At 37.3% G+C, this 576716-nt stretch overlaps 8 protein-coding genes, 4 long non-coding RNA genes, 1 other non-coding gene and 1 pseudogene across 39 annotated transcripts in view; 9 read left to right on the forward strand and 5 right to left on the reverse strand.

Moving 5' to 3' along the window:
• Window positions 1–8742: 8742 nt before the first annotated feature.
• Window positions 8743–9795, reverse strand: LOC119865924. The gene is made up of 2 exons (XR_005378504.1): window positions 9626–9795; window positions 8743–8810 (listed from the first exon to the last, which is right to left on the reverse strand). It is a non-coding gene; the product is annotated as an uncharacterized LOC119865924 (transcript).
• An 18212-nt stretch (window positions 9796–28007) lies between these two features.
• Window positions 28008–72551, reverse strand: LOC111092489 (translation initiation factor IF-2-like). Its single transcript, XM_038574496.1, has 7 exons — window positions 72485–72551; window positions 72193–72422; window positions 70819–71916; window positions 68879–69014; window positions 49211–49256; window positions 36993–37108; window positions 28008–28252 (listed from the first exon to the last, which is right to left on the reverse strand). The coding sequence occupies exons 1-6, from the start codon at window positions 72549–72551 to the stop codon at window positions 37060–37062; spliced, it is 1626 nt and encodes a 541-aa protein (XP_038430424.1). The 3' UTR covers window positions 28008–28252; window positions 36993–37059.
• On the forward strand, window positions 49475–49640 carry LOC119866005 (annotated as a pseudogene).
• ZMYM5 (zinc finger MYM-type containing 5) lies at window positions 70548–147675 on the forward strand. Of its 19 annotated transcripts, XR_005378507.1 has the most exons (10): window positions 72456–72616; window positions 73309–73367; window positions 82450–82957; window positions 83197–83290; window positions 97421–97706; window positions 98256–98415; window positions 99786–99998; window positions 111105–111414; window positions 113091–113246; window positions 120445–121144. XR_005378507.1 is itself a non-coding variant. In XM_038573533.1 (9 exons), the coding sequence occupies exons 4-9, from the start codon at window positions 82460–82462 to the stop codon at window positions 111855–111857; spliced, it is 2004 nt and encodes a 667-aa protein (XP_038429461.1). In that variant the 5' UTR covers window positions 70548–70950; window positions 73309–73367; window positions 77191–77331; window positions 82450–82459; the 3' UTR covers window positions 111858–112787. The 19 variants fall into 19 exon arrangements, 18 of the variants coding, with proteins under 18 accessions (XP_038429461.1, XP_038429455.1, XP_038429458.1 ...); XM_038573533.1 differs by lacking the exons at window positions 72456–72616; window positions 113091–113246; window positions 120445–121144 and adding exons at window positions 70548–70950; window positions 77191–77331 and having other exon boundaries at window positions 111105–112787; XM_038573532.1 differs by lacking the exons at window positions 72456–72616; window positions 113091–113246; window positions 120445–121144 and adding exons at window positions 72172–72322; window positions 77191–77331 and having other exon boundaries at window positions 111105–112787.
• Window positions 90522–94357, forward strand: LOC119877534 (protein FAM32A-like). The gene has a single exon (XM_038573544.1). It carries the CDS (start codon window positions 92765–92767, stop codon window positions 93098–93100), a length of 336 nt encoding a protein of 111 aa, XP_038429472.1. The 5' UTR covers window positions 90522–92764; the 3' UTR covers window positions 93101–94357.
• On the forward strand, window positions 139137–213537 carry PSPC1 (paraspeckle component 1). Its single transcript, XM_038573543.1, has 9 exons — window positions 139137–139688; window positions 147544–147845; window positions 165527–165622; window positions 171140–171336; window positions 178397–178481; window positions 187994–188099; window positions 205530–205587; window positions 208829–208998; window positions 211070–213537. Exons 1-9 carry the CDS (start codon window positions 139323–139325, stop codon window positions 211253–211255), a joined length of 1566 nt encoding a protein of 521 aa, XP_038429471.1. The 5' UTR covers window positions 139137–139322; the 3' UTR covers window positions 211256–213537.
• A 22808-nt stretch (window positions 213538–236345) lies between these two features.
• Window positions 236346–240109, forward strand: LOC119877535. Its single transcript, XR_005378510.1, has 3 exons — window positions 236346–237629; window positions 238301–238461; window positions 239805–240109. It is a non-coding gene; the product is annotated as an uncharacterized LOC119877535 (long non-coding RNA).
• A 2151-nt stretch (window positions 240110–242260) lies between these two features.
• Window positions 242261–250931, forward strand: LOC119877536. Its single transcript, XR_005378513.1, has 2 exons — window positions 242261–242707; window positions 250764–250931. It is a non-coding gene; the product is annotated as an uncharacterized LOC119877536 (long non-coding RNA).
• On the reverse strand, window positions 244418–294480 carry MPHOSPH8 (M-phase phosphoprotein 8). The gene is made up of 14 exons (NM_001145981.1): window positions 294197–294480; window positions 278143–278298; window positions 271528–272364; window positions 270174–270273; window positions 268389–268646; window positions 260845–260970; window positions 260674–260762; window positions 257650–257790; window positions 256907–256993; window positions 253102–253256; window positions 249594–249748; window positions 245878–246005; window positions 244963–245046; window positions 244418–244459 (listed from the first exon to the last, which is right to left on the reverse strand). Exons 1-14 carry the CDS (start codon window positions 294419–294421, stop codon window positions 244418–244420), a joined length of 2583 nt encoding a protein of 860 aa, NP_001139453.1. The 5' UTR covers window positions 294422–294480.
• Window positions 291978–297973, forward strand: LOC111092341. Its single transcript, XR_005378511.1, has 5 exons — window positions 291978–292039; window positions 292930–292989; window positions 296296–296371; window positions 297028–297174; window positions 297916–297973. It is a non-coding gene; the product is annotated as an uncharacterized LOC111092341 (long non-coding RNA).
• Window positions 297974–298443: 470 nt separating this feature from the next.
• Window positions 298444–388476, reverse strand: PARP4 (poly(ADP-ribose) polymerase family member 4). The gene is given in 33 exon segments (NM_001145980.1): window positions 298444–300072; window positions 303662–303794; window positions 317083–317182; window positions 318897–319907; window positions 329862–329984; window positions 330606–330701; window positions 331757–331837; window positions 333578–333658; window positions 333919–334089; window positions 335631–335730; window positions 338469–338656; window positions 339228–339295; window positions 340289–340484; window positions 347296–347433; window positions 351018–351096; window positions 351239–351285; window positions 352155–352319; window positions 356171–356257; window positions 357126–357281; window positions 361268–361392; window positions 362648–362804; window positions 362995–363178; window positions 366483–366578; window positions 369172–369309; window positions 375354–375514; window positions 379153–379326; window positions 380400–380537; window positions 381294–381443; window positions 381921–382034; window positions 383405–383467; window positions 383517–383533; window positions 386238–386439; window positions 388345–388476. Coding segments are annotated over 33 exon segments (5034 nt in total). The 3' UTR covers window positions 298444–299909.
• On the forward strand, window positions 330790–351778 carry LOC102152827. 4 transcript variants are annotated; one of them, XR_005378516.1, is made up of 5 exons: window positions 330790–331218; window positions 338896–339004; window positions 341114–341381; window positions 347264–347461; window positions 351267–351778. It is a non-coding gene; the product is annotated as an uncharacterized LOC102152827 (long non-coding RNA). The 4 variants fall into 4 exon arrangements; XR_005378515.1 differs by having other exon boundaries at window positions 330792–331218; window positions 338896–339016; XR_005378517.1 differs by lacking the exon at window positions 330790–331218 and adding an exon at window positions 336048–337777.
• A 16755-nt stretch (window positions 388477–405231) lies between the features above and the next one.
• On the forward strand, window positions 405232–458596 carry CENPJ (centromere protein J). Of its 5 annotated transcripts, none has more exons than XM_038573550.1 (17): window positions 405232–405451; window positions 412419–412928; window positions 413471–413594; window positions 419902–420201; window positions 422254–422365; window positions 423195–423297; window positions 423425–425057; window positions 427975–428107; window positions 432218–432383; window positions 438663–438905; window positions 442754–442838; window positions 451555–451619; window positions 452279–452398; window positions 455442–455582; window positions 455662–455746; window positions 455826–455946; window positions 458210–458596. In XM_038573550.1, exons 2-17 carry the CDS (start codon window positions 412485–412487, stop codon window positions 458400–458402), a joined length of 4068 nt encoding a protein of 1355 aa, XP_038429478.1. In that variant the 5' UTR covers window positions 405232–405451; window positions 412419–412484; the 3' UTR covers window positions 458403–458596. The 5 variants fall into 5 exon arrangements, with proteins under 5 accessions (XP_038429478.1, XP_038429476.1, XP_038429477.1 ...); XM_038573548.1 differs by lacking the exon at window positions 405232–405451 and adding an exon at window positions 406251–406448; XM_038573549.1 differs by lacking the exon at window positions 405232–405451 and adding an exon at window positions 407189–407347.
• Window positions 458597–461016: 2420 nt separating this feature from the next.
• Window positions 461017–576716, reverse strand: part of RNF17 (ring finger protein 17) — a 116236-nt gene continuing 536 nt past the window's right edge. For both annotated transcript variants that reach the window (XM_038573546.1, XM_038573545.1), the window contains exons 2-35: window positions 574286–574380; window positions 569432–569523; window positions 560874–560985; window positions 559818–559898; window positions 557995–558095; window positions 546659–546830; window positions 545198–545274; window positions 544812–544886; window positions 542147–542454; window positions 539970–540128; window positions 537670–537859; window positions 536609–536777; window positions 534019–534209; window positions 533013–533154; window positions 524085–524238; window positions 521804–521919; window positions 520722–520842; window positions 517467–517587; window positions 509353–509580; window positions 508524–508674; window positions 508251–508369; window positions 499713–499803; window positions 498444–498559; window positions 497041–497312; window positions 494961–495124; window positions 484783–484902; window positions 483766–483846; window positions 482016–482141; window positions 480493–480549; window positions 476569–476685; window positions 469494–469662; window positions 466306–466441; window positions 463887–464076; window positions 461017–461115 (exon numbers count right to left, since the gene is read on the reverse strand). In XM_038573546.1, the coding sequence (XP_038429474.1) occupies window positions 461017–461115; window positions 463887–464076; window positions 466306–466441; window positions 469494–469662; window positions 476569–476685; window positions 480493–480549; window positions 482016–482141; window positions 483766–483846; window positions 484783–484902; window positions 494961–495124; window positions 497041–497312; window positions 498444–498559; window positions 499713–499803; window positions 508251–508369; window positions 508524–508674; window positions 509353–509580; window positions 517467–517587; window positions 520722–520842; window positions 521804–521919; window positions 524085–524238; window positions 533013–533154; window positions 534019–534209; window positions 536609–536777; window positions 537670–537859; window positions 539970–540128; window positions 542147–542454; window positions 544812–544886; window positions 545198–545274; window positions 546659–546830; window positions 557995–558095; window positions 559818–559898; window positions 560874–560985; window positions 569432–569523; window positions 574286–574380 (4712 nt within the window). The remainder of the gene's footprint in view (window positions 461116–463886; window positions 464077–466305; window positions 466442–469493; window positions 469663–476568; window positions 476686–480492; window positions 480550–482015; window positions 482142–483765; window positions 483847–484782; window positions 484903–494960; window positions 495125–497040; window positions 497313–498443; window positions 498560–499712; window positions 499804–508250; window positions 508370–508523; window positions 508675–509352; window positions 509581–517466; window positions 517588–520721; window positions 520843–521803; window positions 521920–524084; window positions 524239–533012; window positions 533155–534018; window positions 534210–536608; window positions 536778–537669; window positions 537860–539969; window positions 540129–542146; window positions 542455–544811; window positions 544887–545197; window positions 545275–546658; window positions 546831–557994; window positions 558096–559817; window positions 559899–560873; window positions 560986–569431; window positions 569524–574285; window positions 574381–576716) is intronic.

A 576716-nucleotide genomic window follows, 5' to 3' on the forward strand; every position in this document is an offset into this window, starting at 1 on the left:
GCTTCTCCCTCTGCCTAAGTCTCTGCCTCTCTCTTTTTGTGTATCTCATGAATAAATTTGGGAAGCCTGGGTGGCTTAGCGGTTGAGAACCTGCCTTCAGCTTAGGGTATGATCCGAGAGTCCAGGATGGAGTCCCACATAGCGCTCCTTGTGGGGAGCCTGCTTCTCGCTCTGCCTGTATCTCTGCCTCTCTCTCTCTCTCTCTCAATCTGTCTCTCATGAATAAATAAATAAAATCCTTAAAAAAAATTTTTTATTAAAAAAAGGTGTCTTTTAAATATAAAAATTAAAATATCTAACACAATGGACTACAGTAAATGTACAAAACAAAACTAGAGAGAGCCAAGTGCGTTAGGACATAAGAACATTTAAAGGTCTCAACATTTCAGTCTAATGAGGGGAAATGAAGAAGATAGAGAAGCATAAGACAACATTAAGTTTGCAGTCCCAGAAATCAAGAGGTTCAGGGAATATAAATTTTAAATGCTAGAAGATGAAGACAAAAAAGAAGCACATAAGGATTTGACAATTAAATCACTAGGGACCTCAAAAAAATAGATTTGGTATGTTGTGAGTCCAAATCAGTGAAATTTCTTTAACAAAGGAGCAGGCAAAGAAAAATCAGTAGAGAAAGATATAATTCCTTCCCTCTACAACCTGATGAGCATTCAGTGAGGTTATTGTACCAGTAGTGGCCAAGAAATTCATGATGTTTGGTCCATTCAGACAGATTTAGAATCTTAGCAGCTATTAACTGAGCACCTACTCACCTGAGGTGAATAGCTTATATATCTATTTTTTTAACATTTTATTTATTTATTCATGAGAGACAGATAGAGAGAGGGGGGCAGAGACATAGGCAGTGGGAGAAGCAGGCTCCATGCAGGGAGCCCGATATGGGACTCGACCCCGGGACTCTAGGATCATGCCCTGGGCCGAAGGCAGATGCTAAACCGCTGAGCCTCCCAGGCTGCTCAGTGGTTTAGCAGCTGTTAACTGAGCACCAGTCACATACTCTGCATGATTTTTCATTTTTATCTCATAACAATCACAGAAAAGCAGGCATTATTACGCTCATTTGTCAGATGAGTAAACTAAGTCTCAGAGGTTAAATAACTTATGAGAGATCACAAGCTGGTAAATAAATGGTAGAGCAAAACTGGTTTTAAAAGTTTTATAGGGGCGGTATTTCCATACAATAAAAGTTTACTTATTTTAGGGTCGCATTAGTGGTTCAGTTGGTTAGGCATCAGATTCTAGATTTTGCTCAAGTCATGATCTCAGGGTCCTGAGATCAAGCCCTTGTGTCTGGCTCCGCATTCAGCAAGGAGTCTGCTTGGGATTCTCTCTCTTTCCCTCTGCCCCTCCCCTCCAGTACTGTGCTCTATCGAAAATAAATAAGTAAATCTTTAAATTTACTCATTTTAAGTGAAAAGTTTGACAATTCTTTGTAAATTTATACACTTATGCAGTCATCATCACAACGTAGTTTAAGAAAACTTTCATCACCCCAAAAGTTCCCTCATAAGCAAGGGCAGACTTGAACCCCAATCTCTCTGGCTCCAAACTCATGTCACACTGCAAATCCCCTAGCAACATCAAGTAGCAAAAATAAATTTTTTAGACAGAAAAAAACAAATTAAGCCTCACTAGTTCCCCTTCCATGTGAGGCACCAACATACCACTAGAACCACGCCCACATTCCATGATCTCAGCAAATTCAAACATTTACTAAAATTTGGATATGCCTAATATAAGTAAAGCAAAAAGAGTAGATACTGTGTGCTGTTCTGGGTTGTTGTTTTTTTTTTTCTCCCTAAATGTAAAAGCAGTTTGAAATGGGAAAGATAAATGAACACTAAAGTCCAGGAGAAAGGTAGGATGAAAACAGCTGGGCAAGAACATAAGGATGGAAAATGTAACATACAAATAAAGTAAGGAATAAAAGTAGTCAAGAGTTTGGGTCATGGAAAACAAAGACTAACTTGAACATAAGCTGCTCTTTGATATGCAACATAAAACTGTTCAGATATCGAATTAAATGACTTACCAATAAGCAGGAGTTAAAATATCTGATTAAGAAACAGAACTAGGGGATCCCTGGGTGGCGCAGCGGTTTGGCGCCTGCCTTTGGCCCGGGGCGCGATCCTGGAGACCCGGGATCGAATCCCACATCGGGCTCCCGGTGCATGGAGCCTGCTTCTCCCTCTGCCTGTGTCTCTGCCTCTCTCTCTCTGTGTGACTATCATAAATAAATAAATAAATAAATAAATAAATAAATAAATAAATAAATAAAATAATAAGAAACAGAACTATACAATCTATACAATTTAAGATAGTCAAAGAAAAATAAAAATACACAGTGAGACAATATTCATAGTAATTAAAGTTGAAAAGTTAAGGGGTAACTGAGTGGCTCAGTCAGTTAAGTGTCTGACTCTGGGGGCACCTGTCTGGCTCAACTGGTTAACTGTCTGCCTTCAGCTCGAGTCATGATCTTAGAGTCAGAGGTTCAAGCCAAGTCAGCATGGAGTTGGCTTCTCCCTCTCCCTCTACCCCTACCCCCTGCTCCTGCTCTCTCTCAAATACATAAAATTTAAAAAGTGTCTGAGTCTTGATTTCAGCTTGGGTCATGATCTCAGGGTTCTGGGATGGAGTCCATCAGGCTATGCACTGGGCATGGGGTCTGTGTGGGAGTGAGTCTCTCTCTCTCTCTCTCTCTCTCTCTCTCTCTCTCCCCCCCCTCCCTCTGTCCCTTCCCTACTTCCAAGCACATAGAAAGAAAGAAAGAAAGAAAGAAAGAAAGAAAGAAAGAAAGAAAGAAGAGAAAAGAGAAAAGGAAAAGGAAAAGAATTAAGTTAAAAACAACTTAATCTTATAATGATTTTACATAACTATATTAAAACAAAAACAGGGATGCCTGGGTGGGTGGCTCAATGGTTGAACATCTGCCTTTGGCTCAGGGCATGATCCCAGGTCCAGGGATCGAATCCCACATCCCTGCAAGGAGCCAGCCTCTCTCTCTCTCTCTCTCTCTCTCTCTCTCTCATGAATGAATAGTCTTTAAAAATAAATAAATAAATAAATAAAACAAAATTTTCATTACTTCAAAAACATAAGAATTTAAATACCACATCAGGGCCAGAAATACTTAAAATAAACTGAAATAATTAAAATATGACAAGCCTTGAAGAAAAAAATACAAATAGAGATAGGATAAAAGAATAGAACAAAAATTTTATTTAAACTAAATTTTTACTTATACTCTAACATTTCTTTACTTCTACAAAACCGGATTAACAATTCATTAATCTGATCATTACTGGCCTAACCACTTACAAATTCCAAATTATGGTCCTAGAGTGTAGCATTAGGTGTAGCACTAGAAGTCTAGATGAAATGCTCTTCTAAGCACTGGGCCAAAGCAAGTGCTGGCTAACTACTAATAGAATATATTTGTTATAATTATTTGATATATGATAAATGTTATAATATACAATTTGTCAAATAAATTATTTCTGCAGTGCCCTGATTACCCTGGACTATTCTCAGTCTGGTCCAGCCAGCTCAATAGTCCAAGAAATACTGCTCTTTCTAATCAAAAGACATGCCTCTTAGAAATGATTATAAAATTGTTCCATTATTACACAGAAAGTCACTTTAATGCCTTTAGATTACAAAACCATGAATTCAGTTCCACATTCTTATAATAATAAATCCAGATAATGTAACTATCTAGGTGGCTATAGCAAAAGTACATACAGCATTCCCTAAAGTAAAAAAAACTAAAGGATTTGTCTCATTGTGGGTCATATCTTGTGAACTTTCTTCTGTCTGATATCTGTAACTAAGCACCACAATCTCACTTAAAATCAGCATTTAAGTATTTTTCTTATCCAACTTAAATGTAGTCACAAAGAAATGTTTATTCTAAGAATTGTAACATATTTCCCAATTTTAATGAGGTTGCAACAATTAATTCCACTCATAATAGATTATAATTACTCTTAAATTATAATTTAATTTTAAATATGAGAACTATATTAAAATATTTAAGAATAAAATATTCTCAATTTTTTTTTAATAAAGGTACAATTGGCACATAACATTGTATTGTTTTAGGTGCATTATTTTTAACCTTTAAATTTTTTTTTTTTTTAACCTTTAAATTTTTAATTCACAAAATAAATTAAACCTTCAAATTCACTAAGAACACCAGAGGAAAGAAATCTAGAACCACTCTGGAGAAATAAGACAAACCTGAATCTTGGCAGCATAGTGATATTAAAAAGAAGGGTTAAGGAGTGCCTGGGTGGCTCAGTCAGTTAAGCATCTGCCTTCCACTCATGATCCCAGGGTCCTGGTATGGTGCCCCAGGTCCGGCTCCCTGCTCAGTGCATGAATCTGCTTCTCCCAATCCCCCCTGCTAATGCTCTCTCTTGCTGTCTCTCTCTCTCAAATAAATAAAATCTTTGCAACAAACAAAAACAGGGACGCCTGGGTGGTTAAGCGGTTTAGCACATGCCTTCAGCCCAGGGCATGATCCTGAAGACCCGGACCCAGGATCAAGTCCCACATCGGGCCCCCTGCATGGAGCCTGCTTCTCCCTCTGCCTGTGTCTCTGCCTCTCTCTCTCTCTCTCTCTCTCTCTCTCTCTCTCTCTCGTGTCTCTCATGAATAAATAAATAAAATCTTAAAAAAAAAATGGTTAAAATTCTCTAACAGTAATATAACTCTTCAAGAAAGAAAAAACTTTTGAATATTTGTTTATTACATGTATCTAGTTTTTGTGATGTAATAATGGAACAAATATTCAAAAGCTTTTTCTTAAACCAGATCTATTAAATATTCATTACCTAATTACACTAATATCCAAAGTTTACTCTCAAATCATTTCTTGTATTAGTAAATATTAATACTTACAGGACACTAATCAAATCAGTAAAAATAAAACCCCAGTCATATACTGCTTTCAATTTAAGGACCAGGAACTTTTCTTAAATTTTATTACTTCTAACTTTCAATGTACTGCTATTAAGTTAAAAATAAAATAGAACTAAGAACAAATCCCAAACTAGTCATATGACCAGGAATTTTTCTTAAATTTTATTACTTCTAACTTTCAATGTACTGCTATTAAGTTAAAAATAAAATAGAACTAAGAACAAATCCCAAACTAGTCATATGTAAACTGATTTTGTAAACATCCATCTACACATCCTTTTTAAACTCTAAAATAGATTTTCCCATTGGTTTACAAAAACTTTCTCCGTGGTTCCAAAGTGTTATATAAAGCTTGATGCAAAAAATTAATAGATTTTAAAAATATGCAATAAAACAACAGATATGCTCACAATCCAAATTTTAACATTTTAAGATAACCAATTTATCTTGTTACTAAGTTTGTTTTTGGTGCTGGCCCTCATAATTCCTTACCCATTTCTATCTTAATAATAGAAATCTAAGATTCCAAAGTGACTTCTTTAAAAAACAGGTTGCAAATAAAAAAATTTGCAACTCCAACTATGTAAAACAATTTTCTTGCTGGTATACAACCAAAATAAAAAATAAAATACAATTGTTACCTAGAGTTGCATAGTTAAAAATCATGGATTTATCCAACAGTACTTTTTCTCACTGACAACTTCATAGGTCTTACATATTAGTGTGTAAGAACTTTTAGATTTGAATAGTTCAAAAGTCCTGTTCAAATCTAAAACTTCAATTTTACTCTCTAACAAGAATAGAAAAAAATTAGCCAACTGAAATTAAAAAACGGAAAATGGATGGAGTCAAACTTAAAACGCCCTACCCAAATACTATTTGAAAATTCAGAGGGAGAAAAGACTTGCATTTGGGCTCCCCTAAAAATACACATGCAAATTGAATATGCCAGAGTCTTCTTAAACACTATTCGATATAGTAATATATAAATTAATAATATTGTTAATGGAGCAGAGACAGATATTAATGCCTAGATGACAGAAAATGTAAAATTTCTTATTATCCACACCTTTTGAAACATAGAGCTCCAGCATTTCATACATATTCTTTCCACCACAATAATACCGCAGCATCTGATCATAGGACTCACTTTGTCTCAAAAGTACAAAGTTTATGCACTTTTTTACCTCAAACAAGAGCAAAATAGAATAATCTTTTTTTTTAATTTTTATTTATTTATGATAGTCACACAGAGAGAGAGAGAGAGAGGCAGAGACACAGGCAGAGGGATAAGCAGGCTCCATGCACCGGGAGCCCGACGTGGGATTCGATCCCGGGTCTTCAGGATCGCGCCCTGGGCCAAAGGCAGGCGCCAAACCGCTGCGCCACCCAGGGATCCCTAGAATAATCTTTAAGAAAATATTATTGGGGTGCCTGGGTGGCTCAGTTTGTTAATTAAGCCCTGGACTCTTGATTTCGATTCAGATTGTGATCTTAGGGTTGTGAGATCCAGCTCTGCAAGGAGGCTCCACGCCAGAGCAGAATCTGCTTAAGATTCTCTTTTAACGAAACTCTCCCTCTTCCTCTGTCTATCCTTCTCCCTTTTGGTATTTTTAAACAAATGAATTTTAAAATCTGAGCCAAATGATTAAGTGTAAAAAGGACCACTTTTTGGTATTATCAGAAAAAAACATGGCCTTCATTAGCGCATATATATATATATATATATATATATATATATATATGTTGATATTAGAGATTCTCCTGGTTATATATTTTGTTATGTCGCATCTCCAAATGTCTATTAAATATAACCAATTTACCAACCTTCCTATCAACATGATTAAGAACAAAGAAAAAATCTGAGAAAGTTAAATCTTTTGTGAAAATATGTGTTGATAAAATAAGCATTGCCCATCTATGCAAAAGATCTGATCCTTGATCCATTATATCAATGATTTAATACCTGAAAAGAGCTATAAACTCATCACACAAGTTATATTCATTCAAGCTGCAGTATTTATGAAACAATTATCAACTCTGAATTGTACACAGATATACTGAAAAAGAAATTACTCCTGATTCAAGTAGTTTGTAAATAAGGCAGTAAAATAATCTAAGGGTAACTACAGTGGCCATTATCTTTTTAAAAGGTACTCAGTAAGATTCAAACATTTGCTATTTTCTCTAGGAAAAGAAAATAAGTTGAGAGTATTCTAACCTTGGCTTTTTCACTGTTTCAATTCCCAAATGTGTAAAACAAATATATTATGTACTTTAAAACAGGACAGCAGAGTTGCTGAACGTAGGCACTGTACAACAGAGTTGCTGAACGTAGGCACTGTAATCATGCTGCTTATTTGATACTACTACTACTACTACCTGGTACCTTCCTATGCCTGTTTCCTCCTCTACAAATTAGGAATAAAAACAGTAGGTATATCACTGGTCTCTCACAATATCACACTATTACACAGTACCTCATTTTGTGAGGATTATATTACTTATCACTTTAGTTACGTGTTGAGAGTTATAGAATGTAAATGACAGGTACACAAAGGTTCAGCATTACTACCTTCACTCATAAAGTTGTTTCCATAATAAACATTTTTTTTAAAAAACTTAGAATTATGCTGGCATATAAGGACTCAACATATGCTGCTTTCATTACTCTGCAGGCCACTTGCTAAAATTAAAGGAAATAAAAAATAATAATAATAATAAAATAAAATTAAAGGAAATAATAATACATGAGAGTGCCTTGCATTGTGCCTACAATGTTGTGTATTAAAATATAAGTTGCCATCCTCACATTATCCTACAGATCAGTATTCAGTAAAGACTGATCTCTATTAACTATCTTTTGATCCATTTGAGACTTAGTATTTAAGCATAAGCTACTATATGACTCACATCTGACAGAGAGCTACAACTTACAGCATCAACTGTCAATGAGATACAGTGTGTCCAGAGTTTAGGAAATATACTGTGTCCAGAGTGCTAGCTTCACTGATATTTTGTAACTAATTTCAATTGACAGAAATTTTGACTGGTTATGTTTATTTTACTGTCTAGCATATTAGAAGATTGTTTCTTAAAACCAACAAATTACAAGCATTAAACAATAATTCAGGTGACACATTCAAGAATGACTCAAGTGAAGACTATTCGACACAGAAGACAGAAGACAGACGACTACGAGATCATTTGGAGCCCTGGACTAGTGTCAACACGGTAGCAACACAGGTTACCCAGTTGGATAAATTAGGGTGGTCTTCATGCCCTTTCCAAAGCAAAGTCATGAAAGAGTTCTACTAACTCATGAGCCCTAAGAGTCTTTTAAATCAGACAGAAACAAAAAGTTAAATGATTCTATTTTTTCCAATCCCTGCAATCAATTATTCAATGGAAAGGAAGAAAAAGTGTTAAAGACGTTTGCATGCATAGCATTTAAAACGAAATAACTACAATTCCCACTTTGGAACTCTAGAGGGCACCAGAAATATGCCCTCCTTTGCACCACCCCTCCTCCCGGGTAACGTGAGCAGCTGCAGGAGCCCGTCGTCTGGTTGCTGAGGTTGGTATTGCAGCAGCAGGAGAGATGTCTGCAGCGGTGCAAACAGCAGCGCCCACTCCCAGCTGCCTCACCAGCCATTACCCAGGCTTCACCCCGAGGGCAGCTGCCACCCAAGGGAAAGCTCCTCCCCCTCAAAACAACGGGGATGGACAAGTCCCACGGCTGTACCCCTACAACCTGACAACGTCCTTTAAGATCAACAAATTAGGGGCGAAGGACTCACAATGGGGGTGCTTTCCTCACTTTCTGCCAAAGACGCACCAGATGGGGTTGAACGCGATTCCTGGTCCTGGGGTAAGAGGAAAAATGAAAAATGGATCAAGAACATCTAACCAGGTGGTAGAACCAAGCCCTTTCCACCAGGAGGAAGCCGAGACGAGAATAAGAGGTCAAGGAGGTTTGGCCCTTCTATTATTACTCCCCAGCCAACAATCCCCTCCTACGTAAAGTAGAGCAAAACCGCGCAAAATATATATCTGGGACCAAAACCCACGTGAAAGGCAAAATCTGGAGGGAGGAGGCTGGAGGGCACCAAGCCTGCTACTGAAAAGGGGGGGAAGGGCAGACGTTGCCTCGACGCCAGCAAGGATCCGTATTCCCTCCTAAATTTGCCCACCCAGCGTCATCCCCGTCACTCCGGGCACCAATTCGGAGGTAAGGGGTAGCTCACGTCACCGCCGGGCTGCTATCTCCCATATTTGCCCCAAGCAGTTGCCCTGGGCCCGAGACTTGCCCCCCCCCCTTGCAGTCGGCGACCGGCAGCGCTGCCTCCCCGTCCGCCATTAGAGACCCAGCCAAACAATACGTGAGGAGCGAGAGCCGCGCAGCGCAGCCCGGGGAAGGGAAGAGCGACGGAGGGGACCCGGCGGGGGAAGAGGCAGCACCCTCGCCCCGAAAAACTTGGGGACCTCGGGCTACCGCGGAGACGGTGCGAGCGCAGCCCCGAGAGCGGGAGAACCAACTGAGGCGCCCCTCCCCCCACCGCCCCACCACCACCACCCCCCCCGCAAGAAAGAAAGGAAAAATACCCCGCGACCTCCCGCCGCCCCGGCCCGGGCCGCCCCCCGGCCCCCGAGCGACCCCCGCCTCTGGCGTCCGCCTCACCCAGCCCTCCCGGCCTCTCCCTCACTCTCGCAGCCCTTCGGGCCGCACGCGAAGACGCCTGTGACATGAGCGGAGCCCGGAGCAGCCCCCGAGGCCCCGACGCGGCAGCGGCGACGGCGGCCGCGCCGCGGGGTATTAATCCCGGGTCGGTGGGAGGCTCCGGAGGCTGCCCTCACCCATCTCCGCCTCCCCAGCCGCCTCCGCCTCCGCCTCCTCCTCCCGAGGCTGCGCTGCTCCCAGCCACCCCCACTATCGGCGGACCCGGACTGGAAAGACAGCGGGGATAAGCCTCACCCGGTTCTGGCTGCGGCTCCGCGGAACGAACCTCCCCTCCCCCGGCCCACCCCCCTTCGGCAACACGCACAACTCCGCTCGGTCCAGTCCCGGGTTTAGCGCTGGTGAGGAGGAGGAGGCGGAGGAGGCGGTGGCGCGGCCGAGCCCGGGGAGGCTCCGCCCTCCGCGCCCTCATTGGCCGGCGGGGAGGGCGGGCCGGGGCGCCTCGGGCGCGCCCATTGGCCCCCTCTGCTGTCCTTCAGGACCCCCCTCGGGGGGGTGGTCCGAAGGGCTGTCCGTCAGGCGCGGGCCACGCCCCCCGGCGTTGCCGTTCCACTCCCCCCTCCGCCGGCGCTCGGCCCTCGGCCGCGTCCCCTCCCCTCCTTACCCCCGCCTCCCTCCCCGCCCCCACCCCCGGGTCCGTCAGGGTCAGGCAGCCCGAGTTACGCTGCCCGCTGCCCGCTGCCCCAGCCGCCGGCTCGCTCCCTGGGGGTCCGGGGTGCCCTCCAGGGCCCGGGACGGCCCGACACCGGGGCCGTGGCCGCCTACCCTGACTCGGGCCTGGGCGCCCGGGCCCCTGGAGCCGCTCCCAGCGACCCTGCCTGAGGAGAGACGCGGCCTCGATGTCCTCGGCGCCCTCCCTGTCCAGTGCGTGACGCCCCCCGGGAGGGCCGCGCCCGGGCAGGGGCCGCAGCGAGGCACGGCGGGAGGTCGGGGCAGCGCGCGCAGGGGGTTCCCGCGTGCGCTGAGGGGGTGGGAGCACCTCCACCGTCGCCTCAGCCCGTGGGGAATTGTCCCCCCACCTCCCGTCACGGCTGTAGGAGGAGACGACGTCCTCCATTTTGTCGGGACTGCTGTGGGAACTTGGGACCAATTCAAAACCAAAGCCCGTGGGGCTGGGAAACTTGGCCCCGCGAAGCCCCAACTGGGCTCCGCCATTCGGCCGAGGGCACAGCCCCTGATTCCAGCGTGTGCGTCCGAGGGGCCCCTGGGGCGGGCGCCCCAGGGCACACACCCAGACGCCGCTCCCCGCCTGCATCCACCAAGATGGAGGAAGCTGCGGGCTCCCCGGGAGCGGGGCTCCCGCCTGTCGGAGGGGCCGCGGCCTCCCCTCGGCGTGTCCTCCCGCGCTGCCGTCGTCCTCCTCCGCAGCCTCGTTCGGTGGCCCTCCCCAGCCTCTACCCAGCCTCCCCACGGCCTCCACCGTCTCCTGGTCCTCAACCGTGGATGGAGACTCCACTCCGCGGTCGGCCCTATCGCTTCGCCCCGCCGGGGCTGCCCGGGTGCGGGGAGTCGAGCGGAGGTGCGGGGCGTCGCGCCGGGGCCCGACGCGGGCGTGCCCGGGGCGCCACATCCACCGTGGGGCTCCTCTTTGTTCACCGTCTACACCTACGTCTTCGGCGCACGTCATGGTGCTGTACGATCTCCAAGATCCCAGCCAAGAGGGCAGGGAGGCCTCTTCCGTCTCACCCTGGCGGTGGCTGGCGGGACTGCAGCCGCTGGCGGGGGACAAATGGGGGACGAGGTAGACTTGTCACTCGCCGGGTTATCTCGCGCCGCTGCCTGTTAAAAAGTACACGTGCGATGGCACCGCGGAAAGGGCAACGCGGTGGTGACGAACCTGAGGTTTTTAATGAACTAGTCAACTTCTCGTAAAAACTGATGTCACACAGTTGTAGATGACACGGAGCGTCATCTAGTAGAGATTCATTCATTCATAATCCTTCCACCTAGAACTAAACGCAATAAATATACTGCTCTTTAAGTTGAATACCCAACATGTATTTCACCCAACTTTCTCAGAATGTCATATTTATTTTTCAGTAAACATTTCTTAATTGAAAATTTTGTCAGTTTTCAATACAATATTCTTGTAAAACTGGGTAAAATATTATTGTTCCTCCAGTACTGTTTTACATTGACATTCTTTTTTTTTTTTTTAAGATTTTATTTATTTGATGAAGAGAGAATGAGCTCCAGCAGGCAGTTGGGAGGAGCGCAAAAAGAGGGAGAAGCAGATACCCCCTAAGCAGGGAGCCCTAAGCGGGGCTTGATCCCAGAACTCCCAGATCTCGACCCTAGCCAAAGGCAGATGCTCAAGGGTAGGGCCCCTTAGGGGCCATGTAGGTGCCCCTAAGGTGACATTCTTGATGTCACTATATTCACAACAGACACATCCTCTATTACCAAATGCAGGGTAACATTGTAATGATAATATGAGACCTGACACCATCCCTTTTCTGTTATCTATACCAAAGCAATAGCTCCTACTCCTTGATTTTATAGTTGGAAGGCTTCAATAGGTACTTCCCAATAAGCTCTGTCACAGACTTATTTGCTTAATTGGGTTTCCACATGTTCAGTTTGAGGAAGTTCTAGAGTGCTATCAACTTCCTGGCATTATTGCCATTTTATAACTAATAAGAATAATACAGTAGGATATATTATTCACATTTTGTATACCTTCATTTAAGTCTATTTGCCCAGGAAAATGCTCACTGGGTTGCCTGCGTAATATCAGGGAGATACCTAGTTCAGAGCTAAGAACTGGTAAAAAAAAAAAAAAAAAAAAAAAAAAAAAGTCATAATTAAAATTAAAATTACACTTTATTTTACGCAAAAATAATTTTAAAAATAAATATTTGGATGTTTGTAACAGCTTATTCATAATTTCCATAAAGGTATAAACAACCTGGGACACCTGGGTGGCTCAGGAGGTTGAGAGTCGGCCTTTGGCTCAGGGTGTGATCCCGAGGTTCCAGGATTGAGTCCCACATCAGGCCCCCTGAGAGGAGCCTGCTTCTCTCTCTGCTTGTGTCTCTGCCTCTCTCTCTCTGCCTCTAATGAATAAATAAATAAAATCTTTTTTAAAAAAGGTATAAACAACCCAAATGTCCATTAATTTATGAATGTATAAACCAAAGGTGATATATCTATACCATGAAATATTATTCATCCATAACATGGAATGAAGTTCTGATCCATGCTACAACATGGATGCACCTTGAAGACATTATACCAAATGAAATAAACTGAACACCAAAGACCACTTGTTGATGAATGATTATGTGAATTATCCAGGCAAAGTAAATCTATAGAGACAGAAAGTAGATTATTTGTTGCGTAGGCCTAGAGAGGTGAGGAGAGAATGGAGAAATAAAAATGTCTAAAATTGGCTATAGTGATGGTAGGACAACTCCGAATACATTAAAAACACTGAATTGTTCACTTTAAGTGTGAGAACTGTATGATATGGAATTATAACTCAATAAAGCTGTTACTAAAAATCTGTGTCTATGTGTATGTGTGTGGGTGGGGGGAGAGTTATTCAGTGCTAATCACAAAAGCATACTAAGCATTGCAGGAAGGCAACATAAAGACTTGAGCAGAAGACTTGCATTTTAAAAATTTTTTTTTTAATTTTTATTTATTTATGATAGTCACACAGAGAGAAAGAGAGAGAGGCAGAGACACAGGCAGAGGGAGAAGCAGGCTCCACGCACCAGGAGCCCGATGTGGGATTCGATCCCGGGTCTCCAGGATCGCGCCCTGGGCCAAAGGCAGGCGCCAAACCGCTGCGCCACCCAGGGATCCCAAGACTTGCATTTTAAATACGTGTTTGGCCACTCAAAACCTTAAGCAAGTTACCTTCTCTCTGAGCCGTATAGTCATTTACAAAATAGAGTAATGCAGCATTGTTGTAAGGACCAAATAACTTATGTGCAAGTGATATAAAAATGTTAGAAGTTGTTGAGCACCTGGGTGACTCAGTTGTTAAGAGGCTGACTCTTGGTTTCGGCTCAGCTCGGGTCATGATCTCAGGGTCAGACCTCAGGGTGGTGAGAGCATGACCTCAGGGTGGTGAGATCAAGCCCCACCTTCAGTAAGGTTTCTGCTGAAGCTTCTCTCCCTCTTCCTTTTCCTCTTCTTATCCTTCCCCCTCTGCTCCTCCCTCTTTGTTCCTCCATACCAGCCTCCACACCTCCCCCCCACTTCCACTCTCTCTCTCTAAAATAAATAAATCTTTTTGAAAAATGTTAGAAGTTGCTAAAACAGTGTATCTTGAAAATCTCATCACAAAAGAAACAAATTTCTAATTGTGTGATCATAGATTTTAATGACTTATTGTGATGATCATCTCTTTCTGTATATATAAATACGATTATACTATATACCTATATGTGTACATATATAGAAACCAAGAGCTTACCAGTAATTGAAATGCAATATAATAGTTATTCTGAGCACAGCTTAGGAGACAGAATGCCCAAGTTTGAATTCTGGCTTTATCCATAACTAGCTGGGTGATTTTAGGGATGTGTTAACTTTCAAAACCTAAGTTTTAACATGTATAAAATGCAGATACTAATTTCACTATCACAGAGTTTGAGGGGGACTCAATGGGCATACATATGTGAAACTTGCACCTCACACTTATTAGGACCTCAAAAACATTAGCTGTTTTTTATTACTGATAACTGACTTAGTGGAATATTTTTTAAATTCTTTATAATATTTTGCAAGGAAGAAAAACAAACTGATAACTCTATCATAATTACCACGCTAGGCTATAATCCCCCCAAAAATGATCATGATAACCATTATCATCATTACAAATCTTCAAAGAAATGTACTTCAAATCAAAGTTTGTTTGTTTGTTTGTTTGTTTGTTTTGGAAAGGTGCTCATAGTACGTCTCATCTTCCCAATATGGAGAGTAGAAAATTAGAAGTTCAGAAAGAAGAATTGTTTGGGGCTGGGGATAGGAGAGTAAAATTGACTAAACCTTTTAACTTTTACCATTGAAGGGGGGGGCAATACTTTAATCATTGAAGCACTGAGAAAAAATTTTCTGTGGGAGAAGGAACAAAAACTCAAAGAAGCTCAACATGGCTAATTGCTGCATAAAATTGCATGCTTGGGTAGAGTGCTTCTAACAGAATTAAACAAAAATAATATTAAATAAAAATTGTTAGTTTTAGCATGTTTGACTTTTAACAATTAGCTTATACTGAATGATAATTGATATAGCAATCAAAAATATTTTTTCTTCTAAAGATTTATTTATTCATGAGAGACACAGAAAGAGAGAAGCAGAGACATAGGCAGAGGAAGAAACAGGCTCCATGCAGGAAGCCCAATGTGGGACTCAGTCTCGGGACCCCAGGATCATGCCCTGAGCTGAAGGCAAACGCTCAACCACTGAGCCACCCAGGCATCCCAACAATCAAAAATCTTAATAATGTTGTTCTATCATTGTGAAGAAAAGGTGAAGTCCTGATAAGTTAAAATAAGTCAAGTGTACAATTTTACTTGACAAACTACTTGTATAGTACATATAGTGTCAGGAATTGTCTGTGTTCATTGTGAATAATAACATATTATCCTCTTAACAATTCTATGAAGTAATTAATATTACTGTCCCACTTTTACAGATAAGAAAACTGAAGTAAAAAAAGGCTAGGGAGGCAGGGCACCCAGCTGGAGTCAGTGCAGCATGTGACTCTCGATCTTGGGGTTGTCAGTTCAAGCCGCGTGTTGGGCATAGAGCTTACTTTAAAAAAATAAACAATGGGGATCCCTGGGTGGTGCAGCGGTTTGGCGCCTGCCTTTGGCCCAGGGTGCGATCCTGGAGACCCGGGATTGAATCCCACATCGGGCTCCTGGTGCATGGAGCCTGCTTCTCCCTCTGCCTGTGTCTCTGCCTCTCTCTCTCTCTCTCTCTGTGACTATCATAAATAAATAAAAATTTATAAATAAATAGATAAATAAATAAATAAATAAACAATGTCTTTGAAGATTAACAACAACAACAAAGAAAGGTTAGGGAACTTACTTATCCAAGGTCACAAGTGTACAAAGTGATGGAGAGAGACTCATGGCCCCAGGATTCTTGGCTCTACAGTCCATAGGCTTAACCACCCCATCATGCTACCTCTCCACGGTAGTCCTTTGCTAATCCTTCTCTTAAATAAATCATCTTAGACCATTTAAAACACAGCACAAAATAATACATTCTGGAGCAGTAGCTTATAAACCTTTTTGACCATGTCAACCACTAGGATATATATTATACATAGAGCCCAAGTACAAGCCCACCTATATTCATTACTAGATAACAAAACAAAAGTTACATAGAAGAATTATTCCCTTTACTATCTAAGATGCATTTCAATATTTTCTATTCTAGTCTATTTAAATCTAGTCTATACTGTTTTCTCCCCTTTTTTAAAAAATAAACAGTGGCTTCAGCCATCCAAATTGATTTCATGGTGTACAAACTGTGGTTTGAAAAACATTATTCTAAAGAAAGCAAATCATGGATAAAATCAAGTTCTAAAACAGAAGTATCCCTCTGCCTGTGTCTCTGCCTCATTCTCTCTCTCTCTGTGACTATCACAAATAAATAAAAATAAAAAAATAAAAAATAAAAAATAAAACAGAAGTAAAAACACAAGATGATATCAGAAACTGAGTAATCTGGAATGAAATATAAGTTGAAAACCCCATTTTTAAAAATAGACATTTAAGCTGCCATTCTTCCTAAATATATGAGCTACTTATTCCTTCCTAACAACATGCTTTACACTTTATAAAACTGTAAAGCAGCCAATTAACAATGTCTCTGAAAAAGCAATGTGATGGTTTAGGAAAGAATGAAGAGTTAGAGTTGATACTGATTCTACCATTCATTAACTTCGTGACCTTAGACCTTTCTGAGCTTCAGTTTCTTCTTCAATAAGATGAGGGAATTGTACATAATATTCCAGTAAAGGAAAATCCCCTTTTTTTCCTTATACTCTTCTCATGCCCCTGGTATCCCAACACCTCCAACCAACCTTTTCTTACTTGTCTAGCTCATTATGAACATTCCCTTCTGCTCATCTCAGTTCCTGTGGCTATTTTATTAAATAATAAAACACGTTTATACCTATATTCTTTGTTTTTATTGGAGTTCAATTTGCCAACATATAGCATAACATGCAGTGCTCATCCCGTCAAGTGCCCCCCTCAGTGCCCATCACCCAGTCACCCCAACCCCCCGCCCACCTCCCTTTCCACTTGTATATCTATATTCTTAACAAAGTTACTTCTTTGTTATTCTTCACAAATTTACTTCAAAGTTATTCTTCACTCGTCCTTAGCTGGTTCACACTAGAATATGGAGACCCATCGTGTTCCTCATTTTATCTCCCAGTAAGTCTTGCCCATCCAAGTGTCTTCTAAGTTTTAGAGGTACTAACTGGAAAATAGAAGAAAACTTTTTTTAAAAAGATTTTATTTATTTATTCATGAGAGACATCGAGAAAGAGGCAGAGACATAGGCAGAGGAAGAAGCCCCATGCGGAGACTGGATCCCAGGACCCTGGGATCATGCCCTGAGCTGAAGTCAGATGCTCAACCACTGAGCCACCCAGGCGCCTCTAGAAGAACATTTTATTTTATTTTTTTTTTTTAATTTTTATTTATTTATGATAGTCACACAGAGAGAGAGAGAGAGAGAGGCAGAGACATAGGCAGAGGGAGAAGCAGGCTCCATGCACCGGGAGCCCGACGTGGGATTCGATCCCGGGTCTCCAGGATCACGCCCTGAGCCAAAGGCAGGTGCTAAACCGCTGCGCCACCCAGGGATCCCTAGAAGAACATTTTAAAAGAAAATATTATATTATATAATTATGGAGGTTCTTTCCAACAACTCAATTTTATGATATTACAAAATCATAAGCTGAAAATAATGATGTCAAGTTTAATTTTTGCCCATTATGGATTCCTAATATTAGCAACTATTATTTTTTAAGTTTCTATACTAGGTAGTAATTCTGCAAGACATTAAAACCTAAAATTAAGCAGGTGTAACAGTTTTGAATTTAGCAAACTTGTATTTTTAAATCTTTTTTCCTGTTTCCATAGGCAATAAATATACTCAGTGGAAAAAAAAAGAAAAGCAAAAAACAAACACTTGGAAAACCTGAAAAATACAAAGGAAAAAAATTACCAATAATTCTTGCACCCAAGGATAATTGCTTTTATGATTTTATTTTTTTTTAAGATTTTATTTATTTATTCATGAAAGAGAGAGAGGCAGAGACATAGGCAGAGGGAGAAGCAGCTCCATTGAAGGAGACCAATGTGGGACTTGATCTGGATCAAGGTGATCAGGATCACCTCCCCACCCCACCCCCACCCTGCTGAAGCCAGGCGCTAAACCACTGAGCCACCCAGGTGTCCCTATGATTTTATTTTTAAGTAATCTATACACCCAAGGTGGAGTTTGAATTCACCACCCTGACACCAAGAGTCACACACTCTACTGACTGAGCCAGCTAGGTGCCCCAAATCTTTCTTTGTTGTTGTTGTTTTTAAGATTTTATTTTTAAATAATCTTGGCACCTAAACTGGGGCTCAAATTCACAACCCCAAGATAAATAACTATTGTTAACGTTTTTTTCAACATACTTTATTTCTTAAAGCATTTTTTTTTTCAGATTCACAGTAAAATTGAGCAGAAAGTACAAAGAATTCCCATATCCTTCCTGTCCCCACACTTGCATAGCCTCGTGGCTCACAACATTCCACAACCAGAGTGGTATATTTGTTACAATGGACGAACCTACACTGATGTATGGTACAAACTGAAAGTCCATAGGCTACATTGGGTTCACTCTTGGTGTTGTACATTCTATATATTCTGCTAAATGTATCATGACATGTATCTACCATTATAGTATCATCTATAATAGTTTACCTGCCCTAAAAACCACCTGCACTCCACCTATTTATCCCTCCCTGCCCCCTAACTCATGGCAACCTCTGGCCTTTTTACTATGTCCATAGTTTTGTATTCTCCAAAATATCATACAGTTCTAATCATACATTAATAAGGTCTTTTCTAATTGTTTTCTTTCACCTAGCAATCAGCATTTAATGTTTCTCCATGTTTTTTGTTTGTTTGTTTTTTGTTTTTTTTTTTTTTGGCTTGATAGATCATTTCTTTTTAGCACTGAACAAATAAACCGCTGTTAATTTATCTATTCACCTACCAATGCACATCTTGGTTGCTCCCAAGGTTTGGGAATTATGAATACAGCTGCTATAAAGTCTATATTCAGGTCTTTATGTGGACATCAGTTTCCAATTCATTTAATAAATACCAAAGGAGTGGTACTGCTGGATATAATGGTAAGAGTATGTTTAATTTTATAAGAACTGCCAAAAGGTTTTCCAAATTGGAATTTTGCATTTCTACCAGTAATGAATGAGAGTTCTTGTTCTATATCCTTACCAGCACTTGGTGTTGTCAGCATTTTGGATTTTCACCACTCTCCTAGGTGTGTGGTGGTATCTCATTGCTGTTTTACATTGTTAACATTTTGACATATCAATATATTTTTAAAAGATTTTATTTATTTATTCATGACAGACACAGAGAGAGAGGCATAGACACAGGCAGAGAGAGAAGCAGGCTCCATGCAGGGAGTCTGACATAGGACTCGATCCCAGGATTCCAGGATCACACCCTTAGCCAAAGGCAGACGCCCAACGCTGAGCCACCCAGGCATCCTGACATATCAATATTTTTCCACTTTATTTTTCCACAGGAAGTTTGTAAGACATTTATAACACTCATAAAAACTATCTCTTGGTAATTTTGTTATTATGTGGCATAGACATGAAGAAGAGATTCTGTAAAGAGCTAATGAGATCACAGGAATAAAATTGCCTTTGAGAATAGGGTCATCAGGGATGCCTGGGTGGCTAAAATACTAGACATACTTATTTACTACGTGATGCCATATAAAATGGTTTGCGGAAAATGCTTTTGAGATACTGTATCTATGATGGCAAGGAACTAGTTTTGAATCTAATCATTTTTTCAATGTAGTAAGGAGGGGCGTCTGGGTGGCTTAATGGGTTAAGCATCTACCTTCAGCTCAGGTCATGATCCCAGGGTTCTCAGGGTCGTGGGATCAACACCCTGCCCCCAGCATTAGGCTTCCCTCTCAGTGGGGAATCTGCTTGTCTGCTTGTCCCTCTGCTCCTCCCCCTCCTGCTCGTGCTCACACACACTCTCTCAAATAATAATTTTAAAATCTTTTATTTTTTTTAATTTTTTAAATTTTTATTTATTTATGATAGTCACAGAGAGAGAAAGAGAGAGAGGCAGAGACATAGGCAGAGGGAGAAGCAGGTTCCATGCACCGGGAGCCCGATGTGGGATTCGATCCCAAGTCTCCAGGATCGCGCCCTGGGCCAAAGGCAGGCGCCAAACCGCTGCGCCACCCAGGGATCCCTAATTTTAAAATCTTAAAAAAAAAAAAAAAACTTTAAATATAATAAGGAAAAAAGAATTGTAATCAAAATTAGAGCTATCAAACTTGATATGATAACTAATGTTTAATACTGGTAATAAAAATTAGTCATTTTTACTAGCTGACTATGGAATTTTTATTAAGATCTTTCTTTTTTAAAGATTTTCTTTATTTATTCATGAGCAACACAGAGAAAGAGAGAGGCGCAGAGACACAGGCAGAGGGAGAAGCAGGGTACATGTAGAGAGCCTGACATGGGACTCGGTCCGGGTCTCCAGGATCACACCCTGGGCTGCAGGCGGCGCTAAACTGCTGTGCCACCAGGGCTGCCCATCAAGATCTTTATTCATTCATTCCACAAATACTGAGTGTCTCTGTGTTGCCAGATAGTATGATAAGTACAAGAAATATAACGATGAATAAGATGGATGTAATCCCTAACTTCCTGGAATGTACAGCCTAGACTACAAAAAGCCAACAAATATGGAATCAACAAAATAAATAAAATTATTACAGCTGAGGGCTGGGACGGAAATAAGCAGAATTCCTCTATAGAGAATAACAATGGAGACCTATACTCATGATTATGGAAGATCTGTCAGAGGCAGTAACATTTAAACAGATCTGCCAAAGAAGAATCCATTAGAATAATCAAAGGAATATTGTTCTAAGCAATAAGAAAGACAAGAATTAAACTCATCCTAGGAACTAGAAGATCAACAGGATGGAGAGTACTAGATCAAAAGAAATAGTGATGAAAGATGAGAGTGAAGAGCTTTCAAGTATTCAAAAGAAAAGTAGTAAAGAAAGATCTGAGGGGCACTGGTGGCTCAGTTGGTTAAGAGTCAGACTCTTGTTTTTGACTCAGGTCATAATCTCAGGGTCATAAATTCTAACGCCATCGGGCTTCACACTGGGTGTAGGAGCCTGCTTAGGATTCTCTCTCCCCCTCCCTCTGCCCCACCTGCCCCACTCATGAGTTCTCTCTCTTTCTCTCTCTCTCTCTCTCTCTCTCTCCCCCTCTCCCTCCTTCCCTTAAAAAAGAAAAATCTGAGTCTTCCAAGTCTGCCTAAAGGATATAAAATCCAAAGTTCTTTTCCTGGCCATAAATATTTCACAATTCTGCCCATTAATCCAGCCTCATCCCCTCTCTGGTTACTCCCAAACATCTGGCACTCTAGGTACCTTGGATGACTTATTCTTTCCCAACCATTCTGCAAACTTTTAATAGATCCTGACTTTATGCTATATCCTCAAACTATTAAAATTGCCCTCCACTCAGTCTGGTGAGCTCTTTCATCTTTAAGGCAGAAACATCACATTTGGGTACACATACCTCTGGGACACACAAACACTTTCTAAACAGGACAGGGGCAAGAACAGTTTCAGAGTAATCAATCTCCAGATCCTCAAATTCACTTGTATTCCTTCCTAAAATTGACTGCCTGAGAGCTTCTCAGGGTAAAACTGTGCATTCACATCTACCTTCTCCCACTTTTTTTGGTGAAAGGAGACAGGGGTTGGGGGGGAGGGTTTGGAGGGCCAGAGAGAGAATCTTAAGCAGGCGCCACACAGAGAATGACCTCGAATGCCTGGCTCAATCTCACAACCCTGAGATCATGACCGGAGCCAAAATCAAGAGTCAGATGATGAAATGACTGAGCCACCCAGGTGCCCCTTCTTTCTCTCACATTAAAACAAAAGGCAGGCATAGTGCCCAACAAAAAGACAATTTGAAATACTGATGTGAATCTTAATGTAAATTAATGACTCTTATGGCTGGCTAACAGCTTTTTAAAAATTCTTTTTTTCAATAAAACTGAGGGAAGACCTACTTAGGATGTCAGCTGATAAGTCCTTAAAATAACTTTTGATAACAGATGGTGTTTTGAGTTGAATTTTGTCCCTCCCCCTAAAACTATGCAGAAATCCTAACATCCAGTATCTTACATGTGACCTTACTTGAAAATAGGACCTTTACAGAGGTTATCAAGTTATTAAAAAAGGGTCATGAGGGTGAGTCCTAATCCAATAAGACTAGCCTCTTTATCAGAAGGGGAAATTCAGATGCAGAAATACACACAGAGGAAAAAGACAACCGGAAAACACACAGAGAGAAGATGGCCCTGTGACAGGGATAATGCATCTACAAAGCAAGGAATGCCAAGGATTACCAGCAAACCACAAAAGCTGGAAGAAGCAGGACTGCTAGAGTTCTCCAAGAACTTGGCTCAACAAACAACTTGATTTGAGATTTCTAGCCTTCAAAACTATAAGACAAAAAAAATTGTGTTGTTTTAAGCCATCCAATTTAAGTACTTTCTTACAGCAGCTGTAGGAAATCAATACAAATTTCTATATATAGCTTTTAGCATATAATTTCCAAAGAGTTCAAAATAATTGAGAGACAGAATTAAACAAAACTCCTACTTTCATCTACTTATTTATGTTAACCAGTTTTCTCATCATTTACATCCATAAAAATGAAAAAGGGGGAAATAGAATCTGGCTCATTATAGCAAAATATAATATTCATCCAAAAATGTATAAGATACTTCTAAAATTCCTTCTTATGCCATTAAATGAGATATTTCTATGAAATTCTCCTTTTCAAAATTTACTAATTAAAATGTGTAACACATTGTGTTGGTTTAGTAATTTATTAATAATTTATCAACTTATTTAATCATTTCTTATTTCACTGATAAGAAATGTTTAGTACTTACTTAGTTTTATGGCCCTAGAAAATTTTCAATTTCAATTGTTTATTTATTTACATATTTTTGTTGCAGAGCAATATAGTAGGATGATTGCTAAAAGATTTTTAAGAATAAATATGTGTGGGGGTGCCTGGATGGCTCAGTAAGTTGAGCATCTGCCTTCAGCTCAGGTCATGATCCCAGGGTCCTGGGATAGAAGTGCCCCTCCCCCCTGCTCACCGAGGAGTCTGCCTCTTTCTTCCTCTGCTACTCCCCCTGTTCATGTGCTCTCTCTCTCTCTCAAATAAATAAATCTTTTAAAAAAAAGAATAAATATATATGACATGAGGATAAAATTCTATGGGGAAAGTGGAATGGAAATGAACTCCAAGTGAGAAAAAAATCTTGTAAAATTTCCTACTACTAAAGTATTTCTTATTCTTGCACTTTTTAAAAGAAAGATGGGGACATGTGGCAGGTCAGTCAGTTGTCTGCCTTCAGCTCAGGTTATGATCCCAGGGTCCTGGGATTGAGCCCAATGTGGGCTCCCTGCTCAGTGGGGAGCCTCCTTCTTCCTCAGCCACTCTCCGCTTGTGCACTCTCTCTCTCTCTCCCTCTCTGTCAAATAAATAAATAAAATCATAAATAATAAATAAATAAATAAATAAATAAATAAATAAGCCAAATCAATACATTATTTAGATATCACTATATTAATAAAAGTGACTTAAGATTTTTATTTTTAAATGTGTGTGTTAGCACTATCTGGAAATTCTATTAGATGTTACTTTATACTGTGTAATGAGTTTATAGTTAATCAAACTTTTGGAAAGTATGTTAACCAAAGAAGTTTGAAGACCTTCGGTTATTTTTTAAGTACGCTCCATACTTAGGCTGAGCCCAACTTGGGGCTTCAAATGACCACCCTGAGATCAAGACCTGAGGTGAGATCAAGGGTCAGACGCTTAGCCAACTGAGTCACCCAGGTGCTTGAAGACCCTTGTTTTAAGGTCAGCTGAAACACTATTTCCTCTGTAGAGTCTCCCCTGTGCTTTCTTTCTCTTCTTCCACAGAATTCATTTGCAATTTGCTATAGCATATAAAATACTGTAATATAGTTAGTTGTCTACAGTCCTTCTCCCTATTCTCTTAAAAGGCAGGAACAATATGTTATTTATCTTTGTTCCCATGCCTGCTGTAGCTAACGGTGCAGAATACATACTCACTAATTTATTTATTTATTTTTTTAAGATTTTATTTATTTATTCATGAGAGGCACAGAGAGAAAGATAGAGACACAGGCAGAGGGAGAAGCAGGCTCCATGCAGGGAGCCTGATGTGGGACTCAATCCCCGGACTCCAGTATCACGCCCTGGGCCAAAGGCAGGCACCAAACCGCTGAGCTACCCAGGGATCCCAAAATACACATTTTAATACTAAGCGCACTGAGAAAACGTCTATTTCTACCTAGAGAAAATGAATTGAAGTCAAGTAAATGGCCCCAAGCCATTTGACACATATAGTCTAGTGAGTATCTGTTACAGAAATACCAGGAAAGTTAAGTAAAAATGTTAGGGAGTAATTTGGGACTAATTGATTAAAGAAACAAAATCATTGTTGCTGTTTTCAGAAAGAAAAAAAAAAAAAAAAAAAAACAACCTGTAGGCTAGTACAACAAGTAGAGAATGTAGTAAATATCAGATCACATAACAGACAGCAAGTTTGGAAAAACTTAGTGATTTCTTTAAACAAACAAAGAGGTAAATTGCTTTGAACGCTTCCAAATTCTTGGTAGATTAACAAACCTAGTCTCCATCACTAGGTGGAAGAAAATAACTGTTTTAATGCATTATCCAGCCCCTATTTTGGCTCACCGTTAGGGATGAACCCTATTTTATTTCTTTGCTTTTTCCTCTTCTTCCTCCTCTTCCTCCTCCTCTTCTTCTTTCTTTCTTTCTTTCAAAATTATGTGCTGAGGGCACCTGGGTGATTCAGTGGTTGAGCATCTGCCTTTGGCTCAAGTCATGATTCTGGGGTCCTGGGATCAAGTCCCGAATCTGGCTCCCCACAGGGAGCCTGCTTCTCCCTCTGCCTATGTCTCTGCCTCTCTGTGTCTCTCCTGAATAAATAAATAAAATCTTAAAAAAAAAACTTAAAAAAATTAAAAATAAAATTAGGTGTTAAAACATTGATTGGAACCCTCTTCATAAATCTTCCAAATCCAAATTATGAATGCAATAATATTCTATACATGATTGTATGCTCACGCAAATATGTTCATATAAACCTTTATATTCTTACATTATAACGGAATTGTGCTAATCAATATCACTCTCACATTTGGCTTTTTCAATTAATAGGACGGTATAGAGTACCAGATCAATACAAATAGGTCCACCTAACTCATTTTTAATTGCTACATAGTCTGAAATATTGCTATGACATACTGCCTTGGTTCCCTCATTTGTAAGAAAGGTATAATGACAGTACTTATCATATGCGGTTATAATGAGAATTAGAGAGTTTACAGGTGTAAAGTGTTTAATATTGTTCTGGTACATAGAAAGCACTATTTAAGTTTTCAGGAAATAAATTATATACAGATCTACCTCATTCCTTTTCATGGCAAATTGTAGGTATTCCATAATAAACATACTCCCTATTTTGTAACTATTTGTATATTGATTAATGTTTAGGTCATTTCCAATTCTTTGCTATTACAAATTTAGCTGCAATAAGTATCTGAAGCAAAAATTGTACAATTTATCACTTCTTTTTTTAATGAAGATTTTATTTATTCATGAGAGACAGAGAGAGGCAGAGACACTGGCAAGGAGAGAAGCAGGCTTCCTGTTGGGAGTCCAATGTCAGACTCCATCCCAGGACCCCAAGATCACAACCTAAGCTGAAGGTTCAGCCACTGAGCCACCCAGGGGCCCCCAAATTGTCACTTCTTAATAATTTTTTGCTTCTTAAATAAAAACAAACAAAAAAACCCTGTACACATTCCATACTAATGAAGTATGAGAAAAGAGTTACTCTCATATACAAACAGTTGTAGTATAAATTAGTAAATAAGTATCTATTAAAATTAAAATTTGTATATACTATGATCTATCATTCTAACTTTAGAACTCCAATCTAAGGCTGCCTGGGTGGCTCAGTGGTTGAGTGTCTGCTTTGGCTCGGGTCCTGATCTCAGGATCCTGGGATCGAGTCCCACATTGGGCTTCTCCAGTGAGCCTGCTTCTCCCTCTGCCTGTGTCTCTGCCTCTCTCTGTGTCTCTCATGAATAAATAAATAAAACCTTAAAAAAAAAAAGAACTCCAATCTAAAGAAATAGATATATACTAGTTTTTTTTTTTAATTTGGGTATTAGATTATATCTACTAAATTAAATGTCTCTGAGAAAACTTCTTTTAAGATTTTATTTTTATTTATTCGTGAGATACAGAGACAGAGGCAGAGACACACAGGCAGAGGGAGAAGCAGGCTCCATGCAGGGAGCACGTTGTGGAACTCGATCCCAGGTCCCCAGGATCAGGCCCTGGGCTGAAGGTGGCGCTAAACCGCTGAGCCACCCGGGCTGCCCCATGATTTTAAGTAATCTCTACACCCAACAGAAGGCTCAAACCCACGACTGCAAGAACAAGAGTTCCTCCAACTGAGGCAGCCAGATACCCCATCTATGAGAAAACTTTTTAAAGCTAATCCAAATATATTTTTTCCCTTTCCAAAGTAGATTAGTAATTTAGATTATTTGTAACCATTTATTATTTCATTTTAAGAGATTGCTTTTCTGGAAAATTTAATTATATTTCATATTATCAAAGCAATATACTAATTAAAAATATAACAGCTTATTAAAAGACCCAATTGAAAAATTATTAAATCAGAATATCTTGACAATGTTTATATTCTTTGAATGAGTGTCAAATTCTAATCAGTTCATTTGTAACCTAGTCTGTCATAAAAACTAAAAGCTGAAATTACTATTTACTTTCTAATAAAACATTCACCAATCCATTTACAGTATTTTAGTAAATCTATGAAACTGTAGCAATTAGTAGATACTAGGAAAAAAACTGAAGGGAAACCTGCTTTCCTTGACTACCTATCAATTCTTTTAAAAGATTTTTCCTTTTCTTTTGAATTAAAATTGTATACTTTTCCCTGACTTAGAAAATCCCTCATATATAAAAATGAGCTTCTAAATACTAGTAATATTCATGTTTAAAAAAGAAGACAAGAATAAAATATTTTAGGTACTAAACCCTCAAAATGTGTTTTCTAAGGCCTCTGCTATGAGGTTATTTAATGTGAAAAATTACAGACAACATAATTCTTTAATTCTGGAAAAGTCTGAAACAAACCCTCCTTATGATAAAGTGTACTCTTTAGAAAAAGTGTTACAGAGAAGTTCTTCTATTCATGTTATATCCTTTACATGTTGGACTTGAAGAATTAATTAAAGGCCGAGAAAAGACAAAGATTTTCAAAAACTTTATTGTTGCTAGCTAGAGAGGCCCTTATTCTACCTAACAAGTACAAATCGTGCTGAGAATTTTAAAGACTCTTGAAACTCTCCTCATAATGTTTTTTGCTTACTAACATAGAAGCTGAAAAGGGTTATGTGGAGGTTAAAACTCTTGCAGTTCACACAGCTAATTGGTGTTTGCTTATAGAGCCGTTTTTTATTTCAATGAAATAGCCTAGACTTGTTTATTATTTTGACAACCCCTCCTAGGATGTTACTCTATATCTTATATCAGGCAAAGTGGCTGTAGATTATTGCATAGGGCACTTACCCAGAGGAACGGTATGGAAATCTCAGTCTAGTAGTCATTATTTATTTTTTTTAAAAGATCTATTTATTTATTTTAGAGAAAGAGCATGAATGAGGGGAGGGGCAGAGGGAGAGGGAGAAAGAGAGAGAAAAGCAGACTCCCAGCTGAGCAGAGCCTAACACAGGGCTGCATCTCATGACCCCAAGATCACAACCAAGCTGAAATCAAGAACTGGGTGCTTAACACCCTGAGCCACCCAGGTGCCCCTAGCAGTCATTATGTATAATTGAGCTGGAGATAATATGACTTAGGGGCCAGGGGGTAAAGAAATTTAATGTGAAGGGATTTCACGTAATAGCAGAAATGTCATTTCCTTGTGTGAGATCTTTTTAACTATGGTGGAGACATACTACAATGCCTGACAAAATTAAGTAAGATAGGATCTTGTTAACCAAGAGTGTCTCTAAATGGATAAAAATAATTTGTATTGCAGATGATCAGCATTTGAAGGATCCAAAATGCCTGCACTTGAACTTGTTGCTTTCTTGATGACAAGTAGCTGGAAAAAAAGACAACAAATCATATTTGGGTTTCTGTTAAGATGGTAAACTAGTGCAGGATGCTGGCTTCCCTCCCCACTAAAATAAGTTTTGGAAGAATTTTAAGCCACAGATAATTTGTTATTGGGATCGTCTTGGCATCCTTATAAATCATTTGACAGTGGAAGCAAGGATTTATTCATGGTTTGTCTACTTTATTCCATTAGTTTATATGTGTATGTCAGTACCACACTGTTTTAACTACTGTAATCTTTTTTTTTAAGATTTATTTATTTATTTATTCATGAGAAACACAGAGAGAGAGAGAGAGAGAGGCAGAGACACAAGCAGAGGAGAAGCAGGCTCCATGCAAGGAGCCCGATGTGGGACTCGATCCCCAGTCTCCAGGATCACACCCTGGGCTGCAGGCGGCGCTAAACCGCTGGGCCACCCTAACTACTGTAATCTTATAGTGAGTTTTAAAACCAAGAGGTATGAGTTCCCCAGTTCTTTTTCCGTTGTTATGGTTATTTGGGATCCCTTGATGTTGCATATGGATTTAAGATGGATTTTTCTATTTCTTCAAAAACACTGTTTGGGTTTCATCAGGGACTGCATTGAATTTGTAGATTATGTTGAGTGGTATAGTCATCTTAACAATATTAAGTCTTCTGGGACGCCTGGGTGGCTCAGCGGTTTATTGCCTGCCTTTGGCCCAGGGCATGATCCTCCTGGAGTTCCAGGGTTGAGTCCTGCATTAGGCTCCCCGCATGGAGCCTGCTTCTCCCTCTGCCTATGTCTCCGGCTCTCACTATCTCACGAATAAATAACTAAATCTTCAAAAAAAAAAAAAATTAAGTCTTCCAATCCATGAACATTGGATGTCTTTTCATTTATTCATAAGTTCTTTTTTTTTTATTTTTATTTTTATTTTTTTTTTGTTTTTTTTTTTTATTCATAAGTTCTTTAATTTATTTCAGTGATTTTCTTTAGTTTTCACTCTGATTATTTCACCTCCTTGAAGGTTAATCCTTAATTTCTTAGTATTGTATTTTTGTTGGTGCTATAGAAGAGAGAAGGGAGAGAATCTTTTTTTTAATTGAAGTTTGATCAACATACAGTATAACACCCAGTGCTCTCCTCAGTGCCTGTCACGCAGTTACCCCATCCCCTCCCCCCGCCCACCTCCCCTTCCACTACCCTTTGTTTGTTTCCCAGAGTTAGGAGTCTTTCATGTTTTGTCACCCTCTCTATTTTTTCCCACTCATTTTCCTTATAATCAAAGGGAGAGAATCTTAAGCAAGTTCCATGCCCAATGGAGCCCAATGTGGGGCTTGATCACGGCCCTGAGATCATGACTCGAGCTGAAATCAAGAGTCAGACACTTAACCAACCATCCACGAGCCCCAGCCTGTTGATGCTATTGTGAATAAAATTGTTTCTTAATTTCCTTTTGGGATTGTTCATGTTATTGTACAGAAACATAACTGATTTTTGAGTGTGATTTTGTATTCAACTACTTTCCTTAATTTTTCTTGTTTGGAGAGGGAAAATTTTTAATTTTTAACCATTAAGTATGATGTGAGCTGTGGGTTTTTCATAAGTGGCTTTTATTATTTTTGTGATAGTTTCCTTCTATTCCTAATTTATTGAGCATTTTTGTCATAAAGACGTGTTGAATTTTGTCAAATGTTTTTTCTGTATCAATTGAAATGATAGATTTTTTTTTTCCCTTCATTCTTTTAATAGGATTTAGGCATTGATTGATTTTCCTATGATGAATCATTCTGTTTCAGGGATAAAATCCCAGGTGGTCATTTGTTTAATCTTTTTAATATTTGTTGAATTCAGTTTGTTAGTATTTTGTTGAGTGTTCTTGGATCAATATTCATAAAGAATATTGGTCTTTGTTTTTCTTGTAGTGTCTTTGTTGACTATAGTATCAGGTTATTGTAAACTTATTGAATAAATAAATTACAAATTGTTTTCTCCTCTTCAATTTTTTAGAAGAGTTTGATGAACATTAGTGTTAGCTAATCTTTGAATGTTTGGTAGAATTCATCTTTTTTCTCTTAGACTTTTTTAAAAAAGATTTTATTTATTCATGAGAGACACAGAAAGAGAGGCAGAGACACAGGCAGACGGAGAAGCAGGCTCCATGCAAGGAGTCCAATGTTGGACTCCATCCCGGGAATCCAGGATCATGCCCTGAGCCAAAGGCAGATGTTCAACCACTGAGCCACCCAAGCGTCCCTTCTCTTAGAGTTATTTCACTTAGCATAATACCCTCTACTTCCATCCATGTTGTCATGAATGGCAAGATTTCATTCATTTTTATGACTGAGTAATAATACACACACACATATATGCATTACATCTTTAGTCACTCATCTAACAATAGACTACACTTTATTGCAAGATTTTTGATTACTGATTCAATCTCCCTAGTGGGAGATCTAATCAGATTATCTATTCCATATGATTCAACTTTCATAGATTGTGTACTTGTAGGAATTTGTCCATTTCATCTAGGTTATCCAACTTGTTGGTGTGCAGCTGTTCACAGAATTCTCTAATAATTCTTTTTATTTCTTAAAATCAGCAGTAATGTTTCCATTCTCATCCTAATTTTAATAATTTAAATCTTCTCTATAAGCATTTACAATTTTGTTCATCTTTTTTCTTTTAAGTTTATTTTTTAAGTAATCTCTACACTCAATGTGAGGCTTGAACTCACAACCTTGAGATCAAGAGTCACATATCATTCCAACTGAGCCAGCAGGCACCCCTGTTCATCTTTTTTCTATTCTCTATTTTATTTATTTCTGTTCTAATTTTTATTATTTCTTTCCTTCTTTTTTCCCTCTTCCTTTCCTTCCTTCCTTTGAGCTTACTTTGGTCTACTTCTCCTAATTATTTATGGCATATTCCTAAGATAGTGATTTGAAATCTTTGTCCATCTTTAACGTAGGCATTGATGACTAAAATTTTCTCCTTAGCACTCCTTTACTGTATTCTATAAACTTTGGTATGTTGTGTATTTATTTTTGTCTCAAAATATGTTCCAATTTCCCTTGTGATTCCTTCTTTGACTCATTGATTCTTTAAAAATATGTTTTTTTAAAATTTTTTTTTAATTTTATTTATTTATGATAGTCACAGAGAGAGAGAGAGGCAGAGACACAGGCAGAGGGAGAAGCAGGCTCCGTGCACCGGGAGCCTGACGTGGGATTCGATCCCAGGTCGCCAGGATCGCGCCCTGGGCCAAAGGCAGGCGCCAAACCGCTGCGCCACCCAGGGATCCCAAAAATATGTTTTTTTAAATTTCCACATATTTGTGAATTTTTCTGGTTTTCTAGTTTTCTTGATAGGTGTGAAAGATGGTATCTCATTGTGGCTTTCATTTGAATTTCCCTAATGACTAGTAACGTCAAACATCATCCATATGCTTATTGGCTTTTGTATATCTTTTTTGCAGAAATCTCTATTCAAATACTTTGCTTATTTTTAATCTGGTTGTTTTCTCCCTTGTTGTTGAATTTTAGATTGGAATCCCTTAACAAATATATAATTTGCAAATATTTTCTGCCATTCTGTGGACTGATAGTGTCGTTAGGGCACAAAACTTTTAAATTTTATGAAGTTTGATTTGTCCATATTTTGTTCCGTTGCATGTGCCTTTGGTGACTTATACAAATCACTGCCAAATTCAAGGTCTTGAAAATTTAATCCTGTTTTCTTCTAACACATTTATAATTTTATCTATTATATTTAGGTTTTTCATCCATTTTTGGTCAAACTCTCTATACAGTATTAGGTAACAATCCAACTTCATTCTTTTGCATGTAATATCTAGCTTTGCCATTGCTATGTGTTGAAAACCCCAGTTGAATATGGAGTAAGGTTAGGGTCCAACTTCTTTCTTTCACATGTGTATATCCAATTTTTCCAACACTGTTTTTGAAGACTATTAAAAGATAAACTGAAGCATATTAAAAATTTTAAGAGATTATTTGAGCAAAAATCTATTCAAATTAGGCAGCACCCAATTTAGAAGATAGAAAGGAGCTTGAAGTAGCTGTACCAAATGAAAACCTGGGGCAGCTCATTGGGTTGAGCATCTGCCTTCAGCCCAGGTCATGATCTCAAGGTCCTAGGATTGAGCCCAAAATTGGGCTCCTTGCTCAGCAGAGAATCTTCTTGTCCCTCTGTTCCTCCCCTCGCTTGTGCTCTCTCTCTCTTTCTCTCAAATAAGTAAATGAAATCTTTTTTAAAAAAGGAGAAAGACTTTTATAGGCAGAAAGGAGTGGAAACAAGAAAGTTATGCAAAACTACAAAAAAGCAGGCTGGGTATTGCAAATTTGCCTTTAGCAAATGGCAGGGGTCTATTAGGCAGATTATTCAACTATTGCTGATCAAGTGATTCTATTTGGACAAAAATCAAATCTATACTTTAGTCTTGGCTTGGTGATATAGAGCTTAGCATAAGTTGCTCCATTTGGGGCCTCTTATTTTTAACAAGACTATCATTTCTTCATTGTGTAGCCTTTGCATCTTAATGAAAACCATTTGGCCATATCTTGAGGGTTTATTTCTGAGCTCTTTATTCTTTTCCTCCAGTCTATATATCTGTCCTTATGATAGTACCACCCCTTTTGATTACTGTAGTTTTGTCATATATTTTGAGATCAGGAACTGTGAGGCCTCCAGCTTCACTTCTTTTCTTAGGGTTGAACTCTTATACCACACACAAAAATTAAAACTCTTAGAATAAAACATGGGAGGAAATCTCCATGACATTTGATTTGACAATGATTTCTTGGGTATGATACCAAAATGCAGACAACAAAAGCAAAAATAGACAATTGGACTACATCAAATTTAAAAACTACTATAAAGCAAAGAATCAATCAACAGAGTGAAAACACAATCTATGGAATGGGAAGAAATATTTATAAACCATATATCTGATAAGGGACTAATATTCAGAACACATACAGTATTCCCTTATAATAATGTATCGTACATTTGCAAATGTGATTAAGATTCCCGTGAACTGGGACACCTAGGCGGCTCAGCGACTGAGTATCTGTTTTTGGCTCAGGGCATGATCCTAGGGTCCAGGAACAAGCCCCACATTGGGCTCCTTGTGGGGACCCTGCTTCTCCCTCTGCCTATATCTCTGCCTCTCTCTGTGTGTCTTTCATGAATAAATAAATAAAATCTTTAAGAAAAAAAAAAGATTCTTGTGAACTAAATTATGACATAGAGCTTAGGAGCTGATATACTCCTAAAGTAGGACAGTGAAAGGGTATTGCTAGCTTTTCCAGCTGAGCGCAAACTGCTTCTAGAGAGTCTTATTGACAGGGATGGTGAAAAAAACCTTTTGAGAGTAGCTGCATACTAGGTATGAGAGGATTTTATTATTTGCTCAAGTGATGAAACCACAACTTGTATATCACCCATAATTGGAGTTACTCCCTGGTTAAGATTATGATAATCTATTGTTATTCTCCAAGATACATCTGTCCTATTCACAGGCCAAATGGGCCATTAAATGAGGATGTCATGGGAATCACACTCCTGTATCTTTCAAGTCCTTGGTCAGAAGTTGGAAATCAATGACACAGGGCTCAAATCAAGGCTTCCTCTGAAGGAAGACAGAAAATCCATTTCTTGCTTCTTCTACATTCTAGTGACTGCCAATATTCCTTGATTGCATCACTTTAGTCTCCAATCTCCAACCTGCCTCTATGGTCACATTGCCTTCTCTTATGCCCATAATCTCCTTCCACTTCCCTCTGCAAATCTGTGCATTTAGAGCCCACCCAGCTAATTTATTTTTAAATGCTCAATCTTAATCATATCTGCAAAGACCCTTTTCCCATAGGAAACATAATAACATTTACAGGTTCTAGAGATTAGGATCTGATATCTTTGGGAGCCATTCTTCAGCCTGATATATGGATATAGAGCACACAGCATAGTGCCTGGCAAATACTGATTTAAGCTTTCAGGATAGGGTCAAGAAAGATTTCAGATTCTCAGGTTATAATTATATAGTTGCAAGGGAGCCAAGTGAATTACTTTCACTAATTCTTACAATTCTAATAGAAATGCAATATTGCTTTTGAATTATAATTTTTTCTAGATAGTAGCTATTTTAGTATCTTTCCCTTGTTCTTCCCAGCATAATAGCTCTCACTCCACTGTTCAGAGAACCAATAAAGGGATTCAGCCAGCTGCTGAATATGTTATTCCAATTATGTGTTATGGAACTAGAGAAAAAATTTAAGATATGTTTGAAAACCCACTGGGCATTAGCTCATGACAATATGAGCTAAAAGTTCCACTGATCATCTGACTTCCATAAGCCCCTACTCTGACTGGTGGGTTACAGTGACATAGTGGGTTTTTCTAAATTGGTGTCCATTCAGAGCCAGTGTTTAGTAGTCCCTGAAAGGTTGACTATTTCCTTTTCCCCAAAATATAGTTATCCTGGTTAAAAGTCATTGATGCCCTTGGTGAAGGCAGAAAGAGTAATAGTGTAAATTTTTGACAGTATACTGCGGTCCTTCCTCACAAGGACCTGGCATCTCCCTTACTTAAGAGGTTTTGGGTCTGTAATTAGCTCAAGTATGGGAATTGATTGAGGGTCTATGACTCTGATTTTATGATTTAAGTTAGACTTTTAGATGATTGATCTAGAAATTTTTTGATTATATATATCAACTAATAATTTAGTAGGTTTTCCATCTGTCTCATTTTTAGGAACACCATGATCAGTGAGCCAATTGCATAGGTCTGCTGGAGTTAGACTATTCTGATTGTTGCTTTGATTCTGTGGTCCAATATAGTAACCATGCTTATCTTGCCTTTTGCAGTTGAAAGCCACCACTTGGCCCCTCCCAGCCAGGATCCAATTATTTCCATTACATTTAAGTTTCCCGTTCAATGACTGCTGCTCTCACTGGAAGGTCTGGCCTACTGAAAAGAATGATCACAGATCTCTTCAAGGATGCCATGGTTCCCCTGACAAATATTATTTCTCATAGTATTGGTGAAAGGTATGTTTTCTGGGCCCTTTCAGTGTTGGTCAGTAAATCTTTTTTTAAAAAGATTTATTTATTTATTTATTTATTTATTTATTTATTTATTTATGAGAGAGAGAGAGTACAAGTGGGGGTTGGGGACAAAGGGAGAGGGAGAAGCAAACTCCCTGATGAGCAGGGAGCCTGACTCAGGGCTTGGGCTTGCCTTAGAATCATGACCAGAGCCAAAGGCAGAGGCTTAAGCAACTCAGCCTCCCAAGTCCCCCACTGGTCAGTAAATCTTAACAGACAAATCCACTTTAACATTCTACTCTCCCCAAGCCTTTGAATCCCCACCTTTATATTAAACTAGGCAGAGGTGGCATTTCCAATTCATTCACTATAGACCATCTTTGGGACCATGTTTCAGCGAACCTACCAAAAAGCCTTTTTTAACTCCCCAAGCTGTAACATGAAGTGCAGAATCTCTGCTTAATGATCTTATACTAATAAATTCAGCCTGATCCAACTTGATGTTCTTTCCACAATTCTCCCACACGCTTAGTATCCATTCTCACACTTTTTTTTTTTTTTAATTTATGATAGTCACACAGAGAGAGAGAGAGAGAGAGAGAGGCAGAGACATAGGCAGAGGGAGAAGCAGGCTCCATGCACCTGGAGCCCGAGGTGGGACTCAATCCCGGGTCTCCAGGATCACGCCCTGGACCAAAGGCAGGCGCTAAACTGCTGCGCCACCCAGGGATCCCCATTCTCACACTTTCCCATGAAATTTTTGTCTACATAAATTAGAAAACTCAAGTAGTTCTTTTGAAGTGCAGTACACCTCTTCATAGATCATGCTTTGTACCTCACCTCTAGATGCCTGCTGGGACTTGAGTCTGCTTATGTGTCTAGAAGCAAAGTGAAAGTGGGAGTAGATCCTGAGGAGAAGCAGCACTGGCTTGCATAGCAATTGTTTTAGGGGAGGCCATTACAGTTTCTTCAGGCAATGCAGGTATAATTCTCTCAGAAAGGGGTGAAGAGTCCAATTCTACTGTGGGTGAGGAGGCTATATCCAATGGAGGTGTGAGGTCTCCATCTCTTAAAAAGACATATCATCATGTTCCCATCTTCATCAGGGTCTTCCCATACACCCCTACTCCTTTTTTTATTTTTTATTTTTTTTATTTTTATTTTATTTATCCATGAATCCATGAGAGATACACAGAGAGAGGCAGACACATAGGCAGAGGGGGAGAAGCAGGCTTCCTGCAAGAAGCCTAATGTGAGACTCAATCCCAGGACCCCAGGATCACAACCTGAGCCAAAAGCAGATGCTCAACTTACTGAACCACCCAGATGCCCCCCCATACTGCCCTATTCCAACTTGTAGTATCCTATTCTTTGAAAGTAGTATCCTCACTTTAGCAGCAGACATAATGTAAGGCTGTCAATTCAACTTGCATTATAACTCAACCAGTAACAAGATGAGATTGTACATTTGATTTTCAGCAATCCCACCCCCTGTGGCTGGCTATAGGAGATGAATCTCCTTCAGGGCATACATAGTCTTCTGGTTATTATGCAGCTCTTGAGCTAGGGATGTGAATCCCTGAACTCATCCTTTTTTTCCACCACTTTGTCCAGTGACATTAGGAACAACTAGTCAAATCTCATTTTCTTCATTAGTTTTTCAAAAATGCTCAAAGATATATATACAGCCACCTACCTTCTTGATAAACAATTGATTAGTAAGAGCATCCAGTAGAGATATTTTGTGTATCTGTTTTGGCAGATCATCTCATGGACTGGTAGCAAGCTCTGTAGTCAGTAGCATCTTTACATCTAATTAGAAGAGAGACAATTTCAGAAACCCCAAAACCAATTCAGAAAACTCACCCTTAATACTCTGTTCCTCTAGAACCACTCTTAGTATCAAAATCTGTATTAATTGGGGTTCTCCAGAAAAACAGAACCAAAGGAATATGAAGAGAAAGAGATTTTAAGGAATTGGCTCATGTGACTGTGAAAGCTGTTTCAAAACAAAATTCAAAGGAGTAAGTTTAAAGATCTAACAGGCTTTATTCAATGACTCATAACTTGGGCAGCATCCCATCTAGCAAATATAAGGGACATAGGGACATCCAAGGAAATGTACAAAATGGAAGGATTTTATAGGCAGAAACAGGGTGAGATAAAGAGGTTAACTAGCAAAAGAAACGATTGTTTCAGGCAAGGTCATCTTCTTTTAGAGGGAAAAGCAAGGGTCTTATCATGCTGATTATCTCATTAGTGCTGATCAGGATATTCCAAATGGATAGGGCTTAAAGCTCCACCATAAGAATTAAGCCTTGGGGTTTAGCAAAGTGACTCCATTTTGGGCCTGTGGTTTCTTTAAGAAGGCTAAGAAGTTCCAAGATCTGCAGTCGGCAAGCTGACAATGCAGGAGAGCCCATAGCATAGTTTCTGTCAAAGTCTGAAGGCCTAAAAAGCAGGAGAGACCATTATGTAGGTCTAGTCCAAATCCTAGGGCTGGAAAAGAGGAGGAGTTGATCATGTGAGTTCAAATCAGTTCTAGTCCAAAGACAGGTGAAGACCAATATCGCAGCTTGAATATAGGCAGATAGATCAAATTCTCCTTTACTCATCCTTTTTATTTCATTCATTACTTCAGTGGATTGGATGGGACCCACCTGCACTAAGGAGGACAATCTGCTTTACTCAATCTACTGGTTCAAATATCAATCTCATCCTATAACAACCTTAATATCACATTATAATTATGTTTAATTAAATATCTGAAAAGGCTATAGCCCAGATAAGTTGGTACATTACATTAACCATCACACCCTAGTTTCCACTCCTCCAACCCTTCTGATGGCATTGAAAGAATCTAATCCCTTGTACTGAATACTGTACCAATGAGGGTCCTGATAAGAAATATGGCACATTGAAATTTAGTAATTAGGGGACATTTAATAAAGATAATATTTTAAAAGATGAAAAGAAACTACAAGGTAGATGGAAACCAGAAGGAATAGTATAATAAATAGAGCTAGAAATAATTTGTGCCCTGAAGAGGCTAAAGGAGGGAGCAGTGACTATCACCTGGACCTCACCTTTACTGCTCATCTACTTATACTCACTTACCTTTGTCTTACATCTTTCCTTACTTATCTTATCTCTCTTTTTTAAAGATTTATTTATTTAGGGCACCTGGGTGGCTCAGTGGTTGAGCATCTACCTTTGGCTCAGGTTGTGATCCCAGGATCCTGGGATCGAGTCCTGCATCAGGCTCTCTACAGGAAGTCTGCTTCTCCCTCTGCCTATGTCTCTGCCTCTGTGTGTGTGTCTTTCATGAAGAAGTAAAATCTTTTTTTTTTTTAAGATTTTATTTATTTATTCATGAGAAGCAGAGAGAGAGAGAGAGAGAGAGGCAGAGGGAGAAGCAGGCTCCATGCAGGGAGTCCGACATGGGACTCGATCCTGGGTCTCCAGGATCACACCCTGGGCTGAAGGTGGCGCTAAACCGCTGAGCCACCCGGGCTGCCCAAGAAATAAAATTTTTTAAAAAAAGGTTTATTTATTTGAGGGAGGGAGGGACTGAGGGTGAGAGAGTCTTAAGCAGACTCCGCACTGAGCACAGAGCCTGATGCGGGGCTGGATCCCACGACCGGGAGATCATGACCTCAGCCAAAACCAAGAGTCCAATGCTTGCTTAACTGATTAAGCCACCCACGCACCCCTCCAGCTTATCTCTTAACTGAGCTAAAAGACTTTATGGGCATAATATCCCCGTGATATAAACTGAAACTACTTCTCAAGCAAGGAGGAACCCCAGGAGCCCAGGCCACCCAGAGGAATCTGAATTTTTTTTTTTTAAGATTTTATTTATTTATTCATGAGAGACACAGAGAGAGAGAGAGAGAGAGGCAGAGACACAGGCAGAGGGAGAAGCAGGCTCCATGCAGAAAGCCTGATGCAGGACTTGATCCTGGGACTCCAGGATTACACACTGGGCCAAGGCAGGCACTAAACCACTGAGCCAACCAGACATCTCTATTTTTTCACAGTTTTAGAATCAGAGTTAAATTAGGAGGGACAAAGATTTCCCATATACTTTCTGTCCCCTCACATGCATATCATCCCCTATCAACATCTCTCACTAGCGTGGTACATTTATTACAATTGATGAACCTATATTGACACATTATTATTACCCCAGATCCACAATTTACCTTAGGGTTCACTCTTGGTTTGCATATTCTATGGTTTGGAAAAATGTATAATTATAGGATCATATGGAATATTTTCACTGCCCTCAAACTTTGTGCTCAGGCTATTCATCCCTCCCCTACTTGAACCCTGGCAACCACTTTTTTACTGTCTCCATAGTTTTGCCTTTTTGAAAATGTCACATAGTTGGAATCATATAATATGTAGTCTCAGATTGACTTCTTTCACTTTGTAATATGTTTTAAGTTTCCTTTATGTCCTTTCTTGGCTTTATAGCTCATTTATTTTTAGCACTGAATAATATTCTATTGTATGGATGTACCAAAGTTTATTTATTCACTCACTTACTAAAGGCCATCTTGGTTGTTTCCAAGTTTGGCAATTATGAATGAAGCTACTATAAACATCTGTATGCAGGTTTTCATATGAATGTATGTTTTCAACTCATTTGGGTAAATATCAAAGAGTGTGATTGCTGAATCTTATGGTAAAAGCATGTTTAGTTGTTTTTTTTTAAGATTTTATTTATTTATTCATGAGAGACACAAAGAGAAAGAGACATAGGCACAGGCAGAGGGAGAAGCAGGCTCCATGCAGGGATTTATTTATTTATTAGAGACACAGAGAGAAAGAGACAGAGGCACAGGCAGCAGGAGAAGCAGGCTTCCATGCAGGGAACCTGACGTGGGACTCAATCCTGGGTCTCCAGGTTCACGTCCTGGGCTGAAGGCGACGCTAAACTGCTGAGCCACCCGGGCTCCCTGCATGTTTAGTTTTGTAAGCAACTGCCAAACTGTCTTCCAAAACAATGAATGGAAGATCCTATTGCCCTGCATTCTTGCCAGATTTGGTATTGTCAATGTCCCAGATTTTGGCCATTCTAATAGGGGTGTGGTGATATCTCATTGATTTTATTTGCATGTTCATGATGACATAATATGGAACATCTTTTCATATGGTTATTTTCCACCTATATATCTTCTTTGGTGAAGCCTCTCTTAAGGTCTTTGACCTATTTGTTAATCAGGTTGTGTGTTTTCTTATTGTTGTGTTTTAAGTATACTTTGTCTATTTTGGATAACATTTTTTTTTATCAGGTAAACCTTTTGCAAATATTTTCTCCCAATCTGTGGCTTACTTTTCTCATTCCTTGATGTTGTCTCTCCTAGAGCAAAAGGTTTTAATTTTAGTGAAGTTCGTCTTACCCATTACTTCTTCCCTAGACTGTACCTTTGGTATTATATCTAAAATGTCATCTCTGTACCTAAGGTCATCTAGTTTTTCTGCTCTGTTTTCTTCTTGGAGTTTTATAATTTTGCATTTTACACTTAGGTCTGTGATCCATTTTGAGTCATTTTTATGAAGGGCATGAGGTATTTGTGTAACTTTTTAACTTTTTATTTATTTATTTTTTGTATACGGATACCCAGTTGCTTCAGCACCATTTGTATTGTTCCATTGCACTGCCTTTGCTGGTTGATTTATATTCATTAAGGTCAGTTTCTTCTTTTTTTTAAGATTTTATTTTTAAGTGATTTCTAAACTCAACAAGGGGCTCAAATTTACAACCCAAGACCAAGAGTTATAAGCTCTACTGACTGAGCCATTCAGACACCCCATTCATGAAGGTCAATTTCTGGGTTCTATATTCTGTTCCATTGATCTCTTTTTCTATTTTCTTGCTAATACCACATTGTTTGGATTATTGTGGCTTTGCAGATGTTGAAGTGAGGTAGCATCATTTCAACTTCGTTCTCTTTCAGTATTGTGTTGGCTATTTTGGACCTTTTTGCCTTTCCATATAAACTTAAGAATCAGTTTGTTTGGGTGCCTGGGTGGCTCAGTCTGTTGAACGTCTCAAGTGCTACTTTTCAGTATTATCTTGGTTTGAAAAGTACAAAATTCTAAACAAAAACTGTACTACCGATGGTAGCTGTTCAGGAGCACACAGCTGTGGCTACTATGCCCTGAAATAGCAGTAGTTCTCAATATAGTTTATAAATGTTTGTCAGCCTGTAAAAAAAAAAAACAAAACCTTCTTGCCTTTTAAATTTATAGACATAAAGTAGAATAGTGATTACCAGGAGCTGGAGGTGGTGGGAATGAGGAGTTATTGCTTGATAGGTGTTGTTTCTCTCTCTGGGATAAAGAAGAAGTTCTGGAGGTAGATAGTGATAATGGTTGTGGATGTACAATCCAATAATAATGTAGTGATAATGTGGATATACTTAATACCACTTAAGTATGCACTTAAAAATGATTAAAATGTTAGTCTTATATATATTTACCACAATAAAAAATATAATAAAAAAATAGAAATAAAAAGTGCCTGCCTTCAGAGTATTCGCATTCTACTGAAGAAACTTCAGATTTTACTCATAGCAATGAAAATCCATTGTTCTGAGTCTTTAGATTACAAAATCTGATTTTAAAAGTATACTATTTATTTATCATTTAGGCTGTTTTGTAGAAAACTGTTTGTAAGGGAGTAAGAGTAGAAGCAGGGTGAGAGATGAATGTGGCTTTGCCTAGCAGGGCAATAGTGGTGATGTACAAAAGTGGGTATATTGGGGATTTTAGATGAATGGGGCAGATCTACATTACTCTCAGGGGAAAAAGTTTGAAGATATACTGTTAAAAGATAAAAACAAGGTGCAGAATATTACAAAGTTTGAATTATCAGTTATGTCCAAAAGAAACATATATGTACTAAATGTTTCATATAGGTACATATCCATGTATGTAATACACAGGAAACAATTTGGTATTATAGAAGAAAATACAGAAATATAGGATAAGGGTTAGAGAGGTATCAAAGCCATTTTATCTTTTTGTATTAAACGTTTTCTTTACAAAGAGAATTTATTCATATATTTAATGTGTAAGTAAAAATTAACTTTAAGAAAACTTTAGAAGGACTTTTGGAAAACTGGTGGTAATAGTGATATACTTTTTTATTCTATCTATATCCCCCATAAAACCACACAGGATACTCAAGAGAATGAGAAGATAAGACAGACTTGGAATAAATATTTGCAAAAGACATACATCCACATAGGACTGTTATCCAAAATATACAAAAAACTCTTAAAACTAAATTAAAAAATAAAAAAAAACAATTTAAAAATGGGCAAAACCCTGTAAAAATATCTACTGAAGAAAATATACAGATGTCAATTAAGCATTTGAAAAGGTGCTCACCATAATCTCATTATATGCAAATTATATTTGCATATAATGGGAATTGCAAATTAAAACAACAATGAGATCTATTAGAATGGTCAAAATTCAAAACACAACACAAAATGCTGGTGAGGATGTGAAGCAGCAGGAGTTCTTATTCATTGCTTATAGGAATGCAAAATGGTACAGCAACTTGGGAAGACAGTTTGGCAATTATCTTAGTCTTTTTTAGGCTGTACAACAGAATAAAATAGACTGAGTGGCTTGTAAACACAGAAATTATTCCTCACAGTCCTTGAGGCTGAGAAATCCAGGATCAAGGTGTGGGTATGTATGTTGTCTGGTGAGGGCCCTTCCTGATTCACAGCCAGGAATCTTCTCACGGTGTCCTTATTCAACAGAAGAGGTGAGGGAGCTCTCTTAGGTCTCTTATATAAGGACATTAATCCCATTTAAGAGTACTTCAACTTCCAAAGGCACTATTTCCTAATTTTATTGCATTGGGGTTTGAGAGTTCGACAAGAATTTTTAGGGGACACAAACTTTCAGTTTCTGGCAGCAGTTTCTTTTTTTTTTTTTTTTTTTTTTTTTTTTTTTTTTTTAATTTTTTTTTAATTTTTATTTATTTATGATAGTCAGAGAGAGAGAGAGAGAGGCAGAGACATAGGCAGAGGGAGAAGCAGGCTCCATGCACCGGGAGCCCGACGTGGGATTCGATCCTGGGTCTCCAGGATTGCGCCCTGGGCCAAAGGCAGGCGCTAAACCGCTGCGCCATCCAGGGATCCCTGGCAGCAGTTTCTTACAGAATTAAATATACTGTTTTGTTTTGTTTAAGATTGTATTTTTAAGTAACCTCTACATTCAATATTAAGCTTGAACTCACAATCTAAAGATCAAGAGTCACACTTTCTGCTGACTGAGCCAGCCAGGTGCATCAGAACTAAATATACTCTTATCATAGAACCCAAAAGTCACCCTCCTTGGTATTCACCCAAATGCGATGAAAACTGATATCCACACAAAACCTACACATCTATGTTTATAGCAGCTTTATTCATAATTGCTAAAACATAGAAACTTATCCCTCCGTAGATGATAAATAAACGATGCTACATTGAGACTATGGAATGTTATTCAGTGCTAAAAACAAATGAGCCATTAAGCCATGAAAAGACAGAGTAGTCTTTTTTTTTTTTTTTTTTAAGACAGAGTAGTCTTAAGTGTATATTGCTAAATGAAAAAAAAGAATCTGGAAAATTACATGTTTTATGATTCCAACTATATGACATTTTGGAAAAGACAAAACCACAAAGATAGAAAAAGTAAAAAAGTAGTTACCAGGGGTTGGGAGAGATAAATACGAAGATTTTTAGAGGGTGCCACTATTCTGTGTGATACTATAATGGTATATATATGTCTATCTTTATACATATATCAAAACCCATAGAATGTGCAACACCAAAAGTAAACCCTAAGGGGATAAATTGCAGACTTTGCGTGATGAGGATGTATCAACAACATAGGTTTGTAACAAATATTCCACTTTGGTTCATGTTGTTGATAGTGCTGAAGAATGTATGTGTGTGTGTGTGTGTGTGCATGTTGGGGCAGTGAGCATATGAGAAATACTTATAGTTCCATGCAATTTTGCTGTGAACCTAAAATTGCTCCAAAAAGTAAGGTCTATTTTTTTAAAATGGGGGTTCCTCCAAAAGCTAAATATAGAATCACCACATGGCCCAGTCATGCCCTTCTTCTGTATAATCCAAAGGAACTGAAAACAGGATTCAAACATATACTTGTACACCTATGCTAATAGCAGAGTTATTCACAAATGCCAAAAGATAGAAACCACCCTAATATTCATCAACAGAGAAATGAATAAACAAAATGATGAGATATGATTCAGTTACAAAAAGGAATGAAGTCCTTACACATGCTACAGCATGGATGAACCTTGAAAATACGCTAAGTGGACTAAGCCAGACACAAAAAAGGACAAGTATTTTATGAATTCACTTAAATGAGCTATCTACAATAGGCAAATTTACAGACACCTAGTAGAATAGAGGTTACTAGGGACTGTGGGGGGAAAAAAACCTGAGAGTTATTGCTAACTGGCTATTATTTGGGATAATGAAAACAAAACATAGATATCTAAACCAAAGGAAATAGATATTCTAATTTAAATGCTATTGCCATGCCCTTTTAATATATTTTAACAGTTTTAAGTATACTCCTTGGCATATTCTAATCTACTTGGGTCAAAACAATCCTAATAGGATTGAAAATACTGATATCCTGTTGATAGCTGTTGACATTTTATGAAAAGATGACAAGTATATTGCATGCCAAGGATTTAATGACAAAGACTGCTCAAACCTTGAATATAAAAAGCAAAATCAAAAATCGTATCTTTGGGATGCCTGGGTGGCTCAGCGGTTGAGTGTCTGCCTTTGCTCAGGTGGTGATCCTAGGGTCCTGGGATGGAATCTTACATCAGGCTCCCTGCTCAGCAGGGGGTCTTCTTCTCCCTCTCCCTCTGCCCCTGCCCCCTGCTATGTGCTCTCTATCTCTATCTCTCTCAAATAAATCAATAAAATCTTTTAAAAAATAAAAATAAAGCTTATGTGCTCTATTGAAAAAGAAAAAGCCCACACAGAACTAGAATGAAAAAAAAAAAAAGAATCCTTGAATAACATCTACAATAAAATTAAGTAATGCAGGGATCCCTGGGTGGCTCAGTGGCTTAGCGCTTGCCTTCAGTCCAGGACATGATCCTGGAGTCCCGGGATCACGTCCCACATCAGGCTCCCTGCATGAAGCCTGCTTCTCCCTCTGCCTGTGTCTCTGCGCCTCTCTCTCTCTCTCTCTCTGTCTCTCTCTCTGTCTCTCATGAATAAATAAGATTTTTTTTAAAAAAATTAAGTAATGTAGCAATTCCATGGCTTCAAAACATAAACAGATAGCAACAAACCACCAAAAACTGCTAGAGATAAATGGTATCAGTATCTGTGCAAGAGGAAATAGGGAAGAAACAGAGCACCAGAGAGAACTAAAATCCTCAATTACTAAGTGACATTCATTGGGAAACTTCCGTGAGTAAATTTGAGAATAAAATCTGAAACTCCAGCATATTGCACAAGGTGTCTTCAGAAAGATAAAAAGGTAATGAGAAAGATGGTCTCATAAACTCTCAAAAATAACTCTCAAAAATAACTCTCAAACTCTCAGCAAAATCTCTCTTCATGGGAGTGTTAAGATTTAAGCAGTAGATGGGCAAAGAACACAAAGGAAAAAGAGGATACAGATAAAACAAAGTAGAGAGCAGAGACAGGATCAGAATATCTCAGAAAGCAAACTGCCATATATTGTGACTTTTCATAAAAACAAGAGGGTCACCTGGGTAGCTCAGCAGTTGAGCATCTGCCTTTGGCTCAGGGCGTGATCCCAGAGTTCAGAGATCTAGTCCTGCATCCAGCTCCGTGCAGAGAACCTGTTTCTCCCTCTGCCTATGTCTCTGCCTCTCTGTGTCTTCTCATGGATGGATAGATAAAATCTTTAAAAATAATAATTAAAAAAAAACAACAGAAGATGGCACTATAGAGCTGTAAAATTAGCAAAATAAAATTAAATTTTACCTCTTCTTAAAGTTTAGGAAACCGATTTATTTTATTTTATTTTATTTTATTTTATTTTATTTTATTTTATTTTTTTGGAAACCGATTTAAAGTAAAAATAAATAATAGAAGCAGATCCATGTTAAATCTTATGCAATGTTAATGTACTTTGTTAAAATAAAGATTAAGAAACCAGAGAAGTTCCCAAAGGAACATAAAAAGACATCAGGAACGTATGCTTGTAAAACAGATGGAAACAACACCCTAATACTTCAAAACTAGTTAAAAGACATTAGAAATTATAGAAAATTGAAAGAACAACATAAGAACCAGAAAAAAACAGAAATGAGGTAACAGAATTCAGAAAAGAATCACTTCAGGAACAAAGAAAAAAACTAAAAGAAACACAAAAGTGAATAAACACTGTAAAATGTCCTAAGAGAAAAAGGAGGAAAATCAAACAGAAATGAAGAAAGAGATGAAAAATATTCAAGAGAAAGTACAAAAAAAAAAAAAAAGAGAGAAAGTACAAATGTAAAAGACAAGCAATGAAGATTTTATACATATATAAATATAAGGCCACAGTAAAATAATATATAGATTTTATAAAATAATGAAATATATAACATAATCATATATAATGTATAGTATAATTACATTTTAATATATATCTCATAAGAGTCATCAAAGAAACAAAGTAAGTAAAAAGAATAAATATTTTTAAATATATTTCAAAAAAAATTTTAAATATTTTATTTATTTTAGAGAGAGAGAGAGACTGACCAGGAGGAGGAGCAGAGGGAGTAGGAGATAATCTCCATCAGACTCCTTGTGAGCACAGAGCCAGATGTGGGGCTCAATCCCATGGCCCTGAGATCATGACCTGAGCCAAAATGAAGAGTTGGATGTTCAATTGACGAGCCACTCAGTGCACAAATCTGGGAAAATTGACCCTGGATGACAAACACTGAAACATATTTTTAAAAATTATTAGACTTTAGGGGCACCTGGCTGGCTCTGTCAGTAAAGCATGCAACTAACTCTTGATCTTGGGGTTGTGAGTTCAAGCCCCACGTTGATTGTGGACCCTACTTTAAAAAAATTTATTAGACTCTTTAAGAAAAAGAAAATATTCTTTGGAGACCCCAAGTACAAGTGATAAAAGAAAATTTATTGTCACCAGGCATTCTTGATAGCAATACCTTATGCCAATAGACATATATTTAAGATAATCACAGAGAAGAATGTGAGCCAGTCATCTCATAACCAGCAAACTTAATTTTCAAACATAAAGGATGTAGAGAAATGATCAAAAACTTGCAGGGAAAAACTCAGAGAATATTGTTGCTATGAACCCTTTCTTCCACTCGATCTTAGCCAAAAGGCCAAGAAGTGATGAACTCTTACTTCCAAATCTACTAGAGAATGATCTTTGGACAACCATAATGGCTGGAATGACATTAATTAACATAAAGAGAATGGTGAGGATTGAATTTTTTTTTTTTTGAGGATTGAATTTAATGTAGAACTAAATATATTTTTGGCATTAAGGAAGAGAGTATAGTATTTCATGAATATATGCGCTAAAAATCAGATACAACAAATGTAGAAACAATGGATAAAGGAAAACAGGCAAACACATTTAAAAAAATTACTTTCAGTAATTATGTTGCTATTTTTTGAGTCTACTTTATGCATAATATCGGCTATAGCATATGAAGTATTACATTATGTTCTAATTATATTACTCCTAATGTCCTTGAGAATAAATATTTTCCCTGTGAGAGAAAAAAAAACACAGATCTAAAATAGGATAGTTTCCTGAAATACCTTTAGTCCTAAACTTGAATTGATAGTATCAGTTTGAACTCATGAAATACTTCATGTTTGCAGGCGTGGGAGGATAGATAGAGATACAGATTTCCTAGCTCTGTCTATTGAAGAGAGAGGACTAGAAAACTGATTTCAGGCTTGGGCAGGAAATGTACAATGTCTTGTGACTCTCAAGCCAGTGAGGACACAATCCAACACTATTGGAGTTATGTTTAAATTACTTGAAAGTCAAATTGAAGAGGCTTTCACTTGACAAAGATAAGGCAATATGAGCAATAAATAAAATAATCCCGTTAGACTGAAACACATTTAATGTATTTAGGACCATTAGGTCATCATGATATTTCTTGGAAAAAGTACTGGATACAAGGTCCTTTTACTTGTTGAGTTGTAAGAGTTCTTCGTATATTATAAATAATAGACCTTCTTAGATACGCAATTTGCCAATATTTTCTCCCTTATGATAGGTTGTCTTTATACTTTCTCAATAACTCCTTTTGATACACATTTTTAATTTTGAAGAAGTGCAAATTGTAATCTTTTAAAAAATGTTTGTTTATTTAAGTTATTTATTTATTTATTTATTTATTTATTTATTTAAGTAATCTCTACATCCAACATGGGACTCAAACTCATGACCCTGAGATCAAGAGTTGAAAGTTCTTCCAACTGAGCCAGCCAAGGGTTCCTCAGATTATAATTTCATTGTTCAGATTTTGGTATTGTATCTAAGAAACCACTGGAAAATCTGAGGTCATGAAGATATGACCTGTGTTTTTATCTAAAAGTTTTATAGTTTTCACTCTTTTATTTAGGTCATTAATCCATTGTGAGTTAATTTTTATATGTAAATCACTTGTAAAAATGTACGAATTTCTTTTTTTTTTCCATTTAAATATCCAGTTGTCCCAGAAACACTTGTTAAAGAAACCATTCTTTCTCCATTTTTCCAGAGAAAATAGGTTAGAAAAAAAAGTGTAGGGAAAAAAAAAAAAGCATGGATGAACCTTGAGGACATTATGCTAGGTAAAATAAGCCAGTCACGAGAAGACAAATATGGTATAATTCCACTTACATGTCAAAATCATAAAGATAGACAGTAGAATGGTGGTTGCCAGGAGCTGCGGGAAGGGGAAATACGGGTTATTGTTTAATGGGTATGGAATTTCAGTTTTACAAGATGAAATATGAGAATAGATGGTAGTGATGGTTGTACAGCAATGTGAATGTATTGAATGCCTCTGAACTATACAGTTAAAAATGATAAGTTTTATATTGTATGTATTTTACCACAAATAGAAAAAAAGAAAGAAAAAAATAATTTTAAAATGTGTCCATCAGCCTTGCACAGTGGCAGTATCGTAGCCAATGAGGTTTATCTGAGGCGCGATTATTGCTAATTGAAAGATGTGTCCATCAGGAGTTCCAAAGGGAAATATTAGAATTGGGGTGAGGCAATATTTTTAAAAAAACAGTTGAAGAATTTCCGGTATTAAAGAAAGATATGCATCTCCAGAATGAAAAAGCATACTTAATTCTGAGCAAGATAATTAAAAACAAATCCTTGTCTAGACAATCTGGGGTAAATGGCAGAACATTTAAGACAAAGAAAAAAAACCTTGAGAGAAATTAAAATGTTTATACAAAAAAATCAAATTAGAATAATTAGGGGAAGCCCCAGTAGCTCAGTGGTTTAGCGTCGCCTTCGGCCCAGGGTGTGATCCTGGGGACTCGGGATCGGTCCCGTGTTGGGCTCCCTGCATGGAGCCTGCTTCTCCCTCTGCCTGTGTCTCTGCCTCTCTCTCTCTGTCTGTCATGAATAAATAAATAAAATCTTAAAAAAAAATTATAAACTTCTCATTAGATTCAATCGGTATCTGAATATGATTCAATAGCATAGTTGATGTGCTGGGGAAAATAACTGTCAATTTAGAATTCTATACCTGCTTACTTAAATGATCCTTCAAGAATGAAAGCAAATAAACACTTTTTATGGCAGAGATTGAGGGGGTTTACTTTTCACAGACCCTCACTGAAAGAACTAATAAATGAGACACTCCAATAAGCAGGAGTTTTTTAAAAAGATTTCATTTTCTTAAGTAATCTCTACACCCAATGTGGAGCTTGGACTTACAACTCCAAGATCAAGGGTCATATGCTCCACTGAGTCCCCAGGCACCCCAATCAGCAGAATTTTAAATGGAAACCAAAGAGTGGTATTCGGGAAGCAATGGCAAAAAAAAAAAAAAAAAAAAAGAATATGTGTATATATTTTGGAAAATATAATAACTGTGTACAGCATAAATAAAATAATAGTAAGAATCATGATTAGTCTGAAGAAAGTTAAAATTAAGGTAACCTTTTAACAAAGGACCTAGGCAATTTGGCATCAATGGATCATAAAGCCATAAGGTAAATGTGGATGGAAACTTTTATAATGGGTGAACCAACCTGACATCACCTAGTTTAGTAATCAATTTATTGCTTGTCAGCTTCACATTCACCCTTTGCCTACTCCATGAAATGGATTTGGGTACTTTGTTTTTCCTTCTCCAACTGGCATAATGTTAAATGGGTCAATAGATAGTGCTGAGGAGTTCATTACAAGAGGAAACAGTTTTGCATCTGGTCCAATTGTTTGCTCACCAAGCTTCTATAGTGCTTCCAGAGCCTGTTTCCTGCAACATGTGTGGCTTCTCCAGAAGCAAGCTCCCACAGTGTTTGCAACTTCTACGTGGCCTAGTGCCTGCAGTAAATGGTGACCAGTAGCACCCGACTGGCAGAGTGAATTTCAGCAAGTATAGAGGGGGGATTTTTGTAAGTTGCATTGCCACAACACTAGGAATTCTAGTTAAGTTCCAGTGGACAGATTTCCAGAAAGTTCCACTGGTGGTGCATCACCATAGTGCATTCTCTGCCATTTTGTGAGTTATGGTCATGGCCCACTCAATAAAGTCTGAATTTTACCCTGGCAAGGTGAGGGTGGGTAGGGATGTCTTCCATGGGCACTCTATCTTAGTCGTAAACGTAGTTGCTGTCCCTTATATCTGACATTCCTGTTTTTTCTAGCATTCTCTTCACTTCTTACTAGCCAATCCCTTGTTATTACAATCTCCTGTTGTAAGGAAAAGGCCAAACTGCAAGGTCTGAGGAAACAGTTCCCACAAGAATTGTCCTCACCTCTGACAACAATTATGAGTTCAGGGGGTTCCCAAACGCACCCTCAAGTTTTAGTAACTTGCTGAACGATTCATAGAATTCACAGAAAGTTATTACATTCACAGTTTATTATGGGGAAAGGATGTAGGTTCAAAGCTACCAAGGGAAGAGATATATTAAGCAGAGTCTGGGGAGGGTCCAAACACATATCTGGTTGTTTTCTCCATGAAGAAACATGGATAGTGTTGTCTTTCCCAGGCACAAAGTATTGCCAATCAAGGAAGCTCATCAAGTTTTTGATGTCCATAGTTTTTATTAGTGATCAATCACATAATGCCCATGAGCCCCTTTCCAGTAGCCAGAATAATACCTAGAGTCTCTATTTCTTCCCCAGGAGTCCCAGGCTCGAGTCCCACATCGGGCTCCCTGCATGGAGCCTCCTTCTCCCTCTGCCTATGTCTCTGCCTGTCTCTTTCTGTGTCTCTCATAAATAAATAAAATCTTTTAAATAAAATAAATCCAAGAAGAAATAAGAATATGTTTTTAAGATTTTATTTTTAAGGGGTGCCTGGGTAGCTGAGTACTTAATTGACTAATTAAGTATCTGACTCTTGATTTCAGCTCAGGTCCTGATTTTAGGGTTGTGAGATCAAGCTCAGTGGGGGATCTGCTGGAGATTCTCTCTCTCTCCCTCTGTCCCTCCCCCTGCTCAAGTCCTTGCTCATTCTGTCTCTCTCCCTCCAAAATTAAGTAAATAAATCTAATTTTTTTTATTTTTAAGTAATCCCTATATCTAATATGGGGCTTGAACTTAAAATCCTGTTGTACCCTGAAAATAGGAATATTTTTATTTTTATTTATTTATTTATTTTTAAAGATTTTATTTATTTATTCATGAGAGACGAGAGAGAAAGAGAGGCAGAGACACAGGCAGAGGGAGAAGCAGGCTCCATGCAGGGAGCCCGACGTGGGACTCGATCCTGGGTCTCCAGGATCAGACCCTGGGCTGAAGGCAGGTGCTAAACTGCTGAGCCACCCGGGCTGCCCCCCAAAAATAGGAATATTTTTTAAACTTTTAAAGAAATTAAATCAATAACCAAAAGTCTCCAAAAAGTAACAGTTTCCGATATTTTTAAGATAATGTTTTTTATTTTGAAATAATTTCATACTTATAAAGAGTTGTATCTGTACAAAAATGTCCTGCATACTCTTATACTCAGATTCATTGCTAACATTTTGCAACATCTGCTTTGTTGCTTTTCTCACCATATATGCACATGTTTGTTTTTTTCCAGAATGATTGGAGTCAGATGCAGACATAATGTTGTTTTGTCCTTAAATGCTTCAGCATGTATTAAATTACAAGGGTATCCTCTTTCATAAATATAAATGAATTATCAAAGACATCCAGATGGCCACAGACACATGAAAAGGTGCACTCATCATCAAGGAAATGCAAATCAAAGTTGCAATGAGATATCACCTCACACTTGTCAGAATAGCCAAAATAAAAAACACAAGAAACAACAAGTATTGGCGAGTATGTGGAGAAAAAGGAACTCTTGTGCACTGTTTTTGGGAATGCAAACTGGTACAGCCACTCTGGAAAACAGTATGTAGGCTCCTGAAGAAACTAAAAATAGTCAAAATGAGCACAAGGTGATGTGTGGAAATGCTGAATTACAATATCATACACCTGAAACTAATACAACACTATATATTATCTAACTGGAATTAAAATAAAACTTACACTAAAAATAGAATTACCATATGATCCAGAAATTCCACTAAGTATTTACAGAAGGAATACAAAAACATTAATTCAAAAAGATATATGAATCCCTATGTTTATTGCAGCATTATTTATAACATCCAAATTATGGAAGCAACTCAAGTGTCTATTGATGGATGAAAGGACAAAAAAAGATACATATATATAGATATATAGATATATGTCTCAACATGGATGGAACTAGGGGATACAATGCTAAGTGAAATTAGAGAAATACCATATGATTTCACTTATATGCATATTTTAAGAAACAAATGCCCAACGAAAAAAGAGACAAACCAAAGAAACAGGCTCTTAGGTATAGAGAACAAAGCAAAGATACAGCAAAGAGGATGGGATGTTACTCTTTTAATTAGGTTGCATTATGTATGGATCCCTCTCTGCAGATTGGAGACAGGTACTCTTTGCTGGCTCAATGAAGTAAGTAGCCATTTTGAGGAAGTCCACATGGCGAGGAACTGTGGGCAACATCTAGGATTTTCAGTCGGACTTCTACCTGACAGCCATCAAAAATCTGGGGCACTCAGTCAGATGGCCTCAAGGAAATGAATTCTGTAAACACCTGAATGATTCCCCAGTCAACACTACAGCAAGTATTGGCGAGTATGTGGAGAAAAAGGAACTCTTGTGCACTGTTTTTGGGAATGCAAACTGGTACAGCCACTCTGGAAAACAGTATGTAGGCTCCTGAAGAAACTAAAAATAGTCAAAATGAGCACAAGGTGATGTGTGGAAATGCTGAATTACAATATCATACACCTGAAACTAATACAACACTATATATTATCTAACTGGAATTAAAATAAAACTTACACTAAAAATTGCAGCCTTGGGAGACTCTGAAGCAGAGGACCCAACTAAGCCATACCTATAGTTTCTAGCCACAGAAACCGGGGAATAACACTGCCTTTAAAAGAAGAAGAAAAAGAAGAAGAAGGAGAAGAAGAAGGAGAAGAAGAAGAAGAAGAAGAAGAAGAAGAAGAAGAAGAAGAAGAAGAAGACGACGAAGAAGAAGAAGAACAAGAACGAGGAGGAGGAAGAGGAGGAGGAGAAGGAGAAGGAGAAGGAGAAGGAGAAGAAGAAGAAGAAGAAGAAGAAGAAGAAGAAGAAGAAGAAGAAGAAGAAGAAGAAGAAAATTAATTCTTTCATTGTTATTTAGGACATAAGTCCAAAATCAGGTTAACTGGCCAAAGCAAGGTGTTATCAGGGCTGTGCTTCCTCTGGAGGCTCAAGTAAAAAATATAGTCCTTACCATTTCCAGCTTCTGATGAATATGACATGTCTTAATTTGTAGTGATATCATTCTAATATTTACCTCTCTATGGTCACATTACTTTCCTCTCCTCTGTGTGTCAAATCATATTATAAAGATCCTTCTTTCGGTAGCCCGGGTGGCTGAGTGGTTTAGCTCTGCCTTCAGCCCAGGGCCTGCCTGATCTTGGAGACCCGGGGTTGAGTCCCACATTGGGCTCCCTGCATGGAACCTCTTCTCCCTCTGCCTGTGTGATGTTAAAATATCAATAATTAATATTATTATTAAAATAAATATTATATAATTATTAATATTATATAATATATAATATATTATAATATTATTATAAATATTATTATAAATATTATAATATTTATATAATATATAAATATTATTAAAATAATTAATAATATTATTAAAATAAAATCTTTAATATTAGATTTCTCTTTTTCTCTTTCTCTGTGTGTCTCATGAATAAATAAATAAAATCTTAAAAAAAAAAGATCACTCTTAATAAGGATACATGTGAATGCATTTAGGGCCCACACTGATAATCACATACTGTCCCTTTTTCAATGTCTTTGATGTAATCACATTTGCAAATCTCTGCCATATAGGAAACATTTACAGATTTTAGGGATTAGGTTATGCAGGTTATTATTAGGTTTCTTGGTTTTTTACACTATTCAAATTGCCTATTTATCTTATATGATTTTGGCAAATTGTGTCTTTTGAGGAATTAGTTCATTTCACCTATGTTATCAAAAATTGTGGTCATGGAGGGTTTTTTTCTTATTAAACTTTTTTTAAGATTTTATTTATTCAGGAGAGATATAGAGATAGAGATAGATAGATAGAGAGAGAGAGAGAGAGAGAGAGAGAGAGAGAGAGAGATAGGAGACACAGGCAGAGGGAGAAGCAGGGTCCCTGCAGGGAGCCCAACGCGAACTCCATCCCAGGTCTCCAGGATCAGGCCCTGGACTGAAGGTGGCGCTAAACTGCTAAGCCACCGGGCTTCCCATTTTCTCATTAAACTTTTGTTTTAATGGGTCTCCAAATTCTGTGACAGATTTTTGGTCATTTCCATTAAAAAGTACTGATTTTAAAAGCTAATAACTTAAAACTGCCACACACACACAGAAAAAAAAAAAAGGTCCACAGAACATTCTCCTTTCCTTCTGTAGGTTTTACGATGCATTGTTATAATTAATTAGTCTTTTACTATTAAACTTAAATGGCTAATTGACACAGAACATCTGAGGCAGTTCTTCCACTGCTGATTAAGACTGGGGTGGTGGTGAGCGGGGGAGGGGGTGGAATCCCTGGGTGGCTCAGCGGTTTGACGCCTGCCTTTGGCCCAGGGCACGATCCTGGGGTCCCCGGATTGAATCCCGCGTCAGGCTCCCAGCATGGAGCCTGCTTCTCCCTCCTCCTATGTCTCTGCCTCTCTCTCTCTCTCTGTCTATCATAAATAATAATAATAATAATAATAATAATAATAATAATAATAATAAAAGACTGGGGTGGTAGGGGGCAGCCCCGGTGGCTTAGCAGTTAGCGCCGCCTTTAGCCCAGGGCATGATGCTGGAGACCCAGGATGGAGTCCCATGTTGGGCTCCCTGCATGGAGCCTATTTCTCCCTCTGCCTGTGTCTCTGCCTCTCTCTGTCTCTCATGAATAAATAAAATTAAAAAAAAAAAAAAGACTGGGGTGGTAGGTATTGGGGATAATATTCATTTAGCATTCTGAGCTTTCTGGGCAGACTTGGTGACTTTGCCAGCTCCAGCTGCCTTCTTGTCCACTGCATTGATGACGCCCACAGCGAATAGCAAACGGCCCAAAGGAGAATAGTCAGAGAAGCTCTGAACACATAGCTTTGCCAGGAGCCATATCAACAATGGCAGCATCCCCAGATTTCAAGAACTTGGGACCATCTTCCAGCTTTTATCCAGTACGACGATCTATCTTCTCCTTCATCTCAGCAAACTTGCAAGCAATGTGAGCTGTGTGACAATCCAGCACAGGTGCATATCCAGCACTGGTTTGGCCTGGATGGTTCAGGATCCAGGCCGTGAAGCCAGCTGCTTCTATTGGTGGGTCATTTTTGTTGTCACCAGCCACATTGCCACGATGAACATCTTTGACAGGAAAAGGAAAAGGAGGGAAACTAAGTGGAGAAAAATTAGAGAGGAAGAGAAACCATGAGAGACTCCTAACTGTGGGAAACAAACAAAGAGTTGCAAAAGGGGAGGATGATGGGGGGATGGGGTGACTGGGTGACGGCACTAAGGAGGGCACTCGATGGGATGAGCACTGGGTGTTATACTATATGTTGGCAAAGTGAATTTAAATTTAAAAAAATTTAAAGATTTTTAAAAATTTATTTATTCATGAGAGAGGGAGAGAGAGAGAGAGGCAGAGATACAGGCAGAGGGAGAAGCAGGCTCTATGCAGGGAGCCTGACGGGGGACTCGATCCGAGGACTCCAGGACCACACTCTGGGCCGAAGGCAGGTGCTAAACCGCTGAGCCACCCAGGGATCCCCCTAAATTTTTTTAAATACCAATAAAAACAAGAATTATGCTAAATCTATTCTGCCTGTGTTCTATAGATGGAACAACAAAACCTGGATGACATCATATCTATTTACAATGTGGTTTACTGAATATTTTAAGCCAACTATTGAGACCTATGGCTTAAAAACAAAAAAGATTTCTTTCAAAAATATTACTACCCACTAACAATGCACTTGGTCATCTAAGAGCTCTAATGGAGATGTACAATAAGATCAATGTAGTCTTCTTCATGCCTGCTGACACAACATCCATCCTGTAGCCCATGAGTCAAGAAGTAATTTTGATTTTCAACATCTATTCTGCGGATTCCATGGACCAAGGAGTAATTTCAACTTTCTTTTCAAAAGATTTTATTTATTTTTGTTTATTTGACCGAGAGAGAAAGTGCACAAGCAGGGGAAGCAGCAGGCAGAAGGAGAGGGAGAAGCAGGCTCCCCACTGAGCAAAGAGCTCAATGTGGGGCTCAATCCCAGGATTCTGGGATTATGATCCAAGATGATGGCAGATGTTCAGTAGACTGAGCCACTCAGGCACCCCTAATTTTGATTTTCAAGTCTTACTTCAGAAGTACCTTTGATAAGGCCATAGCTGCCATAGATAGGCATTCCTCTGATGAATCTGGACAAAGTAAATTGAAAACTTTCTGGAAAAGATGCACCATTCAAAATGCCATTAAGAACATTTGTGATTCATGGGATGAGGTCAAACTATCACAATTAACAGGAGTTCAGAAGTTGATTCCAAACCTCATGGATGACTCTGGGTTCAGAGTTTGAAGACTTCTGTGGAAGAAGTAAGGCTGATGTGGTGGAAACAGCAATAGAACTAGAATTAGAAGTTGGAAAAAAAAAAAGAAGTCGGGTCTGAAAATCTGACTGAATTGCTGCAAATTCATGGTAAAACTTGAACAGATATTGAGTTACTTCTCATGGATGAGCAGAGAAAGTGGTTTCTTGAGACGGAATTTACTGCTGGTATAGATGCTATGAAGACTGTTGAAATGACAACAAAGGGGGTGCCTGGGTGGCTCAGTGGTTGACCATCTGCCGTTGGCTCAGGGCATGATCCTGGGGTTCTGGGATCGAGTCCCACACCTAGCTCCCCACAGGGAGCCTGCTTCTCCCTTTGCCTATGTCTCTGCCTCTCTCTGTATGTCTCTCATGAATAAATAAATAAAATCTAAAAAGAAAAGAAATTACAACAAAGGATTTAAAATATTACATAAGTTTAGTTGGTAAGGCAGTAACAGAGTTTAAGAGGACTGACTCCACCCATGGGTAAAATGCTATCAAATAGTATCACACGCTACAGAGAATTTATTCATGGAAGGAAAAGGCTATTGATGTGACAAACTTCAACATTGTCTTATTTTAAGAAATTGCCACAGACACCCCAACCTTCAGCATCCACCACCTGACTAGTCAGCAGCCATCAACATCCAGGCGGGACCCTCCACCAGCAAAAATATTACAACTTTCTGAAAACTCAGATAATGGTTAGCATTTTTTAGCAATACAGTATTTTTTTGTTTTGTTTTGTTTTCAGTATTTTTAAATTAAGTATGCACATTGTTTTTTAGGCATGATTCTATTGCATAATAATATTTTAAAAATATTTTATTTATTCATGAGAGACAGAGAGAGAGTGAGAGAGAGAGGCAGAGGGAGAAGCAGGCTCCATGCAGAGAGCCTGATGTGGGAATTGATCCTGGGACTCCAGGATCATGCCCCGGGCCAAAGGCAGCCACTTAACCAGTGAGCTACCTAGGATTCCCCAACATAGTTAATAATCTACAGTATAGTGTAAATATAACTTTTATATGCACTGGTAAGCAAAAAAATTAATTTAACTCATTTTATTGCAATATTTGTTTTATCGCAGTAATCCAGAACCAAATCCACAATATCTCCAAGATATGCCTGTATTTCTCTACTTACTTTTGGTCTGGTTGTTCTATACATTAATGTGAATAGTGTATTGAAGTCTCTAACTATTATTGTGCAACTATTTCTCCTTACCAATTTGTCAGTTTCTGATTTATATAGTTGGATGGACGGTCTCTCAGTGCATAAATCTTGATAATTATTGAATCTTGTTGCTGTACTGAACCTCATATTTATATATAATATCCTTTATCTCTACTGTATATTTTGTATTTACAGTCTATTTTTTAAAGATTTTATTTATTTATTCATGTGAGACACAGAGAGAGATTGAGAGGCAGAGACACAGGAAGATGGAGAAGCAGGCTCCATGCAGGGAGCCTGACCTGGGACTCCATCCCAGGTCTCCAGGACCACACCCTGAACTGAAGGCGGCGCTAAACCGCTGAGCCACCCGGGCTGCCCTATCGTCTTTTTTTTTTTTTTTTTTTTTTTTTTCCCTACAGTCTATTTTGATATGAGTTTAGCCATTCCTCTCTTTTGTTTACCATCTGCAAGGAATATCTTTTTGCATCCTTTTACTTTCAACCTTTTTGTGTTTTTGAACCTAAAATGAGTCTGTTATAGAAAGCATAGCATATGTTTTTATCCATTCTGCCAATCTGTGTCTTTTGAGTGAAGAATTTACATTTACATGTAATTACTGATAAAGTGGGACTGAATTCTGTCATTGTATTATTTGTTTTATATTTGTCCTATAGCACTATTATCCTTCACTTTCTGTGTTACTGCTTTCTTTTTGTTTAATTTATGTAGTGAAGTGTTAAAATTCCTTTCTCATTTTTTGTGTATATTCCATAGTTATTTTCTTTGTGGTTTCCATGAGGATTACATTAACATTCTAAGTTATAACACTCTAATTTGAATTTATACTAGCTTAACTTCAATAATGTACAGAAACTGCTCCTCTACAACTTCATCCGCACCCTTTTCAGTTGTTGTCACAACGTCACAACAACATTCTCCATTGTTTGCTCAAAAACGTAAACTAAAAATTGTTTAAAATGCATTAGTCTCGGGATCCCTGGGTGGCGCAGCGGTTTGGCGCCTGCCTTTGGCCCAGGGCGCGATCCTGGAGACATGGGATCGAATCCCACGTCGGGCTCCCGGTGCATGGAGCCTGCTTCTCCCTCTGCCTGTGTCTCTGCCTCTCTCTCTCTCTCTCTGTGTGACTATCATAAATAAATAAAAATTAAAAAAAAAAAATGCATTAGTCTCACGGGGACACCTGAGTGGCTCGGTGGTTTAGCGGCTGCCTTTGGCCCAAGGCGTGATCTTGGAGTTCCGGGATCGAGTCCCATGTCGGGCTCCCTGTATGGAGCCTGCTTCTCCCTCTGCCTGTGTCTCCCTCTCTCTGTGTCTCTCTGTGTTTCTCTGTGTCTCTGGTGAATAAATAAATAAAGTCTTAAAAAAATACATTATTCTCATAAATTATTTTTTGTGTTTTTATTTAAATTCCAATTAGTTAATATACAGAGATATATTAGTTTCAGGTGTACAATACAGTGATTCAGCATTTCAATACTTCACCTGGTGGTCATCATAAGAGTAATCCTAAATCCCCATAACCTATTTAACCCATCTTTCCACATATTTCTCTTCCAATAACCATCAGTTTCTCTATAGTTAAGAGTTTATTTCTTGGTTGGACTCTCTCTCTTTTCCCCCTTTCACTCATTTGTTTTCTTTCTTAAATTCCACATATGAGTGAAATCATATGGTATTTTTCCACATGGACAGTCCATCAAACTATATAAATCTTTCTCTGATTATTTTGCTTAGCGTATTACTCCAGCTCCATTTGTGTCATTGCACATAGATTTCACTCTTTTTTATGGCTGAGTAATACTGCATTGTATATATTCAGTATGTACATACACGATATATACACATACACAATATATACATATATATATACCATATCTTCTCTCTCCATTAATCAATCAGTGGACACTCAGGATTTTTCCATAATTTGGCTTTTTTAGATAATGCTATAATAAACATTGGGATGCATGTATCACTTTGAATCAGTATTTTTGTATTTTTTTTTTTTTTAAGATTTATTTATGAGAGACACAGAGAGAGAGAGAGAGAGAGAGAAAGGCAGAGACACAGGCAGAGGGAGAAGCAAGCTCCATGCAGGGAGCCCGACGCTGGACTCGATTCCCAGTCTCCAGGATCACGCCCTGGACTGAAGGCGGTGCTAAACCGCTGAGCCACCGGGGCTGCCCAGTATTTTTGTATTCTTTGGATAAATACCTAGTAGTGTGATTGCTGGATTGTAGGATAGTTCTACTTTTAACTTTTTGAGGAACCTCCATACTGTTTTCCTTTTTTTTAAATTTGTTTACCGCAATTTTTTTAAAGATTTTATTTATTCATTCATGAGATACACACAGAAAGAGGCAGAGACACAGGCAGAGGGAGAAGCAGGCTCCACGCAGGAAGGCTGATGTAGGACTCTATCCTGGGACTCCAGGATCACGCCCTGGGCCAAAGGCAGGCACTACACCGCTAAGCCACCCAGGGATCCTCCTCTCCATACTATTTTCCATAGTGACTGTACCAGTTTGCATTCCTGCCAACAGTGCAAGAGGGGTCTCCTTTCTCCACAACCTCATAACATCTGTTGTTTCTTGTGTTGTTGATTTTAGCCATTCTGACAGGCATGAGCTGATAGCTCATTGTAATTTTGATTTGCATTTCCCTGATGATGAGTGATGTTGAACATCTTTTCATGCATCTGCTGGCTATCTGGATATCTTCTTTGGAGAAATTCTGTTCATGTCTTCTGCCAATTTCTTTCTTAATTGGATTATTCATTTTTGGGGTGTTGAGTTTTTAAAGTATTTTAAGTATTTTGGATATAACCCTTTATTGAATATGTCATTTGCAAATATCTCCTCCCATTCCATAGATTGCCTTTTAGTTTTGTTGATTGTTTCCTTTGCTGTGCATAAGCTTTTTATTTTGATGAAGTTCCAATAGTTTATTTTTGCTTTTGTTTACCTTGCCTCAGAGGACATCTAGAAAGAAGTTGCTAGAGCTGAGGTCAAAGAGATTACTGCCTGTGTTCTCCTCTAGGATTTTTATGGTTCCAGGTCTCACAATCAGGTCTTTAATCCATTTTGAATGTATGTTTGTATGGTGTAAGAAAGTGGTCCAGTTTCATTCTTTTGCATATTGCTGTTGAGTTTTCCCGGTATGTTTGTTGAAGACAGTCTTTTTCCCATTGAATATTCTTTCCTGTTGTTGAAGATTAATTGACCATATAATTGTGAGTTTATTTCTAGTTTTTCTATTCTGTTTTGTTGATCTACGGGTCTATTTTTGTTTCAGTACCATACTGTTTTGATTACTACAGCTTTAGTAGTGATGTATGTAACTTTATGTTCAGAACTATGATGCCTCCAGCTTTACTTTTCCTTTTCAAGATTCCTTTGGCTATTCAGGTTCTTTTGTGGTTCCAAACAAATTTTAAGATTGTTCTAACTTGGGCAGCCTGGGTGGCTCAGCAATTTAGTGCCACCTTCAGCCCGGAGCCTGATCCTGGAGATCCAGGATTGCGTCCCATGTCAGGCTCCCTGTGTGTGTGTGTCTCTCATGAATAAATATATAAAATCTTAAAAAAAAAAAAAAAAAAGATTGTTCTAGCTCTGTGAAAAATGCTGTTGGTATTTTGATAGGGATTGCATTAAATGTGTAGACTGCTTTGGATAGTACAGACATTTATTTTATTTTAAGATTTTATTTATTTATTCATGAGAGACGCACAGAGAGAGAGGCAGAGACACAGGCAGAGGGAGAAGCAGGCTCCACGTAGGGAGCCTGATGTGGGACTGGATCCCTGGACTCCAGGACCACGCCCTGGGCGGAAGGCAGGCGCTAAACCACTGAACCACCCAGGGATCCCCAGTACAAACATTTAAACGGTATTGTTCTTCCAATCTATGAGCACAGAAAGTCTTTCCATAGTCTTCTAAATGATTTAGAAAATAACATTTAAGTTTGCAAACCGGGACTCCTGGGTGGCTCAGTGGTTGAGCATCTTCCTTTGGCTCAGGTCATGATTCTGAGGTCCTGGGGTCAAGTCCCATCAGGTTCCCCCTTGGGAGTCTGCTTCTCCCTCTGCCTGTCTCTGCCTCTCCGTGTCTCTCATGAATAAATAAATAAAATATTTTTAAAAATTGCAAACCAAAGCTCCAGTAATACCAGCATTTGCACTAATAATTGTTTATTTTTTCTGAAATGTAGTAAGTAGTCTTTTAAATCAGGTAGAAAACAAAACAATGGTTTGTATACAATAACACTAGCCTTTAAATCATCCTTGTATTTACCTTTTTTGAGATCTTTCTCTATACAGCTTATGCCTAATGTCTGCTTATTTCACAGTGAAGGACTCTCTTGAGCATTTCTTGCTTGGCAAGTCTTTTGGTCATGAACTCTCAACTTATGTTTATCTGGGACTTTCTTGATTTCTTTCCCACTTTTGGATAAATGTTTTCCCTGATATAGGATTCGTGGCTGACAGTTTTTTTGTTTTTGCACTTTGACCATATTGGCTTACTACAAGGATTCCCTATATGTGATGATATACTTCTTAACTACTGCTTTCAGAATTCTTGTTTTGTGTTTGTCTTTTAAAAGTTTAATTATAATGTATCCCAGTTTAGATTTCTTTGAGTTCTTTTTACTTGGGGTTCATTGATCTTTTTTATATTCATGTTTTCATCAAATTGGTGAAGCTTTCAGCCATTGTTTCTTCAAATACTTTCTCTGTCCCTCTCTTTCTTTTCCTTCCGGGACTCTCACAAAGCATATGCCAGTATTTGATGGTGTTTTATAGGTCCTTTAGGCTCTATTTGCTTTTCTTTAATCTTTCTTCTGTTTCTCAGCATCCATTATTCCATTGTCCTATCTTCAAGTTCACTGATTCTATCTCCAGCCTCCTCAAATCTGCCTTCGAATTCCTCTAGCAAAATTTACAATTCCATATTGTACTTTTTAGCTCCAGAATTTGTTTGGCTTTCTTTTTAGATTGTATATCTCTTTATTGATAGTTACATTGTTGTTCACACATTATTTTGTTTACTATTTACATCTTCCTTTACTTCTTTTATCATACTTACAGCAATTTGGCAGTGTGGCAGGATACAAAATCAATGCCCAGAAGTCAGTGGCATTTCTATACACTAACAATGAGACTGAAGAAAGAGAAATTAAGGAGTCAATCCCATTGACAATTGCACCCAAACATAAGATACCTAGGAATAAACCTAACCAAAGAGGTAAAGGATCTATACCCTAAAAACTACAGACCTTCTGAAAGAAATTGAGGAAGACACAAAGAGATGGAAAAATATTCCATGCTCATGGATTGAAAGAATTAATATTCTGAAAATGTCAATGCTACCCCGGGCAACTTACACATTTAATGCAATCCCTATCAAAATACCATGGACTTTCTTCAGAGAGTTGGAACAAATCATTTTAAGATTTATGTGGAATTAGAAAAGACCTCGAATAGCCAGGGGAATATTAAAAAAGAAAACCATAGCTGGGGGTATCACAATGCCAGATTTCAGGTTGTACTACAAAGCTGTGGTCATCAAGACAGTGTGGTACTGGCACAAAAACAGACACATAGATCAATGGAACAGAATAGAGAATCCAGAAGTGGACCCTCAACTTTATGGTCAGCTAATATTCAACAAAGGAGAAAAGACTATCCACTGGAAAAAAGACAGTCTCTTCAATAAATGGTGCTGGGAAAATTGGACATCCACATGCAGAAGAATGAAACTGGACCATTCTCTTACACCATACACAAAGATAAACTCAAAATGGACGAAAGATCTAAATGTGAGACAAGATTCCGTACTTAAAATGATTGTTTTAAAGTTTTCTCTTCTATAGCTGCCATTTTGTCAATTGACTTATTTTTTTCCTTTGAGTGGTCTCTGCTTTCCTCTTTGTTTTGGGGTTTTGTGATTTTTTGGTGTATGTTGGACATTCAATCTAACCATATGGTAACTGGAAGTTAGATTCTCCCCCTTTGCCAGGATGTACTGGGTTTTGTTATTGTTATTGTTTTTTGACTTTTGTAGTCTGCCTGTATGCCAAGGATCAACCTGAGGTGTTCACTTTAGGTCTTTTCATATTTTTTATGAGCCTTCCTCTTGGCTTACATGGTCACTCTCTAATTTTTTCATATAAGCAGTTGTTTTTTGATATCTTACTTATTAATGTCTAGCTTCCAAAAGGGCAAAAAGTGAAAAATGAAGAGGTGGGGAGAGTGTGCCTGAATGTACCATAATTTAAAAAACTGTACTCAGGCAGCCAGGGTGGCTCAGTGGTTTAGCATTGCCTATGGCCCAGGGCGTGATCCTGGAGACCTGGGATGGAGTCCCACATCGGGCTCCCCGCATGGAGCCTACTTTTCCCTCTGCCTGTGTCTCTGCCTCTCTCTCTCTCTCTCTCTCTCTCTGTGTGTGTGTGTGTGTCTCTCATTAATAAAAAAATAAAATCTTAAAAAAAAACTGTGCCCTATAGATTGATTGATACTTGGTTATTTCCTTTTTTTTTTTGGTATAAGTAAAATAGTCACAATCTTGTTTTAATATTTTTAGTATTTTGCTAGTATACCTTTGAGATAGATACTTAGAAGTCAATTTCTGTTTAAAATGTAAATTTTATGGGATTGTACCCATATTGCCAATTCTCTGATGTGTTGGTTTACTGTGCCAGTAGAAATATATAAAAATAACTTTTTTCCTACAGCCTCTACAATAACATGTTTCTACCTTCTTTCTTATCCCTTACTAATAGTGTCCTTATAGTCTAGATTTCTACTAAGAGTATTCAGTGGAATGTTTAAGTTAGTAAGTTGAAAAGATCAACAGAACAAATGGAAAAAAATGAAAAGGAAGGTATTAATTAAGGATAAGTTAATAAATCACCAAACCAGATTAAAGATAAATATGAATCAAGATTTTGGCACCTGGAAGGGGGTGATAATGTTATAAATTCTTAAAAATGTGGAAGTGGCTTTGCAACATGGTAGTTGTGAAGACGGGAAGATTTTGAAGAGGAAAATATTCCTGATAAATACATTTTAATGTACAACCTCACACTATTTCTGCTTTGGGTCTTTCTCACATATTTTGACATTTTGTATTCTTATCACCATTTTATTTATTTATTTATTTATTTATTTATTTATTTATTTATTTATTTATTTATTTATTAAATATAATTTTCAAATGGCTCAGGTAGTTAAGCTTATGCCTTCTGCTCTGGTCATGATCCCAGGGTCCTGGGATTGGGCCCTGCATCAGGCTCCATGGTTAGCATGGAGTCTGCTTCTTTCTCTCCATTTGCCCCTTCCCTTGCTCATGCTCTTCTGCTCTCTCTTTCTCAAATGAATATTCATCTGAGAGAAAGAGAGCACTGAAGCATGGGGATAGGTAAAGGGAGAGGCAGAGGGAGAGGGAAAGATTCTTATCCCAAGCGGACTTCCTGCTGAGTGCACAGTCCCATGCAATGGTTGATCTCAAAACCCCAAGAACATGACCTGAGCTGAAATCAAGAGTTGGTTGCTCAACCAACTGAGCCACCCAGGTGTCCCTTATTACCATTTCATTCTTAAGTATTTCTTCATTTTCTTTATAATTTCATTTTACCCAAAGTTATTTAGTAATCATTTGCTTAGTTTTGAAGCTTCTAGGACTTATTAATTTTGTTATTGATCTTGATTATTATTAGATAATGGTTGGAGAACATGGTCTATGTAATATTGATTTTTAGAATTCATTACGGTTACTTTAGGGACAAATCTGATCTATTGTAAATATTTTCTTTTTTTTTAAATTTTTACTTATTTATGATAGTCACACACAGAGAGAGAGAGAGAGAGAGAGAGAGAGAGAGAGAGGCAGAGACACAGGCAGAGGGAGAAGCAGGCTCCATGCACCGGGAGCCCGACGTGGGACTCAATCCCGGGTCTCCAGGACCGCGCCCTGGCCAAAGGCAGGCGCCAAACCGCTGCGCCACCCAGGGATCCCTGCAAATATTTTCAATATAAGAAGGATGTCTGGGCAGCCCCGGTGGCTCAGCGGTTTAGCGCCACCTTCAGCCCAGGGCATGATCCTGCGTACCTGGGATCGAGTCCCACGTCAGGCTTCCTGCATGGAGCCTGCTTCTCCCTCTGCCTGTGTCTCTGCCTTTCTCTCTTTCTAATAAATAAATAAATAAAATCTTTAAAAAAATAATAAAAAAAATAAAAAGGTTATCTATTTTCTACTTGCTAATTGCATAATTCTCCATATGTATATATATATATAAATACACATATTTGTTATTGATCCTGATTATTATTAAATAATGGTTAGAGAACATGGTCTATATGATATTGATTTTTAGAATTCATTAAGGTTACTTTAGGGACAAATCTAACCTATTGTAAATATTTTTAATATAAAAAGAATGTCTATTTTCTACTTGCTAATTGCATAATTATTAATTATATATGTGTATATATATACACATATTTGTTCATATCTTTTTTATCTCATCTTATTTTTTAATCTCCTTGATCTATCACTTCCTGAGAGTAGGTATGTTAAACTCTTTAAGCAAAACGTGTCATTGATTTTTCTAATTCTTACTCCATTTCCTTGTTTTGCTTTTTAGCTATATTGTAGCTATATATTTGTTTCTTAGAGATATCATAACAAATTACCTCAAACTTGATGGCTTAAAACAATATAATTTTAATCTTTCAGAGTTCTAGAAATCAGAATTCTGAAATCAAGTTGTCAGCAGGGCCATGCTTCCTTCAAAACTCTAGATTTCTTGCCTTTTCAAGCTTCTGGTTCCTCCAGGAATCCCTAGATTGTGGCAGCATAACCCTAGTTAGTCTCTGCTTCTGTCTTCACATGCACTTTTCCTTTGTGAATTTTCATTTGTTATTGGGCAGTTGTCACTGTATTTAGGGTACACTTTCATCCAAGATGAACTCATATCAAGATCCTTAAGTAGATGTGCAAAGACCTTTTTTTGTGAATGAGATTACTTTTAAAGGTTCTGGATGAACATATATTTTGAGGAGGGCAACCTTTAATCTACTATAAATGGTACATATTAGGTACATGTATGTATATGACAGTTGTACCTTCTTACTTGGTTGGTTAAAATATGCCCATTATTTTGCATACACGTATATACATACAATATATGTATGTATATATAAAAATACATACAAGTATGTATATACGTATATGCAAAATGTATATACAAATATATATTCTACATCATGCCATTGCCATTTATTATCATAAATAGACATTCTTTTTATATTAAAAATATTTACAACAACATGGAAGTCATTAATTGGGAGTTGGAGTATTAGTAAGGAATTTAAAGACAATGATAAAATCTAAGAATTAGTCTGCTTTTTATTATCACTATGTTCAAGCAATTTTAAATAATGTCAGTGGTAAAATACTTCTTACAATTATCTTTTGTTGGTCTAGGTATAGAATAACTATTTCAGGTACTGTTGAGTATTAATAAACTTGTAAACTCCAAATTATCATGTTGTATTGCATATCATTTATTTTATTTTTTTAAAGACTTTATTTATTCATGAGAGATACAGAGAAGAGGCACAGTCATAAGCAAAGGGAGAAGCAGGCTCCTCGCCGGGAGCCGGAACTGGGACTCAATCCCGGAAGTCCGAGATCATGCCCTGAGCCGAAGACAGACGTTCAACCACTAGGCCACCCAGGTGTTCCTGCGTATCATTTAACACTATTTTACACAGAGGTTAATTCAGAAAACTCCCAATATAACTATCACTCTGCAATACACATAAACTTACTTACACATCTCTGTTTTGAGAGCAAGTTTATAATAATTCTAAATCATTAGAGCTTGCTTCATGTGCAGTTCAGGTCTATAACTCTTGGGACACATATTACTTCATTTAAACAGCAGATTATAAATAAATGAGGAGGGGCACCTGAGAATCTCAGTTGGTTGAGAGTCTGCCTTCTGCTCAGGTCCTGATTCCAGTGTCCTGGGGTTAAGCCCGATGTCAGGCTCCCCGATGAGCTTCTCCCACTTCCTTTGTCTGCTGCTTCCCCTGCTTGTGCTCTCTGTCAAAAAAAATAAATAAAATATTTAAAAACAAATAAATAAATGATAACACAGTCATTGTAAAGAACAAACAGAATTTATATAATCTTAATTCTGTTATCATACAGACCACTTGGAGTTTTTCTGTGTGTAATAACTGGGTTTTTTTTTTTTAAGATTTTATTTATTTTTCATGAGAGACACACAGAGAGAGAGGCAGAGACATAGGCAGAGGGAGAAGCAGGCTCCTCACAGGGAGCCCAATGCCGGACTTGATCCTATCCCAGGATCAAGAGCTGAGCCAAAGGCAGGCCCCCAACTGCTGAGCCACCCAGGTGTCCCAATATTGATCTTTAAAATTTTTGTTTTATTTATTTAAATTTTTTAGGGGAGAGCAGAAAGGGGTACAGGGAGAGGGAGAGAGAGAATCTTAAGCAGGCTTTATGGCCAGTGAAGGGCCCTTTGTGGGTCTTGACCTGGAACCCTGAGATCATGATCTGAGCCAAAATCATGAGTTGGAGGCTTGACTGAGCCATCCAGGTGCCCCTAATTACCGATCTTTTGGTTTGATTTAATGTTCACAGAAAGGCAAACATTGTGACTAAAGGTACATTCTCTAGTGCCAAATTGCCTGTGTTTTATCTTTATCACCAGCTAACTGTATGATCATAGGCAAGTTACTTGTAACTCTCAGTTTCAACATCTTTTAAATGTGGGTAATAATAAAATATGGATTAATAAAGATATTTTAAGACCATTTTGGTAGGATTTAATGAGTTATTACAGATACTAGTTAGAATTGCACTTTTAACACAATAAATACTTGATAAAATTTAACTTTTATTATTATTAATTCATATTATTAATTCCCAACTATCTCAGTGGTATATTAAGAAAAAAATTCTTCTTTTTTTTTTTTTGAAAAAAAAGTTCTTTATAAAAGTCTTTAATGTAGGGATGCCAGGGTGGTTCAGAGTTTAAGCTTCTGACTTTTGGCTCAGGGCATGATCCCTGAGTTCAGGGATGAGTCCAGCATGGCTACCTGTAGGAAGCCTGCTTTTCCCCCTGCCTATGTCTCTGCCTTTCGGCGTCTCTCATGAATAAATAAAATCTTAAACAAACAAACAAAAAATATTTGTGGGGGTGAGGTATGGGTGAGAAAAGAGACTGAGGGAATTCATGCTTATTTTAAACCACAGGCAACAAGACAAAAGTGTATTTTAGGCAATGACATCAGGAAAGAAAGATGATTGAAAAGCTTAAGATGGCTGGTTTTTCAGTCTTTTTCCCCACTCCTCAAATAATATTTAAGATGAATGCAGTAATTTCCTTCAGAACTTTCCATAATGACAGAAATATTTTGTATCCACGCTTGCAATAGAGCAGCTAGTAAGAGTGAGAGAATTTAAATAACTTATTACTGATGATAAAGATTAAAAGACAGCCATCTGGCTGTAGGAAGCATACTTAGTCACAATTTCTATTTGCTTTTCCATAAGGAGTAAGTCTTTATCAAAAGATCCATAATCAACATTGTTTTGTTATTTACCAGTGTCACATTTTTATTTGGACCTTACAACATCCTAAATTATTTAATTACAAAATAGCAAGTCAGGTTGAAGGATGGTCATGGATTGAATGAATCTCTACTAGATGACGCTCCGTGTCATCTACAACTGTGTGACATCAGTTTTTACGAGAAGTTGACTAGTTCATTAAAAACCTCAGGTTCGTCACCACCGCGTTGCACTTTCCGCGGTGCCATCGCACGTGTACTTTTTAACAGGCAGCGGCGCGAGATAACCCGGCGAGTGACAAGTCTACCTCGTCCCCCATTTGTCCCCCGCCAGCGGCTGCAGTCCCGCCAGCCACCGCCAGGGTGAGACGGAAGAGGCCTCCCTGCCCTCTTGGCTGGGATCTTGGAGATCGTACAGCACCATGACGTGCGCCGAAGACGTAGGTGTAGACGGTGAACAAAGAGGAGCCCCACGGTGGATGTGGCGCCCCGGGCACGCCCGCGTCGGGCCCCGGCGCGACGCCCCGCACCTCCGCTCGACTCCCCGCACCCGGGCAGCCCCGGCGGGGCGAAGCGATAGGGCCGACCGCGGAGTGGAGTCTCCATCCACGGTTGAGGACCAGGAGACGGTGGAGGCCGTGGGGAGGCTGGGTAGAGGCTGGGGAGGGCCACCGAACGAGGCTGCGGAGGAGGACGACGGCAGCGCGGGAGGACACGCCGAGGGGAGGCCGCGGCCCCTCCGACAGGCGGGAGCCCCGCTCCCGGGGAGCCCGCAGCTTCCTCCATCTTGGTGGATGCAGGCGGGGAGCGGCGTCTGGGTGTGTGCCCTGTGGCGCCCGCCCCAGGGGCCCCTCGGACGCACACGCTGGAATCAGGGGCTGTGCCCTCGGCCGAATGGCGGAGCCCAGTTGGGGCTTCGCGGGGCCAAGTTTCCCAGCCCCACGGGCTTTGGTTTTGAATTGGTCCCAAGTTCCCACAGCAGTCCCGACAAAATGGAGGACGTCGTCTCCTCCTACAGCCGTGACGGGAGGTGGGGGGACAATTCCCCACGGGCTGAGGCGACGGTGGAGGTGCTCCCACCCCCTCAGCGCACGCGGGAACCCCCTGCGCGCGCTGCCCCGACCTCCCGCCGTGCCTCGCTGCGGCCCCTGCCCGGGCGCGGCCCTCCCGGGGGGCGTCACGCACTGGACAGGGAGGGCGCCGAGGACATCGAGGCCGCGTCTCTCCTCAGGCAGGGTCGCTGGGAGCGGCTCCAGGGGCCCGGGCGCCCAGGCCCGAGTCAGGGTAGGCGGCCACGGCCCCGGTGTCGGGCCGTCCCGGGCCCTGGAGGGCACCCCGGACCCCCAGGGAGCGAGCCGGCGGCTGGGGCAGCGGGCAGCGGGCAGCGTAACTCGGGCTGCCTGACCCTGACGGACCCGGGGGTGGGGGCGGGGAGGGAGGCGGGGGTAAGGAGGGGAGGGGACGCGGCCGAGGGCCGAGCGCCGGCGGAGGGGGGAGTGGAACGGCAACGCCGGGGGGCGTGGCCCGCGCCTGACGGACAGCCCTTCGGACCACCCCCCCGAGGGGGGTCCTGAAGGACAGCAGAGGGGGCCAATGGGCGCGCCCGAGGCGCCCCGGCCCGCCCTCCCCGCCGGCCAATGAGGGCGCGGAGGGCGGAGCCTCCCCGGGCTCGGCCGCGCCACCGCCTCCTCCGCCTCCTCCTCCTCACCAGCGCTAAACCCGGGACTGGACCGAGCGGAGTTGTGCGTGTTGCCGAAGGGGGGTGGGCCGGGGGAGGGGAGGTTCGTTCCGCGGAGCCGCAGCCAGAACCGGGTGAGGCTTATCCCCGCTGTCTTTCCAGTCCGGGTCCGCCGATAGTGGGGGTGGCTGGGAGCAGCGCAGCCTCGGGAGGAGGAGGCGGAGGCGGAGGCGGCTGGGGAGGCGGAGATGGGTGAGGGCAGCCTCCGGAGCCTCCCACCGACCCGGGATTAATACCCCGCGGCGCGGCCGCCGTCGCCGCTGCCGCGTCGGGGCCTCGGGGGCTGCTCCGGGCTCCGCTCATGTCACAGGCGTCTTCGCGTGCGGCCCGAAGGGCTGCGAGAGTGAGGGAGAGGCCGGGAGGGCTGGGTGAGGCGGACGCCAGAGGCGGGGGTCGCTCGGGGGCCGGGGGGCGGCCCGGGCCGGGGCGGCGGGAGGTCGCGGGGTATTTTTCCTTTCTTTCTTGCGGGGGGGGTGGTGGTGGTGGGGCGGTGGGGGGAGGGGCGCCTCAGTTGGTTCTCCCGCTCTCGGGGCTGCGCTCGCACCGTCTCCGCGGTAGCCCGAGGTCCCCAAGTTTTTCGGGGCGAGGGTGCTGCCTCTTCCCCCGCCGGGTCCCCTCCGTCGCTCTTCCCTTCCCCGGCATTTGTCGTCTTCTCTTTATGTGTTTAATTTGGGCTAGTTTTAATGGCGGGCGGGAGTCGGGCAGTCTCGGAGTCATTGCAAGTGCTCCGACCAACGGGATTTCAGCTCGGCCGTGCGGTGGCGGCCCCTCACCCCGAGGTGCTGCCGGTGACGGGCGAGGCCAGGGGCAGAGTCCGGAGGGAGTGCCGTCCGCCCTCCTCCCACCGTGTAGTTTGCAAAACGACGTTGAGCGCTGTCTAGTTTTTGAGGGCCGTGCGGATTTTTGGATTTTCTTTGGTTTCTTCCCAGCACGGGTGGGGTAGGGTGGAAGAGCGCGGAAACTCCTGCACTTTCGCCCCTGCTTTCTCCTCCTGGTGGTGAAGGACTTGATGGTGTTGCGTCTTAATTGGGCGAACTAAATTTCGCCTCTCTGGTTCTAGGACCTTCTGGCCCGTCTGGGGAAACTTCGGGAGAAAGTAAAGAAGAAAACATAACCTTTGTGAGTAATTGCACCCTTTTCTTTAATACACTTAGTGCCACAGTTAGGTGACTTTGTTATGAAGGCAAAGAGCTGATTGCTTAGGTGGACCCTGCCCTTGGAGACAGGCTGGGGAAACTCCTGGGAAAGCAGTGGGAATGCGTGCTGGTACTTACACCACTGGAGTTTCTAGAGTTCCAAAGTTGTACTTTAAAGTTGGTTTCATTTTTAATGCTTCGCATTTAATTTTATTTTTTCCTTCCCTGTGGATAAAAGTATTTTTTTCTTCGCTGTTGGATTAAAGGAAAACATAATGGATCTTCTATTGTTTTAGGGGTGACAGAGTATTTTTGCTATCCTCTTATATTTGAGGAAAATTTAAGTAACCTGCTAGTCTTCCCGACAGCATCACATCAGGAGATATATGATGTAGTTGTCTCAGTGCTGTGGTTTTACGATTGACCACTGAATTGGTACCAATGCACAGCCTGATCTTTCCATGAAGTTAATATGTCTTTTCCTTGTACCAGAAAATAATTACGTTTCATTTTGGTACAATAAAGGGCCCAGTTGTCTGTTAGCTATTCAGTTAATGGTTTTTTAGCACCAATTCTTGCCTGAATAATAATTTTATTAGGAGTCTGAAGATAGTGATTTGGAAAAAAAGTCACTGATTCTACATCTATTACTTAGTGTGTCTTTTAAAGCTGATCCAACAATTTATAATTGGTCATTGAAAAGAAACTTGTGAGTAGAATAACTCGCATTGTAGTATTTCCTGCCTTCCCTTTGGCCTTGTCCTCCTTACCAAACTTGGCTTTGTACTTAACTCACTTTATTCTTCACGTTACGCGTTTTTAGCTTGTTAGACCTAGGACACTGTGCTGTTAGCATATAGATTGCTATGTGTAGCCTTGCAGGCTCAGTCAGGAGAGTGTGCAACTTTTGATCTAGACATTTTTAATTAACTTTTTAGTCATTACTCATCTAGAGTATTGATAATTTTGTGGTTTTTCATTTTTTTTGTTTTTTGCTGCATTATTTATCGCTCTTTTTTCTTTTGACTATTCTTAGAAGTTTTCCTCAGGAAAAAAAAAAAAAAAAAAAGAAGTTTTCCTCAGATATTTAATAATTTTTGATTGGTCTACTCATGATTAAAAATTCAGAAGTAGAAAGCAAATTAGGAAAATATGTGGGCTTTCAATTTGTGAGCTTCACTGTGGATGATTCTTATAACCCTTTGATGGAGAATATCTTGAGTCATTATCTTTAGGTCTTTCCTTTTTTGCTGGTTCCTAATTCCACAGAGAAGACGGTTTCTGAAAAACAAGCCTTCCAGGGAAGGGTAGCATGCCTGAAAGATAGAGGTCTGGATGCCAGGTGTATGGGAATCAAGTGGAAGTAGGCATTTCATATGCATGATAGTGAACCATGATAGTGAATGCATGATAGCTTCACCCATGTTTGGTGAGCCCCAGACAAAAATCTTATACTCTATCCAAAGAATAGAAGTCTAGAACTTGTGCCAGGATGAGGAAAAAAACCTGTCATCCTCAACCTGGTGGGAAAGAATGGATCTGGGATCCCACAACCTCATTTTAGCTTCCTATCCCTTATTCCAAGGATATCTGGAGCTACTTGTTTCTGAACCTTTTGAAGATTCTGTAGCATAAATCAGGATGTTTCTTCTCAGCTTTTTCCATCACTATTTTAGAGTTTGTCTCAGGAACGCCTGGCCTGGGTGGCTCAGCAGTTGAGAGTCTGCCTTCAGCTGAGGGCGTGGTCCTGGAGTCCCAGGATCAAGTCCCACATCAGGCTCCCTGCATGGAGCCTGCTTCTCTCTCTGCCTATGTCTCTGCTCCTCTCTCTGTGTCTCTCCTGAATAAATAAATAAAATATTTTTTAAAAAAAGAAAAGAAAATAGAGTTTGTGTCAGATCAGCTGAGGTAGTTAACTACTCATCCTTTTACTTTTCAGCTTACAAAATTTTGTTGCTTTGTTTTCTTTTGTTTCCTTTTTTTTTTTTTTATAATTTTATTTATTTGATAGTGTATGTGCACATACACACAAAGCAAGGGGAGCAGCAGATAGAGGGAGCCACACAGGGCTGGATCCCAGAATCCTGAGTTCATGACCTGAGCCAAAGGCAGATGCTTAACTAACTGAGCCACCCAGGTACCCTGTTGCTTCCTTTCTGGTTCTTCCTTTCCTTGGGAGTGGGAACTTTACCACTGTTTATGGCGATTTTAGAAGGAAGTGAAGTTAGTTGTGTATAATCCGTATCAACTTAATTACTACCAACCTATTTTTTTCTAGGTAGTAATTTTGTACTTGGGTACTTCAGTAATTCTCTTGCTATTTGTGGTAGTTGTTTTTTTTTTTTTTTTTTTTTTTCTATTTATTTATGATAGTCATAGAGAGAGAGAGAGAGAGAGAGAGAGGCAGAGGGAGAAGCAGGCTCCATGTACCGGGAGCCTGATGTGGGACTCGATCCCGGGTCTCCAGGATCGAGCCCTGGGCCAAAGGCAGGCGCCAAACCGCTGCGCCACCCAGGGATCCCGGTAGTTGTTTATTTAGTTTATCTTTCTTCTATCTCATATTCATTATATCTCCAGAATTGTGGTACATCTTTATTTTATTTCTGATTTTATTTTATTTTATTTATTTATTTATTTTTATTTCTGATTTTAAACGGGAATGCTTTTACCAGATACTCACTAAACATAAAGTTAGCTTTCAAGTTGAGGTGATGTTTATGTAAATACATAAATATTTTTAGTAAGAAAGACCTATCTGTAACAGTGTAAGTCCACAGAGATGCTACAGGAATATGCTTTAGGGCTAATTGGTGTTTAACAGTGGTTTTTGTAACCTATATCCTGTATCCTATATCCTGATTATCTTTCATAGACCTTACAGTTACAGGTGGCCAGAAAAATGAACTTTGAAACACTATTTTTTTTTCTTATGGTGATTCTTTTTTTTTTTTAAGATTTTATTTTTGGGACGCCTGGGTGGCTCAGTGGTTTAGCGTCTGCCTTTGGCCCAAGGTGTGATCCTGGAGTCCCAGGATTGAGTTCTGCATCGGGCTCCCTGCATGGAACCTGCTTTTCCTCTCTCTGCCTGTTTCTCTGCCTCTCTCTCTCTCTGTGTCTCTCATGAATAAATAAATAAAATCTTTTAAAAAAAATTTTAAAAAATTATTTTTAAGTAATCTCGGTGTCCAACATGGGACTCAAACTCACAACCCAGAGATCAAGAATCACATGTTCTAGTAACTGAGCTGGCCAGGTACCTCAATAATTAAATATTTTTAGATACTTTCTTGGTGATTTAAATTTTTGAAGATTCATAATGCAAGTTAGTTTACCTATCTCATCATGTGCTAATCTTGTCATATTAATATTTCAACAGTTCTATTTTACCTACTTTTTTTTTATTTTTTATTTTTTAATTTATTTATGATAGTCACAGAGAGAGAGAGAGAGAGAGGCAGAGACACAGGCAGAGGGAGAAGCAGGCCCCATGCACCGGGAGCCCGACGTGGGATTCGATCCCGGGTCTCCAGGATCGCACCCTGGGCCAAAGGCAGGCGCCAAACCGCTGCGCCACCCAGGGATCCTATTTTACTTACTTTTTAACAACAGATCCTTCTGATGTCTGGGTAGCTCATTTGGTTGAGCATCTGACTCTTGTTTTGGGCTCAGGTGGTGATCTCAGGATGGAGTGAACCCCACTCACCCCACTCCCTACTCGGGCTCAGCACTCTGCCAGGAGTCAGCTTGAGGTTCCTCTCTGCCTTCATCACATGTGTTCTCTATCTCTTTCTCTCTTGTTTTTAAAGATTTTATTTATTCATTCCTGAGAGAAACAGAGACACAGGCAGAGGGAGAAGCAGGGTCCATGCTGGGAGCCTGGATGTGGGACTCGAATCGGAACTCCAGGACTATGTCCTGAGCTCAAGGCAGAACGCTGAGCCACCCAGGTATCCCTCTCTCTGTCTTTCAAATATATAAATCTTTTTTTTTTTTTTAAAGGTAACATTCTTTTTACTATGTAAATTATTTGTAATTGTATGTAAATATAATTGAATATTGAATGGCTACTGAATTACTCAGCTAATAAGTAAAGAATTTAGCCAGAAACTTTTGCAACTTTTAAAAAGCTTATTGTATGAGTTCCTGGGTGGCTTAGTTGGTCCTTTGGCTCAGGTCATGATCTCAGGTCTTGAGATTGAAGACTGCCTTGGGCTCTCTCCTCAGTGGGAAGTCTGCTTCTCCCTCTCCCTCCGTCCCTCCCCCTGTTCCTGTACACTCTCTTAAATATATAAAATCTTTTTTAATAAAAAAGGAACATTTTAAAAACTGACACTGAAAAAAAAATAAAAATAAAAACTGACACTGAATATACACTTAAAAATGGTTAAAATGAAAAAAAAAAAAAGGTTAAAATGGCAAGTTCCCTTAATTGACTGAGCCACCCAAGCACCCCTGTTTTGCTATGTTTTTTTTTGTTTTGTTTTTTGTTTTTTTAGATTTTATTTATTCATGAGAGAGAGAGGCAGAAACACAGGCAGAGGGAGAAGCAGGCTCCATGCAGGGAGTCTGACATAGGACTCAATCCTGGGTCTCCAGGATCACACCCTGGGCTGAAGGCCGGCACCTTCAGCCACCGGGGCTGCCCTGCTATGGGTTTTTAAAAAGGTAAGTACATCAACCTTCAGAAAGAAAAACAACTCAGATGTTACTAAAAGTAAATACAAAAGAGGAGAACACTGTCTTTTTATTTATTTAATTATTTTAAAGATTTTATTTGTTTGAGAGAGAGACAGCATGACTGGTGGGGGCAGAGGGAGAGGGACAAGCAGACTAAGCATGGAGCCGGATGAGGGGCCCAGTCCCAGGACCCCAAAATCATGACCCAAGTTGAAGTCCTATGCTTAACCCACCGACCCCACTGCCACCCCGTTGTCCCCAAAACACTCTTACTTACGTCTTTGTTTAATGATAGCTCTTATCTTTACTCCTTATTAGATACCCTTATAATTTTGCAAAATTATTGCCAATTATAAAGAGATAGTTTGCATTTAAGAGTCTTCTTTGGGTTTCAGGCTAACTTTTTGAATGGTAGTATATTTTCTTATCAAATTTCTCTGTGCAGGTTTTCTTTTGATTGTATATATTACTTGAGGTTACATTAATTTTCATCATATCCAAATGAAACCAATTAAGATTTGGTTATAATTTGTAGATAAATAGAATAACAAAGATTAGCTAAATGCTTAAGATTAATTAGATACTTGTTGAAATCCTAGGATATAGGCAAAGTATCTGCCTGAATACCTTCTAATAGGAGAGGGATTTAACATTTTTTGCTTTAATATGGTCCAAACAGATTAGAGTCTTGCATGTCTAGTTATCTCAGTAAAAAACCTTAGAATCATATGTTATCCCCATTTATAGTTTATAGTTTAGAAAACTAAAAATGAAGTGGAATAATTTGCTTAGTGTCACACAACTAATTCACTAAACCATAACTTGTTCTCTGTTTTTGGATTATATGGAAGTACTCAGAACTTTTCTATAATCTTTTCCTGAAATTTAAGTGTTTGGTTAAATTATATGCACAATGGCTTTTCGTAGTGGTTTGACTTTTTTGTAATCTATGACTTGAAAATAGGTGAATACTTAATATTTTTTTCAGAGATGATTGCAATGAATGGAGCATCAAGAATGCTCTTTCTGTTATTTTCTTTGAGAAGGTTAAAATATATCCTCGCAGCTACCAGAAGATACTGTGGAGTCACCTATGGTTCTTTTCCAAAAAGTGTTCTTTTCTATTATAGGTTTATTCAAATATAGAAAGGACTAAAAGGGCAGCCCTGGTGGCCCAGCGGTTTAGTGCCGCCTTCAGCCCAGCATGTGATCCTGGGGACCCAGGATCGAGTCTCACGTTGGGCTCCCCGCATGGAGCCTGCTTATCCCTCTGCCTGTGTCTCTGCCCCCCCCCCTCTCTCTCTGTCTCTCATGAATAAATAAATAAAAATCTTAAAAAAAAAAAAAAAAAGGACTAAGAGATCATATATAACAGCTCTCATATTTCATAACTCAGTTTAGGCTAAATTATTGCTTCTTTCCTTTGAAAGTCAACCACACTGGACGTGTAGTAACCATGGGCCCAATTTTTGTGTTTTTTATAGTTCTTTTAAAGTGGTCCCTTAGATCTGTTATTTTTTTTTTCTTTGAAATGGACATTGAGGGACACCGGCGTGGCTTAGCTGTTTAGCACCTGCCTTCGGCCCAGGGCTCAATAAAATCTTAAAAAAAAAAGAGAAAGAAATGGACATTGGATGTTGATTTTGTTTTAACAAAATCATCTTAATAAAAGATAAGTATTTTCTAAAAATTGTTTTATACATTAACTGCAAATAATACGGTGGCTATGGTATCAATTCTAGAGTCATTTCTCTTTTTTTTTTTTTTTTTTTACATTTTTTAAATTTATTCATAAGAGGCACACAGAGAAAGAGGCAGAGACACAGGCAGAGGGAGAAGCAGACTCCATGCAGGTAGCCTGACGTGGGACTCAGTCCTGGGTCTCCAGGATCACGCCCTGGGCTGAAGGTGGCGCCAAACCACTGAACCACCTGGGCTGCCCTAGAGTCAGATTTCTTTGATTTGAATCCTGACTCTAACCTTTCCAGCAATGGATGCTTGGGCAGGCTATGGAGATTACATATCTATGGAGTCTTAGTTTCCTAATGGGTAAAATGGGAAAAAGAATAGTTTATACTTCATTTTTATATGCATTAACTGAGTTAATATTGAATGACATAATACCTATTAGGAATAAGTCTTATCAAAAAAAAAAAAAAAAAGGAATAAGTCTTATCTATTATATAACTTCTCAATTAAAATTAGTTGCGAAAATTTAATTTTTTTTATTTATTTTATTTTTTTTAGTTGTGAAAATTTTAGAATGGAAATATTATGTAGCATATTTCAGTATGAGTTGGTTTGTATGTATGTATGTATTTATGAAACGGAGAGATTGAGGCAGAAACACAGGCAGAGGAGAACCAGGCAGAGGGAGAAAGCAGGCTCCATGCAGGGATCCTGATGTGGGACTCGATCCCGGGTCTCCAGGATCACGCCCTGGGTTGAAGGCGGCGCTAAACCGCTGAGCCACCTGGGCTGCCCAGTATGAGTTGTTTAAAATGGAATGATGACTGCCATATGAAGTGAGTTTTCTTAATAATTCAACACCCATATAATTCCCATCTTCTTCACTCTTGAGGTTCTAAAAAAGTTGAGGCTAGCATATGTAAATTTACCTCAGCTTTTCATCTGTCATTTCTACATACTTCTATACATTACATTTTTTTTAAAAGATTTTATTTATTTATTCATAGAGACACACACACAGAGAGAGAGAGAGAGGGGCAGAGACACAGGCAGAGGGAGAAGCAGGCTCCATGCAGGGAGCCCGACGGTGGGACTCGATCCAGGGTCTCCAGGATCACGCCCTGGGCTGCAGGCGGCGCTAAACTGCTGTGCCACCGGGGCTGCCCTATACATTACTTTTTTTTTTTTAATTTTTTATTTATTTATGATAGTCATACAGAGAGAAAGAGAGAGAGAGCCAGAGACACAGGCAGAGGGAGAAGCAGGCTCCATGCACCGGGAGCCCGACATGGGATTCGATCCCGGGTCTCCAGGATCACGCCCTGGGCCAAAGGCAGGCGCCAAACCGCTGCGCCACCCAGGGATCCCTATACATTACATTTTTATGTACCTTTTCCCCTTTGGTCTTTGAGATGTGATATTTTTTTACTCATGATCACTTTCATTACCACCTGTGCACATACCCTCATCTTCTCTCCTCTACTTTTAAGAGCCTTGCTTCATCAATTAATTTACTTTTCCAGATTCTTCAATTGTCTCTCTGTACTGGATCCTTTCCTTGTCATACCCTAGTGCACAGTAGGTTCACAAAACTGTTTTGTTGAATATAACTGAATGCTAAGAATTTGAGGCCTAGTCTTTGAGTCTGGAATTTAAATCCTATTGGGTCTCACAACAATTTAGTTGGCTTCTCTTTCCTCATTTGTAAAATGGATTAAATTATACTTACATAATGGGCCTGTTTTCAGAATTTTACATAAAACACCCATTGCATAATGTCTGGCAATTCCTGAACAAGAATAAGAATGTCAGAAAGATTTCATCACAGTTATGTCAGAAGCAGAGAATTTGAAAATTAGTGACAAAAGACACAAGGGAAATAAAGATTAGATGATATAGTTATTTTAGTAGATAAAAGTATAACATAATTGTATTTGGGCTCAGGGTTATTCGTATTTGATAGAATTATTTTGTTAATATTTCCTATTTCAAAGGAAGACTTAGGTTTTTTCATTGTAAAAGATGAGTAGGTTAAATTGAGTAAATTTTTTAAGGACTACCACAAATTGGATGATTAATTTCCATTAAATTCTGAGCTGAGCGTTAAATGATTAATGGAGAGGAAAAACAAAATAACAGTTTTTTTTTTTTTTTTTAGCCTCTGTGGGCCTTTTTTTTTTAAGATTTTATTTATTTATTAGAGACCCACAGAGACAGAGAGGCAGAGACACAGGCAGAGGGAGAAACAGGCTCCATGCAGGGAGCCCGACGTGGGACTCGATCCTGGATCTCCAGGATCAGGATCAGGCCCTGGGCTGAAGGCGGCCCTAAACCGCTAAGCCACCGGGGCTGCCCCAAAATAACAATTTTTTCGCTGAAAGTTAGATAAATAAGGGCAGCCCTGGTGGCCCAGCGGTTTAGCGCCGCCTTTGGCCCAGGGTGTGATCCTGGAGACACGGGATCGAGTCCCACTTCGGGCTCCCTGCATGAAGCCTGTTTCTGCCTCTGCCTGTGTCTCTGCCTCTCTCTCTGTGCCTCTCAGAATAAATAGATAAAATCTTAAAAATAAAATAAAAGATAAATCATGAAAAAATTTAAAATTTCATTTGTGCTATTTCATAGTAATAAAACTCAATAGCCATAGTATACTAGACTTCTTTTTTTTTTTTTTTTTTTTTACTATTTTCTCTCTCCTACAGGTTCTTTGGCATGGATAAATGTTCATTGAGAGGATTAGACTTGACTGAGCAGACTCCTGTTTTATTAGAGCATAAAGCCATGGCAGCTAGTCTCACGGATACAGGAAATTCATTTGGTGACCCAAGTAGTCTTGTAGTTAACAGATCTAGAAACTCATTGATGAAAGAAGATGATGATGATGATGATGATGATGTTGTATTTATTGAATCTATACAACCTCCTTCAACTTCTACTCCAGCAATAGCTGATCAAAGAAATTTTATATTTGCTTCATCAAGAAATGAAAGGCTACGAGGAAATTATTCCATAATTCTTCCTTCCTCAAGAGATTTGGCTTCTCAGAAGGGAAATGTAAGTGAGACAATTGTTATCGATGATGAAGAGGACATAGAAACAAATGGAGGGGAAAAGAAAAATTCTTCCAATTTAATTGAATGGGGACTTCCTGGAACTAAAAATAGAACCAAAGATTTGGATTTCTCCACTTCCAGTCTTTCAAGAAGTAAGGTAAATGCAGGATTGGGTAATAATGTTATCACTACAGAAGCAACTCTGAAATTCCTAATACTAATGTTACAACCTTAGAAACAGGTATAAGCTCTGTGAATGCTGGGTGAGATATGAACTTAATGATTACACATGTAACATCACTATAAAATACCAACTTGGGAGATGTCGCTAAAGGACTTCAGTCAAGTAATTTTGGTGTTAATATACAAACATACACCCCATCTTTGACTTCACAGACCAAGACTGGAGTAGGACCTTTTAATCCTGGTAGAATGAATATGGCAGGAGATGAATTTCAGAATGGAGGATACGCAACTCATCATAGTCCTGGTAAGCAGTAAGTGATTTTCTTTACCTTCTATACTTCTGTATATATGAAATACTTTACTTTTCTTGACTTCATATTAAGATAGAATATTTTACCTGCAGCCTACTTGGTCCCTGATTTTCCAGAAATTAAAGCTATTTTACCCTTTGTGATATACATCTGAAGTTGTTGTGTTGTTTTTTTTTAAGATTTTTATTTATTTATTCATAAGAGACCGAGAGAGAGAGAGAGAGAGAGAGAGAGGCGGAGACACAGGCAGAGGGAGAAGCAGGCTCCATGGAGGGAGCCCGACATGGGACTCGAACCCGGGTCTCCAGGGTCACGCCCTGGGCTGAAGGTGGCGCTCTACCACTGAGCCACCCGGGCTGCCCACATCTGAAGTTTTTGATTGAAAACCTCCATACTTTATTACCACCATCCTTTTACTAGTATCTTTATTTTATTTTTATTTTTTGTTTTCTTTTTTCAAAGATTTATTTATTTATGATAGAGAGAGAGAGAGAGAGAGGCAGAGACACAGGAGGAGGGAGAAGCAGGCTCCATGCTGGGAGCCTGACGTGGGACTCAATCCCAGGACTCCAGGATCGCGCCCTGGGCGAAAGGCAGGCGCCAAACTGCTGAGCCACCCAGGGATCCCCTAGTATCTTTATTTTAATGTAAAAATCATGGAATAAAAAAATGGACAATAAAGAAGCAATGTAATAATTGAATTTTACTTAATTTGTAATCACATAACTTGAAATCTCAATTTTCTCTTTTGAGGTGTTTACTTTTGGATTGCTTGTTTCTGATTTTTGTTTTTAAGTCAGCATTTTATTAGTTGCTTTATTTTAAAAGTTGGAAAACTCTTGCCTTTAAGTCAGAGCTGTATATTTTTAAAATTTACATGGACAGTCTTGTTCTGCTATTTGAAACAGCATATCTTTTTGGTAGCTTTGTCATGATTTAGTGTGGGGGTCTGAGTTTTTAAAATTTGTTTTGGTATTGCTTTTTTTGGCAATTTTAGTGCTTTTTAAACTATTGACCAACTTAAGATATTGGGAAAGGACTGAACGTAATAAAGCTAAGAACTTCATTTACTGTTTTAATGGAATGCCAGGATTTTTTTCTTTTATTTTTAAAAATTAATCTTTCTGGGTATGAGAACACTACATGAGTATTATAGAATATTTGTAAGAAATCCTGATTAGAAATAAAATATTTCTGAGCTTATCTTATTAATTATCAGGGACTACTGTTAAAAGTTTGATTTTTCAATTTTTGCCTCTGTGGGGTTTTTTTTTTTTTTTTTTTAAGATTTTATTTATTCATGAGAGACATAGAGAGGTAGAGACACAGACAGAGGGAGAAGCAGGCTTTTCGCAGGGAGCCCGAAGTGTACTCCATCCCTAGATTGGGATCATGCCCTGAGCCTAAGGCAGACACTCAACTGCTGAGCCACCCAGGGATCCCTGCCTCTGTGGTTTTAAAAAATATAATTTAGAGCATATTATATATAGTTTTGTGTTCTGTTGGTTTACTTAATCTAAATTTTAATATGTCATTTTAGAAATAGAAGTTTCTGTGGGACACCTGGGTGGCACAGTTGATTAAGCATTGGACTCTTGGTTTCTGTTCAGTTCGTGCTCTCAGGGTCCTTAGATCAAGCTCCACCTCAGGGTCTGCAATCAGCATGGAGTCCACTTGGAATTATGTCTCCCTCTGCCCCTCCCACTCATGTTCTCTCTTTCTGTCTCTCAGATAAATATATTTTTTTAAGATTTTATTTATTTATTCATGAGGACACACAGAGAGAGAGGCAGAGACATAGGCAGAGGGAGAAGCAGGCTCCATGCAGGGAACACAATGTGGGACTCAACCCAGGGACTCCAGGATCATGCCCTTAGCCAAAGGCAGATGCTCAACCACTGAGCCACCCAGGCATCCCTCCGATAAATAAATCTTAAAAAAAAAGATAGAAGTTTCCATGTCTATAAAAAATAATTTTTTGTCAGAGGTACCTGTTCCTCCTCTACCTTTTTAATTTTTTTTAGCATTTGTATGGTTTCCTTTTTTTTTTTTTTTTTTTTTTTTTCTTTTTTAAGATTTTAGTTAGAGATCATAGAGGATCCCTGGGTTGCTCAGTGGTTTAGCGCCTGCCTTTGGCCCAGGGCGTGATCCTGGAGTCCTGGAATCGAGTCCTGTATCGGGCTCCCTGCATGGAGCCTGCTTCTCCCTCTGCCTGGTCTCTGCCTCTCTCTCTCTCTCTGTATTTCTCATGAATGGATAAATAAAATCTTAAAAAAAAAAAAAGATTTTAGTTATTCATTTGAAAGAGACAGCATATGTGCACACGAATGAGGGGGAGGGGCAAAGGGAGAGGGAGCCACAGACTTCCTTCTTAGCAGAGAGCCTTATGTGGGCCTTGATCCCAGGACCCTGAGATCATGACGTGAGCAAAAGGCAGACACTTATCCAACTGAGCCACTCAAGTGCCTCTATGATCTCCTGTTTTTACTGTTGAGACTCTACACTAAATTCTTTGTTTACATTGTTTATTATTTCTGTAGGATAGTTCTCAAGCATTTTAGGCTCAGTTTCACTCCTAAAAATAATTGAGGACCCCAAGGTTTTCAAAATTTATATCAATTACCGTGTCAGAAACTCAAGCCTAAGAAATTTTTAGAAGTATGACAATACCATTTTTAATGAAAACTATTTTCAATATTAAGTGAACAGTAGCTTTGTTTTACATTTCTGCAAATCTCTCTCTTTTTTTTAAGATTTTATTTATTCATGATAGAGAGAGAGAGAGAGAGAGGCAGAGATACGGGCAGAGGGAGAAGCAGGCTCCATGCAGGGAGTCGGATGTAGGACTTGATCCTGAGACTCCTGGATCATGCCCTGGGCCAAAGGCAGGAGCTAAACCACTGAGCCACCCAGGGATCTCCGTATTTCTGCAAATCTCTTTTAAAGTCTAATGTAATAGCAAGGTATATGGTAATTTCTCACATCTATTTCTATATTGAATCTGTTGAAATCATGTTTTAAGTATAAAAAGAAAATCTGGCCTCACACACATATTTGGTTGTAGAAGAGAGCACTATTTTAAATAAATACGGATAGTTGTAGAATTTTTTGACGCAGCACCAAAACTTGACACATGGTAGTTTCCTTAAAGTTCCTTAACAGTGTGGAATATGGGATTCCACCCAGGGATCCCCACATCACGATTATTGATATGTGAATGGATCTTTTACAAAACTTTGTATGATTTGGTAGCATTGTGCTTTGGTCAATTAAAAAATGTATATAGGGCAGCCCCGGTGGCGCAGCTGTTTAGCGCCGCCTGCAGCCCAGGGTGTGATCCTGGAGACCCGGGATCGAGTACCGCATTCAGCTACCTGCATAGAGCCTGCTTCTCCCTCTGCCTGTGTCTCTGCCTCTCTCTCTGTGTCTCTCATAAATAAATAAATAAAATATTAAAAAATATATATATATATGTTAGGTTTTCTTTTAATGATTGGCGGAGAAAATTAAAGACAGCAGAGCCAGGCGCTAGGTTCGAGAGTGCTTTAATGGGGAGCGATGGGGAGCACTCCTGGGCGAGGTTCCCTGACTGGAACCTCTCTGAGTCAGGGAAGTCATGCCCAGGCAAACCGCAGGGCAGAGCGGGGGGTGGGGGTGTGGGGGGGTGGAGGTGGTGGTGGTTCTAAAGAGGTAGGGTGGCATTCCAGTTAGGGCAAGGGTTACAGGTCTTTGTAAGCTAAGTGGGAGTAGGGTGGCAAGAGGGTGTTGGCAGGAAGATGGGGGTAGGGCGGTCTTATTGGGAAGTTGCTGTCCTTGGGTCGGCCATTTTGAGGTCCCCAGTCTCACCAGCCCAATTATATATGTATAATTATGCAATTATACATATTTGCAATTATGTATGTATATGTGTGTGTGTGTGTGTGTATATATATATATGTATTTGGGTAACTCAGTTGGTTAAGTGTCTGCCTTTGGCTCAGTTAATGATCTCGGGGTCCTGGGATTGAGCCCCATGACAAGTTCCCTGTTCAGTGGGGACTGTGCTTCTTCCTCTGCCCCTCCCCCTTGCTCATGTGTGCTTACACTCTTCCTCTTTCATAAATAAATAAAATTTAAAAAATACATATATATATATATTTGGAAAATAATGATTCACTGAACTTCTAGATGTTGAGAATTCATTTATTTTAAATGTTGACACTTTAGAAAGCTGTCAAGCTGACAGTAGTGGATACAGTTTTCAAACTGCTAATATTCTCAGCAACAAATACTGTCATTTTTCTTGAAGTGAATTTTCCTTGATTTATTTTCAAGAAAATGTCAATAAATAGTTTGTCAGTTATTCTTTCAAGTAAAAATGGTATTTCATAAAGAAATATAGTTCAGCTTACAATGTAACTATTTTACAAGCACTTTTCTTTCAGACAGCTATTGTATTTTGGTATAAAACAGAAGTGGTTTATGTACACTTCTCTGTTTATGCATGTTTCTGTTCACACAGATTATTAGGATGCAATTAAAGGCTTAAATTTAGGGATGCCCAAAGGCCTAAATTTTGAGCGCCTGCCCTTAGCTCAGGGTGTGATCCCGGAGTTCTGGGATCAATTCCCACATCGGGCTTCCTGCTTGGAGCCTGCTTCTCTCTCTGCCTATGTCTCTGCCTCTCTCTGTCTGTGTCTCTCATGAATATATAAATAAAATCTTAAAAAAAAAGCTTAAATTTAGTAAAATTAATGCTATTTATTACTGTTTAATCATGGACATCTATTTTATAATAAATAATTCCACTGGCCTTTATCTTTAGTTCTTAGGAGAAAGACTAAATCCTTGGAACTTCCAAGTATTTGGGATAGTGTTTTTTATTTATGAGCCCTTTGGATCACACTTGAATTTGGGTTAAGATCTAGATGAGATGACTGAGTCTGAGGGAGGGTCCCCAGAAAGACCAACCATGTAATTTAGAGTGTTGGAGGTTTTAGCTAGCTCCATCTCAAGGGAGAAGAGGGAGGCTATAGGTTGAGTTCAGTCACATGCAATGAATTGCCAATAAAAACTAGATACCGAAGCTCAATGCAGTCTCCTAGTTGTTGAACTCCTCAACATGCCAGGTAGGGAACACTACCTGCAACTCTGCATTTGGAGCCTTCTATACCTTACCCTTCTTTGTCCTTTCATTTGGTTGGTCCTGATTTGAATCTTTTATATTAACACTGTGATTCTAAATATAGAGCTCTCCTAAATTCTGTGAGTCATTCTAGCAAATTATGAAATCTGAGGCGGTTTTAGGAATCTCCGGATTTATAGCTAGTTGGCCAGAAGTATGGGTGGCATCTGAAGTTCCTGTCAGTCTTGCTGGGGATTATGCCTTTTAAACCTGTGGAGTCGGGATCCCTAGGTGGCTCAGGGGTTTAGCTCCTGCCTTCGGCCCAGGGCGTGATCCTAGAGTCCCAGGATCAATTCCCACATCAGGCTTCCTGCATGGAGCCTGCTTCTCCCTCTGCCTATGTCTCTGCCCCTCTCTCTCTCTCTCTTTCACTCCCTCTCTCCTGCCATGTCTCATGAATAAATAAATAAAATCTTAAAAACAAAGCAAAAAAACCTGTGGAGTCTGATGCTAATTCCAGGGTAGTGTCAGAATTACATTGACTAATTGGTGGTGGTATAACAACCATAAATGGAGGTGACACTTTTTCTTTTCTGTATGATAGTGAAAAAATAGAATTCCATTCCACTGCCAGCAGTTTTACTTACCACTGCTTTTATACCATTACTGTAAATGCCAACACAGTGAAAAATGCAAATAATCTTAGTATTGTCATGGAAATAGTTTGGCCTCACAGATCCCCTTTTATTTCTTTCTCTGATAAGTTGTTGAATAGAAATAGCAAGAGTATAAAGTCTTGCTTTGTTCTTGACCTGGGGTGGAGGGAGGGAAGCTATTGACATTTCATCATTATTAGCTCTTGTCAAATATAATTCTTTTTTATGTTTATTTAAGCATTTAATTGTTATTTGAAGTTTTTCTGGTCTTTACAATTGAAAAGAGGTTTTCATGAATATCTCTAAGGTGGCACACTTCACTTATTTTCTTGAGAAAAGTTTTGGTAGGTAGAATTGCTAAGTCAAAGTGTCAAGATTTTTTTTTTAAGATTTTATGTATTTATTTTAGAAGTCTTGTGTACACATGCAAGCATGGAGAGAATGAGAAGGAAAGGGAGAGAATCCCAAGCAGAATCTGTGCTGAGGGTGGAGCCTAACTTGGGACTTGATTCCATGACCCCAAGATCATGACCTGAGCCAAAACCAAGAGTGGGACACCCAACCGACTGAGCCAAGCAGGCACCCCTAGTGTCAACATAATTTTAAAACTTTTGATGGTTAATACAAAATTGCCCTGACCAAAAAATGGTTATTTAACCAAATAAATAATACTCCTACCTCTGAACTTACAATATGGAAACATTTATGTGGTAAAGAAAGTAAGTTTATTCTCTCATGGATAAATAAAAAAATCTTTAAAAATAAAAAAAATAAAAGAGCATAGATTGATCCTATAAGAAAGCATACTGTGGTTAGATTCTATACGATTGTTCCATTCAAGTTGTGGACATAATTGAGATTTGCAAATGTTATTTGGAAGTAGTTTCAATTCTTGCCTTGTCAACTTTTTTATATCATTAATTCATAAGTGTATTTTACATTTCTATGTTTTCTCATAATGTGAAATATCAGTGATTTTAAAACATTACAAAGAAAAGACACTGTGTCTCTCCTGAATAAATAAAATCTGAACAAAAAATTAAACTATTTTGGTTTGATACATGGCAATAGATTTTTTTTTTAAGATTTTTATTTATTTATTCATGATCGAGAGAGAGAAAGAGGCAGAGACATTGGCAGAGGGAGAAGCAGGCTCCATGTAGGGAGCCTGATGTGGGACTCGATCTTAGAACTCTGGGATCATGCCCTGAGCAAAAGGCAGATGCTCAACTGCTGAGCCACTCAGGCATCCCACAAATTTCTGTTATTTAGGAAGTATGCATGAATGTATAACATTCCTGAATTCTCTAAAATTCTATTTTGGGGAACAAAAGTTACAGAACTATATCCCCCCCCCTTTTTTTTTAAGATTTTATTTATTTATTCAAGGGAGACCCACAGAGAGAGAAAGACAGAGACAGGCAGAGGGAGAAGCAGGCTCCATGCAGCGAGCCCGATGTGGGACTTGATCCCAGGACTCCAGGATCTCGCCCTGGGCCGAAGGCAGGCACTCAACTGCTGAGCCACCCAGGTGTCCCAAACTATATCCTTTAAATAATAACACTTAGTGTGGAACTTCAAAAAGATTGGGCAGCCCCGGTGGCGCAGTGGTTTAGCACCGCCTGCAGCCCAGGGCGTGATCTGGAGACCCTGGATCGAGTCCCCACGTCGGGCTCTCTGCATTTAGCCTGCTTCTCCCTCTGCCTGTGTCTCTGCCTGCCTCTCTCTCTCTCTCTCTCTCTCTGCATTTCTGTGAATGAATAAATAAAATCTTTAAAAAAAAAAAAAAGATTATTTACCAAATTAGGTGAAAAGTGATGCTGAAGATATGTTTGATGCTTAAATGTTCAATCAAGTGTCAAAAGGACAATCTTTTTGTCGTTGCTGTTTTTTCTGTCTTTAACTTGAATATAGCATAATAAAAGTTGTCTAATTTCATTTACTTTTTAAAGATTTTATTTATTCATTCATGAGAGAGACACAGAGAGGCAAAGACCTAGGCAGAGGGACAAACAAGCTTTCCTACAGAAAGCTTGGTGTAGAATTTGATCCCAGGACCCTGGGATGATGTCCTGAGCCAAAGGCAGATGCTCAACCACTGAGCTACCCAGGTGCCCCAATTTTTCTCATTTTAGTATTTGCCCTAGGTTTTGCTTTTGCTTGCTGTTAGTATTAGTAAAACTAACTAAATTCTACTAGACTTCAAAAAAAAAAAAAATTCTACTAGACTTCTAGAAGAAGGTGTGACTAATTATTATTGTAATTTTTGTTACTTAGAGTCAGTGTCTTACATTAGTTTTTTGGTGCTTTCTATTTCTATATATAAAAGGATTTCCAAAACAGAAAAAAGAGAAAAAAGAACAAGATGAAGATTTCTGGAGTTTAGTTACAAATAAATCTAGGGCTTAGAGGTTCAAATTTCATCATCTAGAATTATGGGTCTGTATAAAATACACATAAAACTTTGCATTTCATCCTGAAAAAATGGGATGATACCTATTAGAATGGGCCTTTGAGTCATTTAATCCTTTTATTAACTTTTAGTGTTGACTTTCAGTAGAAGTTCTTTCTACTCATCATGTATCTTTTATATAAACAGCAAAAAATTCATCACAGAAAATACCTGTATGTAGAAATTGCTCTTGCATCTGTTTTTTTTTTTTTTCCTTTTTACTGCATTATAAACATTTCTGGCTATTATTACGATTCTAAGACTTTTTTCCTGATAATAAAAGACTAGGTAATTCCAATGCCTCTTGTAGAGAGTATTTGGGGAGGAGGGGCAAAATATATAAAATATGCATTGAAAGCATCACAGAAGTATAAATGTAGTGGGAAAATGAAGGTCCTAAGATTAAGAGACGGAACCTCAGAAAAGTAATCTGTTACTTGAGGCTGGTTTTCTCTTACGGGTGTGTGTTCAGTTCTACGAAAAAAATGCAGAGAAAGGCTGTAAGAACTTTCAACAAATTCACAGGGGCCCAGAAAGGAGGGATACTGGTAAAAACAAAAACAAAAAACCAACAAAAACACAACTCTTCCAACCTCTGGCTTGGGATGCTAACATAATCCAGAGCCTCAAATTTTTTTAGTTTTTCATGTAAACAGCAATCAGGAATGTGAGACAAGGCCATATGACAGCAAATCAAGAAGAAAACAGACAATAGGATTATCAGATGCAGATTTAAGGAACTATACAGTTTAACTGCAGATTGAGCATAGCTGAAAAGTGTAGGTGAACTGTAAGATATATGAGAAAATCAGTCACAAGGGTGGAAAACCAGAAAGATATCTATGACACTTGATGAAAAGGACATGTATTTAATGTCCCAGAAAGAGGAGGAAAGAAGTGAGACAGAAGAGGTACAACTGAGAATTTTCTAAAATGGACAAAAAATACTAACCTACAAATTCAAGAACACTTACCCCATGCAGAACGAATACCTTAAGGAACCACTAAAAGACATGTATAGAAATCATAGTCAAAATTTGTAACAATCCGGGCAGCACAGATGGCTTAGTGGTTTAGCGCCGCCTTCAGCCCAGGGTGTGATCCTGAAGACCTGGGATCGAGTCCTACATCGGGTTCCCTGCATGGATTCTACTTCTCCCTCTGCCTGTTTCTCTGCCTCTTTCTCTCTCTCTGCCTCTCATGAATAAATAAATCAAATCTTAAAAAAAAAAAATGGAGAAAAGCAAGCGGCATCATGGTGGCCTACAAGCAGCGTCAGAAGGGGCCCCTGAAAGTAAAAGGCTTTGCAGTGTTTGGTGTGACCAAGTGGAAAAAGAAAAAGGACAAAGACAAGGCGAAACTCTCAGAAGCGATGGGAGCGAGCAAAAAGAACAAGGAGGGGAAGCAGCGTGGCTTGGACAAGCAAACCCCAGCCCAGGCAGCCTTCGAGAAGATGCAGGAGAAGTGGCAAGTGGAAAGGATCCTAAAGAAAACATCCAAAACCCACAAGCAGAGAGTGGAGGACTTCAAGAGACACTTGGACACCCTTAGCGAGCACTATGACATTCCCAAAGTCAGCTGGACGAAGTAGCCTCCCCACCCAGGGAATGCAGTGGCATCGAGGGGAAATGGAAGGCAAAGTTAAGGTTTGGTGCCTTTGGTATTTTCTAGAAACATTCTTTTATACACACCCTTGCTTTTTCTGCTGAGACAAATGCTTTCCAAATCAGTGTGCCCTCTTGCTGGAACTTGATTAAAGTAAGACTGTTCTTTAAAAAAAAAAATTTGTAACAATCCATATGTCCATCAACAGTTGGATAGATAAATAGTTCTCGCTACACAATGGAATACTACTGAGTGCCCCTTATAGACAAGATGTTGAGTTAGGGGATCAGCCACAGAAGAGTATGTATGTACTGTATGAATTTATGTATGTGAATTTCAAAATAAAAGGAAACTAATTTTTTTTAAAGATTTTATTTATTAGAGATCACAAGCAGCGGGGAGGGGTAAAGGAGAAGTAGACTCCCCATTGAGCAGGGAGCCCAATGCAGGACTGGATCTTAGGCTCCTGGGATCATGACCTGAGCTGAAGACAGACATACTTAACTGACTGAGCCACCCAGGAGCCCAAGAAAACTAATCTTTGAAGTCAGAATAGGAATGGCTTATGGAAAGGAAAGAAATTGTCAAGTGAGAAAAGACAAGGCTTCTGAGAAATTGGACTTTTTGTTTATGTGGGTGGTAGTCATGCAAGTATATATGTTGATATCGGCTCAGGTCATGATCTCAGTATTGTGAGATCGAGCCCTGGTCAAACTCTGCACTGGGCATGGAGCCTGCTTAAGAGTCTCTCCCTCTCTCACCATCTGTCTTGAGGTCTCTCCCACTCTGAAAAAAGCAAAACAAAGAAAAAAACTTTTTAAAAATTTAATTGAGCTCCATACTTAAGATTTATTAATTTTATGTATACACGTTATTCTTTAACGACCAAAAACATACCCCCACTGAGACACCAAAGGAAGTTTTCACTAGCAGACCAACAGTAAAGAAATACTAAAATATTTTTTAGGTAGAAGAGTTCAGTTGTAAGAACAAATGAAGAACACCTAAAAGTCAGTAGTGTACCTAGTATTTAATCATGTAACTTCTAGGTGTTAATTTTCTTTGCAAATAATCAAGGATTTGAACTATATAATCTACTAGGTACCTTCTCTTAAAACATTCTTGGGATAGGACATGGAAGAATTTGATTAAAAGGTTAAGTTAGGGACACGTGGATGGCTCAGGGGTTGAGTGCCTGCCCTTGGCCCCTGGCATGATCCTGGAGTCCCAGGATTGAGTCCCACATCGGGCTCCCTGCATGGAGCCTACTTCTTTCTCTGCCTGTGTCTGCCTCTTTCTCTGTGAATAAATAAATAAAATCTTTAAATAAAATAAAAAATAAAGCTAGGTTTCTTTTAAAAAAAAAGTTTAACCTAAAGACACAATTACTAAAAATAAAATGAAATAAAAATTTGATAAAATAAGTTTGAAATTTGGAGAAGTTAAACAGTTGTGCTGTTAACAAAGGAAACATTTGTTTTATTTATGTATGTACCAAAGCTAGAGTGAAAAATTTCAGAATCTTGAGGCACCTGGCTGCCTTAGTTGGGAGAGCATATGTGACTCTTTATCTCACGGTCTGAGTTTGAGCCATATGTTGGGTATAGAGATTACTTAAAAAAATCTGTTTTAAATTTTTTTTTTTTTTTTAATTTATGATAGTCACAGAGAGAGAGAGAGAGGCAGAGACACAGGCAGAGGGAGAAGCAGGCTCCATGCACCGGGAGCCCGATGTGGGATTCGATCCCAGGTCTCCAGGATCGCGCCCTGGGCCAAAGGCAGGCGCTAAACCGCTGCGCCACCCAGGGATCCAAAAAAATCTGTTTTAAAAAAAAATTTTCTTTTCTCGACTCTTGTTGAGGCACCTGGGTGGCTCAGTTGGTTAAGCGACTGCCTTTGGCTCAGGTAAGATCCCAAGGTCCTGGGGTTGAGCCTTGGGTTGGGCTCCCTGCTTAGCTGGGGGTCTGTTTCTCCCTCTGCCTACCCCTGCTCATTCTCTCTGTCTGTCTAATAAATAAATTCAGTCTTTAAAAAGAAAGAAATTTTAGAATCTAATTACTGTCCTAAGCATATAGTTGATGTCTCACATTCCATAATTATATATAAATATGCCACCTTTATGGGTAAGTCTACAAAATGTAAAAGCCCAGTATTTTTTGTTCAGGATTTTTATTTCTCCCATATTAATGGTAATGACAAATCTTGTAATTGTTGCTATCTTTTGTTTCTGTTATTTATTAAATCTAATTTGGTATCTAGATGATATGCAGTGACATTTGATCCCAGAATACAACCTATGTTTGTTCAATTGAATACATAATTTTTGTTTTCCTTGGAATGGTTCAAAAGTAGGAAAATTTAGTGTAATGAAACTTTTGAGTACCGGGTGATAAAAAACTTTATTGTAATATATTCCACATTTGCCAGCATGTCATCCTGTGGAATGGAAGAATTGCTTTTATTATTTGTTCTGTTTTATTTTAGCTTGTAAGATAAAGATATCTTGAAATCAGACAAAGAAAATTAAAAGCAGTAGATGGGAATTTAGGAATGAAAATATAGTTGTTAATATTAGTACTGTGAGAGGCCTTTGGGATTGTGACAGGCCATAGACATAGTCTTGCTAATGTCATAGTCTTGCTAATGACAAAAGCAATTTTTTAAAAGATTTATGTATGTATTTTAGAGTTTGCCTAGATGGGGGAGGGGTAGAGGGAGAGAACCTTCAAGAAGATAACCCCGCTGACATGGAGCTGGATCCTACCACCCATGAGATGACCTGAGCCGAAATCAAGAGTTGAATGCTCAGTTAACTGAACCACCCAGGTGCCTCGACAAGAGTTGTTTTTGAAGACAATGATAGAATAATTCAGTACTCTGGGGCTTCAAGGCTTTACTATCATGTAAGAGTTAGAGGTATAGAACCTCAGGCCCCTGTCTAGACCTATTGATTTTGTTGTTGTTGTTGTTTGTTTTTGTTTTTTAAAGAATTTATTTACTCATGAGAGACAGGGAGAGAGGCAGAGACAGGCAGAGAGAGAAGCAGGCTCAATGCAGGGAGCCCGATGCGGGACTCAGTCCCAGAACCCGGGGATCACGCCCTGAGCTAAAGGCAGACGCTCAACCACTGAGCCACCCAGGTGCCCCTAGACCTATTGATTTTGAATGAATGAAAAAATATATATAAATATATATGATTTTATTTTTAAGTATTCTCTGTAACCATCCTGGGGCTTGAATTCAAAAGCCAGAGATCAAGAGTCACATGCTCTACCACCTGAGCCAGCCAGGCACCAATAGATTCTCTGTTTAAACAAGATTCCCATGTGATCTCTTGCATGTTAAAGTTTGAGAAACATTGTTTTACCTATACATCATATTTTACCATTTTGAAGCTAACAATAATATATGATGGAGGAGTCCCTATGTGAAGTTAGGAAGGCTGAGTCTTTCCAGAGTAACCCATCACCTATATTAATGATTATGGAATAATATTTAGAAGACTGGGAAGGAATTGTAGAATGAGTTGCCTTAAAAAGAATTTGGAGCAGGGAGTACCTGGGTGGCTCAGTTCATTAAGTGTCTGCCTTCAGCTCAGATCATGATCCCAGAGTTCTGATATAGTTATCTCTGATTTGCAGAGCTGCTTTATTTTATGTTTTAATACTTTTCTCTTCAAGAAGAAAAAGTGGTTAATATTTTTTTGCAAGTGCCCTATGTACCAAACATAGTGCTTTACTATATGCATTATCTCATTTAGTCTTTGTAACAATCTAATGAGTTAGGTATCGTTACCAGTTTGTAGCTGAGAAAACCAACAAAACACAATTTAATATATTTTTTCATGATCTTAAAGTAAGCATAGAAGATGCATTTTTGAACCTGGGGTCTCTGACTTAAGTGATGATGATTACCACATTGCCTGATTCAAGGGCCACTATTTATATTTTTGGCACAGTAGTGTCATTCACTGAATGCAAAGTGGAGGGGCACCTGGGTGGCTTAGTCAGTTAAGCATCCAAGTCTTGATTTCAGCTCAGGTTATAATCTCAGGGTTGTGAGATTGAGCCTGCCTGTCAGGCTCCACAGTGGGCCTAGAGCCTGCTTAAGATTCTCCAAAAAAGAAAAAAAGAATACAAAGTGGAGAATTCCTCTGGGATTGTGCAACAGGGCTGCCTGTCTTAACCACTTGATTACAGGGCTGCCTCATCCTCTTAAAGTTAAGCAAAATGAAAATTTAAAATATTTCTTGGATGTGAATTTTGAATTATTCCATGACTTTTCTTCTGTGTGTTTTATTTTTAAGATTCTTGGATCTCCCAGTCAGCATCATTTCCCCGTAATCAGAAACAGCCAGGTGTAGATTTTTTATCACCAGTGGCCTCCCTTCCTAAACAGATTTTCCAGTCTTCAGTCCAACAGCAACTTACAAAACCAGCTAAAATTACTTGTGCACATTGCAAAAAGCCTTTACAGAAAGGACAGACAGCTTATCAACGAAAAGGATCAGTTCACCTCTTTTGTTCTACCACCTGCCTTTCTTCCTTCTCTCATAAGCGCACTTCAAAGAAACGCAACATAATAAGTAAAAAGTAAGCTGTACTTTTTAACATGACTTCATGTAGTTGAATACTAGCAGTATAGATGTGTGTTGAATGTAATTGGAGAGCTGCATAAATTAATGGATGCAATTATTGCAGAGGTATCTTGAAGGTTTTTGAGCTTGAGTTTTCCTATGGATGTATCAGCTATGGGTTCATTTGTACTGTCCTTATTCTTCGCAGGAAAATGGAGTGCAGGTATAGGAATTAATTAATCCTCTCCCTGCCGCTTGCTTCATCCCTCCCCAACTTTTACCTTAGTTCTATAAAATTGCTGCCACATTTTTGAATGCTTCAAAAAGTCATAATAACCTGTGACAGGGGTCTTATGCTACAAAATGTTTTTACCTCCAAATCATCTCTTGCCATATTAGTAAGGAAGGAGCTCTTGACAATGAAACCAAAAAGTGGGTTTTGTTAGATCCAAAAATTATAGTTGATTCCTAGGATTAAATTAGAAAAAGTGAAAAATACTGTTTATTGTTCATATATTTGACTTTTATTAAAATGCAACATTCTTGTGTGTGTCCCTTGTTTCAGAGATGTACCTACAAAAAAGGCTTCTGCTGTTCAAGTTGAGTCAAGAGAATCCTCCCAAGAATTTTGTAGTAGTACGTCTTTGTCTCCCTATGAAGACAACCAGAATCTTAGAAAAAAAGTTAATAAATCAAGATGCATAATCTGTAGTAAACTAACAGAGGTGTGAATTTTTATCTTATTTCAGTTATTATCTAGATGAACAGGGATAATTCTAGCTGAAGTGTTATTATATGCTCTGCCATCTACATGATACACCTGTCCTGGATCTACACGATAAAGTTAAAGAGAAGAATAAGGATATGATAGAACTAACCCTCTTAGGAATAAATTTCCCATTTGCATGTTATGGAAAGTACATGGCAATTTCCATGGAATTGGATATACTCCTAAACAAAACAATAGCTCTGTGGTGAATTTTGTTCTTTTTTTTTTTTTTTTTAAGTTTTTTATTTATTTATGATAGTCACAGAGAGAGAGAGAGGCAGAGACATAGGCAGAGGGAGAAGCAGGCTCCATGCACCGGGAGCCCGACGTGGGATTCGATCCCGGGTCTCCAGGATCGCGCCCTGAGCCAAAGGCAGGCGCCAAACCGCTGCACCACCCAGGGATCCCTGAATTTTGTTCTTATTAGCCACTCTAAATAAAAGTGTAGGTTCAGGACATGAAGAATACAACCAATCCTTGTACAAGAATATGTAGAACAAGTGGAGTGTATGTTGGTAACTTCACATTTCTTAGGTGGTATTACCACCTTTCCAGTTGCTGAAAGACAAAACATTCATACACACAGTCTTCACATAACACAGTCTTTGGTAACTGAATTTGGTGTTTCCCAGAGCCTTGCAAATTGATACAATTTAATCTCCATTACCACAGAACTGAGGAAAGCAAGAACTACCTTAATTATGTATATAGAGACACCATCCTGAGTACGATAGTATTGATTCTTTTAGTCCCTCTCATGAATTTTCTAGGGCAATGATGTTTATAATCCAGAAATTCCCAATCTATTTCTTTTAAGCAGATATCAAAGTCTTTTTTTTTTTTTAAGATTTTATTTATTTACTCATGAAAGACAGAGAGAGGCAGAGACACATGTAGAGGAAGAAGCAGGCTCCATGTAGGAAGCCTGATGTGGGACCCAGTCCTGGAATCCCGGGATCAGGCCCCAAGCCAAAGGCATATGCTCAACCACTGAGCCATCCAGGCATCCCCATATCAAAGTCTTCTAAAACAGTTCATTTCTTCTAGTTCTTAAGTGTCTCTGGGGAAGTAAATACTGTTTTTATAGTTTTTTCTATGAATCTTACTTTTTCTCTTTTATAAAATCAAAAGATGATTTTACAAAGGAATCGGTGATAAAAAATGAAAGAATAACAAAATGTGCTTTTTATAGTCTTTTCCCTGAATATTTCTTCCATTGAGAAATTACTAGAAGTTGATTTGTTTTGTTTTTTAAGAAACAGGTATCTTATTGTTAACTGTGCTAATCTGACTCATTTATGTAATAAATTCTGGCTTTTCTTTTAGATTCGCCATGAAGTCAGCGTTAATAATGTAATACATAAACTGTGCAGTAACCAGTGCTTCAATAAGTACAGGCTGGCCAATGGTTTAATAATGAATTGCTGTGAACAATGTGGAGAGTACTTGCCCAGTAAAAGTGCTGGAAACAATGTCCTGATCGTTGAAGGTCAGCAGACAAGATTTTGCTGCCAAGGTTATGTTAATGAATATAAACAGGTAATTCTTTTCAATGCATTTTAAATGATCAAGTATATAGTGGCTTCTCCCTGTCAGCTTACATTAACGAGATTTATCTTAGAATCTTTTTTGTCAAGCTATCATTGAGCTGTCCCATCTCAAGTGAGTATTGAAATCAATTGATTATTCTAAGCCAGTTTTCCTTCCTATTCAATTTTTTAGAGTAGTTTGAGAAGAATAGGTATTAACTTTTCTTAAATGTTTGGTAGAATTCACCTGTGAAGCCAGTCCTGACTTTAGATTGTTGAGAATTTTTTTATTACTGATTCAATTTAATTACTAGTAATTCATTTATTCAGATTTTCTATTTCTGGGACGCCTGTTGTGGCTCAGCAGTTGAGCGTCTGCCTTTGGCTCGGCCTGATCCCGGGATCCAGGATTGAGTCCCACATCAGGCTCCCTTCATGGAGCCTGCTTCTCCCTCTGCCTATGTCTCTGTTTCTCTCTCTCTCTCTGTCTTTCATGAATAAATAAATAAACTTAAAAAAAAAAAAAAAAAAAAAAAAAAAACACTTGTGCTCCTGGGTTTAAAAAAAATTTTTTTTCTATTTCTTCCAGTAAGATTATATGTTTCTAGGAATTTACCCGTTTCTTCTAGGTTGTCCAGGTTTTGGCATATAATTTTTCATAATACTCTTTAATATAATCTCTCATGTTTCTGAAATGTCATTATTTCTTCTACATTTCTGATTTTGAGTATTCTTTTTTTCTTGATGAGTGGCTAATGCTTTATCAGTTATTCTGTTTTATCTTTTCAAATGGTCTTTTCTATTTTTTAAAATCTATTTAAATTTATTTTTACTCTGTTATTCTCTTTCTACTAGCTTTGGACTTTTTGCTAGATTAGATTAGATTTGCTAGGTTAGATTTGAGATTTGTTTTGCTTTTTCAAGTACTATAAACTTCCCTCTTAGAATGGCTTTTTGCTGAGTCCCAAAGATTTTGGACTATTTCATTTTCATTTGTCTCCATGTATTTTTTATTTTCTCTCATTTCTTCATTGACCCATTCATTGTTTAGTTAGCCTGTTTTTTAGCCTCTGTTTGTTTTTTCCCATTTTTTTTCTTATAATTGATTTGTAGTTTCATACTGTTGTTATCAGAGATACTTGATATGATTTCAGTCTTAAATTTATTGAGACTTACTTTGTGGCCTAACACGTGATCTGTCGTGTTCCCACGTGCACTTGAAAAGAATGTGAATTTTGCTGGTTTGGGATGGAATATTCTATATATACCTGTTTAGTCCATCTGGTCTAATATGTCATTCAAAGCCACAGTTTTCTTGTAGATATGCAGTCTAGATGATTTATCCATTGATGCAAGTGAGGTGTTAATGTCCTCTCTATTACTACCAATTTTTCCTTTATATCTGTTAATGTTTGCTTTATGTATTTAGATGTTTCTGTATTTTGTACATAGATATTTACAATTGTTATGTCCCTCTCTTGCGGTTTGATGGATTTCTTTAATGTTATGCTTGGATTCCTTTCTCTATGATTTTGTGTATGACAGGTTTTTTATTTGTGGTTACCATTGGGTTCATATATAGCATCTTATGTGTATAGCAGTCTCTGTTAAGTTGATGGTCGCTTTATTTTGAACATATTCTGAAGACCCTACATCTTTAGTACACTTTCCACATTTTATGTATATGATGTCATTTTAATTACGTCCTTTTGTCTATTCCTAGACTAATTTTTGTAGATTTAATAGATTTTACTACTTTTTTTGTTTTAATCTCCATACTGGCTTCATAAGTGATTAATCCACTACCTTTACTATGTATTTGCTTTTACTTGTGAAATTTCTTCTTTTCATAATTTTCTTCGAGGGACGCCTGGGTGGCTCAGCGATTTAGTGCTTGCCTTTGGCCCAGGGCTCCCTGCATGGAAACTGTTTCTCCCTCTGCCTTTGTCTCTGCCTCTGTCTCTCTTTGTGTCTCATGAATAAATAAATTAAATCTTAAAAAAAAAAAAGTTTCTTCGATTGATGGCCTTTTCAGTTAAAGAATTCCCTTTAACATTTCTTATAGGGTGCCTGGGTGGCTCAGTCGGTTAAGCATCTGCCTTCAGCTCAGGTCATGATCTCAGGGTCCTGGGATTGAGCCCAATGTTGGGCTCTGTGCTCCACCAGGAGTCTGCTTCCCCTCTCTGATTCTCTCCCTGTCTTCTCCCCTGCCTCCCTCAACGCCCCCACAGGTGCTCGCTCGCTCTCTCAAATCTTTAAAATAAGAGAAAATTCCGTTTAACACTTCTTGTAAGGCTGGCTTAGTGATGATGAACTCCTTTAACTTTTGTTTGGGAAACTATTTTTCCTATTCTGAGTGATAATCTTGCTGGGCTTGGTTATAGATTTCTTCTTTCAGCTTTGAATGTATCATGTATCTTTGAATGTATCATGCCACTTTCTTTTGACCTGCAGAATTTCTGCTGAAAAATCAGCTGATTGCCTTTGGGGCTTCCCTTGTTTGTAACTGTTTTGCTGCTATAAAAGTTCTGTATTTATCATTACTTTTTGCCATTTGGTTATTATGTGTCTTAGTGTGGACCTTCTTGGGTTTATCTTGTTAAGGGCTCTCTCTCTGCTTCCTAGACCTGTTTGCTCACCAGATTAGGGATGTTTTCAGCTGTTGTTTCTTGAAATTAGTTTCTTTCTTTAATCCTTATACTATAAATGTTATGCTTAATGATGTTGCAGTTTCCTTAATCTATTCTCATTTTTTATTCTTTTTTCTTTTTGCTGTTTATCTTGAATGATTGCCATTACACTTCCAGATTCCTGATCTGTTCTTCTCCTTCCTTTAATCTGCTGTTGATACTATTTCATTTACTGAATTCTTCAGCTCCGATTGGTTCATTTTTGTATTTTCTTTCTTTGTTGAAGATCTTATGAATTCATCCACTCTTTTCTCAAGTCTACTGAGTATCTTTATGACCATCACTTTAAATTTTTCATCAGGCATATTGTTTATCTCCATTTCATTTAGTTTTTTTATTGTAATTCTGTCCTGTTCTTTCATTTGGGTTATATTTCTCTGTCTTGTCTAATTTTCTGTATTTGTTTCTATGTATTAGGAAGGTCAACTACATCTCCTGATCTTGAAAACAGTGGCCTTATGTAGGAGAGTCCTTCACATGATCTTTCTGGTTACCAGAACCAGGTGCTCTGGATGTGGGTTGTGTGTTCCCTCCTGTTGTGACTGAGCCATGGCTGCCTTCAGCCCAGCCACCTATAATCACTCTGTTTCCTGTGGGTGCGCTGCACAGGGTTTGCTCCCAGTGCCGTTGAAGAACCTGTCGTGATGTCATGACTGCTGTAGGCTGCTGTCATGGTCTCTTTGGTGGGCAGGGTGGCTGTCAGCCTAGCAGTCTGCTGTTAGCTTTTCTGTCACAGCTATAGGTACATCAAAGAGCAGGTTTTGCACCCTCAGCAAGCAGCCAGGTCAGGTTCCCAGCACAAGAACTGCAGGCATGGTGTATGGGCTTATTTCCCCCCCACCTTTTTCCAGGTAGCAATCGTTTTAGAGTGGTGCCAGTTCCAGCTGAGGCTGCCTGGTTGGATGGGGCAAGCACACAGTGCTAGCACAGTAGATGGAGAGTGTTTGTGGTGACTCTTGCAAGTGACCAGTTATCTAGACTAGGATGAGAAGGAATGGTACCCACCAGCACTTTTCTTAGAGTAATCTGCAAATCCCTGCCCCTCTGGCACACCTTCTAATAAGACAAGTCAGTAAATTTTCATGTGTACTTCAGATGGTTTTTAAACTGCTACTTTTCTTCTGTGTCTCAGGTCATGTTATGTAGCATGCTGGCCCTTTAAGGGTGAAGACTCAATTTCCTGTCACTTTCCAGCTATCCCAGAGTTAAGCCTACTGATTTTTATAGCTCTCAGAATTGAGCCCACTAATTTTTTTTTTTTTTTTTTTTTTTTTTTTTTAAGGCAGAGGCATTACTTTATTCAGGCAGAGATGAGCCAGACATAACATGGCAGGAATATAGGGGGTCAGGATCAGGGTATGGGACCATACCCTTACCTGGTGGCCCCAAATACCCCAAGAAGGTGCAATGGGGAGGAGGGAACAGAGCTGGTAAGCCCTATCACAAAGACTACTAAAGTCCCCTCCCCTTTCTCAGCTGACTGTAGGAGGAAAGGGAGGGGTGCAAGGAAAGGGGCCTAATCCTATAGTGGTTCAACTAAGTGCTACTGATTTTTAAAGCTTCTGGGCAGCCTGGGTGCCTCAGCGATTTAGCGCTGCCATGTCTCCCGGCATCCAGTCCTACATCAGGCTTCCTGCATGGAGCCTGCTTCTCCCTCTGCCTGTGTCTCTGCCTCTCTCTCTCTCTCTCTCTCTGTCTCTCATAAATAAATAAAATCTTAAAAGAAAAAAAAAAGCTTCTAAACCTGGGGCCACCTGGGTGGCTCAGTGGTTGAGCGTCTGCCTTTGGCTTAGGGTGTGAACCTGGGATTCCAGGATTGAGTCCCGCATCGGGCTCCATGCATAGAACCTGCTTCTCTCTCTGCCCGTGTCTCTGCCTCTCTCTGTGTGTCTCTCATGAATAAATACATCTTCTAAAAAAAAAAAAAAACTTCTCAAGTTGAGCTCTGCTGATTTTCAAAGCCACATGTTACAGCAACTCATCTTCCCAGGACAGATCCCCAGTGCGTAGGGTGCCCTGTGTGGGATCTGAGCCTCTCTTCTCCATGCTTGCTATGTCCCTCCTGATTGTGGTTAGTTATACTGGGTGTTTGGTTCCCAAGTGCATCTCTTTTTGATGTGGACTTCTCTCAGTGTTTAGCCATGGAAGGTCTATTCTGCCAGTCTTTATAGGTCATTTAAGTTAGTGTAGATATAGCTGTTCTCTTGTGTCTGTGGAATAAGGTGAGCCTAAGACCCTCCTACTCCACTATCTTCTGTCACTTGGTACCAAAATCATTTTGATGGGAAAGGTAAGATCTTTTTAAAAAGCAATGCTAGGATGAGTTTTGGTTATATGGAAATAAATGCACCTTGACCCCATTTCTTCCCCATACACAAAAATTTATTCAATATGGATCATAAATGTAAAACCTATTTCACTGGATAAGGATTTAACTGGTTAGTGTCAGGGAGAAGTAACCCTGAGGTGTGCAAGGCTTTTTAAACAGTAGAAGAGGGATGCCTGGGTGGCTCAGCAATTGAGCATCTGCCATTGGCTCAAGGCGTGATCCCGGGGTCCTGGGATCAAGTCCCGCATCAGAGTCCCTGCACGGAGCCTACTTCTCCCTCTGCCAATGTCTCTGATGTCTCTGCCTCTCTATCTGTGTGTCTCATGAATAAATAAATTTAAAAATCTTATAAAAAGAAAAAAACAGAAGAGACAATAGGTGCCTATAATTAACTTTTAAGTCTTTAATTTTTTTAAAGTTTTATTTCTTTATTTGAGACAGACATGATAGAGAGAATATGTGTGCACAGGGTGGGGGCAGAGGGAAAGGGAGAACACACTCCCTACTGAACAGAGAGTCCTGTGCAGGGCTTGATCCCAGGACCCTGGGATCATGACCTGAGCAGAAGGCAGACATTTAACCAACTGAGCCACCTAGGTACCTCACCTTTTAAGTTTTTAAAAGAAAGGCTTATTTATGTTATTTTTATTATATTCTTTATATATACCATTATCTCATTTGTTTTTATTCTTCCACTGTTTTATATTTTAGTATTTTTTTGACATAAAATAAATTTCCAACATATAGTGTAACATCCAGTGCTCATTTCATCATGTGCTCTCTTTAATGCCTGTCACGTAACTATGCCATCCCCTTGTCCTCCTCCCCTTCCTGCAACCTTTGTTTTGTCCCAGAGTTAGGAGTCTCTCATGATTGGTCTCCCTCTTTAATTTTTCCCACTCAATTTCCCCTCCTCCTCTTACAGTCTCTTTCACTATTTCTTATATCCCACATATTAGTGAAACCATAAGATGATTGTCCATCTCTGATTGACTTATTTCACTCAGCATAATATCCTGTAGTTCCATCCATGTTGATGTAAATGGTAGGTATTCATCCTTTCTGATGGCTGAGTAATATTCCATTGTGTATATAAACCACATCTTCTTTATCCATTCACCTGTTGAAGGACATCATGGCTCCTTCCACAGTTTGGCTATTGTGGACATGGCTGCTATGAACATTGGGGTATAGGTGCCCCTTCATTTCGCAGCATCTGTATCTTTGGGGTAAAAACCCAGTAGTGCAATTGCTGGGTCATAGGGTAGCTCTACTTTTAAACTTCTTGAGGAACCTCCATACTATTCTCCAGAGTGGCTGCACCAGCTTGCATTTCTACCAACAGTGTAAGAGGTTCCCCTTTCTCCACATCCTCCGCCAACATCTGTTTCCTGTCTTGTTAATTTTAGCCATTCTGACTGGTGTAAAGTGGTATCTTATTGTGGTTTTGATTTGTATTTCTCTGATGACAAGTGATTTGGAACATTTTTTCATGTGCTTGTTGGCCCATAACTGTTGGATGTGGCTAACAGAAGAGAATGATGAGCAGTTTAAAATTAGGGGAAAAAGACTTAGCATAGGTTTGTTATCTTTTCAAAATTGTATATGGCAAAAACAACAATGAACTTCTGATTTGGTAATAAACCAATATTTTTTATAAGCCTTTTTTTTTTTTTTTTTTTTAGTGGATGACTTATTTGTATTTCCTTAGACCATGAGTTTTTGCTAAGTAAAAGACAGTGAGCTCATGAACTTTAGACGAATGTAATGCGTATCATCTGAAGAGCATGAACCTTGTACATAGAATACCTACGTTTTACTCCAAGTGAACACCAAAGGAAGTAAAAACGAGAAAATACACATACTCAAAATCAGCAGCAACTGTTTACCCAGATTTTCTTGAATTAGTATATTGTTTGTCAATTGATCCCCAAAAGAAAGTCTTTCCATTCTACTGTGTGTATCTTAGTGATGCAAACTAGCTCATAAACAGTTGGCAAATACAAGAAAAATATTTCCATATAATACAGAACTTTTATAAATGTACTCTTCCCCCCACCACCACCACCTCATTAGTGGTTAGTGGCAAGCCTTCTCACAATTGAAAGTCTTAATAATGTGAGAAGACTTTAAGGAAAAACTGAAATCTTGTAGTTTATCTAAGAATAGCATATACAATTGTAAAATGCAATGATTGAATCTTGGTTTTACCCAATGACCTACCCAGAGGTCATTTTCTTCCCTATGAACATTTGGCAACTACATCCAAACATTTTTCATTATCATAGCTGGGGTAGTGCTATTGGCATCTACTGGTTAGGGGCCAAGGATGCTGCTAAACATCCTGCAATACACAGGACTGTCCCTCATAACAAATTATCTGGCCCGAGATATCAGTAGCGCCAAAGTTGAGAAATCTACAACCGAGGATAACTAGGTGTGGCTGATTGGTGTGCATGGTAAATACGGTAAAATGGAGGAAAACTAAATTTCCATCTTCCTCATTGAAAAGCCAATTTGTGATGCCTAAAACTGGGAGTAAAACCAGTAAATAGTGATACAGACTTGTTACTTTGATATTTGGACATAAACACCAAATGAATCAGCTAATGATGTTGAAAGTGATTAACTTCTGGGAAAGGAAAAATGGGAAAAAGTGGTAGTGTAGCACTCTGTTTTAATTAACCAGGTATAACTAGTTGCCTTATACTAAATATATGTTCAATTTTGATTAAGTAAAACCCTTACAATATGTTAAAGATGTTGAAGTTCAGAAAAAGTGTCTTATCCAGAGTCACATAGCTCAATTTGACCTCGTATGTAAAACCTCATTTTGCTCAATTGCATCTGACATGAATATTTAAGTATCTGTGTGCCTTATCTCCCTTAAGAAGCTATAGGTTCCTTGAGCCCAGGATCTATATCTGATTCAATTTAGTAATCTTCAGAATAAGTAGCCTTACATGTGGATTGATTTAACCATCTAACTGGGACATTTCTGAGAATGAAATGAGTTTCTGTTAATAAATATAGTGTTCTTCTTCTTGATAGTTTCTTGTATTTTTTTCCTCCTGGTTTTTTTTTTTTTTTTTTTTTTTTTAATTCATGATGGACATAGAGAGAGAGAGAGGCAGAGACACAGGCAGAGGGAGAAGCAGGCTCCATGCAGGGAGCCCGATGTGGGACTCCATCCTGGGACTCCAGGATTGCACCCTGGGCTGAAGGCAGGCTCTAAACCGCTAAGCCACCCAGGGATCCCCTCCTCCTGTTTTTTAAGGGGCTTTAGTTAATTGGTGGTGGCAATCTCACCTGCCTTTTAGCTTCAGTTTTCACCCAGGTCATCAGTAAAAATGTTGGTTGTGAGAGATGTAGTACTGTATTAGAGTATTTTTGAACTTCATTTTCAGAGAATCTCAGATGAATGTTCCTGGAAAGAGTGCCTGAAGACACAGGGAAAGATACAACCAGTTTAATCTTGGAACCTAGACTATAAAGCAGAAAACCCATGACCCTTTGGATCAGCCACCTTTGTCCTCTTATTAGTTCTTTGCTATTAGACTGTATTAGGTGATTGTCAAATAATCACAGGTCTCTTTCTTAAAGTTTATGCCAATAATAGCTAACATGAGTTTACTATGGTGGCAGATACAATTTTACATGTATTTTTGCATTTAATCATGTCAACAGTCTCTCATTTTATTGCCAAGGAAATTGAAGCTTCAGTGGTCAGGTAACTTATCCAAGGTCATACAGTTGGGACATGGCCCATCCACTGAAAATTATGACTATAACAAGTTGAATACCTATTCATTACTGGGAAACTTCAGGAAGGAGAAACAAGACCAATGCTTGGGTTTGGTTATAGAGAAAAATAACACTAACTGGAGATGCCTGGGTGGCTCAGTCAGTTAAGCGTCTGCCTTTGGCTCAGGTCATGGTCCCAGGGTCTTGGGATCAAGCCCCATATCAGCCTCCCTGCTCATGTTCTCTCTCATTCTCTCCCTCTCTCTCTCTCTCAAAAAAAATAAATAGCATTCTTAAAAAAATAAAACACACACAAAAAATAAAATAAAATAAAACACAAATCACTAACTATAGTCGTTGGCCTTCTGTTGGCTTTTTTATATACTCTTTCAATACGGTTTCATCCAATCTCAAAGTTTTAATTAATAGATTTTTATAAACTTCCAAAATATATCTATAGATATATTTTCTTTTTCCTTTTTTTTGGTGTTTTTGAATTTTTCTTCTGTGTATAGATACTAATTTTTTAAATTTCAGACTAATCCATTTGTAATCTCCATTTGAATTTTCCACAAATACGTCAGATACTTCTCTAAAACTGAAACTCCAAATTTACTTTCATTCTGCTTCCTATATCAATTAAGTGATCCTACCATTCAGGTAGATGCCCAGACAGAAACTTAGGGTCAGTCTTTACTCCTTCTTCCTTACCTTAGCATCCAGAGCCATTCAGTTACCAATAATTCAGATAGGTCAACTATATCCTATCTCTACTCCTACAATCTTAGATGTAGCCACCATCATGTCTTGCCAGAACTAAACTACTATAGCTCCTGAGTGTTTCTGTACCCTTGGTCTTCCTTACAGTTAGAAATCTATAATACAATCAGAGCAATGTTTCTAAATACGAATTTGATTATGTTGCTCCTGCTTTTTTTTTTTTTTTTTTGCTCCTGCTTTTTTAATTCAGTGCTGCCAATGTTGCTTTTAGGGTTAAATCAAAACGAAGCTTTTAGTTGGGGTTTTTGGGAGTGGAGTTTGGGGTTTTGTTCTGTTTTGTTTTGTTTTTAAAGATTTACTTAGTTTAGAGAAAAAAAGAGCAAGTAGGGGGAGGGACCAAGAGAGAGAGAATCTCAAGCAGACTCTGCACTGAGTATGAAGCCCAATGTGATCTCACAACCTTAAGATCACAACCTGAGCCAAAATCAAGAGTTGGACACTTAATTGACTGAGCCACCCAGGGGTCCAAAAGTTCTTAGTTTTTTAAACATTATCAAATGCACCTTTGGAATTGTGCTGTATACAAAGATATCACAGCCAATAGGATACCATTCAGATTGTGTACTATATGTTTGTTATTCTGAAATTTTTTTAATTTTATTTTGTTGACTCTAAAATCAGTTCTATGTCTCAATTAAATGGAATCATATGTGATACCTTGTGATTGGTTTTTACTTATCATACTGTTTTCAAGGCTTATCCATATTGTAGCATATAACTTCACTTGTTATTGCCAAATAATATTCTGTTGTATGGATAACACACACATTTTCCCCCCACATTTTGTATTTATCCATGAGTAATGGACATTTGGGTTATTTTTACATTTTGACTATTATATTATGAATATGTTGCTGTGAACACTTTTTACAGATCTGTATAGACATATATTTTCATTCCGATATTGGTGGTTCATAAGGTATTGCTAGGCTGTTTTCCAAGGCACCTGTATCATTCTAGATCTGCATTAGCACCTTAGGAAAGTTTCGATTTTTCCACATCTTTGCCAACACTAGTCATTATATAGCCATAATAGTGGGTGTGAAGTGGCATGTGGTGGTTTTGATTTTTTTTTTTTTTTTAAGATTCTATTTATTTATTCATGAGAGAGACAGAGACCTAGAGACATAGGCAGAAGGAGAAATGGGCTACCTGCAAGGAGACTGACATGGGACTTGATCCCAGGACACGGGGATCAGGACCTGAGCCAAAGGCAGATGCTCACTGAGCCATCCAGGCATCCCAGATTTGTATTTCTTTGATGACAGATGATCAGCTTTTCACATGTTTATTGGGCATTTGTATATACATTGATCCTTTTAACAATTTTTTTTTTAATTTAGATTTTATTTATTTATTTCAGAGAGAGTGTGAGAGCACAAGTGGTGAAAGGATAGGGCAGAGGGAGAGGGAGAAGCAAGCTCCCTAAGGAGCAGGGAGCCGGACTTGGGGCTTGATCCTAGGATGCTGGGATCATGACCTTAGCCAAAGGCAGGCGCTTAACTGACGAGCCACCTAGTTGCCCTTCTTTGTAACAGTTCTAAGATAAAAATTGTAATGTCTTTCTCCCCAGATGATGGAAACAAAATCAAAAAATTCGTCAGCATCAGAAAACAGAAAAAGGAATGCTGTTAGAGAAGAAAATGAAAGAAAATTATATGGACCATTGAATACTCTTTTAGAAAAAAAAGAGGGACTACCAGAACAAAAAGAAAAGACTTCAGAGCTACAGGTTTTGGCAGAATGTACAGATACCTTACTGATCAAACAGGATGTAACTTTACCTTCTTCTGTGTTAACCATAGCTGATAAATTTCAAGAGCAACTGGAAGAGAAAAAATCAGAAGACTCCATTATATCAGTTGTACTTTCTACAGACCCAGGTAAATGGCCCCGAATTTTGAATACTAAACAACGAGACATTCTTGTTGAAAATGATCCACCTCAAGTAAGAAATTTTAACTTTCCAAAAGATAATACAGGGAGGAAGTTTTCAGAAACTTACTACACACGAATTCTTCCAAATGGTGATAAAACCACTAGATCTTGGTTACTTTATTCGACTTCAAAAGATTCTGTGTTTTGTTTGTATTGCAAACTCTTTGGGGAAGGGAAAAATCAACTGAAGAATGAGAATGGGTGCAAAGATTGGCAGCATTTATCACATATTCTTAGTAAACATGAGGAAAGTGAAATGCATATCAATAATAGTGTTAAGTATTCAAAATTAAAATCTGATTTGAGAAAAAATAAAACTATGGAAGCTGCAGAACATGGATTACATGAGAATGAGAAAAATGATGGTGTGCTGCTATTGTACATGTAATATACATGTGGTTCTAGACATAACAGGATCTTACATTTATTAAAGATCTATACCCTAATGGTCAGTACCATTTGTGTTGTGAGGCTCCTATAACTTTGAACAGTTTGTTAAGCAATAAGTATAATAGTAAATAGTAAAGAATGTTTCTGTTCCAAATTCTAAAGTTAATTGGATTCAGTAGTAATGCAGATTTCAATAAGGCAATTGGGGTTTTTTTGTTTATTGCTTTTAAAGATTTTATTTATTTACTCATGAGCCACACAGAGATAGAGGCAGAGACATAGGCAGAGGGAGAAGCAGGCTCCATGCAGGGACCCTGATACCAGGATTCCAGGATCACAACCAGGGCCCAAGGCAGACCTCATCTGCTGAGCCACTGAGGCGTCCCAATAAAGGCAATTATTATTTTTTCCACACCTTTTAAAATTGGCTTTTGAGGGCTAACAGTTGACATGTTTGGTTAACTTTCTGTTCTGATTACTTTGAAAGAGGGAACGAAAGTCTTTATCAATACTAGTTTGAATAAGATACTATGTGAATATTCATGTCATTATTAAAGTAAAAACATTCAGAAACAGTTTGAGAGTAGAATGGAATCTGAAACTGCAGCTTTTTGCTATTAAACCAAATACCTGTGATTTATTTCTTTTAGATAAAACATTGTTTTATTATTTGAGTGAAATAGCATTATTTTTTATATTAAAGTGATTTGCATTTTATTGATCTTAATTTATAAATGTTTTAGCTCTTGTGTGAGAACTATAAAAATAAAGAGTGTATACCTATTTTTATGTTAATACAAATATAAGAAATATTAAAAATATATTAAGTCAACCTTTAGGTACTGTGGCAATTTCTTTTTCCTGTAAAGGAGACTGCATGCTTGAAATTTGAGAAATAAAAGAAAATCAAGGATCTCTCATTTTTAAATGATTGGTATTCTCATCACTTTTTATGTAGTAATCCTCCCTTTGTATCTGATTTCAAATACCAACATAATCATATATTAAATTCTTAACATATACTTGGGTTTTGTCTCAAAGCTGTGAAACAAAATGGCATACGAGCAACAACTAGAGAAGAAGAGGTTGCGTTCTTTTTGGTGGGGTGACACTAGGAGTACTTTTATATTATGTCAGTGATGCCAGTGCATAAAACTATTTTTAGAATACCTAAGAAAACCATTCTCATTGATTCATAACCATTTTGGTTTTTTGACAACTGGACTCTTAGATTCTTTAAGAGTTGGATCTGAATGAAGCTTTGGGATGTTTCCAAAAATCCAGTTTACTCTTGGAGGCCTGAGAGGATGCTCTAGAGAGTGTAACACAGACTTTGAAGTTCCTTTCCAAATGATCAATGTGCCCATTATCTCATTAAATTTAACAGGTAATTGAATGACATTATATTAGATAGCGCTTGTATCAGTGGTATCTTAAATAAAGTAATGAAATCAGCCAGCGGCTACTTAAGGATAATTTGCTAAAAATATCAAATTTATCCATTGAGATAACAAAATTAAATCTTCTCCTTTAAGTTCTTTTGTATCTTCAACATACTGCACACCTATAAGGCACCATAAGCTTTTCACGTAGTTATGAATTAAATGTGAAAAATTCAAAAGATGTAGATGCTAGGTTTATCCGTGTTTATTATAAATCTCATTCTACTTTTTGGTATGTGAAATTTTTCATAATGAAATGTTGAGGGGAAAAAACTCAGAACGTTATAAAAATATCTCTATGCAGGGGAATAATTTTTTTCCAATTATCAAATTTTCTTTTTAATTGTAAAACTGTTCTTACTATAGAAGGAAGGAAGAAGACATGTCAAGTTTTGCTTATCATCTCCTTCCTTAGTTAAAGGATTTGTTATTGATCTGGACTGTACCTATGGTTTGTTTTCACCTTTTTATTTCATTGAGAAAAGGCATTAGGAAACCTCTACCACTGATTCAATATAAAAAAAATATTCAGGACAATTCAGAATAATAGTCTTAGGAAATGGCAATTTATTGGTTTTCTCATTTCACATAGGATGAATAAAACTCATAAATTTTTTATATGTACAAGATACAATTTGCTTACATGGGATGCAAAAGTGAAAAAGTGAAGTAAAGAGCTCAATCAAGTTCTGTAGAAAGAGTAATGCTTTATCATTTTAGGTCATGTCACTCTTATGTTTCAAAGCTTTGAAGTTCCCCATTGCTTTCAGTTCAAAACTCCCAGCTCCTTGGCACATTATAAGTAAGTAGCTGTAATCATGAATGGCAGATAATAGGGAAGGAGAGGTTGTAGACAAAAACAACATGAAGTACAAAATTGTAGTAGAATAGTGCTAATTTTTTTTTTTTTTTTTAAATTCACAAAGAGAGAGAGAAAGAGGCAGAGACACAGGCAGAGGGAGAAGCAGGCTCCATGCGGGAGCCTGACATGGGACTCGATCCCAGGTCTCCAGGATCAGGCTCTGGGCTGAAGGCAGCGCTAAACCACTGAGCCACCTGGCCTGCCCTAATTTTGAATTATAAAGTGTGACTGTGTTAGGATGAGATTACGAATTTGGGAGTCAGGGGTGCCTGGGTGGCTCAGTCGTTAGTTAGGCATGTGCCTTCCACTCAAATCATGATCCTGGGATCAAGTCCCGAGTCAGGCTCCCTGCTCAGTGGAGAGCCTGCTTCTCCCTCTCCCTCTGCCCCTCCTCTGTTCATGTGCTCAGTGCTCGCTGTCTTTCACGAATAAATAAAATCTTTAAAAAGATAAAAGATTTTGAGAATTTAGCTATAGCTAAAAGAAAAATCTAAGGCAATTACCTAAATCTTTGTTTTTGATAATGTTAGTTTAGGAAAATAATGGTGTAATACTGAGGACATGGTTTTCAGAAGCTTGTGATTTTTTTTTTTTTTTTAAGGCAACAGGATTTTAAACGTGGAGAGTACATAATTATGAAGTCAGATCTAGAATGAAGAGCAGTTAATCCAGTTTGCTTCTACAGATATATAAAGCAAGGAAAACTTAAAGCCTGGGAAATTGGACTAATACACATTTAGATGTTAAAAAGACTTTCATGGGGTACTTGGCTGGCTCCATAGAGCATGCAAATTTTGATCTCAGGATTATGAGTTCAAGTCCCCTGTTTTAAGCTGACTTAAAAAAGACTTTCGTAAGTCATTTGCTTACAAATTAATAATCCCCCAGTAAAACTGATTTTAAAAAACAAAAATAATCACTATCAAGAACCACTGAAGGTATTCCTGGCTGGCTCAGTCGGTAGGGCATGTGACTCTTGATCTCAGGGTGGTGATTTGAGCCCCATTTTGGATCTGAAGATTACTTTAAAAAACTCACAGAGATCCTATGGACATTAAAAAAAGAAGGTTATGGGATCCCTGGGTGGCGCAGTGGTTTGGCGCCTGCCTTTGGCCCAGGACGTGATCCTGGGGACCTGGGATCGAATCCCACGTCGGGCTCCCGGTGCATGGAGCCTGCTTCTCCCTCTGCCTGTGTCTCTGCCTCTCTCTCTCTCTCTCTCTCTGTGACTATCATAAATAAATAAATAAAAATTAAAAAAAAAAGAAGGTTATGAATAACTTACATCAAAGAATTTGACAGACTTGATGTAGTATGCACATCCTTTGAAAAACACAACTTCTTAAATCTGTCCCAGGAGGAGCACCTGGGTAGCTCAGTCTGTTGAGTGTCCAACTCAAGCTAGGTTTGGGTCTTGATCTCAGGGTCATGAATTAAAACTGTACATCACACCCAGTGAAGCCACTTACATAAAAAAAAGAAATCTTTCCCAAGAAGAACATCTCAATAGCCCTGTCTCTATTAAAGAAATTGACTGAAATTACAAGCCTTTTTTTTTTTTTTTATGATAGTCACAGAGAGAGAGAGAGAGGCAGAGACATAGGCAGAGGGAGAAGCAGGCTCCATGCACCGGGAGCCCGACGTGGGATTCGATCACGGGTCTCCAGGATCCCTCCCTGGGTCAAAGGCAGGCGCGAAACCGCTGCGCCACCCAGGGATCCCCAGTTACAAGCCTTAACACAAAAAAAACTAGGCTCAGATTCTTTCTCTGGTGAAATCTTCTTTAAGGAAGAAATAATACCAATCTTAAAATCTATTCTCTGTTGATCCCAGAGAATAGAAAGAAAAGGGTATTTCCCAACTTGTTTTACAAGGCCAGAAATACCTTAACAACAAAACCTGACAAGACTAATACAAGAAAAAAAAATTACAGGCCATCTCTTTCATACTAAAATACTAACCAAAATATTAGAAATGGACCCCAGTAATAAAAGGAATGATACATCATAACTAAATAGGGTTATTTCAGAAATAAAAGGTTAGTTTATTTTTTTATTTTTTAAATATTTTATTTATTTATTTGTGAGAGAGACAGAGGCAGAAGGAGAAGCAGGCTCCATGCAGGAAGCCCGACATAGGACTCGATCCCAGGTCTCCAGGATCATGCCGTGGGCTGAAGGCAGTGCTAAACCGCTGAGCCACCCAGGCTGCCCAAAAGGCTAGTTTAACACTTGCAGTTGGTTGGTACAATTTACCACACAAAAGCAATAGAAGCCATCTTGATAGGAAAAAAAGCTTTTGATAAAACTCAATAACCATTCATAATAAAAACTCAAACTAAGAATAGAGGAAAACATTAGGAAAGGGGGAACCTCAAAAAAACCTACAATTATCTTAATAGTGAGATAACACTTTTCTCTGAGTTTTAGTACAAGACAAAAATTACAGTTACTGCTTCTACTCAATGTTGCTTGAAGTTCTAGTCAGTTTAATAAGGCAGGTAAAGATTGGCAAGGAAGAATAAAATTAATTTGCATTTGACATTCCTGTCTCTGGAGAAAAACTAAAAGCATCTATGGCAAACTATTAAAATTATTAAGAGAATTTAACGAGTTAATTGTAATGCCAATATATTTTTAAAATTGTATTTCTGGGGTGCCTGGCTAGCTGAATCAGTGGAGCATGTGACTCTTGATTTCAGCGTTGTGAGTTCAAGCCCCATGTTGGGTGTAGAGCTTAGTTGAAAAAAATATTTTTACATTTAAAAGTTAATTGTAGTTCTATATATTAACAATAAACAATTAGAAAATGAAGTTAAATGCTGTTTACAATAGCATCAAAAAATCAAGTACATGGAAATAATATAGTAAAACAGACGCATAAACTCTACAGTAGCCTATAAAACATTGAAGAAAACAAGAATAACTTTTTCTAGATTGGAAGACTTGATACTAACATAAAATATGTCAGTTCTCCCAATACTGATGTAGATTCATCACAATCTTAGTCAAAATCTGTTTCTTCTTGTGTTTGGTGGAAACAAACTGAGTCTAATATTTATAGGAAATATAAAGTCTTAGAATAATAGCCAAACGGGTGCCTGGCTGGCTTGGACGGTAAAGCATGTGACTCTTGATCTTGGGGTTGTAAATTCACGCTCCACATGGAGTGTGGCAATTACTTAAAATCTCAAAAAAAGTTAGCCAACACATTCTTGAGACAAATTTGTGGAGGATCTACCTACCCTGCCCTATCAATATATATTGTAAAACTAGTTAAGTCTGATTTTGTGGAAAGGATAACAAATAGATCCATTAAGTAGAGTAGAATGGAGAGCCCAGAAACCAAACTACACATACATAAACACCTGGTTTACCTTTACAGGAAAGGTATTACTGCAGTTTAGCGAAGAGAGGATGATTCATAGTTTTGTCAATAAATGGTGCTAGATGATTTGGACAGCCATATGAAAAAGTAAACTCTATCCACACCATGCACAAAAATGTATTCAACATTGATCGCAGACTTAAATATGAAAAGAAAAACAACAAAACTTCTGTAAGAAAACACAGGAAAATATTTTCATGACCTCAGAATACACATTTCTTAGGACTCAAAATATAGTAAGCATAAAAATTAAAAACAGACCAGCAAATTGGCCTTCCTTCAGAATTGAAAACAAAGAGATAGCAGCACTGGCAGCGTAATTTTTGGATTATTCCTAATCACCAGTAAAAAAGCAAATAGCAAAACCGAAAACCCATTAAAAAAACATTTTTACTACAATAAATGAGTGTTCTGACAAATTGGTTTCAACCTTTTAAATGAGGAAAAGCAAAGCAAGGGGTATAGAAGAATATACCCCTGAGAATAGAAGAACCAACCCCAAGAGAGCCAACAAGTATTCACTGAAAGGTACAGCAGGGCAATCCAAGAACTCAAACTGGAAGGTGTTTTCCTAATTCAGTAACTGATGAGTGTAAGGAGTCTGTAGGAAGACCCTACAAATTCCTAAAACTAAACAGGGGTCCCTTCAAGGACAAGGCCCCACACAAGGAAATAAAAATTTAAGCAGATTAGGAACAAGCAAAGAGGTCCTGATAAACATGTAAAATGGGAACAAAGTCAGGTAATCCTCAGAAAGCAGGTTGACATAGCTTTTATTTTTTATTTATTTTTTTATTTTTTGACATAGCTTTTAAACACTACACAAAGACAACAGATGAAAGCTCTTTGAAGTACAAAAGCTACCTTGAAATACACTTCCTAATAATTCAGGGCATCTAAATTAAACCTACAAAAAAAGCAACAGAAATATCAAGGCCAATCCCCAACCAAGTTATAAGAAAAAAAGAATAAGAAATCCAAAGGATAATAAAAATACGCTAGAAAGATATGCTCAGGGCAGCCCCGGTGGCGCAGTGGTTTGGCGCCGCCTGCAGCCAGGGTGTGATCCTGGAGACCCAGGATCGAGTCCCACGTTGGGCTCCCTGCATGGAGCCTGCTTCTCCCTCTGCCTGTGTCTCTGCCTCTCTCTCTCTGTGTCTATGAATAAATAAATAAAATCTTTAAAAAAAAAAAGAAAGAAAGATATGCTCAGAAAACATCAAGACTGCAACATACTACTTCAAAACAAGATTCAAAAAAGAAAAAAATAAAATGATTCATAATTTGATTGGCCTTAGAAAAATTCAAAAATGAAGGCACAGGTGTCAAGAAAAAATTAGAAATAAAAATGTCAAAAATAAAGACCAAAAGGGAATATAAGAATGGATAAACACAACATATAGTGCCTTAAAATAGTGCCTTAAAAGAGAAAGTGAAATGGAAGACTTTAAGATTTTAAGAGAAGAAAGATCGCACTGGGGGAGGAGCAGATGGAAAGGGACAGGCAGATTCCACAGATCCTGATGCAGGGCTGGATCCCATGATCACTAGACCACAGCCTGAGCTGAAATCAAGAGTTAGATGCTTAACAAGACTGAGCCACCCAGGTGCCTCTTATTTATTTTATTTATTTTAAAGATTGTATTTATTTGACACAGAAAACACGTACATGTGCATATGAGAGTACAAGCAGGCGGAGTGGCAGGCAGGGAGAGGGAGAAGCAGTCTCCCCACTGAACAGGGAGCTAGATGTGGAGTTTGATCCCAGGACTCTGGGATCATGACCTGAGCTGAAGGCAGACGTTTAACTAACTGAGCCACCCAGGCACCCCTTATCTTATTTTTAATTAAGTTCTACATCTAACCTGGGACCCAGCCAGGTGCCCCTAAATGGGGGACCTATTTAAGAATAAAAAAAGAAATGGAGATCACAGTCAGTGGCCCATCAACCCGATGCCCATGACTAATGATAAAGATCTAGAACTTAGAGCACATGATTCCTACCCATGGAGACACCCAAGGGATAGCTGCTATGGGAAACAACTTGAATAATGGGAGTAGATGTGTTGAAGTACAATATTGATTTGTCAGCAGGCTTCATGTCCACTGATTGCTCATGACTGAGTAGCAGGTGCACACACTTGCAAAAGTGTTGAACCCTTAGAATTGGGGAACTAGTAGTTCTTTGATAGACCTCAGAAAACATTCTGTTGTGGATCCGGTGGTTTAAAAAAAAAGAGAATTTTGTTTCACTTACATCACACTCACATGGGATCCCTGGGTGGCACAGTGGTTTAGCGCCTGCCTTTGGCCCAGGGCACGATCCTGGAGACCCGGGATCGAATCCCACGTCGGGCTCCCGGTGCATGGAGCCTGCTTCTCCCTCTGCCTATGTCTCTGCCTCTCTCTCTCTCTCTCTCTGTGACTATCATAAATAAATTTTAAAAAATTACATCACACTCACAAATTTAGTCAGTTAATGAAAGATTGGTATGTGCTCCTCATCTGGAGAACCCTGGAATGACCATTCTGATACAAGAAGCTACAATTACTATGAAAACAATTAGCCTAGGGAGGCATATGGAAAGTTTACAGACAAACGCTGTGCCATCTGATGCAGAGAATGGTCAAGGTTCCTTGAAAAGGGTGATAAGCAGACTCAATAAAGAGCAGGAGGACCTATGAGAGTCTGTGAAACATAATGCATATTCAGAGGGCCAAGAAAACGGAAAACACAAAAATTAAGCACGGTATCCACATGTGTTCATTATTCCCATTTTGTTTCAGAAACAACAACAAAACAAAACATACCTATAGAGAATTGAGTTTATTTATGAAAAGAATAATAGAAGAATGAATGTTATATCTTGACCTTTTTTTTTTTTTTTTGGTAGGAAGAACTCTTTCATTCCAAGAAACAGCTTTTCTTTTCTTTGTTAAAGATTTAATTAATGTATTTATTAATGAGAGACAGAGAGAGGCAAAGACATAGGCAAAGGGAGAAGCAGGCACCCCACGGGGAGCCTGATGTGGGACCCGATCCCAGGACCCCAGCATCATGACCTGAGTCAAAGGCAGACGCTCAACCACTGAGCCACCCAGGTACCTAAGAAACATCTTTTCTTTACTAAACAATAAATAAGGTTATATATTTGATATACCTTCCTCAAAGCTCAAAATATTAAAGTGGAAAAAAAATGGCTTTCTTAGACTCTATAATCTCAGAACATTCACTTAAGTTTCTTGTGGGCTATCCTTAATTTGCTGCTAGTATAGACCAATATTTCCTACAGTTTTCTCAGAAAAACAATTACTGTTTTCAGAGATGTGGAGAAGTGTTCTTAAACTTCAAGGAGCCTAAGAAAGACTTTGGGAGCTTGTTTAAACTGCAACTGTCTGATGTATGGCCCTGGATTATTCTGTACTCTTACTGTACTGTAGGGGATTCTGGTGCAGGCTGTCACCACATCACACTTTGAGAAACACTGGGCCAGGGGAACTGATTCCTTGCAACCAAATTTGGCATATGTGTGCTTCCTCTTTTCTGTTTTTGCTGCTGCTTATGACAATAAAATCCTACCTGCCACTGCTGAATTTTTGTGTTCTACAAGTTCCGTAGCTATTTTTTATGCATACCTAATGTATATACTGTGTTTTATTACCTTCCACTCTCTATAGGCCTTAAATTTAATTTAGGAGATGGATTTTTTTTTGAGAGAGAGAGAGAGGGAAGGAGGGAGAGAGAGAGCGAGAGAACGCAAGCGCATGAGCAGGAGGGAGGGGCAGGAGAGGGGGAAACAGACTCCTCACTGAGCAAGGAGCCTGACAGGGTTCAATCCCAGGACCCCAAAATCATGATCTGAGCCAAAGGCAGACACTTAACAGACTGAGCCACCCAGGCACTGCAGGAGATGGATTTTTAATTATATGTGTATAACAAGTAACAACCTATTTCTATTTCATTTTAGTTTCTAAATATGAAGTGGAATATATTTTTTCCTAATTTGTGACCAAACCAACCAATTTAGTTGTTTCAAAGAAGATCCTGTGTTTTGTAGTTTTCAACGTAGCAGTCTTTTATCTCATCAATTAGGTTTACAACTATGTATTTTATAATTTTTTAAAAAGACTTTGTTGGGATGCCTGGGTGGCTCAGCAGTTGAGCATCTGCCTTTGGCTCAGGGCGTGAACCTGGAGTACCAGGATCAAGTCCCACATTGGGCTCTCTGCATGGAGCCTGCTTCTCCCTCTGCTTGTGTCTCTGCACCCTCCCCCTCCCCGTGTTTCTCATGAATAAATAAATAAAATCTTAAAAAAAAAAGATTTTGTTTATCCACTTGACAGAGAGCACAAGCAGGGGGAGTGACAGGCAAAGGAATAGGGAGAAGCAAGGAGCCTGATGGAGGACTTGATCCCAGGACTCTGGGATCATGACCTAAGCCAAAGGCAGATGCTTAATCAACGTAGCTGCCCAGGTGCCCTGTATTTTATAATTTTTGATGCTGGGATTGTCTTTTTAGTTCCAATATGCCAATGCTCTGAACCAAACATTTTCAGAATCCTGACTCAAAGTCCTAAAGCTAATAGGGTTGACTCACTTCACCTGTCTTCTGGTTTATCCTTGAGGTAATATACCTCAGCTGCCTCTGCTCTAATTTTATTTCTTTTGTTTCCTTTCCTTTTTCCTTTTTCCTTTCTTTTCCTTTTCTTTTATTTCCTTTTTTTTTTTTTTTTTTTTTTTGACAGAGATAGCCAGAGAGAGCACAAGCAGGGAGGAGAGGGAGAAGCAGGCTCCCCACTGAGCAGAGGCTGAGGTGGGACTCAATCCAAGGACTCTAGGATCATGACCTGAGTCAAAGGCAGATGCATAACCAACTGAGCCACCCAGGTGCCCCTGTTCTAATTTTAGTCCTAATTAAAATAGTCCATATACACAGGTGACACTCTGGTGCTTTTCTCAATTTCTTGGCTCTTTCTATAGTGCATGTCTCTTCTCCTTCTACCTTCCCCCTGCCAAGACAACAAGAGATCAAATCCTACAGATTTTTCCTCCATTTTTTCTTGAAATAAGCCTTTCTTCTACATTCCCACTATTCCTTTGGTCCAAGGCTAATCATGTTTTTCTTACCCTTCTGCCATAATTTCCTATACAAGATATATCTCCCTGGTATCTGTGTCTCTCCACTATTGCCCGTCCTTCACTCTACTACCTAAAAAACAAAGGCAAGCTTGTCCAGTCTCCTGCCTTAATACTTCTATTAGCTCCTGTATTAGTCTGCTAGGGCTGCTATAACAAAGTACCACAGTCTAGGTGCCTTAAAGAGCACCTATTTCCTCACAGTGGTGGAGGGTAGAAGTGCAAGATCAAGCTGTCAGCAGTGTTTTCTCTCTCTCTCTCTCTCTCTTTTTTTTAGTGTTGTTTTTCTCTTGAGGTCTATCTCCGTGTCTTGCACGTGACTGTCTTCTTCCTTTGTCTTCACAGTCTTTTTTCTGTGTATCTGGGTCCTAACCTCACCTTCATATCATATTAGGATTCACCCTAATGACTTCATTTAAATTTAATTACTTCTTTAAAACCTCATCTCCAAATATAGTCACATTCTGAGGCACTGAGGGTTAGGACTTCAATATATGAATTTTGAGAGGACACAACAGCTCTTGAGCTTAGTACAGAAGGACATTTACTGCTGGGCTCTACCAGCCACTATGAGCTTCATCTTTGATTACTTCCTATCACATCCTTCGCAGCCTTGCATTTCTAAACTTCTTCCTGTTTTCCTGTGGGACAGATCTTGTCATGACTCCAGGTTTTGTGTAAGTTATGCCTCTAACTTACTTCTGTTTCCTCTCCTCCCTTATTTTTACTTGCTTATTTATTTGAGTGCATAACACTGCTTTGTGTTAATTGATAAGTTTGAGGAAATGGTGTGTGTATATGTATATTTATGTCTATAAATAATATAATATATATAGATATTTATAGACATATAGTTCTAGATATATATATTTAGATATAGGTATATATCTAGATCTAGAAATCTTTTTTTTTTTTTTTTTTTTTGTAATTCACAAGGAGATAATTGACAACGTTAAAAGGCATTGGGGAGGCCCAGAGCACCCAATCTTTGTTACAACAGGCTGAGATCCATCTTCATACAGGCCATTTCTGAACAGGCAAAAGGCATGATAAAGAGGTAGTGCCAAAGATAGAGCTCTAGGATTCTAAGCAGGAGTGTTTCTTCTATTATTAAGGCTGGTTTGAATTGTGATCATAACTCTCTGCAGATTCATATTGCTTTCCTTGTACTGTATAATCCAATGTGATCTCTTTGTGTTCTCCCTAAATAGCTCCATTGAACCCTTAAAAACTGGTAGGTCCTGAATCGTCTCCCTTTTATGGGTGAAGTTTTGTTTATCCAGTAAGTCACCAGCTTCACTGGTATCCTAGATTTGTATTCCCTGTACAGAATGCCTTGGAATTTTTGATGCATTGGTCTGATCAGGCCCTCAGGGAACCCCATGTAAGGAAATGTTGTTAATATTGTGGGCATGTAGAGACTTCTGCAGAGGAGCATCTGAGATTTCAGGCCTCTGAAAGGAGTCCTGGAACAGGGCAGGTGTTCTGGGCTGACAAGTGCTGGAGAATGCCAAGGCACACCCTTCCACTGGAAACCCTAGCACTGGACACCCTCCACACTGGGCTGCTGACCCCAGAGGTCCATCACTTCAGCTTGGCCCTTCCTAGGTTCTGGCTACAATATTGATTTGTGGAGTCCCATTAAGGCAAATTGCAGCTGGTTGGTACCAATCATGTCACTTGGTCCTTCCTGCCCAGCCTATCTTTACCTCCTCTAGGTTCGGAGCCACTACCTCATTAGCGCCATTTGCCCAGGCCGGGAGTGGGACAGTGTTGTCTGCTGTCTCTGGATCTGAGGGCATCATTCCCTAAGGGTCATAGAGAAGGCTAGGTGTTCGGGGACCTGAACAACTTAGTCACAGCCTCTGGTTGTGGCATGGACTGTGGAAATGGGTCCCTGAGCTGTGGATTACCACTTGAGGCACCTCAGAGGCACAGGGTAGAGGGGGCTGTTAAAGGGCCAAGGGATGTGGTGGCCAGTTCCTTTGTGTTGTCCAAAGCCACTGGGCGAAGCAAAGCCAGACAAGTGGTTCAATCTCACTTTCTCTGGGAGGCTTTTTCTGAGTCCCCAGGACTGCAATTATTTGATTTATATCTGTATGGATTCACAGATTCTTATTTAATTCTATTGATTAGAATCCATTACTGTCAGGACGCCTGGGCGACTCAGCAGTTTAGTGTCTGCCTTTGGCTCAGGGCATGATACTGGGATCTGGAATCGAGTCCTGCATTGGGCTCCTTGCGGGGAGCCTGCTTCTCCCTCTGCCTGTGTTTCTGTCCCCCACTCCCGTGTGTGTGTGTGTGTGTGTGTGTCTCATGAGTAAATCTTTTTTTTTTTTTTTTTTTTTTTTTAAAGAAAACATTAAAAGAGGGGATCCCTGGGTGGCGCAGCGGTTTAGCGCTTGCCTTTGGCCCAGGGCGCGATCCTGGAGACCCGGGATCGAATCCCACGTCGGGCTCCCGGTGCATGGAGCCTGCTTCTCCCTCTGCCTATGTCTCTGCCTCTCTCTCTCTCTCTCTCTCTGTGTGTGTGACTATCATAAATAAATAAAAATTAAAAAAAAAAAGAAAACATTAAAAGAGTGGCACTTTGGGACACCTGGATGGCTCAGTCCTTTAAGCTTCTGCTTTTTGATTTCAGCTCAGATCATGATCTCAGGGTCATGAGGTCGAGCCCTGCATTGGGCTCTGCGCTGGGTGTGGAGCCTGCTTAAGATTCTCTCCATCTCCCTCTGCCCTTCTACCCCTCTGCCCCTCCCCCTCTCTCTCTCAAAAAAAGAGGGGTGCTTGGGTGGCTTAGTTGGTTAAGCATCCGACTCTTAATTTCATCTCACGTCATGATCTTAAGGTTATGAGATTGGGCCCCACATAGGGCTCTGTGCTCAGCGGGGAGTCTGCTTGAGATTTTCTCCCTCTCCCCACCTCTCCCCTCTAAATAGATTTGTTCAAAATAATAGTAACGATGTATGCAATTATACATAAAAATATATGTTAATGTATAAATTAAATGAATGACAGCAATGATAAATGTGATGGGAAGAAGAATCAGGATTGTTTTATTATTAGAAGTCATTCACACTACTTGTGAAGTGCAGTGTTATTTGAATGTGGTCATGGATTATCTGTAAATGTATGCTGCAAGCTCTAGAGCAACCACTTAAAAAAGTAGAGAAATACAACTTATATGCTAAAAAGGAGAGAAAATAGAATTGTAATACTCTCAATTAATCCCCCAAAGGCAGAAAAAGATTGGTATACAAAAATAAGAATGAAGAGTAAGGGCAACAAATGTAAAGTGTAACTAATGTGGTAGATGTAGTAGCCCAACTATACCAGTAATCACTTTGAACATCATTGATCTAAATGCACCAATTAAAAGAGATTGTTGGGATGCCTGGGTGGCTCAGTGATTGGGTGTCTGCCTTTGGCTTGGATTGCGGTCCCAGGGTCCTAGGATTGAGTCTCACATCAGGCTCCCCATGGGGAGCCTGCTTCTCCCTCTGCCTATATCTCTGCCTCTCTCTGTGGATATCTTATAAATAAGTAAATAAATAAAGTCTTTTTTAAAAAAGATTTTATGTATTTATTCATGAGAGACACAGAGAGAGAAAGGCAGAGACACAGGCAGAGGGAGAGGCAGGCTCCACGCGGGGAGCCCGACGTGGGACTCGATCTTGGGATTCCAGGATCATGCCCTGGGCTGAAGGCAGACACTCAACTGCTGAGCCACCCAGGCATCCGATAAATAATCTTTTTTTTTTAAGATTTTATTTATTTATTCATGAGAGACAGAGAGAGAGAGAGAGGAAAGAGAGGCAGAGACACAGGCAGAGGGAGAAGCAGGTTCTATGCAGGGAACCCGATGTGGGACTCGATGCCGGGTCTCCAGGATCACACCCTGGGCTGAAGGTGGCGCTAAACCGTTGAGCCACCTGGGCTGCCCTAGATAAATAATCTTTTTTTTAAAAAGATTGCTTTGGCTATTTGAAGTCTTTTTTTGGTTCCATACAACTTTTAGGATTATTTATTCTAGTTTTGTGAATAATACCATTGGTATTTTAATAGAGATTACATAGGATTTGTAGATTGCTTGGAGTAGTATGGACATAATAACAATTTTAATTCTTCCACTCTGTGAGCATGGTATCCCCCTCCATTTATTTCTGTCATCTTCAATTTATTTCATTAATGTCTTAGAGTTTTCAAAGTATAGATCTTTTACCCACATGGTTAAATTTATTCCCAGGTATTTTGTTCTTTTTAAGCAATATTAAGTGGGATTGTTTCCTTAATTTTTCTTTCTGCTAGTTCATTATTAACGTATAGAAACACAACAGAGGGGCGCCTGGGAAGCTTAGTTGGTTACACATCTGCTTTCAGGTCATGTTTCAGGTCAGTTCAGGTCATGATCCCTGGGTCCTGGGATCAAGTCCCACATCAAGCCCTACCTTGGACTCCCTGCTCAGTGGGGATTCTGCTTCTCTCTCTCTCTCTCTCTCTCCCCCTCACCCCACTCATGCTCTCTCTCTCTCATATCTAAATAAAATCTTAAAGAAACAAAACCAATGGATTTCTATATATTAATTTTGTATCCTGCGAATTTACTGAATTCATTTATTAATTTTCATATTTAAAAATATTTAAGATTGGGATCCCTGGGTGGCGCAGCGGTTTGGCGCCTGCCTTTGGCCCAGGGCGCGATCCTGGAGACCCAGGATCAAATCCCACGTCGGGCTCCCGGTGCATGGAGCCTGCTTCTCCCTCTGCCTGTGTCTCTGCCTCTCTCTCTCACTGTGTGCTATCATAAATAAATAATAAAAAAATTTAAAAAAAAATAAAAATATTTAAGATTCTTTATTTCCTCTTTTTTTTAAGATTTTATTTATTTATTCATGAGAGACACAGAGAGAGAGAGAGAAAGGCAGAGACACAAGCAGAGGGAGAAGCAGGCTCCATGCAGGGAGCCTGATGTGGGACCCTGAGATCCTGATCTGAGCTGAAATCAAGAAGCAGAGGCTTTAAGGACTGAGCCACCCAGGCACCCTTAAATATTTAGGATTTTTTGCTTATAGTATGTCTTCTTCAGATATTGGCAGTTTTACTTCTTCACCAATTTGAATATCTTTTTTTTCTTCTTGTGTGGTGCTTTGTCTAGATCTTTCATGGATATCTGCAATAATAGGGATGAGTGTCAGCATCCTTGTTTTATTCCTGATCTTGGAGGACATGCTTTCACCTTTTCTCTATTGGGTATGATGTCAGCTTTGGTTTATCATATATGGCCTCAATTTTTTTTTAAGATTTTATTTATTTATTTGAGAGACAGAGCATGAGTAAAGGGTGGGGCAGAGGAACAAGCAGACTCCCCACTAAGCAAAGAGCCTGATATGGGGCTCAATCTCAGGACCCTGAGATCATGACCTGAACCAAAGGCAGTCTCTTAACCAACTGAGCCACCCAGACACCCCTCATAAATGTCCTCTGTTATGTTGAGATATGTTCCCTCTATACTCAACTTTGTTGAGAATTTTTATCATAAATACATGTTGAATTTTGTCAAATGCTCTTTTTGCATCTACTAAGATGATCATATGATTTTTTTATACTTCATTTTGTTTATGTAGTGAATAACATTGACTGATTTTCCAATATTGACCCATCCTTGCATCCCTGGAATATATTTCACTTGATCATGGGAATGATCCTTCCCATGTATTATTGAATTTTGTTTGCTAATATTTTAGTATGTATTGTTGAGGATTTTGCATTTTGTCCATCAGAGATATTGGCCTGTAATTTTCTTTTTCGTAGTGTCTTTGTCTGGTTTGGTATCATAGTAATGCTGGTCTTGTAGAATGAATTTGGAAGCATTTCTTCCTCTTTAATTTTTTGGAATAGTTTGAGAAGGATAAGCATTAACTCTTTTTTAAATGTTCGATGGAATTCACCAATGAAACAGTTTGATCCTGGACTTTTGTTTGTTGGGAGCTTTTCGATTACTGATTCAATTTCACCACTAGTAATCAGTCTGTTCAGATTGTGTATTTCTTCCTGATTTAGTCTTAGCAGATTGTATATTTGTAGAAATTTGTCTATTTTTCTAAATTGTCCAGTTTGTTCCAAATAATTTTTTGTAGTAGTTGCCTATAATCCCTTGTATTTCCATCATGTTGGTTCTGCCTCCTCCTCTTTCGTGTCTAATTATATTTACTTGGGTCCTTTATATTTTTCTCTTGATGAGTTTAGTTAAAGATTTATCAATTTTAGCTTTTCAAAGAACCAGTTCTGATTAGTTCTTTTGAATATTTTCTGTTAAAATTCTCACTGAGTTCATCTACTTTTCTCCCAAGTTCGGTGAACAGCTTTATGACCATTACTTTGAACTCTATATCAGGTAGATTGCTTACCTCTCTTTTGTCTAGTTCCTTTTCTGAGGTTTTTGTCTTGTTATTTTGTTTGGAACATATTCCATTCCTCTGTCTCCTCACTTTGTCTGAGTCTCTGTGTTTGTTTCTATATATTAGGTATGTCAGCTACATCTCCTGGTTTTGAAAGTAGTGGTCTTACATAGAAGGTACAGTTTCCCCCTGATTACCAGAACCAGCCAGTCCAGTGGTGTCCGCCGTATGGGTTACATGTGCCCTACTATTGTGACTGGGCCATGACTGCTGCATGTACTGGTGGGCAGGGCTGACTCTGATGCTTGGCTATGACTAGTGTGGGTGTGCTGTTGGGCCAGGTTGGCTTTCCTTCTGTGAGAGCAGGAATTGCTTTGGAGGAGTGATGTTCCCTGCTGAGGCTGTCTACTGGTTGCAGCAGAGCAAAAACTGCTTTTCAAGGGGTGAGCAGTGCTAGCATGTTAGATGTAGAGTATCAGAACTGGTGTACATCAGCATGAGGTTAGCTAGGCTAAAAGAGGGCAAGAAAAATGGCACCCATCAGTCGTCCTGTTCCCAGAGAAAATTCTGCAAATCCCTGCCCCTCTGGCACATACCTCAAAATTAGTCAGTAAGTCTTCACTTTTGGCCCAGGCCCTTTTCACACTGCTGCCTCTGTGTTGGATCTTGGAGGGAGCTAGATTATGTGCAAGATCTTTAAGAGTAGAGTCTTGGTTTCCTCTAGCCCTCTGGCTCTCCTGGAGTTAAGCCCCACTCATTTTCACAGCCAGTCATGTTGGAAGCTCATCTACATGGTTTAGATCCCCCAGGGCAGAGATTGCCCAATATGAAGCTTGAACTCCCACTCCTCAGTGATACCTCTATGCCAGTGACATCCTGTTTATAAGTTGCCATGCCAGGAATTTGGTTCCTGATTAGACAGCGTGTTTGCCCCTCCAATGCTATGGCTTTTTCTTTATGTCGTCAGCTTGTGGAAGAGCTGTTCTTTTAGTCTTCAGGACTTTCTCGGAGAAAATTTCTCTATATGTAGTTACAGCCTTGGTGTGTCCATGGGAAGAGGTGAGCTCAGGATTTTACTACTCTGCCATCTCCCTTTTTTCTTGACATTCCATAATTATAAAGGGGACATTTCCCCCAAGGATACATACCAATCCTTAACTTTCAATATGCCTCACAATAGAGCATCAAAATACATAATGGCTAGAACTGCACTGAGAGGTAGATGAATCCACAATTACAGTTGGAAACTTCAACACTTTTATCAGAAATGGGTGGATCTAGCAGGCAGAAACTCAGTAAGGATAGAGTTGAACTTAACAATACCATCATTCAACTGGGTATAATTGACATCAATAGACTATTTCATCCAACAATTGCAGAATACACATTCTTCTCAAGATCACGTGGACCATGGGGCAGCTGGGTGGCTCAGTCAGTTAAATGTCTGACTCATGATTGCAGCTCAGGTCATGTTATCAGGGATGTGAAATCAAGCCATGCATCAGGTTCTGTGCTGGGGATGGAGCCTGCTTGGGGTTCTCTTTCTTCCTCTCCTCCTGCTCCTTCCCCTTTCTGAAAGAAAGATCACATGGACCATTCACCCAGATTGATCACATTGTTGGTCATGAAATATACCTTAACAAATTTAAAAGAATAAAAATTGTATGTCTCCTCTCAGATCACAGTAGAATTAACCTAGAAATCGATAATGGGAAGATAATTGGGAATTCCTAAAGTATATGGAGATTAAATAGCATACTTCTAAATAACACTTGGGTAAAAGAAGGAATCTCAAGAGAAATTTAAAAATATTTTTAACTATGGGAAAATTAAAATGCAACTTCCCAAAATTTCTGGGATGCAGCAAAACAGTGCTTAGAGAAACATTTATAGTGTTGAATGCATAAATTTAAAAAATCTAGTATCAATCATCTAAGTTTCCATGTTAGAAAACTAGAAAGACAAAGGCAAATCCAAAATTAGCAGAAGAAAAATAATAAGAATTAGAGTAGAAATCAAATAAACTGAAAAGCAGATAGTAGGGAAAATCAATAAAATCAAAACTTAGTTCACTAAAAAGATCAATCAAATCAATAAGCCTCTAGCCAAACTAAGAAAAAAGAGAAAGGACACAAATTACTAACATCAGAAATGAAAGAGGGGGCATCATTACAGAGCCCATGGATATTGAAAAGATAATGAAGATATACTCTGAACCATTCTATGCCCACATATTTGATAGCCCGATGAAATGAACTAATTCCTGGAAAGAAACCATGTGTCAAAAATCACAGAAACACTAATAGACAATCTGAGTAGGCCTGTATCTTTTAAAAAATTGAATCAACAGTTAATAATCTTCCAAAACAGAAAGCAGTTGGGTTTCACTGTTGAATTCTACCAGATATTTAAGAAAGAAGTTATACCAATTTTCTATAATCTCTTTCAAAGAATAGAAGCAGAAGGAAGGAATTCTCCCGGACTCATTCTATGAGTGCTGCATTACCTTAAGTCCCAAACTAGACAAAGACATTGCAAGAGAAAAAAACCACTACAAACCAATAAGTTATAGGAACATAGAGGCAAACATCCTCAACAAAATATCAAATTTAATTCAACAATGTGTAAAGCGATTGGTACACCACAACCAGGTGAGTTTATCTCAGGTATGCAAAGCTGGTTCAACATTCAAAAATCAATATAATTCATCACATCAAAAGGTTAAAGAAAACTCACATGATCTTATCAATAGATGCAGAAAAAAATCACAAAGTCTAACTTTTTTTTATCATAAAAACTTTTAGTAAACTAGGAATTAATGGTTACCTCCTCAACTTGATAAAGAATATCTACATGAAACCTACAGCTAACATCATACTTTATGGTAAGAAATTCATAGCTTGGGCAGCCCTGGTGGCTCAGTGGTTTAGCGCTGCCTTCAGCCAAGGGTGTGATCCTGGAGACCCGGGATCGAGTCCCGCATTGGGCTCCCTGCATGGAGCCTGCTTCTCCCTCTGCCTACCTGTCTCTCTCTCTCTCTGTCTCTTATGAATAAATAAATAAAATATTTTAAAAAAAGAAACTCATAGCTTTCTTGTAAGATTAGGAATAAGGCAAAGATATCCTCTCTCTTCACTGCCATTCAATGTTCTAGAAGTCTAGAAATGCAAGGTTTGGAGATTGGGAAAGAAGAAATAAAACTGTCTTGGTTTGCAGATGACATGATTGTGTATGTAGAAAATCTGAAAGAACTGACAAAAAACAAAGTTGACAAAATTATAGCAAGGTTGTAAGATACCAGGTTAATTTTCAAAACTCAACGACTTTTTTATATACCAGAATGACCAAGTGGAATTTAAAATTAAAAGTACAATACCATTTACACTAACATCCAAAACCATGAAATATTTAAGTATAAATGCAACAAGTTATAAGATCTATATGAAGAAAACTACAAATTTCTGATAAATGAAATCAAAGAACCAAATATATGGAGAAATATTTCATGTTCATAGATAGTAAGACAATGTTATCAAGATGTCAGTTCTTTCCAACTTGATTTATAAATTTAATGCAACCCCTATCAAAATCCCAACAAAATTTATTTTTGATATGGACAAACTGCTTCTTAAATTTATTTGGAGAAGAAGAAGACCCAGAATAGCCAGCACAATGTTGAAGGAAAAGAAAGCTGGAGGACTATTGCTACCCAACTTTTTTTTTTTTTTTTAATTTATTCATGATAGGCACACAGTGAGAGAGAGAGAGGCAGAGACACAGGCAGAGGGAGAAGCAGGCTCCATGCACCGGGAGCCCGACGTGGGATTCGATCCCGGATATCCAGGATCAGCGCCCTGGGCCAAAGGCAGGCGCCAAACCGCTGCGCCATCCAGGGATCCCTTGCTACCCAACTTTAAGACTTACTATAAAGTTACACAAATCAGGACGCCTGGGTGGGTCAGTGATTGAGCATCTGCCTTTGGCTCAGGGTGTGATCCCGGAGTCCTGGGATGGAGACCCACATCGGGCTTCCTGCATGGAGTCTGCTTCTCCCTCTGCCTATGTCTCTGCCCCTTTCTCTGTGTCTCTCATGAATAAATAAAATCTTTAAAAAAAAGTTACACAAATCAAGACAATACTGTATTGGAGAAAGAACAGACAAATAGATCAATGAAATAGTCCAGAAGCAGACCATCATAAATATAGATCAACTAATCTTTGGCAAAGAACAAAGGCAATGCAATGGAATAAAGATTGTCTTTTCAACAAATGGTGCTGGAACAACTGGACATTCACATATTAAAAAAAGAGAGAGTGAAAATCTGTACACAAACCTCATACCCTTCCCAGAATTTAGCTCAAAATGGATCACAGACCTAAGTGTAAAACACAAAGCTTTAAAAATCTAGGAGAATAATTGAAGGAAATGTAAATGACTTTTGATTTGGTGTTGACTTTTTATTTTTATTTTATTTAAAGATTTTTTATTTATTTATTCATGAAAGACAGACAGAGAGGCAGAGACACAAGCAGAGGTAGAAGCAGGCTCCATACGGGAGCCAGATGTGGGACTCGATTCCGGGTCTCCAGGATCACACCCTGGGCTGCAGGCGGCGCCAAACCACTGTGCCACCAGGGCCGCCCTGGTGTTGACTTTTTTTTTTTTTTTTTTAAAGAACATTCTTTTTTTTTTTTTTTTTTTTCAATTTTTTTATTTATTTATGATAGTCACAGAGAGAGAGAGAGAGAGAGAGGCAGAGACATAGGCAGAGGGAGAAGCAGGCTCCATGCACCGGGAGCCCGATGTGGGATTCGATCCCGGGTCTCCAGGATCGCGCCCTGGGCCAAAGGCAGGCGCCAAACCGCTGCGCCACCCAGGGATCCCTGGTGTTGACTTTTTAAATAACACCAAAGACATGATTTATGAAAGAATTCATAAGCTATAAAAAAAAAAAAGAATTGATAAGCTGAACGTCATTAAAACTTAAAACCTGTGTCTGGGCAGCCCTGGTGGCTCAGCGGTTTAGTGCCGCCTTCGGCCCAGGGTGTGATCCTAGAGACCCAGGATTGAGTCCCACGTCGGGCTCCCCGTATGGAGTCTGCTTCTCCCTCTGCCTCTCTGTCTCTCATGGGTTTAAAAAAAAAACCCAAAACCTGTGCTCTGCAGAAGACAGTGTAATGAGAATAAAAAGACAAAAATGTTTCAAGAAACAAGATGTTTGGGATCCCTGGGTGGCGCAGCGGTTTGGCGCCTGCCTTTGGCCCAGGGTGCGATCCTGGAGACCCGGGATCGAATCCCACGTCGGGCTCCCGATGCATGGAGCCTGCTTCTCCCTCTGCCTGTGTGTCTCTCTCTCTCTGTGTGACTATAATAAATTAAAAAAAAAAAAAAAAAAGAAGCAAGATATTTAAAGCAGCTTCATTTTTTTTTTTTTTAAGGCATAGAGAGAAGCAGTCTCCATGCAGGGAGCCCGATGTGGGACTTGATTCAGGGTCTCCAGGATCACGCCCTGTGCTGAAGGCAGGCACTTAACCACTGAGTCACCCAGGTGTCTCCAGCAGCTTCATTCATAATTGCCAAACTTGGAAACAACCAAGATATCTTACAGTAAGTGAATGGATGAATTAATTGTAGTACATCCAGACAATGGAATGTAATTCAATATTATAAAGAAATGAACTACTGAGCCATGAAAAGACATAAAGGAATTTTTTTTTAATTTTTTATTTATTTATGATAGTCACACACACAGAGAGAGAGAGGCAGAGACATAGGCAGAGGGAGAAGCAGGCTCCAGGCACCGGGAGCCTGATGTGGGATTTGATCCCGGGTCTCCAGGATCGCGCCCTGGGCCAAAGGCAGGCGCCAAACCGCTGCACCACCCAGGGATCCCAATGTAAAGGAATCTTAAATGCATATTACTAAGTGAAAAAGGCAGTCTAAAAAGGCTACATACTTTATGATTCCAACTATATGACATTCTAGAAAAGGCAAAACTATGAAGACAATAATAAGATCAGTGATTGCCAGAGGTTGAATGGGGAGAGGGATGAATAGGTGGAACACCAGGAGTTGTAGGGCAGTCAAAGTGTCTACAGGTGCCTGGGTGGCTCAGTCAGTTTAGCTGCTTAGGTTATGATCTCAGGGTCCTGGGGTTGAACACTCAGCAGGGAGTCTGTTTGTCTCTCTTCGTCTCCCTCTGTCCCTCCCCCCACTCATAGTTTGTCTCTCAAATAAATAGATAAAATCTTTAAAAAAAATAAAGCACTCTGTATAATACTGTAATGGTGGATACGTGTCATCATAAATTTTTCCAGACCATAGAATATACAGCTCTGATTGAACCTGATTGGACTCTGTGAGCTTATGATGTGTAAATATAGTATGATGTAAAAATATATGTGAAACAGATGTATCATTCTTGTGGGTTGATAATGGGGAAGACCACATATGTTGGAGCAGGGAGTATATGGGAAATCTCTATAGCTTCCTCTTAATTTTGCTGTGAATCCAAAACTGCACTAAAAAATAAAATCTAAAAGTAACAACAATATCTCCCTTAAGAGATTGTTTTGAAGATCAATGAATTAATAAGTGAAATGCAATTAGAATAATGCTTGGCAGGTTTTGCTTTGTCACGACCAGGAGTGGGGTGCTACTGACATCTAGTTATGCACGACCGGTAGAAGCCGGTCATGCTGCTAAACATCCTCTCACAACAAATAGTTATTTGGCCCAAAATGCAAATAGTGTTGAGGCTTAGATAATCTCTTCTAATGCTTTTGACGCACCTTGATGTGGATGTTCTAACCCAGGGAATGAATGTAGCTGAGGAAGAGAGGACTTAGAGCTGTAGCTTGCCAATATCCTGAAGATTCTTTTTTAAAATAATTCTTTTTTAAGATTTTATTTATTTATTCATGATAGTCACAGAGAGAGAGAGAGGCAGAGACACAGGCAGAGGGAGAAGCAGGCTCCATGCAGGGAGCCCGATGTGGGATTCGATCCGGAGTCTCCAGGATCGCGCCCTGGGCCAAAGGCAGGTGCCAAACCACTGCGCCACCCAGGGATCCCTATCCTGAAGATTCTTAAGGAAGATATAATGACTGAGGAATGGCCAAGGAGGTGTAAAAGCTCCAGGAGAATATGATAGTACAGAAGACACAATGGTGTTTCTAGAAGGTAGGAGAAAAGTGAGCAGTAATAATGATAACATTCAGGGTATCAGAATATTTTCCAAAGATTATGCTGTAATTCATTTACTGTGCTCAATAACTCTGTTAAATAGGTATTGTTCCCAAATGATACATGGTGACACTCAGGCATGAATCTAGTGTCAAATGCTGCTGAAAAGTTTAAGATTTGACAGGTAGGGATGCCTGGGTGGCTCAGCGGTTGAGCATCTGCCTTTGGCCCAGGGTGTGATCCTGGAGCCCTGGGATCAGGTCCTGCGTTGGGCTCCCTGGGGGAAGCCTGCTTCTCCCTCTGCCTGTGTCTCTGCCTCTCTCTCTGTGTCTCTCGTGAATAAATAAATAAGATCCTTTAAAAAAAAAAAAAAAGATTTGACAAGTAAAGTAGAAGCCGTCACGCTTTGTGTCAAAAGAGGTTTCAGAGAGATGGAATGTGGGTATAGATATCTGATTAATGTAATTTGAGATATCAGATGATGAGCAAATGGAGACAGAAAATATAATCCTTCTGCTTTTTCTTTCTGGAAGAGAAATAGCAAAAGGACAACATTCGTCTAGGAAGGCTTGTTTTCTTTCCTTTTTTTTTTTTTTTAAGTGAAAGTTGTATCAGCAGTTTGTTTTGTTTTGCAGATGAATATAGTTGAATACAGATCAAGTGACTGACCACTTGGGACGGTGACTAGATAACTGCTGAAGCAAAGTGCTTGGAATAAAGATGTTATCCAGTGGGTTGGCCTTAGAGGGCATCATTGGTAATTCATTCCTATAACAGGAGGGAAGGCTACATATTAAATTGGGTTAGTTGATTGGTGCTGATCAAGTGAGGCAATTTTATTCTGTCTTTTTCTTCAATGAAGTTAATAAAAATGGACAATATCAGCTATGAATGAAGTACGGAGGAGTATTGGTTTGAGCACAGAGAAAATAGTTTGAAATTATTAGGTGAAAAAAATAAATAGGGACTAAGGTACTACCTCACATTTCTGGTTATAAGTTTAGAGTGGTGAGAAAGTTATTACAGGGAAGAAGGGAGAGTAAAGAAGTGGTAGAGCTGGAGATGGAGCATAAGTTCATGTTTATGTTGGCATGAGCTTTTTGGAGCTGAGATTTTTGCCAAGGAGAGGGCAAATGTTCTCCAGCTTGCAAGGGATCATGGAGAATGTCTGTGTTTCATCCTCAAGTCCAGTGACACATAAGATGTAGGAAAATGTCCAATTCCAGGGAGGGCTGGGAAAGCAATCTTCAGAGGAAAACCATGTTCTAGTTAAAGCACAAAGGTGAAGATGTTTGGAGGAAAAATTAAAGATAAGGGATTTTGCTGATGACAGTGAGTTTCCAAGCACTCAATAGAAGGCTTTGGAGCAACTGAGAAAGGGGTGAGGAATTGGTCAGACTCAGGAATTTACAGAGCTATATGGGGATTAGAGTCTGGGTGATTAGAATTTGGATGATAACTAAGGTAAATAGGGATTAGTCTTGATGGTATTTTATTTTATTTTTTTGGATAGTTTAAAAATTTATAAGGCATAATTTACACAGTAACACTGGCCCTTTTAGTGCACAGTTAACCAATTTTTGACAAATGCATATAATTGTGTAGCCACCATTTCATCCCAGATATAGTTTCATCATTCCAAAAATCCCTGTGTCCCTGTGTAGTCAACCGCTCCTCCCATCTCTCATGCCCCACTCCCAGCTCCTGGCGACCACTGATCTGTGTTCTGTAGTGCATTCCTTTTTATTGCTGAGCATATTCTATAATATGAATGTACCACTGTTTACCTATCACTAGTTTGATATTTGGATTTTTTCCAGTTTTTGTTGATTACAAATAAAGCCCCTGTAAACATTTGCATATAGGTTTTTGGGTGAACACAAGTATTCATTTCACTTGGATAATTAGGAGGGGGATTGCTCTTAAGTCAGCATATGTTTAGGGTTGTGAGAAACTACTGAAATGTTTTTCAGAGACTTTTTTTTTTTTTACACTCGTTGAAGAGTGCCTGTCCATATCTCAGGAGAGGTACTGGGCAGAACTGGGTAGTTCGTCAGATGCTGTATGGCTCACAAATCTTAAAAATATTTGCAATCTGGCCCTTTACAGAAAATGTTTGTTGACCATTGTTATAGAGTATGGTCCATAGGAGTTAAGAATTTCATAAGCAATTTCATGGATCCTTCTCTGAGATGAATAATCAGCAGCACAATTACAGTATACAATGGGATAATCTTTTTTAAAAAATATTTATTCATGAGAAACACAGGGAGAGAGGCAGAGGGAGAAGCAGGCTCCACGCAGGGAGCCCTCTATGGGATCGGATCCCACAGGATCATGCCCTGTGTCAAAGGCAGACACTCAACCCCTGAGCTACCCAGGAGTCCCTAGAATAGAATAGTCTTCTCAGTAAATATACTAAAAACCTTGCTGTTGAACCGGGCAGAAATAAATGTTTATACGTGTTTCAGTTACTGGGAAATATCTTTTTATTCAGTGCGATGCATAGAATCTGCAAGTTCTCAATTTTTCCATAGTCACTGAAAATTGAGCTGGATATTTAAAAAGAATATGGATATTCCCCAAATCATTGTATTTTCACACCCGCTGCAAACATACAATTTTTCTTCCAAGTGCAATTCAACAGTCTAACTGTGGAGCTAATTGAACAGCTAATTGAGGACGACGGGCAACCGCATTTCACAGGAGCCTAAGACAGGCCTTGGCTCGGCGGCCCGCGTCCGGCGGTGCTCTGCGCCCGCCCGGTGGCATGCCGTTGGCGCCAACAGTGCGCAGGCGCTTTGGCCTCGGCGCCGGCCTTTGCGGAGGGGCGGGGCCTGCAGTCGGCGTCTCCTCCTGGAACTGCGGCTGGCGGCAGCGCCATTTTGAACGTGCAGCTCCCGCAGCCGCTAGCGCGATCGTAAGGGCGGCCGCTGGGCGAACCAGCCGTAGTCTCGGACTTCGTCCGTCCGTGGCTCTCGTCTGTAGGTATATACAGAGACACGGCTGTAGCTCTAGAGTTGTGTCTGCTACCTGAGGTGAACCCCCAAGATGATGTTAAGAGGAAACCTGAAGCAAGTGCGCATTGAGAAAAACCCGGCCCGCCTCCGAGCTCTGGAGTCCGCGGCGGGCGAGAGCGAGCCGGCGGCCGCCATGGCGCTGGCGCTGGCGGGGGAGCCGGCGCCGCCCGCCCCCGGGCCCCCGGAGGACCACCCTGACGAGGAGATGGGGTTCACCATCGACATCAAGAGCTTCCTCAAGCCGGGCGAAAAGACGTACACGCAGCGCTGCCGCCTGTTCGTGGGGAACCTGCCCACAGACATCACGGAGGAGGATTTCAAGAGGCTGTTCGAGCGCTACGGCGAGCCCAGCGAGGTTTTCATCAACCGGGACCGCGGCTTCGGCTTCATCCGCCTGGTGAGCGTGGGGCCTGGCCGCGGGCGCGGGCCCCCAGGGGAGGAGGGGACGGCGGTGCGCGGAGGGGGCGCCGCGGGCGAGGGGAGGGACCCCAGGAGCCCGGGGGAAGGGAGGCCATGCGCGGTGGGGGCGCCGGGGGCGAGGGGAGGGACCGTAAGGGCGCAGGGGAGGCTGTGCGCCGCCGGGGCTCCGCGGGCTGCCGTCTGCCGTTTTCAGCCGCTTCGGAGCAGGCTGCGGCCTGGGCTGGGGCACCGCGGCGCCTCCCGCCCTCTCCTTCCCGCCGCTCTGGCCGTCTTCCCCCAGAGCGGCGTGTGGCCTGGTGTTTGCGGTGAGCGGACTCAGTTTCCCGCCGCTCCGCGCGCCCGGCCTCGCTCGCACGGCGCGGCCCAAGGCACGGGTAACCCGGCCTGGGGGTTCTAGTCGTTTGCCCCTGACGGGTCAGGGGTGGGGCTGCAGCGTTCTGCGGGGAGACTGCTTCCAGGCAGAATTGTGTTGTAAAGGAAATGAATTCGATCGGAATTTGGAACGGAAACTTCGGTTTTACCGGAAATTTCATTGGGCATGGAGGACCAACCAGCGGACTCGCTTCTTAAAAATTTTCCAAATCATCTTGGTTTCATTCAACCAGACTTGCATGCGTTTGACAATAAACGGTGTTTACCGCCTCAGCGCAGCCTAGTTCTTAAACTGCAGTATTGGAACGGTATGGAATTCTTAGGTATCTAACGGAAGGTGCTCTCGTGATCTAACGTTCCGGTTATTTCCACATTTGGAGGGGGGAATGAATGCTATACTATTTTATATTTTACGTGGACATTTTACTTTTTTTTTAGTCTGTCTTAAAATTTTGTTTTCCAATAACATGGAAATATTATGCCCCTCTTAAAAAAAATTGAAACAGTGAGGGTTTACTCTTAAAGGATACAACATACATTTTATTCCGTTTTCTTATGTGCTTTGTGGGGAATTCCATCAGTGTCCGTTACATACAGCTTTATCGTAATTCGTTATTTAAATGCTGTATTTTTTTCCAACAAAATATTTTTACACAAGTGCTTTTTTGTGTGTGTGTTGCCTTTCTATTTCTAATTTGGCCCTCAAGTTTTATGTGCATAGCATTTGTGGAAGCTTTCTTACCGGAGTTTAGCATTCGTGCATTCTTTTTTTTTTTTTTTTTTTTTTGAGTTTAGCATTCGTATTTGGGTTCTCTTTATGAATGACCAGGGCAAAATTTCAATATGTAGACAGAATTGATTGTAATTTAATGACATTGTATTTTTGAGGGAGAACATTTGAACATTTAAAATCTAAATGGCTTCAAGAGAAGAGTAAATCTTCGTAGAGTATTAATAAGACCTAGATGTTTCCTTAAAATTGAAGTTAAGTAGTCAGTGTGTTTTGAACATAAAATTATAAATATCTTTTGGACATTATAGAAACCATTTGTCATTTGGTAAAATTATTTTAATATAATTCCAGCGCTATCTTAAAGGAAGTTAGGTTTCTACAATGAAGTATTTCAGAGAATTTTTAGTAAATTTTCCAAAAAGATGTTCTCTAACATTTTCATAGTCTTTAGCCTCTGTCACCATGTTGGTCTGTTCTAAGGTTGACATTCTGGAGGAAGAATGGTAGGACTTCATTTCATTTTGGAAGCCTAATACTTAAAAGATAAGGCAATAGTGAACATTTTGACATGGAAAGTCTTTTTCCTTCTATCTTTAAAGCTACTAATAATCCCTTTTTTCCCATTAGTTTATTAGCCTTGTCCAGTAGAACTTTCCGCAGGGCTGGAAATGCTATGCATATGTTCTGTCCAATGTAGTAGCTACTAGCCCAGCCCTTATATGACTACTGAGCACTTGAAATGTAGCAACTGTGCCTGAGGATTTAACCTTTAAGTTTTATTTATTTTAATTTTTATTTTTTATTTTTATTTTTTTTAAAATTTTTTTTTTTAATTTTATTTATTTATGATAGTCACATAGAGAGAGAGAGAGAGGCAGAGACATAGGCAGAGGGAGAAGCAGGCTCCATGCACCGGGAGCCTGACGTGGGATTCGATCCGGGGTCTCCAGGATCGCGCCCTGGGCCAAAGGCAGGCGCCAAACCACTGCGCCACCCAGGGATCCCAGTTTTATTTATTTTTAAATTTAAATAGTCACATGTGGCTGGTGGCTACTATGTTTAACAGTGCAGCTCATTGTTTTTAGTTTTTTTATTTAAAGTCTATGGGATTATGAAATGGGGAGGTGAGAAGGACTGGACTACTCTTGTCTGTTGCTTTGGGATATGCTCCTCCAAGCCTATCATGCTGTATTTTTTGCATAGTAATGTTAAAAATATGTCAATGGGAAATTCGAATTAGCTTACAGGATTTGACCTTATAGATAACTTTCCTGTTTAAGCTGAGCTCTGTGATTAACAGGTACATACCCAAGCTTTAAATATTTCTGAACTAATACATATCTTTTTCTACTTAGGAAAATCATATAGTGTATACTTGATATGAATGTAAGTAATGGTGAAGTGGCCCTAAAATAATGGTGTAATTTTGTTTGATTTATATTTTTAGAAGTATTTTTTGCCTTTTCAGGGATTAATCTTTACAATTAAATTTTATTACACTGGTGGTTGTAGTTTTCCAGTTAATTGATGAAGTGAGACAACATTTTGGAGATGGTATAGGGTCGTCATCGCTGTATGTAACGGTGAGGAAAAAGAATTTAAGTGGCATTTCCTCATAAGGTCCTAATCTGTATTGTGAACCCACAGTACATTATTTTGGATACATTTTGTGGAATCTTAGACCCAAAAGCTTCTTTTTAGGTTTTGTCTGGTTACTGTCATTAAATTGGTTAAATTAACTGAGAAGTTGTAGTGTATTTTTTTTTTTTTTTTTAATTAAGTAACCTCTACACCCACTAAGGGCCCTGAAGTGACTACCCTGAGATCAAGAGTGGAAGGCTTCTCAGACTGAGCCAGCCTGGAGTCCTAGTGGTGCGTTTTAAAGCTAGCTTAATATAGTTAAAACTGATAATAGTTTGACCTGAACTCTGTTTCTCCTTTTTTCTTTTCCTCTTTTAGCTTTAGTAAACCAGACTTCTGGAGTGATAATTCACAAAAGTGTGGTTCTTTTCCATCAGATTCAGATAATCTCCTTAGTGTAAGCAGGCCACTTAATATTATTTTTCCTACCATTCATGCTGCAATGCTGACCCAATACCATCTCAAAAATTGCTGAGAATTTGTTAGAAATGCAAATTCTAAGACCCTACTCTAGATTAAATCTGTTGAATCAGAAATTGTAGGGTTGGGACCCAACGGTCTTGGGTTTTAATTAGCCCTCCATGTTATTCTTATGCTTGCTAAGGTTTGAGAACCACTGTTATAATTAAAGAGTTAAAAATCAACCTAATTTACATTAATTTAGTCATTGGGGACTAAACCCTCTTCCCTTATGTTTTTGGTTTTAATTATGAAGTGCTGTGTGCTTCTTACAGAGTGTTAAATATTAGAGATGGTGTTGTAGAATATTATTAGTGGGTCTGTCCAGCATGTAATTTCAAGTACTCTTTAAGTTCAGGGAAGTTCTCTTACTACAGTTTTAATTCTAGTGAAAGGTTGTCCCATAACATATTAAATGTAATCAGATTAGTGTTAAACTTTATGTGATTTTTCCATATCAAATTGTATTATACACATTCTATTGTGATTTAAGGTTTTTATTTACTATCTCTTTGACCTCTTCTCATATCATTAGATTGAGTTTTAATGACCATATTGTATTTCACAGTATGAATGGACTGCTAGTTACCCAGTCAACTTCTGTTGATTGACTTGAAGGCTATTTCCATTTTACATCAGTGATTTTCCTTTTACTAATTAATTTAGCACTCTTGCAGGGGTGAATTTTAACCACTAGCGAACAATGAGAAAAGATCAGGTGCTTTGGAAAGAGCCCTTGGAGATCCTGATTCGAGTGGTCTCTCTTTTGGGGTAGTCCCTTAGTTTCTTTCTTTTAAGTAAAAGCCTATGGTTTTACATTTTGTGTAGAGTGATACAGGAACACTACCTGGGAGGAGGGATTTATGGAGTATTGGTAGAGATTATAAATTCAGTATAGATCTGAGGCAGGTTACTTCAACCTATCTAGCCTATTTCCCCAGATATGGAGTGAGAATAATAACTTTATAAGAGTTATTATTATTTTTTATATAAGAGTTATTATTTATAATATAATCATTATTTATAATAACAACTCTTTATAATCTCATTTTATAAGATTGTTGATGAGGATAATGGAAGCTAATGCCTGTGTATGTGTATATATACATATACATTTATTTTTTATTTTTAAGTAATCTCTCCTCCTAGTGTGGGGCTCAAATTCACAACCGCAAGATCAAGAGTCACATGCTCTACCAACTGAACCAGCCAGGCACCCCACTACTCTTCAGTTTTAGAAAGTCCTCTCTGGGTTCTCTTTATCTTTCTACCCCTAAACATTTTATTATGAAAAATTTCAGATATATAGTAATGAAGATCCATAGGTCCACCATCTAGATTCTGTAATTAAGTTTTGTTATATGTGTTTTTTTCACTTATTTATTCATCTCTCTCTGCCATCAGTTTTGGACTTTTTATTTTTTTTTATTTTATTTTTATTTTTTATTTATTTTTTTAAAGCATGTGACTTTTTAAAATTAATTAATTAATCAATTTATTTATTTTTATGATAGTCACACAGAGAGAGAGAGAGAGAGACAGAGACACAGGCAGAGGGAGAAGCAGGCTCCACGCACTGGGAGCCCGACGTGGGATTCGATCCCGGGTCTCCAGGATCGCGCCCCGGGCCAAAGGCAGGCGCCAAACCGCTGCGCCACCCAGGGATCCCAATTTTTATTTATTTATGATAGTCACAGAGAGAGAGAGAGAGAGAGAGAGAGAGAGGCAGAGACACAGGCAGAGGGAGAAGCAGGATCCATGCACCGGAGCCCGACGTGGGATTCGATCCCGGGTCTGCAGGATCGCGCCCTGGGCCAAAGGCAGGTGCCAAACCGCTGGGCCACCCAGGGATCCCCCTAGTTCTGGACTTTTTAAACACTCTAGCATGCTTATCGTTAACTAGAGTCCACCAGTATTAATTTTTGAGGTATTTGAAATCTACATACAGTGAAATGCGCAGATTTTAAGTGTTGGTGATTTTAGATAAATGACATTTAATTCAAACTCCTATCAAGTAATAGAATATTATCATCACCCCGTGAAATTTCCTCATGCCCCTTCCCATTCCCAGTTATACCCAACAGCATTTTATTTTATTTTATTTTTATTTTTTTTTATTTTGTTTTTTAAAGATTTATTTATTTATTTATTCATGAGAAACACAGAGAGAGGGAGAGAGAGAGGCAGAGACACAGGCAGAGGAAGAAGCAGGCTCCATGCAAGGAGCCTGATGTAAGACTCGATCCCGGGTCTCCAGGATCACACCCGGGGCTGCAGGCGGCGCTAAACCGCTGCGCCACCGGGGCTGCCCCCCCAACAGCATTTTAATTCAAGACTCTATTCCTAAAATCTGCCTCTTAGAGTTGTTGGATTATGTGACTTCTTAGATACAAAGTACCTATCCCTTGTTAGATATTTATTAAATGTTTTCTGGTATTATTTAAATAAGAGTAATTAAAAATTTTAAAGTACTTTATTTTTCAGATTTTATTTTATTTTTTTTAAGGATTTTATTTATTTGAGAGAGTGAGACAGAGAGAGCATGAGTGGGGAGGGTCAGAGGGAGAAGCAGACTCCCTGCTGAGCAGGGAGCCCAATGTGGGGTTTGATCCAGGGACTTCCAAGATCATGACCAGGTGCCTGACCAACTGAGCCACCCAGGCACCTAAAGATATTTTATTTTATTTTATTTTATTTTATTTATTTTATTTTATTTTATTTTATTTTATTTTATTTTATTTATTTTATTTTATTTATTTTATTTTATTTTATTTTATTTTATTTATTTTATTTTATTATTTTATTTTATTTTTTTATTTTATTATATTTATTTTAGTTATTTAATTTAATTAATTTATTTTATATTTTATTTTATATTTTATTTTATATTTTATTTTATTTAAGATTTTATTTTTAAGATTTTATTTTATTTATTTATTTTTAAGATTTTTATTTATTTATGATAGAGAGAGAGAGGCAGAGACACAGGCAGAGGGAGAAGCAGGCTCCATGCACCAGGAGCCCGACGTGGGATTCGATCCCGGGTCTCCAGGATCGCACCCTGGGCCAAAGGCAGGCGCCAAACTGCTGCGCCACCCAGGGATCCCTAAGATTTTATTTTTAAGTAAGCTCTACGCCCAAGATGGGGCTTGAACATTATAACCCTGAGATCAGTAGCCACACGCTCTACTGACAGCCAGTCAGGCGCCCCAAGAGTAATTTTTAAAGGTAGCCATTTTGAAAATCTGTAAAAACATTCATTTATCTTTGTAAAAGTAGTTCTGTAGAAAGATTCTTGCATACATACAATAATTTAAAGCTGTCATGAATATTTTAGGGATTGAATAAGGATCTATTGTGAGGTCAAGACTTTTTTCATAAGATAGTATATTCTCTTACAAACATAAAATCTCTTTCAGTTCTCTCTGAGGAGTTCTTAGAACACAAAGAAAAAGAACATACTTATATTAAACTTAACAGTTTGTTGATTATGCTTAGATGTCCATATTCTATATGAACTTTGAATTCTTCAAGAAGGAAGTTCCTTTGAGGTTTCAGCAGTGAATGTATTTTCGAGTTTACAAATGCATGTGCAGTTGATTCTGACTATAATGGAGAGAACTTTTATAGCCCATCAATGTACGTGTTTGCTTCTCTAAATATAATGGAGAAATGTGTAGCCCTTGAAAGTATCTCAGGAGAAGTGGTTAACATTTGATGATTTTCATAGATAATATAAAAAAGAAATAAAAAGGAAAGGAGATTTTTCTGGCATTGGAGAGGTGGGATGTTTTATTAAAATATAAATATCAAAAACGGAGTGTATGGGAAATTAATTCTGTTTTCTTTCTATCTATCTATCTATCTATCTATCTATCTATCTATCTATCTATCTATCTATCTCTCTACGATAGTCACACAGAGAGAGAGAGAGAGGCAGAGACACAGGCAGAGGGAGAAGCAGGCTCCATGCACCGGGAGCCCGATGTAGGATTCGATCCCGGGTCTCCAGGATCGCGCCCTGGGCCAAAGGCAGGCGCTAAACCGTTGCGCCACCCAGGGATCCCTTAATTCTGTTTTCAATAATAGCTTCCAGTAACTGGTGCTTGGTCTCAAAAAGTAATTATGATTTTCTTTTAATATGTATAGGAGATTTAAAAAAATACTTCAAATATTTAACAGCTGGTAATTTAGGAGTACATAATCTTTTAGTAATGACTTAGGACACTGGGTTTGGGACTTCTTACTTAAAATATTTAAACATACTTTTTTTTTTTTTTAAAGATTTATTTATTCATTCAGAGAGAGCGAAGAGAGAGGCAGAGACACAGGTGGAGGGAGAAGCAGGCTGCGTGCAGGAAGCCCGATATGGGACTCGATCCTGGGTTTCCAGGATCACACCCCAGGCTGCAGGCGGCGCCAAAGCGCTGTGCCACTGGGGCTGCCCTAAACATACTTATTTTTGAATGATTAATACAATGCATGTGTTACCAAATTGAATGACACAAAGACAAAGTGACCCTATCAGCCAATTCCAAAAGCTACCCAGCTCCTCTCACTAGAAACCACTTTTAAAAATTATTTGTGTTACTGTTGTCTTTAAAAAGTGATTTTTCCTCCTAAAAAGGAATCCAGGACACTGGCTGAAATTGCAAAAGCAGAACTGGATGGCACCATTTTGAAGAGCAGACCTCTCCGAATTCGTTTTGCTACACATGGAGCAGCACTAACTGTCAAGAACCTTTCGCCGGTTGTTTCCAATGAGCTTCTGGAGCAAGCATTTTCCCAGTTTGGCCCTGTAGAGAAAGCCGTTGTGGTTGTGGATGACCGTGGTAGAGCTACAGGAAAAGGTTTTGTAGAATTTGCAGCGAAACCTCCTGCACGAAAGGCTCTGGAAAGATGTGGTGATGGGGCGTTCTTGCTAACAACGTAAGTTTTAAACATCTCATCATCCTTCTGTGCAGTTACAAATGGCCTTCTCTCTGTTCTGAACTTCTTTCTTGTACAGATCATACTGTCTTGGCATATGGTAAGTAGGTGTTAAATAAATATTCACTGGATTTAAATAAGGAATTTTTGTGTATCTCGAGAAGTTGGGAGTCCTACTTCTGACTTAATGTATTGATTCATATTTGGATCTTAAATGTTTTGTATTAAGATTTTCATTCAGCTGATTGAATGTCTATTATATGCAAAGAAAAATTTTATATTTAAATAATGGATGAATGACATTTTAATCAACTTTTTAAATGCATAATTTTCATAAATTAAAATGCACCCAATTTTATTTTTTTATTTTTTTATTTTATTTTTTTATTATTTTTTTAATAAAATAATTTTTTATTGGTGTTCAATTTACCAACATACAGAATAACATCCAGTGCTCATCCCGTCAAGTGTCCCCCTCAGTGCCCATCACCCACTCACCCCCACCCCCCGCCCTCCTCCCCTTCCACCACCCCTAGTTCGTTTCCCAGAGTTAGGAGTCAAGTCTCCCTTTCTGATATTTCCCACACATTTGAACCCAATTTTAAATGTAAAATTCAGTGAATGTACTTATGTAACCTATAATCACAATCAAATAGATAACATTTTCATCATCCAGACAAGTTCTTTTATGCTCTTTTGCAGTTATACTCCATCCCTTAATCCCTGTCCTAGACAGCTATTGATCTTTCTGTACTCCTATAAATTAGTTTGTTTTTTTTATTTTACGTAAATGAAACTGTATGTTTCATTCTTTTGTGTTTGGTTTCTTTTGCTTAGCATAATGTTTGAGATTTCATCTATACCATTGTGTATTTTGTTTATTTTTATGGTTGGGTTTTATTCCATCATATGAACATAATCATAGTTTGCCCAGTGCCCTAAGGGTGGGTGACTGTTCAAGTTGCTTCCAGCTATTGGTTATTGTGAATAAAGCTACCAGAACATTTGTGTATAAGCTTGTGAACACTCTGTCTTCATGTGGCTTGGGTAAATGGCGGAATTTTCAACTTTATAAGAAACTGCAAAATTGTTTTCCAAAATGGTTGTACCATTTTACATTCCTACTAGCAGCGAGCGGGAGAGTCTGGTTTAGTTACTCCATACCTTCACCAACACTTGATATTTTTGTTTTTTGGATATTCTAGTGGGTATAGGAGTGTCTCATGGTGAATTTCTTCTTTTTAAGATTTTATTTATTCATAAGACACAGAGAAAGAGAGGCAGAGACATAGGCAGAGGGAGAAGGAGGCTCCATGCTGGAAGCCCAATGTGTGGGACTTGATCCCGGGACTCCGGGATCACACCCTGAGCCAAAGGCAGACCACTCAACCGCTGAGTCACCCAGGCGTCCCTCATGGTGAATTTAAATTTTATTTTTATAACTACTAGTGATTAGCATCTTTTCATGTGCTATTTGGCTATTTTTATATCTTTTTTGAAATGTCTTTTAAAATTTTTTGCCTATTTTTAATTGAGTGGTTTGCCTTACTTAAAACATCTGAGTACGTATCTATTTTATGATGATTTTCCCAGTCTGCTGCTTGCTTTTTAATTTTCTTAATAGTGTTCTTCAGAAAGCAGAAGTGAAGTATAATTTATGAATTTTTTTCTTCTATGATTTGTGCTTTTTGAATCCTTATATGAAGTATTTGCCTGTCCTTTTTTTTTTTTTTTTTTGTATTTGCCTGTCCTAAGTAGCAAGGCTTTTCTTGTGCTCTTGAGACATTTTATAGCTTTATTTATACTGTGATCCATTTTGAGTATGATGTGAGGTAACAGTTCATTTTTTTCCATACAGCTATCTATTTGTTTCAGCACCAGCAATTGAAAAGATTATTATTTCTCCTCTTTTACCTTTATCAAAAACCTGAGGGGGAAATCTGCATTCTTTTGTTTCATTTATCAGCGTATCTATTACACCAATACTTTTTAAAAAAGCTTTTATTTTTTTTAGATTTTATTTATTAGAGAGTGCAAGAGCACTTGTGCAAGCATGAGCCAGGGGGAGGGGTGGAGGAGAAAGGGTGAAGCAGGGAGCCTGATGTGGGCTCTGGTCTCCATCCCAGGTGCGGATCATGACCTGAGCTGAAGGCAGACACTTAACTGACTGAGCTCACCCCGGCACCCCTTAAAAATTTCATTTTATTTCATTTTATTTTATTTTATTTTATTTTATTTTATTTTATTTTATTTTATTTTATTTATTTTATTTTATTTTATTTATTTTATTTTATTTTATTTTATTTTATTTATTTAATTTTATTTATTTTTATTTATTCATTTTTTTTTTTTTAATTTTTATTTATTTGTGATAGTCACAGAGAGAGAGAGAGAGAGAATGAGGCAGAGACACAGGCAGAGACAGAAGCAGGCTCCATGCACCAGGAGCCCGACGTGGGATTCGATCCCGGGTCTCCAGGATCGCGCCCTGGGCCAAAGGCAGGCGCCAAACCGCTGCGCCACCCAGGGATCCCTATTTATTCATTTTTTTAAAAGATTTTATTTATTCATTCATGAGAGACACAGAGAGATAGAGAGAGAGGCAAAGACACAGGCAGAGGGAGAAGCACGCATCACTCAGAGAGCCTGACGTGGGACTCGATCCAGGGTCTCCATGATCACGCCTTGGGCTGCAGGCGGTGCCAAACCGCTGCGCCACCGGGGCTGCCCAAAGATTTTATTTTTAAGTAAACTCTGCACCCCAATGTTGGGCTTAAATTACAACACTGAGATCAAGATTGCATGCTCTACTGACTGAGTTAGTAGGTGGTGCCAGCCACACCAATACTGTACTTTTAAAACTATTTCATGCTAAAGTTTGTAATTAAGTAGTGTCACCTAACTTTTCTTTTTTCAAAATTGTTCTAGGTACTGTTTTGTATATCCTTCCTTACTTTATTCCCCAATTTGAGTATAGTTAATGTACAATGTTACATTAGTTTCAGATTATCTTTACTGATTTTGAAATCAACTTGTCAATTTAAAAAAAATTCTGCTGGGCTTTTGATTGAAATTGCATTGGGTATACAGGTCATTCTGGGAAATATTGACATCCTCATAATTTCTTCCAGTCCATGAATGTGGTGTGTCTGTCCATTTACTTAAAAATATTTATAAGTAATTATAATAATTATAGATTTGTCATATTAACATGCCTTTCATTTTGCCCATGACAAAGTTTTTTTTTTTTTTTTTTTAAGATGTTATTTATTCATTGGAGGCACAGAAAGAGAGGCAGGCAGAGACAGAGGCAGAAGGAGAAGCAGGCTTCATGTAGAGTTCAGTGTGGGACTCTATCCCGGGGACTGCGGGATCACACCCTGAGCTGAAGGCAGATGCTCAACCGCTGAGCCACTCAGGCGTCCCGAAGTTCTTGATGTTCGTATCTTTAGTCTTTCCGCTGGATTTGTGTGAAAATTCCTTAGTTCATTATTGTATTGATTCCTTTTATCTCTGTTAGTGATAAAGTGTGCCCGCTTACTGTTTTATTGGTTGGGATCATTTTAAATATTTAAGTATTTTAGAGTTTGGGGAACTGGATACAAAGATACAAAGACAATATAGAACACCTATTGGCCCCACAGCTTAGTTTAGTGATTGTAAAGCATTTTTCAGTTTTGCTTTGGACTGTTAAGCTAAAGCTGTAATTCATGTTACATCTGTTTTACGGCACTGCCAATTTGTTCTTCAGATTTCTTGGTTTTGTTCTCTATGCTAAGAGAATGCTTGCTGTCCACATCACAGGCCTTGTTATATTTTATTCACCTTTTGCTAAGATGTTAACTTCTTAGAGAAGTAGTTTTATCTTCATATAGTCATTACCTCTGCAGCATCACTGATACTCTACTCTCCCAGTTTATTTTTTGTCATAGCATTTACTGTTTTAATTTGTATGTCTTTCTCTGCAGTAGGATGTAAGTTCCTTGAGGGTAGGGACTTTGTCTTGTTCAGCACTATAATCCTAGCACCTGTATTTTTTTTTTAATTAAATTAAATTTTAATTTCAGTATAGTTAACATGCAGTGTTATATTAGTTTCATGTGTGCAGTATAGTCATTCAACAATTTTGTATATTAGTATTCATTAAGATAAGTGTACTTTTATTTTAATCCCCTTCACCTATTTCACCCATTTCTGCTCCCCATCTCCACCTCTCCTTTGGTAACCATCTGTTTTGTTCTCTGTAGTTAGAGTCTGTTTTTTGGTTTCTTTTTTTCCTTTGTTTTGTTTCTTAAATTCCACATATGAGTGAAAGCATATGGTATTTGTCTTTCTCTGACTTATTTTGCTTAGCATTATACTCTCCTAGCACTTACATTCTGGTAATTCCTGACCACAAAGTAAGCTAATAATTATTTAGTGAAGGAAGGAGGGAACTAAAGCAATAGGCAAGGCATGTAAGTAGTATTTTTTCCACTGCAGGCTTTGATTACTTGGTAAATTTTTAAAGTTACAGCTAGGCTCTGGGAAGTATTTAACCATTTCTTACAGGTAGCTTTTGGAATAACTTAAAAACAGTTTTGAGGGAATGGGCAAGGTGTTGAACATTGTATTATCTGTCATTTCATTATCATGACCATAATCATAAGCATGTTGGATTTTTACAACAATACTGGCTACTACTACATTTTTCAGATGAGAAAACTGGCCTAGAGATGTTAAGTAATTTGTGTAAGATTGCACAAATAATAAGTGGTGGATTTTAGTCTGGTGCTGCATCTCTTGCCTTTTATATTGTGATACAGGTGGAGTTTTTTGTAGACTATCCTTGCTTAGGAATTTGTTATTATTTAAACCTCCTAATGAAACTCAGGATGCTCTTTTCCCTGTTTGTTTGAATAATTAGTATTAGGTGAAATGTAACTTCCTGGAAAGGAATTTCCTCAATGCCTTTTCGAAAGTGGGCTCCTGTTAATTCTGACAGTACTGCGTTTTTCCTTTTTAGCTCTTAAAATGATGATTTGTTTACTCCTTTTTTGTTTATTTTGGTCTTTTAGAACACTTCAGAATTGTTTTGTTTACCCTGATCCTCTAGTCCCAATTCTTGGTACATATTGGGTAATCAAATATTTATTGACAGACTGACTGAATTTCAGTTATTGAGGATAATGCAAGTAACTCATAGGAGTGGTATCATCGAGATTTAGTTTCTAAGTGTAGACCTCTTTTGTAATCAAAATCTCTTCTTTTTTTTTTTTTTTTTTATGATAGTCACATAGAGAGAGAGAGAGGCAGAGACATAGGCAGAGGGAGAAGCAGGCTCCATGCACCGGGAGCCCGATGTGGGATTCGATCCCGGGTCTCCAGGATCGCGCCCTGGGCCAAAGGCAGGCGCCAAACCGCTGCGCCACCCAGGGATCCCTCAAAATCTCTTCTATCTCTTTCCTTTTTAAAAGATTTATTTGAGAGACGGGGGAGGGGGAGGTTGAAAGGGACAAGCAGACTCTCCACTGAGTGTAAGTCTGATGTAGAGCCCAATCCCAGGACCCTGAGATCCTGACCCTAGCTGAAGTTAGACACTCAACCAGCTGAGCCACCAGGTGTCGTATGTTTCAGTTCTTTTTAGGAAAAAGAAATTTTCCCCATCAAGCAATCTTTATTTTATTTTATTTATTATTTTATTTTATTTTATTTTAATTTTATTTTTTTATGATAGTCACACAGAGAGAGAGGCAGAGACACAGGCAGAGGGAGAAGCAGGTTCCATGCACCGGGAGCCCGACGTGGGATTCGATCCCGGGTCTCCAGGATCGCACCCTGGGCCAAAGGCAGGCGCTAAACTGCTGCACCACCCAGGAATCCCTCAAGCAATCCTTTAATGTTAATATATATGGTATCTACATTCACTAATTGTTAGCATTTACCACATTTTTTTTCCACTATATACATACAGTTTTTGGGTTTTTTTTGGCTAATTTATTTAAGAGTCAGCTGCAGATACCATACTTTATCCCTGAATACATTAAGGATATGCATCTGCTAAGAGTATTCTTTTATTTTTATTTATTTATTTATTTATTTATTTATTTATTTATTTATTTATTTATAAAAAAATTTTATTTATTTATGATAGTCACACAGAGAGAGAAAGAGAGAGAGGGGCAGAGACACAGGCAGAGCAAGAAGCAGGCTTGTACCTGGAGCCTGACGTGGGACTTGATCCCGGGTCTCCAGGATTGCGCCCTGGGCCAAAGGCAGGCGCCATACCGCTGCGCCACCCAGGGATCCCAAGAGTATTCTTTTAAAAGCTACAATATAATTGTCACACTGAAGAAATTTAATATTTATTCAATATAGACATACCTTAGAGATACTTGCAGATTCATGTCCAGACCAGTGCTGTAAAGTGAATATCATGATAAGGTGTATCAAATAAATTCTTCGGTTTTCTAGTAACAAATATTATATTTACACTATACTATAGTTTATTAAGTGTGAGATAGCATTACGTTTTAAAAAATGTGTGTATCTTTTTTTTTAAGATTTTATTTATTCATGAGAGACTCAGAAAGAGAGGCAGAGACATAGGCAGAGGCAGATGCAGGCTCCCTATAGGGAGCCTGATGTGGGACTTGATCCTGGATCCCAGGATCACAACCTGAGCCAAAGGCAGACATTCAACTGCGGAGCCACCCAGGCATCCCCCAAAATGTGTATATCTTAATTAAATACTTTACTGATCAGGTTGGTGGTTGCTGAAGGTTGGGGTGGTTGTGGCAGTTTTTTAAAAGATGATATTGAAGTTTGCCACATGAAGTGTCTTTCTTTACTGAAGGATTTTTCTATAGCATGTGGTGTGGTTTGATACCATTTCATCCACAGTAGAACTTCTTTCACAGTTGGGAGTCAGTCCTCTCAAACCCTACTGATGTGTTATCAATTATATTTATGTAATCTGCTAAGTTCTTTGTTGGCATTTCAACAGTCTCCACAGCATCTTCACCATGGGTTGATGCATCTCAAGAAACCACTTCCTTTGCAGATCCATAGAAGCAGCTCCTCATCCTTTAGTTTTATCATGAGATTGCAGCAATGCAGTCCCATCTTCAAGCCTCACTTCTGATTGTAGTTCACTTGCTGTTTCCACCACATCTGCAGTTATTTCGTCCACTGATGTCTTGAGCCCCTCAACTGAAAGGCATCCATGAGGGTTGGATTGGAATCAGCTTCTTCCAGACTCCTGTTCTGTTGATAGTTAGGCTTTTCCCATGAAGCACAAATGTTTTTAATGGCATCTAGAATGGTGAATGCTTTCTAGAAGTTTTTCATTTTATTTTGTCCAGATCCATCAGAGGAATCGCTGTCTAAGGCAGCTATATAGCCTTATGAAATGTATGTATTAAATACAAATAGTAAGACTGGAAAGTTGAAATTGCTTTGATCTGTGGGCTGCAGAATGGATGTTGTGTCAGCAGGCATGAAAACAACATTAATCTTGTGTCTGGCCATTAGACCTCTTGGGTGATGAGGTGCATTGTCAGTGAGCAGCAGTATTTTGAAAAGGAATCTTTTTTTCTCTGAGCAGTAGATCTCAGCAGTGGGCTTAACATTAATTTAGTAAACCCACGTTGTCAGTAGATGTGCCGGCATCCAGGCATTGTTGTCCAGTGTATAGTGCACAGGCTGAGTGGTTTGAGCATAATTCTTAAGGGCCTTAGGATTTTCAGAATGGTCAGTGAGCATTGGCTTCATCTTCAGGTCACCAGCTGCATTAGCCCCTAACAAGGTGGTCAGTCTGTCCTTTGATTCCAGGCATTGACTTCTCTGTGGCTTTGAATGTCTAAGGTGGTTTAATCTACAATGAAAATCTATTGTTTGGTGTAGCCATCTTCATTAATTAGCTAAGCTAGGTCTTTTGGGTAACTTGATAAAGCTTCTGCATTTTAGCACTTGGTGCTTCACCTTATACTTTTATGTTTTAGAGGTGCCTTCTTTCCCTATACCTGATGACACAATCTTGGCTCATTTCAAACTTTTTTTCTGCAGCTTCCTTAGCTCTGTGTATAGAATTGAAGAGAGTTAAGGGTTTGCTCTAGATTAGGTTTTGCCTTAAGGGATTGTTGTGGCTGATTTGAACTTATACTGACATCACTGAAACATCCTTTATATCAGCAGTAATCAGTATTTTTTTTTTTTTAATTTTTATTTATTTGAGAGAGTGTGTGAGAGAGATCATGAGCAGAGAGTAGAGGGAGAAGCAGGTACCTTCCTTGCTGGGCAGAAAGCCTGACCTAGGCTTAATCCAGGACCAGGGGTTTATGACCTGGGCTTAGGATGGGCGCTTAACTGACTGAGTCACCCAGGCGCCCCTGTAATGTTTTGTTTTCTTATTTGTGTAGCCACTAGAGCAGCACTTTCTTTTTTTTTTTTTTTTTTTTTAAAGATTTTATTCATTTATTCATGAGAGACAGAGAGACAGAGAGGGGCAGGGACATAGAGGGAGAAGCAGGTTCCATGCAAGGAGCCTGATGTGGGACTCGATCCCAGGACTCTAGCATCACGCCCGGGGCCAAAGGCAGGCGCCAAACTGCTGAGCCACCCAGGGATCCCCTAGAGCAGCACTTTCAAGGACTTTTCCTTTGCATTCACAACTTTTCAGCCTGTCTCAGCTTTTGGCATACTTTCCTCACTAAGTTTAATCATTTCTAGCTTTTGATTTACAGCAAAGGGTATAAATTTACCTTTGACTTTAACACTTAGAGGCCATTGAAGGGTTCTTTATTGGCCTAATTTCAATATTGTTGTGTCTCAGATTAGGGAGACACCCAAGGGGCGGGGACTGTTCAGTGGAGCAGTCAGAACACACATCCCGTTTACTGAATGTGTTTGCAGTCTTATATGGATGTGGTTTGTGTCACTTCCAAACAATTATAGTAGTGACATCGAAGATCACCGATAACAGATCACCATAACATAATGATAATGAAAAAGTTTGAGATACTCTGACAATTGCTAAGATAGTGACACAGAGACGCAAAGTGAGCAAATGCTATTGAAAAAAATGATGCCAATAGATTTGTTTGATGTAGAGTTGCTAAAACCCTTGTTTGTTAAAAACAAACAAAAAAACAACACAGTATCTGTGAAACCCAGTGAAGCACAAAGCACAATAAAGTGAGATATGCCTGTGATGTTACATAATATGCAGTTTATATTGAAATTTCTCCTGTTTTGTAGCAGTGTCTTTATAACTCTGTAATCTATTCAATCAAAGGTCACACATGGATTTTAGTTGTTATGGCTGTAATTTCCTTTTATCTGGAAGTTTCCCCAATGACAAAAATGTCAGTGTTGTGACACTGACATTTTTGAAGAGTCCAGGACAAGTATTTTTCAGAATTGCTTCAGTTTGGATTTTTTTTTTGTTTCCTCTTAGGCCTCTGAGGGTTTATGCTGTTAAACTCTTAGCTTTGTAGCAGTGAAAATTCTGAGACAATTTATTTTAGACTCTTAGAGTGATTTAGACTCTTAGTCTTAAATCACTAACCTACTTGGGATATATTTATTTATGATAAATACAAAAATTTCCCCTTATTACTAAGCATCCTTTTCTTTTTATAAAGTTTTCCTGTTTATAAAGTTTTCCTGACTGTTACATTGTGAGTTCTTTTGATATTAAAAATGCACGATGTTTCATTATAGCTCTGCCAGACTTAATTATTCCTTTATTGAACAGTAGACATTGTATTATTCATCATTTAGGTTGTTTCCCGTTTTTGCTGTAATAACCTTGTGACAAACGTTATGGCCCATAAATGTTTGGTTGCTTTGTTCCTGGGCATATATATTTTTTTTTAAGTTAAATTTTTTTTTAAAGATTTATTTGTTTATTCATGAGAGACACAGATTGAGAGGAGAGACAGAGACATAGGCAGAGGGAGAAGCAGGCTCCTTGCAGGGAGCCCGATGCAGGGACTTGATCCCGGATCCGGGGATCACGACCTGAGCCAAAGGCAGGCGCCCAACCGCTGAGCCACTCAGGTGTCCCTTAAATTTTTAAAATAATCTGTATACATAGTGTGGGGCTTGAATTCAGAACCCTGAGACCAAGAGTTGCAAGCTCCACTGACCGAGTCAGCTACCACCGCCCCCCCCACCCCCCGGTGTGTAGAATTTTATGTGGTAAATGTATTCTGGAATATCCATGGAAAAAGATTAAATAAATATTTATTTTTCTTTTATTTAAGTTTTATTTGTTTATGTAATCTCTGTACCAAATGTGAGGCTTGAACTCAAAACCGCAAGACCAAGATTTACATGTCCCTCCAACTGATCCAGCCAAGTAACTCTTAAATGATTCCTTCTTAAACCAATTGAACTGGGTGGGACACTTGGGTGGCTCAGTGGTTGAATGTCTGCCTTACGCTCAGGGCATGATCCTGGGATGCCAGGATTGAGTCCCACATTGGGCTCCCTGCAGGGAGCCTGCTTCTCCCTCCGCCTATGTCTCTGGCTTTCTCTCTGTGTCTCATGAATAAATAAAATCTTTAAAAAAACAAAAAAACAAAACCCAATTGAACTTTGATAACCCAGACTTTATTAGAAGATCAAAGATTGTTGAAGGTAAGATAAATTGTAGAGTAACTTTGAAGAAAATCTCTTGACCTGTGTTAAATGATTTGTAACTTACGTCCATTAATGTGGCTCAAATTCTTGCTGTATGTAGCATTACTTTATTTGCTAACTATTTGTTGCTTTTATTTTTGTTCTTTTTGAGAGAAAAAGAATGGTTTGCTTCCTATACTGGTTCTCTTTAGAGTCTTTAAGTTTACAATTCTCTGCTTTCTTTTGACTCATGAGAGACATATTTGTGGCTTTGATAATGACTTTTAGAGTTGACAGCTAGATATTTAAATAAATTTTTTATTGGTAATCAAAGACAAACTTTTTTTTTAAATGAATTGGCAAAGATTTAAAAGTACCCAGTGAGTGAAAGTGAAGTTACAAGAGTATTTTATAACTCTGGTGCTGATGGAAATTGGTTACTGTTTTGGGGCGGGGGGGCGGGGTTTGGTTTTAAGATTCTTTTACTGTTAGAGGTATATTTTAAGTATTTTGATTCAAAGGATTGGTATATCACTTTGTATCTGGTTTATCACTTTATTTCTAATAACAAAATAGTGACCAAATCTGAATTCTTAATAAAGAATTAAGTAGATCATATTTATAGTGGATTAGTATGTACTTTGTGAAGAATCCTTCATGACACTAGGAAATGCAGTATTCATGAAAAAGATTTATTATTTTTTAAGTAATCTCAATAGGGCTTTACACTTAGGACTCCGAGATCAAGAGTCACATGCTCTAATGAGTAAGCCAGCCAGGTGCCCTGAAAAGAATTTTTTAATGGTAGTGTATACCACAGAGACAGTGGACTAATAGTTGCCAGAGGTTCAGGGAGATTAGGAATTGATAGCTAATGAATTTGGGGTTTCTTTTTGGGGTGATGAAAATGTTCTGGCATTAGATCATGGTGATGGTTTACATACTAAAACCCACTGAACTCTGTACTTTAAAATGGTGATTTTTATGATATGTGAATTATATCAATAAAAGTACTAAACTAAACAAATTGCCAACTCCCCATCTTTTTATGGCGGAGCATATGGCTATGCATCTATGCTAACAACTGCTCAAAAACTTGTAAATAAATTTAGCATATAAATGTGCATATTTTCTATACATCTATGGAGCAAGTAAGAAAAGGGACACAAGTCTAGGTATATGCTGTGATCCAAATTTGTGTTTATAAACTGATCAGAAATAAAAGACTGGAAGTAAAAAATGTGTATCAGCCTAAGTTCTATTTGACAAGTGTGCTTACAGGTATATCCTGAAAGTCTCCTAGGTATGATGGTTCACTAGAAGGACACAGACCTAGCATATAGTTGTACAACTAAGATTTACTACAGCAAAAGAATACAGCACAAAATCAGTAAGGAAGAAATGCACATGAGGTGAATTCTGGAGTAATATAATTATCTGTTAGGGTTGTGGGATAGCTGTTTCAGGCATATTGTGTTAATTCTTTTTTGGCACACAAGTGATTGTTCCATTAATAATTCTTTTTATATCTTTCCTATTTTATACACTTCATTTCCATCATTTTATTTGCTTCATCACATCTTTCCATTAAATGGAGTTTTTTAGATTCAGAAGAAATGCTTCTTTAATTAAAAAATTATGATATTGCTTTTGCTTATATAACTTGGAAACACAGGAGTTATCTGGGCATACCTGCTGATGGTGCAAGTATAAATTGCTCCGCACCTATACTGTCAGTGTCAATTGGGTCCGGTTTTATTATTTTTTTTTATTTTTTATTTTTTAAAAAATTTTATTTATTTATTCATAGAGATGCAGAGAGAGGGAGAGAGAGAGGCAGAGACACAGGCAGAGGGAGAAGCAGGCTCCACGCAGAGAGCCTGACGTGGGACTTGATCCAGGGTCTCCAGGATCATGCCCTGGGCTGCAGGCGGTATTAAACCGCTGCGCCACCGGGGCTGCCCTGGGTCCGGTTTTAGTTTTATACCTTCTTTTCTAAGCAGTCATAATTATTTGTAAAGATTGATATTTTATTATTTCTTAGAGGTCTCAAAGCAACAAAAAGATTATTAAAATTTTTTTCTTAAAATTTGCCATATAGGTCCATTGGGTCATTTTATTTTATTTATTTATTTTTAATTTTTTATTTATTTATGATAGTCACAGAGAGAGAGAGAGGCAGAGACACAGGCAGAGGGAGAAGCAGGCTCCATGCACTGGGAGCCCGATGTGGGATTCGATCCCGGGTCTCCAGGATCGCGCCCTGGGCCAAAGGCAGGTGCCAAACCGCTGCGCCACCCAGGGATCCCGGGTCATTTTATAATCTAAGATAATATTAGGTCCTAGTGATTTTATTTTCCCCCTATCATAAAATATCTTATTTCATCATCCTCGGAATTATTTTATCATTATTATTAAGTTCTCTATTAAAGACTAAAATTGAAAAAACCCTGCAAAGCGATATATATGTCAAAAGGATTATTTACTGGTGTAACAAATTGTCATCATTATATAATTCTTCATTTTCTAATTGCATACATGAAATGTTGCATCATCTTTTAAGGCATCATGTTTTTACTATTGTGTAACACCTTTTTCTCACATTCTGCTTCTAAAGAGATATTTGATTAAGTGAGGAAAGGTCAGTCACAAATTCGTTAATCATTATGTACCATTTAAAAAACATGGAAACCTTAAATGTCCACCAGTAAGAATGGTTAAAAAATTATGGTGCATGCTGGGACACCTGGGTGGCTCAGTGATTGAGTGTGTCTGCCTTTGGCTCAAGGCATGATCCCGGGTCCAGGGTTTGAGTCTCACATCAGGCTCCCTGTGAGGAGCCTGATTGTCTGTCTCTGCCCCTTTCTCTCCGTGTGTCTCATAGATAAATAAAATCTTAAAAAAAAAAATTTATTGTGCATGCATACATCTGAAATGGTGCCATTTTGTATTGAGTGATACAGGATGTCTGAAGAAAGCATGGCTAGGTGATTCATTCTGTGTAAAATTATGTATATCTACCAGAAAGGAAAATCTGAGATGTTTATGAAACCTGATCAGAGGTCCTTTCCAAATGATACGATTTGACTGACTTAATAAAACTTACTATGGATAAGTATCAATATTACAACCAAACTAATGATTGATTAATTTGGGGGCAAAGTGAGGAGAAGAAAAGCTCTACAGACAACAACTCCAGATTTAACATTAATGGTTGACCACTTTGATTTGCTTCCTTTTAGTCTTTTTTTCTATGAAATATTTTCTTAAATTTATAAAAGGAATAAATTAAATAACTGTACCTATAAAGAGAATTTAAGTTGGGTTTTAACAACTTAACTTACCTGGGTAGCTAAGTTGCTTAAGTGTCCAACTCTTGATTATAGTTCAGGTCACGATCTCATGGGTCATGCAGTTGAGGTCCTCCCTGCCCCAACACATTGGGCTCCAGCTTCAAACTCAGTGGGGAGCCTGGGTGAGATCATCCTCTCTCTCTCCTCCCTTTGCCTGTCTCCCCACTCTCACATGCTTGCGCTCTCTTTCTCAGACAAATAAGTCTTTTAAAAAAACAACTTTTTTTTTAAACACCAAAAAATCAAAGTGAACTAAACAACAAGATGTGTGTGTGATAATAGATAAGGGGAATTTTTACAGGGGGTGGTACATACAGTGAAACCATAAATGTTCACCTTTTAGCATATAACCCAAGAAACAAAAAGAGAGTCCCTTGAAGACTACTCTTGAACATTATTTATGGTCTTTTGTTTTATGGAATGTGATGAATGTGGTTATCATTGATCTTTGCTCACTTATTCATGTATCTTTTTAGAAATGGTATTCCAGGAACAAGGTATAAATTTATAACATTTGTTTGTTATCAGTTAGGTTTTGTCTAAGGGCTGTATTCACCCCTGTGTATAAGTATGTCTGATGCTTACATATTCATATGTTGAAAACTTATAATTAGAGACTCAACATTATTTGAGAGTAGAGATGTCCTTATATTCTCTAATTTTGTTCAGTATTTCCTTGACTTTATAAAATTAATCTTGTCCTAAGTAATTCTGTCATGTTCTGAGTATGAATGATCTGCTTAGTATGTTTTCCTTCTTGAGTCTCCGTTTCTGATTTTTCTCTTGGATGGTCGTGGCCTTTTGGTATTGAAGAGGGGAGGTGCGAGTTTCTGTCTTTGTTGGCCTCTGCTCAGGTGTAGTTCTTACCCGGTCTTTATTATTCTCTATATCCTGCAATGGCTTCCAAGTGGGTAAGTGATCAATATAGTGCATCTTCCTCCACTTGTTCTTGGGCCTCTTTGGGTCCTCTTAAAAGTACCCCATCCTCCCATGGGCTTAGGAACTCTCAGCTGCTTTCTTATACTTCATTGAGGTGCATATGATCTTTGAGGCTATATTTACTCATTCTTTTTCTTTTTTTTTTTTTTAAGATTTTATTTATTTATTCATGAGAGACACAGAGAGGCAGAGAGACAGGCAGAGGGAGAAGCAGGCTCCATGCAGGGGTCCCGACGTGGGACTCAATCCCGGGTCTCCAGGATCACGCCCTGGGCTGAAGGCAGCCCTAAACCACTGAGCCAACCAAGCTGCCCCTATTTACTCATTCTTTTTCACACTTCTGTATTTAGATGTTGGATGGGAGTTATCACCCTTGAAATAGAATCCTCTAAGGCTCTTTTCTTTTGAGTTTCTACTCAGTTTATCAGAGGTTTCTATAATTCCATTGTGTCTATCACCCCAAGGTATTCCACACCTTCTATTTCTTTTTCTCTAAGATGGCTTTACTGGTCCAAGAATCTTTTTTTTTTTTTTTTTCATGATTTTATTTATTCATGAGAGACAGAGAGAAAGGCAGAGACAGGCAGAGGGAAAAGCAGGGTCCCTGCGGGGAGCTTGATGCAGGATTCAATCTCAGGACCCTGGGATCACAACGTGAGCCAAAGGCAGAAGCTCAACCACTGAGCAACCCCGGTGCCCAAGAATAATTTTGTTTTAAATAAAGATTTTATTTTTAAGTAATCTTTGTACCTAGCAGGGGCTCAAACTCACAACCCTGAGATCAAAAGTTGCCTTCTCCACCAACTGAGCCAGCCAGGTGCCTTTTAGGAATAATTTTTAATAATCATTTTTCATGATTTTCTTTCTCTTTTTTTAAAAAGTTATTTATGAGAGCAAGAGAGGTTGGGCGAGTAGGAGGGGAGGAGTAGAGAGGAGCAGCAGACTCCATGCTGAATGTGGAGCCCATCATGGTCCTTGATTCCGTGACCCTGAGATCCTGACCTTAGCTGAAATCAAGAGTCAGGTGCTTAACCAACTGAGCCCCCCAGATGCCCTAGTAATCATATTTAATAATAGTTTAAGATTTAAAGTTTCTGTTGATCTCAGGATCTTCATTTATTTGTATAGGGAAACTTTTAGAATCCAGAAAGCCCCTTCACTTCTTAGCTCTTGTGTTATTGCTGCAGTAGATTTACTATGATTTGAATGCTGAGAGACTGATAGCAAGGAAAAAAATTTTTAACTTAGGCACAGATCTTTTATTTTTGGTTAGGCTTACATAATTTGAAAAAGTTAACATAGTTAACAAAACACAACTACGATAGGAGGTGCTCTGGTAGAAGGCACGGATCATAAGAAAGCTGGATAATGAATCTTCATGTACAGATGCCAGTTTGATCTTGCCAAATGAATGTGCTATCTTCTGAGTGTGACAGTTGGCATGCAGGAGAAGGAGGAACCAAAGCCTCTTCTCCACTAGATTAGGCAGCCAGGCCTTTCAGGAGTATTATTACAGATGACATGAAGGTGACTGCTATGATAGCAATGACGACATTCATAGCTATGACTGTGATGTTTATCGCAAAGTTTGACAAAATCTGTAAATTCTTTTTTTTATTATTTTTTTAGATTTTATTTATCCATCCATGAGAGACACAGAGAGAGAGAGAGAGGTAGAGACACAGGCAGAGGGAGAAGCAGGCTCCATTCAGGGAGCCCGATGTGGGACTTGATCCAGAGACCCCAGGATCATGCCCTGAGCCAAAGGCAGACTCTCAGCCGCTGAGCCACCCAGGCATCCCAAGATCTGTAAATTCTTAGTGTGCTTCTTTCTCATCCAGCTGATCATCCCTGATCCATTCCTTGGACAGGGCACAAAATGCGCTTTCACAAAAGTGAATCCAGTGCATTCATCACTGAAAACACACCAGTCATGATATTTGCTTATTTCGAAAAATGGTAAAAATACTATTGCATCATTTTGGAAATGAGTCCAGTCTAAGCTACAAGAAAATATATGGTTAAAAAACACACACGACTACTTTTGGTGGTGTAGCTTTAAAATCATGTGCTTGGCTATAAAAGCCCTATAAGCAAAGTTAGTGAATAATAGGAAATTTTAGTATCCTCATATTATCTGATATTTATTTCATTTCCCTATTTTGTCTTCCTCAGCTTTCCCATCCTTTTGTTTTACTTAGGAAAGTAGTAAAGAAGGAGGATTTGCAAGTCATAATCTTTCATCACCCACTCTTAATTTCCCCTGCTCAACCTCCACTTTGAACATGTTTGTGTCTCCTAGTTCCTCTCCTTTTGCTTGGCTGCTTGGCTGATGTGTTTTAGATACCATTTTAGGTTTTAGAAAGGCTTTTCTTAACAAGACTGTTTAGGCACAGGAAAGTTGGGAGGTGGGAATTTGAGGTGGTGGGATATCGGGATGATGATTCCATATATATAAAACGTGAATTAGGTACTAATTCTTTTCCTTCATAATTCGTAAAAGTTAACTAGAGTGGTTATGCAGATTCAGAGTTGTTGATTTGCTCCTCTGCCGTCTTGAATGGAGGATGCTCTAAAAAGCATCTTTGATTGACATTGATGTTCATTTGTATCTGGTGCAGCAAATGTTTATTGACTGATTTTAAGAGTATATATAGTAACTTCTAAGACATTATTTTCAAGAGAGAAATTTCCCACATATATATCTTGGAATTATTATAAAGAATTTCTAGTGTGATGTTAGCTGCAGGTACTGTATTAACTCTTATGCTTTTATCAACCCAGGACACCTCGTCCAGTCATTGTGGAGCCTATGGAGCAGTTTGATGATGAAGATGGCTTGCCAGAGAAGCTAATGCAGAAAACTCAACAATATCATAAGTAAGACTTATTAATAAAGATATTTTATTTTTATTTTTATTTTTTTTTAATAAAGATATTTTAGGTATGTGCTATCAAGGATACATATTATCCTGGTTGGTCTACATCGAATACTATTCTTTTGTATATGGGTAGAACATTAACTTGGGCAGTGGGAGGTAGGTGGATGGAGACTATCAGTAATTATGTTAGAAACAGTATAATCTAGATATCATGAAAATATTTTAGTATGTTTTAGGTGTACTATAAGTTAAAAGGAGACTTGGCAGGGGTAAAGCAGGGGAGATCCTAGTTATTTAGGGTAAGGACAGGAAGTACTCTTCTTGGTGGTAGAAAAGAAAAGTAGCCTTTTTTTAAAAAAAGATTTTATTTATTTATTTGAAAGAGTGAGTGAGAGAGAGCATGAACCAGGGGGAGTGAGTGGAGGAGAAGTAGATTCCCTGATGAGCAGGGAGCCCAAAGTGGGGCTCAATCCCAGGACCCTGGGATCATGGCAAGACCTTGGGCAAAGGCAGACGCTTAACTTGCCAAGCCATCCAGGTGCCCTGAAAAATAGTCTATTTTCAAAATGTATATTCTTCTTTTACCAGTTGCTTTTTGCTCACTATACTGGAAATGTTTTTACATGAATTGGCTGCATGAATATATTGTGTTGTTTTTAATCAGGTACTTGTTCATTATAATAAATAAAACTAATATATTTACATGCATGAATTCAACAGATACTGGAGTGCTTTTGTGTTAGGCAGTGTTCCAGGTGCTCTCAGTGAAACTTGGAACTGTTTTTGCCTTCCTGGTGCTTATATTTCTGGTGGTGGAAGTACACAAGAAATAAGAAACCAAAAATTAAAACATCTATTAAATTGTGAAAATTATTATTTTAAAAAAACCAACTAATAAAAGGTGTAAAGGCTTAGATCAAAATGTATGCATATATAAAATTGATTAATACTGACAAATTGTTTTCCAGAAATATTACAAAATTTACACTCCTTGGTGTATGTATAAAGGTATTTTTGTTTATTGTGACAAAAAGATGGCGATGTTCAAAATGGTATTTTATGCATGTTATTTTATTTTATTTTTAATTAATTTTTATTGGTGTTCAATTTACTAACATACAGAATAACCCCCAGTGCCCGTCACCCATTCACTCCCACCCCCCGCCCTCCTCCCCTTCTACCACCCCTAGTTCGTTTCCCAGAGTTAGCAGTCTTTACGTTCTGTCTCCCTTTCTGATATTTCCCACACATTTCTTCCCCCTTCCCTTATATTCCCTTTCACTATTATTTATATTCCCCAAATGAATGAGAACATATAATGTTTGTCCTTCTCCGACTGGCTTACTTCACTCAGCATAATACCCTCCAGTATGCATGTTATTTTAATTAGCATTCTTTGATTTTAGTGCAGTTGAATGTTTTTTCTGTGTAGTTAATTTAAATGAGAAATATGAGTGCTTGTTCTATGCCTGGTGTAGGAGATGAACTAGTGAACAAAATAGGCCAGAAATTCGTGCTATGTAGGAGTGGTAAGGAGGTTAAACAATAAAATTAAGGGAATCCCTGGGTGGCTCAGCGGTTTAGCGCCTGCCTTTGGCTCAGGGCGCAATCCTGGAGTCCCGGGATCGAGTCCCATGTCGGGCTCCTTGGCATGGAGCCTGCTTCTCCCTCTGCCTGTGTCTCTGCCTCTCTCTCTCTCTCTCTCTCTGTGACTATCATAAATAAATAAATCTTTAAAAAAAACCAATAAAATTAGTAAAATAAATATAGCAGAAAGATACAGGAAAGTGAATGCTTTGGAACAGAGTAGTGTGGTTCTTTTTTTTTTTTTTTTTTTTTTTAGTGTGGTTCTTTGTACAGGTGGTTGGAGAAGCCCTACTGAGAAGGTAAGATTTAATTATAGCTTGAAGGAGAGGGGAGGAAGCTAGCTGTCTAGCTGTATAGGATCAGAATTAGGATGGAGTAGAGAAAATAGTGATCTCAGTAGAGGAAACAGTAACTATAAAGGCCTTGAGAGAAGACTCTGGCAAGTTCTAGGAACAGTAGAGAGGCCAGTTTAGCTGGAGCATGGTGAGTAAGGAGAGGAAACAGGGATGAAGTAGATAAGGGATGTTGGGAGGAGAGGAGATTGTTGTGCCTTGCTGGTTATTAAGCTGATATCTTGGTTTTTGTATTTTATGAGAAAGGAAGGAGCAGAGTAGTGATTTATTTATTTTTATTTTTTAAAGATTTTATTTATTTATTCATGAGAGAGACAGAGAGAGGTAGAGACACAGGCTCCATGCAGGGAGCCCGATGCGGGACTCGATCCCGGGTCTCCAGGATCACGCCCTGGGCTGAAGGCGGCATTAAACCGCTGAGCCCACCCAGGCTGCCCCAGAGTAGTGATTTAATCCTAAATTTAACAATAGCTTTTTTTGGCTATTTTAAGAATAGATTTTATAAAGAACCAAGAGTAGAATTGGAGAAGATAGTAAGTTTGGAGCCTGTTGAAGTGGAGATTGCAGTGTTGATGATGAGAAGTGGTCAGGTTCAGGATATAGTTTGAAAATAGACTTTGGATTTTGTTGATGGATATGGGAGAGAGTTGAAAGCATGATTACATGGTTGTAGGCCAAAGTAACTGGAAATTTGGAAATTGCTAATGATCAGTCTGGAGAATCCTGTAGGAGGAGCAGTTTTGGGGGAGGAAGTTCAGGAACTTTGGGCATGTTACGTTTGAGACAGTTTTCAACATCCAAGTGAAGATGTCAAGTAAGTAGTTGGATTCACATCTGGAATTTAGATGAGTTCTCTGGGCTATAGTTACCACATGTGATAGAGAACTATGTCAAAGGAGTGAGTCCCGGAATACTCTAGTATATAGACGATGAAAAACATTAAAGGAAGAGGGTTGGTGATATCATCACTTGTAATTCAGAACCATTTTAATTTCTCATACAATGCTATTTTTCAAAGACTTACTATGACTTCCTAGTCACTTGACATTTTTTTGTGGTTATAGTTTACCATTACAAATTTGAACTACAGCATACTTTTGGATTTAAGAATTAGAGAATAGGGATCCCTGGGTGGCGCAGCAGTTTAGCGCCTGCCTTTGGCCCAGGGCGCGATCCTGGAAACCCGGGATCGAGTCCCACGTCAAGCTCCCGGTGCATGGAGCCTGCTTCTCCCTCTGCCTATCATAAATAAATAAAAATTAAAAAAAAAAAAAAAAAAGAATTAGAGAATAGAGTTTTAAGGGTGTTACAGAAAGTGGAATTTATATGCATATAAGAGTGTTTGTTTATATACTGATTTAATTACCCAGAAAACCTTACTAGATCTGGTTATATTTCTAGTTTTGCTGCTAAAAGGTTATGTTCAGAAGAGAATGTTCATTCACAAAGCATAGGAGCTATGATTCAAATTTATTCTAACTCCTTAAATCCATATTGTTTTTAGTGTTTCCCTTGGAGAAAAAGGAAGATTTAAAAAATATTTATGATTATAGTCCCAAGTCTGATTGAGGAATTACTAAGAAATATTCTTCCAGAAAAATTAGTAGGTGGTTGATTCCCCTCATTCCTTTGCCTTTTCCAGTCAATGTTTTTTTTTTTTTAAAGATTTTATTTATTTATTCATGAGAGACACACAGAGAGAGGCAGAGACACACACAGAGAGGCAGAGACACAGGCAGAGGGAGAAGCAGGCTCCATGCAGGGAGCCCGACATGGGACTTGATCCCGGGACTCCAGGATCACACCCTGGGCTGAAGGCAGGTGCCAAACCACTGAGCCACCCAGGGATCCCCCTCCAGTCAATGTTTTAAAAAGAAAAAGTCCAAATCTATTTTTTAGGTATAGAATTCCAGATCATGATTAACTTTGATTTTCCTAATATACCTCTGAATATTTTTGTAGCTCTTTCTTGTTACTACATCTTTTCTTCTGTGACAACCTCTCCCTGGCTCTCCCACATTTGTCTCACCTACCCATCTTTCCCTCTCCACCCTAAAATAAAAGTTAAAATTTAGGATTGCAAGGCATCTGTACTTACATTGGTGGGATAGGGATTCTATTTTTACCAGTATTTTATTTTTTTTTTAAGATTTTATTTATTTATTCATGTGAGATAGAGAGGCAGAGACACAGGCAGATGGAGAAGCAGGCTCCATGCAGGGAGCCTGACGTGGGACTCAATCCTGGGTCTCCAGGATCATGCCCTGGGCCTAAGGCAGCACTAAACCGCTGAGCCACTCAGGCTGCCCTTACCAGTATTTTATTTTATTTTTTTAAGACTTTATTTATTTATTCATGAAAGACACAGAGAGGGAGAGGCAGAGACACAGGCAGAGGGAGAAGCAGGCTCCATGCAGGGAGTCCGATGCGGGACTTGATCCTGGGCCGAAGGCAGGCACTAAACCGCTGAGCCACCGAGGGATCCCCATTTACCAGTATTTTTAAATAGAAGTTGTGATAGGCAAGAATAATTGAAAAAATTCTTTGCATTTCAAGTACATCCATAGGTCATTATCTTTTAAAAAATTTTTTGGTTGTTTGCTGATCATTCAAGAAATAAATGTTAAATGTATATAGTTTTTGCTAGATGTTGTGCTAGGTACTTGAGTTACAGCAATTAATAGATATATTTGTAAGTGAGGCCTTTGCTTTTTGGCATAGCCAATTTGCCTAGCACGTAATACTCAATGTGCTATCTGCTTTTAGTACTATCCCTGAAAGTCACTACTTTTATTTTTATTATTTATTTTTATTTATTTATTCATAAGAGACACACACAGAGGGAGGCAGAGACACAGGCAGAGGGAGAAGCAGGCTCCCTGTAGGGAGTCCGACCTGGGACTTGATCCCAGGTCTTCAAGACCACACCCTGGGGCAAAGGCGGTGCTAAACCCCTGAGCCACCCAGGCTGCCCAAAAGTTACTCTTTTTTTTTTTTTTTTAATTTTTATTTATTTATGATAATCAGAGAGAGAGAGAGAGAGAGAGGCAGAGACACAGGCAGAGGGAGAAGCAGGCTCCATGCACCGGGAGCCTGACGTGGGATTCGATCCTGGGTCTCCAGGATCGCGCCCTGGGCTAAAGGCAGGCGCTAAACCGCTGCGCCACCCAGGGATCCCCAGGTTACTCCTTTTAGAAGAAAAGTTTGATTCTAGATGGTTAATTTAGGGCGTATTTGATTCATGTGTTGCAGATTGCCTTACATAAAATTGAGTGAAAATCAGAAAGGCCTCATTGAAGGTGATAATTAGGGGAGTGCACCTTGTAATAATCAGATTGCTTACATTGGAGTCTTGGTTCTGTTCTTACTAGTTGGGTGGGCATCCTCGGGCTGTCTCTTAACTCAGGGCTATTAAAACATGCATTACAATATTGCCGTGAGGTAAACATGTAGAGTACTTGCCTGACACAGTGCCATGAGCATTGCAACTGCTTAGTAAATGGTTGTTCTTGTAATTCTTATTTATTGTTTTGCCTTTTAAACATATATTTCTGTGTTTTTAAATGTGAACTTAGGGAAAGAGAACAGCCGCCACGTTTTGCTCAGCCTGGGACATTTGAATTTGAATATGCATCCCGATGGAAGGCTCTTGATGAAATGGAAAAGCAGCAGCGTGAGCAGGTTGATAGAAACATCAGAGAAGCCAAAGAGAAACTAGAAGCAGAAATGGAAGCAGCCAGGCACGAACACCAATTAATGCTAATGAGGCAAGGTAAAAAAAAATTTTTTTTTTTAAGATTTTATTTTATTTTATTTTATTTATTTGAGAGAGAGCGAACATGAGTAGGGGGAAGAGGCAGACTCCCCACTGAGAAGAGAACCTCTCACAAGGCTCCATGCTAGAACCCTGGGATCATGACCATGAGCCAAAGTCAGCCGCTTAACTGACTGAGCCACCCAGGTGCCCCCAAAATGGGCTTTCAAGTAGATATGGTATGGTTTTTTTCCTCTGTTTTTAATTTTTAAAAATTTTTTTTATTTTTTAATTCATGAGAGACACAAGAGAGAAGCAGAGACATAGGCAGAGGGAGAAGCAAGCTCCTTGTAGGGAGCCCAATGCGGGACTCCATCCCTGGACCCAGGATCATGCCCTGAGCCAAAGGCAGATGCTCAGTCGCTGAGCCACCCAGGCATCCCTGATTTTTTTTTCTTAAAGCTAAGTTTATATTTCCCAGTGTTACCTATTAACTATTTAAGTTGCCAGTTAGGAGTTTAGAGATAGTTGGGACTCTCACTTTATTAGAAAAAAAATCTCCCTTTTCCAAGAACTTCCTTTAATAAACCAACAATCTCAGAATCCCTTATTAAAATAAGTTTTTGGGTCCCTGGGTGGCTCATTTGGTTAAGCATCTGACTCTTGATCTCAACTCAGGTCTTGATCTTAGGGTTATGAATTCAAGCCCTGCGTTTAAAAAGAAAAAACGATTTACCTATATAAGTTGTATTGTTTAGAGGTTATTAAAGGATTTTTAAATTTTGCTTGTAAAGATAGACGATTTGCTGGCAAAAAGAGAAGCACAGTGGGTAATTTTTGGTATGTAGATTTGGGATAAAGTCACCTAATCAAGATTTTGTTTTGGTGTATACCTGACACTAATATTGCACTGGAATTAAAAACTTAAAAGATTTTGATTGATGGAAAGAAGAATTAAGACAAATGCTGGTTGTATAAGATTATACTGTCTGTCCAAAGATTACATATGGATATTCTTCGGCAGGAATGAAAAAGATTTCATGTATGCTGACGGATATGGGGATTCAGGAGGATTGAATTTGTTGTAGTTGGCAAGAATATTTTAAACATTTGAGATAGAACTAACTGAACTTTTCAGAGCAGTCCTAATGGGTGATCGTTTATTCTCATATTCATTGGTCAAACACCTAACCTGATAAGCTACTTAAATATATGTAGAAGCTCGCTTTTCCTCTTATCCTCTTGTTGTGTTTCTTTTTATGCCTTTATTATCTATTTGCTTCTTTTGTGTTCTGTAATTCTCGAAATAATTTCTTCTGGTTATTCCTGCCACTCATTTTTTCAACTATCCATAATAGTTTGTATTTCTTAAAATAAACATTTGATTACTCTCTATTTTGCTGTTTTTTATTTTATTTAATTTTTTTAACATTTCAGTAAACATTTACCTACATTGTCTTGGCTACCCCCAGAGATCAAGGCACCGGGATGCTTACCTAAGTTTCTGCAGTAGTCTTCTTACTTGGACTGTCATTTAATCTTGGTTCTTCCAATCTGTTCTTCATACGAGAGCCAGTATTTCTTTAAAAGGTGAAAATATGATCATTGTTCATTTTTAAATCCTTTTGATAGATTCTTAATTCCTAGAAGCCCAGGATTGTTTATTTGGTTTTTCTGTTCAGTAAACATTTATTGAACATTTATGATCAAGTCATTAAATAACTGTCCCTGAAACTAAATAAGTTAAACAAAATCCAGTGCAACAACTAAAGAAACTAGTCAGACATTTCTGGTTTCATTTGGACAGTAAACTTACCTGTTCTGCAAGTTCACTCTTCTAAGAAAATTGAGCTCATTTATATTACATAATATGTTTCAAGATAAACTAAGTCTCTTATCTAGCAGAAAATTTTAAATTGCTTTATAAAAAGATAAGGTTACAGAATCATTGCTTAGAGATGGAAGAGAGATCTTTAGTCTGGTGGTTTTGTGGTTCTAAAATTTGTTAACACATCAGAGTCGACTGGGAAATTTTTTAAGTTTTCGTTTCGTAGGCTTCATGATTACTCTCATACTTCTGTCCAATATATGCATTGTTTTCTGCTTATAGCCTTCTGGGCACTTTGCCACTGTCTATAGTCATGCCATGGTTAGGACATAACATTGATTAAATATGGAAGCATTTGTACTACAAGATACTTGTTGATGATGACAGACAGTATTGTAACAGTCATTACATAACGTATTTTTTAAGGTCAGTTGGTAGAAGACACTGAGGTATTTGAGGATATAGTGATGACAAAGAGCAATATTTCTTCAGGTCTCATAAAGCTCTTCTGAGCTCTTAGAAGATTTGTCTCATCCCTAAGACTTGACTTTTGAAGCAGAATAATTTTGTAAAGTTATGTCTCCTGAGTTTTTATCTTTTCATTGCTTTTTGTGTGTTTATTTATAACCCTTGTTGACAATATTTCGGTTTGTAATAGAAAAGCACATCACTTAGTGTATCCTCCTTCTGGGTTTACTTGTGCTAAAGTACATCTTGTATTTATTTCAGCAAAAGACTACAGGTGATCAATTTTTTTCAGTGTTCAAAAATTTTTTTTAATTTACAATTTTCTTTCTTTTGTTCTACAATTTTATAGTTCATACACCATTTTTAAGGGATTATTCAGATGGCAGGAGGGACTTTAGGTAATCTTTGTTCTGTGGCTGTGCAGAAACAGAAACAGGACTCTTCAGGTGACCTATGGAAATAGAAAACTCAAATAGTACAGAGAAAGTGTACTCCTATCTTCTTCTACCTTCTGCTTTCTTGTAGGAATCACAGTCTCTTCTGTATTTTAAGTTTCTTTCTTTTTTTTTTTTTTTTTTAAGATTTTATTTATTTATTCATGAGAGACAGAGAGAGAGAGAGTCAGACACAGGCAGAGGGAGAAGCAGGCTTCATGCAGGGAGCTCGATGTGGGACTTGATCCTGGGACTCCAGGATCACGCCCTGAGCCAAAGGCAGGCACCAAACCACTGAGCCATGCAGGGATCCCCGTATTTTAAGTTTCTTTTGTATATCCCTTAATGAAAAGTAAACTCGAATATGTCATTAAGTATGTATGTGTATTTATAACCAAGAAATTTCCTATTTATCTTTTTTCTACCTTGCTATTTTACTTTCTACAGTAGATACTTACAGAACTGCCTCATATTTTAAATGGTTGCATGATATTTTGTTCAATGGATATAATAATTACTTTAGCTCTTCTTCTGTTGACTGATACCTACCTAGGTCTCTTCCCAGTTTGTTAGTGAAAGCAATGCTTCAATGAATATTTATGTATATACCTTAGCGAGGTTTTGTAAATTTTAATTCTTTTTGATACACCAGTATGTTTTAATACTTGTACTTTGGTACTTTACTGATGTTTATTTAATCCTTTCTAGATCCAAATCCCATTATACTGTTACAGGTTACTTTTTTCCTTCTTCCTTTGTTTTTGGTCCTTTTGTAGGAGACAATTCCTGAATTTTCTACATGGTTATTATTGTAGGAGTGTAGGAGACAATTCCTGAAATTTCTACATGGTTATTTTTGTATTATCTTTGTTCCTTTAGTTATAAGCTTTCAGTAGATGAAATTAACTCTGCTAGGTATATTGTTATTACTGTCTTCTCTTTTCACCACTGGAATTTTACATTTATATCATCAGTGTTTATATATATGCCTTTGTACTGATAAATCAAGTAGTGGAAGTAAATTGGTTTTAAATATCTTTTGATCCTGATTACTGAAGGAAAAAACAACAAGGAAATAAGCATAATTTATTCCTCCTTTGTTCTCTTTTCCTCTCAACTTTATTTTGCATCTGATTTGTCTAGATTAATGACATTAACTTAAATAAAACCTTTAAAAAAATAATTATTTATTCATGAGAGACACAGAGAGATAGAGAGGCACAGACGCAGGCAGAGGGAGAAGCAGGCTCCATGCAGGGAGCCTGACGTGGGACTTGATCCAGGGTCTCCAGGATCACGCCCTGGGCTGCAGGCGGCCCTAAACCGCTGCGCCACCGGGGCTGCCCAACTTAATTATTTTTTTAGTATAAAAGCTAATTTTCTCTGGTGTTGTAGAACATTCAAGTTTTACTCTCTTAATTCTTAATTACACAATACAGTGTCACCAACTATAGTCACTACATTATACGTTAAATCCTCAGGCTTTATTATAGGTGAAAGCTTTTCCTCTTTACCAACCTTTCCCTTTTTACTCCACTTCCCTGCCCCTGACAACACTTTTCTACTCCTTTGTTTCTATTAGTGTGATTTTTTTTTTTTTTTTTTAAGATTTCACGTTTAAGTTCTGTGCAGTATTTGTCTTTCTTTGGCATATTTTAATGAGCTTTAATGCCTCAGAGTCCATCCGTGTTCTTGGAAATGTAGAGTTTCATTTTATTGTGGCTGAATAATCTATTGTGTGTCTGTGTATATGAGTTGAGTGTATATATGTTTGTGTATACCACATTGTGTGGTGTATGGATACATACATACACAGATACCACATCTTTATCCATTCATTTGTTGATGAACACTTAGGTTGTTTCCAAATGTTCACTGTTGTGGATAATGCTGGAGTGAACATGGAAGTGCACATATCTCTCTGATACCATGTTTTCATTTCAGCTTAATGTTCTTTAATGATCTTCATGTGTTTAAATTTTAACCCAATTTTAAGTAGCATCATTTGATTGTTGTTTATCCTCTCATGATGATTTAAGGAAGCGTTCACAGAAAAAACATTCCTTGAGTTGTTGCATCTTCTAAAATATTATCTTGATCCCTATATTTTAAACTGGTGCTTGAAACTCATAGATCTTTTTCTCCTTTCCTTAAGTACTTGATAGCATGTTTCATTGTCTTCTAGCATTGAATGTTTGTGTGGGGAAGTCTGAGGTAAGCCTGAATTTTTCTTGTCTCAGAAATGACTTGAACTTGATTCTTCTTAAGCAAAGTCCAGTAACTTACCCAGGTTGTGTTTTTTCTCCCCAATATTTTGTTAAGAGAAGTTTTTTTTCTTCTTTTTTTCTTTTTAAGTAGGCCCCACACCCACCATGGAGCCCAACACAGAGCCTAATCTCACAACCCTAAGATCAAGACTTGAACTGAGATCAGGAGTCAGATGCTTAACTGACCGAGCCACCCAGGCAGCTCTTGTTAAGAGAAATTTTGAAAATAATGTTGAAGGAATTTTAAGGTGTTCACTACTTATATTCTGTTACTAACATTTTACTGTACTTTATTACATCTTTCCATCTGTTCATTCTTGTATTTAAGATACATCTTGTTATACCAGTATAGTGTTTCTGCTTTTCTTTTGGGACTAAATATGCCCTTTCAATCTGTAGATTCAGTGCTGCTATTTCTGGAAAATACACTGTTAGAGAATATACATTCTGTTTTCCTGACTTGAAGAATATTAAATTGAGAAAACACAGTGCAGAGCAAACTTTTTATTTATTTTTTCAAAGATTTTAAATTATTTATTCATGAGAGACACAGGCAGAGACAGAGAGAAGCAGGCTCCCCTCAGGGAGCCTGAGGAGGGACTCAATCATGGGACCAGGATCATGCCCTGAGCCAAAGGCAGATGCTTAAACACTGAGCCACTCCTGCATCCCCAGTGCAAACTTCCAAATTTGTCTGTATTCCCTCTTATTCCCTTATATTCCCATGTATTTATGATATATCGAAATTACAGATATAATTTTAGGTTCTTTGTCAACAAATTAGGAAAGCATTTTCAAACTTCTTTTGGTTTCTTAGTAAGTAGTGCTGCACCAGATGTCTTTATGTGTATGGATGGATGGTTTGGATTTTTTTAAGAAAAGTTTTTGAGTGATTTACTGTCCCTTCATCAAAGGATGAAAAATATATATATATATATATTCCCCCAGAAGGATATTACTATGGCAGTGTACAAAATGTAAGCTCTGTTGAAATTTCAGGAATTTTGGATATGAGCAACTTAAAAGAAATAATTTAGTAAATGTAAATGCTGGTTTTGCTTTAAGTTGATAGTGTTCCTACTTAAATTGGATAATGTACTTATCTGATAACTTTATTGTTGGAGTCTTTGAGCTAATTATTAAACCAGCATTACAGATGTGGAAATTCTGAGAGGTTGCAGTAGTTTTCTCAAATGGTACAGCTTAAAAGGAGAAAATCTAGTTGCTAGAAAAGAAATGTTTATTTTTTTTCTTACCCTTTTTTGGTGGAAGAAAATGTAATACATATTTTTACATTGTTATATATGGTAAGAGCAATTACCTTACAAAACCATGATAAAATTGTTATATACTGAATAGACTTTCTCGGGTAATTAATGATCATAGTACACTCTCTACATTTTGGCTTATCGAAACATTTCCTATTAGGAATATGAGTAGATTAAATATTTTTGCTGTCTACTAGTTTTCTCCAGCTTAAGTAATTACCTGATAGTTAATCTTCTACTACTCTGGAACCCCTGTTCTGGATGATATGGCAAGGGTTGGTGAAGAAATTGACTTTGTGTGGGAGGAATCTTAATGCTAATTATATCGGGAGGGATATTATTTGGATGTTAAACAGTATCCTGTCTTACTACTTTTACTGTTTGTTCGGGTTCTTATGTGACCTCTGCTCCTGTCTCCCAGTGCATCTTTTTGGGTTTTACATTCATGGCTGAAAAAAATTATAGTAATTCATTTGAAAGAATGTATATGAAAATATAGCTACCATTCTGTTTTTAGTATGTTCCAGGCCTTATGTTAAAATAGTTACTACCCATCTTAATTTCTTAACATAAGGATGAATTTTATTAATCTTTTCATACATAGGAAGAAACAGGTCCAGTAAAGATACTAATTTGATTAATCACACTGCTTATAATCTTTCGTTACAAAATGATACAATAGACAAAAAGAGAAGTTAAGTGCATGAGTATGAATAAGTTAATAATAATGTTGCCAGCAATCAATTATATAATTATTGATTTAAAAATACAGAAGGGAAGGCAAAAATATTAATGTGTAATCTATTTTTATAGATCTCATGAGGCGTCAAGAAGAACTCAGACGCTTGGAAGAACTCAGAAACCAGGAGTTACAAAAACGGAAGCAGATACAGTTGAGGTAAAGGACATCATGGTAATATATATGTGAATATACGTAGTTTTCATTGTGATATTAATGAAATTCCCTACTGCCTATCGTAAATAAGTTGTACAAGTTGGAAAATACAGAAAAAATAACAAAATTGTCTATTTGACTTTGGGAATTGCTTTACAAATTAGCATAAATCTTTGCTATTCTTATGATTTTTTTATCTGGTTATGGACGCTTTGCATTCACTGTGAACTTATATAGGGGCTTAGGTATTGCATATAATTGGTTGTAACAATGCACTGATTTACTGGATCATTTTTCTGGTGATGGACATATATGAACTATTCTTAGTTTCAGTTTCTCCATGTGTATAACACTACTGTGAATGCTTTTATACATCTTTGTGCGCCTGTTAATTCACTTTAAAAAGTTTGGTGGGGGATCCCTGGGTGGCGCAGCGGTTTATCGCCTGCCTTTGGCCCAGGGCGTGATCCTGGAGACCCTGGATCGAATCCCACGTCGGGCTCCCGGTGCATGGAGCCTGCTTCTCCCTCTGCCTGTGTCTCTGCCTCTCTCTCTCTCTCTCACTGTGTGCCTATCATAAATAAAAAATAAAAAAAAATTAAAAAAAAAATAAGTTTTGTGGGAGTAGAATACATGATAAATTGAGATATGGAGATTTAAAATTCAGTATAAAATAGACGACTGTGATGGTCAACTTAAACTCTTCTAGGTTAAATAAGGAAATTTGGGGGAGTGGTTGATCTAAGATGTGTAAACAAAAATTAACAGCTTTTATTTATTTGAGAGAGAGAGAGAAAGGAGCAAGCTTGAGGTGGAGGGCCAGTGGGAGAGGGAGAGAAGGAATTTCAAGCAGACTGCCCAGTGAATGTGGAGCCTGCCATGGGTCTGAATCTCAGGACCCTGAGGTCATGATCTGAACTGAAGCCAAGAGTCAGATGCTCAACTGTGCCACCGAGGTGCTCCAAAGTTTTGTTTTTTAAAGTGGGAAATTAAAAAGACTAAAAGCCTTGAATAAATGTCAAGTGTCTTTATGGTCTGGAAATAATAGGTAGTATTCTATATATATATGTATATATATACACATATATTTAAATATTTATTTATTTATGATAGAGAGAGAGGCAGAGACACAGGAGGAAGGAGAAGCAGGCTCCATGCCGGGAGCCTGACGCGGGACTCGATCCCGGGACTCCAGGATTGCGCCCTGGGCCAAAGGCAGGCGCTAAACCGCTGAGCCACCCAGGGATTCCTCTATTCAGTATATTTTAATGTAGTTTTTATATATTTTTTAAAATTTTTATTTATTTATGATAGTCACACACAGAGAGAGAGAAAGAGGAGAGAGAGGCAGAGACACAGGCAGAGGGAGAAGCAGGCTCCATGCACCGGGAGCCCGACGTGGGACTCGATCCAGGGTCTTCAGGATCGCGCCCTGGGCCAAAGGCAGGCGCCAAACCGCTGCACCACCCAGGGATCCCGTTTTTCTAATTTTGTACCTGATTATATCAATGTATATATGTTTCTGTCTTGGAGCTACTCTGATTTTACTCTTACTTATTCTCAAATTAAGATATTTGGACAGACAGCATCAGCATTCTAATTACAAACCTCCACTTCCCTAAACTGGTGAAACAGAAACGGTAGTGGAGCCCAGACACCTGTACTTAGTCTTCTAGGTGATTCGTATGCATCATAAAGTTTGAGAACCACTATTGTTTAAAACATCCCATATGATCATATGGAGACCTTTTCCCAATTTCTTCCTTGTGATTTCTTTCCTTTTTATGTAAGTATGTTAAGGTTTATCATACTTCTACAAAAAAGGAAATCTTCTCCCTCAAACATAAAACTCTGACTCCCATCTTTCCCTTATACTTGACTAATTTTAGAAATAGTACCCTTCCTTTCATTTGCCGAAAAAATAAATGATCTAACCAAACAATATGGGAGAACCCATAAGAAGGCATTTCAAAAAACCCAAACAAATGCGAGCACCTGGCTTAGCTCAGTCAGTAGAGCATGCAACTCAATCTTGGGCTTGTTAGTTCGAGCCCCACACTGGGGGTAGAGATTACTTAAAAATAAAGTCTTTAAAAAACAAACAAATGAACATAATTGCATTGAAGGTGAATAACATTATCACCCTAGAAGGGGATGAGGAAGAAAATAAGGAACCTAAATAACTTTGGAAAACACTGTCTTGACTGGACACAATAGGCAAATGACAAGAAAAACAATATATAAATTTTGTAATCTAGTTAGTTAATGTGTTTCAGGGATTTGAGTTAGCAGTTCTGAAGCTAATTTTTATATATACTTTTTTCTCACTTTGTTCACATCTTTAATGAAAAAATCTGTATACTTTCTTGAGTTGAACTAATTAATTAGTAAATGTAGATAATGATACATTTTCTCATTGTTGGAGAAAGAAGAAAAAGAGAAAACTTAAGGCTAAAATGAATTCACTGACATTTGAATTGGGATCAGGGATATCAATAGAACTCGGTGGTATTTAATTTAGAGAAATAAAGATGTGTATATATGTGTGGGTTCACATGCATACATAGATTTCATAACCCCTGTCTGCCTATAAGCAGTGAAGTGATGCTTCAATAACAGCACACACAGAGGACCCATATTCCTGTTTAAAACACCATTCTCTACTAAAAGGCACTGAGGCTTTGTGGAGAAGTGGTTAGTTACTGAACTAAAAAGTCCAAAATGAGCCTGGAGTGTTGTGCCAGGGAATAAGAACAGATGTACCTCTGATATACTGCAGGTTTGGAACCAGACCACTAGAATAAAGCAAATATGGCAATAGGGTATATCAATGAATTTTTTGGTTTCCCAGTGCATATAGAAGTTATGTTTATACTATACTATAGTATAGCAAGTGTGTAAGAGCATTATGTCTAAAAAATACATATGTTCACCTTAATGAAGAAACACTTTTTTTTTTTTTTTTAAAGATTTTATTTATTCATGAGAGACATGGTGGGGAGCAGAGACACAGGCAGAGTGAGAAGCAGGCTCCGTGTAGGAGCCCGATGCGAGACTCAGTACCGGGACTCCAGATCAACCCTGGGCCGAAGGCAGGTGCTCAACCGCTGAGCCACCCAGGGATCCCTGAAGAAACACTTTCATTGATAAAAAGTGCTAACCATCATTTGAGCTTTCAGGGAGTTGAAATCTTTTTGCTGGTAGAAGTTCTTTCCCTGATGTTGATGGCTGCTGACTGATCAGGATGGTGGTTGCTGAAGTTTGGGAAGGCTGTGGCATTTTTTGACTCTCTTCACAAATACAGACTTTCTCCGTGTTTACTTGTGTGATGCTGTTTGATAGCGTTTTACTCACTAGAACTTCTTTCAAAATAGGAATCCTCTCAAACACTCTTTCATAGACAAACCTTGGAGATACTTGCAGATTCAGATCCAGACCAATGCTGTAAAGTGAATATCACAATAAAGTGTGTCAAATGAATTTTTTGTTTTCCCAGTATATATGTTATATTTGCACCTATAAGATATATTTACATATATATTTACACTTATAGTCTATAATAAGCTATAGTTTAGTTAAGTATAAGCCAATTAATGAATTTACTTCATTCTACTTAGTTAAGTATAAAATAGCATTACGTTTAAAAAATGTGCATGTCTTAATTAAATACTGATCAAGTTGAGGTGGTTATGGCAGTTCCTTAAAATAAGATGATACTGAAGTTTGCCACATGAAGAGTCGTCTTTTCCTGAAGGATTTTTCTATAGCATGTGGTGCGGTTTGATACCATTTCATCCACAGTAGAACTTCTTTCACAGTTGGGAGTCAGTCCTCTCAAACCCTATTGATGTGTTATCAATTATATTTATATAATCTGCTAAGTTCTTTGTTGGCATTTCAACAATCTCCACAGCATCTTCACCAGGGGTGGATTGCATCTCAAGAAACCACTTCCTTTGCAGATCCATAGAAGCAGCTCCTCATCCTTTAGTTTTATCATGAGATTGCAGCAATGCAGTCCCATCTTCAAGCCTCACTTCTGATTGTAGTTCACTTGCTGTTTCCACCACATCTGCAGTTATTTCGTCCACTGATGTCTTGAGCCCCTCAACTGCAAGGCATCCATGAGGGTTGGATTGGAATCAGCTTCTTCCAGACTCCTGTTGATAGTTAGGCTTTTCCCATGAAGCACAAATGTTTTTAATGGCATCTAGAATGGTGAATGCTTTCTAGAAGTTTTTCATTTTATTTTGTCCAGATCCATCAGAGGAATCGCTGTCTAAGGCAGCTATATAGCCTTATGAAATGTATGTATTAAATACAAATAGTAAGACTGGAAAGTTGAAATTGCTTTGATCTGTGGGCTGCAGAATGGATGTTGTGTCAGCAGGCATGAAAACAACATTAATCTTGTGTCTGGCCATTAGACCTCTTGGGTGATGAGGTGCATTGTCAGTGAGCAGCAGTATTTTGAAAAGGAATCTTTTTTTCTCTGAGCAGTAGATCTCAGCAGTGGGCTTAACATTAATTCAGTAAACCCACGTTGTCAGTAGATGTGCCGGCATCCAGGCATTGTTGTCCAGTGTATAGTGCACAGGCTGAGTGGTTTGAGCATAATTCTTAAGGGCCTTAGGATTTTCAGAATGGTCAGTGAGCATTGGCTTCATCTTCAGGTCACCAGCTGCATTAGCCCCTAACAAGGTGGTCAGTCTGTCCTTTGATTCCAGGCATTGACTTCTCTGTGGCTTTGAATGTCTAAGGTGGTTTAATCTACAATGAAAATCTATTGTTTGGTGTAGCCATCTTCATTAATTAGCCAAGCTAGGTCTTTTGGGTAACTTGATAAAGCTGGATCTCTGCCAGCTTCAAGCTTCTTTCCCTCTTCCGTTTTCAATAGAATTGAATAGCATTAGGTCTTGGCTTAAGGGAATGTTGTGTCTGGTTTGGTCTTCTATGCAGACTACTTAAAAGTCCTGCATTTCAGCAACAAGGCTGTTTTGTATTCTTATCATTCATATGTTTACTGAAGTACCATTTTACTGATTTTCTTTATGAACTTTTCCTTTGCATTCACAACTTTGCTAACTGGTGTAAGAAGCCTACCTTTTGGCCTGTTTTCGGTTTTTGACATGCCTTCCTAAGTTTAATCATTTCTAGTTTTTTTTTTTTTTTTTTTTTTCATTTCTAGGTTTTGATTTAAAGAGAGAGACATGCAATTCTTGTTTTACTTGAACACACTCAGAAACCATTCTGGGATTAGGCATCAGCCTAATTTCAGTATTGTGTTTCAGAGTAGGAAGACCCAAGGAAAAGGAGACAGAGGAGAGGGAGAGAGATGGGGGGAATGGCTTGTTAATGGAGCATTTAGAACACACAGTATTTATTGATAACGTTTGGGTGTGTTTTTTGGTGTCTCAAAACAGTTACAGTAGTAAGCAACATCAAAGATCACATATCACTATTACAAGTATAATAATAACATATTGTGATAATTACCTGCCGAAATGTGACACAGAGACACAAAGTGAGCAAATGCTTTTGGATAAATGGGGCCTATAGACTTGCTTGATGCAGAGTTGCCCCAGAACCTCAGTTTTTTTATTTTTTTTTATTTTTTATATATGATAGTCACAGAGAGAGAGAGAGAGAGAGAGAGAGAGACAGGCAGAGGGAGAAGCAGGCTCCATGCACCGGGAACCCGACGTGGGATTCGATCCCGGGTCTCCAGGATCGCGCCCTGGGCCAAAGGCGGGCGCTAAACCGCTGCGCCACCCAGGTATCCCCAGAACCTCAGTTTGTAAAAAAAAAAACAAAAAAAAAAAACTAGAATCACTGTATATCTGAAGTGCACACTAAAGCAAAGCTAAATAAAATGAAGTAGGAAAATGGGGCATGTTGAAAGTACACAAGAGGCAAACTGAAAGTGCTCCTAAATGCCCAAAGTTGGAACAGTTTCAACAACAACATAAAAGATTATAGTATTAGTTTTTAAACTGCAGAATAAAGTACATATCCATTAGTCCATACCGAGAGAAGTAAATAATCAAATGAACAAATAAATGGAAGAGAATGGACAGCTCTTCCTTATAGTAGAATTCCAGTTAGTCAATATGGAAGGAATGAGAGAGAGAAAATCACCAGTTGGACAAACACTATAGCAATAATTGTTACAAGATTTACTGACAAGTGTTTCAACTTTTTGCCCAAACTTGAGAAGCACAATTTGCACACTTCATTTGTATTGTGAAAAATGAAAAAATAGTAAATTTAAAGTGGAGAAGTAACAGACACTATTATTACCAAATATTAGTAAATTTAAAGTGATGAAGTAATAGACACTATCATTACCAAATGTTAAGGTTCATATCACCTGTAATGGGACATTGGTACCAGGAACTGCTTGACATGATGCACTCAGAAGAATCAGTTAACACTTCTGTGTTTTTTTGGCCAAAAATTTATATCCTCCGGCTACTCCATGAGGAAATATAACATGAACCAAAGATTGAAAGACTTTAGTACAAGATAATCAGTTCTCTTTAAAAAAATGTCAAATTCACTCTGAGGCTACTTGGGAGGAAGGTTTGCTGAGTTTCTCATGGATCACTTAATCTTTTAGAGGCTGTGGCAGTGAAGAGAAACACTAGGACAAGGGGTTGTGAAGAGCTGGTTCAAGCTGTGACTTGACCAATGAGTAATTCATTTGTTTGTTCATTTATTTCTTCATTTTCTTACCACTCTTCTGCTCACTCACCTATCCATCTACTTATTCTTTCCCTTTTTTATGTCATTTGACAAAGATCTTATGTACTGAGCCCTTCAGTAGGTGTGGAGAGCATAGTGCTTAACAGGAACAAAGAGTTGCAGGACATTTTTATGCATTAGTTATATCATAGTTTAGTTTCTAAATCTCCATTTTAAAAAATCCTACAAAAATACAAGAGGCCTGAAAATAATTAGTGGGTTCAAATTAAATTGTAAAATGGAGGTTTTGTCATTTTCCAGTTAAGTATAACATGAAGATTGTTAAAATTTATCACACTTATTTAGTTTCATTTTTAATTGTGACTTAGGAAGTTCTCTATCCACCTGGAGACACTAAATATACATATAAAAATACTCATTAAAGCATCTTGTGAAGTAGAAAAAATTAAAAGCACACCTACATATAATAGGGAATATTTCTGAATATTGTCTGTAATGTAAGTTCAGATTTTGGAATTGTCTGTGTGCTATCAGAACTTAATTCAAAACAAAGTAGAAATTCTTGAATTTGGGCAGCCCTGGTGGCGCAGCGGTTTAGCGCCGCCTGCAGCCCAGGGCATGATCCTGGAGACCCGGGATCGAGTCCCACATCAGGCTCTCTGTGTGGTGCCTGCTTCTCCCTCTGCCTGTGTCTCTGCCTCTCTCTCTCTCTCTCTCTCTCTGTCTCTATGAATAAATAAAATAAAATCTTTAAAAAAAAAAAAAAAAAAAAAAAAAAAAAAAAAAAAGAAATTCTTGAATTTATAGAAAAAGTAGTAGAAAGCAAAAATAACTGTTTAAAGTGATTTTACCTTTTTACTCCTCTGATTTGTAAATGTATTCTCACATTATATCAGAAAAAACGGTCCTTTAACAATAGGAAAAGTACATTACAAATTTTATTTAAAATATTTGGCTTTTGTTTTAAAATGTTATAGCAATACATGTATAAAACAAAACTCAGTGATAAGTGTATAAAGTAAAAAAGTTAATGGTATGTTCCCAGATTATTCCCAGTATGACATAAGCTTTTTCTGCCCTACTCTCATACAAATGCTCATACAAATGATTTTTAAAATCAGCGTAGGAATGCTGTTCTTTTACTTGTGTTTTTCCTGATAGCTGTACTTTATTTTTATGTGTCAGTAAGTGCAAATGTTTTTGTGTTCCTGTAATAGTTGGAGCTTCATAATAGTTGTTTTGTGTTCCTTGACATCAATGAGCCATACTTGTTTCCTATTTATAATTGATGGTGTCTTCAAACTTTCGTACTTAATAATGCACAGTGTATATCTATCTATTTGTACATATATCCTTGCACGTTTTTGTAGATATTTCTTTCTAGTTTATTGGAAATGGACTTGCCCATTTAAAGTTCTATTACATGGATGCCCGGATCCCTGGGTGGCTCAGCATCTGCCTCTGGCTCAGGGCGTGATCCTGGAATCCCAGGATTGAGTCCCAAATCGCGCTCCCCACAGGGAGTCTGCTTCTCCCTCTGCCTGTGTCTCTGCCTCTCTTTGTGTGTCTCTCAATAAATGGATAAAATCTTATAAATTTTTTATGAGTGTGTTAATATCCAAGAAGTGAATTAACTACTTTTCTTGATTATTCATTTTATGTGAATAGAAAATGTATATTGAGAACTTAGACAAAAGTCTCAAAATAGTCTAGATTTTTCCTAAAATCCCTTAGGAACATTGTTACTTCTTTGTGGTCTGACCCAAACTCCTCTAACAGGTGGATTTTCTGCTGTCTATGGGAAATATCACCATTTTTTCATAGCCTTGTGTTTAGGGGAAGCATTATACAAGAAACAACAGAGTATCTTGAAATTTAAGTTATACATGTAGTGTAATAAGGTACTTAAAAGAGCAACCTCGAAAATGAGACTTAATGAGAGGGCATCAGTATTATATAGTCTTCACTATTTAAATTATTTTTTTGTTTTTGGGTAGAGGGCATATATACTTGAATTTGCATTTACATAAATGCCAATATAATTAGTGAATCTATTTGATATTTTGTAGGTTTTCTCTCTTAATCATAAGCAATTCCTCATTTATTTGCAATTCTGCACACATATAGTTCAATATTTTTTTCTCCCACATACCTCTAGGGGTGAGGTTGGCATACTTTTTCTGGGAAAGGGCTAGAAAGCAAATGACTTTGCAGGTCATATGGTCTTTGTCTCAACTACTCAGTACTGCCTTGGCCCAAAGGTAGCTGTAGACATTAAGTAAATGATTGTTTTATAAAACTTAGTTTACTAAAACAGATGGTAGGCTTACATCTATTCCATAGTTTCTTCAGTGGGTTGATAAAATGGGGGAGAGAGGGTTTGTTAAGGATTCCTTCGACATACAATAGATTTTTTTTGACTAGACAGTGTTCTTTGTAGTGGCTTGTATCAAGATTAGTTCTGGGTGCCTTTAAGAACCCTGCTATGCCAGTAATAGATCCCAAGCTTTTCTCTTTATACAGTGATGGAGTACGTATTTTAAGCTTTTGGACTCGTGATATGACTGTAAAAGTATATAAAAATCCTAGTTACAGGTTACTCTATTGTTTGATTTATCTAGTTACTTTATTTCTTTGGGTAATTTGATTTACTAAAGGCTTAGAAGGAAAGAGAATCTAGTAAGTCATTATTCACAGATTTTGCATAAAAGTAACGAGTATAAATGATATACCTGTTTTACCTCAAATAAAATCCCTGATTTTGGCTTACATGTCAACCATACTGACATTTTTATTTAAAAAATTTTCAGACATGAGGAAGAGCATCGACGCCGTGAGGAAGAAATGATCCGACACAGAGAACAGGAGGAACTGAGGCGACAACAAGAGGGCTTTAAGCCAAACTATATGGAAAATGTAAGTAAAATACTAGTTAACTAAAATTATTTCATATTGTCAGGTGGACAGTGCATATTTAGAATTCTTTGGATGTTGGTTTATATATTTTTTAATCTTTCTGAATTTGTCATGTTTATGTTAAACTAATAGTTTTCTTAACCTCTTACAGGTAATAACTTAAAAGTAGTTTCTGAAGATACTGTTAATGTTTTCTGAAAAGATGTTAAATTTTTCTCCATTTTACTTTACCTTTTTTTAATATATGCTTCTGAATTACAACTTGATAAATCTGTCATCTCTACTTGATTGATTTTCACCGTTTATTTATATCAAAAATCTTTAGGGGTGCCTGATTATCTCAGTTGGAAGATTATGCAGCTCATAATCTTGGGGTACTGAGCACTGAGCCCCACATTGTGTGTGGAGATGACTTAAGTAAATAAACTTTGAGAAAATGAAATAAATAAAATTCTTTATATTGGAAGATTTTACAAATGTGGATATATACAAATGTAGACCAGCTTGTGCTCATCACCCAACCATGACAGTTATCAACACACAGCTGATCTTTTCATCTTTAAGTATACCCACTTTCCTGAATTAGTTTTTATTAAATCCCTGACTTTATATAATTTCATTAATATGTATTTCAGTATGTATCCCTAAAAGATAAAGACTCTTTAAAAATATTTTTGTCATATCTTAAAAATTGTTACTTCTTTAATATTAACCAGCATAAAAGCCCACATTTGCCAGGGTTTTATAAACGTTTTTTACAATTGGTTTCTTCAAATTGGCTGATAAATTCAGTGTTTTTAGTCTGTAGGTTTTTGCTTTACCTTTTATATTTTTTCCTTATTTTTTAAGAAACAGACTCCTGTTTCTCACATCCTAGATTTTGTTGAACTTATCCTTGCACTGATGTTTAACAAGTTTCTTTATTCACCTTAGTTGAATGCCATTTTAATAGTTCTTATTCTGAAAAATATTTACTAGTGTTTTTTTCCCTAGCTATTCAAAAGCCATGATTCTTTAATAAGTTTCTGAGACTAAAAGTATTCATTTAAGTCCGTGACTCTTTCAGACCTGTTTCCATTCTTCTGTCCCTTGAAAAATTTTAAACTTTTTTCTTTAAAAAAGAATACACATAGTAAAATACATCCTAACTTGTATAATAAGATATTTTTATCTTAGATTGCATCAGTAAATATCCTTTGACTAAAAATTATGTGGCATTTAAATTCAATTAGGAAAGTTCCTTATTTATAAGTCCTATTAAACGTTTAATTTAATTGATTTTTAAATTCCTTTACCAAATTTGGTGTGTTTTCACACATTGTAAATTTTCTTCTTAGTAATTTCTTCTGAGTAAATTACTTTGAGTAATTTCTAGCATTATTTTGCAATTCTCTTTTTCCTACTTGCATACATAGTGTTTGCTTATGACATATTTTAAATGTGGTCTTAGGTCATTTGGTTGAACACAAATCTGTTGGATTTATCAATGTGAGGAAATCTTACAATGTTATGAAAGTATGTGAAATTAAAATTATTTTGGCGGTAGTTTGAAAACTAGTGACTGAGAGTTTTTATTTTCAATTATAATCAGGGTATAAACCACATAGGATACATTTCTTAGGGAAATTATTTTGTTCCATTTAGGATTAGGAAATTCTTCCTTGTCCTTTTTATGTACCTAAACATTTCTTTTCCTAAGTGCTTTCCTGTAGTCAGAATTGGTGGAATCAGCTTTCTTAATAATTTTCTGGCATAAACTTCACATTCATGGAGCACATATGTAACTATTTTTAATAATGTCATATGCATAAATCGTTTAGGGGGGACTAGAAGGAAATGATTAAGTAAAATGCATTGTTACATTTAAGTTGGCTATATCATGAACTTGATGGCAGACTATTTGAAATTATTTCAGTTTTTTTAAATGCATTCCAGTGTTATTTGCATATGTTCAGTGGCATTTAATATAGGTATAATTAACGAAGGACAGATTTTACTTCTCTATTCAGAAAATTATTAATTATTATTAAGTTATTTGGAAATATTGCTACAATTTAAAATTGAAATACTGCAAATTCTTAATTTAAAAACATGTTTAAAATTAATTTCACTGGTGAGTTAAATTTTACAGGTAGCTGATGAACTTTGAGAATAAATGAATTACATATTTAAAATATTCACTGGGGGTTTATTGAAACATTTCAAAAATAAATAATTTATTCACCAGATTATGCTCTTAGAAAATGTAGATGATATATTTTAATATTAAGATATCTTTGTTTTCAAGTAGTTAAAAGTATATTTTGCATATTTGAAGCATCATAAGATTAATTTGGCTAGAGCAGAAGTCAGCAAACTGTAGCCTGGGACCCACTGTCCGGTTTCATACCACTCTACAGCAGAGCTAAGTATTGTGTTTATATTTTAAAGAGTTAATGGAGAAAAAAAAAGATTATTAGAGAATATTTGTGACTCATTAAACCTAAGATACTTACTCTTTGACCCTGTACAGAAAAAGTTTGCTGAACCCTGGGTTGTAGAGTTGGTGCTGGTTTGTTTTTTATGTTTTTAAATAATATTCTTGTTAGGTCACAAAGTTACTATATTCTTAATTTTCTGAAGTGGAACCATGTTTAAAGTAGTATATAACAATGGAATCAAATATTTAGGGGAAATATAGTCTTTGTCACATTTTTAGAGTTTTTCAGGTTAGAAATGAATGGATAGATGAAAGCTTTTCATCATTTTGGTATCAGTTTTATTTGGTTCCTAGCTTCGTAATATTTGTTAATAAGTTAATCAAGCACTAAAGAAATACTAACAAAAGCTCTCTATAGGTCTCGACCATTTTGTGTTAATAGAAACATTGAAGTAATTGTTTTATCATTCTTCATTTACTTTGAAATCTGTCTTTGAAAAAAAATTGTTAAATTTAATGTTTGTTTTTGTTTTTAAAAGCTTTGAAATTAGGCTCTCTTATGTGCTTTCTCCTTTTTCACTGTTCAGTTTAAAGGGAGGAATCAAATGGTAAGTGTTCAGCTTGCCCAAGTAGTAAGAATCAAAGCAGATTTACTTGGTTCAAGATTCCATCTCTCATTTCTCTCTAATATACCTATTAGAAGTATTCCAACAAATAATAGTATGGGCTTTGAAGTATAAAATAAAAACTGAATTCCATATTTAGTGTCCTGAAAAATAATTTTTTTGAATGTAATAAAATATGAAGGAAAGCACACTTCCTATCTGGTTATGTTTTTCTTTGTTAGCTTTCAGCTTTATAATATAATGACATGAACATATTCTTAAGGGTTTCAAGGATATGTTAGCACTTCAACTAGAAGTTGTCATTTTTATTCTAGAACTTATTTCTTAGAAGAAGTTAAGCTCTGGTAATTACAAATAAAACATGTTAATTTTCAAAAAAAACTTGTTAATTTTCACTCTTATAGTGTAGTGTATATTTGATTACCATAACAATGTATATATTTTTCGCTATGTCTGAAGTACATTTAGGTTTATCTTTGCTTTTACCATAGTGTAGTGTATTTGAACCATTTTCTTGATAGTACTTACTAGATTGGAATTTTCTACTTACCACAATTTCACAGCTTTTGGACACATCACAAGAAGTTACAATGTTAGTGTAAAAATTTAAGACATTGTCTCTTATGATGGTCTTGTGATTGTTTTTATATTAGGTTGCTCCACTTACATAGACTTAAGTAGTTTAAATATTTAAGTATTGCAGTGTACCAGTCTTTATTTGTGGATTCAATTTGCATTGGAGTGATGTGGAGATTTTAATTAGAATATTTTTAAAATGCAGTTTCTTAGAGTAAACTTTGCTTTCTTTGGAAAATGCTAATATAAAAGTATCTAAATGTCATTCTAAATTTAGTAGTTGTATCAAGTAGATATAAAATACTTTATTTAGGTAAATTGGGGCAGTGCTTATATGGGATGCTATTTTGTTTTAAAACTTCAGGAGTGTTTTATTTTTAGAAGTACGTTTTTGATAAGTTTTTGGTGTGGTAAATATTAATGTTTGGTTTTTAATGAGTAAAAGAATAGCCTTTCAGATCTGTTTCAAAATATATATGTGAATTGATACTGAAGAATTTTTACTTTTGTTTGAGTAGGTGGGAATAGCCCTGGATATTTAAACACATGTGCATAATAAACCTCAAAATAAATGTATATTATATGCTAAGGCAATAATTTGATTCATTTATGTTTCTTTATCAGAGCAGTTCCATTGTAGTTACCCAGTATATTATATAAGGAGGCCAAAGCATTAAGGAGATGTAGCCAGAGGCTAAGGATGTAATGCTTCTTCCATGGTAGTGTTTTTGAAATAGTGCAAGAGAAACACTCAGGGAGCTTTTTAAAAATGTGGGTTTTTTCCTGAGGTCTCCAACCTACAAGTTGATTTATTTTGTGATTTCTGGTAGAATCTGATGCATTCTCCATTGATCACATTTTTTGGCTAAATTTAGTAGTTTTCAGTCTTTGCAGCACATCCTTGGAACTTAAAAAGAAAAATGCCAGTAGTTTAATTTACCAAATATTTTTGATACAAATAGGTCTGAGTTGTAGCCATGGAATCTGCATTTTTACGAAGCTTTTCATTCTGCTTATTTTCATTAGAAAAAATAGACCATTAGCCATATGTTGAAATGAGACATAGTTGAAATATTGAAATAAGAATAGTTGAGTTTTTTATGGAACCTGGGGAGTTTGAAGGGAGGACTCCGAGTCAATCAACATGGGAAATAGGTTTCATTACTTAACAACAAAAATAGTACAACATTCTATGTGAATAGTGCTCTGTGGGATTTTGGTGTGGCAACTTTTATATGAGCTTTCAGCCTATATGTGGAGGAGGTATTGTTTCAAATAATGCATTAACTTTTTTTAAAAAAAGTATTTCATCTAGACTGGAGGTTGACAGACTAGGGTAAGCTAGGCCAAGTGTGAACACTGCCTGTTTTTAGAATGGTTTTATTGGAATATAGTTGGGTTTATGTTTTGATTATGGCTGCTTTGTCCGAAAGTGGTATATTGACTAGTCATGACACAACTGTATGAGACTATAATCAAGGCACTCTGGCCTGCAAAGCCTGAAGAATGTACTATCTGGCCTTTTACCAAAAAAGTTTGCTGACCCCTGGTCTAGGTCCAGTCTGAGAGTTGAGAGTAATTATAAAAAGTGACTTATGTTAACCAAACTCAAAGAGTTTGTGAATTAAAATGCAAATTTATTAATTAATATGTTTTTTTCCAGTGTTTTTATTTTTAGAAGGCTCTATGAACAGAGCACCTTACATCCTAGAATCAAGTTCTCTGAAGAATCCTCATTAGTGCCCTGAAGGCTTATTGATAGTCATGGTCATAAATCAGAGCAAAACTTATTGGAAGAACTAATAAAATATCACTGTCCCATAGCTGATTATCTTAGAGTTTCTATATATTTTCTTAGTAGAGAGATAAAGCATTTTCTTTAACATGTTACCCTCTCTTGATCAGTATTGCCAAATTTAGTCTGTTTAATCAGCCAGTTCTTTATGTCAGCCTTCTTTTCTGCTTCTGGAGTGGGCATTGTTTCTCTTCTCTGATTTAATTATAACCAACTTTCCCTGATGTATGTGCCATGTACAAAAATTCTAGCCAGTAATAAAATTTCATTAATAAGTGTGACAGAGAGAAGTGACCTTAATCATTAATTACTGATGAGCAGATACAAATATATTTTGATTTTAAAATTTTTGAGATTAGAAGTTGCCATTTTGTAGTTTCTACCTGGCCATTACTCCTCTTTCTATAAATTATATTGCTCTAACCAGCGATTTGGTTGTATTGCAGAAGAAGAATATTTTTTGGAAGTCTAGACACCTGAAGCATTCAAACAAAGGCCAATTCACAAGGGATTTTTATAGCATCTTTATCATTTTGTGGAAATAACTGAAAAATTTTTTGCTGTACGGTTTGGTGTCAGATTTAGGTGTGACTTGTTGGACAGCATAGTACCTACTGCTGTTCATAATGGCAGCCCAGTTCCAGTGGTTTGGATGTGAATGATAAAGATCAAAATTGATTACAGTAGTTATGTTAGTGTTAGTAGTGATTTCCCATATAATGCTTCAGTTAGGACCAGATTTTTATTGTTTTCATTTATTTATTTACTTAAAATAATTTAATATTATTGCTCACAATGAGCCATTTTTCTGTATATTGGATTGAGCATAATTGGAACTAAACTTAGACTTTTGTAGTCAAATGAAAACAAATCAATAGATGTTTATGTCTGTAATGTTTACATATACTTTGGAAGTGATCTTCAGGATTTTGACAACTAGGGGTGTATTTGGGTTGAAGAAATGGATTAATTTCAACCAGCTGTGTAAATCTTTGGTTATTTCTTAAAGGATTTTTTAAGGAGTTTTAGTAATATCTAATCATAAGTAGGGGGAAACCTAACAATTTTATTTCAAACTGGGAGAACTGAATATGGGTCCTATTTAAAGTTACTTTTTTTTTTTTTCTCACAGCAGTCAGAAAACAGACTGTCTCACACAAACCAGGATGTATGGTTGTCCTAATCATATGTTACAATTATAAATACGTTTTTTCATTCATATTTAAGTCTTCCAAATGCTTACTGAGTCTCCCTTAAACTCTACACGCACTTTACCAGAGGACACTTTATTGTACTTAATTATTTCTATGTTCTATTAGATGACTAGTATCTTTTTTTTATCTTCCTTCCATTAGGGTTTCAGAGAGGCTTATAATCCAGAAAAATTTCTGTATCTCTTTTCTCCTCCTGGAGAATGTCTGTGTTTACTCAGTGTATTCATAACCTTCTCTGACTACTCAACCTCAGCTGTATCATTTTCAGTATGATTCTTTTTTGTACTTACCACATTGCATCCTAATTATTTTCTGATTTTGTCATCAGCTAATTGAGCTCTCTGAATTTCTTGAGTTTGGAGAGTCTTCTATTTGTCATATTGTAGTTACTTAGACACAGATTGAGAGAATTGAATAGTTGTGTGGTATCCTATTTTTCAAATATCAGTGCCGCTCAGTCGTGTGATTTTCAGTGTTCTTTATGGGTCTCCATACCTTGCTGTTTATTGAATACTAATGCCTCATGTTAAGCATCTGTAGTTTTGAAACATAGGTAATATTAAGATTGACCATTGATACATTTTTGTAGACTTCGTAATGGAATCATATAATAAAGAATAAGTTTTTAAAAATAGTCAAATAACAATTTTTTATGTTTGGTTTTCAGCACGCTAACTTTTCAATATTTGGATCCCACTTGAATATCCCATCAGAGTGTTAGGCTTACGGGAAGATTTAGAGGTTTCTGTTTAGTAAAAAAATTTGGTTACTGTTTTACTGTTTCAGAACAGAGTACTGAGTACCATAGAGGATACAGAAGTGAATCAAGCTCAGGGTCATGTCTGAGAATTTTAGAGAATTGTAAGTACAGAGTACCTATGTAAAATATACAGAGATACAGCTGAAGAGCTTTGAGAGTTTATAGAAAGATTCTTTGCTTGATAGTGTCAAGACTGTATTGAGTAGCCTCAGCACTGTTTTGGAACTTACTTTGCATTTTTTTTTTTAACTGATATGATTGGTTTATTATTCCACTGTGTTGTAGGTATACATCATGTCTTTTCATTTGAAATGGTAAGTTTTTCTAATGTTACTTTATTGAGAATGGTAAGATCTTTTAGCTAATGTTTACCTTTTTTGAGGGGTTGGAGAAGAGGGAAGTCAAGATTGGCAAATAGATGTGTTCAAGTTAAGTATTTAAACACTTTTTGAGATGTCAGATATGTGTGATATAAATAATAAAGACTTTTTATGTATTAAATTTGAATTGAAAAGATTTTAGGAAGACATAAAAATATAACTTGTTAATTTTGTTTTATGACTTCTTTATGTAATATTTAGAGCCCCCATTAAACAAGAATTGTTCTACAAGGTGATCATATTAAAAAAAAATTTCTTTTAGAAGTTTCCATCTAATATCTTCTGTATTTTGTATTGAGGAAATGAAGTTCTGTAGTATCTCCTGAAATGTCAGAGTATTATATATACCAAACCAGACTACGTAAATGTGAATGTTAATATCTCTGTGTAGTTCTTATCTAACTATTAGTGATAGGGGGTAGGAACTTGGGTTTGTGAGCATGTTCTGATGAAATGCATTTATTTCTGTTTAAAATTTCAAGTAATTGAAAGTATATGGGTAAGTTTGCCTATACTTTGTCTTAGGATATCCTGTAGTAGATTGTACACCACTTTTCAAATCCTGTTTTCTGGTTGTAAATTTACTGTGTTACTCACAAGGTAACTTCTTCATTTGGCCTATTACTGCTTTTTAAAATTCTGCTTTTAAACAACTGATACTCATATCATAGTAGTTTCTCATATAATTGTGTATTTTAAATATTTGAATTTTATTTAGTTACCACTTAGTTTTAAAATTACTATAATTGTACTTGCTGCTTTGAATTATCTACTTACAAAAATATATAATTTGTTAAAACTTCAAAGCTTCTGGCGTACTACTAAGGTTTGTTTACAAAAAGATTCCCCATTAAGTACATACTTAATTCTTTAAACATGGTAACATGTGTGTTTTGTTTGCTTTTTCCACTGCTTTCTTCTGTTGATGGGGCCAGTTTGGAATTGCTTCTTGTTCGGGTTATATTTGTCCTTTTGTTTCATCTTTCACACCATGGTCTGGCAAGTCATGAAAGTTGTTTTGACTTTGATAGGGAAATGTACTGGTTAAGAGGTTACGGGTGAAGAAATGCAAACCAATTACCAGTAATAATATGAGCTTTGATAGATAACTATTAAAAACCTGTATTTGTGCTGTCGTTGATACCATCATGACAGATTTAAGAGTTTAGGATAAAATAACTAAATCTGTAGACTAAATATTCCTAATCATTTTCAGTTTTTAAAAGCATCTCTTCAGGATTTTTCCATGACAATTGAAAAATGGTGATGATAATGATAATTTTGAAAATGTCCCTTGGGTGTATGATTAAAAATACTCTCAGCTGAATATGAATTTGTCTCTTGAATAGATGGTATTATAAATACTTAGATTTAATTAATCTTCAGTTAGAAAACCACCTTATTTATTAAGAAGCAGCAATTTCGGAATTTGATAGTGACACCAGAATAATCTTTTTAAAGGTACCCAGAACAGGCTTTAAAAATATATTGAGTGAATCTAGATTGAGAGGTATGTCTTGAGGTTCATGAATACAGTGAGCTAAGGTATATTTGTTGTTTCCTCTATTCTGAATTGAAATTTAACAAGTAGAACAAATTTTTATTATTTCATGACTAAAATTTGTAGTATAAATTTGTATATATAATTGATTATTCAAAAAGAAACATTAAAAATTTTTAATAAACTATTTTTTAGAGTAGTTTTAGAGTCATAGCAAAATTGAGCTGGAGAGAGATTTCCCATATACCTCCTTCCCCCAACATTCAGACTCCTTCACTATATGACACATCCTTATCACCCAAAGACAATAGTTTATGTTAGGGTTCACTCTTGGTATTGGATATTCCATGGACTTTGACAGATGTATAATGACATGTACCATCCTTATATAGATAGTTTCACTGCCCTAAAAATCCTCTGTCCTCTGCCTGTTCATCCCTCTCTCCTTCCTAATCCTGAGCAACCACTGGTGCTCTTAACTGTCTTTATAGTTTTCTCTTTTCCAGAATGTCATGTAGATTGGAATCCTATAACATGTAGCCTTTCATATTGACTTTTTGGCAATAAGCATTTTAAAGTTACCCTGTGTCTTTTCATGGCTTGATAGCTCGTTTATTTTTAGTGCTAAGTAATGTTTCATTGTCTGGATGTACCACAATTTGTTTATCCATTCACATACTGGAGGACATCTTGGTTGTTTCCAAGTTTTGGCAAATATGAATAAAGCTGCTATAAACATCCATGTGCAGGTTTTTGTGTGGTCCTAAGTTCAACTCCTTTGTGTAAATGCCAAGGAGTATATAGTTGCTGGGTTGTATGAATGTAAAGAGTATCTTTAGTTTTGTAAGAAACTGTTAAAATTGTCTTCCAGAGTGATTATTTCATTTATAATTTATATCAGTAATAAGCGAGAATTTTTATTTCTCTACATCCTTGTCAGCACTGCGTGTTATAAGTGTTTAGGATTTTGGCCATTCTAATTGGTGTGTTGTGGTATCTCATTGTTGTGTTAATTTGCAATTCCCTAATGATACATGGTGTAAAATTTCATTTTGACAGTCATAAAACCGAGTAGCGTTTTCTCAGTATTCATGGGTGCAGGTGTCATGGAATGCATGTATTCAAATTGAGGGTAAAAACCATCATAGATTGTATTTATTGAAATACTATCTTAGGTTGCTTAAAACACCCCCCTCCTTACAACCTCCCCCCACACCCACAGTCTAGTAGTGAGTAGTATGTTTTGGAAATTATTGTTTTTGATTATTTGAAGTAAAAACATTAAGTCTTCCAGGCATTCTCTGTTCATTATATTTGAAAGTTTGCATGCTATTATTTATATCAGTGGGAAAATGTCTTCTTTCCCTTTTTAGTTTAAAGTTACTTCATTTTTATTAGGAAAAGATTACTTAGTTGATATGTATCCTTCCGTATTGTAACACTTTTTAAGTGAGTGAATAATTTCTTGGCAGGGAGGCCTATTTATTTAAAAAAATCTTTTTATACCTATTTTCTTAATATTTCATGTAATTGATTTTTTTGGCCATTTTTTACTTCTAGATATGTTGTTTGTTAGTATTTCAGCTGCTGATAGTTTAATTTCTTGAAAGTTTGACTAGCTATCTAATAATCTTAATATTCTTTTATGTAAAATTCCTAGTACTATAGATAATTTATTTTAGGAATATTTAATGATAAAACGGTTGAATCTTGTCACTTCCCAGAACTAAAGACATTTCTCTAGAATTTTATTTTCTTTAGTAGATTTAAATGTTCTGTGTCAGTATTTTTACATCAGGAATTTTAGCATTTTCTTTAGTAAGACATTGAGCCTAAATGATAACATGGTGATCCCTTGACAATCCCTTTGAGGCTTCTTCAGAAATGATGTGAAAGATCTTTACAAAGTAAAGAATAATGATCGTGGTCATTAAGACTGCATTCATTCAGACAAGGATTTAGATTAACTAGTGTTTGATGAATATATCTTTATTATTGATTACAAAATGTTTGAGTTGATAATTTTAAATCATTATGTAGTTCACGGTTTTCTAAATCTCAGGCATTCGTATTATACCTTATTTTAGCCTTATCTTTGTACCGTGTTAATCCTTTAAATTTGGTTATCTTTAAAAAAAGAAACTTTAGTATCTTTAAATTTATAGGTTGATATCTTGAGTATGAAGGATTAAAGGGAAAAGATCCTATTCTACATAAAATAACATTAGGTTTTGCACTGATTTAGTTCCTTTACATTAGTGCAAATTTTCTACTTATATTTTCATGAACGAATACGGACTAGAACAAAAAAAGTGATTCTTAAACTTTTTGGTTTTGAAATTTTTTTTACACTAGTCAAAATTTTTGAAGACCCATAAGAGCTTTTGTTTAGGTTATGTCATTGTTTACCATATTAGAAAATAAAAGAAAAACTTGAAAGAAGATGAGTTGTAGTGGGAAGAGTGGCCTTATTTTACATTTTTGCAGGTCTCTTTTATGTTCTACTTTAGTGGTAAGAGTGGTAATGTTTTATTGTTTTGTAAATTAGTTTAATGTTTGGCTTTATAGAAAATGGCTGGCTTCTCATTTTTGCCTTTGCATTCCATCTCTTTGCAGAATGCTTTTTTGGTTTAAGTGCATGAAGAAAATCTGGCTTCACTTAGATAAGTAATTGGTAAATGGAGATGAGTATATTTTAACCTTTTTAGATAATTGTGGATGTTTTTGTTTAATACTGCGGTAAAACTTGGACAAGCAGTGGTTTTCATTGCATTACAATTCATTGAGCTGCCTTTTAACTTCAAATGGATTTTTTACCCATGTGTAATTTTATGACATTAGAAAAATACTGCTCCATTGAGTTATGCACATCTTTCAAATTTTAATGCACTTTATTATTACATAAAATTAAAAACAAATCTTTCCAAAAATTTTTTTTAATATTTTATTTATTCATAGAGAGAGAGAGAGAGAGAGAGAGAGAGGGCAGAGACATAGGCAGAGGGAGGAGCAGGCTCCATGCAGGGACCCAGACATGGGATTGATCCTGGGTCTCCAGGATCACACCCTGGACTGAAGGCGGCACTAAACCACTGAGCCACCTGGGCTGCCCAAATCTTTCAAATTTTAATGCACTTTATTATTACATAAAATTAAAAACAAATCATCTTTCTTAGTATCAACCACTTTCTTGTCAGAAAGCGTCTCCCAATGCTATCCCAAAGTAGAATGTTCCTGTGATACCTTTTGTAAGCCAGAATGTCATATACAATGAAAAAGCAATTACCATTAATATTTGGATGAAAAATATTTTGGGAGTTTCCAGACCCAAAAGATAACCTCTTTAGGCTTCTCTGATACCTTTGGACACATCTTGCTAACTGATGCACAGAATAAGTCCAGATTTAAAGCACAGATGTTTACATGTAATTCAAAGTTCTGGCAGCTTGATGCAGAGTTGCCAAGTATAGTTCCCAGGGAAGGGCATGGTGGTAGTACTCTGGCTGCTCTAGGTTTGTGGTACCTCTAAAATTGCTTGCTTGAAACCACACAACTTTATATTCATTTTTTGCTTTTTTTCAAAATCCGCTTTGGATGTTTTTTGGTTAGCAAAAACAGGTACTACAAATGTAGGTATTTCATAAAAGCTAAGTGGCATACTGCATACTTTTTTGAAGAACAAGGGATACTTGTACACAAGCCAGTCACTAATCATAGTTTGTAAGATGCCATCCTGCTCAGTTTGCAGCCGGTTCATAAGGATGGTTTTTCTTGAAGAACCACCGTATTTCAGAATGCAGCAGAAGTGCTTTATGTGAATATCCTGTTTTGTTGCATAGATTGTTAAAAAGACATGTAGCGATTCAATGAAAATAACTGCTTCCTCTACGTAGTCATCTACATATTCCAGTTGAAATGTTAAAACTGCAGTAGTTTGGGCAGACAACCTCTCTACTGTCCTGCCTGCTGTTCCCTTCTTTCTTCCTCCCTCCCTCCCTCCCTCCCTCCCTCCCTCCCTCCCTCCCTCCCTCCCTCCCTTCCTTCCTTCCTTCCTTCCTTCCTTCCTTCCTTCCTTCCTTCCTTCCTTCCTTCCTTCTTCTTCTACTTCCTCCTCCTCTTTTTTTTTTTTTTTAAGATTTTATTTATTTAGTCATGAGAGAGAGAGGCAGAGACACAGGCAGAGGGAGAAGCAGGCTCCATGCAGGGAGCCCAATGTGGGACTCAATCCTGGGACTCCAGGATCACGCCCTGAGCCAATGGCACGTGCTAAATGACTGAGCTACCCAGAGTTCCCCTCTCTTTTATCTTCTTAAAAAAACACCCAGAAAACCAAAACTGCAGTTGTTATGTGAAGAATATGATAGTTACTAGTAAAAGTAAAAAAAGGCTAGTTACTAGTTTTGAATTGTGCTAAAATACCTAGATTTTTGCTCCATTTTCTTGTGCACCATCTCTACAAATGTTGATAGTCTGAAAAGCCCACTTAGATCATAGTTTTATAATGGTGTCCTAATGTTTAGTAAGACATGAGACAGTTTTAAATTTGTGTATTTCTTGGAAGGGTCTTGAAGACCGTACTCCATCAAGCACACTCTGAGATCTGTTTTAACGGGATGCTGCTTTGATATGTGTTTTTAGAAATCAGTCATACTTTGCTTGGTTTTTTGGTCAGCTCTAAGTTCAAGGATACTTCAGCGACGAGCTCAGGAATACATATTTATAATTCTTTTAATGGAAAGGTACAGCTTCTTATGAATATAGTAAGAATAATTTAAAACATTGCCTTTTGTTAGGCTTTGTTGGAATCCTTGAAAAAATTAGGGTGCTTTGTGAAGGTAGCAACTTTATGAACTCTGTTTTGGCAGAATTTTATAGGTCATTTCGGCCTTGAGTAAGTTATTTAACAGTGCTGTACCTCAGTTTTATGATCTCTAAAATAGGGTAACAGTAAACCTACTTTATAGGGTTGCTATGAAGAGTTAATTAATTAAACCAAGTTTTAATCATAGCTTTATTATCTTATCACAGTGTAGTCATTTGAGATTTTATATATGTAGAAGTTGTTTCATGTCAAACCACAACTCTAATTTTTGGTAAGGTAATAAAGCATTAAAATTTATATTCCAAAAATAACATGTATATTATATACCAGTTGTAGTTTCAAATATTAGAATTCATAGAAGTGAGGGTCTTGTGTATTGCTTTTTGGGTAGGTACACAGTTAATGGTGAACTTCCAAGTGTTTGTCCTTACTGATATATGATAAATCAAGTTACAATGAGAAGTAGTCTTAATTTTCATTGCTAACACTACCCTTAAATGTAATCTCTGATCCTTGCATTTTACTAGAAGTATGTAGCAGTGTATTTTTAGAAAATAACGGTAATCTTAGGACATGACTAGGAAGTTGAAAACTTCTTTTGCTCCTTCTAAAGTAGTTAAAAAATGATATATCTAATAAAGCCATGTCTTTTTCTTCATGTGTGAAGCTGTACAAAATAGTACTCAGTAATTTTCTTTAAGGAAACATCAATAGTACTAAATAAATTGAGTGTATATTTAGTGAAAAATGTTGTATTTTATCCATAGGTATTTTAGCATAGTGATAGCTGCATTAGCATGGATTTTGTTAGATATTCTGATTATCTCATTTAAAGAAAGGTATTTGGAACTGGAAAACCAGGTTTTTTTTTTTTTTTTAAGATTTTTTATTTTTAAGTAATCTCTATATACATTGTGGGGTTTGAACTCACAACCTGAGATCAAGAATCACATGCTCTTCTGACTGACCAAGCCCCTGGAACCAGGTTCTAGTAGAGCATCAGAAAAAGAATGATACGGCCACTGTTGAAAAGTTGACTTAAAAAAACAAGAATCTTGGGGCGCCTGGCTGGCTCAGTCCTTAGAGCATATGACTCTTGATCTTGGGCTCATGAGTTAGAGCCCCATGTTGGGTGTTAGAGATTACTTAATAAATATATTTTTTTTAATTTTTATTTATTTATGATAGTCACAGAGAGAGAGAGAGGGGCAGAGACATAGGCAGAGGGAGAAGCAGGCTCCATGCACTGGGAGCCCGATGTGGGATTCGATCCTGGGTCTCCAGAATCGCGCCCTGGGCCAAAGGCAGGCGCCAAACCGCTGCGCCACCCAGGGATCCCAGATTACTTAATAAATAAATAAAAGCTTTTAAAAATTCATAAATGTCTTTGGTATATTAATCTCTTCAGAAATCTCAATGAACAAAATGGAATAATAGAATAATTCAGGTATGATTTTTTTTTAAAAAGTACTGAACTTTGTGAATAATAAAGCTAAACGTGATTTTGGAAAGTGAGATACAGTACGATGAAATTATAAGTACATAATACAAAAGTTGTCTATCTCATTGGTCCCACCACTGAATCATAGGCATCCAGTTAGGATGTCAGAATATATAAGGAGGATTTGAAAATTGAAGTCTCAGACAGTAAGACTATCATAATTACCCTGTTAGTGGTTAGATACTGCATTCCTCATCTTTCATGGTTAAGGAAAATACAAAAGTAAAAATAAAAATTAAACCTTTGTTCCCAAAAGATGTCATGATCAAAAAATCCATGTATTTGTGGTGTTGAAATGGAATAACAAGTATCTGCTATAAATAATACCTGGAAGATTTTGGATATGCCAAAGCAGTCTACATTTTATCTGGTTTTGGGTGATGAGGAAATGACAACTTGGCTTGATTTATTGATGATAGTGCTAAGTGTGATCATAACATAGTATTTTCCAAATGACTTCATCAGAAATGCGTTCTGTGAAATAAATAGTCTAGCTATTCTGCTAGTCACTAGTACCGAATCACTAGCCAAACATTTTATTAGAAGAGACAAATTTAGTTTTAGGAAAGTTAAAAAAAAATAGCTTTGAGAAATATTTGGGATTTACTTTTTCTAAATAATGTGACAAACATTTCTTCATGATGTTATGATGTAAGTGATGTTATTATGTAAGTGACGTTTCTTTAACCATAGCTTCATTAAAGGTTACATTTTAAGACCTGTCCATTATGTTAGGTACAGGCCGTTCATAGCTGCTTAGTGGCTTTTATCTACCATAGGCTTTTCTTTCCTTTATTTCTAGCTTTTATAGGTGATTTTCACTAGTATTTTGTATTGCTAAGTGGAATTTTAAGCACATTTTAATAAAATTGTTTTAAGGGGAAAATTTTGCTTTAAGATTTCGACATTGCTACTTTTGTCTCCGTGTGTTTTATTATTGCTGCATTTAACACACTGGTCTGATAATGGAAAAGATCATTAAATAAGAGTACAAATTTGAATTACAGTATGTTGAGTAATTTCATCTAGAGATTTCATTGAAGTTAATTTTATATAACTGTAAAAAATGAGTTTTTAGAAGTAGTTGAATTTTACGGAAATTTATGTTTGTTATTTGCATGACCTTTTATATCACAGTTAACCTCAAGAGCATTTTGTTTCAGAACTTGCTGACTGTGTAATAACACTTCTATTTAGATTTCCAAGTAAAACCCTTGTTCAAATAAATGAAGCAGTGTTACGTTGAATTTTTAATAATTGTGCGTTGTGGAGACTTTCATGGCATATCTTTAGGTCTTGGGTGAAACAGTGCTCAACTATTGGAATAAAAATGAAAAGGTGTATTAACAAGGAGAATTGTCTATCACTTTATTTTTAGCTTAGTGCCCCACAGGTGTTTGTGTTGGATGTTTGAATATATTTGAATATAAAAAGGGTAATTGTCATTTTTGTTTTAAGACTTTAGTGTCATGGGAAGAAAATATAATTGGTCCTCGTGGTTATTAATACTATATTTTTCTTTTTTGGGGGGAATCTAGGCATGTGTCTGATCTTATTGAAATAAAAACATTAAAAACATTCTGCAGTAGATTTTGTGTAATCTGACATTAATAATCTAGTAGTATAAACGGAGTGCTCTAAGCACTGTGATACATATCAGACCTGGGAGACTGAAGTTTCTTTTCAGTGTTTGTATTAAGTAAGTGATGTCGGAAAATTTGAATTTCTTTTAATGGAAAGTGATGTCCCAATTTATTCTTTTCTTTTTGATTTTAGATGGGAAATGTAAAGTCATAAGATCGATAGGTTGACTGTGACAACTATGCTTACTTACAGAGAGAACAGGAAATGAGAATGGGTGATATGGGTCCCCGTGGAGCAATAAACATGGGAGGTAGGGATTTGAAGCAAAAGCCTTCTGTAACTTGTAATTCTTTGGGGAATTGTACATGCTGTTTGTGGTATCTACATATCAGTAACAAACAAAAATTTGGAACCAACATTTGTAATGGTGAAATCTCTTATATTTATTAAGTTGAAAAAAATACAAGTGTATTAAAAATAACATGTCTAGGAAGAATTTTGTTTCATTGAAGGCTAAAAGGTATATCATGTTTTAATAGAGTTAATGAAAGAAACCTGTAACCAGGTTTTGATATAACTTGAAACTTATTCAGTCAGTCATTGCATGGTGTGATGCAGCTATGTTGTAGCATTTTCAAAAAATCAAATTTCATGCTTTCAGATTGGCTCTTTACCTTAGAAATTTGGTAGTTTCTGAGTTTGCAGTGGTTTTAAAGTTCTTGAGAGTAGTTTTAAAATTTCTATTGGTAAGGTAACTGTTTGTGTAAGTGGAATTACTTTTATTCATTATACTGAATGTTTAGCTTATTTTGCCCTAACCTACCATATTGTGCACTGAAGCGCACTGTTTGGAGGCATCTTTGACATGTCAAGGAAATGAGATATCTTCTACATTTAGGCTAATGCATATCTTTAGAGTTGATGTAAAGGTTTTAAGAAAGTGCTTACTTTAGCTTCTCTACTGTTGAGGGAAAGAGTAAATTTGAAATGTTACACACTTAAAAATTAGGTAAACTTTTCAAGTATTTTTTATACATTCATTTCATATTGTCCCACAGAGGCTGTCACAAAATTAAAATCTTCACATAACTCAAAATGTACATAGTGTTGGAAAGATTACATTACTGGGGCATTCTAATATGCATAAATATGGATTGTACTTAGGGTATATAGTGTATGGAATAAAAAAATCTTAAAGCATCTAGTATGTGGAATGAACATTTTCTGCGATCAACCCCCCCATTTCTCATGCTTTTTTTTTTTTTTCCCCTCTTTCCAATCAGATCATCTAAAATTGTTATTGCTGTTTATTTGGTCATTTTTCTCATTATCAGTAAGAAGTTACTGAGCATCTCTGGTATATAATGGAAGCATGATACATGATCCTTACCTATAAAGATCTTAGTTGTCAAGTTAGTTACAATGGATACATGAATTAATTAGCGAACAAAAAATACATAAGATTTATAGCCACAGTTCTAAGAAATACATAACTTCTAGAGGCACAGTTGAATATGCAGTCATGTATAAGTAGTTCAATTTTATGTCTTTCCAAAGTAAATTGTAGAATGGTGTATGATATCCACGTGGTTTTAAGGGTTGTAAGTGTGAGGTTATGGATTGTAGGTACTTTGAAATGCCATTGTAATTATTAGATTGTCATAAACATCAGAAACAAATGAAGTGTTTCTGATGTTGCAGAGATCTTGAAAACATTCTGTTTTGGTTAGCAACTTTATCAGAAGCAAATGGAGAGTATACTTGTAGATACCTTATTTAGTTAGGAATTTAAGAGAATTAAAATTTCTTGTGGCATTTTACCTCACCAGAGAACCATATTACAATTGACAACTTCCTCAACTCCCCTTCAGTCCAGTCCATTTAATTTTCTCCTATATACATTTTATTCAGTCTGACTTTGTTAATGGTTTATTGGAGTTATGAATCATTATCATGTAGTTGAATATTGCTGTTCAGTCAGTAAATTGTCATGTCCTATCAAGTTACACTGATAGACTGTGGCAGTAGTTTTTCTGATGTATCACCAGTGTATCTACCAAGCAAAACATAGATTTTAAAACTACTTTTCAGGGGACCAGATAATTTACATTTCTTAGATATTTAAGTTTAGTTTAATTATAATTATGTGATAGAAAACTTTATTACTAGAAATAAGACTAATTACTGATAGTTGGAAATGTTTATTTTTTATTTTATTATTCCCATAGTTATATAGGTATATTTGAATCTTACAAGTTAAATGTAACAATTGTTTTATTAAAAAAGAAGAAAAACCTAATCCTTGATCTGTTCTTTTTAGGGAAAGTTAAGATTACTTATAGATAGTGTCTTCATTCTTTCTCATTTCCATGTGGGACATGTCGTGGAATTCTAGTAAAGATTTTTATTTATAGCTATGCTAAGGGAATAGAAATATTCTTGGATAGTTAAAATGTTAAAATTTTCAGCAAGAACATTTTGGGATTAAGGAAATAATTTCTTCCCATGATGTGGCTAGGTTCTTGAGAAAGAGTGGTAGTCTTACTGCTAGGGACTGGTCGGGGGGGTGGTGAGACTTTCTCAACTCTCACCTGCTTCCTGGGCTCAGTCATATGTAGAGTTCAGCTGCATTAGATACTGTGTAGGGTTCTAGATTGTCATTTTCTGTTGTTATGTGTTTTGAGAAATTGAGTTCTGAGTCATAAAATTGACCTATAGAATGAAATACTAGAAGAAAATTCTTAAGTTAGAGCTAGGCTTTGTTACAGATTTTTAATGCAAAAAAGTATGAATATTTTAAAAATAAATTCAAAGAAAACTGAAAAATGTTGTGGTTGAATCCATTATAAATATAGTATTTCAGCTCAAATACTATTGCAATGAACATGAGGCCAGGTGGATATCTTTTTGATGGAAAAATATGAAGTATATCTGATTGTCTCCATTTCCAGAATTTTATTAGCATGTCAAAAAATTCAAATAGCTTTATTAATATTTTATCTATTTGCTTTTAAAAAATAAGCTTCATCATGACAAGCCTTTTCAGTTTTTTTGCTTATATTGCCTCTTTCTACATAAAGTTAAAAAATAGTACCTCCTGTACTTCTGGGGTTATGTTCAGTAACTTATATTAAAGTCAAGAGTTTAGTTTTAATGAACTTTTTATATATATTTATAGTTTCCTAAGTGCTAATCCTTTCCTGTTAATTGAAGCTGGTATAGTTACCATTGTATGAGAGTAGTTGGTTAAAAAGCAGGCTATAGCAAGTAATAATCATTTTTAAAAAAACTTTAAAGTTTTGACAGTCTCAAATATCCTAAAATAATTGGTAGTTGTCTCATTTGTTTTATGTACCTTTGATTTTGGGATGAATATTCTGTAGTGTAGGTAATCTAGAGGTACATATCATAGAATAGATAATTGAGTGTCCCATTCTCAAGGAAAGTGATTTGATGATCGTCTTGCTATATAGTTTGCATAAGTATTGTTAAATTTTTAATGTTTACTAAACTAAGATAGGACAGCTCTAAGTATAGATTGTTTTGCGTAGATGCATTTAGCCCAGCACCTGCTGGTAACCAAGGTCCTCCTCCAATGATGGGTATGAATATGAACAACAGAGGAACTATACCTGGCCCACCAATGGGTCCTGGTCCTGCCATGGGACCAGAAGGAGCTGCAAATATGGGAACTCCAATGATGCCAGATAATGGAGCAGTGGTAATGTATCATAAACATTATTTTGATTATATTCAGTAATATATACTTTTCTGCCCCAAAGGTAACTTCACACTTTACATAATTTGGCATCATTTTGGTGGTAAAGATAATATCCATTGAAGAAAAAATAATTTTGTGAAGTTTATATGTTGACTTAGGAGAAGCAATTTTTAAGTATCACAGGAGTTAGGATTATCATTCATGGCATGCTTTTGTACTCAAGTATATGGCAGATACATGTTAATTACAGTTATTTTAATATTACTTTTAGTTTGTATCCGTTTCTTACCAGTATTCACTGTAAAGGTGTCAAGTATTTTAAGATTATATTCTTTTCCTTGTGGACTCCTTACCTTTGGTTGGGAATGAAACTCCCAATATGTCTGAAAACACAGTTTTCAGTAAGCATTTTTAATAAAAATAACACTTAAAATTAATTTCAGGGATTTTATTTTAACTACAAAATAAAGTACATTAAAGTTTTAAAGTGTACTTTAAATTTACATTTTGAAGTCTTACAGAATTATTATAATTGTTACAAAATTTTAAAATATACAGTTTATAACTTGGTTTGAGAGTGTGAAGATATCTTTGTGTGGGTTAAATAATTATAAAAGCAAAATTTTTCAGTAGTTCTTATTTTTACTTGAATACTAGTAGCAAGACTGATAACTTCTCATTTCCCTTAAAGTCTGTCACTGTTTAAAGAGGCTATTGTATTGGCAACACATTTTCTCATTTGGTTTTTTTTTTGTTAATGATTGTTCTAAATAACATTTAGAAAAGGAAAATTGGTTGAGTGTATATTTTGAAAAGGCAACATAGTTTTGGAACTATCAAAACAAACGTTAAGGCGCCATGCTGATATAGCACTGCATAGCATATAAAGCACTGCAAATTAAATTCAGACATTCCACTGAGTACTTGTTAATACATACTGATTTCAGAGATGTTAAAAGTGAATGTGTGTCTTAGAATTGATGGAGACAATGTTTCATCATTTTAAAATTTATTTACTTTAAATGCAATCTTTTAAAAATTTGGAAAAATTAGACATGCTAACAGTTTTTTTTTTTTTTAATGAGTGTTTGTGTATGGAGATAAAAAGGCAGTGCCATAATATCTACTATGATCAGATGGCGCATGATATAATTAGTGTATTTGTTTCCTTCTCTGGAGGCTTTAGTTTATAGAAAAATGTCTGAAAGCTAAGTAAAAACTTTGACTACTTTGGTTAAGTTTTTCTATAGCATATAATCATTCGTAGTAACTTAAAAGTTAATATTAACTGGCCCATTTTCCCCACCCATCCCCCTGAAGTTGTAATCTTTATTTAAATATCACCCTTGGTCTTTTTCACAGTGATATTTTACTACTGCATGTGGAGAGTTCTGTTCAATCTTTGAGATTAGCATATGTGGTTATTATTGTAAAATTTTCCAAAGCATAGGAGTCAGGTATTTACTTAATTGTGCTATTAGTAGTACATGTTCATAAATTGTGAATTTTAAAAAATTATGTCTATATTCCCATTAATAGTCTTTCTGGAAAACCGCCTCAAAAGTTTTAATATTGAAATTATAACTCTTTCCGTATTTGTACTAGTACTTTTTCATTAAAAGCATTACTGTTAAAATTTTTTAAATGTTTATTTTTTCAATGTGATGCTGCTCCCCAGTTTTACTCTTTGATTTTCAAAAAAAAATTTTTTTTATTACACATCACAGTTTATATGCAGTATAAACTTCAGAAAAAGATCAGAACAGTACTGTAATACTGATTAGGTTTAAATGGCAGTAGCTTATTACTTCTTAAAATCAGTTCTTTTTTTCATGAAATTGGGGCATAGCATTAGCAATTGTAACTCTTCAGATGCTTTCTTTTTTTTTTTTTTTTTTTTTTAACGTAGTAACTAATTAAATTGCTCCTTTCTTCCTTCTATGTGTGATCCTGATTCTGCTGGACTTTCTGCTGAACTTCATGACACCACCACTTGGGATTTTGCCAATTTTTCTTGTCACTTACATTTGGCGTGTTCCAAATGGACTTCATATTTATTATGTGGCATTAGCACAATGATAGATTTCCGCAAGGACCATCATCTCAGATGGGATCACCTATGGGGAGTAGAACAGGTTCTGAAACCCCTCAAGCACCAATGAGTGGTGTAGGTCCTGTTAGTGGTGGTCCTGGTGGTTTTGGTAGAGGAAGCCAAGGGGGCAACTTTGAAGGCCCTAATAAGCGTCGTAGATATTAAACATTCTTTCATTCCTGGCTTACTTAGAGGAAAAATAAACGTCTCTGGTATGCCTTTATACTTTTACTTGTTTCCTGGAAGAAATGGTTTTATTGTTAATGTATGTAGACTTTAAAGTTTTTCTTTTGTAAAACTTGAGGTTTTTGTATTTTTCTTTATTCATACATAAGCTTTGTAGATTAGAGTGGTAATGATGATGCTCATCATTGTGAATGTTAAAATGTGTTTGTGACTTTAGCTAAATATAAGTATGCCATAGAACTGTGAAGTCTATGTAGTTAATCTCAATAAAGAAATCATTTTGGATAATTTACAAATGTTACTAGTAGTGTTCTCTCATAGTTTCACTAAACTTTGCTGTAACAGTAATACTTTGGTTGCTTTAATTAATCTCAGCCATTTAAAAATGAAAATGATTTTCTGCTTTTTAGTAGCACTGAAAAGATAGAAGCTTATTGAAAGCTAATGTCAATAGGGGTAGATAGAATAGTGCATTGGGGAGGGGTGTGGGAACGGGTTTACATTTGTAATAAACCATTGATGTTCTTTCTGTGAAATCAGAGTCGCTGTCTACATTTCATATAGATTCTGAATATTCAAATATTCTAAGAAGGAATATTAAGGATATCTTTGTCCTGTGCTGAGTTTTTCAAATAAACCTTTTGAATCTTGGAAAAAAAAAACCTGTTTGGAGGCAAATCTCTTTTGCTTATAAAATAATGTCTATTTTTAATCTTTTCTACCATTATTTGGTGTATCTGGATCTTACCCTTTAAATTTTCTTTTAAAATCAAACAATACAGTTAGGTTGGATGTTAAGTGAGGATTTGGTATGCTTTAGAAGAAATTAGGCATTTCCTGAGAATGTTGTTTATGGAAGTACTATAGATGGATTAATTCTGAGGTGTTGTAAATATCTTCATATAGTTTGGTAAGTCTCTCCAGTAAACTTGTCTGATAGGCTAGTTGTATTTCCAAGGAATACAGTTTAAGTGGTGATTTAAAGAAATAAAAACAGGGAATTAACTTGAGAATGGCTAAGGTCATTGGAATCAGATTAGATCCCTCTACAGTCTACGTATTTTGAATTTTGATTTTCAGTACTAGGGAGAAACAGATTTTATCACATTATAATTGTTATTCTAAAAGTCCTTGCTATATTTAAAATTTTGTGTGTTAGCCATATTTAATTTAAAATTACATTTAAGGAATTACATATCCACCTTAAACTACAAATCTAATGCATCAGCCATTGATCATAATATGGTTATTTCTCACATAACATTTCAGTGTATTACTGTATCATGCTTTTAGCATTTCCATGAAATATTCTGTTTTAAAATGAACAGTATGTAAAAATTAATTTTTGGATGGTGTGTGTTTATGCTGGAAGGCATAATTTGGAATTTGAATTTGGTTAATTTAAAATCTTGCATAAAAGCAGTTGTAAAGCAAAATTGAGGTGCATTCTTTTGTAACATTTGTCTTGTGTATTATTATTTCACATTATCTTTTTTAGAAACAGGAATGGATGGAATTATTTTCTAAAATTCTCAGTATTCACAGGCTTTGTTTTTGGCAAATCTTCGAAAACATGATTTGGAGATTGTAAAATAACAGTAAAAAATACTGTTCTCATCACATTTTCCATGCGTATGAGTTGGCATGGAGTGGAATTTGTTTTAATTAACTGATTAATTACAGTGTAGGGAGTTTTACATTGATATTTAAATGATTTAAATGATACCTGTTGTACCTAAATATACCTTTCCCATCATCTATAGTTTTATTCGTATAATCCTAGGTAATTTCTAGCACTGTATTTTGCTTGAAAGCTGAGTTTAAAGTGGGAAAAACTTGATCCTTTGATGTTAATACCAAGCTGTCTTTGGCCAAGGCTGTGAAATTCTGTAACATTGATTCAAGAACATTTGAAAGCCAGTGCACAGAGATGTCCTAATCTCCTGAACATTCTAGTGTCCGGCTCAACTCTGGCTCCAAGAACAGAGTTCTACACAGCTTTTTCCCTGCATCAAGAAAATCTTTGTTCCAGTACTTATCAAGTTTACCCTGGGAACAATCAGCTTCTGAGTGACAGTCAAGTGGAGCATCTGTGAACTCCCAGTTATTCAGGTTTTAGTGTTTTTGTATGAACAACTTTGTGACTGGTTCAGTCAATATTTTTTCTTGTGAATTAGCATACATATTGGGGAAGATATTTGAATGTTATTTGCTTAAAAGCAGTAGATACAAAAATAAATACTAGTATTAGCTTTTCTAAATAAGTGTGGATTTGTCATATGCTACCATAATTCTTTCCATAAAAAGGTAATATGAAACAATCTTAGACTTCTAACACCACAATATTATGTTTCCTTTTGTATCATGATTTGAAACACTGAGATTAAAGTCTGTAGGATTTAGATTCATATGCTATTAATATGTAATTAATGTACATAAAATAAAGGAACACCCATTTTCCTAATTATTTTGTCAAAATTTACCCATTTTTGTTTGTTTTGAAGACAAATAATTTAGGTTTTCTTCTTGACAGATCTAATTTTTTTTTTAAAGATTTTTTATTTATTCATGAGAGACAGGGAGAGAGAGAGAGGGCGAGAAAGAGAGAGAGGCAGAGGGAGAAGCAGGTTCCATGCAGGGAGCCCGATGTGGGATTCGATCCTGGGACTCCAGGATTACTACCTGGGCGGAAGGCAGGCGCCAAACCGCTAAGCCACCCAGGGATCCCCGACAGATCTAATTTTTAAAGAACTTTTGTTTCACCCATTTGTCATAAAGCCCAATTTATTATTCCTTGAATTTTTGGATTTTTCTATTTAAAATACTGAGCTTTCAGTGAAAGAGATGAAATATTTGTTTTTAACCCAACAGTATCAGGAATATTAGGGAAAAAATAACCGTTTTCACCAGAATTGCCATTTACTAGAAATAGAAATTATCTAGGACATTAATGAAATATATTGGATCTTGTTTCTCAAGTATTAATTGAAATTACATCTTTATGTTTTATTAAAAAACATACTTGTTGAATATTTCAGTAACTTGGTGTTTATATGTAAGGTTTATAGTAATTGCAAAGTATTAGTCTGAATGATTAATGGTCATTAATTAATGTTTGGGGTTTTGTTGATAATTACAGCCTAGATTCTGAATGAGGAAAAGATATATGTGTGATTGAAATAAGTGTGTGATTGAAAAAAAAATGTCTTATGAATGTGATGAAATTATGTTTAAGCTCTTTTAAGAAAGGTTTGAAATTTAGTGTCAAATGGGACTCTCAGAAATAAAAGGGATACATTATTTTGCAAAAATAGAGGAAATTTCCTGGGGAGTACTGGGTATTTAAATGTTTTTTGTGTGTTGTTACATTATAATATCCAATAACATGTTAAAATATGTTCCTGAAATAATAAGAGGGTGGTAATGATTTGAAAAATCAGACTTAACATTTTCAAAAGTAAGTTAGTGAACACCCACATATCTAACTCCTAAATTAAATACTTGTAAATATTTTCCTGTGCTTACTTCCTACATAGATATTTGTAGACATGGACTTATTTGGGGCCAGGGGTGGGGGAAGAGGTGGGAACTACTTCAAAGTAAGGAGCAAGTCCATCACTGAAATTGATGGGTTTGTTTCATCCTAAACAAATGATTAAATAAATTGAGAGTAATTTCGTACTGGACAAGAGTATTATTTCCTTTCCTGTACCCTTCAGAGCTAAATTTTTAAAAAAACAGGAAGCAATTTTAGTGCGCTCATTTTACATAATTGTTTTTCACTATTGTGTAAAGTGGAGCCACGCATAGCTTCCCAGTTGAATATGGACAAGTAATTTATAGAATCTCACTCTGGAGAAATAGTGAAGAATTTAATTATTTTTATAGTATCTGATATTAAATTGTTTTAATAGTATCTGATTACAATCTATGTATTATATATTAGCTTTTTTTGGTCAAAACCACTGTCTTCTAAGTACAGAAAAAGCATCTTGAAATTTTGTTTTCTTGATTACTGAAAAACAATAATTGAAGTTTGAATCTTTATAAGACACAACCAGAATGCGTTACCTTGGGAATATTACTGTACTTCTTGTCTTTTTCCATATAACCATAATTTAGATTTTAAATACCTCCAGGGGTTCCTCTTCGTTTTTTCATATAGTTTTCCTTTTCAATAAAAGAAGCTTATATTTTCTAGATGGAATATACTGCATTAATCTAGTCAGAGTTTGTAGTACACATTTTAAATAATTATTTTTCAAGTATATTGTCTTATTGTTTGAATCACTCACTGTTATCTTACCAACTCCTCCCCCCTCTGCAACAGTTACTAGATTTTGTTGACTGTGTTTATATAAAAATCTTGTTAGAATTACTGTTTCTTTCTGAATTAATGAAATGGATTTTAAAAGATGGTATTCTGCTTATACATGTACATAAAATTTCAGTTCTATTTATAAAATATAATCACCCAAATTTCATGTAAGGCACTTCCACCTCAAAGTTAAGACTAATTAGTGAAGAATTAATTAGTGTACTTAGCAGGAATACATGATTTTTAAATTTTCAACTTATTTTTTTAAAAAATATTGTCAATAAGTGGTTTTTATTAATTAAAAACAAGGTTCCGGCATTACTTCAATAGTAATATGTGGACTTTACTTGAGTTGTAATGTAATGGACCTAGAGTTTCTTAATGATCTATATAAATGTGTTCTTGGTAGTGTTGAAGACTTTGGAATTGGTATTTGTATCTAAAATTTGTTTCTAGCTCTGAAATGAACATTTCAGATATTTAAGTTAGGAAATACATGGATATGAGGTAGTGTCAAAACCTAAAGGAGTAGCTACAATAATATGTTTTATATTTATATCTGTGACTGGATATTTTAAGACCTATTCGTCCTTGTTCCATCTTATTTATGCAAAATGTCAACCTGCCAGACTTTTGTGAATGTGAATGAGAGTTTAGGTATGTTTTGGGATTTAATCATATATAATCTTATCACTATTAACTTTGCCAACTTTAGCCTATGAGTTATTTATATTTTTATTTTTGTATGCTTATGTGAACAATTTATTTTCTGCAAATTATTGTTGTATGCTTTGTCAGAATAATTACAGTTAATTTTTCTTCAGGCTATTTTCAGATTAGATAACATTAAATCTGTATCAAATGTAACACATTGCTTAGATTTATAAATGTTGCCTAGTGTTTTTATGTAATGAAAAAAGTAAGCGATCTCACACATAGTAATACTCTTTTAATTTCTCACCTTTTAAAGTGTTGGAGGCAGTAGTAACTTGCTCAGTGGTTACTTAGTCTTTAATGCTAATTTTTTAGAATTGCTTAGAATATTTGCATGTTGATGGAGTGGGTAGAATATTTTTTGGGGGGGAGTAGAATATTTTAAACAGTAGGAACTAGCAGTTTAGCAAAGTGAACATAAAAATCGGAGTAATTGTTTGCAAAATGATACTTTCTCAGTCATACAGAATTTCATGTATTCTGAGCCATGTTATTCAGAATTGTACTATATCCCTTGTACCAGAATGTATTGAGGGGTCCTACTGTTTGCTCTTGTGCCCTTTCCTAAGGCAGAGATACAGTAGTGGAACAACAAAATCCCTGCTCAAGATTAAACACCAGCAGCCATGAACGTGCATTCAGATTGGTGGTTCTCAAACTTCAGTGTGCCTTGAGGCTCCTGGAGGGCTTATTAAAATATCTCTGGGCCCCATCCCACAACTTCTGATTTCAGCTGGTCTCAGGTGTGGCTGAGTAATGTACATTTCTAACAAGTTCCCTGATGATCTGACATTGGGCTTGGGGACTCCTCTTTGAGAATTTCTGTTCTAAAATATTAAAAGAATCACAGTAACATTTTTGGTTGGTTGATTTTTGGTGGTGGCATAGGTGATTGTCCTGGTACATTATATGCTGCTTAGGATCCCTGGCCAATCATTGAAACCATTCAAAAACTTCCAGCTACTGCCAGTTGATAAGTACTGCAAAAAGTCCATTATTTTTAAGTAGGCACTCTCATGGCTATTGAGTACTAAATCTTTTGCATATATGTAATTATTACCTTCATTTGAACTAGGATTTCATTTTTGTGTCACAAGCCTAGTTATTTCAAGTGAATATAGAAAAGTACAATTTGAAAATTTTATAAAACTTTTGCACATAACTGATTTGCAACTACTTACACCAGCATGAGAAATGAAACAGTGTGATAATGTTTCAGTATCAGTATATTTGAAGATGCTTGGGACACTGGCTGGCTGTAGGACTCTTGCTGGACCTTGGGATTGTGAGTTTGAGCCCCACGTTGGGTGTTGTGGATATTTAAGAAAAAAAAAATCTTAAAAAAATCTTGAAGATGCATATGCCTGACAGGTGAAGGTTTTAGAAAACTTAGTCTTTGCTCACTATGTTGATAAATATGAATACAGTGACACCATTTTGGTGGATTAAAATGATGGCTCAACCTTTCTCTTTTGTGAACTGGTCTTTAGCTATTCTAGATTGAAGATAAAGATTTGATAAATGCATATTCTAAAGACCATGAGTATATTTATTAAATTGTAGTTTCCTTTTGGTTTTAAACTTGCATTTGCATTAGTCATTTTAGAAAGTAATGCCGTCAAGGAGTTCAATAAATGGAAATTGTTGAGTAATTTTATGGTAAAAAGTTAGAGCCTGGCTTGTGAGACTTTACAAAGATTAACATACATATATATGATTCAAAGTCTATTCAGAATTATGCAGTACACTAAAACAATTAAATTGGGCCATAATGAGAGGACATAGTATATTGATTATGGTTCTTTTCAAAAGTTTTTGACTATGTTGATGCAAAGAAACAATCACCTGGTTTGTAGCCTTCTGAATATCTTAGGTAGTTTCTAGAACATGTGGTGTATGTCTTCTAAGAGTATCTGTGTATAGGAAAGGAGGTAGACTTTTTTTTCTTTTTCTAAGATTTTATTTGAGAAAGAAGGGGGGAGAGTGTGCACAGAGAGAGACAAAGGGAGAAGCAGACTCCCTGCTGAGCAGGGAGCCTGGTGCAAGGCTCAAATTTAGGACCCTAGGAATCATGATCTGAGCTGAAGTTAGATGCTTACTGGACTAAACCACCCAAGCAGACTTGTTTATAATAGTAATTTAGATATCACCTAGGTGCCTGTCTTGCTTCCCAAAGATTGAACTAGCATAATGTAATTTATGCTAGTTTTGCCAGGAAATCACACTGACCAAGCATTTTGTGTATTTTGTGGACTAGAAATGGGTTTGACTCTGAGAGGTTACATATCTGTCAACAAGGAAGTCAATTCATCTACTCTTTTATCTTTTAACTTTGCACCAACCTACTCCTCCCTCATTCTTTCTTAAGTCAGATTCCTTACTCTGTGGAAACCCAGGTCCTAAGAGACTACTAGATTTCTTCCCCCAAGGTGGCTTATTAACTCTTTTCCAATTGAGGAATTTTGGTGCAGTCTAATGAGAGTAAAACGTCATTTCATCTATTTAAAATTACGTGAATAGATTTATTACACATTTATTTTTCCTGTTCAGTAATTTATTACTAATTTTCTTGAAGAAATGATTAACTTCTGTGGTAGTACTTGGACACTACAAGTGAATTATAGTTCTACAAAAATCAGTGCTTAACTTTATTTTTTTAGGTACACAAATTCAGAAAAATAAAATTTGAAAAAGGAAGCTCTTAAACTATACATTACTGAAGTTTTCTGGCTCAGATTATGGTTTCCCTATATAATAGTGTCTCCTTATCTGAAGAGGAAAATTAAAATTCTAAGACACCCCCCCCCCATACATGTCTAAAGGTGCAGATAGTACCAAACCATATATATACTTTTCCCCCCCATTTCCATGCATGTCTGCGATAAAGTTTAATTTATAAATTAGGCACAGTAGTATTAATAGATTAACAGTAATGACTAATGAAAAATACAATAATTGTAACTGTATACTGTAATAAAAGTTATGTGAACTTGGCCTCTGTCTCAGAATATTGTACTGTACGCATTGCCTGTGATGGTGTGAGGTGATAAAATGCCTATGTAATGAGATGGAGTGAGGTGAGTGTTAAAGGCATTGTGATATAGCAGTAAGCTACTACTGACCTTCTGACCATTTGTCAGGAGTGTCGTCTGCTTCCAGATTATGGGTAACAAACTTGGAAAGAACAACCACATATAAAGAGGACTTTTATATAATCCCTGCACACCTGACCCCATATTTAACAGCTGCTGTCATCCTACTAGGCAGGCATAAAAACTTTAGATTTGTATTTGATCTGTTGCTACTATTTAGAATTATGCATGATGATTAATTAGGAAAATTCAAAAAACCTTATTTTTTTGTTTCTTTATATTATGGTACATTGACTTTTATCTGGAACCAGTAAATCTTTTAAAATATTAGAGGAGATCAGAATGTTTTGGAAAATGGTGTGTTCCAAATTTTAGGGATAGGAAGTATATAAAAAAACAAGTGTTCAGATTGTTAATTTCTGCCTTGCCTAGATAGTATGTTCATATTTTTAGGGGAGTAGATTTTATGTCCCGGTATTCATGCTACAGTGTTAGAGCTGAGGTAAACTAAGATGTAGTTAGGTTCATATTATGATCTTTGAGATCTCTTAGTGGATGAGAGCAATCTCTAGGTTAATTGCAATTATAGATCTTAAAATTTGAATTATTTTGCAGCTACTTGAACCAAGCTACTGTCACAAGCAATTTCTAGTCTCTTTTATAGATCACATAAGTATGATGTACATGTTAAATAATTTAGCACTTAAAGTGTTCAATGCTGGTTTTCTACAGTTGCTATATTGACCGTTTCTTGCAGTTTGGGCACTGTAGATTAGCTGTGCACAGAGTAGAACAACCCTCCGTTCCTATGGCACTAGTGTTCTAGACCTAGAAGAACAAATAAGAGTCGAAATAATTTATGAGGTAAAAAGGATAGAAAAAATGACAGCTTCTGTTTTAGGTAAAAGGACTGGAAAATGCTTATCTCAGGAGACAGAGGGACAACATTGTTTAATTTAGTCTGCGCTGATAAAAGACAACATGTAATAGATGAAGTGGAAGTCATAAGTCTGTTGGAGCTGTGCTGTTCATTGTGGTGGCCATGTGTGAACTGTTGACTCTTTGGAATGGGACTAGTGAGATTAAGACTTTTAATTTTATTGTAATTAAGTTGGATATAGCAATACAGTGTGTTTAGCATATTTGGAACAACTTGGGTATGCAAATTTCCTTTTGCATCTTAAATACAATGAAATCTAAATACACATAAATATTGGAGAGAATTTACCACTGACTTAGATGTGTAAAGTACAGAATTGCAGACTTGGTATGAAGAAATGAATGTAAACTATCTCAGTGTTTAATATGATTGTTGAAATATATTTTGGATATATTGGGTTAAATAAAATATATTTAGCTAATTTCATCTCTTGCTTTTTTTCTCTTTAATGTACTTAGAAATTTAAAATTTCTTACATTGCATTATTTTTCTTCCAGATAGTGCTGGTTTATAATAGTAACTTTGTCAAATTTTTCTTTTCCTTATGTGAATGTAATCCCAGAATCTCATTACATGGTGTAATTATGCAGTTCAGTTATTTTTATCTTTTTAAAAAATTAATAATTTGAGTTGAACTCTATCTAGAGTTTATGTATTCACCATTGGGTGTTAGTGAGATTGATTTCCTGGTAGTATAATTGCTTAGTGTTTGTATAGGAGTGCAAGAAAGAAATTTGAATAACAGTTTTAGGAAGTAAATTGTGCACATTAAGTTTACATTTATTCCTTTCACTTTTGTTCCCCCTTTTTTTGTTTATTATCTACTTATACTCTATAAAATTTAAGTCCAAAAATTGTCATACAAGATTTCTCTTAAAATCTTTGAAGTTTTTGTGTTCATGTTTATTTCATTCTCTCCACGATGTCAGCTCTAGGAGAATAAGGATCTTACCATTTGTGGCTTATCCTCATTTTATAGTACATCCTGATTAAATGTTTTTTTAGCAAATGATTGACACCAGTTTAGGGCAACACATGGTGTTTACATGAGAATATAAAATGAAGAAAATATGGTCCTTGTGCTCTTGGGATTTAGAATTTAATGATTTTATGCAAGCAAAGTGTAAGGCCAGTTGATAGGAAGGAAAGGAATAGGAAATGTTCTGAAAACCTTGAAGCAAGTATCCACTTACCTTGGGAAGACTGGGAAGAATTCACTAAGATACTTTTGAGCAGGTCATTAAGGTGAGTAAGTACTTGTCAGCTGTAGGGTTTTTGGAGGTAGATGATAAGGAAGGGGTGGGTTGTGGGATGATGGAATGGTGTAGTCAGAAGGACTAATAAGTGAACAGTTAATAAGGAGCTGTCTAGTGTAGGAGGGGAGAGTAGAAAAGGGAAAAAGTGTTCAGATGAAACTGATCTAAATTGAATTTTGATTTTTACCTTTTAGGTCCTGGGTATCAGGACAAGAATTAAGTGGATCAGAAAGCAGAGAACATAGATCATTGGTTCTCTCCCACACTCTCCACCCTCCACATGATATTTGGAAAGATCTTTAGTGTCTGTGATGATTGTTCAGATTCCAGACAATGATTCAGAAGTAGAGTGATCTTAATAGACTAGTTTGGTGGAAGAGGGGAAGATGAAAAGTGTTCTGTTTTTCTAGTTTGAATGATGGGGTGATGGTGCAGAGAAACATTAACTGAAACACAGAAGGTAAGTGTGTTCAGGATTGGGTTGGGATATTTAGTTGCTTGAGGTAGAGGAAGGTATTGGATTTGTAAAAACATTTTGGTTTGAGTAACTGGTGGATTATTGGAATTCTAAAACTCTGCTGGTAAAATACGTCTTCTCAAGGCACAGTCATTTGTAACTGAAGGTGTCTGTAATACCCTCCTAACTTGTCTTGCTTTTACTTTGGTTCTTGTAATTTATTTTCCACATAGTATCTAGTGCACCCTTTTAGAGTGTGAATTAGATGACTCTGCTTTTTAGATGCAGTAGTTTTCCATTTAAATTAAAACCCAACTATAGGGGCACATGGGTGGCTCAGTTGAGCGACTGACTCTTGAATTTGGTTCAGATGGTGATCTCAGGGTCATGGGATTGAGATTGAGGCCCCAGTTGTACTATCTTCCCCCCAAAAATATATTTATATATTTCATATAAAATATACTTTCATATATTTCATATATTCAACTGTATTGTAGGCCCTGGGGCTTTTTTTTTTTTTTAAGATCCTTTTGAAGAAATCTCTACTCCAAAGCATGGTTTTTTTAAAGATCTTTTTGGAGTAATCTCTACCCAGCATGGGGTTCAAATCCACAACCTCAAGATCAAGAGTTGTACACTCTACCAACTGAGCCAGCCAGGCGCCTCTACCTTTCCAACCTCATCTACTTTCTACCCCTTGTTCACTAAACTCTAAAGTCGTTCCTCTGTCTCCCCAGATATTTTTATAGGTTTCAAAAGAAAGAGTCCCCAATAAAATTTTCATTCCTGTCACTTTCAGTATATGATATTTACTAATTTGCTCATTGTGCCTACATTTTATTCATCTCTTACCAGTGTTTCCAGTATTGTAGCATAACATTTGACACTCAGTATTTCTTCAACCAGTCTGAGGGAAAATCCAGAAGACCATCAGAAGAGTAATGGCATAGATTTAAATGTAGTGTCAGTACCAATTGAAGTGTGTGGATGAGAATCCCAGTTTGCATATGCATTCCCTAAATTGTTATTGAGCATTTTTGTCTCAGCAACATTGTACATATAATAGTAAAGAAAATACAGTTGGTCCTTAACCTTCTTTGAGCTTGAAGTCCATTGGGTGGCAAGAGAAATCATGGGAAGAAATGATAAATTCTTAGTTCTGTCATTGTCGTTGTACTGAAGGTAAGAGCAAGAAGAGCCAGTGGAGAATGTGAGTTAATAGCCCAGTTTTTAAATAGAATTTAGGAGAATGTGTACCCTTACATATACCTATATAGAAATATATCTAAAGAAAGTACTAAGAGCTAGGGAGGGAGGGAGAGAGGAAATGTGAAGGGAGAAATTTCAAATGGATGACCTAGAGGCTGGAGAATGGGTGAGGTTGGTGGCATGAAGACACATTTTTAACACTAAGGATTCTTAAATTTTTTAATTTTTATTTATTTTTTAAGATTTTATTTATTAATTCATGAGAGACACAGAGAGGGGAGAGAGGCAGAGACATAGAGGGAGAAGCAGGCTCCATGCAGGGATCCCGATGTGGGACTTGATCCTGGGACTCCAGGATTACGCCCTGGGCCAAAGGAGCTAAACCGCTGAGCCATCCAGGCGTCCCAGTTTAAAAAAAACAAAAAACAAAAACTCAAAAAAGTGTTTTGTGCATTGGGTGTATGAAATACAGTGGTGTTTTGGTGTTGGTGGAACTGTAAGCATTCAGGAGACCAGAGGAACTGGACATTTCAGCCTTCCTGAGATGTCCAGAGTGCCTGGGTTGCTCAGTTAAGTGGCTGACTCTTGATTTTGATCTCAGGGTTGTGAGATCAAGCCCTGTGTCAGGCTCTCCATTGTGCATGAAACCTCCTTTAAGATTCTCTCCCTCTCCTGCCCCTCCCCATCTTAAGAAAACCCTCCTGATGTGTCCAAATCCTATTATATTTCCAGAAAAAGAACATTTGTTTTTCTAATTGAGTGTAAAATGAAAGCTCCTGGTTTTAAGAGTTTACATGTTTGTTTTTCTCTTGCCCTTTTTCTTTTTTAAGATTTTATTTGAGAGCACATGCAAGAGAAAGTGTGAGTGCGGGAGGGGCAGAGGGAGAAGCAGACTCTTCCTTAAGTGGGGAGCTAGATGCAGGGCTCAAGTCCAGGACCGTGGGATCATGACCTGAGCCGAAGGCAGACACTTAAGACTGAGCCATGCAGGCACCCTTCTCTCCTACCTTTTTTTAACGTTGGTATAAATCGAGAAGATTAGAAGCGGCAAAAGTAGGACAGGTCCACTGCAAAGAGCAGCTGTTCAGGAGGGTACCCTATTAAAGTGCAGCTCATTGTTGATGTGATTGTCCATACACATTTTTATATGTGGTCCTCAGATAACACTTGTAGAGATGCTGAAGTTCTGATCATGGTAATTCTCTAGTAAAGAGTTAAGATTTCCAGGAGAATTCATTCAATAAAGCTTGGATGTTATGAAGGGAACACGTACCTAGTCCTCTTTTATACATAACTTGGGTATTGTATCAAGAGCTGAAAAAACTTGTTCAAATATTGGGAGAGGGGCACCTGTGTGTGTCTCAGTCAGTAAAGCATCTGCCTTCTGCTCAGGTTATGATCCCAGAGTCATGGCATCCAGTCCCGCATCAGGCTTCCTGCTTAGTGGGGTGCCTGCTTCTCTCCCCCCTACCACTCCCTTCAGTTGTGCGCTCTCTCAAATACATAAAACCTTTAAAAAAAATAAAAACATTGGGAGAGAAAAGGCATGTAATACAAAGTTTGAAGAAACTTTTGGTCTTTTATTAACAGCTCCTATTTAAGATGGAGTAATTATTCCAATACCCTAAAGGATTTCTTAAAGGCTACTAATTCCCTTCCATTCCTTTATCATGGTCTTTGAGTTAACATTCATTACTGTTCATTTTGATGGATTATAGGGACTTTTAAAATCACTTCTAAAAGAGCCACTATTTGCTTTTCTGAATTACCTTTACAATAATATTTTGAAATATTTCCAAGAAGATAAATGAACATTCTTCGTACTTATATTGTTGACATTACTGAGTTCCTGCATTTTGATTTTTATCTTTAATATATTTTATAGTAAATGGAAATTAAGTTAGGAAAAAGGGAATGCCACTGAGTCTGTGGAATCTAAAGAAAACTTCCTGTTTTGCCATTTCTTCCCCATCCTTCAGAGCTGATGAAAAGTTGGGAGATAAATGTCTAAATACTGGGGATGATTTAAAATTTTTCCAGTTTACATTATGGCACAAATTTAGTTAGTAATCAACATGTTACAGTGGTACATGTCATCTAACATCTACAAGGAGGACAAATAAATTAAGTCAGGTTAGCCAAAGTTCTAATAACATTTTTTTTATATAGCTAATATGTACTATGTAAAATACAAGAGTGTGTATATGTGTTTTTTAGTTTTTGGTTTATTTTAAGGCCCAGTGAATGTGGAACTTGAACTCAGGACCCTGAGATAAGACCTGAGCTGAGATCAACAGTTGGGATTCTTAACCTACTGAGCCACCCAGGCACCCCTAAGTATTTCTTTTTTTTCCTTTTTTTTTTTTTTTTTTTTTACCCCTAAGTATTTTAATATTTACTTGAACTTTAGTTATATTTCCACACTCACTAGTGTGGAAAGAGAATTGGTTTTTAAGACCATAATTGCTATTTGAACTAATTTGTATAAATTCTTCATAAATTTTTTCCCTGACATTCAGTGTCTTTAACATTTCATTTATTTCCTTTTTTTTTTTAATTTTTTTTTTATTTATTTATGATAGAGAGAGAGAGAGAGAGAGGCAGAGACACAGGCAGAGGGAGAAGCAGGCTCCATGCACCGGGAGCCTGATGTGGGATTCGATCCCGGGTCTCCAGGATCGCGCCCTGGGCCAAAGGCAGGCGCCAAACCGCTGCGCCACCCAGGGATCCCACATTTCATTTATTTCCCATGCTCATCATCCTACTTTTTGTGTCCCTCCTCATCCCAGGATTCCCGTGGAGGCTTACTTTTTTCCTGCTCCAATCTGAGCTGTTGCACTCTAGAACAGCTGCATCAAAACTATCCAATAGAGCCTTAGTGCTCTTCTGGATTGTATGTTCTCTTTGCTGGATCATCATTAAATGAACACTGGAGAATTTGGCAGCAACTATTTTTGTTTGTTCTTTAATAATTATTTTATTTTGGATAGTACTTGAACATATGCATACACAATAGCATGGGTGCTAGTACTACAGTGAGTTTTCTAGAATTTTGTCACATCGTTAAAAATAACTTAGGTATTAAAATGCTAATATAATCTTTGTGTGTTCTGTCATACTTGGATATATGCTAACATGTATATGGTTTGTAAAGTTTTTAAAAAAATGGTTGGGGCCTATGAATTAATTGTACGGAATTACATCAGTGTTACATTTGGAAAGAGCATAGGTTAGTATAAAATAGAGGTGCTCCTAGATCATGAATACCTACTGCAGAATTAGTTATTCATGATCTAGGAGCACCTAGATCAGATGACATGGACCATCTGCTCTATTCATTAAGTATTTGGTACATTTAAGACTAAGACTCTCAATGTGATCTACCTTTGCTTAAGACTTAAGGCATACAGTGCAGGCAGGGTAGATACAAAGTGCTCCTGTTGTTGAGTAATTCCAAATTCTGGTGGCAGAGGAATGGAATATAGCACAATAATTATGATACAGGGATGAAGAAAAGGCCTAAAGGAAAACAAGAGGATGGTAAACACCCGTAGGAGCAGCACTTTTGAATAATTTGAAACTTATATTTGCATGACGTGTGAGGCAGGCAGAAGAAAGGAAAAATTAACACATAAAGTAAGTCTTGGAATCTTTGTTATCAATAAAAATGCATTTTGTTGTGATTGATCTGGAACATCACATGGAGTAGATTATCACATACTCCATTACCCAGTTTTTAAAATGTGTGTTCACCTCAGTGGCGGTGCTGGTTATATTTGGGTGACTTCACATACTACACATGAAATCTGTTGTCCAAAATTAAGTGTTACAGAGAGTTTGGAGAAGAGAAATGTATAGAAGATAAACTAATTGGGAAGGATGAGAATGTTTTTGCTTAGGCATGGGAGATACAAAGGACCATTCAGAACAAATACTTGTTTGAGATCTGGAAATAACCCTTAGCATGTTAACACCTAATAAAAATCAACCAGCCTTCAAATACGGCTGATACATAAACTAGTAAATATATTTTTTGAATTATTTGAATAATAATAAATATGTGATATACAAATGTGGAAGTATGGTATGTAGTGAAAGTAAATTTCTCCATGCCATGTCTACCAGTTGCCCAGCTTCTCTGTCCAGGTATAATCATTGTTACTAATTGCTTGTGTATCCTAGAAATTTCTATGCACTACAGGCATATTTGTATTCATTCTTGATACATACATAAAGACATGGTACACACTTTTGCCATTTATGTATTTCCTCAGATACTCCGTTTTGGAGATTGTTACAAATGGATATGTGAGAGAGATCCGTTGTTTTTACACCTGTTGTTTTAGGTCATTGTTAGGTATGTTACAGATCTTTTTTGGCCAGTGATTAGTTGATGTTCTTCCCCTCCCCCACCTGTTACATGCATGTGTTATAAAGCATGTGTATAAATGTGTATATAGGATAAAATTTCTACCAGTTAAATTGCTTGGTTAAGGTTAGTATATTTTTTAACTTTTTTTTTTAAGGTGTTCCCTATCCTAACTCTGAACAGTAAGAATTTAACTTTATTCCTTGCAGTACCCAACCAAATACATAAAGTCAGTCAAGATCAGGGGTTAATAAAAACTGATGGGATTGTTGCAGGTGTTTAGAAGTTTTGAAATAGAAATTATGTAATTGAATTTGGGAGAGCTTTGATGTCTAAAGTTAGCTAATAAGAATTCTAGGAATTAGAGACCTAAAGTCTTGTGCTTTAAATATCAGATTACATTAAGTAGATGCCTGTTTAATTAAACTCTATTGTCTTCGAGAGGGTTATCAATATGCTAGATTTTTAAAAAGTTTATTATAGAAGGAAGCGAGAGAGTGTGATGGGCAAGTAGGGGCAGAGGGAAAAAAATAATCTCCAGCAGATACTCTGCTGAGCGTGTGGAGCCTGGTGTGGGATTCAATCTCATGACCCTGAGATCATGACCTGAGCCAAAACCAAGAGTCAGATGCTTAACTGACTGAGCCACCCAGGTGTCCCAGTACGTTAGATTTTTAAAATGACGTGGTGAACATTAACAGTTTACCTTATGAGAGACATTATGCTCAATTTAATAATGGTTAGCTTAGTTTTTTGTGGTAGAGAAGGAGGGTATTACACTCATCAGAAATCTTTCATTTAAAAAATTTCCACAGTTCTCCAGTGATGGGAATGGGCATTAACATTGCTGTGCCCAAATAGCTAACTTGAATTTTGTTTCTTAAATATCAAGAGTAGGAAGAAACAAAATTTTCTAGAAGAATTCCCATTTTTGGTGTTCATATTATAATATCACTTTGAATTTCAAATCTTATATGGAAATACTGGAGGGAGGTAGATACTTCATTTACAAACCAAAGAGCATGGAGGCTCTAAGCTATATTTGAGGTTGGTTCTACTTAGAATTAATAAAATAACTAAAGGACACTTGTATATATTCCCAAAGAATTGTGGTTTTTATTCAGTGAATTATTCTTTTAAGATTTTATTTATTCATGAGCAACAGAGAGGCAGAGACATAGGTAGAGGGAGAAACAGGCTCCATGCGGGGAGCCCGATGTGGGACTCCATCCCAGGACCCTGAGATCACAACCTGAGCCAAAGGCAGATGTTCAACCACTGAGCTACCCAGGCTTCCCTATTCAGTGAATTATTATGTAAGTTTGAACACTCAGAGCAAAATGAAATTATTTTTTTCATTAAAAATTATATCTTCAGATAGTAGCTTTTAACAATGATGTATACATTGTTTGCCCAGGGACTTAAATGAGCAGTTTGCTGTTAGCAGAACTAAAGTCTCCTTGTTCAGAGGTCATTTCTTCCACCTACATCCTTCAATATTCGTCATACTTGTGGAGTATTCTCTCTCCAATGTATTACTGGAGAATAAACGTTTTGTTTCACAAACACAAGATACAGCCGGGCTGGGGAAAGGGACAAGTCCGTTGTAGCTAGGATAGTCAGAGGAAGCTTCTTTGAGGAGACATTAGAGCTGATTGGTAATCTGAATGATCAGAAGGAGGGGACTTGAAACATTGGAGGTGTTGAAGTTTGTGACCCTAATTCAAGCTGAGGGCGTTAATTTATAGCACGGGGTAGGAAAATGTTGCTGGAATTCAGTGAACAAAGCAAGGGTGTTTCTTAACCCCCTTTTTTCCCTTCATTGATTCCTCTCAGGTCCCCCATGAAATTTTTTGACCCCCCCCTTCATGAAATTTTAACTCAACTGTTTATATAAATATATCTGTTATCTATGCTTTTATATGTTGGAGATTTTTGCCCTCCCCTGCTCCCACCTTCAACTATCTCCCTCTGGGGGCAATACTACCCCATTGAGAACGCAAGATGTAGAGTAGTGTGTGCCACAGTAAATAGTTGAGATTTTTTTCTTGATGAGAAATCATCATAAAGGCTTGGGCCAGGTAGTGACATGATATAGTTTATGTATTAGAAAAGCGTTTTAGCCACTCATAGAGATTTGACTCCAGGAGAGCTAGAATAAAAAGGCGAGCCAATTAGACCAGTAAGGGGAGGTGAAAGGTAATGGTACTTGATCTACAAAGATTATAATATAAAGAGATAAGGAAGAGTAGAAAGAACAAAAGACGGAAGAGAGAATAAATGGATGTAGCATTAATGGTTATAAAGTAGGTCTACATATGAGGTTGTTGAAAGCTTGGGGAACAGTGTGCCCTCCACATTACAAAGACAGGTTGCCTATAGAACCCACTGAAATGAAGGAAGGAAATAAATGACCCTTGGTAAATATGAAACTTGTCTGATTTTAAACCTCTTGTTACCATTTGAAGTTTATTTTTTAGTATCAAAAAGAATTGGGCAGCCCGGGTGGCTCAGTGGTTTAGCGCCACCTTCGGCCTGGGGCCTGATCCTGGAGGCCCTGGGATCGAGTCTCATGTCAGGCTCCCTGCATGGAGCCTGCTTCTCCCTCTGCCTGTGTCTCTGCCTCTCTCTCTCCCTCTCTCTTTCTCTGTCTCATGAATAAATAAATAAAATAAAATCTTTTTTAAAAAAATCACAGAATTTAGAATGACCAAAACTCCAGATTTATATCAGTTTTGTTTTTTATTCCTTAATAGGAATGTACTGCCATATTTTGTGCCTTTGGTCCATACTTTTTACTGGGGAGTCTTTTTAAAAACCTACCTAGTTTGTGTTCTACCATAGTGGTGATTATTAGTCTATGAACATGTTCAGTTAAAGTTTCTGTTAGAATTAAATGATTCTTATCTAATAGGCAAATCTTGGGCCCTCCAAGATATTGAGGGATACTATTGTGAATTCCCTAAGGCATCAGGACTCTCCTATAGGTACTTACTGCGGTTTGTTGAATTAGTGAACAGGCTGTTTTTCCAAGATCATACTGAATGTTATTAGCAGAACCCAAATGAGATTTTATTATACCTCACAGTTTTGTCTCAAAATTGAATATAATGAATGCAGAATTACTGGGAATGTTTAACAAACCCTGATGGTGACTGAAAATGGCAAATAACATGAGTAGCAAATATGGTTTTAAAATGGGACTGCCGGGAATTGCATGGAGTTCTGAGATTCACACACCATTCAGACCCTGTAATTCCTTGCCAAGGAGAGGTGTGAAGTCCTCTTGGGCTCTGATGAGACAGCACAGGCATCTGGAGCTTTTGCTGATAAGAGTATGTTGTATTAACAAATGATGTGGAGGCATAAAAAGTTGAGAAATGAGATTTAATGACTTTTCTTAAGCTTTGTTTTTGTGTTTTCTGTTTCTGCAGCCTGATTTCTTATAGCTGGTGGTAATCAAACAGGAAATTTTGCACATTTTTAAAATGTGACAAAAATTTTTTAACTCGTCTGTTTTTAGACTTTTCAAAACCCTTTTTTAGAACATGTGTTGGCATCCAGCCATCCTGGCATACATGTCCGGGACAAAGTATTTTCATCAATGACTTAGTTTAGCACCTGTTTTCTACCCTATATTTAAATAAATTTAAATAGATAACACATAATAGTGCAGATTATACTTACATAATGTTTGAGTAATTTCTCCCCAGTGTAACCACTTGATATTTACTGTGTATGAACATGAGATGGAATCTGCAAGAAATGTTTTTCCTCTTAAGATGATTTTATGTTCAAAGTAAGTAACATGTTATTTTGTATGGTTTTAAGTATATGGTGAAAAATAAACTTGAATATTATTTGCTAATTCATTTCCAGTGCTTTTTCATTATATATGAACTGGTCGATACATTAAATAATGGATTCTTTGATGTGGCAATAATTTACTTGAAATACTGAACTTTTAAATAGTGGAAGCCATACAGGTAAGTTCATAATAACCATCTTTTATCTTGAACTGAAAGTACAATTTATTGTTATTGTACTGCAGCTTGTTTTAAAACTTAACTTTGGGGTACTTCAGACTCTTGATGTCAGGGTCATGAGTTCGGGTCCCATGTTGTGCTTAGAGATTACTTTAAAAGAAAAAACATAAAAACCTTAACTCTGATTATGCAGTGATCAGATACATTATCTTTGGCTTTTGGGGAAGGAGTGCTTGAGAAATCTTAGGTGATCACAAGAAGATAATGCTGCCTTTTTTTCCCTTTTCTTTTCTCTCTCTCTCTCTCTTTTTTTTTTTTTTTAATTAAAATGCCTTTGTAGGAATTTGGGGACAAAATTAAGTTTGAAATATTTCAGTGGTGTCTTTCAGTCCCAAGTCATTGTTGACATCATCCCAGTTCCTTGCAAATACATACAGGTCTGAGACCTTGAAACTGTGAGTTAGTTACAACTTTTCTTAGACGTCATGAATTCTGTATGATAAAAGTCATCAATTTGTACTTTATTAGATTTCATTTGAGTCTTTGCTGAATTTTACATTTCTTTGATAACGGAAGTAAATGTTATGACCTTTGGAGAAAAAGATGGTGTTTGTGTGTGTGTGTGTGTGTGTATCAATTTATTTTCCTGAAAAACCTAGTTGTCCTCAATAAAGCTGGAAAAAATAAAGATTTATAAAATCTTTATGTATTTATAAATGATACTATTTATATTTAATAAGATTTATAAAATCTTTATGTATTTATAAATGATACTATTTATATTTAATAAGATTTATAAAATCTTTATGTATTTATAAATGATACTATTTATATCCTATTTACTCAAACACAACCTTTTTATAGATACTTATTTCTTAATTTTGAGTTGTTATATGAACTTTAAAATAATCTCTTTCTCATTCTTTAATTTAAAAAAACTTAAAATCCTGGGGCTCCTGCCTGGTTTCATCTGTGGAACATGTCACTCTTGATCTCAGGTTTGTGAGTTTGGGCCCCATGTTGAGTGTAGAGATTACTTAAATAATCTTTGAAAAAAATAAACCTTAAAATGCTGCTTTTTAAAGATTTGGAATAGCCTGTCACTTAAATCTGTGAGTTTGGTTTGGCAGCCACTTTTTTCATAAACTTCTGGGCCCCTTTCTAGTTAGTACATCTTGCGTCAGAGGCAACCCCTGTTTTATTTTGATCATCATAAATTAGTTTTGCCTGTTTTTGAAGTTCATGTAAATGGAATAATAGAATATATACTCTTTGCTTCTGGCTTCTTTCATTCAACATAGTGTTTTAGAGATTTATTCTGTGTTGCATATATCAGCAGTTGTTTCTTTCTCATTGCTGCATAGTGTACCAGTACATGGATATGCCACATTTTTTTTTATCCAGTCTCCTATTGATTCTTGGGATAGATCCCAGTTTGAGGTTATTATTAATCAAGCTCCTATGCACATTCTTGTACACATCCTTCACACACCTCACACATCTCATTTTTCTTGGGGAAAATATCTGGGAGTGGAATTGCTGAGTATAGGGGATGTGTAAGTTTCTTAGAAACTGCCAACAGTTTTCCACAGTGTCTCTCCTACTTTTACATGAGCAGCGTATGTGATTTCTCTTGTGTTCTGCATCCTTGCACATCATTGTGGTTTTTAATACACATTTCCCTAGTAACTTCTCATACACTTTTTGCCCATTCATATACCTTATTATGTGATGCATTTTTGCCTTTCATACCCTCATTGCTATTGATACAGTAGTTCCTCCCGCCACTTACCTGAGAGTGTAACACTTTTTGAAGACCCCCCAGGGGATGCCTGAGCTGTGGATAGTACCAAATCTTAAAAATAACTGTTTCTTCCTGTATTATGTAACAGTAATAAAGTTTAATTTACAAATTAGGCACAAGAGATTAACAGCAATTACTAATGATGGAACAATTATAACTATACAGTAATAAAAATTATATAGAGTATGGTGTCTCAATGTTTTACTGTACTATTATCTTTGTGTGATGATGTGACATGCCTACGTGATGAGCCGAAGTGTGATGAACAGCGTAGACATGGTGAAGTAGCATTAGGTTATTATCAACCTTCTGACTTTTCAGAAGAGGGTCACCTGCTTCCACACCACCTTTAACTATAGGTAACTGAAACTGCAGAAAGTGAACCTGGGGGTAAGGGGGGAATGACTATGATAAGGCTGTGTGGTTTCATCACTTGTCTATTGTAAAACTCATTGACCTATGTATAACCTATGATTTAAAAAAAATTGGGAAAAAAGTATAAAAAATTTTAAAAATTGGGTATCTTGATTAGAATTCTGGAAATCCAGATGATAAGGGAATGCAGAATTGAATGTTCATATTATGGACTTTTGCTTTTTGTAAAATATCAGTTGGAAAATAGGTGTTATATAATTTAAGTTTTATTATGATGTCTGGCAGGCTAATGTAGGTAGAAGATACACGGGTTGACTAAAAAACAAAAAGCCCTCAGTTTGCTATATTTTACTGACAAAGAAAAGATTTTATTTATTTGTGAGAGAGAGAACTAATGGAAGGAGCAGAGGGAGAAGGACAAGCAGGCTCCACACAGCAGAGAGCCCAATCTGAGATCATGACCTGAGCTGAAACCAAGAGTCAGATACCCGACCGACTGAGCCACCTAGGAGCCCCTTATTGCCAATTTTCAGGCCAAAAGAGTCAGTGAAAATTTAAATGTTGAGAAACTTTGTGTCTTTTTCTCAACTAACTGTTCAGTTAATGGACTGTATTGTTCCATTTGTTCATCACTTGAAATTGTATTACATCAAAAAGATGAACTTGTAGACGTATTGTCCATTGTTGTAGAGATTTGCCTCTTTCATGGGTGTTTACTCAAGTTTCCTTGGGAGATGATGGCTTTTGAATTTTTGGCCTAATATTTTTGGGTATGTTATTCACTTAATCACACAGTATTTCCCTATACTCTTCGGAGATTTATTATCATTACTATTTTAAGGATTTGAGAGAGAATGAGAGACTGTGTGCTTGAGTAAGCCAGGGGAGTGGCAGAGGGAGGGAGAGGATGCTCAGGGAGACTCCCTACTTGAGTGAGGAGCCCGATGCAGGGCTTCATCCCAGGACCCTGAGATCATGACCTGAGCCAAAATCAAGACTTGGACGCCTAACGGACTGAGCCACACAGGCACCTGAAGATAAATTCTTTGTTGCTTAAAGAAAACCTGTTAGTTAACATTGAAATAAAATTACTTCACTAAGGATTATGTTACATATTTTCATTGTTGTGAATTGCCTATAATGATACCATTTGGTTTATTTATTGCTTTAGCAGCCAGTATTGTGGTCTGTGTCTTCGTTGTGAAAGCAAAGGATCAGATTGAGTTGTGAGCGCTCTTGTATATAAGCTGGCTCTGATGGTAATGTTTGATAACATGGATATCCTCCCATTTCCATACCTCAGACTTCAAAACATACGCTCCTTGGAAGGGAAACCCCACTGCAGAGCGTGTCAATAAAAGTGTGGCTCCTTTAGGGTTTGATACCATGGGAATGTACATCAGAGGAAACACGACCTTTTACATTATTTCTGGCAAGGTGTTTTTCAATATGAACCATTACTAAGTAATACTAAGAGTATTGCTCACCCCTCATGCTTGCTGAAGTATAATCTATATTTTATACATTTCTTTCTTAGAATGTACTTCTATTATAATTTCTGTATTACATAATACAAATTATATGTAATGTAAGGATGATGGTAGACTTGTGTAGTCACTGGAAAAGGATACCTTCTCTCACTCCAAGAGGGGAGAATGTTAGGTGCATTGTTACATAATTGTTAAGAATGGGCTTTCCATATCTTTAATGTTTTATTCTTTAAGAAAAGTCCTCAGAAAAGCATATGTGGTATTAATGGGTGTTTACATTTCTGACTATATGAAAAGTATTAGGGTGTTAGTTTAGAGGAGCCGTCTTTTCACTCTCAACAGTGCATAGTTCTGGCAGGGAGGGTAAAATCCGCATAAACTTGTGTAGTTTTGATGCAGTTTTCTCTTAAAATAAAAAATGGACCAATTTCATCCAAAGTGGTATCATGTAGTCTTGTTACAGTTATGCTTTAAGATTTCAGTTAAGGGAGACCTTTTCTTTTAATGTACTTATTGGCTGCCGCCCTCCCCCCCATATTTGACAGTATCACTCTGAGACAGGTGTTATGATGCTGAGCATCAGGAAATTTGTGTTCTCAGCTCTCTTTGTGTATTACCTTTCTAGGACTTTATGGACTTCAGATCCAAACTGGGAGTATCATGGAATGGCTGTACATGTGCCATAGCTCACTATGCTTTTCTTAATGGTCATTACAGCCCAGTGTACAATAAACCTGGTCATTTCTTTGTAAGACCACTTTAAACAGAATGGTGGTGATTTTGAGTATTGAATTCAGATATTAAGCCACCCTTTTAAAGACAAAATATTGGCAACTAAACTTGAATAGTTCTAGAGATGACGTTTCTAGGTAATATAGGTAATGATTGCTTTGTAAACTGCAGGTTCACATTTTTGAAAAGTTGAGAAGATAGTATTTTTTTAAACTTATTTATTATTTATGAAAGAGAGAGAGAGAGGCAGAGCCACAGGAGGAGGGAGAAGCAGGCTCCATGCCAGGAACCCAACGTGGGACTCTATCCCGGGACCAAAGGCAGGTGCTAAACCGCTGAGCCACCCAGGAATCCCCAGAAGATAGTATTTTTAGTATTTCTTGTATCATTAAGAATTAATAATATAAGAATTAATAATCCAGTTGTACAGTTTGGCTTCTGGCTCTTCTTATCTGCCTTCCCTTTACCAAAGCAATACAGAGGTACAAATATATACCAAACTAACCTAAGAATCTTCAGTGACTTTCCTAATTGATAACCTCACAAGAATCCTTTGTAGTAGAATATTTGTAGGTGGAAATATATAAAAGATAATTTTTGATTTGTAGTATGTCTTGTTTGAAAAAACATTTTAAGGTTTTATAACTGAGACCATGGGTACTGTTGGATCATTTGGAATCCCCTTAAATTACATGCAGAATTTCATGTTCATATTCTTTTACATGCAAATTTGCTATAGATAGGTTCATACTCCATCCAATGTCCAGGCAAATTTGAGACCCAAATGAGTTTTGAAAACAGTGCTAATTTAGGGTAGATATTTCCAGTATTTAGGGGTCATGTACCCTAACAGTTTAAAAAATTGAGCGCAAACTTGTATATTTATTTCTAATCTCTAATTGTGTTATCATTGTACTAACCTTTTAGATAGGTTTTAAAAAGCATTCTGAAAAAAAATAAAATAAATAAAAAATAAAAAGCATTCTGTAAGGATAATACCCAAAACTGTATTCCAGTGGAAAATCTGGGATTAATAGTCTTTGGAGAACATTGGTCCAAGGGATTACTAGGGTAGTTAAGAATCTTTTTTCTGATTGAACACAGCAGACATATTTGCCTGTCCTGGTACAAGTAGAATAAAGTACTATAGAATAGAAATCAGGATCCTCTGTAGAATTTTGGATTACAAGATATCAAGCACTGGTGTGCTGAGGCATCACCAGTGCAGACAAGAGGGCCTATCTATGGAAATGAAAAGGAAGGATTTAGCAAAATAGGCTCTTAATATTTTAAAATTATTAGCAGACTTGGAGACTCAAGGTTTAGGATGTAGTAGTGTTTAATGCCAGAACATAAAATTGAATAGTCCGCTCATCTCCAAGAATTATGAATTCAAAGGAAAATTTTCACTGAATGAAAACTGATGACTGTTAAGAACTTTATATAGATTTAACACTTCTGTCACTTTATTAATTACTGAAATTGGCTAAATTTGATTTTATTGTATTCCTAGGAAGGTGAAAGAAAACATGGATGAAGCTTCCTGAATTCGGCTTCTGGCATGAGTCAAGCTCAGAGATAGGAAATGCTGGTGTCAGTATTCCCTTTCAGGTCAGTCAGTGTCTATTAAGACGGCGTTCCTTGCTTCTCTTTCCTTAGCCGTACCCCCCCCCCCCCCCCCCCCCGCGATCCTGACTCCTTTGACCTCGTGAGTCTGTGTTGTCCCATGTTTTGAATTAGTGGAGTGTTAATGAATAGTTTATGGCGGCAGCCGAGACTTCTGCTTCTCTGCCTCACCAGGATCACTGCCCTTTTCTCTAAGTTGGAGGCGATGTTTAGCTCCAGACTGCCCTGTCTTTCCTCATGGTATTTATCTTCAGGGAAAAATGAACTGAGAGTAGAAATCACATATTAAATACGTCTTTAAGAAAAAACCTTCCTCTGGGTTTTTAGTGATCCCAAGTCTAGAATTTTAGCCTTAAGTTTCTTGGAAACTGTGTAATCTTAAAAATGGTTTAATATCATAAATTCAGACCCATACTAGGGATGATACTAGCTCTGTATCTTCCTTGCTGATTTTTACCCTTTTGTAAATAGGTAACGATTTTCCTAGTATTTTGTTAGATATAAAATTTTTTGAAATATTCACATTGTGACCTTTATGACACAATTCCAGTGACAGTATACTGCCATCCTAATAGATCCAGAAAGTATTATTTTAAGGATATTTCCTTCCTAATCACATTATCTGGTGATGATATACAATCTCTTCTTGCTACTAGAAAAGTCGTCCCAGGGACCAGGAGCTTCAGCCTCACCGGGTTCTTGAGTGCAATCTCAACACACAGCTCACCAAATGAATTTGCCCATTTTAACAAGATCCCAGGGGATTTGAGTGCACGCAGACATACTTGGAAACTTTGAGCAATTCCACCCTTTTAAGGTATCTGATGCCCATGCAGCACAAAAATGTGAGAGCTCTGTTTTGCATTGTTATCCAACTCTAGAATATTAACTTTGAATAGGAATTCTCAAAGCTGGTCCCTAGACCCTCTAGGAGCTTAAGAATACACATTCTCAGGTCTAGCTACTAAACAGGAATTTGAGGGTGGGATCCAGCAATGCAGTGTCTTATTTCTTAAAAGACCTTCAGGCAGGAGTGCTTGGCTGGCCCAGTCAGATCATTTGACTCTTGATCTCTGGGTCAGGAGTTCAAGCCCCATCGTGGGTGTAGAGATTAGTTTAAAAAGTAAGTGGGGGTGGTGCCTGGTGGATGGTTCAGTTGGTTGAGTGTCCAACTCAATCTCAGCTCAGGTTTTGAGCTCATGGTTGTGAGTCGGAGCCCTGCATTGGGTTCCATGCTGGGTGTGAAGTCTACTTAAAAAAAAAAAAAGAAAAAAGAAAAGCCATCCAGGTAAACGGTTTTCATCAGAGAGCCACCAATCTAGAGAATTACTTATTAAAAAATTAGAATTGCCTTTTGAAATTAGAGAATGTTTGTATTGTATGTTCTGTAGACCTTTTGTTGGTATTAAATTTTCAAATTGCTTAATTTGTGTTCCTTAGAATATGAAGAAATAATCGCGAAGTATGTAAGTGGAAAAAACTTAATGTGCATAGGCTAACTGCGCCACAGATCAAAGCTGTGGCATTATGTGGCTATTAGCTTGTCAGGTGGATTTGTCATTGGAACTTTAGGAATTTGAAGTTGATTTTGGAAGAGGTGAATAGTATTTAAAATACCTGCTTTTCATCACAGATATCTTAGTGAAAAGAAAGTGGTTCATTTCAGGAAGATACTAACTTTTACAGTTTATAGAAGTTAATAAAATGCAGAAGTCTTATTAAAAATTCAGTATCTTCAAGTTATCTTTTTAAAGTGTTTCATATGTTTTCAAGAAGTAGCAGAACCCCCTGGGGCTCATTTCGAACACAGACCCACCATTTGAGATTTACAGAGCCCGAGAATTCCAACAGCCTGGTGTTGCTTTGGTGTGGGGACTGCATTTTCAGAGCCACTGTTTTTTTAAGCATTAACATATTTTAACTCTTCCAGCACTTAATCTCAAGATGAGCTCACAAGATTACTAGTTTCAGAGAGAGAGATTACTGAAGAAATATAGGTCCAGTGTATTAATTCAATTCTTGAATATGTTTTAGGTCTGTTACTAGTGACTGTAGCCTAGCAAATTATTTTCTTTGTAACTGAAACTTATGTTTCCAATAGAATATATACAATAGATACTAATTTCTGTTTGCTAACAAAGAATTTATCTTTTTTTTCAGGTCATTTTGTTGGAGAAATGCTTATAAAGACAGAGGAGAAACAAGCCAGAAAACAAACCTTATTTCATTTGTGAATTTATTACTCCATATAAACAACTATGGATATATGAGTATCCTAACATTTGACATTATGCCTCATGGAGTTTTCTTTGGTTAAAATACTATCTGGAATAGTGCAAACTTCCATTATCATTCAGTTTTTTGTTAAGATATATACTTACCCCTTGGTGTGGTCTTTGCCATGGAGAGTAGTACGGTAGTAACCCACAAATACAGAATAGCCAATAAACTCCCCTTTCAACTTCTGTGAGAAGCATTGGAGGGATTTTTTTTTTACCACCCATGTGGCCTATAACTTTGGGTTGGTCCCAAGATAAGGAGCTAGTCATGAAATTTGGCAATGTTGTGAGAAGAATCCTGGTTTACTACAGCCATATATATTTTAGCCCAAAAAAAGGAAAGAATGGCGGATATGAGCAAGGCAGAGTTTGAGAGTAATGGAAAATTCCTTTCTTCCAAGTTAAACTGATGCCCAATATTATAGAAGTGGGTTAGATTCCAGCTGACTGGGCTTCTTGGGAGCTTTGGATGAGGGCAAAGGACTATTTCCTGATTTTAATTTGGTCCTTAGTTGTGACTCCTCATTGTAATTACAATTTTCTAGCTTACTAGTTAGTTATGCTCTTCTGTACTTGGAGGGAGATACAAGGCTTAGAATCCCAGATTTGGTCTGAAAGGAGAACTATCTCAAGTCAGCACAGGACAGAGGAAAGCAGTGTGTGTTCTATTAGTGGTTCTCCTCATTTATTTAACCAACACTTGGACTAATAAAGCTTTAAAATTTTAAAACAAAACAAAACAAAAAATAAAATAAAATAAAATTTTAAAACAATTTTAGGGCTTTATGATAAAGTATTAGGATATAAAACAGTAACTGCATAAAATATTAAAATTTTCCAAATTCTTTTAAGGTACTTCATAAATCCTTTTTGATAATTCTGGTGTACATAGCCTTCTTTTCCCTGGTCTTTGCTCATCTTCCTCCTTTCTCTTTCTTTTCTTTCTTCTTTCTTTTCTTCTTCTTCCTCTCCTCTCCTCTCCTCTCCTCCCATTTACCTACCTCCTTGCTTTAGAGACACTAGACTTGCTTGATAAATGCTCTTTATCAGGTCCTTTCACTGTTAACATTTTGGATGCTAAGTCTTCTTCCAGCACTAATAAATTCTTGAGAGCTAGCAGAGTTAACACAGTTCTAAAGCACTTGAGCTTCAAATTGCAGCATCCTGAGATTTTACTGAATAAGGTGAGAATGGCTTGGGAAGACAGTGTATGAAAATGACCTGTTCTCAGAGTGAAACTGAACTCCCTTATAGGTGTTTAACATTTTGATAGTATTGGGCACTAGACGCTGCTCTTTGAAACTATTATGGGTAAAATATGTGCTTTCTAATATAGCCATACTCAGAGTGAGCTAGATCTGAAGATACAGAAGTTTAAATTATTGACTCAGTTATGTTGTCCTCAGTACCATATGGACTGGAATAATGGCTGAGAGGTGATTTTTAAAAATGTATTAGAGAAAGCATGAGTGGGTGGGAGAGGGAGAAGGAGCAGAGTCCTGCTGAGCAGGGGGGCCTGATGCAGGGCTCTATCCCAGGACCCTGAGATCCTAACCGGAGCTGACAGGCAGATACTTAACTGACTGAGCCACCCAGGTGTCCCTGATAATTTAAGATAAAATGGAAGTAAAAATGTATACTATTTGCTTTTCAGTGAGTCTGGCCAAAGAATGATATATCCCATTTGTGATGATCTGCTTAATCAGATTGCCCATGGCTTAGATATAAAGCTCTGTATTGTGTATACTTTGGAAGAAGACTGCTTTGGTTTTGAAATGTAAGTAGTAGGCGAATCTGTAAACCATTTGGTAAGGTGCTCCTTGAGGATTGCTTTGTCTTCCACAAAAATATGGCTCACACTTTGTACACACTTTATTTGAATGTCAAAGTAGCAGCATTGTCAGTATCTGGTGGAATGAGCTGCCTCATCAGAGAACCAGCAAGAAACCACTCAAGTGCAAGTCTCTATACAATTCAAGTCATCTTCTACTTAAGAAACCAGAACTTTAAGAGTGGACAAGTGTGCAAACTATAGAGCTAAAAGTATTAAATTGTTTGGCTCTGCTTTCAATTCCCAGTAGACACTACTGTTTTACATAATTTACTTCCCCATATGGCATAAAACTGGTAGAAGCTGAGACGGACAACTCAAGGATTGTGTTACCCCCAAGTAATCTTTCACTTTTGTCCTCCTTCCGTGACCCTGCTCTTATGTCAAAATAACTTGCCCAATTTCCCATAATTAAGTTTCATCTGGTACAAGATTTTTTTTTTTTTTTTTTTTTTTTAAGATTTATTCATGAGAGAGAGGCAGAGATACAGGCAGAGGGAGAAGCAGGCTCTGCACAGGGAGCCTGATGTGGGACTCGATCCCAGAATTCTGAGATCATGCCCTGGGCTTTGAAGGCAGACGCTCAACCACTGAGCCACCTAGGATTCCCCAAGATTTTTTTTTAATCCTTGCTGACTTCCTAGCTTTCATACTATGAAAAGAAGAAAGTTTATCTTCAGTTTAAGTTTAGAAGCCTAAACTTCTAAAAGAATTACTCGTCAGATTTTCTACTTGTTTTCTAGCCTGGCCTTGCCTTTTTTTTTCCACTTTAAAATATTTTTTTTGTATTTATTCATGAGACACACAGAGAGAGGCAGAGACACAGGCAGAGGGAGAAGCAGGCTCCATGGAGGGAGCCCAATGTGGGTCTCAATCCTGGGACTGGGATCATGCCTAAGACGCTCAACTGCTGAGCCACCCTGGCGTCCCTGGCCTTGCCTCTTGGATAAACAGTATGTTACTTTTTTTTTTTACGTTACCTTTTAATATGTACTTATAAAGCTGATACTATCTTTGTGCGTATAAAGCTGATACTATCTTTTTTTTTTTTTTTTTTAAGCTGATACTATCTTAAGCATGATTTTGAGATAATAGAAATTTTCTTTAAAAATCCATTTCTTGGGCAGCCCGGGTGGGTCAGCAGTATAGCACTGTCTTCAGCCCACGGCCTGTCCTGGAGACTGGGGACGAGTCCCATGTCAGGCTCCCTGCATGGAGCCTGCTTCTCCCTCTGCCTGTTGTCTCTGTGCCTCTCTCTGTCTCTCATGAGTAAATAAAATCTTAAAAAAAAAAAAAAAAAAAAATGAAAATCCATTTCTTGGGACGCCTGCGTGGCTCAGCGGTTGAGCGTCTGCCTTCAGTCCAGGGCATGATCCTGGAGTCCCAGGATCGAGTACCACATTGGGCTCCCTGCATGGGGCCTGCTTCTTTATGTCTCTGCTTCTCTCCGTGTGTCTCATGAATAAATAGAATCCTTAAAAAAAAAAAAAAAAAAAAAAAAAAAATCCCATTTCTTCTATATGTATTAGATGAAGATACCATTTCCCTGACCATTCCTGGCCTATCCACTGCTGCTAACTTTTTTTCTAAAAAGCTATGAACTCAGATACAGTACATGGTTCAATATAGCTGAAAAAATTCCAGTCCAGCCATTATTTAGAAACTTTTACACATTAGTATCCCCTTGAAGTCCTGACACTTGAGATACAAAGAAAACAGATCAACATTTGGGGTTTTATTAAGAACGGTGTAGGAAAAGGCAGTAAGTAAAAATGTCTCTCTGAAATGTGTATACAATGAATGTATGTGGTCTGTGTGACTTTCTGAAATTTTTTTCATTAAAATTCTAACCTCGATAGTTCAGAGTGAGTTGGACTTACTAGTTTGCCATATATTTCTTAAGAGACTATGAGAGACCTGTAGGAAATCTCTAGAAACAGGTAACTTAACACGATGCACTATGTGGCAAATAACCTTGGCTGGCCTTTTTAATTTCCAGTGTTTGTAATGAGGGCACAGGATCTGGCTTTTGAAAATTACTTGATGGATTCACAAGGATAAAAGTTCACAACCAGTATCTTCTTTTAGGCCCCAGTGTCCCGGTTTATATTTTTTGCTGTATCTTAGATTCTGATTTATAAGAACAAGGTAACTGCAAACACACAACATTGTCACCTCCCAATTCAGCATCTTTGGGAACTGCATATTACAAACAGATCAGACCTCCTCCCTCGAATCTGCCTACCAAGTTAGAAAATCATCCTTCAAGGGCAGCAAATTCACACGTTATTTAGTGCTTGAGTAACTTGAGTATCACATATACTCAACTGTTTTTAACGCAGAAATTCACCAGGGCTAATAGAAAATTTCAAGTTAGAAAAAAGATTTTTAATTTTCTTAAATAATCCTATGTACCATTCCACATTGTGGAAATACTTAAGTATGCAGTCTGCAGACAACATTGAAATTTCAGAAAACTGGCACAAATACTTACATCTCTATTTTATAATATATTAGAATCACCATGTCCCATCTTAGAGCCTGTAACAGATAACAGTCCTGAAAATGCAAGAGGTTTACAGTTGAAACATCAAATCTGGAGGTGTTCGCTGTGCCAGAGTCCCAAAACGGGTCCAGAAAGAACTCCATCCCAATTCTGTTAGTCACTGCAGCTGTACTCTATATGCACCTATTAGCAGCTTAACCTGTTGAAAGAAGAGAAACCTAAGTTTCAGAACAGATCCCTTACCAAGTTCCCCTTTCTCAGAAGAAGGAAAATGCATGACCAAGATTTGCCAGTCTTGTTTGGCAAAGTTCTCAAATTGGTCATCAATTCAGGATGTTGGATTTTAAGTGCAGACGATTTGATTTTTAGGTTATTATATAACTTACTGTTACATAGATTTTTGGTCCAGCTTCATTTTACAAAGAAATGTTTAGTGAACAGTCTAGATAAATACGTAATATGTCATACATTAAAAAATAAACCCGAGAATACAGCTCTGACTGCTCAGTCCTGGAGATGACACACAGTCTATGTCTAACACCTGTAGATTCTGGTGCACAGCTATCCCAGAGATCACGTGTTTTCCAGGACAGGCACATCAGGAACACAGCATACACGGCATTCTTGGAATTTTTTTCTGGTGGTGATAATCTGGAGTAGCAATAGGAATAGCTGCACTGAACGTGAGGAAAGGATTTTCACCTTAGCAGAAGGCGCTTCCGTCAACCTTATGAAGAGTTTATTGAGGCCTGCAGCAGGGCTGAACGAGTAAACAAAATGACTATCCTAGGAGAGAGACCACAAAGAGTGTTTTCTCAGACAAACTACATCTGAAGGGCATCGCTCTAAACAAAAACATCGCAGATTCCAATGACATAAAAGAACACAAATTTTATACTTTATATAAAGCAATTTGCTGTGGTAATTTTTCCTTTGATTTTTCAAAATGATACAGATGGCAAAAAAAAAGCTTCTAAGATTTATCTGCAAAAACAGCATCCAGATAAATCTTTAGGATTAGCAGGTATCCAGCCACATACAGCATGTTTAAATCTTCATAAACATTAAGGGCTTAATTCAGCCCAAGGAAAGAATTCTTAGAGAAGGAAACGTACACAAAGATTCTTCAAGACCATTTTTTTGTTAAAATTTACATAGCTACTAATAGTTATTATACATCAAAATTACAGTAAAATGTTTCCCTAAAGCTGTAAGCACTAAAACTAAGCATAAAAACACCCATTTTCTACATATTTGAAGCACAGAATGGGTGTACTTTAAAAATTTCCTAAATTCCCTTTAAGTGAATGTAATTATAACGGTGTGAAAAGGCGAACTATTTAAAATCAGACAGTATGTTTCTTGTACCTTAAAAGTTTATATCCAGAACGCTCAAAAGACATTATGGTAAATGTAAGTTAAGGCATATATATAAAACCTTAAAAGTCCAGGCTTTTAATGACAAAATCTAAGATAATTTTACTTTATAGTTATGGGATACAGCCTCATTTCCAACTGGTTTAATTACAGTTAGTGTATTTTATTAAAACACAAAAGTCATCTGTGCTTCTGGATTAGAAGAATGTACTTTTCAATAACGAACTACAAAAATCTTACCAGAAAAACTGGAAGTTGAAATTTATCATTTAAAACTACAGCTTGTACACTACATGGTCCACAGAGCCGAGCAATAACTTCTTTACCCAAAAAGTTGGCATGGAAAATAAATAGCAGGATGCCAGAGCCTGAATAAGGGAGATGTAAAAACATATTTTAATACCAGGCCTAATAGGGCCGCCTTTCAACTCTGCAGAAGGTGCACCTGTATGTGTTGGAAGAAGTCCCCGGAGTATCCCCGAGTACCATGCCCATGCATACCGAGCAATCGGGAGTCCTCCAATTTAGTGTTACCTGGCATTCAACCGCAGACCCCTTTTATTTTTTGTTCAAGTAATCCCTACTGACAGCTCATGGAACAAATATTTAAAAATACGCTTTTCTACATTAATTTTGGTCTAAAAAAAGTATTTAAAAGTTGCTGCTAGGGCACCTGGGTAGCACAGTTGGTTTCGGCTCAGGTCATCATCTCAGGGTCTGGGAATTGAGCCCTACACATCGGGCTCCACACTCACTGGGTGGTGGTCTTGAGATTCTCTCTCTGCCCCTCCTACTTGTGCTCTCTGCAGTAAATACAATCTTTAAAAAATTGCTGCTAAATGTGTAAATGTCCATGGAGGTAAATTTCTATGACAGTTGTCTTTGGGTGTGAGTTTGAATGACTGTCCATTTTTTTCCACATAGTATTTTGCCTTTTCCAAGTTTTCGGATTAATAATAAAACTTGTTGGGGGCGGGGGAAGCATGGGACTTGAAGCTTCCAGTAACTATCCAAAATATTCTGCATGACTCATTTTTCTGAACACCATACTTTTAATATAACAAAATCTATGAACTCTTATGACCTTTCTGATAAGCCTTTTTTAAGATAAAAAAAAAAAAAAAAAACCACTGATCCAGATGAGAAAACCACTCCTTTTATGAAGAGACTTCATCAAAAATACCCCAAGGAACCATTTGCTTTATTTGTTCTGTGCCCCTGGCTCTCTTTACCTCTCCTTTCAAGCTATTTGAAGTTAGTTATACTGATTTTGCTCTCTAGCTTTAAAATGCAATACCCCCTCCTCCCACCCCCAGAGCGCTGAGCTTCAAAAGAAAAGGTCTACACAGACAACATAGAGAAAGCTCCTCCTTTGTCTTTCCCCCCTCAGCCCCACCATGAAGGGGCATTTGATCTGAGAGGAGGTTGAGTATTACTATCTGCATAGAGGAGAGTGGTGGGAACTTCAGAAAGACCCAAATGGGGACTAGCAGTTCTGCATTCGGGTACTGTTTAACCAGAATGAGATCTAAGGAAGGGGTGTTTGTTAGCTCTACTCTGACAAACACTTCAAGTTCACAGAGATAAAAGGACAGGAGGGACCCTAGTTTGCTAATAGTTGTCTCACGGTACCAGTAACAACATTTTTCTCTAGCCAAATGAGGTGTTAATCACAATCAGAATCTCGAGGAACCAAGGTCAGTGCTGCTCCAACTGGAGTGTGCTCATAAATCACCTGACATCTCACCAAGGTGACAACTGAGAGTCAGGTCTGGGAGAGGCCTGAGGGTCTGCATTTCTAACGAGCTCCCAGAGCAGGCAGAGGAAAACCTTGAGGATCTTCTACCTGCGGATGATTCTTTGGTAACATTTTAGATAAACAGAGAAGACTTCTGGTGGCCACAGACACTGCATGTGCACAAAAAAACATTCAGTAACCCTCAGGCAGTCCAGGTGCAGGCGCCTGGGAGCCTGGCCCAGCTCAGCTCTGCCCCAGCGAAGGGAAGACAGAGGTGTAGAGGCCAGAGTATGAAGTGGAATGAAAGCTCCAGCCCTGAGAACACCTGCTGCAACTGAGTCTTTTGGAATCTTTTGGGGGGGAGGTGGAGATTTATGTAGTTTACTTCAAAGATTCTCTGGTCATAGGTTTTCTTACCAGATGAAACTTGGAGATTTTTGCTCTAAGTCCTACCCCCACCCCCTCCCTCCATTTTTTTTTAGTTTTTTTGTTTCCCCCCAAAACAAGACTCACTCCCCAGCAGTGCAAATGATCCACTTGGACAGCTGAAACCACAAATGATTCTTCAATGTCAAGTTCACTAAACACTGGTGTTATAAATGACTGTCTTTAATTAAATTTTCATTAATGGACACATTTTTAAAAATGTTTTTGTTTTTTTAACATAAAAGCCAGAACCCAGCTGCATACTTCCATAAAGGCAGAAACAATATTCCCTCCACCTAAACACCCTGGATCCATGTCCTAGTCCTAGAGAAAGGCCACACCATGTCATGGTCTTGCCTGCAGAGCAGCTGTTAAGAAGAGGCTAGGAAGCAGAACCAAAGTTCCCATCTCCTGCTACTCAACTTTCCTATGGGCCAAGACACTTTCTTTTAGTGAAATTCAGGAAAAACACCGATTCTGGGCTTAAAATCTTAAAGCTAGTGTAAATTTCATATAACTCAATTTTAATAAAAAGTAGTAGAGTTATTAAGATCCAACTTTCATACTTTTCTTCTTCCCCTCTGGTGAAAAAAACGTTTCATTAAAGCATGGGGAATAGCACTCGTGGGCAGAAAGAACAGCCTCAACTTCCGTGCTTTTTATTTTTAAAAAATTTAAAAGATTGGGCAGCCAGGGTGGCTTAGCGGTTTAACACTGCCTTCAGCCCAGAGCATGATCCTGGAGACCCAGGATTGAGTCCCATGTCCTGCTCCCCACATGGAGCCTGCTTCTTCTCCCTCTGCCTATGTCTCTGCCTCTCTCTGTGTCTCTCATGAATAAATAAAATCTCAAAAAAAAAAAAAAATCAAAGATTGATTTATTTTGGAGGGGCTGGGGGGAGAATCTCAATTAGACCCCCCTCTGAACGTGGAGCCCAATCTCATAACCCCGAGATCATGACCTGAGCCATAATCAAGTCAGACGCTTAACCAACTAAGCCACCAGGCACCCCTATGCTTTTATTTTTTATTTTTATTTTTAGATTTTATGTATTTATTCATGAGAGAGAGAGAGAGGCAGAGGGAGAAGCAGGCTCCACGCAGGGAGCCCGACACAGGACTCGATCCCTGGTCTCTAGGATCAGGAACCTGGGCTGAAGGCGGCGCTAAACTCCTGAGCCACCTGGGATGCCCTGCTTTTTATTTTTTAAAAGACTTTGTCAGAACGAGCACAAGCAGGGGGGTAGGGGCAGGGAGAGAAAGAGGGAGAAGCAGGCTCCCCGTTGAACAGGGAGCCTGACTTGGGCTCTATCCCAGGACTCTTGGATCATGATCTGAAGGGATGCTTCACTGACTGAGCCATCCAGGTGCTCTCCCCTATGCTTTTTTTAAACAGTGCTCTGTGGATCCCTTAAAGTCACCTGGGATGGTAGGTATTAGCTGGGTCTCTTTTTTTCTGCCAGAGTAGCTCTGCTATTCAGTATTTTACATAATTGTGATATATAATGGAATTCTTTTGAGGTCATGTTCACAGAATTCTTTTTAAAAATCAGTTGAGGGGCTCCTTGGTTGGTTGGGCATCTGGCTTCAGCTCAGGTCATGATCCCGAGGTTCTGCGATTGAGTCCCACAACAGGCTCCCTGCTCCAAGGGGAGCCTGCTTCTCCCTCTCCCTTTGCCTGCCGTTCCCTCTGCTTGTGCTCAATCTCTCTGTCAAATAAAGAAATAAACATCTTTAAAAAAAATCATTTGATATTTAGTGTCACTTTTCAATCAGAGAAAACATAGGCTTACCTTCTGGTATGTTCTGTGGGGGTTTATAATTGAAATCCGTAGAAAAATCTGGCCCCTCACAGAGACGATGACATGCTATTGGGAAAATTGGTTCTAACAGAGCAAGACGTGCTTCAAAGTAATCCCTTATTGTTTCTTCTGCTACTCTTGAAAGTCTAATCAAAAAGTATAGTAAGAGTTGTTAATATTAATGTAGGAAATAATCATGAGCCACAGTATTATCAGACTGTTGAATACTGGTAAGTCCTTCCCAAATCAACCTTTTTTTAAAAAAAGATTTATTTTATTTTATTTTTAAAAAAAATTTTTTTTTAATTTATTTATGATAGTCACAGAGAGAGAGAGAGAGGCAGAGACACAGGCAGAGGGAGAAGCAGGCTCCATGCACCGGGAGCCCGACGTGGGATTCGATCCCGGGTCTCCAGGATCGCGCCCTGGGCCAAAGGCAGGCGCCAAACCGCTGCGCCACCCAGGGATCCCTTAAAAAAAGATTTAATTATTTATTTACTTATTCATGAGACACACACAGAGAGAGGCAAAAACATAGGCAGAGGGAGAAGTAGGCTTCCTGTGGGAAGCCTGATGTGGGACTAGATCCCAGGACCCCACCCCACAATCACGACCTGAGCCCAAGGCAGATGCTCAACCACTGAGCCACCCAGGCGTCCCCCAAATCAACCTTTAAAAAAAAGAAATATAATTCCTACTCACCCTGTCTCCCCACTCTATTTTTCTGTAGCACTTAGTATCTGATACACTATGTAACTGTCTTACTGTCTATATTGTCCAGGGAAATTTAGGCTCTAAGAGGGCAAGTCTTTTCCACTCGTTGCTGTCTCCCATCTCCCCAGCCTTCTGAATACTTCCTGGCACACAGCACTCAGTAACTTGTCTAACGAAAGTGAAAATTCCATTAAACAGCAAATTTGGGAATTGCCACACACAAACATATGTCTTATTATAGTACTTAGATTAGAAAGTAGTTAAATAAAATGATCAGGGCTAATTCACAAAGTATTTTAAAATAATCTTGCTGGAAGGTAACCAACTTATTTGGTTTGGCCATGATATTCCAGTTTTAGGAGTGGAATTCCACTGTATAATTGACCATGTACACGACCTTTTGTTTTTTGTCTCCCGTCTGAAATTTACTTTACTTTCTCTGCTTAGAATATAAATCCTGGAATTGGGAGTGACCATCATACAGGCATGAAGATCCAAGTCACACCCTTAAGTGTGTTGGAGGAGGAAGAGAGGCAAAGAATGGCTTTTCCTGCCCAAAACTGCCTACCCCTGGATCCCTGTTATTTTGAAAAATAAACACCTTGTGTTAGCTACTGTTTGTCAAGTTTCTGTTATGTGTTGCCAAAACAACTTATTAGTTTCAGAGGCAGCATTTAGTGATTCATCAGTTGCATCCAACACCCAGTACTTATCACATCATGTGCCCTCCTAAATGCCCATCATCCAGTTACCCCATCCTCGACCCACATCCCCTCCAGCAGCCCTCAGTTGTGTCTCTTATGGTTAGCCTCCTTCTTAATTTTCATCTTATTTTTCCCTCCCTTCCCCTATGTTCATGCTTTGTTTCTCAAATTCCACGAGTGAAATCATAGATTTGTCTTTCTCTTATTTCACTTAACGTAATACCCTCTAGTTCCAACCATGTTGCAAATGGCAAGATATCATTCTTTTTGATGGCTGAGTAAGCCCAAATAATTCTTAAGTGAAAAAAGTACTAAATTACTTACATGAACTTTCAATTAAAATAAAATGGTTTAGAATTCACTTGAAAAAGAATGAACTTGAATGGATAAACTGTGGTACATCCAGACAATGGAATACTATTCAGAGTTAAAAAGACAAGCTATTGGGCAGCCCCTGGTGGCGTGGCGGTTTAGCGACGCCTGCACCCTGGGGTGTGATCCTGGAGACCCGGGATGGAGTCCCACGTCAGGCTTCCTGTAGGGGGCGTGCTTCTCCCTCTGCCTGTGTCTCTGCCTCTCTCTGTGTCTCTATGAATAAATAAACAAAATCTTAAAAAAAAAAAAAAAAAAGACAAGCTATCAGGACACCTGGGTGGCTCAGAGGTTAAGCATCTGCCTTCGGATCATCCTTTAGATGATCCTGGGGTCCTGGGATCGAGTCCCACATTGGGCTCCCTGCAGTGAGCCTGCTTCTCCTTCTGCCTGTGTCTCTGCCTCTCTGTCTCTCTTGTGAATAAACAAATAAAAAAATCTTAAAAAAGACAAGCTATCAAGCCATGAAGACATGGAGGACCACTACGTTTAAACAGCATTTAGTCAAATTATGGAAGCAGCAAAGTGTGCATGGACAGAGGATGAATAGATAAACAAGAGGTGGTATGTATATTATTCAGCCATAAAGAAGAATGAAATCTTATCATTTGCAACAACATAGATAGAGCAAGAGAGTATAATGCTAAGTGAAGTAAACCAGAGAAAGACAAATACATATAGTTTCACTCATACATCGAATTTAAAAAACAAAGCAAATGAACAAAGGAAAAATAAAGAGACAAACCAAAACGCAGACTCTCAACTATGGAGAACAAACTGATGGTTATCTGAGAAGAGGTGTCTTGGCGGAATCAGTGAAGGGGATTAAGAGTGATGAGCACTGAGTAATGTATAGAGTTGCTGAATCAGTATATTGTACACCTGAAATATAACACTATGTTAACTAACTGGAATTAGAGCAAACAAAAATCAAAAAAAAAAAAGAGACATGGAGGAATATTTAATGCATATTACTAACTGAAAGAAGCCAATCTGAAAAGGGCAAGTACTATGATTCCAACTGTATGACCTTCTGGAAAAAGCAAAACAGTAGAGATAATAAACAGATGAGCGGCTGCCAGAGTAGGGGGGCAGGAAGGCCTGCACTGGCAGAGCACAGAGGATTTTTAGGGCAGTGCTACTCTGTATGACAGTAATGGTGGGTACATGTCCTTATAACATTTGTCAAAACCCCAAAATGCACACCCCCAAGGTGAACCCATATGTAAAACATGGACTTTGAATGGCAACTGTCAATGTAGGTTCACTGGTTTTAGTAAACGCACCACTCCAGTGATACATGTTAGTAGGGGAGGTCGTGCATGTATGGAAGCAGAGTATACACAGAAACTCTCTGTACTTTTGGCTCAACTTCACTGCGAACCCGTAACTGCTCTAAAAAATAAGTCTATTAAAAAAAACAAACTACAGATTAGTTTTAAGAGAGCATAAGCCCAATTACGAGCATAATTAAGATTTTAAGGAGATACTCCCAGATAGAACAGTGTTAACTTTTTTAAAGTTTGAGATTTAATAACTGTCAGAAAAATAATTCATATGCCACTTATTAAATTTATGATCTTTTGAGAACAGAAACCTCTTCGGACTTCCATTTAACAATCTTCTGAACAATTTACACAGGCCATTCTAATTACGACATGTCCAAACACATCTTGTGACCTAACCATGGCACATTCGCTCACACTTACGTCTCTAAATGATTCTTCAGCAAGTCGTACACCAACACATTGTTACACTGCTTTGCAAAATGCAGTGCGCTATTCTGGTGCTTTGACAAAATATTGCAGTCAGCTCCACATTCAATCACGAGTCGTACGATATCAGAATTTCCTCTTTTACAGGCCTACAATGGAAAAAAAGGAGTTAACTGTAAGATAAGTTAGACAGCAATCAGTGTTTGTCCCTTTCTCCTCCTGTGAGCCCAGCGGTTCTTTGTGAAGAGAAGGGCAAGAACATTGGAGAGGGGAAGAAAACCTGGCATCAGGTCTCACCAAGGATTACAATCTGATACGTAACTGAAAAGTGTTACACTCCTTATAGTCAGTGATCAGTACTGAAATCTGTGCTATATTCAATTTCGAAAACCCCTGAATCGTGGAGAATTGGGCAACTCTGAAAAAGATACTCTGTCCCAAGACAGAACAAACACCAGGCCTTTCTAAGCTCTAGAGTGCGCTCCACTCTTCAGACCAAGTCTCTGAGCATCACAAAATAATTTCAAAACTTCCCTAGAAGCTGCTTTAAAGGAGACTAATTAAGCATATATACAAATTTGAATTCAGCAAATTTAAGATGGAGCTGGGCACAAAGACCATTTCTAGAGTAAAAAGACCTACCACCTCCAGGTTCTTTCCTGTTACTTACTCCCTGTGGGACTTCAAGTAATTAATTAGTTTATTTATTTCACTTAAAATCAAGTGAAAATATAGTCTGTACCTATGTAGTGACAGTGGAGAGAGAAGTGGATAGACTGACCAGTATTTTAAGAAGGTAGAATTCACAGAATTTGGTAACTGAAGATGTTTGGTAATCCTGTTTCTTAATTTTGGGAATTCAGGCAGTATATACAATGGGAGTGGGGTTACATTTGAGCTGGAAAGGCTCAGAAGATGCTTCACATGTGTATCTTTTTCGGTGTAATTCTGAATTTCACTGTTTCCATTTGTCCAAAGTGGGTAACAGTACTTCTGCCTTACAACACCGAGGCTGATACCATATAACACACCGTAAAGGATGAGGGCAAGCCAGTTAGCTTTCCTGTAAGAACAAGGCTATCAGGTGTGCTACTATTCCAGACTGTATTTCTACAGAGTAGATTTTTAAGTTGTGCAACTGCTAGGTCAAAGGGCATGCATCTCAGGTATATCTGACAAATGCCTTTCCAAAGATGTATGTAACCTGGTGGTTCTCACTGGGGTGGTTTTGCCCCCAGGGGAATTCAGGCAGTGTATGGAGACATTTCGGGTTGTTAACAACCGAGGGTGGGTACTAATGGCATCTGGTGCAGAGGTTAGGGATGCTGTTGCACATCCTACAAATGATCTGGCTCACAATGTCAGGAAGGGGAAGGTTGAGAAGCCCTGTTGGAACCAATTATATGCCCGACATCAACAGGTGAGAATGTGGTTTCTCCACACCCTCACACTCTGGTAACGACCAATTTTATTTATTATTTCTGAGATAGGTTTTTAAAATTGTTTAAAAAATTTCTGAAAATCTCCTCCCATGTTTATTTCTTCTAATTCTAAAAACCAATGCAATACACTAAATCCTTAAAGCTGAAGAAACAAGTACCAAAAAAATCCCAACACAAACAAAAACCAGATCAAAGTAAACAAAAAACAAAAACAAATTTACATACAGTTATCGGCAGTCTTATTCAGACAGTAGTTAAATATCCTTTGAGATCTTCTCTGGGAAGAAGCAACAAATTGTCCCTCGACCCCTTCCCCTCTGGACACTGCCTTCCTCCTCCTCAGCTCAAGTCCTAAGTGCCTACAAAATCCAGCATCCACTTCCTCACTCCCTGCAACCACACCCCTCAAACCCAACAAACAAAGATGCCAACACCCTCTCCAGTGCTACCTCCCAAAAGCACTTCTCAGCCTATTTTTCTTTGGCATCTCTGCCTCAACAGATGCTACAGGTCAGCTCCTCCTTGAAACGCCCAGGATGCTGCACTCTGCTGATCTGATCTTCCTTCACCTTCTCTGGTCTTTCCTATGTGGCTGCCTTCCATCTCTAGCCTTTAACTCTCAGTGGTAATCCCACTCTCAGCCTGGGCCTGTAATTGTGCTGTCTACACAGATGAACTCGAATCTGAATCTATAGCCTACCCCTCTCTCCTGAGCTAAAGATCCATATGTGAAACATCTGAGCATTTCCAGCTCAAGTGTAACCCCACTCCCATTGTATACACTGCCTGAATCCCCTAAATTAAGAAACAGGATTACCAAATATCACCTTCAATTACCAAGTCCTGCAAATTCTACCTTCTTAAAATACTGGTCTATCATCCACTTCTCTCTCTCTACGGTCACTATATAGGAACAGATTATATTTTCACTTGATTTTAAAAACATCCCTGTGTCTGCAAACCGTTCATCTTTTTAATTAATTCAATCTCCCTACTGAACTAGGGGAATGAGAAACAACCACCTTTAGTCTGATTATGTCCTTCTCCAACTTAAACTGCTCTCATGATCAAGTTGTCCTAATTCCTCAGCCCGGATGCAGACCATGTCCATGCTCACTGCCCCATGTGCACACCTTTATGCGCCAGACTACTTCAGCATTTGCTCTTTAGAATGTACATGTTGAAAAAAAAAAAATAGAATGTACATGTTGATTTCTCAATAAGACAATGTCTTATTTCATGTTTGAGGTGCCACCTCTGCTCTAAGTATACAGCAAGAGAAGCACACAAAGGAAAATTAAAATTCAAAGGTAGGGCTCCTGAACAAAATAAGCATTTCTATAAACCAAAAATGAAACAGCAATAGAAGCAGTGAGCAAGGTTCACATCCCGAGTGTGGAAGAAGGTTGAAGGGACAGGTGATCCTGGCCTTGAGAATAACAGAGATTCAAGACCACGCTCAGGACCAGGCCCAGGGCTAACTAGAGCCTGTATCTGTGCACTCTTCCAGACTCAGGAAAGACTGCTGAAAATAGGTAGTACTAACACCTACTTCGGCCAACTTCCTTACACAAAACTGCATCTAGGAAGGGGGCAATAAGGCAGAGCCTCCATGTGGGGAACTAAAGCATGGCTCGGTGTCAGGACCTGCCATGTCCTAACAGCAGCTTAGTCCAAGAACCAGAATAGAAACATGCCAGACCGGGCTGAGCCAAAGTAGAGGCTAATACAAAAGTGCCAAACAGGGAAAAGTAATTAAAGGGAGAGTCCTGGGGGGTGGGGTGGGGTGGGGTAAGCTTTAACAACTTTCCACTCAAAACGCTCCGCAAACCGTAACTCCAAACACACAGGAAGAATTGAGGCTAAGGATGAATCCACCCATGTAAAGTAATAACGAAAGCACATCGTGTTCTTTTCCACTCCCTAACTGTGCATAGCCTAGTCCAGTTCCTGGTCACATAGTTCATATATCCACACAGCATGCAGCTCAGATACATCACATCCCCTGTCTCACCCTCCCCACCCCCTTCTAAATGAAATCTCTATACTCAACATGGGGCCTGAATTTACGACCCCCAAGAACAAGAGTCATATGTTCTACCAACTGAGCCAGCATCTATCCCACCTTGTCCCACCTTGAGTCCACACTGCTGAGCCTGGTATCACTTTTAGGTAACCCCATGGCTCTCTCAGCTTATTCCTATCACACTGTTGCTCATACCACCTTCTAATTTTGCTGACTTGTTTTTTCTACACATCTGTGTCCTGTTCCCCATCATATTCCCAGACCCTGCAGAGTGCCTGGCAATCAGAGGCATCAACAGGAACATCTGTCAAGACCAAAGTGAAGTATTTACCTTCATTAGAGCAGTCTCACCATTGCTCTGCTGGACATTTACAAAAGCTCCGGCTTCCAAAAGAATAGCCACTGTAGTTAAAAAGTTCTATTAAAAAAAAAAAAAAAAAAAAGGAAACTTAATTCCCAAAATTCTTTAGAAGATAGTTTTTGATGACTTGAAATTTTTAGCCACCAGGGAAAATACTTGGATTTGCATGCAGGCAGGTGAGCATGTATGAATGCACAGCCATACACAATTCGATAGCAACTTCGATTGAAGTTTAACTACTGGTTTCAACATAAGAAGCTCTGTATATCAATCCTTTAAAAAAATAATGTGGGAACATTTTAATTAAATTCTTAATCAAAAGGAACACTTAATTTCAATTGGAAAAGATTTTTAAAAGATCTAAGACTGAAACCAGCATTAGTACATTAATCAGAGGCCCTTCCCCCTTTTTAAAGTAATCTCTATGCCCAGCTTGGGGCATGAATTCACAACTCTGAGATCAACAGTCTCAAGCTCTACAGACTAATAAGCCAATCAGTACCCTCAGGTTTTCAATATAAATCACTTCCCACTAGTTAAATCACATTTTGAAAATTCAATTATAAAGTACTACCGTTGATTAAAAAAAAATTTATTCGTAAGTCCTAAGTGACTATATGAGGGTTATATTTCACCACAGAAACAGACTCTGTTCTGGTCCACAAGCTGAAATTCCCAAGGACTAAGTAACTGATGCCTTCTGAGTTCCCAACCTTCTCAGCCGCATGAATGAGGGCGGTGGTCCCGTTCTTCTGTCGGCCATTCACCTTAGCCCCTTTCCTGATGAGGAGCCTCAGCAGGTCATCTTGCCCTCCTGCTGCAGCGAGCATCACCAGGGTCATCCCGCTCGAATCCTTCATTGGTTTTGTTGAGGAAAAAACATGTCAATGTCTATCAGAAAAAATTTTAAATTAAGTCTTTTCATCTATGATGTTTCAATGTGGAATCACTTAAATGCACTGATTTAAGCAGCTACTTAAGGTTTTCATGAAAATATCCTTCTAAAAAACAATCAGAAACTAATACTATATAATTTCTTTCATAAATACCATAAAATTTTACAACTTCCATGTGTTTCAGCACTCTGCATGACATACGATGAATAGTATTCATCTTGATGCTATAAAAATGGCAAAGATATTTATTTATCACACATTTCAGGCCCAAGAGTCTCCTTGTGTTGTAAGTTAAACATGTGAAACTAACACATCTGTGATACTCAGTTGGCCCAAAGTGCTAAGGCTAGAAATGACCACTAGACATGACCTAATTCCACTCTATTAATGACAGGCTAACTGAATGGTGTCATCACAATGGGTGGCCTATACAAATGTAACTATTGGGAAGTGACAGTCTGCTAAAAGATAAAGAAGAAAATTCAGAAGCAGGAAACAGGACACTAATATGATTGGTTTCTAAGAGGCTGTGACAAGACAGAGAAATTAAAGTACTTTAAAAAGATAAAATTACATAAAGTTGACAAAAAAATAAAAAGGTAATCAATAGCTAACATATTTCCAATCATTAACTGAAACAAATCCTTAGGAATACCAAACCATTTATTAAATACCATCTGCTAAAACCAAGTTCTTTTTTTTTAAGATTTTATTTATTTATTCATGAGAGAAACACAGAGAGAGGCAGAGACACAGGTAGAGGGAGAAGCAGGCTCCCTGTGGGGAGCCAATGTGGGACTCGATCCCAGGACCCTGGGATCATGACCTGAGCCCAAGGCAGAAGCTCAGCTGCTGAGCCACACAGGTGCCTCTAAAAAAGGTTCTAATAGTGTTGTTAATTTGGCTATAATCTGAAGTTTAGCAGAATTCACCTGTATGCGCAATCTGAAGGAACACTAATATAAAAGTCAAGTGAAGTAAGACATTGTACTTTTTCTCATTTGTAAAGTATCTTATTACAAAACATGTTAGGGGCACTGGGGTGGCTTACTCCGTGAAGCGTCTGCCTTCGCCTCAGGTCATGATCCCAGAGTCCTGGGATTAAGCCCCAAATTGGGCTCCCTGCTCAATGGGGAGTCTGCTTCTTACCTCTCCCCCTCCCCTCTGCTTGTGCTCTTTCTCCCTCTCCAATAAATAAATCTTAAAAAAAACAAACCCCTAAAAGCCATGTTAAAGGGAAAAAACCTTTTTTTCTAAACTTTACTAAGACTGAGCTACATTAGTATTAAAGTAGGGGGAAAAAAAAAGTAGAGGAAAAAAGCCATCTGATAAAACCAAACATTCATCCCTGATAAAAACTAAAGTAGGTAAGCAAAGAAAGGAAGTCTAGAAAGAGAAAGGCTACTGTCCACAAGAAGCCAACAACGGTACAAAAGAAAAAGAATCTTCACACAGAGCTTAAGGGGAAGTCCCCACTCAGATCAGACAGAGAACAGGATCCCCTCTCAGATCAGAGATAGAACAGAATCACTTCCATCATCACTATTCTTCAAAATGTCACCAAGTTCACAAGACCAGAAAAAGAAATATTACCGGGAAAAAAAGGAAACAAAACAGTTACTTTTTGGCAGATGATATTCTCTACTCAGAGAATCCCAGGCAAGCGACTTAAAAATTATTACAGTAAGAAAATTTCACAAAGTGAAATGGTGTCTAGAGGCAGACACCACGCACGCATGCATATACACACACAAATCAATAGATTCACCAAATATATATAAAAACCAATTAGAAGACAAAATGGGGGGGGGCGGAAGATCCTAATGATCATACTAAGATACTTTAAGAATTATCAAATATGTAGGAATGCATCTAGAATAAAAGTGCAAGAATCACACAAAACAACAGAATTTTAAGACTTTGCTTTAGGAATAAGTGAAGAGCTGAATAAATGTAGAGTTCTTATTTGGAGGACTCAAAATGTAAAAATGTCAATTCTCAACCAAATTAATCTATAGATTTCATGCAATTTTACTTAAAATTCCAATAATTCTTTTGAACTGTAACCCCTAAGGATTAAGCCTAAAAAAATCTACCACTTAATAACTAAGAAAACTGAAGAAGAAAATATAAAAATCTTTTATAAGCAAGACACCCAAAATCCATAAAGGAAAGGATTGACAGATGTGTCTATCTCAAAGCAAAATCTAAACACTAGAAAGAAAGGGTTATATGTTTTCATTAAAACAAAAACCAGGGGATCGCTGGGTGGCTCAGCGGTTTAGCGCCTGCCTTTGGCCCGGGCGCAATCCTGGAGTCCCGGGATCAAGTCCCACATCGGGCTCCCGGCATGGAGCCTGCTTCTCCCTCTGCCTGTCTCTCTCTCTCTCTCTCTCTCTCTCTCTCTCTCCTGCTTCTCCCTCTGCCTGTGTCTCTCTCTCTCTCTATCATAAATAAATAAAATCTTAAAAAACAAAACAAAACTGCCCCCTATAAATCAAAATGAAAACCCTGCAGCAACAGTAGAATGATGTACAGCTGTTGTGAACAGGTGACTATCAACATACCATCAACAGTAACACGGATACAAGGAGTCATTTTATGGCCCTCAGAGCAACAGAGGTCCAACAAGACAAAACCAGACAGGCCACAGCCAAACCAAATGGTCATTCTTGGGGCTGGAATTACAAGGCCTATAATTTTCTACATTATACATTACTACTGTGTTTTCAGTTTATAAAATGAACATTACTTTTATAATTAAAAAAATGAAAAAGGAAACAATTATGTTAAAAGAGCTACTTTCCGTCTTTATTTCATGAGACTTTACTAAAACATTACCTCTTGGTCCAGGTTATAGTCCTCATTTGAATTAAGTGCAACCTTCACAGCAATATAATCCCCGTTTTTCACTGCATCCCTCAATAAATCTACAATGAAAGAATTAAGATAAATTGCACTTTACATATTTAGATTTAGGAAAAGGACCTCCAAAATTCCCAAAGTACTCACTACTTGGAATTGCATCTGCTGTAGTAAAGTTCTCATCTTCTCCATCAAGATGCTTTTGAAAATCTTCTAGTTTCATCCATTCCAACTGCAAGTCCATGCCCAAACTCAAAATCTGTTGTCTGCCATCTGGAACACAGAAGGGCCTTATTAATACATATTTTTTCCTGTAACAATGCTGTTTTAAGTTTGTGGTGTCTTAATTAAGCAAAGCTTCATCTACACTTTTAACAATATATTATGTAATTGAGTCTTTAATTAAATTTCTGCTTTTCTTGGTCAAATAATACAAACTATCCATGTTTATTTATTTTATTTTATTTTATTTTTTACAGGGTCCTTAATTTATTGGATTCTTTGGAGTTTTCTTTTGGCAAATCACCATATAGAAGTCTTTAAAATGTGTGCTACCTGCCGTACAGATAATTCCTTTCCATAAACTATCCATGTTTAGATGTCATGGTGCTTCAAAGGTATAAGTAGGTAATCTATTAAATATAAAGTAATGAACCATGAATTTTAAATACAAGATTAAGTAGCCCAAAGGAAGAGAGAAATCACAGGGATTCAGTAAGAGGAATCTCTTAACATTTCTATTTTTGGCCATTTTTCTGGGATATACATTGCCTCCATTCATTTACGTACGTAAAGCCATTCTAAATGTGTAAACCAGACCTGTATGTAAATAAGTGTCACTGATCTTTCAGACCCAGCTTCAGCTTCTCCTCCTGGAAGCCCTCTGTGCTCTGTTCTACCCACAAAACAAGTGCTAGACTCCTCCCTCATCTGTCTGATGCAGTGGCTTTCCTAACATTAAGAAAGGACACGGGGATCCCTGGGTGGCGCAGCGGTTTGGCGCCTGCATTTGGCCCAGGGCGCGATCCCGGAGACCGGGGATCGAATCCCATGTCGGGCTCCCGGTGCTTGGAGCCTGCTTCTCCCTCTGCCTGTGTCTCTGCCTCTCTCTCTCTCTCTCTCTGTGACTATCATAAATAAATAAAAATTAAAAAAAAAAAAAAAGGACACGTTCACCACTATTGGCAGTGCAACAAGTAAGATTTGAGCATAATTCATTGGAGAGTAATTTTTAAAAACAACTATTTTTAAAGATATTATTTATGTATTTATTTGAGGCAGGGGAGAGGGGCAGAGGGAGAGGGAAGGAAGAATCTTAAGCAAGCTCCATACTCAGCGCATCCATGACCCTGAGGATTATGACCTGAGCTGAAATCGAGGCAACGCCCAACTGAGCCACCCCCCCAGACACCCCTCAACTGTGCTATTTGAAAAAGTAAAAAGCATAAATATTTTATGGTAAGAGTCCAAGTATTTTCACCTAAAACCAATTTCTCAAACTATACAAATGTTAGGCAGTGAACCTTGCCATAAAAATGAAGTTTGTAAAAGACATGCAAAGAAATGAAGGAAATTCTTCCAAAGCCTTTAGCTCAAACCAATACTTCTCTTTGCTACTTCCAAGAGCATTCCATTGTAGAAAGAGCAGTCTTGGGAGCTGAGTATACTATATTTTCTGTATCGCAGCGCCATATGTAAGCTGTGTGGCTTTCAGTAAGTCATGTAAACTCGCTACACCTCACTTTCTGAGTAACAGTAGCAGTAATAATAAAAGTGGCTAACATTCAGTAGAAACTGTTATTTACATAAATAAGCATATTTAATCCATACATGATAAGCAATACGGGGATACACGTTACAGGTAAGGAGAACAAGACAAAGAGGTTCTGTGATTTGCTCAGAAGCACATGAGTAAGCCGAGAGCCATCTCAGGGACACGTATCTGAACCCACAACTGGACCTCCTCTCTCTCCTATGCAGCCCCACAGCCCCACAGAAAGATCTGGGAAGCAGGACAGATGAGGGTTGTATCAATTGAGATACCACCACCTAATTTACAGAACTGTTAGAAGTAATAACATACAACCTAAGTAACAAGAAAAGGTTATGGCTGTAGCTTGGATTTTGGTCTCATAACCAACTGGTTCAAAATCCTACGTTCATCCCTACCAAGTATTGAATCTTGATTAAGCATTAAGTAATTTTAGCCTTTTCTCTTTATTTTACTACCTTTAATAAAGTTTACTTTTAGTAACAGTAAAGAATGTGTTAAGAGGTGAACATCTGTGAACATAGCACTCACTTGTGCACAGAACCACTCTTGGGCCTAAACATCCCACCCCCTGCCACCCTCTACCACAACGATGGCATGGATCAGGAGTTTGAATCTGTCATTCATCTGTGTTCTTTTTAAAAACGGTTTTGCCATAAATACATATATCCTAAAAAATCTACAGTTCTATTTATTTCTTAGCTTTATAAAATTGGCATCTACGATGGCGAATTTTATGTATCAACTTGACAGGGTTAAGAGAACCCCAGATATCTGGTAAAACATTATTTCTGGGTGTGTCTCTAAGGGCCTTTCTGGGAGATCAGCATTTGAATCATTAGAACGACTTAAAGATCTGCCCTCCTCACAGTGTAGGCAGCCATCATCCAATCCTCTGCTTTGCAGGAGACATTTCGCTCTTCTTGAGCTGGGACCTCCATGTTCTTCCTCAAGACATCAGGACTCCTGGTTCTTGGACCTCTGGACTCCAGGGGTTATAGCATCAGCTCTGTAGTTCTCAGGCCTTGGACTCAGACTGAAATTACACTACCAGCTTTCCTGGTTCTACCCTGCAAATGGCAGGTTGTGCGACAATTCTAAACCTTCATAATCACACATGCCAATTTCTCGTAACAAATCTCTCTAGATATATATATATATCCTATTTATTGTTTCTCTGGAAGACTGTAACTAATATAGTTTCATACTGAAGAAATTCTTTATATATTTTGAGTACCAATCCTTTGTTTTTCACCATTCTTTAATGGGAACTTTGATGAATGGAACTTGTTTTGTAGTCAACTTTATCAGTCTTTTCTTTTATGGTACTTTTTTTTGTCTTGTTTCAGAAAACCTTCCCTACCTCCAAGGTCTTAAAGATATGATCCTTTATTCTCCAAATACCTAATACCTAACTGTCCTCTTTATATTTAAGGCCTTAATCCCATTAGTATTTGGTTTTTACGTATGGTTTCTTCCACACGTATAACCGATTATCCTCACATCATCTAAAAAGAGGTTATTTTTCCCCACAGATCTGTGTTGCCACTTACCATGTATCCAGTTTCCACATCTGCAAGGGTTCTACTCTGAGGACTTTACTCAATTAACTAATCTAACCTTCTTGTGCCAAGTAAATACTGTATCTAGTTCTATAGTTTTATACAGGTTTTGATTACTACTGGGATAACTGGTTTTGGCTTTTGGTTAGTCTTCCATGTAAATTCTAGAATCAGGATCAATAAATTCATGAAAAATTATGTTGGGAAGTTTGACTGGAACCACAGTGAGATCACAGACCAACTCAAAGAAAATGGCAAATTTTTAAATATTATGTTTATTAATAAAATGGCATAAATTTAGTAACTTTCAAAAAGTTTTTATACTTTTCACCATACAGGTCTTATAGATCTTCATATACAATATTCTTAGCAATCTTTTTTTTTATTTATGATAGTCACAGAGAGAGAGAGAGAGAGAGAGGCAGAGACATAGGCAGAGGGAGAAGCAGGCTCCATGCAGCGGGAGCCCGATGTGGGATTTGATCCCGGGTCTCCAAGGATTGCGCCCTGGGCCAAAGGCAGGCGCCAAACCGCTGCGCCACCCAGGGATTCCTCTTAGCAATCTTTTAAATGTGTTACTGAAAGTTAATTTTCTCATCCTTCTACTTTTTTAAATTGAAATGTAGCTGACACACAATGTTACATTAGTTTTAGGTGTACAACATGGTGATTCAACAACTCTATACCTTATGCTATGTTCACCACAAGTGGAGCTACCATCTGTCACCACACAACTCTTGAAATACCACTGACTATATTCCCTATGCTGTACCTTTTATCCTGGTGACTGATTCATTCCATAACTTAAAGCCTGTGTCTCCCACTCCCCTTCACCCATTTTGCCTTTCCTCTTATCCCCTCCCCTCTGGCAACCATCAGTTTGTTCTCTTGTGTTTATGGATCTGTTTCTGCTTTTTATTTATTGTTTTTTAGATTCCACACAGAAGTGATATCATATGGGGAGGTATTTCTTTCTCAGACTTGCTTCACTTAGTATAATACCCTAAGGTCTTATATTTGCATACCCTAGGTCTATGCAAATCTCATTCTTTTTTTTATGACCAAGTAATATCTCTGTGTGCGTGGGGTAGCTCCCCAGCTTATTTACCCATTCATCCACTAATGGGACACTTGGGTTGCTTCTATATTCTAGCTATTATGAATAATATTGCAGTAAACATAGGGGTATATATTTATCTTTTGAATTAGTGTTTTCCTTTTCTTTGGATATACCCAGTAGTGGAATTACTGAGTCATATGGTATCTGTTTTTAATTTTCTGAGGAACCTCCGTACTATTTTCGACAGAAGCTGTACCAATTTACATTCCTCCAACAGTTCACAAGGGTTCTTTTTTCTCCATATCCTCACCAATGCTTGTTATTTTTTTTTGACTGAAGATAATTAACTTTTTAAGATTACATTACATATGCAGAAATGTGTATAGAAATACATAGAAGGGTGTCTGGGTGGCTAAGTCAGTTGAGTGTCTGTCTTCGGCTCAGGTTGTGATCCCAGGGTCCTGGGACTGAGCCCCATGTCTGGCTCCCTGCTTAGCATGAGCCGACTTCTCCCTCTCCCTCTGTGTGCTTGCCCTCTCTGAAATAAATAAATGAATCTTGAAAAAAGAAAGAAAGAAAAAATAGAGAACTGTAGTTAACTTTTATATATTGGTCTTATAGCCAGTCACCTTGCTAAACATTTAACATTTCTAAAAATCTGTGGAGTTTTCATATATGATAACATCTTATAATGAACAGCTTATGTGGAAGGGGGGAAACGGGTGTGTGGAGAAGCTTCCTTCCCAATGCTTGTATCTTTTGTTTTTCACTGCCTTACTGTACTGGGTAGACCTCTGAATAATGTTGAGTAATAGTGGTGACAGATGTTTGCCAAAGGTTTGATGCTTTTTATTAATCTGAGAAAGCTTCCTTTTATTCATAGTTTGCTAGGTTTTGTTTTTAAAAATCAAGAATGTTATTAAATCAATTTCTTCTTTACTCAGTGATTTCCTAGGGAATACCTAACTTGATCAGAAGAGGTTATGTTTTTATATACAGCTAGATTCAATTTACTAATTTTTTTGGTATATTTACATCTGAGTTCATGTGTAAGCTTGGCCTGTCATTTTCCTTTCTTTTTTTTTTTTTTTTTTTTTTTGTCATTTTCCTTTCTTACAAAGTTTCTGTCTCATTATGGTTCTGAAATAATAATGGGCCCACAGAACAAGTTAGCATTCTTCATTTTCAGGAAGACCTTTTTATAAGTTTGGTAAGCTCTTACATACCAAACTATCTGTGACTGGTGTTAAATTTTTAAGGCTATTTTAAATTACTATTTCACATTCTTTGAAAGTTGTAAAACTTCTCAATTTTTGTATTTCTTCTTGAGTCAGTTTTGCTTAAATTATATTTTTCTACTAATTTTCCCATTTCATTCTCTTTTCAAATTTTTGGTAAAGAATTGCTCATAGAATTGTCTTTTTTAATCTGGACACAATTTGTAACTGTCTCTTTCTTTTTTCATTAGAAATACTATTTGTGTAAGTGTCCTTTTTTCTCCTTAATCAATGCTGCTAGAAGCTTGTCTAACTAGTCTTTTCAATGAACCAACCTCTGGCTTTACTGATGCACTCTCTACTACTGGAGATCATGGAGAGGATGTGACTTTTCGTTGACCCACAGGCTGGACCTGAGCGATCAGAGGTGTCTCCTTAGAGTGTACATTCTACCCACCATTCCCATACTAGGGGCTATTTCAAGGACATAGCCCTGAGAGTGTAAGGCGTTGCTGAGACCATCTGGACTAAATATGTGACTGAACCCAGTTAAGGCCTCTATAAAAAGTTTTAAGACTTGGAGGAGGAGTATGTATTTGTGTGCATGTGCACAGATCAATCTCAGCTTGTGGCCAAGCAAGACAAGCTTTGTATATAAGTTCCCTTGCAATCTCTGGGTGGCTCAGCAGTTTAGTGCCTGCCTTTGGCCCAGGGTGTGATCCTGGAGACCCGGGATCGAGTCCCACATCAGGCTCCCTGCATGGAGCCTGCTTCTCCCTCTGCCTGTGTCTCTGCTTCTCTCTCTCTGTGTCTCTTATGAATGAATAAATAAAATCTTAAAAAAAAAAAAAAGTTCCCTTGCTTATTAAACCTGCCACTTGGGAAGCCCAGGTGGTTCAGCCGTTTAGCGTTGCCTTTGGCCCAGAGTGTGATCTTGGGAGTCTCATGTCGGGCTCCCTGCATGGAGCCTGCTTCTCCCTCTGCCTGTGTCTCTGCCTCTCTCTCTCTCTGACTAAAATAAATAAATAAATAAATAAATAATAAATAAATAAATAAATAAATAAATAAATAAATAAATAAATAAATAAAATATCCCAAGAGCAGTACTGCTATCTTGCATTTGCCCTCTGGGAGACATCTTTCCTCCCCCTTGTCTACTTCTCCTAGAAAGTATCCCAATTTCCTGCAAGCTCAAAAAGGTTGTTTTTTTTTTTTTTTTAAAAAGGTTGTTTTATACAATATGCAGAATCTAGTTGTTCTGCAGTATGAGAGCCACTCAGACTAGCCTGCCAAATATTTAAAAAATTCTCTTCAATTGATTCTCAAGATTCACAAATAACAGGTTTATAAGGTTAACCTCTTTTGTTTATTCTGTCCTAGTTTTATATACACATACTCTTTTTATTACTCTTCCCCCAAGCTACTGTACTCTATATTCTATACATGATTCTCCCCTCCTTGGCAGCCAATTTGAACATCCCAGGATAGCATTTATTATAATAAAATCTTATTTAGCAAGTGTTACTGCAAAGTTAAAATGGCAGAATACGAATAAGGCTATATTTGATAATTTTCTGAAAGAAATCTAGTAAAATATACAAACAGACTGCTTGGCAAGAGTAGGTAATCTAGAAAATGAGAATTTTTTTTTTTTTTTTTTTTTTTAATGATAGTCACAGAGAGAGAAAGAGAGAGAGGCAGAGACATAGGCAGAGGGAGAAGCAGGCTCCATGCACCGGGAGCCCGATGTGGGATTCGATCCAGGGTCTCCAGGATCGCGCCCCGGGCCAAAGACAGGCGCCAAACCGCTGTGCCACCCAGGGATCCCGAAAATGAGAAATTTTTATAATTTTTAAATGCACAGTACAGGAACTCAGAAAATATTTGTTTAGTTAATTTAGAAATCACAGAATGACTTAAGTCTTCAATATAAAAATGTATTTAAAATTTCAGGAGATTTGGTAAAATCTACTCCATTTTTTTTTTTTCATCAAAATTATACTGGGGGAGGAGAGTAAGGAAATTGAGATAATATGGTGCATTTACCCTGAAAGAATACTGCAAAATTACTACAAACATACCAGAATTCTCATCTGCTTGACACATACTGTCTAGAATCTCTTGGTCACCTTCTGCAGCTATATATGCCCAAGTATCAGTTTCATCTCTTGTATTTCTCCTTTCTTTAAGTAACTGCTTGTTTTCCTTGGTTTTGTGATCTTCTGTGATTTTACAATCTAGTGGTATTTCTTCTCTTTTCCGATTATTCTCAGGAAAATCACTTTTTTCTTCTGGAGTTAATTTAAATAAATCAAATGCATTTCTGATTTCCTTAAGTGCTGGTAAAAAAATAAAACTGAGAATAAATACAAGTCACAAATTGCTGTGATTAATCAAAAGAAAATCTGGTTGTTAAAGAAAGTTATTTCTGAAATTTTTACTAATATGTGCCTTGGTTATAAAGCATGATCAGATTTACTATTCCAAAACATGAAGTTATTTCAACTGGCTTTTTAATTGGCTATTCAATATTTAGGAAGGGGATGCAAAGAGAATGGCTCTTAATTAGGTGTTCAGAACTACTCCCATTTTTGACTAAGGCCTACTGAAGATGGTGAGCCTCAAAATAATCCTAGTCATGCCACCACTGTTCTGCTAAAACAGCTGCCTACAACTGTATCCTGAAGTTCACCTTGCAAAAAAATGACTCCTGGTAGTGAATGGGGGAAACAGAATGGTGCCAGTATACTGACCATACATCTGGTAAAAGTACACCTGATGTCTATGAACACCCACTTTGCTTTTAACCAAAGATAAAAGTGGAAAGAAGACTGGCACAACACTAGATGTGACATAATAACCTCCAAAAAGGGCAGAACAGAAGAAAATTAGGAAAAGCCTCATTATAACTCTGTACACAGCAGACAGGTTTATTAGCAGGGATGCTGAAAATTCGACTCCCAGGGAGTAACATTATAAATGGAATGAACAGTAGTTTAAGACTATATATTCAAAGTAAAAGTGTATCTGAAATTGACAAGATACTAGGAGGAAGTAAAAATTAACCAGCTCCAATTTTACTATATTTTGAATCTCTACTCTTTGAAGAGTCATACATGTTTAAAACCTTAGTACTTTGACTAGATAGCCTTTAAATTATAATTACTTTATGCATAATCCATCAAAGCAAGTGTTCCTTCTCAGCTTCTAATATCCTCCTACTTACCACTAAGTCCCAGTTTAGGCTTAGAACCAAAATCTACTTCGAGTATTACCCTCAGCTCTATACAGCTTTTGGGAGAAAAACCTGGCAAAATTATCTATCTCTTAGAATTACTGCTTCACAAGAACATGTATGTGTTTGTTCCAAGTACTGTAATGGTGAATGTTTTATAAAGTACCTGACTCTACTACTGACATGTCATGGATTCTCAGTATGTTGTATCTTTATCATTCCAAAATGTATATTCAATATTATATTTATACAAATGACTCAGAGCTAAATATGTTACATGTATTAACAGCAGTTTCTCTCATTTAGCAACTACTATAAACAGAGACATTTACTTTTCTACCACAACTAATTTAGGGTCTCTGTAATTCTGGTGTACTCCATCAAAAGAAGAAAAAACAAAGTGAACAAAAGAGAAAAAAAAATTACAGAAACAATATGAATTGTTATACAATAAACTAAAGTAACGTTTCAAACAAAAATAAAGTTCTGAATTCTCCAGTGAATGAAATTTTCTATGTCTATGACACTGCAGGTTAGAAAAGAGAGATGGTCTTTACAGTAAATTAAATTCTTTGTATAAAAAAAAAAAATTAGCAACAGTAAATGGTAGAATGTTAATATGCACACTCACTCTTTAATCCCTTTGGCTCTATACGGCCTTTTTCTTCCTTGTCCAAATCATGCCTTTTCTGGTTTTTCTCTTTGGGTTCATTTTTTTTAATCTCTTTCTCCTGAAAGAGACATATGTAAGACCCAAAACAAGAATAGAGAAGGAACTGATACTATATATCTGAAAACTGGAAAATGCTGGTTCTTGGCATCAGTGGCTGTGTTTCAGATATGATGGCACATAACTGATTATTAAAGCTTTTTTCACATCAACGGATTCCTCAATCAGGATCTCCCTCAACCGTGATGATTTATAAAATATCAAATTCAAAACCCAACACCTCACTCTATTTTTTCATTATTAAAAATAAAGAAAATTCCAAAATAATTTTCCTATAGTCCTACTAGCCAAACTTTTTTCTCTATATTCTTCCCTTTGATTTGTAAATTTACATAGAGAATACTGTTGTTTAAAATTTATTTTCCTTTATTTATATTGCATAGATATTTTTACATGACTGGGTTCATACATACAATTTTCTTTACCATCACATTTTAAAACCTTTTCTATTTTTGCTACATTGATCTCATAATTAATATTTTAATGGAGAGGTAACAGTCCCAAAGTCAATACAACATTTTCTTAATAATTTTCCTTTTTTTAAAAAAAATAATTTTCCTTATGGCTAGACAATTAGTCAGACTGTTAGTGAGGCTACACTGCCATAAATATCTTTGTATACCTAGCTTTTTCCCCCTTTTAATAATTTCCTTAAGAAAAATCCACAAACAGTAATGGATGAAAAAAAATATGAATACTTACATAATGTGGAAAATATTTACATTTTGAAAAACCATATAAAATTTTTTTATAATAGTGGGATAAAATCCTATTAAACATTTTTTTTTTAATTTAAAAGGCTTATAGCAGTGGACATTATTAAAGTAAAAAACAGTATATTAAGACAGAAGGGAAAAATATTAAGTAAGGAAACACTAAGCTGATGAAGCTTATTTTCAGTGTTACCACACAATGTGGCATGGCATCTGAGTACCCCCACCCAAAAAATCGTTTTCTTTACAAATTAGCCCTCAATTTTCTAGTTGTAATTCAAAAATAAACAAACAAAGTTTTCGGACTAGGAGATAAGCTTGAGGGGTCCAAAAGCTGGAGGATCTTCAATTGTGTATTTTAGTCACATATTAAGCAACCCCCTAACCACAGAAAAACTATTCTAATAGTTTGTTTTACTATTTCCTCTGTGTTTTTGTGAAATTTCTTGACCATTCAAGAGTGCCAGCTTGATCCGAACATTTCTGCATTCTGTATTCTGTAAGATTCTGACTGTCCTTCACCTACTCCCCAGAGTACTCACCTCCCCAGCTGAGTCGGTGGACCTGAGGCCTCTTTCTTCCACACCTGCTCTTGAACTCTTCTGTGTTTGGGCAGGTGCAGGCAGTAGCTTATCTAACTCTGTGGTGCTTTTGCTTTTGTCCTGATTCCTTTGTTTCTTATATATAGCTTTCTTCTCTAGGAAAAGATTCCTGTTTTCTAGTGTTTTGCTCTCTTTAAGTTCCTCGGTCTTTCTCAGTTTCTTTCTTTTTCTCTTTGCTTTGACATCCACATCCTCATCAGCACTCACAAAGCCGTCTGGCTCTTTATCAAAAACATCTTGAACAGCGTTTTGTCCTGCTTTATCTTTTACACTTTTAACCTTCTGTTTCTCTTCTCTGCTGTCAGAATGTATCTCTTCATTGTCATCTTCTTGAAAAGGGGAGTCATTAAGTACACTTGATTCAGATTCCAACTGAGATTCAACACCTTTCTCTTTTTTTGTTTTTCTGTTTTCTTTGGAATCTTCCCTTAGTTTAGTCTTTAAATCTCTTACTTCACCCTTCTTAACTTTCTTTAATTCTTTAATATCCTCTTTTTTGGGCTTTTTTGATTCCTTTAATTCTTCTTTGGCTTCTGAAATTCTTTTCTTTGTCCTTAAGTCAAAAACTAAACTTTCAGAAGAGCTCTCCAGGTCTGGCTTGGATTTATCTTTTAGTTTCCCAGTCTTTGCTTTTTTCTTTTTCATATCATCTGGGCTTTTTTCTTCTCTATGCCTCAATTTTTTCTTTTTCTTCTTTGGAGAAGTATCTTCTTTTGTCTCACTTTGCTGATCACTATCAGAATTTGCCTCAAATATGTCATTATTTAAGGACAGTCTCTATAAAATATAAAAAAGACTTAAGTACTCATTAATGTAGCAATTTAAAGGTTTTGAAAAGTAATACTAATGAAATCTGGTATAAATCTTTTTTTTTCAAGCAGTTTCTCAACTTCTTAAAATTATTTATCTAAACTGAATTATATATTATTTATGTCTATGATTTAACAAATAGGTCTTGTTGATGATAGTGTCATTTTGAAAAAGCAAATAAACACAGTGACAAAAAATGTTTAGTGTTGCTGAAGGTTCTAAACTAAAGCAGAAATAAACAGTAACAGCCTTATGTATGGTGTGTCTTATATGATTTCAAACACCAAGAAAGTAATTTGTACAGATTGTCTTGGTTGTTAAAAAAGTAGTTACTGATCCAAACGCAAGGTTTTAAAAGAGGGGATCCAACATATCCTTAAAGACGCTGTTATATTTCACAGTTACATACAGAATTAGCAAGACTACACACAAATCTTATTTCCACAATTGATCTGATTTGAGTTATAACCTGAAAAACCTCCTGGAAATATATTTTCCAATTCTAAAAACAAAATAAAAATAGAAACCAACTCAAACCACACCTTAAAAATATTTATAATAGACACAAAAACACTATGCAAAGTATTTTCAGTTCCCATTTCCCCAAATTCTTTTCTTGTAAATTACGAGGGGTTGGAAAGGGAAGGAAAAGATAGGTACATTTTAAAAATGTTTTCCCTATACGGTCTAAAGAAATGAACACTACTGAAGTTAACAAGATAGTAAGAGCATGGTAGAACTGGCATATCTTTTTGAATCTCTTCAAATCACTCCATAAAAAGATAGAGCTATGGGGTGCCTGGTTGGCTCAATTGGTAGGAGCATGTGACTCTTGATCTCAAGGTCCTAGGTTTAAACACCATGTTGGGTGTAGAGTTGACATACATACCTACGTAAATAGACAAAGCTACTAGGATAGGAAAACAAAATCTCCACAGACAACATCTACAATAAAACTAAATAGCAAAGCATCCCAGTGAACCCCAAAATATAAGTATGGGGACAAACAACCAACAGCTCTAAGACTATTATGAATACCTACATAGGAGAAAGCAAATGGGAGAAATCACTATGAAAACTGACAGATCAATCTGAGAAGAGTGGAAGGAAGCGGCAGAAGCTACACATGTGCAAGGATACCTGCAGGTATCTGTGGACAGTGTTAAGGGCTGGCTTGCTCTAGGTCCTGTAAATCTCAAAAGTAACTGGTCTCTTCTAGGACTTCCAAGACTAAGCCCCAAAATGAGGAGAAACTGCTGAGATTAGATTCCAAGTAAAGTAGAACAAGAAAAATAGAAACGAAGAAAAGAGAAAATTCTGATATGGGGGTGAGGAGCCTTTAAGCTAAAAAAAATTATCCTGTTCTCTTCTTTTGCCTTCCAAAATTTCAGAAAAAAGAAATTTCATATCAATATAAGCAGCAGAAAATTATTAGGGCAAAATATTTTACTATGCTGTTATAAGAAAAACAGACTAAGGAACAGAGTACTCTAAAAACCATAAAAGCACGCCAGAAAGACACGTCTGCAAAACAGTAGAGAGGGGATGCCTGGGTGGCTCAGTGGTTCAGCATCTGTCTTCGGCTCAGAGTGTGATTCCGGGGTCCTGGGGTCGAGTCCTATATCAGGTCCCCCACAGGGAGCCTGCTTCTCCCTTTGCCTATGTCTCTGCCTCTCTCTGTATATCTCATGAATAAATAAATAACATCTAAAAAAAAAAAAGTAGAGAAAAATTTTGAGGCATCAGACAAAAAACTAAATCACTTAGAAGAGAAAAATTCACATTCATCTTTAGAGAATAGTTATTTTATGCCAGATGATAATGGAATAACATGTTAAGATATTCAACAAAAGAAAATTTGAGCCAAGGCATTTATATCTAGTCAAACTGGCTTTCAGATATAAAGATGCCAACAATTATTATGAAATACAAGAACTCTGAGAATACTGTTCTCACGAGCCCTTCTATTGCAGAGGTGGTTCTAAAACCTTAGCAGGCATCAGAATGCAGAAGGGCTTATCAAAACACAGGCATGGGGCACCTGGATGGCTCAGTCAGTTAAGTGTCTAAGTATCAGACTCTTGATTTTGCCTCAGGTCGTGATCCCAGGGTTATGGGATTGAGCCGTCTTGGGCTCTGTGCTCAGCACAGAGGCTACTTTTCCCTCTCCCTCCCCCCTACTTGCTCTCTAAAATAAATAAATAAAATCTTAAAAAACAAAAACCCAACCAAAAAACCCAACCATAAACACAGGCAGCTGGTCCCTATCCAACAATGTGCAGCCCAGAGACTACATTTCTAATACCTTCCCAGATAATGATAACTGATGCTTCTGGATTGAAGTCCTCTTGAGAACCACTGTACTAAAGAATGAGCTTCAGATAGCCAATAATGACTGGATAGATATCAAAATAAAGATAAGTAGAAATTAAATGGATATTTGCTCCTAGAATTAAGACTGAATGATGGCTATAAGAGAGTATAGTATGTAACAGTCACTAAAGACTCTTGATAATAAAGCACCTATCAAAATAATGGGGAAAGAATGGTAAAAAGATATTAACACATAGTATTCTTGCGGATTGCCTTGTAGTTCTAAACTGAGAGTAAAGGGACAGTACTTCAAATCAGATATGTAGAGAGGGAAGGCAGCAAGAAGAATGATACTAATTAACAACCAAATGAACTTGTTTATCAAATTGATAACATAACCACTGAAAAGAAAAAAAATCAACCTAAAGAACTTTTGAACACTAAACATCCTCAGTGAATATACTTACATATGGACAAAAAGAATTGCAAATAAATTTGGAGTTTTACAGTAGTATGTAGAGCAAATATTTTTTTTATTAAAGATTTTATTTATTTATTCATGAGACAGAGAGAGAGAGAGAGAGAGAGAGAGAGAGAGAGGCAGAAACACAGGCAGAGGGAGAAGCAGACTCCAGGCAGGGAGCCTGATGTGGGACCCGATCTCAGAACTGCTGGATCATGCCCTGAGCCAAAGCAGATGCTCAACTGCTGAGCCACCCAGGCACCCCAGGTATAGCAAATCTGAAACTAATTTCTCATTTTTGTAGGATTGAGTAAATGACTATATACCCTGATGGTGGGAACCAGAGTTCTCCAGTAGGAAAAGGGAAACAGACTACAGCCAGGTAGAATGGGTGGAAGACCCTGAGGTCATGGACAGAAACCACAGATACCAATATGAATTTATGATTTAAACAAACTGACATATTTTTTCCTTTATCTCTGTCTACTTAAAGGGCCTAGAAATAATCATACTCTAGTAGCAATAAGTACATCTTGGTTTTTAATCCTATCCTCCTCTATAAAGAATCAGGATTCCTTGGAGAAATGATAGATAACAGGGATGGAGCAGGAAAATTGCAACACTTTATCAGAAGCAATGATATGCTCAAAACAGAAAGGGAAATATCAAAAGGACACAAGACCTGCCTTGGCTCCCACTGGCCAAATTTAGAACCATTTTTGCATCACCAATATGAATAACACTAGTAATGGATGACTGACATGAAGATTCTGTATGTACTGATGCTAAAAAAATTTCCAGGGAGGAGCTATTCTTTATGAAACACAAATGAAAAATATACAATAAGAGAATTAGAAAAAAAAAAAAGAAAAAAATCAATATTTACAACCATCACAGGAATAACTAACTGAGGTAAGAAGCATCAAAGTATTTTAAAATCATGGGATGAGAGGTTACTGAGGAACAAGAGTCTCAGTCTCAAAGATTACTTATATTAGGTTATTTATTAACCTGTGTCTCCAGAACTCCTGCTAATAAACACAGAGGGATGAATGACAGATTTAGAAAAAAATCACTATTTCCCACCCTTTAATGAGAGAATGGTTCTAGGCAATGATTAATGGCTCCTAAAACCCACACATGAAAAGCTGTGAGTTTTCTAATGAAGGATCAGACTGAAAATACCAAATTTCAATGATCTTATTAACCCCACGGTAAAGGAGTGAACTAAATATGTGCTTTCTGATATGCAGGAGGTAAACAACTTTTACAACTATCCTTACCAAAAAACCCCACAAAAAAACAAAAAACACCTAAATGTTAGTATAATCATGCTTCCATATTTAGCTATCTGTTTATAGGAATATGGGGGCTAGAGGAACGTTTTAAAATGCACCATGCATGCAGCCAAACCTAGCATACAGAAAATGATGTGGTTTCTTCATCAAATAAACATGGGGAAGAAACTGCTTAGAGTAAGATTATTAATGATATATAAATATGCAGATTTTTATCAAATCCTGAATTGGCTTGAAAATATTCTAGCTAGTAGGGGTGCCTGGGTGAGTCAGTTGATAAGTGTCCGACTCTTGATTTTAGCTCAGGTCATGATCTTAGGGTCATGAGATCAAGCCCTGCACTGGGCTCCACACTTAGTTTGAAGCCTGCTTGGGATTCTCTCTCTCCCTCTAGTCCTCCCCGCATTCCCTCCTCTCTCTCTAAGAAAAAAACAAAACAAAAAACCCACACACAAAACAAAACAAAAAAATATAGCGAATAAAGTGGGAGAGGGGGAGTAGTGGATAGAAAAAGGAAGAATGGCCAAGTACGTAAACTGCCATTGATGATGAATAGGAGTCTCGTGACACTGCTCTTTCCAATTTTGTATGTTCAAATTTTCCTTAATAAAATTCTTTATAAATAAGGGTTTAGACCTTATCAGACACTGTTTATTAAAAATGCCATCCCCAAATAAAGAAAAAAACCTAACAAGGTATACATAGTAAAACACTGATGTAGCAGAGCAGTAGAGGTTTACTGTCATATAATATCAACCACTGAAGCTCAGGCAGACCAGTGGTTTCCTATCTGGAGATTATCTGTCCATTAAAAACAAAGGGCTAGACCATATCACACATACGTATGTTAAATAGCATCTCAACATTTTTTTAGTTTAAAATATTTGATGGTCAATAAGAAGATAAAAAGAGAATCAAATGTTAAAGGATGAAAAGTATTTTAATGAACAAATACCATTTCTACATTATGCATATTTTCTGATTAATAGCATTAACAACCATTTTGAGCGGTTATTTTATTTAGCTAGTTTTTAAAAATGTTTATTTATTTTAGAGAGAAAGAAAGAGAAAGCACAAGCAGGAGGGGCAGAAGGGGAGGAAGAGAGAATCTCAAGCAGACTCCCTGCTGTATGTGGAGCCTGATGCAGGGCTTGATCTCTTGACCCTGAGATCATGGCCTGAGCTGAAACCAAGAGTTGAATGCTTAACTGACTGTGCCATCCAGGTGCTCCTTTTTGGGTTATGTTAGAAGCCATTTCTAATTTCTGTGATGTTTACTAAGTCCTAAGTAAGCAAGATTCCTATATTTAAATAGAGAGGGGGACAAATCAAATATTTACAGATATTTACAGACACTACTGTGGTGAAACCCCTCCGTAAAACAAAAAAAATTTTTATAAAGACTTTATTTATTCGAGAGGGAGAGATAGAGCACGAGTAGGGGAACAGCAGCAGAGGGAGCAGAAGCAGACTCCCCACTGAGCAGGGAGCTGATGTGGGGTTCAATCCCAGGACCCTGGGATCATGACTTGAACCAAAATTAAATGCTTAACCGACTGAGCCACACAGGCACCCCTATTTGTAAATTCTTTACTGCATATTCCTTATGTCAGTAAAATTTATAGGAAGTTTATTATACTAAAAAAAAAAAAAAGAAATAAAACATGATACCTGAATATCCTTCTTGACTGGCTTAGCTTTGTTCTCCACAATTTTCTTCCTAAATTCAAGAAGAACTTCTTTACAGTCCTCAAGATGAATCTCAGGCTCCCAGGTATCATCATCTGATGTGTATCCTTTCCATCGAACTTTATAAAGGATTTTACCCTGTTACAGAATTAAAAACAATCAAATAAAGGCCATTAAACTTGATAATTTAAATGACTAAATTTCTAAAAACATACAATCCTGAAAATATATGAATGAACCTGAAATGGAGATTAGTATCATTATAAAGTACGTTCACCTCCTGAAGCAAGTGCATTTAAGGAAAGTGTCACACTAAAAGTAAAAATAAGCAAATGGAACTATATCAAACTAAAAAGCTTCTATACTACAAAAGAAACCACCAACAAAATGAAAAAGCAACCTACTGTATTGGAAAATATTTCTAAATCACGTATCTGATAAAGGGTTAATATTCAAAATATATAAAAAACTCATACAACTCAATAACAAAAAACCAATCTGATTTAAAAATGGGCAGATCTGAATAGACATTTTCCTATAGAATTTTTTTAGATTTTATTATTTATTCATGAGACAGAGAGCGAGAGAGAGAGAAGCAGAGATATAGGCAGAGGGAGAAGCAGGTCCATGCAGGGAGCCCAATGTGGGACTTGATACCGGGACTCCAGGATCATGCCCTGGGCCGAAGGCAGGTGCTAAACGTATGAGCCACCCAGGCGTCCCTGAATAGACATTTTCCAAAGAAGACATACAGATGGCCAACAGAGAAGACATACAAATAGCTAACAAATATCTGAAAAGATGCTCAAAATCACTAATCATCAGGGAAATGCATATCAAAACCACAATGAGACCTTACTTCATACCTGTTGGTATCAAAAAGACAGGAAATAACAGGTATTAGCAAGGATTAGGAAAAAAGGAAAACCCATGTGCACGATTGGTAAGAATGTAAACTGGTATAGTAACTATGCAAAAACAGTATAAAGTTTCCTCAAAAAAAAAGAAACAAAAAAACCTACCATATGATCCAGCAATTCCACTTCTGGGTATTTATCCGAAGAAAACAAAAACACTAACTCAAAGGGGTATATGTACCCCCACGTTCACTGCATCATCATTTCATTAGCCAAAAAAGTGGAAATAGCCCAAATATCCTTAACAGATGAATGAAGAAAATTCTACACGCTAGAATATTATTTGGCCATAAAAAGGAATGGAAACTTGCCATGACTCCCGGTGCATGGAGCCTGCTTCTCCCTCTGCCTGTGTCTCTGCCTCTCTCTCTCTCTCTGTGACTATCATAAATAAATAAAAATTTAAAAATAAAATAAAAAAAAAAAAAAGAAACTTGCCATGACAACATGTTGCAAACTCAAAGACATTATAATAAGTAAAATGAGCAAGACAAATACTTCATGATCTCAATTAAATATGGAAGAAAACAAAACAAAAACTCAAGTTCACAGAAAAAGAGAACTGACTGGAAGTTGCCAGAGGCAGGAGTTAGAAGTAGAAGAAATGGATGAAGGGGGTCAAAGGTACACCCCCAGTCATAAAATAAGTCATGGGGATATAACATGCAGCATGGTGACTAAAGCTAATAATACTGTGTACTGCATACTTAAAAGTTGCTAAGAAAGCAGATCTTAAAAGTTGTCATCACACACACAAAAAAAATGTAATTATGTAAGGTGACAGATGTTAACTAGACTTATTGTGATGATTTTGCAATGTATAAAAGTATAGAATCATTATGCTATATACCTGAAACTAATGGTATATGTCAATTATATATCATTTTTTAAAAACTAAAATAAACAGTATTACTGATCTACTTTTCATAAACTGAAGATCGAGGTCTTTCCCGGATAACATAAGCAATGCGTAATATAAAAATAAAAAAAAGCAGGAATAAACAAAAATCACCCATAGATGACAGAGGGAATACATTTCAGTATCACAAAAACCATATACGAAGAAACAAAAGCGAGCATCATCCTCAAAGGGGAAAAACTGAGATTTTCCCTTAAGGTTGGTAACAGGACAGGGATGTACACTCACCACTGCTTTTAAACAGTGCACAGCAATCAGACAACAGAAAGAAATAAAAAGTATCTAAATCAGCAAAGAAGTCACACTATCACTCTTCTCAGACTACATGATATTCTATGTTGAGAACCCAAAAGATTCCACCCCCAAATTGCTAGAACTCATACAGGAATTCAGCAACATGGCAGGATATAAAATCAATGCACAGAAGTCACCTGCATACACTAACAATGAGACAAAAAAAAGAAATCAAGTAATCAATTCCATTTACAATTGCACCCAAAACGATAAGATACTTAGGAATAAACCTAACCAAAGAGGTAAAGGATCTATACTCTGAAATCTACAGAACACTTATGTAAGAAATTGAGGAAGACTGAAGTGGAAAAACATTCCATGCTCATGACTGGAAGAAAAATTTTGTGAAAATGTCTATGCTACCCAGAGCAATTTATATTCAATGCAATCCCTATCAAAATACCATGGACAGAGTTGGAACAAATAATCCTAAAATTTGTATGAACCAGAAAAGACCCCAAATAGCCAGAGGAATGTTGAAAAAGAAAACCAAAGCTGAGGGCATCAAAATGCCTGATTTCAAGCTGTATTACAAAGCTATGATCATCATGACAGCATGGTACAGACACAAAAATAGACCTGTAAATCAATGGAAAAGAATAGAGAACGCAGAAATGAGGACTCAACTCTATGATCAACTAACCTTTGACAAAGCGGGAAAGAATATCCAATGGGAAAAGGACAGTCTCTTCAACAGATAGTGTTAGGAAAGTTGGACAGCCACATGCAGAAGAATGAATTTGGACCACTTTCTTACGTCATACACAAAAATGAACTCAAAATGGATGAAAGACCTAAGTGTGAGACAGGAATCCATCAAAATCCTAGAGGCAAACACAGGCAGCAACCTCTGTGACCTCAGCTGTAGCAACTTCCTGCTAGACACCTCTCCAAAGGGAAGGGAAACAAAAGCAAAACTTGAGATTATTGAAGCTTTTGGACAGCAAAGAGTCAACAAAACCAAGACAACTGACAGAATGGGAGAAGATATTTGCAATTGTCTTATCAGAGAAGGGGTTAGTATTCAAAATCTATAAAGAACTTATCAAACTCAACACCCAAATAACAACCCAGTTAAGAAACGGGTAGAAGACATGAGTAAACATTTCTCCAAAGACGACATACAAATGGCCAAAGACACATGAAAAAATGTTCCACATCACTCATCATGAGGGAAATACAAATCAAAACTACAATAAGATACCACCTCACACCAGTTAGAATGGCTAAAATTAACAAATTAGTAATCAATAGATGTTTGTGAGGATGCAAAGAGGAACCCTCTTACACGGTTGGTGGGAATGCAAAATGGTACGGCCACTCTGGGAAAACAGTATGAAGGTTCTTCAAAGTTAAAAAGAAGAGCTAACCTATGACCCAGCAATTGCATTACTAGGTATTTATCCGAAGGATACAAACAGTGATTCAAAGGGGCAACTGCACCCCAATGTTTATAGCAGCAATGTCCACAATAGCCAAGATTGAGCAGAAAGAGCCCAGATGTCTATCAACAGATGAATGGATAAAGAAGATGTGGTACATATATACAATGGAATATTATTCAGCCATCAAAAACAATTAAATCTTACCATTTGCAATGACGTGCATGTAACTAGAGGATATTATGCTAAGCAAAATAAGTCAGAGAAAGACAATTATACGATTTCAGTCCTATGTATAATTTTTTTTTCTTTTTCTATGTAGAATTTAAAAGATGAACATAGGGAAAGGGAGAGAAAGACAATAAGACAAAATCAAAGGAGAGAAGCCATGAGACACTCTTAACTACAGGAAACAAACTGAGGGTGCTAAAGGGGAGGAGGGGGAGGGATAGGGTGACCAGGTGATGGGCATTAAGGAGGGTTCATGTGATGTAATGAACCCTGGGTGTTATATGCAACTGATGAATCACTAAATTCTATCTCAGAAACTAATAATATACTATGTCAACTCATTTTAAATAAAACTTTAAAAATAAATTAAAATTTTAAAAAATCACTCACAGATACTAATAAAATTTGATCTTTCCTTCACTTTTTACATTTACAAATATAACTATAAATACATATTTTATGTGTATTATTCAAAAGACTGGGATAATACTATCACTTTACTTTGTTTTTTCACTTAGATATAGAACACTTCTTGTTTTACTATTTTTCAAAAACATGATTTTTACTGATTGTTCTAAATACAATAAAAAGTACAACAAAAACTGTCCCTTTGGAAACCAAAGGTTGTTTTGTTTCTGATTTTGTTTTCATAAGCAAAGCTACTACATACTCATACATCTTTGGTCACACTGCTAAAATAAATTTCCCAAAGAGAGATCAGTGGGATCAAATAATAAAGCCACCTAAACACTGTTAAAACACACTACCAGAAAACACATTTCCAGAGAAGATGCTCTATTTCCACCAGATAAAAGAGCTCATCTCCGTATATCAGACGTCGGCGAAGTGTAGCAGGGCCTGTCTCTTATTTTGGTTTGGTCGTCCTGTGAGCTAAGAATGGTTTTACATTTTTAAATGGTTGAAAACAAATCAAAAGAAGAATTACATTTGTGTCAAGTGCTTTACAATCTGTCATCCATGGACTAAATCTTGGCATTTATTAGCTCATTTAATCTTTACAACAACCCTGTGAAGTACTATTACTCATTTTATAGAAGAGGAAACTGAAGCTTCTAGATAAAGTAACAGTAAAAATTATACAGTTTAAGAGTAATTCAGCTAAAAATAAAACCCAAGGGCACTTAACCAGCTTCTGCATATGTGAAGTTATCCAACGATGTGCAGTGTATAAAGTGCCAAAGGGATGTGCAAGTAACACCATCTAGTGCACAGCATGGAGCCTACTTTAAAAAAAAAAAGACAGCTTTGTGGTGCCTGGTGCCTGGGTGGTTTAGTCAGTGGAGTGTCGGACTCTTAATCTCGACTCAGGTCTCGATCTTGGGGTTGTGAGTTTAAGCCCTGCGTTGGGCTCTGTGCTGGGCATGGAACCTACTTAAAAACACATACACACGTACATACATAAGCAAGCAAGCAACACTGAAAGACCAGATATTTTTACTTCTATAAAACACATTTGGGGTCCACTGAAATGCTTAGAGACTTTTTTTCTTAAACACTTCATGTTCATCATAAACTTGAATCCACTTTTTCCAACAAAAAATTTTATTTTATTTATTTTATTTTATTTTCCAACAAAAAATTTTAACTACTTATCTAGTTGTATATGATCCAGAAGGCTAGGAGGACCATCTTCTACCTTTTGGTTTGGCTTACTGATTAAGCTAAAAGAAAATTTGGCTACAAAGAAAATAGACTGTTTCTGGCATTTTGAAGATAAGGTTTTAAATTTCAGGGCTATCATGAAATTTAATACAAGGCAAAGCTTGGGCAATATTTGTATCTACAGGACTTCTATACAAGAACATATAATTCACAGATTTCACTTGTTTTGTACACTGTTGTATATCTAAGATTCAAAGGTCCTTACATAGTGATCCTCTAATATTTGTTTCTATAATAAATTAAACAAAACTGCTGAAATAAAGACCAGGTACAGTTATCAACAAATTAAATCTGGAGCTAGAATTGAGATGTGCTACTTAATACTTGAGAATGGTTGTTAATGCCCTTATTCTCATTGACTAGACTGAATTTATTGATAATTAGCAGTAAATTTAGAACTGTGTTCAATGTAGAAATAAATGTTTACTAGTTTTTACTGTTTTTGATTGTCAGAAAAGATGGAAGAATTATATACAATCTCCCATATATACCTTCATACATATCCCCGTTAATATTGTCTTTTATCTTTATTTATATATATGTGTATATATATATACACATATGTATATATATTTTTTCCTGTCTCATTTTAAAGTAAATAAGACTTTTTAAAAGCTACATTGAGGGGTGGAGGGATGGAGTAACTGGGCGATGGGCATTAAGGAGGACACTTGATGTAAATGAACACTGGGTGTTATATGCAACTGATGAATCACTAAATTTTACCTCTAAAACTAATAATACAATATATGTTAATTGGTTTTATTTTATTTTTTTAATTGGTTTTATTTTTTTAAATTATTATTATTATTATTTTTAATTTATGATAGTCACACACACAGAGAGAGAGAGAGAGAGGCAGAGACACAAGCAGAGGGAGAAGCAGGCTCCATGCACCGGGAGCCCGACGTGGGATTCGATCCCGGGTCTCCAGGATCGTGCCCTAGGCCAAAGGCAGGCGCCAAACCGCTGCGCCACCAGAGATCCCCTGTTAATTGGTTTTAAATTAAAAAAAAAAAAACAGCTACCCTAAGTAACAGATGTACTCCTGTTTATTATTTTTTATTTTATTTTATTTATTCATGACAGACACAGAGAGAGACAGAGGGAGAAGCAAGCTCTATTCAGGGAGCCTGATGTGGGACTTGATCCCGGGACTCCAGGATCATGCCCTGAGCTGAAGGCAGATGCTTAACTGCTGAGCCACCCAGGCATCTCCTGTACTACTGTTTTTATGCACACATAAAAATAATGTGGCCCAGAGGTGCCTGGCTAGCTCAGTCGGAACAGTATGCGACTCTTAATCTGAGGATCATGAGTTCAAGCCCTACATTAAGGGTGGAGCCTACTTAAAAAACGTGGCCCACAAATTAGGATCATTTTATTCAATACACCATTATTGTGCTTTCACCAAGACTAAGCAAAAATGCTTTTTAAAGGCAGTTCTGCATACTATTGACTAAGATTTCTTTTCTTTCCCCTTCGCTCACACAGGCCTCTTAAACCATGCTGTCTCACCTTTATCTTCAGTTTTAACTATACCTTCATAGAAGCACTAAGTTATATATAATGGTTTTGTTTTTGCATACTATTTTGCTTAAAAAAATGTACATATACTCTTAGTTGATATAAGCACTGTCACTTCACCCTGTTATTTAACTGAACCATAAAAGTGTATCAATTTAGACTTAGTTATGATGTTAAAATCATGAGGATTTTCAGGATTATCTTTAAAACTTAAGAATCTAAGTGTACTCTTTTCCCATTACTTCTTAGTTTCCAATCCAACATCCTGCTGATGTTGGTCTTTCAATAGGTGACAGAACAATTGAAAGGCAGTGTAGGCATGTTGAAGAGTAAAAGGTGAGGGAGTAGCACTTGGCTTTGGTTTGGATAGTTTATTGCCTCAGTGGTTGTATGAATAAAATCAGGTAAGTGTTAAGTGTAAGCTAGAATGGTGCTCTGCAGTTCATGTAGAAAACTATTTCATATATTCTTCTCAGTCAGATTGGGTATTGAGCAGAAATGATAAACCAGAAATCCGGAGAAGCAAAAATTTGGAATATATATGATAAAGATTTGATAGTCATGAAACATCAAAAAGAAAAATTCTTAAAAAAAGAAAAAAGAAAAAAAGAAAAAGAAAAATTCTTGGGACGCCTGGGTGGCTCAGCGGTTAAGTGTCTGCCTTCAGCTCAGGGCGTGATCTTGGAGCTCCGGGATCGAGTCAAACATCAGGCTCCCTGCATGGAGCCTGTTTCTCCTCCCTCTGCCTAGGTCTCTGCCTCTTTCTGTGTCTCTTATGAACAAATAAATACAATCTTAAAAAAAAAAAAAATCTTATACATGAATGAGAAAATAGGCAAAAGACACTATAGATAATTTTAAAATCTTGTTTATTGTAGTTTTACATATGTTTTTAGTATACATATATCTTAAATTTTGCCATTATAATCATTTTAAGGGTAAATTCATAGAAACAAATGGTATTAAGTACATTCACAGATACAGTTGTCACCACTGTCCATCTCTAGAACTTTTTCATCTTTCCAACTTGAAGCTGTCTCTATTAAACAGTAAGTCCCCTTCCCCTGAAGCCCTGGTATCCATCATTCTATTTTCTGTCTCTATAAATTTACTTATTCTAGGTACTTCATGTAAATGAAATCATACATAGGTACTTCATGTAAATGAAATCATACAACAAATGTCTTTCTGTTTCTGGCTTATTTCACCTATCCCAATGTTTTCAGGGTTTATCCCTGTTACAGAATGTATAAGAAGTTCCCTCCTTTTTAAGATTGAATAGTATTTCATTGTATGCTTACACCACATTTTGTTTAACCATTCATCTGTTGATGGACACTTAGGTTGTTTCCATTTATTGGCTATTGTGAACAATACACTACTGGACATGGTTAAACAAATACCTGTTTGAGTTCCTACTTTCAGTTCTTTTGGGTGCATACCCAGGAGTGAAATTACTGGGCCATGAGGTAATCGTTTAATTTTTTGAAGAATAGCCAAACTGTTTTCCACAGCAGCTATACTATTTTACATTCCCACCACCAGTGTAAGAACGATCTAATTTCTCCACATTCTCACAAACACTTGTTTTCCATGTTTTTATTACAGCCATCTAGTAACTGGTGTGAGGTAGTATATCTCATGGTTTTGATTTGCATTTCCCTAAGGATGTTGAGCATCTTTTCGTTTGCTTATTGGTCATTTGTGTATCATTGGAAAAATGTTCCTTTGTCCATTTTTAAGTAGACAGTCTTGTTTGTTTGTTTTTACTTTTTTGGTCTTATTTTTGAATTGTAGGTGTTGTTTATATACTGTGGATATTAATCCCTTGTCAGAGGTGATTTGCAAATATTTTTTTCAGTTCTATGGGTTGCCTTTTCCCTATGTTGATACTGTTTTTTGATGCACAAAATATTTTTAATTTTGATGAAGTCCTTTTACCTATTTTTTCCTGTTTGTGTTTTTGGAGTTACGTCCAATGCATTGTCAAATCCAAGGTCTTGAATATTTACCCCTACATTTTCTTCTAATAATTTTATAGTTTTACCTCTTAAATTTAGGTTTCTCTTTAAATTCATTTTGAGTTAATTTTTGTATATGGCGTGAGGTAGGTCCAATCTCCCCTTTTTGCATGTGGAAATCGAGCTATTTCAGCACAATTTGCTTCCCTATTGATTGCACTTGATACCCTTATGAAAAATCAATAGGCCATAGAAATATAGGTTCATTTTTGGATTTTCTATGTCTATCCACATACCAGTACGATACTGTTTTAATCACTCAGCTTTGTAGTAAGTTTGCAAGTCATTTATTCTGTAGATTAAATTTATTCCTAAGTACTTTATTCTTTCAGGGGTCCCCGGGTGGCTCAGTCAGTTGAGCATCTACCTTCAGCTGGGGTCGTGCTCTCAGGATCCTGGGATAGAGCCCTGTCAGGCTCCCTGCTCAGTGGCAGTCTGCTTCTCCCCCTTACTCTCATGCTTTCTCAATAAAATCTTAAAAAAAAAAAAAAAAGAATTATTTTATTTTTTTAGATGCTGTTATAAACAGAATTGCACACAGGCATGTGTTAGAGGAGGGGCAAAGGCAAAGAATCAAGCAGATTCCCCACTGAGCCCTGAAGTCAAAGGGGGAGGGAGCTCAATCCCAGGACCCAAGAGATCATGACCTAAGCTAAAACCAAGAGTTGGCACTTAGCTGACTGAGCCACCCAGGTGCCCCTGGAGTTGTTTTCTTTTTTTTTTTTTTTTTTTTTTGGAGTTGTTTTCTTAATTCCTTTTTTGGTAGGAGCTTAGGAAGATGGTGGAGTAAGAGGACCCTGAGTCCACCCTGGCCCACATTTACTACTAGATATCCTCCACATCCAAGTCAATAAATTGGAGCGTGATCTGAAGACTGGCAGAACAAACTCCACAATTAAATATAGAGAAAAAGCTGCATCTGAAAGGTTTGGAAGGTCAGAAAGGTGGAGAGAGGCTATCAGCTGGAGGGAGTGGTGTGTGTGAAGAGGGCAGAGAAACAGGTCCTCGAACCAGGTATCTCACATGGAGAAGACCCCATAATGTTTGGTTTTAAAAACCTGAGGAACAAACAAACCCAAAGGAGTTGAATTCTGTGAGCTTGTAAAACCAGTGGGGCTTGGAGCCCAGAGCTTTAAAAGTCAGCTGACTTTAATGCTGCACTGGCCACCAGTGAGCAATAGGGTAAGTGATAGGTGGGTTGCTGCCCTTAAAGAGACAACAGTGTGTGGAGAGGCAACATAAAAACAGCAGTTTAGGGCAACCCAGGGGCTCAGCGGTTTAGTGCCGCCTTCAGCCCAGGGCATGATCCTGGAGACCCAGGATCCAGTCCCACGTCAGGCTCCCTGCATGGAGCCTGCTTCTCCCTCTGCCTGTGTGTCCCCCCCCCCGCCCGTGTCTCTCATGAATAAATAAATAAAATCTTAAAAACAAACAAACAAACAAACCCAGCAGTTTATGGAATACCACGGGGGGAAATGGGAAGCAGATTTGTTCATTCTGATTTCAGACCATGTTGGGGGACCTCTCTGAAAACAAAAGAGCTTGCATGTGCCATTTTCCTCCCCAACCCACCAGCATAAACACAGAGCCACCTGTAAGAAGGGGAGCTGCACAGACACTTGCTACCTGACCCGCTAGCAGTATGCCATGCCCATGAGTTCTCCTCAGGAGTCACCCACTCCAAGCCTGCTAAGCCTTGCGTTCAAGGGGATTTTGTTAGCACCATGTGCACCCCGCCCAAACACCCCCACCCACAATCATGTGCTGGGCTCAGCCATACCCAGTCATCCTTATGCAAGATGCCCAACCTTGCACCCCCTGCCACTCCAGGGCACAGCCCCCAGCTGCCTCAGTGCTTCAGGGGATCTAGCACAGGACTAGTGGCCCAAATGAAATTTTGCTCACAACCCTGCCCTGCTCCAAAGTTCCCTGATGTACACGCCCCTTCAGAGCTAGCCTGCCTGGGTCCCACTAACACCACAGACAGCAAGCATAGCCCACAACAGGCAGAGTCAGTACAAATGACTACATTGAGAGGAAAAGTGACACAGACACGACAGCAACGTGTAAACAATACACACAGGATACTCTCCTCTAAGTGCCAGGTTCTGGTGAACAGGGAACACTGTATGGCAGGGCATACCAGGACCTCCTCTTCATGAACTCACTACTTTCAAGAGCAGAAGACACAGCTGACTTTCTTAACAGAAACAGAGAGGCAGACAAAATGAGACAGAGAAACTCATCCCAAATGAAAGAACAGGACAAGGCCACAGCCAGAGATCTAAAGCAAAACATATATAAGTAACATGCTTGATGGAGAATTTAAAGCAATGATTGTAAGGATACTCACTAGACTTGAGAAAAGAGTGGAAAACATGAGTGATACCCTTAACACAGAGATAAGGAATAACACAGCAGAGATAAAGGGCTCAATAAAAGAAATGAGAAACACACTTGATGGAATGAATACAGCACGGAAGAGCAGAGAAATTAATTAGTGACCAAGAAAACAGAGTAATGGAGAGTAATCAGCTGAACAAAAGAAACAATTACACAAAAGAACAGACTTAGGGAACTTAGTTACTCCATCAATCAACATTCATATTATAGGAGTCCCAAACAAGAGAGAAAAAAAGGGGCCAGAAAATTTTATTTAATGAAATAGTATCTGAAAACTTCCCTAAATTGGGGAAGGAAACCATATCCAGATCCAGGAGGCATCGAGAACTCCAAACAAAATCAACAAAGCAGATGCACACCAAGACAAGTTGTAATTAAATCCACAACATATAGTGATAAAGAAAAAATCATAAAAGCAGCAAAACAAAAGTCGTCAGTAACTTACAAGGGAAAGCCCATAAGATTACAGATTTTTTGGCAGAAACTTGGCAAGCCAGAAGAGAGTGGCATGATATATTCAGTGTGCTGAATGGGAAAAATCTGCATGATATATTCAGTGTGCTGAATGGGAAAAATCTGCAGCCAAGAATACAATATCCAGCAAGGCTATCATTCAGAATAGAAGGAGAGATAGTTTCCCAGACAAACAAAATAGGGATGCCTGGGTGGCTCAGCAGTTGAATCTTGCCTTTGGCTCAGGGTGTGGTCCCAGAGTCCAGGGATATCAGACTTCCCTTGAGGAGCCTACTTCTCCTGTCTCTGTCTCTGCCTCTCTCTGTCTCTCATGAATAAATCAATAAAATCTTTTTAAAAATATATAAATAAATAAAGGAGTCTGTGACCCCTGTGACCACTGCAAGAAATCTAAAAAGGGACTCTTGAAGTAGAAAGGAGACCAAAAGTCACAGTATATAGGTATGAAATACAAAAGGAATAAAAATGACTATTTCTGTAAAAAATCAGCCAGGAAACCCACACCGACATACACATGCACACACAAAGAATGTAAAATATACTAACAGTTGGCAAATTGAATTTAAATTTTAGAAAAAGGAAAAAATATATTAACATATACCTAGAAACCAGGGGAGGAGAAAAGAATGGGTTTTATCTTAAATGACCACCAACTTAATATAAACTGCCATATGCAGAGGAGACTATACATAAGCCTAATGGCAGGTTAAAAACAGAACTACCTTATGATCTAGCAATCATACTACAGGGGGTTTACCCAAAGAATACAAGAATACTAATTCAAAGGGATGCATGCATCCTGATGTTCATAGCATTATTTATAATAGCAAGATATGGAAGCAGTCTGTATCCACTGATTGATGAATGGATAAAGAAGATATGAAATACATATATGTGCATATATATATATGCAATGGCATATTATTCAGCCATAGAAAGAATAAAATCTTTTAAAAAATATTTTATTATTTGAGAGCGAGCGAGAGATAGAGAACAAACAGTGTGGGGGCAAGGAGAAGCAGACTCCCCCCGTTGAGCAGGGAGCCCAACTTGGAGCTCATTCCCAGGACCCTGGGATCATGACCGGGCTTGAAGGCAGATGCTTAACTGACTGAGCCACTCCAGGCTTTAGTGTTGCCTTAAAATTGACAAGAACATACCATAAAAAATGCCAGTTACAATAATCAATAATATTTGGAATATGAAATTGAGAACTGCTCATATGTGCAAATTATTCTCAAATTAGTTTCCCATATTTCCAGTTTCAAATTCCTAAGTAACAGCTGATTTGCTTGTTGGCAACTATTAGGTCTTAAATAACCCAATTAATTAAACAAATACTCAGTGTTAAACAATATATAAATACGTGTCAGTTAAAATAATTCTTTTAAAGGACATGAAATATTTATTAATAACTCTCAAGTGTTTGGAAGTTAGGCAATATATTTGCACATAATTTATGGAAATTGGAAAATATTTTTACCTGAACATAGTATAAACATAATTTATGAGCTATAGCTAAATTAAGATTAGAGGTATATAATTTGAGGGGGCCTGGAGAGCTCCTTTGATAGAACATGAGACTCTTGATCTCAGGGATTTTAAGTCTAAAGCCCACGCTGAATGTGGAGCTTACCTAAAAAAACAAAAACCTTTTTTTTGTTTTGTTTTTTTTTAAGGGGGCAAGGGATGCCTGGGTGGCTCAGCGGTTGAGCGTCTCCAGGGCATGATCCTGGAGTTCGGGGATTGAGTCCCACATTGGGCTCCCTGCATGGAGCCTGCTTCTCCCTCCGCCTGTGTCTCTCCCGAATAAATAAATAAAATTAAAAAAAAAAAAAAAGAGGGGGGAAGGGCAGAGGGAGAAGAAGAGAGAGAATCTTAAGCAGGCTCCATGCCCTGTGTGGAGCCTGATGTGAGTCTCGATCTCACAAACCATGACATCACAAACCATGACATTATGACCCAAGCTGAATCACTAGTAGGATGCTTAACTGATTGAACCACTCGAGGGCCCCCTCAAAAAGTCAGGTAAATCTAAACTCAAGTATCAAGGAAGGTATCCTTAAGTGGAAAAATTACAAAAGCAAGAAAGATATTACCATATAATAATTCAGGACAGTGATTTTGGGGGATGGAAGAGAATACTGAACGGTAATGGTATTCAAAAGAGGTTTCTAGGGCTAGCAGTCTAATATTTCCTGACTTAGGTGGAGGTTATACAGGTGTTGGCTTTATGATAATTTACTAAGTTATATAATTAAAATATTCATACACTTAAAAAAATCAAGTCAAATTCCCATAAATATTAAAAAGTGCCAGCTTTTGGCTTCAAAACCCCAAGATCTGTCAGATTAATTTAACTGTTCTGAAAACATACAAAAAATCACATTTGGCAATAAAATGAAATAAAGAACATGGCTAATATATAAATGTAGCATTAATGCCATTCATCATCATGACAGTTTTAGTAACAGAATACCAGTCTGATGGCTTATGAACAGAAATACCATAGACCTTAAGGAAGCCAAACAAACAGCTACCAGGACCCTTATGGTTTTCAATTGGCTGGCTCCCTTAGCAGTACTTAAAAAGTAACCAGTGTAGTCCTGTTCTGCTGAGCTAATACTTTTCGTCTTATAAATCATTCTCAAGAGCACCTAAAAATACAATGCACTGAGAACTAGATTTTTCACCTAACTTTATATCGTTTACTGTCTTCAACATTTAAGCTTCTTAGTTTCACCTGCTTTTGACTAGAATATGTACAGTTCCTACAATTGTTTGGGACCAGGAATATTATAGTGGAATTAAATAAATTTTTAAAAATATAAAAATTATACTTACAGGCGAACCACCTTAACTTTAAAGATATTACTTTCCTAACCAAATATTTTTCTAAATATCTTCTATGTGCCAAGCACTGTGTTAGATGAAGGAGATAAAAAACAGCCCAAGATTGGATCTACTCTCATCTCAAGGTACTTTTGTTATATATTTGGAAAAATTACACCAAAAAAAGTTCCTATCTACTGTATTGCAACTAGCAATAATAGTAATACATTGGATATCAACAATTTATCCCGACAAATTTTTCAGCTTCAGCAACTGTGTATGCTACAATTAATCTCCATATCCTCAGTACCTAACGCTGCATCTAGCACAAGGCGTGTGAAGAAAAAAAAAAAAAAAGTTTGCTAAATAGTCAAACAGAAAATAATAGATAATATAAAAAGAAGACAGAGACCCTATCACCATACGGGCCCTTTGGTCACCTCACACTTACCTACTGACACAGACTGTCTCCCTACTTGTGCACCCTCTCTCCTCCATCCCACCCTGCAGTCCATGACTCATTTAGTCATTTAATCTTCTGAGTACCAGTAATACAAAAATTAGTAAGAATCATATTTCCTTTAACCAGTGAGCCTACCATGTAGCAGAGAGACAAACACGTATATAATAATGCTTTAAAGCTCAGAGGTCCGACCCACTGCTGGGAGGGCAAACTTGAAGATCTCACTCCGCAGGGATTCCCAGGGAAACTGATTCTCAGAGAGACCTGAGAGACTGGGGGGCGGGAGAACGGGGGGGTCTAGGGTCAGTATGACGGAGGAGGTCAGGACTACAGTGAGGTTGCTCTCCCGTAACAAAGTGAGAGGGAAGACAACGGTCAGACTTGGAAGGCCTCTAAACACCACCCTCTTGGACGAGATTCCGGGGATGAACGGGAATCCCCGTGGATTTTAAGGCAGAAAACGGACCAAAGCTTTGGAGAGCACTGGACGGACGACAAGCAGCCCGGACGGGGATGGGAGCCGGCCCACAGAGTCTCCTCCCGGAGCAGAGCAGCGGCCCTCTCGAGGAGGCACGCCGACACCGCCGCGGATCTTGCCGCAGCCGGCGGACTCCGATGCTTCCCGCCCCCAGCCACGCAACCCGGCCAAAGTTCCTGAAAGGAGCCCCGCTCCCGAAACCCGCACGAGCCCGCGGCCACAGCCGGAGTCCGCCCCCAACACCCGCACGCTGGCCGGGGCGCAAGCGATCAAGCTCCTTCCCGCCCACGTCCACGGCACAACTCCGGGAGGGCTCCCCGTGTACGCACGGCCGCCCTCCGCAGAAGCCCCTCCGCTCCCGCCTCACGGCACGCCCTGCGCGCCCAGCGCCGCCTCCCCGCCGCACACCTACCCCCTCGGTCTTCATGTCCAGGATCTTTTCCACCTCGAATACATCCTCTCCGTCCTCCTCGCTGTCTCCGGCTGCCTCCGCGCCTCTTGTGGCTGCGTCCTTCTCTTCGCCCGCTGCTCCGACACCTTCTCCTTCAGCTTCAGGAGACTCCACATTGCCTGCGGCACCTGAGACAGGACTCGCAGTCATGCTCACTCCCTCGGCGACCGTCGCCGCCGCCATCATCGGAGCCCAGCAAACCGCCGACGAAGAGCGGCTGCGACACACACCCTTGGCGGTTCCTCGCGCTCCGCGCTTGGCCCGAATCCACGTGACGCTACTAGGGAGACCCGCCAATAGCGGCCTCCGGACCCTGGAGCGACACACACACCCACCAATCACGTCGAGGCGGGCGCGCTGGAGCCCGCGGAGTCTACGGGAAGTGGGTGGGCGGGCTGAGGGGCGCCCGGGAGGAAGGGCGGGGCGAATAGGCCGTGAGAGTGAGGCGCTGGGCAGCTGCGGCGCTGGGGAGGCGCGGGGAAGGGCAGCTCTGGCGCTCCTGGGGGGAAGGGCAGGAACGGCCGGTTGGGGTGGGCGGAGAGGGAGGGGCTTGTCTGGGCGCCGGAGAAAAGGGAGAGAGGCGGGCTCACCCGGCGGGGAAGGGGCCGCCGGGGCACCGCGGAGCGCGGCTATTCGCCTTGGAGAAGGAGCCCAAGCGCCTGAGGGGACCGACTGCTGCTGGGGCCTGACGGCTGTGCCTGAGGAAACCGACCGCTGCTGGGACCTGACGGCCGCCCCGAGGGGACCCCGACCGCTGCTGGGACCTGACGGCCGCCCCAGGGGACCCCGACCGCTCCTGGGACCTGACGGCCGCCCCGAGGGGACGGACAGCTGCGAGGTTCCCCAGAACAGCAGCCCACCTCTGCCGGGACCGGAGCGGGCCGGACATGCGGTGTGATTGAGATTCGTTAAACGCGTGTGGACGATACAAACATCACTCAGTGCTGTTATATTCTAGTATTGTTTACAGATAGGAAAAAAATGTTAAGTATCAGGCCAAAACTAATTGTTTTTCAAGTTCTAGGGATTTTTCCCCCATTGAAAATATCTGGACGTGATAAAATTACGTTGTCCACCTTACGGATGATTGACAAAGATAGTCACCCAGAGTTGCTATGATAACCCACCTAAGGGTAAAATAGTTTTCTCACTTTGGATTCAAATAAAATTGTGGTATCGAGCTTTTAATTTTTTTATTCTGCTAAGTGTCATTTATTTAAGTTATCTATACCCAACTTGGGGCTGAAATTCAGGACCTGGAGATGAAGAATGGAAGCTCTTCTGACAGCCAGCCAGGTGCCCCAAGGAGTTTTTCATTTTTGTTTCTTTGAATGGTGGACTTAATTTATAAGATTTACTCTTTTAAGTGAACTCAGAGGTTGAAGAATCATCTATGGTCCAGCAGATCCATTTGGGTGATGTAGGAAAGACGTTAGGATTCTAAGCCAATGGCCAAGAAAAAATTCTAGAGACGTCTTTGGTGCAAACAGGTGGTTTTTTTGGGACACCTGGGTAGCTGAGCGGTTGAGGACGTCATCCTGGTCTGAGGATCCAGTTCCACATCGAGCCCCCCTTGAAGAGCCTGTTTCTCCCTCTGCCTGTGTCTCTGCCTGCCTCTCTCTGTGTCTCTCATGAATAAATAAATAAAATCTTAAAAAAAAAAAAAAAAAAGGTGGTTTTATTTAAGCACCAGAGGGGACCTGTGGGCAGGAAGAGCCGTCCCGGGGTCATGAGGAGTGACCTGTTGTATACTTTCAAGTTGGGAGGGGGTTAGGGAGAGAGTTCAGTCTCTAAGGAATTTTGGAAGCAAGGTTTCCAGGATTTGAGGGGGCTGGCTATTGTTGGGAAAGGTCATTTATTATGTCTAATGAACCTTAGTCAGGAGAACCTTCAGATGAATATCAACAGGCCATATGCTTGGGGGATGATCGCCAACACGTGTCTTGTAGGATAGAGATGAAGTTTCTGAAGGAATTTTTTTTTTTCTGAAGGAATTTTTAATGTTAAAATAGATTCCCAAGATCTTGGAGAGTTGGACTAAGATTGCCTTTTGCCTTTAGCAATGTGTCAACATCGAGGCAGCTGAGTCTCTAGAGGAAGATCACTCTATCTGTTTCAAGAACTTGTCAAGGGGCTGTAAGTAGTAGGAAATTTAATAATTTTTCATTTGCCATTGTTTCCCACATCATGGAGAGGCTCATCAGATCTTAAGTAGGGTCACTATTATTTGTTTAGCTCACTAAATGCATCCTGTGTACCATGACTATACCAAGCATTAACAATACAAACAACAATAGAACATGGTATTAAAATTCAGCTGACTAAACCTGAAGATCTTATTGGCTTTATTCAACAATTAGGGTAGCATCCTATCCAGCAAATAGAAAGGAGCTCCAAAGCAACGCAGAACAGGACAGGCTTTTCATAGCAGAACAGGGGTGGGGCAAGGAAATCATAAACAAAAGAAAGGATTATTTCAGACCAATTCACTGTCTTTTGGGGGAGGGATGAGGTCTATCCGGAGGATTACCTCACTAGTATTACCAGGAAATTCCAGACTACTGGTTAAGATTCTATTCCTAGAAGAGGCTGAAATTGCAGTTAGGTTGGGTATCAAGCCTTGGTTTGCTGATGTGGGACTTGGCACAGATAATTCCATTTTGGGCCTGTTGTCTCTTAACAGTCCCTCTGCCCTTCACAGACTCTTAACCTATAAAGGAAGATACACAACAATTCTAATAATTAAATATCTTTTTAAAGTAATTTTTAAAAATATTTTATTTACTTGACAGAGTACACAAGCAGGGGAAGCAGAAGGCAGAGGGAGAGGCAGAAGGAGGCTCCCTAAGGAGCAGGGAACTGGACGCAGAGCTCCATCCCAGGACTCTGGGATCATGACCTGAGCCAAAGGCAACTGAGCCACCCAGGTGTCCCTTGAAGTAAGTTTTTAAAAATACTATAATCAAACAACATTAGTTGATGGGGAAAGCTCATTCTTTCAGAAAAATTTCAGTTAATCATAGAAGAAAAGATAGAGAATCACAATGTTTCATGAAAATAATTTCAGCAACAAAACTGTTAGGTGAAAGACTGATGAGGAATTGGCTGCCAAAGAATCTCTTCACAGACTATTTGTTGGTTGTAGGGGAAACACAGCTTCACATTGGAAAACCCACTGATCATTGTTAGCATTGCTAAAAGAACAACCAAACTATATGGCTCCTGTTGATAAAAATATTGATTCTTAATCTATTCAGGACCTTAGATCAAATTTCCAGTTTACAAGAAATATGGGGAAAGAAAAAATGGAAACAGACAAATCCAGAATGTGGGACAATCCTATAGGACAACTGACCTTGTTTCTTTAACAAGTCAATAGCAAAAGAGGAGGGAAGAGAAGACTGTTCTCAATTTATAAAAACCTGGCAAAATCTCTTAAATGACAGGATTTATGTTCATTATACTATTTTCTTGGCTTTTATGTATTTTTGAAATAAAAGTTATATATATATATTCACTGTAAAACTTTTTAACCAATTCAAATATATAGGATAGAAACAAAGTTCCTATTCCTCAAAGGTAACCAGTTTGGAATATGACATGACAGACTTTTATCTCATACATATATAAACACCCATTTATATAATTTTTTTTTTAAGACTTTATTTATTTATTCACAGAGAGAGAGAGAGAGAGAGAGAGGCGGAAGCAGGCTCCATGCAGGGAGCCCGATGTGGGACTCGATCCCAGGACTCCAGGATCACGCCCTGGGCCAAAGGTAGGCTCTAACCCGCTGAGCCACCCAGGGATCCCCCCATTTATATAATTTTTAAATGAACTCTATTCCATATTATTCTGCAACTGAAATATATATATATGTGCATATATAACACATGGATGTGTATGTGTCCATATTTTTGCAAGATGAATTTCTAGAAGTGGAATTCCTATTAGTGAAATGTTTAGATCAAGGAGGGTAGTGATTTAAATTTGGAGAAATTGCAAATACATTTACTAGTATATGTTTCCAGCGATAACATAAGGAAGTCTATCTATCTTCACACACTCTGCTACTAGGTACTATCAATCTTTTATCCTCTAATCTGATAGAACAAGAAAAGAGTTTATCTTCTGTGATTATATCAAATAAGCAGACAAGGCCAAGGGCAAGACCTGATTGATTTAGCCAGTAAAGACATAACAAGCCATTTTAGATTTAGATGGTTTATTACTTACATAAACAGCAAGAGAAAGAGTAGTCAAAGATGCCAGCTCCCCTTGGTCCTTGTCCCACATCCCAAAGGAGCTAGATAATTTTGATGTGTGTTGTGGGACACCTCATTGCTGAGGAGTCAATTCTTAATACAGCTAGGATTTTTAGTCTCCAACTGTCTCCTGAGCTTTACATCGCTTCAGAACTGGGAGGTGATGAGAAATAGTCTTACGTCTACCTCCCAGGTTGACAGTCAGATGGAGAAGGCCTCACAGTAATTCCTCACAAACTTCCCATCCTCTGAGTGCATCACAAGGCATTCTGCCAACCCTCAATTATAGCTGTGGTTCTAGTCCAGGGAATTAGGAGGGTCACACGGCAGGTTAATGGAAGTCACTCAAGATGAAGGCAGGACTGGCAGTAGAAAGGGAAATCCTGAACCATGTGAATGAGGGTAGGAACTGGGCACATGGCAAATGACAGCAATGAGGACAGATTGGAGGACAGCCAAAAGAATGAATCTCAATGAAACCAGGGTTTTTTTTTACATAAAGATAGAGAGGTAATCTAGAAGTGGTAGTGTGGAGGAAGGTGGAAAGTGACCTTACAGCTTTCATGAAAAATAAAATGGATCATAAACCAAAATGTAAAATGCAAAATTTAAAAAAAATAAATAAAATGCAAAATTTATAAAACTTCTACAAGATAACATAGGAGGAAATCTAGAGGACTTTAGGGTTTTAGATAGATCCATGAAAGAATTACTTAGGATACCTAGCTTTTCTAAGTGACAAAAAATGTATCAAGGGATCTATAGTTTAGGAACCACACCAGGGAGCATGCATACAAGGGCAAAGGTCTGGAGACTCAGGACCCAGGAAACAGGCTTGCACGCCAGGAACACTGACATCAGCCAAGACCTTGTTTCTGTCCAGCTTACTAAATCCAGCTGGGCCATTCTCTACTAGAGTCTTTAAAGAGGAGAAGGAAATGAGGTTCCAGGACCAGCCAGATGTGTCTCTTATCACCTTAAAACTTTTAAACACAAAAAATCTGTAATGTTGTAATATTAATTTTATTATCACTTCTTAGTTCATTAATCAGTTATTTTATTTTTTACTTTTTAAAAAGATTTTATATTTGAGATAGAGTGAGCAAGAGGAGAGAGAGTACGAGGTGGCAGGAGAGGGAGAGGGAGAAGCAGATTCCCTGCTGAGCAGGAAGCCTGATGTAGGGGCTCTATTCCAGAATCCTGGGATCATGACCTGAGCTGAAGGCAGACACTTAACTGACTGAGCCACCCAGGCACCCCTGTTTCTGTTTATTTTAAAGTGAGTGCTATACTGAATAAAATCATAATTAAACTTCATTATAGGTATCTATAGATATCTGATTATTTTGTACATGGAAGCATGAGTAATGTTTAAAAAACAACTTCAGTTGATTCAGCCTTGACTGTAATTAAGAAGTCTGTAAAGAGAAGTGGTGCCCCAATAGCTGTTTAGTGGCAGAGTCCCAGTCTTGACCCAACTCAAGCCGTTGGCAGATAGATGGATATTGTCCTTCAGTTCTTCTTACCCATTCACTTGCTTTCTTTATTTCTTCAAAAGCCCAGGGGATAGTTCTAGAATAAAAATAAATGGTTCCAACAACATCAGAATATAATTACCTACGAAATGTAATGTGGTACCAAACCTAGCACATTATATCAGACAAAATAATTCTGTCAAAAATTAAGATATTTAAAAAAAGCAATTCTCTCTGACATTTTATGAAAGTTCTATCAGACTGACACAGTGCTTTTAACTTATCCAACACATTTTAAAATATATTAAGCTCATCACTTTCCAGCTTCTAAATGCTTCATAGACTTCCTTGGTCCCTCCAGGACAACTCAAGCCTTCTCTAGATTTTATATGATTTTTTTGTTGTTTTTTGTCATCTCCTTTCCATTCTTCTTGATCTAAATCCATCCATTCTTCAAGCAGAAACTCAATACTATTTTACAAACCAGGTTTCTATTTCTCTCTCCTTTTTACTGTACCAGGAATTCTCAATTTGATCAGTTAGCAAAATACCTAAGACTCACCCATTAAACTTTCATATAGTTAATTCTGTCACACCAATCAGAAACAATGTACTACTAAACTGTGCATAACATAAAAGCTCTAAGTTTGTGTGCATAAAATGTCAAACATTCAAGACTGTCAAATATTCAAAAGTCTATGCAAGACTCAGAAAAATTGAGATTTTTCATTATTAGTTAGCTAATTCCTCATTAATCATGTCATCTGCTAGAATTTATTAGCAAGCAAGTGGTAACATATACTACAGAGAAAAAAATTCTTTGGGGGGAAACTAAAAATTTGGAAAATTCTCTCCATCTTCCTGATTTTTTTCCCTGTAAACTGAGGAAGGGCCATTAGTATAGTATGATGGCTAAAAGCTGGGTTCAAACCCTGACTCTGAAATCACACAATGTTGGCTATGATGAAGCTTTCATTCAAGACTGGAAGTCTCAGTTTCCTCAATTATAATAATAATATGAGATCCTAGGGGTTTGTCGTGGGGATTAGCAAAATACATGCATGTCACAGGCTTTAATAACCCTTGGCACAGAGCAGGCAATCAATAAATGTTAATGAATATCATGATGACACAAACATACTAAATGGTGAGCATGTCCAAAGTGCTTAAAAGGCCTGTTTCCCAGTAATCATTAGTCTACTTATAGTTATGGACTACTGAAAGCAACAAAACTCGTTTTAAATATTCTCACTAATTCAATTGGTCTTCCTTTAGCTGGTCTCTAAGCTTTTGACTGACCATCCCATACTAGTATGAAGGTTTTGTTCATATACCCCCTTCAATGTGTTATTAGTGTGCATTAATGTTATATGTTATCATGAAGCAGAAAAATAAAAACAAAAAGAAAAGTTAAAATTAAATATGCAATCAACAGGGAATAAAAATTACTATTATGAAAGCGCCAACAAACCTTTTTGCTCTCATAGTAACAGTCATATGGTAAAAGCAATGTGCTGGAATATACTTCATTATCTTTGAAAATCTTGGTTTAATACTTTATAATACTGCAATTCAAAAGTAAGTTCAAAGTTATTAATACTTGTTCTAATGGCTATCATAGTTGTGATGCCAGACAGGCCAAGATGGAGGGCCTTACACCCCTCGCCAAGAGGGTTCTTGGCCTTTTGAGAGAGAGAATTCAAGAGCAAGCCATGTAGAGAAAGGGACAAAAATTTGTTAAGTATACAAGTAAGAAAGGAGCTACTTCATAGATAAAGTAGTAGTCTCTCTTCCCAGGGGAGGAAAAGGACCACCCCCCCCTCCTGCTTCCAACAAAGAGTTTAAGAAGGTTTTTTTTTTTTTTTTTTTTTTTTTTTTAAATTAGCCAATCCTATAAGGAGGGGCTTACTCTTTAACTCTGGGTTTAACATTTACATTGGGTGGTTAGTTTTTCCATTGTTTTAGAGTCATGGAATTACCCGCAAGAGCAACCTCCAGCCTTTATGACTTTTACTGCTGGAGGGAGTGGGGTCTTGCGGTCTTCCATCATTTGTATCTTATGACTCCTTTTAAGACTTGTTGACTTTTATGTAAAGGATAAGCCTAAAAACCAAAATGGCTTTATTTTGGCCAACTTGTCTCCTAAGCCCCTCTTCCCTTCTGTCTCAGTTGAAAAAGACATAAATAGAAGAAGTGCCTCTTTGGTTGTGCCTATTAAATCAAATATTAACTTGTCAGTCCTGTCTACTAGTTCTTTGAAGTATTTTTCTTGATATTCACTTAATAAATTTCCATCTTTCTCAAAGAGTTGTTTGGCAAGCTCATGAGAAAGTGTTGCTTTTCTTAAAACTGGAAGTATAAATTACATACAGCAAAATGCTCAATTTATTATTTTCTGAGTACCTGTTTTGTGTTTGATGCTGTTAGGAATTGAGAATTTAATCAGTCTTTCTGAAAGGGTAAAAACAGATCTGCTTATTTATTTTAATTTCATCTGCAAATATGTATCTCTAAGGGATAAGAACTTTTTCTTAAACATGACTTAAAATAGATATAAATAATTCTTTAATATCACAAAATATCCAGGTAATGTTTAAATCTCTCTAATTCTCTCTCTCTTTAATAAAATGGGTTTTGTCATCAGAATCCAAAGTAGGCCTAACATTGCCTTGCCACATGTCCTTTAATTTATAGCTTCCACTCATCCCCTCTTTTTCCTTTTGCCACTTATTTCCTCACATTCTAGACATTACTGATGGGAGTTCCTGGAATAATTTAATATATTCAATCTCTTCTCTCTGGTTTCTTGTCTTTATTGTGTAAAATATTTACCTAGTTTCAAAGTCAAAAATATAAAACAAAGTATATAAGGAGAAACCTAGTTTCCAACCTATCTCTACATCCTCCCCCTATAGATATTTTTTTATTAGTTTTGCTATTTTCCCACTTCTCTTTTTAAAAATATCATGAGCAAATTATATATATATGTATATATACATATATTGTGTGTATATGCACACACATAAAGAGTGACCATTTGCATGGGGTATGGATGGAATTTTGGTAAGTAGGGAGGCTTCCTGTGTGCCTCAAAGCCTCTTGTGGTGCCAGAGGTCACCCCAAGAATTAGGAGCAAAGGCCCCAGAAACGGCTCTCTCTATACTGTCATGTTATGGCACAAAACTTTAAGTGGTCACAGATTTCTAAATTTGAACTTAGTCTTCAAAAGAAGTTATATTTGTCAAGGCAGGACTTTAAAATGTGTTTTACTTAACAGCTGGTTTGATGTATAACTTTTAAATACTTAGACATACAGTATGTGGGTTTCCATCTATATTCTTGTGCCAAGCCCTGCAATTACTGGCAACGGGCCTGGTCCCAATAATCATATTGTGGATTTTCCAAAAGCACATAGAATCAATATGACATATTGAAAAGAATACTAAACCAGGAACCAAAGATCCGAATTCCAGTGTACGCTATACTTAAACATGCTGAGCCTCGGTTTTTCATGGAACCTAAGAGGCAAAAATATTGTTCCCTGCCTATGACCAAAGAGTACAGACAAGATATTCCTTGTGAATAATTTCTCTTTGTTCTTACAATTCCATGTAGCTTCTTGTAAAATTTAGTTAAGAAATGGTCAGAAATATACGCAAATTGCTTAATACTATAATTAAAGCCACCTGGAAATGGAAGCATCATCCAACTTCATCAATGATTTGAAGACTATTCCCTTATGTTCCAATGTGGTGCGAAGAAACTGTAGCACCAGAAATGTGGCAATCAGGTCCAGGAGACGCTCTCTTCCTTTTATACCTAAAAGTGGAAAACTCTTATATTTATTGGAAACTCTGTATCTCAAACTGTGCCCATTTATAAAAGTTCTATTAAAGAATTATAATACTATTAAACCATAATACATTAGCAGATCTTAAAACTCTATAATTCTCTTCAAGATCTTAACTAGCCTGTTATTTAAATAAAGAATGAGGACGGGAAAAAAAAAAAAAAAAGAATGAGGACGAATGGAACCAGTGCCTCAGCATCCCGAGGGGTGTCAGGAAGCAATTACATCTACAGCTCCACTCTTTTGCCATGTTTAATAAACAGAAATGCATGAAGTTTGTGAAAGAAATTCAGTTTCTAGGCTCCTCCTACAAATAGTTTAGAGGAATAAACCTAAATATACAAGATAAACAATTGATACAGCTGGGTAGGTCATCATATCAAATTATGTCTAGTGATTTGTGCTGTTGAAATAAATTTCTAGACCCAAAATGAAGCTGCTATTGCCCAGGGTGCCACATCCAGCAAAACAAAACCTAGATAACTTTTGTGTCCCTGTAAAACTCCCCTTGATTAGAAACACTATATATCCAGTCAGTCAATTCCCCCAAACCAAACCAACTCTGGGTGCTATCTCACTGCCTGGTTTCTGACCTTTCTAAATATGGTCAGATATGAAACCCCAACCAGTCAACATAAGTTAAGTACTTCTTCCTTGTTTTCTGCTTGTCTCTTTCTAGAAGACCTTGCAGCCCTGTCCCCTTACTTTGTAGTTCTCTGGACTCTTGAGAGTAGATAGTGTAAAATAAACATTTTTTTTTAGATCAACTAAATTGTCTTTTCATTTTTTAAACAGTATCTACAGGTAACCAGTGTTATCTATTCAAACCAAGATATTTTACTACTTTATAAAATACCAAACTTGAAAATGAAAGTTTATGTATATTGAGCTGGAAATTAACAACCCATTTTAATTTTCTTTCTTTTTTTTTTTTTTTTGCTTACCATTTTAATTTTCCTAAATGCAAGTCACATATTTGAAATCATTTCCTATAAAAAATTAGATTTCAAGTATTTCTATTTTTCTAATCTCACGTTTCATGAAACCAAACTTTTAACATCTATCTTGAGTAGATTCAGAATAAGCCACCCTAGAACATGCTTTTATTTTGAGCTGAGGTAAAACTTTTCACCTCCCCCTTAACTGCCTAAAAGAAATGAGAAAAAGGGCTTGTATCAGGAAAAGAGCTATTATCAGAGATAACTTTTTCACTGGAGAAATGTATCTGCATGGTAAGGCAACGTCCATTTACCAAGCATTTCCTCCATTCACCTTCCTGTGAATTCTCCTGCCCCTTTGCTTGAAGCCCCGGACCTCTCTTCCTTTCCTTAGCTCAGTTGCCTGGCTGCCCTTTGAGTCTCACATCTTTGTACAGGTATATATGTGTGTACATAATAAAAATGGTTTGTTTTTCTCTTGTTAATCTTGGTGTTTCAGCCAAGAAACCAGAAGGGGAAAGGAAAATTATTTTCTTCCCCTGCCATCTTCATCATTAGAGCCACAGTGAGTTGTCTGCTAGTTTCCCAGGTAAATTATCTTCATTTAAATCTTAGATGCTTGGTATGTAGCACTGTTAACATCAGTACAACATAGCCACTTAATTTTTTTTATTATGAAATATTTTAAGCACACAGAAAAGAGAATATGATGAATATTCCTATCACTGCGTAGCTGGTCACCTTTTAACATTTTCCCACATCTGCTTCAAATTCTTCTTTACTGATTAATTGATTGAAATTCCTCTCTTTTCTTTAGAAAAAAGAATATATTGGAAAGTTGAAGCCATCTTGTATATGTCCTCCAGTTCCTAGCTCTTCAAACATAAATACTATTTGGATCTTGCAATTTGCATTCCCATGATGTATGTTGCTTTTGTTGTTGTTTTATAAGAAGTGCCTCGCTATTTTCCAAAGTTAGTTTCTAGATGTCATGTGTTCTCACTTGCTTAATTAATTAAATGTATTCTTCCTCTTTTTTTAAAAAAAGATTTTATTTATTTATTCATGAGAGACACAGAGAGAGAGAGACAGAGACATAGGCAGAGATAGAAGCAGGCTCCATGAAGGGAGCCTGATGTGGGACTCGATTCAAGGACTCCAGGACCACACCCTGGGCCGAAGGCAGGCAGGCACTAAACCGCTGAGCCATCCAAGGATCCCCCAGCCATCCAGGGATTCCCCATGTATTCTTCCTCTTTTGTATATATCTTACATATACATATTTTGTACTTTCTTCTGTCTACACTTAAAGTTTTTATTTTAATTCCAATTAGTTAACATACAATGTTGCATTAGTTTCAAGCGTACAATATAGCAATTCAACACTTTCTTATAACACCTGGTGCTCCTCCTAGGTGTACTCCTTAATCCCCATCACTTATTTCCCCCATTCCCCACCCACCTCCCCTCTAGTAATCATCAGTTTGTTTCCCATACTTCAGCATCTGCCTTTGGCTCAGGGCGTTATCCTGGTCTGGGAATCAAGTGCTACATGGAGTTGCCACAGGAAGCCAGCTTCTCCCTCTGCCTATGTCTCTGCCTCTCTCTGTGTGTCTCTCATGAATAAATAAAATTAAAATCTTTAAAACAAAAATAAATTTTACTTATGAGTAAAATCATATGGTATTTGTCTTTCTCTGACTTACTTTGCTTACTTAGCATTAATCTTTCTAGCTCCACCTATGTCATTGCAAATGGCAAGATTTCATTCTTTTTGGCTGAACAATATTCCATTGCATTTATATATATTGCATCTTCTTTATCCTTTCATGTATGTTGCTTTTGAAAGTGATCTTCAATAGACTCATTAAACAACATTCAGTGCTTATCAGTTTCAATTCATATTCCAAGAAATACTTAATAAACTTGTGTTAAATTTCTTTTATTTCTCATTTAAGGAGTTCTGTCAGATAATTTCTCTAAATACTAGAAATAAACACTAAGGCTATTTCAAGCTGAGTGCTCTCCTCAATTGACACTTTCTCATTAAAAATAAAGTAATTTCTGAGGATCCCTGGGTGGCTCAGTGGTTTAGCACCTGCCTTTGGCCCAGGGCGTGATCCTGGAGTCCTGGGATTGAGTCTCGAGTCAGGCTCCCTGCATGGAGCCTGCTTCTGCCTCTCTCTCTCTCTTTCTGTGTGTGTCTATCATGAATAAATAAATAAAATCTTAAAAAAAATAAAAATAAAGTAATTTAGAGAACATAAAATATTTGTGAAGACTCAAATACACCTCCTTTTTTAGGAGACAGTGATTTTGGAAAAAAACCCAAAATCTTGTCTTATAATAATATACAATTTTGTTTTATAAATACAAAAAGCCTTGTGCATAATATGTATATATATCTGCACATAAACCATTTATTTTAGATCATTGAGATAGCCAAAACTACTTAAAAATGACATCATTTTAGGGGCACTTGGATGGCTCAGTCAGCTAAGCACCCGACTCTTGATTTCAGTTCAGGTCACGATCTCAGCATCATGAGGTAGCCCTGTGTTGGGCTCCATGCTGGGCATGGAGCCTGCTTAAGATTCTCTCTCCTCTCCCTCTGCCCTTCCCACCTCCCACACTCCTATGTACACTCTCTCTCTCTCTCAAAAAAAAAAAAAAAAAAAAAGACATCATTTTCTTAATGCGAGAAAAAAGAATTGAATAAATTTTTAAAATAAAACAAGAAAACCAATCCATTATCCCACAAAGAAAATCAACAGAGACAGAAGAAAATATGGGGACTATTTAATTTAGAGGGTTCTTATTTTTTAGTATTACATATAAAATCTTAGAGTATTTTTAAATGATATTAATAATAAGCAACACATAATTGTTAGAAACATCATAAATAATAAAATTATAAAATGCCTAAACAATGTATCAGAGTCACTTAAAAAGTAAATTGATAAGGGGAAGGAAAGATAAAAGAAAAATGAAGAAAAAGATAAGAGAAAATTGGGTAGGGAGATATAAAAACAAATCAGGAAAAAAATCAGACATTTTGCAACTACACATAAAAGAAAAACACACATACAGAAAAATAACATAGGTAATATGAAGATATACAGAGAAGTATAGAGAAAACCCATGGGAAAGATATAGCCATAAAGGGAGCTCACTTGTTGGCACTTGTGATGCCATACTTTCTAGCTTTCCTCTTATTTCTCTGGCCATTTCGTCTCAATGTCTTTGCTCGTTCCTGTCCTGTCTGACCACTAAATATTAGCATGCCCAAGGATGGCCCTAAGCCCTCTTCCCTGTACTAGAGATCCTCTTTCTTTAGGTGATGTCATACATGCTCATGGTCCACAGCTTTAAATAATGATAGTTCTCTCAAAGTTTTTTTCAATTCTGCCCTCTTTCTGAGCTCTAGCATCATAGAACCAAGTAGATATTTCTTTCCAATGTCTGCTAGGAATCTCCAACTTTAAAAGTCCAAAACATAACACAATTATTCAGTCTACAGTTGCTTTCCCTTCTCATGCTCAATCCAGAAAATGTCCTTCCTTCAACTTCCACATTTAATTCATCACTAAAGCCCAATGTTTCTTATGAATTTCAAATATTCCCAAGTATACACATACTTTTTTTTTAAGATTTTATTTAGTTATTCATCAGAGATACAGAAAGATGCAGAGAGAGGCAGAGACACAGGCAGAGGGAGAAGCAGGCTCCGTACAGGGAGTCCAATGAGGGACTCGATCCTAGGCCTCCAGGATCACACACTGGGCGAAAGGTGGCACTAAACCGCTGAGCCACCCGGGCTGCCCACTTTTTTTTTTTTTTTTAAGATTTTTTTTATTTATTCAGAGAGACAGAGAGAGAGAGAGAGACAGAGAAAGAGAGGGAGAGAGAGGCAGAGATACAGGCAGAGGGAGAAGCAGGCTCCATGCAAGAAACCCAATGCAGGACTTGATCCCGGGACCCCGGGGACTACAACCCAAGCCAAAGGCAGATGCTCAACAGCTGAGCCAGCCAGGCATCCCTACACTTAGTTTTTTTTTTTTTTTAATTAAATATTCAGTAGATACAACAGACAACAATATATTTGTAGGGTATAAATAATATAACAAACACCCAAGTATGAACTACCCACTTAATGTATTATATTTGTTTTAAAGAATTGTAGTAAAATACACATAACATAAAACATACCATTTTAACCATTTTAAAGTATACAGTTCAGTGCTATTAAGTACATTCACATTGTTTTGCTACTGTCACCACCATTTATCTCTGGAAAGCTTCTCATTTTGTTAAACTGTAACTCTGTCCCTATTAAATACTAACTCCCCCATTCCCTACTCCTCTCAGCCTCTGACAACCACCATTCTACTTTCTGTCTCTATGAAATTGACTGTTCTTGGCATCTCATGAAAGTAGAATCATACAGTATTTGTCTTTTTGTGACTGGCTTGTTTCATTTAGCATCATGTTTTTGAGGCTCACCCATGTTGTGGCATGAGTTAGAATTCCTTCCTTTTTAAGGCTGAATAATATCCATTGTAGGTATATATCACATTAATGTCTTATAGTTTTCATGGTACAAGTCTTGCATATCTTTTGCTCAATTTACTCCTAAGTATTTTATTCTTTTGGTTACTATTGCAATCCTTATCATATTTGCTATTAAATTATGCTAGCAAAATAAGCTGATAGGTATTCTCAGATTTTTCCTAAACTCTTCAATATTTTGTATTGGGTTGAAATTATCTGTTCTTTGAATATTTGGTAGAAGATGAGAAAACCATTTCAACCTAGTGTTGTTTTTATTTTTTGTTGGAAGGTTTTAAACTATTTTTTTTAAGATTTTATTTATTTATTCAGGAGAGACACAGAGAAGGCAGAGACATAGGCAGAGGGAGAAGCAGGCTCCTCGCAGGGAGGCACCCAGGCATTCCTAAATTAATTTCTTTAATCATTACAGAATGATTCAGCTTTTCTATTTTTTCTTTAGCTGGCTGTAAAAAATTTATTTTTTTCTAAAAATTCATCTAAGTTTAAAGCCTTATTGGCATCAGGCTGTTCATAAGTTCTTGTTATGTTTTAAATCTCTCTACCACCTTTCATTAAGTACCCCCTTTTATTCTGAGTATTGTTTATATGCTTTCTTTCTCTCTTTTTTGCTCAGTCATGCAAGAACTTTGTGATTTTTAGTAATCTTTTTTAAAAAAACTTGACTTCTTTTTGAATTTTTATTTTATTTTTTTTGCTTTGTGTGTGTGTGCATTTGTGGTTCTGTACAAATTTTAGGATTGTTTACTCTATTTCTGTCAAGAATGTCATTGGAATTTTGATAAGGATTACTGAATCTGTAGATTGCTTTGGGTAGTATGAACATTTAAGCAATATTCCTCATCCAAGAGCATGGAATATTTTTTTATTTATTTGTGTCAACTTCTAATATCTTATAGGTTTTATGTACAGGTCTTTTACCTCCTTGGTTATATTTTGTTCCTAGATATCTTATTCTTTTTGATACAATTGTAACCGGGATTATTATCTTTATTTCTTTTTCTGATAGTTCATTATTAGTGCATAGAAACACAACTAATTTTGTGTACTGATTTTATATCCTGCAATTTTCCTGAATTTGTTTATTAATTCTAACAGTTTTTTTGTAGTCTTTAGGGTTTTCTATGTATACTATCATATCATTTGCCAATAGAGACAGGTTGTACTTCTTCCTTTCTGATTTGATGCTCAAGTTATTTTTAAATTTCTCTTTTGATTTCTTTGGCCTATTGGTTGTTCAGTAACATGTTTAATCTCCACATATTTGTAAATTTTCCAGTTTTCCTCTATCCTCTAGAGGTATTATAGTTTTACATTTAGGTATATCTTCCATCTCAAATTAATTTTTGAGTATGGCATGAAGTAAGGGTTGAGGCTTTTTTTTTCCATTTGAAAATCCAATTTTTCTAATATCAGTTTTGAACAGTCTTTCCTTTATCATTAATTTCATTGGTGTCTTTGCAGAAGATCAATGGACTAAATATGCAAGTCTCTATCTGAACTTTCTTTTTTTTTTAAAGATTTATTTATTTATTCATGAAATACACACACACACAGAGAGGCAGACACAGGCAGAGGGAGAAGCAGGCTCCTTGCAGGGAGCTTGTTGTGGTACTCGATCCCGGATCCTGGGATCACCCCGGAGCCGGAGACAGACACTCAAGCACTAAGCCACCCAGGCATCTCTCTATCTGAACTTTCTATTGTGTTCCATTAGCCTACTTACCTATTTTTGTGTCAATACCATACTGTAGGATTATAGTCTTAAAATTCAGGTAACTTGTGTACTCCTACTGTCATCTTCTACTGAAAGATTATGTTGGCTATTCTAAGTTCTTTTGCATTTTCATATAAATTTTAAAATCAGCTTGTCAATTTGTATCAAATGTGTATCTCTTTCTGGGCTTGCTCTTCTGTTGATCAATTTGTCTATAATGTCATCAATACCACACTGTCTCGATTACTGTAGCTTTACAGTAAGTCTTAAAGTTGCATAGCATTAGTTCTCCAACTTTCATTTTTTTAAGATTTTATTTGTTTATCTGAGAAAAAGAGAGATGGCACATGAGCAGGGGGGATGGGCAGAGGGAGAAGTAGGCTCTCTGCTGAACATGGGCCCCCCCGACATGCGGCTCCATCCCAGGACCCTGAGATCATGACCTAAGCTGAAGGCAAACGCTTAACTGATGGAGCCACCCAGGTGCCCCTCCAACTTTCTTCTTCAAAATTGTTTTGGCTATTCTAGGTCTTTTGCCTCTCCACATAAACTTTAGAATCAGTTTGTCCATATTCATAAAATCATTGCTGGGATTTTGACTGGTATTCTATTAAATCTGTAGATCAAGCTTGACAATATTGAGTTTTCCTATCCATGAACCTGGAATATCAATCCATTTATTTAGCTCTTCTCTGATTTCATTGATCATATTTGTAGTTTTCTTCATATAGCTCTTATATATATTTTGTTACATTTGTAATTAATTGTTTAACTTTTGAGAGTGCTAATATAAATGATATTGTGTTTTTAATTTCAAATTCCATTTGTTCTTTGTTGGATTATAGGAAAACAACTGACTTTTGCATATTAACCTGTATCCTGCAACCTTGGTATAACTTTTAGTTTCAAGAGTTTTTTTTTACATCATCTGCAAATCTGATTAAAACTATTTTAAAGTTTTTATTTTAATATCAGTTAAGTTTCAAGAATTGTTTATTCTTTTAAATTTTCAACATAGACAATCATATCATCTTTAAAAAAAGAAAATTTTAATTTCTTTCTTCCTGATCTGTATATCTTTTACTTCCTTTTCTGACCTTATTGCATTAGCAAGGACTTCCAATACAATATTAAAAGGGAGTGGAGAGAGGAACAACATTTGCATTGTACCTGATCTTGATGGAAAAGCTTCTAGTTTCTCACCGTTAAGTATCATATTAGCTATAGGGTTTTAAAAATATTTTATTTATTTATTCATGAAAGACACAGAGAAAGAGAGGCAGAGACATAGGCAAAAGGAGGAGGCTCAAGGCAGGAAGCCCAATGTGGGACTCAATCCTGGGACCCTGGGATCACACCCTGAGCTAAAGGCAGAGGCTCAACCGCTGAGCCACTCAAGCATCCCTATATATATATATTTTTTTTAATAGATAGTCTTTACTAAGTTGAAGAGGTTCTCCTCTATTCATTGTTTACTGAGAGTTTTTAGCATGAATGAGTGTTGGATCTTCTCAAGTGCTTTTTCTCAATGTATTGATATATCATGTAGTTTTTCATTTTTATTTTGTTGACGTAATAGATCACATTAATTTATTTCCTAATGTTGAATCAGCCTTGTATACCTGTGATAAATCCTACTTGGTCATGGTATTTTGTTATATTTATACTTTTTTGGATTCAGCTTGCTAATATTTTGTTGAGGATTTTTGCATTTATGTTCCTGAGAGATATTGGTTTATGGTTTTCTTCTCTCGGAATGTCTTTGTCTAGTTTTGGTATTAGGGTAATGTTGCCCTTATAGAATGAGTTAGAAATTATTCTCTCAAAAAAAAAAATTATTCTCTCTGCTTCTATACTCTGAAAGACATTACAGAGACTTAGTATAATTTCTTCCTTAAATGTTTTGTAGAATTCACCAGTGAACTCATCTGGGCCTGGTACTTTCTGTTTTGAAAGGTTATTAATTATTCATTCAATTTCTTTAATAGATACAGGTCTATTCACATTTTCCATTTCTTCTTGTGTGAGTTTTGGCAGATAATATCTTTCAAGGAATCAGTACATTTCATCTAGATTATCAAATTTGTGGGCATGGTTGTTCACAACTTTGAATCCATAGATCAATTGGGGAGAACTGACATGTTCACATTATGAGTTCTCTAATCCCATTACATTAAAATTTTTCCCCATTTATTTCAATCTTTTAAGAATTCTCTCAATAATGTTTTGTAGTTTTTATTTTAGAAATCTTGCATACCTTTTAAAAAATTTATTGTTAGGCATTTGATATTTTTAACACCATTATAAATGGCATTTTAGGGGATCCCTGGGTGGCTCAGAGGTTTAGTGCCTGCCTTTGGCCCAAGGCATAAACCTGGAGTCCTGGGATTGAGTCCCAAATCGGGCTCCCTGCATGGGGCCTACTTCTCCCTCTGCCTGTGTCTCTGCCTCTCTCTCTCTCTGTGTCTCTCATGAATAAATAAATAAAATCTTAAAAAATAATGGTATTTTAAAATAGCAGTTTCCAACTATTTGTGGCTAGTACATGGGATTAAAATTAATTTTTGTATTTTGACCTTATATCCTTTGACCTTGTATCAGCTTTTGTTTGTCTTTGGTTAATTTCCTTAATTTTTTAAAGTTTTTTTTTTTGTTACTTAATCTATATATCTATATAGGTATATTTTAGGTCCTTGTGCTTAGTGTTCTTTTTTAACTAGTATGGTTGACATACAATGTTATAATACTTTCAGGTACACAACAGTGATTCAATAATTCTATACATTTTACTATGCTCACAACCATACAGATGTAATTACCTTCTGTCATCATACAATGTTATTACAATATTATTAACTACATTCCTTATGCTGTACTTTTCATCTCCATGACTATTTATTTATAACTGGAAGTTTGTACCTCTTAATAGTCTTCACTTATTTGTGCATCCCCTCTAATCCTGTTCTCTCTGGCAACTGCCAGTTTGTTCTCTGTATTTTTGATTATGGAAAAAAGTTTCCTTTATTTTTAAAGGATCTTTTCTGTTGGATATAGAGTTCTTAGCTTATAGGTTTTTCTTTTTTCTTTCAGCACTTTAAAGATATTATTCCAGGGACACCTGAGTGGCTCAGCAGTTGAGCATCTGCCTTTGGCTCAGGGCTTGATCCTGGGATCCCAAGATCGAGTCCCACATTGGGCTTCCTACATGGAGCCTCCTTATTCATCATGAATAAATAAATAAAATATTTTTTAAAAATGATATTATTCCATTATCTTTTAGCTTCCATTCTTTTTTTAAAAAATATTTTATTTATTTATTTATTTATTCATTCATTCATTCATTCATTCGTTCGTTCGTTCACAGGAGACACAGAGAGAGGCAGAGACATAAGTAGAGGGAGAAGCAAGCTCCTCACAGGGAGCCTGATGCAGAACTCAATCCCTAGACTCTGGGATCATGTCCTGAGCTGAAGGCAGACGCTCAACCGCTGAGCCACCCAGGCATCCCTAGCTTCCATTATCTCTGATGTGAAGTAATTTAAAATTCTTACAGATGTTCTCTTGACTCTAATATGTCCTTGTTTACTGTTTTCTTTAAGATTTGTCTGTGGTTTTCAGCAGTTTAATTCTGGTCTACTTAAATGTGGTTCTATTTGTATTTATCCTGCCTGAAGTTCTACTGAATTTCTCAGATCTAGAAGTTTATGTCTTTCAACAATTTTAGAAAAAATTCAATTTTATTTATTCAAACATTTTTCTATTCCTTCTGAGATCCCAATTACATGAATATAAAATCTTTTGATATTATTCCACATGTCCTAGATTCTCTTCTTTTTTCATTCTGTTTTATTTTCTATGCTTCAGTTCAGATAATTTTTAAAAAGATTTTATTTATTTATTTATTTATTTATTTATTTATTTATTTATTTACTTACTTACTTACTTATTTATTTATTCATGAGAGACAGAGAGAGAAAGAGGCAGAGACCCAGGCAGAGGGAGAAGCAGGCTTTCCACAGGAGCCTGATGCAGGACTCGATCCCAGACCTGGATCACACCAAGTCAAAGGCAGACACTCAACTGCTGAGCCACCCAGGAGTCCTGGTTTGGATAATTTTTATTACCACTTTATATTATTATAATTTAAGTTACATGATCTTTTTGGTTTTGTTTGTTTTGGTGCATTGTGCTACTAAGCCTATCCAATACCTTTTCATTGAAGATATATTTTTTGGGGATCCCTGGGTGGCTCAGCGGTTTAGAGCCTGCCTTCAGCCCAGGGCGCGATCCTGCAGTCGCAGGTTCGAGTCCCACGTCAGGCTCCCTGCATGGAGCCTGCTTCTCCCTCTGCCTGTGTCTCCACCTCTATGTGTCTATCATGGATAAATAAATCTTAAAAAAAAAAAGATATTCCACCTATTTGCTGAGATTCTCCCATTTGTTCACTCATTCTGTTCTTTTCTGATAAATCTTTTACTATACTTATAATAGCCGTTTTAAATCCTTGTCTGCTAATTCCAACAACTGGGGCATCTGTAGGTCAGCAACTATAGGATATTTTCTCTTAGATTATAAGTCATATTTTCCTGCTTCTTTGTATGTTATTACATTTTCATTCCAGGTTGTATATTGAAAACTGTGGAGACTCTGGATTACATTATGTTATTCTAAAGAATGTTGAGTTATTTCTGGTGATAGTATCCTTTAAAAACTTTGTTTTAGGTTTTGTTAGGGTGGGCCTATTTTGTTTTTCCCTTTCATCCTGTGGGACAGTCTTTGATTATGGTTTATGGTCCTTTTGACCCTTTTGGGTTTTAGTGGAAAACTTGAGATGTTTATAGATTCTAATTTGCTATAAATTAAACACTGAACTCTGTCTCCCCAACACCTGACAGCAGCTGAAATCTTTGCTCTGCTCTTTTTCTTTCTAGCTGTTGCTTTTTTCTGGATTCCCTGAAGTCACATCCTGTGTATGTATGGGTTAGGGGAGAATCAACAACCTGAGGGAATTTGAATGCATATTTCAGAGCTCCCTGCTCTGTGGCTCACTCCTTCCCAGGATTTTCACCCTTAATTTCCAGCCACTTAGGCAGCCTTGAACTGTGACCTCTATGTCATTATCCTATTAGACTTTCTGTTTCAGTTCTAACTTCTCATATGTCTCGTGAACTGAGAATCATCTTTGGGTGAACAGCTGGATAAATGTAGAGCTCATCTCATTTTCTTTCTCTTTTCAGGGATTTGGTACCCTCTAGCTTCTGCCTGTTCTTTTTTTAATTTTTTTTATTTTTTATTAAATTGCATTCCAGGCCTTAAAAGAGTGGTTTTATTTTTATTTATTTATTTATTTATTTATTTATTTATTTATTTATTCATTCATTCATTCATTCATTCATTCATTAAATATATATTTTTAAAGATTTTATTTATTTATTTACGAGAGACACAGAGAAAGAGAAAGGCAAAGACACAGACAGAAGCAGGCTCCACGCAGGGAGCCCGACATGGGACTCCATCCAGGGTCTCCAGGATCACGCCCTGGGCTGAAGGCAGTGCCAAACTGCTGAGCCACCGGGGCTGCCCTATTTATTAAAGATTTTATTTATTTATTCATGAGAGACACACAGAGAGAGACAGAGAGGCAGGGATACAGGCAGAGAGAGAAGCAGGCTCCATGCAGGTAGCCTGACATGGGACTCAATCCTGGGATTCCAGGATCATACCCTGGGCCGAAGGCATATGCTCAACCGCTGAGCCACCCAGGTGTCCCTAGAAAATAATCTTTATGTTAAGTTACTGAAATTTTGGATTTTTAAAATAGAAGTTATTGTTATTTATGCTAATTAATTTTCACAGGCAATATCCTAATTAGTGATAAAGATATGACTAGAATCTAGTCCTCTGTTTCCTTTGATGGTTAACAAATATAATTCCACATAACTTACATAATTAGCACATTGGTACACTAGTTTGCAACAAAATTTACAACAGTTAAGAACATGCCATTTAATTAATAGAAAAATGGTGACTTACCCAGAGATCTAATGCCTTTTTGTTCAAGAAAGCTGTTTAAAATATTTATATTAAGATTTAATATAAATCCTAGTTCTGGTGTAAGCTTCCAGAAGCCATCCTATGAAATAAAAAAAAAAATTAAGCCACATTATTGAAATTTAATTACATACATAAGATATTAATGTAATAAATAATGTTTCCAATGATCTCATTTCAGTTTATTAAGACATTTCTAAAATTTTTATTATCAAACATTTTATCTTTATTATTTTTTTAAATCAATGTTTTTTATAGAACTATAAGTTCTATTAGTTCTTGATATACTAGTGACACAATATTGTTGGGAGTCTCAAAAAATACTATGGACATTATGTATCAGGTGGCACTTATAAATGGTGTTATGTGTTTTTTTCTTCTAGTAATGCTTTGAACTGATGTTTCTCAAACTTTTAAGTAGCAGATTCCTTTTGATCAACATTAAAAATGTGCCTTTATGATGTCTGAAATATGAAAATGACATTTTTTTACTAAATATAAAATTGTAAAAAAAAAAACAAAAAAAAACAAAAAAAAAATTGTTATGGTGAATATGGTCTTTAAAAATACTTTACTTATCCTCATTGTCCTCTGCCCACCATACCCAACTTTCTAAGGCTGATGTTTATTACATATTATAAGGTGGTTGTAAGCCTGAACATGGGGATCTTGAACTTGAAGTAGATCGACTCCAGGTCTCAAGGCAACTGATAAAGGGAGCAGAAAGGAGAGTAAGGTCATAGGCAGGTGCACAGACTCTATGGCAATAATTTGAAAAATAAAAGCATTGATATAGGCTAACTAGTATTGAACTAGTTCTAGATGCCAGGTTTTTGTTTTTTAAAAAACCTTTTTAGCCAGTTCTTGTGGAAAATCTTTTATTATATCCACTTTGCAAATGAGGATACTGAGGCACAGAGAAGTTTAAGCACCTTGTTCAAAGTTGCACAGCTAACAAGTAGCAGAGGCATGATTTAAGCCCCAACAGTTTGGTTCCAAAGCCCACAGACAGCAGTATCTGCTATACTGCTTCCAACACTGCTTTCATGTACATTCTTTCAGGTAAAAAATAAAAGCTGGGCAGCTGTTATTATCTTGTTTAAACCTCAAAACCACTTTATGAGGTAGCCATTATTATCATCCCCAGTATATGGGTAAAGAGCCTGAGACTCAGGAAGGTTATCTGACTTGCCTTAAATCACAAAGCAGTAAGACTGAGGCACAAATTTAGTCTCATACTAAATCAAGTTGCTTTTTTCACTTTATATCAAAACAAATAATAATATACGTGAGGCTGGGTCTTAGTACCAGTGCAGGAACTAAATTTATTGGGTGTTTATTAGCTTCACAAATGGAATGATAAACTGTAACACAATCTTACATGTTGAGTCATATTCCCAAGACCATATGTGAACTTCACAATGAGATGTTTACATGATTGTAATTCATCTATCTGTTCTAGAATCTAGGAAATCAAGGTGTTACCCCATGACCCACCCAGGGGTGCTAATATTCAACCAAGGAATATTAATATTCACTTGCATGATATTTTGGCCTAACAATTAAAAGTAGATAGATAAATGCCATCATCAAGCAACTGTATTGTTCAATGACTTTTTTTTTTTAAAGCAGGATTTTATCAATGAAGGAAGCAGTGTGTTGATTTACATTCTTCCACAAGTCACTTACCTCACTAATACACTGGTAAACATTTCAATGACCAGCTACTTTGAGTATTTCTGTTCTGAACTATGAAGCTAATTAACCATACACTTAAGGGTAAATTAGACTAATACCTCAGTTTGTAGACTGAAGAGTTCAGTCCAAGGCACAAAATTCATCCAGCTTTGTTCATCTTTTTGTGACTGAAAGCTTGCAGTAAAGTTACTTCCTCTTATATCAAATTTTGCCGCTTTTTGAAAACAACTACTTGTCAGAAATTCTGGTGTTTCATTATTTTCTGTTGCAAAAAAACATTCATAACTTGAAGGTGATGAAATTCTGGCAGAAAGATCTGTGGAAGAAGACTCCAATTCAGTGTTAGCAAACAGATCTATTGGTGGCTTGTAACTGGTGCTCAAAGGAACTACAGAATTTTGAAAATAAAGAGGAGAATCAGAATGGTAATGAACGTCAAACCCTCTGGATGGACTAGCAGAAGAAACTCTTTTAGGAAGAGACAAAAAAATATTTGGCTGCAGAAGAGAGTCCAACTCATGGGAAATGCTACCAGAATTGTCGGTCTTATGGCTTTGAGAAGTTTCAGGTAGATTAACCTCTCTGGATTTAAATGAGGCACCTAAAAGAGAAGAAAAAGCAGAGGATCCAAAACGTGGGGAAGGTGGTCTGGAAGGGGTACGTGACTCAGGGGTAAAGTCACCCAAAAAGTCAATTTGAAGGTCTTGGTCATTCTTAGATGGACCAAACTGTTTGAGACTCTTAGGACAAGCAAAATGAGCCTTTTTATGACATAGGTGGGGAGGATGAAGGAAACTAGTACCAAAAAAGGGCTGAACTTCCAAACAGGCTGAACTATGGGCAGCAGAAATGCTATAACCAGCCGGTTTTAGGAAAGGGGCAGCTTCACAAATTGGTAGTTTAAATGACTCAGAAATTCTGGTGTCCAATGGCTTTTCCACATCTCCATGTTCAATATTGACTATTAAAGGTTTTTCTGATAGTTGGGAACCAAAATCTTCCAAAACATCCAAATCTTCATAATATTCCAGCCGAGATAATTTAAACTTTCTGTTCGTCAAATGTGGTTGTGGCAGTTTTTCTTTCCATTCAAAGAATGCTGAAAAAGGCTGTCCAAGAGGGAAAAATATAAGGTAAGGAAAAACACAAAATAAAATGAACAATCAAACATACTTCCTATAGTTGACTTCTGAGTAGACAGACATGTAATCATAATCGCTTATCCTAGAGCACTGAAAAGAGTATATATTCAAGATAATTTAAATACAACGTCCTACTTATATAGATACAAATCTTATATAGAGATTTGGAGAGAACAGCAACAATAAATACATCTTCCTTTCTCTATATTCTTAGTGTGCTAAAATTTTCAATACCCCTCATTTTATACAAAAGAAAAGTCAGCACTATAGAAGTGTCTTGTTCAAGATTTTAAAATTAGCAGTATCATAGTGTGTAATTGGCCCTAAAATAAACTGATAATTTGAAATAAATTATTCTGGTCTTTTATTCTGCTGTTCAGAAATATTAAGGAAATGGGAAAACTGAAAAAAAAATTTCAAAAGCTTTAAAATAACTAAACGAATGCATCTTTATACCAGACTTTAAACGACATGTAAAATAAATGGGAATTGAGGATGATATGCTACTACTATTCCTGGAATATAAAAAGTCTTTCTTAAAAAGATACATGTAAATAAAATCCAGTTTTATATGAATTACAAGTCTTTGAGATATTTTGGAAATAATTAGCCTGGCAGCACCTGATTGGCTCAATGGGTAGAGCACGTGGCTCTTGATCTTGCAGTTGTATATTTGAGCCCCACACTGGGTGTAGAGATGACTTAAAAAAAAAATCTTAAAAAAAATAATTAGCCTATAATTTTACCAAGGTAAATCAGCTGTTTTTTTTTTTAAAGTGTAGTCTTTCCCCATTCAGTCATTTCCAGTATACATTTAAATAATAATGCTGCAGAACATATAACAAGACACATATTTGAAAATAACATTTAAAAACAATACTTTTCTGGTTAAATTTCTCTTAATTACAGAAGCAAACTAAATAGAACAATAATGATGGATCAGACCTATCAGATATTAAGGCATTTTATAAAATTACAATAATGAGACATCAATGGAATAGATGGTCCAGCAATAGATCCTAAAACACAGGAATTTAGTAGATGATAAAGATGACATTTTTTAAAAAGCTTTTATTTATTTATTCATTGAGATACAGAGAGAGCGTGAGAGAGGCAGAGACACAGACAGAGGGAGAAGCAGGTTCCATGCAGGGAGCCCAACACGGGGCTCGATCCTGGGACTCCAGGATCATGCCCCCTGCCAAAGGCAGGTGCCAAACCCGCTGAGCCATTCAGGGATCCCTAAAGATGACATTTTAAGTCAATGGGAGGAAAAAGAGTTATCCAATAAACAGTGTTGGGGACAGTGGGTAGCTAATTAGGAAAAGAATAAGGTTAGTTCCATACTTCCTATCTTATACCAGGATAGATTCAAATTGGATGAAAAATTAAATACAAATAAGAAAGCATAAACACTTTAAAATAAAAACTATTTTAAAAAGTAAGAGGACACTTTGAGAAAGCATAATTTCTGAATAGTAAAGCTGTTTTTAAGCATGATAATAAAAACCAAAACAATAAAACAAAAACAAGTAACCCAAAGATCAAAAAATGTGACTGCACTAAGAAATCTGCATGACAAAAAGATGATGAATGACATCAAAATATAAACGGCAAACTGGGACACAAATTTGTGCAACTCAAATTACAAACAGCTAATTTCCCTAATATGTAGTTTTCCCGAAATAAAAAAATTACTAATAACAAAGGCAAAAGACATGTAGATAACACATAGAAAAGAAGATATCTAAGGCTCTTAAGAATATGAAAACATGCTTATCTTCATTCACAAAGAAATGAAAATTAAAATATCACTAACACATTTCTCACCTGTCCAATTTGCAAAGCTCAAACATTTGAATGATACATTGGGTTAAGGAGGGACAGTAAGAGCCTCTTGCATGCTACTGATGTGAGTGTGAATTGACATAACTTACACAGAGGGCAGTTTGGTTAGAGTTAATTGAAATTTTCAGAATGGATTTACTTAGGGATCATTGATATACAATAAACTGCATATTTAAAGTGTGTAATCTGAGGAACACCTGGCTGGCTCAGTTGGTGCAGCACCTGACTCCTGATCTCAGGGTCCTGAGTTGGAGCCCACATTGGGAGTAGAGTTTATTTTAAAAAAATAAAGTGCATCATTTGGTGCACTTAAGTAGACATCATGAAGCCATTATCACAATGAAGAGAATGAACATATCCATCACTTCCAAGGTATTCCTGCGCCCTTTTGTAATCCACCTCATTCCTCTCCTCACTATGCCCAGGCAACTACTATTTACTTGCTTTCAGTAACTTTAGAATGGTTTACATGTATTTTGTATCAATGGAATCATACAATTTCTATTCTTCTTTGTTTGACTTCTTTTAGTTAGCATTAACCATCCTGACATTCATCCATGTTGCATGCATCAACAGTTACTTCCTTTTTATTGCTGAGTAGTATTCCATCATATGGCTATATCACAATTTGTTTATTCATTTCCTGATAGTTGTTTCCAACTTCTGGCTACTATAAATAAAGCCACAATGAGTACTTATGCAGAAATCTTTGACCATAAACTTTCATTTCATTTGGCTGGGTCAAATGGTAGGTGTACGTTTTATTTTTTAAGAAACTGTCCAGGAGTTTGTAAAATGATTTTGCCATTTTTAAAAGAAGATTTCATTTATTTATTTGAGAGAGAGTGAGAGTGAGAGAGATCACTGAAGGAGAGGGAAAGGGAGAAGCAGACTCCCTGATGAGCAGGGAGCTCGATGCGGGGCTGGGTCCCAGGAACCAGAGGTCATGACCTGAGCTGAAGGTAGATGCTTAACTCACTGAGCCCCCCACCTTGGTTGTGCCATTTTATACTAACCAGCAGGTGCAGGAGAGTTACAGTTGTTCCATATCTTTGCCACATCTAGTACTGTCAGCACCTTTTAGGCCATTCAATTGGGTATATAAAGGTATCTCATTGTGGTTCCAATTTTCATATTCTTATGTGACTCATGATGTTGAACATCTTTTCATATGCTTGTTTGCCATCTGTGTATCTTTTTTGGTGAAGTGTCTATTCAAATCTGTTCATTATCTTATTGGGTTTTCTTATTGAATTGTAAGTTTGCTTTATATATTTCAGATGTCTTTATCAGATGTATTTTACAAATATTTCCTCACAGTCTTTGGTTGGCCCTTTTATTTGCTTAATGGTGTCTTCTGAAGAGCAAAAGTTTTTGATATTAATGAAGTCCAATTCACCAATTTTTAAAAGTTTTTTAAATTTAAGAAACCTTTGTCCAACCCAAATTCATTAACATTTTCTCCTATGTTCTCTTCCAGATATTCTAGCATCAGTTGTTACATTTAAGTCTATATTCCTATATTCTAATCTTTGCAAATGGTCTGAGTTAAGGATAAAAGTTCATTTATTTTTTCCCTTTTATTTTTTTACTTAAATTCAATTAACATATAGTGTATTATTAGTTTCAAAAGTAGAGTTCAGTGATTCACCAGTTTTATATAACACCCAATGCTCATTACATCCCATGCCCTCCTTAATGTCTATCACCCAGTCACCCCATTCCCCTATCCCCCTCCCCTCCAGCAACTCTGTTTTCTATGATTCAGAGTCTCTTATGGTTTGTCTCTCTCTCTCTCTCTCTCTGATTTTTGTCGTTTTATTTTTCCTTCCCTTTCCCTATGCTCCTCTATTTTGTTTCTTAAACTTCACATGTGAGTGAGATATAATTGTATTTCTCTGATTGACTAATTTCACTTAGCATAATAACCTCTAGTTCTATCCATGTCATTACAAATGACAAGATTTTTTTTTGATGGCTGAGTAGTAGTCCATTGTATATATACACCACCTCTTCTTTATCCATTCATAAAGATGTTGATGGACATCTGGGCTCTTCCTGTAGTTTGGCTTTGCGGACATTGCTGCTATAAACAGTGGGGTGAGGTGCTCCTTTGGATCACTATATTTGAATTGCTGGAGTAAATACCCAGTAGTGCAATTACTAGATTGTAGGGTACCTCTATTTTTACATTTTTTACATGGTGAATCTTCATACTCTTTTCCAGAGTGGCTGCACCAGTTTGCATTCCCACCAACACAGTAAGAGGTTCCCCTTTCTCCACGTCCTCACCAACATCTGTAGTTGCCTGACTTGTTAATTTTAGCCATTCCGACAGGTGTGAGGTGGTATCTCATTGTGGTTTTGATTTGTATTTCCCTCATGATGAATGATGTGGAAGATATTTTCATGTGTCTGTTGACCATGTGTATGTCTTTTTTGGAGAAATGTCTGTTCATGTCTTCCATACGCTTCTTGACTGGATTTTTTGTTCTCTGGGTGTTGAGTTTGATAAGTTCTTTATAGATTTTGGATACAAGCCCTTTATCTGATAAGACACTTGCAAACACCTCCCATTCTGTCTGTTATCTTTTAGTTTTGTTGATGGTTTCTTTTGCTGTGCAGAAGCTTTTTATCTTGATTAAGTCCCAATAATTCATTTTTGCTTTTGTTTCCCTTGCCTTCATAGATGTGTCTTCCAAGAAGTTGCTGTGGCCAAGTTCAAAAGGGTTGTTGCCTGTGTTCTCCTCTAGGATTTTAATGGATTCTTGTCTCACATTTAGATCTTTCATCCATTTTGAGTGTATTTTTGTGTATAGTGTAAGAAAGTGGTCCAGGTTCATTCTTCTGCATGTGGCTGCCCAATTTTCCCAACACCATTTGTTGAAGAAACAGTCTTTTTTCCACTGGAAGTTCTTTCCTGCTTTGTCAAAGATTAGTTGATCATAGGGTTGAGGGTCCATTTCTGGGTTCTCCATTCTGTTCCATTGATCTGTGTGTCTGTTTTTGTGCCAGTACCACACTGTCTTGATTACAGCTTTGTAGTACAGTTTGAAGTCAGGCACTGTGATGTCACCACCTTTGGTTTTCTTTCTCACCATTCCTTTGGCTATTTGGGGTCTTACCTGGTTCTGTACAAATTTTACGTTTGTTCCAGCTCTGTGAAAATGCTGGTGGTAGGTTTTTTTTTTTTTTAATTCAATTTAATTAACATACAGTACTACCAGTTTCAGAGGTAATTTAGTGATTCATTAGTTTCATACAACACCCGGTGTTCATTACATAAGTGCTCTCCTTAATGCCCCTTACTCAGTTACCCCATCCACCCACCTCCCATTGGTGGTAATTTGATAAGAATTGAATTGAATGTATAGATTGCTTTAGGTAGTATAGACATTTTAACAATATTTGTTCTTCCAATCTATGGGCATGGAATGTTTCTTTGTGTCTTCCTCAATTTCTGTCATAAGTGCTCTATAGTTTTCAGAGTACAGATCCTCTACCTCTTTTGTTAGGTTTATTTCTAGGTATCTTATGGTTTTGGTGCAATTGTAAATGGGATTGATTCCTTGATTTCTCTTTTTGCTGCTTCATTATTGGTGCATAGAAATGCAGCTGATTTCTGTGCATTGATTTTATATCCTGCCACATTGCTGAATTCCTAGCAATTTTTTTGTAGAGTCTTTTGGGTTTTCTACATAGAGTATGTTGTTTGCAAAAAGTGAGTTTGATTTCCTCTTTCCCCATTGGGATGCTTTTTATTTCTTTTTGTTGTCTGATTGCTGAGGCTAGATGGCTGGAATTATGTTGAACAGTGGTGAGAGTGGGCATCCCTGTCATGTTTCTGACCTTAGGGGAAAGGCTCTCATTTCTTCCCCATTGAGAATGACGTTCACTGGGGGCTTCTCATATATGGTCTTTATGATGTTGAGATATATTCCTTCTATCTCTACTTCCCAGAGGGTTTTTTTTTTTTTATCAAGAAAAGATGCTGTATTTTGTCAAATGCTTTTTCTGCATCTATTGAGAGGGCCATATGGTCTTTATTCTTTCTTTTATTAATATGGTGTATCACATTGATTTGTGGATATTGATTTGTGGATCCTTACAGCCCAGGAATAAATCTTACTTGGTGAATAATCTATTGGATCCAATTAGCTAGTACCTTGTTGAGAATTTCTGCATCTATGCTCATCAGGGATATTGGTCCGTAATCCTTCTTTTTAGTGGGGTCTTTGTCTGGTTTTGGGATCAAGGTAATGCTGGCCTCACAGAATGAGTTAGGAGGTTTTCCTTCCATTTCTATGTTTTGAAACAGTTTCAAAAGACTAGGTATTATTTCTTCTTTAAATGTTTGGTAGAATTCCCCTGGGAAGCCATCAGGCCCTGAACCCTTGTTTGTTGGGAGATTTTTGATTACTGATTCAATTTCTTTGCTGGTTTTTGTTCTGTTAAGATTTTATAATTTTTCCTGTTTCAGTTTTGGTAATTTATGTTTCTAGGAATCTATTCATTTCTTCCAGATTGCCAATTTTTGGCATATAATTGCTCACAATATTCTCTTTTTTTAAAAATTTTTATTTATTTATGATAGTCGCACAGAGAGAGAGAGAGAGAGGCAGAGACACAGGCAGAGGGAGAAGCAGGCTCCATGCACTGGGAGCCCGACGTGGGATTTGATCTCGGGTCTCCAGGATCGCGCCCTGGGCCAAAGGCAGGTGCCAAACCGCTGTGCCACCCAGGGATCCCACAATATTCTCTTATAATTGTATTTCTGTGGTGTTGGTTACGATCTCCCCTCTTTCATTGGTGATTTTATTTATTTATTTTATTTATTTGGGTCCTTTCTCTTTTCTTTTTGATAAGTCTGGGTTTATCAATTTTGTTAATTCTTTCAAGGAACCAGCTCCTACTTTCATTGATATATTCTTTTTTTTTTCTTCTGTATCATTGATTTCTGCTTTAACCTTTATTAATTCTCTTCTCCTGCTGGATTTAGGCTTTGCTTTGCTATTCTTTTGCCAGCTCCTTTAGGTGTAAGGAGATTATGTATTGGAGACTTTTCTTGCTTCTTGAGGAAGGCCTGTTTTGCTATTGAGCATCTTTTCATGTGATTACTGACCATTCATATATCTTCTTTGTAGAAATGTCTATTCAAGTCCTTTGCCCTATTTAACAAATTATTTAAAGATGTATTTATTCATATGAGAGAGAGGGAGGGAGGGAGGGAGAGAGAAAGAGAGAGAGAGAGAGGGAGGAGAGTAGAGGAGGGGCAAAAGGAAGGAATATTCATGCAGACTCCCTGCTGAATATGGAGGCTGGATCTCATGACCCATGAGATCACCACCTGAGGTGAAACCAAGAGTCAGATGCCCAACCAACTGAGCCACTCACCTGCCCCTGCCCTATTTTTGAATTGGGTTGTTTGTTTTGTTGTTGTTGAATTTTAGGAGTTCTATATATTCTGGATATTGATCCTTTATCAGATATATCACTTTTAAGTATTTTCTCCCATTCTGTGGGTTATCTTTTTATTCTGTGGGGAATCTTTTGATGTGCAAAAATTTTTTAATTTTCATGAAATCCAATTGCTCTATTTTTTCTTTTTTTTACTTTTGCCTTTGGTGTCATGTCCTGACAGATTATTGTTAAATCCAGTGGGTGAAGATTTGTCCTGTTTCTTCTAAGAGTTTTTATTGTTTTAGGCCTTACATACAGGTCATAGATCCATTTTGAGTTAATAACCTAGTATATGATACTAGGTTAAGAGTCTAATATGATTCTTTTGCATGCAGATCTCCAGTTTTTTCAGTGGTGTTTGTGCTTTCCTCAATGAATGGTCTTGGTACCAGTGTCAAAAATCATTTGACTACATACTCAATGGTTTATTTCTAGGATCTCTATTGTATTCCATTGGCCTAAAGAAGTCTGTCTTCATACCAATATCACACTGATTTGATTACTGTACCATTCGGGTAAGTTTTGAAATCAGTTAAGTGTGAGTCCTCCATTTTTGTTTTTCTTTTTTCAAGATTATTTTGGCTATTTGGAGTCCCTTGAAATTCCAAATGAATTCTAGGATGGATTTTTCTACTTCTTCAGTAACATTGCTGAGCTTTTTTTTTTTTTTTTTAAAGATTTATTTATTTATGATAGACAGAGAGAGAGAGAGAGAGAGGCAGAGACACAGGAGGAGGGAGAAGCAGGCTCCATGCCCAGAGCCCGACGCGGGACTCGATCCCGGGACTCCAGGATCGCGCCCTGGGCCAAAGGCAGGCGCTAAACCACTGAGCCACCCAGGGATCCTCCATTGCTGAGCTTTTGATAGAGATTGCATGGAATCTATAGGCTGCCAATATTGACACTTTATTAATATTAAGTCTTGCACTGTCCTATCTTCAAGTTCACTACTTCTTTCTTCTGCCTCTTCAAATCTGCCTTTGAATCTCTCTAGTGAATTTTTCATTTCAGGTATTATACTTTTTAGCTCCAGAATTTCTTTTTGCTTTATTTTTAGGTCTTCTATCTCTACTGATAGTTTCATTTTGCCCATTCATCATTTTCTTTACTTTTTCTACACCTTCTTTTAGTTCTCTGAATATCTTTAAGATCATTGTTTTAAAGTCTTTGTCTAGTATATTTGTCATTTTGTATTTTTCAGGGACAGTTCCTGTTGTTTTATTTTTTCTTTTGTTTGGGCCATACTTTCCTGTTTCTTTGTATGCCTCATGATTTTTTCCCCTTGAACACTGAATATTTGAATCTAATTAATGTGGTAATTCTGGATATGAGATTCTCCTTCTTCCCCAGTGTTTATTGTATTTTTGTTATTCTTTTTTTTCTTTTTTAATTGTTGTAGGCTGATAATCAGACTAAAGTGTAAACTTAATGTCTTAAGTCTTTTCTGAGCCTTTCCTTGGGTATGGGCAGTTACTTTTAAATTATCCCCATATATATATGGTTGTTTTTTAATGTCCTGTCTTCAATGTTTGACTCCCAAAAGGGGAAGAGCAAAAAATGAGCAGGAGGAATAAAGATGCAGGCTCTTTTAATCTCCTGGAAATTGCTTCAGCCAAAGGGGGAGGGGTTTGCAACAATGGGAGAGGTGGACCAAAGGCAGCCTACCTCTTTGTCTGCTAATTGGGATACTGCCTGTCTATTTTGTGGCAGTTACAACTTCTCTTCTCTCTAGGGAGAACTTCAAAATGGATCAAAGAAAATGAATGTTGCATATATTGTGTTTTCCCAAAATTCCTCTCAGATTTTTCCCTTAGATTCTAAATTCCTAAATTTTGGCAGTTTTATTTTGCTAACCTAGATACCCAAGGATCTTATTAGCCCTGTTTTGTTCCTTTGGTACCGAAAACTACTTCCAGTTTCTATGGGAGTCACATTTCTAAATTTTTACTTCTGGCTACAACGGCTACAGTATAAAGTACTATAAACTTTAAGAATTATTAGTGGTGGGCAGCCTGGGTAGCTCAGCGGTTTGGCGCCACCTTAAGCCCAGGGCATGATCGTGGAGACCCAGGATCAAGTCTTGCATGCGGCTCCCTGTGTGGAGCCTGCTTCTCCCTCTGCCTGTGTTTCTGCCTCTCTATCTCTCTGTTTCTCTCGTGAATGGATAAATAAAATCTTTTATTATTTAATTTTATTAATTTATTAATTTTATTTAATAATAAAATGATATTTTATTATTAAAAAAAAGAATTATTAGTGGTAAATTTAGATTATCAGGTGGGACTTTTATCACTACTTTCATGACCAACCTATTAATTACTTAGAATCAGTGACTTTGGTTTCTTGTATGACAATTTATTTGTTATGAATGAAGCCAAATCATAGTTTTTCCCCTTTGGTACTTCATATATATATATAGCTATATATATGAGTGGTGACTTTGTCAGTTATGTAACAGCTTTTTTATAAATGTGCAAATATTTTCCATTATGAAGGAAACAACAGTTTCTGCATATACAAACATTAAGGGTGCTATTTTAAGCAAAGGGTTCCCCTTGACCATCATACAGATATAAAAACACAATATTAATTTATTTGGTAATTAACATTTACCTGTGCCACACTGTCTTCCAGTTGCTCTTCCTGCCAGCCTATGTATGGCAGAAAATCTATATCTTCTTTGGCAATAAGTTCCGAAATATTTGGAATATCAAGAAAAGGTGACTCCTTACCATCCTATATTGAGTCACAATTAGGTAAAAACAAAACAGACATTATCAAATTAAATAATTATTATTCTAAAGCCCAGTAAATCCTTAGTTTGAAATATGTATGGGTTTCAGATTAGAGTGTGTGTCCTGGGCCACAAGAGAGAAAGAAAGAGGCTAAAAAGACAAGTATACTCAGTTGATTGGTTTTCCTCTTTATTGAGCTGGGTGTGGGTATTGTGCTAAGTGCCTTCTGTTGTGGGCTTTCCTCTTAAACTTATGAAAGAGAAAAGGTGTCTCTCAGGGTGAGGGAAACTCAAGCCCTTTTTTTTTTTGAGGATCTTGCATTAATAAAAGATGAGAAATGCCAAAATGTAACAAAATTATAGTGTATCTCAGAAGTACACATATACCTAAGTAATAATTATAACAATAAAAATATAACACATGTGACTCATTTAGAGAGATTATCATGAGCTCTAACATTGAGGCCCTTCATGAATGCAAGGCCCTGGTTTGATGGTCCTTTTTGCCTTTTCCCTCCCTGCTCTTCACAAGCCATGAACATGGATATTATCTGTGACAGTGCAAGAATAATTTTCTTAATATGTAAATACGAATGAAATAACCATAAAATAACAATACATACCCTTTTCTCAACTGCCACGAAGCTTGTAAATTGTGTTATGAGAGAGTTTTCTTTACTGAGTTTAATAATCAGAGATTTTAAGATTTGCTTCTTCATCTAAAACAGAATCAAACAAATGAAGCCATGTCTTATTTTATTTTTCACTGTTTAGCTATGCATGACCAATAAAATAAGTATTAAATAATAAAAAATGTGTTTTTCTATAAAATAAACCATTTTATAATTAGTATTTCAAATGAAATTGAGTCAATGGCCCTGTCTAAATGTCTAGAGTAGCTGACTCAACATTCCCTGCAAAATAGGATCAAGTGACTGGCTAAATCATAGAAAAAAATAATTCATGTTTATATAGCTCTTTATGGTTACAAAGAATTCTCACTCTCAAGTGTGGTGAGTTTCTGCATTCTTTTACAGGCAGTCTGTGTCTCCCATTTTAAAGATGGGGAATCCCAAGACATGGAGTAGTGGAGTGACTTGTTCAAGACCATTTGGTGGCAGGGCTGGTCATGGCCTTAAGTAAAACAGAACACAAGGCTGCTAATCCAAGGACAGCCAAGGAGAACAGTGAAAACAAAAGACCATCCACCACCTCCATGACTGTATTAACAGCCAGGTGAGGCACTCTGGTTCCTTTTTTCTGGGACTACTGCTCCTACACTCATTTAAGTTCATGGCTACAGATGGACCAGCCCATCAGGTCCACTGGCTGAGTGGGACCCCAGCCTGGGATCCTCATTGGGTCAGGAAGAAGCAGCAGGGTGGGCTTTGGCTTCATTGTGTCTTTAGCTGGTCATCCACATGTCCTGCACCTGGGCTGCTTCATCACTAAGATGAGAATGACCAATGACTACAGTATATGAGACCTGAGGTAATTTTTATGCCAGATACTCACTGAATGTTCTCTGAGCTCTCCTCTGGCCTCTTTCTGATGAATATAATCATTACAGAATTCTTAGGAAACTAATGACATCAGTTCTTTCATTAATTCATTCAACAAACACTTACTGAGCACCCTGTAGCCCAGGAGCGGAAAATACAGATACAATGATGAATGCCCCTCTACCACATATTTCTCCATCCAGCTATCCTCACTTTACATTTCCATGGATAAATCCATTTAAGAAGAACCAATAACAATGAAAAGAGCAAACCTCATGATTCGTTTCATTTTCATGGAGAATGCCATCTTCATAATCTCGGATTAGACCTTGTGCTGTCAGTTTGTGGATCATCTATGTTAAAGCAGCAAAGGGGGAAAAAAGATTCCAATGGCTTCTGATCAAAGTCTTACTTAGAAAAACACTTTTAAAATTGAGATATAATAGTACATACAATAAAAAATTTACCCTTTTTAAGTGTACAGTTTGATGAGTTATAACAACATACACCTCTGTGACCACCATCGAAATAAAGACACTGAACAATCCCTTCACTTTCAGAAGTGAAGGGCATAAGAAGCCCCTGGCATCCACTCATCTGTTTTCTGTGCCTACAGTTTTGCCTTTGCTATAAAAAAGCATTTTGCAAGTTCAATGTATTTCAAAAATTTTAAACTATTATTCTACTGTAGGAAGAGTCAGCGTAGTGCTGTGATACCTAACCAAATGTGACCTCCACTCTGAAGGGCAGGGGCAGCAAAACATGTACTGGGAGGTACCACTGAGGGACCTTCCCCTTTCTCTCCAGTGACTAAGAAACACAACTGATTTTAACATCAATATTTGCTTCCAACGATAATTCCAACTCTTTTGCCATTTTGTTATCAATAAGGCCACAGTTCTTTAGACATACAGCTATAAAAACTGCAATTTTATAGAAAATGACCTCTTTCCAGCTAAAATTCTCTTACTTATTAATTCGCCCCTTAGATTCAATTTTTAAAACAATATGGAGATTCTTTCAAGTTCTATACATATATCGCTGGCAAATAATAAGTTATAATTGATTCAGGGCCCAAAAGTAAGCCATATTTTATTTAAAGAAACAAAAAGTCCACAAAGTCTGGGAAATAGTCTGGGCTTGCAAATAGTCCCATGAGTAGCAAGCTACATATATACTAGATAGGCTAGGGATTTTCCAGGTCTGATTCTAATGCAAATACTACAAGCTTTTTGGGGATAATTTATTTGCTTTTAACCCCTAAGTAGAAAAAACAAACACATTCTCAATATGTTTACTCTTAGTCCAGTACTGTTATACTTCATATTTCAAAATAACATAAGTGGATCCGTGGTACTTCATTTTTATTGCATCTTGAACCACTTCGAGAATCTCCCTAAAAATGTGCATGTATAGAATACCAAATTTAATTGCAGTTATTTATATCCACTGATGCCCATATGGATATACCTAGACTCAAGCACCCCAGAAGAATTGCTGCATTAGAAACTGAATGAAAGGGTAGCCCAGATGGCTCAGCGGTTTAGCACCGCCTTCGGCCCAGGGCGTGATCCTGGGGACCGGGGTTCGAGTCCCACGGCAGGCTCCCTGCATGGAGCCTGCTTCTCCCTCTGCCTGTGCCTCTGCCTCTCTCTCTCTCTGTCTCATGAGTAAATAAATAAAATCTTAAAAAAAAAGAAAGAAACTGGGAACCCTGGGTGGCGCAGCAGTTTAGCGCCTGCCTTTGGCCCGGGGCGCGATCCTGGAGACCCGGAATCGAGTCCCATGTCGGGCTCCCGGTGCATGGAGCCTGCTTCTCCCTCTGCCTGTGTCTCTGCCTCTCTCTCTCTCTCTCTGTGTGACTATCATAAATAAATAAAAATCTAAAAAAAAAAAAATTAAAAAAAAAAGAAAGAAACTGAATGAAAGTGTCCTCATTTGTACAGATAACAATTCTCCATATCCTATTGTGTATTGAAGTGTCAATAAGAAAAACAACAACAAAAGAAGTACATAGAGTATTACATATATGAAAATATAAAATCATTACAACTTTCAAACAGTGAGTTCATAGTTAACATTTTGAATCTTACAGTTCCAGTTGTCTTCTGAAGTTCAGTAGTTGATACTATTGTAGAAAATTCTTTCTCTTGAATTAATGCACATAAAGTTGCCTGAAATGGGACAGTGGTAGAATCCCTTTTTAGCTTTTATACTCCACAGTATCTTAGTTTCACAGTGATTTTCTGTCCCCCTTTAATGGAAATTAAAAGGCTCCCCCATGTCCCTAGTTAACTACCCATTAGGTTTCCAGAAGGAGAAAATCTGCCAGCATATTATGATTTGGGAGGAGGAGAAGGAAGAAAAGAGAAAGAAAATTGTTGGTAACATATGTTGCTCTTCCCATAGTAAAACAAGCTGTGTGCTTCCTTACCTGTGTACAATGAGGAACAAATCCATAGACAAGGAGTCGATCATTGTGGAACAAGGACTGCACATGGGCAGGGGCCTGCAGAGGCTCAGGTGCATCTGTACTTAGTAGCTGCCATTTGATGGAGACAGAGTGGCAACTTGGGGAATGTAACCTAGTCATTTGGTCTTCTATCTATTTATAAGAGATGAGTTATTTCTCTTTCAGTGTTACATCCAGAAAAGTTACTTAACACAAAATAATTTTATATTCTATATTTTGGGATTTGTAGCTCTTTGCTTTTTGTTGTTATTGTTCTTCTCTTTCCTACTCAAGGTACTTCTTCAAAAAGATTTTAAATATAATTCTTAATAGCATTAGCACATAATTTAAATATGCAAATTATTCCATTAGTTAACTACTAATGTACAACTTTGGCAGAGAGTAGATTCCAGTTATAAAAATTAATCCTACAGAGGACTTCAATAGATATTTCTCCAAAGAAGATATACAAATGGCTAATGAACACATGAAAAGATGTTCAACATTACTAGTCATTAGGGAAAAGCAAATCAAAACCCCTCTGGGATACAACTTCACACCCTAGGATGGTTATTATGAAACAAAAACAAAAATCAGAAAACAACAAGTGCTATCAATTATGTAAAATAAATGGAACTCTAGTACATTGCTCAATGGGAATGTAAAATGAGGTAGCCACTATGAACAACAGTATGACATGCTGTCTCCTAAAAAACAAAACAGAATTACCATTTGACCCAGAAATTCCACTTCTGTTTTATACCTAAAATAACTGGAGTCAGACCTGAACACATGCTTATTTGCCAATACTCATAGCAGCATATTCGCAACCACTAAAAGGTAGAAACAACCCAAATGTCTATCAACAAATGAATGGATAAACAGAATGTGGTATGTGTTCACAATAAAATATCATTCAGTCTTTAAAAAGGAAGAAAATTCTGACACATGCTACAACTTGGATAGACCTTGGAAACATTATACCAAATGAAATAAGCCAGGCACAAAAGGACAAATATCATTATGATTCTGCTTTCATGAAGTATCTAAAGTAGTCCAATTCATAGTGACAAAATGTAGAATGGTAGTTGCCAGAGGCTGGGGGAGAGTGGAATTGGGAGCTGTTGTTTAATGAGTAGTTTCTGTTTGGGATGATGAAAAATTCTAGAGATGGATGGTGGTGATGGTTGCACAACATTGTGAATATACCTTAATGCCACAGAATGCCTTTTAGGAACAGTTAAAATGGTAAATTTTATGTATACTTGCTTCTAAAAAATCCCTCCATGATGCTTTATAAAGAAGAAATTAGGGGTGCTTGGGTGGCTCAGCTGGTTAAGTGTCTGCCTTCAGCTCAGGTCATGATCTCAGGGGAGTGAGTCAGCGGGGAGTCTGCCTCTCCCTCTCTCCCTCACGTCACTAGTGCTCTCTCTCTTGCTCTCTCTTAAATAAATAAATTTAAAAAAAAAGAATAAATCAAACTATTATCTAGGACAATGACTCAATTAAGGAGAATGTGTTCCTACTAGGTGTGAGACAGACAGTAACTAAGTAACTATGCCTTCAGTACCTTTGTCCTTTTCCTAGGTCCCCTTTCCATTAATGAAAACAGAAGTTACTATCGCTAGATTTATAGAAGATACTATTTCCACATGTAAACATAAAACTAGAAATAAGATGTTTGAGAAACGTACCTGTTTTTTCCAACTATGTTTGGATTTTGAGTTAAAATACTCAAACACTCCGGCACCGTACTGGGACAAAGTCCTTAACATATGACGATTTGCTGTAGAACTGATCACATTTTACATGTTTTAATTTTCAAGAAATTTGAGAAACATTTTTGAATTTCATGTAGTTAACAATGTTGACATAGCTCAAAACTCAATAGATGATACATTACATGCAGAAGAATTACTTTTCTGTAGTTGAAGAGATAAAACTCAAGACGGACAGTATGAAGCATCTGAAGGTTTGGGTAATTTAAACTCTCATATATCAGAAAACATATTTCTTTTTCGCAATAGAATAAAAGAGCAGAAATTCTTGACTCCTGGTTTACCAAAGGAGGAGTAGAGGATTCTGAAAACCTCCCAAAAGTTATCAGAATACTGATAAAAATATCAATCTACTTTCAATGAGTATCAGTTACCCAAATTTGATTCCACAGGCCAAGAACTGGCAGAGTTAATAAAATCTGTATCTTAAAATATGATGTGCATCTAGATGGCAAAAGAGATAAAGAAGTCCCTTTTAGCTATTTAAATAATAATGTCCTATTGAAAATTTCTCTCAATAATAATTCTATAACTATTAAGAAAGTCTTTCTTAGGGAGGTTCCTCCTGAAATAGTAAAGAAACAATTCTTTTTCAGGAAAAGAGCTTAAAGTTATTTCTGAAATATTTCTTAGCCTATTGACTAAGGACTGGACTTGTCTTTAGTCTTCAAAATTAATTGGTGGTGATTACAACACCAATTAGATAATCCCCCTAAGCTGGAGTTTATTTGTATTTTATCGGTTTCATCAGCTAATGAAGCTACCTGATGCATGGATCTCAGAGGACAGTTTGTTACAACAGGTAGGATGAACAGTCTCTACTCCTGGAGAACTCACATACTGCTAGTTTGTGAATACCAATGAGCATATATAAAATGAGGCAGAAACAGAAAGATCCTAAAAACCCAGCAGAAAATCAGTAAAAATTCCAGCTCCCTCAGGCTGGGTCATGTCAAAGCACAAAGTCATCTCCCAAAGGAGATTCATACTCACCCCTCACCCCAGCACCCCTCCCCTTATTTCCTTCCTGGTACCTGGGAAAATCCATCTCCCCTTACAGGCAATTGACTGCTTGCTGTCTGTCTCCCTGTATACAGCACTGTAGTCCAGCATCAAAGAGTGTCTGTCTCATGACAGGCTCTTGGCAAAGAAGGAATCAACAGGGCCCAGTATCTTCACCACTGAGGTCTGAGCCATGACCCTAGCACAGCCTCTGCTACATGGTCAGGGGAGTGGGGAGGTATGGCTGTGACGAGGAAGATGGAACAGGGCACCGATTCAGGCACAGAAGGGGACATGTCCCTGCAGCACATTAGGGCCAGCCACCCGGTATCTGCAAGTTAATCAGGTAAAGTCCATTTAGGAATAATTCCTGGGAGAGTCCACTGTGGGCTGGATCAATTTCCTGGTTGGTCTGTGGTGTTCTGTTAGGCCTCAGATTAGAGAAGAGGACTAGGAGCTGTGACTGAGGAGGAGGGGCAGAGAGAACGAAGGAGCCCTCTGGGCAGGCAGGTCTGCACTGGGTATGCCAGGGTGTGGAGGGCCCCAGCTGAGGCCTGAGGAGCACCCCTAGCCCAGGACAGTACAGTGGCTCCAGGGAGCACCGATAGCCACCACTCTCATTGCTATCCCTACCCCTTGTTGAGGGGCTGTCCTGCTCCATGTACCACCTCAGGATAACGAGGCCTGGCTATCACAGGCCAGGATGGTGACTATGTGAGGGAGAGTCCAGAGAGACCAGGGTTCAGCCATGCTCTGTGCAAACACCAGTTGGGACCCTTCTGTTTGGTGTTTTCTTTATACCCTATACCTCAGATCAATCCAAAAAAGCTAACTATGACTGGGGAGGGGGTTCATTCCAACAATCATGGGGGTCTAGCCTCCTGAGATAAAGATCGTATATCCATCACAGGGTTTGAAAATGCAAATGTGCCCAGCCACCATGTGTGAAGGAGCAAGGAGCCTGGGTGGAGGCCCACCCAGAGCAGCAGCCCTCAGCCCTGGTCAAGAACTGCCAGGGAAAGGGGTGTGCCTGACACTGCCAGATCTTCAGGTTTCTTGGGGTAGGTTGGAAATTTGGACTTTTATGAAAAAAAAATATTATCTAACATTGATTTGGTGCTTGCCATGTGCCAGCTCTGTTCTTAAGTACTTTTTTTTTTTGAGAGGTGCCAGGATGTGGGTCTTCCTTGCACATTTCCCTCACCTCACTGCAGGGCCAAGACTAAAGTCCTTTTTTATATATGAGCTCATTTAATCCTCAGAGCAAACCTGTTAAACCCATGACATTTTCAAGGCATCTGGGTGGCTCAATGGTTGAGCATCTGCCTTGGGCTCAGGTCATGATCCTGGGGTCCTGGGATCGAGTTTTGTATCAGGTTCCCTGCAGGGAGCCTGCTTCTCCTTCTTCCTATGTCTCTACCTCTCTCTGTGTGTCTCTCATGAATAAATAAATAAAATCTTAAGGGAAAAAACCCCTAAAAAACCTATGACATTTTCATTACCATCTTCATTTTATAGACAAGAGGTTAAACAACTTGCCCAAGGATCCTGGCTAACAAGCAGCTGGCTCAGGTGTTGAGACCCAGGCAGTCTGGCCCAGAGTTCTGCAACTCTGTGCTAAAGTGCTTCCATATACTGTTATCAACTTCAAAATTTCTAAAAACCCTGTGTAGGCCAACAAAGAGAACCTACCCACAGGCTGCCTTTTTCACCCACAGTGTTCACCCAAGTGACCAGATCTCTAACACTTACCCGATGCCACAGGAGAACAGCCTGGTGTGCTGGACATTTCTTTTTACAAGCTGCAATGTCAGACTCTCATTCTGGAGGTGCCCATCAGATATCAGGAGAATGCTCCGTAAGCCTTGAGAAGGGTACAGTAAATTTAAATATCGGAGCGTTTTCCAGAAGTCTGTATTTCCCATAGTAGGTGTAGCAGACTGGAGGAAATAAGGTGAAAGGTTATTCACTCCTTTGGGGTATATTCACCATTAACTGTAATCACTTATTGAAGCATGTGTCATCGAAAGTTTAGAGATACTGTTGCTGAAAAGATAATTTTTTAAAAATTATATATTTGTGGAACGACTATGCTTATATCTTGTTAGTTTATTTCATATCACATAGTAATTATATATTTTCAGTTGGCACTTATTTTATTTTTTTATGGTTTTCCTAGGTTTACTGGCCTGCACTGAGGTGGTGACTAGTCATTCTCAGCTTGCTCCATTTTAAAAAAGGAAAAAGAAAAAAGGAAACAGAAGAAAACATTCCAACAGTTAATGGTGGTACAACTATGGGTGATTTTTTTTTCTTTCTACCCTTAATTTCTAATTTTTCTTTAATTAGTTCATATCATTTTTATTAATTATAAAAAGGAACTCCACTGACTTATAAAAACTGAAGGACTAAGAGCATGGTGATAATGGTCTTGGGGGGAGTAAGTTCAGACAATACTACTAAAACTTGATAGGAAAAGATCTAAGAGATTAAGGAAGTTCTTTTACTCACCATAATGAATTCGGTGAGCATATTATTGCTTGCGATGTACTTAGGATATGAAAATAATTCCGTGTAATCTGTGTGATAAATTGGTGTGAGGTATAGCCATTAAATATTCACTTTATTGACCACTGACAATAATGTTTGATAGCTTAACATATAAAAAATTTCACCACAGTATTCCTTTAAATAATCAACTCTAGTGCATTGAAACTATGCACTTTATTGTGCAAAATGTTCTGAGTGAAAATACATGTGTAGACCTCTGTTCTGTAGCAGATGGCTCACGCAAAAAAGACATGAGGCATCACAATAGCACAGGCAGCCTGGCCACAGGAGGGACCCATTCTTCTTCCAGGCTCTGGGTACCCCAGCCTTATTTAACCTTTGCTCCCTGCAGCAGCAGACCCTAGCTCCCTCATAAAAGAGCTTGGTCTTCTGCTGAATGGCACAGAAGAATCAATAGGACATGACTGTCCCCTCACTCTACTCGGCGTTCTTTCTCTCATTCCTAAAGTACTTTCTTCTGGTGTCTGAGATGTCCCTGGGCCCCCACCTGGAGGATGGTATTACCTTTCCTCTAAAAGGGTTGATCTGATGTTTCCTGACACCTTATAGATTTCCTATTGCTGTGCTGATTTCAAGTGTCCGGTCCATATCCTTGGGACCCTCTTACATATCAAAACAAGGGTCTTGCATTTGGTTCAGCTGGTGGTAACACTAGTAACATTTATATAGCACTTGCTCTGTCATAGGCACTGTTTTGAATCATTTATGTGCATTAGCTCAGTCGTTACAAAAACACTATGAGGTAGGAACTTATTACCCTTATATTACAGATGAGGAAAAGTTCAAGGGATTTGCCCAAGGGAACACCTAGAGTTAGTAAGTTGTAGTGCTGGAATGTGAACCCAGGGATCTAGCTCCAGGATTCTGGTTCCTGAATTCCTTGTTATGCCACCTCTTACTCCACAGATGAGGTCAGGGCACCAATAGCCATTAGCTCTACTCATGAGTATGTTAATATTATGGAGGAAGCACACTTTGGACTGGGGCCGAAGATCACTCACCTGTGCCAAACTTGACAATGTTTATCTTTTGCTTCTTACCCATCAAGGACAGTGCATATAAAGCAATTTGCTTGGCTTGTAAGAATGTTGCACCCTCCATGGAATTGGAGCAATCAAGACAAATAATCACTTCATTGTTCTTGGTTAGGTCAGGGAGTGTGATATTGAGATTTGGTTGAAAAATAAGCATGCAGGCCTAGAAAAAAAAAAAAAAGAAAAAAGGTGCCGGATTAATGTTTATTATCACTTAAATTGGTCTGGCTTGTTTATATTAGGGCAGGCATACCTCTGAGATATCACTGGTTCAGTTCCAGACCACCATAGTAAAGCAAGTATTGCAAAAAAGTGAGTTAAGTGAATTTTTTGGATTCTCAGAACATACAAAAGTTATGTTCACACTATACTGTAGTCTATTATATATGCAGTAGCATTATATCTAAAAACAAGTACATATCTTAATTTTAAAATATTCTATTGCTAAAAAATGCTAACCATAATCTGAGCTTTCAGTAAGTCATAATTTTTTTGCTGGTAGAGGGTCCAGCCTTGATGTTGATGGCTTCTGACTGACTATGGTGGTGGCTGCTGAAGGCTAGGGTGGCTGTGGCAGTTTCTTAAAATAAGACAAAGCTGAAGTTTGCCACATCAATTGGCTCTTCCTTTCATGAACCATTTGTAGCATATGATGCTGTTTGATAGCATTTCACCCACAGTAGAATTTGTTTCAAAATTGAAGTCTCTCCTCTCAAACCCTGCTGCTGCTTTGTCAAGTAAGCTTATGTAATATTCTAAATCTCTTATTGTCATTTCAACCGTCTTCACCAGGACCAGATTCCATCTCAAGAAACGACTCTCTTTGCTCATCTGTGAAATGCAGCTCCTTATCCATGCAAGTTTATCATAAGACTGTAGCATTTCAAATATGATAACAACAAAAAACTTTGAAATATTGAGAGAATTACCAGAATGTGACACAGAGACATGAAGTGAGCAAATGCTGTTAGAAATGGTGCCAAGGCATTGTCACAAACTTTCAATTGGTAAAAAACACAGTTCCTGTAAAGCATGATACTGCAAAGCACAATAAAATAAGGTATGCCTGTACTACTTTATGTGCCCAGAGACAACAAAATTTCAATACAAAAATCCAGCCACACAATCTTTCTAAATGATGGACATGTAATTGAGACAGAGTAACAGAGAATAAAAAGTGGCCCACTGAAAAAGCTGATGAACCTTTCTGGGCTCAGGCACACTGCTTCTCACTAGACCTTAGACTTTAATGATAGACTCTAATGCTAGTGTGTATGGCTGGCAACAAAAATCTTATAAGCTCCCAAAAAGGTGGAGACATTAACACATCACTATATGTATATGTGTGTGTGTATTTCATTTAAAGCATATCCAACAAAAAAATCCACATTTATAGAAAAGATTAATTAAAATGTTTTTATTCCTGTTACTAAAGGGGTCTGTAAATTTACCATGCTCTTTTGAATACCATGTTTATCTGTGGCATTTTAATGATGATTTAATTTATATACAACTAATATTTCAGGCATCCCTGCAAGGGATAGATATACATACAAATAAAGCTAGGATTTTCTGAATTTGGCATAAATATATAATTTTTATTGGAAAAGAACTACTTTTAGTTGAATTTTAATTCAACTTTCTAGCCAGGTAATATTATAAAAACAAAAAGAATAAGATTTATTCAACAATATCATGGTCTTTAAGAGTTCACATAAAAAGTAGAATGTCAGAGCTGGAGTTTCCAATGTGTAGGCCATAAACCCCTGAGAGGTCCAAATTTAATACAGAATTAATATCTGAAAATTCATATGGTATCCACAGTCTGAAGAATAAATAAGTAATATGTCTCTGTTTCTCATATGCATACACTATTCTAAAAGAAATAAACACGCTATTGTGATGACTAAAATATGCAACCTTATTTTTATTAATCAACCAATACTTAAAATATAACTATCATATAAGTTTCAATTAAAAAATTTCCCCAGCTTTCAGATATAATTGATATATAACATTGTATCAATTTAAGGCATACAATGTCACAATGTGATATGGTTTGATGTGCAACTAAACCACAATATGGTTTAATAGCACATCAACACCTCATGTAAGTTTTGTTTTTATAGTGAGAACATTTAAAATTTACTCTCTTAGCAACTTTCAAATACAATATTGTTAACTATAGTCACCCTGCTATATGTTAGATCCTCAGAAATTTCTTATGCCTTGTGACTGGAAGTTAGTACTCTTTGACCAATATCTGTCTGGCTATCATATGTCTACAGCCATGTATCCATTAGTGGACACTCAGGCTTTTTCATGTCTTCATTATTGTGAATAGTGCTGCAATGAATATGTCGGTGCAGAAATCTGTTTGAGATAGTAATTTCATCTGTTTTGGATACATACTCAGAAGTAGGACTTGTTGGATCAATCACATGGTAGTTCTGTTTTTCATTTTTTTGGGAACCTCCATACTCTTATTGCATAGTGGCTAACCAATTTGTATTCCTACCACAGTGCACAAGGGTTCCCTTTTCTCCATATCCATACCAATATTTGTTATCTCTTGTCTCTTTACAACAACCATTCCAACAGATGTGAAGTGATACCTCATTGTGATTTGTATTTCCCTAATGATGAGTGATGTTGAGCATCTTTTCATGTACCTATTGGCCATCTGGATGTTTTCTTTAGAAAAAAGTCTATTTAGTTCCTCTGCCCAGTTTTTCATCAGATTTTTTGTTGTTGTTGTTATTGAGTTACATGAATTCTTTTTTTTTTTTAACATTTTATTTACTTGAGAGAGAGAGAGAGAGAGAGAGAGAGAATGAGTGGGGCAGGGAGGATCAGAAGGAGAGGCAGGCTCCTCACTGAGCAGAAAGCCCTATGTGGGGCTGGATCCCAGGACCTTGGGATTATGACCTGAGCCCAAGGTAGACGCTTAACCAACTAGCCACCCAGGTGCCCTGAATTACACAAGTTCTTTATATATTTTGGATATTAACCCCTTATCTGATATATGGCTTGCAAATATTTTCTTCCATAGGTTGCTTCTCCATTTTGTTGATGGTTTCCTATGTTGTGCGGAGGCTTTTTAAGTTTGATGTAGTCCCATTTATTAATTTTGGCTTTTGTGGCTTGTGCTTTCGGTATATCCAAAAAATCATTGCCAAGGCCTATGTCAAAGAACTCTTCCTCTGTTTTCTTCTAGGAGTTTTATGGTTTCAGATCTTACACCTAAATCTTTAACTCATTTTGAGTTAATTTTTATGAGTGGTGCAAGGAGCTTAATTTTATTTGTTTGCATGTAGATATCTAGTTTTCCCAGCACCATTTATTGAAAGGACATCCTCTCCTCATTGAATATTCTTGGCTCCCTTGTCAAATATTAGTTGACTGTATATGCATGGGTTTACTTTTCGGCTCTCAATTCTGTTCCAAAGGTCTGTGTGTCTGTTTTTATAACAGCACCACATTGAGTTGATTATTAGAGTTTTGTAGTGTAGTTTGAAAACAGGAAGTGTGGGATGCCTGGGTGGCTCAGTGGTTGAACATCTGTCTTTGGCTCGGGGTGTGATTCTGGGGTTCCAGGATTGAGTCCCACATTGGGCTCCCTGTGAGGAGCCTGCTTCTCCCTCTGCCTATGTCTCTGCCTCTCTCTCCCTCTCATGAATAAATAAATAATATATTTTTTAAAAAAAGAAAACGGGAAGTGTGACACATCCAGCTTTGTTCTTTCTCAAGATTGCCTTAGCTATGCAGGGTTTTTTGTGGTTCCATCATGAAATAATCTTTCAATTCCTTTGTTTCTTCTTCAATTTCTTTCATCAGTGTCTTGCAGTTTTCAACGTATATTATCTTTTACCTCTTTTGGTTGAATTTATTCCTAAGTGTTTTATTATTTTTTTTGGAGATACTGTAAATGGGATTGTTTTCTTTATTTCTTTTTCAGACAGTTTGTTGTTAGTGTATAGAAATGTAATTGAGGGTGCCTGGGTGGCTCAGTTAGTTAAGCATCTGCCTTGGGCTGAGGTCATGATCCTGGGGTCCTGGGATCAAGTCCAGCATCAGGCTCCTTGGTCAGCAGGGAGTCTGCTTCTCCCTCTCCCACTAGCTATCCACTCTCTCCCCCACCCCCACCACTCATGCTCTCTCTCTCACGCTCTCTCTCTGGTAAATAAAATAAAATAAAATAAATAAAATAAAATAAAATAAAATAAATATAACTGATTTTTGTATGTTGATTTTTTATCCTGGTGTACGATCCTTTTGATGTACTGCTGAATTCAGTTTGCTAATATTTTTTTAAGAATTTTTGCATCTATGTGAACGAGGGATATTGGCCTATAGTTCTCTTATAGTATGTTTACAACTTTCCTGAATTTGCTTATTAATTCTAACAGGTTTTTGGTGGAATCTTTAGGGTTTTCTATATATGACATCATGTTATCTGTAAACTGAGATCCTTTTACTTTTTCCTTTCCATTTGCATCCTTTCATTGCTTTTTCTTGCCTAATTATTCTAGCTAGGACTTCCAGTACTACACTAAATAGGAATGGTGAGAGTAGGCACTCTTATTTCTGGTTTTAGAGAAAAAGCTCTATTTTTCACCATTGAGTATGATGTCAGCTGTGGGCTTGTCATATATGGTCTTTCTTATGTTGAGGTATGTTCTCTCCATACTCAGTTTGTTCAGAGCTTTCATCATGAAAAGGTGCTGAATTTTTCAATCATTTCTGCATCTACTGACAGAATATTTCATTTTATTTTTTATTGACATACATTTGACACATAATGTTAGATTAGTTTCCTGTATACAGGATGCCAATTTGACATTTTATATGTTATGCTATATTCATCACATAGTATAGCTACTATCTGTCACCATACGCAACTTCAATAGCATTAACTATACTCTCCATGCTGTCCTTTTATTCCCATGGCTTATTCATTTCGCCACTAGAAGCTTGTTGTTCTTTAGCATTCTTTCATTTCAAGAACTCCCTTTACCATTTCCCATAAGGCAAGACCAGTGGTGATGAATTCCCTTAATTTTTGTTTGGGAATATATTTCTCCTTCACATCTGAAGGACAGTTTCACTGAGTTTATGTTATATTGTGATTTATAAGAAATACATATTTGGTCAACTCATATATATATTTGGTCCTTGTCCACTGTTTCTGGCTCACATCTCCCCAAACCCTTGCAATTTCCTAAGTGATGAGGGTGATAAAGGTGTCTTTTGTTTTGTCACTAAGGCAAGGTTTGGACCCCACCAAAGAAGGGGGGCCAGTTGCCAGAAAAATCAACCATGTGATTATAGACTTAGAACTTTCAGTCCTACCCCCAGACTTCTTGGAAAGGGAGAGGGGCTGGAGACTGAATCAATTGCCAATGGCTCATGATTTTAATCAATCATGCCTGTGTAATGAAGTCATCATAAAAACCCCAAATCATGGGCTTTGGAGAGCATTCACATTGGTGAACACATGAAGATGTGGAAGAGACACGTGCCTGAAGAGGGAATAGAAGCTCCATACCCTTTCCCCAGACTTTGCCCTCTGCATCTCTTCCATCTGGCTGTGCCTGAGTTATATGCTTTTATAATAAACTGATGACCTAGTAAGTAAAACGTTTCTGAGTTCTGTGAGCTGCTCTAGGAAGTTAATCGAAACTGAGGAAAGGATTGGGGGAATCTCTGATTTATAGCTAGTTGGTCAGAAGTACAGGTAACAACCTGGACTTACATGGTATGTAGGGAAGCCTCCCTCTTCCCCTTGAAATTGGTTCCAGGAACCCAAAAGAATAATATTCTTGGTTGGCAGTTTTTCCTTTAAGCACTTTGAGTATATTATCCCACTCCTTCTTGATCTCATGGTTTCTGCAGAAAAATCTGCTTATGGGGTGGGGGATTCCCTTGTATGTGATGAGCCATTCTTCTTTTGCTGCTTTCAAAATTCCCTCCTTAAAAAAATTCCCTCCTTGTCCTTTATTTTTAATGTTTTGATTATGATGTGTTTTGGAGTAATCTTCCAGCTGATTTTGCTTGGGGTTCTTTGTGCTGCCTGCACCTGGATGTCCATCTCTCTCTCAAGATTTGGGAAGATTTTAGCTATTGTTTCCTTAAATAATTTCTTTGCCCTTTTCTCTCCTTTCCCGGGCTTTCCTGAAACGTTCACTTGCTTGACAGTACTCCATAATTCATGTATGCTTTCTTAACTCTTTTGCATTTTCTTTTTTTCCTCTAATTTCAAATGATCTATCTTCGAATCCACTGATTCTTTCTTCTGCATGATCAGGCTGGAGCCAAGTAGAAGGCACTTTCAGGATATTTGGAGACATAGATGCAGCCAGGACCATGGTCAGCAAGTTAGCTGCCTGGGGGTAAACCTGCCTTCTCAAAATGGTTCTACTTGGTTTGGGGCACTAGGGTTTCAAAATCTCCTTAACTGGATCCCAAAGCTCCTACATGGCACTTTGTCCATAGATAGATGTCAAATAATTGTTGTTGAGGAGGGGATACATGTAAAGGACATCTTGTTTGGCCATCTTGTTGATGGCCAACTCTCATTTTTTATTCTAATAAGAGATTCTTCATCACAGGCACACAAATTGTCTTATAGCCATAAATAATTTTGTATCTGTTTTTACAGTATCAATATTTTAAAACTATAAAAATATACAGACTAACCAATGTAATGTCTGAAGGCATATTTTGTTCTTGGTGGGGATTAAGGTAAAAACTACAGTCATAGGGAAACATGCCACATGATGGACTTGGTTGAAACCTCAGAAGTTTGTTGTGTCTGATTTCATAAGTATTTTTAGTTATGAAATCTTGAGGTGATGAGAGCTCATTTTGTAATTCTAGTTTTTCAGGACTATCAGCAATTTCCAAATTTTAATAATGTATTCTGAAAAATTTTTTCAATAGCGTCTCTCATTTTTTAGTAAAAAGTGTCATACCTCGCTTTCCTTTTCTGGATGTTTTTCAACCCACATTCTTGGGAGATATGCGTCAGACAAACCAACATGAAGAGTGAATCCATCACTGTCTAAGGAGCTACCTTCCACGGTGCTAATTACAGCTTTGCAGTCTGTCCTCTACAAAACAAACAACAAAGATAACAAAGTAAGTAATGGAATAATACCATATGATCAGTTTGCAGTTACCTCTCAAGTGGCAAACCCTTGCATAATTTATATAAGTGCATTAAGAATCAACAATTTAGGGACGCCTAGGTGGCTCAGCGGTTGAGCATCTGCCTTTGGCTCAGGGCATGATCCCGGTCCAGGGATGGAGTCCCACACTGGGCTCCCTGGGAGGAGCCTGCTTCTCCCTCTGTCTATGTCTCTGCCTCTCTCCTTGTGTCTCTCATGAATTAATAAATAAAATCTTTATAAAAAAAACAACAGTGTAGTAATAAATCTCAAAATTGTGAAATTTTTAGAAGTATGCCCATTATCATATCAATTACCCTCCTGAAATTCTAAGGTTGATATACATAGTCAAATTTAGAAATTTCACACAGCCTCAAATCCTGGATCCAAAGATTATAGATCTATGTATTCAGGCAGAACTATCTGGATATGGCAGTAAGTATACTAGATAATCATAACTTAGAATAGTGAAAAGAGAAAATTCAACAGAAATCTTATAATTATGCCTTATTTGTAAAATAACTTTTGAAGATGTTAATGATAAGCTTTAAAATGAAGGCAATGTTGATAGATTGTAAAATAAATTTTTTCCTTTCCTATGTGCTCACCCCTTTGCAATGATGTGACTTTGCATCTCTTCCTGTCAGGAGATGGCACCTATTTTTCTGCCCTTGAATTCAGAGTTGGCCAATGTGACTTGCTTTCATCAATGGGATATTGGCAGATGTGATGCAAGAGGCTTGGAAAACATTCCAAAGGGGCTTGCCTTCCTCTGTTGCTACTGAGAACTTTTCAATTACTCTATGAATGAACCTGAGCTAAACTGCTGGATGAAGAGAGACATGGTCATCTCCCCAAATGACATCAGATCAACTGCTAGATATTAATAAGACCATTCTAGATCATCCTGTCCCAGCCAAGCCAGTGCAGACCATTAGAACCACCCAGCCAATTCACAGAACTGTGAAAAATAACAAATGTTATTACTTTATACCATCAAGTTTTGAGATTGCTTGTTATACAGCAGAAGCTATCTGACGCAGAGGGTCTCTTTTTCAGGATGGAATAAATGTATGTGTTTATCTCCATTCCTAGTAAAATCCTAAGACTCTCTACCATAAGAAGGAATCAATTAAAGGGTATAAATCCATAAAGATATGGAGAATAGGAACAAAGACAATAGCAGTTGAGAGAGGTCAACAATTTAAGAAAAAATTGAAAGTTGATAGGGGCATGGTAAGTGACTTAGCCAGAATGGAGGAAACTATTACCTGAGTCTGGTGGGGGACTACAGCAACCAGGAAAGGCTCAAACCTTGGAGCCTACTGCAGGAAATGGCGGTAACTAGCAAGCAGAGTATGCATTAAGTTGCTTTAGTGCAGGCTCCTTCCCTGCCTTAAGTAGCCAAGCAGCTAGCACCAATAGCTAGCACCCTGTTCCCTCATTAAAGGGAATTGAAGATTCATTTCTCAGAGAAATTCAAGCAAATAGCATCCACACCGGGGAATCACAGGCATAGCAGACTATACAAATATAGGACTGCAGAGTAGGGAATTAAGTGTGGGTCCCTCAGTCACTCTCCCCAATCATACTTTAGGAATAACCTAGAGGTGTTCTGAATAACCACAGAAGGGTTAAAACACCACCATGAGCCTCACCATCAAACAGCCAGCCAGCTGCCAGAGACTCCAGTGCAGGACCTTTGGTCCACTCGCTCCATTCACCTCAGAGTATCTAACTAGCTTTCTCATGTCTTAGTTAGAGATGAACATGGAGAGGCCACCCAGACCTTTAAGGAAAAGCGTCTAACACAAAATCTAGAGACAAAAAAAAAAAAAAAAAGGAAAAAGCCAGAGAAGAAAAAAGGAACTCAAAGAGAAAAGATACAACACAGGGAAGAGAAGAAAAAGACATACTGTGTTTTCAGAGAGACAAGAAAAGAGAAGATAATGCACCCATGAAACACACAAAGACGCTACAAAAAAGGAATACTTCTAGAACAGAAAAGAGCTCTTACAAATTAAAAAATCAGAACTAAAACACAAATTTCAGTGGAACAGTTGGAATTTGAAATCAAGAATATCACCCAGAAAGTAGAACAAAGAAACAATACAATGGTCAACAGGAGAGAAAAAGAAAGAAAACATGAAGCTCATTCCAGGGGACACATGACTGAAAGGCAATACAAAATGTGAAGGAGAGAGGAACAATTTAAAATATATAAATTATATATATATTTTAACAAACTTTCTCAGAATTAAAGGCTATGAGTTATCCAATGAATGCATATCACATTCTTAACTAATTTCAGAATACCAGGAATAAAGAGAAGATCTGAAATTCTCGCAGAATTTAAAACAAAACAAAACAAAACAGACTACACACATTGAACAGGGGATTAGAATAACATTTTTCTCAGAACTAACACTGGAAGCTAGAAGATCATGTGTTCAATATTAGGAGGAAGATGATTTTCCGGATTAGACACCTCGGCAGATGATCAACATTCACACACAGAATGAGGATAGCTCCAGACACTGAGGCCCACACACTCTTACTCAGGAAGTTAATGGAGGTTGTTCTCTGCCAAATGGAGGAAATAAAGCAAGAAAGAGCATAAAGAGGAAAATCTCTACAAAGGAGAATCATAAAGAAAGGCCCTGGGACCAAGCTGGGTTGGACTGGAGAGACAAAAGGGAGGAAGGTCTCCAGTGAAAAACATGATCCGAATTATTGGAAGCATTCAACTGCAACAAATAATATTTTGAAGAGTTTTAATCTATGTGTAAGTGAGACTAGTGGAGAGTAGAGAATTAAATTTTCATTGACCATAATAGGAAGTTAAAAAATAATTTTGAATCAGATGGATGTTTTTACTGTTTTACAAGCAGTAAAACATGAGCATTTACAACTTTGGAGGCCACCAGAAAGGCGGTAAGATATTTAAAGTGGTTCACAGTTTCTGGAGACTGTTCTGGAAGAGGCAGGGCATAAGTAGGCTGTTGCTTCTTCTGAGAAGCTGTTGTTAGCATTATTTCCTTTTTTTTTAAGATTTTATTTTTATATGAAATATGTTACATATATTTTATTATTTTATATTTAATTTTATTTTTTCAGTAATCTCTATACCCAATGTGGGACTTGAACCCAAAACCCCAAGATCAAGAGTGGCATGCTCTACCGACTGAACCAGTCAGGTACCCCTGTTATTAGCATTCTTTTTTTTTTTTTTTTAAAGATTTATTTATTTATTCATGAGAGACACACAGAGAGAGACAGAGACAGAGACAGAGACATAGGCAGAGGGAGAAGCAGGCTCCTCACAGGGAGCCCCATGAGGGACTCGATCCCAGATCCCGGGATAACGACCTGGGCCGAAGGCAGGCACCCAACTGATAAGCCATCCAGGTGTCCCTGTTGTTAGTGTTCTTATTTAACTTTTTAAACCACATGCACTTATTGTCTTGACACAATAAAGCTGACGCTAAAATAAAAGCACTTAAAAATTGAAACAAAGATTCACTAACCTTTTGTCTGAGTTCATGTGTATCACTAGAAATGGATTCAATCATGTATGGCATCTCAATGGACATACTCAAAGAGAAGCTACCAGAAAAGAAGAAAAAATTGTCTATTATCTTAAATATTAAATAACTACTTGTTGTCATTTTATATAGTTTTAAGTAAAATTTGAAACCATACAACTAATGTCCATTGAATGAAGAGGTTTTATATTTTTGGTACTAACCTTTGCTTTGTTCCTATTTTCTTTATAGAAATCTTCTCTACTGTATCCTGTTAAAAGAAAATATATTTACATAAGTAAGTATCTACTAATACACAGTGAGAACTCTAAGCTGAATGTAATGTTACCAAGACCACAATCTACAGTGGCAAGACAGATGGTCTCCCTTTGAAGTAGCGAGTCACAGAACATTTGCTCATGGAATGACAGTAGTTTCTAAATAATAATTTATGACCAATTTAACAGAGATTTTCAACTACACATATGTCTATATGTGTGCATACACACACACATACCTCTATATGCATGTACACACATAATTTATATAAATACCTACAAAATAGAAACAAAGTGTTAATCAGTAGCTTCAGACTATCATCTCTGGCAATGGAATTAAGGATTAAGTTTTCCTCTTTGGCTTATTTGCATTCTTTATGCTTATCTAAATTCTCCATAATGAACATGTAGTACAGACACAAAAATTTTAAGTGACTGAACAGAATAAAAATATCACAGCAACTGAGCATAACTGTGTCCTTTTTCTTTTCATTTTACAAATATTACTTGTATCTATATGCAGAAATGTCAGTAAAATTGACTTGATGCCAGAAAGATTAATTTTTTCTTTTTTTTTTCTTTTCTTTTTTTTTAGAGAGGGAGAAAGAGAGAGAACCAGAGGAGGAGGGGCAGAGAGAGACAGAGAATCTTAAGTAGGATCCATACTGGGCATGGAGCCCATCTCAGGGCTCAATCTCACAATCCTGAGATCATGATCTGAGCCAAAATCAAGAGTCAGATGCTTAATCCACTGAGCCACCCAGGTGCCCGTGGAAAGATTAGATTATTTTAGGTATTTTTAAGTTCAGATATTCATAAATCACCAAAAAAACCCTCTTTAAAACTTTCTAAGCATACAAACCTGAATGTTTTCATTCAAAACTTTGTCCTGTTGCCAAGGTGCCACAGTGGCAGGCATGAAGAAGACAGCCTTGCTGCCTTGGATGCTAAGTTCTGTGATATAGGTAATTTTAATAAGGACCTTAGCCTTAGGGGGTAGATTTCCAACACTAACAGTAAAAACATCCTGAAATAGAAACACATTGCTCAGCTTTCCATTCAAAATTGTATCCATTCTATGCTAGCTAATCCCTCCTGTATATGCCACTTAAATTATAATCTGCCAGACTCTTCCCCAGAAAATGAGCATATGTCCTACAAAACAAATGGGCAGTGCTAAAGGAGAATCCTGGAATTGGTCCCTAGGGGTGGGGATGGTGTGACATTTACAAGGGGGGCAGAAGGAGAGGAGTTCCTTTAGGAGCAGGACCTTGCCCTGGCTGGGGAGGGTCACTTCTGTCCTCCATACCAAAGGCCCTGCATGCAGACCTCTGCTGCGCAGACAGCATCCATATGGTCCCTTCTTGAAGTGCTGGTAGCCTCTCTGACCTCCACAGCATCTAGCAGCAATTCTATCTGGCCATAGAGCCAGAGCAGTTTTCACTAACTTGGCCCTCACTTCATTCTTTTACCCTGTAGTTTATTCATCATTTTATTTTTTAGAAAAAGTATTTCACTTTCTTTTAAAGGGGTATTATAATCACTGCAGATGGAGACAAGCTCATGACTGGCTAGGGCAGAAAAAAGAGGCTAGATGTATGTTTTTTCTGACACCCACACAGAGAAACTCTTAAAACCTCAAGAGTATCTTCTAGTCCACATGGTTGCACTGCCATGAAACTTAGTATGTTTAGGAGCATATACTACTGATAATTTATAAAGATTTCAGAAGTAGATGATTACTTTTGACATTGAGGATATCCATTTGCAAGAATATCCAGTGAAGAAATGAATTCCAGTGAAGGCATGAACAATGAAGAGATGATAACTAAGCACATGAAAGCCTGGGTCTCATTTGAGAGACTGACACATAATAGTGTGGGGCTGCAGCTCTGTTTCTGCGTAGGATACAGATGTAAGACATCACTTCTGTTACAAGCCAGATAATTTACAAAACTGTAACTGGTCTTGACCCGCCAGAAAGCTGAGCTGCAAGGCAACTGAGTGAACTGAATGCCAAAGAGTGACAAGCTCCTCTGAGAGTAGATAAGACACAGGAACTGTGGGGATTCCCCTAGGGGTTCCCAGAGAGCTTTCATCTCAGTGCAGAGTAATGGGGAGCACCTGCCACATAGGGTGCTTGTTCTCACCCAGCAGCTTCCATTCAGGAGGTTGGGCCCTTGCTCCAGCTCCAGTCTCAGCATTGAAATTTCCTCTGCATTTTCCCATTAACTCTTTATCTACCCTTTTCTCTTACTTTCCTGCTTAAATATTTGAGATTACAAACTAGCCCTCTATCTGTATAAATAGTATATTAAAAGTAGTGATATATAGATAAATTATATATAGTTTTATCTTAAATCAAGCAAATGGGGTGCCTATCTGGCTCAATCAGTAGAGCATGTTACTCTTGATCTCATGAGTTTAAACTCCACATTGGGCATAAAGCTTACTTAAAGAAAAAAATCAAGTAAACAAATGGAGTTAGAACATTCCAACCAGGAGAACAGAGGCTCTACAAAGGTATTGTTTTGGGGACTACAAGTAATAGCTCAGACTCTCTGGAGTGCCAAGCGGGAGGAAGGAACTAGCGCAATGAGGCCTGACCTGGGAGGGTCTTTGGTACGGTAGTGATCGGCTGAGGGGATGACAGTGGGCCCTACAGTAACAGTCAGAGGAAAGGTGGTGACATGGGCAGGCTGCACAGCCTGGTAGGAAACTCAAACAGATGATTACACTGGGAAGGGAGGATTGAAGGGTGACACCCAGAGTTTCCACCTGGCCCACCAGGTAAATGGTGACACCATTATTATGACCAGGGAGATAGGAGAAGGATGAAGTTTAGAGGAGAAGGAAATGGAATCAGCTTTAGATCTATTCCTTAATAAGCATGTGTGGTTTTTAAAAATATTTTCAATTACTGATTTATTTCAATAACCATGCCACCTTGTTCTTTTTAACCTTACCTCAAAATATATTAAATATAAGATTAATTTAGGTATATCCTAAAGGTGGACCAATATAAAGTTGAGTCCAGTAGTCTTCTTCTAACTTTGTCCTCCTTTGTGATATAATGAGGTTTGAAATCTTAGGTGTCCCTACACAATAGTTCAATGACAAATCATTTTCGCCTCATCCGTTGGATATCTAAAGCCACTTTGCTAGTCTTCTGATCATTGGGAATATCATATATATAATACACATAGCATATACACATCATATATATTATAAATGATAACATGATATGTAATACAGTAATATATGTTATATTTTATACACACATATATAATGTTCCCAAGCGTAGAGGAATATTATTTTATATGTATATGTATGACATGTATATATATGTGGGTATACATATATAAAATGTTGCCAACTATTAGAAGTCAAATAGATAATATATATTTATATATTAAACACATAATAACCTATATATAATAACATATAGTATGTATGTAATACACTATATAACTATATTATTAATATAATACATTATAGGGTGAGGACATCATAGTCACCATATGGCGAAATATATTCTGGGAGACTTAAAGGCTCTGGTTAGCAATGGTTCTGACCAGACTTTATCCACAGGTAACATCTGTTGTGAGGACTGTTTTCCTGTGGATCATTTTCCTAGGGAAATATATTAGCATCAAAGAGGAAACATGCCAACCATTTATGACAATAACCCCACACTGTTAAGTGTCAGCATATCAAATGAACCCCAGGCTTTTATATATACACTTTGGCCAGGGGTAGCATTATTAAGTGTTTAATAATGACCTCTTCCTTGCTTATTCCCATTCTGCAAATGGTTATCCTAGATGTCAAAAGCAATTATTTATCCTTTAACTCTATATTAATCTTTAATAACTCCCCTCCCCAAACATTAAATTTTCACAATGCTAGGGCAATGTGCCATCTTCAGGGGTAATATCTGAAGCACATGGCCTCTCAAAAGCACATGCATCCTCAAAAACAACTAAATATCTACACTGGAGATAATGATTAGAAACTAACCTCATGCAATCTAGTATTTGCCAAATGTATATTTAAAGCATCTTATATTTAAGAAAAGAAATCTGGTGGATATGACAGCTGTTTATTCTTTCATATTATCCATATTTTATCTCTATAAAAGCAATTAATCAGAAAGAAAAGAATCTGGACCTATCTCAGGACCCTGTAAAAATGTCTCCCTGGGATATGACTTGGTGAAAACTGGATAAACTGCTAGGAAAGCTTAGTTCTAGGAAAAGCGTATATACAGTGGATCCTTGAAATGCAGCCAAAATCCACTTATGACTTTTGACTTCCTAAAAATTTAATTACTAATGACCTACTATTGACCAGAAGCCTTACTGATAACATAAACAGTCAGTTACCACATATTTTGTATGTTATGTGTTATATACTAAAATCTTACAATGAAGTAAGTGGGAGAAAAGAAAATCATAAGGAAGACAAAATACATTTGCAGTGCTATACTGCATTTATTGAAAAAATCTGCCTACAAGTGATCTATGCGGTTCAAACCTGTGTTGTTCAAGGGTCAATTGTATGTTATACTCTTATCAGAAGATGAAGATTATGTATCCCTAATTTTTCTTTTTGTTGTCATTTCTGGGAAACTCAGTTCCCTAGGAGAGAAATAGCTCTTCTTATTCGTTTGGCAATACCGATACCATTTCCTTTGTTTAGGTAAGTTAGACGGTTTTAAACAGCTGGACCTTCCCTTACTAACAGCAAGTTAAACTCTAGGCCTAAAATAGCATAAAGTATCCCAGTGTCTACCATGGACTTCATGTTTCAAGTCATACACCAACTCTTTCTCCCTCTTGGTAAGTATGCTAGACTAATGGATAAATTAAGCCCTACGGGCGTATCCTGATCCATCAAGTAAGCGCCATGGCCTTGACTGATGGCTTCCCGGTATTCACGGTGGGCTGCTTCCTTCTCTTTCACCTGGAAAAGATTATTTTTATACCAGTCATTTTAGTATATGTGCTGCCAAAGCGAGAACTTTTATATCAGTCATAATATGAATAGTGATTTCAGACTTTAACATTCTGATGAGAAAATTCATCAATTTTTATTAAAACCTAGGCAAAGCCAGAAAATGGGAGTTGAAAGTGAATGAAAACTTATATAAGTGATCATTAAAATGTACTTATCTAAAAGAATTTGAATCAGAAAAAGCCAACTAAAGAGAAATCTCTTTAATTAGTTGGGACTAAAGTATTTCAGAGTCAACAGTGGGAAAAAAAAAGTTTGGGACTTTATGTTGAACAAAAATAGTAAGTTTATCTTAAATTTAACAAAATATAAGTTATTACTGCAACTGTGGGTTAATCCCTAGAATAAACAAAGAATATATCACTTGTTATTTCTTTTGGTACAACTTGTCTTAAAAAGTTACCACAGTAAAAAAAAAAAAAAAAGTTACCACAGTAGCGGTCACATCAATGTAACTGTTACAAACAGGGTGCAGAGGGTCCCTTTTTTTCTGCAAAACTTCACCAATTTTCCATTGTGCCTCTCTTAAACTTTTGATATTGAAGTTGCTCTGTTTTGAAGTGCTAGGCAAAGAATTTATAAGGCACTGGCTAATGATTACTGGACAGGTAGGGACAGAAACCAGTTATCCGTCAGGCAGGGATGTCTGAATGGAAGCCAACTGTATAAATGCTTGGTTTTTCAAAGAATATTTCTGTTTTTTGATAAGATTGCTATTCAATCTTATAGCTATGGAGACTCAGGTGAGGAAGATTTGGGTAAACGGGAAACTGACCTTGAATCCAAAGAGAGGTCACATTGCATTTTCTCCCCTTACCTCTCCTACTATGTGCTTCCCATTGATGAATGCTTCAAAACCACACACAGCTGCCTTATCATCCAAAGGAAAAATATATCTTGCCTCAATGGGCACAGAACTTTGATTTGTGTATGTCTGAAAAACAATGACCTGAAGAAGAAAAGAATACACATACTTGATGAAATCATATGGAACAACTTTTGCAGGAACAACTGTTCATGAAAGCTATTATGCATATTTTCTTTAAATTCCTTGAATTTTTATCATGTCTCTCGAATTCCAATCCTGGCTTCAGGGATTAGAGCATTCTAAGATTGCAATGTAGAGTCCATGTCACATTATAAAATGTACCAGCCGTAACTTTAGGTATTTCACACACCCTTGGCTAGAATAAAAGTCACTATTATTACAATATTATAAACACTGGCTTAACAGAAGCAAAGCAGCTTTCATTAAGATGACAAGATAGCTTCTTTACATTTGGGTCTTTTTTTTTTTATTTATTTTTTATTGGTGTTCAATTTACCAACATACAGAATAACCCCCAGTGCCCGTCACCCATTCACTCCCACCCCCCCGCCCTCCTCCCCTTCCACCACCCCTAGTTCGTTTCCCAGAGTTAGCAGTCTTTACGTTCTGTCTCCCTTTCTGATATTTCCCACACATTTCTTCTCCCTTCCCTTATATTCCCTTTCACTATTATTTATATTCCCCAAATGAATGACAACATATAATGTTTGTCCTTCTCTGACTGACTTACTTCACTCAGCTACATTTGGGTCTTGATCTGTCCTTGGTGTCACAGCCCAGACACTTTTCCAGAATAGTTCCTACATCTGGTCTGTTTTCAGGTCTTGGCATTTCCTCCTTTACCTCTTTGTACATAGCCCTCCATAGCTTTTTCCATCTATCCCCATCTTTTCCTGTCTAGCCAACTCCTGAATCAACTCTTCCACTCCTACTTGCTGTCTCTATTCTTATCAGATTAATTTTACTAAATGAACTGCGTTTATCAGTCCCTTGCTTAAGAAAAGGCCAGTCTTTAAACATTTGAAAAAAAAAACCCTAGACATAATAATAAACAGTAGCATTTTAAACATGTGGCAATAATAAAAAAAATATTTAGCCATTTGCCATCAATAATTTCTGGGAAGAGACTGAAATGAAAAATAAAAGAATAAAGGAAACGAACTTATTCCAAAATGCTGCCCATAACTGGATTGACAGTTATCTGGGTTGCCCCTAGTGTATGTGCAACGAGAGAAAAACATTTCTAAGGGGCACACACTTAAACAATTTGATTCTCATCAAATCAGCAGGTCAGTGCCTCAGGGGATCCAATCTCACAGTTCTGTAAACTGTGAGTGGTAGAGCCACCGGCTTACCAGCCAGCTACCCTGGAATTGGGGTGATCCTATCATGATATGGGACTCAGATGTTCTTATGTTCCTAAGAGGTCTTTATAGCTGGTCAGTGCAGTCCTTAGTGTGTAGGAGCCAATGAGGTCAAATCTTAGAAGCTGTCTTCATGGTGCACTGGCAGCCCACCTGCATGCATGCCCATGAACTCTACTTTCTGTTCTGTGACCACAAGTGCACTAGTGGTGAGCTTCTAGCTGAGGCCACACACTGCACTGGAACATGAGTGCTTATCCTCTCCCCACTACAGAACAGGGCATCTCCAGCAATTCCCCGCTATGATACTGTGATTTATAATAAGATATAGATTTGTGATTTATAATAAGATATCTATATCTATATCTATATCTATATCTATATCTATATCTATATCTATTTGTCTTTGTACCTGTTTCTGGCTGGTTTCTGGCACAGAGCTCCCCAAACCCTCAGAATTTCCAGAGGGCTAAGAACAATACAGGTGTCTTGGTGTTCATAACAGACCCCTTTCAACCACATCTGAGTTTATGTCGAAGAGGTGACTTCTGAAAAGTACCTAAGGATAAGGACTGGCTGCCAAGGGGATTAAAGGGTTGGAACTGTCAGCCCCACCCTTGGGCCTTGGGGAGGGGAGAGAGGATGGAGATTGAATTCAACTGCCAATAACAAATGATTTAATAATCAATCGTGCCTACTTTAACCCCAAAAGACAGGCTTCAGAGAGCTTCCAGGCTGGGGAACATGTGGAGAGTGGTCTGCCTGGACAGGGCATGGAAGCTTTGGCACATACCTTGCTCTACACGTTTCTTCCATCCAGCTGTTCCTCGGTTATATTCTCCAATAATATCTATTAATGTTGTAAGTAAAATGTTTCCTTGAGTTCTGTGTGCTGCTCTAGCAAATCAATCTAAAGGGCCTTTGGAACCTCTGATGTATAGTTGGTCAGCCAGAAACACCTGCAACTGGCCTCTGAAGTGGTAGCAGGGAGGTAGAACAGTCCTGGGGGATGAAGACCCTAACCTCTGAGATCAGAGCCTACCTCCAGGTAGACAGTCTGGATCTCACTGGCCGTTCCCTCTCTGTCTCCTTCACTGACTCAGCCTCCTCTACCTGACCACTACATGTTGGCCTTGTCTTCTCTCTCTGAAAGATTCTCTTGGTGATCTAATCTGGCCACACGACTTTAAATAGTATCTAAGTGCTGGCGACTCCCCCATTTATGACTCCCACCAGGAGTTAACTCTTCCCTGGACTCTAGACTCAAATGCCTTACTGCCTTCTTGGTTTTTGCATCTCCCATGATATGGCTAAAGATAGTAGTATCCTGAGAGTCACCTCCAACTTATCCCTTCTACCACTTCCCCATTTCAGTATGTGCAAATGTGACTGATCCTTCTAGTTGCTCAGGCCAAAAACCTTGGTGTCATCCTTGACTCCTGACTTTCTCTTGTGTTTCACATCCATCATCAAATCTTACTGGTTCTACCTTCGATCCTTTGCCAGACCCAATAATTTCTTCTCACCCCTACTACTAACATTCTGGTTCAAGTCACTGTCATCCTTGACTGAATTACTTCAATGGTAATCTACACTTGGTACTGTAACATGCTCCCAGATGTTCTTTTCAGGACCAAGCCTGCTGGGAGTGTCATCTGCTGAGTTCCTTCCCAGACTGTCCCCAGCAAAAAAGGTGGACTGCCTCACCCAAGGTTATGACCCCTCCCCACGGGCAGCCACATCCAGTAACTTGTCCCTCTGCAAGCACAAAGCCTGGTGCCCTGGCCTCAATTCAGAATGTCTCTGAAGGCCATCACAGCTTCAGAGCTCCTCTGAGATCATGTGAGGACTCCTAAGCATCATATGTTAGATGTGTTAAGGTTCAATGTCTCCTTTTGTCAGGTTCTGACTCCTTCAGTCTCTTACAGGTATTGTTCCTGAGAGCACCTCACAACAACCTTCCTGAAAACAAATTCCACCTAGAGTCTATTTTCCAGACAACTCGACCTAAGATGTCTCCTGACCAATCCTCTTTAGACTGTTCTTGACATGGTGCCTAGTGTGATACTATTAAAACAGGTGATATCATACCATTTCTCCTTCAAACATCTTCTAAAGGCTCAGAATGAAGGACAGTATGTCCTGTGTCCTGATGTGAGTTGACACCCACACCACCTCTCTGACTCTCAGTTCTCTGCCATGCTTCCCCCTTCCACTCTGCTCTAGCCACATTGGCCTTCTTGATGCCAGGCTTGCTCCCACCACAGGGCCTTTGCACATGCTGTTTTCTCCACCTGGAATGAGCAATCTCTAATGTCCATATGATTTAGTCCCCTATTTCCTACATGTCTGTACTTAGATGTCACCTTCTCAGTAAGGCTTTTTTTTGGACATCCTATTTACAAATTCAAACCCTTCCCTCCTGTGCAACTCCTATCCTCCCTGCTTACATTTTCTTCTTTAGCACTTATCACCATCTAACATATGATGCATTTTATCATGTTTTTTGTTTGTTTGTTTGTTTGTTTGTTTGTTTTTTTGCCTATTCCTTCAATAAAATCTATGCTCTTTCCGGGCAGTTTTTTTTTGTTCTTGTTGTTGTTGTTCTTCATTGCTGTATGCCTAGAGCCTAGAACAGTCCCTGGTATGTAGTAGGTGCTCAATGAATAAACAAATTCTGGAAATGCACATTTTGTTTAATTCATGCAACTATAATCAAATTATCATTTATCTGTTTAAAGTATCATAAAACCACAAAGAACATACCTGGGCTATGATGTCTATTATTTTCCCCTTGATGTGAACATTCTCAAGAGGAACTGAATTGCCAGAGAAATCCTGAAGGCCAGACTTGATGTTGCTGAAAGGTTTGGTGTCTGCTAACTGATAATCTACACATTAAAAATTAAAATGTTAGCATTTAAAACCATCCCTGCACTGCCTGTTTTTGTTATCTTAATTGTTATTCCTTCCTCTTCCCTTTATACATTGTATTTTAGGAAAAATGGACAAGTAGAATTTTATGATTTTTAATAGCCAATTCTGCAAAGCAAGTGAACCTACATGAGACAAATGGGGGCAGCCTTCATAACGGACACTCTGCCTTTTTAATCTAGAGACCATGAGGACTCATCTCGAAAATTTAGAGTCATGCAATTACTTGAAAGACCTACATTTAAGCATACACAAGTACAGAGAAGTCTCCAGAATTTATATGTGTAGTTTATGCATGAATCTAGATATCTCCATTCCTTGACCTATAATTTTGATTGGTCACTCACTATTATTTATTGTGCTGCAAAAGCTTATCAAACCAATAGGAGGCTCCTTAGACTTTCAAACCAAAGCCCACTAAATCAAATTTCTAATATAGCATATGGAAAAAAAAGTTCCCCTTCTATACCAGAAGGAGCAAAAATACAGATATAATCAGATATATTCTGATTCTCTTCCCAGATGTTTCATTTAATGGCTTCCAGAGGAAAACCAGGAGTCATTTTCTTATACATGAAGTCATGCATTTCCAATAAAAAATAATTTGATCACAGTTAAAAATGTAGTGTGTTTTTACAATGCTATTAATAAATATTATAATAGTTTGGGCTTACAATTTTCTGAGAAAATATCATCCTCTCATATATTTCTACTACTAGCATATAAGCTGCATATTATAATTTTGGGAATACCTTTGCTTAGTGCAGATATTGGTCTCATTTGCAACATAGAGAAACCGAGGCCCACAAAGCTTATGCAGTGTGTTGCATGCTGCACAGCCTAGCAAGTGGCAAGTTGATACTTGAAGCTGAGCTTCCTGATTCTAAAGCTGTGTCTTCTGTCCACTTCACCAACCCCCATTGCACTTTTTGTGCTTCGACATCTTAGATTGCTTCAGTGGTTTTCAGCACTGGCTGTCCTGAGGTGCACGAGCTCAACTCAGGCATGTTAACAAAGTAATATGTGACTCTGAGATCACTTAACCTCTCTCAAGTATCCTGAGATAATTTTTACGAAATAAAAAAGGAAATAAAATATTTATCTATGAGGTCATAGATACAGTTACTGAATATGAGCATGAATTCCTCTAAAAGGAAAACAGCTGAGTTCTCTAAATATCACATAAGACAGCATTCAAGAAAATTGTCTTACCTTCAACGTTTGAAGAATTTGAAAACTCAGGTCTGTATTCCTCTAATTCAGTAGTATTACAAGGATGAAAGTCCTTTACTTCATCTCCAGGTATACAAAATTTAATAATATATTTCATTTTAATTTGATTGGTTTTATATACAACAAATTCATCATCCTACAACCAGCAGAAATTAACGGGTGGGGGAAAAACCCTTATCAGCAAATGTTCTCATAAAAGCAGAATTACAGGTTTGCTAATTTAGAAAATATTGAATTGAGGGAGTCACAAATATGTAATAATTATTTAAACTTAAGTATACTCAATAAAAATGGGAGCCTCTCTGCTTGTTTCTTGAAATAAATACCTCGAAGTCTGTGGTGACAGTGGCTGTTGTTTGCACACCATGGACACTGTCATAACCTGGTGGTGCTTCTGTCAAGGAGAAGTCTCTTTTTTTCAAGTCCATGCACTTCCCGAGGGCTACATCACAGACAACCAAGAGCCTACTGCCATCAATCTCTCCTGAGTGGGAGTACTTGACACTCGTACTGCATTGGGAAAGGAAGGAAGTATGTGTTTGTAATTTATGGTTATGGGCCAACAATATTTTATTATCTATTATCCATCTCTACATGTGAAATACTGTGTAAACAACTTTGCTGGTAGAATGTTCCAAATTTTACTGCTATTGAAATGTCTCTGAAGATTCAATTTAGAACTTTATTGTTCACTTACTTGTTTAAAACTTCAAAGTGAAAAACACATATGTTGCACTTCTGTTGTGGTAAACAGTACTGAAATTGCTTTCTTCCAAAGATAGATGGATTACACTGTTTTCCCAAATCTTTATTAATTACTAAAATACACACATTTTGGTATGGTAAACATACCAAAGTGATGGAAGAGAAGGAAAACCCTTCACTTTTTTAATTCAGAAAAAGTAGATTACTTCTCTGCACTAAAGCTCAGTGAGAACATGAAATACCATGTGAATAAGAACTGGTCAAAGGGAAAAATGGACTGTATTCTCAAAGAGCCTTCTGAATCCAAATGGAGAAACAAAAATTTCAAATGACATCTAAATGAGAGGTTTTGTTTGACTTTCTTCAGGACTCGGCAGCTTAAAAAATGCAACTTTTGCAATTAAGGAGCATAGGTCAGGATACCTTTGGGAGCAACATTCTGGAGACAGACCTCTATTTTTCCAAATATCAAGACCCAAATGTAAAAGTGTTTGTTCTATCCCCTCTAAGACTTTCCTCTTTTATTTATTTTTTAAAAGTATTTTATTTTTAAGTAATTTCTACATCCAACACAGGGATTGAACTTAAAATTCTGAGGTCAAGAGCCACATGCTCTCCTAACTGAGCCAGCCAGGTGCCCCAAGACTTGCCCCTTTAAAAAAAAATCAATGTCCCCCATTCTTCCTATAAACTTCCTTCCCTGTGACAGCCAAACCTGTGACCCTTGACCTTGTCCTGGCTTCTTTCCTCTCCACCCTCTGCCTTTCTAAATGACTGCCTCTACTTGCTTGCTTGCCCATCACCCCTCAGCCCACTGCAGTTTGGCTCCTCCAATGAAACCACTCTGTCCAAAGTCACCAATGACTTTAATTTGGTTAAATTCAGAATGCCAATTTATTTTTAAAAAATTATCATTTAAAAAATTTTACTTTGAAATATTTTTCAAATATTTTAAATAGACAGGAAAGAGTCTAAATGTTCAGTTTCAAGAGTGATGATAAGACAAACAACCATATAGCTACTGCCTACTTTAAGAAATAGAAGATCATCAAGACGTCTATGTTGCCCTGTGGCATCAATTTCTTTGCCACCCAGAGGTAATCTAATTGCTATCTTGGTTTCTTCTGTATATTATTTTTTCTTTCTTTTATAGTATTGATGTATAGATAACTGTCCCTCAATGATATGCTTAGTTTTGCTTGTTTTGAAATTTACATACACCTAGAATCATATAGCAACTTTTTGCTCCATGTTATGTTCCTAAGGGTCATGGGTTAGACATGTGTAGCTGTAGTACACTTGTTTAAACTGCACATAGGACTCCATGTAGGAGTATACCAAGATTTTTTGATCCATTCCCCTATCAAAGGACATCTGCATGATTTCTAGTGTTCTGTTAATATAGTTTTCTTGGCCACTCCTGTACATGTGTCCTGGTCTATGTCTGCTTATCAAGGTGGTGATTCTCAACCCAGGATGCACATTATAATCATTCAGGGAGTTTAAAAAACAATTGATATCCAAACCTCAGCCCTGGAGATCCTAATTTAACTATCTGGGGAGAAGTCAGCACCAGCAGTGTTTATTTTATTTTTATTTTTTATTTTTTTATAAAGATTTTATTTATTCAAGAGAGGAGAGAGAGAGAGAGAGAGAGAGAGAGGCAGAGGGAGAAGCAGGCTCCACACAGAAAGCCTGATGTGGGACTCAATCCCAGAACTCCGAGACCACGCCCTGAGCCAAAGGCAGAAGCTCAACACTTGAGCTGCCCAGGCGTCCCACCAGCAGTGTTTAAAGGCTCCTCCAGGATGGAGATCAGTAGGGGGTGGGTGAAATAGGTGATGGAGATTAAGGAGTGCACTTGTGATGAGTGCCGGGTGATGGATGCAAGTACTGAACACCTGAAAGTAATATTATACTGTACTAACTGTAATTTGAGTAAAAATTTAAAAAAAGTACTTTAAGTGAAAAAAAAAAAATCTCCAAGTGAGTCCAATGTGTAGCCATGATTGAGAATCACTGCTGCCTGGTTCATAGGCCAGCTAATCCACAGGATTCCTAAGTCATACCATCAACTATACTCTTCAACTATAGCAGATGATGCCAAAGTTTTCTCAAGAGGTTTCATCAGTTTATACTCTTACCAACAGGGTATAAGGATTTAGACTGTTCTAGAGACTTACTAACACCTAGAGATGTTAAACTTTTTGTTTTTGCTGTTAAGTGTAAAATGTATATTATAGTTTAATTTGCATGTTGTTGATCACTAATCTTTTCAAATGTCACTGTCCATACATGTTTTCTCTTCTATTAGGTTCCTATTCATGTCTTTTGTCCATTTGCATATTGAACTCTTTATCTTTTTCTTACTGATTTGTAGGAATTCTTTAAATACCCTGGATAACAATCCTTTGTCCTGGGCCTGAACCCAGGCTCCATTCTATATTAGCTTTGTGACCTTATGCAAGTTACTTAACCTCCATCAGTCTGTTTCTTTTTCATAAAATGTCACAATACCACTTGTGAGGTTTACAGATAATGTCCATGAAGCACTTAGCCCAGTGCCTCACACAGGGCAGGTGTTCAATATATTGTGGCTATGATGAAGAAAGATCTAAGTATTAACAAGGATATTGAAGATGAGATATTATTCTAGGCATACAGAGTTTATTTATAGTAAGTTGTTTCAAGAAGAGGTCGTGTGCTGTAGAAGTAAAGATTGCTGGCCCTGGAGAAAGACAAAATGCTGTGTGACCTTAGGAAATACAGCTCAATGTCACTCAGTGTTCTCTGTGATATGGGGTAATAATAGAACTGACCTGAGAGGGTTGTTGTAAGGAGTAAGTGGGTAAAAAAATGTAAAGACACTCAGGATAGTAAAATCACTAACATAATTTAAAATATAATTTTCCCAAATATCCACTACAAAAGACATGTTTCTTTAGTATACTGAGGAAACTGGTTGCTTTCAGTGATCTATTTCTCAGGTGAGAAATCCCTCACAAAGGAAAGATGGAGCAAGCCACATACCAACTACTTGGTTATAAGTCCCTGGTGATGGGTGTAACAGGATTAAGGTTATAATATATCAAATATATAATATACTAACCTGAGTGAATCACTGAAATATATTCCACTCCCAAGATTTCCAATATCTGTCCTTTTTGTGCCACGATCTTCAACTACTTTGGGTAAAAGTAATCCACTAAAAAGAAAATGACATTGCAATGATTTACTACAAGCTTTTATTATGGCCTCATAATTCTAGCAGAGACAGGTGCTATTAAAGGACATTAAGCTAAGTGAGATAAGCCAGACACAGAAAGACAGATACTGCATGACCTCACATATATGTAGAATCTAGAAAAGTCCAACTCAGAACCACACTGCAGAATGGTGGTTTATAGGGGTTGGGGAAGATGGGGAGATGCTGGCTAAAGGGTATAAATTTTCAGTTAAGATAAATAAGATAATACCCATTGCTAGGAGCAAAGCTTGTGTTCTTACCATAAGGAAAAAAAGAAAACCATGTCAAGCGATGGATGTGTTAATAAACTTGACTATGGTAATCATTTCAGAAATGTACATGTACATTAAATCAAGTTATACATCTTTAAAAAATCACCTTGTACAACCTAAATATATACAATTCTCATTTGTCAATCATACCTTAATAAAGCTGGAAAAAATACACCAATTAAAAGACAATAAGTAAATAAAGAGCATGAAATGAAAAGAAAAATGTATTTCAGAGTAATCCTACAGAAGGAGTTCCAGGTGCTATTCAAGTGTATCAAGCTATGGAAAGTTTCTCATCACTGTTTTGACCAGCTCTGAGATGCTCCATTTTTCCTGCCTCAATGTGCTGCCTCCTACCTGTCAAGACCCCCAGCATTCAGGAGAATCATGGTTAAGCTCAAGAACTTATGTAGGTGCCTACTGGCCTCCTAGCATTGCTAAGAGCTCTCTGCAATCAAAGTTAAACCATGGTTATCTCTGGGAAGATGGGTAAAGGAGACTTCTGTTTTCATTACATAAACATCTACTGTTTGAATTTTGCATTATGAAATATAATTAATTTTGTAAAATGGCTTCGGGTTTTAGTTCTACTTAAAAGTTTAAAAAGTATTTTTTTTTAATTAAGGAAACTATTTTTTTTAAGATTTTATTTATTCATGAGAGACAAAGAGAGAGAGGCAAAGACATAGGCAGAGAGAGAAGCAGGCTCTATGCAGGGAGCCCAGGGTGGGACTTGATCCTGGGACTCCAGGATCATGTCCTGAGCTAAAGGCAGATAGACGCTCAACTGCTGAGCCACGCAGGCATCTCAACAAAACTATTTTTCAGTTAGTCCCTATAATTTTAATTTTTAAAAAAGGTTTTTATTTATTTATTTATTTATTTATTTGAGGTAGGGGGAAAGAGCAGAGGGAGAGTGACAAGCAGACTCCATTCACACCAAGCATGGAGCCCAAGGCAGGACCCCATCCCAGGACCCTGAGATCAGGACCTGAGTCGAAATCAAAGAGTCAAACACTTAGCCAGCCAGCCACCCAGGCATCCCTAATTTTAAATTTTTAAATCTTTGTTCCATGTAGAGTTTATTTAAGTGTGAGGAATGAGGTAAGGGTCCAATTTTGTATTTTTTCCAGGGAGAAATCTGTCCAAATATATAGTATTGAAGAAATGATCTTTCTTCTACAGAAATAAGAGCTACTTTTATGATATACTGAACACCTCTATGTTTACATTTACTTTTGGATTCTTTATTCTGTGATTCATCTGTTAAAGGTACCACTTCACTTTTTTTTTTTAAGATTTTATTTATTTATTCATGAGAGACACAGAGAGAGACAGAGAGAGGCAGAGACACAGGCAGAGGGAGAAGCAGGCTCCAAGCAGGGAGGCTGATGTAGGACCTGATCCCGGGTCTCCAGGATCATGCCCTTGGGCTAAAGGTGGCACTAAACCTCTGAGCCACCCAGGCTGCCCTCCCACTTCACTGTTTTAATTAACATAGCTTTATAAATATTTTCAGTGTCTGGTTAATTCTCCTTCATTAATCTTCTTTTTCAGAATTACTTTGGTAAAGTCAAATTTTAAAAAATATATGTGGTAGAAATCAGCTTTTTATTTCTTAAAAAATATCTTGTTAGCACTTTTATTGTGATGGCTCTAAATTTATAGGCTAATTCAAGTAAAACTGGCATCCTTCTGATTAGTGCAAGTCTTTTTTGGGTCCTTCATTGGCAGTTTAAAATTTTTTCCAGATAGATCTTGTATATTCATGTTTATTTTTAGGTATTTTTTTCTTCTTACATATTTAATTAAGGATCCAGATGTAATCATATCCTCCCCTGCTCCCTGTGTCTACAGTTCAGATCTAATATTAAGTGGTTACTCAAAGCAAACAAAAAATTAGAGTTATGTTTTGAATAGATACCTCACAGCATCTGGGTACTCTAATTTCTAGACCTTTCTCTGTAAGTATTGGATGTTCTCTAGATTAGATACATATAGAAGAGCCATCATGAAATAGAGAATCCTCTTTTTTCATATGATACTGTTTTCAAGAAGCAAGTCATACCTATGCACTACGCTTTTAAATATATGTAATAATAAGTACACAATTTAAATTATACTTATAACAATTAAAATGTTCCATTTTCTCTGGAATGCAATAGCTGATTTTAACTGAAGAGACTCATGTTCTATAGAAAAAAAGAAAAGAAAAACAGTAAAACATTTCATCTTCACGAGACTGAAACATTTGGAAAATAAAGATGGTATCCTCTTACCGGGACAGGATCCCTATAAAGCTTTGTACAGGAGATCCATGAAGTAAGGGCTTTACATTGCCAAGCTGGCTCAAAAACTCTGTGGCTTCATTCACTTTGCCAACTCTAAATATCTGCAAGATGTCCACTGGAACTTGGCTGTAAAAAAGCAGAAGAAAAACCTTGAGATTGCATAATCAAGAGCAAAATAAAAAATCATTATTAGCATTAAACCCAAAATAGCCCAAATGGCCATTATTATGGAATGGATTCAGTGAATCAGAACACAACATTTCTTGGAAATATTATGTAGCCATCAAAAAAAAAATCACACTCTTTAAAAATACAAGGATATAAAGTAAAATTTGTAGTAAAATTAATTTTAAAAATAGGTCACAAAACTTTATGCAGAGTATGATCTCAAATTTTGTCAAATATATAATATATGTAATATATATAATATATAGATTGAGTTCATTCATGCATGCATTCATTCACTCAACAAATACACTCTGGAGGTGCTTGGTTGGCTTAGGCTGTTAAGCATCAGATTCTTGATTTCACTGGGGTCATGACTCAGGGTCATGAGATCAAGCCCTGGGTCGGGCTCCACGCTGGGCATGGAACCTGCTTGGGGTTCTCTCTCTGCCCCTCCCGACCTTCTGCTCCCGCAGGCATGTCCTTGTGTTCTCTTTTTTCCTCTCAAAAAACCAAAACCAAAACCATTCTGTGGATATCTATCCAGGCCCTGGAAGTCAGATAACATGGTCTCTGGCTTCATGGCGCTTACATCCTAATAGAGAAAGACAATAAAAATTAACAAATAACTGATTTTAAGTTCTACTCACAAGCCAACCAGGTTCAAAGAGAGGATGCTCAAGAAAGGCCTATCTTTGAAAGTGACATTTATTTTATTGTAACATAGCATAATACAGTATATATTTTAAGACCTAACTGGTTGTTTTGGGAAAATAAATTGGCCGGGTCAGGAAGCAGGAGAGACAGCAGTGTCTGCAGTGAAGGTGGCAGCAGTGTGAATGAAAGAAGCTAATGGGGCACAGATACTTTGGAGGCAGAACTAACAGGGTGTGCTGATGTGGGGATGAAGGAGAGTTGACAATACCTCTGGGTGGGTGACCAGGATGGGGAGGCATGGGGAAAGACTGGGGTCTATGGAAGGACACAGCTGCAGGGCAGAGGAGATGAGAGGGCCTACCCAGCATGTCTTCCCAACTCCTCTTTCTTTGGCATCACACTGGTAGCTTGAAATTAGCTGGGAGTATTTACACCACAGAAACCAACAGTTATTACAAGTCAGGACTTCTATTTCAGAAGGTTGGCTTACTAGACTACTAGGTGTGAAGAAGAATCAATAATTCAATTTGGGATATATTCTACACCAACATGTTAACAGTGATTATATTATTTCTGGGTTATCCCTGGTGGTAAGATTTGGGTGATCTTTAATTTTCATCATGTTTTTACATACTGTCTAAACTTTCAGCAAAGAACATGAATTTTATTACTAGAAAAAGTTAATATGAAACAATCATCATTAGTGAAATGAAATGGAGAAAATCTAATTCTTCACAGCAGCAAAACCTCTCCAGAGGGAGAGATTCACTTTTGTCATATGAATAGTCAACATCACTTGGGTGTGAGGTAAGATCTCCAAGGCCTGCTCAAGAGGCATTAGATTATTAAACTGCACTCTCCTCCCTGTGCTTGAAGAAGTGGCTCTTCCTTCTCTTTGACTCCCTGGAGAAAGTCAGTTACTCCCCTCCTGATTCCACTTTCATTGTTACTAGTTTCTTAATTAGTATTAGATCCTAGCAGATACCTAGGGGAGGGTCAAAAATCAAATCAAAAGAAATAAAAATAATTTGATTATATATAAAAGCAAAACCTGCAAAAGATTTATAGGAAAGGATTTTTTCAATTGGCATAAAATTCACATAACTTAAAATTAACTATTTTGAAGAGTACAGTCAGTAGTATTTAGTAAACTCAAAACGTGCAATCACCACTTCTATCTAAACATTTCAGTACTCCAAAAGATACCCCATGGCCATTTAGCAGTCAGTCCTCCCTCCTCTCTCTCCTGGAACTAGGCAACTTACTTTCTGCCTCCATGGGTTCAATTTATCGATTCTAGATATTGCATATAAAAGAAATCATACAATATGTGGTCTTTTGTGTCTGGCTTACTTCACTTAGCATAATGCTTTTAAGAGTTACCCATTTTGTATTTTGTAGCATGTATCAGTACTTCATTCCTTTTTTGGTGATTAATACTCTTTCTATATTATACACACACACATATAGATTATATACACACATACATACATACACACACACACCCCTCATTTTGTTAATCTATTCAACTATTGATGGACATTTGGGTTATTTGTACCATTTGGCTACTGTACATAGTGCTGCTGTGAACATTCATTTACCAGTATCAGTTCGAGTACTTGTTTTCAGTTCTTTGGGGTATATAACAAGGAGTGGAATTGCTAGGGCAGACAAGAATTCTGTGTTGAATTTGTTGAGGAACTGTCAAACAGCAGCTGTACCATATTACACTTCCAAAAGCATTGTATGAGGGTTCCAATTTCTCCACATCTTCATTTAACACTTACGATTTTCCGTTTGTTTGTTTAAAAAAAATATACCCATCTTTGTGGGTGTAAAGTGATGTTGAGAATGGCATTTGAGGATGACTAACCAGGAAGGTAGAACTCAATTTTAGATAGGTCTGAATTAGTCCATAAAGGGAGGTGTGGGTGGGTCTGGTTCTACCAAGGTGCCGGAACACCAGTTCTCAAAAAAATAGCAAAACCTACCCCAAACTCTGATTTGCACCATTTGTTGATTTTCATGGTATTAACATTGCCATCATAGCCACTTTCCAGTTACTAATGGTATACAGTTCACAAAATCCCTAAAAATATAACAACTGGCCCCTGCATTGGTACTGGGGGCAGAGGGTGCAGTTTACCACCTTTGGCTCTAAGCAGGGTATGAGGCTAATTAAAGCTAACCTGACCCTTTATACCTAATGATAGCTGAGATGCTAAAAAGTCCAGAAGAAAGACTTCAGGCAGGGGAGTGCTGAGAGGTTACATTAGTGGAATGAATGGCCAAACCAATGGAAGTCAGTTCCACCCCTGAGAATAAACCCATCAAATTGGTTTCTGAAATTTGAAGCTGGGTCCGCACTCTCAGAGGAACCAACTAATGCCCAGTGGTGGCTTGTCTGAGCAGCTGATCCACACACGGCTGCTGTTACAGCTGCTGCCCTGGCTTGCAGAATACACATGAGCACAAGACACAGGGACTCTTTCGGTCAACGGGGAGATGGATGTGACTGACATTTAGGAGTGTCATATCTCTTAACGTATTTTCCAGACTTTCAACTATTTTCATGCCATGGGGGGGCTGTTTTAGAAGCTGCCACACACATGGTTCTGCATCTTAAAATCTTAATTTAAATGGATTTTCCTATAATACCCTTCAAAACAAAAAATACCATGTGATCTAAAAATTTTTTTTTAAAGATTTTATTTTTTTATTTATTCATGAGTGACACAGAGAGGAGAGAGAGGCAGAGACAGGCAGAGGGAGAAGCAGGCTCCATGCATGGAGCCTGACGCGGGACTTGATCCCAGGTTTCCAGGATCATGCCTTAGGCTGAAGGTGGTGCTAAACTGCTGAGCCACCAGGGCTGCCCATGATCTAAAATTTTAAAACTTAATTCTCAGCAAAATTAGGTAAACTTGAAATTAGAGTGGACTAGTAGGGAGTGTTTTCAAGCATAGAATACTGTCCCAAGCTCCATTATATACAATTATCTACATTTATACATTATATACATTTATATTATATATAATATATGTAGGGATCCCTGGGTGGCGCAGCGGTTTGGCGCCTGCCTTTGGCCCAGGGCGCGATCCTGGAGACCCGGGATCGAATCCCACATCGGGCTCCTGGTGCATGGAGCCTGCTTCTCCCTCTGCCTGTGTCTCTGCGCCTCTCTCTCTCTCTGTGACTATCATAAATAAATAAAAATTAAAAAAAAATTTATATATAATATATGTAATATTATTTTTTTTTCTTGTGAGTGTCAATACTTTATTTTGGTGTAAAGACGGGAAGCTGGAAAATAAACTGTATTTAAATTTTTCTTCGTTCCCCCTCACGCTGTGGAAACCCCCTCCCCCCAGAGCTAATCTGTTCAAACTCATATATTAAATAAACTCAGATAAAAATTACAGCAGCAAAACAAAAGCACAGAAACAAGAAAACCAGATGGAGAAGGTAGCCGGGACCAGTAGTGTCTCTTGGTGTGGATGACTGACGTGCTGAACAGGAGCTTTTGTTTCTGTTTTTTCCTTTTCTTTCCTCCTTTCTCTTCAGAGAGGGGATCTGAAGTAGCTGGTGTGTCCAGTTTCATGAAGGCTGCTTCAATAGCTTGGCTGAAGGAATTTTGGAAACTGGGCACAGGAACACGGTCTGAGTTATCACTTCCCCATCGCTGTCCACAGGAGCAGGAGAAACTAAGCTGTCTTCATCTTTTTTTTGAAGCAGTTTTGGGCCACACATCTGCTTTTGCTTTTCCAACTCTCAGCATCTGAGCAAAGGAAGGGAAGGGAGAGTCTTCTTCCAGACTCCTAACGCAGAATGAAGGACTGCCCTGACTGGCAGTGGGTGACAGAGAGGTCAGCATAAAGTCTGCTTGGGAACCTGGACTTCTGCTGAGACAGGGAGAGGGCACCATGGCCCTCAGTGCTGGTGGGCCCCAAAGCAGAATCAAAGGTGCAGGTATAGGAATTGAAGGCAGGAAACTGCTGTAGATTCTCTAGGAGAATGTGGACTTCTGGGTACTTGCCCTGTTTCTTGTTCTCCTCCATCTCAATCCTGCGTTCCTGCGGCATTTCTCCCAAGCCTTCCTCTGGCGCTGCCGCTTCCTCTTTTCAGTGTCATCTGAGAATATCTCTAGGGTTTCCTTAGAGACCACAGGAGGCTGCAGATCTAGTTCACAGATGCTGAACTCACAGGTAAGTGGCAGATGAGAGAGGTATCTATGGTGCTGTCAAACATCCTAGGATATGGAGTAGTCAGAGATCTCCACCACTACTGCCAAGATCTTCTCTGGGCTCTGCTCCAGGCTGCCGTATTCCCTCACAAGGCAGCTCACATTCACAGGGTCCAGGAACATGTGCTGCCCGTCCTCCGCTTGGTAAAAGTAGTAACAAGGAGAGCTGCTCAGATGTGTGAAGCCTGGCTTGCTGATGGGTTCCTGCTGGCTGGACTCAGTACAAATGGTCCCCTTTCCAAGACTGTCATCTGCTAACTCTGCGTCATTACAAGCCTCAGGCTCTGGTTCAGACACTGCTTCCTCTTCCTCTACCAGAGGGAAAGAGAGAAGGTCGAGTCCTTCAAGAAGAAATGAAAGAAGGGACAGACATGTTCATCAACAACATGTTCATCACTGTGCTGCCCGTTGTTGAGAGCTTCGGCTTTGCGGATGGGATAAGGAAGCAGATGAATGGTGTGGCCAGCCGGCAGCTGGTGTTCAGCCATTGGGAGATCATTCCCAGCGACCCCTTCTGGGTGCTGACCACTGAGAAGGAATACTTGCACTTTGGGGAAAAGGCTGATTCTGAGAACCAGGCCGGGAAGTACATGAACGCAGTGCGCAAGCGGAAGGGTCTTTACGTGAAAGAGAAGATCGTGGAGCACACAGAAAAGCAGAGAACCCTCAGCAAAAATAAGTAGCTACTCTACTGGCAGGTTCTTTTCTTTATAGTAAAAGCATCACCCAGGGTTTGATCCTGGAAACACTTTTTTATGCTGCATTCTCTCTGTGTGTCCACTTTCAATAAAGTTGGTCCTTATGAACATTTACACACACATATTTTATGTAGGCTCTATGCCCAGCAAGGAGCCCAATGCATGGCTTGAACTCGTGACCCTGAGATCAAGAACTGAGCTGAAATCAAGAATCAGACACTTAACCAACTGAGCTACCCGGGTGCCCTCCAAGCCCCATTATAAGCACTGAAGAAAGTAATTTGTCATCACAACATAGTTACCTTGTTACTAGAGGATTAAACAGGTAATTAAGGAGAGTAGCTCTTGAACAGGATCTGAATAGTATAACATAATAACAGATCCTAAGACATTTCCTTTATGCATACCTGTGATTATTCTGTAAAACCTCTTTTCTAACTCTCAAAAATTCTTCAGTGTTCTGCTCAACATGCTCAATTTTGCATCTCAGAGCTCGGTATTTGGCAAGAGATGGAGGACTGGGTTTGAACAAATTAGTTTCACAGACATTAACCATGTCTCTTATTAGCTGTAGATGGAAATAATAAAAGATGTCAGAATCACTACATTCAAAATATTTATAGCACATTACACTTTATCAAAAAAGATTGGAAAAATAAGGTTTTTGTCCCCAAAGTTTTTTTTAAGGTTTTATTTTTAAGTAATCTCTATACCCAATGTGGGGCTTGAACTCACGACCCTGAGATCAAGAGTTGCATGCTCCACTGACTGAGCCAGCCAGTGGCCCCTCTCCCAAAGCTTTTGATCAATATTTATGTGAGTTACATATTAAAGGTAATACCTTTATATATATTGCACCCTCAGTGACAGCATACTATACAATAAGAATAATAGTGTCCATCAGGATAGCATATCATTGTTGATAAAGTGTTTTCGGGTATAGCATTTCTCTAATCCACACTACAGCTCAGGTGTTATTTTCCTCATCGTATAGATGGGGAAAGTGAGACTCTAAGAAGCTGAATTAAGTGCTCAAGATTCCACAGCAAAGAGGGGGTGACTGACTAAGTAGGAGCTCAGATCATCAAAATTCAAGTCCAATTCTGTTACCAAAATCTCATTAAGCATGTTCTGTATGCCAGGCATTGTATCAGGTTTGAGAGATAGAAAAATGAATAAGACATGGTTGTCTTCCCTGAAGGAACCTAATTATATTTAGTATACTCCACAGGTCATGGGGCTTGGAGGATGGAACACAGCTCCCAGCTCATCTGAATTACATTTATTATGGGGATGTATTGGTTTTACCATCTTTGAGATGAAAGAGACATGACAGGGGAGCCCTATTCATTCTGCTGCCACACATCTTTATAATTCAAACACACCAGCCATAAAAGAAAAGGTTGATGCATTTTCTATATAAAAGTAAAAAACTCAACCACCACCCAAAATTCACCATAAGCAAAGTAAAACAAAACAAACTATAGAAAATATTTGCAACTCCTTTCCCAGACTACGCTCCCTAACTTATTAATAGGTCCTAAAAGTCATGAAGAAAAATGGCAAGATCCAGAAGAAAAAGGGTCAAAGGACATGAGTAGACAGTTCACAGAAAAAGACACATAAACTAAACATAAATCCTGTAACTGAGAAGTCATTTCTCATCCATAAAATTGGTAAAAATCTGAATGTTTGACAGATACACTTTTGGTAAAACTATAGGAAATAGAAACTCTCATTCACTGAAAGTGGGAGGGCAACGAGTAGAACTTTTATGAGGGAATAAGATGAAATCTATCACAATACAGATGCATTAATCCCATAAGCCAGTGCTTCTACTCCTGGGATCTCAGAGACACTCTTGTGTAGGTATGAAATGACAAATTACAAGCATATTCATTTTGGCTTTGTGTGTAGTAGAAAAGTCTGGAAACAATCCTAATGTCTGGCAATAGGGGATGCCCACACAAGGTGGTGAATGAAGATGCTCTCTTACATGCTGGATATGTTAAGAGGGGAAAATGGGTGCAGAACAGAAAACATGGTACATAACTTCTTATGTAAAAAAAGTAGGGAGGAATAAGTATACACGTGCATATTTATAGTTATTTGCATAAAGAAAATACAAAGACAAGACACTAATAAAAATGGTTCTCTCTCGAGCTGGGGAGTTGGAGTGGGAGGAGGGGACATGTTAGAATAGAGATTGCTCAGAGTATACTTTTTTTTTTTTTAAAGATTTTATTCACTTATTCATGAGAGACACAGAGAGAGACAGAGAGAGGCAGAGACACAGGCAGAGGGAGAAGCAGGCTCCATGCAGGGAGCCCGACATCCTGAGCCACCCAGGCATCCCTAACTTTTATATTTTTGATAGGTAACACATGTGCATTATTTCAAAGTCAAAATTATATTTAAAAGGTATACTATGGGGCAGCCTAGGTGGCTCAGCGGTTTAGCGCCGCCTTCGGCCCAGGGCGTGATCCTGGAGTCCCGGGATTGAGTCCCACGTTGGGCTCCCTGCATGGAGCCTGCTTCTCCCTCTCTCTGTGTCTCTCATGAATAAATAAATATAATCTTAAAAAAAAAAAAAAGAAAAAGCATTTGGATGGACACCATATATACCTTTTCAGTAGCAGAACCAGAAACTGAGGTTCTTAAAGTTCTTAAAGGTGGTAGGCAAATCATGAAACTTTAAATTTGGAAGGCTCCTTTATCATCTCATTTACTGGTTCATCTCATTTGTTGATCTGTCACTTATTTTGGATTACAGACTACTCCAGGAATCTGTTGAAAGCTATAATTTCCCGTAAACATATAAAGTTTCATATCCACAAACTCTTCTGAAGTCTACGTCATAGATTTATGGTCTTGTCCCAATTCCTTCATGCACAGATGAGGCAGCTCAGAACAGGGAGTGACTTGATCTCATCCAAGGTGAGGGGGACACTGTGGCTGCCTTCCTCTTTGCTAACTGAGCCTTGCTCCTTCCCCTACAGTTCAAGGGAGTGGGCTCATTTCTGAGGAGTCAGTAATTCCACTCTCCTTGCCAGTGACTGGCTTAGAATGTGCATATGACTCAGTTTTGAGCAAAGAACTGACCAAAGAGTCTGCAGGATGGGGGGAGATTGTTCTGAGAGACAAGAAAAGAAATACTCCATTTGGGATGCTATGAACAACCACAGCTATAAGGTCACATAAGGTGAGCCAGGCTGAAAGGGAAGCTCAGCTTACAGGAAACACAGAGATGGAAAGAGGCTGTGATAATTCTACCTCTGAGTGACTGGAGGAGCAGCCACTCACAGCTGGCTTTTTGTTATACAGGGTGACAGGTGTCCTCATGGTTCAAGTCAATTAGAGCTTTCTGTTTCTTTTGTAAAAAGAATCCTAATTCATCTCCTTGAGATAAGGAATCTAAAGGACTCCATAAAAATCTGCTTTTGTTCCTTCTCCTGCTTCTATTCTTGCCAGGACCTGCACTTTACATGTGCCTGTGATGTAATCAGTGTGTGTTCTCCTTTGAGGGGACAAGAAGTTAATGATTTCTCAAGAAGAGATAACATCTAACAAAGGGCCAGGCGAGAAGGGCCTGATGAAGCTATCGTATGACTGTCCAGACCACCAGAGTTAGACATCTCCATAAGACCCCCTGGCTCTGAGGAATAACACCTGGGCCCTTGTCTTTGTTCCTACCAGTTCCTGGGGGCCTGAGAGGACACAGATGCCAGACCATGATGCTCAATAAAATCCCCAGACCCCAAGCAAAGATAAGACTCCCTCCTTTCCTTGCTGAGTCTCCCAGACACAGTCTGTACCTGCAGTCTCTATATACCTACAAAAAACTCTGCTTTCACCTCATGCTGGCTTATATTTGATCTCTATCCTGTGAGCAGCCAGGGACTCTCTCTGCTGGTCCTGCACGACCCGCTCTGGGTCCTCAGACCTGGCCTGTGGGCATCATTCTAATGTAGAAAATTATTTCACAGCGTAGCAATTCTAAACATATCTGCCATTGTACTATTATTCCAACACATTCATGTTTGGAAACATGGTTCAGATAACTTCCATGAGGACCCAAAGCATTCTAAAATGGTTCAACGTTTATTTTTTGAGCCAACTTTCGGATTCAGTGATACCTTATTAATCACATTTGGAAAGACCCTTCCACAATTTATTATAAATTGAATTCTTTTTTCAGAGATTTACCTGGCAGAGGTCCTCTTTCTTAGCTAACAGTCTCAGGTCTACTTCCTCAGTTGTTGTGCCTTTGTGAGGTATTAATCTGTAGAACTCAGTCATCATTTTTTGCAATTGTTCTTCTGTTTCTCCATTTTTCAATGCTGCCTTTACTAGAAGTAGAACTCCCTCTGCCTTGCTCACCTTTAAATGGAGGACAATATACGCTTATTAAATAAATAAATAAATCTTCAAAAAAATCAAATCAAATCAAATCTTGACAATCAGGGAGAGAGTGAAGGAACATATGCATAAAAATATCTAAAACCGTTTTAAGATATGTCACAACTATTAGTTAGTTTTCTACTGACACCAGCCATAAGACAGATGCCATACTTTCAGGAGATGTGTCTTGGTTGTGATGATGATGCCACGAGAAGCCTTCCAAAACTGGGCTCAGCTTAACTAGAGGGAAAAACCAGAGCCTTCAATACCTGTGACTGTATATCTAGATCTATACCTAGATGTACATCTATATCTATGTCTACAATGGTATCTATATTTCTGTCTATATCTGCAGAGAGCAGAATACTAATGGAACCAGAGGAGACTTGCTGTTCACACAAGAAATTCAGAAAAATGTCAGAATTGAACTGGGAACAAAATCCAGCAGAACATGTTTCTACTTACACAAGTACTGTTTGGGCTTTGCCCCAGAAAACCTTTTTCTCCCTGAAATAAACTAGTTTAGTTCCACAGAACACTGTATTATTTTACCATAACAATGCAGTTGCACAAGTTGTACCATTGGGAATATTTTCCTTCGTTTGCTCTTTCGATCATACAAAGTGAAGAAGAGTATTTTCTGGAGGGCTGGAAGTATCCCAGCCTTCCCCTAAATGGTCACATGTTAGGAGACTGTAAGGCAGTGGCTCAGACTTGGGTCTGAGCATCTGATCATGAGGACCAAGAGCAACCTTGTCCCTCAGGCCTGTTGCACATCTGGGGACCTAAGGGGCAGGCCCCCTAAGGAGCCAGCACCAGACACTGCGCTGGGAGCTGCTCTTGGGTCTGACGCTTTATATGTAAGAACATCTAGCTGTCCTGGAAGCCTGTTTTCCCCTCAGGGCTCTCAGTGTTCCCTTTTCCCAAGGTAAGAAAAAGCCCATCAGGAATGCACCCAGGAGAGGCTGGACTGGTGCCCCAACGCATGTGGTACCATGTCAGCAGCTGAGCCAGACAGCAGCTGGACACAAGGCGGGTGCTGCTGCAGGGACATTGTGACTCACGTCATTGAGGCTAATCCTGTTCACAGGCTTGAGAAGCAGACGCCCCAGGCAGCCCAGAGCTTCTGCCCAAACCATCTCCACCAAATCGCTCACTTCTTTGCTCAGAGCGCTTGCATTTATTACCTCCTCCAAAAGCAACTGCAAAAAACAAACAAACAAACAAACAAAAAACCCCAGCAACAAAAAGTCTCATAAGTGGGTTGATTTAAAACCAAGAGGAACAGAGACAAGAGAAGAAATAATTAACTGCAGTCACAGAGAGAGTCACAGGCAGCCAAGGGATTGGTATCTGTCTGCACCTCTGCTTCCTGCCTACACGCTCCCTATTTCCCCCTCTTCCTTTTATTCCCACTTCATGTTTCCTTTTGACCCTTCCTTTGCTTTGTAAGCTTTAGGCCTGCTAGTGGCATCAAAGGTTAAGTGGCATTAAGGATTAAGGATGCCTATTCCACACCTAGGTTACAAGGAAATCTGAAAGCCTTGGAGGTATGTTGCTGAAACAACCAGGTCTGTGGCTCATCCTTGAACTCACTCCCCACCATGCTTCCTTGTCTGTGAGTTTACCTTTCTTGTTCTTTTTTTAAAAATATATTATTTATTTATTCATAGAGACGCAGAGAGAGAGAGAGAGAGAGAGGCAGAGACATAGGCAGAGGGAGAAGCAGGCATCATGCAGAGAGAGCCTGACGTGGGACTCGATCCAGGGTCTCCAGGATCACACCCTGGGCTGCAGGCAGCGCTAAACCGCTGCACCACCAGGGCTGCCCACCTTTCTTGTTCTTAACTCCCACTTTCTCCCGTCAGGTTTTTATTTGTCAAAAGAAAACATTTCTATTAAAGATATTCAATCAATCACACAAAATAGCACATAAAAATAAATCTTACTGCCTGAAGTTTTTCGGATGCTAATTGGGTTGCTTCAGGTGTAAAATGTTCCCTTAACAGAAATCCTTGTTTCTTCAGCTCTTCAATGTAATTTTCATAGTATTCACTTGCGTCTGCAGAGGTTTTCTGCACAGAGAACTTTCTAGTCTGTGAATTATAGTGTGGAGCAAAATGTTAGGATGCGAGGTACAATAACTTATTAACCGGTGGATCCTTACTGATCACCTCCTTACACACCGTGGGGAAACAGAATGTCAATAAAGCATTGGATCTCTGCCAGCAAGAGTTTAGTAACTAGTTTTTTCAAAGAATGACTTAAATCTTCAATTCTTCACTAAACAGCCTAATACCTGAAAGTAAGAGGAGAAAAGCCTGAGCAAGTACAACAGGCAGAAGAGATGCATTTGATTCACTGAAGTCACTCAAACAGGTTCAGAGACTGCATACTCACTCTTACTTTACATATTTGTCTGGCTTTGAAGTCTGGCTTTCAAACTTTTTGGAAATGAAAAAAATTAATCAGGGGAAGGGAAAAAAAGAAAAAACCTCAGAAATGAGGTCTTCCCACCAACAGTGCAAGAGGGTTCTTTAAAAAAAAAAAAAAAAAAAAAAAAAGATCATTACCTTGTGGCCATTGGCCAGGAGGAAGTGTGTGGATATGAGAAAGGCAGGGTCTTCAGGGTCCTGGCAGCTCTGCAGTTCTACCACGGCCACCTCCTTACCTCCCTTGGCCCCAATCTGGAAAATAGGCTATTCCTTCAGAAGCTGCATTCGTTAAATAACAAACGACACATACACCATTTAAAAATGTTGATTATAAAAACTAATACAAGGGGCACTTGGCTGGCTCAGTAGGTTAAGCATCTGCCTTCAGCTCAGGTCATGGTCTCAGGGTCCTGGGATTGAGCTCCCACATTAGGATCCCCTCTGCAGGGAGCCTACTTCTCCCTCTCCTTCTGCCCCTCCCCCTGCTTGTGCTCTCTCACTCTCTGACAAATAATAAAATCTTAAAAAAAAAACAAAACTAGTACCAGTTGATTTGGAGATATAATTTAGAAAATACACAAAGTATAAAGGGGGGATCCCTGAGTGGCGCAGCGGTTTGGCGCCTGCCTTTGGCCCAGGGCGCGATCCTGGAGACCCGGGATCGAATCCCACACCGGGCTCCTGGTGCATGGAGCCTGCTTCTCCCTCTGCCTGTGTCTCTGCCTCTCTCTCTCTCTGTGACTATCATAAATAAATAAATTTAAAAAAGGACTGCTTTTGCTGCATCCCCCCCCCAAAAAAAAGAAAGTATAAAGGGGGCACCCCCGGTGGCGCAGAGGTTTAGCGCCACCTGCAGCCCGGGGTCTGATCCTGGAGGAGACCCAGGATCAAGTCCCACGTAGGGCTCCCTGCATGGAGCCCGCTTCTCCCTCTGCCTGTGTCTCTGCGTCTCAGTCTCTCTCTCTCTCTGAATAAATAAATTAAAAAAAATGTTTAAAAAAAAAGTATAAAGGAAAAACAAAAATTACCTAACATCATACTACAGATATACAATTCCTATTAATGTTTTGGTATATTTCCTACTGGTACTTACTTTTACTATAGATAAATCTGTATACATTTAAACTGTACCACTTTTTATATTTTCTTCATCATAGAGGGAATTTATTCTCAAGTTACATTTTATTAAAATATCTAAAATATGTAAATGGGGCATCATTTCAAATGCTAGGGCTTTCACTTATATATTAGAGAAAGAATTTTCTCCTTTTCTTTTTAATGAATAGTAATGGAAATTCAACATGATATAAATACTTAGTGTCAAGTCTACTCCAAAAAAATATATGAACCAGTAATAAACAGGAGAGGAGATCCTTTACTTTTAAAGTCATGTTAATATTTTGTACTGTTTATATTTTTATTATGAGCATGTATTACTTTAATTAAAACAACTAAAAAGTCAAACATAAAATTTTCTTGATTATTAAAAATCAACTCATATATTAAGAAATACTTATTTAGGATACACACAATTTTCCAAAACAATGAGAAAATTATCAAACAGGAAAAGTAATCAGGAGACATTCAGGTTTTTTTTTTTCAAATACAAACCAGACTCTTACTTTTTCCAAGGTGTTATATTTTGCAACTTCAAAGTCTTGTGGAAAATGAGGAATTTCAACATTCTTGTAAAACCTGAAATTTGTATAATAAAATTTTAACATCAAAATGGACTTTTAGACTAAACAGAACTTCCACAAATTTTTTTTGTATGTCTCCTAATTCCATACAAAATATATTTTAAGTCCCTAATGGCTCCTTAGATATTCTGAAAATGGTTAAAAAGTCTTGTGGAATGAGCTGGATTCCTCCTCTGTATAGCTCTAGAGCTCTGATGCCAAATACTGAATGTCTGCATTGGAAGGTGGGGTGGCATGGAGCAGAAATGGGGGTCAGTGCACTGGAGAGAGCGCCAATCCTAGCAGAGGCAGGTGACCTGCACTTTCTTGGGTTCTGACCCTTAGGAGCCGTGTCACTCAGACAGGCTCATATCAGAGACTCTCTGGACTCCAGTTAACCACCTCTCCCATTAAAATAAAGGTGTCAGATTTCTCATAATCCATACTTTTATATTTGGTATTTGTTCTCTCTTTTAACACTAGTAATAACAAATAAAGTAAACGTGATGCTTAATTCACACTACAGTTTTAGGTATGCTTTACGAAGCCATATAAAACTGTAGCCTCACATCCTCCATTTGCAGAAGGCTGTCACTCTTTCCATTTTTTGACATATTAGGTAAAGAGTAAGGAACTGTCTTTACTCAAAAGTCTTCTGAGTAAGGCAGCCGGGTAAGCAGACTGCCTACATCTCAGTTCCTTTTCTTTTTAAAAATCAATCTAACAACTATGTCCAGTCTTATATAATACTAAGCTGGAAATCATTATCACTATGCTAGTGGAAGTAAAGTCTTGAATAAATAAAAGTCAAAAATTAGAGAAGCAAGATAGATGAAAATACTACAAAAAACATGATGTCTAATAGCATTTTAAAACTGTGTTTAGGAGCACCTGAGTGGCTCAGTGGTTGAGCATCTGCCTTTGGCTCAGGGTGTAATCCCGGGGTCCTGGGATCAAGTCCTGCATTAGGCTCCCCATAGGGAGCCTGCCTGTCCCTCTGCCTATGTCTCTGACTCTCTCTTTGTGTCTCTCATGCATAAATAAAATATTTTTTAAAAAATAAAACTGTGTTTGAGTGTCAGCTCAGGTCATGATCTCAGAGTCGTGGGATCAAGCCCCACATCAGGCTCCCCACTTATTGGGGAGTCCACTCTCCTTCTTCCTCTCCCTCTGCCCCTCACCCTGCTTGCGCTCTCTCTCTCTCTCAAATAAATAAATACATACACACATACATACATACATACATGAATAAATCTTAAAAAAAAAACCCAACACCATGCTTGAGGTTTACAAAACATTTTGCAAACTGAGTCTTAATGATCAGAAGTAGATTACTCTGTGAATTCCACAATGTTTTCCTTCTCCATGGAGTTGTCCAGGGATGGATCATCTGTTGTCACTTCTAGAATAAAAAGAAAATGCTTGTTTACTATTCAAAGATTTATTAAAATTATTAACAATAAATCCTGGAATTGTTAAGATCCTTGAATACACGTCATATTTACCATGCTATTCTTTTTTTTAAGATGTCCTTAAATTAGCTATAATAATTGGTGATCTAAGGATGGTACGGTGGGACAAGAAGAAGGTAGATCAAAAATAAAAGACTATAGTATAATTCTATTTTAATAGGCATGTAAGGAGAATTCTAATGTAATCTTTATTTATTTGAAACTCATTGATAGATATACAATTCCAAATGGTATCTTTTTTTCTTCTGAAGATCATGGTGAGCATAGCTATGAAATACATTTCTAGTATGCTACAGGGTCCGAATGAGCTTACCAGTGCCACGTGACAAAGAAGGAAGTGAGGATGTTCTAGATTAGAAGAGGGAAATTCACAGGTTCCTTTGTGAAGCTAAGCAATTTCTGCTTCATAGTTTTCTTATAAAGGAATCCTAACACTGTCTATAGCATTCTGATATATAGGAATAACTCCTTTTATACAAGGATTTCTTTCCAGTTTTAATAATGCTGTCAAGATTTCAAAGAATGTCAATGTATTTATAGTAATTCTGAATCTGATTGTATCATCATGGATGTTGAAAAACATTTTCAATGTTTTTACAACACTGTAAAAGGAGTTCACTATCCTGCCTATTTTGTCTTAGCTACCATTTTCTGTGAGTAATAAAGTCTGAGGATAGCTTTTTGGACAATCATTTGTCTAATGATGCTGCATCACAGTAAAACATTTAGATTTCTGAAACTCCTATAAATAATACAATTTATATGTACAATGTGATATCTAACATATATCATGTGCTTACTATAAAGTATTATTTACCAGAACTGCTTGACTTTTGATAGGTCTCATGAGGAGGGCATTTCCCTATGTCCAAAGGCTTGCTTCTTGGCCAGATTGCAAAATAAAAATCTGAGTTTATAAAGGAGATATATGCTTATGGAGAGATATCTATTGGAAAGAACTTTTTTAGCAAAATGCTAGTCATAAAATTTCCAGTCATTAAGTTGTGGTGATAATTTTTTTAAAAAAGTTCCTTCTCCCTCCCAAATAAAAATTTACACATCAAGTTTTCAGAGATTATCAGTGTTTTTGTATAGTCTTTTTGAATCTGGTCACACTAGATTGGATACTGAGAAATCTATTCCTATTGCTAAAGTAGCCTTTTGTCCTTCACTATTTGGCTATTTTTTGAGATAAGGAATTTTGTCATATGTCTGGACAACCCTTTGACTATATTGTCTTTGATAAATTGAAACATTTACTATTGTACCTGTAATATATTACGTGCTTAATATAAAATACTTACCAGAACTGCATGCCTTTTGACAAGGAGGTGGTATGATGTCCACTGCCTTATTAGGATCATAATTCATTATGTCCAAGAGTCTCTTTTCTTTGATAGAGTCCCATATAAAATCTGGGTTTATAATATGGATCTGGTTCTTTTGGATACACTTCAGTTGATACTGGGTCAGAACAGCAGCATTGTCTAAGATTGTATGTGTGCACTTAGAAAAAAAGAATCAATTCATTATGTACTTGTAAAAAAATCTAAATAAATTACTTACATCTGCAATTTTCACTCTTAAAAGTCTTGAAGATAATTTGTAGTAATATTTCTCAGATTTCTAGAACTCTTATAAATGATATAATTTTTAGTTACATTAAGGTTTAAAAAATCAAGTTTTTAAAGAGTATGGATATGGATGTACTATAATTGATTAGCCAACCCTAGAGGTTATTTCCAAATTTTCACTCCTCTAAACGACACTGTACTGAATGTCTTCATGCACACATATTTGTACACTTGTTTGTTTTCCTAGGAGTGGAGTGAGAGATTCAAAAGGTAATCACTATTTAATTTGTTAAGCTGAATTTTATTAATTTATTTTGGAATAAATAGTATATGCACATTGTAGAATATATAAAAAGTAAGACAATAATAATAATAAATTAACCTATTCCCTACCATTGTTCTCAGTTCGTTTCCCCAGAGGCATCTGTTGTAACTTGTTTCTGGAGTATTCCTGTAGAGCTATTCTATGCATAGGCAACAAACATATAAGTACATAGCCCTATTTTTAGTCACAAATGGCAGTATATGAAACATGCTGTTCTGAAACTGCCTTTCCACTTAACAATTCATCTTGCAGTTCACTCCTCAACAATACATATATAGTTGTCTCCTTTGTTATAATACCTGGTATGCACATTTCAGAAGTTTATATACAATGGCAACATAACTTTCAAAAAGGTTGAACTCACAGTATGTGGGAATTTCTGAAAAAGAGAGACCATGCTGGCATTCTTTACCCAGAAGGTAAACTGAGAAGGTACAACAGGCATGAATTATTTATCCATCCACAGAAATGATGAGATGGACTAGGACGGCCATATAGGGGATGTAATATATGGTTCTGCCTGAACTGGAGGTAAACAGGGACATTCCATTTCTGATAATCACAGGCAAACTACTAAATGTCAGGGAGCACCCAGCATCTAGCTGGAGTTGAACATACTTCACAGAACAAACCAGATTCACGGTCAGCAAGATCCCGGCCTGTGGTTCAGGAAGAGGCAGTGCTGACCCACCCCATCGGTTCACCAACAGAAGGAAGAGCAGCAGACAGGGCAAGCCCTGCATTGGCAGACCTAGAATCTAATGACTTCAGACTTTAATTTCTACTTCTTATGATGAAGTGGTTAAAAAAGAGGAGGTTAGCCTTACTTATTTTTTAAGATTTCATCCAGCTGTCAAAATCCATATTTAAATTGTCAGGCCTACAATTCCTTTCAAGAGAGGAAAGTAGCTTCCTTCAGCCTTTAAATAAAAACAAGCAATACAAACTGTACAAGCAGTACAAGATGAGTTTATGATGCATGTTTTTCTTTGTCTGCTGAGTCATATTGTACAGGTGACACTCAGAGTTTGACATACTGATGAGTGATTAGATAGACTGCTTTTTGCAAATGCTATACACCATAACTCTTCTCCTTTGAGAACAGATTTGGCTGATCTGAAATTATTTGTTTTGCTCTTTAGCTGTACTCTAATAACCTCAGATTCACAAGGTATGTGGGATTTCCCTATAGCCCAAGGGAATGGAGAAAAGGTGGGACGTATGGTCTTCCCTCCTCTGCCCTTCTCCAGCCCAATTTCCCTTTTGGCAATATCACAATTTAATCTGCCTTCAGTGACTTTCTTCTGCTGCCAATTTTTTCTGCTTACTCTTCTAACCATGACTTGTTCTCCTCTTTTTTTTAAAAAAATTTATTTTAAGTAGGCTCTATGCCAAATGTGGGGCTTGAATATCAAGACCCTTAGATCAAGAGTCTCATGCTCTTCCCACGCAGCCAGGTACTCTGACCTAGTATAGTATCTATCATACAGTTCTTACGAAATTTGCAAATACCTGAGGATTTAATAAAAAGGAAAAACTTCCACCATTCTCCTTAATGTCATTTTGTAGCTTTTTCTTCAGTTGACGAGGTAAGTCCTTGACTTTCAAATAGAAGGTACAATTTGCAAAGATTCCCACAGTCATCCTGGAAAAAAAGTTTCAAGTCATAGTTTTAAAGAGTTCTCAATGAAATATTACTCAGCCATCAAAAAGAATGAAATCTTTCCATTTGCAACAATATGGATGGAACTAGAGGGTATTATGCTAAGAGTCATTCAGAGAAAGACAAATACCAAATGATTTCATTTATAATGAGGAATTTAAGAAACAAAACAGATGAACACAGGGGAAGGAAAGGAAAAATTAAATAAGCACAGAGAATGGTGCAGGGCTCAATCCCAGGACCCCGAGATCATGAACTGAATCATAACCAAGAATTGGGTGCTTAACTGATTGAGGCACCTCAATCGTAAGAGACTCAACCCCAGGGAACAAACTGAGGGTTGCTGGAGAGGTGGTAGGTAGGGGGATGGGGTAACAGGGTGATGGACATTAAGGAGGGGACATGATATAAGCATTAGATGTAACTGATGAATTACTAAATTATACTCCAGAAACTAATAATACAGTAGATGTTAATGAAATTGAATTTAAATAATAAATAAGTAGACCACATTATAATAAAGCTCTAGTGAGTCTATGGAAAAAAATAAAACACAGGATTCTCTTTTCAATGAATATTACTGACAGTAAATTTAGAATTGTTCTACATGCAAACTGTGGGAAGCTGGGCATTATTTTAAAAAGACATACTACAATAATTTTTAACTACAAAAATTGAACAATGGTCAAACTTACAATAAGTATGTTGGTTTTAGAATCTTTATGGCTGATACTATGGCACCCCAGAATATACTGGTACAGGCTCATACTATACATCTTAATGAAAATGTACAGATTTCAGTTACAGATCAGGTATGTGGTTTAAGAACATAGAAGCATTTATTTCTAAATTAAAAATTAATATTATGTGATAGAGCGACACCTGGGTGGCTCAGGTTGTGATCCCAGAGTCCTGGGATTGAATCCCACATTGGGCTCCCCAAAGGGAGCCTGCTTCTCTCTCTGCCTAGGTCTCTGCCTCTCTCTGTGTCTCCCATGAATAAATAGATAAATCTTAAAAAATATATTATGTGATAGAAAACCCACAAATTTTTATATATAATTCCATAAAATCAAAGAGATCCATGAGTTATGTGGGTTTCTATTAAGCCATTCTGGAGAAAAAATTGATCAATCAGTAATAAAAATATACAATTTATGTTTAAATAGAAACATTTGTATGTTAATTTAATATCTTTTACTGTCATACTTTCCCACATATAGAAAATAATTGCTTCTAAGAAAAATAAGCCTATTTTGAATTAAAAGAAATGTAAAGGGGGATCCCTGGGTGGCACAGCGGTTTGGCGCCTGCCTTTGGCCCAGGGTGCGATCCTGGAGACCAGGGATCGAATCCCACATCGGGCTCCTGGTGCATGGAGCCTGCTTCTCCCTCTGCCTGTGTCTCCGCCTCTCTCTCTCTCTCTGTGACTATCATAAATTAAAAAAAAAAAAAAAAAGAAATGTAAAGGTATTTAACAATAAACTAATAAATGGTGAGTTACTGGATTTAATTCACAGTAGCTATTTGTCAAATTCTTAAAATTGAAGTAATCTCTGACAGGTTTCCCCAAAGCAGCTGATATGTCCTAGAAAGCGGCTCCCGGTCTGAGCCAGAAAGGCAGGCAGCTGGCAGGTGCCTACAGGGCCCAGCCTCCCAACCGCGCCCAGGGGTTCCGCCTTCCTCCTTCAGTTCCACTTGCCCCTGGAATGCCTGCTTCTCTCAGGCTGGGGTCCCTGCTCCAGTTTCCTTGCAAGAGTAACACTGCCCATTCCTTGTGACCCTAAATGAAGGCCTCCTCTATGTGAGGACCACTCCTAACTTAGGACAAAATGCCCACTGCCTTCCCAAAGTGTATACCTCAGGCACCCCAGATTTGCCAAGTCTCCAATCTAGGCCTCCCTCTGTTCTCCTCTTGACAAGTGGTTGCTGGGTGCTGCTGGCTGCTCAAGCCCTTGCTTACCCTGGTTGGCCATCAGCATCTCCTCACAACCCCTGCGCATAGGTGCAATCAATCTACTTTCCCAGGCTCCTCTGTCACCCTGGCCCATGCCCCCATCAGTGGAGACCAGACTCCCTCCCCCACTTCTGCTCCTCTCTGCCTCTAATCTCCTTTACACTGTAGCTTGGGTAAACTTTTTTTTAAATAACATTTCAAATGAAATTCAAATTTCTTACCATGGTTCAAGGCCTGGCCTCTCTCCATAGCCACCTCCTGCACTTCTCTCTCACTTTGCCCTGGACACACTGGCTTTTTCTCCAGGTTGGCGAAAACTTCAAGGTGGGTCCTCACAGCCTTCACACATGCTGTTCCTTCTCCCTGGGGCCCTATTCCCTGTCCCCACCTCACACTTGTATATCCTACCCAGGACCTAGAAGAATCTGTCCAGCAAATGAACAAATTAGGGGTTTCTGGTTTTTTTTCTTATGATGACTAGTTAAATTGAAGTCCCTTGATCTAACTCTGCCTTTCCATAGGCATTAATATTTACTAATTTCCTATGTGTTGTCTTTTACATTTAAATGGATTCATACTTATCAGGGTTTATAAATGGGAAATATGATGTTGAATACCATGAAAGTTATCACACTATGTTAGTTAGATTAATTTATCTTGTTTTTAATCTCTGACAGTTAAAAACAAATGAAACACTAAAACTCTGAAGAATCTTTAACAATGTTCAGGACAGTCTCTACACAATGTACCCTGCCTATGTTGGGCAAGGAAGACTGAAGTGGACATGATGCTCAGATCCACCTTTCCAGATCTGTCCTGTTCTTTTTTTTTTTTTTTTTTTTTTTAGATTTTATTTATTTATTCATGAGAGTCACAGAGAGAGAGAGAGAGAGAGAGAGAGGCAGAGACACAGGCAGAGGGAGAAGCAGGCTCCATGTAAGGAGCCCGATGGGGGACTTGATCCCGAGTCTCTAGGATCAGGCCCTGGGCTGAAGGCGGCACTCAACCGCTGGGCCACCGGGGCTGCCCTAACCTGGTCTTTTTAAAAAAAAATGTTTTCTAATAGGAAAATTATTCATGCTTATCTTAGAAAATTTGGAAGATTCACAACTGCATAATAATAGCAAAATAATCTCAAAAGCTAGAGGCCACATTGACAACTTCTTTTGCCTTTTTTCCAGGCTTTTTTTCTATGTGTATGTACTATAATAAACTATATTATTATCAAACCTGAAATCATACCGTATTCACAATACCTATCTTGCATTTTATGTCAGCATTTTGTCTTTAGCACTAAATCATCAAACATTCTTTAATAGAGGTTATCTTAGATACATATCATAAATGAATTATTTCTATTGTTGGGCAATTAAGTTATTTCTAAATTTTGGTAGCAAAAACAAAGCTATGGGGGCATCTGGGTGGCTCAATTGATTAAGTGTCCATCTCTTGATTTTGGCTTTGGTTATCACCTTGGTCTCCAAGATTAGCTCAGTGGGGAGCCTGCTGGAGATTGTTTCTCTCCCTCTGTGCTCCCCCTCCCCAAATAAATAAATAAATCTTTTTTTAAAAAAGGGGGAAAAGCTATGGTGTATACCCTCATATGTAAATCTTTGCACCTCCAATGATTGTCTTATAAAACAGCCCTGACATCCTAAACAATACTGAGTCAGAGTTCAAATAATTTTTATTCTTGTTATATTATATTGCTTTTCAGTTTTACCTTAAATTGTATTACTTTTCAGCTTTGCTTAAATTTCCTAGGAAAGTACCATGACCTTGTCTTTCTAAAAATAACTTCTTCCCCAAAGTAGGTTAACCAGTATGAAGAAAAATAAAGAGCACCTACAACACTGGAAATGTTTTAAACTAGAGTATGGTGATGATGTACAGCTTGGTAAATTCAGTGAAAATCTCTTGAATCATACAACTAAAATGGGTGAATTTAATGGTATGTAAATTATATCTCAATAAAGTTGTTTTTAAGAAGCAGTTATGATCCTTCCATTGAGAAATAACTCCACTGTTGATTTTGATATTTCTTTCAATATCTTTGACATTATTCTTTCCTGTTTCAATATATTTTATAAATTATTTTAATAGAAATATAAGTTATGTGTGAATATTATTGAATTTTATAGCCAGTTTCTTTTGTCTAACTTTTAATGAGAATTTGCCCAATATCACTAAATATTCTTTAAAAATATTCGTAGTGCCTATGTGTAATCTAACTCTTCCCCAAGTCATCAGATATTTGGTTACTGAGAACTGTTCAATCTGATAAATATACTTTGAGGAAAATGTTTTCTACATATATTTTTGGCCAAATCTCTATCACTGTTTCCTTAGAATATAGATGGCCAGAAGTGGAATTACTGATTCAAATGGTATAGATTTTTTTTTTGACTTTATTAGGTGGTAAAATGTACCTAACATAAAATTACCATTTTAACCATTTAAGTGTACAGTGCAGTGGCATCGTTGTGAAACCGAAGTATAAACAAACATTTTAAACAAATATCAGGCCCATTCTTAGCAGCTGAGGCCACAAAGGAGGTAGTGAAACTAACACTCCCAAAATCTGTGAAATCTGAAGTCAGGCCTTGACTTCCGTCTTCCTACAGATGGTATATGGAGTCTCTCTTGAATGTGTGGCCCCCCTCTTGGCTAGCAGCTTTCTTGACAGACATGTGCCACCATCTCTCCCTCCTTTCCAAGCTTTTTCTAAACAGTCAGTGTTCATTCATGTTGTCACCAGAGCTTGTTGTGCACATGCAAGATTTTTGAGTGTCTTCCATCCATCAGGCTGTTATGAACACCGGACAAGAACACACATCCCCAGCTCCTGCGAAGCTCCCTGAGCTCCTCCTCACAAATTCTAGCTCCTCTATCCAGAAACCACTGCTGTAGTTGGGAGCAAGGGCCTTACTCCCTTGCAGTTTCCTGTCTTCACAACTGACATCTCCTCCTCTCTGAAAGCCTCAGGATCTCCCCATCCAGAAAGTCCTCCTGGAACCCTTTTCCCTCTGATTCTCGGCCCTGCTCTGGCCCTCGGAACAGTCCCAGAACCTGGCAACTTTCATCACACCCCTGTCTGTAACCACTGGCTGTTCTCCACTCTTAACATTACCTGTTTCTCCAGGAGGGTCAATCCTATGTGGGGGGCTGTGCCTTGCTTATCTATATATCTCTAGAATCTAGATCACTTTTGGTACAAGCAGGCATTCAGTAAATGTTTGCTTACTCTTTCATGCATCACTTAAAGCCTAGTATTATAGAAAAGCTTTCTATTTCTGCCATGATTTGCATATTTGGACCCAAATGGCATCAATACTGCACCTCCCTCTTGGGACTTATAAACCCCTAAAAAGCAAAGACCACCTACTTTGGTACTGCTTCTACTGCCACTGAATGTTACAGCTCTAAGCACACAGACGGAATCTAACACATGTTTACTGAATAAATGATCAACTCCAGTGTAACAAAAAAAAATCCACAACACATACACATAGTGGAGAGTGGCTTTCTTCTTTATCCTAACACTACACTTTAAATATTTTTTATGTTTATTGTTAATTTGCAATCCAGAACCAAAAGGCGGAACCTTCAGCAGCGCCTTGTTCTAAGGCAGTTCAGTCCTCCAGCTGAGTCACCGGGCATTCCCTGCAGGAAGTATTTAGCGGATCTGCAAGGTTTCAACATTGGTCCTCAACATGCACTGTAAATGTTTCTATCGTGGTGTTTCTAATTAGGAGTTCCGATTACGTTCCCTGATTATTCACCAAAAATACTGTTATTTCTTGGAAAAGTTTCATTTTCCAAACCAAACTTCAGGAATAGCTAACTTGAATCAAACAGGCTGTCTTCTGGAGCGAAGAACAGAGTTCTATTGCAATCTGCTCCTTCTCCCCGAGCCCAGGCCGCGTCCGGGGACCAGCGTTAAGCACCGGCTCTCCTCGGCGGCCCCGCCCAGGTCCTGTCCCCAGGGCCGGCGACCTGCACCCGAGCACAACGCCCCGGGCACGGGCAGCGGTCCCACGGCCACCAGCGCGGTGACGACCAGGACCGCACCGCGGAGCTGACCCCGCCGCTCCGGTAGGGAGTCCGCGCGGCCGCCCCTCCCCTCCCACGACCGCCTGCCCGGACCCGCTGCGCCGAGAGTGCTCGTCCTCCCAGCGGCGCCCCCTCACCTGCCAGGGGCTCCCGGCTCCGGACCGTCCTCGCGTCTACTGCTCTGGGCTCCGGGCTCCCCGCCACCGGCACCGACTGCTTCCGGGCTCCGACTGCTCCGGGCTCCGACTGCTCGGGGCTCCCGGCCACCGGCACCCACTGCTTCCGGGTACCGACTGCTCCGGGCTCCCCGCCACCGGCACCGACTGCTCCCGGGTACCGACTGCTCCGGGCTCCCCGCCACCGGCACCGACTGCTCCCGGGTACCGACTGCTCCGGGCTCCCCGCCACCGGCACCGACTGCTCCCGGGTACGGACTGCTCCGGGCTCCGGGCTCCCGGTGCTGACCCGGTCAGCCCAGCCAGCGAGAGCGCTGCGGGAAGCCCGCCGTGACTGCCGCCCCAGGCCCAGACCGCGCCCCCGCCCCGCCCCGCCCCGCCCCGCCCCGCCCCGCGCCTAGAGTCCAGCGCCCGGCGCCCCAGCGTCCCGGCGAAGGGGGAGGGCAGAGGGTGAGAACCCTCCAGACGACTGCTGAGCCTGGAGCTCACGGGGGTCGGGGGTGAGGACGCTCAATCCAGGACCCTGAGGTCATGACATGAGGCACGCAGGCGCCCGGAAAGTTCAGGAATTTTTTTATTTTATTTTATTTTATTTTACTTTTATTGATCTCTGTATCTATCCCTCTACCGGTGCCACCGTGTTTTTTTTTTATTTTTTATTTTTTTTTATTGGTGATCAATTTACCAACATACAGAATAATCCCCAGTGCCCTTCACCCAATCACTCCCACCCCCCGCCCTCCTCCCCTTCTACCACCCCTAGTTCGTTTCCCAGAGTTAGCAGTCTTTACGTTCTGTCTCCCTTTCTGATATTTCCCACACATTTCTTCTCCCTTCCCTTATATTCCCTTTCACTATTATTTATATTCCCCAAATGAATGAGAACATATAATGTTTGTCCTTCTCCGACTGACTTACTTCACTCAGCATAATACCCTCCAGTTCCATCCACGTTGAAGCCAATGGTGGGTATTTGTCATTTCTAATAGCTGAGTAATATTCCATTGTATACATAAACCACATTATCTTTATCCATTCATCTTTCGATGGACACCGAGGCTCCTTCCACAGCTTGGCTATTGTGGCCATTGCTGCTATAAACATCGGGGCGCAGGTGTCCCCGCGTTTCATTGCATCTGTATCTTTGGGGTAAATCCCCAACAGTGCAATTGCTGGGTCGTAGGGCAGGTATATTTTTAACTGTTTGAGGAACCTCCACACAGTTTTCCAGAGTGGCTGCACCAGTTCACATTCCCACCAACAGTGTAAGAGGGTTCCCTTTTCTCCACATCCTCTCCAACATTTGTGGTTTCCTGCCTTGTTAATTTGCCCCATTCTCACTGGTGTGAGGTGGTATCTCATTGTGGTTTTGATTTGTATTTCCCTGATGGCAAGTGAAGCAGAGCATTTTCTCATATGCATGTTGGCCACGTCTATGTCTTCCTCTGTGAGATTTCTGTTTATGTCTTTTGCCCATCTCATGAATGGATTGTTTGTTTCATTGGTGTTGAGTTTAATAAGTTCTTTATAGATCTTGGAAACTAGCCCTTTATCTGATATGTCATTTGCAAATATCTTCTCCCATTCTGTAGGTTGTCTTTTAGTTTTGTTGACTGTATCCTTTGCTGTGCAAAAGCTTCTTATCTTGATGAAGTCCCAATAGTTCATTTTTGCTTTTGTTTCTTTTGCCTTCGTGGATGTATCTTGCAAGAAGTTACTGTGGCCGAGTTCAAAAAGGGTGTTGCCTGTGTTCTTCTCTAGGATTTTGATGGAATCTTGTCTCACATTTAGCTCTTTCATCCATTTTGAGTTTATCTTTGTGTATGGTGCAAGAGAGTGGTCTAGTTTCATTCTTCTGCATGTGGATGTCCAATTTTCCCAGCACCATTTATTGAAGAGATTTTCTTCCAATGGATAGTCTTTTTTCCTTTATCGAATATTAGTTGACCATAAAGTTCAGGGTCCACTTCTGGGTTCTCTATTCTGTTCCATTGATCTATGTGTCTGTTTTTGTGCCAGTAGCACACTGTCTTGATGACCACAGCTTTGTAGTACAACCTGAAATCTGGCATTGTGATGCCCCCAGCTATGGTTTTCTTTTTTAAAATTCCCCTGGCTATTCGGGGTCTTTTCTGATTCCACACAAATCTTAAAATAATTTGTTCTAACTCTCTGAAAAAAAGTCCATGGTATTTTGATAGGGATTGCATTAAACGTGTATATTGCCCTGGGTAACATTGATATTTTCACAATATTAATTCTGCCAATCCATGAGCATGGAATATTTTTCCATCTCTTTGTGTCTTCCTCAATTTCTTTCAGAAGTGTTCTATAGTTTTGAGGGTATAGATCCTTTACATCTTTGGTTAGGTTTATTCCTAGGTATCTTATGCTTTTGGGTGCAATTGTAAATGGGATTGACTCGTAGTTCAGGATTTTTATAGTTTCATCTTTCAGGTAAGATTTGGCCAATGAGGTTAACTCCAAAGTTGGAGTTTGGTAAAAAGGCGTGGATGGTGCTGCAATTTAACTGAGAAATGAGAGTAAATCCAGGGAGCAATAGAGAAGCAAACTTCTGGAGAGTTTGAGATTGGAGAAGCAAGAGGGTCAAGATAACGAGTGTAGTTTAGGACTTCCTGTGTCTGAAGCTTGTGGCAGTGTTTTCAAGTAGTTATAAATACTGATCTGTCATTCCAGACTGGTGGGTGCCGAGATTCATTGAGTGAATCTAAATTAAATTAGTTTAGAAACGATGTAGAGACAGTATGGTTTTGAATTTTGCCTCTACTGTTTATACTTAGGGGATTGGTTTTTTTTTTTTTAAGATTTTATTTATTCATTCATAGAGACACAGACAGAGACAGAGACAGAGAGAGAGAGAGGCAGAGACACAGGCAGAGGGAGAAGCAGGCTCCATGCAGAGAGCCTGACGTGGGACTCGATTCAGGGTCTCCAGGATCATGCCCTGGGCTGCAGGCGGCGCTAAACCGCTGCGCCACCAGGGCTGCCGTATACTTAGGGGATTGTGCACAAGGTACTTTACTGGAGCCCCCATTTCATCGTGACTTTACAGGGCGCTGTAAGGATCAGCTTAGGTGATATCAGCAAAAATGGTATAGTCAGGAGCCCCAGGGTCCATCCCTTACCAAAAACATTTTCAAAAACCAGGCAAAACCTGTCAGAAACCACCTTATCCGAACGCAGAAGACAGAGAGGTTTACAGCAAGCAAGCAAATGTGTAACCAGGCTGAAACAAGGTGGCAGATGTTCCCATGTTTTCACTTATTTTAGCCCTCATTCCCAGTTTGGATAATCTGGTTCTAGTTTAAGGAATTACCTGTGTGGGAGTTCCGTGAAGGACCGATACAAGGGCTTACCTTGGTTTTCCCTCAAACTCTCTCAAAGCAGAAAAACAGCTACTTAGGGGTGAATCTCAGAAACACTGAAAGGCAAATGAACAAACTCCTGCCTGGGGCAGCAAAACCCAAAACACAGTTGGGGCAAAGAACAGACAGGCTGCAGCCCTAGGAAGAAAAGCAGAAGAAAAGCCAGAAGTGAGATTTTTTGGAGGAATAAGGGCTTTGAAAAGCTCCTGTGTATCCTGGGGCATCTAGAAAGCTGCACACATGTCTAGGACTTCTGCTCAGAAAAGACTTGAGAATCCCATAAGATTATACCTCTGGCTGATCTTTAGGCTGTTGAAGCTGATGAGAGAGCAAAAGGCAAGCTGAGGGCAAAACAGAAGGTGACACCCCATAATCTACCCTTAAAATGGGATATATTTAACATTCCTCAGGCATTGGTGACTGCCTAAGAACAAAGGGAAGAGAGAAACAAATGGTCAACTGATGAAGATCACAGTCTTGCAGGACATGAAACTTCACTATCATTTCTGTCTTAATGATTTACAAGAAAATCTTAATAATAGATCTCCAGGAACCTCTAGATTTAATTTCCTGGAGCTCTAAAGTTACCTTCACCTCCAAAAGTGAAAACCCGCTATAATCAATCACTCCTTACAATCAAATGAACCTCTTTCTACTCATGGGTTCTGTCCCCAGACTTTAAATAAAAAACACCATTTTGTACCATAAAACATCTCAAGAATTCTTTCTTTACTGTTGCACTTGATGGTCCCACATCAAATGCAAAGTGAACAAATCTTTTAGAATTTCTTAAAAAAAAAAAAGAAAGAGTTTTATCTGAATCCAAGTGAGGACAGCTGCTCCAGATACACAATCTTCACAAAGAAGAGTGCTCTGGAGAAAGAATGTTTAATACAAGGTCATATATATATATATATATAACTATATATATATTTTTTGTTATTGTTTTGTTGTTGTTATAATAAGAATTATAAATCATAATGGGGAAAGACATTCCAGAAGACTACAGACTTTACCTTGCTTTTGGTATGTGCAAGCTTGCAAGCTTTGGTGGTATGGGAACAGAACTTAGGGGGATTTTTACTTTTTAACTTGAAATATTTCTTTTAGATTATTTGCTAATAAAGCAGATGCACAATGTGTGCTGGGGCAGAATTAGAGCCCCTGCTGTGAAGTTTGCCTAAGTCATTCTCACCTTGGTAAAAAATAAAGTGTGGCCTCCTTGGGAGCCCAGGAGCAGCGCCCAAAAACACTAAAAGTTGAAACTTTATCAAGGCTCACACAAGCAGGAACTGGAGACAGTTATAGTCTGCCTAATCATAGAAGGAATGACCCAATACAGAGCCAATCTGCAAAGATGTGAAGCATGTTTTTTAATTTTTCTAAATTTTAAAAAATATTTTATTTAGAGAATGAAAGAGAGAGCACATGCACAAGCAGGAGGAAAAGCAGAAAAAAGATGGAAAGGGAGACTCAGACTCCCTGCTGAGCACTAAACTGGATGCGGGCTCCACCTGGGCCCTGAGATCCCAACCTGAGTCAAAGTCAGATGCTTAACTGAGCCACTTAGGTGCCCCTTTTAACTTTTCTCTTTTCTTTTCTTTTCTTCCTTTTCTTTCTTTCTTTCTTTCTTTCTTTCTTTCTTTCTTTCTTTCTTTCTTTCTTTCTTTCTTTCTTCTTTCTTTCATTTTTCTTTCTTTTTTAACTCAGGCATTTATGAAACTCTCAAACCACTAGCTGATCACAGATGATAAAGAATACAATCTTTACAAAAATAGTTTTTAAAAGTCACTAACCAACAGCAAACAACAGGAAATCATGGGGAGGAGAAAGATTCTGATTTCTTCCAGAGTTGCCACATTATGATACTCAAAATGTTATGATACTCATAACAAAGTTATGAGGCATGCCATGGAACATGAAAATAAAGGCCCATTCAAAGGAAAAAATAAATTAATGGAAACTACACATGAGAAAGCATGAACATAGGATTTATTATACAAATGCATTAAATGGACTATCTTAAATATGCTGAAAGAGCTAAAGGGAAATATGGACAAAGAATGAAAGGAAACCAGTATAACAGTATCTCAACAAACAGAAAATATCAATAAAGAGACAAAAATGATTAAAAAAAAACAAATAGAAATTTTGAAAGTTAAAAAGTATAATACCTGAAATAAAAAATTCACTAGATGTGCTCAGCCCCAGAAAGATTTGAGGAGGCAGAAGAAAGAATGAGAACACTTAGAGATAGGGCCATTGAGATGATCAAATCTGAGGAACAGAAGGAAAAAAGAATGAAGAAAAATGAACAGAGCCTCAGAGCGTTGTGGGATGTCATCAAGAATACCAACATATGTATAAGGGGAGATAAGGAAGAGATAAGAGGAATAAGGGGGCAGAGATTTGAGGAAATAATGGTCAGAAGCTCCCCAAGTTTGATAAGATTAGGAAACAGCACATTGATGAAGCTCCAAATAGGAAAACTCAAAAGAGCGCCACACCAAGACACATTATAATGAAGTTGCTAAAAGAGACAGGAATAATTTGTCCCATACAAGCAATTATCAAGGAGATCAATAGCCAATTTCTCAGCAGAAACTGATACTGGAGAGCTTGGTTCTTGTCTCACGGAGTCAAACAATGAATCTCGCAGACAGCAGAGTGAGCAAAGTGATAAAAGTTAAAGCAGAGATACAGAGAAAGCTCTCAAAAATGAGAGAGGTCCTGACAAGGTTGCCACTGAGGGCTTTTATGGTCTGTCTTTTAAAGGAAACTGACCAGGAAACTTGGTAAATTTCTTGTCAATATCAGGGTGGATATTTAGAACAAACATGGTGGACTTAAAACTATCATAATAACAAACTAGATGTTTTTGCAAATATGAGCCCAAACAAGGTGTTCCCTTCTTTGAGATTAATATCTCATCCATAACATTTCTCTACACCTGGGATTTCTGTGATTACTTAGTAGCCATTAAAAGGGGATAATCCCTAACATTGTGGAGCTAGGGAGCCAGGTTTATTTATTTATTTATTTTTTTCTGTTTTTACGATCTTATCTCTGTTTTCTTGGGATGGGTAGGAGCCTAACTCTGGGCCTTTCCCTCATCTTTCCCTGCCTAGCCCCTCTGCTCCTAACTTGTTCCTAAATCAAAACCCTGGAGGGGATCCCTGGGTGGCTCAGCAGTTTAGCGCCTGCCTTTGGCCCAGGGCGCAATCCTGGAGTCCCGGGATCGGGTCCCGCATCGGGCTCCTGGCATGGAGCCTGCTTCTCCCTCCTCCTGTGTCTCTGCCTCTCTCTCTCTCTCTGTGTCTATCATAAATAAATAAATAAATCTTTAAAAAAAAACAAAAAAAAACAAAACCCTGGAGGCCAGAAGGATAACATATCTGAAGAGCTGAAAGAAAAAAAAAAAAACCTGTCAACCGAGATTTCTACACCCATCAAAATATTGTCCAAAAAAAATGAAGAAGTAAAGATATTTCCAGATAAATGAAAACTGAAGGAGTTCATTACTAGTTGGTCTGTTCTACTGGAAATGCGAAAGGGAGTCTTTTACTTTGAAATAACAGTAGACAGTAAAGTGAAGCCAAATAAAGAAAGAACAACTGGTAAAGGTAACTACATAGGTAAATATACAGGCCAATAGAATTATATTTTTGGTTTGTAACTCCTCTTTTTTCCTAAATGAAATAAAATAGACAACACATATAATATTATAAAGCTATGTTAATGGCCTCACAATGTATAAAGATGTAATTTGTGACAATAATACATAGAAAAGAGTGAGGGCTGGAGATATATAGCAGCATAGTTTCTGTATACTTTTGAATCTAAGTTGGGTTTTTCTTTAAGATTTTATTTACTTATTCATGAGAGACAGAGAGAGAGAGAGAGAGGCAGAAACACAGGCAGAGGGAGAAGCAGGCTCCCTGTGGGGAGCCCGATGCAGGACTCAGCCCCAGGACCCTGGGATCATGACCTGAGCCAAAGGCAGATGCTAATCACTGAGCCACCCAGGTGCCCTCCAAGTTGGTTTTAATCAAACCAGGTTGTCTTAAGCTTAAGATGCTAATTGTAATCCTAAAGGTAATCACAAAAAAATAAAAATAAAAATATTCATAAAAGGTAATGGGAAGGAAATCAAAATGGTATATTAAAAAAATCAATTAAACACAAAAGAAAACAATAATGGAGAAACCGAGGAACCAAAAAAGAAGACATAACAGCAAAATGGCAGAAGCTCATCATTAGCAGTAACTGCTTCAAGTATCCAAATAAACGGAAAGGTTGGCAGAATGCATTAAAAGAAAAAAAACAAAACCAAAAACCCACCATGATCCATCTATATGTTGTCTGCAAGAAATTCATTTTAGATTCAAAGACGTAAATAGGTTGAAAAAGAAAAAATGAGGAAAAGGCATTCCATGCAAATAGTAACCAAAAGATAGCAGGAAAAGCTACACTAAGTAAATTTTCAGTCAAAAATTGTTACAAGAGACAAAGAAGGACATTATCTATTAATAAGAGTCAATACATCAAGAAGATAGAACATTTATAAATAGGGGCACCTAGGTGGCCTAGTTGGTTAAGTGTATAATTCTTGATTTTGGCTCAGGTCATGATCTCAAGGTCCTGCGATCAAGCCCTGCATTGGCCTCCTCACTCAGGAAGAAGTATTCTCTCTCTCCTTCTCCCTCTGCCCCTCCCTCTGCTCTCTCTCTTTCTCTCTCAAATAAATAAATAAATATTTTTTTTTTAAAGAACATTTATAAGTATATACACATCTAACAACAGAACCCCAAAATACCTGAAGAAAACATTGACAGAATTGAAGGAGGAAATAAGATTAGTTCTACAATAATAGCTGGAGACTTCAATATCCAATTTCAATATTTGATAGAACTAGAAATAATATTAATAAAGAAATAGACACTATAAATCAATAAGGACTAAAAGACAAATATAGAACATATAATAATTGCATAACACATGTTCACTTAATTCTTTTAAGTGAACATGAAAGTACTATAGGGTAGACCATATATCATGAATTTTCAGTAAATTTAAATAATTGAAATCATACATATTACTTTCTCTGACCTCAGGGGAATAAAGCTAGAAGTCCGTGACAGAGAAAAACTGGAAAAATAGCAAATATGTGGGAATTAAACAAAACCCACTTAACCTGTGGGTCAAAGAAAAAAAATCACAAGGGTAATCAGAAAATACTTTGAGATAAATTAAAATAAAAACACATTATACCAAAATCTAGGAGACGCAATGAAACTGCTCGGAAGAAATTTATAACTGGTCAATGACTATATTAAAAAAGAAGGAAGATCCCAAATTAACTCAAATTACACCCCAAAGGACTAGAAAAAGAAGAATAAATTAAACTCAAAGCCAGCATAAGGAAATAATAATGATTAGAGCAGAGGTATATGAAATAGTGAATAGAAAAGTAGAATTAATGAAATCAAAAGTTGGTTTTTGAAAAGATCAACAAAACTGACAAAATTTTAGATAGACTGACAAAGATAAAAGAGGAAAGGCTCAAATTGATAAAATCAGAAATGTAAGTGGGGGTCATTATTACTGGTCTTCTAGAAATAAGGTTTATAAGATAATCTATGAACAATCATACATCAACAAATTAGATAACCTAGATGAAATGGAGAAACTCCTAGAAACACAAACTACTACTATTTGCTTAGGAAGAAATAGAAAATATGAATAAATATATTGATTGAGATAATAATCAAAAGCCACCCACTGAAGAAAAGCCCAGAATCAGCTTGCTTCACTGGTAAATTCTAGGAAACATTCAAAAAAGAATGTGCCTGACACATAGGAACTACTCACTATTTTGGATATGGATACTAGGATATGCAAACTGGTAATTTTCATATTTGTGGAAAGTAAATGGGCTGGTTTAAAAATGTGTAATAGGGATCCCTGGGTGGCTCAGCGGTTCAGCGCCTGCCTTTGGCCTGGGGCATGATCCTGGAGTTCCAGGATCGAATCCCATATCAGGCTCCCTGCATGGAGCCTGCTTCTCTCTCTGCCTGTGTCTCTGCTTCTTTCTCTCTCTCTCTCTCTTTCTCATGAATAAATAAATAAATAAATATCTTAAAAAAAAAAATAAAACTGTGTAATAAAAGCAGGGGTGCCTGAGTGGCTCGGTTGGTTAAACAGCTGACTCTTGATTTTGCTTCAGGTCATGATTTTGGGGTCCAGGGATCAAGCCCTGCTTTGGGCTCTGTGCTCTGTGGAAAGTAGGCTTAAACATACTCCCTTTCCCACTGCCACTCTCCCTACTTGTGCTCTCTCTCAAGTAAATCTCTTTTTTTAAAAAAGCGTCTTATTTATTTGAAAGAGAGAATGAGTGGGGGCAGGGGGAGGAAGAGTTGAGAGGGAGAAGCAGACTTCCCACAGTACAGGGAGCTAGACACAGGGCTTGATACCAGGATCCTAAAACCATACCTGACCTGAAGGTAGCTAACTGAGCTACCCAAGTGCCTTGACAAAGAAATCTTTTTTTTTTTCTTAGATTTTATTTTATTTATTCATGAGAGGCAGAGAGAGAGAGAGAGAGAGAGAGAGAGAGAGAGAGAGAGGCAGAGACACAGGCAGAGGGAGAAGCAGGCTCCATGCAGGGAGTCCGACGTGGGACTGTATCCTGGGTCTCCAGGATCTCACCCCAGGCTGAAGGCAGCACTAAACCGCTTGACCACTGGGGCTGCCCGATAAAGAAATCTTTTAAAAAAATATGTAATAAAAACCTAGAGATTGCTTTGAAAACTATCAGGCAATTACATAAAAATCTCAATTCTTATTTTCAAGAAGATGGTAACAATATAGGAGGTGTGACAAGTATAGTATTGCTCTGCTGTGATCATAGCAATGATTCAGGGTAGAATTCTACTTTGTGTATTTGACATTATTGCTCAGACATTCTAGAATGTAATGGATGTGATAATCCCTTTGTTACTTAGACTTACAGGTTTCCATATTTTGCTGCAAGTCCAATGCACCAGCAATAGTTTTATCTTTATTAAAACAGGATTTATTTTTTAAAAAGATTTTATTTATTCATTAGAGACACAGAGAGAGAGAGAGAGAGAGACTGAGAGAGAGGCAGAGGCACAAGCAGAGGGAGAAGCAGGCTCCATGCAGGGAGCCCCGACGTGGGACTCGATCCCAGGTCTCCAGGATCATGCCCTGGGCTGAAGGCCACCCACGCGTCCCTAAAACAAGATTTTAAACAAGCTGTCTTCCAGCATCCAACACGGTTGATTGAAACTACTTTACTGCGATAAAATTCTAGAAATCTGAGTTTGGGGCCTCAGTGAAGAACTCCCTCTCTTCCCCATAGGTAAAGTGGGCTGTAGGTTTTCTTGCTTTTGCCTAGAGGCTGGATACTTGAATCTCTGTGTCGTCCTTTCTAGCCTGGGTGATACTAGCATGGGGACCATTCTTTGACCAGGCCTACAACTCTGTCTTCACTTAACAGAGCAGTCACTACTATCACCAGCCCAACAGTGGAAAGTTGTTAACTCTCTGAACATCTTTTATAGCCAGATGAACTATGTTAAAATAATATTATTACCAAACAATTTGATAATAATACGGCATTATTTTGTGTCTTCAAAACCATTTGACATGACCTGTAGAGCTGGGCTTTAATAGACAAAATGAGTTCAACAACAGTTGAAGTCATGACAAAAATGAAAGCACCTTGATGGATAGGTTTATGGTATAAATTGTGGTAATGGTTTCATGGGTGAATACTTATCTCCAAAAGTTGTCAAATTAACTATGTATAGCTTTTTGCATGTCAGTCATACCTCATTAAAGTGTTTTTTTAAAAAGTGAAAACACCTCCAGTTGCTTAATTTTTTACAAGGCAGGTGTTACGCTGTTTTTGTATATCTTTAATTTAATCTTCTTGACGATTCTATGAGGTGGGTATTGTCATCATCCCATTTTGCTGATTAGAAGTTGAGTGCTAAAGACTACAAAGCGTTTTGTAAGTCACCAAGGTAGGATTCGACCTCAGGATTGCCTGACTCCAGAGCAGAGGCTCTTAACCATTGTAGTATAGTGCTCTCCTGCCTCCTGTGATGGCATAAAGGATTTTATCAGAATGGATGATTTGTGGTTGAAACCCGTGGGATGGGAACCCTTAGCCTAATTTTCTCTACAGCAGTGCTTGAAGATGCAGCAGGATAGGAGCAACTGATGAGGCTGAATCTTTGATAGTCTGGCGTAACAGAAGCTGAAGTCCCTCCCTCCTACCCCTTCTATCTTGTGATGGATTTTGAGGACCCTTCACATTTAGTGAGCAGTTTTGAGAATTACCTGGGCTACAGGTGAACACTTCTATATTAGTACCTTGATTTAACAACCGGTTAAGACTTGAGTGCGGTAAGAGACTCATTTATTAACAACAACCAGTATGGTACTACATGCCACGTTAGAATAAAAATACAGTAGTAAAATACGGGCATGAAATAAAGGATATGGTGACTATCCGAAAAGATACAGGTTTTAAGAGAAGCAATGAAACTTTTGGGCATGCTTTTTCAAGCCAAAAGACAATATAAAGGAAGAAGAGCATACGGATCCTCATAAAGCATCTTAAATAGTTGTGTGATCTCGAAAGTCTTGGGCTTTGGTTTCCTTGTTCATAAGGGAAATTTTTTAAAAAAGCAAATTCAAAACCTTTAGGGAAAGTATTTTTGAAGTAGTTAGCACAGCATTTTTTTGGGGGGCGGGGCACATTTCTGTGAAAGTGCTTTTCAGTTATCTGTAAGCCGCGGAGCCTCGTGCAGCCCCACTTCTCTGTGGGGCGATTAAGGACACAGCCCCCGAACTGTGCACTTGCAGTGTCCGAGGAGTTCAAACAGGTAGTGGACAGGCAGAGCCCGACCACCTACGGTCCACACGAGGAGGGGGGGCGCATTCTCACCGGGCTACCTCTGCCTGAAGGTGCGTGGGGCCGTCCGACCCCGCCACAGCCGCCAGGGCCGGTCCGTACTGTCAGCCCTGAGTCTCGGCGTCCCCTGCTCTCCTAGGAACACGGAGACCGCCTTCTCGCAGAGGCGCGCTCCTCGGTCCTCAGGGCGGGGCGGGAGCCGCGCAGGGAACAGCTCCGCTCTGTCACGGAAGTTCGCTCCAGGAACGGTTTTTCCCGCCCGCCCAGCCGCCCGCAGACTCCAACCACAAGCCCGCCGCCGAGGCGGAAGGCGCCTCGCCGTGAATCCCTTAGGTAATGTCCGCCGCGGCGACCCAGCTGGGAATGGTAGTTTGCGTGAGTCCTCCAGGGCCCGCACGCAAGTGCAGAGGGGGCCGGTGGAGACTACATTTCCCAGGAGCCCTCGGGTCGGGGGGGCGGAGCCGGCCTTGGGGGCGGGACTCCAACCATAGGCGGCGATTGTGGCGGCTCATTCATAAGTGCAATGGTGGTTCTTACTGTGGTTTGAGTGGACTGAGAGGCCGAGGGACCGCGGAGCGGTAATTTGTGGATGGAAGGAGCCGGGGGGGCGCGGGGGTGTGTGTTTGCAGCGTGGCGTCCCAGTGTGCCGGCTATGTGTGGGAGGGCTGGCTCCGGCGGGACGAGGGCGGCGGCGGCCAGCGCCAGGTCGGGGTTCGGCCCAGCTCCGCGCAGTTTGTGCGGAGCCTGCCTTTCAGGGGCTCTCGCCGCCCTTCAGGTGTGCTGTTCAGGAACGCTGGGAACACGGCCGGCTCGGGCACACAGTGCGGAGGGGCGTTGCTTTCCATCGTTGGGCCCGGCGGTCACCGATGACCATCAGGCAAGAGCAGTCTTTTAAGGGTTTACTGTGGATTCGCGGTTTTCGAGGACCTGCGTTTTGGGAGACTGATAAGTCATCTCCTAAACCAGCTAGTTAAACGGTCGAAGGGTGACTTGGAATTAATTGCTCGTGTCCTCTTTTTCCTGCCAGGATGCAGAGCATTAATCCCTCCAGACTGCTTTAAGAATATTTACGTAGCACTCTGGGGGTAGCGAGGCTGTGACTTTGTTTCACACACATCTTCGTATCTAAAAAATCCGAGTCCGCATACTAATCCTCTCTAGGCATTTTACTGTATATATGTGTTCCCATTAGCAAGGCCTTAATATTAATAATAAGTAGCAGGTTAAAGTGAAACAGTATTTTTATTCTTCATGCTGACAGTAAATACACTTTGGGAATCATATTCATGAAATTGAAGGAATAGAGCTGCTTGTTTTTAAGTGGTTTGTTTTAAGATGAAGATGTCTTGAGTGCTGCAACACAACCATACTTGCACTTTTTAGTCTAGTAGGGAACTTGTCTAGTTTTTGATGTCACAAGATAACCTTGTAGCTTGTGTCCTTCCTACACTTGATCTTAGCCAAAAGGCCGAGAAGCGATGCTTGTGTCCTTCCTAAATCTGGATTTCAAATTTTCCTGCTGAAGTCTTTTGAATTTAACATACATTACTAGGTTGATTTTGGTGAAAAGTTGTTACCTTTTAGGCAGGGTTTCAACTAAAAAATAATTAGAATTAATTTGCTGAGAACAGATTTTTAAAAATTATTCAGTAAAAACAGATATTCAGTAAACTGCCCTGATCTTAAGTGTACTACCCAAGTATATACCCCGGTGTAATCACCAGCAGCAAAGATAATAACACTCCCTATCAATCCTGAGGGCAGAAGCCTCTTCTCAGTCAGTGCTAACCCCAGCAAGATAGATAACCATGAGTCTGACTTCTGTTCTTATAAATTTATTTTGCCTATTCTTGAACTTCATATTAAATGGAGACAGTGTGAATTTGTTGAGACTTGGGCTCAACATTACTCATCCATGTTTTTTGTAGTAGCAGTTTTTAAAAATAAGTGAACAGCTGTGGTTCTCAGACTGGGATATCAGTGAGAAAAATCACATTGTCACTTTGGTCTTTGTTTATTGAATAGTTTTGCGAGCATTCCTTTAGTCTTGTTTTTTCTCTGAGCAGTTCTACAAACTGATGATTCATAGTATTTGCATATACGAATTGAACATTTTTAACAACTGTACCCATGACACTATTTCAGGATCCTACTTAAGAAAATGGAGTACAGTTATGTATGCCATTATACACAGCAAAGCAACAAGGGAATCAGCAGTCTCTTGTTTTAAAATTCCATTAAATCCAGTTTTAATAAAATGACACTTTTTTGTTTGTTTTTGTTTTTGTTTTTTTAGCCAAAAAACTTTGTTTTTATTATTAAACCTTGTACAAACCTGAAAAGTAAACAATAAACTGGCAATAAACAACATGAAGTCTTCCCTCCCGCAGGAAGGAAGTTCAAACTGTAATAAATTAATATGTCAAACTTAGTTAAATAAATAAATTAATAATGAATTATTATTAAATTAAATGTCAAACTGTAAGCCATAGGCAGAAGTTTACTGTCAAAAAGAGGGAAAGTACACAGCAAGGCCATAAAAATCGGACAACCACATTGGGAAACACTTGACTCTGTTTATGTAATTGTTAAATATTCCAAAAACAGTTCAGTCTTCTGCAACAACAACCAACAAAGTGTATCACAGGACGCTCCTGACAGTCCCACTGGCAAGCTCAGTGCAACAGGGGTAGCTACGGGCTCGGTGGATCCAATTACGAAACAAAGAACAGCTTGTGAAAACAGTCCCCTTTTTTATTCCACACGTACTGTACACACAACCGGAGAAGGGCAACAGCTACTCCATTATTATTTTTGTTGTTGTTGTTCAGTGATGTAAGCAGCACTTATAGAAGTTACAAGAAAAATCCTGTAAGCATCCAATCCACCCAGTGAAGAAACGGAAATGTAAGGCTTTTTCTTCACCTTGTCTTTGCACCCTCCCCACCCCCACCAAGAAAAAGGCTCAAGTATTTAAAACAATTTATAGGCGTATGACACTGTCTTTTGGTTCTTTCTCATTTCTCCCCTTAAAGACATGGTTATAGTAATTCTTTCCTTTCTCCATCCTCCTCAACCTACAGACATGCTTTTATTTCTCTTGTCTTAAAAAATCTTTCTTCACCGTGCTTCCCTGTTCAGCTACTGTCATATTTATTTCCTTCCCTTTATAACAAAATTCCTGGAAAGAGTTAGTTGTCCTCAGTTTCTCATTCTTGTATGTATTTCCTCCATTCAAGCTTTTGCAGCCTTCCTCTTCCCCCAGGCTGCTCTCATTGAAGTTATCATGACCTTTACTTTGCTCAATTCTATAGTCTGTTCTCAGTTCTCCTCACCCTTCATCTCTTAACAGCATTTAACACATCTCTTTCTTCCTTAAAACATTTTTTTCACTTAGCCTCAAGGACGCTGTACTTTCTGCATCTTCTCTCTTTTGTCTACCCTTAGTCACTTAATGACCTCACCCAATGTCAAGGCTTTAACTATCTTCTGTATCCTAAGGATACTCACTCATATTTATACTTCACAGTGTTGGCTTCATCCATGAATCCCATTCTTGTGTGTCCCGCTGCCTATATGGTGGTGACTGGAATGTCTTAAAATGTCTGAAATTCAACTCTTGATCTTTCATTCCCCCAAACCTGTTTCATCCCCAGTTTTTTCCATTTCGGTTAATGGCAACATTGTTCTTCCATTTGCTCAGCCAGAAAATTTTAAGGAAAGAAGGGGAGGACCCTGGTGACCTAAGGAGTTTTGGTAGATGATAAAGGAGAACTAGTAGATGATATAGTTAGATCATATGAGGTTCAAAATTTGTTGGTGTTTATGGTGGGGGAAGGAGAATCATCTAGAAGCAAAAAAGGGCAATAAGGAAAACACATATCTACTTCTAGGCCCATGGTACAGAGTATGGGCTCTGTTGGAAGAAGTGTTCTCAGGAAGTTGAGATGAGGTTGACGGTAATAGGAGATTTTGCTAGTGATGGACTTTAGGGATGGAGATAGAATAGGCATGTACATGGACATCAGAGTATTAGAGGTAAAGGTAAAGGGTGGCTTAGGAGCCAGGTCCTTCTCATGGTGATGGATGTAAATAAGTTTAAACACATAAAGAGATAAATGCTGAAGAATTCAAGGTAGTTGGCAGTAATGGGGCTGTAAGAATAGGTAGGGGCATCCTGCAAATGAAGGTTTTCAATGTGAAGGCTGGGTCTTACTCTGCCTCTCATAGCTGCTCCTTGTCCTTCCTCCACCAGGTCTTTAAGTTTATCTCCTAAAGGAGGGCTCCCTGTCTACCTTATCTGGACTTGCAAATCTCCTTCCCCCACGTCATTTTAACTCCTTAACAGTTATTACTGTATAACATACTGTATAATTTACTTTTATATGCATGTATTTTCTCCACTAGATTCTGACTTATTAACTGCTATATGCCTAGTGACTAAAATAATACCTGGCACAAAGTAAGAACTCAATGAATATTCATTGAGTAAAATCAATCATACAGAGGAGGAAGAGCTTATCTTCTGTGTGGTGGCCATTTAAGTTTATTGCACAGTGACTGACTTACACTAGGAATTTGGTTATTTTAGGGTGTGATTCATAGAGAGTAGTTGTCCTATGATATGAACCAATGTAATTTTTACTGTTAAACATTGAATGAGCACAAATACTTTATAATACTGAATTTATTTTCAATAATACAACCTTAGTTCTGATTTAATTATAACTTACAAACATTTATAAAATTTCTTCTGTTTGTCAGGAATGGATGGTGCTAGGCATAGATGAAAATGCAGGTGACTATATCTTCAAAGAACTGACAGCTTGGTAGATTATAAACACAAAAGCAAAGTACCACTAATACTGAGATGAATGCCAAAATAGTGATGTCAGAGACCTCTGGGAATACAGATGAGGGACTGCTTGGTGGGCAAAGGGTTAGAAGGGGAATGAGGCAGTAAGACAAAGTGAGAAACCGTGCCAGTGAAGCTGTGGGGACGGTGGTGACCTTTGTAACTAGAGAAAACATGGGTTCCCCAGTTGGACAAAGAAGCCATGTTGGACTAGGGCCCAAAGCATGGAAGTGTTTAATATGGGTAACATTTGATAGTGATTGTGGCTTTTGGTAATCGAACAACTTAGAAGGTACTTTAACTCCCACAGTGTTAGGTCAACTGATTTAGTACTTATATAAAATCATCAGTAATCAAATGATTAGAAGGGAACTTGGGTTTTTGATTCACTCAATTTGGATGTTTTTAAGACTTAAAAGAAACCACATAGCTTAATGCCTAACTGGTTGCAGTCTTTGTATTTGAAATATTCAGTAGATTTTTGTGCTAGTTCAAGTTTTCATAGAATAGCTTTAACCATTGCTTTTTGTTGGAATCTTCTTTCTACAGGTTTTGGAAATTAATAGCTCTTCTAGCTTTTACATTATTTAAATATAATAGTGTCATTGAACTAAAATGTTCCTGATGCCAACCTCTTCCGAGTTAAACAGTGGGCAGAGCTTCTTAACCCAGTGGATGACCAATCCTTCTCGGGCTGGGGTCATATTAAATCGTGGATTTCCTATTTTGGAAGCAGATGAAGAAAAGCGAGCAAATGTGAATATTTCTACCAGCTTTCCTGTTAAAGCCTCACGTTTTTCAAATAGCTTCAGCTTTATAAGTGAAGAAGATTCACTTCATGAAGAACAGAAGTTGGAGTCTAACAGCCCTTATAAACTACAGTCAGATAAACCTGAAACACATACAGTATTTCCTTTAACTAAAGAAGGACCACAAATAGTGGCATGTCAAGATGCTCCTGGACACTGGGAAGACAACAAAAATGACTTTATCTCAGATCTTTCGAGTGAATGCAAAGAAGTGGCCTATAAAGACCCACTTTTTAAAAAGCTTGAACAGGTACAACAAGATTCAGCCTAATATGTATTTGCGTTATTTCAAGTTTCTGTTGATGATGAAAAGTCACCTGTTCAGAGCCTCTTATTTCTTCCCCTTTCCTGTAAAATCCTCAAAATACTAAATGTTGCCTTTTGTCTAATGTGAACATTATCACAGGTTTGATATGTAAGATATAACACTTGAGGTCACAACATCTTTAAGTTTCTGTTTTATTTGGTAAAAACTAAATTAGAAATGGTTGATCAAATATTAGGGGGACAAAATTGATCATAAATGTATGGATACCTTCCTATTTTAAGAATCCTTGGATTCAAATGATTTTTTCTGTTTCTTAATTGGGACAGTCGATACAGTTTCCTTCATAAGAAATAGCATTTTGGAGTTTTGGTAGCAGATGTAGTTACTTAGTAATCTCTCTTTGAAACTCTTTATCAGAGATGATATGAAAAGGAAGAGTAGAGGGATTAAGATAAATATAAGGAGCAAAGATCCATAAAGAAATATAAAGTGAGTTTAATCAAATTAATTTTATGTTTGAAAAGCTGAAAGAAGTACAACAGAAGAAGCAGGAACAGCTGAAGAGGCAGCAGTTAGAGCAACTACAAAGACTCATGGAAGAACAAGAGAAGCTGCTTACTATGGTGTCTGGGCAACACACACTCCCAGGTATTTTTTGCTTAGAGCCTTCACTTAGTACAACAGGGGACAGTTACATACATTTCTCACCTTTAGTTGTTTGGCAGGTTATTACTACCATTTCTCTATCATATACTGTAAATTCCAGTTTTTTTTAGGGGCCTTGTAGAGAATTGTGAAATCGTGGTCATGTTGTATAATTGAGATAAGTGGGAACTGTGCCATTCTGGAGCATGTGTGTCCTGCTTAAAGGCATTCATATTTATTTATATTAAAATTTTAAGAAGACGTAGCAGCATAAAAGATCTACAGCCAAATTTGGCCCAGAGTTCCTGGCTTACAATCTTTGCCTGAAGAATAAAAAACTCCTTGGGGTCATAAAATTAAATATGTATAGAAGCCACTCTGCTGAGCAGAAGAACCACACCAAAGATGTTTTCTATGGTGGTAGATGACAGAATTGTTTTGTTGTATGCTAGATCAATTACAAGAAAGAATGACAGGATTATCAGGAGAAAATAAACCTGTTGAATGTGATCTAGAACAGTGGTTTTAAAAGTTGTTTGACCATCCCACATTATAACAAAAACATTTAAACTCATAATTTCAAAGAAATTTCATAAATCAGCCCTTATTGGTGAGCCTGGCATGTAGCAAGGATATTTTCTATTTATTTTATCCTATTCTTGGTCATTAAAAAAAATGCCAGTTGTGATTCTGATGATAAAATTACTAATGGATTGTGTCCCACAGTTTAGATCTGGAGCAGTGTGTTTGCTTCTCAGGGCAACCTTTAAGAGACACACTACTGATTTAGGAAAAGTGCCTGTTCTGTTCAGAGGTTGCACTGGGAATTGAGAATACAGAGAAGAAAAGACATTGGCAGAGGAGTGTGTGAAGTGTAGCTGGATGGGATTTGGGGATTGGTAGTAGTAGTAGTAATGAGAAATGTACCAAATGAAGAATGGTTTAGAGAATAGGATGCTTATTTAAGCAAATATAGAGAACATAGTGTGTGTCTTGAACTAGTTGAATGGTTCAGGGTTCCTTTATGTAATACATAAAGAGGACAATCAGGATCATTTAAATAACAACCTGTGATAGATATAGCACTATGGTAGAGCAATAGGAAAGCAGATTTCAGTGTTCTTAATATAACAACTAACCCTAATCAGTTATAGAACATTGCTTTTAGGGCAGTGGTTTTCATAGTTTGGTCTCAGGACCACTTAATACTCTTATATTACTGAGGACCCCAGAGAGCATTTGTTATATGGGCTATAGCTGTTGATATTTACTGTATCAGAAATTAAAATGGAGAAATTTAAGAACTAATTCACTTAAAATAATAACCAGTTACATGTTATCATAACTAACATTTTTTTTTTAAAGATTTTATTTATTTGGCAGAGACAGCACAAGCAGGGGGAGTGGCAGACAGAGGGAGAGGGAGAAGCAGACTCCCTGCTGAGCACTGTGGGACTCTATCCCAGGAACCTGGGATCACTACCTGAGCCAAAGGCAGATGCTCAACTACTGAGCCACCTAGGCACTCCATAGCTAACATTTTTTTTTTAATTTTTAATTTTATTTTATTATTTTTTTAATCTTATAAATTTATTTTTTATTGGTGTTCAATTTGCCAACATATAGAATAACACCCAGTGCTCATCCCGTCAAGTGCCCACCTCAGTGCCTGTCACCCAGTCACCCCCACCCCCTGCCCACCTCCCCTTCCACCACCCCTAGCTCGTTTCCCAGAGTTAGGAGTTTTTCATAATATTTTTTTTTTAAGATTTTATTTATTTATTCATGAACATTTTTTTAAAGATTTTATTTATTCATTTATTTATTCATAACATTTTTTTAAGATTTTATTTATTCATGATTTTATTTATTTATTCAGAGAGAGAGAGGGGCAGAGGGAGAAGCAGGCTTTCTGCAGGGAGCCCGATGTGGGACTCAATCCCTGGACTCCAGGATCATGCCCTGGGCTGAAGGCGGCGCTAAACTGCTGAGCCACCCGGGCTGCCATAGCTAACATTTTTTTTTTTTCAAATTTTTTTTTTATTGGAGTTCAATTTGCCAATATATAGCATAACACCCAGTGCTCATCCCGCCAAGTGCCCCCCTCAGTGCCCATCACCCAGTCACCCCAACCCTCTGCCCACCTCCCTTTCCACTACCCCTTGCTCGTTTGCCAGAGTTAGGTGTCTTTCATGTTTTGTCACCCTCACTGATATTTTCACTCATTTTTTCTCCTTTCCCTTTATTCCCTTCACTATTTTTTATTTATTTTTATTTTGTTTAATAAATTTTTTATTGGTGTTCAATTTGTCAACATACAGAATAACACCCAGTGCTCATCCTGTCAAGTGTCCACCTCAGTGCCCGCCACCCAGTCACCCCCCACCCCCTGCCCATCTCCCCTTCCACCACCCCTGGTTCGTTTCCCAGAGTTAGGAGTCTTTCATGCTCTGTCTCCCTTTCTGATATTTCCCACTTATTTTTTCTCCTTTCCCCTTTATTCCCTTTCACTATTTTTTATATTCCCCAAATGAATGAGACCATATAATGTTTGTCCTTCTCCGGTTGACTTATTTCACTCAGCATAATACCCTCCAGTTCCATCCACATCGAAGCAAATGGTGGGTATTTGTCATTTCTAATGGCTGAGTAATAAACCACATCTTCTTTATCCATTCATCTTTCGATGGACACCGAGGCTCCTTCCACAGTTTGGCTATTGTGGACATTGCTGCTATAAACATTGGGGTGCATGCAGGTGTTCCAGCGTTTCACTGTATCTGTATCTTTGGGGTAAATCCCCAGCAGTGCAATTGCTGGGTCTTAGGGCAGATCTATTTTTAACTCTTTGAAGAACCTCCACACAGTTTTCCAGAGTGGCTGTACCAGTTCACATTCCCAGCAACAGTGCAGGAGGGTTCCCCTTTCTCTACATCCTCTCCAACATTTGTTGTTTCCTGTCTTGTTAATTTTCACCATTCTCACTGGTGTGAGGTGGTATCTCATTGTGGTTTTGATTTGTATTTCCCTGATGGCCAGTGATGTAGAGCATTTCCTCATGTGCTTGTTGGCCATGTCTATGTCTTCCTCTGTGAAATTTCTGTTCCTGTCTTTTGCCCATTTCATGATTGGATTGTTTGTTTCTTGGATGTTGAATTTAATAAGTTCTTTATAGATCTTGGATACTAGCCCTTTACTGATATGTCATTTGCAAATATCGTCTCCCATTCTGTAGGTTGTCTTTTAGTTTTGTTAACTATTTTGCTTTGCAGAAGCTTTTTATCTTGATGAAGTCCCAATAATTCGTTTTTGCTTTTGTTTCCCTTGCCTTCATAGATGTATCTTGCAAGAAGTTGCTGTGGCCAAGTTCAAAAAGGGTGTTGCCTGTGTTCTCCTCTAGGATTTTGATGGATTCTTGTCTCACATTTAGATCTTTCATCCATTTTGAGTTTATCTTTGTGTATGGTGTAAGAGAATGGTCCAATTTCATTCTTCTGCATGTGGATCTCTAATTTTCCCAACACCATTTATTGAAGAGACTGTCTTTTTTTTTTTTCCAGTAGATGGTTTTTCCTGCTTTGTTGAATACTAGTTGACCATAGAGCTGAGGGTCCCTTCTGGATTCTCTATTCTGTTCCATTGATCTATGTGTCTGTTTTTGTGCCAGTACCACACTGTCTTGATGACCACAGCTTTGTAGTACAACCTGAAATCTGGCATTGTGATGCCCCCAGCTATGGTTTTCTTTTTTAATATTCCCCTGGCTATTCGGGGTCTTTTCTAATTCCACACAAATCTTAAGATGATTTGTTCCAATTCTCTGAAGAAAGTCCATGGTATTTTGATAGAGATTGCATTAAATGTGTAAATTGCCCTGGGTAACATTGACATTTTCCCAATATTAATTCTTCCAGTCCATGAGCATGGAATATTTTTCCATCTCTTTGTGTCTTCCTCAATTTCTTTCAGAAGTGTTCTGTAGTTTTTAGGGTATAGGTCCTTTACTTCTTTGGTTAACATTTTTTAATGAAAAGGCTTCTCTAAAAAATTAGAAGAATGGCAGAGTTTTATATATTTGAAAATCTCTTTTTAATTTCTGTCTTAAAAGAGCTCAGCTTCTATCTGCTTCTGTGTTCAACCTCTTAAGTTATATTGTTTTGCTTGAAGTATGTGAAAAAAAAATTCAGCTTCACATGGGTGTTTAATTGGAAAAAGGAAAGAGGAGTACTGTAATAGCCTTTTCAGGTACTTGTGGTTATTTCTTTGATGGTACACCCAAATCTAACAAGTGGCCGTTTCTTAGTGGTGATTCATAGTATAGAGTCTGAAACAATACTAACGTACTTTTTAATACTCTGTTACATAAAATACATTGAATATCTTGGCTTTTTTTTTTTTTTTTTTATCTTGGCATTTTGAATGACTCTTATCATGCATGATCTGATAAAATTGTGCTTTGGTTACTTGGAAAATAGTGGTTCACTGAGTTATTTGGGTCTTTAAAATACTGTAATATCAAAAAATTATATCCATTAGTACACTACAGATCTCATCATAAAAGGCCTGAAGTATTATGAAGCTGTTAAGCCCATAGTGGTAGACATATTTAATGAGTTCTCATTTGTACTTGAAAGTTCAAATTTTACCGTTCTTAACAAATACTGTCAGTTATTTTCCTTGAAGTAACTAGCTCACTTGTTTCATTTTTGTGGAAATATCTATCTGCCAAGTACCTATCTATTTACCAAGTACAAGTAAAAATGATGTTCTTTGAGAGAAGTTGTTAGTTGAGCTTACAACTCAAAAAATGACACAGTCTTGGTTTGTAGCAGAAGTGATTTATGTATACTTTTTGTTTTGTCCAATACAATGTTCAGAAGATGTGTACTCAACAGTTAAAATTCAATTAAAAAATTAATAATTTTTGTAACTTTACCTAGGACATTCTTAAGGAAAACTGTTTTTTCTTTTCTTTCTTTGTTTTTAACTGCAAGTGCTTGGTGGTGACTCACACAGTGACTGCTAGCACAGTTGGGTGCTGCTGTCCTGCTTTTGAGTGAAGACACCAGGAACTTCCATTTTGTTCTTGCATCATCAGTGCATGTGTTGGCAAAGTGAAAAAGGCAAATACTATCTTTATATTTTATGAAAATAGATTTGACCTGGTAGATGCTGTGAAAGAATCTTAGAGACCTTCAGGGGTTTGCAGACCATACAGTTTGAGAACTGCTACTTTGGGCTATTGCACTTTTATCAAAGCGATCTTCAATCTGAAGTGGGATGACTATTAGTCAAAAATATTTGGATAGGGAGAGTATTATTGTAAAGGAAAGGAGGTCAAACCTGATAATCAGGACCTACCTGATTTCCAGTTTTATTTGTGGGTTGGAGGTAAGGCAGATGGGTATGAGCCATCCAGGCACTGCTAAAGGTTTTATTTTTAAGTAATATCTACAATCAATGTGGGGTTGAACTCCCAATCCTGAGAGCAAGAGTCACATGCTCTACTGCCTGAGCCAGCCAGGTTGCCCTCACTTCTAAATTTTGTTGAGACATTCTAGGATAAGAGAGGTATAGTGGCAGGATTTCAAGGGGATGGTACAGCAGGTAGGATGGAGATTTGCCATCTACCGTTCAAGAATTAGAAATTAGAGATATATTAAAAAAAGAAATTAGAGATATATAGAAGAAGAATCTCTGTGTTTATTTCAAAAGCAGAGACTAAAAAAAAAAAAAGTCTAGAAGTAATACAGGAAATTTAGAAACTACAGAAATGTACAAAACAGAAAAGTCATCCATAATTCTACCACCTGAAGATACCAAAATGTTAACAGTAATCTAGAGGAAAGTTGTTTTTCAAGGCTGTGACACAGGGCATTTGTCATTAGGAACTATTCAGATCATTTGCAGCCATCTGCATTGGTGCTCTCTGTGTTTGTCATGGGGTTGCAGAGTTGACAATTCCAGCAGTGTTTCTTATAGATGGAACATGAATAATGCCTTCCAGAATTTGCAGTACTGCAGCTCTGCCAGGTATCCGCTGTCTGCACATGAATTGTAATATAAATATACCCTTAATTAAAATTATGCAAGAGTCATTTTTAGACTTTTAAAATGTCATGATTTTGTTGGAGAGTGTTTCCTAATAAAGAAGAAAAACACTTTTTTCACTTTGGAGAAAACCTGGTGAGTAGGGATCACTAACAGAAAATAAAATATTCTAGAAAGTTAATAGTTTTAATGATTTTTTTTATTTTTTTTTATTTTTATTTTTTTTTATTTTTATTTTTTGATTTTTTTTAATTGCAAGGTTTAACCCTACTACCTGATGATCAGAGCCAGAAGTACAGATCTCCAGGAAGTCCAACCACCCTAGAGAAAAACACACCCTTCCTACCATCATATATCCATCAGAATCAAACCCAAGAAAAAATGCACACTTCCAGTGTTTTAGCTGATGAACAAAACAACTTCTGTAGAACTACTCATCCAGATTTTGTCTTAACTTCAAAAAGTGGTGCTTCTCTCAGTTTGTTTTGTGAGGCACAGTATCAAGAAGCACTTGTGAAAAAAAATGATCTGAAGGAAGAAAACCATAACCATTCTATAGGTGAGTTATTTCTCTCTTCTGTTTCTAATTAGCAGTGTTATCAAGGTGTGCTAAGATAAGTCCTTTCTGCATTTTTTTCTTGTCCCTTGTGTCTTTAATTCTGAGCCCCTACATGTTGCACAGTCAGTGATCCTGGATTGGATATAGAGCTGGACATAGAATTTGTGACTTTCTAAGAACAATTGCAGTACTCATGCTGACTTCATACCTCACAGGATAGTGCAGGGTCTTCAAGGTAGTGAGTTCCTTGTATGCCATTTTAATTTGAGAGCTTAGAAATAGTTTGAGGTTGATTTAAAATGTGCATGGTGATGGTGGTGGGAGGACATGATAGAAGATGTAAAATGTAGGAAATAGGTTCTTGATGGCAGTTAATTATTCAGAAAAGAAATCCCCTCCAACCCCGGACATTCCATTTGTCCTCACTGCATCTCTGTAATCCCAGCACCTAGCATGTTCCTGCCAGAGTACTGACAGTGGCTGATGATCTGAACTCATGGAGCTCTCAGGGCATTTGCTTCTGGTCTTTTTTTTTTTTTTTTTTTTTTGACTCCTTTTTCTATGCCCCACTCCCCCCTCCACTTTTTTTTTTTCTTTTTTTTTCATTTTGTAACTGTGGAATATTGTATAATTGTGTTCTTTGCCCTCTCAACATGGAAAATGGTTATGGTACATTCTGTGGTCTTCATAACCATAATTTTTTTAAAAAGATTTTATTTATTTATTCATGAGATACTGAGAGAGGCAGAGACACAGGCAGAGGGAGAAGCAGGCTCCATGCCGGGACCCTGACGTGGGACTCGATCCTGGGTATGCAGGATCAGGCCCTGGGCTGAAAGCGGCGCTAAACCGCTGAGCCACCCAGGCTGCCCCCTAACCATAATATTAATGGTTGTCATCATTATGCTAGTCGTCAAATAATGTACCAGTATTTAATATTCTCTGCAGTAGGGCTGAGGTGTTTCTCATATTTTGAATTTAAATTTAATTTTCAATTTTAATGGTGTTTTCATGAATATGTTCTTTGGAGTAATAAAAAAATATAAATATGACAGAAGGTGTCTACACTTACTACTTATACTTAGGATTGAGCACCTTTGTGCATAATAGTTTATTTCTAATTTGGAATAGTTCCTTAGAATGGAAGATCTGATGCCTTTAAAATATTTTTAAACAGTATACTCTCTTAATCTTTTATTTTGGAAAATGATGAACATCCGGAAAACTTAAAAGTCCACTGCAATGATTAGCAGTAGACCTTGATTCAACAGTTAATATTTTGCCATATTTACTTTCTATATATATTTGTATTGTGTATATATATTTATACCTACCTCTGTATCTCTGTCTACATTTGTATGTAATTTGCTCAGTCATTTCATTGCAAGTAACATGCAGATATTATATCATTTTAAATATTTCAGCATGCATCAAGTAAAAAATTAGAACATCCTTCTGTACAGCCCCAATACTATTCTGTAATACTCAAATCCATTTTAGAATTCCTATTATCCCAAAAATATCTTTTAAAGGTTTTTTTTAATAAGTTCCAGTCAAATTCATCTATTACATTTTGTTGTTAGGGCTCTATAGTCATTTTTAATTTAGAAAAGCCCACACTTTCATAACATTAACCTTTTGGAGAATGTCATGTTTTAATTAGGGTTTTATAGTTTATTTTTCTCATATTAAAGAAATCCTTGAGTGTTCTAAAATCTTTGGCATATATTACTTTTTTTTTTTTTAAGATTGATTTATTTCAGAGAGAGGGAGTATGGGTGAAGGGGTGGAGGGAAGGACAGAGAGAGTGGGAGAGAGGTAAACTCCCTGCTAAGCACGGAGCCCATTGTGGGGCTCACTCCTACAACCCTGAGACCATGATCTGAGCTGAAATCAAGAGTTGGCTGTCCACCTGACTGAGCCACCCAGGTACCCTGGTATAGCATTACCTTTGAGAAATATTTTTTTTAGAATAGTAACTTGTAAAATTCTCAAGTTTTAAGATTTTATTCTTTATCTTTTGGAACTGAATTTTCCTAATTTTTATCCTAGGAGAAGATATTTTACCATGTTGGGAGAAAGTGACCGAACCGATTCAGGAAGGGAATGATGAGAATGTAAAAAAAATTGGTGGTTCTTCAGAAGTGGCTAATATTGAAGAAAGGTATCATCTATGTTGGAAGGAATAAGAAAAGTGACAGTTTAATGTAATAGCCAGCTATTAAGATAGAACATTTTCTTTTTTTTTGAAAGACCCATGGTTTTATTGTTTTTGTTTGAATATCCTTTTAAGTATAATGTTGAAGATACGACTTATCACATTGTTAGCAACAGATAACGGTTGGGGAGATACATTAGTTCAAGTACCTTTGACATTGTATTAGAAGAACTGAGCAGGTTTTTCACCAAAGAGAAAAAATCTGGATAAAATTAGTCTTCTCTCAAATAGTTAAGCAAATCCCGTTTTGGCAAAGACAGAAACAAATTAATATTGAGTCTCACTTTTGTTGTCACCTATAAATTATAATTAGATAAGTTTGGTTACAGAATTTAAAAATCTTATAACAGATAAAATAATACTGAGGTTTATTATTTTCTTAGATATTTGAAATATTTTAATATATGTTATGATGGGCAAATGATTTCTGATTATTGCTCTATTTAGATTGTCAAGGCTCCTTAAAGATGGATATTTGATGAACTATTAAAAATTATTTTAAAGTGATACAATGAATATGTTATTTCAAAAGTTAGTTTACAGGCATTGTATGGACTTCAGAAGATTTTTTTTAAAATCATGTGTAGAGTGTTGTATGCTTATGTATTTTGGGAGATGGAGTGGGATTATAGCTTTCATTGGATTCTTAGAGGGGGGTCTGTGACTTTGAAAAAGGTTAGTTCGTAGTGTAGTTAAGGGTGTCTGTGTCAGGCACACTGTCAGATATTCACCACATCTTTATTTGCATATTCAATAATTTTATTTTTATGATTAGACCTATTAAAGCTGCAATCAGAGAAAGGAAACAGACATTTGAAGACTACTTAGAAGAACAAATTCGACTGGAAGAGCAAGAACTGAAACGAAAACAGCTAAGGGTAGGCATTTCCACTATTCTGATTAAGTTAGCTAAGGCTTTAGAGATTTGTTTATAGTTTGTGTTAAAAATAACTTTGAGATAACTTGGATATACAGAATTAATTCAAATATTTTTCTCTATTTTAGGAAGCAGAAGGGTCATGCCTAATCAAAGCAAAACCAAAACAACCATTCTTGAAACGAGGAGAAGGTTTAGCTAGATTTACTAATGCTAAATCTAAGTCTCAGAAAGGGAGAGAAAGTAAACTAGTGACTAATCAGAGCATTTCAGAGGACCAACCTCTGTTTAAAATGGATAGACAACAATTCCAGCGGAAAACTGCTCTTATAAATAAGGAACTGTGTACAGAGAACCCTCCCATTAAAAAGAGCAATAAAGGTAGAGCCAAGAGTGGTTTTGTCACACTCAATCAGAAGCCAAAAGTGATTAAGAATAGTAACAGGAGAAGTCTTCCTCCATCAGGATTGAAAATACCAGGAGGGAAGAAATGTGATGTGCAGTTTAGAGACCAGATCAAACTAGAAAAAAAAGTTGAGTCTAATAATAGAGAAAATGTACCCGAGTGTGCAAAACCTTGTGATATTGGTTGCAAAGTCTGGAATAAGACACAAGGTAAAGACAAACTTCCTCTTTCGGCAGGACTGGTCAGCTGCATGTCTTCTAGTAGCCCCAAAAATGAGACCTTGAAAAAGTCAGAATCTTCTCTTGATATTTCTCTTCAGAAAAAGTTAGAGAATTGGGAACGAGAAAAGGAAAAGGAAAATTTGGAGTTAGATGAATTTTTGTTTTTGGAACAAGCTGCTGATGAAATATCGTTTTCCAGTAATTCCTCATTTGTACTGAAGATCTTAGAGAGGGACCAGCAGATCTGCAAAGGTCACCAGCTGTCTTCCACCCCTGTCAAAGCTGTACTACAGCAGGAGATGGGGACACTGGATCCTGTTACTCAGTGTAACCACAGTGAGGCCCCAGACTGTACAGAACCTGGAAATGAGGATGAATGTGAAATCACACCTGACCAACCTGATTCAGCATTCTCACCTGAAGGATATAGGGAACAGTCCTGTGAAGTCAGTAGGAGAGCATTCCAAATGAGCACTTCTGAAAACCAGACTCGGTGGAATGTGAGCAATGATGAAGGTGTCATGGAGAGTGACAGTAGCACAGACTCTGAGGAGCAACTTGACGTTACCATAAAGCCATCAGCTGAGGATAAAGAGAGGGGTTTCAGCAGCAGGGAAGATAGTCCACAAGTCTGTGATGGCAAGGGGCCTTTTAGGGATGCTGGGACTCAAGAAGATGATAAAAAGAGAGATGTTGATTTAGATCTGTCAGATAAAGATTACAGTAGCGATGAGTCTGTCATTATAGAAAGCTTGAAAAACAAAGTTTCTGAGTCCTCAAGAAGACCTTCATCCATAAGTACAAGTGAAATTGACTTTGACGATGAAAGAACTTGGACTGACCTGGAAGAGAATTCATTTAAACATGATGCTGTTCTTGGGAATGAGGCCGTTTATGGGACTCCTCAAACAGCCTACCCTAAGGATGAAATATGTGTATTGGACAAAACAATAAAAAGGAAAGTTGCACCAGTCAAAAAGGGAGAAGACTTGAGCAAACCCAGTAGGAGCACAAGCCCTCCTCCTACATCGGATCTCATGATGAAATTCTTCCCTGCTTTGAAATTGAAACCAAAAGCAGGTTCACACTTAGGAAATGAACCCAAGTTAAACCCAAGTCAAGACCAACCACCTGGTAAGCAGCATTATAAAATAGGTATTGGGATGTTCTAAATTTCACATTTACCTTATCAGTCTGCTGTCAGAATGCTTAAAATCCTAATCTTTCTCATTGCTCAGTAGTGTAATTAGGTGATTTGATTTGTTTTGTAGATCTAAATAATAGTCACTAGAATAAAAGGTTGGGATGCATTGTGATTTCAGATTTTTCAAATTTAAGCCTATGCCTTATTCTCAAGGATTTATTTATTTATTCAATTTTATTTTTAAAGATCTTATTTATTATTCATGAGAGACACAGATAGAGGCAGACATAGGCAGAGGGAGAAGCAGGCTCCCTGTAGGGAGCCTGATGTGGGCCTCGATCCCAGGACCCTGGGATCACAACCTGAGCCGAAGGCAGATGGTCAACCACTGAGCCACCCAGGTGCCCCTCTTAAGGCTTTAGAATTAATTAATTTATTGTAAAGTGAGGTAATACTTTTATAACCAGAGAGTACCCAATTTATGGTTTGTGTTACGGTGAACTTTTGTGTGTGCACTTTTTAAAATGACTATGTTTTTACTTAATTTTTTTTGCTACCTCATGCACTGACTTGCTAAATAGGACCAAGAAGAAACACAGTGAAATTGAAGTGTCCTTTCTTCCCTGGACATGGACTCCTAGTTCCCTTTCCTAGAGGAACTTACATTCCCATTTCATTTGTGTATTCTAGAAAGATTCTGTGCATATGAAAGCATATATGGGGGGGATGGGTATATAATCTTTCCATACAAATGAAAACATGTTTTTTTATATACCATTCTTCACCTTTTTTTTAAAGATTTTATTCATTTCATTTATTTGAGAGAGCATATGACAAGGATGGGGAGGAGGGGAGATGAGGGATGCAGGGAGAGGAGAGGGAGAAGCAGACTTCCTGTTGAGTGTAGAACCCAACACAGGTTTCAAACTCAGACCCTGAGATCATGACCTGAGCCAAAGGCAGACCCTCAACCACTGAGACACCCAGGCATCCCTGATGGGCATTTTTTTTTTAAAGAATTTATTTATTTATTCATGAGAGAGAGCGAGAGAGAGAGGCAGAGACACAGGCAGAGGGAGAAGCAGGCCCCATGCAGGGAGCCCGACATGGGACTCGATCCCAGGTCTCCAGGATCAGGCCCTGAGCTGAAGGCGGTGCTAAACTGATGAGCCACCTGGGCTGCCCCTGATGATGGGCTTTTAAAACTCATGTTGAAAAACTCCTTTCCATTATATCATATTATAAACTCTGAATGCCTAGGAAGGCATAAGTGCTTTAAAATACAAATTATAACTTAAACTAATACTCTGATTTTAAAAATAGTTCTTTTTGCAGAAAGTTTGGAAGCTTATAGAATAAAAAGTGTTTACAACTATCCAAAGTTGATGTGATATCATTTTGAGATATTTCCTTCTAGTCATTTTTCCCATGTATTTTTAATATGGTACAGGTATTTGTTAAAACTTACCTTTTCTGGGGCACCTGGATGGCTTAGTTGGTTAAGCATCTGCTTTAGGCTGAGGTCATGATCCCAGCGTCCTGGGATTAATCCCTGCATTGGGCTCCCTGCTCAGTGGGGAGTCTGCTTCTCCCTCTGCCACTCTTCCTGCTCATTCTCTCTCTCAAATAAATAAATAAATAAATAAAATCTTAAAAAAAACCTTACCTTTCTTTTTTGACCAGGTGTATAATATACGTTGTCTTTAAAACTTTGTGTATTTTAAAAATGGTTGCAGAACATTATATGAACACATTATTTTATTCAGTAATTTCCTTAATGTTGGATACTTGTTATTTTTCACTATTAGGAATAACACTACAATGCATATTTTTATGCAAAAATAAGTTTTTCAAAAGGGTAGTGGAAGGACAAGTATCAGCTATTTACTCTTTCAATAGGAAATTTGGTATGGAAAAAGTCTTAATTTGTATTTTTGTGACTATTGGAGGTAAACTTTGATTTTGGTGTTGGTTAGTGCTTTAGCTGTCTTGTGAATTACTTATTTATGTTCTTAAGCTATTCATATATGTGTATATATTTATTCATTTTTTAAAAATTTCTTTTTAAAGACATTTATTTTTTTTGGAGAGGGAGAGACCATGTGTGAGTGGGGAGAGGGGCAGAGAGAGAGGGAGAATCCTTTAGCAGACTCCTTGCAGGGTGGGGAGCCTGACATGGGGCTTGATCCCAGGATCCCAAGATCATGACCTGAGGAATCAAGAGTCGGCCATTCAACTGACTGAGCCACCCAAGCATCCCTATTTATTTATAACTGAAAGAAAGGGAAAGAGCATGGGAGCTGGGGTAGGGAATGGGGGAAGAGGGGAAGAGAAAGAAGCAGACTGACTCCCTGCTGAGCTCAGGGCCCAACACATAGTTCCATCTCACGAACGTGAGTGAGATCATACCTGAACTGAAACCAAGAGCCAGTCGTTTAACCAACTGAGCCAGGCATATGTTAATGGGAGTATAATTGATGTATAACATCCTGTTAGTTTCAGGTGTACATCATAATGATTCAATATTTTTATACATTACAAAATGATCCCATGATAAGTCTAGTTACTATATATCACCATATAAAGTTTTCAATATTGGCTGTTATCAAAAAGACAAAAAATACATGTATTCGTTTTTTTTAAAAAGTATTTGAATTTCTTTTTATGTGTGATGTTAATTCATTGTCAGACTGATACTCTTGAGGTTAAATAATGCCCTTAGATTGGTTTCTTCTGGAAAGTTAGGCCAAAGTAATTTTTGTTGTTGTTATTAGAAACATTGTTTCTCATGCATTTTAATAGTACTGATGTTTACAATATTTTTGGCTCTTACTGTTAATAACTAGCTAATGTTTTTGCTGCTGAAGACCTTTTGTGAAATTCAATATAATGTGGTCTATTTTATAGGTGACAGTGCTCGATCTCAAGTATTGAGAGAGAAAATTATTGAATTGGAAACAGAAATAGAAAAATTTAAAGCTGAGAACACATCTTTAGCTAAACTTCGCATTGAACGAGAAAGTGCTTTGGAAAACCTTAGGTAAGTTTGCTTCTATAAGTTGGGGAAAAAATATAATGATTCAGTTTCTTTAAGATTATATATATATATAAAATATTTCAAGTAATTTTTGTCAATCCAACAAGGTGTAAAGGAAAAGGAAGTGAAATCTTTTTTTTTAAATCTCAACCACATAAAAATTTTTTAGTTAAAATGACCCAGTGTAGTCAGAAATGTTAAAAGGGGAATTCTCTTAATGAGGACTTTGTACATTGAATTTTGAAAAGCATTTGAAGCTATGAATTCAAGTGCTACCTTTGCCGGTGCATTAATTTTCTAGGCCTACTGCAAAAAGTACAGTTGATTCTTGAACAGTGTGGGGGTTGAGGGCTCTGTCCCCCTGTACAGCCAAAAATCCACATATATTTTGACTCCCTAAAAATTAATAATACTAATACTGTACTATTGCCTGGAAGCCTTACTGAGAACAGCTGATTAACACATGGTTTGATACATGTGTTATACATGTATTACAATAAAGAAAAGAAAATGTTAAGAAAGTTGTAAGGAAGAGAAAATACATTTACAGTACTGTACTGTAAAAATTTGTGTATAAGTGGATCCATGCAATTCAAACCCATGTTGTTCAAGGATCAATTGTACACACAAACTAGGTGGCTTAAAACAGTAGGAGTTAATATTGTCATGGTTCTGGAGGCTAGAAGTCTGAAGTCAAGGCATCAGCAGAGCCATGCTTTCTATCCTATCTTATAGTGGTTGCTGTCAATCCTTGGCATTTCTTGGGTTACAGCTGGACATTTGGGTTGTTTCTACCTTTTGGTTGTTGTGAATAATGCTATTAACATTGGTGTGCAAATATGTATTCAGGCATCTTCTTTTAGTTCTTTTGGATATATACTCAGGGGTGGAATTGCTGGTTCATATGGCACATCTATACTTAAGTTTTTGAGGAACCGCCATACTGTTTTCCACATTGGCTGCACTAGTTTACATCACCTTAAATGATTTGTTATGTTGAGCCAGCCTTGTATTCCAAAGATGAATCCCCCTAGGTCATGGTGTAAATCCTTTTAATGTGCTGTTGGATTTGGTTTGCTAGTATTTATTGAGGATTTATACATTTGTGTTCATCAGGGGTTGGTCTATAGTTTGCTTGTGGTGTCATTGTCTAGCTTTGGTGTCCGAGTGCCTACCCTTGTAGAATGAGTTTGGAAGCCATCCAGTCCTGAACTTTTCTTTCTTGGGAGATTTTTTTTTTTTTTTTTAAGATTTTATTTATTTATTCATGAGAGACACAGAGAGAGAGGCAGAGACACAGGCAGAGGGAGAAGCAGACTCCATGCACGGAGCCCGACATGGGACTCGATCCCGTGTCTCCAGGATTACGCCCTGGGCCAAAGGCAACACTAAACTGCTGAGGCACCCGGGCTGCCCTCTTGGGAGATTTTTGATTACTGGTTCAGTTTCCTTATTATTGATCTGTTCAGGCTTTCTTTCTTTTTTTTTCTTTTTTCTTTTTTTTTAAAGATTTTATTTATTTATTTATTCATAAGAGAGGCAGAGACATGGGGAGACACAGGCAGAGGAAGAAGCAGGCTCTCTCTGGGAAGCCCAATGCAGAACTTGATCCCAGGACCCCAGGATCATGACCTGAGCCAAAGGGAGACACTCAACCACTGAGCCACCCACGTGCCCCCCCTGTTCAGGATTTCTAGTCTAGATTCATTTTGGTAGGTTGTATATTTCTAGGAATTTATCTGTTTCTTCTAGATTATCTAGTTTTGGGGATATAATTGTTCATACTATGATCCTTTTTATTTCTGGGGCATCTATTATAATGTATCTTCTTTGCATTTATAATTTTATTCGAGTCTTTTCTCTTTCTTAGGTCTAGTAGGAGTTTGTTGATTTTGTGTGTTTTTTCCTTCTGAGACTTCCTTAGTGACTGCATTGGTTCTTTTGTAGTGTCCCATAGATCCATGGGTTTCTTCATTCTTTTTCTTTTTTCTCCTTTGACCTCAAATTCCTTGTTGTTGAGTTCACAGATTCTTTTAGTTGATTGTTGTTGAAGCTCTTTTGTATTTTTTCACTTCAGTCACTGTGTTCTTCAGCTCCAGAATTTCTGCTTTTTAAAGTTTTATTTATTTAGTTTTGAGTAATCTCTATACCCCACATGGGGCTCAAACTCATGACCCTGAGATCAAGAGTCACATGGTCCAGCCAGGTGCCCCCTCGTTTTAGGTTTTATTTAGTTAGTTTTAAGTAAGTGTTTGTGGGTTTGTTTTTTTTTAAAATGATTTCTATCTCTTTGTTGAACTTCTTGTTTTCTTTCATGCATTGTTTTCCTAGTTTTGTTGAGTTATCTGTGTTCTCTTGCAGTTTGTTGAACTGCTTTAAAACCGTTATTTTGAATTCTTTATCAGGCAGTTCTTAGATCTGCATTTCTTTGGGATTAGTTGTTGGAGCTTTATTAGTTTCCTTTGGTAGTGCCACATTTGCATGAATCTTATGTAGTTTTGTGTTGACAGTTTTATATTTGAAAGGGCAAAAAACTCTTTTTGTCTTTACAGACCAGTTTTGGCAGAGCTTCTCCAACTGGATCCCTGGACGATGGTCTGCTTCTAGGATCACAGTTGAATAGGATTGTAGTGTGGCTACTGCTGAGTCCACACTGGAGTCCATAACTGGCAGGTCTCTTAACAGGGACATGGTGGATGTGGTTCCTACAAGATCCCCAGTTGGACAGGACTGCTTGTAGGACCATAGTTCAGCAGTGCTGGAGCTAGTCATGGGGCTGCTTCTGGGTCTACTGTTGAGTGCGTAGACACTTGGCTTATTACCAGGGAGTGAGAATGGGTGTGACTCCTACCAGGTTTTTGAATATCCTCCTGCCCGGCCCCTTAGTGTTCTGCTTGGTCCCTCGGTGAACAGGACTGCCTCCAGGACCACAATATAGCAGGGCTAGAACCAGGGTACAGGACTGTTTCAGATTTCATAGTCATGATTGAGGTCATGAGGTCCCTTACCAGGGACAGATGGGTGTGGTTCCTCCTGGGTCCTTTGGCAGGTGAGCCAAAGGATTTCTCATCTGCCTTCGTGGATGGTAGAGATCCCACGAAAGTACTTTAATCTGTGTATGGTTGTCAGGTTGTTGTTTGTGTAAGGAGATATGGGCTGGTGAACTATTCTACCATCTTGATGATGTCACTCTTTCTATGCTCTTAAGAGCATCAGCATGCACCTGGGTTCTGATAGTTCCTCTGATCAACATTTGGCCCTCTGTCTTATTTGTTTTTTGATACCTTTTTCTACCTTTCTATCTTATATTTTCTCTCAGATTTTAGCCACCCTGCCCTCCTGGCTGATCTTTGACCACAACAGCCATATTCCTACCTCAGGGCTTTTGCTTGTAGTGTTCCCTCCTCTGGAGCTGTTTTGTCCAGATATCCTTAAGGCTGTTCTCTTAGTTTGTTCAGATTTTACTTAAAATATTATCTCAGCAAGATGACTCCATCCATAATTTTAATTTCCGTGATATTTTCTACCCTCATTCCTTACATTATTTTTCTCATTAACACTTCAAATGTGCCATGTATTTTATTTTTATTTTTATTTTTTTAAAAATATTTTATTATTCATGAGAGACACACACACACACACAGAGAGAGAGAGAGAGAGAGAGAGAGACAGGCAGAGGGAGGAGCAGGCCCCACTCAGGGAGCCCAATGTGGGATTTGATCCTGGGTCTCCGGGATCATGCCCCGGGCTGAAGGTGGCGCCAAACCGCTGAGCCACTGGGGTTGCCCTGTGCCATGTATTTTATTTATCTTGTTATTGTTTGTCACTTCCATTAGAATGAGAAGCTCCATGGAAGTAAGGATGTTTATTTTTTTCTCTGTGGTTTCTCCAGTACCCAGGGTAGTGCATGATTCATAATAGGTGCTCAGTAAATATTTGTTGGAGGAATGCTTAATGGAGTTAACTGAGTTACTTCAGTATTATGGCTTGAAGCTGGATTCACCAAGACCAGCAGCTCCTCCATCCCAGGCAGTCACCAGTGTTTCATTTTGTACCACATGTGGATTACACCATTAAGATTGTCCCTTTAATAACATGGTTTGGTCATTTTAGGAAAGAAATTACAGACTTTGAACAACAGAAAGCAAAAGAATTGGCTCGAATAGAAGAGTTTAAAAAGGAGGAAACGAGGAAGCTACAAAAAGAACGCAAAGTTTTTGAAAAGTATACTACAGTTACAAGAACTTTTCCAGATAAAAAAGAACGTGAAGAAATACAGGTATGCCAGTTCTTTATGTTATACTTACGTAAGTTAGTAAGGATGACAGTCTTGTAAGAATCTCAGTTATATGATGTGTCAAAGAGAAATTGGGTGTCAATTTAAAAATTTGTTTAAAAGATTTATTTATTTATTAGAGAGAGAGCTGGGGTAGGGGCAGTGAGTGAGAAAGAGATTCCTTAAGGAGACTCCCTGCTGAGTGTGGAGCCTGCCATAGAACTTGATTTCAGGACCCTGAGAATATAACCTGAGCTGAAATCTAGAGTCAGATGCTTAACTAGCTGAGCTACCGGGTGCCCCTGGGTATCATTTTATTAATCATCCATTGACTCGATAAGGAGTCTGAGACACTGCACGAAGAACATTTTTTGTAGTCTGACTTTGAGAGAGTAAAATATATCAGTTCTTTTGTTACTAAAGGCTGCCCCCCCATCCCAAAAAAGACTACAGTAGTACCATGGATGAATTAATAAGCTAAGAGTTGGAAACCAAAACACACAACCATGTTGTGTTGATCAGTTTGACATCCCTTATACCAAATACTGTTACTTCTATTCATTTATACAAATCTAAGGCTCCTATACTGACTAGGTGTTTAATTCCAAAACTTATCAACTGATAGGCCAAATAATCAGTCCTTTTCATTTCAAAGTTAGAATGGACATAATCAGAGGAATGTAGTAGTTAAAAATAATTACTGCAGGGGCACCTGGGTGGCTCAGTTGGTGAAATGTCTGCCTTCAGCTCAGGTCATGTTCCCAAGGTCTTGGGACCAAGCCCTTCATGGGGCTTCCTGCTCTGCGGGGAGCCTACTTCTTCCTCTCCCTCTGCCTGCTGCTTCCCCTGCTTGTTCTCTCTCTCTTTCTCTCATTCTCTCTCTCTCTGTCTCTGTCAAATAAAAAAATATATATATATATTATTTTCTTTTGGGTGTTCATTCCTTAAACCCATATATTTGAGAACCTTTATGACAACCACTGTGGAATTATTGATGAAGACATTTCTGTCTTCCTGGGATTTACATTCATCATTATTGATTTACAGCTTTTCATAGACTCAAGTTATTCTAATTAATTACAAATCTTCCTTTTTGATAATCAAGTGGCCCCAGCTTGGCCTGTGGGAGCCCTGTAGGTACATCAGCTTCCTTGTCCTTCTTTAGCTTTGCCATTGCCCTTAGAAGTTTGAGATTATTCCTGCTTTCTCTCACTAGTGGTTATTTCAGACCATCTGGTTTTTTGCTTTTTGTTTTTCTTCAACTTACCCCTGATCTGAAATCAGCCATTGTCCAAGGAGCCGTATTTCTTGTCTTACTACTAGGGCGTTATCTGAGGACTGGCGGTCAGCCACAGTGGTGTCCTTGCTCTTGGTGCCTATCGTAGTGTCACTGCTGGGGAAGGGGGGATGTCTTTGGAGTCATAAGTTCACACTGATTTTTTCTTTCTTAATCAAGTAACTTTATTCTAATTTTCATACAGTGAGTTTTCATTGATCATTTACACACTGAGGGTTAGTCAGATCTCTGCATTTACTGACCTGTGTATCTGTTTCTTCATTCAGAAAATATTTGAGGGTCCAGGATCTATGAGGTGCTATGTAATGAGCTGCTTAGCTCTGTTTGGATGTTTCAGACTTACCTTATCCTCTTCCTACTAAATCTGCCTTTCCTTCTGACTTTTTACACATTCACACTTGGGATAAAAAGAGATCTACTCTTCCACCTTTGAATTCCATCAACAATAACTTCTTTTGACTTTATCTTCTGCATATCTTTGTTATCCTGACTCTTTCTCTTCCTCTCAACTCTCATGTCCCACCTGTGTTTCTCTTCTTCTGTGTAGTCAGTCAGCCTCAGTTTCTGTCTTTCTTCCTTTCCTCCCCACTCTGTCCTCCCCTTGCTGTCAAAGTGATCTTTCCACATGAAATCTGATGTTCTTCTGCTTAAAATCCTTCAGTTGACTTTCTTCCTAGATAAAATGCAAACTCCTTAGCATGCCATGTAGGACCCTTCATAATCATGTTCCTTCCTCTTTCAGAATCTCATATTCTTCCCTTAGAGCACTTGCTCACTCTTTCTTTCCCAGCTCTACATCTGTATGTTGTTTTTCTCTAACAGTTACTTTTCTTTTTTGGTTATTGGTCTGATTTACTAGTCTTGTAGTGGCAATCTGCATCAATAAGCTTGTCTTTATACAAATGATCAACAGACACATGAAAGAATGGTCCACATTCCTCGGTATCAGGGAAATACAAATCAAAACCACAATGAGATGCCACCTCACAGCAGTCAGAATTGCTAAAATTATCACATCAGGAAACAACAGATGTTGGCGAGGATGCAGAGAAAGGGGACCCTCTTACACTGTTGGTGGGAATGCAAGCTGATGCAGCCACTCTGGAGAACAGTATGGAGGTTCCTCAAGAAGTTAAAAGGAGAGCTACCCTATCACCCAGCAATTGCACTGCTAGGTATTTATTCAAAGGATACAAACATAGTGATTTGAAAGGGTACATGCACCCCAGTACTTGTGGCAGGAATGTCCATAATAGCCAAAATATGGAAAGAGCCCAGATGTCCATCGACAGATAAATAGATAAAGAAGAGGATAAAGAATACAGATAAATGGATTTTGAGGATTCCCATCCCCATGCTTTAGGACTAGAGGACGTCTTATCTCCCAGATATTAAAACTTAAAAACTCTGTTACTTTATTTACTTATTTATGTATTTATGCAAATCAAAAAGTTTTGTAGAATTCAAAGAAAAAAATTGTCACACATATTCTAGTTGTTATTTTAAATCCTATTTTTTAATTAGCCCATTGTGACCAAGTATTATTAATATTTTCCATTCCATTACTCTAATCTTTCAGTCCCATTAGGACTTTCCAATTCATTGATTTTCCTCACCTTCTTATGTTCTAAATCCTAGAGTCAGTTGCTCTAATCATTTCTATAAATACATTCTTTACTCCCTTTTCTCAAGTCATATTTTGTTGGCAAGACTATAGGCCTGGCATTTCTTGCCTACTTTATCTTTGTGCCCATAACATTTAATGGGAAGAAACATTTAATGGAGAACAAAGCCATTTTATTTTTTATTTATTTTATTTTATTTTATTTTATTTTTTATTATTTTATTTTATTTTATTATTTTATTTTATTTTTTTTATACAGGGCCATTTTAAAAGTCACAAGCACAAACCACAAATGGGCCTGTGTTGTTTCCATTGCTCTCTTCTCTCCCACTCTTCGATTCCATTTCACTCCCCTGCCATCTCAAACTTCCCACGTGTGGCCTCACTTCCCTCTGAAGAAAGACCCTACTCAACACAGCTGAGAACGTCCCCTTGATCCAACCGGTGATGCTGCCCTGGTGTCCGAGCCTGTGTGCTCTGCCTCCGTTCCTTCTGAGACCCTTCTGCTTATATACCAGGTCTCCTGGTACCATCTATGGCCCTACTCCAGCATTTCTTGTTTCTCTAACAGCATCCATTTTCCACTCTACTGAATCTTGCCGTCAGTGTACACACTGGCTGTTACTTTTTAAAATCTCTCTTGCCTCCATACTCCCTCAGCCACAACCCTGTTTCTTTGTAGCAAAACTCCTTGAAAGTGGTGTCTCTTTCTACTTCTGTCCACACCACTGCTCCAAAACTGCTCTTGTTGTGGTCACCAGCTTTTTCCCGATGGTCGCGCAGTAGCCACTCAGTCCTCATGTGACTTGGCTGTCCGCACACGACTCCTCATCAGAGCCTTTGTTCATTTGACTCCCAGGATACCTCTGGGTTTTCCCCTTACTTGGCTAGTGCCTTACCTCGTCCTCTTTCACTTTTTCCTTCTCTTTAACCAAACGGTGGAGGTTCCCAGCAGAAAGGAGCATCTGTTTTCCCTTGATGAGCTCCTCTAGTTTCATGCCTTCAGTTAGGATTTATATGCTAAAGACTCCCAAATTTAAATCCTGGCCTGGACCTGCTCAATGTGCTAGTCTGCTCTGTCTGACTAGCTACACATGTCTCCAGGTGAACTTCTGCATTTCCCTTCCCAGCCTTCTCCATCTCAGGTGGCAGCATCCCTGACCTTGCATGTGCTCAGGCCAGAAACAAGGATTGTTCTCTTCTCTTTCTCTTATACTGCATGCTCTTCTGTCAGAAAATGTACCCAGTCTTGAGTTTTCATCTCTGAGTTAAAGGACTGTCCAGATAGCCTCTGCTCCCACCCTGTCTTTTTCATGGGTTGTTTTCCATGTAATAGCCAGTGATTCTTCTGGAAAGGTGCTGGGTTTTGTCCCCTCTCTGCCCATGGCCCCTTTAATGACTACTTTTTTCTTATAATAAGAGCCTCAATCCTTACAATGGCCTCAAGTTCCTAGATGATTTGGTGTTCTTTCACCTTTTTCACACTGTCTTCTCCTCCTCTGTGTCATTCATTCTGCCCCAGCTCACTGGCCTGCTTGCTGTTCTGTGACCGTGCCAGGACCACACCTCCCTGGTGTATTTGCTGGTGCTTCTGGGAATGTTCTTCCCCTGAACAACCATGTGATTCATTGTGAGCCTCCTTCAGGTCTCTGTTCCAGGAGCCCTGACAAATTGTGTACTGCGCAGCTTCCCTTCCCTGCATACCTGTCCTTCCCTGCAGCACTGCTTTCTCCTGGCTACCTGCCTTTTCTTTCCTAGACCCTATCACCTTCAACACAGCTCTCCCTGCAATCTTTGTTTTGTTCTTTGTATTGCAAGGACCCAGAACAGTACCTGATGGTAGATGTCTTATAAATATTAATTATTTTTTAACGTTATTGAGGAATAATTGAAAAATATAAGCATATATATTTAAATGTACAGTGTGATGATTTTATATACATATACCTTGTGAAATGACTAGCAAGATCAAGATGATAACAGACCCATCACCTTACATAGTTAACTCCTTGTGTGGGTATGTGTGCTGAGAATGCTTAAGAATATGCTCTCAGGAACAACATCTGCTCTCAGTGCATATCACCGTATTATTACTATAGTCTCCCTATTGTATGCTGCTCCTCAGAACATATTCGTCGTGTAACTGAAGGCTTTTGTACCCTTTGTTTGACTTTCATCTCCCCATTTCCCTTTCCCCCAGCCCTTAGCAGCCACCATTCTATTGTTTCTATGATATTGGCTTTTTTCTTTTTTTTTCTCTTAAGATTCCACATACAAGTGATACCATACAGTATTTGTCTTTCTATGTTTGGCTTATTTGCCTTTGAATTCTTAACCTGTTTAGACTTTGTGTTATGATTTTAGTATTAATAAGTCTCTGTTCATGTGATAACAATGCTTACCAGTTAGAAATTGCTCATTTATTGGTTATACTCCACGCTTTTATACATATAGGGAGGCTTATGTTTTGGGAGGTCAATGACCTTGTTTCAAGAGCTTTTAAGAAAGAACTGAGGTTTGAGCCTTAATCTCACCCAAACCTAGAGTCCATGCTCCCTGTGATATGACCACCCCCCAAGGGGGAGGTCCTTTGAGCCCTAGTCTCTTCCTGTATGTCATGAGGCTTACATGAGAATGGATAGACATCAAGTTCTGCATGCATATTAATGAGCTCCCTAGGGCTCCTCACTACCTTTAGGCTCACATCAGGTAAGTTCTCAGGTGGTGGGCAGTTAGGTTTTATTTCCACCCTTGCTCTCTGCCTCAGCTCTCAGGCACTCCCCATATCTTGTACCCACATAAGCTGTGTAAGTGACTAAATTTTCCTTAGTTCTGACATTAATTTTGATTTTTGTTTGTGTAATTGCAAATTGCTTCTAGACATTTCCAGGAGTTTCTTCGCATATGTCATTTAGTACATCTGAAACAAAGCATTTTCTTAAAACCTGTTTCTTCTCATGAATTCCAAGTAGAAACTGTTTTCAGGACTGATGGTTTTGACTTTGAATCTTTTATTCATCCCTTTATCTTCACGCTTCCTTAAAATAGTCATGAATTCCTATTAATTTTTTCTTTACCAGATAATCTTCCATTTTTCTATTAATAGTTTAGTATAGACCTTTATTACCTCATGGCAGTGTTATTGCAATGAACTCCTAAGTGGAATCAGTTTTGTTAATGGTATAAGGTGAAGCTCTAACCTGAACCCTTAATCCCTTTCATTAAAAACTTCATATTTTTGAAATGTGATTGACCAAGCCTTCCCTTTTCTGCTGTCTATGCTAGGGCAGCACTTCTGTTTTGTTGCTGTGTCTTTCTTCTAGTGCATTGTTTTAATCCTAGTAATTTTTTTTTTCGAGAGGCTTTGAAACAGCAGATAGCAGATTTACAGGAAGATTTGAAAAGAAAGGAAGCAAAATGGTCAAGTACACATGGCCGTCTTAGAAGCCAGATAGAAATGTTGGTCAGAGAGAACACAGACCTCAGGGAAGAAATAAAAGTGATGGAAAGATTCCGACTAGATGCCTGGAAGAAAGCAGAAGCTACTGAGAGCAGCATGAGGACGGGTCCCTGTGTGACTGCCACAAAAAAAGATGGGTCCATGGTAGGTTTGGAGCTGGCTTCGTCAAGGCAGGGAGATGTTAAATATTTGAGTGCTCAAATTTATAGAGCCAAAAAGTAGAGGATGATTGCCAGGGCTGGCGGGGGGAGAAATGGGGAGTTGTGGTTTAATGGGGACAAAGTTTCAGTTTTGCAAGAGGAATTAGTGCTAGTGATGGATGGATATGAGGGCTGCATAGCAGTGAGGATGTGCTTAATGCCACTGAACAGTACACTTATCAGCGGTTAACATGGTGAATTTTATGTGTTTTTTTACCATAATTGAAAAATTCTTTTGAGCATTGTTATGTAGTTTTCAAATTCATTTTTAGAATTCTTTTAAAGAATTATAGCACAATGGGCAGATAATCTTAGTTAAAACAGGCCAAGTGAAGTTTTTTTTTTCTTGCAGAGTCACATGCATATGATCCTTTTGAATTGAGTAATTGGTCTTTCATTCATCTATAATTATAATTTTGATGTGCCAGACACTTTCATGCACCGGGGATAAAGCAATTAACAAAACAGATAAACTTCTTTGCCCTCTTGAAATTTATATTCTAGCAGTGGGAGGTCTATAAATAAGACAGATAATAAAATTATGGTGTGTGACATAGTGACAAGAACCAAGGAGAAAAAAGCAAGGAAGGGGGATGATAACTGTTGGGGTGAGGGTTATTGCTATTTTAGACAAGATGGCCAAAGAAAATCTTACCTAGAAAGTGGCGTTTGAATAATGGCCCGAATAGGGGTACAAATCTGGGAGAGAGCAGAGCCAGCAGAGGAACCCGAGGCCTGGAGTCTCTCTGCTTCGTGGGCCTGAGAATGAGCATGGTCTGAGGCTGGTGGAACTGGAGCAGAATAAGTGGGGAGAATGGTAGGGGATGTGATCAGAGATGTGACGGAAGGAAGTGGGTGCGGAGTTCACCAGGCCTTCATTGATTCCTGTGAGTCCTTGGGTGTTTCCTCTGAGAACAGGAACCCTTGGAGGACTATGATTGGAGTTGACTTAATCTTTTGTTTTAGTAAGTTTACTTTGTCAACTGCCAACTGTAGACTGCACAGGTTGGGAGTGGAGGGGTATAGACATACTTGGGAATACCAGTTAGGAGACTGTTGCAGTAATTCACACCAGAGATAACAGAGGCTCAAGACTGGGAGAGCAGCCATGGAGGGCTGAGAAGTGGATAAGATTTGACAAGCACCATGAGAAGAGAGCATGTATTTCTGGGGGCATGGATATTAGAACTCAGATTTAGATAGGGTAAGTTTGAAATACCTGTGAAGAAGTTAACTGGAGAAGTTTGAAAAGGTGGAGATGTTAACTGGGCAGTTACACACCTATCAGGAGGTCAAGTTGGAGCTCGAAGTTTGGGGGTCATTGGGAGGTGTGGTAAAGCTTTGGGCTGGCAAAGATCACCAGTGCTGAAAATGTGGGTGGTGAAGAGATCCATACACTGAGCCAGACCATGAGAAGGTGAGGGATGAGAAGAACAGATAACCAGAGAGAATGGAGTAGAGGAGGCCAGCGTGGCATCCTGAGAGTCAAGAAAAGAAAGGACTTCTAGGAAGAGAGAGTGACCAGCGGTGTCAGAAGCTGCTGCTAAATCAGATAAGGGCTGAAAATTAGTCATTAGATTTACCAAATAGGGCTGTGTTGAAAATAAAAGTCTAACTGGATAAAAGAGAACGAGGAGAAGTTTTAGACCGTATAACAGCCTGGTGGAAAGGTTTTGCAATAAATATAAAGAGATGGGGTAGTGGCTGTAAGGAAAGGGGTGTGTGTGTGTGTTTTAATGGGAAAATTAAGTGTTTTGTCTTGGTAGGATTGATTCAGTAAAGAGCAAGATACTGATGCAGGAGCAGGTGGGAGAATGGCTGAAGCAGTGTTCATGAATGGCGGTGGATTTAGGGGTGAAGGGAGGGGCAAGACTTGGCCAGGAGGACAGACAGCACATACCTAGTAGCAGAATAATGTGTGGACCGTGGGCTCAGTGGGTGGTGCCCACTGGTAGGAGGTTCCCTCCTGATGCCTTAACATTGTCAGTGAAGTAGGAAGCTCAGTCATCCTCAGAGTGAGGAGGGAGAAGTGTAGGAGGTTTGAGGAGAGGAAAGAAAGTGTGACATAGAGGTTTAGAGGAGTGGAAAGCAGAGGGACTGGGGAAGTGCAGTCTGATTCCTGGGCTGCTGTGGAGGCTAACGTAGGTTAGAGATCATACACTTCAAGTGAGAATTGTTTGTATTATTTTCTTGTTCAGCTTTTTGGTTGTAGCGTGGTGGAGCGTTGTATTTTAGAAGAGATACGGTCATTCAGGTGAATACTACCGAGTGAGTGAGGGGCATGGAAGTCAACAGTATATGCAGCCAGAGCAACTTCAGGGAACCATGCTTTAAGCTGCATGAGAAGGGCATAAGCTATGAGGTTTGAGGGACATAGAAAATCTCTATGGGTCAGTGAATTGTAGGACCTTGTGGGCTGTACACATTGGTGGCGTGAGGGTGTTAGAGGAATGAGCTGGAAGGATAGGATATGGCAGTCAGAAGAAAGTGGAATTCACCTGTCTTCCCCAAACATTTTATTATAACAGCGTCCCCAAATAGAGAAATTTGAAAGAATAGTATGATGAACATCTGCATAGTCACCTAGATTTGAACACTGTTAATTGACCACTTGTGTATATGTATTTTGCTGGACCATTTGAGGCTAATTGCAGAAATTGTGGCATCTTACTCCTAACTACTTTAGCATTTTATTAAATAGCATTGGCTTTTTGAATAAACCTGGCTCATTACTTTGTGGAATGCCCTCACATTCTGGCTCTGAGGGCTTTGAAATTGAGATTTTTGCAGTTATTGATAATTGCAGATAAATTGATAATGACTAGTTCTAGAGTTTGCATGCATGGCTGAGGTAGGCGAGAGTAGGTCAGGAAACAGAATACCACTGGAGTTACCTCCTGGCAAGGGGATTCATGGTAGGTGAGTCATGGATATGAGACACAGAGTTGGGGGCAGGGGTGGTTAGGGAGAAGAGTGATTTGTTGGAAGTGGTGATGGGGAGCAAGGAAGACCTTTACCCTACCCTAAACCTAGGGGTGTGAGTGCTGAGGGTGAGAAAGTTCTGTCCCCAGAAGGGGCTGTGGTGAGAAGCCACAGAGCTAGGGCTTTGTGAGGAGCTAGGGCTCAAAGTGAGAGCAAGATGGTTAGGTGTTCATAGGAGGTGAGATAAAGGGGTTTAGTGGTATTGAGTTCCTGCCCTTTTCTCTGGCGAATCTGATAACAGTCACAGAAGAGTGTTTCACTGTGTTGTCTATTATGCCCTCACTTGAAGAATGAATATATAGTTGACCTTTGAACCAGGTGGGTTCATTTGTATGCAGATTTTTTTTCAATAAATACAATACAGCCCCGTAAATATATTTTCCCTTCCCTAAGATTTTAATAACATTTTTTTTGCTTAACTTACTTTAATGTAAGGATACAGTACATAATACATGACATACAAGATATATATATTAATCTGCTGTTCATGTTGGTAAGGCTTCCAGACAGCAGTAGGCTATTAGTTGTCAAATTTGGGGGGAGTCAAAGTTATACATGGATTTTCAAATGCGGGGTTGACAGTACCCCGTACCAACGTTTGTTCAGGGTCAGCTGTGTTTCTTTTATAGGTGGTGTGTGTGTGTAATTCAGTTCTAAATAATATCTTGTTCCCTCTGACCTGTAGTGTTAAATGAAAACAACATAAACGAACAAACTTAAACCATTCTTACTGCAAGCTGTTAGTTTCATTCATTGTACTAATATGTAGCCTAACACTAATTTTATATTCAAAATTATCTCATACTGTAGAATTCATCAGTTCGATTACAGAAGAGTCAGATTTCTTCAGGAACTCAGGTAGAAAAATACAAGAAAAATCATTTGCTGACACAAGGTAAGAAGTTGCATGATCTTTTTATAAAATATTTCAGGAATTTAAAGAACAGAGAATTTATACCCAATTTAAGAAATAAGACATTGTAAATATCACGAAGCCCCTGCATATTCTGCTCCCCCACTTACTTACATCCTAACAATATTCCTTTGCTTGTTTTTCATTCTTTTGCTACACTGTGTACATAAATCAATATAGTGTTGTTTCTGTGTATCCCTCTACAGTTTGTTTTTTCTCTCTCAATATTTTGATACCCACATCAGTGCATATAAACTCTAGTTTATTGATTTTATTTAAAAAAATTTTTTTTAGTTTATTGATTTTAATAGTTGTACAGGTTCTATGTATATTTGCTACAGTTGAGTTTTCAGGTTGATGGACTTCATGTTTTTCCTGTTTGTCAGTAGAATAAATAGTGCTGCAGAATATGTCTGTCATGTGAGTTTCTTTAAGACACATATCCAGAGTAAGATGCTGGGTCGATCATACCAGGTTTGTGCTGTAGGAAGTTTTCACTTTGTTCTGCAGAGTGGTTTTGTCATTTTTTTTTTACCATCAGCAGAATATACTCTTTGTGCTTACTCTTGACCTGGTCAGACTGAAATTGTGGCCAGATGGATGTGAAATGGTTATAGTTAGTGTAATTTTAATATGTATTTCCCTGATTACTGGTAAGGTGATGTGAGCATCTTTTTGTATATAGGCATTTGGGTTTCCTCTTTTGTGAATTGCCTGTTCATTTCTTTTGCCTATTTAAAACTTTTTCGGGAGGGGAGATTTGTTCTTATTGAAGTTATTCTGCATACTAATCCTTTCTCAGTTACAAGCACTGCCAATGTCTTCTCCAATCTCGGTTTGTGTTTTTTTTTTTATATGCATGTTTTTCCCTTTTTAAAAAAGATTTATTTATTTATTTTGGAGAGAGAGAGAGAGAGAGAGAGAGTGTGTGTGTGTGTGTGTGTGTGTGCGCGCGCGCGCACAAGCTGGGGAGGAGCAGAGGGAGAGGAAGCAGACTCCCCACTGAGCAGGGAGCCCAATGTGGGCTCCATTTCAAGATCCTGAGATGATGACCTGAGGGGAGATCAAGAGTTGAAGACTTACCCAACTGAGCCACCCAGGAGCACCTGTTTTTCCTTTTAATATTGAATTTATCAATCTATTTTCATGACTTTAAGAAATCTTTCTAATCCTGAGATCACAAGTGTACTATTTTCTCTTACGAACTTTTGTTTTCACAACTGGGTCTTTAATCTACCTGGAATTTTTAGAAATTATTTTCATGAATTAAATTTAGAAAAAAAAATATATGCATTTTGATAATAAAAAGGAAATACTTAGATAACTACCAGCTGGATAAATAGAGTAGCAGCATCCCAGAGCTGTCCCCTCCATGATCATATTACATTGCTTCTGTTTGTAGTTTCTACTCTCATAGGTGCGGCCCTAAAAACATGCATTGTTTTTTAACTTTCTGAACAATTACACTGTATGTATTCCATTGTCTTCTTTTATTGTACATTGTTTTTGAGAGTCGTGTTGATTTGCAATTCTGGTTTTCACTGCAAGGCAGTTTGAATGTTTATGAATATGTACATTTGACTTCTGTTGATGGTTAAATCTTTTTTAAGTTAGGGATGTTAAACAGTGATCCTGTGAATATTCTTAAACATTTCTGGTATAAACATTCATTTTTCTAGGGCATGTACTGAAATTACTGGGTAATCAGTAAGAATATCTTTAACACTCATAGATTTTGCCAAAACATTTTCCAGAATGATTTTACTTTCTACCTAGCAATGACTACATTGCTTAGTGTAAGCGCTTGCATTGTTCTATACCATGTTGATACTTGGCATTGTCAGACTTCAATTTTTGCCAGTCTGGTAGGGGTGCAACATTATTATTATAGTTTTGATAGAGTTGAGAATACCTTTGCCGGTATTTATTAGCTATTTAGATTCCCTCTTTTGAGAAAAATGAATCAGGTCTTCTACTTATTCTGTGCCATTGTTTGTCTTTTTCATTATTGGTTTGTGGGAGCATTTCCCCTTCCCCCATCATAATCTTCTAAGAGTTACACATTGAAAATATCTTCTTACAGTCTGTAGCCTGCCTTTTTACTCTTTTATCTTTTGATGAACAAAACTCTTGACCTTTTTTATTAAAATATATTTGGTGTATAACATTGTGCAAATTTAAGGTGTATAATATATGGATTTGATGTATTTACATATTATGATTGCCAATGTAGTGATGGCAATCATATGTAGTGATGTAGTGATGACTAGCACCTCTATTATATCACATAATTGTATCTTTTTAGTGGTTGGAGATTTAAGATCTAGTTTCTTAGAAAATTTGCTGATTATAATACAATATTATCTGTATTCACTATAGTGTACATTAGTTCTCTAGGATGTACTTACTACTTGTTCCAAGTTTCTACCCTTAAACAACATCTCCCCTGTTCCCCAGACTTTCACCCCCTCATAACCACCATTTCACTCTTTTTTAAAGTTTGGCTTCTTTAGATTCCAAATATAAGTGATATCATACAGTATTTGTCTTTCTCTGTCTGATACCTCACTTAGCATAATGTCCTCAGGGTCCATCCATGTTATTGTAAATGACTGTATGTCCTTTCTCATGGCAAAATAATCTTCCATTGTGTATGTATATCACATCTTTATCCCATTCATACAGGGAGGGACACTTTGGTTGTTTCCATATCTTGACTACTATGAGTAATGCTGCAGTGAACACAGGCTTCCATACCCCGGTTTTCATCTCCTTTGGGTGTGTACTCAGAAGTGGCATTGCTGGATCATATGGCAGATCTATTTTCAATTTTTTGAGGAACCTCCCTATTGTTTTCCATAGTGGATGAAGCAGTTTAACGTGCCCGCCAAAAGTACATGAGGATTTCCTTTTTTCCACCTCCTTGCTAATACTTGTTATCTCTCGTCTTCTTGATGATAGCCTTTCTGGCAGGTGTGAAGTGATATCTTGTGGTTTTGATTTGCATTTCCTAGATGATTAGCGATATTGAGCATCTTTACACGTACTGCTGGCCATTTGGATGTATTAGGAAAAAATGTCTCTGGAGTTCCTTTGCTCATCTTTCAATCATATTTTTTGTTGTCACTGAGGTAGAGGAGTTCTTTCTGTATTTTGGATATTAATCTGACAAATGGTCTACAAAAGTTTTCTTACTCTATAGGTTGCCTTTTCATTTTGTTGATTCTTTTGTTATACCAGAAGCTTTTGATTTTTATTTTTGGTTTTGTTGCTTGTGCTTTTGGTATCAAGAAGCTATTGCCAAGACCAGTGTCAAGAAACTCCTTCTCTCTGTTTCTCTAGAAGTTTTCTGGTATCATGTTTTATGTTTAAGTCTTTAGTCCATTTCAAATTAATTTTTATGAGTAGTCTAAAATAGAGATCCAGTGTCATTTTTCTGCATGTGTTCAGTTTTCATAACATCATTTATTGAGGAGACTATCCTTTCCTCATTGAATGTTCTTGGTTCCATTGTTGAATATTAATTTTTTTTTGAATATTAATTGATTGTACATGTGAAGGTTGAATTCTGGGCTTTCTGTTCTGTTCCATGAGTCTATGCTGGTACTGTTTTATGCCACTACCATAGTTTTAATTACTGTAGTTTTACAGTATAGTTTAAAATCAGGAATTGTGATGCTTTCAGCTTTGTTCTTTTTCCTCCGGATTGCTTTGGCTATTTGGGGTCTTTTGTGGTTCCATGCAAGTTTGAAGATTCTTTGTTCTAGTTGTATGAAAAATGTCATTGGTATTTTGATGGGGATTGCACTAAATCTGTAGATTGCTTTAGGTAGTATGGACATTTTAATTATTTCTATGAGCACAGTGTATCTTTCCATTTATTTGTGTCATCTTTAGTTTCTTTTATCAGTGTCTTACAGTTTTCAGGGTATAGGTCTTTCATCTCCTTGGTTAAACTTACTCCTAGATATTTCATTCTTGTTGCTGTAATTGTAAATGTGATTGTTTTCTTAATTTCTCTTTCTGATAGCTTGTTATTAGTGTAAAAACTCAACTGGTTTTTGTTTTGTTTTGTTTTTTTTAGAGAGAAAGACAGCATGAGTGGGGGATGTGGTGAGGGGCAGAGGGAGAGGAAGAGAATCTCCAAGCTCCGTGCAGAGTCCAATGCAGGGCATGATCTCACCTGAAATCATGACCAGAGCTGAAATCAACAGTTGGGCACTTAACCAACTGAGCCACCTCAATTTATTTCTTTATGTTAATTTTCTATCCTATGACTTTACTGAATTCATTTATTCTGATAGATTTTTTTGGTTGGGTCTTTAGGGTTTTTGATATTTAGTATCCTGTCATCTGCAAATAGTGACACTTTTGCTTCTTCCTACCCAATTTGGATGCCTTTTATTTCTTTTTCTTGTCTAATGGTTATGGCTAGGACTTCTGATTTTATGTTGAATAAAAGTGGCAGGAGTAGGCGTCTTTGCCTTGTTCTAATCTCAGAGGAAAAACTTTCAGCTTTTTACCACTAAGTGATAGTTATTTTAATGTTCTTTTCTTTTAACCTTTATACTATGGGTAAGTAGTTAATACAATATCTTATTGTAGAATTGGAGTTTTCTATATTTGATTATAAATTTTTCATCTTTACCATTGCATTGTGTGCTCTTGTATGTTTTCATGCTGCTGATTAGCATCTTTTTGTTTCAGCATTTCTTGCAAGACAAGTGATTAAACTCCCTCTGCTTTTATCTGAGAAAATCTTTATTTCTTCTTCATATCTGAGGAAAACTTTACTGGATAACATATTCTTGGCTGGCAATTTTATGTCTTACCACTTTGAATATGACATTGCACTGTCTCCTGGCCTCTAGAGTTTCTGCTGAGAAATCCACTGATAGACTCATGTGTTTTTTGGCTTTTTGTTTGTTTTTTCTTTTTGTAGCTTATTTATCTTCTAGCTGCCTTTAAGATTCTTTTTTTTTTTTTTTTTTTTTTTTAAGATTTTATTTACTTGAGAAAAGAGAGTGCATGTGCACAGGCAGGGGGAGGGGCAGAGGGACTAGGAGAAGCAGGCTCCTTGCTGAGCAGGGAATCTGACCTGGGGCCCAATCCCAGGACCCTGGGATCATGACCTGAGACACCCAGGCCCCTTTCAAGATTCTTTCTAATTAATTTTTGACAGTTTCATTATAATGTGTCTTGGAGAAGATCTTTTTATATGGAGATAACAGGGTGTCCTGTTAGTTTCATGGACTTGTTTGTTCAAGTCCTTCAGCAGGTTTGGGAGGTTCTCAGCTTATGATTTCTTTAAATAAACTCTCTGCTCCCTTTTCCCTCTCTCTCTTCTTCTGGAACCCCCATTCTTCAAATATTTGCCTTTCTAATGGAATCTCATAGCTCTTGTTGGCTTTCTTCAGTCTTTAAATCTTAGTTCCTGCTCCTCTTCTAACCATATTATTTCTGTATTCCTGTTCTCCAAGTCACTTTTTTTTTTCTTCCATGTCATCTGCTTTGATCCAGATGCTCTGTATTACATTCTTTATCTCATTCATTGAATTCTTCAGCCCTAGAATTTGGTTCTTTTTTATAATTTCAGCCTCTTGTAAAGAACTGTTCATTAATTTATTCCTGATTTAATGGAATTGTCTTGGGTTTTCTTGTAACTTGTTGGATTTCTTTATAAGAACAATTTTGGATTCTTTATCAGTTAGATTGCAGTATTTCATGCCTTTGAGTTTGGTTGCTGGAGAATTATTATTTTTGTGATGCCATTTTTCCTTGATTTTTATTTTATTTTTATTTTTAATTTATTTTTAATTTTTATTTATTTTTATTTTTTTGGTTTTTAAATAATATTTGTAGCTATGGATTTTTGCTTTCCCATTCAAACTAGCAGATACCTCCTTAGTTTTTATGACTTGTTTGATCTTTACAGTTCACTAGGCTGGCTACTTTCTTCTGTATTCCAGAAAGTGGTACAATAGCTCCAATTTGTAGTTTCTCCCCTGCCCACCAACTGTGGTCTGTTTTCTGAGCATGTTCTCTGCCTACTGGATCTCACTGTCTTGGAAGTAGATGGGAGAACACCTAAGGAGCAGAGTTGGGGGAGGTGTGGGTTTAGCACTTGTGCTTTGAGGGTGCCCTTGGGCTTGCGGGAAGATCCTTAAGTGGGGTACTACCAGAGACTTGTGGGTGGACATCCTGTAGAAGTGCTGAAGCAGGAATCATGTACCTTTAGTGCTCTTGGATATTCTAGTATGTTTTCTTCCCTTTCTGTTTCCTTCCCCAAGTCCTGGGGGTCCCTCCTCACAAATCTGGGTGCTGCTGGAGATGGAGGTTTCTTTAGCCGCAACTCATTTAACTGGGCTAGCTGGGCAATCGCTCATTGCTTTTGCTTTCTATCACTTCCTTTGGAGACGTTGTTACTGCCACTGCCAAACAACTTAGCTGTGCAGTGTCTCCCTGGGGAGGGGAGCAGCTCTGGCAAGTTCTTCCCTCTCTGTGTGCAAACTCATCTCTATCCTGTTCCAATGGCTTGCTGGAATCTCCCCTTAGGCAGTCTAGACTTCTGCATATTCTCTCTCACCTGTGAGTATCTGCCAAGATTTGTTATCTCTGGGTGTCTTTTCCAGTTGTGGAGGCAGATTCACTGACTCTCTTAAATCTACATCCTTTACTAAGGTCTTATTTTTGGATGCTCAGATGGGCAAGAATCCTCCTGGATTCCTTGGTACAAGGTGCTGAGACACTTTCATTCTGTTTTGGATGTCTCATTAGTTTAAAAATGGGAGGAGAAAAGGAATGGCTTATGCTGCTGTAATACTTGATGGTTCTCCCAGATTCCCCAAATTCTTACTTAATGTTGTGAATTCTAGTTTTTTTCCTTTATGGGTAGTGCCTCTTAAGTCTTCCCTATCTTGAAGTCATAAACATATCCTCCTATATTATCTATATCTAGCTATTCTTGCACTCTTTATCTTTTATTTTTAAAAAATTTTATTTATTCATGACAGAAGCAGACACATAGGCAGAGGGAGAAGCAGACTCCCTGCAGGGAGCCTGATGCAGGACTCGATCCCAGGACCTTGGGATCATGCCCAGATGCTCAACCACTGAGCCACCCAGGCACCCTCCTGCACTGTTTCTTAAATAATTTAAATAATTTAATGTTTCCCAACTTTAATGTTATATGAATTTTATAAGGTATGTTTATATAGTGCTCAAAATGGTAAACACAGACTTAGGAGTCTGAGCTCCATGCTGCTCACATTTCCTGAACCTCACAGTGTCTGCTTAGAGGCTGCAAGTTATTGTTCATGAACAACTTGAGAGAATTAAGCTTGATGGGATTGAATCCTGGTTTTGTTTTATTAATTGACAACTTTGGCATGTAATTTCCTCAGCCTTGGCTTCCTCACCTGTAAAATGGGGATATTAGTCTTTTCTACGGAGGGTGGTTATAAGATTTAGAAGTAAGGTAATAGCTTAGTTCTTTACATGTGAGGTGGAGGCAATTGTTCTTCATTTATTACATCAAAATAGAGCACTCCTGAGCAGCCTGGGTGGCTTAGTGGTTTGGTGTCGCCGTTAGCCCAGCACTTAATCCTGGAGACCTGGGATCAAGTCCCATATCGGGCTCCCCGCATGGAGCCTGCTTCTCGCTCTGCCTCTGTCTGTCTCTCTCAGTGTCTCTCATGAATAAATAAATAAAACTTTTAAACAAACGAAAAAACAAAACCAAGCACTCCATTCATCTCCAGAACCTGTTTCCTGTCCACGTATTTGCCGAAGCCAAAACACACTCCCAGGGATTTCTAAACTAATCCTCCTGATGTTGATATTTTCTGAATCGATTAAGTATGTTGAATCACATGAAATTGCTGATATTTGGCTGAGACCTCAGTGATTTAATAACAGTGCAGTTAAAACATTTCTGTATCACTGGATGCCACACAAGCCTTCTCAGATGCTTGCCAGCCTCCTGAATGGACTCTGCATTTATTCTTCTTCTCAAGTGTGTTCTTCATGTAGCATCCAGTGGCAGATGCTTGAAAACTTGCAAATTCAGGAGTGTTCATAAAATGCCCCATTGGCATATAGGAAAAAGATATTGGAACTTCAATGTATTTTTTTTAACATTCACTTAATTTTTTGTTGGTGTGTGTGTGTGTGTGTGTGTGTGCTTCTTTTATAATCTATCTGTGTATTACTAATGCAGCATATGATTGGTGTGCTGGTCATAATCTAAAAAGTTTAGCTCACAGCAATTAGGTCTAGATTTTAATTAAATACCAGTTATTTTGTCAAGCAAAACTCCATTGTTTGTATTCTTAGATGCCTCTATTATATCTACTTTCCACCTAAGCCTCTAACTAAAGTCCTTGTGATTATTTCCAAAATACCTTTGGGTTCATCTGTTAAGTCAGTTGAGTACCTGTCTCTCTTCCTCCAGATTGTAAACCCTCAAAAAATAGATATTCTCCTTGTCTTTCTTGGTCACACAGATTTAAGTGCCTAATAAATATTTGAACTTAAACAGTAAACTCCGGTGCATTGGTAAAGAAAAATATTAAGAATTCTTTACTTAAAGTAGTTCATAAAAGGATATGAACTAAGGAAATTTTGACCATAATATTAAGTAAATTTAAAACTTAAAATTAAACATGAAATTTAATTCTTGACAATTATATTCTAACAGGCAATCCATCTCGAAGATCCAAGCCTACACTTCCTCGTGATTTAGGCAGTTCGGATAAGGGACAAGTAAATCTCTTTATATTTTTATATACTTAATCACGGGTTACTCAGGCTTGAAATTGCTTAGTTAACTGATTTAAGTTTCTAAACCATTTTTAAAGGAGGGTTTCTTTTTTTTTTTTTTTTAAGATTCTATTCATTTATTCAAGAGTGCTTGTGCATGTAAGGAGAGGGGCAGAGGGAGAGATTGAATCTCAAGTAGACTCTGCACTGAGCTTGGAATCTGACCCAGGGCTTGATCTCACGACCTGAGTTGAAACTAAGTCAGATGCTTGACTGACTGAGCCACCCAGGTGTCCCTTATAAAGGAGGTTTTTTACTTAACATTGTAAATGTTTTTTTTTTTTTTAAGATTTTATTTATTTATTTATTCACGAGAGACACAGAGAGAGAGATAGAGGCAGAGACACAGGTAGAGGGAGAAGCAGGCTCCATGCAGGGAGCACGACATGGGACTTAATCCTGGGCTGAAGGCGGCGCTAAACCGCTGAGCTACCAGGGCTGCCCGGAAATGTTTTTTATATAACACCAAATGCTAGTCATCGAATCATGTAATGGTAGAATATGGAGAATCTGGCATTTGGAAATAAATGTAGGTTTTAGCTGCTTGAAATGTGATTACATGTCCTTTAGGACAGATGAAAGAGAGCCTCTTGTCCTTACAGACTGCCTCACCCAGAGACCCCCCTGAACCAGTGGACTTCCCAGATTCTGAGTGTAAAAAGGACAACAAAAAAGAAGAAAAAGAAGAAATTCAGGGAGAAATCAGTCATCCGGATGGAAAGGTTAAAATTTTTTAAAAAAATAAATAAATATAGGTTAAAATAGAGTTAGAACACTTCAATCCTAAGTTAATTGATCTTTAAGGCTGTTTGAGGGGGCTTAAGAGCTATAGTTCTTTGGAGTGTGACCTTGTTTTGAACCTTTGGACTCCTCTAAAAATGCTTGACACACATGTGCATTTAGTTGCCATTTCTAGTTTAGAGATCCAGCAGAGGAAGGAATATCCTTCCTTTGTTTATACTGTTCTTCTTTGAACACAGCTGCAAAGCCTTTGTCATCCTTTATAATTCTTAAAAGCCTCCATTCAAGACCTTAACCCTCCCTGCAGCCTTTCTGTCCATCTCCAGCTGCACAGTTTTAGTTTTGTGCTTAGGAAAGGGTTTTGAGTAGGATACTGCCTAGCTGGGTGTTCCAGCTAGAAATATGAATGCAAAAAAGAAGGGACATAAACAGGGTTTGTTAGCAGGGTGGAGATGAGGTCATTTTTCCTCAGGTTTATAGAAAATTTGCTTTTCCAAATATGCTAATTTGATCCATTTTAATCAGATTATAAGGCCAAAGTTTACTGCTAGTCTTGAGGAGTGAGGGAAGGACAAAAGAACAGCAGTCTAAGAAAGTAGTTAGACTTTTCCTGTACAAACTCTGCTTTAGTGTAACAAATTGTTGGTGGGAAAAGGTTTTCTTTTTTAGAAGAATTCCGCTGATCAATGGAAAAGGAATGAGAAAATTTGAGAATCATCATTGGGTAGTCTCTAATGAAATAAGGGATCTAAGCAGCAGTCATCAATAAGCCATGAACTCCTAGATGAGAGGTTGATGCAGCTTCATGGCAGGTCTAGCTGATGTGACCCAGTCAGTCTTGAGGTCACAAGGACAGTCATATATTGCACTTCTGAATATGTAGCCATAAGAAGCTCTTGGCAGTTTGTAGAAAATATTCTTGCCAGAATAATTCAACCAGACTTTATTCACACCTCTAGATGTAACTCCTAGGGTTTTTCCAGGAAGTATAGGGTGCATGAGAACATGTTAAATGATGCCATGATGGGAAAGCAGTCAAAAAAATTCAAGATGTGGGAAATTTTACATGTTCAATGACCGAGTTCTTTCAACAAGTAATTGTTATTAAAAAGCGGGCAGAGAGGGGACTGTTAAAGGTTGAGATTTAAGAGACATGTCATCAAGTGTTGTATGTGGACCTTGTTTTGATCCTGATTCAAGTAAACTATAAAAAATTACAATATAATGAAGGAATTATACAGTTTGTTAGGGGCAGTCATGATTTGGTTATGTTAAAACTCATCCTTTAATTGTAGTGTTTTACATGTGAAATGATACCTACAGTTTGCTTTAAAAAAAAAAAAAACTCAGCAAAAAAGAAATTGAAGATGACACAAACAAATGGAAAGATACTACATGCTCATGGATTGGAAGAATTAATATTGTTACAATGACCATACTACCCAAAGCTATGTACAGATTCAGTGTAATCCATATCAAAATGCCAACAGCATTTTTCACAAAACTAGAATAATACTAAAATTTGTATGGAATCGCAGAAGACCCTGAATACTGAAAGCAATTGAGAAAGAAATAATCCCAGACTTCGAGTTATGTTACAAAGCTATAGTAATGAAACAGTGTGGTCCTGACACAAAAAGAGATACATAGATCAATGGGACAGAATAGAGACCTCGGAAATAAACCCATGCTTTTATGGTTAATTAATCTATGACTAAGGAGGCAAGAATTTACAATGGGGAAAAAAGACAGTTCTCCAATCCACCCAAAATGGATTAAAGACCTAAAAGTGATACCTGAAACTATAAAAATACTAGAAGAGAGCACAGGCAGTAACCTCTGTGACATTGGCTCTCCAACATTTTTCCAGATAGGTCTTCTAAGACAGAAACCGAACTATTGGGACAACACCAAAATAAAAAACTTCTGTGCACAGCAAAGGAAACCCATCAATGAAACAAAAATGCAACTTACTGAATGGGAGAAGATATTTGCAAATGACATATCTGTTAAGGTGTTACTATCCAAAATATATGAAGAACTTACATGACTCAACAACCAAGAAATTAATGATTCAATTTAGAAAAGGGCAGAGGACCTGAAAAGATGTTTTTCCAAAAAGATATACAGGTGACCAACAGATACATGAAAAGATGCTCAACATCACTAATCAGGAAAATGCAAATCAAAGCCACAATGAGCTATCACATCATACCTGTCAGAATGGCAAAATAAAAAAGATAAGAAATAACAATTGTTAGGATGTGGGGGGAAAAGGAACCCTTGTGCACTCTTGGTAGGATGCAGCCACTTGGAAATAGTATGGGGGTTCCTCAAAAAGTTAAAATAGAAATACCATAATTCAGTAATTTCACTACTGGGTATTTGGGTATTTACCCAAAGAAAACAAAAACACTGATTTGAAAAGATCTATGTGCCCCTATGTTTAGTGCAGCATTATTTACAATAGTCAAGATATGGAAGGAACCTAAGTGTACATTGCTATATAGACAAATGGATAAGGAAGATGTGGTGTATACACACATAGACACACACATACATGGAAACATTACACAGCCATAAAAAAAGGATGAGAACTTGCCATTTGCTAGAACATGATTGTACCTAGATGGGAGTATGCTAAGGGAAATAAGTCAGAATAAGTACCATATGATTTCATGCATGTGGAATTTAAAAGATCAAATGTATACACCAAAAGCAGAATCAGACCCATAAATAGAGAACAAACTGATGGTTGCCAGAGGGGAGACGGTGGGGTTATGGACAAAATGGGTCAAGGGGAATGGGGGATATAGATTTCCAGTTATGGATGAGTAAGTCATGGGGATAAGGGGTATGGCATAGGGAATAGGTGACATAAGAATGATGGTGTGTTGATACTTGGAGACAATGTTTTTGCTTTTTATTATGAAAGATTTCAAAGTAAGTAATTTGGAAGAGATTTTTGTCATGTATCAGGATGAAATCTCTTTTATTGATAATCTTGTTTCTCTTCTTCTGTAGATAGAAAAGGTTTATAAGAATGGGTGCCATGTTATATTGTTTCCAAATGGAACTCGAAAGGAAGTGAGTGCAGATGGGAAGACTGTCACCGTCACTTTCTTTAATGGTGATGTGAAGCAGGTCATGCCAGATGAGAGAGTTGTAAGTTTCCCTAGGAGTATTTTTCTCCATGGCTTAAACATCTCTAGAGAAAACATATACTGACTTTATGTCTCTACAGATCTACTACTACGCATCTGCCCAGACCACTCATACTACTTATCCAGAAGGACTTGAAATCTTACATTTTTCAAGTGGACAAATAGGTAAAAACTTGCTTTGCCCTGTCCTAAATACATTCTTTTCTTTAAAAATAAAATACTAATAGTGACCTTTTGTAAACAGAAAAACATTTCCCAGATGGGAGAAAAGAAATCACATTTCCTGACCAGACTATCAAAAACCTATTTCCTGATGGACAAGAAGAAAGCATTTTTCCAGATGGTACAATTGTAAGAGTACAAAGGTATATCTGTTAAATTTGTTTCTAGATTTGCCAATTTTTAACTTCTGTTTCCAAGTAACTTTTTAAAATCTTGTAACATTTGTAGAAGTCATTCAGAATTTCAGTGAGTTAGCAGTATTGAATACAAATATGCACTATGAGAGCAGCATTTTGGAGTTTAGAACTAGAGACATACAGGTTCTAATATATAGTCTGTAGAGTACTTCCCAAAAGGAGGATGGCAAGTATATGTATAGAAATAAATTTGGTAAAAAAAAAAAAAAAAGAAAAAGAAATTTGGTGAGGCGCCTGGGTGGCTCAGTCGGTTAAGTGCCTCTGGCTCAGGTCATGACCCCAGGGTCCTGGGATGGAGCTCCCGTTAGGCTCTTTGCTTCTCCCTCTGCCTTTGCCCCTCCCCACTGCTCCTGCTCTATCAATCTTGAATAAATAAAATCTTTTAAAACAACAAAAATTTGGCGAAATGTAAAAATGGTGAATAAGATGCAAAGAAGGAAACTGCCCTATCAGGTTTTTTAAAGATTTTATTTATTTATTCATGAGAGACACAGAGAGAAAGGCAGAGACCTAGGCAGAGGGAGAAGCAGGGAGCCTGCTGAGACATTAGGCAGAGGGAGACATAAGTCAGGGAGCCTGCTTTGGGTCTCAGTCCCGGGGCCCCAAGATCATGACCAGAGCCAAAGGTAGATGCTCAGCCACTGAGCCACCCAGGTGCCCATGCCTTATCAGTTTTTAAGAATAACAAACAATGGCTGCAATTATTTGAATAAGACTATATCTCTTCTTAGATTTTGATTTGCTGGATCTCCCTGTCCCCGCCTGATAAGCTTTTATTCCTCTGGCCTCCCTGACTCAATTCCTTAAAATAGCAACTTTTTTTAGCCCTTCTGTGTGTTACATTTCTTAAAGTTAGCGACAACTTCTTAGTGACTTCTTCAGTCCACAGTACAGAGCTTCTTGTAATCACCATTTTAATTAAAACCACCACGGTGAAGGTTTGTCAAATCCACTGTCTTTAGTTTTTCACTTTCTCCTCTCTTACAGTGTGCATGCATTTAACTAACTTTAGTTCTGTGATAAAAGTTAGCAAAAAAAAAAAGAAAAGAAATAAAATGGAAAAAACACTTTGTGCAAATACTGTAGGAACTTTTTATGGTCATGGTAGTGTTTTTCCTTAACATGGTTTGAAACTTCCTCTGGTGCTCCGCTAAATAAATACCAATCTCTCCTAAAATTTGAGAAAAATCTTAATGTGTACATTATACTTTGAGCAATTTCAGAAACTCTGCCTTTTTAAATCTTATGTTTGAAATTTTCTATGGTAAGAGGTAGAGAAAATAATATGAAAAATTCAATGTACCCATCTGTCCAGCTTCAACATGTATTAATTCATGTCCATCTTTTTTGCATCTGATCTGCACTCAACCAAATCCCAGATACTAGATCGTTCAGGATAATTTTGGCATTTTTGAACTTCATTGTGGTTCTTCAACTTCACTGTGCATTAAAACTACTTGGCGGATTGTTCAGTTGCAGATTGCTGAGCTCTAGGCCAACAATTTGCATTTCTAATGTCTCGGGTGACCCTGTCATCCCTGGTCCTGGCTGCACTTGATAAACAGTGGTTCTCAAGATGGCTTGTAAGTCTAATACATGTGGCACAAAGCCTTCCATTCACATAAAGTTTGAGAAATAACAAAAATAGAAAAAAAAACCATTGTGTTGAGAAGTGGTGATTCACCATCTATAGGCTAGCTTTGTGTTTCTAAGGGCATATTACAGATCTGTTTAGGGGTTCAGTTTGAATGTCCTGCAGGCACATCAAGTAGTCCTTTTGGGATTAACTGCTTCTTTGTCCCACTGTGTCAGAACAGGTGTGAAGTCTGATTTATGGCCCTTTCCAGGGACATAAACGCTCCTCTCCAACCTGATAAGGAGCAAGCACTTAGACTGCTTATAACTTTAGTGAAAAGAGTAAAAGGTCAAAACTGAAATTCAGCCATATTAATACAATGCCCAATTTTTCTTAGAGGCACAATACACATAAACTTATTAAAAACTTTTCATGGGCACATTTAAGTGCTAATCTGATCAGAACAATCAACCTGAAGCAGAAACAGGGTGGAAAGAATTTGCAAAGAAGGTATTGTGCAAGAAGAACAGTGGAGGTTCTAGGAGAGGAGAGAATGGCCAGAATCAAAAGGCCACTTTTAGGTCATTTTCCTGTTATATATTTAGTATTTTAAATTATATTTTAAATTTACAGAGATGGCAACAAAATCATAGAGTTTAATAATGGCCAAAGAGAACTACACACAGCCCAGTTCAAGAGACGGGAATATCCAGATGGCACTGTTAAAACCGTATATACAAATGGTCATCAAGAAACAAAATATACATCCGGTCGAATACGGGTTAAAGACAAGGATGGTAATGTTCTAATGGATACAAAATTGTAATGACCCTGTGCGTGACTAATCATGAAATAACACTAACTTGATTTCTTGTTAAAAGGTATACATTTCTTGTGGATTCTGTGTTTTAATTTATGTTACTGTGTGTGTGTGTATATACATATATATATATTCCATATATACATGGAAAAAATTATGTTTGGATTATAAAATAAAACACCATAGCTTTTTATATTGTTTGTACTGTACAAGAACAGCTTTCATTTTTATTTTTATTTATTTTTTTTTTTAAGATTTTATTTATTCATGAGAGAGAGAGGGGCAGAGATCCAGGCAGAGGGAGAAGCAGGCTCCATGCAGGGAGCCTGATGTGAGACTCGAACCCGGGACTGCAGGATCAGGCCCTGGGTGGAAGGTGGCACTAAACCACTGAGCCACCCGGGCTGCCCAGCTTTCATTTTTAATTCACCAGTCTTTCTACAGTTAAATGCATGACTAAGGAAAGCATTATTTCTATAAACTGTGGACTGCAAAAATAAGGATGCACTTTTACTGGTTGAAGATGGTTATAAAAACCAAGAAATATGAGAAATAAAATAGCACAGATTTTCCATGAGCACATCAGTTACAGAATAAGGACTTGCATGGAAAGTTTATTCAGGGAGTAAGATAATGTCTCCAGTCAGAATATACTGTGTTCAATTAATTAGTACTAATAGAATGGGAAGTTAAAACAATGAATAAATACAAGTAGGTCAAACACCAAAACAGGTCAAAGAATTCATTCTGTGAGTACAGATAAAAAAAAAAAGCAAGGAGAAAATAGTTACTGTGAAGGTAAATAAACTGGTTTTGATGGAGACTTGAGAAAGAAGGGGGTGGGAAAAGTAACTACAGCTGGTGTTAACTCATCAAGCACACATACCTTGACGTTATAACCCATAAAACTAGGAAGGGCAGATCATCTACTTATCAATTTATATAATAATTACAAGCTGGTAGAGTCAGTGCAATATACAATATTAGCAATGACTCCATTTTTTAAAAAAGCTAAATGTAATTTAAATTCCAGATAATTTAAGAACTGAATCTGAAAAAAGTTGCAAACTTCTCAAAATAAGGAGTTATACATATTACTTCAGGATAGTAAAGGATTTTTAAATGGGATACAGCACAAACTTAAAATGTTGAGAAATCCATGAAAGGAGAAAACATAAGCCACAAATTAGAAGATACATACACTTGGCAAAGGATTAATATTCCTCCAAATCAGTAAGATAATTACAACAGCTCAATAGAAAAATGGACAAAGGATATGAATAGGCAAACAAGTGACTATTAAACCAGTGAATGCATATTGAAATAATGATACCTTTTTATACTAGTATCATATACTGGCAAGTAATGGTCTGGCCACACCACACATTGCCAAGGAATTCAGACTACTGATGGTAGTAAATTGAGTCAATACACTTTTTGGAAAGCAAATACCTCATGATTTAGTAAGTTCCAGTACTAAGTATATATACTAGAAAACCCATACCATGTACACAAAAGGTGCTTCAGAAGAATATTTGTAATTGGGGGAAAAACTGGTAATCTAAATATTTAGCAACAGAATTATGTGCAGAGACAAATAGAAGAGTGAAAGTGAGTAAAATAGAGCTCTGCATACCAACATTGATGAACAGTACAAATAGTGAGAAAATGAAAGGTACGGTATAGCACATTCATTAAAAAATATACACAGCAGTAGTATATCTTGCTTATGGTTCCATTCATGTGTAGTAAAATGTCAGAATAAAAAACAACAAATTCACAGCGGTGTTCACCTCTGCAGGGAGGAGAATAACTAGGGAAGCACCCTACAGGAGTCTCCAACTGTACTGAGTCCTTCTTAAACTTAATTCACATTCGTTATAAAATGAACTATATTTTTTTATGTGCCTAAAATATCTGATTTTGAAATTATTGTAAAATAAAACCAGAAAATATTTGAAAGCAAATATTTATTAACTATTTTTTCAAACAATTCCTGACAGTTTAACATGTAAGGAAAAAGGCCAGCACTACTGCAGAACAAGTCAAGAAAAATAAGCCTGAAATGGCCTACATATAACAGAAAACTTTCTTCTGGGCTGCCGTATAGATGTTCTGCACTGTATACCTGAAAAACAAAATGCATGTTATTTAAAACCTTTGCTTAATTACATGTTCAAACTAGTTGCTGAATCATCACTTGTTACATTTATGTGGATGAATAAACAGCTGGTTACCCAGGTACTTTGATAGCTTTGCGATTAGGTCATGGATTGTCCAATATGTTCTGTGCATACCACAGTCTTATGTGCCCACTTCCTTCTGCTCTTCTGCCCATCCCCAACCACTCTCTGGCACTATAACAGTCATGATAACCATTCCAAGCATTCTTACAGATGCATATCCTCTTTGATCCTGGTATTCTGTAGGTGAAAAGGGCCTACGAAGAAGAGTCTAGAAGAAAGATCCTTGTTGAGCTTTGTCATTCTTTGAGAAATCAAGGAGAGTCTGAAGAGGTGCTTTTACAGGCAATATAAATATTTAATGTATATTTAATCTCCACTATATTAGCATGCCTTATGCTGATTATAAAGGGGAACAAGAAGTCATGATGCTTACATCATTCATCTCGGTCTGCCAGCCCCATTTCTACAAGTGACATATGAACTGGATACTGTTCATCTTCATATAAGGTCACTATTTGTTCTGGTGCCTGAGCCTAAAATTAAAACATAGTTGTCAGGAAAATACAGTAATATCTTTGCTTTTTCCCTCCTACATTTGGCCTACATCACATAAGAAGGAAAGGGCATTCTCCAAACTTACTAATCATCTGTCTTTTAAAAAGGTCTTTGTAATGGTTTCCTATTAAATCCTATTCTTCCCATTCTTATAGTTTATTTAAAATATAACTCCTCCCCAAAGTTTTTCTAGATTAAGCCAATATGCTTTAATAGTACCATCCCTGTTAAAATTCATTTATATTCTACCCCTAGGGCATTATACTTTTATGCATAAACTGATGAAATTTTGAATGTTATTCATATAGCACAAGGGAGGAGAGGGAGCAGGAAGCCCAATGCAGGACTCGATTCTAGGACCTTGGGATTATGACCTGAGCCAAAGGCAGATGCTTAACCAACTGAGCCACCCAGGTGCCCCTGTGTGTGTGTATTTTTTTCAATGATTTATGTATTTGAGAAATAGTGTGCATGAGTGAGCAGAGGGTAGGAGGAAAGGGAGAGAGAATCTCAGCAGACTCCGTGCTGAGTGCAGAGCCTCATACAGGGCTCAATCCCATGACCTGAGCCAAAATCACAGTGAGGCTCCTAACCAACTGAGCCACCCAGGCACTCCAGGTGTGTGTGTACTCTGTGCATGTTGTGCATTTTGTCTTTTTGTGTGTTATATGTGGTGTTGAGTGGTGTATGTGTGATGTGTATGTTGTGGTGTAGGTTTGTGAGGTGAGTGTGGTGTAAATGTGTGTGAATGGTATTTCTGTAGTGTGTGGTATATTTTCTTTTTTTTTGTGTGTGTGTGTGTGTGTGGTATATTTTCATGTGTGGTTTTTGTGTTGTGTTATGTGTAGTTTGTGCTGTATGTATGGAGTGTGTGTGGTATGTGTTGTGCCTGGTATATGAGCAATGTGAGTGTAGTTTTGACTGGCGCATGGTGTAGTTGTATGTGTTGTGTGTGAGGCATATGGTGTCAAACATGTATGTTTAATGTATGTGGTATTTGTGTAGTGTAAGTGTTGTATGTAGTGTATGGTATGCATGATGCTTAAGTGGTGTATGTGTGATGTGTTTGATATATATATGGTATGTGGTATAAATGGTGTGTTGGTTTCATGTGTGCAGTGTGTTTGGTGTATTTATGTTCCATATGTGTTTTGTGTGTGGTATATTTGTGTGTATGCTATCTGCTTTAGTGTATGGTGTATGCTGGTGTCTGTTGTGAGTGGTATGTGTGTTCCAGTGTTGCATGTTTTTGTGGTGTTGGTTACGTGTGGTGCCTATGTGGTATATATGTAGTGTGTGAATGAAATTTCTGTAGTGTGAATTGTCTATTTTTATATGTGTGTGGTGTTTTTGTGGTATATGTGTGGTGTGTGTGCTATATGTTAGTGTATGTTGTATATTTGGAGTGTGTGGTATGTGTACCATGGTTGCATGTGGCATATATGCATGGTATGTTTGGTGTGTGGTGTGTGATATGTGGGGTAAGTACTGGGAGATGTGATATATGTGATGAATATGTGTTGTGTGTGTGTAGTCTGTAGTACAAATGATGTTAGGTGTGTGTGATGTCTGAATGCTGAGTGATTTGTGTGTGTTATATGTTTGGTATGTGTTGAATGGGTGAGTATATCGTGTTTGGGTGTTTTGGTTGCAATGTATTTTGTATGTTTTATATGTGTTGTCTGTTGTATGTTTCTCTTTTATGTGCAGGGTATGAGTGCTTTGTGATGTGAGTCATGAGTGGTGTATGTATGGTGTATATTTTTGAATTGTTTATGTCATGTTGGTTTTGTGTGGGATGTATAGTGAATATGTGGTATTTCTGTAGTGGGATATGTATGGTGTGTGTGTTACATGAGGTGTTTGTGTGTCTTGTACATTTTATGTAATTCTTGTTTGTTGTGTGTGTTTAGAGTGTTCAATGTACTGTGTGTATGGTATATGTGTTCTCTGTGTTTGTGGTATATGTGTAGTGTATGTGTAAAAGGTTTTTGGTACCTGTGTGCTGTGTGTGGCTTATGTGGCATATGCTTGGTATATGTTGTATATGTGGTGAGAATGTGATGTAGGGGTGTTTGTGTGCTGTATATTGTGCACGCTATATTCTTTAAGTATAGTGTGCATTGTATATTTATTTGCATGTGCTATGTGTCGAATGTGAGTGCTGTGTTTATCTAAACCTTTTGATACAGGTTCTACTGCATTAAACAACTCAAAATTAGTACATTCAATTCATTCCGTGGCTTTGACCTGAATTCCCCTTCTGGGGTTTCCTATTTTTAGGATGCAGCTCAATGTCACTTCCCAGACCTACCTGTTCACTGATTATTTGGCCTGCTGAGGAGGCAAATACCGTATCATATCCTCATCTCTCTAGATGGAAATAATCAGTCCTTGCACCTATACTTTTTTTTTGTAGAACATACCTCATTCTACTTCATATTATTAATGGTTTACAAATGTTTCATTTCCCTCAATTTATGAGTTGATTATAGGATACTCAGCTTGGTCATTTTCATCTTATTCATTACATCAGTGATATATTATTATAGGGCTAATACATTTTGCTAAATATAAACTAAAACATAATTTTAACAAGCCTTAAAATTAATCTTATAGTATTTACAGCTTTATATGTTTAAAGCATTTTTTTACATCTAGATTTGCATTGATAGAAAGCACTTTAGAAAGTGAACATAGGGACATTAGAAATAGCTTCAATAAGATTTTGGCTAATTGAGATAGTTACCATGGAAGAAGCATACAATTGTTTTCCTTGAAGACAGTCTATCATAGCCCACAATGCTTCCATGCTCCATTTGGGACAATATGGTATTCTTGTCTTTCCTGGATCTCTTAAGGGAGGTTTAAATCCTGCCAAGAGAACCTTTATGGCTCGGGCTGGATACTGCATAAGGTGAAGTGGAATTTGACGTAGTCTGTCACAAAAGAAATTCTTAAGATGTTCAGAATGTCACAATTAAAATTCTCTAACAGCTAAAGCTGTAATATATGGGAAAAGTTTATGGCATTGGATTTGGTGATGAATCTTAGGTAATACCAAAGCACAAACAATGGAAGAAAAAAATAAATTGGACTACATCAAAATTAAAAGCTGTGCAAAGGACATAATCAGTGAAAAAGCAATCTACAGAATGAGAAAAAATATACACTAAAAAGTAGGCATTTCTCCAAGGAAAATACATAAATGGCCAACGAGCACATGATAAGGTGTTCAACATCACTAATCACCAAATGCAAATGCAAAGCCATAGTGAGATACAACCTCACATCCATTAGGGTGGCTACTATCAAAACACCAGAAAACAGCAAGCGTGAGAATGTGGAGAGAGACTGGAACCCCTGGACACTCAGTGCACAATGGTACAGCTGCTATGGAAACAAATAGTTTGCTGGTTTCTCCAAATACTAATAATAGCATGAGTATGTGACCTAGCAATTCCACTTCCCAGTATATAGTCCTAATGAAGTGAAAGCAGTCACAAAAGGGAATCAACCCAAATATCCATTTATCCATGGATGAATGGATAAGTAAAAGGTAGTATATACACATGATGGAATATTATTCAGCCTTAAGAAGGAAGGAAATTTTGACACATGCTACAACATGGTGAACCTTAAGGAAACTATGCTAAGTAAAATAAGCCAGTTACAAAAGGACAAATACTGTATGATTCCACTTATATGGGTGGGATACCTACAATAGTTAAATTCATAGGCAAAGAAAGAATGGTGGCTGCGAGGGGCTGGAAGAGGGGGAAATGAATGGGGGATGTTGTATAAAGGGTACAGAGTTTTCAGTTTTGCAAAATGAAAAGAGTTCTGGAGGTTGGCTACATAACAATGTGGGTATAGTTGACACTACTTAAGTGTACATTTAAAATGGTTAAGATGGGGCAGCCCCAGTGGCTTAGCGGTTTAGTGCCACCTTTGGCCCAGGGTGAAGGGTGATCCTGGAGACCCGGGATCGAGTCCCACGTCAGGCTCCCTGCATGGAGCCTGCTTCTCCCTCTGCCTCTCTCTCTCTCTCTCTCTCTCTCTTTCTGTGTCTCTAATAAATAAATAAATAAAGTCTTTTAAAAAATAAAATGGGGGGACCCCTGGGTGGCTCAGCAGTTTAGCGCCTGTCTTTGGCCCAGGGCGCGATCCTGGAGCCCCGGCATCGAGTCCCACGTTGGGCTCCCAGCATGGAGCCTGTCTCTCCCTCTGCCTGTGTCTCTGCCTCTCTCTCTCTCTATCGTAAATAAATATTAAAAAAATAAATAAAATGGTTAAGATGGCAAATTTTATGATACATGTATTTAACCACAAATATTACAAACAAAAAAAAGGAAAATGACAAGTGTTGGTAAGGATGTGGAGAAACTGGAATCCTTGTGCATTGCTGGTGGGAATGTAAAATGGTACAGACACTGCAGAAAAGTTTGGCAGTTCTTCGAAAAGTCAAACAAAAGCACCATATAATGTAGCAATTCCATTTCTAGGTGTACATACCAAACAACTGAAAGGGGCTCAAACAGCTACTTGTACATTAATGTTCATAGCAGCAGCATTCACAACAGCTGAAGGATGGAAACAACTGAAGTGTCCATCAACATTTGAATACATAAAACATTGTGTGTATATATACACATACACAAAGGAGTGTTATTTAGCCATAAAAATAATGAAATTCTGATACATGCTACAATTGAGTGTACCCGGAAAACATTATCCTAAGTAAAATAAACCAGACATAAAAGGACAAATACTGTCTGACAGTAATTATGTAAGGTACTTAAAATAGGACAAATTCAGAGACAGAGAGTAGAAAAAGATTACCAGGAGGTGAGGAAAAGGGAATGGAATGTTATTGTTCAATGGGTACAGAATTTGTTTAGGATTACAAAAAAGTCCTGAAAATGGACAGTGGCAATAGCTGTACAACATCCAGAATATATTTAATATTAATCAAATGTATACTTAAAAATGGCTAACGAGGTAAATTTTCTATTTTACCACAATAAAAAGACTTACAGATTTTTTAAAAATCCTAATAAGTCGCTTTAAAAGTTTTTCTTTAAAAGTAAACCAAAACTTTCCCAATAATTATTATTTTTAAAACTTAAATTTTAATTCAACTAAGTTGATTTAAAAAAAAAAACAACCTGTTTATTGTCAGCTTTTCAGTTGATCCGTAATCAACAAATTGTACCAGGACAGCTAGAGGATTAAATTCTTTAACAGACACAATCTTTGCTCTATACCATAAGCCATCATCATATTCTGCAAGGCAAGGCATTTCTGGAAAGACAGAAAAAAGAACAATCACACTGCCTTGTTAAACAACAGTTTTTTTTTTTTTTAATTCAGAAAAGTACAAAGAAAAAGTAATCACCATAAACCTACCATTCAGGTTTAAACATTCAACAGTCTGTCATATGTTAGATTCTGTTTTTTTTTTTTCTGTTTACAGTTTATACACTTTGTTTTTCCTAATTCCTAAGAATTAAGCTCTGAAGAAAAGCACTTCTCCCATTCTCATAGTTCCTAGTTCTTCTGCCCATGGCTTAGACTATCCTTCCAATGCCCCCACTTGTTAGACTCCTGAAATTTCTTTTAAGCCATCATCTTCTGCAAAAGATATACCATGGTTTCTGCAATTCCTTTCAATTTTGTCCCCTCCAATCCATTCTAAAAACACAAAAATTAAATTTAAAAAATTCAATTGCCCTTGTTTCTTCGATGGCATTATAACCATCTACAATATCAACTGCAATTATAGGGTTCTTCACAATCTACTCCCAACCAACTTCTACCCCATATTCTCAAGTGTTACCTAGCTAGAATTACCCGAGCCTCTACTTCAGCTCATGGCTGTGGCTGTTCCCCTTATCTAGATGGCTCCCCATATACTTTTTCTGAAAAATCTCTCAAAGGTTAGCTCCAACATGACTTTTAAAAAGCCCTTACTACTTCTAGTCACTGGTTTCTCTGTGATCCTATGGTACTGTGCATCTACCTTTGCTATGAGCTGTTATTTTCATATTGAACATGGTTTTCATGTCCCCTCTCAACTAGTCCACTAGTTCTTATGTGCCGAACCGTATATGTATTCCTAATATGGTACCTGGTACAAGCAATTGCTCGATGAATGAATGAATGCTAGGCTTGAGTAAAACTGAAAAAATTAATATAGTATGTACTTCTCTCCATACACTTTTAGATTTCAGAGCAAATGGAACATACTTTAGGCCCTTGTCTTGCTCTACTTCCATCCCTTGTATGTCATCATTCTTTTCTACATAATCTCCACAGAAGTGTAGCTGTGGGAAAGTGATATTTAAATAATACAGGACTCTAATGTACAAGATTTTTATTACAGAGTTTTAAACAATTTCTTGTGTTTATAGAAAAGATTATCAATAGAACAGTAAAAAAATCTCCTCTAATAGAGCTGTCTGCATAGTAAGCAATGGACTGAATCACTGTTAACAGTCTCAACCATTTCCAGCCTTAGAAACATGGCTGAAGGTTCCTCTCAAAACACAACTAAAAAAAACCCAAAAACCAAAAACCCAACCCAACCTAGTTGTCATGTTATTTTAACCTACAAAACAACTTAATAGGCACTTGCCTATGAATCAACTTGTACATGTGCATACTTATAAAAAACCCTTGAGGAATAAAAAAAATACCCACAGAAAATGGAGCTATATATAACTCCATGAATGATCACATTACACACAGAATGTTTCTGTGACTTCTCTTGAGACAAGAAGACAATGAGGAAGGAACGGTTTCTTCCAGACTATAAATCTGAGTTTATAAAAAGAAAAAATCATGAATTTATTATTTTACTCATTCAACAAATGTTCATGAGCACCTAACTTGTGAAAGATGCCCTTCTAACTACTGGTGACACAGCAGTACAAAGAGTTCCTGCTCACAGTGCTATTTATTTTATATTTATTTATCATTCATTCATTCATGAGAATACACAGAGAGGAGAGAGAGAAGAGGCAGAGACACAGGCAGAGGGAGAAGCAGGCCCCACGCAGGGAGCCCAACATGGGACTCCATCCCAGGTCTCCAGGATCAGACCCTGGGCTGAAGGTGGTGCTAAACCGCTGAGCCACCTGGGCTGCCCTCACAGTGCTATTTAAAAAAGAAATAGAAGCATGGAGAAAAATCGGGTAAGGGAGAGTGACAAGCAGTGCTACTTTACATGGGGAGGACAGGCAACACCTGCAATAGAGGGACAGTTGAGCAACAATCTAAACTGCTATACGATTTGGATGAACATTCCAGAGGGAATAGCAAGTGGTCTTTATCAGCCAAACATGAGTCACAACCCATTAAAATATCATTGAGTAAAATCAGGTAAGACTTTAGGCTGATGTTTTCCTTTGCTTTAGTAGTATATCCTCCGATTTGTACAAAATGCTATGAATAAATACATTTCTATAATATCGCATACTGGTAAAAATGTATGGACACCACTCCTGGTTTTCAGAAATTGTCAACAGCAGTAACAAGATACATTTTCTTCATAGAAGAGTCACATATGTTTTCTAAATATGGGTAGGAATGGATTAGAAAAAAAGAGATGGCACAACTTGACCTATCTTGACAGGACAGGACACAGCCTGGGCTCCCCTACTGTACTTCAAAATTATCAACTTAGGTGGTTTGTAATTAAAATTACTGCCATTTAGGTATGAATGACAACTCTAACAATTGGAGCTTTGGCAAAACCTCAAGCTTAGAAAAATCACCTTTATGAAGTCAATTTTCCAATGCAGCTGAGTTTTGGAAAACGGAAGTGACCCAAGGCTGTTACTTCCCTTCTCTTACTTTACTCATTTAGAAAATGAGAAAGATCATCTATAGAGTGTCCTTAGGATTCGGAGAGATCATGCATATAAAGTGTATAAAAATATCATGATTTCACTCATGTGGAATTTAAGAAACAAAATAGATGAACATAGGGAAGGGAAGGAGAAATAAAATAAGACAAAAACAGAGAGGGAGACAAACCATAAGAGACTCTTAATTCTAGGGAACATGCTGAGGGTTCCCTGAGGGTAGGTAAGTGGGGGGATGGGGTAGATCACTCAGGAGTGATGGGCATTAAGGAGGGCATGCGATGTAATGAGCACTGGATGTTATATACAACTGATGAATCACTAAATTCTACCTCTGAAACTAATAATACACTATATGCTAAATTGAATTTAATTAAAAAATTAAAAAATATATGCATTAACATTAGAAATAGCCAAACCTCAAAAGCTCATTAAAGCAAATCAACGGTTTATTAAGAATCCCATTTTACTCAGGAAATTTAGTATACCTGTTCTAAAATCCGTCAGAGGAGGAAATGTCTCCACATTCTTATTAAACCTCCGCAGTGCTTCATTAAGGCTCTCAGACTCAGATTCCCAGCTGACTCCGCTGTCATCTGTATCACTATGCTGGTTAAACAGATTACAACTTTCTACAGAATCAAGGCAAATATACACCTAAGTGGGAGAAAGGGAAGGAAAAAGCTTTCAAATTCTGTAATTTTTAGTATTCATTTATATTGACAAAGTTATTATTATTATGGTAGCCTCTAATAATGGCCCCTATGATCCCACATGATACCAGAGTTGATCTTTATAATCAAAAGAACATAAGTGATGACATATGGCTCCTGAGATAGATCATTAAAGACATGTGGCCTCTGCCTTGGTGGTGTGCTCTTTCTACAACTGTTCGCTCTCAGGGAAGCATGCAGCTATGTTCTTAGCAGGCCAGTGGGCAGGCCCACAGGGCAAATAACTGAGCCTGTGGGCAACATCCATGAGAGACTTTTTGGAAGTAGGTCCTACAGCTCCCTCTCCACCCTCAACATCTTGACTGAGCCTATTAGTGTGAAATCCTGAGCCAGTACTGACATAAGCTGGGGGCACAAGAGAGGTGATTGCTCTTCTGTGAGGGCTTCCAGAAGCAGCTTGAATTCCCCACTACAGGGATGAGAGAGCAGGGTGACATCATTCCCCCTCTACACCTCCCATCAGCATTGAGTGACCTCAGGGAGCGACACAGCACCCCCACAGTGGAGACCAGAGCTGCTTACACCAACCCCCACCCCCCTGTGCCCTGTAGGTGCACCCACTAGGGCAAGTCAGCCTGAGAATCAGTGCAGCAGGCTCCTCCCCTGGAAAACCAGCATAAACCCCTCACATGCACCAAGTGTACTGATCATAGAGTGCTAAAAGCTTCAGCTCTAGGGGAAATAGGATTTAGCTTCTTCTTTTTTTGGCGGGGGAGGGGAATCTAGCTTCTTTTTATAAGCAGATCAAGACACACTTAGTTAAAATTTGCCACAGTGGACAAAGTCCAAACACCCACCACTGCAGGCAAGGAGAAACTGCAGAGGACTGATGAGAGGGTAGGAGCCTCAAAACACAACAGCATAATGCATATAGGATCCCCCCTCATTTTTGGAGTTCTTAATATAGCCATTACTTTCAAAAGCAGGAATTTGACAGGCTTTCCTAACATCACACAAACAGTGACCTAGACAAAATGACAAGATGGAGGAATTCACTCCATAAGAAAGAATAGGAAGAACTGATGGCGAGGGATTTAATCAATATAGATATAAGTAAGCTGTTTGAAACAGAAATTAAAACGACAATTATAAGGATATTAGTGGGGCTTGAGAGAATTCCTTACTGCAGAGATAAAAGAAATAAAAACTAGTCAGGCTGACATTTAAAATGCTATTACTGACTGGATACCATGACATAGAGGACAGAAGAAGCAGAGGAATGAATCAGTGATACAGAAGATAAAATTATGGAAAATAATGAAGCTAAAAGAACAGGGAATGAAAGGTATTGGATCACAAAGAGTTAAAGAACCTGGCAACTCCTTAAAGCTTAATAACATTCATATCACAAGAGTCCCAGAAGAAGAAGAGGGAAAAGGGGGAAGAAGGTGTATTTGAGAAAATTATAGCTGAAAATTTCCCTAAGCTGGGAAGGAAACAGACAATGAAATTCAAGAAGCACAGAGAACTCCCAATAAATTCAACAAATCATAGCCATCACCAAGACATATAATAGTCAAATTCACAAACAGACAAGGAAAGAATCCTGAAAGCAGCAAGGAAAAAAGTCCTTAACCTATAAGGGAAGATGGATGAGGTTCACAGCAGATCTGTCCACAGAAACTTGGCAGGCCAGAAGACAGTGACAGGGTATATTCAACATGCTGAATGGGAAAACTATACAGCCAAGATATTTTATTCAGCAATGCTGTTATTCAGAAAGGAAGGAGAGATAAGAGTTTCTCAGACAAACAAAAACTAAAGGAATTCAGGACGACTAAACCATTCCCACAAGAATATTAAAGGGGATTCTTTGGGGGAAAAAAAGATCAAAAGCAACAAAGACCAGAAAGGAAAGAGATCATCACTGGAAATACCAACTTTACAGGTAACACAATGGCACTAAATTCGTATCAATGATCACTCTGAATGTAAATGGACTAAATGCCCCAAAGACAGGGCATCAGAATGGATTAAAGAACAAGACCCATCTATATGCTGCCTATAAAAGACTCATTTTACACCTAAAGACACCTACACATTTAAAGTGAGATGGTGAATGGAGAATCATCTACCATGTTAAAATGTGCCAAAAGAAAACCAGAGTAGCCATACTTATATCAGACAAACTAGATTTTAAACCAAAGACTGTAACAGGAGATGAAGAAGGGCACTATATCATAATTAAGGGGTATATCCATCAAGAAGATCTAACAATTATAAATATTTATGCCCCCACTTGGGAGCACACAAATATATAAATCAATTAAAAACAAACGTAAAGAAATTTATTGATAATAATACACTAATAGTAGGGGACTTTAACACCCCACTTACTGCTAAGGACAGATCATCTAAGCAGAAAATCAAGAAGGAAACAATGGCTTTGAATGACACCCTGGACCACATGGACTTAACAGATATATTCAGAGCATTTCATCCTAAAACAGCAGAGTACACATTTTTTTTTTCAAGTGCACTTGGAACATTCTCCAGAAGATATCACATACTGAGTCACAAATTAGTCTTCAACAAGTACAAAAAGACTGGGATCATACCATGCATATTTTCAGACCACAACACTATGACAAAGTAAACTACAGAAAAAATATGGAAAGATCACAAATACATGAAGATTAAAGAACATTCTACTGGGATCCCTGGGTGGCGCAGCGATTTGGCGCCTGCCTTTGGCCCAGGGCGCGATCCTGGAGACCCGGGATCGAGTCCCACGTCAGGGCTCCCGGTGCATGGAGCCTGCTCCTCCCTCTGCCTGTGTCTCTGCCTCTCTCTCTCTCTCTTTCTCTGTGTGACTATCGTAAATAAATAAAAAATTAAAAAAAAAAAAAAAAAAAAAAAAAAAAAAGAACATTCTACTAAAGAATAAATGGGCTAACCAGGAAATTAAGAAAAAAAAAAGATGGAATCAAGTGAAAATAAAAACATGACAATCCAAAACCTTTGGGAGAAGCAAAGGCAGTTCTAAAAAGGAAGTATATTGTAATACAAGTCTACCTCAAGAAGCAAGAAAAGTCTCCAATAGAAAACCTAACCATACACCTAAAGGAACAAGAAAAGGAACAGCAAATAAAGCCTCAAGCCAGTAGAAAAGGGAAATAATTAAGATTAGAGCAGAAATAAATGATATTGAAACAACAAAAGAACAGATCAACAAAAGTAAGAGTTGATTCTCTGAAAGAATAAAATATATAAACTCCTAGCCAGACTTATCAAAAAAGAGAAAGAACCCAAATAAATAAAATAATGAATGAAAGAGGACAGATCACAACCAACACCACAGAACTACAAATAATTATAATAGGGACACCTGGGTTGCTCAGTGGTTGGGCATTTATCTTTGGCTCAGGGCCTGGTCCCGGGTCTGGGGATTGGGTCCCACATCAGGATCCCTGTGAGGAGCCCACTTCTCCCTCTGCCTATGTCTCTGCCTCTCTCTCTGTCTCTCATGAATAAATAAATATTTTTTAAATTATAAGAGAATATTATGAAAAATTACATGCCAATAACTGGGCAATCTCTTTCTAGGAAATAAATTCCCAGAAACGTATGAACTACCAAAACTGAAACAGGAAGAAATAGAAAATTTGAACAGACCCATACTAGCAAAGAAATTAAATCAGTAATAAAAAACATCCTAACAAACCAAAGTCCAGGACCAGAATTCCCAGCAGAATTCTACCAGATAATAAAGAAGAATTAATACGTATTCTTTTTAAAGTGTTTCAAAAAACAGAAGTGGAAGGGAAACTTCCAAAGCTCTATGAGGCCAGCATTACCCTGATTCCAAAACCAGACAAAGATGCTACTAAACAGGAGAATCATAGCCCAATATCCCTGATGAACATGGAAGGAAAAATTATCAACAAGATACTAGCAAACTGAACCCAACAATTTATTAAAAGAACTATTCACCACAATTAAGTGGGATTTATTCTTGGGCTACAGGGATGGTTCAATATATGCAAATGAAACAACATGATACACCACATAAAAGAAAGAATAAGAACCATATGATCCTCTCAATAGATGTAGAAAAAGCATTTTTTTTTTTTTTTAGAAAAAACATTTGACAAAATATAGGATCCTTTCTTGCTAAAAATCCTCAACAAAGTAAGGTTAGGTGCAACATACCTCAATATCATAAAGGCCACATACAAAAGACCTACAGCTAATATCATCCTCAATGGGGAAAAATTGAGAGCTTTTCCTCCACTGTCAGGAACAAAAGGAGATGTCCACTCTCACCACTGCTATTTAACATAGTACTGGAAGTTTTTGCCTCAGCAATCAGACAACAAAAAGTAATAAAAGGCATCCAAATTGGCAAAGAAATCAAACTTTCACCATTTGCAGGCAACATAATACTCCTTGTAGAAAACCTAAAAGACTCCACACCAAAACATTGTTAGAACTTATATGCATTCAGCAAAGTTTCAGTATATAAAATCAATGCACAGAAATCTGTTGCATTTCTATACACCAATAATGAAGGAGCAGAAAAAGAACTCAAGGAACCGATCCCATTTACAATTGCACCTAAACCCATAAGATACCTAGGAATAAACCTAGCCAAAGAAGTAAAAGATCTGTACTTTGAAAACTATAGAACACTTATGAAGTAATTGAAGATGACACACACAAAAAAGGAAAAACATTCCATGCTCATATATTAAAAGAACATTGTTAAAATGTCTATACTACCCAAAGCAATCTACACATTCAATGTAATCCCTATCAGCATTTTTCACAAAGCTAGAACAATCCTAAAATTTGAATGGAACCAAGACCAAAGACCTCAAATAACCAAAGCAATCCTGAAAAAGCAAAGCGTAGGGTACCTGGGTGGCTCAGTTGGTTAAGCGTCTGCCTTTGGCTCCTAGGGTCCTGAGCAGGGAGCCTACTTCTCCCTCTCCTTCTGCCTCTCTCCCCCTACTCATGTCTTGCTCTACTTTATGTCTCTCTTATATAAAAATCTTAAAACAAACAAACAAACAAAAAAGGGTAAAAAAGAAAAGCAAAGCCTTAGGCATCATGATTCTGGAGTTCAAGCTGTATTACAAAGCCGTAATCAAGATAGTATGGTTCTGGCATAAAAACAGACACACAGATCAATGGAACAGAACAGAAAATCCAGAAATGGATCCACAACTGTATGGTCAGTTAATCTTTGACAAAGCAGGAAAGAATGTTCTATGGAATGAAAACAATCTCTTCAACAAATGGTGTTGGGGAAACTGGATAGCAACATGCAGAAGAATGAAACTGGACCATTCTCTTACACAACACACAAAAATAAATTCAAAATGGATGAAACACCTAAATGTGAGACAGGAAACCATAAAAATCCTAGATGAGAACACAGGCAACAACCTCTCTGACCTCGGCTGTAGCAACTCCTTATTACATACATCTCTGGAGGCAAGAGAACAAAAGCAAAACTGAACTACTGGGGCTTCATCAAGATAAAATCTTCTGCACAGTGAAAGAAATGATCAACAAACCTAAAAGGCAGCCTACAGAATTGGAGAATATATTTGCAAATGACATCTAATAAAAGGTTTAGTATGCAAAATTCATAAAGAACTTCATCAAACTCAACACCCAAAAAACCAAATAGTCCAGGTAAGAAATGGGCAGAGACATGAATAGGTATTTTTCCAAAGAACACATACAGATGGCTAACTGACACATAAAAAGAGGCTAAACATGACTCATCATCAGCGAAATACAAATCAAAATCCCAATGAGATATTACCTCACACCTGTCAGAACAGCTAAAATTAACTGCATAGGAAATAACAGATGTTGGCAAAGATGTTGAGAAAGGGGATCTAGCAATTGTACTACTAGGTATTTACCCAAAGAATATAAAAATGCTGACTTGAAGGGGTACATGCACTTTGATGTTTATAGCAGCATTATCAACAATAGCCAAACTATGGAGAGAGACCAAATGTCCACTGACTGATGAATGGATAAAGAAGATGTGATACATATATACAATGGAATATTACTTAGCCATCAAAAAGAGTGAACTATCGCCATTTGCAATGATGTGGATGGAGCCAGAGTGTGTTAAGTGAAATAAATCAGTCAGAGAAAGACAAATACCATATGATTTCACTCACATGTGGAATTTAAGAAACCAAACAGATGAACATAAGGGAAGAGGAAAAAAAAATAAGTGAAGGAGGTAGGTAAACCATAATAGACTCATAACTATAGAGAACAAAATGATGGCTGATGAAGGGAGGTGGGTGGTGGATGTGTTAAATGGGTGATGGGCATTAAGGAGGGCACTTGCACTAAAATGATGAGCACTAAAATTCTATGATGAATCACTAAAATTCTACTCCTAAAACCAATACTACACTGTATGTTAACTAATTAAAAATTTTTTAGGGATCCCTGGGTGGCGCAGCGGTTTGGCGCCTGCCTTTGGCCCAGGGCGCGATCCTGGAGATCCAGGATCGAATCCCACGTCAGGCTCCCGGTGCATGGAGCCTGCTTCTCCCTCTGCCTGTGTCTCTGCCTCTCTCTCTCTCACTGTGTGCCTATCATGAATAAATAAAAATTAAAAAAAAAAAAAATTTTTAAATTTTTTATTTTTTATTTATTTTTTTTTAGCGCCCCTCCCCCCGCTCCCCGCCCCGGCCGGCTGCGGCGGAGGCGGGCAACTAATTAGAATTTAAATAAAATTTGAAAAAAAAAAAAAGGAAGATGGAAGTGTGAAGAGTCAATCCTAAAGTTTAAGATCAATATTTCCTGTTATATTTTTAACCAACAACTAATAATTTAGATTACATACTTCATTAGGTGAGACAACATGTTTAACTTGAACAGCGTAGAGTTCTTCTGGAGGAGGCAGAGATGAAGGCAAATATGGTGGTAAAATAGGAGTTTCTGTTTCAGACAAAAGTAATTCCTAAAGCACCACAAATAAATTCAAATTTCAGAATGACTATTACAGAAATCCTAAGGCACCACAAATAAATTCAAATTTCAGAATGACTATTACAGAAATCCAATACATTAAAATTCATTACACTGCCAATTTATTTTCAATTAGCAGAAAGCAAGCTATCTTAGAAAATGAATACCACAAAATTATTTTGTTTTAGTAGGTCCAAAATGTGAGTAAAGATCTTTAATATTCTTTTGTTTCTCCAATTAAAAAAAATTTGTGTTAAAACAGTCATATATTTATATATACGTATTTACATATACACATAAAACTCTAGAAGAATGGCTAACGAACAGTTAATAGTAATTGCCACTACTTAGTGGGACTGAGTTATTTGAGGTACAGAAAGGGGGGCTTTTTTCTATTTATATTTCTTTAGTATTTCATTTATTTTTAGAATAAGTACATATTTTATAGTAAAAATGAAAATAATATATGAAATGCCAAAGAAGATTTAAGTTAAAAATCATAAAAAAAAGTGTGCTCCCTCTAAACTCCCAAAAGCACAATAATAAAAAATTATGTGATTCCCAAGAGGATCCTGGCAGTCAGCAGTTGTCAAAGCAAAAATATTATAATAATGTGGGTGGTGTTTAAGTTTTAAAAGATTCTTAAATATGGTAATTAGCATAAAAGACAAAAATAATCACATTCAAATTAGATTACTTTATTATTATTTAGCATTTCCAAACTGGTGGCAAAATAGAACAAAACCTGTCTGAACCACTTAATAAAATTCAGCAAAAAGTGACTACAACTGCTAAATTTTGCTGATTTGTTACAAAGCACTTTATAACACATTTGTTATTTTTATAGTCACAGGAATAAAATTCTACTTATAAGTAACTGAAGCTTTCATTAAAACTCTCACTTCCTGCACCAAAAAGCACAAATGACAAAAACAAAAATCAAAACCAAAGCTGGACAGACTTCACAAGATTTAAAACATTGGTGCTTTTACGGGCATCTGGGTGGTTCAGTCGGTGAAGCATCTGCCTTCAGCTCAGGTCATATCTCAGGGTCCTAGATGGAACCCCTGCTCAGCAGAGAGTCTGCTTCTCCCTCTCCCTCTGCCCTACTCATGCTCGCTCTTTCTCTCTTTCAAATAAATAAATACAACCTTAAAAAAAAAAAACAGAAAGTTTGGCGCTTTAAAGGACACCATTAAGAAAGTAAAAACACCACTCACAGAATGGGAGAAAATATCTGCAAATCACGTATCTGATAACGGACTTGGATACAGAGTATATAAAGAACTCTTAGAATTTAACAAAATCAACTCAACTAAAAATGGGAAGAGGATTTTTTCCATTCTTTTCTATTTTTATTTTCTATTTTTTCTGGTTTTATTGAGATATAATTGACATAGAACATTGTATTAATGCAAGGTATACAGCATAATTTAGTATATGTTTATACTGTGAAAGATTATCACAAGTTTAATATATTAAATATAGACATAATAATAGAAATATAATAATAATCATCATCTCATAATAGTTACAGAACTTTTTTTTCTGATGAAAATATTTAAGATCTGTTCTCTTAGCAACTTTCAAATATACAATAGTGTTAAGTATAGTCATCATATTGTACATTCCAACCCAGGACTTATGTATAACTGGAAATCCGTATCTTTTGATTGCCCTCACCCATTCCCCTTTCCCCATCCCTGGCAAACACCGATCTCTTCTCTGTATGAGTTCAGTTTTTTAGATTCCACATATTAGTGAGATCATACAGTATTTGATTTATTTCACTTTGCATAATGCCCTCAAGGTCCATCCATGTTGTCACAAATGGCAAGATTTTCTTTTTATGTCTGAATAGAACACAATTTCACCATGTAAAGATATATATGTGTGATTACACATACACACACACCTCACATCTTTATCCATTCATCCACTGACGGACACTTAGGTTGTTTCCATGTCTATTGAAAATAATGCTGCAATGGACATAGAGGTACAGATGTTTCTTTGAGATAGTGATTTTGTATCCTTTGGATATATACCGAGAAGTGAAATTTAGAATAATAATCCTATTTTTACTTTTTTAAGGAACTTCCATACTGTCTTCCACAATGGTTGTACCAGTTTACATTCCCACTAATGGCACACATGGTTCTCTTTTCTCCATGTTCTTGCCAGCACTTCTTATCTCTTGTCTTTTTGATGATGGCCATTCTACCATGTATAGGGTGATACCGCATTGTGGTTTTAATTTGCATTTTCCTGATAATTAAGGATGCTGAGCACCTTTACATGTACCTCTTCGTTATTTGTATGTCTTCTTTGAAAAAATGTCTATTCAGTTCCTCTGCCCACTTTTTAATTAGATGGCTTATTTTTTTACTATTGAGCTGTATAATTTCTTTATATGTTTTGGATATTAATGCCTTATCAGATATATGATTTACAAATATCTCCTCCCATCTGTAGGCTGTCTTTTTATTTTGTTGATGGTTTCCTCTGCTGTGCAGAAGCTTCTTGGTTTGAGATAGTCCCACTTGTTAAATTTTGTTTCTGCTGGCTTTGCTTTTGGTGTCAAATCCTGGGCAAAGTATTTAAGCAGAGATTTCTTAAAAAAAAAATAAATGTATATATATTCTCTCTCTATATATATTATATATATAAATGGCCAAAGAGCACATGAAAAGATGTTCGTAATTACCAGTCACAAGAGAAAAGCAAATCATAACCACAATGAGATACCACTTCATACCTATCCTAGGATGGCTGGGAAAAAAGTCAGAAAACAAGTGTTGATAAGGATATCAGAAAAAAAGTCAGATAATAAGTGTTGATAAGGATATGGGGAAAAAATGGAACCTTGTACATTCCTAGTATAAAAGTAAAATGGTGCATCTCTTTTGGAAAGCAGTCTTGTATTTCTTCAAACTGGTAAACAGAGTCACCATATGACTTAGCAATTCCACTAGTAAGAATTAGGTCCGTACCAAAAGAGAGGGGAAAACAGATGTCTATATAAAAACTTGTATGCAAATGTTCAAAGCTTTATTCACAATTGCATAAAGGTAGAAACCCAACTGTCCATCAATAGATGAATGGATAAAATGTGGTACATCCATACAATGGGATATTATTCAGCAATAAAAAGGATACATACTATAACATGAATGAAACTTGAAAATGTTATTTAGTGAAAGAAGCTAGTTACAAAGGGCTATGTATTATATGATTCTCTTTATATAAATGTCCAAAATAGGAAAATCAAGAAAGGAAAATCCAGAAATCCAAAATTAGTGGTTTCCAGGACACTGGGAAAGGGAAAAATGGGAAGTGACTCCTGTTGGTATGGGGCTTCTATTTGGGATGATGAAGTGTTGTGGAATTAAATAGCTGTGATGATCGCACAACTCTGAATATACTAAAAAACACTGAATTTATACACTTTAAAAAGGTAAATTTTATAGTATTTAAATTATATCTCAATAAATCCATTATAAAAGAAAATGCTTACTTCCTGATCTTATATTAGATCCTTTGTATTGAGGAAGTGTCCAAAGATGCCAAAATATTTGTTTTTTTTTAAAGCTTTTATTTATTTATTCATGAGAAAAACAGAGAGGGGAGAGAGAGAGAGAGGCAGAGACACAGGCAGAGGAAGACGCAGGTGCCATGCAAGGAGCCCGACGTGGGACTCGATCCTGGGTCTCCAGAATCACACCCTGGGCCAAAGGCGGCGCTAAACCACTGAGCCACCCGGGCTGCCCTATGCCAAAATATTTGGAACGAAACTTACCTCAAACCTTATTTCCCATCGTTCATCCTCGTACTTTTTATTGTACTCTGTTAGTTTCTGAAATAATATAGTATTGTTAATAAATAAACCATTTTCAACTATATAGTATTTTTTAAGGCACTTTCATATTTCATCCCCACAAAAACTGAGTGCATGTCCTTGCTGGCATTCATTTGGTTGTTTTAACTATGGGAAAATCTAATGTTTTGAGAGTAATCTTAATACTGCAATAAGAAGCTTCAAAATTATGTTAAACACATGTCAATGGTAATTACAGTTAACCCTTGAACAACATGAGAGTTAGGCGTACCAACACTCCCGCACAGGTGAAAATCCACATATAATTTTTTACTTCCTAAAAACTTAATTACTAATAACAAAAACAGTTAACACATATTTTATAAGTTATATGTATTATATACTGTATTCTTACAATAAAGTAAGCTGGAGAAAAGAAAATATTAAGAAAAATCATAAGGAAGAGAATATACCTTTACAGTACTGTAAAAAAATTCACATGTAAGTGGACCCAAGCCGTTCAAACCTGAGCTATTTAAGGACCACTGCAGTTTATTAAGAGAGAGTAGGAGTTCTTACCTTTTCTTTTAAAGGTTCACACTGAAGAGTACAGCTGGAAGCGAGGGACTTAGTAATCTTTATAAAACCAGTTTAACAAATGGTATATCTTTTATACAAATACATGGGTATACATACACATGCACACCCATCCCCACACACATATCCCTCTGCTTATAAAAAACTAGCAGTGAGAATTATGTGTACAAAATATTATCACAGTTTCTATGTGAGAGAAGAAAGTAGTTTTCTATATATAACTGAACATTAATGATTGTGTACTGTTGAGAAAATGAATATTTAAAAATCTACTAACTGTAAATCTAGAAATAAAAATATCTTGCTATATAAAACATTAATGTTATTGCTTATGATGATTCTCTATTTCCATTAAGTATTTATGGCATCTTGCAATGTGAAAAACATATCTATAACATGCTAATTATGTTTTTTAAAATATTAAAAAAGAGAAGCACTGGGAAAATGGAAAGGGCTTTTTATTGAAGCTAAGCTTAAAATCCAGCTCTGAGTTTCCGGTAGGAAGGCAAAATAGAGGAAATGTTACAATGTCAAATAAAAGGAAAAAACATTTTATCTGCTGAGAGAATCCTTTTCTGACTGTGAATCTTATTAACATTTTTTAATTTACATTTCTATATTCAAACAACATTCGACACCATATGGCCTTTCCACTAGGTTTGGAGACACATAAACATTAACTGAATCTTAGTGCAATTAAAATCTTTCTCAGGACATTTACAAAGCATTAAACAGTATATTGCTTTCTCAACAAATAATTTACAATTCTCTTTACTCAACATATCAGACACCCAGAATCATACTGAAGACTTGAAGTGTAAGGCAAAGCATGACGTTTTATCCAGATTGTTTTCTACAGTTTAGATTTTTTTACACTTTAGATTTTTATAGAAAAATTGCTCACTTACTTCTTTCAGTATTTCTTCAGAATGCTCAAAAGTACAATATTTATGGTATGCCATAAAATAAGAAAGTGACATTCCATCAAAATAGAGATGAATAGATACTTTCTCCCATGGGTTTTCAGGTAATTCCTATTTAAATTCAATAAACAAGATTATTACTATAAAAAAGTCTGAAGATTAAAATTTTAGAGTAGGGAGATATGAAATTAGATTTCTGATGACCACAGTTTACCAGTTTGACTAGTGGCTCATTTCATAACATTTTCTTCTTGGTATTTTGGCAGATTATAAAACAGTAATACTACTGTCATGGTTTCTGTAAAGTATAGCTACATATTCACAAGGTAGGGAATTTTCTGGTTATTTGCTAAAAAATTACATCATCTTATACTAAGCAGAAGGATAAGTTTGAAAAGATATGTTCAGAGGTAAAGAAATGAAGTTTTGTTAAAAATCCAGAATTGGCAAGAATCCAAAGAAATTAATGACAGTCTAGAAGGAGTTATGGTAATGGCTTTAAAATTATTTTTTTAAAAGATTTTATTTATTTATTCATGAGAGACACAGAGAGAGGGGCAGAGACACAGGCAGAGGGAGAAGCGGGCTCCTCAAAGGGACCCCGTTGCGGAACTCGATCCCCGGACCCGTGATCATGCCGTAAGCCAAAGGCAGATACTCAACTTCTGAGCCACCCAGACATCCCTAGCTTTAAAATTCTTAAGTTGGGGATCCCTGGGTGGCTCAGCGGTTTAGCACCTGCCTTTGGCCCAGGGCGCGATCCTGGAGTCCCGGGATCGAGTCCCGCATCGGGCTCCCAGCATGGAGCCTGCTTCTCCCTCCTCCTGTGTCTCTGCCTCTCTCTCTCTCTCTCTCTCTCTCTCTCTATGTCTATCATAAATAAATAAACAAATCTTTAAAAAAATAAAAAATAAAATAAAATTCTTAAGTCCCCGTAACAGTTATTAGGTAATGAACATGTACACAGCTGACACGGTGATCATTTCTCTTTGACTACACTTGGTACTACCTTAGTCCTATTGTCTCTAGTGAGTTATTGTATTTGCTTTGCAGCAGATCTCCTTGCTCCTATCTTTTCTATTCTCCAGTTTTTCTCAGCATAGCAGAGTGAAAATACTGGAATATAAGGGTAAGTCATGTCACGCCTTTGCTTAAGTCCTCAAGTGGCTGCCTGTGTCCACTTGACAGCTGAAACTTTCACAAATCTTCTCCCATCTCCCAACTGTTCTGTCTTGCTCCTTCTGCTCCAGCCCCAGTGGCTTCTCTGCCAGTCCTTGAACACTCCACACTCTGGGCATGCCCCTGCCTTGGCTCTTGGCATGTTACTTTGTAGTGTGAAATTTTTAGGTTTATAACTTGTATCCAGTTGTTTCACTAACAAGGTAAATTGAGGACAGGGATTACCTGCACCCAACACAGTGCTACATACATGGTAATATCCTGAAAACTACTACATGTATTTAAAAACATCTCCAAATCTTTGATAATGCTTCCTGGTGAGTTGTTAATAAAGAATCAGGTACTGACTTTAGTGCTTACAGAAGTTCTTAGGAACTTGCTCAAATTTAGGTTTATTTAAAACAATCCTAGAAACCAAAGTAGTGACTTTTCTGTGTTAATAAGTATATTCACAAGGAACATGGCTTGTCATAAAAATATCCCTCAAATTATGTTATCTACAACACTTTATAGCAAATAATTTAAATCAACAATATATGCTTTAAATATAAATTACCATAATGTGAATTTCCACCTCTCTCTTTGAAAGCAGTTCCTGAAGGAGTTCTACTGCATCTGGTTGCCAGACATTCCCAACCTATTTGGGATTAATAAACTCAGATTCTTTCACACTTTCAAAAAATATGACAGAAGGCAAATGAAGAAATATAAAAGTAGGCATAAACAGATAACAGTAGGCAGTAGTATAAAATATACAAGCAGTTTTAAGAGAATATCATGAGTATATGATAAAAATGATCTGAAGGAACTAATAATTTACCTGAGCTTCCCCCATAGTTCTCTTGAAACATTCTATGCTTTAAAAATATAAACCTACATTAAAAACAAAGCATCACAAAACTTTTTCTTAAAACATCAATATGACAATGTGCTGCTTGTCTAATGCCTATAGTATATATTTATTAAGGAGCTGTGATTGTGTTTTTATGTTAAGAGGTTCACATAGCAAAGAATTGGGGCCTCCTGCCAAAAGCTACCGAGGAGCCTCCTCTATCTTAGTGAATCCTTCAGATGACATTCATTGCAGCATTAGTAGGGACCCTGAGCCAAAATCACCCAGCTAAACTGCTCCCAATCTCTGACCCACAGAAACTGAATGAGGGAAAGAAAATTTGTTAATTTATACCACTAAGTTTTAGCTTAATTTGTTATGTAGCGAAAGATAAAATACCATTCCTTTATCTAATTTCCAGCTTTAAATCGGTTATGATTTTATGTGAAGAAATTACTAAATTTTAACTATCTTACACTTTCTCATCTATGAAGATAATAGGTCTCTTCACTTATTCAGATGATTTTTTTATATACTTCAGTTGATCTGTGGCCTTTATGAAACACAGTAGTGCTCTTCATAAAGGCCTTTTAGCTGTCTTATTAAACTTACTTCTAAGTATTTTATTATTTTTGCTGCAACTAAAAGGGATTTCATCTTACATTCTAATTTTTAGAAAATACTGTTAATAAAAAGGGCAATATTTAAAATTAATCATCCCACAAACTGCAATTTACTCACAGGTTTGGTATTACAGAGCTGACATGGAATACAAAACTGGGGTGTATCAGGATATAGTAAAATAGGGTAAAGATGACACTGTGGAATCTTCTCGGTGAATCCATGATCTAAATATTGTACCTGAAAATAGGACAAATTTATAATTTAAATTTACTATTAAAAACTAGGGGCCAGAAGGGACTCTTTGGTGTATAAAACAAAGACATCCTAGAAAAATCTATATCTGAATCTGAAAAATTTCTAGAAAAAAGAAACCCTATTCCTTCATCCCAGTGTATTAAATTTAATTGTCAAGTTTCTTTATCCACAAACCAGTGTTTTTTAAAAACCAATCTTATTAGATTTACAAATTCCTTGATTATTTTTGAAGACAATTTAGTTTTTCTAAGTATTTTAGGAGCACTGATTTACATTTAATAAATAAATATATTGGTTTTCTTGTTGAATTTTAAGATTTCTTTGTACATTTTGGAAAAGTCTTTATCGGATGTGTCTTTTGCAAATATTTTCTTCCAGTGTGTGACTTACCTTCTCATGTCTTCTCATTCTTTTCATACTGGCTTTCACAGAGGGGAAGCTTTTAATTTAAATGAAGTCCAACTTATCCTTCTTTTTTTTTTTTTTTTTTTTTACTTGAGAGTGACTGAGAGAGCAGCCGGGCAAGCACGCATAAGCCAGGGAAGAGGCAAAGAAAGGAGAAGCAGACTCCCCGCTGACCAGGGAACTCTATGCGGGGATCAATCCCAGAACCCTGGATCATGACGTGAGCTGAAGGCAGACACTTAACTGAGCCACCCAGGCACCCCCAGCTTATCCCTTATTTCTTTTGTGGGTCATGCCTTTGGTGCTGTATCTAAGAAGTCATTACCATACTCAAGATCACTGAGATTTTCTCTGCTATTTTCTAGGAGTTTTATAGTTTTGTGTTTTACATTTAGATCTGTGATCCATTTTGAATTAATTTTTGTGAAGGGTATAAATGGGTGTAAAAGTCTAGATCCAGTTTTTGCATGTGGATGTCCACTTGTTCCAGCAGCATTTGTTGCAAAAATAATCTTGCTTAGTTGTATTGCCTTTACTCCTTCGTCAAGTATCAGTTGACATTTACATGGGTCTATTTCTAGGCTCTCTATTCTATTCCATTGATCCATTTGTTTATTATTTTGCGAATACCACAATGTTTCAATAACTATAACCTTATAGTAAGTCTTGAGGTCAGATAGCATCAGTGTTTTTTCTTCTTCTCCTTTAATATTTTGTTGGTGCCTCTGGGTCTTTTGCCTCTCCATATAAGCTCTTTAATCAATTTTTTGATATCCACAAAATAACCTGCTGGAATTTTGGTTGAGACTGCATTGACTGTATAGATCAAGTTGGGAAGAACTGACATTTTGATGATATTGAGTCCTCCTATTCATGAACACGGAATAACCCTCTGCTTATTTTGATTTTATTTAACAGAGTTTTGCAATTTCCTCATATAGATTGACATACTCTGTTACAGTTGTACCTAAGTATTTTGTTTTGGGGGTTGCTAATGTAAATGATATTGTGTTCTTAATTTCAAATTCTACTTTTTCATTGCTGGTCTACAGGAAAGTGATTGACTTTTGTATGTTAACCCTGTATCCTGCAACTTTGTTATAATTGCTTATAGTTCCAGGAATTTTCTTGACGATTCTTTTGCATTTTTTATACAGATAAACATGTCATTTGTGAACAAAGTGTTATTTCTTCCTTCCCAGTCTATCTGTTCTTTGATCTTATTGCATTAGATAGTACTTCTAGTATAACGTTGAAAAGGAGTTTTAAGAGGGAACATCTTTGCCTTGCTCCTCATCCTAGTGGGAAAGTCTTGAGGTTCTCTTTAAGTATATCAGCTGTAGGTTTTTTGTAGTTAGCCTTTATCAGGGGAGGAAGTTCCCCTCTATTCCTATTACAGAGTTTTTAGCATGAAAGAGTGTAGATCCTCTCAAATGCTTCTTTGGCATCTACTGACATGATCCTTTGATTTTTCTTTTTTAGCCTGTTAATGTGATAGGTTACATTACCTGATATTCAAATGTTGACTCAGCCTTAAATACCTGGGATAACTCCCATTTGGTCATGATATATACATAATTATTTTTATAAATTGTGGATTTGATCTGCTAATATTTTGTTGAGGATTTTTGCATATGTTCCTGAGAGATACTGGTCTGCAGCTTTCTTTTCTTTTAATGTCATCGTCTGGTTTTTGTATTATGGTAATGCTGGCCTCACAGAATGAATCAGGAAGTCTTTCCTCTGTTTCTATCCCCTGAAAGAGACTGTAGAGAGGTAAAATATCATCCTTAAATATTTGGAAGAATTCACCAATTAATCCATGTGGGCCAGGTGAGTTTTTTGAGGAAGGTTATCAATTACCTTCGAAATTCAATTTCTTTATTAGATATAGGCCTATTCAGTCTTCCTACTTCTTCTTGTGTGAATTTTGGCAGATTGTGTCATTTAAGGAATTTGTTCATTTCATCTAGCTTATCAAATTTGTGAGCACAAAGCTATTCATAGTATTCCTTCATTATCTTTTGATGTGCTTAGAATCTATTAGTATCTCCTCTTTCGTTTCTGATATTAGTAATTTTTTTATTTTTTTAAATTTTTCTTAGCCTGGCTGGAGGCTTATTGACTGCACTGATGTTTTCCGTGAAACCACTTTTTCTTTTTTTTGGAAAGTGAAACCACTTTTAATCTCAAAGATTTTCTTTTGTTTTCAATTTCATTGATTTCTGCTCAAATTCTTATTTTTTCAGCTTACTTTGGATGTCTTTTTGTAGTTTTCTAAGGTGAAAACTTGGAAAATTGATTTTATCTTTTTAAAGATTTTATTTATTCATGACAAACACAGAGAGGCAGAGACATAGGCAGAGGGAGAAGCAGGTCCCTATGGGGAGCACAATGCAGAACTCAATCCCAGGACCCTGGGATAACGACTTGAGCCAAAGGCAGACGCTCAACTACTGAGCCACGCAGGTGTCCCTGAAAAATTGATTTTAAATCTTTGTTCTTTTCTGATCTATGCACTCAGTGCTCTTAATTTCCCTCTAAGCACTGCTTTTACTGCATCTAATAAGTTTTGGCATTTTATTTGAGAGAAAAGGAGAGAGTGTAAGGGAGAGAGGCAGAGACAGAATGTTAAGTAGGCTCCATGTTCAGTGCAGAGCCTGATGCAGGGCTTGACCTCATGACCCTGAGATCATGACCTGAGCTGAAATCAAGTGTCAGACACTTAAATGACTGAGCCACCCAGGTGCCCCTCATAAGTTTTGATAATTGTGTCTTCATTTTTTAGTTCAAAATATCTTTAAATTTCTCGAGATTTCTTCCTTGACTCGTGTTATTTAGAAGTTTGTTTTAAATCTCTATGTATTTTGGGATTTTCCAGTTATTCATCTGTTACTGATTTCTAGTTTAATTACATTGTGGACTGAAAGCAAACACTATTTGATTTCTACCCTTTTAAACTTACAGTGTGTTTTATGGCTCAGAATGTAGTATATCTTGGTAAATGTTCCATATGAGCTTGAGAATACGTATTCTGCTGTTGTTTGATGAATTAGTCCAAGGATGCCAATTCTATCCAGTTGATTGATGGTGTTTTGAGTTCAACTATGTCCTTACTGATTTTCTGCTTGCTAGACTTTCCCATTTCTGATAGAGGGGTGTTGAAGTCCACAAATATAGTGGGTACATCCATTTCTTCTTGTAATTCTATTAGTTTTTGCCTGATGTAGGTTGACTCTGTTGTTAGGCACATAGAGAACTGACCCCTTTAAGTAATGCCCTTCTTTATCCCTGATGTCTTTCCTGCTTTGAAATCTACTCTGAAATTATTATAGCTACTCTGCACTCTTTTGATTAGTGTTGACATAAAATATTTTCCTCTATCCATTTATTTTTAATCTATATATGTCTTACATTTCAAGTGAGTTTCTTATAGACAACATACAGTAAATTGGGGCATTTAAAGCACTGATCTTCAAAGCAATTACTGATTTGGCTGGATTAATATCCAATATATTTGCTACTGTTTTCTATTTGTTGCTTTTGTTCTTTGTTATTTTTTTCATTTTTTTGTCTCTTGTAAACTGAGCATTTTATATGATTGCATTTTGTTTCCTAGTGTATCAATTATACTTTTTAAAAAGCATTTTTTAGTGGTTTCCATTTACTATAATACTGAATTATTATTATTAAACATTTACACTGAATCCAAGTCTACTTTCACATAACATCATACCACTTTACAGGTATTGTGGCATAAAATAAGAAAACAACCCAAATTCCTCTTCCATTCCTTGTACCATGGCCATTCATTTCACTTCTACTTAAGTGTGCATATGGTTTATGTATATGGCATATACATATGTAGTTGAATACACTGTTGCTGTTTCTTTGAACTATTATGCTACATCTATTAAGAATAAGAAAACTACAAGTTTTATTTTTTATCTTTTTAGAGAGCATATGCAGGGAGGGGCAGAGGGAGGAGAGAGAACTTTAAGGAGGTTGCACACTCAGTGTGGAGCCTGACATGAGGCTCAATCTCATGACCTTGAGATTATGACCTGAACTGAAATCAAGAGTCAGGCACTTAACCTACTGAGCCACCCAGGGGCCCCACTATAAGTTTTATCTTTATTATTCCTTCTTCAGAAACTCAAACCTACTTTATTATCTTCCTTCTTTTTAAATACTTTTTTTTTTTTTTTTTTTTTTTTTAAGATTTGAGATAGAGTGAGAGAGAGCAAGCACGATTAGGGTGGAGGGGCAAGGGGAGAAGGTGAAGCAGGCTCTCCACTGATCAGGGATCCTGATGCAGGGCTTGATCTCAGGACCCTGGGATTATAATCTGAGCTGAAGGCAGGCATTTAATAGACTGAACCACCAAGGCACCCCAAAGATTTCTTTTAGTATTTCTTGAAAGCCAGGTCTACTAGCCGCAAGTTCAATTTGTGTTTCTCATTCAGTTTGAAGGATACTTTCACAGGGTACAGTATTCTAGGTTGGTGGGATGGGGTGTTTTTCTCAAGATTTTAAATATTCCAATCTACTTTCTTCTTTGTATGGTGTCTGAGGAGAAGTTGGATGTAATTCTTATCTTTGTTCCTCTATAGGTGAGGTGCTTTTTCCCTCTGGCTTATTTCAGAATTTTTTTTTTCTGTAGTTTCCCCATTTTCTTTAGTTTGAAACGATATGCCCAGGTGTAGTTTTTTAAATTTGTTTTTGTTTTTGCATTTATCCTGGTTGGTATGCTCTTAGCTCCTGGATCTCTGGTTGTGTCTGACATTAATTTGGGGGAAATTCTTAGTCATAATTGTTTAAAATACTTCTTTCAATCCCTTCATTCTTCTCCTACTGGTATTCCCACTATAAATATCCCATATCCTTTTGTAGTTGTCTCACAATCCTCGGGTATTTGGTTATGCTTTTTCAGTCTTTGTTCTCTTTATTTTTCAATTTTAGAAGTCTCTATTGATACATGTCATCTGTGTCCAGTCTTCTAGTAAGCCTATCAAATGCGTTCATTTTTATTTTTGATCTCTACTTTTCTTAGCATTTTTATGTCTTTGCTTACACTGCCCATTGTCTTGCACATGGTCTACTGTATCTATGAGAAGTCTTAGCATATTAATCATAGTTATCTTAAATTCTCATTCCGATAATTCCATCATCCCTGTCATGTTTTGTTCTGATGTATCTCTGTCTCTTCCAGTTGTGATTTTTTCCTTTTTAAAATGTAATTGACATTAGTTTTAGCAATACAACATGACTTGATATTTGTATATACTGTGAAATGATCACAATAAATCTAGTTAACATCCATTGCAATACATAATTATTTTTGTGTGAGGAAAACTAAGATTTAGTCTTAGCAGCTTTCAAATATATATCATTAACTATAGTCACCATGCTGTTCATTAGATCCTCATGATTTATTTTATAGCTAGAAGTTTGACCTAGTTGATCCTTTCACTCATTTTGCATGCCCACAACCCTCCACTTCTGGCAACCACTGATCTATTACCTGTATTTTTTTTTTATTGATCGTATTTTTTTATATTCCACAAATAAATGAAATCATACGTATTTGTCTGACTTATTTCACTTAGCATAATGCCCTATAGGTCCATTCGTGCTATTGCAAATGGCAAGATTTTTTAATGACTGAATAATTTCCGATTGTATGCATATTCCATTTTCCTTATTCATTCATCAATAGACACTTAGGTTCCTTCTATATTATAGCTATTAAAAATAATGCTACAATGAACATGGGGTTGCATATATTTTTTTCAGTTAGTGTTTTCATTTCCTTCAGCTAAATACCCAGAAGTGGAAATTCTGGATATGATAGTTCCATTTTATTTTTTTGAGGAAATTCCATAGTGTTTTCCATCGTGGCTGTACCAATTCACATGCCAACAACAGTGCACAAGGGTTCCCTTTTCTCCATGTTCTAACTTTTATTACTTACTTTTTGATAAGTCATTGTAACAGGTATGAGGTATCGTGGTTTTGATTTGCACTTCCCTAAAGATTAGTGATTTTGAGCACATTTTCATGCATGTGCTGGTCATCTGTATGTCTTCTTTGTAAAAATGTCCATTCAGATCCCCTATCCATTTTTAAATTGGATTGTTTTTTGCTATTGTATTGTATGGGTTTCTATGTATTTTGAATATTAGCACCATATCAGATATGTGATTTGCAAATATTTTCTCCCATTTGGTAAGTTGCCTTTCATTTTATTGATGGTTTCCTTTGCTGTGGAGACTCTTTTTTATTTGATGTAGTCTCAGTTGTTTATTTTTGCTTTGGCTGCAAGGAGTTATTGCTTGTGTTTTCTTCCAGGAGTTTTATGATTTTAGGTCTTACATTCAAATCTTTGATCCACTTTAATTTTTGTGTACAGTATAAGATATAATCTAGTTTCATATTTTGCATGTGACCGTCCAGTTTTCCTAATACCATTTATTGAAGTGACTGTCCTTTCCCCAGTGTATATTCTTTGCTCCTTAGTCATAAATTGACCATTTATGCATGGGTTTATTTCCGAGCTTTCTATTCTGTTCCACTGATCTGTGTGTCTGTTTTTATGTTAATACCATATACTCTTTTGACTGTAATTTTTTTCTTGGAAGTTGGATATGATGGACTGTGTAAAAAAAATTGCTATAAATAGGCTTTTAGTAATGTGGTAGTAAAGTGTAAAGGAAGGAGAGGTGTTCTGTAGCCCTATAAATAGATCTTAGTCCCTTAGAGGGCCTATGACTCTAGTCTATAAATTTCATAAGTGTGTCTCATTTTTGTTCTTCTCTTTTAGGCATGGGAGAGGATGGATAAAGTGAGCTGAATTTGGGTATATCCTTTATTCCATGTGGAAGGCCAGAGATAACTGGAATTGGGTACTTTCCTTTCTCCTAGGTCAGTTAGGCTGATAATATTCTAGCTGGCAAACTAGTTTTCCAGGGGCAGGCCTAATTACAAAAAAAAAAAAAACAATGCTCTGGCATATTTCAAAAGCTCTTGATGATAGAAATATGAGGGGATTTTTCTTGAATATTTATTGTGAGAATCAGGCTGAATACCTGAAGGTAAATGCCACAGAATTGTAGGAAGCCTTCCTATGACTGGGTCACACTTAAGTTTTTAACTTACAGAGTGGTCCACACTGAATATATCAATTTCACTTCCAGTTTTGAGTTTCTGCTCCTATAAGGTGTAATTCCCTATATTTGCCTGACTCTAATTTTGGCGCAGTGGCTTACCCTGTATACTCTCTCTGTTATGGATCCAATAAGAATTGTTGATTTTTCAGTTCGTTCAGCTTTTTACTTGTTAGAATGATGTGGCAACTTCCAAGCTCCTTATAAATGCAACCAGAACCCCGGAGTCCTGAACAGCCCATTTTTGAAATGCTTTATTTATGATAATTCAACTTCTAAATTTAGTAATAAGGAATGTCAGTAAGTTATTTCTTTTGCTCCAGTGTAATGAATTTAACATATCACTGTTTAATTGGGTTGGCTTGACAATCAACATTTTTTTAAAATTAAAAAAATTTTAAAAAAATTTTTATTTATGATAGTCACAGAGAGAGAGAGAGAGAGAGAGAGGCAGAGACATAGGCGGAGGGAGAAGCAGGCTCCATGCACCGGGAGCCCGATGTGGGATTCGATCCCGGGTCTCCAGGATCGCGCCCCGGGCCAAAGGCAGGCGCTAAACCACTGCGCCACCCAGGGATCCCTGACAATCAACATTTTAAGAAATGAAACAGAATTGAATGAAAGGTATCTGAGTACATCCCAGGTAGTTAGAGTACAACTTAATGTAATATTTCTTTTTTTTTATTTTTTTAAAGATTTTACTTTTAAATAATCTCTACACCCAACATGAGGCTCAAACTCACAACACTGAGATCAAGAGTTGCATGCTTCACTGGCTGAGATGGCCAGGTGCCCCTAATGTAGTATTTCTTAATGAAGATCATAGGATAAACTTTTATTAAAATATCAAAGTACTTTATTTTTATTTTTTTTTTTAAATTTTTATTTATTTATGATAGTCACACAGAGAGAGAGAGAGAGGCAGAGACATAGGCAGAGAGAGAAGCAGACTCCATATCAAAGTACTTTAAATAAAATTTTAAAACAGATATTAAAAAAAATAATAAAAAAATAAAACAGATATTAGTCTGAGAAAAAATAAAGCTCATCAACCATCTTATCTAAGTGGATCCCATATAGGTAAAGTTCATGGATTATAACTTGATAAAAATTGGATTTTAGTTTACTTTTATATTAAAATTGGTTGGTTAAAAAAAATAAAATAAAATTGGTTGGTTACCTGAACAATCAAATGTATGTGAAACCAGACTCATTTGTAACCCATGAATCTTTAAGTATCCATATGCTTATATATTGAAAATTTGAAACCATTTGACTTCTATCAAAATCAGTTAAAGTTTGTAATCCAGCAGGAAAAGAACATGACTTAGACCAGAGGTTTAGGAATCAGATACACGGATATGAATTCCAGCATCACCACACTGATACAGTGACCTTGGGCATGTCACTGGATCTAAATGTTAATTTTATCAGTAAAATGGGAATAATCTACTTCTATGATAGTTGGACACAATTATAAATTATGAATGCACACATGAAAGAAGCTTAAAAACTTAAAGTGCTATGTAATTCTTAGGTATCATCATCAAGTAGGTAATTAAATTCTTGTGCAAGTAGAAACAAAAGACTTTTCTTTATTTTTCCTCCTCTCCTAAAAGTCTCAAGTGCTGAATGTCTTATGAAGTACTTTATCAATTTCATTATTTAATTCACTGCAAATGGAGGTATTTTCATCTATATTTTTATATACAGCTTTTCAAAATACATAATTCTTTCTGAAGATCTTATAGGAAACTCAAGTATTATCTCAGGACCCTGGAAAGGTAAATTAACCATTATTGTGAAAGGGTAAACTGGGCTGTAACCAAATTTGCTAAGGAAACATAAAATATATTGAAAAACAAGTTGCTTTATTTAATACTATGCATACAGATAAGGGGTACCATTAAAGTACCAGAGCTCAAATCCCTACCTGGAAATGTTTTTTGGTTATTCAAGTTAACAAATATACTTGAAGATAAAAAAAAATCTTATTTATTTACTTATTAAACATTGCATTTTAAAAAATATTTTATTTGAGAGAGAGAAAGCACATGTTTGTGTATGTGTTCATGAGTACAGGGAGTGAGGGAGGAGAAGGAGAAGCAGATTCCCTGCTGAACATGGAGCCTGACATGGGGCTTCATCTCAGGACCCTGGGATCATGACCTGGAGCCAGACGCTTAACTAACTGAGCCATCCAGGTGCCCCCAAAATTATATATTTAAGTAATCTCTATACCCAATGTAGGGCTCAAATCTAAGATTAAGAGTTGCACACTCTGCTTAAACTGAGCCAGCCAGAGTGCCCCCAAAATAAAAATTATTACAAATGTGTAATGTATATGACCAAGCTTCCTACAAGACTGATCTCATTAATGCATGTTTTAATCAAACTTTCATATATTTAGTCTCTAAAAACCACTTACATTACAGTATCTAGCCTTAGTCACAAGAGTATTAGACTCACCTTAATAGTGCCACCAACAACTTCCATTACCTTGCCTCGATACCACATAGTATCTGATCCTCTTACTGCACAGGCTTCTCCCTTTTTCCAGAAATAAGGCTCCAAAAGACCAAGGCATTTTAAATTACTTTGAATTTCATTCATCATTTTTATTAGCTCGAATTCTGAAGAAATTATTAAAAACAGAAAGCATTTAGGAAGAATTTACTACTATTTTCAATATGAAATCATCAATAACCTTTAATAATTTCACCACCTATACAATAGTATAAGGAATTAATAGAGCTTTAATAAAAATCTAATTCTGTCAGGGCACCTGGGTGGCTCAGTAAGTTAAGCATCTGACTCTTGGGTTTTGGCTCAGGTCATGATCTCATGGGTCTTGAGGTTATGCTCAGCATGGAATCTCCTTGAGATTCTCTTTCTCTCCCTCTGCCCCTCCCCCACCAACTCAAGTGTGAACTCTCCTTTGTAAAATAAATAATTCTTAAAAAAATGCTAATTCAGTGGGTAGTTTCTATATGTTTCAAAACATACTATTAACTGGTAACATGCAAACAATTATTCTGATCTCTGGTTACAAATGCAAGCATTATTTGGGAATAAAGCATCATTAAAAGCTCTGAACACACACCAGATAGTCTAATATAAAAGAACTACCACTTTAAGATAATGCCATTTTGCCAGTATATCTAAATAAAATAGAACACAAGCCAGGTATTTCTTGATGCTTCGACAGATACAGCATAATGCTGGGATACAAAATTAAAATTCTTTTTTTTACTTTTTTTCTTTTTATTTATTTATGATAGTCACAGAGAGAGAGAGAGAGAGAGAGAGAGGGGCAGAGACATAGGCAGAGGGAGAAGCAGGCTCCATGCACTGGGAGCCTGATGTGGGATTCGATCCTAGGTCTCCAGGATCGCGCTCTGGGCCAAAGGCAGGCGCCAAACTGCTGTGCCACCCAGGGATCCCCAAAATTAAAATTCTAATGTTGCTACTTACTGATAATTGGATCATCATTTATTTTTTTAAAGATTTTATTTATTCAACAGAGAGCGAGTGAGCACGAGTGCACAAGCAGGGGGAGCAGCAGAGGGAGCAGGAGGGGGTGTGGCAGGCTCCCTACTGAGCACAGCCCAACATGGGGCTTGACCTCAGGAGCCTGTGATCATCATTACCACAGTGAATACATATCCCCATAACAGATATCACTGAAGGCAGGTGTGGGGTCAGCTCTCACATCAGTTCTACCATTGTTGATTCTGGTTGTTCCTTCAGTTCCATAAGCTTTGGTTTATTCTACAAACCTGGTATAAGAGAACTTACCTCCATTATCAATACCTCCAATACAGGGGACTAAATGTAAAACATCCAGCACACCACTTGACAACATAACAGTCAGCCAGTTTTAGCAAAGACTATATATAAAGATCAAGCAGAGTTTCTGGATTAAGTACTACTGCTAGAGGTCTCAAACACAGTTCACATCTAGAATAGCCAATTGCACAGATTTTATTTTTGAATTAAAAAATAGTATTCAAGAGATCAACAAACTTCAACAAATTCACAGCCGCCTACTCATAAGTGGACTTACTATGGAGTTAAAGTTGCTTAAAGACCCATGAGTGCTAGAGATACTATCAGTTATCAAGTGTTCTGGATGCACCCAGGTTGTAGTAAGGAGACAGGTGACTTAGGAGATCTCAGGAAGGATGTGAGTATTCTCGAAAGGCCCCAAATCTCCACTCATTTACTATAGTATCTTTCCTCATTCTAAATGAATATATTCTGTATCTTTTTTCTTAGAAAGCCTTCAAAGCTGTGCAAGTGCCAGGTCTCACAAACTGGGAACCACCCCCATGCTTATTTTGGCCCAGTGTCTATTCCCAACATTTCCATAAATGATCTAAATGTGAAAAGCACTATGCATGAGTTATTTCACTTAACCTTACAGCAAACCTGTGAAAATGAGGTTAAATCTTGCCCTAGGTATTTCAATCTATATCTTACTAGAGAGAACTGGAGCTGCTAGCTACTACTTTTACTGATTAGTCCTACATAACATAAAAGATATTACCTGACAATTTCGGTACTACAAATATAGTTCCATCATCACCAATGCAGCTGACAATTGCCTCAAATACTTTCATGTTAGGAATAGCTGGTGGTTTATAGCATCCAGTAGTTCTTGGTTTTGGAATTTTCTGCTGAAATTCAGACACCTTGATAACATCAGCAGCTTTTTTGTCAGGGTCAAAGTTAATCTTAGTAACCATTGAATCTTCTTGTTCCAGGGAGATTTCCAGAGACTTCTCAGATGATGACTGGCTGTTACTTAATTTTTTAATTCTGTAACATCCAAAAAATAATATATCTACACATGAGCAAATTTGTTACATAAAATGAGTATAATTTAAGTTATAATAAAAATTATTTTAAATTATTCTATTTTCTTTCAAATGAGATAAGCCTTTGTGAAATAGCTGCATAATTCTTCAACTAAGATTGTTCCTACGTGGTCCTCAGCCTTGAGATAGCTAGTAGTTTTAGTGCTGTAAAAGCAGTAAAAAATATCACAGTGGCAAATGTTAACTGTTTTAACTTGCCTAGCATTTTCACTTCAACATTTATCAAGTAACTGCTTTAACCTAAAGCCAGTGAGCCTAAAAAAAGACACATACAGGGCATCTCTACACAGAGCCTAGCTGTATGCCAATACCTAGGCAGTTAAGCCAGCATACCACCATGCCTCACTAACTACTTCATGTCATATTTTATTTCTGATTTCTCATTCTCCTTCAAGTCCATCAGGACTGGGGTCCTGGTCCAAATAAGGTAAGATATAATAATGCAAGATAAAAAAAGAAATCTGGCCATGTATGGTACAAAGTGGCTACTTGGAACATGTGTTTGCAATTCCAGTATACATTACAACTAGAAGGAAAGAAATAAGAAGAGAAAGCTAGGGCTATAACAACATCCTAAACCTTTGCCCCTTTGACCAGTGGCACCACCTCAAACCATAGACTTAGTATCTGAAAGGTCTTTAAATGTAAATAGTATTCAATTACTTTTCGTCTATCAATTTCTGTTTCACATAAACACAGTTTGGTATATGTCTACCACATTTCCAACATAAAGCTTAAAGATTTGTCATTAAGCAAATGATGTCAAAGGGCTCAGATCTGGTCACCACTATGTAATTTTCTTTTCCTTTGGTTTAGAGTGTAAATGGCAAAGCAAAAGGGAAAATATAAAAGCAGAAATGTCAGTAGGGGTTTAAATATGCAAGAGCTAATGAGCCTGAATAAAGTAATTAGTAATCCTGAATAAATTTATTTCTGAACTTGTTCCTCAAGGTTAGTTTAGAAATCATTAGGAGCAAACAAGATGAAATTCAGGTTTGAAAGCACAGATATGAAGACATACATAGGCAAATAAGACACTTTCATTACAAACTAATGTTAAAAAAGTCTATACCTCCTTTCTCTCAAAGCCAAACCCTTTTTAATCAAATATTTAGAAACATCAACACGCTCTCCTTTTTCATCTCTGCAGAAAATTTTCACAGGTAATGGCCATGTTGTATTGTTTTCCTGCAGTGATTTAAGAGCAAAGTAAATATGAAACACTAAAAGGAAACCTGTTATAAACATACTTTTTTTTCTTAAAGAATTTTATTTATTTATTAACGAGAGAGAGAGAGAGAGGCAGAGGGAGAAGCAGGCTCCACGCAGGGAGCCTGACGTGGGACTCGATCCTAGGACTCCAGAATCACACTCTGGGCTGAAGGCGGCACTAAACCGCCGAGCCACCTGGGCTGCCCAACAACATACTTCTTATAGGCATTTCTTCCACATTTATCCAAGCCAGAAAAATAAATCTCCAGCCAAGTAAAGTTATTTTGATATCTCACCCTATCAGACAGAAAATAACAGGGGACAGAGTCAAGGCGGACAGACAGATGGTTTGTGAAATGTGTCAGGAAGATCTCACTGTCAAGGTGAAATTTACCAAAAAAGTGGGTGTGTGTAGGGAGAGGCAGACCAAAAACTTTTTTTTTCAGCCAATAGGCTGGGGAAACATCACTTACAAATTTCTCTATTTTCCTAAACTTTTTGTAAATTACAAAACTGAAATGTATTTTCCCAGGTGTGTCTCGTGTGTAGTGTATGTGTGTGTGTGTGTGTGTGTGTGTGTGTGTGTGAAAATAAAGGAAAGAACTGCAAGACCTATATTCAAACGGAATTATGAAAATGGAGAATGTACACATACAAAAAGTAACATGGAAAAAAATTAATTCTAAAAAATTTTCTCATTTAAGAAAATTCTAGTTGTAAATGCAATAAAAGTATCAAATTAGAATAAAAGGGAATATTTTTAAGTGTTCTGAAAAAATATATCCCCTTTTCTCAGACCCATATTCCTACAAACACATTTTATTATATACAATTAATAACCAGAAGCCTAACTCCCCAATTTGTAAAGAGCAAAAGGCTTCCACAGTGCATTATAGCATACATATATTCTGTTTTTTAACATGCAAATTATCAATTCAAGAATGATACTTTAGAAATGTTTTGATTAATTCATACAATCATTATGGGACATCTATTATCAAATAGGTGTTATAACCTGACAAAAAAGGGCTGCCAAAAAGTTTGCTGTTATTATCTCAATAAATTATAGAAAACATGAATGAACTATTCCTTATATATATCTATTATAATTGTTTACCTCACTACACACCTGTAAGATTATAGTTGCTACAGCTCCAGTCAGGTACAATGAAAGACAGTCACAAGCTGTAGCTGTCCACTTGTCACTCCCACCAGTTGGTCTAAAACAAAAAAAAAAAATAACAAACAGCATTGCAAAAGCATAAAAGTGAATATATTCACTACATATATATATATATAAACAAACTACATACATAGTGAGAAATCAATTTAACTTTGTGTTAACAGGACTTTGTGTTATTTTCGCAATTTTCTTCCCCGTTTTCATAGCCTTTTGTTTATTCCTTTCTTCTACTTCTGGACCATATCATATGCTAACTTATGTATAACTGTTCTGAACTATACTTGAGAACACTTAAAAAGGTACATTTTAAGTATTTTTTACCTATCATGAACATTCACACATGCTGACTAAACTATAAACTCTGAGAGAGCAGGGATAATGTATTATGTATTATGTCTATTATCATATCCCTAATGGCTAGGATAGTGTCTGGCACACAGAAGGCACTTCACAATTATTTAATGGAAATTTAAAAAGAACAGTTTCTTTGCAATGATGATTCCACTGCCCAAACACTTTTGGAAGTTTCTTTCTGGAATTTAAATCTAATATGAATTGCTACCCATGAATAAAAGCCTAATTTATAGGAAATTTACTTTCTATATTCATGGTAAAAATGCTCAGTAAATACTGACAGATCAACGAAAATCAGAATATCCAACTTCATCATCTATTTTAGTTTGAACTGAAACTGAGTGACCTGACCTTCTAACCATCACATTTACCTCCAAAGAATAAGAACTAATATTACTAAAGAGATTACAAGTATCATAATGCAAACTCTGAAGGCTCTCCAGACATGGTTTCTAGATCTGGAGTTCCATTGCAGCTGACCCACTGAGTAACTAATCTGGACAATCTTTTCATGTTAGTTTATATGAGTAAACTAATAAAATCAACTGTGCATTTAGTTTGACCAAGTAAGAGTTAGTGTATATGCTATACTATTTATCAAGAAACCCAGATACTGTTCTTATGAGTTAAGAAGCTCAAATTGTCAATGACTCCTAGAATTAGTTATGGGTTTTTATTACGATGGCATTCAGATAAAAATCAGTGTCAACATTAAGATTTTACTAGATTATATCTTTTGTAAACATCAATTTTTAAACATCTGGAAGTATTTACAACATTTATAAAATTTTTGGTTTGTATTCATAAAACTGTATGTTTTAGTTGCGAAAGATGAAAAAGTTCTGGAAATGGATAGTGGTAAATGTTACAAAACATTCTGAATGTATTTAATACCACTAAAGTGTACACTAAAAATAGCAAATTATATGGTAGGTATATCTTCCTAAAATAAGACAAAGATTTCTCAAAAGGGTGATAAAACATAGTGATTAGAGCTCCGATTCTGAATTCAGACCTTGTTTATAATCCTAGCTCAAAAGTTAATGGATGTATTACTCTGGATAATTACTTAACCTCTTGAAGACTCAATTTCCTTATCAATAAATAATACTTTATCTATAGCTTTAAGATTTATTGTGAGGACTAAAGTAATGCCTGTAAGGGAATTAATACAGGGTTCAGAATTGGTTAAGGTTAGCTATTATTAAATTCTTGAAATAATGGTATTCCATTAGAGTCTAAAAGATATAATCCAAGGTGTGGACAGGAACACATTCTCTACATTATTGGATACAATTAAAGGACCGACTGTTCAATTGTTCTGACTGAACTGTTCAAGGGAGAAATAAAAACTAGGATAAGATTTTTATAGTATGTCAGCCTGAGATTTCCATTCCAGGGCATGAAATTCTTTCAATTTATAGAACAAACTTGTAAATATGGTCTCGCAGTCACTATTGGTAATCACAGACAGTGGGAGAGGCACCTCTAAGATTAGAGAAATGATCTGTGCAAACAGGTGGATTATGGATAAGCTCTTCAAGGACATAAAATAAAAGGTCTCCAGCAATTAGAATGGAAAGGGGTCATGAGAACAAGGTATTTTTGGGGGGAGACCAATTTTAATGCCATGTAAGGAAATACTGGTGACTGAAGCTGCCTGAAAAAGAAACAACTACCATTGAGAGAGATGCTCCACAGCAGTGAATCCAGCAGACCTTGAATGCTCATTTATTAGGGCTGGTATACAAAAAATTACTGTCATGATGCCTCTAATATCTTTGAGTTCCAAGTCTAAGATTCTTTAATTCTTTTATTTTTATTAATGTATAATTAACACACAATGTTATACTAGTTTCAATTGTACAATATATTGATTCAAGAATTCCATACATTACTCAGTGCTCACCAGGGTAAGTTTGTCACCATACATTATAACATTATTGTTATGATATGCTGACAACTTTTCAGCTCATGACTTTATTTTATAATGGGAAGTTTGTATCTCCTAATACTGTCTATAAAATTCTATAATTCTTGTTATGAAGAATTAGATTTCCATGGATTTACCAATGAAAAAAGGTCCCCTAGAAGCAAGAAATTGACACTTCTGTATTTTTCAAACAGAAATCCAAGGATAATATATATCCATATTAAGTCTCATAAGAATGTATTATGAACAATTATACATCAACAAAAGAGACAAATGGATAGAACACATAATTCTCATAAACACAAAATCTTCCAAGACATAATCAGAAAGAGATAATTTGAATAGACAATTGGTAGTAATGAAAGTGAAGCAATAATTAAAACAACAACAACAACAACAAAAAAAAAACAATTCCCAACGAACAGAAGTCCAGGACCAGATGGCCTCACAGGTGAATTCTACCAAACATTTAAGGAAAGGAAAGGAAAATACCCTCAAGCTATTTCTTTTTTTTTCTTTAAAGATTTTTATTTTTATTTATTTATGAGAGACACAGAGACAGAGAGAGGGGCAGAGACACAGGCAGAGGGAGAAGCAGGCTCCATGCAGGGAGACTTTCAAAGACAACATCCAGATGGTGAACAGACATGAAAAGATGGGCAACATCACTAATCATTAGAGAAATGAAAATCAAAATCACAATGAGATATCGCCTCACTCCTGTCAGACTGGCTACAAAAATACAAGCACTTGTGATGAGCACCAGGTGCTGAATCACTATACTGTACACCTGAAAGTAATATTACACTGTATGTTAACTAACTAGGATTTGAACTTAAAAAAAAAAAAAGCCTAAAAAACATACAAAAAACCCCACAAGAAATAACGTGTTGGTGAGGATGTGGAGAAAAAGGAAACCTTCCACACTGATGGTAGGAATGCAAACTGATACAGCTAATGTGGACAACAGTACAGAGGTTCCTTAACAAGTTAAAAATAGAATTACCATATGGTACAGTAATTCCACTATTAGTTACCCAAAGAATCCAAAAACACTAATTTAAAAAGATATATGCGCCCCTATGTTTATGGCAGCATTGTTTATAATAGTCAAAATGTGGAAATACCCTAGGGATATACTGACTGATAAATGGATAAAAATGAGGTGTATACGTACAATGGAAAATTACTCAGCCATAAAAAAGAATCTGCAACAACATGGGCAGACCTAGAGGGTATTATGCTCAGTGAAATAAGTCAGACAGTGAAAGACAAATCCCATATGATTCCACTTATATATGGACTCTAAAAAATAAAAATGAATATATACAGACTCATAGATACACAGAGCAAACTGGTGGCTGCCAGAGGTGAGAGATGTGGGGAAATGTATGAAATAGGTGAAGGAGATTAAGAGGAACAATTTTACAGTTATAAAAATAAGTAAGACAGAGGCTGTAACAACTTTGTATGGTAAGAAATGGTAAGTAGACTTATTGTGGTGATTTTATAATGTATATAAATATTGAATCACTATATGGCATACCTGAAATGAATTTAATATTGTACACCAATAACACTTCAATAAGTCCTTTTAAACAAACAGAACCACAGTACCATTAATTTACCTAAAAAAATTCCTTAATATCAATAATTTAAATGGTGTTCACATTTTCAGATGTTTCAAACCATTAATTTGAATTCTTTCCCTTAATGATTTTTTGTTAAAGAAACTGAGTATGGGATGCCTGGGTGTCTCAGCAGTTGAGCATCTGCCTTTGGCTCAGGGTGTGATCCCAGAATCCCTGGATTGAGTCCCACACTGGGGTCCTTATAGGGAGCCTGCTTCTCCTTCTGCATATGTCTCTGCCATTCTCTCTCATGAATAAATAAATAAAATATTACACAAATAAAGAAACTGAGTCATTCATTCTACAGGTTCCATGACTGGGTTTAACTGATAGCATTTCCATGGTGTTTAATATGTTCCTCTGATCCTTGAATTTCCTTTAGATTCATAGATAGGTCTGCAGTATTGATCAGATTCAGGTTTCTATTTTTCTTTTTCAGCAATACTACTCCTATGCTTTGTTTGTGTACCTCTATCAGGAAGCAAATAATGCCCAATTCTCTTTTTGTGGTGTTAGCAGCCATGGACAATCACTGTCTAGACTCATTAGTTTATTAAGGTTGTAAAACGGTAAAATTCTAATGATATAACTCTTCCTTTGTAAGCTGGAATACTTACAAAGAACAACTTCCCCTTATCAACTATTTGATTATCCTGAGATACAGATAATATAGGAAAAGACAAATTTTCATTTTCCTTATGTAGACCAGTTTCAGAATAATGAGGTAGTTCCCTAGAATCCTATGAAGGTGACCAATAAGATTTTTTAAATTGCGTTATGAATTTAGGGATTTAAATATACCAAATGCTTTATTACAATTATCCTACTGATGCTAAAGTTGTCCCATATTTGGTCAGTGGAAGTTTATTCAGATTGGCTATGGAGTCTTTTTGTCATAACCTCAGTTTTTTTTTTTTAATTTTATCCATGAGAGATACAGAGAGAGCGCGAGCAAGAGAGGCAGAGACACAGGCAGAGGGAGAAGCAGGCTCCATGCAGGGAGCCCGATGCGGGACTCGATCCCAGGTCTCCAGGATCAGGCGCTGGGGTGAAGGCAGCACTAAACCGCTGAGCCACCCAGGCTGCCCATAACCTCAGTTTTTTATAGTGTTCTTGTTTTTTGCTATGACAAGATATTCTAGGTTCATACTGTACATTTCCTGTCCAAGATCTAGAATCATTTTCCCAAAGAGCTCTAATCTCTTTTATTGGGAAATGGTATTTGGAAACCACAATTTGTTATAAGACTAAAAGACATGTATTTTTTACAATTAAAATACCCATGAACTTCTAGTGATAATTCGGATTCCAAATCAAGAGTACAAGGTAAATTAATCTTACTATCTTTATCATGGATCAACCATACCAGGTCTCAATGTTACACACAAAATTATTATTTTGACTTATCCTGCAATACACACACAGTAGTTTCAGTAACATTACAACAAACTTTGGGATTAATGGAAAAAAAATTTTTTTTGAGGGGCACATATTTTTTTGTCCTTAGGATATATTCTGGTAAGGATGTACATCCAACTTATTATGTTTTTTTGTTTTTTGTTTTTTTTTTTAACTTATTATGTTTTAAACTTATTTGAAGTAGGGGTGCCTCGGTGGCTCAGTCAATTAAGCATCTGACTCTTGATTTCAGCTGAGGTCATGATCTCAGGGTTGTGAGATCTGGCTGAGTCAAGCTCTGCACTGGGCATGGAGCCTGCTTGAGATTTTCTCTTTCCCTCTGCCCCCCCACTCCCACCCTCCGTCTCATCTCTCTCCCTCCATTTGAAAAAAAAAAAAAAAAGGGTCATTTGAAGAAGTATCTCTGAGAGACTATAATTTCATTTTCCTCACTAGCCTTACTAATTTGTTCATATAAAATATTAACATAGTTTCCATGTTAAAATCAATATTGTTAGCAGCCTCTTCTCCCCAGTATCTTACTGGAAGTACTTACTCCTAGCTAATAACAATAAGGCAAAAGGCAGGCTTATTCCTCTTTTCATACTTTCCTTTCTTGGTACATTTTAAAATTTTTATTTATTTATGATAGGCACACAGTGAGAGAGAGAGAGGCAGAGACATAGGCAGAGGGAGAAGCAGGCTCCATGCACCGGGAGCCCGATGTGGGATTCGATCCCAGGCTTCCAGGATCACGCCCTGGGCCAAAGGCAGGCGCCAAACCGCTGGGCCACCCAGGGATCCCTCTTGGTACATTTTTAAAAATTGTGCCATATCTACCTTCCAAACCATACTGCTTCCTTACAATGATCTTTTTATCTTTGTTCTTTAGGTAAAATAAATGTAACACTCACCACCAGTTCTTACATCAAATCCTCTCACTGTTGATTTACTAAAGCTTGTTCTTTTACAGATTTCTCAGGAGTGGTTCCTACTCTGTCTGTAGTCTTTATACAGAAGGTCAGTGTGAGGGGATATAAAACCCATACCTTGCCATTTTCGAGTATTTTATTTTTATTTAAAGATTTTAATTTATTTATTCATGAAAGATACACACACACACACACACACACACAGAGGCAGAGACATAGGCAGAGAGAGAAACATGCTGGGAGCCCAACGTGGGACTCAATCCCAGGACTCCAGGATCATGCCCTGGGCTGAAGGTAGGCGCTCAACTGCTGAGACACCTAGGCGTCTCTCTTTGAGTATTTTAAAAATGTTACTTCATTGCCATCTGGCATTAAGTGCTGGTGATGACAGTGTGATCTTCTTTCTCTTATAAATTAATAATTTTATTAGATAATCTGAGTGTCAGCATTGCTGAATTAATTTTCAAGATATGCAATGTGCCCCTTCAATATATAGTTTTAAATCATCTTTTATTTTAGGAACACTTTCTTGAATTGTAGTTTTTAGTATTTGTTTTGTTCTATTTAATTTTCTTGAGATTCCTAGTACACATATGTTGACCTTTTTTTGATTTTAGGGATCTTTTAAATCTTTTAGATTTTTGTTCTTTTTAAATTTTAAAACCATCCTTTTTGCCTTTCCATTTCTCTTAAGGCAATATCTATTGTGTATTTGCTTTTGTGTTTTTTCTAGTTTACTCTATTTCTGATATGATTTTATTTCTATTCTTGAATGTTGTCATTTCTCATTTCAAATATTCCTTTTTCTATAATCAATCTTATTTCTGAGTTTTTATAATTTTATGTTGTTCTTCAGTATCATTTTCTAAATTTTTAGTTCATTTTGAGATTTACAGTTTTATTGTTTTGTTAGCATGCCTTTTTGGTGGGTATCCATTACCTTTAGGGATATATTTGGCTCTTAATTTTTTTTTCTCATAGCAGTTTGTATAGAATTTGACTATAATTCTTTCTTTTGCTCATGCTTTAAGTGTAATAAAATTTCCTATGCTTTTAGAAGGAAGAAGTGAATCACAATTGCTTTCTTAGCTTCATGGCTCTAGAATTCTCTGGTGGTGTTTTCCCAAAATGACAGATAATATGGCCTCATATTCTGAGATCCTGCTCCTCTCTCCTACTTTTGTCTGCATCTTTTCTTTCGTTTGCCCCGTTGTCTGTCTCGCTCAAATTAGGCTCTATTCCCAACAGTTTCTACTCAGTATGAGGTCATGGAAGAGAGAGTATCATTTTACTTCCAAAAGTTTTATGGCTAAGGCTCCAGTACCATGAAACTGTGGCACATTTTAGATTTTAGCATCTAACTATGAAAAGCATCTTGCATTACTCCCTTCTCAGTCTTAGTTGCTGTTCTCAGATTGGCTTGCATGCTCCAGTGCAATATCATTCCCAGTCAGCTTTCATTCCATACAAATGCTGATAACCATAAGGATCCATTAGGGCATGGTTTGCCACACCTGTGTATCTGGAAGCTTAGAGGGAAACCGCCTACTTGTCTACTTCTGTTGTAGAAATTGTGCAGTCTTTAGTTTTGCTATCGAAGTTGCTCTGTGTTTATGGTAGAATTCTACTAGACTCAAAAACTATTTATTTTTTTAAATTTTTATTTATTTATGATAGTCTCTCTCTCACACACACACACACACACACACACACACACACACACACACAGAGGCAGAGACATAGGCAGAGGGAGAAGCAGGCTCCATGCACCGGGAGCCCGATGTGGGATTCGATCCCGGGTCTCCAGGATCGCGCCCTGGGCCAAAGGCAGGCGCTAAACCGCTGTGCCACCCAGGGATCCCTCAAAAACTATTTCATGCCACTTTCCCAGAATCCTAATTCACTTTTTTGGTAATTTATGCATTTTTAGCTTTCCATGCAATGCTACGCTTGTGAAATACATATTATTTCTTTCTGCCTATGTCCTTCAAGTTTTTTTTAATATTTAACACTTTGAATTCTACCTAAATACCAATCACACTGACTTATCTCTATTCTTTAGTACCACTAAAATTTATGTGCTTCTGAACTTTTATCTTTCTCTCTTAAGACCTCAAAATTAACTAGATTTATGAAACTTCAGGATGTTAGCAAAATGAAAATTGACAAGAACCCATCCAAAAAGAAAGATTTATAATTATTCAACAGTGAGAAAATTTATTCAGCAAGTAACTACCTTATATCAACAAGAGCGCATTCCAAAGATAATCTTCCTATTGTCCTTAAGTTTTCTTGAAGTTCTCGTAAACATGTAATATTCACGACTAGTTCAACACCCACGTCATACAGTAAGACCTATGAAAGCAAGAACTTTGAGTCTGTGGAAAAACAATATTCAAAATATATTTTGCAAACTGAATAGCATAATCAAAATTCAATTTAAAAAATTTAGGATAAAAACACTGAATGCATTCACCTTCATGATTACTATTTTTAACTCTTCATTTACCTCTACCAATGTGTCTGTAACCATTCTGATGATCTGGCCTCTTCGCCACTGATTTTTATCTGGGATCTTAACAGCACAGTGCATATCATTTTCCCATTTAATAGGTTCCCATTTTGAGTTTTCATATGCAGCTACCATCTTCTCTTCTAAACTATATAAAGAAAAAAAATTAAGTTTCAAATTTTTTCTTATATAATTCTCTGACCAAGTTATTTTCTACTGTCCCTCCTTACCCATTCTACTCCAGCCAAACTGGGTACCCTGTTCTTGCTTGAATACCCAAGTATATTTCCACCGCAAGGTCTTTAACTAGCTCTTCCCTCTATGTGAGATGATCTTCCTCCAGATATCCTCATGGCTTATTCCCTCCCTTCCATCAGGATTTATTTCAAATGTCACTGTCTTCTTGAGGTCTTCCCTGATTATCCAAATTGACTTCCTCCTCAACTGCTTGTTCTCTATTGTCTTTGTCATCATCTACAGTATATATGTAATATATATTTTTTATTTGTCCATTGTCCTTCCCTCTACTAGAACTTAAGCTTCATGATAGCAAAGACTTGAAATGTTTTTACCACTATATCCCCAAGACCTAGAGTACTGGTTGTCAAATAATAGGTGCTCAATAAGTATTTGTCGAATGACTAATTCCAATACAGTGAAAAAATAACCAGTAAAGATACTATGTATACTTTTAACTAGTTTTTAAATGACTGTTTAGCTGAAATAATTTTACTTTTAAAATTCTACATTATAATTTTTAGATCTTTGAAACAAAATATAGAAAAGAGCCCATGGGTAATACACATAGTTTCCTTATATGTTATACCTATTAAGTAAGTTTTCTGTTAATAACCACTGAACATAAATCTTCTCAGGAGATATCACATTACAGATATGTACAGGCAGTTCCTTATTATAAAGTGATTGGAGATTCTCATTGGGTAGAGATTTTACAGACACAGGATTTAAGCTGTTTACTTCATTTGAAATAATTTCTTCTGGAGAAGGATCCCATACTTCAATATGCTTTCTGGAATTATCCTTGACGGTATATCTAAAAAAATAAAAAACAAACCCATTAGCAAAACAGAGTAGTTTGCAAATATTTGTATTTACTTAGATCTAGAGATGAACAAATTTTAGCTACGATTCAGTTTCCCAGTTTTGATATTAATAGTTTTAGTTTCTTTCTTTAAAAAAGGGTTAAACAAACAAAATTTTAAAAAGGGTTAAACACTACCAAAGTACACACACACACACACACACAACCTAAAAACCAAACTTCTATTTTCAAAACAGTTTAAAAATGCAAAGTTTGCTGATGAACTCATGTATAGACTTTTACTCCCAGTTGTACTACAGAATTCAGTTTAGGTAAAATCTCCAGTGGTAAACCCTCTAGAAATCCCGCAATAGTGTAACTACCCTTAGCAGAGTCCCTATCACACTGAAATGGTAAGCTTGACCATCTCACCTTCCTACTACATACTCAGCTCCTTGAGGGCACAAACCACCCTTATTCATCACTAGGTATAGCATTTGCTACAATGTAACAAGCATATAAACATCTGTTTATACAACCAAATAACAGAAAGAGAAAACTCGCTAATGGGCTTTTAAAAACTTCACTGAGGTATATTTTCCACGCAAAAAAAAAGTTCACCCATTTAAATTGTATGGTTCAACGATTTTTAGTTAACTTTATCAAATGGTGTAACCATCATTATATGTAGTTTTACAAGATTCTCACCTCTCCAGAAAGATCCTTCATTTCCATTTACAGTGAAATCTCTAACCCCTAGGCCAAGGCATCACCTAATAAACTTTTTATGTGTATAAACTTGTCTTTTCTGGGCATACCATATAGATGGAATCATACAATATACAATCTCTTGTATCTGACTTCTTTTACTTAGCTTAAAATTTGAAGTTTATCTATGATGTAGATGCGTCGGTAGTTTATTCCTTTTAATGGCCAAATAGTATTCCATTATATGAATATATAGTATTTTGTCTATTCACCACTCCATGGATATTTACATAATTTCCAGTATTTGGCTATTCGGAATGATGCTGCTATGAACATTTGCTTATACATTTGTATATAAACATATGTTGTCATTTCTCCTGGATAGGTACCGAGGAGTGGAATTGGTGGGTTGTGTGGTAATTTTATGTATAGCTTTTGGAGAAACTTGTAAACCATTTTCCAAAGAAGCTATACATCCCTATATATACCTTTTACATCCCTGACAGTTCTGAGGGTTACTACACATCTTCACCAACATCTATAATTGTCTTATAAGTAATAGCTACTCTAGTGGGGGAGAAAGGATATCTTATGGTGGTTTTAATTTGCATTTCCCTAATGATTAAAATTGTTATACATCTTTTCATGTACTTAATAGCCAATTACATACCGTCTTTGGTAAATATCTGCTTATATTTTGTGCCCATTTATTAGAGGGTTGAATTATTTGTCTTCTAAAGTTGTAGGAGGTTCTTAAGTCCTTTATGGGCCATGTTTGGCAAATATTTTCTCTCACTTTGTCACTGTCTTTCCCTTAATACTGTCTTTCAAAGTACACTAGTTTTGAATTTTGATGAATTGTGCTTCTGGTGTCATAACTAAGAAATCTTTACCCAATTTACATTCCTAAAGATTTCCTCCTAGAAGTTTTGTTTTAGCTGTTAAGAGTATAATTCATTTTGAGTGAACTTTGTGCATGGTGTGAGATAAGGGCTATGTTCATCTGTTTTTGCTGCTGGATATCCAATTGTCATAGCATCATTTGTTGAAAACACTTATCTTTTTTCTAATGAATTGCCTTTGTGCCTTTGTTTAAAAAGTCAATTAATTATAAATTAAGGATTTATTTCCCAACAGTCAATTCTATTCATTCATCTATAGATGTCTATGTTGGTATCACACTGTCTTGGTAGTCGTAGCTTTCTTTATATTAAATTCTGAAACTGGCAAGTGGAAGTCCTTCAACTTTTTTTCAAAATTGTTTATTTTATGCATTTTGCATTTACATACAAAATTTGAAATCTTGTCAATTTCTAAAAAAGGTCTGCTGGAATTTTCACATAGCTTGAGTTGAACTTTTTTTTTTTTTTTAAAGATTTTATTTATTTATTCATGAGAGACGCACAGAGAGGCAGAGACATAGGCAGAGAAGCAGGGTCCATGCAGGAAGCCCGATGCAGGACTCGATCCCTAGACCCATGATCATGCCCTGTGTCAAAGGCAGACAGACGCTCAACTGCTGAGCCACCCAGGTGTCCCTAGTTTGAACGGAATCTATAGCTAATAGACTTAAAAACATTTTAAAAAGTGAGATGAAATTCACATAAAAGTATTTTGAAGTGAGCAATCTAGTAGCATTTAGTACATTCACAATGTTGCACAACCATTACACCTCTAGTTCCAAAACATTTCTATCACTCCAAAACAAAATCTCCCTAAAGCAGTTGCTACCCATAATCCTCTCCCCTCAACTCCTGTTGACCACCACTCTATATTCTGTCTCCATGGATTTAACTATTTTGGATATTTCATATAAAGGGAATCATACAGTATGACCTTTTGTATTTGGCTTATTTCACTTAGCATAAAATTTTCCAGGTGTATCAATATTATAACATATCAAAATTTAATTAATTAAAATTTCATTCATTCATTTAGGGGCGAGGGGCAAAAGGACAAGGAGAGAAAGAATCTTACACAGGTTCCACACTCAGTATGGAGTCCAATGCAGGGCTCAATCGCACAATCCTGAGATCATGAGCTGAGTCAAAATCAAGAATAGGATGCTTAACTTACTGAGCTACCCCAAAATTTAATTCCTTTTTATTTTTATTTAAGATTTTATTTATTCATGAGATATATATATATAGAGAGAGAGAGAGGCAGAGACACAAGCAGAGGGAGAAGCAGGCTCCATGCAGGGAGCCCGATGTGGGACTTGATCCCGGGTCTCAGGATCACGCCCTGGGCTGCAGGCGGAGCTAAACCGCTGCCCTAATTCCTTTTTAAAGGCTGGATAATATTCCATTGTATGGCTATCTACCACAATTTGTTTATCTAACTGCTGATAGACATACAGGGTGGTTCCACCTTCTGGCTACTATGAATATATATGTACATGTGTTTGTTTGAATACCTGTTTTCAATTCTTTTGGGTATATATATCCAGGAATGGAATTTCTAGGTAATGTGGTAATTCTATATTTAAGTTTTTGAGGAATCTTCAAAGTTGTTTTCCACACTTGCTTCACCATTTATATTCCCAATAATGTGCAAGGGTCAAATTTCTCTATATTCTCACCAATACATGTTATTTTTTTCTTTTTTTTTAACAGTCATTTTGGTGTGTGTATACACTGGTACATTAATAGGCTTTTAAAAGATAAATATTAATTTTTGAGAATGTATTATATATAAGGTCTAAAATTTAAAAATTTGAATTTTATGATTCTTTCCAGAGAAACAATACATATACATGTATTTAATACTTTTTTGGTTACAAAAACTAAACATCCATAATTGATTATATGCTCAAATCTGGTGGCTTATTAAATTAATGTGCACTGGAAAAAAAAAACTTAGTTAAAACTGTATGACTTTGATTTTTTAAAAAAACAGTTTGGATAAATGAGAGGTAAAATATTTCATGATTTTAATTAAAACAAACTGTAGGAATGGGAAGCTTCTCAAGTCAGTGAATGTCATTACTACTATCTTTTAGTCAATTTAGTAACTAAATGTATAATTTGTAACTAGAAAATTCTCAATATTTGAATACATGTAAGGAGAATGAATATATATGGAGAGGTGCAAAAGGCACGGAAATTTTATTTTAAAAGCTAGAGAGCTCCTTATGTATTTTATAGAATGCTACTCCTCCAGGAAAGTTGCTACACTGTCACAAAGAACTCTTCTTTCCAAAATTTATTTTGCTTACTGTGGAAGAGAGTTTTGTTTTAGCTTTAGTGCTCCCCTATAACAATGGCATAACAAAGTGAGGTGATGGGGGCTTGCTGTTTTCCTCTGATCCTATGATGTTTTCTTGGATTATTCATCTAATAAATGCCTTATTCCCTAAAGCTGCTTAAAACAAAGGGGAAAAATTTAAAGTTTAAAAATAGCTTTATTCCACGACTCATAAAAGAATGAGCTGAGAAGTTGAATTTCACTGAAATTAAAAATATCTACTCTTTGAAAGACACTATCAAGAGGATGAAAAGAAAACCACATACTTGGAGAAAATATCTGCAAAAGATATACATCATAAAGTACTATTATCCAAAATATACAAAGAACACTTAAAATTCAATAAGAAAGTTACTCACTTAAAAAATGGCTCCAAAACATTGAGAGGAACCTCACCAAAGAAGATATAAAGATAGCAAATAAGCGTGTAAAAAGATGCTCCACATCATATGTCATCATGGAAACACAAATTAAAACAAAAATGAAATACTATCACTACACATATAATCGAATAACCAAAATCTAAAATGCTGTGCTGGTGAGGATTTGAGGCAACAGGAATACTCACTCATTGCTTGTGTGAATGCAAAATGGTACAACTGCTTTGGAAGACAGTTTGGCAGTTTCTTACACAACTAGATACATTGTACCACACAACCCAGCAATCACATTCCTTGGTATTGATGGAAAGATTCTGTCTACATAAAAACCTGCACATGGATGTTTATAGCAGCTGTATTCAAAATTACCAAAATCTGTTAGCAACCAAGATGTCCTTTAGTAGGTGAATGGATAAACAAACTGTGGTACATCCAGACAATGGATTATTATGCAGTGCTAGAAAGAAATGAGTTATCAAAACCATGAAAAGATAGGGGGAAATTTGAATGCCTACTACTAAGTGAAATAATAAGCCAATCTGAGGCTATATACTATATGACTCCAATTATATGATGTTCTGGAAAAGGCAAAATGATAGAGGCAGAAAAAAAAATCAGTGGCTCTCAGGAATTAGAGGGGAATTAGAGGGGAGGGAAGGATGAAAAGACAAAACACAAGGGATTTTTAGGACAGTGAAAATACTCTGATGTTATAATGGGGGATCATGTCATCATACATTTAGTCAAAGTCCACAGAATGTACAGTGAGTAAATTACAGATTTTGGATTATGATATGTGAATGTAGTTTCAGTGATATTAATAAATGTACCATTTTGGGGCTGTGGGGAGATTGTGCCCATTGGGGGAGCCAGGAGGTGAGAAATCCCTGTGCTCAGTGTTGAGAACCTAAAACTGTTCCAAAAAATAAAGTTTATTTAACAAAATAAAAAGGATGACAGACTTACATATGAAATCTAAAACTATAAAACTTTGGAAGAATACATACGAGAAAATCTTTATGACCTTGAGTTGGGTAAAGAGATCTTACAGTGCGAAGTGCCTGAATTATGAAAAGAAAAATTGCCAAAGTTGACTTCAAAGCCAGAAACTTCTCTTTGAAAGACACTGTTAAGAAGCCACAGATTGGAAAAAAATATTTGCAAAGCAAAAAGATCTGATGAAGAATTTGTATCTGGAATATGTATTAAAGAACTTTCACATTTCAAGAATAAGCAACATGATTTTACAAAAACATAAAACATTTGAAAAGAAACCTCATCAAAGAAGAGACATCGATGGCAAATAAGCATATGAAAAGATCCTTAGTGTCATTAAAATCAAACCACTATGAAAAACCACTATATTTCTTTTAGAAGGGCCGATGTAAACACAAAATGATTAAATCAAGTGCTGGCAAGGCTACAGAACAAACAGAACTCTCAAAATTGCTAGTGGAAACCCAAAATGATACAGCCAATTTAGAAAACATGTGGCAGTTTCTTATAAAGTTAAAAAAAACATGTCTTTTCTTAAAAAATTTTTTTTCTGGGCAGCCCAGGTGGCTTAGCGGTTTAGCGCCGCCTTCAGCCCAGGGCGTGATCCTGGAGATCTGGGATCGAGTCCCATGTCAGGCTCCCTGCATGAAGCCTGCTTCTCCCTCTATCTGTTTCTGCCTCTCTGTCTCTCACGAATAAATAAATAAAATCTTTTAAAAAAACAATAAAATAATAATGTAATTTAAAAAATCTTTTTCTTTTAGGTATACATATCAAAATATTAAATGGATAAAGTTATATGGTGTCAGATTTGTGCCAAAATTATGAAGGCGATAATGTAGGTGGGGCATTAGATTAAATATAGAAAAAATAACCCACTTACAAGCAGCAATCGCTCCTAGGTGTATATATATATACTCAAGAGAAAATACATACATATGTCTACATACAAGGACTTGTATGCAGGTCCTTTACAACACCTTTATTCATTAAATCTCTCCAACTGGAAATAGCTCAAATTAGGGATGTGTAAGATTTCACCAGTGTCTAACATTGGGAATGTACAACATTTCACCAGTAGGGAATGTATAATATTGTGGTATACCCAGACAACAGGACAGTAGTGAGCAATAAAAACTACTGATGTGTGCAACATGGATGCATCTCAAAAGCATTAAGCTAAATGAAACATGCCATACACAAAAGGCAAAATACACTACGACTCTATAAGAAGTGGTGGAAAAGTAAAAATTATAGAAATACAAATTATATCAGTAATTGCCAAGATCTGGGTGTGGAGGAAGAGAAATAACTACAAAGATGCCCAAGGAGCTTTTTGTGGTGATAGAAATATTCTGTATTTGACTGTGATAATGGTTAAATGACTGTATATGTAAAAAGGTGAATTGTATTGTATTCACCTCAATAACCCTGACTTTTAAAAAAAGAACTCCCCCCCCCAACACACACACACACTCTCTATATACATACGTATATATATATTTTTTTGTTTTGTTTTGTTTTTTTGTAAAGAGAGGGAGAAAGAGAAGGCAGGGTGGGGCAGAGGGAGAGAGATACAGAGAGCAAAGGGAGAGAGAGAGAAAATTTTCAGCAGGCTCCATACCTAGCATGGAGCATGAAGTCTGATGTGGGGTTCAATCTCACAACTGAGATCATGACCTGAGCTGAAATCAGGAGTCAGACACTTCACCAAGGAGCACCCAGGCGTCCCTCAGTCCAATATATTTAAATGTTTCCTCTCATCTCTTTCTCTTCCCTTACTTAGTGCCTACATTGGGAAAACGACAGGCCCTCTCTAGCTTACAGCTCCTCCAGTGTTAGGGCAGGGAGGGACAGCAGGACCACATGCTCAGCATGTACCTACAGGTTTCTGCTTCTCTGGCTTACCCTGACAGACCTTATGTGTGAGTGCTATCAAATATTTGCTTTCTTGAGAGGGGTATGTGGGAATTCATCAGAAGGTCCTTCCAGGGACACCCTTACTGCACAAGTCTGTATTGTGAAAGCATTGTTTTGTCTTAACTCCAAACCCTCCCACCCCTCCTCACCACCACTCTGCTGTTTTGCTTCAGGGTTGCTTCAACCACTAGTCTGTCTTGAGTACTAGGTACAATGACTCAACTCTTGTTTTTATTCAAAGTATCCACTTGAACCCAGGAAAAAATTTACATTTCTCCAAATGGGAATGTGGGCTAATTCTACCACTAACTACCCTATTGTGCCATTTCTCCACCTAATTCCCTTCTCAAAAAAGCACAAAGGGCTGCCAAAGCAGATGTTCCACCTAGAAATAAGATGCCATTCCTCTTTTCTTAGAAGTACCTTCAATCCCTAGGAGCAAATCTTGGTTTTGGGGGTCCCTTAAGGAGGGAGGGAAAAGGCATTCTACTTTCCATTAGATTAATGACTACAATTATTTTTCCTAACCCAAGAGCAGGGGAATACTCCCAAAGCTAAGCAGATATCCTAAAGGGAATGCTATACCAGTTTCCCTTCTTGCAAATAAACTGTTATATATGGACTAACAAAGTTTACAGGCTTACTTACCCTACTTCATAAGATGCTAGGCCCTCTTTGACAAGCTGGTCATTTACACTAGTAGGAGTCATTCCTGGAGCACCAAGAGAATCAAAAAGCTCAACTAAGAGCACATTATCTTCCAGAATTTCTGTAAAATATTAAGAGGAGTTTGGAGAAAAATAAATACGACATAAAACATACTAAATGAGGCAATTAAAAAAAACTAGAAACAATTTCATTTTGCAGATGTGTAGTTTTAGGGATAAGAGTAGCATTTTGCAAACATAAAACAAGTGTCCATGTTATCTGTAGCATATGCAAATTGACAAAATTTTCATTTTAGATGATTGTGTACTGTTCTATAACAAGTCAAAAAACAATTTAAAGATTTTAAATTCAGAAACATATAAATTGACATATATTCATTGGAGAGGTGTTCTGATGCATTTTTAAACTATTTTATTCAATTCAACCAAGTTCCAGAGGACATAAGAATGAAATTTAGGTCAATGATTATCTGCAAACGTTTACAGCTTTTGCAAACCTTTACAGCTTTTGTAAGAATGGCATAAGGTTTAAAACAACACAAACTCAATATAGATTCCTCAACTACAGATTGGAACCTGGATTTTTTCCCCCATCCCTGTATTTTTAGGACAAACCATTTAACTTTTAATTTCTTTTAGGAAATATGTTGGTTACTTCAATAGACTATTTAGATCTATTTCTTAAACCAAACTGACAGTCTACCTATGGGTAAAGTTTATATCTCATATGTCTGTTTACTTACTTATGGTACATAGCACAGAGAACTTGCCTAATATGTATGTGAATAAACAACTAAGGAATTTCTTTAGGAAACACATACTTCATTGTAGTTTATGCTTACACCACCTTCTATACAATAGCAGCTGGTAGCTGCAGGTAAAAGATAAATTGTTACCAGTACCCTGTATTTATTATCTAGTCATAAAAATACATTTTAGTAAACTTCTGTCAAGATCCTAAAAATAATTCCTACTTTTCAATGGGCCAGACATATCTAAAAATAAAAAGCTAAGCAATGCTGAGTCTCAATAAATTTTCATCTCCTTACTTTTCCATCTCTTGTGTTCCCTTTAGTTGACTTCATATTTCCCATACATGAGGTCCTTTATTTATTCCAACAGGGCCAACTTTCCATGTTCTGTACCTATACCACCTTCCCTGCTCTGCTAATTAAAATTTAAATATCCCTTGCTTTATAAGGTAACAATGCATATTAATGGAAGACTCCCCTTCTCATCTATGGTAGTTCATTTTACTATTAATGTCTTAAACTCTCAATCTCATCATTGTGCAGATTAATGGGGTGAGATCTTTTAGATTTAAGGAGTGCCAGGAGGCCCTGCTCAAATGAATGATCTAGCCTAATAACTATGTTGTGACTGGTGTTGGATGTTATATGTATAACAAGTAATTAAGTGAATAAGAAAAAGAAGGAGTCAAGAAAGAAAGTCAGGTCTTGATGGGTAGTCCACAAGAGGGAGGACTATTCTATATTAAATATCTGGCTTCTCTGATGTGAGCAGTAAATTAAGGGCTTCTTAGTCCTTACTGCTCACATCAGGAAAGCCAGGTACAAAAACGTTATTGACTGAGGATGCAATATCTATAACCACGTTCCTCCCTAAAGAAACTATTTCTTCAGAACAATTTCTCATATCAACAATGTGGATAAATTATCACTGATATGCCATCAGTTCCAGATTATTATTTTTTTAAAGATTTTATTTATTTATTCATAGAGACACACAGAGAGAGAGAGAGAGGCAGAGGGAGAAGCAGGCTCCATGCAGAGAGCCTGACATGGGACTCGATCCAGGGTCTCCAGGATCACGCCCTGGGCTGCAGGCGGCACTAAACTGCTGCGCCACCAGGGCTGCCCTCAGTTCCAGATTATATAACTGATTGCTAAGCCTCAGTCTCTTCTGGTGGTTGGATTCACTTAATGAGAGTATGATAAATGTGAACGAACAGATATAGTAAAAATTACCCTGGAAATTCCTATAAATCAACCCTAAGTAAACATGATCTTGTGTGTCCTGCACTAGTACTTATTAACCAACACAGCTAAATAAATAAGACTCTCACCTCCCCCCACCTCTGCATCCAAACCCCCTCCAGCCAGATAAGTTTCAGAACTTCAAATTAAGAAAAGCTACATAAAACATATATTACATATTTTGTAATATATCCCCAGCAGATTCTGAGGCAGCAGCCCACAAACATACATTACTATCCTGGAATGGAATATATGAATATTTACTATATAGGAAATAAAGACTATATATACTTCATGTCAATTCAGGTCAGGTTTTGCTACTCAACACTTCCTTTTCAGAACATGCTGGGTTACAAAATTGTGAGTTAGTGGTCAGCCTGTATCCTGGACCCAGACCACTCCAAAAAAGAAGTGATTTTTTTTCAAAATATGGAGAGCCTACAGTTGAATTTACTTAAGTCAAATGAAATGAAAAAAAAAGAAAGAAAACTATTTACCAGTTATGTCTCACCTCCCCTCATTTCCCTGCACGTTAAACTTTAGCATCCATCACATCAAAATCAGGATAGTGCCCTTGCAAAAATGCAAACTAAAATACAAGAAGTTAATTCCTGGCTTTAGGGCTTTCAAGAGGCCATGTCCAGGATGACTGGATTTTTTATACTATTTTTTATTTTATTTTATTTTATTTTATTTTATTTTATTTTATTTTATTTTATTTTATTTTATTTTATTTTATTTTATTTATTCATAGAGACACAGAGAGAGAGAGAGAGAGGCAGAGACACAGGCAGAGGGAGAAGCAGGCTCCATGCAGGGAGCCCGACATCCCGGGTCTCCAGGATCACGCCCTGGGCTGCAGGCGGCGCTAAACCACTGCACCACTGGGGCTGCCCTGGATTTTTTTTTTTTTTTTTTAAGATTTTAAGTAATCTCTACCTTCAACATGGGGCTTGAACCTACATCCCCAAGATTAATTGTCATACACTCCACCAACTAAGTCAGCCAGGCACCCTGGGATAACTTGATCTTTAATGATAATTTTTGCTTTGTACTGATTTTAGACTCTAGAGCCTGCCTCTATATCCACTATACCTAATTCTCAACAAATGTTCTCTCTCACCACTCTTACTGATGACACACTGAATTTGTTCTTAGATCTGATAAATGTTGTATTATAATGTTATTCAAAATTATATACAATTATATATCAACAAATAAAAATGGAAACAGCTTACTAACGACTGAACATGTCATAAATTTATCTTGAGTCTTTTCTTCAAAAATTTCCTTAGCTTTTTTGGGCCACTGCTTTGTCCTTATACATGGTTCAATATAGGCCAGCCTACATTTAATTGCCTGTGTCAAACAAAATTGCACCATTAAGAAAAAGTAAATGTAATTTCTAGTTATTCTAGAATTAAAATTTTGCATACAAAACACTGTTTGAATTTAATATATATTTAAAAAATAAATGCGCAAAAGCTGTCTATAAAATAATTTATAAATACCAATAATTGGAATCAATAGAACATTTGGTTGAATGAATTACTGCACATTTAGACGCCGATATAACAAGCATCTACTGAAAGAATTACAGATACTAATGATATGCTGTTAAATGAAAAACGTGGGTTATAGGATTATTTGCTTAATCCTATAATTGTTAAAAATGATAAAGATGCATCTTAGAACTATATTTATCATAAATAATCAATAGTTCTGAATGATTCTTTTTATCTATATTTTCAAGTTTTTCCTACAATATTTTACCCATTTTTAAAATGAAAAATATTGTTTAACAATAAGCCCCATTAACCTTCCCTATCTCTGGGGAGGAGGATTCCAAGAAAAGGATACTTTATTTTTCCAGACATCTTTTTCTTGCACAGGTTATATATACTTAAACATAACTGGAATTGCAGTAAAAAACCTTCTATGATGAGTTTTTTTCATAAAATACATCATCTTCCTACTACATTATACAGATATTTTAAAATAATATTAAAAGCTGTAGACAGTAAATACTTAGACACAAACATACATACACATATACACTTATAATTAGTTCTTATTTGCTAAGATATACAGACATTTTAACAATTTAAAGTTGCTACATAGGAAATTACAGTAATGACAGCAACTCTTTTCTATATTCCATGTATCAAATTATTTATGGACAAAAACGTCAGTTAACAGAACATTTCTATGATAAAAATGATTTCTATACAATAGCAGCTGGTAGCTGCAGGTCAGAATGATGTTTCCAAATAAAAGATAAATTGTTACCAGCACCTATGACTCACAATAAGTAGATTACCTTCTCTGGGGGATTTAGAAACTCATCCTTTATTTTACGCATTTCTTTAAGTGTTATTTTTGCAGTATTGCCAAAGTCCACATATTTAACTTCAACTTCACGATGTCCAGGCAATCCTTCAAAAATTATGAAATTAGAAATCAAACTTGCAAAGAAAACAGAATTATCTAGCAAAATTTAGGTTAATCGACAGTCAACTATCTTAGAATACTTTTATGATTAATACATAAACATACTTTTTTAATATAAAATATATTTCTAATATGTGAACTTAAAAAAAAACAACCATAATGCATAGTCTTCAGACTTGGTGAAAAGAAATGAACAATTTTAAGATGTCTAAAGGACAATCAAAATCAGGATAACAACATAGCTATCAGATACTAGGTTAAAAATTAGATGTTAAAACTGACTGGGTTAGAATCCAGTCAAATTCCACGTGACTTTGAGCAAGTTCCTTTTTCTCTCTAAGCCTCATTATTTCATTGTAAAATGGATATACCAAAAGAATCCAACCTCATAAGACTTTTTTGAGGATTCATCTATTTAAAATAATTAGCAAAGCATCAAAGTAAGCGCTTAATAAATGTTTACTGTTAGTCAACACAGGTGATTAAGGCAAAAGATTTAATAATCAAACTAAAGATTCATTCATATAATGATACCTAACTGAAATTTAAAAAAATTATTTGGGGAGATACTGTAAGAAATAAGCAGAGACAGACCTCCATGTCAATCTAGTCTCTATATTTTACAGGACACCAACGAAGCCCCTAAAAAGTTCAAACACATGCAAGTTTGAATAAAAACTTATCATACACTGACCTTTTTGAAAATACTCAAAATATATGGTCGACTTTAGCTTCTCTTAACACACCTATGTATAGTTCTATAAACTGGTTGCCATCATTTCCAAATTTAAAGGGTAGTACAGTATATAAATTTCAAAAAATGGAAAAGGTATAAGCATTCTCTGCTCCTTAGTAGAAGTGGAAGCATATGGAACAACACTGGTACTGGAGAGGAAACTTCAAACTACTTAGGCCCTATGGTAATTTGCATCCACAGTAATTGAAAAGACACATGTTACCGTAAGTGTAAGAAGGTGAGAGAATCCCTCCATACTTCTGCAGGAATCCTCTCGCTAGAAGGATATTCTCAACTGTACCAATGCTATTAGATTCCTTAAGTCTCCAAATGGAGATGTAGTTTTAGACAACACAAACAAATGGATAGGAGATAAAATTTAAAGAACATTTTTTATTCAAATTATCATGTATGAGAGTACAGTCAGGAGACATGAAAGATCTCAAAATTTACCTCCATTTATTCTGAGGAAACAATTAGAAAATGCTCAAAAAAAAAAAAAAAAAAAAAAAAAGGAGGAGTAAACTGAAGAGGTAAACATGGGATTTATAAAATGAGGGATCCAATACAGGAAAACCAAGAAGTATATTGCCAAGTGAAATAAATTCTCTGAATAACAAAAGTGTAATAAGCTTAGAAGACTAGTAGTCTAACTGGGGAGATAGGAGGATGTTTTCACCATTAGAGAAAAAATTAAACTAACATTACCTGAAAAGCTTAACATGTGGAAAACCGTTTCTGAACTATTAGGAAAATGTAGCCATAAATTTAAAGGAAACAAAGTGAAAATTTGATGCATTAAGTTGAAATAGAAATAAAGTATTCTTTATGACTTAGTGAAAATATTTATATAAAATATGGGTTAACTAAAAATTGTGATACAACTATAGGGGTGAGCTTGGAAGAGCACAAGAGAGCTACAAGAAATCTAAAACTGCTATCTACCATAATAAGAATAGATAATACCTAAAACTATCAACAAAGTATTATACGTTTAGAATAAATAACACAAATATCAAAAGAAACAGCTGAAAGAATTTAAGGTATTTTTAAAAATAATCTCTACACTCCACATAAAGCTCAAACTCATGACCCTGAGATCAAGAGTTGCATGCTTTTCCAAGTGAGTCAGCCAGGCAACCCTAAAATATTTGCCTTTGAGGAATGGAGTATAAGTTGTTTATTACCATTTAAATTTTTAAATAAGGCAGACATTAGAAAACAAAAAAACCAGTTAAGTCCCAGTCAAATCAAAATCTAAGGGCCGAGAGATTCACCTCCAAACATTACCACTAGCTTTTTAAAGATAGATAATTGAGCAAATAATACCACTTCCATGATTTAATTTGTACCAACTCAAATTATGTCAATTTTAAGCATAACATTTCCCTGTGGAAACCCTGTAATTTCCTACCAATGACTTTTGCTCGGTACCAAACTCCATCTTCAAATTTAGCTACACAGGCTTGACCTTGAACTGGACAGAGGATTTCCAGATTTTCTCCATCTTCACTTTTATAGAATTCCTCAATTGTCTTTAGTAAAAATAAAAAATCCAGGCTCTCTATCTGAGAAATAAAGGTATTAAAACACTGTAGTTTCAAAGAAGCAAAATTTAAATGTGGCAATGTATTATAAGCACTGGCTATAAAATTATGAAATGTTGGAATTACACAAATTATTACATAATTTATACTTGAAATATTTTATTACAGAAGCAGTATATAAAATTAGAAAATATGGACATAACAAAAATTTTTAGAAATGTTTCTCCAGGTATCTTAAGTGTCTATCCTCCCAGATCCCTTATACACAAACTTTCCATATTTTTTAAAACAAAAATGAGATGATCTCTTACATGCAATTTGATTATAGTTTATTTGTATTTTCCATCAATTCTCACTTTTCTATTTCTATCAGTACTTCTAGACCACGTTTAGATATCCCTAACTGACCCAAACCAGTATCAAATTCAAGACACGTTATATCTAGTTATTTCAATAAATCTTTTAGAATCTAGTGTAGTCCTCTTTTTAGGTCTTGCTGAAAAGAGCTTGCTATTTTTCTGCAGAATGCTCCATCTTATGGATTTACAAGGTTATATCCTCATGCTATCAATTAGCTTGTTTCTCCATTAAGTGGGGTCTGTCTCCTGAAATTTCCCCAAACCTAGAAGTTGTGTGTATAGGTTTGGTGGATTCAAACCTTTTGTGGCCAGAATACATCTTAAGTGTACTTAAGTTGCAATATATCAAAAGATATAACATTATTGACTCAATATTAACATGTTAAGATTCACCTACAGCTTAGGGTGATGATCCCTCTACTGTACAGTTATGTTTTTACCATTGGATCCACCACGTAGTTCATGTACTTTGACATTATATACTCATGTATACAAATACTTTGACATTATATGAACTTCCAGTTTCCCATCAACCTTCCATCTTATGGTTTTAAAGTGAATTGATAATTCTTTAAATCAGTAATTTCAGTAAGGTTTATGAAATAACTGCATTGAGTAAACTAAAGATTTCTCTTATTAAATAATATTTAACATTATTTGGTTACTTTAGTTCTTAAAGTTCCTATAATACCTAAAACATAGTACCCCCCCCAAATTCCAAAACACCAAGAAATGCCTTATTATCTCTCCAAATACTAATTCTTAAGGTTAAAAAAATATTTTAAAATTCACTTCAAATAGCAAAAAATGAAATTTTTCTCTTAAGTATTATAATGCAAGTGGAAATTTTGTGAATCTGTGTTTTCTTGTTATTCCATTTATATTACTTTAAAAACTTTACATTTTCTAAATTTTTATTTCTAAGTAGGTATTATTCATATTCTTTCATTAACAGGTTATCCATAGTGGGTAGTAAAAAATTCAACAGAGAAATGACATCAGCAAAAATAGGAGACTAGGAAGTTCCAAGTTCTCATTCTCCCACAGAAACAAAAAACAAAAAACAAGGAAGAGAGACAGAGAGGCTGAGAGACATCATACAAACTTTGTCAAACTATGGAAAAGTCAAAGGTTTACAACAACCAAGCAAACACCCAGACTCCTGACATTCAAAGAAATCTGCCAAAACATTTTCTGAACACAAGCTAAAGGAACTGAGACTCTGATTTTCAGAGTTTCAAATGCCCAGTTTTCAACAAAAATATTAGAAGAAATACAAAGAAAAAGAAAAACATGGCTCATTCATAGGAACAAAATAGAAACCACTCACAAAGAAGCCCAGATAAAGGACTTACTCGACAAAGACTTTAAAACAACTGCCTTAAATATGTTCAAAGAATAAAGGAACACATGGATAAAGAATTAAAGGAAACCAGGAAAACAATAAAGGACCAAAATGAAAATGCCAACAAAGAGAAATTATAAAAAGGAATCAAATTCTGGAGTTGAAAAGTACAATAACTAAAGTGAAAAATACACCAGAGGGATTCAACAGCATATTTGAACAATCATAAGAAAGGATCAGTGAACTTGAAGATAGGACAACTGAAATCATTAAGTGAGGAGAAAAGAAAAAAAAAGAGTGAAGGGAACAGAAACTAAGGGACTTGAACAGAGACCAAGGGCACCATAAGACATATTAATATACACATTATGGGAGTCTCAGAAGGAGAAAGAAAGAAGTAGAAAGATTATTTGAGGATATAATGGCTGAAAACTTCCCAAATTTGATGACATACATGAATCTACAAATCTAAGAAGGTCATTTGTATCTCCAAGAAAGATATATTCAAGTCATAACATGAGAATGTGACTTTATTTAGAGACAGTCTTGACAGGGATAATCAAGTTAAAATGAGGTCATTATGGTAGGCCTTAATCTAATATGATTGGTGTTATTAAAAGGGGAAAATTTAGTACAGAGACAAATACAGGAGAAGGCTTGTGAAGAGTAGGCAGTGATTAGGGTGATGTAGAAATCAGAGACAACCAAAAAAGTTCCAGCTAATCACCAGAAACTAGGAGAAAGGAATGCAATACATTATTACTTACAGCCCTAAGAAAGAACCGACCCTACTGATACCCTGATCTCATACTTTGAAACTCCAGAACTATGAGACAATAAATTTATGTTCTTTAATCCACTTAATTTATGTAACTTTGTTGTTGCAGCCCTAGAAAATGAATACAGGTTTTGGTTTTGAGAAGTAGGGTATTGCAGTAACAAATACCTAAAATGTGGGTGTGACTTTGGAATTAGGTAATGGATTGAGGAGGAGAACTTCTAAAGTGCTTGAATGAAGAAGTCCAGATTGCATTGGAAAGAATTTTGGTAGAAATAGGAATGTTAAAGGTGCTTCGGGTGAGATCTCAGACAGAAATGAAGAACATATTATTGGAAACTGGAAGAAAGGCAATCCTTGATATAAAGTGGTAGAGAACTTAGCTGAACTGTGTTCTGTGAGACAGAAAGTAGAACTTTAATATTTAGCTGAGGAGATCTCTAAGCACAAACATTGAATGCAGATTGGTTTCTCTTTGCTCATAATAAAACAGGAGAAGACAGAGATAAGGAATTGTCAAACATAAAGAAACCAAAACTTGAAGAATTTAGAATATTCTCAGTCTATCCATATTGTAAACAATGAGATTGTGTGCTTAGAGAGGACACCAAAGGTGTGGCTGGATACTGCTAAAGAGATTATGGGCATGTGAAATGTGGATCTAATCAATCATCTCAGCAGAAACACTGCCTGCTTGAATTTATGGGGACAGAGATGGGAAGAAGGAAGAAACGCTGTTGGGATTCTACAGGCAGGAAGTGAGCTGTCAGGGCTATTCAACCCTGAACATGTGTTATCTTTTTTTAAAAAGATTTTATTTATTTATTCATGAAAGACACAGAGAGGCAGAGATATAGGCAGAGGGATAGGCAGGATCCTTACAAGGAGCTTGATGCAGCACTCACACCATGTGATCCTGGGATCACACCCTGAGCCAAAGGCAGATGCTCAACCACTGAGCCACCCAGGTGTCCCTGAACATGTGTTATCTTTCAAGAAAAATAATGACCCTGAAGGTGATTCAGAGGCTGGCATGTCTGCCACTGTCACCAGGAGCCCAGTGGGCAGATGTCTGAGAGGCAGGAACATCTATCTCATTCTCTATTCCAGGAGGCCTCCTGGGTTCCAGAGCATGAGGACAACCTCTCAATTCCAACAGGTGAGGCTGCTCCCAGGGCTAAGGTGGCAAAGCCACCACCCTAGTGTGACTAGAGGGTAGAGCATCCAGCCAATAAAAGTTATTCTCAAGTCATAAGAATCTAATAGAAATTTCCCTGCTAGGTTTTAGATTTGTCTGGTCTCACATATTCAGACATGGAGATTTTTGCTCCAGCTTGAACAATACCTGTCTTAACCTCTACTTGAATTAGATGAATTAGATGATAAGATTTGAGACTTTGGTTGATGAAATTTATATAGAAGATTTTAGACTTACCATTGATGCTGGAATGATTGGGATGGGATGAATGTATTTTGCATGTGGAAAGTACATGAATTTCTGATGGAGCAGAAAGCAGACTGCTTTGGGAACTGTGTCCTCACCCCCCAAAATAAATATTTTGGAGTTATAACCCCTCAGTACCTCATAATGTAACCTTACTTGAAGATAGGGTTTTACAGAGGTTATCAAAGTAAAATAAATTCTTAGGTGGGAACTAATTCAATAAGACTGGTATCCTTACTGAAAAATTAAGATGGACAAGCACAGAGAAAATGCCATGTGAAGAAAGAGGATGAGACTAGGAAGAGGAAGCAGAAGCCAATGAGTGGTAAAGACTGTCAGCATACCACCAAAATCTAGGGGACAGACATGGAATAGATTTTACCTCTAAGACCTCAGAAGGAATGAATCCTGTCAACATCTTGATTTTAGACTTCCAGAGTCCATCACTGTAAGACCATAAAGTTTTGTTGTTTAAGCTATCCAATTCAGGGTACTTTGTTACAATGGCCCTACAAAGCTAATACACAATAGAATCTTGAAAGCAGCAAAAGAAGCAAGTTGTTATGTACTAGGGGTCATCAACAAGATTACTGGTTGATTTCTCCTAAGAAACCTTTGAGGACAGATGAGAATAGGGAGATATATTTAAAGTGCTGGGCAGAAAACCCTATCAACTGAGAATTACATACCCAGCAAAACTACCCTTCAAAAAATGAGGGAGAAATTAAGCCATTCACAGAGAAACAAGAGGTGAGGGAGTTTGCTGCCATTAAAGGGAATCCTCTAGGTAGAAATAAACGGATGCTAGAGTGTAACTCAGAGTCACATGAAGATATGAAGATCTGTGGTTCAGGTAAGTACAAGGATAAATATGAAAGCCAGTATTATTTTAATCTTGGTTTGCAACTCCATTTTTATTTCTTTATTTCTATAGGATAATATTTCTCTAGAATTTAAAAGATAAATGCATAAAATTATAAATTTGTGTTATTGAGCACACAAGATCAATTTGTGACATCAATAATATAAAAGGGGAATGGAGCTGCACAGGAGTAAGGTTTTTGTGCAATTAAAGTTGGTATAAACCTATATTAATTGTTACTTTAGGATATTATATGTAATTCCCATGGTAATGATAAAAAAATACAGATATATACAAAAGGAAATAAGGTAATCAAAACATGAAACTACAATATTTGCACACCCATGTTCCCTGCAGCATTATTCACAAGAGCCAAGAGGTAGAAGCAAACCCAATGTCCATTGATGGATTAATAGATTAATAAAATGTGATATATATACATACAATGGAATATTAGCCTTAAAGAAGAAAATCTCACACAACAGTGTGAATGAAACTTAAGAGAATTAGATTAAGTGAAGCCAGCCACCAAAAGACAAACACTATGATTCCACTTACACGAAGCATCAAAATAATGAAATTCACAGAATTGTGGTTGTAAGTGGTTAGGGATAGGGGAAAATGGACAGTGATTGTTTAGGAAATGTAGAGTTCAGTTCTGCAAGATGAAACAGTTCTAGAGATCTGTTTCACAATAATGTGAGAGTATAGTTAACACTACTGAACTGTACACTTAAATATGGTTATATGGTAAATTCTGTTTTTTTATGAGAATGTTTTTCAAAAATATTAAAAAATGACATTGCAAGAAAACAACTAAACACAAAAGAGGGAAATAGAGGAAATGAGAGACAAAAAAGGTATAATATATACAGAAAATAGTAAACTGGTGGGAGTTTTTCCTACTAATAGGTATTTTAAATGGATTAAACTCCCTAACTAAAAGGCAAAGATTTGCAGAATGGTTTTAAAAAATGGCCCAACTATATGCTATCTATAAGATACTCACTTTAAATCCAAAAACATACATAGGTTGAAAGTTAAAAATTAGAAAATGTATTCCATGCAAACAGTAGCTAAAAGAGAGCTGGGGTGGCTATGCTACTATCAGAGAAAACAGACTAAGTCAGATAATATTACAAGATACAAAGAATGACATTATACATTGATAAAAGGGTCAATTCACCAATAAGATGTAATAATTATATGAGAGCCCCAAAATATATGATGCAAACATTGACAGAACTGAAAGGAGACAGACCTTCAATAAAAGGAGACTTCAATGCTCCACTTTCAAAAACAGAACTACAAAGAATGTCAAGAAGAAAACAAATTACTTGAACAGTACAAACCAGCTACACCTAACAGACATATACAGAACATTCAAGCCAAGAGCAGAATGCACATTTTTCCTCAAGTATACATGAAACATTCTCAGGATAGACAATATGTTAGGCTACAAAACAAGCCTTAATAAGTTTTAAAAGACTGAAAACATACAAAGTATCTTTCCTAAGCACAATGGAAGGACAACATGATAAAGGCCATATGGAAAAACCCAGATACCACAGTCAATGGTAAAAGACAAATGCTTTTTCTCCTCAGAAGAAAAAGACATCTGCTTTTTCTATTTGTATTCAACAAGATATTGGAATTTCTAACCAGAGCCATTAAATAAGAAAAAGAAACAAAAGGCATTCCAATTGTCAGAAATAAAATTATCTCTTTGCAGCTGACATAATTTCATAACATATAAAAGTGTAAAGAGCCCACCAAAAAAACCTGTTAGTGAAGTTACAGGACCTAAAATCCAGAGAGAAAAACCAGTTGTATAAAGCAGTAATGAACAATCTAAAAAGGAAAGTAATAATTCCTTCTATAATATCATTAAAAAAAAGAATACACTTAGGAATAAACTTAAACAAGGAAGGAAGAGACTTGTATACTTATACACCATACCAGACTGCTAAAAGAAATGAAAGATGACAAAAATAAGAGGAAAGGCACTCCACATTCATGGCCTGGAAGATCTAGTATTACTGACAATATTTCCCAAAGCAATCTACAATTCAATGGTATCACTAGCAAATTTTCAGATGGTTCAGACAGAATAGAGAAACTCATTCTAAAAGTCATATGGAATCTCAAGGGACCTCAAATTGACAAAACAATATTAAAAAGGACAAAGTTGGAGTGCTGACACATCCTGATTTCAAAAATGGTCAAAGGACTGGAATAGGTATTTCTCCAGAGAAAATATATAAATGACCAATAAATACACACATGAAAAAATGTATTCAACAATACTAGTCATATGGGAAATGCAAATCAAATCCATAATGAGATGTAAGTTCATGCCCTTAAAATGGCTTTTTATTTTCTAAAAAAATGTTTTATTTATTTATTCATCAGAGACACAGAGAGAAAAAGAGAGGCAGAGACACAGGCAGAGGGAGAAGCAGGCTCCATGCATGGAGCCCAATGTGGGACTTGATCCCGGGTCTCCAGGATCACACCCTGGCTGAAGCCACCCAGGCGCCTGGCTTTTTTTTTTTTTTTTTTTTTTTAAATGAGTGTTGGTGATAGTTAGAAATACTGCAACCTTTATGCATTGCTAATAGAAATACAAAATAGTGTGGCACTGTGGAAAATAGTTTGGTAGTTCTTCAAAAAGTTAAACAGAACTTTAATATTATCCAGCAATTCCAGAGCTAGGTATATACTTAAAAGAACTGAAAGCAGAGACCCAAATAGAACTTGTACCTCCATGCTTATAGCAGCGTTATTCACAATAGCCAAAATGTTGAAACAATCCAAGTGTCCATCAACAGATTAATAGATAAACAAAATGTAGTATATACATAAAATGAAATATTAGTCATGAAAAAGAATGAAATTCTGATACATGCTACAACTGGTAAACACTATGCTAAGTGAAATAAGGCAGACACAAAGGAAAAATATTGTTTCCACTTAAGAGGTACCTAGAATAAATACATTCATAAAAAATATAGTAGTACAGGTTATCAGAAGCTGGGGGAAGGAAAAATGGAGAGTTACTGTTTAATGATTACAGAGCTGTTTGGGATGATCAAACAGGTCTGGAGATGAATAATGGCAATGGTTGCACAAAACATACTTAATGGCACTGAACTGTATATTTAATGGCTAAAATGGTATATTTATGTTTTACTTCAATTTAAATAAAAGACAATATAAAATATTCAGTGTAAGAAATATATGTAAGTCCTAGCTTAGTACCAAATAAGCAGACTTCTACAACTCATCTGGGGAGCCCTTATCGTGTGCTGCAGTGCTTGAGGTGGCAGGCTCTGAATGCAGTTACACTGCCCAGTTCAATCCTGGCTCATCCCTTCTGAGCTGTGTGACGTCAGGCAAGTTGCTTCATCCCTTTGGTTAGAGTCTCCATATATAAATGAAAATACTAGTATCTTTCTCACAGGATTGTTGTGAAGATTAACAGATTATTCATTCATTATGGCCCGTAGAATGAGTTAACTCATATGAAACACAGACACAGAGAGATTGGTAAGGATGAACTCTTTGTTAGTAGCTATCTAAACAAACCCATCAGTCCACATTCAAAATTTAGTATGAAATGCCTTTGATCTGAATTTATTTTGGTATTAAATTCAGGAAATTACCTAGTAAAAATTCTCAGATGTCCACTGTCAGAAACAGGTTTTCTCATAGTACTCTGATTTCAGGTCTATGTGATTTCCTATTCCCCAGATTTCATAAGGTAGCAAGAAACACATTTATTAAGCATCATTCACTGTCCTTTCCCTCCATATTTCACTAATTAGCATGATGAAGAGTTCCTTCAATTTACTATAAATCATGTGATTTTCTCATTTAAAGTTGCAACTAAGTAACTTAAATTTACAGTGGTTTGCTCTAAAATTCACACTGGGTACTCATTTCCATTATACATTTCTACTAAAATTTGAAAAAATACTTGTCTCAAAGGAATATTAAATACTTACCAACTGAAGATAGAAATCAGTAGGACTATTTATATGACAAACCATAACTGAAACATCTGTCATTTCGTTAGGCAAAATAGGTGGGTGATAGTGTAGAGTCATATTTTTTTCAGAGAGGCTTCTTGGTGATTGCGACCTAAACCTGATTAAAAGCACAATCAAAACCATAAGCAACCCATTTTCTTAAAAAGTCTTTTTCAGCAACTTGGTCTGAAGAAAGGACTTACACATATACCGATTTATCTACCAAGAGTATTCCCTTTTCAATTTCTTTTCTGATACATTTCTTGGTATTGTCTCCAATTATCAAGCCAGGTTAAAAGTCAACTCTCAAAAATCAGTAATTGACCTTTGAATTTGTTTCAGGACATTTCTAAGCCAGGCTTGTATCTTCTACTTAGTCTTTTCTCTTTCAGGAACTGACAACTACAGACTATGGTGGTACTCAGTAAGACCACCTGAGGGATCTCTGTGATCCCCTCCATCTCTATGACTACTTTTATTTTTTCCACAATGAGACCTACTGGAGTCACTTCCAGAGTCATCTCATCACTCAGGACAAAAAGTATCTTTCACTATGTCCATTGTTAGTCAGCTTACTTTGTTCATCACTGATGGTGGTATAGGAAGAAACTTCATCTATTCTAGATTCATACATTAAATACAGAGTGGTGATCATGAACTTATTCCAAAGGTTAGAAAATTTAAATCAGGAACTGTTAAACTAATAATTCTTAAAACCCTAGTGGAGCTGTTTGTGAAGTTATCAGAAGTCTAAAAAATACTCAGTATCTATAAATAGTTTCTATTTTGAGCTACCTTAATTTTTCTACTTAAATTATCTGAATGCAGTTTTCAAACTGTACTTAGAAAACTCTGATAGCAATATTTTTAACCTCTTGGATTATGTTCACTTTAGAGTCAGTACATAATTTTTAAAGTTAAAATTTGCTATTCCAGTTTATAACTATAATCTCAAAAGTATTTGTTTTAATAAGTTACCTACCTTGCTAACTCCATGAAAACTAATGCATCTCTAAGAGAAACAGGCATATCACTGCTTATTTTATTTGTTGGTGGTTTCTGCAGATCTACAATTAGCACACCATCTTCTTCTCTAAAAACTTTCATTAAAACAGCCTTGTTATTTACCATTTTCAAAAATTCTACTTTAGCTTCTTCTCCCCAGCCTACATCCTGTGGAAAAAGTAAAATTCCAATGTATTTAGTAATAACTAATGGTACAATGCTCTGGATTTAGCTTTTGTTTTATAAATCCAAAATACAACCAGTCTGCAAACTTGAGCAAAGTTACTCAACCACAGATACTAAACAACTAGGGCCAGAAACCCAAGACCAGTGTTTATATATTTACAACATATGGATTTATTTTTAGTGAATTCTATGCCCAATGTGGGTTTGAACTCATGACCCCAAGAACAAGAGTCACATGCTTTATCAACTGAGCCAGCCAGGTACCTTTAGATCTTTGATTTTATGAACAGTCTCAAGTTGTCCATAAGCTGTTGTATTTTAGAATTTAGTTTCACTTCTGAATATTAATATGAAGATTATAAATATTCTAAAATAAAACATACTATTTTTCCATTTTAATGACACAAATTCAAAAGATAATTTTGGGGCACCTGGTTGGCTCAATTGGTGAAACGTCTGCCTTCGGCTCAGATCATGATTCCAAGGTCCTGGGATTGAGTCCCACATTGGGCTCCCTACTCGGTGGGAGTGTTCTTCTCCCTCTCCCTCTGCCCTTCCCCGCTGCTTGTGCTTTCTCTCTCTCAAATTAAAAAAAGAAGGTAATTTAGAAAGCATAATGGAAGCCATGTAATGCAATCAAGATATTTATATTCATCAGTTAACTTAGTTTCCTTTAACTAGGAATATATGAGGCATAGACTACTTAAACAATAAGGAAAAATATTCACCCATTAAAAAACTTTCAATTGATCTTTGAACCTTTAAGATCCTATAACTAAATTTCAAGGGTTAAAACTACATATTCTGGTGTTACATTCTTTATATATTTTGAATATGAACCCCTCATCAGATATATCATTTGTAACTATCTTCTCCCATTCATCAGGTTGCCTTTTTGTTTTGTTGATGATATCCTTCATTATGCAAAAGTTTTTTTTTATTTTAGTGTAGTCTCACATGCCTTATTTTTGCTTTTGTTTCGCAAAAGAGACATATCTAGAAAATATTGCCAAAGCTGATGTCAAAGAGGTTACTACCTATGTTTTATCTAGGACTTCTATAGTTTCAGGTCTCACATTTAGAAATTTGTCTTTTTTTGTGTATAGTATAAGAAAGTGGTCCAGTTACATTCTTCTGCATGCAGCTGTCCAGTTTCCCCAGCATCATTTACTAAATATAAGGATATACAATAGGGAAAAAGACCAAAACTCCAGTGTCATAGATTAATTGAACATATAAACATGGGTTTATTTCTGGGCTCTTTATCCTGTTACATTGATCTAGGAGTCTATTTTTGTGCCAGTATCATACCATTTTGATTACTTTGGCTTTGTAGTATATTTTGAAATCTGGAACTGTGATACATCCAGCAGAGTTAGTGAATCACTATGTTGTATACCTGAAACTAATTTAACAGCGTGTCCCAGCTATATTCAAATTTTTTAAAAGCTACAAGTTTTCTCTTTTTTTTTAAGATTTCATTTATTTATTCATTAGAGACACACAGAGAGAGGCAGAGACTTAGGCAGCAGGAGAAGCAGGCTCCCTGCAAGGAGGCCAATGTGGGGCTCCATCTCAGGATCCCGGGATCATGCCCTGAGCCGAAGGCAGACTCAACCATTGAGCCACCCAGGCATCCCAAAAGCTACAAGTTTCTTAAAAACAAAAAATAAAACCTCTTTTATAAAGTTTACTCAGAAAATGCAAAAAAGAATAAAAGATTAAATTAAACCAATTTTACCATTTTGAGGAAAACAATAGTGCTAATATTTATGTTTCCTTTTACATTTTTTATTCATTTACTCATTCTTTCAAACATCTATTAAATGCCAACTATGTGTGAGATAATCTGCTAAGTACTGGGAATACAATGATGGGCAAAGACACAGATTCCTGCATTCAGATTTCATAATATAACAGCTAATATAATTTAATTTAACATATAGTCTTAAATACAATTCCTGTCTTATAGAGTTTTTGTCTCACTGGGGATTAAGTATTCATAAATAATATAAAGCAGAATGCAATATGGGCTACAACTAATGAACAAAGTGAAACAAAAAAGTGAAGAAATGTATAGAAACACACACATCACACCATATTGTAAAATTTATTTTTCTCTACATGTGACTCAATTTAGTGGTTTACTTTGATATTTCATCTATCATTCATTCATTCATATGTTTACCCGACTCAATTTCTCATTAAGAATGTTTCCAATTATGAAAACTGAAGTTAATTCCCTTTTTTACTGGCATGGATTATTTATTATGCAAAAACAATTGGTGCCTTAAACCTACACTCTGCAATCTGACTGGCAATACATAGCTAGAATTGGGACATTTAGCCCCCAAAGAAGAAATAATTTAAGTCTCACTTACTGAATTCTGTGGAACAATGTCTTTCAATGAGCATGGCAGTGCTAATGGGTGGATGTCTTTCAGCAGCCTTTCAATATATGGTTCAGACTTCCTTAGAACTAAGCATAAGTCATTTAGTACTATATGCTGCTCAGCAATGTGTTCTGATCTTGCATAGGTATCACCAACTCTAGAAGAATTCAAGTAATATTTATTGAAAATAATACTTGAAACCCAAACTTGCTTTCCCCATAAAAGGTTGCATTTCTAAGGATACTCTCCTTAAGCTAAATCTTCTAGAAAGTTGTATTCTAATTCATACTTTCCTATTACATAGATTTAATCCATATTTTATAAGCATAGACCCTATTTTATCTATAGAATTAAATCTCAATCGACTTTATCTGAATTGTCTTTTATGTATCTACTCAAGTCTAGACTTAAGGGGGATAATGATGGCCCCAAACAGAAATCTATCTATAAAGCTATGCCCATTAGTTAGTGACCATTCTATAGTTAATACTGGTCCTTATTGCAGAAATATTTTTATTTTTATTATTTATGATTTTTGTTTTATATTCCTAGAAGACTAAAATATTTTTGAGTACCTAGGGTTAGACATTATCCCACTTTATTATTTTTTTTCATTATCCCACTTTAATATGCACTAATGAAATTACAGAAATCTGATTTAAAATTCTACTCAATCATACTGCAGTTAACTGTAAACTTTATTTAAAAGAAATATTTTTGTGCATCATTCCTAGTTTTGAAGCAACATAGAAAAGTACTTGAGTTTGGACATATCAAAAAGCTTCTTTTCCAAAAAAACCTCCAAAGATCCACTACTTTTCCAAGCTCCTCATGTAGTAATATTGATAAATGATAATACTTTACTAATTTAGTAATTAGTAAAATAAATAATAGAGCAAAATAAAAAATAGAGCTATATACCTTAGAAGAATGATAAATTACTCCTCTCTACCCCTTCCCAATTTCCTTTATTCTTTAGTATCCCACTCCTCTGATAACAAATATTTCCAAACAGGCCAGGAAAATGTAATAACTATAAAATATCATACCCTGCAACAATTAGGACTTCAGAATTTCCAAAATCTACCATGAATATCTGTATTAGTGCAACTTCATGGACTGAGAATCTGGTTGAACTACAAAGTTTTCTAATATTTTCACTTTCTATCGGAATTAATTCAGTGATAGTTCCACGGCACCACATTCCATTTTCAATACTGTTGACAAATATTCTTGCACCTAATGAGGAAGACAAATCATTATCAGTATTTATGGAGAAAAGTATCTAATAAGCTCTAATCTATGAACATGTATATTAGTTACATCACTAAGAAGTTTTAATTCATCTATTTACTGATGACACAGTACATATCAAGTGCTATGAAAAATATAAAGGTAGGATATTGTGGCAGTTCCTGTTATATAGGTAAACAGGGAGGTAAAAACAAAGTTAGCAGTCTCTTATTGAGGACCTATATTTTATGAACTATAACAAAGATGAATGAGACCACCTTGCCATAAAGGAAGCTCAAGAAAGGAAAAGAGATAGGCAAGTAAATGACTGTACTTACAATAAAGACTTTCTATCCCATTCATATACACATAAATGCATACAGATATATACATGCTGAAATTTGTACATACTTTAGTAGCATAAAGGAAGAAACAATTACTTTCAATTACTTTCTCTTGATAAAGAGGAATCAAAATAAAGAAATAATGAGAGGCAGTATATGACATGCCAAAATTACATTAATATACAGAGAATTAATATTCAGAGAAGGTGAAGATGAACCAAGGACCTAGCAGCAGAGGACGTATCAGAGGAGTTAAAAATTAATAATCAGGAAAAAAAGGTCAAGGAAGAAAGAGGCCTGAATTGAATGCTTACTATGAGCTCAGTGATGTTCTTAGTATTTTATGTTTGAATTTACTTACTCCCTACAACAACACTATGGAGATAGGGCTTTCATCACGCGGGTAGGCAAAGAGGCAGGAGGAGAATCCAGGCTGTCTTAGAGTCCACCCTCTTAATAACTAAGCTACCTATCAGAAATAAATTGGTAGACCTGACCACTGATTATATACAGAGGGATGTTGTATAAATCCCTTCTGTATATGCTAATAAAAACAGGATTGCTGAGAGAGGTGCATTAGGGCAGCCTTTTAATTTTTAGTTCTGTGAAAATGTTTATGTGGTCTAAAGATTGTCATCAACTTTTCTCTTATGTTGATATACCACATAAGCAATACTCTGAGTTTTAAACTACATGCTATTAAGCCATTTTTTTTTGCAATAGGTAAGAGAAAGGCCTATGGAAAACATTTGCTGTTCTTTATAATGAAGAGCATAGGTATGAAAAGGGAACAAGAGGATATCCTCCTAAAGCATCACATCACATTTCTTTCCTTATCATTTTTTCAAAATATAAATGAGTATTTAAGTCATTTACCTTGAAATAATAATTATTCTTAATTTAACAAAGGATGACTTTTTGGCTTTTTATAACATTTTCTGAATCTAGGCTGAACTCTCTTGGGCATGTATTAAATTTTAGGAGAAATATTTGTAGCCATAAAAGTTTACTACTACACTTCTCAGGACACCTGGATGGCTCAGTGGTTGAACGTCTGCCTTGGGCTCAGGGAGTGATCCTGAGGTCTTAGGATTGAGTCCTGTATTGGACTCCCTGCAAGAAGTCTGCTTCTCCCTCTGCCTATGTCTCTGCCTCTCTCTTTTTCTCATGAATAAATAAAATCTTTAAAAGAAACCCAGCAGTTTTCTCACTCCATTAATAAATCAAACACATCATAGCTTTATCTTATTATAGAGTATAACTGAATTTATTCAATGTGTTATAAGGAAAACATTTGCAATAAAAGCCTAAATTATGGCAAATTGGGCATACCCTAAGAATTAGGGTGGACTGATTAAGTTTACCAACTACCTTCTGAGTGGCCCTAGGAAACAGACACCACTGTCCTCCTGCATCTAAGTGCTTAATGACATCTTCAGTATTCACATGTGGATAGCAGGGGACTGTAGTCACACTACAAGGAACCATCTTACAGGTCAATTTTCCCTGGAGACAGAGAAACAAACTACATAACCTGTGAAGGATTTTGTAATTTAAAAAATAACTCTTTCACTCCATTATGGGAGTTTTTGTATATACCTCACTCAGCAGTCAATATTTAGCTAAATTACCTAAATAAAATTATGTTATGTAATTTTAAAACTTTTATGCTTGGAATACAAATCTGTATTATAAAAGGTCTATGTGGGTTGGCCAAATACTGTAATACTTAAATAAACTTGATATTGTAGCTTGGAGTAATATTTCATTACCTAGCTCCAAAATGTCTGAAGGATCAAGGTGTAAACTCTTATTGCAAAACTGATTCACCTTCTTTTCCAATACTGTTGCATCTTTAATTTGTGAATACTTCCGGATGTAAAAGTGGCAAGGATGTATTACATGGCTTACAAAAACTAGCTCTGGAGAACCTAGATGAGAATATTTAAACCACATTAATATATTTTAAGTTAGGAAAGAATTCATGAAAACTGAATGCAAAATCCTGGAAAAAGAATATTAAGTGTCCTGTGGCATTGAAAACTCTAGAATACTTAAGTCTCACAAGAGTCCAAACTCAAAATAATAACCAGAACAATAAAACAAATAGATCCCACTTTCAACGTTAAACTCTTTAGCAAATTGAACTGCAAATATTTTACTTCCCAGTATGTTACATGGAGTAGCAGTCAAGATATGCTGTAACTCTATCATATTATAACAAAACATCAGAGTTTATTTATGAACATTTTGGAACTCAGAGCTCTATTGATAATAAGTAGGTCTCTTGCATATCCCAAAAATCCTGCTTATACTATATCCAAAGAACCAATAATTAGCTCATAGACACTCGGAAGCATAAATCTTACCTGGCTAGAAAAGTGTGAAAAAATGTCTAGGCAAAGCCAATATATTGAGCAACACCTAGAGGAAGATGTGTGTGTTTTGGTGGAGGCTGTAGGGTTGTGGGGGTCAAATAAAAGAGAAAAATGTTTTGTATATAGCAGTAATGAAGCTAAATGTAGCTACTGAAAAGATGTCCAGAATGCAATGTTTAAAAGGTAATTAAAAGAAAACAATATATATGGTATGCTATGTTTTGTATACAGAAACAGAAAAATGATGTATATATTTGTATAAGCATAAAGAAACTGTGGAAGGGAGGGAGAGACTGAATGAAATTGGACAGGTCAGGGAAGAATTCACAGTATTTTAATATATAATTTTTGAATGATGTAGATGTTTTATTTAGTAAAAATGTTTAAAACACAAAGAATGTATCATTTTAACTATCCAATACAGATCACAGAGAAAAATACCCATATTGAGGATGGTGTGAAGAGATAAATATGTGTAAGTGGGGAGACAGCTGAAAGAAGTGTTACAGATTTCAGAAATATTTTTGCCAGTAACAGCTAAAACTTTTAACATTAAAAAGGAAGAAGTTTTAGTTAGCAGTAAAGTTCATTTTACTCACTGCCTTCACACATGACAGTTATTTACATACAGCAAACTCCACAACATCAAGTTCAGAGTTGTTAAAGTACCTGCTTTTGATCCAAAAGGGAAAGACTATTTTTTTTTCTGAAAAAGGCTTTTTTGGATCTCTAGGTGTTTCCACAAGATAATGTGTGAAGCATGCTTCATCAAAACAGGAAATAAAGGCAAATGTACTAGTTTTATTAGGTTGACAATGGCACACTATTGTTTAAAAAGCTGTACTTGAGTTCACAAAACACTGGAATGGTAAGACTCCTTTTATCAGTAGATATGACAGATTTTTTAACTCACTGAGATATCAGCAATAATAATACAATGGAAACAACTGAAAACATGTCCCTTTTTTTTGCATTCAAAAGGTCATTCTGGAGAATCAACCATTGAAACAGGTTGGGAAGTGGGTGGAAGAATCCTAAAACAGAACTTGAACATGGTCTTAAGGTTGGCAGTACACTAACTACACAGCAGTAGTTAATGGGGAGAATACTGGCATCGTTCGTTAATCAACTGCTAGGAATACATTGAAATGTTATAAAACAGATGCTATTATATTCATGTTAACTCATTTTATAACAGATCATATCTCAGAATGAAGATTTAGGAGAACCTGTTCTTAAATTTAAGGACAAAGCCATGAGATTGCTCTACAAATATCTCTCTTATTTGTATTTTTGTCTTTTTTTTTTTTACAAGGCTTATGTGTGGAACACCAAAAAATCAAATACCTCAATTAAACCAAATACTAAATTTACATCTCAGAGGTTAGATTACTGCACCCAAAATAAAATTATCCTAATTTTGGAAAATATGAAAGTAGGGGCAAGGAACCAATAGGTGTTAACTCATAATGAGGTATAAGATAACAGCAGTAGGTTTCTGTTAAGTACAGGGACTAATTTAGTTTCTAATTACAGACGTACTGTTTCCTTGCTTTTGTATTTTCACTCACTTTCCAGGTTTTCTTCAATAATTTCTTCAATTATCACATCAGGGGTAGATTCCATTTGAGGCAGAACAGCAATGGTTTTAGGGGATGGTGCTGCAACAACCTCTTTCTGTGGCTGGAAGTCTTCTGCTTCTAAATGCACATCACTGGCTTCCCGTTGCAAAGAAGGTGCTGAGGCTTCATTACTTAGAACAGACATGTCAACCTTTTTCTTTTCTCGCAATAGGTATGTATCATGACAAGAAAATTCCTTTTTATGATTATATTTCTTTTGAATATTCTGTCCCACTTCATTTTCTTGGGGATCACATCTGTTTAAAAAATAGATGGGATTAAGGAGGGCACTTGTGATGAGTACTGGGTATAGTACGTAAGTGATGAATCACTAAATTCTACACCAGAAACCAATATTACACAGCAGGTTAACTAACTGACATTTAAACAAAAATTTGCAAGAAAAAAAAACCAGACAGGCATATGGCTACTTTAAGTTGTTTCATAAATTTTTAATATCTACCTTCAAGCCATTTTCTTCCCACATGATAGTTAATATTGTGACACATATAAAGAGGTAAAATTATTGTATAGGTGCCTCGGATGTATTTTTAAAATAGCTTTATTACTTTTTAAAAGATTTTATTTATGAGAGAGAGAGAGAGAGAGAGAGAGAGAGAGAGAGAGGCAGAGACATAGGCAGAGGGAGAAGCAGGTTCCTCGCAGGGAGCCCGATGTGGGACTCGATCCCCGGACTGAGAACTATGCCCTGAGCTGAAGGCGGACACTCAACCACTTAGCTACCCAGGCATCCCAAGTAGCTTTATTGTTTTTAAAGATTTTGAGAGAGTATGAGCAGGAGGGGCAGAGAGAGAGAGAGAGAGAATCTCAAGCAGACTCCATGCTAGACTCAGTCTCAGGGCCTTGAGATCATGACCTCAGCCAAAACCAAGAGCCGGATGCTCAACCGAAGGTACCACCCACGTACCCCAAATAGCTTTATTGATGTATAATTTACACAGCATAAAATTCATTAATTTTGACTGAATTTACAGTTGTGCAGCCATCACTACAATCTAATTTTAGAACATTTCCACTACCCAGAAAGAAACTGTTGCCCATTCCCAGCCCTAAGCAAGCCAAGAGTTCTAAAAGTTCAACAAGAGGTATAATCAATGAAGCTGAAGAAAGATACAATCATGTCACAGTCTTCTAGTCCTAAAGAACAGTGACTACAGATTTTCAAAAGCACTTTGATTTGGCTCAGCTATCTCATTTTAAATTATTTTATGATTATTTTTTTAATTCACTGGTTTAAAAATAAAGTATAGAAAACAGTGAAGGGTAGTCCTGAGCAAATCATTAAAATCTCTGCCTCACCTAAAAATCATCATTAGTCAATCCTTTGGGTATTATTCAGTAGCCACTAATCCACAGTTGATTATTTATGAAGGTTACTCCATATTTTTTTTACCTTCCTCACATATCAACACAGATTTAGGCTATCAATCTACAAGTACAGAAATTCTACCAAAGATATGAGACTGAGTCTCAAAAAGCTTGTCTTTTTTAACCCATTTTGGATTTAGCTTCATCACAGATCTTTTTTTTTTTTTAAGATTTATTTATTTATTTATTTATTTATTCATTCATTCATAGAGACAGAGAGAGAGAGAGAGAGAGAGGCAAAGACACAGCAAGTTCTGTGCAGGAAGCCCGACCTGAGACTCGATCCCGGGTCTCCAGGATCACGCCTTGGGCTGCAGGCAGCGCTAAACCGCTGCGCCACCGGGGCTGCCCCATCACAGATCATTTAAGAAGTGTTTTAGAAATAGCCAACAAAGCCAATTATATTTAGCAATGATACATATTCTCTCTCTTCCAAGAAAAGGTATGCTTTGAATATAAGTAAAATACACGTTGAATCCAAACACTTTCTGAGGATACATATACGTACCCAACTTTGCAAACTAAACATTTCTTTTTATAACAGTTCTTATTTGATTTAGAACTTTTTTAAAAAAAAAGATTTCATTTATTTATTCATGAGAGAGAGAGAGAGGCAGAGGGAAAAGCTGGCTCCATGCAGGGAGCCTGACATGGGACTCAATCCCAGGTCTCCAGGATCATGCCCTGGGCTGAAGGTGGCACCAAACCACTGAGCCACCCGGGCTGCCCAAGATTTGGGACATTTAACACTATCAACTGACTCCAGTCTCATAAATTCCTCCTTTGACTTCTAGAACACCACTTTTTCCTGTTTGTTTTTCAACCTTTGCCTACTCCATTCTCAGTTTTGTTTTGCAGGTTACCCTTTCTCAATCTTAAAATTTAGTATTTCTCCAGGGTACTGTCCTTGACATATGTCAATACCTGCTCTTACTGGGCAAATCTGTTGTTTAAGTACCACATATAAGAAGTAGAAGTAGATTGGAGTGATACATTCCCTTAAAACTAGGAAAAAACTTAAGACTACTATAAATTAACCTTAAAATCAAGACAAGATCAACGCAGTCTAAAAGAGAGAATAGCTTTTGATATTAAAAATATTTGATAGTAATCATATTCAAGTTATCAAAATATCTTAAAGGATATACTCATTGGGAAGGCTCATGATTATCCATGGACTGTACACCTGGGTGCCCCCCGCCCATTCTGCCATTCTTATACTTACTTTGTTAAACGCTCAAATTCAATCTTTCCCATATTGTTGAACATACAGATGATCTCACTACAATTCATATTCAACCTAAAACACGAGCATATAAGTCAATGTTCTAATATCACTTTATTACTTTTTCTAAATAAAAGTTGCTAACATTAAAAACTCAAAGAATATTTTTAAGTGCTCTAATAGAAGTTTATTACTTTCTCTAAAAGTCAGCTGACAACATACTTTTCTAATTTATCATAAATTATTCTTACTTTACATGGTTGCTAATTTGGGACACATTTGTGACATAAATTTTCAATTTATAATTGCTTATTATTTAATAAATCTAGCCTCTAATACACTTTTATACTTAATTGTTAGGTTCTTCTGAATTACAATTTACTTACCTGGGAGAGTTCCTTAGTTTTAGAGAGTTAACTTGTAACAATTCACTCTCAAATGTTAATTTCAAAGTACGGATAATCTAGAATCAAAAGAGACGCATTACTCAGATGGGAATTTTTAAAAAATAAATGTTGAAACAAAATAAAATTTAAGAAGGAAACTACAGCCTATAAGTGTCTCACTAATTAATGTGTTTAAGGTTTAATTTTAGGCACCCAAAGGAAGGGATGCAAGTAAGTTATGATTTTCCCCCCAAAGAAATTTAAAATCTTTTAGAGATAAAAATTAATAGATAACAAAATTAATAGACTGTTGTCTAGTTAACAAATGGGATATATTTATGTAATAGGAGAAAATTCTGATCAGATTCACTCTGTACCTGCATTGCTATCCTCCATCGTCTTTTTGCTTCATCTTAATAAACCTAACTAGGGTGAATACCAAATTTTATTACTTTCTTACACCTCCTAATGTCTCATATGTAATACACAGGAAATGACTATTGTTTTTAGAACTATGGTTGGAAGAAGTCTGACCAAGTAAGATGGTGGTCAACTCTTCTCTCTTTACTTGGAGACTTTGGAAGTAGATATACCAATGGCTTCTATTTTATACTTCAGTTCAGCCCAAACACCTGATTATCTATGGAAAAAGGCCATGAGGACTTAAAGACAATAGAGTAGGATCTATAACCCAAGGGAGCAAGGTAGAAATCAGCAAAAAGATTGATGGTTAACACCGTCATGCCAAATGGTCTCATCAGAAATGTGTTTTTATTTTTCCCATATGTGCTCCCTAGGCACACGATTAGATGATAGAACATAGGGGAAGCACTCTATCTCTTGACCTGCACATTTGGAGAAGCGGGAAGAAAAGAGAAAAAAAAAAAAACCTTGCATGAAATCTTAAATGAGACATATATAATTGTTTATAAAAAGAGAATTCCATTTAGTTTTATTCAAATGCCCTAGGAACATCAAATTCCAACTCAATGTCATCCTACTTGCTCTCAGATCATCTGTTATAAAGACCTTATTACTGTGCCATTTCCCTAACTGGTAAATAATAAAAGGCTAAACAAATTTATTAATGTTTGTCTTAGAATTCAAACAACTAAGAACTCTAAATTGAGGCCAAGATAAATTAGGACAATCTGAAAACACATTCTTGGGCAGCCTGTGTGGCTCAGCCGTTTAGCGCCACCTTCGGCCCAGAGCCTGATCCTGGAGACCTGGGGTCGAGTCCCACATCGGGTTCCCTGCATGGGGCCTGCTTCTCCCTCTGCCTGTGTCTCTGCCTCTCTCTCTCTCTCTCTCTCTCTCTCTCTCTCTCTCTCTCTCCCTGTGTGTCTCTCATGAATAAATAAATAAATCTTAAAAAAATTTTATGTCTTAAAACATCATATTCCAAAGCCATGTAAAATAACAAACCTCAGAAATAATTCACATTATGATCAAAATTACCTGATTCAGGTCACAATAAGTCCTTAAAGAAGGAGCTGATTTTAACTCTCTTGCTATCTTCATAGCTGCAGCCAAATCATTTTTTTTCTCTTCAATGTAGCTTTTAGCCATTATTACACTTGATAGATAATCATCTGTATTTCTTACTACTTCTTCACACAGGTTCTTTTTCCTTCATATAAGATCCCAAAATTATTTTACAGAATTTCATAAATACTCATATGAAAGTGAGTTTATAGCAACTGAGTGATATCAAAAGAGTAATTTCACTAGCTTATGAACATGGTTTAAAACGTCATTCAAGTCAATGATAACTAGAGAAAAAGCACAAGGATGTAAATTTGTCACAGATTAAGCTGTCATAGATTACAGCAGACAGATCCTAGATGATTCCACCTAAAAGAGAAATCCTATCTTGTAATCACTTATGCCATTTCAAAGACAATTTGTATTCATTTCCCATAAAGATGTGCCTTCACATTTTAAAATTCTATCAACGGATACAAATGACATAAATATGAGATTTTAAAATAAGATTTCACCAAACCAGAACATAAGTATCAATTACCTATAATCTTTAAAGTAATCACTTAGGCAATTAGCAACTCCTTCATTACTTGTACCTCATTCCTCAAAATCTTTTCTGGGCCTCTGATGGAATTACCTTATTATGGCAACTAAAAAAATTTGTACCAAAATTTCAGTGTGTAACTTACTCATTACATTATCAAACAAATGACTTTATTTCCTCAAAATCCAATCTTGTCTCAAAAAAAAAAAAAAAAAAAAAAAAAAGGAGTGTTTGCCTGCCATATTGAAGAGTAACAAGAATGTAAGAATGTGACATAGGCTCTGAAGGCGAAGAGATATTCCAAAAACCATTTTAGTAACTTTGTAAATAATCTGAAAGCATTCTTTAGGTGAGAAAATGGTTATTTTGTTAAGTTCTAGTATGGTTTCTAAAAACTTCTGCTTACGGATTGAAGTCAGCAAAATGGCAAAACTAGGTAACTCTAAGACCTTGTTACCCAGTGGAGATGTCAAAAAAAAAAAAAAGGCAAAAATTGGTTAAAATAATCTTATAGAAACTCCGGACAATAAACAAAGGCATACAACCCAGCAAATGCAAAAATCAAGAAAAAGCCACATTCAAAACAGTAGGAAATTCCATAGTATTTTGTTCTTGGCCCAGCCCTCTCCTTAGCATGCTGTAATCTTGGTCTAATTCCTTCTGTCAAACCAGAGGGAGCATAGCACACTTTATCTGTAGTGTCCTCACTTGTCTCTGGGATGTCTGAGGAACTACTCTGTTTCACCTAACTTGGAGCTCTGGCAGCAAAAAGCAACATGCAGTACTTGGGAAGGTTGTAGAGGACTAAAAGCGATAGATCCCTGGGTAAGAGATCATAAAGACATATTGTAGAATATCCAAGGCTTGCAAAAGCTTGGGTGAGACTCTTTCGGAAATGAATAAATTTAAAAGTAGCTGTGTATATAAGGGAATTAAAAAAAAAAAAAAAACATACTCAAGAAAACCATACTCAAGCCCAGGGAAGATGCATGTTCAGAAAAGATCCAAGAACACCTTAAGTCTTCATCTGAGGCTGATTCTAGGGCTCAAGAGCATGCTCACTCAATGAAAGACTGCCCCTGGAGAGAGCCAGTTGGCAATGACCTGAGAGGTGGCTGTGTTTTCAAATGCCCAATTTTCAATAAAACACCAAAGGCAAAAAAACAAACAAACAAACAAACAAAAAACACCAAAGGCATTCAAAGACATGGGAAAACATGATCCATTCAAAGGAAAAAAAAAAAAAAAACAGAGTAGCAGAAACCATCCCTGAAGAAGCAGGGATATAGGCCTTAAAGACTTTAAAACAACAGCTTAAAGTATGCTCAAAGAACTAAAGGAAAACATGCAAAAGAACCTAGAGGAAATTAGGAAAACAATGAAGGACCAAAATGTGAATATCAACAGACACAGAAATTATAAAAATGAAACAAATTCTGGTGTTCAAAAGAACGATAACTAAAATGAAAAATTCGCTAGAGGGATTCACCTGCAGATCTGAGCAGGAATAAAAAAGAATTAGTAAATCTGAAGCTAGGACAACTGAAATTACAGAGTCTGAGGAACAGAAAGAAAAAATAATGAATAGAACAGAGCCTAAGATACTTGAGGGGTTCCCTCAAGAAAAACAACACATATATTATGGGAGGTTCTTAAAACAGGAGAGAAAGAAAGGTACACAGAAATTATTTGAAGACCCAATAGCTAAAAACTTCCAAAATTAGATAAAATACATAAACTTACAAGTGCAAGAACTCAAAGAAATTTAAGTAGAATGAACTTGAGACCCTCATAGAGAAATAATATAATCAAACTCTTGGAAGACAAATAGAGAATCTTGAAAGCAGTATGAGAAATGCAATTTGTCACTCACAAGGAATCCTTAGTAAGATTATCAGTTAATTTCTCAGCAGAAACCTTGGGGGCCCGAAGGCAACAGGATGACATACTTAAAATATTAATGGGTGCTTGGACGGCTCAGTCAGTTCAGTGTCTGACTCTCGATTTTGGCTCAGGGTCATGAGATCGAGCCTCATGTTGGGCCCTGCACTGGGTGTGGAGCCTGCTTAGGATTGTCCCTTTTTCTCTCTCTTTCTCTCTCTCCCTCTCCCTCTCTTCCCCTTCCCTGATCACTCGCTCTCTAAAGAAATTAAAATAAAATATAAAGTGCTGAAAGGGAAAAACCTGCCAACTGAGACTTTTAAAATTACCAAAACTGTCCATCAAACTATAAGGGAAAACTTAAAGAAAAGCTGAGGGAGTTCATAATCAATATATCTGTCCTTTAAGGAATGCTAAACAAAGTCCTTCAGGTTAAATGAAAGGAGAAAAAGTAACTTGTACTTGGTAAAGGTAAATACACGGGCAAATATAAAATCTAGTATTATTGTAATTTTGGTTTATAACTCCACTTTTTATTTTCTACAGGATTTAGAAGACAAATACATAAAATGACTTTAAATCTATGTTAATGGGGGATCCCTGGGTGGCGCAGTGTTTTGGCGCCTGCCTTTGGCCCAGGGCGCGATCCTGGAGACCCGGGATCGAGTCCCACGTCGGGTTCCCGGTGCCTGGAGCCTGCTTCTCCCTCTGCCTATGTCTCTGCCTCTCTCTCTCTCTCTGTGTGACTATCATAAAAAAAAAAATTAAAAAAAATCTATGTTAATGGGTACATGATACATAAAAGATGTAATTGTGAAAACAAAACAGAGAAGAAGGAGATATAAAGGAGTCTTTACATGCAATTCAGTTAAGTTGGTATCAATTCAAAATAGACTGGTATAACTTAATATATGTAATCCCCCCAAAAATCCACCCATGATAATCATAAAGAAACTACAGAATATGCAAAAAAAGAAATCAGAAGGGAGTTAAAAGATGTCACTACAAAAAAGTGAATAGAAGGTAGTAATAGAGGAACTGAATGATAAAAAAGTCCTATAACATAGTGAAAACAATATGACAAAAGTCCTTCGTTATTGACAATTACTTTAAAACTAAATGGATTAAACTTCAGAATCAAAAGGCACAGAGTCGAGGACTAGAGTTCAAAAAATGACAACATATATTTAGGATTTATAAGATACTCACATTAGATATACAGATATATATAGAATGAAAGTGAAAAAATGGAAAAATACATCCTGTGCCAACTGTAATCAAGAGAGAACTATACTAATATTAGATGAAATACACTTTAAGTCAAAAACTGTTACAAGAGAAAAAATTACCTATTGAGAGAACACCAAAAATATACAATTAAAGGGAGAAACGCACTACAATAGTAGGTGGAGACTTCAATATCCTACTTCCTACTTCCAATAACAGATAGAAAAACCATATAGAATATCAATAAAAAAATAGACTAAACAACATTACAGATAAATTGTACCTAACAGACATAAAGAGAAAAATCCACCCAACAGCTGAGAATGCACATTTTCCTCAAGCATATAAGGAGCACTCACCAGGTTAGATCATATGTCAAAAACCACGTCTTTTAAAACCTAAATTTAAAAAAAACTGAAAGCTTATAAAATATCTTTTCTGGTCACAATGGAAAGAAACTAGAAAACATTAACAGAAGGAAACTGGAAAATTCACAAATATGTAGAAATTAAATAACATACTCCTAAACACAAATGGGTGGGTCAAACAAAAAAAATCACTAGGAAAATATATTGAAACAAATGAAAAGCAAAAATTTTAAAAATTGACATGGGAGAGGACTTAAGATGGTGGAGGAGTAGGGGACCCTAAGTATCTCTACTCTCTCAAACACAGCTAGACAGTTATCAAATCCTTCTGAATACCTATGAAATCAGAGATCTGAGAAAAGAAATGCTGCAATCCTACAAAGAGAAAAGCAACCACTTTTTGGAAGGTAAGAGGTGCAGAGACTTGAATATGGGGTGTTATACTGGAGGATATGGCAGAGGGGAGGGAGCATGCTTAAGGAGGCTACTGCAAAGTATTAAAAGCAGCAGAGCACAAAATGTAACTTTCAGAAGTCTGCTATGTACATCCCTGGCTTAAAAGTGCTCAGGTGAGACAGAATCCCAGGTGGAATAGCATTGTCTCAGGATCCCTTGGGTTACAAAAGAATCAGGGTGTCTGAGTGCGCAGAATTCGCAGGCATAAGAGCATGAAAGCTGGTTGAAAACAGTGAGTCTAGGTGCTGGCTTTCTGTTCTGTGTTACCATAAACTGCAAACTACTGCACAGTCTTGTAATCAGTTTCCTGGCAGGGGTCCAGCAAAAGGCAGAAGCGTGGCAGGAGCCCTCCTTTACCTCACCAGGAGGAACACCACGAGTCTGTGGCACAGGTGTCTGTAAAATTTGAGTTTTGAAACTCAAGTGCCTGAGATAAAAATGCTCATAGTCTGGGTGAACACAGAGATCTGATGGAAACCAGGGAGGCAAGAGTAACTGAGTGCTTTTCTTTTTTTTTTTTTTTTTTTTCTTTTCTGAGTGCTTTTCAATGACGGCTCACTGAAGAGTAAAGGGCATGAATGTTCAGCTCCAGGGCTAAAAATTGGGGCGCTGCCATTTTTGTCCCTCCCATCAGTGCAGAAAGCCTTCAGGGAATGAAACAGCATTACTCAGGGGAATCCGGAGCCACTTACATACACTAAGCCAGCCCCCCTGGCAAGGGAGGAGCATTTCCACCAGGGTGAAGGCACCTGAGAATCAGTGCATAGGTCCCTCCAGAATACCAGCAGGAACAACTGGCCTGCACCAAGTTTACTGATGATAGAGGGCTGTAAAACTTCAGCTCTGGGGGAAGTATATAGCATTCATGGTATTTTTTTTTATTCTTAAGTTTTTCATTATTATTTTTTGAGTTATTTTTTCAATTTCTCTTACTATTTAAAAATTTTCATATATATGCTATATGTATTTTTTAAATTGTTCCTTTCCATTGTATTATATATATATACACACACGTTTAAAAAATCGTTTTTCTCTCTTATTTTCTTATTTTCATTTAACAAGCAGGATCCAACAAAACACATCCAGGATCTAGTTTTTTTGTTTGTTGGTTTGGTTCCTTTTTTTTTTTTTTTTTTTTTTTTTGATTTGTATGGTTTTGTTTCTGTTTTTTTTTTTTTTTATTGTCATCTTTTCTTTCTTCTATTCTTCTCTGGACAAAATGATGACATGGAGAAATTCACCCCAAAACAAAGAATAGGATGCAGTATTCACTTCCAGGGATTTAATCAATATGGATGTAAGTAAGACATCTGAACCAGGACTTAAAACAACGATTATAAAGATACTACTAGCCTTGAAAAAAAGCATAGAACACACTAGAGAATTCCATATTATAGAAATAAAAGAACAAAAATCAAGTCAGGCTGAAATTTAAAATGGTATTACCAAGACGTAGTCCCAAACAGAAGCTCTAAAAACAAGGATAAATGAGGCAGAATAGAGTCAATGATATAGAATATAAAATTATGGAAAATAAAGAAGCTGAAAGGAAGAGAGAGAGAAAACTACTGGATTATGAATGGTGACTTACTGAACTCAGCAATTTCATAATATAAAATAGCTGGATAATGGGGGTCCCAGAAGATGAAGAGAGAGACAGGGAAAAGAGGTTTATTTGAACAAATTATAGCTGAGAACTTCCCTAATCTAGGGAAGGAAACAGGCATTCAAGTCCAGGAGGCACAGACCCTCCTCAAACCAATAAAAATAGGTCAACACCTCAACACAGAATTAATGAAGCTTGCAAATTTCACAGATAAAGAGAAAATCCTGAAAGCGGCTCGGGACAAGAGGTCCTTAACCTATATGGTAGACACATAAGACTATCAGCAGATCTGCTCACAGACATCTAGCAGGCCAGAAAGGACTGGCATGATATATTCAATATGATAAATGGGAAAATATGCAGCCAAGAATACTTTATTCAGCAATGCTGTCATTCAGACTATAGAGGAGAGATAAAAAGTTCCAGACAAACAAAAATTAAAAGGAATTTCTGAACACTAAACCAGCCCTGCAAGAAATATTAAAGGTGATCCTTTGAGTGAAGAGAGAGCCCAAAAGTAACAAAGACCAAAAAGGAACAGAGACAATATACAGGAACAGCAACTTTACAGGTTGCTGATCAAATGGCACTAAATTCATCCTTCAGTAATTACTTGGAATGTAAATGGACTAAATGCTCCTATCAAATGATAGAAGGTATCAGAATGGACTAAAAAAACAAGACCCAGCAATATGGGGCATTTACAAGAGACTCATTTTAGACCCAAAGACACCTCTAGATTGAAAGTGAGGGGGTAGAGAACCATTTATCATGCCAATGGACATTAAAAGAAAGCTGGCATAGCCATCCTTGTCAGACAAACTAGATTTTAAACAGAAGACTGTAACAAGAGATGAAAGACACTATATCATAATAAAGGGTTTATCCAACAAGAAGATCTAACAATTGTAAATATTTATGCTAACTTGGGAACAGCCAAATATATAAACCAATTAATAACAAAATTAAACAAACTAATTGATAATAATACACTAATAGTAGGGGACTTTAACACCCCACTCATAGGAACAAACAGATCATCTAAGCAGAAGATCCAGAAGGAAACAAGCCTTTTGAATGACACACTGAACTAGATGGTCTTCACAGTTATATTCAGAGCATTTCATCCTACAGCATCACAATATACATTCTTCTCAAGCATACACAGAACATTCTCCATAAGAGATCATGTACTGGGTCATAAATCAGGTCTTAACCAGTACAAAAAGACTTAGATTATACCATGCATATTTTAAGACCATAATGCTTTAAAACTTGAATTCAACTACAAGAAAAAATTTGGAAGGACCACAAACACATGGAGGTTAAAGAGCATCTTACTAAAGAATGAATGGGTCAAGCAGGAAATTAATGAAGAATTTAAAAAATACATGGAAGCAAATGCAAATGAAAACATGATAGTTCAGAACCTTTGGGATGCAGCAAAGGAGATCCTAAGAGGGAAGTATATTGCAATACAGGCCTTTCTCAAGAAACAAGAAAAGTCTCAAATACACAACCTAGTATTACACCTAAAAAAGCTGTAAAAGGAATAGTAAATAAAGCCTAAATCCAGCAGAAGGGAAATAGAGATTAGAGCAGAAATCAATGAAAAAGAAACAAACAAAAAAAACAGTAAAACAGATAAACCACCTAGGAGCTGGTTCTTTGAAAGAATTAAGATCAATAAACCCCTAGCCAGACTCAACAAAAAGAGAAAGGACTCAAATAAATAAAATCACAAATGAAAGAGGAGAGATCTCAATGAACACCACAGAAATAAAATTGTAAGAGTATTATGAGCAGTTATATGCTAACAAGTTAGGCAATCTGGGAGAAATGAATACATTCCTAGAAGCACTTCAACTACCAAAACTGAAACAGGAAGAAACAGAAAACCTAAACAGATCCATAACCAGCAAAGAAATTGAAGCAGTTATCAAAAATCTCCCAATAACAAGAGTCCAAGGCCAAATGGCTTCCCCATAGAATTCTACCAAAAATTTAAAGAATACCTATTTTTAGGTATTCTTCTCTTATGAAACTTTTTCTTACGAAACTGTATCAAAAAATAGAAATGGAAGGAAATTTTCCAAAATCATTCTATGAGGCCAGCATTACCTTGATCCCAATACCAGACAAAGACTCCAAAAGGAGAATCATAGATCAATATCCCTGATGAACATGGATGCAAAAATTCTCACCAAGATATTAGCTAACAGGATCCAACAGTACATAATAAATAAAATAATAAATAAAATCTTTTAAATAAATGACTTTTAGAATAAAAAAAGGTTTGAGATTTTTCTCAGTTCTTAAATTCTTGTTTTTTAAAAAGATATTATTTTCATGTAATCTCTATACCCAATGTGAGGTTTGAACTTACAACCTCAAGATCAAGAGTTGCATGCTCCAATGACTGAGCCAGCTGGGCACCCCGAGATTTTTTTTTTTTACTTCTTGAGGTAGGCCTGTATTACTATATACTTCCCTCTGAGGACTTGCTTTTGCTACATTCCAAAGGTTTTAGAGCACTGTGTATTAATTTTCATTTGTTTCCATATATTGTTTTATTTCCTCTTTGATTTCCTGGTTGTTTAATAGCATGTTGTTTAATCTCCATGTATTTGTAGCCTTTCCAATTTTTTTCTTATAGTTGGCTTCTAAAAGGTTAGTTCTTTGAATTAATCAAAACTGAGAATTATTTACACTAACAAAAAGAGAAGAAATGACTTTCTTCCTTAAAACCAGGAAGAAAGTAGGCACATGATGATCGATTTTACAGAAGTGAAGAGGATTAGAAGAGGGTACTATGGACAATTGTACGCCAAGAAATTGGATAACCTAGATGAAATGGACAAATTCATAGAAACACACTACCTACCAAGACTGAGTAAGGAAGATACAGAAAATCTGAACAGATCAATAACGAGGAGATTGAATCAGCAATCAAAAACCTCCCAAAAAAGAAAAGCCCTAGGCCAGATGGCTTCACTCATTAATTCTAGCAAAACTTTAATGAAGAGTTAACGGTGACTTTCCTGAAATTTTTTTAAAAAACTGAAGGTTGAGAACACTTCCTAACTCATTCTATGAAGCCAGCATTACCAAAGCCATATGAAGACACTACAAGATAACTACAAATAAGTATCTCTTATGAGTATCAATACAAAATCCTCAACAGAAGATTAGCAAATCAAATTCAGCAGCATATTAAAAGGATAATACATAATGACCAAGTGGGATTTATTCCTAGAATGCAAGGATGATTCAACACATTAAAATCAATTAATGTTATATACCACAGCAGAAAGAAGTAAAAGTCTCTACATGATGCCCTCAATCAACGCAGAAAAAAAGATCTGACATATTTCAATACCCTTTCATTATAAAAACACTCAATGTACTAGGAATTTAGGTAAACTATATCAACACAAAGGCCACATGTGAAAAACCCACAGCTAACAGTACACTAGGTAGAGGAAAAGCTGTTAGATCTTCACTAAGACCAGAGACAAGATCAGGATGTGTGCTTTTGCCATTGTTATTTAACATACAATTCTAAGTTCTAGCCAGAGTAATTAGGAAAGAAAAAGAAATAAATGACATCCAAATTGAAAAGAAGTAATATTATCTATTTTTGCAGATGACATGATCTTATATGTTTAAAACTTTAAGGAGACAGATATATAGATCAACAGAATAGAATAGAGATCCCAGAGATAAACCTTCACTTAGGTGGTTAACTGAGTATGGACAATCATGCCAAGACCTTTTCATTGAGAAAAGACCATCTTTTCATCAAACGGTACTGAGAAAATTGGACATCCCTATGGGAAAGAATGAAATTGGACCCCTCTCATAACATACAAAAATTAACTCAAAATTAATCAAAGACCTAAGTGTAAGTGCTAAACCTGTAAAACTCTTAGAAGAAAAAATAGGGGGAAAAGCTTCATAATATTAGATTCAGTAATGATTTCTTGACAAGGATACCAAAAGCACAGGCAACAAAAGAAAGAATAAACAGAGCTTTATCAATAACTTATGGATCAAAGAATGCTATCAAAAGTGTGAAAAGGTAACCCACAGAAAGGGAGAAAATATCTGAAAATGACACATTTGATAAAGGATTAATATCCATTAATATATAAAGAACTCCAATCCCAGAATAAAATAAATAATTCAATCCAAAGAAAGGACTTGAAAAGACTTTTATTCAAAGAGGATATGTAAATAAGCAATAAATAAGCACAAGAAAAAATATTCAACATAAAAGAAAACGCAAATCAAAATCACAAGATTCTATCATACCCATTAGGACAGGATTATATAAAAACTCCAGGAAACGTTGGTAAGGATATGAATAAATTGATATGCATGAACTACTGGTGAGAATGTAAAATGTAGAGCTACAGTAGAAAACTATGGTGCTCCCTCAAAAAGTTAAACATAAAATTATCATATGCCACTACACTGGACACTTAAAAAATGATTAAAATGGTAATTTTTGTTATGCATATTTTACCACTATAAAAAATGCTTAAAATGCATGCACATAACTTTTAACTTAAGTGTTATAATTAAAGACCATATGTGAGATGGTATCAATATGGAAGATAAAGAGTATCAACCAATTCACTGGCAGAATCCTAATGGGATTAAAAGAAAAAGAACTAAGAGTCAAATGGACAAGTTACCACTACTGAATATATTGCTTTTGTCATGTCAAAACTTTTATGATGTTTCTTGAATTGAAAATACAATTAAAAATTATTAAAGATCAAATATATCAAATAATTTTTAAGGTGATATATATGCAATTATGTGGTATTTGTTTAGAAATGAGTGTTAGAGAGTATTATTTGCTTTGATGCAAATTAAACACATGAAAAAATGATGGAATGATGTGTAAGAAAAAGCACGTTTGCATTTTCCCAAGTAAGCAAAATTCTACAATATGCAGATTTTGAAAATAATTTTTCTGTGCTGTTTAGGAAAGAAGCTTAAATAACAGTTAGCTATAGGACCAGATTGCAAATAGCCAAAATTTTTTGAAAATGTACAAATTGTTCTTCATTTTCAAGTTGTAGACATCAGTCTGTGGGGATCACCCATTACTTTCCAAACTTATTTAAAAGCTACTTAGTACTCAATCTACACAAAGAAACAAAGTGACAAGTTCATGTTAAAAACTTCAGTTTCACAGAGTCTGTATTTTTATTACCTGGAATCAAGAGAAGTAAAAAGCTGATCAAATTGTTTCTCCAGAACCTCTATAAGACTGACCGTTTCCTCTTTTGTTTGGTTGTGTATGTGTTCGAGCATCTGGAAAGAACATAATACAAAGATCTAATTTGGTATTTTTATTTTATAGAAATTGTACCGTCCAAATGATTTTAAAAGTAAAAGGTACTTTTTGGAATTTTCAAAGTAACCGCACAAAAGGAGATTAGGTGATAAAAATGGAATAAAGTTACAAGGTTCAACATTAAATCACAGTATTTGTCAGCAAGATCACATCTTTGTTGGCACTGTGCACTGATAAACTGGCGAAAAGGCCTAGAAAGTCCACTAAGTCTTCTAAACTTATTTCTTTTTATCATTACAAGAAGAGTCATTCTGGAGAGCTGAATTTCTCTCTGGCTGGATTCCTTAATTGAAAAAAAAAAACCTTAATATGTAATATTAAACATACTTGAATTAAAATGTCAACTATTCCACATCTTTGCATTTTTTGACAAAGAATTGTTGCTTGAGATCTGTGGCCCCTTTTTTTCTTCCATTTTCTCCCTTTTAGAATAGGAATGTCTATCCTATACCTATCCAATCAATGTATTTTGGAAACAGATTATCTAGTTTCACAGGTTCAGGGCTGGAGAGGAATTTTGTCCCAAAATAGATCATACCCTGAGTCTCAGCCATACCTGATATACAGAAGATACTTAGATGAGATTTTTGGACTTACAGTTGATGCTGGAATAGATTTAAGACTAGGTTGGGATGGGGTAAATGTATTTTGCATATAAGAAGGACATGAATGGATAAAGAAAATGTGGCATATGTGTACAATGGAATATTACTCAGCCATTAGAAATGACAAATACCCACCATTTGCTTCAACATGGGTGGAACTGGAGGGTATTATGCTGAGTGAAATAAGTCAATCGGAGAAGGACAGGCATTGTATGGTCTCATTCATTTGGGGAATATGAAAAATAGTGAAAGGGAATAAAGGGGAGGGGAAAAAATAGTGGGAAATATCAGAAAGGGAGACAGAACATGAAAGACTGCTAACTCTTGGAGACGAACAAGGGGTGATGGAAGGGGAGGTGGGCGGGGGGTGGGGGTGATTGGGTGGCGTGCACTGAGGGGGTTACTTGATGGGATGAGCACTGGGTGTTATGCTATATGTTGGCAAATTGAACTCCAATAAAAAATAAATAAATAAATAAATAAATAAACAAACAAACACAATAAAAAAAAAGGGACATGAATCTGGTGTGGGGGGGAGGGTTAGAGAACAGACTGTTACAGGTTGTATTTTGTCCACCCCTCTCCCAAATTCATATGTTGGGGTCTTAACTCCTATGTCAGCTATAATCTTTTGATTGCCTTTGTTGTAAATTTGTTGTTGCTGGGTGCTTAGGTGGTTGTTCTTTGTCACTAAATGAGTCTCTCTTTTGGGAGATGAACTAAATGAAGAAAGAGAATAAGATTCTTTGTGTAAGGGTATACAGCCAAATAATGAGCACTGTTAGAAAGATGATCTGCAATACTTCCAAACAAAATTCAGCTCATAGAAAGAAAAAAATCATGGTTCTTTACTAGTGCTCCAATTTCAGTAGGCTGCTAGCAAAACAATGCTGCAAGACCAAGCCTAGCAGGCTATAGGAGTTTTCCATTCTTTTGTATGTTTCTCTGTCATTTGATTATCATGCTCAATAACTTAGTGCTAAGCTCTAACTTCAGTGATATACATCTAAATATGCACATTTAAAAAGAACATGCCTTAATTTACTATGGAATTGAGTCATTTAAAATGCTTACTTTTACAGCAACATTTAATTGTTCAAAATTATAGCCTGCTATCTTCAACGCTTCATCAATTTCTTCTGCAGTTTTAGTTTCCTAAGAAGGGGAAGAGAGTCCACATACAAATATAAAACATAAAAACAGATGCTTACATACATCAGTTGCAAAAATATCAAGCTACAATTTTGACAAAAGTAACACAGACCACCACAGAAGTCTGAAAACAAAAATGACACTTAGTTCTATTTATCAAGAAATTAAAAACCATTAACACTTTAGAGTTTTGATTATAGATTATAGTATTCCAGATTTTTTAAGAGGTCTTTTAGAAAAAATAGAATGTTCTGTGTAACCATTTTCCAACTTAAAACTATCCTGAAAAATGTATCATGGGAGTAAATGCACATACATGTAAAATTTAAGTTTTAAAAGAAGATTATAATTTGGCTATGTTAAAATTTAAATTTGAAGTAAAAGCAAGATTAAGCACTTTCTCCCTTCCCCCTTAGCTCACTAAAAGTCTCTTTAATAACAGCATTTTGGAATTTGTTCTATTTCTAATCTTAAAATAATACATTATTTAAAGTTATAGTAACAGGTAAAATTCAATCTTCCAACAATAACATCATCATCCTCACAGTGAACGTCATTAGGCCTTTTGGCTGCAATTAAAATGGGAAAATTGCATTCAGAATTTAGAAACTTGTACTTCACACAAGTTTCACATAATCTAGATTCAATAACTAGGTTCAGGGAAGTTTCCTAAGTTTCCCTTCCTAAAGGGAAGAAGCTACGTATGATTAAATGTTAAGAACACTAACACAGTTGGTCAAAGGGAAAATGGGCTGCCTTAGGAAGAAATGAGGATTATTCGCATATTTAGAAAACAAGAGATTCAAATAAAGAATGTAGGTCTACCTCTTACCTTTATGCTTCCAAAAAAAATAAAAATAAAAAAAAACTACAGTTATAGGGACCGTGAGAGGAGAGGAGAGGAGAGAGGAGTTAAGCTACAAGACACAAGTAAAAATGTTTGCTTTCATCTTACTTCATGAATAACATTTTTCATACCGCCATTATAGATGATGAGTTCAAAATAGTCCTGTGTGTGGATGTTGCATGTTCTAAACCAATAGTTAGCTGATCAGAAGTCTTTTTAAAGTCCTGAGAGCAATTCTTTGTCCTGAAAAGTGTCAAGTACATTATTTTAAATACCACATTAACTTTTAACCTTCTATTCTGATTTTTACTCTATCAAAAATAATTCCTGTGATGACATATAGTAACATGTACAGTGGGTTCTCAGTCATCTATGAAAGCAATGAGAGGGAAAGTATGGCTAAATATGCTGCCATATAAATTTATTTTACCACGAATTCAGCTTCTTAGCAAATCCCTAAAAATAAATAAAAATTTATCCCACAGTATAAATTGTCTTTAATCTCATTACCTCTCCTTACCCGATATTTTTTGGTAGAGATGTTGACAGTCACCGAACTGTCTTTAAGCTCAATTACTTACACACAAATGCCAGCTATTTTTAAAAAATGTGCTCATAGGCCTGGATAATTTACAAAAAGGTAATGAACTTACTAGGTAACTTACTTGCAAAGAAAAAAATAGTTTTATTTCTTACCTACCCATGCTAGAGTTTTTGCCTATTTTTATATCCCCATATTGGCTAACAGACAGTAAGCTCTAAATAAGTGTTTGCTGAATAAGTTAATCATAAGCCTGTAAGAGTTTATAAAAGAAACTATGATGTTTGAATGCTACCTTTTTGTTTTTTAAAGGTTTTATTTATTCATGAGAGACACATGGAGAGAGGCAGAGACATAGGCAGGGGGAGAAGTAGGCTCCCTGTGGGAAGCCTGACGTGGGACTCAATCCCAGAACCCCAGATCATGCCCTGAGCCAAAGGCAGACACTCAACCACTGAGCCACTCAGGTCCCAATGTTAACTTTATAGAGAAAAAGAAAACTGACAAGTTAAATTTTTAAACGTTCAATTCTTTTGGAAAATGAATATTCGTGTTCTTGAAAACATGTGAATAAATAAGCCCTTAGGAATCCATTATTCAATTCCTATTCCAAATATTAAATCAGGAAGAAAATATATTATTTTAAAACAGACTTATCCCTTGACACATAAACAACTATTTTAAATTTTTTTATTGGAGTTCAATTTGCCAACATATAGCATAACACCTAGTGCTCATCCCGCCAAGAGCCTTCCTCATTGTCCATCACCCAGTCACCCCATTTATTTACTGCTATGAGATAGGTTCGTTGCTGATTTACTTCTCTGAGAATGGGAGTCCCAAGAGATCTTTCATGCCCGGCCTATTGAAGGTGAAGCTGTCGCCGGGTAATCGGGACCCTTTGTGTTTTGCCCTTGTTTTTGCCCCGCCCACTCCCCCCCACCCCTTGTTCGTTTCCTAGAGTTAGGTGTCTTTCATGTTTTGTCACCCTCACTGATATTTTCACTCATTTTTTCTCCTTTCCCTTCATTCCCTTTCACTAATTTTTATATTCCCCAAATGAATGAGATCATATAATGTTTGTCCTTTTCCGACTGACTTATTTCACTCAGCATAATACCCTCCAGGACCCTCCACGTTGAAGCAAATAGTGGGTATTTGTTGTTTCTAATGGCTGAGTAATATTCCATTGTATACACATACCACATCTTCTTTATCCATTCATCTTTCGATGGACACCGAGGCCCCTTCCACAGTTTGGCTATTGTGGACATTGCTGCTATAAACATTGGGGTGCAGGTGTCCCGGCGTTTCACTGCATCTGTATCTTTGGGGTAAATCCCCAGCAGTGCAATTGCTGGGTTGTAGGGCAGATCTATTTTTAACTCTTTGAGGAACCTCCACAATTTTCCAGAGTGGCTGCACCAGTTCACATTCCACTAACAGTGTAGAAGGGTTCTCCTTTCTCCACATCCTCTCCCAACATTTGTTGTTTCTGGTCTTGTTGCTTTTCCCCAACTCATTGGTGGGAGGTGCTATCTCATTGTGATTTTGATTTGTATTCCCCTGATGGCTAGTGATGCAGAGCATTTTCTCATGTGCTTGTTGGCCATGTCTATGTCTTCCTCTGTGAAATTTCTGTTCTTGTCTTTTGTTCATTTCATGATTGGATTGTTTGTTTCTTGGGTGTTGAGTTTAATAAGTTCTTTATAGATCTTGGATACTAGCCCTTTATCTAATAGGTCATTTGCAAATATCATCTCCCATTCTGTAGGTTGTCTTTTAGTTTTGTTGACTATTTATTTTGCTGTGCAGAAGCTTATCTTGATGAAGTCCCAATAATGCATTTTTGCTTTTGTTTCTCTTGCCTTCATGGATATATCTTGCAAGAAGTTGCCGTGGCCAACTTCAAACAGGGTGTTACCTTTCTTCGCCTCTAGGATTTTGATGGATTCTTGTCTCACATTTAGAGCTTTCATCCATTTTGAGTTTATCTTTGTGTATGGTGTAAGAGAATGGTCCAGTTTCATTCTTCTGCATGTGGATGTCCAATTTTCCCAGCACCATTTATTGGAAAGACTTTTTTCCCAGTGTATAGTCTTTACTGCTTTGTTGAATATTAGTTGACCATAGAGTTGAGGGTCCACTTCTGGATTCTCTATTCTGTTCCATTGATCTATGTGTCTGTTTTTGTGCCAGTACCACACTGTCTTGATGACCACAGCTTTGTAGTACAACCTGAAATCTGGCATTGTGATGCCCCCAGCTATGGTTTTCTTTTTTAATATTCCCCTGGCTATTTGGGGTCTTTTCTGATTCCACACAAATCTTAAGATGGTTTGTTCCAACTCTCTGAAGAAAGTCCATGGTATTTTGATAGAGATTTCAGTAAATGTGTAAATTGCCCTGGGTAGCATGGACATTTTCACAATATTAATTCTTCCAATCCATGAGCATGGAATATTTTTCCATCTCTTTGTGCCTTCCTCAATTTCTTTCAGAAGTGTTCTGTAGTTTTGAGGGTATAGATCCTTTACCTCTTTGGTTAGGTTTATTCCTAGGTATCTTATGCTTTTGGGTGCAATTGTGAATGGGATGGACCCCTTAGTTTCTCTTTCTTCAGTCTCATTGTTAGTGTATACAAATGCCACTGATTTCTGGGCACTGATTTTGTATCCTGCCACACTGCCAAATTGCTATAGGAGTTCTAGCAATCTTGGGGTGGAGTCCTTTGGGTTTTCTATGTACAGTATCATGTCATCTGCAAAGAGGGAGAGTTTGACTTCTTCTTTGCCAATTTGAATGCCTTTTCTTTCTTTTTGTTGCCTGATTGCTGAGGCTGGGACTTCTAGTACTACTCTGAATAGCAGTGGTGAGAGTGGACATCCTTGTCTTGTTCCTGATCTTAGGGGAAAGGCTCCCAGTGTTTCCCCATTGAGAATGATATTTGCTGTGGGCTTTTCGTAGATGGCTTTTAAGATGCTGAGGAATGTTCCCTCTATCCCTGCACACTCAAGAGTTTTGATCAGGAATGGATGCTGTATTTTGTCAAATGCTTTCTCTGCATCTATTGAGAGGATTATATGGTTCTTGGTTTTTCTCTTGCTGATATGATCAATCACATTGATTGCTTTATGAGTGTTGAGCCAGCCTTGCATCCCGGGGATAAATCCCACTTGGTCATGGTGAATAATCTTCTTAATGTATTGTTGGGTCCTATTGGCTAGTATCTTGTTGAGAATATTTGCATCTGTGTTCATCAGGGATATTGGTCTATAATTCTCCTTTTTGGTAGGGTCTTTGTCTGGTTTTGGAATTAAGGTGATGCTGGCCTCATAGAATGAGTTTGGAAGTATTCCATCTCTTTCTGTCTTTCCGAACAGCTTTAGTAGAATACGTATGGTTTTTTCTTTAAACGTTTGATAGAATTCCTCTGGGAAGCCATCTAGCCCTGGACTTTTGTGTCTTGAGAGGTTTTTGATGACTGCTTCAATTTCCTCCCTGGTTATCGGCCTGTTCAGGTTTTCTATTTCTTCCTGTTCCAATTTTGGTAGTTTGTGGTTTTCCAGAAATGCATCCAATTCTTCTAGATTGCCTAATTTATTGGCATACAGCTGCTCATAAGTTTTTAAAATCATTTGTATTTCCTTGGTGTTGGTGGTGATCTCTCCTTTCTCATTCATGATTTTATTAATTTGAGTCTTTTCTCTCTTATTTTTAATAAGGCTGGCTAATGGTTTATCTATCTTATTAATTCTTTCAAAGAACCAACTCCTGGCTTTGTTAATCCGTTCAACAGTTCCTCTGGTCTCTAATTCATTGAGTTCTGCTCAAATCTTTATTAATTCTCTTCTTCTTCTGGGTGTAGGATCTATTTGCTGTTTTTCTCCAGCTCCTTTAGGTGCAAGGTTAGCTTTTGTATTTGAGTTCTTTCCAGTTTTTGGATGGATGCTTGTATTGCGATGTATTTCCCCCTCAGGACTGCTTTTGCTGTATCCCAAAGATTTTGAACGGTTGTATCTTCATTCTCATTCGTTTCCATGAATCTTTTTAATTCTTCCCTAATTTCCTGGTTGATCCTTTCATCTTTTAGCAGGATGGTCCTTAACCTCCATGTGTTTGAAATCCTTCCAAACTTCTTCTTGTGATTTAGTTCTAGTTTCAAAGCATTATGGTCTGAAAATATGCAGGGGATGATCCCAATCTTTTGGTATCGGTTAAGACCTGATTTGTGACCCAGTATGCGGTCTATGTGGAGAAAGTTTCATGTGCACTTAAGAAGAATGTCTATTCAGTTGTGTTTGGATGTAAAGTTCTGTGAATATCTGTGAAGTCCATCTGGTCCAGTGTATCATTTAAAGCTCTGTTTCCTTGGAGATGTTGTGCTTACAAGACCTGTCAATTGTAGAAAGCACTATATTCAAGTCACCAAGTATAAGTGTATTATTATCTAAGTATGTCTTAACTTTGGTTATTAATTGATATACTTGGCAGCTCCCACATTCAGGGCATAAATATTCATGATTGTTAGGTCCTCTTGTTGGATAGATCCTTTAAGTATGATATAGTGTCCCTCTTCATCTCTTACTATATATAGTCTTTGGGATAAACTTTAATTTATCTGATATAAGGATGGCTACCCCTGCTTTCTTTTGAGGACCATTTGAATGGTAAATAGTTCTCCAACCTTTTATATTCAGGCTGTAGGTGTCCTTATGTCTAAAATGGGTCTCTTGTAAACAGCAAATAGATGAGTCTTGCTTTTTTATCCAGTCTGAAACCCTGTGTCTTTTGATGGGATCATTTAGCCCATTCACGTTCAGAGCTATTGAAAGATATGAATTTAGTGTCATCATGATACCTATTCAGTCCCTGTTTTTGTGGATTGTTTCCTTGGACTTCCTCTTTCTTTTACAGGGTCCCCTTAATATTTCTTGTAGAGCTGGTTTAGTGATCACATATTCTTTCAGTTTCTGCCTATCTTGGAAGCTCTTTATCTCTCCTTCTATTCTGAATGAGAGCCTTGCTGGATGAAGTATTCTTGGCTGCATGTTCTTCTCATTTAGGACCTTGAATATATCTTGCCAGCCCTTTCTGGCCTGCCAGGTCTCTGTGGAGAGGTCTGCTGTTATTCTAATGCTTCTCCCCATAAATGTTATGGATTTCTTGTCTCTTGCTGCTTTAAGGATCTTCTCTTTATCTTTGGAATTTGCAAGTTTCACTATTAAATGTCGAGGTGTTGAGCGGTTTTTATTGATTTAGGGGTGTATCTCTCTATCTCCTGGGTCTGAATGCCTGTTTCCCTTCCCAAGTTAGGGAAGTTCTCAGCTTTATTTGTTCAAATACAGTTTCTGGACCTCTGTCCCTTTCGGCACCCTCGGGAACCCCAATTAGACATAGATTTTTCCTTCTGAGGCTGTCATTAATTTCCCTTAACCTATCCTCATGATCTTTTGTTTTTCTCTTTTTTCCTCAATTTCCTTCCTTGCCATCAACTTGTCTTCTATGTCACTCACTCGTTCTTCTACCTCGTTAACCCTTGTTAGGACCTCCAGTTTGGATTGCATCTCATTTAATTGATTTTTAATTTCAGCCTGATTAGATCTAAATTCTACAGTCATGAAGTCTCTTGAATTCTTTGTGCTTTTTTCTAGAGCCACCAGTAGCTGTATAATTGTGCTTCTGAATTGGCTTTCTGACACTGAATTGTAATCCAAATTTTGTAACTCTGTGGGAGAGAGGACTGTTTCTGATTTTTTTGTGGTGAGTTTTTCCTTCTAGTCATTTTGCTCAGTGCAGAGTGGCCAAAAACAAGTTGTACTTGATAGAAGTGCAAACTCTTCTCACTGTAGCATTCCAGCTGTTCTCTCTTTAAATCTCAGACCGAATTCGTAGGTTTTCAGGATGATTTGAAAGTTATCTAGGTAAGTTGGCGGGGACAGGTGACTTGGGGACCTTACTCTTCTGCCATCTTGCCCCACCTCCTAAACAACTATTTTAAACCAAACTCTAAAAAAAACCCCCAAAACCCCACCAAACTCTATTGAAATTAGGGAACAGGAGCTTCTAACATAAGTATACTTGACATGGAAAAATTTTTTAAAACGAGTAATTTGGAAAATAATGGGTATTTCAGATGGATTCATCTACTTATGAAAGTGAAATCTCACTTTATAACCACACTAGATATTATATATATTTAGACAAGAACACAATCAGGTTTAAGTTGTGTAAGGTTTAAATAAGCAGAAAATTGCACGTAGAAGTGCAGACCTCTAGATTCTCTTGGGGGAATAAAAAGTAAGATTGGCAACACTGAGTTGGTCTTAATACACAGCAATAACTGGCTGGAGCTGAAAAGGAGCCACCTCCTTTGGAGAGGGTGAACCTTCTTTCATCTGCCACAATTCATACCACTCATTGTTTAAGCTGTACCTTATCCAGTAAGTCACCTGCTGGACTCTTGTAGGTACTCAAATCTGTTGACTGACTTACATGGAGCCAAAAAGATTTCTAAAGATTTATTCTAATCATTTAATACAGAGCTTATGGAGGAAATGTCTGGTGTAATACAAATATAGGGATTAGCATTCAATTAAGTCTGAGTTCCACTGGTTCTGTCAATAACCAGATGCCAGACTTTAGCTAAGTGGCTTATTACCTAAAGAGAACTGTAACTATTCTTTCAGTTTCTAAGCATCCGTTTTAAGTATGGAAAGAGAAGCTGTAGCAGTAATGTGAAAAGCCACTGAATTTTAGTCTAAAAATTTTTTGGAATTTAGGTAGGCAATGAAGAAGCATGGAGCAGGGAAGAGTAGGGAAGTGTTAAGGAGGTAGTCAAAAGGAATAAATAGGGTAGTAGAAATGGAAGATAAATTATGGATATGGAAGATATTGTGGAAATTATATCTGCATGCAGCACGCAAATTAAAGGAGATATGAGGAAATGGGGTGATTTACAGATGCTCAGAGCCATTAACAAAACTGAAAGGTTTCAAATGAGATTGTTCCTTGAAAGTCTCCCGTATCTCCCACATAATTTATTACTATATTAAATATGCTTTAAAAAGTTAAGGCTATACAAAAATATAATTGTCTTCTAAGTAGGGCCTCAATGAATTAATCAAAAGTTTCTTTAACGCTTATAAAGTTGCAAAGTAAAACTATATATATTTTTACTATTATCCATCCATCCCATAGCCAACTCTAAATTTAAATTTACCTAGGACTGAAACACGATTTCAGAAAAACCATAGCAAATGTCAAAACATCATAGTAATTCATCTAACAAGCACTTATTACATATTTATTGTGTCTAACACCAGAAATGTAGAAGCAGTAAAATGTGGTCTATGCCCTTACAGGGGCTTGCTTATAGACTAGCAGAAGGAGACATATATAAATAAATAACTGCAATAAAATATAACACAGGTGGCTGGTTTCTAGCTGTGATAGTTTAAAAAAAAAGTTTGTATTACTAATTCAAAAAGAGCTTTATTAATATATACATATACAAAGTCCTATTAAAGAAAGAAAAAATGAATAAAAGAATCCCAAAATTATCACTTTTCTTTTTATCAATCCAGTCACCTCACAAACCACCTCTTTCCAAAGTACTCTACTGCATCATGCTCATGATACTCTTGAGAATCAATACCTTTCTTAAGCTACACCTTACTCTTAGCCAGCACCAATAACTTATGCTGGAATGACCTTCTCAGCTTTATCTTGCATTTTCCCTCATTTAAATTAAGGACAAACTAATGCTTCTTTAGGAGCTGGATTCTCCATTTCATTAACAGATAAATTATAAAAGAGCACTCTATAATGGGAGATATAGGCTTCCAGAATAATAAGTCACTGGAATAAGAAGTACAGATTAGGGAATATAATCAACAATATTGTAATAGTGTATGGTGAAAGATGGTAGCTACACTTGTGGTGAGCACAGCATAACGTACAGAGAAGATGAATCACTATGGTGTATACCTGAAAATAATGTAATAGTACATCAACTACACTTAAAATTTATAAAATAAAGAGCATTCTATAAACAATTGATCTCTGAATAACATCAATGGTGCTAAAATTATCCTTTCAGAATACACTGAGCTTCAAATACTAAAATAAAGTACACATAGAACATACTTTTTTGGCTGCAATTTTTCCATAAAAGAATCTTCTTTAATACATCCATCTGTTGGGTAGTATCCTTGTCTCATATTTATAGTTGTAGCAACCTTAGGACAAAATAAGAATAAAAACAAAGTCATTCAATAAATTGTTTACCCAGGATTCAAACAACTAATGTGCCATTCAGAGATAAAGTTAATTCTTTTTAAATCAAAGAAAAACTGTACATGTATGATGCTCTTACCCTATTTTAATTTTTGAAGAAATCTAATTTGGCAACTATTAAATAGAACATTAATTAAAACATTCTACCACCATTCTCAAGGAAATACTTGTAATAATACTTTAAATATCTATAAAATTTTCACAATGACATCTCAAGTTATGTTTAAAGATGTTCACAATGACATCTTAAGTTATGTTTAAAACTTAGGAATAAATTTAATAAGAAAAAATAGAAGTTCTAAGAAAAGAAAACCAAATAATTTGTTGGGACCACATAACAAAAAGAGAATAAATGGAGAATCATGTCAAGTTCCTAGGGACAAAGATTTATATATTTTTTTTTATATTTTTTTTCTATTTTTATTTATTTATGATAGTCACAGAGAGAGAGAGAGAGAGGCAGAGACACAGGCAGAGGGAGAAGCAGGCTCCATGCACCGGGAGCCCGACGTGGGATTCGATCCCGGGTCTCCAGGATCGCGCCCTGGGCCAAAGGCAGGCGCCAAACCGCTGCGCCACCCAGGGATCCCGGGACAAAGATTTAATATCCTAAAATACATCTAATATAAAATACAAAAATTTTAATGCAATTCTACAGTTCATATGAAAGTATACTATGGAAAAATTATAAAAATTTTAACATACCATTCAGTAGAGATTTATCCCATCTGATAATGAAGCTAATATAGTTAAAATACTAGGGTACTGGGACAATAAATGAGCAGAATAGAGCCACATATATATGGGAACTTAATACAGAAGACAAGGGGTATTTCAACTAAAACAGAGGAAGGGTTATTCAATACAGTATGAGAAAGGCAGCTAATCATTCTAAAGAATAAAGTTATACACCCACCTGACATTATAGAAAATAGATTACAATATGATTAAATATATATATATATATATATATCTTTAACATGATACAAATATGGAAAATAATATATAACTGAGATGGGAAGGTCTGCCTAATCAAAGAAAGCCTAGAAACCATGAAGAAGGGGGAAAAATAACTAAAAAAATATTTCTGAATGGCTAAAATTAAAAGTGAAAGACTAGAAGAAAATAGTTAAGATATACAGGACAAAGTATGAATATCCCTACCACATGAAGTATTCTTACAAATTAGGTAAAAGACAATTCAAAAGGAAAATGTGCAAAGGATTTGAAGAGATCTACTAAAGATAAGGAAGCTGATAAGACAACATGTGAAAGTGCTCAATTTCACTAGTAATCAGGGAATTGCAGTTTAAGGCAAGGAGATTCCTACTTCTTGCCCATCAAATTGCCAAACATAAAAATAAATATGACAAATTCAAACATGGATTTCATTTTAGAGTTAGAAATTAACAGAACTTGCTCACAAAATTTTTTTCATCGGAGTGGTTTTGAGGATTATATAAAGATATAGCGAAAAATTTTGAAAACCATCAAATGTTTTTAGTTAAGGGATCAGTTAAGAATTAGAGCACTTATGTACAATGTTTATTTTTTTATGTACAATGTTTATTATGTAGACACTAAATTGTAGGAAAAAGTAATTGTAGGAGTCAGCTAAGTTCACCTAATATACATTAGGCATATTATTTGTTATTTAATGTGAACTCAATTTTGAGTTAAAAATGCATCTTTTTTCTTCTGTGTAGTACTATCAACTGATCTAATTTAAAATTGCACATACGAAACTTTTTAAAAAGCAACTCTAGGAGACTCAGGAAAATAAGTTAACGTTAATGTTGCTAAGAAAAATAAAGCAGACTACTAAATGTTACAGCCTCCCATTTAAATATACTTTTTTGGTGAAGGAGAGGATATTCTGTCAAGGTTTTAAGTATAACATACCAAAGATGGTCATGCATTATAATTAGGGGGACAGTGTTACTTTTAACCAATCACATTGGACCAAATGCTATTTTTAAGAATGCCCCCCCAAAATTGGGTGCTGAAACCTTAATTTCTATATGCCTATTCATTTATCCCCCTTTGTTTTGGCATTTCACAGTAAGAGATTAATGTTACTAACAACAGATTTAATATAGAACATCTCTTCCAAAAAATTTAAGAAAATATTAAATACAATGGACTTAAAAGATTCTTAACATGTAGTATACAAAATTAAGGTTCTCTCCCCAACCCTCACAGCTTGTCATCTAAGTTTTTCCTGGTGGTCTTTCTGCTTGTTTTTGTTAACTGCTAATGAAAAAATGTGGTCAAGTTTAGACAGATATGTTTAGTAAGGCTTCCTCATCCAAGATTATACAATTATATTCTAGTTTACATTTTAATTCACATGTTTAAAACATTTCCAATTCACATGGGATTTTAATATATATTACCTATTGATTAGATTCCCTCTTCACACGGTATATTTTGGACTCAGGTCCAAAAAATCAGTATCAGTTTCTGGAATGATACCTAAGTATGATCCTCTGAACAAAATCTGCCATTTTGCTGTGCAAAATGCAGAATGGCTATTATTTAGTAACAATATCAATCAAAAGCACAGGACAGATGTTCTCAAAGACCCTACAACTACAAAAGATAAAGACTGATAGATAAATCCATATTCACCCAACCTGAGAAATAAGAACAAAGTACATCCATTAATTCTGAATGGAATCATTTAGGCTTAAATTTGAAATAAACAACATTATGTACGTCCTCAACATTAAAGATAATTACAAACATAAGTCTAATGTGAATATAGGTATTAAATCTTTTTAGAAAGGAGCACATAATATAAAAATAATAAACTACGTTACAGAAATATTCTATAAATTCATTCTAATTTAGACTATTCTATTTGCTCTTATTTCAAATAAATATTAGATAACAGCAAAAATCCTAAATTTTAAAAATAAAAGAGTGGTAACAACTTTAGTAAGGTTTCTTGAAGGGACTCCCTTAAACAGTGATCAGCAGAGGTGCCTAGATAGCTCAGTCAGTTAAATGTCTGCCTTTGGTTCAGGTCATGATCTCTGGGGCCTGGGACTGAGCCCCACATTGGCTCTCTGCTCATGGGGGAGCCTAATTCTCCCACTCCCCCAATCCCCACTCATGTGCCCTCCCGATCTCTTTCTCAAATAAATCTTTTAAAAAAATAGTGATCAGCTTTAGTGTATCTAAAGTATCCAATTAGAGTCCCTTGTCAATTCCCCGGGCTAATAGGGAGAGAGGAGGGAAGGATAAGACAAATCACAGATCTTCCAAAGAGTTAGACCTAGTCAAAATGATACAAAAGATGTATCACAACTCTAAAATCAAAACCAGTATTTGTATACATACCATAGGCATTTGTATGGATGTTTTCCAAAATAATACAAGTATGATGATTTAAGACCACTGAACATGAAACCATTTGCCAAAAATGGTAAAAGTTACTATTCTAATAAATTTGTCTGTTTTTTGGGGTATTAGAACAGGATAGGTACAGAGACAGTTCTACCTTCCTGCTTATTCCCCTTTCCTTATTCTCTACCCACCACAAGTCCTGATCGGTCAGGGATCTTCCATTACAACCACAGGAGACTAGGCCCACCCCCCCTTTGTTTTAACTATATAGTCAAGCCACATCTGAGGAATCCACAGACCAAAAAAAAGAAAAAAAAATACAAGAGAAGGGAATCTTCCATAATAAAGGACACTATTTGTAAAGTATGTAATTCCAAACAGACATCTTTTAATATATAAATGCTTCTGCTATAATAAAACCTTAACAAATTCATATAAATGTGTGCATATGTATTTTTACCATGTTTAACCTACAAACCAATTAATCCACACCTAAAATAATCATGGGTCAATTATATACTCATTTTAATGGTCCTGAAGCCTGTAGAAGAACTTCTAAATAATTCAAATTTGACTCAAATCCCTTAAGAAAAGCAGGTATTGTTTCCTTCTCACAAATGAGAAAATTCAGGCTTAGTGTGACAGAACAAGGATGGCATTCCAGGTCTTCTGCCCCTGTATTGTTTCTCACTGACACAGCAGACAATGGATACATACAAATCCTCATCATCTGATATCTCAAGTGGAATATTAAGAATTTAGAGATTAAGATAATTTTTCAGGGACATGCTATAGAAATTGAACTACATTTGTATTTGTAGCAAATGCAAAGGATGTTCATTAAATTTTACTTTAAATCTTTGATCTGTTCTCATTATTATGGGTCTATAGAGCAACTGTATTTTTTTAGTGCCTCTGAAGCTAACTTTAGGCCACTGTTTTCCTTCTCTTTTTAAACTACGGCATCCCTACAAATGTAGATTTGATGACACACAAAGATTGAGGGTCAGGGGAGTTTGAAATTTCTTTGCATGGTATTGGTGTGGTAAAGAAGTGTGTGGATTTAAAAGGAATATACTTCATTAAAAATAAAATAGAGGCAATTTTCCACAGAAGTCTCTAAAGAGTCAAAAAATATGTAGGCTGATTAGTATAGAACTTCAACTCAGCACTCTTGATCATTCTGAGCAATTACACAATAAATCAGAAAAGCTTTATCTCTTGTTAAGCTTTTTTGCTTTAAGAGCAACAAAAATGAAAGTTTTTAGGTTCTAACTAGAAGTATGTTTTCTAACATTTTTACCTTTAACATTAGGTTGTAATGTATTGAAGATGAAAGATGATAAAACTTACCTCACAATCAGGGCATATAATTGTGCTGTATTCTTCAGTTATTAACAAGCACAGTTCACAAAAAGCATGTCCACACTGAAGTTCATGGTGGTGACCTATTGATGAAATTCTGTTGTGAATTAAACTTTTAACATTTTGTTAGCACTGAATGTGAAGCATTAATCAGAGAGGAAAGTTTAAGAGGACTCTCAAGTATGGGAAAAGATGTCAAGTTTCATTAGAAATGTAGGAATTAGGAGCGCCTGGTTAATCAGCTGCCTTCAGCTCAGGTCAGGCTCCTACAGGCCTGGAATCAAGTCCCATATCAGGCTCCCTGCTCAGTGCAGAGTCTGCTTCTCCCTTTCTTTCTCTCCCTCTGCCTTTCCCCCTGCTTGTGCTCGCTGTCTCAAATAAATAAATAAAATCTTTAAAAATACCCCAAAGAAATGCAGGAATTATTAAACAAAAGTCAGGAGAAACTATGTTAAGTGAGAAGGAAAAAAAATATCAAAAACCAGGCAGTACTATGTAATATTGTTTGCATTAACTTGGCGTTTGGTGCCTATAAAACTTTGAATTTGCCATATCTTATAATCATACAAAATGCTCTGACATACTTCACTTGATGTTTGTAAATATCTCAGCTAAGTAAGCTTGGGAAGGTTATATTCAGCTTAGAAATGAATAAACATTTTGGTGATATGGGTAAGTAAACGGTATAATCCAGACTCCAGCCCAGTTCTCTTTCCTTTTCTTTTTAAATTTTATTTTTTTAATTATCTTTAAAGATTTTATTTATTCATGAGAGAGACAGAGAGGGGGTGGGGGGGCAGAAGCATAAGTAGAAGGAGAAGCAGGCTCCAGGCAGGGAGCCTGATGTGAGACTCTATCCCAGGACTCCAGGATCACACCCTGCACGGAAGGCAGGCATTAAACCGCCGAGCCACCCAAGGATCTCCTCAGTTCTCTTTCCAAGTCCCAAATTCTTTCTACTTGATCCTATTGCCTCTACTAATTTATATTTCCAATCCTGTGAAGACAGCAAGAAGGGAAGATATGAGACACTGGCAAGACCCTTCTCTGGCAAGGAGAAAAGTCAGACGCTACTACTGTCACACATACACAATGACCCACACAAAGATCACTTTCACAAACCTAGCATTTATGAGGGGGAAATATCATAATCTTGAGTGAAAACCTAGTATCAAGATTTTAATGCTCTAAGTAGAATTTGAAGTTTATTGTAATGAACATATTTAAGTATGTAACTTAAAAAACTGTCACTTTAAAACACTTTGCAGGAAAAAAGGAAAACTATTAAATGTCATCTTTTATTGGCAAAAAAAATAGTGTTCTTGCTGATCTGTAAGAAATACATTATTTTGATCAAAAAGCTTTAGTTTTCAAGCCAAGTGACATATCTGACTTGCTTTGACCAAGCTAAAATTTAAAGTTCTACTTTGGGGATCCCTGGGTGGCTCAGCAGTTTGGCGCCTGCCTTTGGCCCAGGGTGCAATCCTGGAGTCCCGGATCAAGTCCCACATCGGGCTCCCTGCATGGAGCCTGTTTCTCCCTCTGCCTGTGTCTCTGCCTATCATGAATGAATAAATAAATAAATCTTAAAAAAAAATAAAGTTCTACTTAAATTCCAGAGATATTACAAAGAAATAAAAATTATCTAGCTGTTTTATCTTTATAAGATTTCTGATACTGTTCAAATCTAACTTGTGGTGAATAACTTACAAAGCACTTTCACAATTTTATATGCATTAGCACCAATCTAGAGTATTTCTGAACATGGTAATACAAATATATGGAAAAACCAGAGTGATTTTTAAAAACCCTGTTCTAAAAAAAAAAAATTCTGTTCTAAACAACTTATTTCATTCAAACAATAGATATTTTCTATATAACAGCAGTGATTAAAAAAAGGATAGGAGAAACTTGGCTCTCCACCCTAAAACACAACCAATTAACTTTCTCTACAAAGGTTCCTGTCTCTTGGAGGGACTGAGGAAATTAACAACTTTTACTTCGAAAGTATAAACATTAACCAGTTGCAAGGGTGGTAATAGGACTTCAGCAGCTGCAGTTAGAAATTCAACAACTCTTGGTCGGAGACTCAGCACCCTAAGGCATTTTAAATTAAAGTAACTTGAATGTGTTTTCACTTGAGTAGATTCTAAATTAGATCAATAGGACTTCAGTGGATTTTTCCCCTTGACTACAAAGAAAAACACAAGACGCACAGAAGGAACGAATTGTATCTCAAATGAGGTCTTAAGCCAAACTGAACAATAATGCCTCCCTCCCAATCCCAAACATCTGTTTTTAATCCAGATTTTAAAGTCGTCTGCTTGTTACTCTCACAACAAAAACTACACAAGAAAATAAAATTCTATTACTTCTGGATCACAAGACAATGTGCTACATTTTTAATCTACTCTTTCAC

This window comes from Canis lupus, chromosome 25 (genome assembly GCF_011100685.1).
Source record: "Canis lupus familiaris isolate Mischka breed German Shepherd chromosome 25, alternate assembly UU_Cfam_GSD_1.0, whole genome shotgun sequence".
Classification (NCBI taxonomy): Eukaryota; Metazoa; Chordata; class Mammalia; order Carnivora; family Canidae; genus Canis; species Canis lupus.

Coding starts and splice junctions, on each gene's coding strand:
- CENPJ (XM_038573550.1), top strand. CDS start 412,485: ATGTTCCTGATGCCAACCTCTTCCGAGTTAAACAGTGGGCAGAGCTTC. Junction 422,366..423,194: donor GTGGCTAATATTGAAGAAAG/GTATCATCTATG, acceptor TTTTATGATTAG/ACCTATTAAAGCTGCAATCA. Junction 455,947..458,209: donor ACAATTGTAAGAGTACAAAG/GTATATCTGTTA, acceptor TTAAATTTACAG/AGATGGCAACAAAATCATAG.
- LOC119877534 (XM_038573544.1), top strand. CDS start 92,765: ATGGTGGCCTACAAGCAGCGTCAGAAGGGGCCCCTGAAAGTAAAAGGC.
- MPHOSPH8 (NM_001145981.1), bottom strand. CDS start 294,421: ATGATGGCGGCGGCGACGGTCGCCGAGGGAGTGAGCATGACTGCGAGT. Junction 268,647..270,173: donor AGAGCCAAAGGGATTAAAGA/GTGAGTGTGCAT, acceptor TTTTTTTACCAG/CACTTAAGGAAATCAGAAAT. Junction 256,994..257,649: donor TCATTCATGCGGCTGAGAAG/GTTGGGAACTCA, acceptor TTTTTTTAATAG/AACTTTTTAACTACAGTGGC.
- ZMYM5 (XM_038573533.1), top strand. CDS start 82,460: ATGGATAAATGTTCATTGAGAGGATTAGACTTGACTGAGCAGACTCCT. Junction 82,958..83,196: donor CCAGTCTTTCAAGAAGTAAG/GTAAATGCAGGA, acceptor TTGACTTCACAG/ACCAAGACTGGAGTAGGACC. Junction 98,416..99,785: donor TCTGTAGTAAACTAACAGAG/GTGTGAATTTTT, acceptor CTTTTCTTTTAG/ATTCGCCATGAAGTCAGCGT.
- LOC111092489 (XM_038574496.1), bottom strand. CDS start 72,551: ATGAGCGGAGCCCGGAGCAGCCCCCGAGGCCCCGACGCGGCAGCGGCG. Junction 72,423..72,484: donor GACGGCGGCCGCGCCGCGGG/GTATTAATCCCG, acceptor CCGCCTCCCCAG/CCGCCTCCGCCTCCGCCTCC. Junction 49,257..68,878: donor CAACCAACTGAGATTCTCAG/GTGCCCCTCCTC, acceptor CCCTTCCCGCAG/CTCCTGGCAACCACCATTCT.
- PSPC1 (XM_038573543.1), top strand. CDS start 139,323: ATGATGTTAAGAGGAAACCTGAAGCAAGTGCGCATTGAGAAAAACCCG. Junction 147,846..165,526: donor GGGGCGTTCTTGCTAACAAC/GTAAGTTTTAAA, acceptor TTATCAACCCAG/GACACCTCGTCCAGTCATTG. Junction 205,588..208,828: donor TGGAGCAATAAACATGGGAG/GTAGGGATTTGA, acceptor TGTTTTGCGTAG/ATGCATTTAGCCCAGCACCT.